The sequence below is a fragment of the Falco cherrug genome, chromosome 14 (assembly GCF_023634085.1).
Source record: "Falco cherrug isolate bFalChe1 chromosome 14, bFalChe1.pri, whole genome shotgun sequence".
NCBI lineage: Eukaryota > Metazoa > Chordata > Aves > Falconiformes > Falconidae > Falco > Falco cherrug.
Genome location: NC_073710.1, coordinates 3,082,884 through 3,620,606, shown reverse-complemented (window position 1 = coordinate 3,620,606; position 537,723 = coordinate 3,082,884). Strand labels below are relative to the sequence as shown.

The 537,723-nt window shown below is 38.7% G+C and overlaps 9 protein-coding genes and 5 long non-coding RNA genes across 32 annotated transcripts; 4 read left to right on the top strand and 10 right to left on the bottom strand.

Annotated features, from left to right (window-relative positions):
• The first annotated feature begins 23,686 nt into the window (after window positions 1-23,686).
• Window positions 23,687-98,422, top strand: NFATC3 (nuclear factor of activated T cells 3). 2 transcript variants are annotated; one of them, XM_055726830.1, is made up of 11 exons: window positions 23,687-24,021; window positions 39,871-41,002; window positions 52,241-52,403; window positions 68,223-68,422; window positions 69,599-69,771; window positions 70,603-70,743; window positions 72,656-72,711; window positions 73,353-73,479; window positions 75,348-76,400; window positions 85,224-85,325; window positions 94,908-98,422. In XM_055726830.1, exons 1-11 carry the CDS (start codon window positions 23,922-23,924, stop codon window positions 95,030-95,032), a joined length of 3,372 nt encoding a protein of 1,123 aa, XP_055582805.1. In that variant the 5' UTR covers window positions 23,687-23,921; the 3' UTR covers window positions 95,033-98,422. The 2 variants fall into 2 exon arrangements, with proteins under 2 accessions (XP_055582805.1, XP_055582807.1); XM_055726832.1 differs by lacking the exon at window positions 85,224-85,325.
• A 20,576-nt stretch (window positions 98,423-118,998) lies between these two features.
• Window positions 118,999-178,783, bottom strand: ESRP2 (epithelial splicing regulatory protein 2). 5 transcript variants are annotated; one of them, XM_055726695.1, is made up of 20 exons: window positions 178,686-178,783; window positions 177,644-177,768; window positions 168,439-168,616; window positions 167,066-167,180; window positions 165,186-165,338; window positions 164,096-164,224; window positions 144,941-145,054; window positions 142,971-143,085; window positions 142,080-142,178; window positions 141,904-141,958; window positions 140,951-141,061; window positions 139,980-140,112; window positions 139,757-139,799; window positions 138,950-139,251; window positions 136,623-136,844; window positions 135,126-135,324; window positions 133,720-133,912; window positions 132,525-132,702; window positions 123,379-123,490; window positions 118,999-120,372 (listed from the first exon to the last, which is right to left on the bottom strand). In XM_055726695.1, exons 5-19 carry the CDS (start codon window positions 165,318-165,320, stop codon window positions 123,401-123,403), a joined length of 2,118 nt encoding a protein of 705 aa, XP_055582670.1. In that variant the 5' UTR covers window positions 165,321-165,338; window positions 167,066-167,180; window positions 168,439-168,616; window positions 177,644-177,768; window positions 178,686-178,783; the 3' UTR covers window positions 118,999-120,372; window positions 123,379-123,400. The 5 variants fall into 5 exon arrangements, with proteins under 5 accessions (XP_055582670.1, XP_027669099.1, XP_027669102.1 ...); XM_027813298.2 differs by lacking the exons at window positions 167,066-167,180; window positions 168,439-168,616; window positions 177,644-177,768; window positions 178,686-178,783 and adding an exon at window positions 165,552-165,685; XM_027813299.2 differs by lacking the exons at window positions 118,999-120,372; window positions 167,066-167,180; window positions 168,439-168,616; window positions 177,644-177,768; window positions 178,686-178,783 and adding exons at window positions 130,299-130,332; window positions 165,552-165,685 and having other exon boundaries at window positions 123,387-123,490.
• Window positions 178,784-183,181: 4,398 nt separating this feature from the next.
• Window positions 183,182-196,749, bottom strand: LOC114017390 (uncharacterized). Of its 4 annotated transcripts, XR_008735176.1 has the most exons (8): window positions 196,662-196,749; window positions 194,717-194,802; window positions 190,453-190,584; window positions 186,731-187,112; window positions 186,201-186,275; window positions 184,880-184,972; window positions 183,624-183,743; window positions 183,182-183,295 (listed from the first exon to the last, which is right to left on the bottom strand). It is a non-coding gene; the product is annotated as an uncharacterized LOC114017390 (long non-coding RNA). The 4 variants fall into 4 exon arrangements; XR_008735174.1 differs by lacking the exons at window positions 194,717-194,802; window positions 196,662-196,749 and adding an exon at window positions 190,713-190,956; XR_008735175.1 differs by lacking the exons at window positions 186,201-186,275; window positions 194,717-194,802; window positions 196,662-196,749 and adding an exon at window positions 190,713-190,956 and having other exon boundaries at window positions 183,624-184,117.
• Window positions 196,750-209,227: 12,478 nt separating this feature from the next.
• On the bottom strand, window positions 209,228-211,743 carry LOC102049837 (leukotriene B4 receptor 1-like). The gene has a single exon (XM_005444644.3). It carries the CDS (start codon window positions 211,570-211,572, stop codon window positions 210,562-210,564), a length of 1,011 nt encoding a protein of 336 aa, XP_005444701.2. The 5' UTR covers window positions 211,573-211,743; the 3' UTR covers window positions 209,228-210,561.
• A 4,802-nt stretch (window positions 211,744-216,545) lies between these two features.
• On the bottom strand, window positions 216,546-316,216 carry LOC129737354 (uncharacterized). The gene is made up of 5 exons (XR_008735121.1): window positions 316,094-316,216; window positions 315,014-315,114; window positions 280,572-280,641; window positions 220,792-220,837; window positions 216,546-217,344 (listed from the first exon to the last, which is right to left on the bottom strand). It is a non-coding gene; the product is annotated as an uncharacterized LOC129737354 (long non-coding RNA).
• PLA2G15 (phospholipase A2 group XV) lies at window positions 227,718-248,090 on the top strand. The gene is made up of 6 exons (XM_055726719.1): window positions 227,718-227,979; window positions 235,939-236,095; window positions 237,586-237,704; window positions 239,274-239,372; window positions 239,788-240,012; window positions 243,866-248,090. Exons 1-6 carry the CDS (start codon window positions 227,844-227,846, stop codon window positions 244,375-244,377), a joined length of 1,248 nt encoding a protein of 415 aa, XP_055582694.1. The 5' UTR covers window positions 227,718-227,843; the 3' UTR covers window positions 244,378-248,090.
• A 188-nt stretch (window positions 316,217-316,404) lies between the features above and the next one.
• On the top strand, window positions 316,405-437,206 carry SMPD3 (sphingomyelin phosphodiesterase 3). The gene is made up of 8 exons (XM_055726322.1): window positions 316,405-316,709; window positions 398,859-400,480; window positions 412,886-412,961; window positions 420,352-420,507; window positions 424,599-424,688; window positions 425,538-425,601; window positions 430,883-431,045; window positions 432,517-437,206. Exons 2-8 carry the CDS (start codon window positions 399,146-399,148, stop codon window positions 432,616-432,618), a joined length of 1,986 nt encoding a protein of 661 aa, XP_055582297.1. The 5' UTR covers window positions 316,405-316,709; window positions 398,859-399,145; the 3' UTR covers window positions 432,619-437,206.
• On the bottom strand, window positions 408,474-424,337 carry LOC114017391 (uncharacterized). Of its 2 annotated transcripts, XR_008735062.1 has the most exons (5): window positions 424,203-424,337; window positions 423,634-423,744; window positions 420,422-420,540; window positions 414,258-419,794; window positions 408,474-411,477 (listed from the first exon to the last, which is right to left on the bottom strand). It is a non-coding gene; the product is annotated as an uncharacterized LOC114017391 (long non-coding RNA). The 2 variants fall into 2 exon arrangements; XR_003562432.2 differs by lacking the exon at window positions 408,474-411,477 and having other exon boundaries at window positions 411,555-419,794.
• On the bottom strand, window positions 424,515-446,926 carry LOC114017392 (uncharacterized). Its single transcript, XR_008735063.1, has 4 exons — window positions 445,120-446,926; window positions 434,467-436,043; window positions 425,831-425,933; window positions 424,515-424,661 (listed from the first exon to the last, which is right to left on the bottom strand). It is a non-coding gene; the product is annotated as an uncharacterized LOC114017392 (long non-coding RNA).
• Window positions 446,927-449,756: 2,830 nt separating this feature from the next.
• On the bottom strand, window positions 449,757-467,970 carry PRMT7 (protein arginine methyltransferase 7). The gene is made up of 17 exons (XM_005444586.4): window positions 467,241-467,970; window positions 466,376-466,412; window positions 464,837-464,986; window positions 463,344-463,452; window positions 462,893-463,005; window positions 461,479-461,720; window positions 461,168-461,345; window positions 459,944-460,071; window positions 458,999-459,140; window positions 458,435-458,518; window positions 457,180-457,227; window positions 455,914-456,003; window positions 455,082-455,243; window positions 452,658-452,732; window positions 451,747-451,907; window positions 450,553-450,649; window positions 449,757-449,969 (listed from the first exon to the last, which is right to left on the bottom strand). The coding sequence occupies exons 1-17, from the start codon at window positions 467,333-467,335 to the stop codon at window positions 449,811-449,813; spliced, it is 2,070 nt and encodes a 689-aa protein (XP_005444643.2). The 5' UTR covers window positions 467,336-467,970; the 3' UTR covers window positions 449,757-449,810.
• A 72-nt stretch (window positions 467,971-468,042) lies between these two features.
• Window positions 468,043-474,035, top strand: SLC7A6OS (solute carrier family 7 member 6 opposite strand). 2 transcript variants are annotated; one of them, XM_055726329.1, is made up of 5 exons: window positions 468,043-468,240; window positions 469,140-469,514; window positions 471,374-471,568; window positions 472,445-472,574; window positions 473,026-474,035. In XM_055726329.1, exons 1-5 carry the CDS (start codon window positions 468,082-468,084, stop codon window positions 473,145-473,147), a joined length of 981 nt encoding a protein of 326 aa, XP_055582304.1. In that variant the 5' UTR covers window positions 468,043-468,081; the 3' UTR covers window positions 473,148-474,035. The 2 variants fall into 2 exon arrangements, with proteins under 2 accessions (XP_055582304.1, XP_005444699.2); XM_005444642.3 differs by having other exon boundaries at window positions 468,044-468,240; window positions 471,371-471,568.
• A 1,428-nt stretch (window positions 474,036-475,463) lies between these two features.
• On the bottom strand, window positions 475,464-505,416 carry SLC7A6 (solute carrier family 7 member 6). Of its 6 annotated transcripts, none has more exons than XM_055726327.1 (11): window positions 505,177-505,195; window positions 504,268-504,340; window positions 498,642-499,214; window positions 494,969-495,094; window positions 492,999-493,143; window positions 490,344-490,467; window positions 480,005-480,108; window positions 478,787-478,883; window positions 478,406-478,555; window positions 477,506-477,689; window positions 475,464-476,090 (listed from the first exon to the last, which is right to left on the bottom strand). In XM_055726327.1, the coding sequence occupies exons 3-11, from the start codon at window positions 499,171-499,173 to the stop codon at window positions 475,996-475,998; spliced, it is 1,557 nt and encodes a 518-aa protein (XP_055582302.1). In that variant the 5' UTR covers window positions 499,174-499,214; window positions 504,268-504,340; window positions 505,177-505,195; the 3' UTR covers window positions 475,464-475,995. The 6 variants fall into 6 exon arrangements, with proteins under 6 accessions (XP_055582302.1, XP_027669005.1, XP_055582303.1 ...); XM_027813204.2 differs by lacking the exon at window positions 505,177-505,195 and adding an exon at window positions 504,958-505,170; XM_055726328.1 differs by lacking the exons at window positions 504,268-504,340; window positions 505,177-505,195 and adding an exon at window positions 505,392-505,416.
• On the bottom strand, window positions 480,116-490,337 carry LOC129737329 (uncharacterized). Its single transcript, XR_008735064.1, has 3 exons — window positions 485,157-490,337; window positions 484,180-484,275; window positions 480,116-483,309 (listed from the first exon to the last, which is right to left on the bottom strand). It is a non-coding gene; the product is annotated as an uncharacterized LOC129737329 (long non-coding RNA).
• Window positions 505,417-519,607: 14,191 nt separating the features above from the next.
• On the bottom strand, window positions 519,608-537,305 carry LOC102054177 (receptor-interacting serine/threonine-protein kinase 2-like). 4 transcript variants are annotated; one of them, XM_005444584.4, is made up of 12 exons: window positions 537,149-537,305; window positions 534,503-534,665; window positions 532,097-532,250; window positions 531,749-531,904; window positions 531,463-531,611; window positions 529,632-529,681; window positions 528,466-528,627; window positions 527,631-527,716; window positions 525,992-526,060; window positions 525,044-525,212; window positions 524,022-524,174; window positions 519,608-522,732 (listed from the first exon to the last, which is right to left on the bottom strand). In XM_005444584.4, exons 2-12 carry the CDS (start codon window positions 534,649-534,651, stop codon window positions 522,410-522,412), a joined length of 1,620 nt encoding a protein of 539 aa, XP_005444641.4. In that variant the 5' UTR covers window positions 534,652-534,665; window positions 537,149-537,305; the 3' UTR covers window positions 519,608-522,409. The 4 variants fall into 4 exon arrangements, with proteins under 4 accessions (XP_005444641.4, XP_055582298.1, XP_027669044.2 ...); XM_055726323.1 differs by having other exon boundaries at window positions 534,503-534,661; window positions 537,149-537,296; XM_055726324.1 differs by lacking the exon at window positions 519,608-522,732 and adding an exon at window positions 522,739-523,667.
• Window positions 537,306-537,723: the final 418 nt, after the last annotated feature.

Sequence of the window (537,723 nt, the reverse complement as noted above, 5' to 3'; positions counted from 1 at the left end):
ATAAAGGGGACAAAAAAAAAAGGAAAACTAGTCAGTGACATCTTTCTGTGCAATAGTACTGGTTCAGCATTTACCCATAGATTCAGCACTTAGCCACTTTCCTCATGTTGCTATTCAGTATTTAAACTGTGAGTCCACAATAGAAGGAATCTCCATTCTGTTAGAGACAAATATCTAACACAAAATTTATTTAAAATGATGCCCTATGCCACTCCGTTACAGACAGAAACGGAGCTCAAAGTACGATGGAAGACTGAGTTTCCATTTCATTTCTTCTTGCAGAGAAACACACTGAAGACAAACAGATTTGTTCCACCCCCACTTTGTTATTTTTTCATACATCTTAATTTTTTTTTTTTTAAAAAAAAGTAATTTAGATGAAAAGGAGATTTTCCAGAAAGGGTTGATGTATTTCCATGAAAGGAAGAGCTAACCTCATCCTGTTAAAAACATCTCGTATCTTCACCTATCGCTGCTAGCCTGCCATTATGCGTACTATTTCCCCCTCAGCCCAGCCTGTGAGTTCAGCAGATCGCCTGGTCGGAGAGAACATGTCGCCCACACAGTTCACTCTTTTCACTTCCCCTGTGCTTTAGAACCCCACGTGCATGTTGTCATTGTACTGACGTCTTATACGGCCTGACAAAACCAGACAATAATGATGTTTCTGTGTGAATGTGTGTATGAAAAGCGAACACTCTCCTTTACAAATTTTACAGGGTTTATGGGAGCCAAACCTGATCCTCGAGCCGTGAAAACCTCCCCTCTGGGAAAATAAGAGAGGTAACATAGCAATCTGGTTTTAGGACATTCTAATCCTCTAATTACATTCTTTCAAACTGGGTACCTGGGGCCAATGCAAAATGTTTATGTTGGAAGGCCAGAATTCTCACCTAATTCTGTAGTTTATTCCTGCTGGTTGCAGAGATAAGAGTGTCTATCAGCAAATAGGAGGGCTATTCCTCTGTTTCTCAGTTTAGTATGGAGTGATACCAGGGCTTTTTTGGTTTGTTTTGGTTTTTGTTTGGATTTTTTTACAGTTCTAGGATCCTAGGCTCATGGAAAGCAGCTAACTCTTCTTGCTTTAGTAAGTATGGTTAGCTTTTCTATAACTGACTCGAACTGATTTTCACTAAATACAGCTCAGCCTTCAGAGTTTTCCTTAACTTTTAATAGATTTTGGGATACTGACAAAAGCTAATCTTAGCTTATTGAGGCTGCTTTTCATGCAGGTCAGTGTGGGTGGGGAAGAGAGGGTTTTCAAATAGTAATTCAGAATAGTTTCTGCTCAGTTGTTTTCTTAGCCTCACTATGCTAAAGTTAGCTTTTGTAAATACCATTCTTTTCTTCCACCTCAATATTTAGAGTAGGCATGTCGAGCTGACTGATCTTTTTATCCGAACATAAATAGCCACCTTGTTAATCCCTGAATTTCCACTGCAAGCTTTTCTTGCATCCCTGGGAGAACTAAAATGAATTTGGGATTCGGCTGTTACACCTGAGTTACTACAACGGTATTGTGCAGGTGTTGACTTCCATTCAAGAGGGCATTTAGCTGGAATGACAAAAAAGGTGTATCTGTTGTCTTCCAATTTTTGCCTGGCAATGATTGCCTCTGTAGGCAGAGATCATTAAACAGCATAAATATTTCTTTGTTGACTTCTATAGTGCACAGCTGGTAGCATTCAGCTGGTGTCTGTGTTGGGTTTTGTTATGTTACTTCCTTATGCTGTAACTGGGGTCCTCAAAAGCATGCATCTGTCCCTTCAGCAGGGGCATCTAGCATAGGGGCAGAGCAGACAGCTGAAAGTGGCCACCACCTTGGCTGGCCCCAACAAAATCTGCCACCAAATGTTAGTCACCACCTTAAACACCTTGCTTGACCTGTAAAGACTGGCTAGAACAGCAATATAGCAGGAATACCTCAGATGGCTTACGAAGGTGAAAACCACAACTGGATTGGGAACCTTTTGCTCTAGCACCTGCACTCACAATAGTACCTATGCAGGTATTTAACTCAACTGGAATGAGCTGCTGGTTGCAGCCCAGTTCTTAGCATGAAACATCCTGTTGACAACCGCAGCACAAACATCAGTGGCAGAAAAAGAAAAGGGCAATTAAAATCAGTAAAATTTTTGTTAGTCCTTTCAAGTACATCATCTTCAGGTCAAGACTTAGGGTCACTGATACGGGCTTCTGTGGAGTTTGGACTGTTGCAGTCTATGATGTAGCTGGTCTCCTCAAAGAATGTAGTAATAGTAATTCATTCTTTGATACTTCTGTGCAAATTAGCACGGTGAGAAGACACAGACCAAGTGAGTGGAAGTGCAGCTGTCTGATGTGCTTCCTATTGATTCAAGATATGGAACTGGGGAATGTCTGGCATATTTCTGCCCAGTATACTTCCCATTTATTGACTATTCAGTATTTTGTGGACAAGTTCATAACCTTTGCATAGTAGATTAAATCTATCAACTTTATTCTACTGATTCATATAGATTAGTCAATTAACAAACAACATACAGTATTGAGCTCTGTCAACAACCTGTGTGTATATATTATAAATACACTTACAGTGCATCATGAACTGCTGTAGTTTTAACATAAAACTAGCACCAAGAGGATCTTCCTTGATAAGCGAGGAAGTGGCATGATCTGTCATTAGTTTCCTCCTAACGAGAAACAAGTATCTTCAACCACATCTCTAGACTCCCACACCATTGTGGATATCAAGATGTTAAGCTCAGTTTATTTTAAAGGTCATCATGTGAGATCTAACACACAATTTCTAAACTATAAACAAAACATGACTCCATAAAAGGAAAATGCAGATTGTGTTCAGTTTCACTCACTTTTGATAATGTCTAAAAATAGACTCCAGCATTTTATGACTTAAAAAACTTCAGCAATTATGCACAGGGTTTGGGGTTGCTTTTGGGGTTTTGGGGGTGGGGTGGGGGGGTTGTTGTTACTGTGAGATCAAATTCAGGTCCGTGTGGAATATAGTTTTATTATCTATATTATAGCAACATCCAAAATAGGCCAGGTGTTAAGAGTATATGGAGCATCTGCTATGAAGAATTTACCGTCTAAGAGAAGAAACATGAAGGGTAGGGCAGACAGGATATAACTGTAGAGAGAGGGTAGAAGGCAGGGAGGAGCACAAAGCTGACTGACCCGTTTTTCACAGAGGAGAAGCTGGAGTACATCTTTTTGTGCTCTGTATGACAGGCAAAGGTGGATGTGGTGTAAAGGAGGAAAAAGATGAGGGACTTGGAGTGGACTCATCATAATCAAGTCATGGGAGAAAGAAAAACTTCATGTAAAGCAGTTTAAACAACATGATGTTGGATGAACCAGAGAGAAGAAAGTTGAAATGGTCAGGGATCTGGAACTGGGGTTACATGAAGCCATATCAGTGTTAGAGTAAAATGATTTACCATCTCCCTGAAGGCTTTTATTGGTGATTTAGATATGGTCCTAAGATGCGGGGTAATGTCCTGAATTCAGAACTACCCACTACAAATATGGGAAATAGCAACATACTTTCTTACGTGATTCTTGACAGGGAATGGTTTAAAATGGAGATCAGTATTGTTACAAGTTTTCGTTAGTTGACTATAAAGCTTTAGACCAAATTACTTATAAAGGATAAAATGCTGCATAAGTTAGATGGATTAAAGTAATGTATTTTGGATCTAAGTTCTCACAAGCTTAAAAGCTATTTAGGCAAGGATTTTTTGCCTTAAGCCCTTTCCTATTTGAAAATTTTAAACTGTGTGCTTAAAAAGAAGGAACTGGTATCCAATACTTCATGAGAACTGCGCGAGATTTTTCTTGAAATGTATTGTATTTTACTGAGATGGGAGGTGAACTGAAGAATGCCAAAAAGGGATATTGAATGACCATCGGTTAAGGAAGTTGCTACCTGTCCTTGAGTCTCATAGGTGTGTTAGAATAGCACTGCATTTGAACTATGTTGCCAGTATATTCTTGGGACTAATTATTCCTAAAACAAATAACACACAATTTTCAGAGGCACTTAAAGCTGCTAAATAAACTACCATAGCATTCAATTCAAACACATTCAACATTTTCTTTCTTGAGAAGTATGGAGATATAACTAAGGCAAGGGACTATGCACGCTGATGACATCTATGCTGAGCTCTTTCATTGAGCTATTCAGACACACCAGTAATTTCATCCCTCTACAGTTCCAGTTGCAGCATAGAGACATCGTATGTTTTCAAGGCTCACATAATAGGCTGTGGTGCAAACCAAGTTATCAAGTCCTTCCCTCCTGCTTCTTGTTGCAGCCTCCATCACCTATTACCTCCTCCACTGTACCAGCACAGATACTTGCTTATGGTTGCTTTTATTTTTCTGGTGAATCAGTTCCCTGTTCTGATTCACTCTGAGACCACATAAGTATTAGTGGTGGCACAACAGCAAGGATGGCACCTAGGCAAGAAAGGGTACCTGGGAATGGAGAGTGCCGAAGGAGGGGGATATAGGGACCACTGAAGTCAATATTCATCACCTAGGAAAGGCTGGTACAGCCACAGCCTCATTAGCTTCAGGCCCAGAGAAGTACCTCCTGGCAGCCTAACCTTTGCATTTGTAGATCTTTTTTACAGGCAATGTTTGTATTAGTCAAATCGGTAATTTTTCTGCATCACATCATCCCTGCAAATGGTGAGAATCATGGCAATAGAGCCCTGCTGAATAAGAACACTGTACATTGGAAAACAGCTGCTCCCAGAAATAACAGAACTTGCTAAGCAAACTAAGCCAAATGTTATCTCCGTGTAACTGAAGTTGTATTGTTAAAATACCAGTTAAAATGACTGGCTACTGGCAGAACAGCCAGACTGAAATGGATCTCAGAGCTGGCTAAACTTCTCAAGTATTTTATTCAGTTTTGTAGAACGTCATGCACCCCTGCAATGAAATCTGTGCTGCAGGGGTTCTGTTAGCAACAGCTAACACAGCAGCTTTACAGCCAGGCTGGCTGTGCCTGCATGAGCTGTGGATCTAAAAATGTGTAGTGTACATACGCTTCCAGTCACAGCAGCAGAAGTTCGTGGGCCACTATGTGCATTATTTTATGGTAAAATAATTGTAATTCTGATGGACTACCCATCGAGTTTGTGGTGGAAATCTCCATTTCTGAGCATAGACTGATTTTAGGGCAGACTATCTTTTAAACCATAGATAGTTTATTGCCTCTTCCAATCTACAGTATGGATCATGGCAGCTGATAAAGAATTCAAGTGTAGAATCTAAAATTAAATGCCTTGTTTTACCTCTTTTGCTCTCACTGTTGTTTCCTGAAAACCAAGAATATTTTGAAATAATTATTGAATTCACAGCACACTTCTGAATGTTTGTTCAGAGAATTAATGCTTTGGAAAAGGTTTGCATTAGTGTCTGTTTAGGCTGAAGTCCTTTGCCTGTGATTCAGATACAGTGGGGTCAAGTCAGTTTTACAAGCGTGTCTTGGGAAGTCAATTCTAGAGAGGTAACCCTGGACATCTTTTCCTGCCCTGGCATCGCCATCTCAGTTCCGCAAGTGTAACTATGCGTACAGTTATTGGGCTAACTAGACTGGGGACCTGATGCAGGGTAAAAACAAGCCAGCAAAATAGTGGGTTTGTTGGGTGGAATTTTTTGATAACCAGGGGCCCCTGCTGCCAGAAGAACCACTTAGGAAACACTTTTATTCTCATCTAGGATGACTCTGAACCAGACGATATAGTTCCTGGGCTATCCAGGGCCCCACAGTTCACATTACCAGATGCTTTGGACAGTGCCTCACTCCTAAATGAAATATGAAAATAGATACTTTTTCAACACAGAAGTGGCAGCTGTAAGTATTTAAAGGGTAGATATTGGCAACTACAAATGAGCTGAAATGGAAGCTAAGTGGATTCTTGCATGGCTAACAGACAAATAGCATTCTTGTACAAAGTGAGTTGTCTTTCCTGGCAGTAAGGCGGTCAGAGTTGTTTCTTGACTGTATAACAGATGCTGTGGGTCTTCTGTATGCACGTAAGTCATCAGCATTTAATATTTGGAGGGGGGGGTTAGTCTGCAGCAAACAAAAGTTGTGGCAGTTCAAAATGTGGACAAGAGATCAAATATATTTCATCTTGCAGCAATTTCTGAGTTAACTGGTTTTAATTGAAAAAGATTATTTTTAAAACGGAACTGCCAGAGGCTAAACTTTACAGATCATTAAAATCTAAAGACTTTTTTCCAAATGATCATCAGTTTCTCTCTTTTAAGAAACTGCTATACAGTTGCCTACTCCAATGATATTCCTAAGGTTTCCTAGTGAGGCTTTACTTGTTTCTTCTAAATCATGGTATTCATTCACTTTGTGTCAGGGTATTAATAGCCATGGTAACCAACTGTCAGGGAGAACCCTGTCCAGTCCCTAGAGTACAGGATCCAACAGAAAGGAACTTTTTTCTTTCATTCCTTTCCTATGGTTCTCTGATCGTTTGCCACAAAAAACAGATTATTTTGACAGAACCAGGTTAGGGAGTGGCGCCATGTGCAGTCAGACTGGCAGGTCTGAGAGCAACTACAGGCGGTGTGGAGGAGGTCACTACTTAGTACAGATCAGCTGCGTAAGTCTGATCTTGTCCTCAAGATGGGTAATGCTCCTTTTCAGATCAAGGTAGGGAAGATAGAAAGTCCATTCTCAAGGTTCCTTGTGATACCAGTTCTTCTTAAAAAAAAAAAAAAAAAAAAGCCAAAGAAACTCTCAGTTTATGGTCCATATGATTTCTGAATGATAAACTTGAAGTTCTGGTTGCTCTTGACAGGCAAATGAGCTTGATCCTTTGCTTTACTTGGCTATGAGTGAAGCCAAGGTTTGCAGAGAGATCCTCCATATTGGACTGGTCCCAAAGAGCATTAGGGATGGAAAAATATAAGAAGGCAAAGGTTCAGGGAAAAGATTTGAAAGAAAACTTGTTCCAGGACCCACACTAACGTTTTTTAAATACTCTTTAATGCTGCTTTTGAGAATCTCTTATTTTTTAAACTAATGAGGTGTTGATATCTTCTACAGTATGTCTTCCTGATGAATCCAGGTGGTACTTAGAGCTGCTGAGATAGGTGACAGACAAACTAGACATTATCTGTGAACAATATAACATGTATCTGGGAAAGTATCTAAACTTCTTGACATTATTCACTCTTAAACTTAAGGCAGATTGGCAAAAATAATACAATTGGCTCCAGTCTCCGTGTTCCTACCACATCTATATAAGCCGAAGATAAGATAGAAGTTCTTTTGAAAGGATGTATGCATTTTAGTGTTCATCTGACTCCTGGCTCCATATTTTTGTTTGTAGATTAAAAAACCCCAAACATGCAGGATTAGCAAGAGTCTTTGCTGAAGGGAAAGATTTGGGAGAGGAGGAGCAAAACAAAAATATCCCTCTGTTCCCTAAAACAAAAGCATATTCTTTGCAATCTCTTTATAGAGATTCTATATAGGGAGCATATATGCTGATCAGTATGTGAAAGATACTTAAGTCTAGTCCCACTGCCCTTCAGAAAATTTACCAGCCTCTGGCAGTATCGCTGAGGAGGCAGATATGACCTGTAAACAGACTAAGCATTAGGGATTACCTCCTACCTTATGCCAAAACAAGTACTGTATTATATGGAGTAATAACTCAGCCCTGTATTCATAAATGTGGGGAATGAGCAGCTGCTAAACAGTCCTTTTCTGAGTGTTATAGAGCCTTTAAAAATCTGTCTATGAATTTTTCCCTACAAATGCCTGTATTGTGTAATCTGGTTTGGGGATAGGCAAACATACTGGATCTTGGAAGTCTGTAAATTTATGTGTGGTTATAAAATAGTCTGCATATTTTAATTTTTAATTTTCCAATAAACTGCAAGAGTCAGTAACAACAAACTTGTTCATACAAAAGCAGCATGCAACTGCAATAGCGTTTAGGGTGGGAGAGAGAAGGAGAGACCCCCTTGAAGACTAAGCAGAGTGAGTTTATTATAATGTGATCTTAACTCTGTGTGACCCTTTTTAAGTGGGCATCTCCTTGGTCCTCCTAACACAAGTCTGAATTATAGATGGATATTCTTTTTTGGAACAAAGGGCAACATCCTGTATTTTGGGCACAGACAAAATGCCAGCTGAACTATGAGTTCTGAATACATAGCATTGAGAGATATGACCTTTTACAATTTTTTAAATGTTAATAAGGACTGTCTCTACCACACAAGCCCTGGGTAAACAAGCCCAGTTTTGCACACATGCACAAATGTGCTATAATATGGATTTGCAAAGCAGCAGCCAAAGGAGTGTATTTGCAAGGAAGTCCCTGAATTCCACTCAGACAATTTAAATGGCACCCCTAAGGTTTCAGCTTAGAAGAGTTTTATTACTTAAAGGGCACCTTTTGTTGCCATCTTTTACTGACACTTTTTTGCTTTCCAAGAATTATCCTTTAACTGGCTGCCTATATAAGTAGCAGAAACATCTTACGCTCAGACAGGATGGCTGCTGTAGTTTGATGAAAATCTTTTCTTCTTTCTCAGTTGTGGCAGTACAATTGTTCATGGGATATTGTGGTAAAACAGACAAGGGAATTGATAGAGGTTAAAAACAACCTCTTCTCCACACCCTCTCCAGCAACCCTTCTTTGTTCCAACGAGGAACAAAGAAAAAGAAGGGAACAAGGAACCTGGAGGCAAGGGTGGTTTAAGTCAGCACTGCTGACAAAAGCAGTATTTACCAGATGATGTCCCATAGATATTGATTACCTGGTTGATGTGGATGTCTGTGACATTAGAGATCTGTTAAAGATTTGCCAGTAGAGCTAGTCTGAAGAAGTATAGACCATACCCATCAGTTTCAGCAAAAAATATACCTGATCTGTCAAAAGGGAGAATTGCTGCTATGGAAGTGATGTGCTGTTTCTCTAGCTGCGCTTGGTAAGGTAAAGCAGTCTGCTGGAGCCACAGCATGAAAATGTATGTGCACATGTGCACCATAGTCTGTCCCTGCAAATACGTGTATTAGTCACATAAAGCTGCTGGTGAAAAAATTTCTTTCTTGTATTACTTAGGTAATTTAAAAGTTCAAGTTCCATTTTCAGGACTAATATTGGAGACTACATGCCACTGACTTATAATGAAAGACTGACAAATTTCTAAGGCATTTAGGAAATTAAATTTAGCTTTTGGAGAGGTAACTTACCTACTGTAGACAGTGTACTCCATCCATAGCTAAGACGCTCGTCCTACTGCTGTGTATAGTCAACCTTCATTTCAAGGCACTGCCATAAGAACCTGGTGGTTGTCAGAATTATTATTCAAGTTAGTTGAGAGGCATTTTTTATTTAGTGCTATGTAACCAAAAATCAGAAGTTGTCTTTCAAGTGGAATACGTGGGGACTTTTTTAACTTGTAAAATGAATGCAATGATTTCTTTTTGAACTGCATGCAACTTTTCAGTTTTCACCAAAATTTTACTGTACCGTTCTGTTGTTTCCTTTAGTAACAAGAGGCAAAGTCAGTTTATGTGGGATATCTTACCATAATATCCTATTCTTAGAACTGAATTTTCCCCACAACGCTTGAAGACAAAACACCGTGTGAGTTGACTACTCTTATCCTATTCCAGCTGAGAACAGAAACAAAAGTGCAAGCGACATCACAAATAAGACTTTTTCTCATGAGACTTACAGCACATTTTTTTCTGACAGAAAGCATTCAGATGAAATTCCAAATTCTTAGATGTTTATCTGAACTATACCCACATTTTTTTAACCTTTTGTAGCTCTTACTTATATCTGAGACTAAAAAATATGTTCATCAGGGCCATGGCTTAGAACAACAATCATCCCTAGCGAGTAGATTGTTTTCAGAATTACTGGTATGAATTGTGGGAAGGGGGATAAATTAATGAACTGTTGTCTGAGTGCTTTAAAGATTCTGTCTTATGAACTAAGTTTCAGTCTGTGTTTCCTCATGATTTGCTATTGCATAATACTTCTTTCTGACAATGATCCTTTGAAGTGATTATCCTTTTTACTGAATGCAAACTGTATCTCTAAAACTTATATTAACACGAGAAAATCCTATAGCAAATAATTCTATTTTTATCATTTGCAGAAAACCTCGTTACTTACTTTTCGGACTTACTTTCTCTAAGTTCACTATTGATCAGCCTTATCACAGGTTTTCTTCTGAAGTCACTCTACAGCATCATAGTCACTGGGTTTATCCTTGGCATACCACCTGTTCACTTACATACTTGTTCACAGTACTTTTTTACCGGCGTTTGTAAAGAACATGGACACAACAGCAGTGTATTGGAGTGTTTTTCTCTAGCTCTTGCCCATTCTGGGCATGCACAGTGACTGGTACTGCTCTTGTACATTTGTCTTGTGACACAAAGCATTTGGCAGCAGTGCTAACTTCAGATATCCTTGGTCTGCGTTGCTTACTGCAGCCACTGCACCATCCCTGAACAGTTGTGCTGACACAGCTTTTTGTGGGGCCACACTGTGGATCAGATCAGGGAACTTCCCTGACCTGAGCAATCCTCCGCCGCTCCCCCCAAATAAAGAATGAAGCTGGGTCACTTCGCTTGGTCTGGCTCACAGGGTGGTCTCACAAATGATTGTGCCAAAAGAACTAACCAGATGGCATGCTTCTATGGTGCAGAGGGAAGGGAGAAACCATTAAGCTGGTATTGCCTAGCACCATAGTCTTATTAGTCTCCAAGTACAAACAGATGTAAATATTAATTTCCTACTACCTGTTGTTATAACTGCAATTTACCGTAGTGGCTAAGTTGCTGATTTTAAGTATAAATGAATAAGGGAGGGGGCTTTGAGACTTAGCTGTTACAATTTATCATGTAGTGTAAATTAGTTTGTTTATTCAAATTGATTAAAATGCTGTTAGAGAAAGACCTATACTTAATATACCCGGCTGGCATTAATGGCAGACTAACTGGTGCAGATCAAAGCATTGCTTCTTTTGCTAATTATTCTTTAATTGCTAAGTTATTGTCGTCATTGGTTTGTTATCGGGCACAGCAAAGATACATGTTTAAAACAGCAACAGAGGTCCTGCAAATGGGGTCAGGTCTGGCTTTGTTCCCTAGATTAGAGTGTGCTCTGGCATTCAGTCAAATGGAACCAATTCCCGTGATTTTTGTGCTGTACCTGACTTGGACTGGCTTTTCCTGCAAGTCTTGTAGGTCACAAAATCTGTGATTGTGCATTTGCTGCCCTGTGTTTCTTCTCTGTAGGTTGTTCTTTGATCCAGCTTGCAGATACCCAATGTTTTAAAAGCTTCCATGTACACACGCACTTTAGCACAAGGCAAGCAATCAACAATTTATGTTGAAGCAGCAGGTTCATCCTTATCAGTACCTTATTTTTTTAAACCTGGGTATGTTCAGTTGGTACAAATTACTTTTTTTTTTTTTTTATCTTCTTCTTTTTTGAGTGGAGGTGGTGTGTAGAAGGCACAACAACAGAGGAACAGGAAAGGGCTCTATGCAAAGCCGTGTCTTTCACGCGACTGTTGTGGCCTCATTGCAAAATAGGTGCATAATGAGAGAGCTCTGGTACACGCCCCTAAGATAGCTCAGAGAACTGGCTCTGGGGCATAGGCAGGTGGGTTGCTGGTGAAGAAAACTAAGGTGATAAAGTAATGATTATGATACAGGTTCCATCCTGATTTTCAAAGGGAGTTAAGAAAGATCTGCTGTTTAAGCTGTGTGGGCTAACAAGGCTTATTTTAACTAGCTGAAAAGGGAGTGTTCCCCGCTTGGCTGTGTAGGTGGCTGGGAGAGGTAACCTTTTCACCAAACACAGCAGTGATCAGACCGGCGCAAGCATCCGTAGCCTCAGAGGCAAAGGCGACAGGCTGAGCTGAGCTGAAAAAAACTGCTGCTCCCAAAAGTGCTTCCCTTCCCACCTTACACTGCCCCAGGCGAAAAATTAACCTGGCAAAGGTGAGCGAGGCACTTCCGTCTGGTTTAGTGAGTTAAGTCGGTTCTCTGAGGGTCATAGGAGAGACAGCAAGCGTGAGGCTGGCGTCTCTGTCAGGCAGCTGTCTCGTGTACCTTCACTCTGTTGGTTCCAGCCAACAATTAGTAACAAGTCACGGTGGGTGATTTTTGAGTTGCTGCTGAAAGATGGTACAGTTCCCTTGTCAGAAGTGTTAAGATTTCGTGAGGTTTCATCTGTTCAATTTACTAGCTGCCCTATTAGAGGAACCTAAAGCTAATTATAGTTTAAGTCACTATTTAGACTGTGAACTATGGGGCTCGTATAAAGATGGTTAGCCACTGACTGTTGGACAGCCGATGGGCCCAGGGGCTCTTTAGGACCTTATATCAAACATGTGTGGAACGGAGTTAGCTGAGGTCCCTCCCTTGTGCCACTCATGCTACCATATAATGAGCCAGTTCAGGGAACTGAGACAAAAAGTTGCTTTCTTTGGAGAGCTGTTTTTTAACTGGCTCAAATCCCTGAGCTGACTGACTGCACAGTGCTCACATCAGCACAAAGCACCAAGCAGCTCAGGGTAGGGTGGAGGGCCAGGCTACGGCAACTATAAATGAGGTTGGCTTAAGGTGTTACAGAAATACACCCTAAACTGAAGCAGAAAAAATGCAAAACCTTCCCTTTAAGAATACTGGTTTTCTTGAGTGATCGAGCCACTACTGAGATATGCGGATATATTAAGTACAAAGGAATTTAAATCCTACACAATTTGAATTTCATTTTTAATTTTGAGTCGTATTTGGGCCAGTTGTGTTACAAATACTGAAGTACATTTCCCAAAAAGGAATTATTCCCACCCTTTTCTTTAAATACCTGTCATTCTAGTGTTTTTATGGATTAATTAGTTCATTTTCTGAAATGTATTTCTGGGATATTTTCCCTTTAACTACTTTGACCCGTAACCTTGTGTTCTGAGAGTTACTTAACCTTTGGTCTTGTACAGTTTACTGGCAACAATTCTTTTCCTTTTAGGATCCTTCTTATTTGTGATTTTCTCTAGCAATATAAACCACATATAGCTACTATTTCCTAACATGAAGCCTCACGCAGTGAACGGATGTTACATTTGATTAACAGAAGAGTTTTAAATATTTCACAAAGTTGTTAACACCAGAAACACTGAAATTAATACTAAATGTTTGACATAATTTTCTGTAATAAGGGATTGTAATCCCAGATTAAAATCATGTTTCAAAGATGGATCAAATTTATTTTCCAACTTAAAGGACTGCCATAGGAAAGAGTTAACATTGCTTGGATATAGTACATGAAATTGTGTGCCTTAAGAAGTTTGGATTTCTTTCAAGCTTTACTCTAACATTTTGTGGCTTCCAATTATTTTCTACTCTAATCTAAAAGCTTAATTTTAAACTTTTACAATCAATTTTATAACAGCCTCGGTATAATTTGTTAAGAGCATTCCCAATGAGAAAAAAGTTCAAGAAATCAGGAACAGTAAGACTGTTTTTAATACTCTGAAGGTATATAAATACTGATGTTGAAACTATTTTTAGTTTGATCTTTTGTCTGATTCACTGGTGCATACCAATAGTTTTGTACCAAGCACAGTCAGAGCCTGGTAGCCAGTTGAACTGGGTTTACAACTTTGGAAGCTGCTAGACAAATAACTTTCATGTACTGTCTTGACTGGAAAAGATTAATTTCCAGTGTATGGTCATACTGTAGCAGACGCACCCCTCCCTTTGTGATAATAAACATGAAACAGTATTCTGTGATACGGATCTTTAATATATTGACTGGTTTTGGAAGATGCTACTGTAAAAATTTTAAAAGCATCACATACACTTTTTCTTGATATAGATAAAACTCTGAGCAAGCAGTTTCCCGTTTGGTGCCTCTGGTGCTTTAGAAGGCTTTTCCTTTTAATATTTCTTGAACAACTGTATAAACCCAGAGGATTAGAGTCTGCCTGCAGGAGAGCACCAAGAAGGGCAGCTGTTCTCTTCAGCATTTTTTTGCTGAGCAAAAGCATGTCAAGCCATCAGGGCAGCTTAATGCTACTACATGCTAAAAAAGTCATGCGTTGCAGTGGTCGTGGGTATACACAGTCCTGCTGACTACTTCCTGCTGAATCCCTGCCCAGCAGAAACCACTTCATGGCTGATGGATTGTTTCTTCTGTTTTAATTGAGCAAAACTGGAAAAGATGTATATGTTTTAATTCAAATGGAAAACAAAGTAGCAGATTCCAGAGACCTCGCCTTTTCTTGTCTGTGAGTATATTTAGTTCAGAAAAAAGGCTTATTAAGTTAATGAAGGCATTTTCGTGAAAGTATGAGCACCTCCATGGAATTTATTATTTTGTGTTACGTTATAAATATTAAAATATTTTTTCAGAAAATGTAGCTTCCATCCTTCTGTTTAGAAACCTGTCATTTTGGTGGTTTTATGGGTTAATTAATTCCTTTTTTTCAACAGTATCTATGAGGTATTTTCACTTTAACTGCTTCAACCCATAACTTCCTACTCTAAAAGCAACTTAACCAAATGTGTATTACTACTGTGCACACTGTTGCTAAAACACACATTATTCCTCAGGATCCTCCCCTTATTAAAATCTTTTTCTTTACCCATTTCAGAAAATATTCTGGACTGTTCAGTTGCAGACTGAACAAAACTTGGAAAAGAGGCATGTTTGGTTTTATTTAAATAGGAAATAAGCTGTTATCATCCTGATAGGTATTATCACCAGCTAGTGTGCCATGAACATCTATTTACAGTGACAGTGTTTTAGTCATACTACTGTAGTTTTTTGAAAATGTGTCCTTTGTTGTCCTACCTTGGATTTCTGTCCAGTACCCTCTATTCCTGCTGGCTCAGTGGCTGACCAGGTAAGAGTCTGTATATGTGGCACCTCTTTCCATTAGTTTATTTGATGTGCTTCTGTGGAGGGCACTGTCAGATGTACCTACAGTCTGCCTATTTTCTTTGTTTATAATAGTATAAAAGTTACATGCCATATCAGCAGTAGATATTTTACTTGGAAAAAACATTCATCTTTTTGATAATGTTTTGCTTGGCTTTTAGTCTATAAAAATAGAAATAGTAAAGGGAGACAGAATAGGACAAAACAATAGTCTTCAATATTTTTTTCCTTGTAATTAGATAAATTCCCAGTCTGAATAATTTTATTGCTGTTTTCTTGATATTTTTTTTTTCTTCCACAAATGGTCATAAAACACTGTCTTTCTGTGATTTACCCCCCATTTTATTATCTTTATTATTAAAAACATATCTTTAAAATCTCATTATGTCCCTATGAAAGAACACTTTACTCCGTGCCATGCATTAGTTCTGATTTTCTTTAGATCTTCAGGGGTTTTGCATTCTTTTTCATCCAGATATTTGTTTCATAGCAATTGCTGCTAAAGCTCTGGTTTGTTTTAGTCTTCCGTCTGTGGAAAAGTGCTTGAAGATGGTTTGCAGAAGTGTACGGCATCTTTTAATATTCATGATATTGGTTGAAGCCATACCACGTCAGTTCTGCCCCCAGAATCTCTTTCCAGCCAATAGTTTCGCAGTGTTAGTCTGCAGGTGTCAATACATCAAAGACACCTCCATCTCTGGTATCATTATTGAAAATGTCAGTCTTCCTACTATGGACTGAAGATCACTGAAGTGTATTCGCTGGACTTCACAGCGTAGGGCACTGGTTTGTTGATAATTTGCAGCCTAAACTGGGTTTTGTGCTAATTACTTTTCTTTGGCATTGTCAACCCAGCATCTTTTACAAACCTCGTCTCTCTCTTGCTTTTGTGTAAGGAACTTAGTTTTTCAAGGACAAAACATCATTTTGCTGCGTTTCTGCTACCTTTTGGATGTTACGTATATAATATATAGAGATTTTTGTCTTCCATTCTACTTTCTCCCTAAATAGCTTTTAAGTTTGATATAGTGCCTTTCATTTAGGGATATTAAGCTACTTGTTACCAATCACCTACCTTTATCATGGAGGTGACCAGTTTCCATTCCTTATATGCTTGCCTCCCAATTGTTACTGCTATTCTGGATATAACCACTATGACATTTTTGCCTAACAATGATGGAAACTAAATGTAGTTAACAAGATTAGAGAGTTGACTGCATGCTGAGCAGTTTTCTAATGATGCATTTTGCAATTGTTGGCTGCTTTCTATAATCGATTGACAGATTGTGAACCTTAGCACCAGCGAATGCTTTCTCAAAAAATCAAACTGAGAAAAAATGAATAGTTAAGATTTTTTACCAGTAAACCAGTGCAGTCTTGAACACTTCAAATGTAAACTAGATAACATTTTATGTGGTAAAGGCACATAACATATTGTATACATATTCATATCTTCAATCTGTCAAACCCAAGCAATTTTAATGCCTCAAAAGGACATTATGCAATGAAGTACATTGGAAAAAAGATTTTTGACTGCTTTGAAGTCCATATCATGCTTTAGAATGGATGTATCTTTATTTTAACATGAATCACTGTTAATGTCATGGTTTATACAATTATTTCAGGCAGTTTTCATTTTTTCGTGAGAAGATAATCTATTTAAATTTGGTAAGGACCTCACAAAACTATTTACTGATCAGATAATGTCATAATGTAGAATTTAACAAGTTTAGCTTTTTCTCTTACCAGATTTCTTAATCTAAAAATATTTGTTCTGCAGCTTACCATTAGTTACCTCCTTGTGGCTTATTGGTATTACTACTGCTTCTTAGCATATGGGAGCACAAGGCCCTTGTCCCCAAAGGAGTAAGCAGCAGGTCAAACATTTTATTTTGCATTTGTAGACAGATGATTTGTGCATGTTCAGACATCTGTGGCCTTTTTGATAATAAAAGCAAAAAGACTGATAATATGATCTGTTTCTGCTTGCCAACTAGATGACATAGATCCTTGGGATAAGATTTCTAGCTTGAATACATGTGAAAAATCCATTTTATGTGAGCATTCATCGAAACTCTGTTGTTTTGTTCAATGTAAATTAACAGCTAGATGATTCTTTATACTTAGTTGATGAATAAATATATAGGATCTACAAACACAGCAAAAATAAATACATTTTAAACTGGGTGACCCTTTACTGATTCATATTCTTCCAAAGCTGACTGGGATCATTTCATTAATTGAATAGCTCATGTTCCAGCTTGGAAGAATACTGAGATACTATTTAGTCAGTTATTCATTTCTGTGGAAGAATACCGAGATAGTATTTAATCAGTTATTCATTTCTGCGCTTTGTCTTTTCTGCTTTCCATAAATTTTAAATATACAGCAGTGTGTTTATCCCAATCCAGTCTGACACATAAGGAGCCAGATGATGCAGCTAAGCCTATTCCTGGGAAGGGGATAGGGTTGTAAGATAAGGACCGGGACCAGCAGTATAGTATCAGATGATGCTTGTAGTGAGGATTGATTTTGTGACCAAATTGAATAGTTAAACCTCCCAGCCCTCGTTCTGTCAAAGAATCAACCCTTTTACATACAGTCTGGACAGCAAGCCAGGCAGAAACTCAAATCAACTAAAAACCTGAGAGGTAATAGCTGCTAATGAAAACTATTGCCTCTATTCCAATGCAAAGGAAAAAATAAATGTAGAGCACCTGGCTGGCCGGTTTGACTTCATTGTGGAATGGATCACAGCAAAAAAGACACACAAGCACCTGCCACAGCTGGGATATTGCAGTCGTGTTCAACACCTGTCGCCTCTCAGCTAAAACCTGTTGTATCCAAATTAAGATGTTGGGTCAGAAGGCTCATTAGGCACAGACTAAGCAAGTGGTGTGAGCATATGTGATCTAACGGCTGTAAAATGGATCCAGTTTCACAGAGAAAAGGTAGAAGTCCAAGATCCGAACTACCGGGGAGCCTTTGAAGTTTTCGGCAGTATTAGAACCTATTGTTTTATGTTGGCTCAGTCTGATCCTAGTCAAGGACAAAAGAGTGATTTGCACAAGGCCGACAGTCCCCACTGGAAAGCGAGCCCATGAGGCTTCACGCACAAACCTGGCAACAGGCATGTCAGGAAAAGATTAGTAATGCATTTCTTCTGGTTGCTTATTCTGAATTACGGTGAAAAGCTGCAATGAGGGGAAATACTCTTTTGCTACCCCTGAAGACAATTAACATAGCAATAAAGCAACTTTAATTTACTGATAAGCAAAGGTGATATATAATTTATTAAATTACACTATACAAGGAGGAAAGATGTAAGCACGTGAGATTGTGGTTGTGTCTGAGCTAATCAAAGGACATCAAATGTATGTATGGAATGCAGAAAAAACGGTGCACCTTAAACTGTACGTGCACTACACTCTGACAAAGCAGAACCGTATCATAGGAGTATCATAATAGATATAGATCCTGGAACAGAACAGCTAAAGGCTCGGAGACTGGGGTTCCATTTTGCTGTAACAGTTGTGTGATGCTTTTCTTTTTCCAATAACCTCAAATCATCTAGCCAGGCTGCTTGGCTGTTCAAACAGTGCATAAGAAGTATTCCAGACCTGAGAGGCCTTACTCTGAGGCATTTACAATCTAAGTAGAAAGAGGAACAATAGAAGTTGTATTACCCTCACCTTAGAAAGGCAGCTAAGGCAGTGTTTTAAGTGTCTACATAAATAGCAAGTTACTTGTGCTGCTTTAAGAAAGTCTAAAAATTGGACTACAGAGAATTGGAAGCTTGGAATGGAACCTGTATTTTCTGTGTCCCACTGCTGTACGAGAGGACTGTCTGCTGGCTAATGAATAGTTAAAAATGAAAGTTAAAATATGGGAAAGTAAGTAAAACGCCACCTTGGTCTTTGTATCAAGCCTAAGAACTTATATGAAACCCCGTTTGAGTTTCTGCAAATATTTATATTATGCAAATATCACTGTGCTTTAGAGGAGTTTGTTCTTGTTCTGGTAGCAATCTCAGTTGTCATCTGATTTCACTCACAAACCACTTTAGGCTTTGTGATAAGACTCTAAGGTATCTGTAAAAGCAATCATTTCAGAAGTAAATACTCGTGCCTGGAGTGTCCTTGTATATGGATATCAGTAATAATGCAGCTGATAATTTTACTTTGCTTTCACTTGATGATCCGAGAACACAGTGCTATGAATATAAAGCCTGTGAAGAGAGCCATGCAGTTAAGTGCCAGATTTCTAGACCCTGTGATCTTTTTTTACATGTGCAATGGTAACCTCCAGATGGGAGGATTCCAACCTGCTCTGTAAACCGATAGAAATATAAAGCAGCAGCAAACTTTATGAAGTAATGTCTGCTTTACATGGCACAATGTTAAACAAACAATAAAGCAAAGCAATGATTGTTTAATGTAAAAATATATTGAAGAAAAATATATTAAAGTGTACTTATATGACTGCAGTAAGTTTAGGAGAGTGATGAAACTTCTTGGGGAAAACTATAAAATGGTTAAATGAGACTGTGACCTCATTAAGTTTTTATGTAGTTATGTTTTTGTCAACACACACCTTGTAGGCATTTAAAAAAACCAAACACCCAACTTTGTAATCTTGCTATTACAAATGCCCCATTGATCAAATGCTGAGCACAAGATCTAGATAGGAGTGTTGTAATTAGTAGCCATGGCATAGGGAGTCTTAAAAGGATGACTAGATTTTCATGAAAAACTTAAAATTTATCCAAGTTCAGTCAAATTACTCCCTTTTACTCTATCTACTGTTACCGTGTATTCTAATGCCTGAATTAGGACAACTTCTAATTTTCCTACAAAACTTTCCAATGCTATGCAATCTAGTTTTGTTTTTGTTTTCCTTTTAATTCCCCAATGGCAGAAGATTCATATTTCACGCAGGCACTGGTAATTAGCCAAGGAAATTATTTAAAATGCCAGATGTCACATATTAAATATAAATGCCCTATGACCTTGTGTGCAGAATGGAAGCCTCTTTCCTATATGACTGCTGGATTTCACTTTCCTGAACATAGCATCCGTGGTGAAATAGTATCTTTCTCCCACAAACACCATTCTGCATGCTTAAACAATGGATGTGTCTCGTTAACTGTACGACATAAAGGCTGTGATTATTTTGTTTGTATGCCATTTGCAAATGAGTTTAAATGTTTAAGTATACATTCACACCAGTCAAAAAATTTCCCTTGTTGCACTGGTGCTTTTTTCAATAGCAGCTGTAAAAGGCAGAGCCATAGATGCAGCCAAGGAACACTATCTGCTGATTCCAGGAGTCTTTCTTTGTGCTTTCTCATCTGCCCTTTCTATGCCACGCTGGTGTGTGTGGCTTCTAAACGGGTCCAGATTCAACCACAAACGGGAACGATATCAAGCACATGAAATACAACCTTATGCGTTATATTCTTAATTTGAGGCTGTTTGGTTTATTGAATCATGCAGAACGAATGCCTGACCATGCTTCTTCCAAAGCCTATTCTGGCTACAATTGCACAGCTGGGTTTGATTTGCTGCCCGTAGGAAGGGGGGAGGAATCCCTATTACTCCAAGACAAATACAGATCTGGGATGTGGCTGCAGATCCAGAATTCCTAGCTATCCAGCATAGGATGATGTGTGGAAAATAAAACACAGCACAATGTAGCCCTCAGGTTTTTGGAGCTGAAAGTCACAACACGCCTAGAAAATAGCCCCAGTTTGGAAAAGATTCAAATACCACAGGAAGCATGTTCCTTCCTTCTCAAAGCACATGCAATAACTCCAGCTTCTGACCAGATCAAGGTGTATCCCCATCTGGATGCAATAACATAGCCTAAAAGCAACAAGGACAGAAACCACCTATGCATACTAAATAAATAAATAAAAGCACCCCTCCTCGCAAAACCACAAAAAAATAAAGTTTCCCTTGTTACTGCCACTGTTTCTTCTCGATAGCACGAATCAGCATCCATGCTGTGGACCTCGAGGTTGACATAAGTCCCTGGAAATTGATGTAAGCTCACGTCAGTTGTTCTAGGGATTCTGCCAACTCACTCTCAGTCATGCCCCAATTACTCTTCAGCTGTATAGAAAGGGTCTGAAGGTGTTTTTCTTCTAAAAATTCAAATGCAGGAAGGATGCGCATTTTGGTGCAGTAGGAAAGGGACAGCAAAATGAAAAATATGGTGAAGACAAAAATAAAGGATGTTGCTGGCAAGAAATGGAAGTTCTGAACTCGGACAGATGTATCTTATTTTGATGTAAAAAGCTTTATAAAGATTACTGTAAGTAACTATTAATTGCTTACAATGCCACCTTTCCTTCTACATATTCTGTAAATTCTTACCTTGTTAGCTAGGTGGTCATGACATAACCAGTAACTCTTTTATTTTAGGATGTATGGTCCTTTTTCTTTTTAATTGACATCTGTAGGTAGGACTAAAAGCACTGCCTGATGACCTGCATGTGTCTTAGTTTTCAGAATGAATAATGTCTCAAACAGGGGAGAAAAGATTTGTTTTACAGTTAAGGCAAAGGAACAAGACAATAATACCCATATTTTTAATTTAACATACTCTTTAGAAATACACACTGAGCATCTTATCAAAGAACATAGATTAAATACTTGCTTGTGTTCACATTTCCCCCTGTGGAGAGAACAAGTTTGGTTGTATTTTTCTCCAGGGACATGCATAATGAATAACCTACTGGTATAGCAGAACAGGGAACTACTATGGTTACTCCATGTGCTGTAATCTGACACAACAATTATTTAACAATAAGACAAATTCTAACATAGCTGCTTTGAAAATGTGAAAGATTACCCAAAAGTTTTTAGACAGAAGCTAGCTGCTAAGAACCATTTTATATGTATGATGTTTTACTGAATTGTTCATTGTAGACCTGTTTTCATTCAGGAATGCACAAGGGTTTTTCTTAACCACGGTTAATCCAATTACACATTCTTTACCAGCTTGTCTTGCTACATGACCTTGGATTTAGAGGTAAAAAGAGGCTACAGGCTAACTGGGTGCGAGCATCTTATAAAGGTTTGGGCTTCCTTCAGGAGAGGCAGTTGGCTGCCCTAACAAGAGCATCAGCCTTCAGTTTAAGTATTGTAGAAACAGTAGCTGTAGCTGCTCATGTATTTTAGGTAAAGAAATAGCTAGCGGTGCTGGGAAGTGACAATAGAAAGGATGGTACATTAGTAGGTTAAGAAAAAGATAAACATATGGCTGTTTTGTATTCTGGGCAATAAAAGCAGCTCCCGTTTTCACTTGGGCAAACCCCTCCTGTCCCGGGAGGGGTTTTACAATACACCTGCTTGGATCCACCTGAACAGCAGCAAACACAAAAAGACCCTGTGCATAGAAACAATTCCAATTAGTTATTTATGGGTCACCCAGTTTTAACAGATAAAGCTATAATTTCCGCATGGCCATAAAGTCATGACACAGTAACTTTCATTCAGTTAATTTTTCAACTAAGTAACAAAAACCGGTCCTTTAATGTTTAAAGGACATTGCAATGGTATTTCTGTTTAATGCAAGTTTCAGTCCATAATGTAAATAAAACTGTACTATCACATCACTATCTATAAGCAAACGTGACGGGCTGTGAGTAGCAGTTTAATTCCCATCAATGCCCAAGTTTTTGCACAAACCTAAAATCCTCCTAGGTCACATGTGTTGAGAGTTAATCTTTTATTAATGCCACAGCACCCAGTTTCGTTAACTTGCTCTAGGATTTCTTAGACTGCAAATTCCAGGCAGATTGGGCCAATTACAGTTTCTACCCTGCCATCCACTGCTGGCAATGATGCTTCTGCTATATGAACAACTTAAACTACGTTTTCTTTCATTCTTGTATTTGTCTTTTAAGCTTAATGTGAGGCAAAATAGATGATGGTATGTTACTGTGCAGGCAGAACGTTCTGGAACTTCTGTGCTCTTCCCAACGGCTGCTGGGCTGCCTTCATTGATGGCACACGCTGCTAGAAGTATTGCGATTAGTCTCCTTACAGTTGCCGCACCGCCACTGTTTCCCAGCAGCCTGGAAGGTGGTGGACAGCTTAGCGCCCTTCACGGCATGTGTTACCCAAGCCACATTCCTCAGCTTGCGCCAACTTAATCTAATTACCCAAGCCGTGAATTGGTGCCTAGAATACCACCTATTTACATACGATTTTTTTTTTATTTATTTTATTATTTTTTTTTTAGAAAAGCAGCGCGCAGCCCGAGACCCCTTCGCTCTGCCCGGGGGCTGCGTGCGCCTTGCAGGGGGCTGACGGCCGGGCCCCCGGAGCTGCCGCGTCCCGGACTGGCGCTCCCGGCCCCGGCGGGGCGACACGTGGCACCCGCGCCCCGCGGCGCTGCCCCGCCCCTTTGTGCTCAGCTGGCTCCACCGGATTGGGCGCCCGCTGCGGGCCAACCAACCAACTACAAGCCCCGGCAGCCCGCGCGGCGCGGGGCGGGGCGAGCGCTGGGCGCCATGTGCGCTGGGTGCCCCCCACCCCTCCCTCCCTCCCTCCCTCCCTCCCTCCCTCCGCCGCACCGGGGCCGCCGACGTCACCGCGTGAGAGCGCCCAACTGTGGGAACCGCCGCCGAGGGGCGGGGGGCTGCCCGGGGGCACGGCGCGGGGCGGGGCCGGGCGGGGCGGGGCCAGCCGCGGCCCGTAGTAGGCGCCCTCCCACCCCCGCTGAGTGACAGAAGGCGCCCAGGCACGGGAGCTCGCGCTGGGGCCCGAGCCGCCGCTCGCGCTGCCGCCTCCCCGCGCCCTCCCCTCCCCCGCCCACCCCCTCCCCTCCCGACCGCGGCGCCATCCGGTGTTATGAGGCGGCCCTGAGGGGCAGCGGCGGGGAGCGCAGCCCGGCAGGAGTCCGGCGCGGCCCGGCAGGGCGAGGGGGTCTCGTTTCGCTTCGCCGGCCAAACCCATGACTACGGCAAACTGCGGCGCCACCGACGAGTTCGATTTCAGGCTGATCTTCGGGGAGGACGGGCAGCCCGGCCCCGGGCCGCCGCTGGGGCCTGCAGGTGCGCTCCGCCGCGGCCGCTCCGCTCCCGCCGCCCCGGCCGTCGGGGTCGGCTTCCTGTTTTCCTCCGAGCGAGGCGAGGGCGGGGAGGGGGGGCTGCCGCCTGCCCCGCCGCGGGAGAGCGGGGCGGGGGGTGGCGGGGCGGGGAAGCGGCGCCGGCCCTCCTCTCCCTCCTCCCTGCTCCCTCAGGCTGCGGCCGCCTCACGGGACCTGGGGGGCTGAGGGGGGCGATCCGCCATCGGGGCTCCCCGGGCCGCCCTTACAACTTTCCTCGAGTAAAGAAACCCGAGGACTCCGCCGTGCGGGAGGAGCACCCCTCGGGGCGGGCGTGGGGGGGGACCCCCCCTGCAGTCGTGGGGGCAGAGGCCGGTTGGGTCTGGCGGGCCTGCTCCCCCATCCCGGGCCGGGGGCTGAGGAGGGACCCGCCTGCGAGCCACCGTGCTGCCGGCGCCCGGCTGGGGCGGCGTTGCAGCGCCCGGGGGGGCGGCCGGGGGGGTCCCGGTGAGCACAGCGTGCCGTTACACTTGGCACCGGGAGGGCAGCGGTGGGGCCGGGCTGCGGGCTGGTCTGGCGCTCTGGCGGTTAAAAGTTTCAACCGAACCCTTCCCCGTGTATAACGCATCGTCGTTACTCCAGTGTGTTCTTACAAACTTTGTGTACGTGCGTGTGGATGGGCCAAACGCTGCGCGATGAGGTGGGGGGGCTGCTGGGTCCGTGTGTGCCGATACACACGTCTCGGAGCCCTTCCATTTTATTCTGTTTGGTAGTATCGGAGCCTGAAAACCCCGTTTAAAAAGCCTCATGTTTCTTTAAACTGCAGAAAATAAAGTATTCCCTGCAAACTATGTTGCGGGGAATCCAGAAGAGCCAGCTGTGCGGTGTGCGGCTGGACCACGGGTCGACGGCTGCGTGCTTTTTTTTTTCTGACCTACTTGAAATAAGTATTAATTGGTAGTGCACTAAGTCTAACTAGTTAGATGATAAGATAGCTCTGAAACACGGCTGGATCCAGGCTAAATGATGCAGCCATGTTGTTTTGTTCTCTGACTCGGTTGCCTGCATAAGTTGATTAGAAAACAAATTGTTCGATACGGTCCATATATAATCCAGTGCGAACACTCAGAATTAATTTGTTGCAAAATCTCTAACTTTCTTGGTGCTAAGACTTAGTTTACAGATTCTTTCAGATACAGGGAGATTTTTCTTTGCCTAGAATAGGCAGGAGTAGCAGATGGTGCTTCTGGGAAGGGGGCCTGAGATCTGCTAGCCAAATAAAAGTATTACAGTGCCATACGAAACAATGGGGACTGTTAATAGAGTACAATACTTGACACCCCCCTATTCCTGTTGTGGTTTTTTTTTTCTACACAAAGCTAGTGGTCTTAGCTATGTTCCTCAGTTGATGATAGATGAGAATGTGAAAACAAGTTGCTCAGAAAACTGGAAATACTAGTGGTACTCAATTCCCTTTTATAATATTTGTATTTTGGTAGCATTCCTTAAGAAGCAGTTCAGCTATTACTCCGAATATGGTGAATTTTTATGTGCTTGATAAGTTAAAACTATTTCTAAGGCAGATTTTGAAAATGTGATACTCAGACCATAAACTGATCTTTCAGTAAGAAATCCTGCATCTGTAACTCAGTAATTTCACTGTTTTGTGGAATACTGGCGATGATCTCGCCTGCTGTGCACAGATGTGGCCTTCAGGGGAAAGGGTTAGAATAGGGCTCTGGCTTCAAGTATTTTATTAAAAGGATTGCCAGAGTTTAGCTGTTAATTCTGTCCGTTAATTTTACATCTGAAGAAATAGATTTCACATAAGAGAGGACTTATATTGGAAGTCTTACATTTCCCCCTTATTCCTCTTCCGAGTATATTAGCTAGATAAACTAAAGTTCTTGGGTCTCATAAGCCCGTATCACTCACTTCAATGATGTTGTCCGTTGTGCAGCAAAGTGAGGATTTTTTTTTTTCTAATGTATGAGAATAAAAAAACATGTAGGTCACAGGGAACATTGCTTAATCTGAAATAAATAATGTTAAAAATACCAAGTCATCCATGATCGCGGCGAATACTTGAAAACATGTTCTCATGCTTTGTGCTGTATCTGAAGAAGTGTCTGGGATTGGCACCCTTGTGAAAGAAGCGTCTAGTACTAAGTTCTTGTGTAAATAACATGGAAATCTATGTTAATGCTTTCTTTTATGTTGAGACTTCTGTCGTGTTTTGAGGATTTTATTCTGTTATGTATGTATGTACATAAGCATGTATATATATGTAGATTTTATCTTTAACTGTATTTTTAACCAAAAGCAAGAAAAAGTGAGCTATTCTGTTTAGTTTTGTGCGAACTGGCAGGAATTGAGACTAATGTTCTGCAGTAGTGCTTGTGTGTTTGATCTGAAAGTTGTAGTTCCTGCTGCAGAGGGGAATGCACGAAAGATGGTTTAAATATGCTTGGCAGTCTGTAGTCAAATACTGCAGTCTTTGTAGCATACTTTGCCTGAAATCTAAGGCATAACCCATTCCATATAGCTTGTAAGCTGAAGTGCAAATTTGCTCAAATGGTTGCCAAATTAGAGATTGTCAAAAGCTCTTCAGCTGCTTTTAAGTAGAAGTTAGGTACTAAGCACCTTCCGCAAAATCTTGCACTCTTCTTCTTAGACAGTTTAGTGCCCTTGTCTCAAAGAGGAAAGAAATTGGCACTTTTTTTTTTATTTTTTTTTTTTTGGTAGTGTTCAGCACTCAAAACAGGTGGTACAGTTCTAGGTACTAAAAAGCTTCATCTTTTCCTGACAAAATAACTCGGGCCTCCAGTGTGCAAGGGTAATGCTATAGAGCACTCACTCTGAAGCGAACCAAATCTCTTTGGTATACTCTTTTCTTCCAAACCCTTTGGGTTAGTTGCAGTCGCATCTGATTGCATCTTGCCACCTTGTATCAGTTGCATTTGTAATGCCTGAGTAAGTATTTGAATGACAGTATCATTCAGGTCTGTACCCTCTACTAAAGTAGATGGTCATGTAACTAACTTTTTCAATTAATGTATTTGAGAAGCCACCATGTTTGGTCTCTTTAATGAAGAGATTTTTTTAAGATGTCATGTGTGACACTTGAATAATCAAATTTAATTTGGAATGCTTTTCTAATGATGTCTCCATCCCTTTCACCCCCCCAGTTTTGCATTACTATTCAATCTAATTTTTGGAAGTTTGCCTAGAATTTATTAAACATTAAACAAATAAACTGCATTAAGGTCTTCACACTACTGCTAAAAACTCCGCTGAGGGTGCGGCATACTGTTTAAATGCCAAACTGTGCAAAAGGGGAGCAAATGCAAGTTGCTATGATTGTTTCTTTAGCCGAATTTTTATTTTAAGGGTTCAGCTCCCGTTTTAAATAATGAGTTTTTACAAAGTAAGGGTCTTCAAAGAACTTGGGGTATGTAGTACTAAGCTGGGAATTCAGGATCTTGTACGGTTCTGTAACATCCAAAATTGTTTCTTCTTGGTATGTGAAGTGGGGACTGACTTAAAATTAGAGGCTGCAAACTGTTTCATATCCAGAAAATGAATTATTTCATTACGCAGGAAATTCTGACAGAGGGGGTATTGGTATTGCTGTTTAGAATCCTATCTAAAACATTCCTCTTACTTGTGATGAGGTCCTCTAAGAGTGAAAGACAGGCTAAGGTTTTGCTACCCAGTAAAATAGAGCAATATGTGGAATTTCACCCTAACACCCACCTTTTGTTCTTGGGTTGTGAAGCAGAGGAGGAGAAGTTCTTATTGTCTTTCAATTTAAATAGTCATCCTTCGTTGATTCTGTATATTTGTTTTCTCAAAATATGAGGGCTGATAAAAATACCCTCCTTGGACTTCTGATTCATAATATCTGTTTTATTTTCTTGGAAACCATGAAACAAGCTGAAAAGAGGTTCTCCTTGTTTCCTGTGACTTAATATTTGGTTGAGTAATACTATTTGGTAATCTTGTTACAGATGAAATCTCACAATCTCTTACTTTTCTCCTGAAAAGCATGGTATGAGAAGTATGAAAAATATCCCAGTTCTGTGATGAATTTAGTGACAATTCAAAACATCTTTGCAAGCTGGAGCCTCGCTCTGGATATGGACAGTGTATCTGGATTTGGATCTTTAGTTTGTTTGAAAACTTCTATACTGTTGCTCTCCTTTGAGGTTTTTTTTTTTTTGTCTTTTAGCTTAGACCTATTAGTTGGCCTGAGGCTGTTACTAAGGATCAAAATGGAAATACACATGTTGCTATTGTGACTGTCAAAGTAATACCTGATCTTTTCTTTTGAAGGTTTCTGTGTCTGACCTTCTTTCTCTATGAGCGTGTGCAGGCTGCTTGGGCTGCTCGGCAGTTACCTCCCTCCCATGGTGTTGAGTGCTCTGAAGCAAGCTCTGTGGCAAAAACTGGCACAATATAAGTGTCGTTTAATTTAGATACATAGTAGAAGTCTTAAAACCAATGCCTTGTACTGAAACACCACCACAATACTAGTCTTTATACCTTTGCCTTGATCATTAATATGTAAAATATTCTTCACTTCTTAAATGTGTATTCATGACAGGTATTGCTGTCAGGGTTTGTTGGTAGACAGTAGAAAACAGCCTAAGCTGTTTCCAGAAGTTTGCAGTGTGCTTGAACTTTTTGTTCTTTTCCCTGAGATGGTGATTAAGGTAAGCGATACTAAGCAAGTTGTGGTGGGAAAGAGAGCAGTCTCACAGTTAGACTGAGTGGATAATTAAAGGCTCAATGCTGGCAGTAATTGTGAACCTGAGGTGTGAGCTGACTGAGGGTTGCTCTTGGTGAAATTCATTTTTGTGATCAAATATTTCTGATCCAGAACTGCTAAAAAGTTTGCTTTCCTTAGCTGAGAGAAACTTGTGAGACATGATCTTCTGAAGTACTTTTTTAACAGACGATCTTGCACACCTGTGTGGTTCACCTGAAGTTTTATTCCTTTTTAAAGTCTTTTTATTCTGTTTAGATTTGGTTGCCTATATATAAATGGGTAGGAGAGAAAGCCTTTGCACAAGATAGTAACTCGGTGGTTAATATGTATAATTTGAGCCACACATATAAATAGAGCTGTGTGTGCTGGTCTTTAAACATTTGCTTTACAAAAGAGTGCTCATGTGGATTAAGATGGGATCAACTGGTGCAACTTTAAGAAAGGAATGAATGGACAAGTCGCTTGAGTCAGTTTCTTTTTTTTCCTCCCTTAGACATAAACCATACTTTTTAACATAAATGTTTGTTTATTTATTAGATGTTGAGCATTAAATGTATTGTAATGGAAACCACCACTTGAGGGTAATTTAGTTATTACGATTTTATTGTACAAGCTAGCGGATGCTGGTATCTGTGCACGTAAAAGATTGACGCGCAGGGACATAAAGCAAATCCAGTCTTAGGCTGCGGTTATATAATCTGCTGATGGAGGGGAGGAGGGTAAACCAAACAGCTGCATCTCGCCAAAAATAGAGGGTCTGTGTCAAGAACCTTGTGACTTCAAGATAACTTAAGAAAAGATTTCACTGACGAAGAACCAGAGGAAAAAGTGTATTAAAGTCAAATCTGGTGTCAATGGAGTCAGTTGCCTCACCACAAAGAGTAACATTAAAATGGTAATCCTGGGAAGCTGATGTGTTTGAATACATTGTGTTTTTTCATGGCATGCTGGCTAAATCACATCTTGCCTATTTGGATAAAGCTTGACCAGGATAAGACCACTTGGGAAAATACCAAACTCTCTTGTGTGCTGTTGCAAAGCAGTTGTAGTTGCACCTGATCTGATTTCATAACTTTTATGGTTTGGCATATGGTTCTTGAACCACTACACAGTGCATTGAGAGCACTATGTAGTGAGTCACTGCATAGTGCGGGGATTTGAAAAAGATCCCTGGTTTGACAAATTTGCTTATTTTGTGTGTGAAATCATAATTGCACCTCACCCTCTGTCCCCTTCCCTCCCATCTGAGTTGTGGGCACAGTGCAAATGGAAACAAATCCTGACTGTTGGGATGTGGGAGATGGGCAGGGTACAAAAGCATTTGTGCTGCTGGTTTTATCTTGCATGATTTCTGAAAATTAGAAATAAGCCCTTTCTTTCTTCAAAGTAATAAGTAGCCCTCTGCTTAAAACATGATGGTCATCTTTTCCTTTTGTTTGTGTTGTACAACTGCAAGCAGTTTGTCATATCCCATTCGGAGAGCAGCCAAATAAGTAATGTTGCTGTGAACGAGTGAGAAATGAGGGTAGATGGGGCCTGGTTCGATAGTAAGCAGCAGTTTAGCCCTTCACAGGAACAACATAAATACGGGAGTCATTGCCTAAAGCTGCCCTAGTGGGCCAGGGAAGTGCGTGGAGCAGACCTGGCAGTGAGCCCAGCCTGTAAAACAACATCCAAGTCCTTGCATTTGTCCAGGCATGCCATGTGGGGTTCGGATGACAGTGGAATTTAAGATGAGTGAAATGATCAGTAAGGCTAAGTAAAACTGCACGGCAGGAGCAAGCTTATTAACAAGCCAGTGTTCTTTTCTACCTTTAGTACACAGATCTGTGAGTATTGTGAAATTCTGGCAAAAGAGAACATTAAAAAAAAATTGTGGAATTGTTCAAAGTCATTCAGGGAAGATCAGTTTAAATCTGAAGTGTAGGACTGGTCGATACGCAGGGCTTTGGGCTGTGTTGTGTCTCGCACATCTCGCGAGTTAACTGAACAGCTGAACTTAATCATTTACGTGGCTCTTCTGATTAAATGTCTTGGTGGCACTGAATGCTTATGGTTACTTTCCAGACAAAGGACGATAGGTGTGGTAGAAGAGAAGATACTTTTGTCAGTTTAGTTTGGGAGGCCCAGTCCTCATTTTTATGTGTGGGGGGGGAAGGAGAGAAGAATCAACTTCCTGGAGATCTGACTTTATATAAACCCATGATCTTTCAGCAACAAATTTGTGAAAATAGAACTCTGGATTTGGTTTGGGTGGTGTTGGGGTTTTGGTTTTGGTTGTTGGAAGCAGAAACAAAAACTTCACATGAACTTCATAAAATACATTCGTAGGTAGAAACATATGCAGATACTTACAGCTAATTTATTAGTCCCAGAAATGTAGAAACATGTTATTCATATTAATATTTAGATTAATAGCAATTACTTTTGTTTAAAAAAATAGCCTCTCAGACTGCATTTTGTGTGATAGTCATCACTTCTAAAAATGAGAAATACTTTTAATGTAGCAAAATTGCTGGATGGAATTGGATTTTTCTGTTTGTTTTTTAATAGATTGGTGGAGAGGGTTATTTCCAAAATCTTGTAAATATTCCTCTTTAGACTTACTCTTAGGTCCTTTCAAACAGAGTTCTTTCCGTTTTTCATATGTATGAGGTTATTCGAGATTGCAGGAAGCAAATAATTTTAAGTTCCCGGCTTAATGATTCTTCATGTTTTAGTGGCTGCTAACTTTCCTTTTTAGGAACAAATGCTGGGATAAGTGTTTTTTAATCCTAGATTTTATTTTTTGTAATGGTTTTGGTAAATAGAAGAAAATGGGAAGACCACTAAAACATAAGTTCAGTGACAGGCAACATTTGTACTATACTGGAGAGGGAACAGAATTGTGACTCTTTGTAGCTGGGACAGAGAACAAACTTTTACTTGCTAACTGAAGTTGTTTTACAGAGTAACCCTTTGTATCTACCCAAAATGAAAGCATAATCTAAGAACAGAATGATGAGCTGATAAGGCAGTCAGGGTGCACTTATTGACCATTAGCAACAGTGTTTCACTGCTTTTGATGGCTGCATAATGGGATGTAACAATCTCTACAGTGATTTATAGCTACTCATGTGTATCTTAGATGCTTTCTAGGAGTTGTTCCCTAAATCAGAAACTCAGAAGAGATGAGGAGATGGAGTAACTGTGTATGATTGCAAAAGGCTTGTAACGGTGTCATTTGGGATAACTGTACTCGAGTGACAAGGCCACAAGAGAATGTGTGGCTTAATCCAAAGAACCACTAAGCAAATCTTGTCACCATTTTGTATTTTGCATAGCTTCTTTAAATTAGGTCAGAGTCTTTGTATTTCATCAGTGCAATTTGTCAAATTTAGACTTCTGAGAGCAAATGCTACTGTCTTCCAGGTTGCCTAGCTTTTTTGGTTGGGGGCAGGAGGTGAGGCTGATTAGGTACGGTATGAAGTGAAACCTCCAGTCCTGCTGGAATAAACACAAGCTATTTAGGACTCTGTGAAGAGATGCAGTTTCAGGGCTTGCATTGTTGTGAGGCACACTAATATGGTCTCCCTTGTATTTTGGGGGAAACTTTCTGAAAGTTGCTGGAAAAATAGTGTTCGTGCTCAGCTTCAGCCTCCCCTTTTCTCGTTTGGTTCCTGTTTCTGCCTGTGTCAGTTCTAGCAAAGTGAATTCAAGGTGTTTCTGATTCTACATTCATGTGAGCAGCTGGGAAAACAGGAAAGTTTCAGATAAGTTTCTGGCTTCTTTCAGTCCTTTGATGTATGGAGCCTTTCAGTTTTGTGCACCTGAAGCCGACATTAAAGCTGTATTATAAACTATACTGGTGAAAAGCTGTAATATTAATGATTTGAAATCCTGAGCTAACTATACGGTAGGATTGCCTGCTGTGGAATAGTTTGCCCTCTGTCATGTTGTAGGACAGCTGCAGAAGTACAGTGTAATTTTGCTGAGGTGTGAAGAGTTCCCAAACTAGTTTGTTCGAATACTGTCCATACTGGTTCTCAGCCTCTGTGCCATGCTCTGTATGATAAACAGAAAGAGGCATGCGCCTGTTTCAGTCTCCCCTCCCTTTACTGTGTAACCCTCTCCACTCAAACTTCTTGCCTTGGCTTATTGCATTCCTTTTCTACTGCCTTTCACACAGACCCTAGCCTATGTCACCATACTCTCCTATAAACTGAAATATCCATTTTCTTGTACATTCCTGTCTTGTTTTGCTTGCTATGGCCCTACTTACACATTCTGATCTTGGAAACTCGGATTCTGCTCAGTGCTTGGTTCAGGACTGGAGCAGACTGCAAACCTGGAGTTGTCTCTGTGCAGGGCAGCAGGTTGCTGTCAGCAAGCTCGTTGCTGTCAGAAGCTGATCAGCGGTGAACACATCCATTTCAGTAGTTAGGTGAGAATTTCAGTTTATAGGTGCAATATAAACCAGAACTTGGAATAACTGGAGAGCCTTTTATGGAATCTGCTCATTTTGCCCCCACAAAGGAAGAGTTAGGCTGTGGGTGATAAATTGGCCTGCAATATCAAGAGTCTAGACAAACCTTTGGCTGGCAACTACAGCACATAATTCCCTTGTTCTCTTCAGTCAGTATTTGCCTGATGTTCTCGCTTATCTTTACGATGAGTCTTCTTCCTGTGGGTCAGGCACAACACACCAGTTTTGGAGTGCTCAGTCTTTTCCCAGTTCCCATGTCTACACATGCCAGATGCTCTGGGATTGCAGGGCTGCAGTCCTTTCACAAAGTCTAACAACTGGTTGTATAGAATAATGTAGTTCATCTTCAGAATAGCAGTGGCAAATAGGATGTTAATACTATGTGTTAGTAACTACTGCACAGATGTATTGTGTCATTTTAAGAATCTTCCAAAAGGCTGTAGTGTATTTCTTAATATCTTTGAACTCCTGGGTCATGTTAGGCTGACTTTCTATCTAACACTGAATGACAAATGAGGCTTCATCAAACTGGAGGGCAACAGCTCCTGTTTTATGTGTTATGCAGTAAAATACTGTGCCCTGTTCACTGACACACCCACAGAGAAAAATGGAAGCAAAGAAGACCCTGGAGAATTACAGATTTTTAAAGCAAAAAGTAAATATTTTTTAACCTGTTATGAGTATTAAGGAATAGTTCTTAAATACTGAATGACAAGCTCTATAAATGTTCATATAAATACATGCTTCATAATCAACCAGAAATACCAGGAGAGCGGGAGAAGGCACGGGTGTAAACACTGCCTAGCACTTCTGTTGCTATTTTCTGTTCTTGTAACTGAACTTTAAATGACTAATTCTTGTTGAATCTTATGGTTACAAGCTGGATTCTTTACCTGCTTTGTACGTCACTTTTTACCGATGTATCTCAAAGCACTCTGCTATGAAAGATTATGAGAACGTAGGTGTTGTAAGAAAAGGAAAAAACCTCAAATGAGATTAACTCCATTTGCTGTGACAGAAGTACCTAATTTTCTGAAACGTGCTTATGACTTGAGCAGATCCATTTGATTTTCATGTTTATTTAGTTTGTTCTTACAAGCCAAATAAAATTTCATTACTGTTATTTCCCTATTCAGAGCTTAATTCTGTTGCTTCAGGCTGAAGCTGGATGTACACTAGGACAGCCATTCTAGTTTAAATGCATACCAGGCTATGGCCTGAGGATTTAGTTGCATGTTACATTTTTATTTTATGGTGAAAACACCTGCAGTTCCTGTCCTGGTTGCTCACTTCTCCCCATGTCCTAAAGCTTGCCATCCTGTCAGTTGTGTATATACAGGTGTTTATGTCGGTGCACTGCAAATCTGATTGCCAAAATCATCTGGGTTAAAAATACCACTCTTCTCGTTTCCCCTCCTGCTTTGTGTGTGAGCCTGTGTGGGAGGGTAGTTGCTGCTGAAAAAAACACAACATGTAGTTACACCCTGAGACCCAGCATGTTCCTGTTTTATTCAGTGTCAGTTGTAAACATCTGATATGCTGTATTATTTTGTTGTTTAAATTGCTTAAACTAGTGCAGCTTCATTATTATTCTGCATTGATGAGCTCCCGCTATTGAGAACATTGTTTTTCTTGTACCTTTCCAGTGTTCTTAACACAAGTAAACAAATGAACTTCTGATGGACATGACAGAGCTGCCTCTAGTGTACATGATTGACAGAAGTAAAATTTATTTTTATCCTTTTTGCGTAATCTGATATGGCCATAAAACAGAACACAAAATCATTGAAGAGGGAGAACTGCTTCATAAAGTGACAGTTGTTGTAAATCATCCTTTTCTGAAAGCTTAAACTTTCACACTGTTTTGTGTGTTGCTGAACTTGGTCTATAAGGATGTGCCTTCCCCTGCTCTACCATGCTACTTGAATTGTTTTCACAATTTATACCTTACTAGTCCCATATTTGGTGACTTACTAGTCAGTTGTACTGCTTATAAACTAATGCATTGCTGTATCTTTCAGGGTTTTTTTTTCTTGGTTGTGTTTTTTAAGTTTATGTTTAAATTTGTAGGAGGCATATCTGGAGAATTTACAGCTTGCAGCAGAGAACTGGAGTTAAATATCCAATTATAGAGCTTTAGCATGGTATACACTCTGATTTTTCTTTTTAAATGCACAAAAGTAAAACTGACTATTGGGTGTTTTGTGTTCTTTGTGAAGATTAAGACTAGCCTTTCATCCCCAAAAATACATTAACTGCTGCAAATCAGTAGGATAATGAAATTAAAAAATGGAGCTGCCTATGCTTTTTGTTCTTATTGGCAGATATTTCTGTGGCATTCTTTAATACCATCACGTTCAGAAAGAGATAGTGGTAACGGTCGTGACAGAACTGAGAAAGAAGAGGTGGTTGTTCTTTTTAGGGTTTGGGAGTGGAGACAGATTATGTGACTTGCCTGAGAACACACATGATGTCTGTGGCAATGCTCAAGTCTTTCCTCATGCTATTTAAAGGCCTTGGATTACTGATGCTTTTTTCACAGTAGCATTTTTATAAGACCTAGGCTGTGTTGCGCTTTCTTAGTACTATATACCGACTCCTATTGTCTGAACCTGTTTGTTTATGCGCTTACAAACCCTGGGCCTGTGTTCAGACATTTGATAGTAATTGACCTTCCTTCTGTGGAGAAATCCGGCTCGCTGCACAGCTGCACATACGCATGTGCCAGCACATCGCTGAGGAGCGAACAACTGGTGGGCAAGCATTACTAGTCCTGAATATGCAGTCTGATATGGCAAATAGTGAGCAAAATGTACTTTAGGAGCAGTTGTTCTGGATATTATTTAATTATATTCTCCAGTTAGACCGCTTACGTTGAAGTGTAGTTAGCAGCTTAGTAAGGGATGAGCCAGTGTTGTTTTAATACTGAACAGGAGCTTCTGCAGACTGGTCTGTTTCCAGACAGTAGCAAATGTACAGTCAAAGTGACAGACCTTCTGGTTCTCATTGATAAAGGATGACACAGATGCCTGATGTAAGATTGCATTGCAAGTCTGCAGCTTTATATAGCTTATATGCACTATGTGAACACAGAACATCTGCTAACTTTTGTGATCACTCGGTAGTAAACCTGATCTCAGCAGGTGGAGAAGGCAGCTTTGCTAAATTTCTGAAGACAGAGTGGCTTTTCCATGCATGGCAGTGTTAAAAATCTTAAGTTAAAACAAAGCTGAGTTACTTTCTGTGCTAGCTATCCAGAAGACCTCCTTTGATCGTAAAACAAAATTTGTTTGACGCGATTTTGTTCTTTGCAAACATCGACTTCTTGTTTTGTTTCCCTGTCTCCTTTTAAATGCTTACTGGAACAAATAAGCTATTAATACCACTTCTAAAACTGAATCTAAACTTATTGGCCCGTACTTCTTTGGTACTTTTTAACCTTTTATTTAGTCCAGTTTTCTTTACTCTGCATTGCTGTTAACTTTCTTATCAATTTACTTGGTTGACTTAAGTAGAGAAAAAGCATTTAACACACCTGCCTTTTCAGGGTCATGGTAGGCTTTTGATGTGAATGGCACTGCTTCTCTTGGGCTTTGTGTTTTGCTGTCTGTCCTATCGTAGCATCTTACCCCCATGCTCTTGTGGTAGTTTTTATGGTCTACCTTAGTAATCTGACCTAGTTTCTGTTTCTTGAATGCTTCTTTCTTATATTTTACGGTCAGTGAAGGCCTCATGACTTGGCCAGCTTCGCTGCTTTACGGTCTTTCCTCCCCCAGTAGGATTGTTTGGATGTAATAGCTCTCCTATTAAGTAACCAGATTTCCATAACTCCATTTTTTTCCCTTGGGCTTCTCCATAGCTTTTTTTTTTGCTTTGCACTTGCCTGTTGTGAGACTCCCCTGAATTTGTTTACCTGCTGCTTTCTGGAAGCCCTGCGTTACTTTTTTATTGAGCTGTTCTCCTTTCCATCTTAAGGGTTGTGAGCTGTTTGGGTTTGGTGGTGGGTTTTTTTGTGCGAGTCCTGTCATGTTGTCCTGCTCCCCCCCATTTCTTTCATCCAAGTTCCATTCATCTTTGTATGTTTGCTAGTTCCTTCAAGGTTAGAGGGCTCTTCCAGACTGAATTCTCTCTACAGTCTTTAATAGTACAAAAATAGTTATTGGTAAATAGCCTAGTAGAATTAACGACAGAATTTTTAAAGCTTAGTGTTGTCCTTTGTATGAGCAACTAACAGGTTATTTTAATACATGACTGTAACGGGGAGGGTTTGTGTGTGAAAACTAAAATATATCTACTTGTTTATTGGTTGTATCTGAAAATGGTTTGCATGATTTGGACTTCAAAATATATTGTTTCCACAGTCTTTTGGGATTTGGTGTTCATTAGATGCATAATTCTTACTCTAGGTTTCTAGCTTCCTGTTTTTTTGAGTGTGTGTGTGTATGCTGCTGAGGAGGGGTAATGGCAGAGCACGGTGCCAAACTCATTAGAAGTTGTTTTTCGTGGAGAGGGACCAAAGAAGCCCGAGTCAGAAGAGTGCTCTCCTGCCTTCTGCATCTCTTCCCCCAAGTTCTTCCTAGCTGGTGTTGATAAATCTGTGCTAGGCTGATCTCTCCATCTCAGCTTCTTGAAACTTAAATTTTGAATGTACATCTGCTTTTTGTAAATCCCAGTGACATCAAAAGTGGACAAATTGTCTTAAATATTTTAAGATTTCATGATTATTGCTGCAAGAGAAATAAGACTCTTTGCAGCGGTGAGAGTTCTAGCACAATGTGCTGCTACTGTTCCTAAGGCCGTTAATGACAGTAAATGGTTACACACAGGACTTGAAGTATTCCAAGTGTTCTTTTCCTACAACGTTATTATTTCAAAATTTCTGTACCTGTAACTGTTTTATTTCTAAATTTTGAGAAGCTGGATAATTGCTTTTATTAGGATTGCATTTTTCTTCTGTTGACCTATGCTTCTAATACTAATGATTTAAGAAGCAAGAGCATTTGATCTTGCACATGAATGTACCAATAGATGGGGAAAACCTGTAGCTCACTACTGTCAGCATTTCATGTTTTGTTATGGGAAATGGCAAAAAGGAAGACCCTCAATAAAAGTGTTTTTAAAATGTTTGCTATCCTAGTGAAAGGATAGGAAAATGCAGTTTTGATAGTGATTAATGTCATGCAGTCTGGATTTATGGAAAATGATAGTATGAACTTGATGCCTCACTGTCACATTTGACATAGGAGCATTTTAGTTTGCAGAAATGTTTATGTGTCTGTGTAATATTCCCTTACTACTGAAAAAAAATACTTTAAAAAAATAAAACCCCATATACAAAGCACTAGAAACTGTATAATTTTAAGGATTATGTTAAATGTTAGTGATGGGTCAAAAGCTCTCAGTGATTCAGCATTAAAACAAATTACTTGGGTTGCAGAGACAATATTGTTAACAGGTGTTGAGAGTAGTTTCAGTGTCTAATGGGAGTGGTCTGAGTACATTTAATTTCATCTGCTAGATGATAGACTAGTGAAGTACCTGAGGTCTCTTGCATACTTACTTTCTATACTTAAATATTGAGAAGGGTCTACTTTACAAGGAGAGAGAAAACAAGAGTGAAAGCATAGTGGTTACAAAGTAAGAAAGAAACCTGTGTTTTCTACTCTCCTTTTGGACAAATGTCTCATAGTGGCAGTTAATTCAGTATTAAGAAGTGGGGCAAGAAAATCTGCTTCGGTTCTGTGAGACAAAGCTGCTGATTTTGTTAACAGGGCTTGCACTCCCTCTCAATTGCTTGTTTTTCTTTGGAATATTTCCTGTGTTTTGGATAAGTTAGTGAGATCTGAGAATATTTTGTTTTGCGTTTTTTGCTGAACAACTTGTGCTCAAACTTTGCGAGATTGCACTTGAGAAATGCTGTTCTATGGGGTGAGCACTTTAGAGTTTTCTAAGCAACCAAAAAAATATCTTTGGAATAAGGTTCTTCGTATCTTTAATAATAATCTTTCCTAGGCCTCTTTTGATTGAATGTTTTTAGTTCTTTATAATCTTCATTGAAATCTGAGTCACTGTAAGATGCTTTCTAGTGTTAAAGGAGATAAATATTATGTATGTGATATTTCAGTGCTTGTAAGTATTGAGTAGGGGGCTTGCAGAAAGTATCATAGTCCTTCCTATTCATGTCACAAATTAATTGTTAATGGATTATGATCAAAAATGCTCAATTATGAATGGAGTGTAGTTATGAAAATTAAAGTTTGAATTGAGTATTCCAGCTTAGATCCTTTCAAGATTTATAAACCCATTTGCTGTGTGTATTATGTTTTCAACCACTGAAGATGTGTATAAAACGTGGAATCTGGTTGAAAACAAGATTTCTGACAGAATACTATACTGTAGCCCTATTTAGCTGTAAATATGGCTGGGGAAAATCTTAAATTAAGAATTGGTTTTCTTTTGTGTGGCTACTGTAATGGGAAATGTCCAAGATGTTGAAAACAGGCTATACCTGGGAAACAAAGGTTTTTGTTTATGGCATTTTTTCCCCAAGTATTACATTCTGACTCTGTTCCTCTTTGTTTTTTTCTTCCCTCCCCCCCCCCCCCCCCTTTTGTTTTCAGATCTTGAGTCAGATGACTGTGCGTCCATATACATCTTTAATGTAGACCAACCATCATCCTCTGTAAATCAGCCAATTTGTATTCCTCGCCATGGGTTGCAGTCTCACTCCTCTCCTCTGTCACCACCTACAAGACTTCAGAGTCATAAGAACTATGAAGGAACTTGTGAGGTACCAGAATCCAAGTACAGCCCACTAGGTGGACCCAAGCCCTTTGAGTGCCCTAGTATTCAAATTACATCTATTTCACCTAACTGTCATCAGGGGATTGAAGCCAATGAAGATGAATTGCACACAAATGGCACTGAAAATGAGTATATGGAAAGGCCTTCACGGGACCATCTCTATCTTCCTCTTGAGCCATCATATAGGGAATCATCCCTCAGTCCAAGCCCCGCCAGCAGCATTTCGTCCAGAAGTTGGTTTTCAGATGCTTCCTCTTGCGAATCCATTTCCCACGTTTATGATGATGTAGACTCAGAGCTAAATGAAGCAGCTGCTCGATTTACCCTTGGCTCTCCTTTGGCATCTCCCGGTGGTTCTCCACGAGGTCCCAATGATGAATCTTGGCAGCAGCCTTATGGATTTGGGCATGCCTTGTCACCTAGACAGTCACCCTGTCATTCGCCTAGAACTAGCATTACAGATGAAAATTGGCTAAGCCCTAGACCAACATCAAGGCCCTCATCAAGACCTACATCTCCCTGTGGGAAACGACGACACTCCAGTGCTGAGATTTGCTATGCTGGTTCTCTCTCTCCTCACCACTCTCCAACTCCATCACCTGGCCATTCTCCCAGAGGAAGCATAACTGAAGACACGTGGCTAAACACTTCCATCCATAACGTACAAGGCCTTAATTCTGGCCTTTCACCATTTCAGTGTTGTACAGAGACTGATATTCCTCTAAAAACAAGAAAGACCTCAGAGGATCAGACTGCCACTTTATCGGGAAAAATAGATAACTGTCCTGAAGAACAGGGTAACTTATCATCATCCCTTGAAACTGCAGTAGATGATTGCTCTGGTACTCAGCACGCCTTGAAAAAAGATTTGCCCGGAGACCAATTTCTTTCTGTTCCTTCGCACTTTACTTGGAACAAACCAAAGCCTGGTCACACACCTATATTTCGGTAAGTGATTAGAAGGTCCTCCCCTCCCATTTTTCTTCTCCAATGCATTTTAAATAGGCATATGAATGCGTTTATATTTCAGCGGTGCATTAAGACTTCCTTAAGAAAACTTCTTGTAGGCAGGTAGATGATATAATTGGGAAAAAATAACTTGAGAGACCAAATATCCATCTTTTTCTTCTTTTAAAAATACAGTAGATGTATTTTAATATAGGATTAGTTTTATTTAAATAAAGTTTGTTTGCGCACATGCACAAAGCCCAGCTGAATCGAAAGCCTGCAGATTTTGTGCATGCTTTGCACTTCCATCTAATCTGAGCAGTTAACATTTTAGTATAGCTAGGGAAACCTGACTTACGTGATTTTATAAAACTGTGAGACAGAAGAGATGGGGAGTTTATTTGCTTTTGTTTTTACTTGCTGCTTTGGGCTGGTAGAATTCTAGAATTAGAATAGCAAAAAATATTTGCATGCCATACTGAAAATGGTCCAGAAAGAATTAACTTCTAGGCTGCAGTTCCAAGAGTATCGCCACCACTGTGGTGCTGAGTTAACTAGCTCTTTTCCTTTTGTAGTCCTGTCATGTGCTAGCAGAATGAGTTGTGGAGGCTCAGAAAAGGGAATTAGTTCATCGGGGGAAAAACTTGCTATATTCCAACCATATAGCTTCTGGAATCACTTTGCCAGTACAATGCAGTGGGTGGAGTAGAAATGTAAACTCCTTAAGCAACGTTGCTGCTGGATGGACAGATGCTGTGATTACTCAGCTCAAGTTATTCATTTGATTGCTGAACTCTTTTTTCTTGCTCTGCTAGCTTTTAAAAATAAGGGGTAGGGAGGTACTGGGAAGAAGAAGCTGCAGATGTTTTTTGTGTGGACACTTTGCAAGAAAGGTACATTAGACTAATATCTGTAAAGCACAATTATCCGTATAAAAAACATATTATAGGTTTAAATGTCAGTGCTTCCATGCTAGTCTATATTGATTTTAAAATAACTTTGATTAAAATAGTATCATTCTGTCCACAGGCACTGCTTAAGATTTGCTCTTCAAGGATGTAGTGGATGAAGAGATTACTCTTGCTTGGAGTGTGTGTGTGGGGAATATAGGGTAGGATTCTCCACGTATATGCTTTATTTTGAAAAACGCAAAGTTTAAGTCCTAAAAGTTGATGACAAAGTAGTGTTCTTCTATTGCAAAATCATCGTTGCAAAGCATTTGTTTTCACAATCTGTATTTCTAATTTTAGAAAGAATGGCTTAGAAATTATTCATGGTTTTAGCATTTTCCTCCCGCAAAGTGAAGAAATGTTTATGACCAAGTTTCAGAGATGCTCTATAGGAGGCGCTTTTCCTGCCACTCAGTTTTAAATTCTTAGCAGAAAACTAGAATTAACTGTTGTCCAGTAAGATGAGCTTACTGAAGAGGTATTCTTTTTTGGGGACTTCCCTCAAAAGCACAACTTGATAAAAAGTCAATGCTAGCTTTCACGGCGACATGCTAGTTTGTGTGTATTTCCCCTTTCCTAGTGCCTTGTTCCAAATTCAGATATCATTCGTGCATCATTTTAATGTCTTGATGTATTATTTCCTGATGACTTGTCAGATGAACAAGCCTGTTGGAAAAAAATGTTTTAGAATACTTGTTCTCGTTCTCTGTTGGGTACGTGAATATTTTTGGGGTGTACATCTTGTGAAATACAGAAGCACTTAGTCATCTCTTAAAGATTGCTACAGCTGACCCTTCCCACGTGTTACAGGCAGAGAACTAATGGAGAAAATTCAGCTGTAACTTTTGCTATTAAGTACTGATGAAGGAAGTTACAAACACACAAGGGTGAAATACAAACCCATACTTTCAGGGTACAGCGAAACATCCTTGAAACAAATGGAAGATAAATGAATCATAGCTTTAAGAGCTTGATAGTAGAAGGGTAACTTTTAATGGGTACTATTAAATAGACTCCAGTGTTCATCTGAGTTCTAACAATGACCTTTGCAGTTTTACTGCTGAACGTATTCCTGTGTGTTCATACATCAGTGTCACATACAAGGCTCATTTTTATTAATACTAGACTTCTGTTAATTTTAAAACTTGTTTTATATAAATCCTTTAGTTCAACCAGTTTAGATTGTTAATATCTAAATATATTTAAACAATGCTTATTCAGCCATGTTGTCATTTTTGCATAATTGCATACCACAGATACTAATTTCTCCTCTCATCAGAAATGTATTGATTTTAGTGAGTGGGAGTATTATTATTTTATTCCCCCTCTAACGTTCTTCTGCATAACTGTTTATGAATGTGAAGTTGAGCAGTAAAGATGCAAAGCTGCTAGCTGGAAAATTCTGTTTTACCAGATCTGAAACTACTGTGTTGACAGATACGTTAACTGTCTTGAAGTGGTTTGTTGGTTTTTTTAAATCTGCTCACCTGTTAATAAAAGGTGTTCAGACTGTTACTAGAATCCTTTTATTCTAACTAAAATAATAAGTACTTTTCCTTAATTGTATATTTTGGAATTGTATAGTATTTATGTAGGGTACTCAGGAGTCCTAACATGGCATTTTTGTTAGCTCACAGGCTAAATAAAATAGTTCATAAAAAGTGAGCACTGCTGAAGGGTAAAAAGCACGTAACTGTATAGGCATGTGGCAAGATGGGGTGTGGATCTATGGTTCTTTTGTGGGATGACCAAAATAGTTACAAAAATGGATATTCAGTTAAACTGGTTTCCTGTTGTAGTGGGGAGAACTGAGCAGAAGCAAGTAAAAATCAATTTTACCGTTTTCATTAAGAAGTAAAAAATTTTTTACAAATGTCAATTCATTTAGAAGCTGGCACTGAAGAACTTGTCTAAATACAAAATAGGCAAACGGGCAGAAGACAATAAAGACTACACTTATTCACAAGTAAAATAAATAAAACTATTACGCTGTATACATTTGCTGCCAAAAGCGTAGTCTGGCTGTTGAATTAGTGGAAGTGGCTGCAATGGCAGCTGTATCCTCAGTGAAATGTTGAATTACTTAGCAGTTGTAGCCTGTTCCACGGGTGCTATGAGAGTAAGCATCTTCAGTATGTTAAAACATTTAATTCTGTCATATAATATTTTATGATTTTGATGCTTATAAAGTAGGGGAGCTAAGTTGACTCTTACAAATAAAATTGAAATGTAAGAAGATCCACTGTTTAAGTAGTTTGACAGTGACCAAAAGTGATCACCACAGTTGTCATAGGGAGTTAGATATTATTTGCAATTTATATCTTTATTACATATTCTATATAGTAATATGTTAGTTGTAATAATATTACAATATATATAACAATTTATGTGCTTTTTAAAATGTCTTGATTGTATTGTCAAGTACGAAGTAGTGCATGTAGTAAACCGGAGTATTGATTCCATGCATATGAAGTGACTGTGACCAGTGTGCACACCCAGCTGCAATAAACCGACCCCTGGTAGAAGTGGGGATAACTTGCCTCACACTCTTCTCTGAATGCCATCTAAAGTTTTGTACATCTGTAATTTAGTTTATCTGTGAAGTCCTGACCATGTTTGCCTTCTTTCTTTGATGTTCAGTAAGTGTGCAATACTTTAAAAAAATTTAAAATGTGTACCATGCTTTTTGAGCATTTTAGTCATATTTCAGATGCCAGCCAAACAATCTTGTTACATGACAGCTTGTTATTTGGTCACAGAAACTCATAATCTGCCAGCATGTAAAATATGTGTGTGTATTCTGTGCCCTGAGTCACGTTTCTGTTTCCTTGCCAAAGGTAAGTCTAGGCAAGTGGCAACGGGCAGAACCAGTGCAACGACTCCTTTCAGTTAGGTAGAAAGGAACTGGGTAGTGTCTTCTGTACCTGGGAATGGTGAAGGTATCTGTTGGTGATGTCATTAACCAAGTACCTGGGCAGATGAGCACTCTTTCAATGGCAGAATAAATTGGTCATCTTACAGAATATTCAGCAATGAAGTTATTTGATAATTTGATTAATTACATTGTTATTCTTATGACTGTTATTTCAGTTACCACTTTCTTCCTTCTCCCAGGATAAGGGATAAGAATTGACCTTATCTGTGTGTCTCATGTTTCCCTCCCCTCCACCCTCCACTTGGAAAATCCCTTTCTTTTGGGGATCTTAATGTAGTGATAGTAGATCTGACCTCCTCATGTGCTTGTACCCCAGCATTTCATGAAGGTGCTGATTTTATGACTATTTCTTGCACATCTACTGTTAGAGCTTGAGTTCTAAGCTGGTGGGTTTTTTCCCACTAAATCTCCTTATGTAAAAGCCTAGAAATAGGTCTTTTAAAGTTCTTTCAGATTCTTTTATTTATTGGATTCTCTTTCTTTCACTCCTTTCCCAAATTCTGTATTGGCTGTTGGAAGGCAAACATAGATGCTTCAAGTTCATTTTCTTAGATAGCCTGTGTCGGTATAGGTTATAAATAGTCTAGAAGAATACCAGAGAAAGTGTTTCTTCATAAAGTCTATTCATATTCAAATATCTAAATTTGATCTGCTTGCTCATACTATCTGGCACCATCAGAAAAGGATCTGTATGTGCATGTGAATTATCTTAAGTGTATTCTTAAGTCTTTGAAACTTTGTGAAATTTCTATTCAATATTTAGTAAATATTTATGAAACCATGTAATATTGGGAAGCTCTTTAAGACTGATCCCTTTTATTAAAATTTTCTTGTTAGATTCCAGTCAGCCTCCTCAAGTAGAAGGCTGCTGTATGAGGAAGATCAGTAGCAAAATAGTATTTTGAAGTGATACATGTGCTTGTTTTACAGATGTTAATGTTCTCAGTTACAATGTATATAGATTTTCTGTGTGATCCATCTTTCTGAAACAAGTTCACAGTCATAAGATTTCCAGAAAGTAAAAAAAATAAAAAAATAAATAAATAGAAAGTCTGTTTTACAATACTTTCTTTAAACTTCATCAAGGGGAATAAAAAGAGTATAGGGATGACTCAGAAACCGGTACTGAGCAATTAATCCGGTACCGTACCATAACTTTGGGAGGACTTGTCACTAAAAGTACAACTCATAACAGAACAGCAACATTTATGGTGTTAACAACCGTGGTTACAGTGTTCCAGAGTTAACAACCATCACAGACATGGCCAGCACTGATGTAGGTAACATGGGGCATTTAGTTAGAATGGTCAATGATGATGCAACTTCTGCTTTTAGGTTTGTTGTTTTGTTTTCTTTTGCTTTAAGCTTATGGCTTTTAACATGAATGGTTGGTGGAACACTTAAGTTTTAGGTTTTCTAAAGCAGATCTGGAGAATCTAATCTGTCTTAAGCTAACAGGCACTTTGCAGAATAGTAAAATTAATGGGTCATTGATTCTTTTTTTTCTTTCTTTCTTTAACCCCTGAAACATTTTATGGGAACAAATGGTGATTTTCTGTCTGGTAGATAACCAGGCAATATTCATTAATGGTCAGAAATCTAGTTTCTTCTACTGTGTCTTCCCTCATGAAATTCTTAGAGAATTATACATTGATTTAAAAACTGCTATATAAACTGATGTTTGTCTTCAGACTGCTGTGTCACAAATCTAATCTAGAGCACTGAGAAGTGCGTGATATCAGGTAGTTTCTTTGTTCCAGTGGTGATGAACAAACGTGCTTTGATAGATGTATTTACAGCTCAGGAATCTCCTAAATGATGGATACTTAATGGCAACTTGAAACTATTTTACCTGGCAGTTACTGCTGGAATCTAGGATTGCTGACAATGTTGCTTACTCTGTCAGGAGGAAAAAAAAAATCGTTTACATATAGTGGTAGATTGCTGAATACTTGGAAACGTTTCTTCACTTGTCTGGATTCTTCTCTCAGAAGTCTGGGAAGTAGAGAGGAATAGAATTAGATTCTATTTTTAACATAAATATTAGAACTTTGGTTTTAACTTTAAAAATAATATTTTTTTTCAATGTGAGTGGACTATAGGCAGACTTAGTCTGCTAAGTACTTACCATTTTATTTTGATAAATAGAAATAACACCAGCTATGCTACATTAGCAAAGCTGGAAAGTGAAAATGTTTGCAAATTGCTGACTTTGAAGATAAGGACCCACTTAAGTGAGACAAGCAAAAGAACTTTGAACCTCTTATATTTTTAATACGCTAGGCTGTTGTTTACACACCATCAATGAATTCGGAGAAATTCAGGTAGTGTTTATTATGGGACCTTTGTGCTGTACATGTGATCCAGCTCTCGACTTTGTTCTGCAGTGATAGAATATGGATTTTACTTGGCAGTACACTGAATCAGTACTCTGAAAGCCTAGTTAACTGTGGGTCTGCTAGTAGTAGAACAGTGATATTTTTGGTGTCAACAGTATTTAAAAAGTCTATTGATAAGCCACTGTGGCAACTGGAATGGCCTCAGAATTCTTAACTCCAGAATTACGGGGAAAATGTTGTTTTGTTCTGGGTAGTGAAGAGCAACTGCAGCAGTATTTTGGCTCTGCAAGCACTCTTGAAAAGGACCACGGTATTGAATCATAGTTACTATTTGAGATTCTCAGGGGTTTGCTGCATTGCAACACTGACTTGTCACAGGATATGCTGTTGGTTAATCTCTGCAAGAATTTGGGATGAGGAAAAGATGTGGAATATCCATTGTATGGTCAGTGAGCTTTTTCCTTTTGATGTGTTGGGAGGAGCTGCAAGTGGAAAATGTTATTTTTGCTGCAACTAAGAAATAATAAAAGAATCACTCTAGGAGATCTGTGAATCTCAACCAGCTAAGGAAATAACTTTCAGAAGCATCTTGAGATCCTAGTGGGTATATATGAAAGGTTATTACTAGAATTAGTGACTACAAAGGGGCAGGAACATGTTCATACAGAGTGGCTAAAATGGGTTCTTCTATCAGTTCCACCTGTGTTCAAAAACTTTCTAAGCAAGGAGTCCAGGAGAGCATTAGACTAAAACGGAGCTCATGGCACACGTGCTTCAGCTGAGGTACCAGCGCTTAGCAGTTTGTCTGCACAGAGCCCCAGCTACTTATCCCATGAATTACCCAGGATGAGCGCTACGAATGGAAAGTAACTGTTTTAAGTTTTTAACTGGATTACTTGTAATGGTTCTCATAGGCTTTGTTCTTCCTTCTGTCCCACGTGTACTGCTGTGGGGACACAGCCAAATGCAAACCAGCAGCCTTATTTCTGGGGTTTGTCGCTTCCTGTGAGAGAGGCAGAGTCAGAAGGGATCTGTTCAATTAATATTGGTTAAATTATCACTGAAGTGATGATTTTAAATGCAGTGGCTTCTGCTGAGGGTACTACCCTCCTTCTGAGTTTCTTTTAATAGCTGCTGTTCCCTGAAGCCTTTATTCTTGATGTGATAGGAGTATGAGCTTTTGGAGGCTTGCATTAATCAAACTATACAACTCCCTTGGTGTTACTGGAAGAATCACAGAATGGTTTGGGTTGGAAGGGACCTTTAAAGATCATCTAGTCCAACCCTGACGTTTGTAGGTTTACAGATTGGTGCTGTTTCAACAGCGTGTTAAGATCTGATTTAATGAAAGTTCTAGAATGACTGTCACTCATTATTTCTGTTTCCTGACACGTAATTTGGTGCTTTACTAGTAGTTCACTGCAACGTTTATAAGGTTTTTACTCATTTAAAGAAAACAAAAAAGTAGAGAAACTTATGTAGAAGACTAAGTCACAAGCTATTGTAATGGTAATTTGGCAATGAACCTGGTAAAATTTTGTAATGAAACATGTGGAAGTGTCTACAAATGTGTTCCTCCCCATCAAGGCTGAAAAGTGAGGAGATTTAAATAACAAAAATTGTTATTTCTTTCAGTCTTCTGATTTAAAATGACATCAAGGAACCCAACATTCAGCAGTTAATCTGGGTTCTGAATGCGAACTTAGATGGCTTTATCGATAATGCAAATGCCATTGTGCTGTGTGTAAGCTGGGGGAGACAGAAATCCTTTTGTAACACCAAATTTTTGCTCATTTCTGAAGCAGCTGAGCTTATTCTTAAACACGTTCCAGGTATTTTAAAAGTAATGCAGCACTAAATCTTGAACTTAGCCAAGTTCCAAACTATCAGAGATCACTGGAGTTCAATGCACAGTTCAGCACTGATAAAAAAAACTGCGGTGAGTTAAAGGTCTAGCAGTTTTTCTGCTGATCCTCACCTAGCAGTGGAGACTGAACAGTATTTTCTTGAGAACAGATCCTTAAATGCAGTACAGCTAGCGGCATCAGACTTACTTTCCCATATTCAGCATCTGGTACCGAAATAGTGTTACTTCATATTGAAAAGTGTTCAAAATATATGCAAACTTGTTACATCTTTGCCCCCCAAATACTGACATGATAGCCTTTTCTACACAGTATTAAAAAAAAAACCAACTTGAGAGTTTGTATTCTAATATTTTTTAAATCTATTTAGTGTCCAAGCTTGTGGATGCATGTGACCTGCAGAAGGTGACAGTGCTGGCTAGGAAGTTCCCACTGCCTCCCTCCCACTAGTTCTATTTGAAGAAGCTGTATAGACAACTGGGGCCCTGGTAAATTAATAGGATTAAAAAATTCACCTTTCCAAATGAAATAATGTTAGATCACTGATCTAGTTCATCAGCATTTATCTAAAAAAAAAAAAAAAAAAAAAAAAAAAAAGTGAAAGGGAGATGTGGAAGCAGAAATACATTAAACTGATAGCCTCACAGGGCAGAGAAGTGCATGACCATGTACCCTAAAACTTTCTAAGATTCCACTGCTGCTGAGAAGTTGAGGGTGATGGAAACAGCAAGAAAAACATTAAGAAAGAAATAACAGTTTGGGTATCCAACATCAAACTCCAAAGGGAAGCAGCTGTAACTCTAGCCTGCTGCATCTAGGAGACATTAGTTTGATGCAGCACAGCCTCAAAGGCTATGTAATTTATTTGGAGAACTGTGTTTTGAAAGCTTTCCAATTTTTTGATGTCTTAGGCATCTGCACATATGTTGTGTGCTTGCTTGCTCTCTCATGCTGATATTTTGTATTTGTTTTCAAAGAATGACAAAATCTTGAGACTTGGTTATTTTCCTGTCTCTGTGTTTGTTCTAGTATTCCAAATATTTTTTCAGGAGATAATAGGAGTCTGATACAGCTTGTGCCACATTTCTATTAGTTAATTGCAGAAGGACTAAACCTCTCTGAGAAGCTGTATGGAGAGTGATCAAAAGCAACAAATACTTTTTTCTTAACTGAGTTTACTATTAAGTTTTCAGTAACGCCTCCCAATAATTGGTATACAGTCTGTGGTGTGTGCGTTATACCAAGTTCTCTTAGGGGATCGTATCTGTTCAGTGTGTTGACGTAACTGTTTTGACAGAATATTTGGTTATATGGCGGGGGGGGGAGACAGGTTTCCAGAAATACTAAAGAAAATTTTCTTGCATGCTACATTTCTTTTTAAACTCCTTTTAGTATCTTCTAATCCTGACATTTTCTTTCCTTTTTCAGACTGAAGACTTGAGTCCTCCTTCAGTAGCTATAAAAGTGAATGGCAAAGTCTAGTTGATAGCCAGTAGTAGCATTTAGGCAGTGCGTCTTGGCCTGTGGTAAGTATCTGGAAGGATTGGGCTTATACTGCATTCCTGTCAGTTTCCTCTTCTATTGCTGACATCAGCAGTCCTCTCCTACCCAGTAAATACTACTGCTGTGGAAGGACCAGACATCAGACCTCCTTACTGGGGGAAGAAGAGTCTTTGCTGTACGCTGAATGCTTGTGGGATGATTTATTGCTTACATTCCTTCCTTTCGGGAAGAAGAAAGGGAAATACTTACTCCTCCCATTGCTCTCAGAAGGGTGCTTCAGGAGATAAGGCTTATATTGTCATGTTTGCTCTCTCCTGAACCGCACAGTAGAGGTGCTCCATGAAGCAGCAGGTCAACAGGCTTGTAGGTTGTTCTGTAGGAGGAGGCCAGCAAGTGGTGCTGTTTCTTCTTCCTCTTTTCCATGCTTAGTGACATGGATTTTTATAGTAAAAGGTAGATACATGGTGCTGCAGGCTGAGCCCAAGTCCATCCAGATACTTGCTAAAGACAGAGATTTCTTTTCTTTTTTTGTTCTGTCCAAACATTATCTTCTCTCTCAATTGTGGATGTCTTTTATAGGTCTTAGCTAAAATTCTCCAGAAGATATAGTTTATCTTGGACCTGTGGCTATTTGTATTTGTGGAAAGTTGCATGGATTGGTGGTGGGTTTTTCCTGACTTCCTGTGAAATGGAATTGAGCTTTCTCAGATGACAACACAAACCAGTATTTGTCCATCTCTTTAAAACATAATTTGCTTTCCCTGTTGGTCAGAGTAAGGTAGTACAAAACTATTTTACTAAAAGCTTATTTTTATTGTAAATATCCTTGTTTGATATGTGATGCTATGAATGTTCACTTTTAAATGTTCATAAATTAATTTGTTCTGCCATGTAATGACTGACTTGAATGTGACTTGTTCACCTTACTGGAATCATAAGTCTATAAATCTGTGCAGGTAAAAGGGTAGGTATGAAAACGTTGGTGACGTAATGTGATTTATTTTCCTTTGAGGTTCTTCCATATTACTTCTATTAACTGTGTTTTGTCCTTCTTCCCTGAAGTGACTTTGCTGCTGTGTGTAAGGGTGAATATAATCTATGGATAAGCTAAGCATGTACTTTAGGTGTCTTTGGTGTCTGTTGCAGTAAGTCCTTACACCCAGATAGGGCCGCTAGCTTTAAAAATTTGGATCATCATATAGTGTTCATTGAACGATTGGTAAGCACTGCGCTTCGTTAACTATCTTTGAAAAACAAAAACAACAGGCTGGAAGATAATAATGCAGAGAGTTAAAACTTAATGACTTGCAGATTGAATTTACACTGTTCCATCTAAACAACATTTGCTTGCTGATATACTTGAGGATAAAAAAGTCATATAAAGGCATTATAGAATAGCACTGGTGACCTTTCTTTTGAAATCCCACTCAAACAACCCCAAAAGAAATACTTAATGGAAGATTTTAATGAACCAGCAAAAATTTGGAACTGTCAAGTAACAATTTTAGGCTACTAGCTATTCTTATTTGGTTATCATTTGTTAGGAAAGTGACATCGTTGTCTGTGTCTTACAGTGAAGTTACTTTGCTTGTGCTGTGGCCATGTGGCATAGTTCATTAACCATAGCGCGCTTGTCTTGATTGCAGCACATCTTCATTGCCACCCCTTGACTGGCCTTTACCAAGTCATTATGGGCAGTGTGAACTGAAAATAGAAGTCCAGCCTAAAACTCATCACAGAGCTCACTATGAAACAGAAGGAAGCAGAGGAGCAGTAAAAGCATCTACTGGAGGACACCCTGTCGTGAAGGTAGGAAGTCTCCCTTTTTTTGAATGGAAGGTAATTTTTTAACCACAATTGGTGCTGTTTACAATGCTGTGAATTGTTGCCTTGTGTGAAGCTTACAGTCCTCCCTGGGTAAGATTTTTCTCCTTTAAATGTAAATTGTTCAATACAAAAGTTGGGTTTAGATGTTTAAAGATTTACAGCTTACTACAGTTACAGTGCATATCACAATTTTATGCTCTGTGCAGTTCTATGTTTGTGAATGGATTCACAGCGCAATAGTGCATTACTCAAACATATTCAACATGAACTTTGAGGAAGGAGTGTGCATGGGGGCAGGTAAGAAAGGTCATAACAGATTAGTTTGAGCTATACTGAAATACAATATAGCTTCATTTGAATCAGAGATCATCTTTTGGTGTTGAGACGGCTTCTGAATACTATAAATGCCTCTTGTTTGTTTTTTTCGTTAGGTTATTTCTGTGAAATGGAAACCCATAAATTCTGTTAACATTTCACTTAAATGTTTGGAGTCAATTAAACTGAACTGTTCTCTTCCTTTAGCATGAACCAAAGGTTATTACTCGCTGTTTAATGGTATCTACCTCCTTAGAAAGTAAGGCGTCACCTAGCTTCATTAGATTTTGATTGGTTATCTGTAACAGCAAGTAAGACTTACTTCTTTCTTTCTTTTTTTTTTTTTTTTTGGACATGATTTCCATTGTCTTAACAGAATCATGCAAGTTCTGTTGTCTCTTAGAACAGTTTCAGTCAGTTTCAAGAAAATGCAGTAGGGCAGGCAGCGGTCCTCATCCGGCTGACCAGAGGGTGGGGGTCTGACTCTTGGTAACTGGTACCTGCCATTAACTGTTGCTGTGGCTGGGTTCTTTATTGCCAAATGTTCCAAATGCTAATGGCATCTAAATTGTGTTATTTAAATACTTTGCAAACACCATCCAATTATTGTTGAGTTCAGGATTAAATATAAGGTCGTAAATTAGGCTTGGCTTTCATAAGAAAGCTTTAGCTTTGCCATCATACTCTTTGGAGGGAAAGATGCGTGGGTTTGGCATTGTAGGTGTAACTGTGTGTGCAAGCTGTGCTGTGCTCCTTGCTGACTTTCAGAGTTCAGGTCTGTGCAGAAATATCTTGCTGTGTGCTGGGAAGGGCTCTGGATTAGTTAGGGGTAGTCACTGCTGTCTCCTTTCATATCTACAGTGCCAACTGGCTCGTGCAGCTTGGAAGGGAACCCACCCTCATCCACTGGGCATGGGGAAGGTTGTGCTGAGGGGCTGTGGGGCTTCTTAAGGTGCCTTGATTTATCAGTTTGCCGCACTTGGGTGAAAGCAATGTCTCTTTTTTGAATTGTCACTTTAATCTTGCTTAATGGTCTTTGTCTTCATCCTAAACCAGGTTAAGATAAAATTTAATGCTTCATTTGTAAGTCAAATCAGACAAGAGTTATAAGATCTTTATAAGACAAGTAGTAGAAAAAAATACTAGTCTGATTACATTAAGGTTACAGCAGGGTTTGTCTTTTTCCCCAAATTCAGGGTATTTCCTGTTCTTTTCAAAAAATGGCAGTCAGGGTTTCAGTGCTTAATCTTTAACTATAGCAGTCTATACATTAAAATGTATTTGATGTGTTTATCCTATTCCAGTAGTTGGAAGTAACTCATTACTATTTGAGACCAGATGCAAAGTGCTAATAGGATTGACATAATCAGTCCCCATTCTCTTTCTCCTACTCATACTGTAGTACAAATATGTTATTGCTTTTTCTCCTTATAGTTTATGCCTTCTCTCTGGCCAGTGAATTCTGTCGTGCTTTGTAATTACATCAGTTTTGGAACAGCTCGAATGTTATACCTATATAAATAAAGATGTACAGGCAGAGTTTAAATGTCTTGGACTACCTACTTTTTCCTTGCCTAAGCAATCTCCTCCCTCCAAGCTCTTCATCTGATGAATTTCTTCTCTCAGTCTGACTCCTAATCATATTCTGTGGGCTATTTATCAAACTGTTTGTTCTCTGATAATCTACCTTGAACTCTTTTCATTCTTCCTTTTTTTTCTCTTAAGACCTTGTATATTTCCTTTCTCTCCCTCAAAAAAAAGGCTGATTATCTGCTTTCCGTCTTCTTTTTTGAATGTCTTTACTTGTCCTTCCATTTCCATTCTTAATCTGAGCTGTTCACCCAAATTTCATGTTGTCTACAAAGCTGCTCAATGTTTTCCTTCTCATTACAATAGCATGGTCTAACCAGCTCCAACTTTCTCCTATTGTCAGACCTACTAGATTTCTCAGCACAGCAGAGGCAAGGGTCAGGTGCTTATGAGGAAAGTCTGTGCTGCAAACTAGAGAAAATTGAGGCTGCCAGGACTGGGCTGGAATCTGAAGGTCGGCCGGACACATTTCTTCCTGTGTTGCTTTAGTCTGTGGAGAACAAGTAGACAGAACTTTCACAAGCCAAGGTGCTGGCACTGAAGTTTAACACATAATGAGGACAGAAACTTGAGAGATTTTAGCGGATATACAAGTCTCTGCTGAGCTTTTGTGAACTGCACTCTAATTTTTTACTTCCCCCCCACGCCCCCACCCCGAGTGCTTATATCTTGCACTAATGTTTGTATTAAGGGAAATTGTTTTCCTGATGTTTATAAGATTTGACAAATGTATGTAAGCTTTCTTTTGCTTGCAGAACTACATGCTTCTAAGCTGCAGTACCAGATTCAAGTTAGAAAAAACAGATCTGTGATCTATGTGAATTACACCAACGATTTAAAAGCTATTTATTTGCATTACCATTGTGAAATACCTTGCTATAATAAGACTGGTTTTAAAAATGGGGGTAGTGTTTATGTGTCTGACAGTCTCATGCTTTAAACACATGGATTGTACTATGCCTCTCTAAATTAAAATGAATGCAAATACAAATCAATACTCTATTTTGCAATTTGGTCTCTTCCAGCTGGTTTAGAAATTAATGCTTGATGGGAGAGAGGAAGTTGTTACGAAACAAAACATCGATTTGTATTAACTTTTTACTCACTGCTGGGAAAAACAATATGCTAAGGGCCAAGTTTGGTGTGAAAGGTAAATACTAAATAGCTGCGACCAGATGAAAATTACTTTATTTAAATACAAAAGTGAAATTCTTTTCCAGCACTTCTGGAAGCTTATTATGCAAATCCAATTCAAGATATTCATTACTATTTGTTCCTGCCTTTTCTTTTTGCTGCTCTTTGGTTTATACCAGTCACTGCCATGTGTGTGAGCGTTGCAACAGAGTACGCACAATTTTCTTGTGTGAAATAACTGTATGTTAACTAGTGTCAGAGACAAGAAAGCATGTGGGCGAATAAAATAGAATAGAATATTTCAGTTGGAAGGGACCTATAATGATCATCAAGTCTAACTGCTGCATCTTTGGCTGTCTGAAGGCCTGTGTACTTTTTCTTCCTACACAATTTCTTTTACTCTTGTACGTTACTTTATAGAAAGCTAGCGTATTTAATTTCTGAATTGTGAAACCTCTGTAGTTCTGCATGTGCAGTTGATGTATTATTTAAACTAAAGATTTTAAGACAGTGCATAGCTTCAAGCCATTAATCTATTAGTGCATGTCATTAATCTATTACTAATACTGTACCATACCTGTTGCTAGGAGACTAAGCTTCTGATAAATTTGGCATCATCTGTTGTGAGGATGTTTAATCAGCTTATTTCCAAATGTGAGGAGAAATGAGTGGAGTATCGTGCTTTGTTTTGTAAGTCCATTGACTTTAAGGAAGCAAATTCTGTAATGCTCTTGTTTTCAGCTTTTTTAATGCAAAATGTTCTAAATAGCAGATTCCTGTCACTTTAATCTCTGCTTTCTTGGGAGTATGTTCCAGCTAATCCATGTCATCTGGAACAATTTCTTTTACCTTGGTAGAGAATCTGCAAGATAGTGCTGGCAGTTTTCACAGGGAAGGAATAAAAAACTTGGCAGAATAGTTAGCAAGGAGAAGGGTGGCATGCTGAAAGTTTGTCATCCAGATTATGTGGAAATTTTGTATTGCATTGTCAGGAGACACAGAAAGGCTCTGAGCACTGTCTGCCTTTTCCGTCGTAATTGAGTAGGTTAGAGTACTTTACCCATCTACAAAGCAAATAGCTGCGACTTTTCATATGACTTTAAAGGAAAGATCATCATTGCTTGAAATTCCCACCCTTCCCATTGGTCAAATCGTACATAAAAACTTACCACTTGCTAGAATGAGTTTTTACTGTTGGCTAAATTGGTTAGGGTTCTTCATGAGACTTCACTTGGATAATGCTTATGATCAAAACCACAGGAGAATTGTAGAGAAGGTGGGCACACAATAAGGGTCTCTCAGGGATAGTTGGGTTTTGGGTGTTGTTTGTTTTTTTTTTTTACTTGTGTATTTTGGGTTTGTGACTTTTTTAAAATGAACAAACTTGTTTTGTATACTCCTGTTCCTGGTACTTATATCAACTTCTGCAATTTTCTGAGTTTTCTTAAGTATTTTAAATTTAATGATATCTTTTGATAGTAAATTCCATAAACTGTGTTGTGCAGAGCAAGAAGTATTTCCTTTTTATCTTTTGTCCTGCTACTAGTGAGGTGGTGATCTACGTGATACTCTTCCTGGTAACTGTACAATGTGATATACCGAGGGACTGCTGGGGTAACCGCTGACTTGTTAGCACCATTCCGTATGCAAGAAGGAATATCGGTCCTGTGGCCATGCCGTGTACCACAGTGGGAACCTGTTCTAGATGTGAACCGATGATAAGGGTAATTTATTTTAAAATTGATGATGTGTCTGCAACAGGTGCTGTACAGAATCCACTGGTGCCCTGTGCATGCATGACAACTTTGGGGCAGTGATAGCTATTAAGAATTTGCCTGTACTGTAAGTGTCTTTTTGCCACGTTGCGAAGGGTTTAAGGATAGAATCGTCCATCAATTCCTCTGCCATAAGGAAAATTCTTACTGTAGTTGATTCTCAGTAACAGAGGAGGGGAAGCATCATGTAATATGGACAACTCACAGTATTACAGCTGAAGAAAGCTGTAAGATCAAAAATTAAAGAAGTGATAAATAAAACCTAGTTTATTTAAGTGGTTATATGCTTCTACTCCCTGACAAGCGAACAGTAACCTTCTGTGTGAGGTTTAATGGAGACCTGTGAAAGAGGGAGTGAATGTCAGCGCTGTTTAAAGTGATCGCAGAGCTTGAAGTCATGACTGAAAAGCTGCTGTGGAAGAAAAAGTAAACTAACTGAGCTAAAGGAAACTAATTTTGACCTACTATGAAAATTCTGAAACAGGAATGCATTCTCAATAAGCCTGTCAAAGTCTGCCTGAGCTCTGGTGAAAGAAACTCTAACCTACAAGAGAGGATCTAATTGAGTAATGTCAGAGATGATCCGACACAAATAAATTGACGAAGGATTGTCTAAATGAGTGTCTGTTTCCTGGCCTGTAATTCTGTGGCTGTCATCTTTTCTCAGGTGTTCTGTGTGGCCAATTCACGTAACTACTTCACTAACAGCTATATCGGAGTTCTCCCTGTTCTCTAAGCCAGATACACAGTGCGCTGCTTCTGTGCTTCGTGGCCCTTCCCATTCTTCCTGCTCTTCACTTTTCTGTTTGTATTTTTGTTTTGAATTCTTCCCTATTTTGTACATCACCAGAAGGCAGGCTATATTCCAGCTCTAATTACCTACTGTTTGGTGACAACAACCTGCAAATAAGTCCAGAAGGCAGAAGGTAAGTCTCAGCCTGTGTGAACCATGTAGTGGTCAGTGTTGGGAAAAACACTGACCTTTGGATGAGATTCTAAAAACACGTATCTTTCAAGAACAGTTTGATGACTCTTTAGGCATCTTCTGCTCCAGAATCCCCAAAATAGATAGTAAAAGACATATTGATGCATCTGCTATATGTTTGAATACTCAGTTGAGAAAATGCATTAATTAATATGAAAAACATTGAGTGGCACACTGGACAACACAGTCGTCTGCTTTTTGTATCATATGTTTACAAAAATGTGGAAAAGCAGTAATCTTTTCCCAAAGTAAAAACAATTTGGGGGGGGGGGGGGGGTTATCTATAGGTTATATGGGAATAACCTGTTTCTATCCTGGAAGTGCTTGTCCAAAAACTTTCCATAGCATGATTTAGCTTTGGGAGTTGGTGTTTCAGGAATAGCACGGGTTTTTTATCAAGAGTGTCGAGCAAACTGCAGATGGAAAGTGCATTGTGATGCCTAGTTAGATTTGACTGGCAATGCTGCACTGCAGGAATTGTAGTATTAGTCTTACACTATTTCAGCTACGAATTGATCTCCTTTTTTGGGTAATGTAGAATGGGACAGAACTCTGAGCTAAAACACTTCAAAATACAGTATTTAAAACTTTCAGTCCTGGCTGCAAGCAGTGAGTGAGTGCGCAAAGGTGTGAGACTTCAGAAATAGAATTCCAAGTTTTTAAACCCTGAAGGATGTTCAGTACGTTGTGTAAACATACGGTATCATGACCAGTAATGCACTGATATTTGCAATGACTTGTTTGCTTTAGTCCTTTGCAGGACCCGATTGTCTTTGTGCTGACCTTTAAAATGTTTCTAAAGTTGGACCTGTGCCACTACCTAATAGTTTATTAAAGTTTGTTCTTTTTCTGTCTTGCTATTTTTTTCAGAATTCCAAAAGTCTGTACTATTTTAAAGTCTTTAAGTCAGTCTACTTGATAAGTTTATTTAGCAAAAGGGGAAGGAGGGTGCTTTTTTCATGGGCATGCTTTTCCTTCTCAGTTGGTGGAAAGGTACGTGAAATAAGTGATAGAAAATAGTACTGCACGTCAGGAAGGGAAAGAAAATATTTTGGTTTAACATATGTAATTTTAAATCAGAGATTTAACTTTTTGTAACACTAACCTTTTCAGAGTCAGAATGAAATAATAAAAAAATTCCCACGTGCTGTTAAGACTTTCTGAGCCAGTGGCTGGAGTATTGCCTAATAGGTCTGAATGAAGTTTTCTTCCACAAATTTCTCTAGTTTCTCTTAAACAGTCCACTGAAGATTATAGGTCAGCACTCACTGATCTCTGTGGTCAGTCTGACTTTCAATAACTTCACTGAACTCTTCATTTCTTGGTTTTATATGTATGATTTGTTTCAAGCTTTTCAAACTGCAACTGTTGATAAATCCATGATAAATTGTACCACTGGTGTTAGTCATTGTGTGTCTTTTGTTTCAAATTATGTTGATCTTCATGCCTTTGGATCTTTGTCATCCCTTGCTTTTATTCCCAAGTTATTGTTAATAGGTGGCTGTTAAGCTTGGCAGAGTAACCCTTCAGCTTTTAAACCAGCAGTCTTCACAGTTCTTTAAGAAAGTCACTGCACACCACTCAAATGTGAAATTCTTGTGGAGAAAAGTCAGAAAAAAAGTTTGGTTCTTCAAAGCTGTGCACCAGTGCCTCTTTGGTATTGCTGTCAGCAAGATTCCAGCTTGTGGGTCACATCTCTGTTGTCTCAGAGGGCAAAACACTTCAAAGGCCTGGTGTGCCATTTTATTTAAAAGAAATCTAAAAAAACCCCAAAAAAACAACAAACAAAAACCTAGAAGTGGACTAAAATCTAAGCAGTAAAAGTTGTTTTCCTTCAGGATTGTTTAGGTTTCATGGTGAATTATACCATATCTTTACTCATACAGTCGTCTAAAGTAATAGTAAAAATACCTAGTTTAAGAGACCAGCTTTATCTTTCCTTTCGCCTCCGTTCTCCTCGTTAGCCTCCTTCCCTCATTTACACCACTTTGGGTGCTGTTCTAAGGAATACAAAAGTCACTGAAATGCATCCAGCTGCCATGAGACTGTCAAGGAGGAAATAACGAGTTACAACATGCTTTTCATGTCAAGGTGTTGAAAAGCCTAGGAAGTCTCCATCTGAAGTAAATGCTTAGTAAGTGCTGATAGTTCTTTATATAGCCGTCTTTCCTTCCCCGTTCTTCATGGAGGTTTTTATATGGATACTGGTGCATTTGGGGAAGATAGAGTTGTGAACTTGAGTGAACAAAGACTGTTATCCCAAAGTGACATGTCTTTTATTTCAAGACTATGCCCTATTTTTAGGGAGGCCTATTTGTGTGTAAAAGCTTTCTTTCTAATCAGCCTACTTTACCAATCCAGTAATGCCGTAAGCAGTGCATTAATTGTGCAGAGGTGAAGGAGCACTGAAGTGTTGATAGAATCTTCTTCTTCCATTAGCAAGCAAAGAAAAGGCACATGAAAGATAAAACATGAGTATTAAACCCCAGACAAAGTTTGGTTAAACATGGCCATTTCCTAATAAATGCTGGAAAGTTTTGCCTGAAAATTACTTTAAAAATACGATCAAATAGGTTTTGGCACCGTCTGAATGTCATTAGTATCGTAGTATTGCTTGATTGCTGAGCATGAAACTTGGCTAATGACATGATTTTTCTAACCTCCCCCCTAAGTTTTAGTTCCTTTTTTTTTTTCTCTTTAGTTCTTAGTCTGAAAGAGTAGGCATGTGAAAGGATTCAGTGACACTATTAGGTATTGAGGTTTTTTTTAAAAATAAACAAAGGGGGGGTTGGTTCAGAAAAACAGACTATTTCAACATACAGTAGCAGTGTGTGATGAGCCCCTGTTTACTGTGAAGTGTGTATTTTCTGTTGGGTATTTTTCTCAAGTCTTGTTATAGGTCTTAAGAAATCTTGTGGATAGGTAACACATTTGCACAGAGATTGGTAATACTTGGCCTGCAACAATAAATGGAAAACATAGAACCTGCTTTATTTAAAAAAAGGTGGGGAGCAGAGGTAGAACTTTCAAATACTGGAGACTAAAAAAAAGTCTTCTCAGAAGCTTGTCAAGTGTTGCAAGGGTTGCTGTAGATCAGAGCATGGAATTGATGACACGTGAGCCAGATATGGCCCTAATGTAATCTGCCTGTAATCTGGAAAAATGCTAACTTCTTTGCTCTGGATTGATGCCTCTTTTTAATGTGACCTGTTTGCTTTCCTCAGCAAGGAAAAGGTTCTCACCACTGCCACAAAATTCCAAGTTTAAATGCTTCAGTGTTGAATTAATTACTTTTAATTAATTAATTTAATTAATTAAAGACTGTGAAGACCACAGTCTTCAGTGGTTGAATTAATCTATATTCTCTAGTGTTGTACTTTTTTTTTTTTTTTAAGGGATTTTTCCATATGTGCATTAAGAACATATGAAAGTTTTTGTAACACAAAATACAACTTGATGATCAAAAAATTCTCTTATTAACTTTGCAGTTTGTACCCCTTGGCTTACTGGCCCCCAGAGATTCTTCTCTTTGATTAGACACTATAAATTTTTGATTTTTACTCTTGCAGAATCCATGTCATGCCTAGAGTTGTCAGCTCACTTATTAGACAAGACTGAAGGGGAAAATGTTAATTCTAATGCACGAGTTTGTGATAAAGGTTGGGGGTTTTTTACATGCATGCATGCGTTTACTGTATGCAGTATAGTAATATGCCTGGAACTGCTTTGGCGTGGAGCCCTTCTGGCTTATCCTGTAGTGACCTTCAGTCTTTAGCCTTCCAGCTTTAGTTTAACTTACGCATGCACTGACCTTTGCTATGGAAACGATATAGAAACACAAAAACAACTTGGCCGAGTTTCCTCCGCAAAGCAGTGGGTGGTGGATCAGTGTTCTATTACAGAGGAGGGTTTCTAGAGGTCAGTAGTGACAGCGTGCAGTAACTTACTACTTGTCTACAGCACACTGTTTGCTGCTCCTGGGGGAGTGGTATATGGGGGTTTTTTAAAGTACAATTTAAATTAACTTTTTTTGTAGTATGCAGCTCTAGGATTGCGTGTTTAGAGTAAGTGCTGGAAGGTATACATGAAAATACACCGAGTGTTCACCAGTAGCTTTAAGGTACTGTCTTTCTGTAAGCGACCGATGACTGAATCTCGGGCAGGCTGATATTGCAGCAGGTAATTGTGATGCATCTTCATCGCGGTGATTCTGCAGCACTTACCAGTAGATTGTAAAGTGCTGTTAGTTTAAATACCTGTGGTGCGTGTAGAGACAATCTGTTCTTACTTGTATATAGTATGTATTCTTTACGAAGGTGAACTAAAGGTACAGATTACCATGGCTTCATTAGGTGTTTGAACAAAATGTAGCATCTGTTTTCAAGTTAATTATGTAGGTATTTTCACTGAAGAACGACTTTTTTTTTTTTTTTTTTTTTAAACTGACTAAAATGTTTGGGCTATTCAACGTGCAGAATTGTGCATAAAGCAAATGAGATAATAAGAAGGTGTCACCCCACTGTCAATGAAACAAAGAACAATCAACTCTTTCTCTATGAAAACAGAACTGTATTTAAAAGGAATGAATTTTAAATCCCAAAATACGTAATTTTTCCTGATTTGAAGTTGATTTGGGCTAGTAAGTCTCCATTATTCACAAGAGAGGTATGGCATCAAAAATGGCAATTCAGGCTCCAAATACCATTTTTCTTTCAGGGGAGAGATGACACCATCCTGGACGTGGAAGGTAGCTCAGATTCTGTGATAATTCAGTCCCCAGTGGGGACCAAGTGTGGTGGGCAGACAGTTCTGCTCTGCTTACTGTGTGCAGGTTGTGTAGGGACAGACACCCGAGGCTTACTCTCCCCAGGATTATTCATGTAAGGGACTTCAGAATATTTTCAGCTCTTCGGCAAACTACTGGACGTACCTGCAGTTAAATAGTCGGGGTACTTCCAGACAATTAACCACGTAATCCAGCCCTGTCCTTTGTTCTCAGGAATGGTATGACAAGGGCTGCCTTTAATTTGTGGTGCTAGGAATGAGCGCTGAAGGCTTTGAATGATGGCGTGATAGAAATGACATGGGATGTGCAGGCGTCCTCTCCACAAGCTATTGGATCATTTTCTACCTGCTCACTGGCCCCCGCACACACGTCTTTGATGACAGACGCCGTAAATTTTTGATCTGACCCTTGCAGAATCCATGTCATGCCTAGAGTTGTCAGCTCACTTCTTAGACAAGATTTAAGTGGGAAATGTTAATTCTAAAGCACAGATTGGTATACTAAAGTTTAGATTTGGGATTTTTTTTACATTTTTTTTTTCAGTCTCTCCAGCTGCCTCAAACTTCTTGCTAGCACATCCGGCTGTCTCATTAGCATCCATAGCCTATTAAACTTACTGTCTTTTTTACTGTCAGTACAGCTGTTGGAATCACAAGGAAACTGTGCAACCTGCTCATTGCTTGTCTCAGACTGTGGTATGTCTCCTTCTTATGTGGCCCCCACTACTGTCATCAGGTACTGTGATCAGGCCCTGAATTACACCGTATAATGTGGGAGATGGGGTTCTTCTTCCCTTCCCCACCCCCCAGTTTAATTTGCCACATCTGCTTGCACATATTGGTTCTGTTTATAGCTTTACGTTGTACGAGCATACATTTAATGCTTGCTTTTTATTTTAAACCTTAAATAAATGTGATAAATCATCTGTAATGCAAAGTATAAATTTATGAAATCTCTGCTACCTTGCCAATATGTTACTACTCTGCCTTATTTATTTATTTATTTATTTATGTATATATATATTCTGCTACCTTTAACAGGACTTATTTGCAGATCCATTACAGCAATTCATTTGAGACAAAGCTGTTGTGTGAGCATCTGATTGACATAGGGGGCAGGGGGGGGGAGCTCGTTGGCTTGTTTTGAGACTGGTTTACACTAACATGGCTTTTAAGGATGTGTGAAATTTTCAGGGGGTTGTCCTGATGTTATTACAGATCATTTGTGATTATGAGATGCCTTATTTATGTGGGTTTGCATTATAACATGCATAGGGTTCTTCTAAATTACTATACAAGTGTTTTCTGTTACATTATAATATTCTTCCTTGTAGTTTGCGTGGGACGTTAGGTTTCTTGTTTTCATTCGATTTAATATATAAACCAGAAGGAAAGTGACTGAAGGTGGTACTACTGTGGGGGGTCTTGTTGTGGGGAGTTTATTATTTCTTCTGAAGCTGTAGTAACATAGTTTCAAATTTCTAATGCACAAGCTTGCATCACAAGAGCATGGTACAGAAAATGCAGTTGATAACCTATTGATACGTACCTAACCTGCTGGTGGGGTGGGCATTTTTGTCAGACTTTCCTGCCACTTTCCCCTGCCGTAACATGCTTTGCATAAGCCAGGCCCTGTATGTTGTCCATAATAGCATCAGAGAGGGTGAAATTTGCTCAAGAACAATAAAAGCAAAACTAGCGTTAGACATGGCTTTGGCTTCGAGCGATTCCAGTACTACTGCGGCTGCTGGCGTGGCGTATATTTTACTTCACTGAATCCAGGTTCCTGCTCTGCGTAGGCTTCTGTAGAGGACAGCTTCTCTGCTGACTGTAGATGGACCAGCTTAGTTTTATGAGTATCCCTGCCCCCCACCTCCCTCTTTCTCTCTCTCTCCTATCACTAGTATCTCTAGAACATTGTGGATATGTCCATTGTTAAGGAAGGGGAAGATAGCTTTAACTGGAAATTAGTTTTGTCACAGTGACCCCATTTGGAAGCTGTTCAAATTTTTGAATAGGTCTGGCTTGTAAATTATATAATTTCCAGTATTAGAGTGAACATACTTAACAAGCGTCACGTTTAGGCTGTGTTCCATTGTGTTAAGATTTAATTTTAACTCTGAGGAAAATGGATGGTGGAGTCAGTGTTAAGAACTGGCGACAAGATGGCTGCTGTAAATGCTGAACTAACACGTGTCCTTAAATTTTCTTTAAACTTCCATAATAATTAAGACTCATGGAAAACATGAAAATACTTACTTGTTGGGGTTTTTTTAAATCTTTTTGAAAGATTTTGGAGACGTGCATCAAGTACAGGAAGGAACTTAGGTGTTTATGTATTTGATACAAGAGTCTCTATGCTTCGCTATCAACATGACGAGAGCTAAGAGTGAAGTCCATTGTGGTTCCATAGATCACAGGTGACATCTGACAGATGAAGAATAGAAACCTGCCTGTACGCTGATGGTCACAGGAAACCTCCCGTGTCTCCACTGTAACATTTGGAAATGCTGGAATACCCCATTTATTTACATGGGAGGCAACTGATAATCTAGACTGTCACCACTCAGTGGCTGAGGGGGTTTTTTTGTTTGTTGGTTTTGGGTTTTTTTTTTTTCTGGATTAAGCTCTCTTTGTACTGAGAACTTTAGGGAGAACAAAAAGATTTTACATATTTGACAGAATAAAAGCCTGCAAATGATAGACATACATATATAAATGCAAATAAATGAGATCATTTAAGAACTTGGTTGGAAATAGGCCGATTACAGGACAGGACATTGTATTTGATAAAAGCTGCTGTGACTTTTACAGATTGCTTGGCTGTTTGTGGCAGATAATGTTATTAAACTTTGGTTTATACAAATTTATAACAAAAAAAAGTTTGCTCTGCTTGCCTGGGGATGCATGAATTCTTGCTGGTAGCTGAAATCAGCTGGGGAGACAGATGAGAATTCATTGAGTTTAAGGGCAGGAACCAGTCTGCTTTAGCACAACCTCCTCTATAGTCTACCTACGATGCAGTACAAATGTAGGCTGCGCTTTACGGTAAGCGTTGACCGGGACTGGACTCTTAAAGGCACGGCAGCTGGGAGATGTTGTACGCCTCCCAAGAAAGGTATGGGGAGATTTGAGGACAACAGAATTGAGAATTCTTTGTCTACAACCATGAAAAGCAGCACAGTCTCCTTACCACAGTAATCATCTAGAGATCTCCCAGCCCAGAAAAGCAACAGAAGCAGTAATCCTGAACTGTGTCTGTTCTTTCCTCTCTACTCACTTAGAGAAAATGCCCGTTCTAGGTTGGTGGGGTTTTTTTTTTAGAGCAATCTCATAATGCTGTGACTATAGCAAATCATGTATTTGATCTATTGAGCTTTTGTGTCAGCCGCTCAAGATATGTAGGTTGTTGCTCACCAACAGTTCCATGCTGCAGCTTGGCTGTAGATTTTTATCTGTAGTAGCATTCCTGCAGTCGCGGGAATCAGTCTTAGGAATTATTTTAGATTGTGTGTGTGTGTGCTGAATATGAAGAGGTAAAGAACAAGCCTCACGTGGTGTTTTGGGTTTATTTGAGCAAACTCAAATTTATTTGCCTTAGGTGGTCTAGATTTAGCTCTTCTGCTTCTCAATCACATTTAACTCCATTGGGTAAATGGAAAGAACAAAACCTAAAATTAATAGAGAGGAAGTACGAGCATGCTGTTGTGTCTAGATGGGTTAATTAACGAGCAAGTATTGTATCTTGGACAAAAGCATTCATGTCACTTGGAAAGCTTTGAGAATGACTCTTTAAAGTTCCAGACTTCTGGCAGAAACCAAATTTCTGTTCTTGATTGAGAAAGCTCTAATAAAAGGGATAAGACTGGTAGGTGCTGTCGTAGCTGTAACTTGAATATAGGATACAGGCATTCGTATGGTCTACGTAAAACTTACTGCCAATAGTAGTGCATCAAGATAAAGGACCCTACGCTGGTGCTTCTGCTTTCTGGGTGTGGATGTGCGTTGGGTTTTGTGCTGCTGACTCTACTGGCACTAAATGACTCTTCTAAGTAGGTTAAATTGACATGGTTTTGTTTGTTTTTTAAGTGTTAGTTCTGTAAAGAGCTTGGATAATATTGTTGTGTGACCAAATAACTCTCCCTAGAGACAAAAATATTGACATGACAAAAACACATTTAAAGAATGACTGCCTGGCCCTCCCTCCAGTTTGATCATAAGTTGATGTCAAAGTCAATGAAATGTAAATCTGCTGCATTGCTTTTTTAGAAATTATATAACTTGCAGTGTGCATTAATCTGCCAGTTGCAGGAAGGTGAAGTAAACTTCATGGATTTATAAGACCTATTTTATAGGCTTCAGATTTAAAAATGCGGTGGCTAAAGGAAACTTGCATGTTGCTGTTGGTTAAATTTGTTTTCTTCTGGACAATACGTTACCAATGAGCTATCATAAAACTAACCTTTTCTTTTAGAGTTTGGGATTTTTCTTTTTCTGTGTTTTCTGTTTCAATGTGTTTTGTGCCTAGACTTACTACTGTTAGCACAAGCAGCAGGTGGTTTTGTGACAGTCAGGTGCGTGGGTGGTTAGGTTTTTTAGGTAAGAAAAGGAAAGATGCGTGGATTAACTTGATATTTATCAAATTCTGGTTTTTAAAACATTTTCTTTAGCAAAAATAAACAATACTCAGCTTCCTGATTTAGAATTAGACTTTAAATTAGGTTTTCTTTGTCTTACCCTAATACTTTTGCATTCACAAAACTTCTTAAATTTAATAAAACTCACTATCGCATTCCATAGTAGAAAAACTAAACTTGAAAATACTTTTAGTATTACTAGAAATACTAGAACATACTAGGTGTATCTTAGTAGAACTGATAATTTGGCTTTGATTACAAACAATATCAGAAATGCACCTATAACATAGCATAGCTTTGATGTAGAAATTCTGTAGATAAAACAATTCTTTTCTCTTTGAAAGATTCAAAAGTAATAAAGATATTTTGATACATTTGTTCTGGTAAGTGTTGTTGCTGATACTGGTGTTGGGGAACTGACGTGTACTCAGTTTTCTGATATCTGAAGAGGTTGGAGTTTGTAATTAAATACTACTCTTTGACTCTTAAGTCTTTGTACTAGTTCTGTATTTATATTATGCACACATAAATGCAGAAAAAGTCAACTAATATTTTAATACTGCATCTGCTTTTTCATCAGCTCCTGGGCTACAGCGAAAAGCCAGTAAACCTACAAATGTTCATCGGAACAGCAGATGATCGCTACTTAAGACCTCATGCGTTCTACCAGGTGCACCGAATCACTGGAAAAACAGTTGCAACAGCTAGTCAAGAGATAATAATTGCCAGCACAAAAGTTCTGGAAATACCGCTTCTTCCTGAAAACAATATGTCAGCCAGGTACATCACAGCATAAATTAGCTGGTTAATTGCTATGTGGTTGGTTGGTTGTTTTTTCATTTGTGCAAAGGTGAAAGAAAAATCTTGCGAAATAGCATATTTTCCACAAATATGGCTCATTATGAAGATGGCATGTTCAAAGAGATGTGCCTAATGTTTAGGCAGTCAGAAGGAAAGAAGTAGAGAGCCAGGGAAGCTCGTAAGATTGATGGGGGATAGATGAGTGCTTCTGGGATTGTACTTCCCCGTTCAATCCATACGTATATAGGACTCTACATATGTAGAACTGCATGTGGGTTACTGGCCAGCAGAGTTTTGTTTTGGGTTTTTTATGAATATGTAAGACCTCTTCCTATGAAAACACAGTCATATAGTTTAGCTGTTTTTTTTCTTGATTGAATGTGGTCATTTAACTTCTGGTATCTTGGTAGGCCTTTTCCTTGTTTTGGTTATTTTTTTTTATTTTTAGCAGTTCCATTATTCTGACTTTTCAGGTCTTGCCAGATAGAATGTGCTAAATAATAGTTCAGTGGTTTGTTACAGCAACAATGTAAGTGCCCTGCTCTAGCTGGAGGCTCAGTGAGCAGGCTAAAGCACAATTATTTATGTAGCGCATTTATTTCTGCTGTGACTTCTGAAGTCAGCTTAAATTTTCCTAGTTGCAGACTTCATGCTAGTTCCATTGAGTGCTGTGAACCCACGATGATGCGCAAGATAACACTCCTCGCATGTTTATGTATATGTGTTACTTGATTGAAGTATGTGTGTCGTGAGTAACTACGTGGAGTGGTAGCTGGGATCTGATGGCTACGCTCTTGTCATTCTCTAGCCCTTCCTAAGGCAGAACTAAATCTTAAGTCTGTTGCTCCTTGTAAATGATGTTTTAAGTAACTTACTTCGAAGGCTAAACAATGTGCAGTAACACATGATCTTTTAAAGGCTCAAAAAAGCAGCAGCTAGATATTTACAAGACTAAATGTTTCACCAGAGTACTTGCTGCCGTTTTTGACACTAACAGATCTTTTAATCTCAGACATTTAAAATAGCATAACATGGGAAAAAGTAGAATGCTCTTCATTCTTTAACAAAAGAAAGGCTTCAGAGTATACTTTGGCAATAGTTTGATTCATTTTCTTCCATTTCTCTTCTGATCCATCCGTCCTCACCTATCTCCAGTATCGATTGTGCTGGTATTTTGAAACTTCGCAATTCAGATATAGAGCTCCGTAAAGGAGAGACAGATATTGGAAGAAAGAATACCAGAGTGCGACTTGTGTTTCGTGTTCACATCCCACAGCCTAGTGGAAAAGTCTTATCTCTGCAGACTGCTTCCATACCTGTTGAATGCTGTAAGATTGCTTTAAATATAATTTATACTCATGTTTTGTGCATGTATCAGTAGTATTGTCATTCTGACAGTATTTATTGTCAGAATTATATATAACATGTATGTAAAAAGCATTGTGTGTAAAGAGCTAAATTGCCGAAAAATAATATATCTTTATTTAAAGATGGTACTTGTCAAGTGGCAGCCTCAGGGTTTGGAGACAAAAGCAGTGTTTTCAGCTTTAAACCCGATACTGCAGTCACAGCTAGCAGCTTCAGAAGTTCCTGTATGTGAGCAGAGGCAGCTGATAGATGTCAGTGACAATAAATATTCATTTCAGGAAGAACTAATACCATTTCATTTCCAAGAGCCTATACCATTACTTGTCTTTATGTAATATTATCTAACAAACAGCTGAACTTCTAGAGAGCTTATTTGTTAAATGCTGGCCCTAAAGAATCAAAACATGACCTTAAACAATTTGAATTTTGTCTATAAATTACTGAAGTAACTTTAAATTTTATAAAACAAAAAAAACCAACAACCCCCCCCAAAAAAAACCCCCAAAAAACCCACAACAATATTCCTAAACTAAAAATTTCATTTCCTTCAACAGTAGAGACTGTTGGAATTCATGGCTTCTTGGTGTTTCTTTTCTATGTATCAGTGTATCTAGTATCAGTGTAATTAAAAAAAAATTTAAAAAAATAAACCATACACAAATATGATTTATGTATGTAAATAAATGTTTGGTTTAGTTTCACTCCTGATTCTTCAAGTTAGGATTATCAAAGAACTGTCACTATGATTGAAATCACAAATAATAATTTTCCCTTGGTTTTCTTTTTTAAAGCTCAGCGATCTGCTCAAGAACTTCCTCAGATCGAGAAGTACAGCATCAATAGCTGCTCAGTAAATGGAGGCCATGAAATGGTGGTGACAGGATCCAATTTTCTTCCAGAATCCAAAATTATATTTTTTGAAAAAGGACAAGGTAAGTACTGTCTCACATTTTTCTTGAAAACAAACCCAAAACCACTACCTGAGCTTGATTTTAGGAAGTAAGGAGGTTTAAAAAAGGAAGTAAAGTTAAGTCACCAGTAGTAATCTGAAACCAGTTTGGGCACTGGTCTATAAGCTGGGTGACAGTTGTTAATGGAGTAGTACTTCTGATTCAGGAAGGCAGTGAGAGGCTATCTGACTTGGAATTGTGTGTATTTGAAAGACGCTGTTCATCTGAACATCTGTCATTTGAAAGATGATAGCATGTATTTTGTCCTTATTAAAAAAATGAAAAAGGGAAATAATGGAAATACGCTGTTTGATATTGATGTCGTGTTACATCTGATTTAATCATTGTGTAGGAACTGACTTACTCCGGAGCTAATGAAATAAATATTAGTTAGAAAACACTACAGATATTTTTTTCCCCTACGTTTGCGTAAGATTTTCTATAGAAGTTACTCTTAAGGGATGCATCTTTTACTAAAAGTCTCAAGATCTGGCTCAGATCTGGTGTGAAGCATCTGCTTCAGCCGTGTCTCTGCCTCATCTGCATCTGCAAGCAGGCAAGTGTGCATCTCCTTCAAATCCTGTGGAAAAGCAGTGGTACGAACAACAGCGACCTCTTGAACGCCTATTAAACATGTATGTACTTGACAAGCTGGTCACGTATTTAATTGCCAGGAAATCAGCGATATTATAGCCAGTTCGCTAGGACCCAGGTTCAATCTTCCACACTTAGCCATGGGAGGGAACTGCAGCACCTCACCCTTGTATATTAGCAGAATTAAAAATTATATTGCAGGCATGCGTTTCAGTTAGGGTATGCTAAAGACAGCGTTTTCTTCGTGCAGCGAAACCTGTAGAAGAATTTAACTGCATGAAAAACAGTTGAAAATTTAGGACTAGCTTTATGTAATACATGAGAGTTCCTTTTCTTCCCTGATTGTCCCTTTAATACAGAGAGCGTAACGTTTGATTAACTTAATTATCATTGATCTGGCTTGAATACCTGACTTGAACTTCAGGGAAAACAGTGCAAAGTAAATCCTTAAAAATAAAAGCTTGCAGCCAAGTCCAATTCTTCTACGTCTTCTTATTTCCTTAAATATTTAAGTAAAAGACTTGGGGTGGATTTTTTTATTAGCAAATCCCACAGAAGTGGGGGTTTAATGTAATAATGTATTTTGACGCCGACTTGAATGCCTTTTTAAGAAGTACTGCTGCTTGACAGTAGGTCCCCTGAAAACCTGTACAAAACCCAGTAACAGAGACCAGTGTTAGACTAACGGTAACGGGTTACGCTAGAGCTGGGCAGAGAGGTTCACCAAGGCCACCTACTTCCCTCGCAACACAGACGACGTCCCTGGTGTTTGAGCTACTGCGGGGTCTTTCAGCTCAGTGGAGGGTGTTAGTTTTAAGCGTATAACCTGTGGGTATGCACACGAAAGCATGGCATGCGTTCTCTCTCTCTCGCATGGTGACTTAAACTGTAAGTCATCAGCACATTTGTTTGACTAATCACAAGTGTTAGTAGTACTTTAACTACCTTTCAAAAATGTTTTTAGAAAAATGGGGGGAGGGGGGAAACTCCCTCTGTACGCTTGTAGTACACATTGCCTCCTTTGGAATTAAATCTAATTCTATGTCATCAGCAGGTTCTGTGAAAATGCAGAATCCTGCACAACTGTCACCTTATATGGACAACAGCTGTAGTGTTGAAACTCCTAAAGCATCTCTATACTTCATGCTTCGGTTACGATACAGCTCTGTCAGTTGAATGGCCTCTATGACTGAAAATAAATGCAGTTTTATATTAAGTATTTAAGTTTTTTTAAGATAAAGTATTTAAGTGTTTCAGAGAATGCTTTTTGCTTGAATTATTTGCAAATTTCTCTCAACAGATGGACGACCTCAGTGGGAGGTAGAAGGGAAAATAATTAGGGAAAAGTGTCAAGGGGTGAGAAACAATTTTTCTTACTTTAGAAAGCTTTCTGTTTTAAAATGAGAAACCAAACATCTTCACTGTTGTTCTGAAATTTAGAATTAATTTAGTAAAGTAGGTCGGTCATTGGCTGATTCAGACAGACAGTTGGAGACTTCTAAATTGGCTTAATACTATAAAATAGCCATTAAGATGATGCTTTGAAGGAACTGGAAGCAGTATGTTTGTTGTGAAAGCAATAAAAAAAGAAATTGAAAATTGGAAAAAGAAAACTGAAGATAATTTTGCCAAGATGACAAATAATTTCCAGTGCATTAAACTTTTTCTTAAAAGCTTAATGATTGAAAAAGCAATTCGTTGACTGCTGGAGTTTTTTTTAGGCTGTGGCAGACGAGCAAAGCATCCTTTAGATGATGTGTCTAATTAAAAGCATTACTTTCAGAACACTTGTGTCTAAAAGAAGCAAAAAGTCTCCAAATAGAAGTTTGCTTATAGTACTGTGTTACTATATAATATGCATAAACTTGAAGTTTACCCATTTCAAAATATCAGTGTGCTTTAGTTTTTTGCAATAAGTGTTTTAGTGTTTTCTGTAATTAATAGCTGTTTCACTTATATTCTATATGTAAAACTTTTTCATTTCAACTTTCATATAGGCAAACATCATACTTGAAGTTCCTCCATACCATAACAAAACCATTACAGCTGCAGTTCAGGTGCAGTTTTATCTCTGCAACGGCAAGAGGAAAAAAAGCCAGTCTCAACGTTTTACTTATACACCAGGTATTAAATAAAAAATAAAAGGTTGAGTTTTACTTTGGTTTTTAAAGGAGATATTTGAAAGTAATTCAGACAGTCCTTGTACCTTTGACAAGTAGAGAAGACCAGCCTTGAATTTTTTGTAAAACAACTTCAGTTTGTCTAATTAAAAAGCTGATATCTAGAGTAATAAGCTGCAATACTATGATTACAGCCACGTATCTCTTTGTTGCACTTTTTACAGAATAATTTGCATCTTACTTTTTTTTTTTTTTTTTTTGAGAGTGATGATGAATCTCAGAAGCTGCTCTGTAAATAACCCTAGTGATGATGTGGAGAATAGTGAGATCATAGAAGAACAGGTTTTACACATTTATTTTTTTTCCCCCCACCTCAAATATCAAAAAACCGTGAGGAGGTTTAAATACAAGGAAGACGATAAAAATATTTTCCCTGCTTCTGGACACACTGCAGCATTTTGAGAGAAAATAGTTTAACTTGTACAGTTTTTGCTTCTAGCTCTGTTAACTGTACGTGTAGTTAAAACATCTTAATCCCTTTTGTTTGGTATGAGGAAGTGGTTACTACTAGATACACAATGCCGGCTCCTTTGCCTGCCACTTACTGTCTTTTCTTTTAAGAAATTTTTACCCGTTTAGAGTAGTCAGAATCCACAAGGTGCAAGTGATGGTGCTGGACCCTTTAGTACGGTTTGGAAGACTTTAAGTCAGATAGGTAGATGAGTCTTAAAAGTCAGATATGGATATTTATGTATTCTTCTTAAAGCTAATAGGTATGCTGACAAAGCCAACTTCCATTACCTGACGTGGTTTTTTTTGAATCATGTCAGCTAAGTTTTGCTCACTTGTTGTGCTCTAAAATTACCTACTTCGTACCTTCACGTGTAATTTACGCAATGCTACCTAGGTTTCTGGTACACTAAGTATACTTTTATATAATTGTGGTGTCAGATTTGTGGTATTTTTCAACCATTCTTAAGAATGTCAGCTTCCAAGGTAGTTATTAAACACATTTAAACTATATTTTTGTTCGAGAACTCCATACTTAAATGGTGGAATGAAGTAATGACACTGCTTAAGTAAGAAGTAAGTTTTAATTATAACTGCAGCTGTTATTGCACAAACATTTTAAAATACATTTTTTCTATAAATATATATAGCAGATTAAGTAACTGTATTTTATAAAGCAGTAATTGGGCAGTTGTGTTAACATTTTTCCACTGTTTGTACTTAAAAATCAGTGTCTTTTTCAAGAGCGTGCCGGTAGCTTGAAAAAATAATAATAATCCTGTAACTGAAAGTGTGTCAATTTGTCTGTGTTATAAGAACAGTTGTTGCCATCATTGAAATTGGAGGATATGCTGAAAGGGCTGCTGTAATTAAAACAACACGCACTACCCAGACTAGTTTAAGTGTGTTGCCAAAGTTCATCTGTCATTTTCATCAGAGGCTGAGCAAAGTTTGAAGCCTGCTAAGAAATGTCATTCACCGTTTCCTAGCGCCTGAGACCGAGCTCGTGCCTGCCTGGTGTTGCTGGAGCCCCGCAGCAGCAGCCACCCTCCATGTGTGTGTCCTTTTGACGTACTGGACTTTCTGTGGCTGGGTTGCACGTGTCCGTGAAAACATGAATTGCATGGGAGGATATTTTAGAAAGGAAGATAACTGCCTTTGAGTAAGTGCTAGGAGAGTTCCTGACTTTTAAGGGTTGATAGAGCCGGCGTAAAGTCAAAGAAAATGAAAGCAGAGCAAAAGAAGGGAAACTGGAGCAAGGACGTGAGCAGTACTGTTTGCGGCTGTAAAGCAGCAATTAGTGTGCGTTTATCACAGGATACCAATGGGTTGGAATTGTAACAATTGTTTTACTTTTTCTAGTTATAATGAAACAAGAGCACAGAGATGATGTGGATTTGTCTGCTGTTCCATCTTTGGCCCTGCCTCACGCGAGCAACGTCCAGGGCCTGCATTCTATCCGAACTCAATTGCCCTCACCAGAGCAAGGGCATCCACATGACAACTTACTGTCCACGTCACCCAGGAGCCTTGTGTGTCCGGTCCAACCTCCATACACAGCAATGGTGACCTCCGCAGTATCCCACCTGCCACATATGCAAGGTAGAAACCTTAGTCCAAGTGAAGAGTGTCATGTTTTGCCTCCTGCTGTGGTTCAGTCTTTTCAGGTAACATCAGCACCTCCTGTGAGGCCTTCTTACCAGCCTATGCAGTCTAACGATGTATACAACGGACAGTCTGGTCTTCCTATGAACTCTGCCTCCAGCCAAGGATTCGATGCTATTTCATTTCAGCAAGACACAGCTGTACCTCATTTGATAAATCTTAGCTGCCAAGCTCTACCACCAATGCAGTTTCATTCTTCAAATCCAGGTTCTGTGGCGACACCAAGTACAGCAGGGCATCCGCTAGCACACCCAGCTCATTCGGGACAGTCATCTTCTCACCTACCGTCGATGGGATACCACTGCCCAAGCGCGGGGCAGGGCTCCATCCCTTCTGCAATGAGCCGGTCCCTTGGGCAGTCTTCTCCCCAGCTGCAGCAAGTCCCGTACCATTCGACAAATCCAGCATCCGCTTCATCCCCATCCCCCACAGCTTCCCACCCTTTGGTCCATTCGCCGCTGTCTGGACCTTCTTCGCCCCAGCTACAGCCTATGCCTTACCAGTCTCCTAGCTCAGGACCTGCCTCATCTCCCCCGCCAACCGCTGTGAGTCACTCGGGACAGCACTCCCCTCAAGCACATAGTCCAGCGCTGGGAGGTCTTAACGCAGCATCATCCCTAATACACCATACCGTATGCGATTCATCTCCATTTTCACCAGACGGGGCAGCTATTAACATTAAACCAGAACCTGAAGATCGAGAATTGAATTTTCAAACAATAGGACTACAAGACATCACACTAGATGATGGTAAGTGGATATAATGTTGTAATACTGGGATATAATCTACCTTAAGCTACAAAGTGGGTGTGGGAGGGTTGCTCTGTTTTGTTTAGAAAACACTCCTCTTCACAGAAGTAAATTTGTATCATCAAAATGGAGTCATACATTTGTGAAAGCAACAACTTATTTAAACCTAACGATACCAGCTGCAATCCATAGTTACACAGTTCAAATACTTTAGTCTAATTTGCCCATAGACTTAAAACAGGGCTTGAGGATTAACTCCTACGCATTGATACCTTAAAGATAAGGAATTAATTTGAAGCCTTTCCTGACGGTCTTGTTGGTACGTTTCAGTGAAAGTCACAGTAATATATCTAAGTTGCACAGATGTAGTTTGGAGTCTTGTTTCTTGGAGTTGTCCCAGTTTTGAAGGGCAGGCTCATTTTCTGAAAATACATCACATGCATTTTGGCACTGTCATAGTCTCTTCACAGATGTACCGTAGATACGCTGTCAGCATTCAGCACCTCTGCTCACAGTAGCTGCTTGCTTTCTCCATACCACTCTAGCTGCCTTTTTGAGAAATTCACTTGTTTAACATAAACAGAACAAGGATATTCTAGTGCTAAAGTCCAGGCAATAAAGTTCTCTAAACACTTGGACAGTGTTAATTTACAGAACTTGTCCAACCAAGTGGGAAAAAAAATGAATTATGTCAGGTCCTAAACATCAGCGTATTTGAGGCATAGATACAAGGCTATTAAAGAACACGTCATGTTAATAAGGCTGGAAGAACAGAAGGCCTGGCCTTAAAAGGTGTGTGTTAAAGGTGTTCAGTGTTGATGGTGGGAAACTTATTAATATCTCTTTTCTACAATAGCATTAAATGTTGTGGGGTTTGGGTTTTTTTAATCATCCCTAGTAATTACTTAATTGCATCAGCAGTAGTGTAAAGAATTCAGTGTGGGTAACCTGTTAAATATCCTTATCGGTCCCAGTTCCTTCATAAATGGAAATTTGCTGTTGCTACCTTCAGTCAGTAATGAGAAAACTTAGTAAGAAAACAGACACAGCGTACTGGGAAGAAAATGAGAGAAACTGGTAATACAGTTGGGCTTTCAATTAAATGGCCACCCTAATTAAACAAAGCTTTCTTTTTAGAAACACTGTTTATCAATCAACGTAACTTTATTTAGAAAGGAAGGGACTGATTCTGTCAAGGACTTCCTGAGGGGAGAAGAACAAGGCTCTATGAAACAGAATGCAACAGAAAAATAGCATTTTCTGCTTCCGTACTAGAGGAGTGAGAAAGAGATTAATTTTTCCCTAAGTGTCACATTAGGACCTACCTTTTTCTCATCCTCCTACCCTCCACACCCGCAAAAAAGATGTAGAAATAAAACTGAACTAAATACTGTAGTTAAACTTTTCACAATAGAAGCAGAAGCGTTCAGCATTTATGAGCATCTTGGCAGTTTGTTTATACTTGTTCAGAAATTAATGCACAGAAAAAACCAGAAAAGAAAACCAATTTTTTCCCCCTGCATCAAAGATATCAGTTGATTTTAGAGAAGTATAATCAATATACATATGAGTCAAATGGCCATAGCTTTATTAATTTATTTTTTAAAAAATAATGCTTGCTATAGAAGTTTAAAGAAGATCTGGTAACTGATGATTAAACTGTACACTTCCTATAGGGAAAATTGAACATGATTTTAAATGCTGAACTAGCACTTGGCAGCAACAGTACATTTGCAAGCACAGAGATTACCTTCATTTCAGTTTCATATTACGGCCATTCGATGAGTGCTTGGGGGGCTGCGTTTGGGGGGTGGTTTGTTGGGTTTTCTTCTTCATTTCCAATCTGCAAATACAAATCAGATGTCTCGCCTTAAACCTGCTCGTCCAAAAATCTTGAAGGGCACAGTGACAGGACACAAGCTGCTCAATTCTCTCAAACTTGAGTAAATGTTTCCTCTGCTTAATCAGCTTTAAATAAAGAAAACATGTTTAGACAAGAATGCTTTTTTTATAACTTATCTAACATGTTACTGCGGTTTTAAAAATAATTTCAGTATTTTTCTTTTGTGCATAATCAAATTTTAGTTTCTGTACAAATAGAGCTAGACACAAATAGCGAAATCAGTTATTCTACATTAATGTTACAACAACAAAGGAAAAAAATCCAAACATAATTGCATACATAAATGAATGTTGATACAGTATGTTCTCCCAGCTAATATCTCAAAGCTATATTTAGTTGGAAAATAGGTTTTTAAGGGTTACCAGTTAAGGTGAATAAACCTCTCAAAACAGTAAGGCAAAGCCAATTGAATATAGTATAAATCATGTCTGGATTACTGACCTTAAATACTTCAGGCAGCAGTCTGGAAAAAAAAGTAAACAAACTCAAAAAAAACATTGACAGCATAAATAATCTTCTTTCTTTTAGTTAATGTGCGCTTTTGAAAAATTAGCATAGTAGATATTTTCTTGGCAAAGAAAATATTTTAAGAAAACGTTGAACAAAATTTGAGCATAGTATAGAAGTGCTACCTCATGACAAAATTAGTCCCAGAATTACTAAGCTGTTTAGCTTGACAGAGTGTAGTTTAAAATTGTTTTAAAATAACAAATAAGCAAAAAAACCCAAACCAAACAAACAAAAAACAAACCCCAAACAATCCCACCTACAGAAGTGGCAGTCCGGATAGTAGTTGCATAAATTCCTGTAAGCAAGACTCCTAAAACTGAATCTTAGTGCCTCTTCAGCCAACATTAAGGCTTTTTCTTCAGAACACACCAAAAAACCACTACTATTTACTACAGAACTACAAACTGCTTAATCCATAGGTGTCCAAGCCAAGAGCATCTGCATTAGTTTTGATCCAGCGTCTCCTGGATCCTTTATAACTTCTCTGCCAAGACAAATACACTTGCTGATGGCCGGAATGGAGTCTCTTTTCAAACTTTGTTGCCTTCCTTTGCCCTTTACCAGTTAGAGCAAGCTGGGCTCTGTTTGGGATATGAGCGGAAAAGAATGAGGCAGATCCTCTACCTGGGCGTCTACATAAAGTATACTACTTGCCCACCCCCCACCCCCCCCAAACCCACCCATCCCTCCACACACCCCCTTTTTTTCTTACTGCTGAAGTTTGTGCCTGTCTTTGTTCTCTTGTTTTTCAACAGGATCTGGTTAATGTCTTTAGGCTTTTCTAATCTCCACCTTTGAATGTGCTCTTTTGTTTGGCTTCCCCTCTTCCCATCCTTCATTCCTACAGGAAACGCTAATTCACTTGAAGAAACAAGGGATCAGAATGCATGAGGGCACCTGGATAGGAAATTCAGATGACATTACCAATAACAATTTCAAAGTAACTTACGCTGTATGCTGCTACTTAAAAGGTGTTCTGAAAACCAGTACTTTTTTCCGCTTAGATCTTTGCAATAGTCAATCTGTACAAGCTGGTGGATGTTTGGACGGGAACTACATAAAAGCAGCTTCTTGCTCTTTAGTTGTCCCCTCTGCTTTTCCTCCCCTGCCCCTGGGCTGTTTGGCTGCCTTTTTTTTTTTTTTTTTAACATCTTTCAGCGAGCCTGCCCTCTGCCCCGCTCCCCAGGCTAATGTTTCCCTGTGTGGACAGTGGAATATTTAGGGCTGCAAATAGGTGTAAACAAGGCAGCTTAAGTGACAAGAAGCAGGCAGCTGGTCATTTCTGTCCTTTCCCATATCCATCATCCATACGGTGCTCTGTTGTATGCTTATCTAATAAAGGTCCCATTTCTTCCCACTTGGAGGAAAAAAAAAAAGCAAGCTAGTCGGTTAGAATCAGTCTAGTTCTATGGTGAGGCCTTGTTAATTTTTTTTTCCCCACTGTTTTTAAACAGTGCTTCTAGTGTGGTGGTTTACCTACCCATCCCACTGTCAAGTTTTAGATTTAAATCTATCGAATACTGTTGATCTAAAATTTAATCTCTTGTGGCTTGCAGTTTAGGAGTGAGTTTACCTTGGATTTTATAGCTTTCTACAGCGATGAGATTTCTAACGTGTACAACTGCATGTAACTGTTTTTAAGGTATTATGTTAGGCTGTATTCAGCAAATCAGGATGACCTTCTACTAATCCTCTTACATTTTGTTACTCATTGCATCTCCATTACATAAAGCTGGAGATTAGAAAATAGAGTATGTGGACTTGATATAAATCATAACTAGAAATCCTCTAACAGTTTTGTGTACATAAAGCAGTAAGTTGTTTTGTCAGACACATTCCATGTAGAATTCTAAGCCATTTGCATTCATTCATTTTAATAGTTCTGTGATAATTCTCTAGTTGATAAATTCTCTTGCTGGGAAGCTCAGGGATTATTCTGATTTTTTGCTAGAAAATATGTACATCTTTACAGGTAGCTTTTTACTGTAGCTTCAGCTTAACTTCTGGACAATCCCAGTAGAAACTAATAGGAAAGTACTGGAGAATGATTGTACTTTGTATTTATCTAAGTATTTAAAAATTGTGCATTAACAGGTCATTCTTAATTAAGGCAGCGTCCTGCCAAACAGCATTGAAGGCCTACAGAAACAAAAAATACCGAATGCTGGAGTCTAGCTTAGGATGGAGGAGAGTGGCTCAAAAATGTCTTGTTTGAGTGTAACTCAAATTTGAGATGTTCTTAAGATGTACATCTCAAACTCAAGGCGTTTTTTTTACTCTCCTAAGTATGGAACAAAACGTTGCATCTTGCAGCATGCCCGACATGCATTTGTGTGACAAGAACTTGAGCCTACATTGTACATGGAACTCCTGGATTATTCCTGTTGATAAAAGGCATTCCAAAAATTATACTAGTATAAATTGTTTAGTAAGGTTTTGTCCAAACTCCTCCTTTCTTAGTAATCTGTATATTATATATATATTATCAAGCAGTATGGAGATAGAATTGTAAACTGCTTTTTACTGCTAATTCTTCTCGTAAGCTTATGGGCTTCTGCAGTGAGATGTTGAATTTGAGTAAGGTGATGAGGCAGAACCTGAAATGTATTGGAAGAGAATTGGGAATCTGCTTTTAGTAAATAGGTGCTAGGAATTAAACATCTCCAGACTAAGCAGTAGATTAAAAGGAAAAGGTTGGAACAGTGAGGAAGGGTGAATGAAAAGAATGTTACTGTCTGGGGTTCTCAGCAGTTAAAGAATGCTGTAACCGTGTCTTCCAGTGGATTAATTCACTGTGTTCATAAAATCTGTGCCAGCAAGGCATCTATTGAGAAGACAGGTTGCAGACTGCTGATGTGTAAAGAACTTCAGACAAGTCTCTTCAGTCCTCAAGTACCCATGACCAGCAAACGTATCAAACTTCCTATTGCCCTCCGCGAGCCACAGAACACCTCAAATAATTCAAAGTAAGCTCAAATAGTTGCACCACCGCAAAAAGATTCCTATTTAAGAACTAGAAGAGGTTAGAAACTTACTCTGTGAATGCAAGTGACGTGACTACATCATGGTGCAGGCACTTGCAATAATAGCAGAACTGGAAGGAGTTAGGCATGCCCTTGTGACGCTGGGAAAAGTACGCTTGGACACCTCCGCACTGCTTTCCGCTGCGCAGCACGTATGCTCTAGCTCCATGGCACACACTTAATACTTACCATGTTAGACTCGTCTATCTTCTTGCGTGAGAGAAAGGGATAAACATATGACTTAAATGAGTTGGTTTCACTATGGTACGTAAATACAGAGTCATAATCATAATGTGAACAAGGATATTTGTTATATATCCTATATATATTTGTGCTCCACAGGCACATTCAGCCTCTCTCTATAGCTATAATTGTAATGTGCACAGGAAGTCCATACTCCTCCTAACATTTCGTACAGCCTCATTTTATCAATTAAAAAAAAAAAATAGGACTTAGCAAAGTTGGCATTGAACTTGAAATTACTAAAAGTAAGCCTGGTGTGGCATGGTGACTTGCAAGGCAACCTACCATGTCCTGAACGTTTGCCATTGCAGCCATGGCCTGCCATGTGACTGGTTTTGATCACAAACCAACAGAATCAGCTGCCTGCTCCACAGCAGAGAAGACTGAGCATTAATTACAGCCTGGCAGCTTTTATTTTTTTTTTTTTTTAAAGGGAAAGTTGACCCTGTACTACTTGCTGGTCATGCGGAGTCAAAGCCAGGCTAAATATACTGCCCTAACAAATGGGATCTAGCTGCAGGGATCGTCACAGAGATGCAGCTGATAGAGTTTTATCTGGAGCTGACAAAGAAGGCCTATGTTCACAGAAGCATGCGCTGCAGTCTATCCATAATGTTCTTTGAGGTTTACTGATCCTCACTGCCTCTGTAAATACAGCAGTTGACTCATCTGTCCCCTAAAATGCATGAATTCCTTGGTGGATGCAGCAATACTACCAAACCTAGACAGTTGATATGATCTGCCAAACCATTATATCAAACTTCTTTTTGCAAAGGATACCAAGTACTTACTTGAGCAACACTGCAAATCCATCACGCCTTCTAGAATATATTTGGGGATCTACTTTTCTAAAACCAGTGACATCTTCTACATTAAGTCCCATTTCCCACGCATCATACTGCAGCAGTAGTAGTAAAGGATGCGCAGGCTAAACTTTTAATCACGTGATACAAAAAATGAAGTTGTTTGACTCTTGTAGGAAGAGATCCTGAAAACCAAATGGTGTAACTCCAGTAGCTTTTTGGTCTGTATCTGTAATAGAACCGTCATTTTAAGTTGACTTACTGCTTTGACCCAAATCTGGTGCAGGTAATAGAGGGTTTACATTTTCCCTAACCTTTCTGTACTTAAGGGAAGAGCCAAGACAAAGACGTGGTTCATAAAAGTATGACATTTTGGTTGGTTAAATAGATATATGTACAGGATGTCATTTTTCTTGAGTTCTATTTCAGTTTAATAGCTTTAATTTTAATGTTATATTCTTTCAGTACAATACACATTTAATATTGCTTAAGGAAGTATAAACCTTTCCCAAATGTTCATAAAATTACGAGGTAGAAAGGTCTTTTTAATGTCTATTTATCTGGTACCTCAAGTTCTATCTAACTTTAGCATGCATTGAACAAAATCTTTATGCTATATTACACACTTTAAAAGGCTGTTGCTTTATTTACCACGTTTCACGAACAACAAATACTGCGTGCCCAAGGCAAGCGCATGCTCCATTCCAGAAGGTGCTGGCTGGAGACAGGTTACATGTGTTACACGTGACTTTGTCAGGGATTTAGAAAAGCAAAAACTGACTGCTGTCAGCAGCTTTGTTAAGACATGCAAGAACCTCAGAATCCCTCTATGAAATTAATTAGAAAAAAATGCTCAGAATCATATTTCTTTGCTAAAGTGACAGGTAATCCTTGCTATATAAGCAATGCAGACTTACGGTACAGAGACTGTTGCCTAAAAGAGCTAATTAACTTCACTGTTCTCTCTGGAGGCTTTTTGTCAGCATGTTTGTTGTCTGCTCCTTTGAAAGCCTGAGCTTTAAAGAGGATTGCTGGTAAAAGTTAATTTGTTTCATCCCAAGGTATTTTTCTGCAGATCTCCCTGGATTCATTAAATCTTTATTTAAATGTCACTGTCTTGCAGTTCTACTACAGTTGGTGGGGGAAAATGTTCTTAACGTCCTATTATTTGACGAGCTTTTGTCCTCCGTCTACTCCTTTCCTTCAAGCTGGCAGTGGACATTTCCATTGAAACCCAGATGGTGCTTTCCACTTCCTGTTTCAATACACATAACTTTATGCTTTAAACAGTTAAGCATGAGGAGTCATCCAAAGGGGTAATTGGTACCGCTTGAGTTTCAGGAGGAAGTAAAAATAGACTCTCGTTTTCCCAGGAGTCATCCCTAAGCAGGGCTTAGAAACCATGCTGGCAAAGCAATCGTGTGGCTCTATCCAGAAGGCACAAATTAGCCAGTTTCTAGAGCAATTTTGTTAATTGTATTAAATCCTAGTTTACTAAACATGCAGCTCTGTCTTGGGCAGGAAAAAAACCCCAAACCCAACCCAGCATACTATAGTAACCTCTGCATAATCGCTAATTGTAACCGAATAAACATGCACTTGTTGGCTAAAGTAATAAATATACTGTACATTTTTCCTCCCAAGAGAAACAACTCAGTGGAATGCAGTTCTCTGCTTCCTACTTGGCTTCTCACATTGCCTTGGTCTGATAGAGCCACCTATACCAAGATAATACTCAGTTTTCCAACACCTCAACCTGTGTGTGGCCTGACTGCGGATCAGTACCTTGGGCAAATGGTACAGACAGTCTGACAGGGAAAGGGGAAACTAACGGCTGTTTACAGCAACAGTTTCCTGTGTTTAAATTGTAGGAAAAATAAAGGTTTTATTTACTAGTACTCTTTCACCTACCTGGTTCAGTAGAGGTGCTGTCAAGGGGCATAAGCACTTTTAATTTGACCACAGTAAGTAAAGCAGATTGAGAAAATTGCAGAAAGAAGGTTCTAAACTAACACAAATGGTAAAATGAACTTTATCTAGTACAAAATCCATGATGATACAACTAGGAAGACATCCAAAAATATTAACAGTTACCTTTATGGCTCTGGCTGCTAACTGAAAACTAACTAAATATACAAGATAAGTGATACCGTTTTTAATAGGCACTCTGATAATTTATAAATAGTTACTTATGTCAACATATGTAGTAGTTGTGAATGAAACTGAGTATTTAAAGTTAGTGCTATTAAAAGAAAACTGAAAGTCACTTCCTGGTTGAGTGAACTGTAACTTCTTGATTTAGTCCAGTCAGTAGTTATGTCTGTCTTCTTCTCTGACACAGACAGTTTTATCTCTGACCTGGAATACCAGCCATCAGGTTCAACAGAGAAATGGACTCAACATTCAGCACTCATGTCCAACTCCTATGTGGAAAATCTAGAGGGTGAGTCTGCTTACTGAAACGCTTCAATGTTTGAAATTGGAGCACGAAGGAAAGGGGAAAGTGTTGTAACAGTCTTAACATCTACAAGTGAAAAGCGCTATGTAATACTTAAGTATTGCTATAATTGGACACCTGTGTATTCTGAAATAGTTGAAAATTCAGGAGTTGTGAACCAGGTGTACACTCACGCAGTAAAAACCTCCACTTACAGTATGTGTAGCTGCCACAGAACTTCCTGAGTGATGTATGATCTAGTAAAACAGAAGAGGATATGAAAATCTTAAGCCAAATATGGGCAAGGGCATAGAGTGGCCAGATCAGTTAACCATGAGAAATTTAGAATGGTTATCCTTTTTTAAAAGGATGAAGCCATGTCAATTTAAACAAACGGAATACCTAAGTATTTGGAATACAGATTCATAAGTAGATTTCTAGTTGAATGTGCACTACAATTGTGAAAGATCACCTGGATTTATTTTAAGATGCTTTCAACTTCTTTATTTCACATATAAACAAGATTACGCACTATGACTCTCTTAAATGGTAATAATATTAAAAATTGGCACACAGTATATTGGTCGTGTTTGTGTTTATACTCATTCCTCTTAAGTGTTTTTCACTTTATTACAAACATGCCTAAAATGCCAAAGAACTATACTGTTCTTTCTTTTTTTCCAATATAAATATACACACATATATATATATAAACACATATAACACATTTCACTTTACTTTCCCCATAGGTTTTTAAAGGGGATATTTGTAAGTGTACAGTAGATCTGGGATTGTTAACAGTAAAGTAACCAAGCTTTGTGTATAGCCTTAATAAAACTCTCACACAATTAGTGTGTAGAGTGATCTTAAGTTTGCCCATGAAACTGAAGTAAATTGCGATGTTGGTCTTTCAAAAAAACTGACTTAGTTCTCTTTCCTTACACATCAAAATGTTATTAGTAAGGTAAGTAGCTGCTGTTCAGAATGGCAAAACTAGGGAAAGGACTCTGTACACTAAGTCGACATTTCTGTATCTAGAAACAGCAGATCAATTAGTAAAATACCAGTTATGGCTTAGATTATTTCTGTGTTCTAGCCTATATCCTGTGGAAGAACATGTGCTCAGAACCTCTCTGGTAGGTACAGAATAATTGTTGAAGAACAGGAGTTCTTGAAAAATTTAAACTCAATTCAATAATAAAATAACCCCCAAATACCAGTATCATCAACTAAAGAGTAACACACAGGTTGGCAACCCCCAAACTTAGAATTAGGAAATATACACCGACAGGTCCCTTTTAAAAAGGGCGCACAAAGCGAAAACCAGCCCCGTAGGAGAATATGCACACACACAAATGCTAGCATCTGAAAAATACAATGGAGAGACTGGCATTTTAAAAAAATTAAATAACAGGTATTTTAGGTATTTGGTGTAAGAAAGATAGTCAGTGTGGTGCTACTGCAAGAGATAGCATTCTTCAGGGTACAGAACCATTCTACTACCTTTCCTGTGTAAACCTTAGTGTCACATCAGACAAGCCAACTGTATCAACTAGTGGTAGAGAATGCTTACAGATTTAATGTTCAGCTTAAACTAGGAAGAGTATCGCTTCTAAATTATACTGCTGAACAGGAGAGGAACCATAACCATAGCGTGCGTGCTGCAGGAGATCAGACAATCTGCAACGGCAGGAAATACGCTAATGGAATACTTGAGTCATCCTTTATAGAATGGCTAAGTGTGACTGCTTCATGGAGCACTAAGTCATGAGAGGAACCCACAAGGGGAAACATCTCTTTATTTGGTCCACAGAAGCATGCAGTAACTGCTTAAAAGATTTTTTAATTTTTTTTCTTTGTTTTGTAGCAGTTTCAGCATTACAGGCTCTGACAAACTAAAAAAAGGGGAGTTACAGGAAAACAAAGTTAAGAAAAATAGTTGCAAACAGTCCGCAAACTGTTTATGAAGGTTCAGATTAAGCGTACAACTATTCTGCAGTGAGACTGCAAGCTGCTTTCAAATTCAGAAAAGAACATGAAAATTATTAGGTTAAATGTGAAACCTGGCCAGCAGATAGAAGACAATTCAGGAATTAAGTTAAAATTCAATAATTTAATTTAGAAAACTTTTGTATTGATGTTTGCAGTTGAGGAACTAGAGATTCTCATGCCAAAGTCCTTTGGAAAAGGGACATGTTGCAGGACCTGTCTCAAGTTGAAGTATCAGTCAAAAGGTTTCAGAACAGACAGATAAACAGGCAGTGACACAGTTCACCTCAGCTAGATGATATGCCAGACAACAACTCTGAAAGAGTAAGCAACCGTTGAACTATTAACTGTAATGTATAGCCTCTTGCTTAAATCTGGTTTAAAGCCAGGGGACTGGAAGTTGGTCAGTGTGATGACACTGCTGCTTAGCTATTCAGACTAGTGAAAACCAAAAAGTGTCTAGAAACCTCTCCAGGAAGGCCTTGTGATTAAAGAAAATCAGTTAAAGGAGTGGAAATTAGGGTAAGGGAAGGCAAAAAGACCAACCTGCCCTAATTCCATACATACCACGACAAGCTCTCTGAACTATTCTTATTTAAAGCCATCTTGAATTTAAATGGACAAGTCTATGAAAACTTGCTCAGGAGTGTTAAAAGTAGTCTTAAAAAGGTGAATAAATGCTGGGAATGCTTAGGGAACCAGCCAAGAACAAACAAATACTGCTAATACAGATCTGTGATGTGCCCGCATCATGCCCTGACGTCACAAAAGAATTGGATGCATACGTGGTGTTTTGGTCAAGGACAATTAGCACGACCAAAGATTTAGAACAGAAGTTACATTGAATCAGCTAGGACGCTCCAGCCAGAAAAATGAACGAGGAGAACACGCTAAGTATAATAAAATGAATGGGTGGCACAGGAAAGGTGATGCAAAATACTTCTTGGGAGACAAAATAATAAAAGTGTCCACCAAGCAATCCTGCGGCAAGTTCAACGCATATACAAAGCATTACTACAGCTCTACATAGTTAAACTTTGGAACTCACTGTCTCAGAGTAGAGTGGATGACAGAATTTTGCACAGACCTTGAAGACCCTGGGGAGAAAAATCCAAACAGGACCACTCGGCACAGAAGATGTCTCTGGCCTGGGAATTCCCTAGGACAAACACATGCTGGAGGCTGGTGGTTTTCCTCAGGTCTCTACTATTACCCATTACAACCCATTAGTTGTTGAACTGGCTGGCTTATAGTTCTCCACGGAGGTTTTCAGGCAGTATTTTTGACCTAACAAAACCCTAAAATGCTTGGTGGTAACTGCCTATTAGAGAGATTCTGTTGTCTTGTAGAAAGTATAGATGCTGATTATAGATTACTGGCTTCCTGCAAGGGAATGAGAGGTCACTTGCGCTATTCCCAGAAAGGCCTTTAGCTTCAGGAATTGCTCATCTTTTCCTTTGTGCTCCAATACAAAGTATTTGTTCCCTTAGCATTCACAGCTCTAGGGGGGGAATTAAGTAGAGCAATCTAGAAGCATGCTCATATTTGGTTGGCATTTGATTTAAAAAGATAATGCCTTTACTTCTGATGTTAGAACTTCAAACACCCATGCTGGAGATCATGCTATGTCTAAATATCTTTTTATTCTAATATAAAATATTCAGTAAGGTGGCACAGGTATATGTTGACTTGATAAATTATGGGTTGGTCTCAGACTGAGAGAATAAATTAAGGTGACATTTGTAGAACTGATTAACAGTGGGGAAAAAAGGCATAGATACTACAAACATTTCAAAGCTCCAGTTCTTAAAAGAGGAACTTGTTTGTCTAAATTTTTAATTTATCCAAAATACTCAGCAACTTATTAGTAAAAGCACCAGCTTTCATGATGTTGTCATGCTTCTTAACGCAAGAGCTTTGTTCTGTTCAAATCGGCTGATGTGAGTAACTTTTTGTAGGTGAGAATTTCTCCGGAGAGGTTGGTCACTACTGCTCACAGGAGGCATCTCTTGAAACAGCTGATAAGATTACTGCCCCTAGCTATATGTGTCACTGACAGCACAAAAGGCTGGGCTGTTCAACCTAATTTTAGTTATCTTAAAACTTTGGACTGCAAATTGCGACAGTTTTAAGAGAACTTCATGAACAGTCTGGCAGTTCATGCAGCAAACAGCTGGAGCAGTAACTATCAGCTGCCCTGGTGCAAGGCTTCAGTGACCAAGAGGCAAAGCCCTCTGCCCAGAAGGTACAGGCAGGAGCAGGGGGCACGAGGCCTCCCAGGAGCTGTGGCCCAGTTTTCTGTGAGTCTCAGTGGCTTGGCTTTCACGTGTGCACTTAGCAGGGACTTAAAAAAGCAAACAGAACACTATGTGAAATCAAAACAATGGGAACAATGCAGTAAGAATACGTGGTTGCTTTCATTTTACAAGCTTGACAGCAGATCCAAAAGTCAGAGCTAGTTCTCCTCTACTCTGGTCCGCTGGTATTGATGTTAGTATGCGGCTTAATTTTTTTGCAAGATTATAGGGGTTTGAGCCTCCAGATGACTTTCAGTGCCTTTTTCAATGCAGCATGTTCATGCTTTTTTGATGCAACACAAAGGGGAAAGAACAAAATCAAAAAAACCCACAAAAACCTTTGCAACACAATACTACAGTATCACTAGCGCTGACGAGTCCAATCTAATCTTTGTAGCAGAAGGTTTTCCCCCACCATGTTAAAAATAGATTGTGCAGAACAAAATTTAAGAATTTAACTATTAGTATAAATTTACCAGCCAGCTTACACTCTGCATAAGAAAAAGGTGAAACTATAGCAAATAAAGTAACAGCTGAAATTCTCAAATGTGGGATAACTACCAAAGAGGTCAATTAAATAGACTTAGGAAAGTTGTTAAAAATCATTTCCATTTCACAGCCCAATTTGAAAACAAAACAAAACAAAAATACCAAACAAAAAAAAAACTGTATAAGTTTTCAAAATGCGTTTATCACAGCAGTGGAGGAATCTGCCACATTTCTATACAGTGCAGCATGTGCCACCCCCTCTCCCTTTTGATCTGATCCAGTTATTATTAAAGGTTGCCGCCTAAAACATTTGATGACGCTTTTGATGCTGTCCACTCAGTTGACACTGATCATCCAAAACAGTTTTAGGTGATCAGTATATAGTAAATGAGTACTAAATAGTAGTTAGGCCTCTATAATTAGTATGCAAAATATGAAGTTCAGGGTATGGGATTAACAGTCAGAACACCTGGCACCAACCAGGCAGTGACTGAACTGGGGGAAAAGCAGGGAAGAAGGTAGACTGAAAGAGTCAGGGTCTACTCACAGAACAGTTCACCTGCATCTTAAGTCTCATGAGCCTGGCTCTCTTCAGAGAGCCAACAGAAGTATAAATGCCACAAATGAACCTGGCAGACAGACCACAGAGAACCTTAACAGCATAACTGAGCTCTGTATTACTGAATCCCAAACAAGCTCTGCAGCCTTCCCCTTGAAACTTGTGCTGAAGAAAGGAAGGAAATTTTATAAAAAAAAATAATTGCATGTATTAAAAAAGCCACGCAACTTGGTTTCCCAGTATGTAATTGCTAACTGGATGGCTTTTAAGGTTAAGCAAAAGGTATATGAAATCTTTCTAATTACACTTCTAGGACAACATAGCCCACGCAACCCATAGTTGAAAATCAGAAAGGTGGGATAAAGTATTCTGGGAAGTGTAGAAAAGAAGTCATCTTTTGTTTGTAAGGCATCCTTAGCATAGCCTGAGCTCTGTCCTGTCTCAGGACTGTAGATACTGACTTCCTCTCCCAATTCATCACCTAAGAACTTGGATTTTGCTAGACAACATTATAGAAGACCTGTGTTTACGTTCATGAATTAAGTTTTCAGTTTCAAACACAGACTACTAAATGTTCCGAGACTGACCCTGTGTGGAAGAGGGTAATATGTCATGCATTCAGATACTAACCTTTGCGTTTCTGTTTTAGTCTTTAAAAATAATGTAATATGATTTTCTCCGTCACAAATTAATACAAAAAGTAAAACACCTTATGACTTTACCTTCAGTCATGTACATTTCTATGCAGAATTTTAACTCTTCCTACCGACTACTTGATTTATATTTTAAACTTCTTTAAGTCAGACAAGTTAACGACAGTAATGCTGGTAGACACAGAATGTCCTTCATATAAAGCCAAATGCTTCCCAGCTTAGATACATGCAGGCATCTCATTATCTGCTGCCATAAAGCAGAGTTGTACATCTCTTCAGTGAGCTGTTCCAAAGGACTTCCAGGCTGCCTAATTTTGGTAAATACTCAATATGGCTTCTTTGGGTTTTTTCAGTCTTTAAAAGACCAGCTTTGGTTTAAATGCCCATTCCGGCACCTGCTAGCCCACATGCTGGTTCATTGCCCCGCACTGTCCCTGTTGATCCCTCCCAGCGCTCCCAAGAGTGTTGGGCACTGCCAGCCAGGCAGCTGGCTCGGCCACCCTGTGCCTGTTAGGGCATCACTGCCCGCACCCCCTGCCCAGGGCTCTGACGGCCGGCAGCCAGGCTGCTGCACCGCACAAGGTCAGAGCACTTGGATCTCAGCCGCTGGGTTCTGCAGGCTGTGCTTCCTTCAAAGCGTTTGTACCATCATCTGTACATAATCTAAATCGACACGCAGTCCTCCAGAGTCTGCAAGCTTCCCCCATCCCTTTGTTGCTTACAGATTTCCAGACAGGGCACTCTTGGAAAGTATAAAATTGGAAGATGTGTTAGTCAGGAGGCTACGGTCTGTGAAAAAGTGAAAAAACACCTTTGCCAGGCACAGCAGAAAAGTTATTCTGGCCTTTTACTTAGGCCTGCACGGCACTCTGACAAAACACTGATTAAGATTCTTCTTTTTTAAAAAAAAAAGCACACTTGAATACTGGTTGGGTTTAAAAATCAGCAATCCTAACAAAATTACTATGGCAAGTAAAACTACTCCACCAGAATTTTCTGTTGAGAAGAAGAGAAGGTACAGCATTTCCCTTAGAGACGGTACATGTTTCGAATGGAAATACATATAATCAGATAAACCTATATTGGCTACATGCTAGAAACGTTGCTAAAAATAGTTCTCCAACAGCAAAATGAAAGGCATGACAGAGCTATTGAACTCCGCTATATAACAGCTTATTGTAAACAAATCCATGGTTATTAAAAAAAAATAATCTCAAAACCAAACAAACAAAAAAGCCAAATTAACCTATAACTTGAATTTAGTACTCCACATAATGAATTATGCAGAACTTTGGCAAATAAAGCACCATATGACCCAGCTATTGTATTCACAGTGTAATGTGATTTGAGGAAAACTTAATGCCACGTGGCTACGTGCTGTTCAGTGAAACACCTTTGCCTGTGGGACCTACAAACCGTTGCAACAGTATAGACCAGCGTGCTCTAGTGTCATCAGTACAGACACGTATCACCTATCAAAACTTAAAGGAAGTAACCATCTTCATAATTTCAAAATATAAAAGACATTTAGCTATATTGCTTTTTATTGTATGGCTCATGAAAGTTTTAGTAGTGCTGAACAGCTGCAGTATCTGATTTGCACAAAGCGACTATTCAGCAGCGTACAGCTGGTAATAGCTGTTAGAGGTCCTGTAGTCAGAGCAACTTAACGAGCGCCCTGACAGAAGCTGGTGGAGCATCCTTCTTATAAGTGAACAACTAAATTTTGTTTAAAAAACAAAAAAAAAGTCTTGTTTTTTAATGGCTGCTCACTTATGCATTGTGTTGACGTAATAAAAATAGTTGGAAAAAGTACCCTACCTGCGCTCATGCGGTTAAGTTCACTGACGGAAAGATTTTTTTGAAGGCCAATAAATTGCAAGCCTTGCAATGCTCGAGGGACTCTGTTATTACATAGCTGGTCTGAACTATTTTCACCTTTGGCCTGCAATAATGTGTATTTTTAACAAGCTGTCCTTGCATTCATGCAAGGGAATACCACTGCCACCGATTCACTTTTAGATAACAAATACCTGCTCTGTGGTTACATACGGGTATATGACCTAAGGTGATTTTAAAGCTTTTCTAAGTAAACTAAAAAAATATAAACCAAACTTGTTTTCAGAGTTAGATTTTGTATATCTCACAAGTATTTCAGAGCATTCGCAATACTACTGCATTTTCTTTCAGACCCACTTAATGCTACCGCTGCAGCAAAAGACAACGCTCAGACTGTTGAACACTATAAACATAAAGAGCAATTTACACTACCAGTAGATTAATTTTGTTATGCTTCTGCCAGAGAGGAATGGTTAGTAGGAAGCTAAATCCTGCTATGGAAAATTAAGGAAGCATTAAGAAAGGTGGTGAAGTATATCAATATTGTTCTGTAAATAGAGAACAAAAGAGCAAAAAGCCTAGGTTCCACACGTCTTAAGATTTCCAGTAGGAGCAGATTACTAGCAAAGCAAAATTTATTTTGTTTCTACTGGGAATGGTCCTTACTCAACAAAAGGATCCCATGAAAGGGATCCAGACAGACTCATGGCAGAGGCTTTTCTTTTATTGCTATAATCCAGCACATTCAAAGTCTTGCTGAATAAGAGATGCTGTTTACCTACTGCGACTCAATCATGGAAAACAACATGCCTCTTCTAACTATTAAATAATAACCCTATTTTTCTTATAATCCAATAGTTATCTAAACTTTGTCATTAATGTGGTATTTTTCATCTCCACTTAGAATACTACTGTTTCTTAAACTTACCATTGCCAACTTTCTAAAACAGATATTCATATCACTCCATTTACACTTATCCATTAGAATAATTGGGTTTGTCATCTTCCAGACTCAATTATACTGCAATCAATTATCTAAGCTTTAGGGTAACATTCCAAAATCGTTGTTTGCTGATAACTTAAGTGCTACTTCATCATATTCACAGCGGTGTCCCTCACTTGTAAATAGTAATAGTTTGCTAATCTTTGTGAATTTCACACACACACAAACTGATGCGACCTGCATTAGTCAATCATTAGTCAATCATTTCACTATAGAAAAGTTGACTGATAACTAAAAAAGTTTATTACTGCAGTTTCAGAAATGCAATTATTAAGAAAACTGGCCAATTAAATAGGTATATAGTATTAAAAAGAATATTCTGTTAACCCAAATCCAAGTTCTGAGGAAGTTCTGTAAGTAGCTTGAAAGAGCCAAGAGTTAGTTACTTGTGCCTGTAACACTCTTGAACAGAAGGAATTCTGTGGGGAAATTGTACTGAACCGACCTGTGCTGTGCCTTTGGATTACCTGGTTGTCACGCATATGCATGTGCTTATTTTCTTCAAGTGTTTTAGGGATCCATCGACATGGATTTGGTAAGTACAAAGTGCAAAACTAGGAGAAAATAGGACTGGGGGGGGTTTCCCCCTTGCTCAACTATTACTGAGGTTAGGTTCCTCATTCATCCTCTGTTTCTTAACTGCATCAAGGCTTAGCACTGAAATATTTCTTTTTAGAAGTGATACACTGATGAGTCCTGCCTTTTCAAAAGCATAAAAAGTCATTTTTTTGCTTTTTTTTTTTTTTTCTTTTTTTTTAGTGAATGAGATTATAGGAAGAGATATGTCACAGATCTCAGTGTCACATGGAACAACAATGGCTGGCCAGTCTGCACGTGCATGTCCTGGATCTCTGGAGACAAGAATATCTGATGGAATCCAGTAACGGATAAGCTTACAACGGAACATCCATGAAAACTTAACAGTTTCTCTGAATATTTCTTCATCCTCTTCCTCCTCTTTAGACTTACTGTGCTTCCAACTCTGTGGCCTTTATGAACTGGAACAGTGGATCCTTGCAAAGCCCTTTTAGTGGGTTACATTTTTGATGTAGAGACAGAGCATTTTAATTATAGTTCCTGAGATGCTGTAAAGAGACTTCTTAAAATGGACACACAGAATCTACACCAGATATTTTAACTGTTTTAAAGTTACAAACAAGCTTTGCTTTTTGCATTTAAATAGAATACTTTTATATTGTAAGTGCTTCAGATGTGGGGAGATGTTAGTTTGCTCATATAATATTCACAGTACTGAATGTGGAAAAAGATTTAATACACATCTTCAGTGTGCTGCTTTCCCTTAGAGATAGTGTAGTTTGTAACTGATGATTTGTAACACCTTTTGGTCATTTTGGAAAACCTTTAAAGCTTCTATTGTTTAATTTTTTTTTAATATGATCTTCCAATGGCAAATCAGTCATACCTGTCATCTGAAGCCAATGCCACGGAAGCCATTGTGTATACAAATACTGTAGCGTTTTCTTTCTTAGATTCATAGGAAGCAAAGCCAAATGTAGATCTGCACTTGTTTATAAACTGAAAATGTTACTTGATAGGCTGCAAAAAGACCATTCCATCATGAAAGTGTTGGGATAGAAATGACATTCCAAAATATAACTTTTATAACTTTGTGGATAATCTTCCTGTTCTTTATTAGCACAGGCTCCTTCTTGAAATAGCTTTTTCTTAGAAAGTTACATTTGTAATCAAATTTGAGCAGTAGGATTTTAGATTAAAGAACAGCAACATCAAAGCCATGTTAGATACAGGAGAAATTTTAATATTTGCTGAGGATCTAAGTGTTCCTGCTTTCCCTGCAGAATATGGTTTTGAAATCACCAATTCAGTGGCATTTGAGTTTTCCATGCAATAAATCACTTGATCACATCTGTTTCTTTTACACGCTGTATGCCTGATGACCATGCCACTCAGAAGTCCTATGGAGATGAAAATTACCGTTCCTTAAATTTAAGCTGTTTATAAACATCAGTTTGCTAACAAGTAATTTGCTGTCAATTTGTGATTAGGTAGTATGGTTTGCTCATGTTTCATTGTAAACGTGTGAAGCAGAAGCTACCAAAGAAATAGACAAGATCCATAGCAGTTCAAAGGATGCGTTTCCCTTACCCACATCATCCCAGACATTTGAGACTATCTGTTTACATAGTTAGTAAAAATCTCAGGCCTCTATGATTAGAAACCTAGGAGAGGATCTGAAACTGCCTGCTTAGGCCACAAATATTTCCCTCCCCCAGAAGACGCTGTCGTTTACAAAGCTTTCTGATACGGAACATACAGGGTACAACAATAATGGCAAAATAAGACCAGAAATACATGGAACCTCAAAGCATTTAAGATGTTAGTTGTAGTTCCTCATTTGGGTGAGCCATGATGCTCTAACGAAAATTAAAAGTGAATGCACTCCAAAATTTTGGAATGTAGACAGTGTGTTTGCATTGAAACTAGTTCAGACAATTGTGGACATTTCAGTGGTTTAACATACATGGAGTACACGCCTCTTTCTGTAGAAAATTACTGTAAACTTAAAATTACAGCAAAATGGTCTTAAAGCAGATACTGTTACTGAATTGTAATACCTGTAAGAGCAAACAAATTCCACCAATGTTTCATTTTGGCAGACAGTCATGGGGAAGACTATCCGTTGAGCCTTTTGCAGGCAAAATTTTACACCTAAATTTAAGTCACACCCAAGCAATACCATGAAAGTAGCTATAATTGCCTCTTTGTAATAACCGAATCATGAACTTTTAAAAAGACCACACATTAAACAGGTGAAATTACAACTTTTATCATGTACTTCCACTTAAGAGTGTAGCCTAAGGCTACTATCTTGACATTTCATAGTTATTTCAAACAACTTAATGCAAGGCCACTATGTGTGTGTTGGGAATCTTAAGCATCCTTTTTGTGAATGTATTGTCCAATAATGCAAATTTAAAATTTGCAGGAAAAAGTTGGCAGGGCTGTAATCTGAAAAGCGTGATATTGTAATTGTCCCTCAGCAATGGTGCTTTCCTCTGTCCTCTACTAAAGATCCTAGAAAAGGATTCACACAGAAATACATCTACTTATGGTTTTGACACCTTAGAAATAAAAAAAGTACAAAAACCACCACACAACACTGTAAGCTACGTAATTGTCTTCTGGCTACGTGCTGGTGGCAAGGCATGTTCCAGTTTTCATTCATGTATTGGGTCTTTTGCATTAACCGTTGTTTGTAGGAGAATTCTAACTGAACAGCTTTTCATACTGTATGGGATTTATGCTCCTTTATCCTACTGGTACAGACTCTCCTTGCAAGTTCTCCAAGTAGCTGGAATTCACTGTACCTAAATTATAGGAGCCCAAACAATCCGGAGTTGCTATGCACTAAATTTTCTGATGCCTTTAAATACCTTGATGCCTGTAGACATAGAGACGCTTTCCTATTTAAAAATTAAATAAAAAAAAATATATAGCTTTGGATACTAAAGCAGTTTTGTATTTGCCTTGTAAAAGCTTCAGTACAAGGGTCTTATTTTAGCTTGTGTGATAATGTAGGTAAAGACTGTTACTCTTGTATAATTTTAGTGATATAAAAAGCACACAATCTCTATTGGACTATGCAAATTTAATTAAACAACAGAACCCGGCAACTGTTGATACTTTGTTGGCATCCACTCCCTTGCCCTTAAGTCCTTTCTTCTCCCCGAGTACTTTTCCAAAACTTTGTAATAATTTAGATTATCCTGAAGGAAAGCCTTAATGATGAGGTAGCTTTTCTATAAGGAGGGTCAAAGATCAATGTTAAAAACGAATAAAGGGTAGTATATTAATCCGGGGGGGGTGGGGAGGGTGGGAGGGTGCGGTGTGATTTCATGAAATTACCATAAACTAGCAATCTGAATTTCTGTAGTAAAATTTTCATGTTATCAGGGGAACTGCCATCCTTTTTAAACCAAAGAATGAAAATAACATGACAGTTTTGTTCTGATACAAACAAAGCTTTGAAACTCTATTTTTGATACTCATAATGGATGTCATTCCTTGAGGTTCAGAAATCATTCAAATTGAAATTTTATATTTAAAAATGTGGGACAATAAAGATTAAGTTCTAGATGTTTACAGAGCCTTGTATTGTAATTTCATGTACATTTTGTATTTTAAACATTTTTGTAAGTTATGATTGCAGTGCTACTTGCAGAAATAAAGGGAAAAACTTGCATTTAGGCTCTTAAATCATAGTGTTCAAATAAAAAAAAAAATAATGCAAATGTATTGTCATTTATTTAAAATGCAGACCCGAATGCAGAGTGGGAAGAAACTCCCTATCTGTGATGCAGTGGTGAACAGCTATGCTCAGGTGTGACATACCAAATGAGGGACATTTACCATGGCCCCTTGAAGGGCAGCAATTCTGAAGCAATTTCAGTTTGGGACTCAAAGCCAGCAACAGCAAGCCTGTACCTGCGCAAGGAACGATCAGCAGCGCTGACACAGCATCGGTCTGCACAACAGTGATTTCCTATTTGCAGGTATCATTGTTTCAATTAGACGATCACAAGATTATTTAGAGAAATTAATATACCAGAAATGACTATTCAGGGAGCACATCATAAAGGGTAATTTCCACTCCTGAAAGGATATTATCATAGGCAAGTGCAGTTAAACTGTTTCAAAAATAGATGTAAAATTCCTACAAAGTCTAAATTGTTTGCCAAATCTTGGCTGATGGTATAGTAGATTGAGGTCTTAAAAATCTCTCTCTAGTCTCAGTGATATTAGTGTTACTGAAAAGATATTATTTTTATCTCCCTCGCAGCTTTGTTACAGGGTTTTTTACTTGTCTGTGGGATCCCCAGGCATATTAAGGTACACGCCTGTTCCAAACTGCACACTGAAGCAGTTCTGGCCTTTGGTTAGCAATGCACACCTGACGAGAGAGCAGAGAGCCACCATCCCACCGGGATGTGCTCACCTTGTGCAGGGAGAACACAGGCCACTTCAGGATTAGGTTCTTATTTAGAGCGCATGTCCTGACTGATTACCTTCGCCAATGTTTTTTATCTATAAATATAGCAGAAAGAGGTAGCTACAGTGCCAGTAACTGAATGCAAAGTAATTATATCTGAGTTTTACTAAAAATAGCACAAGCTGTCTAAAAGCTCTTCCACATGTTTTCTAGTATGATTACCCAGTATATAATTAGCATATGCCAACACTAGTAATAATCCATGGATTGACTGCGTATACTTTGCTGTCAATTCAAGTCGTCTTTTAGGTGCAAACAGGCTGAAGGCTGATTCACTGAGATTGATAGGACAGGATTGATGATAAGACAGGATTGATGATAGGATGTGCAGTCACGCCAGGGCTTTTAAAGCTGAGCATGACTAGCCCTGGGCACTCACCCTGACACCCCTGGCTGCTGCGCTGCAGAGAGGGGACTTTATTCCAGGCATTATGAAAACTTCAATTCTACTTCGAGAAAGACTGTTCTGTCATTTCAGAGAGAAGGAATGTCAGTTTCTTTACAAGAGTATTAGAAGTTTCTGCTCATTTAGGACCCCAATGCAGAGGAGGTGCTGGCAGAAATCATGGCCTTTTAATTCTCTTACTGTAGCTGGTATTGCCTTACAGTATTCCCCAGCACTGCTTGTGCTGTCTGCTTCCCTGTTTCCAGGCTCCTATCCTTCCTGCCATCTCACCCAGCCTAACTCAAAATACCAGCGTGTGCTTTGAATCCAGCACTTGCTCCTCTGTAGCAAATTAGGTGAGAACTGAGATCTTTCCCGAGTGGTCCCCCACCTTCCCCCTCGCCCCGCCGCCTTGGCTTTAATTAATTTAGAAGAATATCATTCAGGAACTAGCCACTGCTGTAGTGATTGAAGTATTAAGGTATGTGAAAGGCTGTTAAAAGCGTACTCAGTCCAACATGGAAAAGAATTTCTAATATATTTAAATTCATGCATAGTTTTGCATACAGGCTTCTCTGGTAATGGAAGTTAACACTGAACTTTATTGTGCCTACTAAAAAGGATAACGTTCATCAGCTACTCTTAACACACAAAAAGCATTGCCATTTGCCAAGATTCTCTAAGAAACAAATTATTTTACAACAACCTACTGTTACCTCTGTTACCGGTAATATCTGCTACATGTAAAAGAACAGAAAAAACCCCCCAAAAACCAAAAAACTAACCAGACTTTAAGAAGCGATAAAAATAAGACACTTGCTTTGCAAAGGCTTGTTTTGTTTTAGAAAAGGCTGATCTGCTAGAGAAGTCAGCTATACAAGTTTCTGAAAAATTAGTGTCAAGTTTTTGTTGGTTTATTATTAATTATTATTTAAATTTATTATCGTTAAATATTGTCTGGACACTGAAAAGAAAAAAAAAAAAAACACAAACCAAACCCCACCTTTTCCTTACTGTCACTGCTGTGACATCTGCTGGTAAGAGCTGGTAGAGTGTGTGTAGGCTCCGCTTGCTCCCATTACAAGGGCTCTACCTCCAGAAAAAGTAACTTATGACATTTCTCATTTGACAACTTTATGAATAAAATTACCTAGTTAAGCGTTGGTGCAACTGATGTGTACCACAGAGAAATGCATATATTTGTGGGTACAAGAAAACTTTGGTAGTTCTTAGCTGAAGAAGGCTAAGCCAGACAGAAGGCATGTCAAGCTGCCCGTGCACAGCTTAGCCTGTTAGCAAGCTGCATTACCTGCTGTGCACATCCAGTAACTTAGTCCTGGCCTCTTAATACACTGCAGAAACCTTCCATAAAGAAGGTTTAACACTGTTACACCTTCCATAAAGAAACAAGTTGGAACAGCTCACAGAATCACATATACATGGTGATAATGAAACACAGGCATTTAAAAGGAGAATAATAAAACTGGGTAAGCAAACAGGCAAAGAACAAAAAAAAATATCTTGAGAGTCATGGTTTGTTTTTTTCAGCCATTCAGCTTTTGTTGCCATTCACCTTTTCTTACAGAAAGATTCACTGTGACAAAGCAAATAATTAAAAAAAAACACCAAAAATATTGACAATAAAGACTTCTGTATGCAGGAGCTGCATTATCCATAAAGATAAAAGGGAACCAATGAAAGTATAAAAAGTTGGGTCTGGAAGAAATCAAAAAGATGTACAGCATGGAAAATTCCTGCAGGTTGGACAGACTGATTTTCTAGGGAAGAGAGTGAGGAGCATGGGCTAAAGGGCCTGAAAATGATACAGGCAAGACTAATAAAGAGCAGTTCTGATCAGAGAGGTCCTGCCCCTTGCATCAAGAAGTTCAATGCCAACAGGTAACTCTCTGATAGGTCATACTGCAAATAATTGACAGCGAGTATTTGAACCCCAGGTGCTGTTTGCTGGTTGTTTGCTTTTGGGGGTTGTTTTTCCACCAGTCTTAGTAATCGGTCTCCATTTCTGTCTCTAGTGTCAGTGTGGTTTCATCATTCGGTGCACTCATGCTCTTTCCTATCCACCTGAGCTCTAGTACATGAGAAAAGCTACTGTGAGTCAGCCTTCTTTTCTGTAATTCTTGATTGTGTCATAATTTTCAAAGAAATGTGATGTACCTAAAGTAAGCTCCGACATTCATGAAAATATTGCTCGGGAATGTGGTGCTGGATAATCAGTTGTATCACATGAAGTAAGATGGAGGGAGAAAAGGGAGAAAAGCTAAAAAAGGAGAAACTACTTTCAGAAGTTCTTGTGTCACTGGAATGAGAAATATCTAATGACTTGAAAAAGTCCTTCTTTTAATTAAAAGCAGAGAAGACAAGGAAGCAGACTACTGAAGATCCTGACAGTCAGGAAAGCAAATGTTTCTAGAAAACAGGTACTTTAAAAAAAAACAATAAGCACCTCCACACCTTAACAACTGTAGCATCTGGTACCAAACACACAAGTTCCTAAGCCAAACTTAATGTACTAGGTCTTCTGCAAGCAGCAAGAGTAGAGCTAGCAGAGCACTGGCTCTAACACTAACATCAGCTTTCAGGATTTAATGTGTCATCGAGCATTATTTAGGAAAAGGCATGAAAAGTCAGGGTTGCCTTCCTAAACTTAACGTAGCTTGCTACAAAAGGCATGAGGGATTCTCTCTGCCAAGGTGGCAACAACACTGGAAGAAACACAACAGCACAGAGTAGCTGAGTGTCCTCCCAGTTCTCTTACATGCATCATAGATTTTTCCTTATTGCAATAAAAGGATCTGTTTGTAAATATTCCATGAACTCCCTGGTGTATCCACCAGCCAAGTCTTTCTTACAATGTGCTGGAAAAGGACAACGCAAACTTTTAGAAGTCAGTATGCCATTGCTTTTAAGTAGGAAATTTGTGAGTATGATGTAAGAACAGATTTTTCCAGTCTTCCATCATTTGAACTAGTGCCTTCAAAGCTGCTGCACAGCCTGCTCCAAAGCACTGGTTTTCTACGATTTAACAAATTATGTTTTAGTTTTAAGGTCCAGCATTGTAAGAAATGCATCATAATAAAGGTGCAACCATTTAGAAATCAGAAACAGTTTCAGTTCACAAGAGATGTGCATTTCCATTTTAACTGCCATTAATTCAACATGTTCACTGTGTGCTTTTTATGCTGTGTCTCTGTGTGTACTGGTTGCTCACAAGACATTAACCCTTACAACTGCCTGTTACTTACAACAGTTTGTGTTCAGGTCTGTACTGTGTGATAGCCTAAAGTTCTCATAGTAACTGTAACTGTTTCTGTCTCTAGCTGCACTAATTGGCACGCTTACTGTTTGGCTGATCCACGCATTTGCGCAGTTCCATGTTCCCACCACTTCTTCCCTTACCAGGAATAAAAATTTGCTTATAAAATCTTCAACAGAAAGCAAATATGAGAGGTCAAGGACAACTTTATTCAAGCAACAGCAAATACCGCCCCTGTGACATTTGCCTGGCTGTAGTCACAGTAGCTGGATGAGGAGCACAAGTCATCACGCCAATAGGACAAATAAGGCAATACTGAAACTGAATTAAGTGCTACTATGGGATTATTTTTTCTAAGGATATGAAAAAAAGAAGCTATGCCAAGCACGTCATCATTGCCATCTGACCTCACCACTGACAAAAGTTATAATGGAAAAGTTGCACAGACAATGAAGGAAACAAGCAATCCAACACTGGCCAAATACTGGGCTGAATGACATCGTGGTTTGGAGTGGCAGAGACAGGCATATATTTTGTGGCTGTCAGCAGAGTTTCACTTAGAGTCTAAAATACTGATTGTCTGAACCTAAACCCTCTGGAACTAATCCAGCTGCTAAAATGACACTGGAGACCAATATGGTTTCCTTAGCCAGAAAGAATACAGAACATGCCAAGGGGACAACACCTCACAACCCAACTTTTTGGTTACTGCGCAAGGCTTCCTCAAATTGCAGGCTTCCATCACTACAAAAGGTTAACCTCAACCCCTACTTCATAGCAGAATGCAGAAAAAAAAATCTCTCACAGAATTTTTAGCAATAGTTTTTAGATAACAGTTAAGCTGTATAAAATACCCTTTAGATAAGCTGTATAAAATACCCTTTAGATAAGCAACAGTTAAACAGATCACTGGCTAAGCAGGGCATGTTCCAGTGTTTATTGTTCAATTTTTCTGTGCCATTTTTGCCCTCCCTTGTGGATTCTCTCTACAGAGACTGTGCCCTCATTGCTTTGTATCACTTGCACATAGATTACACTAAGCCCAAGATTTTTCCCAAGTACATAAACTCTTAGCAGTTCAAACAATATTTGGAGTAGTGGAGTAACATGGAATTGTATCAGTTGTAACAAAAAAAAAATCCCATTGGGTTGGGAGGACACAGCCTAAATGCAGTACAATACTAAGTGATACTAAATATTTAAACAGTGACTAAATCTTTCATAAACAAAGTAGCAAAAATGAAAAAAGGCAATTAAATTCTCTCTTTCCATTCAGCTGGTAGGGTAGATTTGAAGCTACATTGTGTTTCTTTCATCAGAAATACAACACTAGGGTAGCTTGTGCATCACCCAAGGCCACTTTGCAGACAGTGGAGATCTGCTGTGGATGGGCCCAAGCAGGCACAACCAGAACTGGATATCATGCAACACAAAAAATACTCAGTGGTGATGTTAAAAAAAAAAAAAAAAAAAGAAATCACATTATTGAGATATGTGGAGCTCACTTGGTGCACCGTTCTGGAAGTGGTCCTCAAGCTTGTAAAGTTGTTTAAAACAAGCAAGCACCTTCAAATCTTCATTTGGTATTGCTGGCACTCTACTGAGTAAGGCATATACAATCGAGTTTTCTACTCTCAACAGCATACTGATTGTTTTAGGATTACTACTTTTTTTTTTTTTTTTTTTTAAAGAAGGCAAACTGCAGCTTGGGGGGTGGGCGTGTGGCTGCTACAACATTTAATCAACACAGAGATCCCATCTTTATGCCTGCTGTTCCAATTCCCCCCAAGAAAAGTCAGGGGTAAAAAGAAAGTTCACAAACAATTAGATACAACTCATTTTTTCACCAAGTTTTCAGGACACTTCTCTGGAGTCTCTTTTGTCTAGCAAATGAGGTGCAAGTGCTCACAAAACACATGCCCGAATCCAGCTTATACTTTGTGAGCCTCTCAAAGGCACAGGCATCCGGCACAGAGGGAGAAGCTAATGGCACACCAGCTTTGGCTCTCTATTTGCAACTGAGAAGGAGGTTTAGGATGGCATGCAGTTTGAATTATTTCTCCCCCATTTGTGTATTTTGTCATTTTATTCTCAGTATGACTCCCACAAAATAAACATAAGCAAGCAGGAATAGGAGATGAAATCTCACGTGCAGAAAGGTCACTGAGGAAAACAGCTTTGGCTCGCTTGTACTGAACCCAACAGAGCTTATCAGGAGGTTCACAGCTTCTACAATGTCCCCCTGCACCAAGCTCCAGCAAAGCCACTGCTGCTCCTACTCCTAATTCACTAAGGACTGGACTATTTTACCCCTTTTTCAGACCATAAACAGTGATGGCAAATGGCCTTTCCCAGAGGACACTAACGGAATGACAGCTAATCGTAGGACGCTAACAGAATGACAGCTAACTGAGCTACGACGTCTCCAGCTGAAAGCAAAGCCCAAATTTCTGGTACCACTGCTAACATGGCAGCCACATACACTTAATCACAAGGCTGAGGAGAGCAAAGCAGAAGAGTTCACTGGAGACTTGCTTTTAGGATAAGAAAACACTAGGAAGCCTACAAAGAGGAAAAGGTTGACAAGCTGCTACCCTGAGTGGTGGGAACACCTGGGCTCTACCAAGAGCCCATAACAAGCTGTGTATGACTGCAGCAGGATGCCTTCAGCACAGGCTGATACAGAATGCAGGGCAGTATCCATCAAGGGGAAAGAGGAGCGTTTAACACCTCATCGAGGCAAAAACTAAGCAGTTTAGTAAAAGAACTGTTGCTTAATAGGTGGAAACATTTACAAACATACCGAAGGGAAACAGCCTTTATTCTCAGAGGGTAATCCGACTGTTCCCTAGTCCAGAAAATAATAGGCTCTGGAAAAAAAGAGGTAGCAGGAGTGATTAAACTGGTATAAATCCTCTAGAAGACTTGAAAGAGAATAATGGCTGTAAAAGCTAAGGATGCCCCACCAAAATAGCAAAGACACAAAGGCCAAACCCTTAAGTAGCTCTTATCCAAAGGGGAAAGAGCAAAGCCATTTACCGCACAAAAAGAGAGTTTTCTCACATAGCATAAATGCAACTAGGCTAAACATGGGGTTGTTCGTTCATTTCTACTCCTATATCTTTTACTAAAAACAAAAAACCAAAGCCAGACAATGACAGACTTGGGTGCTCTGAGCATTATGGTAAAACACAGTATTCACAATCTAAATCACGCTGGTTAAGGTAACCTGGGTCACAGCAAGGCATTCCTTCCCCTGACAGGGGGTGAATCTATAAACTGAGACTTCAGGGCGCTTCAGCAAGTGACCCAGCTTCCCAGGGCTCCTTCCACTCCATTGAAATAGTGACACAGCGGGATCCCAATTCAAAAGGCACAGCTCAGGGGAAAGCTGTCAGCACACGTGCCAAAGAGGCAAAAATAACTCCTAGAAACTGCTGGCCATACTGGAGGCTCCCTGCTGGGCAATCAGTTATTGGGCACATACTTGAACCCCAAGGCTCACAGGGGGCAGAACGTCACAGCATTTAATAAGCTTTGTAGGATCTACTAAATTTCTAGTATTACTGTACCATAGATGATTTGTGCTATAATTTGGTTTTAACCCAGTTTCCATTATGAGATATTTCAAATGAAAAAATTCATGTTAGTCACCAAAGAGACAACTATCCCTCACAGACATCATAGGAAGTCCAGAAATGAAGAAATACCGCAGCTAGCTGAAATACAGATGTGTTTCAAGTAGGTATTACATAATTATCTGAGTTTGTGTAGGCCACTCACGTGGAACGTTTTCTGAATTCCATCAAGTTATTTCCAACTACGTCCCACAGAGATAACATAAAATCTCTGGTAAATACTGTGATCCCCAGAACTCAGTATGTGTCTTCACTGATATTTCAGGTCACATATATAAAGCATTTTAGAGTCTTACCGGTTATGACGCGCACCTTTTAGTCTCAGTATTTGTCAACACACCACATATTGATCATGAATTGTTCCATCACCAGTCTTTCCCGTAATGCAGACTTCCAACCATCCACAGCTTCACCAATGATTTCCCTCCCTCCCCCTAGATAGATTCACCATTTAAAGTCAGTCCCAAAGCAGAGAAAAATTAAGGTACTAATGGAAGGATAATTCCTTCTTTCCCCCTCCATGCCACTTAGTGAATCCTGTCAGACTCCACTTGGGAGGAGAAGGACCAGTGATACAGAACCTCCCAGTTAGGAACCCCAGTTCAAAACCCAGGACTAGATAGGTTCAGACAAAGCACTCTCCCCAGGTCCCCAGCTCTCACTGTGCTCACAGAGGAAGCAACCTGCTAAGCAGCAGATGTGTGGGTAAGGGGACAGGATAGTGCTATTCAAGGGCTTGTACTCTCTGTGACACGCATCTACAATGGCAGTAATGCCTCCTGTCAGCTCTTTGGTTAGAGAACATTATCTCACTCCGTTCTGTTGCTATTATTTTGTATATACAGTCCCCCTTTTCAGCTCCAAAATTCTGCTGTTACTGAAAGATACTCAGGTTCACCTAATGCCTTATTTATGCCCCAACATAACATTCACTTAAGTAACAGATGGTGGTTGACGAACCCCAGAAATTTTTAACACGTGCTTCTCTCAGTTTCATTAATTTAAAAGCAATCAATAATTTATATAGAAACAATTAATGCAATGTCCCTTTCTTGTTCCTGCAACAGTACAGAACCATCCAAACCACATGGAACGATTGCCTCCAACACCAGGCATGCTAAACAATTGCTCAGGAAGCCTTCACCCCCCCCGGCACACAGGCTGCTGCCTGACCGACAGCGCTACACAACTGGCGGCTTCCACAGAACAAACGTGCAACTAAAGAGAAGGATGCATGAAGGTCTGTTTATGAAAGGCAGCATTACATCTTACAGAACAGATTCATGTATCCCAAAATTTACCACAGTGCATGTCTCAAAAAATTGAGGAAAACAAACCAACCAACCCTCTACAGTCTTATTTGTCTAAAAATTAGTACAGAATGTCGCATGGAGAAATCTCCCTTTGTAAGAAAGAAGATACCTGGCAAGAGGGGCTGGATTCAGAGGCATGGCCAGGTAGGACTGGTGATTCAGTGAGGGCTTTCAGGAAGAGAAGCCATTCCAAAAGGAAAAAACTTGTCCTTTATGAAAAGGGCTTCCTGCTATAGTAGGGTTAAGAGGAAATCTTTGTTTGCTCAATGTTGGGAACATCTAAATTATTTTCTCTTAAAAGTCTGCATAATTAAGGCTGGCCTTAGTTGGCCTTCCAGCAACTAGCATAGCCACTCCACTGGCTTTACGCAGCTGCAGCGATGTTTACAGCAGTGGAAGAGCTGAGCTCTTCTCAGAACATGGTGGGTGGGCTGGGAACAGTAGGCACAGAGTGTGCTCACACTGCACAGCAGCGAACTGTCTACCCACTAACACCCTCCCCTCGGCTCTGAGCTCTGACTGAAAACCAAACCCTGCACCTCATTTTGTCAGGCACCCCTTGATACTTCCTATAAATATCTTCCCATCAGCATGTCCTCCCAGAAACGTCCATTAAATTACTCTTACAGCAGTGCAGAAAGGATTATTTATAAAGCTCCACATTAGCAATCTTTTAGGAAACGCTGCGGTGAGATAAATGCAAAGGCACTTTTTGCAAGGGAGGAATGTTTTCCCATCATGAAGCATTATCAAGAGAACATTATCTTCAATACTTTAATATGTTTGAATCAAAAGGCTATATGTGCGGTTTGACTATTGCTCCAAAATGGACTGCATTTACTGTATTCATCTAGAAAATAACATTTTTTAAAAAAGTTCTTTCTTCATGCTCCTAGATGAAGGTCTGAACAAGTTATCTGGGGGGAGTGATCTAAAAAAAATAGTCATGAGTTACACATCTTACTCACTGTTGAGATACTATGTGGAAAACAAAAGATAATTTTAAACTAAATGTCAACATCATGCTTCAAATGTACTCAAATGTAGCCAAAACCAGATGAACTCCTTTCACAAACCAAGTCTAGATTTAGGGAATGTCGGAGGAAACCTGGGCAGAGATGACTGTTACTTTGGGCAGATTGCTGGCCTAGACTACTTGTGAAATCCATTCAGAGAAAGATTCAAGAAAATCACACACCAGATAACTTGATCTAAAAGGCTTGCTATGCAGAGGTTATGAAGTGTCCACCATACAGGAGTAGGACAAAAGCTTTCCTTTTGCACTGATTTTATTATATCGCCCTTGGTATAAGTTGCCACTTCCATTTTCATATTCAAAACAAACCAACCACCCTACCGTGCTTTACACCTTTTAGCACTGCAAAGCCACCACAGTGACAGGGAGAAGTTTGGATTATTTTCCATATTATTCATGGCTATCTATTTTCAAACCTTGCCATCAGAGAAGAAGCAGCAAGGTTGAGCTTCAGATCTCAGATTTGTCATTCAAGAAAAACACCTTGTGGTTAACCTATGAAATCTGAAGTGACTGAAGGGTAGCAAGCATGCAACTTTATCGTGTAACTCCTAAAGCACATCAGCAGAACCCATTTAAGAGAGAAGAGAGGATAACTGGTATTTTCTCCAACATTCTTATCTTCCAGTGAAGCAGATTGTCATACTACTCACCATTCTGCACAGCACAGCTACTCGGTCACAATGCTATCTGAACAACAGGGATCTGCGAAGCACCCTGCGTTACTTACATCAACAACTGTACTCAAAAACTAATCTCTTGGGTATCAGTGTTCCGCTGTTGATTTGGGGGGACCAAGGATGGAGTGTTTTTAATAAGAAAATTCAAAAACACCCTATGGTTTATGTGGGTAAAAAATAAAAATTAATTATAAACCACAGAATCTTATTTTTCCTGGGTACGCTGAACAATAGAGAAAAACATTCAAGTGGGGGCAGGGAGGGCAGTGGTTTTGCGCATTGAGAAAAAATGCAAGTCCTATTACACAAAGAGTTTGTAGTCTTCAATTTTCAGTGGCATAGTCTGTTAAACAGCAAGCAACCATATTTTTCCTGTATACTTCACAATTTTTGTATCTATAGCTAATACAAAACTGACTATTTCTGAAATTGGTAACAATACACAGGAATGAGAAGAATTTCTGAAGAGACATGCTGTGCTTGCTAAATACAATTAAGTTCAAAAGTTCTTCTGATTCAGTAACAGCTTTCCTGAATAATTTCTGACTCAATTGCCAGAGTCACCAATTCAAGGGTTCTAAGATCCAAGGGCATCTGCTGCATTACCAGCTCCGTAATTATACCTCAAAGTTATGCACTTTTTACATTGACATCAATACAAATATTACACATCCCCTCTTGCTAAATAAGCCTTGTTTTACAGGGATGAAAACTGAGGTGCTGGCATAAGAAAAGCTGTTCCTTGGCTCTTCCTTCTGATTTCAAATCCAATTTCCTTTTCTGTTATCTGGAGGCCAAATCTTCATTTATGCTCAATGACAGATGTCCAAAGAACAAACTGCAGTTGCACCCATCAACCTTTTCCCCACTTTGGTTTATCTTAGTCGTCTCCAAAAATCTACAGACCATAATTTTATGATCAGTTGTGACTGCAGCTCATGAGACCAGCAACAGGAGCAGAATGACCTCTGTGCTGTTAACTGCACCCCTACTTGTCCGGCTTTTTGATATAACTACACTCAGTGCTGCTGAGGCTGTTGTTGCTGGCAGTTGCAGAGCTACTCAGCTCCAAGTTGGTTTAGTTAAATCTACAAAGTGCTTCGACTGATGTTTCTCCTCACTTTCACTGCCCCATTTCTGGCTTATCCAGAATTACTCCAAGAACAGTCTGCCAGTGGTAACGTCCTCTGCCTCCAGCTCATCCCATCCTACCCACAGTATTGGCTAATATCTCTAATATTGCCTCCCCAGCATATTTCCAACCTGCTTTTCCTGTTCAAAACAGGTCAGAAAATCATACCACCTTCCAAATCCTTAGGAGACTGATGTTAATCTCTGTGCCACTGCCCAAAATAGCAGAGTCATTACAAACGGCCTGAAAGCCACAATATGAAAACAGAACTTGCCCTGTAGTTGGAAGGTCTTCAGGCCCCCTTCAGTTGTGTTGTGAGTTACTACACTACAATACCACTGTGCTAGTCCCTCAGAGTGGCTTTTTATAAAAGGACAACTGGATGATCTCCTGGCACCAGTGAACAGAACAAGGTGGGAAACAAACCAAACCCACCACCACCACAAAACCCAACTCAGCACTGCCTTCACTGCATTCACAAGGTCCCCTGTTCTTAACACACTGACTCTGTGGTGCTGTCAGGAGCGTCTAGGCCCATGGCATTATAATTTACTTTCTTTTCCAAACCAGCTCCAAAACTATCCCCACAACCTCACAATTCAGAATCCTTTATTTTCTGGGGGTTTACTTCTTACAAAGCAAGATCAGGTTACTCTAATAAAACCACTGACATGCTCAGTCAACATGACATCTCTCAGTCAACAATATCTTTAATCTTTTCACTCAGCTACAATTTAGAGACAAGCAGAAATCATTTTTCACTGAAAACATGGACGCCGCCACCCTTATAAGCCCTTTCCTCCTCACAAGCAAGACAAATGGTCTGTTATTCACATGAGTGCTACCAGATACAATACCAACTTTTTACTACTTGTTTAGGATCTATCTACTTACAGCCTGCAGATCATCATCTAACCTGCACTCCAGATCCCACCAGGAATACAACGTACTTAACTTCTGGTAAGTCATTTGAGAAGGACCTAAGAGGTAAATACCACACTCAAAACAAACAGCACTGTAAGTAATCTTACAGCTTCTAATCACCAGGCACAGATTACTTCAGTATCAGTAAAAATTAGGCAAAAGTGATTGTATTTTTAAGTTTCTGCATTACTTTTCAAAAAAGGTAGCCCTGACCTTTTCAAGGCCATTTTAAATGAATGCTGTTACTACAATTAATATTCAATGTAGTTTGTGTGGATTTTCACAGTAAAATTCACGATTGCACAAGGACTGCATTGCATCAAACAAAAGAAAGACACACCTAATCCAATGGGAACGAGACCCACATTTTCAGAGCATGTTTAAATAAGAATTCAGTGGATTAAGTTGTAGCAACAGATGTTACATTCAAGATGAGACTCAAACTGTCCTTTCCTCACTTAACCCCTCATGCCCTGACTAGAGATGAGGAAGCACCTACCCCTTGCTTACCTTTCTGCTACTCAGTTACACCACACCTTTACTCTTCTCCCACAGCAGGTCTTTGGGTATCTGCCATCCATAACGAAGGCAGCCCACACCGGCACCTAGGAAGGCAGATCCCCAACAGTGAATCAGCACAGAAAACATCAGGAAGAAATCTCGCTCTTCCTGACAAGCCCACAAGGGCTAGCCTTCAAGTAGCAAAGAAAGCAAAATTTTACTGCTACTCCATTGCACACATCAGAGGGACTTTTCCGACAAACCAAGCTACAGATTTTCAGACCTTCTGGAAGAAAATGCCTGTAAGTTTCCCCTTCCCCGAAATACCATTGTACACTTCACTCTTCCTCCCCTCAATTATTCCAGTCTTGTTTCCTTCCACCTCTAGTGGTGTTCTTGTGGATGGTGGTAATAAGAAAGATAACAATGTTTCCTTCATTTTGTTCTTGCATGCTTTAAAATATTCTTTTAAAAGCAGCCAAAGATTTTGAAGCTTTTTGCACATAAATATATATTTTTAAAGCCACATTTGCATGAATTTCAAGCAGCCTAAGTTATTTTAAAAGGGAATATACACACACAAGTGACCCATGACAATAGCACATTAGCATTTCCCCCACCCCCAGCAAAGAGAAAATTCAATGTTTATAACAAGTGATTATTAAAAACAAACAAACAGCAACAACAAAAAATTTTTCAGAAGTTACAATGTTGTAAGAGTCAAGCCAAAAGGTAGGGACCAGTGCAAGAAACTGATATAAACCTGAACAACTGCATATTCATCTGGTCTATTGTAAAAGCTGCTCTCCCAAAATAAAAGCAACACAACATGTTGTTCACATTTTTACTCATTGCTCAACAAGGGAAGAATGTCCTTGAAGGTCTACAAGCAGTAGAAGGCCCTGTTGAATGTTCCCAGACTTTTGACACAAGGTGGGTTGCATTCTTATAAGTCTGGATTTTTATTGTATTGGTATTGGCTCAGCCTCACTTGTTTCTAACCATCCCTTTGTATTTTCTGCTACCTCAACGTTCTTAGTCCAGGGTCAGAAGCCTGAGTAAAATGGACACTCTTAACACTTACAGGAAGGAGGAGGAGGAAAAAAAAAGAAAGAGAAAAACGTCTGCATTTTAAAACTAGAACTTCCAAAGTAAAAAATTACTGTTTCATACACTTTCACTTAAAAATATACCTTGCAAATGAGCTTTTTTTTAAAAAAAAAAACCTGAAACACAAGTTTCTTTTATAAACTCTTCACTTCAGGAGCTAATGTTTTTTCCTTATAGTTATTATTGCTACGTTCACATTTTAAAGGAGTTAAAGGTACTCTACTTATTCTTGAACTGTATGGGAAACATGATGACACTCCATACAGGGAACGCTTCAAAGCAACAAAAATCTACAAAGACAACTCATGTGTTTGAAGGTTAAGGGTTGTGTGAGAGTGTGGTTTTGATTTTTTTACATAGCAGAACTATTGATATACAACTCCCTGGGCCCCCCAGTCATTCCTAATTGCACAGGATTCTCCCTTGAACAAATGAGGCAGTCCCAAAGTGTGGCAACGGGCAAAGCAACACAAGAAGATCTAATACTGAACACTAAGAACCCCTCCCTTTTTTTTATGATATTTTATACTATATGCTCACTACAGTCTGTGTGACTAACTTGCACGAGATCCTCTACAAGGAGAATTTCTGAAGATTGCCAGTTGACAGTGCTCAACACGACTAAAGGAAATGACCCAAGAAATGGGGCAAAGGCTGAAAATGAGAACAAGCCTACACCAACAAATTGGCTTTTTCTTTACAAGGGGAAATTAACACATACAGGGTGATTCAGAACATCAGACATGGGCCTTAGACAGAAGCACAAAGTAAATGTCAAGCCTGGTTCTTCTCATTCTTAGCTGGCGCTCTGAGCCATATGCACAGCCTGCTCTGAAAAGGCAGCATCAGGAGGAGGACAAGTACCAGCACCCCTGTATATCTGGCCACCATGCCAGGAATATCCTGCAGCTGTGGATCTGGAGTAGGCTGGAAACAGGATTCAAAACAACAAGAACAGCAAATTTGCTCTCTGCTAACAGTAGTTTACAACCCCCAGCAACGAGAAGCTGAACAAGCAGCTTGAGAAAGTCACCACCTCTTTGAGAGAAACCCTGCCAATACTGAGGCCATTATACCGCACAAGGAAATCAAGAAGCAACCGCAAGGCCAAGAGCAAGTAAATCAATCAGCAAAGCACGAACACCACACTCAGATCTAAGAGTTGGGAGCAGAGAGCCACTGCAATCAAACACATGTCCAATTTAGGCTGCAATCATAGGGGTTTTTCTATCTAATCAGTCATAAACCCTCAACTTCATGCTATTGGTGTACATTTTTTCTTCCTTAAAGCCAGATGACTAAAGGGTCATTTTGCTTTCATATCCTGGTCCCTTAGTTTCTTACATTCTGTGACAGTATGATCAAATTTGGGTCACACTTAAAGCGCTCCTTTTTTCCAACCATTTCCACCAGATTTCTGTTAGATATTTCAATGATTTCTTTTTGTAGAGCAGTTTTTAAAAGTTTATTTTTCCAAGTAAGTAGAGTCAGATACTGCTGTCATCTTCACAATTTGAAATGAATTTGCACATTTCAAAGCAACCCTATCAAATATCAATAAAAACACCACTCTCCATGGAAAACATTTAATATAGGAAAACAAGAACAAAATAAAAAATTCAACTGTTTTATGGGAAACACAACGACCTCCGATTTTTAGACTAAGAGACACCAGATTATTTACTGACATTTGTATAAAGGAGCTTCTACTGCAGTTGCTAACAAGGAAACTCACAGGCCTCCAAGCATTTGTATTGCAAATACACTGCTTGCAAACCCTGGTCAACAAGGGACATCTACTGGTAGCAAAGATCAGCGTGAGTAGGTGAGCACCAAACCAACCGTTTCACAGAATTCCAATACCAAACTAAAATTCCACTGATCCTCCTGACAAACATAAGAACTCCTACTCCTGCCACTAAATAAAGATTGCTAAAAAACAGGGAAAAAAAGCAAAACCAAAAAAAACCCACAAAAAACACAACAAAAGATATTCTTCCAAAGACACAGCTAAACATTAAATAGACAAAATTAGAACAGTACTTTAGTAATATTTACAGAAGGAAAGGCATTTTATTTAAACTCTCCTTTTTATTATCAGCAAACACACATAAAGCAACATCAAATAACCAGATATTTTGGAAAAAAACATTAAGTATATAAAGTAAAATGAAAAAGGCATATAATAACACACCAATATAAGAAATGGCAACTGGCAAGTCTAGATTAACACGCCATCATCTTCATTTGAATATTTATGTTTCCAACTGCATATCTACCTAAATAATACAGTGGCCCTCACCTGACTGATTATATAAAAACAAAAAAGGAAAAAAAAATAAAATCAGGCCTCTGGTTTATTTGGGGTTTGTTTCTAAAAATCCATATAACAAGTAAATTTAAAAAGGAATAATTTTAAATTTACTACAGACAAATCTTGCCACGTATCAGAAGAGTTTTTTGCTTTAAAAAGTTTCAGGCTATCTTTAGATGCAAACAGCTTTTAGAAGATACTGTAAGCAGTAGATTCAAAATTCATGACCACAGATTTTGTCAAATACAGATCTATGCAAAACAGGATGCAACTGGTCAAACAGTAAGCCTTGTGACTCATTTTAACTGACTGAAATGAAACAAATACTATTTAAAAAATAAAGGTGTTTAAAGGTTGTTTTTTTTCTTTTAAAAAAATCAGGCACTGTGTTTCACTAATAGAAGTTTGTTGAAAATATCTTTGTTCACATAAACAAGCAAAACTTATATGCCTGTGAGTCTGCTCTGCAAAAGAAATTCCAACGCAAAACACCTGATCTGGAAGCACAGCTGCAACTATTAAAATACAGATTGGCCATGTCAGACTCTTCAGTCTCACCCCACCTCAACCAAAAGTACTAAGAATCAACTATCTTCTCTCTAACCTGGGGAGGTACACCACATGGGACCAACCAACGTATAAATAATTTCTAGGTAAAACTGTCAGTATCAAGAGAATGGGAGCAGAACCACATGAGTGCAGGTATCATCTCCAAACTAGCACCGTGAGAAGCGTAAGACTAAGAGACAAAATATAAACAAGGCTAATTCTGTTCTCCAATTATATAATACGGCAATACAAGCACAGGTAAGGCATCTTGCTGGTTGTGAGCACAGAGTAAGCTCCTTTTTGAGAAACAAGTTTTGTGGCTGATGACAGAGCCTGAGGACCCTTTCTGTAACAACAGCAACAGTCAAACCACAGTTCTTTCCCAAACTTCACCTCTACTTTGGTGAAACAGTTAAAACTTCACACTTTCTGCCCTTGTTTTTCTTGCTCCATTAATCCACATGCATGTAAAGACAGCAATGCCTTTCATAAGGCTTCCACAACACAGCATGGTCTAAAAGTTCAAATGCAAGGAATAAATGCAAACATCAAAGAGAAAAAAAATACACTTAGGTCCTACCCCAAGTTCCCAGCCTTCTCCAGTGCAGTGAGCCATCATTCAAAGGTGCGTGAAGCAAGTGTTTAGGTTCCATTTGTGAAGAACTCCTGGATCTGAAGGCTCCAGTGAGGCCTCTGCTGCCAAACTGCAGGTAAGCAGCTCCCAGCGGACGGTACGACCGGTGCACACTGCTGCTAGAAGCGTGGGTAAGGTATAAATTAAACACTTTAACTTCCACAAGTTACTTGCTATACCTGAAGCCTCCAGCGTCTGAAACAGGCTTGCTACCACAGCCCTGTCCCTCACAGCTGGGCCGCACGGCTTGATTATGGGGGATTTGATTAACCTCTCGCTTCAGCTGCAAATGCCACCTGCAAACGCAGTCTGCCTGTACAAGCGGCTGTGGGGAAATAACCTGCTTGCCGTCAGGTGTATCGGGTGGCTGGCACCTCCGACATGGCGGGGAGACGCGGCCTCCCCGGGCCCCTGCCCCGCCAGCCCTGCAGCCGGGCCCGCCTCGTTGTTATGGTGGCCAAGGGCCACAGGCCAGCGGCGGCCCGCTCGCCAGCCACCTGCCCTGCGGGGAGCCACCCGCCTGAGGGCAGCAACCCGCCTGAGGGGAGCTCTCCCGCCACCCGCCTGAGGGGAGCCACCCGCCTGAGGGGAGCTCTCCCGCCACCCGCCCGAGGGGAGCTCTCCCGCCACCGGCCCCGAGGGGAGCTCTCCCGCCACCCGCCTGAGGGGAGCAACGGCCGGGCCCGCCCTGGCCCTCCCGCGGCCGCGCCCCGGCCTCCCTTGGCGCCCTATTTTCTCTTAATACCGGAGCAATATGCATTGAACTGAGCTATTCCACTGTTCAGGCTTTTACTGTAATTTTCTTTCATGCTTTTAGACAAGACCACAGAGCGGTTCAGAGGAAGAGCAGCCGCTGGCCTGGCCGGCAGTCAGGGCTCCGTGGGGGGCTCCAGCTGAACCAGGGTGCTGTCACCACCCCTGCACCCCTTTGCACAGGCAACTTCTAAAAAAAGAAAAATGCTCTCTACTCACAAGAAAGCCCCTGTTAAGTTCTATACAAACCAAACACCCAGCCTGGAACAGCTGAATTTGATTTCTGGGACTTGTTGCCACCATCTCACAGGAGAGAGGGATTAAAGCTGCAGCTGGCGAGAGCTAAGCCTCTACTTTAACACATAGTTAGGCCCAGACCTTGCAGGTACCACAGTCTGTTCATCGTTTCAGTTCATGCTAGCATGGGAATGCACCTAAACGGCAATCATTGTTGACATGAAAGTGTAGAAGCGTAAAGGGAATGCATACACCTCAAACACAGCTGATGCCTTTGCTGAGGAGCTCCATTCCAGCCCTGGCTGAGCTTGTCCCACCTGCCAAGGAGGGCCAAGAGCACATGTAAGCGGTAACAGGAGCTGTAAAAAGACTAGGACCTTTCACTAGGTTAAACATCACTTTTGTTAACAGAAAGCCACAAGTTCCATACAGATTATGATGAGAAAAACAAGACGGTTATAGCTTTGCCATCATTTGAGACAAGATGTGACCATCTGGACCATGACAGAATGTAAGGGTAATAAATGGACAGGTAGTAGCTACATGGCATAGGTACTGCATTGCTCAGGCTGGAGCTTCCCAAAATATTTAAAGGGAGGAAAGCATTCTCCTCAAAGGCACAATGAGAATGTTAATTGTAATGATGCAGTCCTCTCTAGTATTCAAATTACTTTAAAACTCAGATTTCCATAGATTTCACCAAGACAAATCTTGGAAACATACTAATGTAAAGAGTCCCACTTTAAAATAATGGAAAAGCTTCCCTCCAGTCCCACCTGATTGTGATAAAACTTTGGTTAGGAGGTTTTAACGATGAAATGGCATCTGGCACTGTGATGCTTTTGACTGGAAAGAAACAAACCTTATTATCTTTATATGATGCCCACCCTCCCTTCCTCCATTTTTACTACAGAAAGGTTGTCTGGCTAGATAGTGACATAGACATAGCATTTTGAGTTGCGCAGAAAAGCTAGTGACCCATTAGGGCAATTAAATCCAAACATGAACACAATTTCAAGTTCAATACTTTGTTTCCTCTAGCACCAGAACAAGTGAACTAAGCGTGTCAACAGTTGCATCACATTGTCTAACATGTGTTCCGCTACAAGTGAAGTGTGTATCATGCTTATTTCTGGCTTAGCAGCACGTACAAAAAAGAAAGGGGGAGAGGGGGTAGGGAAGAGGGAAAAAAAAAAAAAAAAAAAAATCACATTGATCTCGCAAGGCACATAGGCTTACCTAAACCTAAGAGAAAGATAAATGAACAAAAGGTTATCAGAGAATGATGCCCCATAGAAAACATTAAAACATAGCATAAGTAACTTTCAAAAGCCAATATGCATCATTAAGCATCTCTTTTATTTGTTGTAATATAAAGAAGCATACATCATTCAGTTCTTTTAAGTACAACTCAAATTGTACACTAACAAAAAAAGATCAATTCAGACATCCGTGAACATGTCACAACAGGATTCATAACATTTTGCTCTGCTGGTATTGCACTTGGAATGGTTTTGAAGTAAGGCACAGTAAAAACAAAGTCATTTAGTGCTTCTACAGCAGATGTCTTTTTTTAAACACATGCTACATGACATAAAAGTACTTCTTCTAGCTTATATATATACACACACGGGGAAAGAAAAAAGCATGCACTAGAGGATTTAATTTCAACATATCTTGTTTCATAATATACAAATAAAGTAGTTAAAGATGTAAACAAATTGCATGCACATAAACTAGAGCAAAATCTTTAATACAGTATCTGAAAGCTATTATGCTTAAATAAAAAAATATAACTTATTAGTACTCAGGTTTATGTGCCATTTTTGTCATGTAGAGATTAAAAGTTGGGGCTGGGGCAGGGAGTTATGGGTGGGCAGGGAAGATTTTTCTGGTTTTGCTGGTTTTATTTTTTTGCTTTACATTGTTGGCAGCAGTACATTGGTAAGAAAGACAAATATGGCTTTTGCAAAACAACGTATAATGAAAACATGAGAAAGTACAATTGCATTTGGGGGCCAGCATCCTGATATTTTCTAGTCAAGAACAAAACAAAACAAATCAATATGATCTACACTTCAAAGAGGGAAAGCTATGCATTCCAGAAGACCTTTCTAAAGACATTTAAACTCTACAACAACCAGACACTTAGTCAAGTGTAAACTCTTAAAAACTAAACAAAGAATCTGAATGACTCAAGCTTGGCTTTCCACTTCAATTGCTACTGAACAGGTTTCTCCCATGACTGAGATAGCTGAAGTGCTATTAGATTGTCTTCAGAATTAACCAGATGCCAGGAGCGAGTTTGCTTATTTTTAAACAAGTACATTAGAAATTAAGGAAATTAACTACATGATTTTTGGTTTCACTTTATCTTTGGCATAGGATATGCCATTTTTCAAATTAAATACAGGACATGTACCGCTCTACATTCCAACATATCATGCTGAAAAGGCACATTTGCTGCTGCCTGGGTGGCAAGGGAAGACACATTTTGCAAAGGCACGGTGTTTAGTGCACCATTCCTTCCCCATCCCCCAGAGAGTGTTTAAGTCAGACCAGGTACAGTTCTACATAGCGGCCTCCCAGGAGCTGTCCGTTTTTCTCAGCCACTGCTTTCTTAGCTAGTTCCAGGCTTGGAAAAGTCACCAATGCCTCTCCACTGGGCTGGCCACTAAAGTTGTAAAGCACGAGGATGGAATCTGCTTGGAGCTGCAATGGTGCAAGAAGACAAAAGAAGAAAAACTATTAAGACCACAGAACACGCTCAGAAATGCAGTTTTTAATGCTGTGCATCTATCTGGTTCACTCCACTCCTGTGTCTGTGGCAAAAAGATTCTGGATGTGATAATAGTAAGGAGAAGGGACCGAAGATTAAAAGAATTCAGCTTTTACCTTGCTGAACAGCAGCAGCTCTTATTCTGCTGGTGTGCTGAACAGAATGATGTAGACATGATTCCATGCAAAGATTTTGCTAAAGAAATAATTCAGGTTAAAGGTTGATAAGAAAACAAAGACTTAGATGTTAATAAAGGATAAAGGGAGCCAGAAAGTCCACGCATTCAGTGAATAATTCTTGTAGTATGTGGACTACTGGCCAAGTGACAAAGGCTACAAGGCATATGAATACTCCCATGCAAAGCTTAAAAGAAAAAAAATTAAAAAATGATAGAGTTGTACGAGAGTTCTGTGTTGGGAGGACGAGCTGAAATTAATACAGGCATGCAGTGCAAGAGAGATTGTTCAGCAAAACGAGTTTGTTGCAGTCCAACTGAATTAAATGTTTATTGTAATTTTAACAAGGCTAAGAAAAAAGCAGGCTAGCAAATGAGATTATTTAGTAGTTGGAGCCGATTTACTTTGGAGTGTGTTTGCCCTTATGAATTCTTAAAGGACAGTTCCAAAATGCCGAGTTTAAAGCAGACATCTGTCCGCCCTATGGTACCCCAGCCATTTCCCATAACATGCTCGAATTATTTCCAAACTAAGTTTGGAGGACCCGTTTTTTGCATAGAAATGGATCTCAGTGAAGTTTCAAAACCAAAGGTTGAGGGATCAAAAGCTCAGCATACAAAGCTTGTTTGTTGGAGAAATCGGTGCCAGACAAAACATATGGCCTATGGTGGAAAACCAACTAGTTTTATAGGTGTTAACCCAACTCCGGCTAAGATCACGTGATTTAAGTCATCCTCATGAGTTTATGAAAGGTTAAATTATTTGAGGGTTTCACTTTTTGTAGAATTTATGCGTGCCTGGTATATGACAAGAAATGTCAGACTTCTCAGTTATTACCAGTAGCAGTTTCTGATCAGCTTTACATGCAAACATATGGAAATAAAGCAAGTACATTCCAGAGCTTCACTCACCCAAGCACTTAATAGGCAGTAGTATTTTTAAGAAATAAGCAACAGTACACTTCAGAAACTAAAAGCACTTATAAGACAGTTAGTACAGACTTCATATAATTTCTTCTTGCAGAACCGATTTTAATCAAGAAATAGCATGCAGAAACAAATTCAAAGACAAATAAAAACCATCATGTCTGAAGCCCAGTTCAGGTTTGGAAGTGATCGTGGTTTATTTCAGAACACCACTGTGCACAGTTTGGGTTGAGCCGCAAATCTGAGCTAAAAGCCGGTCTGCTCTAGACCAGCTCTTTGCTATTAATCCATATGGGACCAAGTCATTTCCCACCAGTCCCAAATGTAAGTTTAATATTGCTGTTCAGAGTCAGCTGAAAACACACATGGAGCGAAGCGGAAAGCTTTAAGACGTAGTTTAAATAGCAGCATCGGTGTAATATCAATGTAAGGCTCTGGAAATCCATGTTATAAGAGTTGCATAGAAGGTTAGCAGAGAAGTCTACACATTCTGCGAGCAATTTAATTAAAAGAATTAAATAAAACCCTTCCATTTTATGTTAAGGCACGCTAGTTTTACGTTCATATTTATATAGATTTATAGGTAGAAACATATTTTATTTATGTACATATATTATTTGAAATATAGATTCAAATCCATACAATTTTTTTTTCTGGAATTTTTATTCTAAAAAAAAAAAGTGGTCTGTAAGATACCACTCTGGACTGCTTAAAATTCAGGATGTGCTACTCTGTGGATTATTTTCTAGTCAGAGACTCTTTCCATCTCACACATAGTAGAATCATATTGCTGATCTGGTTTTCCAGTTAATCTGGGTAAAAGGAGAGTGCCAAACGGATTGTCCAAGGTCACATAAATATGGAAATATTCAGAGTAATAACGGGTGTTCTGCACACTGCCAGGCCACACAGCCTCTAGTCTATCTTGTCCCTAGCAGATCTAACAGTATCATGAGAAATCAAACATCAGCTCAGTTGTTTTCAGATCCGTTATGTGAGCTGATCTTCATTATCTATGAAGATGATTCCATCAAGGCACAGTATTTGATTGCCATCTTTTGTACTGAGGGTTTTTTTGTGTGTGTATATATATATATATATTTATTTTCAGAAGGAAAAAAACATAGTAGCTAATCAGTAGCATTTTGCATGGAATCCAATAGTATTGGGACGTCACGAGCTTCATGCAGCATGCAGGTCACAACAAAATTTCTTTAGGAATTATGTGTTAGTGCCAAAAATGCAGGGAAGTTTACTATTAACAAATTTAGTTAGTTGCATTTAAAAGCCACTATACAAAAAAAAACCCTCTCCTAAAAAAAAGGAAAGTGCAGTAGTTCACATTGCATTAGGGACATCAAGATGCATAGAAATTAATTTCCAGGCAGCTATATGATGCAGGAAAGAGAAAGCCAGAAGTTTGAGGGTTTTTGCACACACATTTGTGTGCGCTTTGTAGCCACATCAGGGGGGAAATAAATAAATAAATAAATAAATCACCTTCTACTGCTATGCTAAATAAGATATTCAACAGAAAGCTTCACATGAGAAACAAGCACAAATAAACTACTGGAAGTTTAACACACCATCTGAGCAGAACCAGGCAATCACACTACCTCCACCACTACCATCCCATCAACTACAGATCATAATCAGCCTGTTTCCGCAGGTTACTTGATTTATTATTTTTTTTAGCGGGACATAAGCAGAAAGCTTAAAGCAAGGATCCCAAGGCAAACGAAAGGGAAAAAGCCATAAGCGAAAAGTTGTATCGCCAAGCCCTTCTTTCCCCTCCCACTCACCACTGGAGACCCAGTTTCTGCCATTCGCATCTTACCTTCTTCAGAAGTTACAAAGAGTTACAAACAGACCCACTCTTTCGGTGCTTGTAACACACTCCTTGTTTGATCACTCAGCTGAATAAGGCCATTGTAGTCATCAGGTGCATACTACAGTACAAGTGTGATATATGATAATCAGCAAGAGAAGGAACAGTTCTGGTACAGCAAGCCACACAGATGATCATTTGCAACCATAATTAAGAGCATCAGCTATAACAACTGGCAGGAGACAGTGAATTTGACAGATACTATTTTTATGCAAGATAAAAATACATTAACTGCATTACTGGTTCTAGAAATAGATTTAAAGTAAACACATGTGGGGAATATTCCAAACTATGTATTTGAACTGTTCCTTATCAAGGAAGGGGAATAGTTCAGACCATGAAGTGTTCCTTTTTTCCCTCTCCTCATGAGACAGAGCATTAGGTAACAAAACTCTTAAGTTTGCATAATCGTGTTTCCAGTAATGACTCGCACTGGGACAAATGAGCATCTTCCAGCATGCATATTGAAGTGGGGGATTCGAAGAATTATATGGATCTCATTCAGATTTTTCTATGTAGTCATGGAAACAAACTGCAGCTTCTCTAGGGTAGAGTGATAAACACTTTAGCTGCATATAACACTTACACAGACTACACCAAGGTAGTTAAAGAAAAATCCATGTCCTGGCATGAATACACTTAAAAGATAAAATAGCATTTATACCAGTATAGTATATTTCCACATAGGAAACAGAAATAAACTACACAGTGTAACTGCGTCATGATAGATTTGTAGTAGAAGAACACTAAAACAAGAATAGTGACTCTACAGTACAGTCACACCAATAAATTAAAAGAAAAAAAACCCACACGTGGATTAGATTAGATCTAAGAAATATTTGAGATCCTGAATCTGAACACTAATCATGCACACTATTGGAGGGCCTGGTACAAATATGAAATCTGTAGTCAGAAAACAGATTTTGGGGAATATGAACATGGTTTTGTGTTTGTCTCATAATCTATCCAAATTACATATCCTGGAAAGGGACCGAGCATTCTTGCACATGCTACAAAGACTACCGGAGTGGCTCCTGTAATCCAGAAGACAAAATGTTTAGCATAACCCACATTATAGAATATCCTTTCAGTGGCAAGAAGAGCTTCCTATGTCCCCAGAAATTGTCTGGTTTGCACTAACATTTTAGAGGATTGCCAAACGCACACAACGTAGACATACTATGCTGCCTTCCTTTGGAAATTTCTATAATACAAAAAGTCTCCTGCCAGCTTAGGGAGAAAAAGGTATTATATTTGGGCATACAGGACACATGGTATCCATCCAAAGTGAAGTTGAAAAGAAAAAAACCAACCATCACAGTATACACCTTCCACAAAGAACAACAACCAAGAGCCCAGAGAACATAAAAGAAGAGAACCTCCCAGAATTTTTACTACTGAATTCTAGCCACCTTCACATCTAGACCCATGCCATTAAGTAAAAGACAAATATAAGAAGTGTGTTCTAGATAGTCTCTGCCAGGGCAACCAGACCGTGCAAATATTAGATTTATCAGTTCCCAGACCTGCCCTTGAAACAAATCTACAAAATGTACATTTACTCTTTGGAAGGAATGTCTCAAGATAGTACATACTTTAGATTATCAGTAGATGTACAGCAGGTAAAGATCTATCGTCTCTTGTGAGGGACAGTGTTTAAAAGGTTACACCTGAAACATGAACAATGTGGAAAACATGAAAGTGGGAAAACTATCCTGGACAGAAACATCAAAGTTGTCAGAGCTTAGACCTAGGCCTAAAGAAAGAAAGAGGGAAAGAAAGATAGATCAAAATACCTAGCAACAGAAGCAACTTTAAATCGCAAGAAAGATAGGTTGAGAGACTGCAGTTAATTAAAACGGAAGTTGTGGAACAGTAAATTCTTCAGACTTACAGATTTCAAAAAGTAGTACTGCAAACCAAGCTAGGAAATAAAATGGAGTCAGTCTTATTCCCTGTGAATGAAATGGAAACTACCGTAACCTGTCTGAGGAAGTTCCCAAATACTTCTGATTCTGTCTGTATTTCAGAAACCCAGAAGAACAAAACAAAATGATCCAACCACATCAGACAATGTAAAGCCAAGGGTAAACCTGTAAACTCATTGCTCAGAACGGAAATACAGTTTTGCTAGCTTCACCTGCAATGCAGTAGGCCCACTTCTGCTTCCATTTAGATCTCAAAACCACCACCTAGTGATGTAACCTCCCAATATAACCAGTTGCAAGTTCACTGAGCTAGGTTCTAGCAGTTTGTTTCCAGTGTAAGTATTACTGAGACCTGAGACAGTACGGCCATACCAAGATAATATGAAACTTGAAGTAGCGTTTTCAAATACCTACCCTTAATGCCCAAGTAACTGGTAAAAAGTTACCAAATACCGCAATACCTTTAAATTTAAGTGAAATGAAATTAAAAACAGACCTCACTGTGTCTCTGCTACCCTCCCCTTATCCTACTATCATCTCATTCCCACCTTCCTTGCTTCTCTGAACTGAAATACAGACTTTCCTCAGAGCTGCTGCCTTCTCCTCTCCTACCTTTGAGCTCCCAGCTCTTAGGGGGTTGGGCTTCCCTTCCAACCCAAAAGATTCTGTGAATCTTCCTCACCCAGGGGTTTCCGCTTACTCTGAGTATATCAACAGCAGCAGCAGAATATAGCGGCCTACTGGAAGGACACAGTGGCAAATCCTGCTTTTTAAGCAATGACAATCTATGAAATACAATCTCTATCAAAGTCTTCTTTCATCTCATCCTTTTAAATTGGCTACTCACACGCTCACAGATGATTAACAGGCAAGATCCGTTTCCTAGAATAACTGAAGGAGAATGCAGAAGTAAATACAGACAATAGAGCGACTTCTCCTTCCCCCTTGAAGCAGCAATCGAGAAGCCTAGCTTAGCCTAGTAAGGAAGGCCGCACAGAACACCAGTGTTAAATTAAGAGCTCCATTAGAAAAGTCAGCCTCAGACTGAAGAGCATCAAGGTATGCTTCTCAGCACGTGCTCCAGTCCTACACTGACTTCTTCCAGTGATCAGAGATGGGAGCTAGGATAAAGAAAGATGGAAACTAGGTATGGGATAATGTTTGCATTTAGAATCTAACCCAGGAGAAGGAAGCAAAACAGAACCTTGCAAGTGTTTACTAAACAAGATCCTGGGGTCAACAATTAGCTCCATGGCAGGCTGCAAGATGGCAACAAGAATATGCATACACACCAGGGGAAAAACCACAGCGGACTGGAACAGAGATTGCTCTGCATAGTGAAGAATGGTGTTTCCTGTTCCCTACATTCTTCTTGTTGTTAAGGTATATCTTAAGCTATAAAAGCGGGGACTTTTATAGCTTAAGACATGTCTGTTAACAACGGCAAAATGATGTTTCCTGAAGGACATGTTGCTTCTTTACAGAATCAGCAGCTCACCTTACATGCATAAGGTAAATACCTTTCTAGGTATTAACATTTGAAATGGCAGAGATATTTCAACTTCTATATAAAATAACGCTTATAATATTAGATAACATATTATGTAAACTACATTATAACATAAATGACAGATGTATATTGAATAACAGTAACTCCTCTCTCCTAAGAGAGATGGCCATTTCTAACCAAAAATTACCTCCGGTATGGTAGCATCTCCCAGACGGGCTATCTGCTACGCTTACTGCAGTGCAAAACTTTTCAGAATTATATGAATCAGACACAAACTGGTTAATAAAGGAGATATACTACACTCTCTCCTTGTACATTTTACTTCTTTCAGGAATACCTGCTGCATTGAGAGAAATATGGGACTCTCAAACTGTGCAGAGATTTTAACCAGGTCACTAACCAGCGAGACATTGACTTCCGTTTCATTTTTGTAGTTCCTACAGTGGACATTCAAAGTCTAAAACAGCATATGCAAAGCAATCTAGGGAAAAAACCCAAACACTGCTAAAACCACAATTAGAATTAGAAAGGATATTTGGACATGCCCCAACTGGGAAAAAAAAAAAGGGAGGGAAATGAAAGCTGAAATTAGTTCCCACCTGGAAAGCAATAAATCATAGGCAAAACTGCCTGTTTCTTCAGGACTGCAGCTGTAATTCTAGCCTAAACTACTGATAAACTCTGTCACAGAACAGTTCCCAAAAGGAAGAAATGTATCTCTCAGGCTTTGGAAAAAGGTCTAGATATAGTAAGTCTGGAAGGCAGAACCCAATTTAATGACTAGGTAACTGTAACCTTTGGCACAAGAGTCAGGAAAAATTACCCTGAACCCACTTTGCCACTGCAGCACAGCAATTGTACCTTAAAAGAGCACCGATACAAGCACCGGCAACCACCTGAGTGCTCTGTGGCACAGATCGTGAAACACGTAACGTCTGTTCCCAAGAATACAGCTTGAAGATGGTGCCGCTTAGTCTCTTGCTTCAAGCAGGGGAGGCAACAGACAGAAACAGTAACCACTAATTTACTACACCCAGTCTCACAGATGCTTTCACCACACAGGCAACATTTCCAGCTGGAAGATAAACTGAGAAATAAAGCAAAACAAACAGCATAGTCTATTCCAAGTCCGTGGGGGTGAACATATAGTAACATCTATGTTGCCAGATGACTTCAAATACCAGTAATAGGGAATTCTTCCTCTATCACATCTTCTTTCCCTTCCCTTCAGAAGGTGCTATGCCTAGGATTGGCACAGAGAGGATGGGGCATCCCTCTCAGACTATGAAGCATCAGATTTCAAAAGGAACCCATAGGAAATAGAGAATACTTCTTTGTTCAAGCGTGCATTTCAGAGAAAAAAAAAACTAATCCCTAAAAAGTCAGTAACAATGAAGGCCGCTGTCCTGATACAAGGCAGAAATGTTGTTAATGCCCTTGGAATTTAGCCATCCATCCACTCCCCTTCGCTTCCTTATTACTGTTTTAAGCACAGGCCACCCTCCTCCCCCCGCAATGACAAGCCTTGAATTCTGGGTCTCTGAAGACATGGAGGATTAATATACTGCAAAAGCTCTTTTTAGCTGCAGATAAAAGGCACCTAAGCCCAGTGCAGATTTAAAGAATAGCAGTTATTTTAAGCTTCTCCTACATAAAAACGTGTACGCAAAGAAGTCCCTACATTTCCACCCTAGCCTTTTTCAGCAAATTCAGGAGGCTTTCAATAAAGCTCATATGGTGACTGTAGTGCCTAAATTGTAGTCTTCACCTAGTTTACTTTTTTAACTAGTCCTGAATTAAATATGCATCTAAATAGCAAGCTTTAGAAAGCAATAGCTGCTTTCTAAGAACTAATCCACATGGTCTTTTTCAGGCAGCTGTGAGCTCACTTTACATTCATGCCAGCCTCCAAGAAACTGGGCAACTACTACTAAATGCATGGTGAATCCCAGCAAGATAACAGTTGTGAGCCAGCTTTTGGTCAGCTAAGACCACGAGCAGAGTTAAATTGCATCCACTTGTACATAAACCTAACAGTTCTTGTTAAGAGAACTTAACGTAACATAAACCTAACACAGAATATCAACTCTGTCCATGTTAGCAATAAAACTAAATTCTCATGTGACTAAAAAAAAAAAGTCATTATTTGAAAAGTAGAAATATTTCTTATCGATTTATTTAGTGGCTAAAGAGTAAAATCCACAGAGGATTTATCCAATAAAGGAAAACACCTTTTATTGAAAAAAATTGTTCTGATACGCACAAACAACATCACAAATTCATCACCCAAATACTACACCTGTTCCTTATTTACTTGATTACTCTCACTGCTTCTACAACTGTACAGTGATGGCCTAAAGTAACACTGAGAAGCCTTTGCCATTACTATTTTTGCACCACTTCTTCCTCAAAATTTTTCCTCATAGGATCTGAAACATAAATGATCCCTCCTAATTCACACTCACTTATTTTTCAAATTATAAGGCAAGCTGCCTGTAAACATCAATAGATCACTTACTTCAACATAATGCCCAAAGATCAGTGTCTGCTGAGCAGCTGGTGTTTCATCATCTGGCAAAGCAACTACTGTCATCATTGTCCTATCCGAATCGTACAGTGGGGTTTGTTGTGATGGTGGTTTTGGGTTTTGTTGGGTGGTTATTTTGTTGCTGGTGGTTGTTTTTTTTTTTTCCTAAGCATCCCTTAGCTATGTAGCCAGTATATGACTGCAGTCAAATCAATAGTCCTGTTGCATTACAATACAACTAAAAAGCAGTTTGATGTGGATTACTTACTAAATCGAAGGGTACTAATATTAGCTCTTTTGAAGATTACAGTACACTACAGTATTATACAGAAAGGTGATGTGGAAAGTTACCCATCTCCAAGACTTACTATTAAAATTCTTCACAGGTTTTTCAAGATTGTTTAATGTAACATACACTAAATATGCAAGCTGGAGGGAATTTTCAGCAATAAAAGCAAGAAAGCAGGACTACAAGAAGAAATCAAGCTGCTGAACCACTAAACAAGAGGCTAGTGTTGATAATACTAAATCCAAATGCTGACCTGCAAATTTTTACATTATTTTTTATTAGAAGCATGTACTGATGTTGAGACCAGCTTGTTGAAGCCCATGATAAGCAGTCTATCTCTTAAGAGGCAGGTCTGGTATGAAAGGTGCTTTCACTTAAGTAGCAACATGTGCATACATGCAATATCCAGAGCCCATGAAGACTGAAGGAAGAAAACAGAAGAGAATAAAGCAAGAACTAAAACTTAAAACCTGTTCCTTTCACACAATGACATACAAAGACAAAAATCACCCTTCAATCTCAGCATCTCCGATCTGGTTCCCAGAATACCAACATCAATTAGTTACACAGAGATTAAAACCATGCCCAAACCACTGACAATTTTTGGGGGCTCACTTTATAAACGAGCAGAAGCATCGTGCAATAAATCCTTGGGCAGCAGCAGAAAACAAACAAACAAAAAATAACATGAGGAGAAAGGAAAGGGGAGGAAAAAAAAAAAAGAAAAAAAGATTAGTTATTGCTCCAGAGACATAATATTGTCCCAATACATTAAGTCACCACCTCTTTTTTTCCCCTAAAGGAATGATTGAGTATAAACTAGCATTACCACATGCGGGATTCCAAGAACAATTCAAAATAATTCCTTGGCTCCTTTATAAGATACTGAACCCGATCTCATTTGGACAACATCTTCTAAAGAAATCAAAGAGGTGACCAATTTAATAACAGTAACTGATGATGACAGGAGGTTGCAACAGAAGAACATGGTTTTCACCTTGTGGCAAAATTTCTATTAATTTGAAACATTTAATTGTGCAATACAAACACTATTAACTGCTCTCTAAAGCAGAAACAAGGAAAAAGGCAAATTCGGCACCAGACCTGAAGTCCAGATTCACTACACTGAAGATTTAGTGGAAGACAAGAGCTAGCAGACATTGTTACTGACCTGTTCCATGCACAGACAGGTTCAGGTCACATTTTTCAATGGTGCACTTACACTTCTAGCTGAATTTCAATTTGGAAAATAGGCTTCCCCACTTAAGGTTTTATACACCCGCAATCCATCCACCAAAACCCCCAGTCAGTTGAAAAAAAGTAAAATACATCAATGGCTAAGCAACAGATGCATAGTTACTTCTCTTTGTCTGGAAATCATGAAAGCCACGAGTAACTGAATTTGGTTTGAACTCTGGAAATATCTGTTGAAGAAAAAGCCCTAACGTACAACAACATTTAGTTTCTTTATGTTTGTCAGAATTCACACTTTCAAATTTTTCCACTGAAAACCCAAGTATGCGAAACTACTTTCAAACATAAATGTAACATTTGAAACGAAGCCACAATAGGTAGAGCACCGTATATTCCAAATACTCAAAACCTGGAATGTACACATTTAAGCATCTGTTCTCAGTCTACATTCATTTACATAGCGGACATCTTGCTCTATAAATTAAAGCCCATTGTCCTTTAAGAACCCTAAAGAAAAAGAAAAAATAAAACATACCACGCCTCACAGTTTTGCATTAACTGCTGCTATGCATTAAAAAGAATCCATCTGCCTCTTACCCTTCAGCAGTATCACCATTATCCAACTTAACAGAATTTTGAAGGACATACACTCAAAAATTGTCATCTTTTCACACATCACTAGAACAGTGGCTTGAGACCCACCAAGAGGATTTTTAAGTCAGGGCTTCTGAGTAGTACCAAAAGGGCAGATCCGGTATTTGTGTAAGTGCTGTTATCCACAGAACCAGCATATACCATATTCAGTTATCTTTCCCTTTAGCAAACATGTAACGACAAAACAAGATATAAATAAAGTATCTTCTGAGACGAAAGGCAGAAGACATGGCAAGACCCATTCCATGAATCCAAACTAGTGCTGCTGGAAAAAATCCATGTTTGTACATGATGCTTTTTTTTTTTTTTTTTTTTTTTTTTCATAATGTCCCTCTGGTAGACACCCACCTAGAGCACTGAATCAGTATATACTGACTGAAGTTACCTATAGCACATAGAATATTTGCTATCAGCCCAAAATGGTTTGTGGAACAGTTTTCCTTCAGGCTGCAACATAATGCTGTTTTAGTGAAAAATGTTCGTGCCTGTAACCAAAATAATTAGACACTGAAAAAGCATCTGACAAAGGCACCTGTCTCTCTCCTTTTGCAAGCAAGTCACCACACCTAGGTCAGCCTTTTGTACTAGAAATTTGCTCTCCGCAGACTTAAAACACTTAAGCCTTGAAGGTCAAAACACTGGCCCTACCTAAGGATCCCACCAAAAAGTGGCCAGGACCGAGAGCCCTCACCACCTTCGTCTGGCAGCCCCTTCACAGCCCCACTCACACCAGCGCTCTGTGCCTTCTCCCTTTCCAAACTCAAACCCTAACGCCTAGACACTTAAATCACTGCTTTCAAATCAGGACATGCTTATGATATAAGAAGGAAGGCAAATCGTATATTACACTTCGGTCTGCCCGTTAAATGTACAAAATTGAGCTTGCACACTTGTTCAGCAACCTCCAAAAGCACTCACTTGCTCAGTTTGATCCCCACTGATCATTACTCAGAGGTCCAAACACAGTATCAAGGAGAGGGACTGCATACTAACCTGGTACCCCTGGAAGAAACTGAGTATCTCCTTCATTCCTGTGTTATATGGCAAGCCCTGCATACGGACTAATGCTCCAGGCTGGGGCAGAATCGGAGTGTGGGTGGCAGTGGCAGCAGCAGCTACAGCTCCTGGAGGAGCTGCAATGTACCCCACCGTGGTGGGGGATACTGGAGGACTGAAAGAGAAGGAAGGGCAAAATGATTATGAAAACCAATAACTGGTTTTAGTACTCTGAATATGCAAAAGATGAAACGCAAAATTTAGATGAGAGAATAAGCCCGTAGAAAAACAAGCAGCCCTGATGTAGACTGCTTTACAGACTTTATTTCTCTTCAGCATCTGACAATTTATTTTCAGAGGAGGAAGGGAAAGGAAAACGACAACATTTGTAGTTGAAGACAAAGAATGGCACTTGTTATTTCACAGGGGAGGAGAAAAATAAGTAGCTACAGATGACTTGTTCTAAGATCATCAACGAAACCACGAAGCAGGGGGTGGGGGGTGGAATCACAGTATGGAAAAACAGGCAAGGGCCCAAATCTAGTACTTCTGAGGCACAAAACAGTGAGTAAAAAAAAGTAGCATCTCTGGTCAGGGCCTGTCACAATTCACCAGGTACTCAGGCCAGTGTGTCACAAGCCTAGGAACTGTCAATGAACAAGCTATTTCCTCACAGAGCCAAGTACCAGAGTTCAATGAGCCATGTTGATACCACGTGTGAGAAGGGAAAAGGCAGAGATCATGTGCTTTGCTTACACACGTAAAGTGCTCTTTGGTCTCGCTGATATATCAAACCTAGTACACACCTATGACGAGGTTTTCAGTATGGGAACAGTATCGCACACACAAGACCAAACTAAGGGATGAGGATAGAGGCATGTATTGACACAGCTTCTCGTTTGGCCAAGAAATAGAACCACCCTGATGACATCACCCCAATGCCAAACACACTTGTTAAATATTAGACTAACATTATCGCCAGATTCAAACAGAACCTATAGAAAAGCTGAACTTCATTACACGGCCACAGAGAATGGGTTAAAATGGCTACTGCCTCTGCTGGTGACCACCAGCTTCCCAGGATCATTTTTACACCAGAAGTAGAAATTTAAAAGCTGTTCACAGATGACCCCACAGTTGCCTGCTCCACCGAGATGAAACGTCAAGAGAAGCAGCTAAGTCTGGTGGTTACCTGGGGTAGTAAGCTGTGTAATTCATATAGAGCTGAGCAGCCTGAGCTGGGTAGTAGGTAACAGTTGGTGGAGCAGCTGCAGAGGCCTGGGGAGTTCTGGTGGCTGGCAAGAGGGCTTGAGGCTGGTAAAGCGCTGCTTCTGCTGGAATCACAGCTGCTGTTTGGAAAGCAGCGTAAGCTGGTGGAGAAAGACCTAAAACCAAACCAGAACACAGCAAAAAAACACCCAATCAGAATGCAGTTCTCTGCTATAGGAAAGGAATTATTCACCCCAGCATGATTAATACCATCTGGACACGGTTAAGGAACACTTGTACAAAGACTGCTCTCTAGCCTTTCCCCTGGAGACCCCTGCTTTATCACCATGAATGACAACCAGGGCATTCAAAACAAGCAATTCTTAAGAGTTCACGACTTCTAGAACTGAGCAGCCTTGCCCATATGCAAATAGAAAGTAGGGAACTTCAGAGTTATTCAAAGAAAGCATAAAGCCATGTGCATAGAGAAAGCAGCACACCAACACATCCTGTGTTCTTTCTAACAGAAGTTGTACTCTGTGGGACAAAAGCATGGAAATGTCGGCTACATGTGGGCATCCGCAACTGCTGACCATCCGTCTTAATGTATAAGCCCTCATGCAGCTTTAAAAAGTATTTTTAGGATGTAGCAAATGGTAAAAAGAAAACCTCACTAGATCACTAGCATTTTGATGAACAAATATCTGGTTTGTATAGGAACATAAAGCTTGGCTTGGTGTGCAGTCGAACTGTTTTTAAATAATATTTGGCAGCTTTTTACTATTTAGAAAATATGCATCGGTATCTGCTTAGTGTTTTCATAGTAATACTGGTTAGAATGGTACGGTAAAGTTCCATTATAAGTCCACAATAAGGTTCACTGCAATCTTAAATAAAATAAAAATATAAAAATCCATCCAACTTCGCTTCTCTGTGGTCTATTAACATATCATTCCTATGGGTGTTTTCCTTCAAAAATAAGCCCAAAGAGTACCTTCTCAATGCTCTAAGGCAAGATAGCAAGAGCACTCATCGACAGCTAGGAATATAGAATTTGTCCCCCTTTTAAATCCCTCTAATTCCAAGTAGGTTTCGCTACAGGCAAGTCTACCGCAGAGCTCAGAAGAACAGTACACCCGTAAAAAGCAGTGTGCAACAATTTCACTGGCAAGGCCTTGCTGCCCTGTACTCACCACCGAAAATACAATAAAAATGCCTCTGATCAGTCCCATCATTGCCCAAAGGGAACAATTCCAATCTCAGCATGTATACAGATGGATGATTATTGATCATGGCAAAACCCAAGTCAAAAGGTGAAAGGCCACAAAGCTTCAGCACCTACCACATATCAGCCTTTAGCAGCAGAGAGCAGAAGAATTGGAGACTTACATGGTAACTTACATGGCGGTGGGGATAAGCCACTACGATTTAAAGTGCCACCCATTAAAACAAAGTTCATCTCCTCTCCCGAACACTGGAATACTTCCACATAACGGTCCTTCATCATTTTTTTGTGACATTTTTGAGCCACCATAAAGGCTTTGTCAGCAGATTTCATTTGGATAAAAGCATCACCTGATGGTCGTCCCTGGGGGGAGGGGAAATCATCATAATTCAGTCTGTTACTAACATACCCAGAGCACAAGAAATGCAGGAAATACTAAGATCAAACGCCTACCGAAAGCCTGTATTGTTCTTCCTCATCTGGCACCTATGACTAATAACTCACCATTATTTTTAAGAGCAGAAAGGCAAGACTCACGTAACCGGTACCCAATTGACACACTGCTTCCATCTTTTGCAGAAAGAAACAGAGAATAATTTAATGGAAACAAAGGTTGGAGGCCTCTAATCCAAACGCTGTTCAAAGCAGGGCTAACTTTTAAGTTTTATCAGGTCACTCATAGCCTTCTCCACTTGAAATCTGAGCATCTCCAGGGGTTCCTGATTCCACAGCATCTCTGGACACCCAACTCAGGTGCTTAACTAATTTCTCATTGTGGTTTTGGGTTTTTTTGCCTTTTCACCCAATTGGAATTTTCCTTGATGCAGTTTATTAACACTGTATCTTATTCTTTTGCTGTGAAGCCCTAGGAAGAGTCTGGCTTTCCCTTCCCTGTAACTACTTTCAGATAATAGTACAACAGCATAAAGCTCTAGACGTGCTTTAGTAAAGTCCATAGCTACATTATAAATTGATTTCCAGGTCTGATTTTCTGCAACTGGAGAGATGTTTTTGTGTGTATTATACTGTGAAAGTATGTGCATATTTAATATGGAATATTAAAAAATTTCTTAACAAAAAGGCAAAGCAAATATAGTAGATATGTCTTTTTTTTCTTTAATACCTCAATATTTCTGTGGCTATTAGAGTTTATTTTTAACACAAGACAACAGGGAAAAGATATCTCTATGATTATGTCATTAACATATATCCAAAACACAACTTTAAACTATCAGCTTCCTTTAAAGTCTGAGAAGTCTTTAATCAAGTTAGGAAAAACTGTATTTCCCACAAATACCACTCAAACAACACAGCTACCATCACGCAGAAACCCTGAAGCTGACAGAGCAGCTAGGCCATCTAACATGAGACATTTCCATCTTTTGTATTTCCAGCACTCGGCTGAAATACACGGGACTATTTAAGACAGGCTAAAGCTATCATTAGAAGAACAAGTTTCATCCTCCCATCTTATTTATACAACTATAGAAAGAAAAGCAAGTGTGTATGTAAAAGGAGAAGAGAAATGAAGACAGACAAAACAGAGCACAGTATCTTCTCAAGGTGATGGAAGACCTAAAGCACAGCCAAGAACAGCCAAGCTACCCTGACTTCTACCCCTGTTCAGTACCTGGGAAGTTAGCCCTGCAAAACGCTGTTACCTGCTGATTAAGGACCATGTGAACTCCATGGGGCTTGATATCACCTGTGGCGTCCCCCATAAATTCCAGGATGTCATCGATGCCCGCAGTGTAAGGAAGGCCTCTGAGCCGTACACAGTCACGTATGCTGCCCGTGGCAATGGTGTATGGCGGGGGTATGACAGGAATGATGGGAGTTGGGAGAGTGGGAATAAGAGGTGTTGACATATATCGATTAAGTACCTGTTGGCAAAAAAACCCACATTGATAGAGATCTACATGTCATCTGGCTGGGCACAAATCAGTTCTCACAGTACTATTTCACACATTTAAACAAATTCACTTCCAGAATCGGGGGAGGGGGGAAAACCCAAACACCCACCCACAACCTTCTTAAACCAAATTATTGTGGATAGTTTCCTGTTGGGCAATTGAAAGTTTCAAACTCCAAAGGGAAGAGGGGAAATGTAACAAATTTAATTTGCTAAAGCCTAGTAACAGATCCTTCTAATCTCATTAAAAAGACGTTAAGAGCAGATTACGGTTCATTTTAGAATATCCCAAAAGGGAACACTGGAAAACCCACCATTTGTGCTAATAAACCTGCATTGTCACATATGGTTCTTACTAAAATTCAGGTAAATTAAACCCAGTCATTTCAAAAGACCTGAAATAACTAAATAAGTAAAAACACTAGCTCTAATTCCTTCATAAAACCTCGTTGTTTTAAGTGAGGGTGCTTGTTTTTTTTAACCTGATGGCTCATCTCTAAGTATAGGGGTTTGGGCAGGGGGCGGAGGGGCAAGGAAAAAAACATGTTTAAAAAAAAAAAAAAAAAGACCTATAGGAGATCTTGATCTCAACATTCTATTTTCTCTTGACTCGTTCCCAAATGCCAAAGGGAACATAAGTTGCTGTTTGGGCCTACTGCTGAAAAACATATCTAGCAATGATTATCAGAAATAAACAGACACATTCCACTGAAAGAGGTACCAAAAAAAAGGTTATGAACTTTAGTTTTGTCAATAATGATGCAGCCTAGAGAGCCTGTCTCAACAGAAGCCTTTTTTTAAGAATCTGCTTGTGGCACATTTCAGGCCAGAAATCTTCTCCCTCCCTTGTGTATAGAATATTGCAATTACTTTGTACTAACACAAAGTAGAGGAGAGATGGCTTTACCTCTTCTTTACTCAAACAAGCAACCTGTAATAGCCTAAAAAATCATCTCTTGCTCAAGCAGCAAAAAAAACCCAGGGTGGTCACCCTGGACTGCCATCACAGAGGAAGAAGTAATGACATATTGGTAGAATATAAGTTTTATCCAGGTCTCCCTAACAAAAGTGAGGGCAAAGAGTGGTTTTGATCCTTAGAGGATTTAGTCTCATTCTCTCGAGAGAGGGGTGGGTGGGTGTGAAACAAAGGAAAAACAATACCTCACCACACCATTTCACTTAGTTTTCATGATACACACCTCAGATCCTTGGCTGTTCTGATCTCTGTATACAGTACTAAGGGTAAACGGCAGGTCTACAGGTGTGGATATTCCTTCCCTTGCCCCATCCCTTCTGTGGAATAGGCTTCTCATGTGACATAGGTTGGTTGAAACAGTAACTGTATTAAGTTTTTGTAGCCAGAATCTCCTAACTGTTCCCTTTGGCATTATCAGTGTAGAAATAGTCTGTGTCATGCAGAAAAATGCAGCATGCGATGTTTCTCACAGGCTTGAGTTGCTGGTGCCAAAATAAAATGGTTTTACCAGATTAAGGTGGTGATGATAGAAACTGGTAAAGGACAGGGGGGAAGTGAATTATATTGTCTTATGAAAACAAGTATTTCACTTCCTTTCACCAAAAGGTCAGATACGTCCTGGTAATTCTCAGTTTCCAACGGAACAGCTGCAGGAAAAGTTGATTTAATGCGTCCAGATTTGGATTTCATATTAGAAATGCTGTACATGGAGATCAGAATTTAAAGACAATACTGCAGATTTTCAAGAATCATTACTACAATACTATCAATCTAGTATATTTTTGGGATTCTTTTTGTGATTTCAGTCAGCCTTTAAGAAGTAGAAGGAAATTATCCAAGGCTTTTTACTTTACAATCTGAGGGATGTTTAAAAAGCCACCAAAAAACTGTGGCAGGAAAAAAAAACACCAAAAAAAAAACCCACAAAAGCAATGCTGCGCAATTTTCCATGCCAATCAGGAAGCACATACTGCCCTTTCTAGAACGTAGTATCTTCACTACAATAGATTTTCATGGTTGTCTACAACATATTTGCATGCAATTGTCAGAAGAAACGTTTTAACTGTTAAGTCTGGAGTCTCACATCCAATAGTTACAACCTGTTGGACTTCTGCTGCCGTGCTCCTGAAGAGTTCAATGTAACGTTTTCCAAGTATTTCTTTGTGCTTTTTAAGTGCATTCTGTGCATATTCTTCACAGGAAAATAACACAAATGCGTCTCCTGTGGGTCTGCCATCTGGGTACTTGACAAAAAGAAGTCCCTCTTTCCCTCCTGTGACTGGGCATTCTGGCCCCAGAAACCCTAAGACATCCTCCTGAGTAGCAGTGAATGGAAGGCCTCGCATCCGGATGATAACTTGATTCTCCTTAGATAAGAACTGGGCCACTTCATTGGAGGTGCCTAGTAGAAAGATAACAACACATGGTCATGCTGGTCAGTTGATTCCACAGGACACAGAAGCAGCAAAGCATTAAGCAGCAATACAGGAGGGAATTAGCCAACAACAAACCCACGGAAGACCCCGAGACATTACTAACTCCCAGCAATCTATTTTGAAGTGAAAATCCCTTACCCTGAAAGTGTTTCATATTTTAACGAATCTGGAACAAAGACGAGATCAATGTGAACTTATACAAAGCACACAGATGCTCCCACTGCAAAGACTCATCTTCCTCCCAAACAGCAAGACCTGTCTGTGAACATCAGTCCAAATGCTCACAGCTCAAATTCAACCATGTGAAACCAGAACTTGACAGGGTTAAGTATTCTTGGAAAGCAAAACAGGAAAAGCTACTTCATTAACCATTTGTGTCCTCAGTCAAGGAGGAAAAAAAAATACCACCCATACCAGAACTAGAACACCCCTATGAATTTAAGTAACCACACTGAACCCAGCATCACTTACCTCCTGCAATTTTTAAGAATTCTTCCCCAGTTGCTTTGTAAACCTTAAAGAGAAAAAGAAAAAACACACGTGAAAATTACAACATTCAACTCACGCACTCTTCCATATGTAAGACGTTTGTATTTTGAGCAAAACAGAACTGCAGTTTATTCTCATTTAAAACTGCAGTCTAAAATATTCAAGTTGCTCTGCAAATAATTTATTTTAAGTCACTACATTTTACCTCAATGTATCTGCTGCCCATGTGATGCTTATGTCTTTCCAGTGCAAGATCTCTCTGTTCAGAACTGACAAACCGAACTAATGCTTCCCCATTTCTTCTTCCTTGAGCGTTCAGACAAAGAGCCACACCACCTCTGGAAGGTGAAGCCAACAAAAATAAACTTAGTTTGAATCTTTAATACATTTAATAAACAATTCCATAAGAGTAGTAGATAAAGCAGACTTCAATACGGAGTTTACAGATTGTAAAAGAAAACTGCTACTATCCACAACTTAATTTCATTTTTAATGTAACACAACTATACTTCAGAATCCAGTTTAGTGACATCTTGGCTCTCATGCCGTTCACCACTTTCTCAACTTCCTTGCAGATGTAAATTTGCAAGCCCTTCCTAACACCTCAGAGATACAAACTTGAATTTCCGCATACCTCTAAAAAATAATTAAAAAAAAGTATTTCTTAGTGTTGAGAATCTGAAAATATATATTAAGTGACAGGTATGCTGAATTAAACTCACTTTCTCTCTATATACACACATTTCTATACAGGTGCTCACACATCAGTCATATGAAAATTTCTTCCAAACAGCACTTGGAGACCTGATTAGGAGGTAAAACAATACTGAAGAGTTGGCACAAAATGTAATCTTCTGTTATATTTTGGACTCTGCCTTGATTAATGCAGTAGGAGTTTCTCCCTTTAGGTACTAGCAATAAATGAATGTACATCTGGTTTCAATTGCCAAGTCTCTTTTCTTCTTCACACACTCCAAAACTCTTCCTTGCACACCCGAGGCTGGCAAACCTGTTCAGTTATGACCCCAGAGTGGGAAGGGGCCTGGGTGGGGGAAACCAGTAGAAGCAAGGACTCTAGTTCAGGGTGTGGCAGATGAGCATTAATAAATAAATTAATTAAATGAATTCACTATTAAAGATGAAGTGATAAAACAAGGCAAATTCTTATTGTCTTACTTGGCAATATTGAGTCCTTTGAAAAATCGAGCAATATCTTGGTCTGAAGACTGCCATGGCAAGCCTCTGGCACGTATTACTGTCTCGCTGTCCACTGTTTCAGATTTACTACTGCATAGAAAAAAAGGAAAAAAAAAAAGAAAAAAAAGTCAAAGTAACTTTAATCTAGGTTTTCCATTATCTTACCAAATATCAGTTTGCAACTAATTTAACTTTTAAACCAGGACTATATTTGCTGTTGAGATTCTTCTAATCCCGTTACTCATTTCAATAAAGAAAGGAAAGATAATGGGGATAATCCTTTTAAATATACAACACCTAAGATGCACTATGTTGTCACCACATTGCAATTCCTTAAAAAAAAAAAAAAAAAAAAAAAGGAAGACTGTCTCAAAGTGAAGTAATAAGGAACCAACTTAATTTTATTTGAAAATTCTAACAAGCCAACATAGAGGATTACAAAGGACTCCTAGATACGAATACGTATTACTTGGATGTTTCATTCTCCAGTTACTGCAACGTAGTTGAAAACAAAGAACCATGCTGTTCCTTCTCCCCCTAAGCCCGCTAGGCAATACAGTGCTACAGTGCGTTAGCCCACTTTTCAGAAGCACCACCAGTTCAGCTGCATGTCGGGTGCACCAGCCATTACCCCTGTTGACTTAGGGAAAGTTCACAAATATTTCTTCACCACTGGGCAAGATAAGTCAGCCTCGCTGCCATGCAAAACAGAAGCTAGAGAACAAAGAGCGTTTAACTTCCACTGACTTTAAAGAGCCAGACTAAAGTACATTATTCAACATCCCAGCCGCAGCCTGTCCACACTAGACCACTGCTGCTGTTCTCAGGAACCGACCTACTGTCACAGGGACTGCGGGGAGGCAGTCACAACCTTTCCTTGCTGCAGACAAGACTCATCTTTTGTTGTAAACAGCAGCAACAAGGGCACTTACCAAGGACCTGTTTCGTACTTGTATTTCACAGTTTCAGGCTCAGTAAATACATGATCTACAAGAAAACAGGAAGTTTAAATATAACCAGGGTCAGAGATTAGTTAAGAATGACAGTACCACTGCCAATTCTTACAGAAAAGAAAGATTTCTGCGTTCTGTATGAATAGTTCACTTACCACAGCTTTCAGACAGCATGCTGAAAATGATAGCCACCATGGTTTTCACTTGCCACACACCAAAGTCCTCCTCTGTTTCATCTGTCCCCAAGCCTAGATCTAAACAGGCAGTCACAGAAAATAACAGACTTGCACAATCATTTGTAAACAAGTCATAAGGCTTTCCTGATATTAACACGGAACTGGTAATCAAATTTATTGGTCTTAGCAGGGACACATGACCATTAGACATTTGTTACTCTGCTCATAAACTGGTTAATATTCACTTTAACAGTCAACAGCCTAAAAACTATTGATAGCTTACATCATTTCAGAGTTAACAGTTTGGAGAAGAAAAAGAAGAAAAAAAAAAAAAAAAAAAGAAAGCTGAGTAAATCCCTATCACTTCAAACATAACTGAACTTTAACCACATTCAGCTGAGCCACAACAAGTCTCCTAAAATTTAGATGTAGGGTGCTGGGGTTTTGTGGTGGTTTGCTTTTTTTTTTTTGTTTGGTTTTGTTTTAAACTCAGTTCAGTCAGGATTATACAAGAGAACTATGACTACCTACGAACAGCAGAAACTTGCAGGCCAAGTGGTGCTGAAAGGGCCCACTGATAGCTAAGGCTTTCCTTTAAGATCAAGTATCAGGGCAAGTGATGTCTTTCTTTAGTGGATTTACTAAACATGGTTTAGAACTCAGCGTTAGACTCAAATTGAGGAGGGGGAAAGAATTATTACAAGCAGAGCCGCTCCCCCCAACACACACTTCAGCAAACATTCCTTCCATTTTACCTGTGAGTTTTGATAACACATGTCTTCCTTTAGAAGACTAAAACCTGTAACATCCAGAGATAAAACCTAAGGAAGCTTAATTGATTTTGGTGTAAAAACTGCAGCAAAAGGATACATTCTGCCATGGTCTTGATAGTCTGATCTTTCACGGTGGCTGAACTAGGGTAGCAAGTGTGAAATTCTTTGCGCAGATCGTAAAAGGAATAGAAGCAGTCTGACAGCAAGAAGTTCTACAACGAAGGCAAAAAGTTTGTTTTGTACACACACCATTCCTTTAAATTCCCATTAATATTTTTGGACTGAATGAGGCAGTCTCAAAAATCACATAGTTGCATGTCATCAGCTTGTCTATGATAGACCAGTTTAGTTCCTCTGTAACACAGTTCAAATTCCATAGCCTTACAGAATTAGTTCTCTAGATGAGCAAAACCAAATAGCTTCTGAGGGGCAGACCTGTGCAAAACAGCTAGAGAAGGCAGCTGGGGGGGGGGGGGGGGGGGGGGAATGGAGAGAGAAAGAAAAAAAAGAGGGGGGCATGGAATTACCTAGGTTTTGCTGCTTTAGAAATGTCCCCACTTAGGATACTGTATTTTCTCTTTTGTGGCTACATTGGAAAGCATAATTGTACCAAAACATGATAACAAAGTTTAAATAAATATTGTTACAGTGTACAAACTGTTGTGCATTGGATAAGAACTTCAATTATATAACATCATTAAACAAACATTTAAACATTCACTAGCACCTTGGCTTATTTTTTTCAATGAATAAACCAAATAATTCTAGTTTAATTCACTACTATTTCTCTCAAGCTCTCCAACTGCTTTACTATATAAAAGTTTGTCTTCTGTCTAGCCAAACAGCACCCACCTTTGTAAATAAAGAATTGAGAAAAGTCACAAGATAATGCTTCTCAGAATGGTAGAAATAGCAAGAGCTAAGGTCTGAGGCTTAGTAACATTTAATGTGCAGGGAGAAATAAACTTTGCAAGTGAAAAAGTATTGAAGGAGAAAAAAAGAAAAAAGACAAAGAAATGCATTAAGAGATTCAACACTATCAGATCCATTCCTTCATCTGGCATAGGCAGTTATTTCTACCACAACATGACAGTGTTTGTTTTGGTTTAATCCATATGTTTCAAGAATTTAAAGAATTACCCACCAAGGGGGAAAAAAAAAAAAAAGTGTATCATCATGTTTGAATGTTAAATTTATTCGTGTTTCCTTACTTGCTTCATCCCTTCATAAACATGCGCTTTTCATAAAAAGGCAGTGTTATGTTTTAACAGAACACAAATGCCAAGCAAATATTTGTAGAAATTCAGCATGAACCGATAGCCTTATATAGGTAAAAAAAAAAAAAAAAAAAAAATACAACTGATCAGTCAACTCCTTCCATATCAGCAGCTCCCATTCCTGCGCGGCTCCTGCAGACCCCGCTAAGAGGCTAACTCAACCCTGCCAAGGCGAGACCTTCTCCCTGCGCAAGGGACCCTGCCCTTGCAGGAACTTAAGGAGTGGAAACTGCTGCTTTGTGTGGGAGTAGCAAATAAGCTGCAGCACCGCTTCCTGCTGAAGAAATGCAGATGGGGAACCACTGCCATTCCCCAGGACAAGTCACTGCCTGTGTTTTTACTCTGTACAGGACATTGACACACGGCTCCTACCAATTTCAGATCTTGGTAAAAACCCACGGCTCTGCACAGAACCTGTGTGTGATTTAACTCAAGCCTAAACAAAGCAATAGCTCTCCATCACCTCTGCTGAGGTTAGATCTCTACCTTTGCTTTCATTTCTTGAGACAAAGAATTCAGAAGACTTGTATTGTTCCCATCTCTATCCTGTCTTTCCTAATTTTCCTCTTCATTATGCTCATCAGGGAGTCCTCAAGTGCTCTAGCTGACTTCCCAGAGCAAGTGCCAAGAACTACTCCTCTATTACTCAGGGTTGAGACAGGGAGATCATCTTAAATATTGTCGGAGCACTGTAGTTCCCAAGGTTGACTCAAACTCACAGAAGCTACTTTCTTTGACATCCTTAAAACACAGTAAGTACTGTCCTTCTGCATCAGTTCTGATCTCATACCTTCTTAGATGTTTCTGGGTGGAGGACTTGTCTAATGAGTAACTGGCCATCACTGCAGAGTGTGTAAGAGCTCCTTCCAAGTACTTTCAAATCACTGGATACCAGCTGACTAAACTGAAAAATAAAAGTGATACATTTCATTGTACCGAATGATACAGATAATTTCATAAAGCAAGCACTTACCATTATTGCAATGCGTTGTTTGTTGGTTTGGTTTTTGGTTTTTTGGGGGGTTTGGGGGTTTTTTTTTGGCGGGGTGGGGAGCAGCAGGAGGAGGGTGTAGATAAAATAATTCAGCGCTTTGTAACAGCTTTTGAAAAAACATGGTGGAGAACAGATTTGGGCTCCTGATAAAGGTAGGCAAATAAACTATATGCATTTGCAGAATAGAAAATGAGAACACCAGCAGTATGGTGAACGCTATGGCAGAATTATCAGTTCATATGAATGGTCATGGTATTAAAATGGTAATGCTCAAAATCTGAACTCACTAGAATAAAAGCTATGAAATATTTTGAAAGAAAAAACCTTTCAAGATCAATCACAACACTGATTTTGCAATAACCAAAGTCAAAGGTGCCATAGGTGAAAAAAGGCTATGTCCTTTATTTTTTAAATTTGAACTTCAAAAATAAAAAAGCTACCCATGAGGATTTACTAATGTTTCAGAGGTTATATGCCAAGAAAAGCCAAACAAATTCTGGTTTATACCTTCAAAAGTGAAATTATAATCAAGTCAGATCCAAGCCAATGAAAGTTTTTGGTAGAGATGCAGTATTACAAACACTAGGTAAAACAAAATTATTCCCTAGCTGTAGAATGGATAACCCTCAACAGGTAAATAATTCTCAAGAGGAAAGGGCTCCATCTGTCTTGTTCAACATTAGTTATGTATGTTCCTTATACAAGTTTCTAGCCTTTTATTACTCCATACCGGTGTTAAATTCCTCGCTCATAATAGTCAGCTAACGTATTGTAGTACCTACATGTATCAAATCAGTAAACAGTAGCTTGTTAGCTAAATTTCAGGGGGACAAATAATTATTTTAAGGTTCATCCTTGGTGCTAATCCCTCCCAGGAAAGCATCACACCTCACAAACAAAACAATAATTAACATCAGGATGCAGCAGCCATCCACTGCTCTCAGCAAGAGCTTACAACTCCAAAACAACCACCCTCAAGAGCAAATTACAAGTTGACTTGAAGCTCAGACAACATCTTGATGCCGTCTTTTAACCTGTGTATGGGGGAAAAAGAAGAGAGGGTCGGTTTGTTTAATCAACATGTGTGACACATTACATAGTTACATCTCTGCTCAGGAAAGATGATGTTCTAATGATCTGATCCTGCAGTTACGTGGTGTTTGCTGCGTGAACAAATGTTGCAGCATCTGTGCTCCAAAGGTAAGGCTCCACGAGGGAGAAATCGCTTATTGAACATGATTTAGTAGGAACAGAGACACGACTACCCAGGCTTTATTTCAACCTACCTGCTCAAATTCAGTTCAGGCCCTTTTCTAGGCTTGGACAGCTAACCAGCATCCCACTACCATTTTGGGCTCAGAAATGCTGTAATGATGGCTACTACGTATCAAGACAGAGAACTGAGGGGCAGAGCTGGGTAAGGAGAGGCACGTACATCAGCATCTATGTGCAAGTTGATTAATTTGCAGATATTTATATACACAGATATATCTATAAATAACTTCTTTTTAATAGCAAACAGAAGATGTTTGAACCTTCAAGAAGGGTGAAATATCCCCCCCAAAAAACCCTTTACAAAGTAGATCTTTGCACACCACCAAAATACACAAAAACAGCCCCCCCCCCCAAAAAAAAAAAAAACCCCAACCAACAAAACACAAAAAAAAATGCAAAACAACCCAAACTCTTGCAGATTCAGAAAGCCAGTTTCCTCCTGACTGCTAGTTCAGGCTGTGTTCCTACTACAAGTTGAAATCTTGAAGAACCTGAGGCTATAAAACAAGTCATTATTTAAGGATGATTTAAAGTCAGAAAAATGAGATGTGAGAGTGCTCAAAATACCTCAGCTGATGTGTAAACACCAGAAAAAGAAGAAAATTCCCGAGGACTCAGAAGGAACCACTTCAGAAATGAAGTTCTGGGGACTGCCAGAGTCACAAACCAACAACAAATACTCTCACCACAATAACAGACACGAGGAGAACTGACTTCTTACTAAATGCAGCACCTTGTTACTTTCTGTTTTAACTTTTGGGCACAGTAAAGAGCAAATATTTGTAAAAAGGAATTGGAAATGATGATAGGAATTAGCCTCCAGAAGATATACAGGGATCCTTGCCAAAAGGAAGCAGAGTCTTACTGATGAATAGTAATAAAACACTCCCCAAGCCTTCAACTTTGTACCCTGTGCTTCTGAAGATGCACAAGAGCTCATGTAAAGAGTGCAGCTGGCGAGCTGTTTTGATCCGATACACGAAGAAATCCAACACATACAATTTGAGGTAAGCACCACCAAATGTACACAGTATCCTTCTTTCCAAGTAAAGTGAAAGACCTGCAGCTCAAAAGGTTTCACCAAGTTAGAAGACAAAAAGAGAAGAACATTTGGACAAGGGAAGAAATGCTCAAGCCAAACAGTGTAAGTCAAGTTGGTAAAAAAAAAAACAAACGTCAAGGCTGTTGCACTGAAAATATTCACATTTTCCAGACTGTGTTCCCACACAACATACAGCTAAGATGACAGATACACAACACAACTATTTTCAGAAGCCCCTGGTGAGAAGACACCAAGAAGAGTGAAATATGGCATAAGGACACCAATAAGCCCAATACTTCAAGTGTACTAAGGTTTAAAGAAGGCATGAGAAGCAGCATCTGTTTTTATTTTTAACTGAGCCTAAGTATTTGCACTGCATATTTATTAAACATCAGTGATAACATTCAACATTGCTAACTCCTTTCCAATGGGACAATTGACATATCAAAACAATCCTCTACTTTCCTTAGGAGAAGCTAGCAGCTTGAAGTGCCTTAAGATAAAATGCCACAAGGCTGCCAGGCCTTGCTGAGTGCTTATTTAGAAACTTCTATTTTAAGACCAGCCTTTTTCAAACTTTGGGGTGTACTGCTCCAGAAGAGGGCAAAAGGAGTGTGGGAAGAACAGTCGGGAGATCTAGGCAATCCTTCCTATCCGAAACAGCTCAGCTATCGCATGGGCTAACTGAGGAATGAGGTAGCAGAGTGTGAATGGGAAGATTCACCTAGGAGAAGAGCACGGGGCAAAACAGCAAGCGTAACACTGCCACAGAGGGACGACAGATATTTGAGATGAGCCTGAACAGGCTTCTTTCACCTACATGAGATGCCTCCAAATTCTGGAAAGGTTAAGTGTGAAAAACATAGCTTTGGACTAGCTCTCGTTGCTATAGATTACACTGGACCCTTAAGTCTTTCAGGCAATAGACACAGCCTATCACATGTATCAAAAGGAGTTAAAGCAACTAGTGCAGATGTGTTTATAAAGCCACACTGAAATACAATTAAACAATTCAGTGTTCCGTGGAAAAGCCATCTTCAGCCTCCTTTCTCACACTAGGAATTTCAGCCAGCATCTCAAAAAACAGCTTCGAACCAGCATACACCCAGATGTAGCAAGCGAAGGACAAGTTAAGACTGGTGCCAGATTTACATTTAATTTTTCTGTTTCACATGTTGAACAACCTGTCCACAACTGTCATTTTGCAAATTCTATCCACATCTCCTTCACTCCGCTAATAAAAACCACCTCAGCTATTTAGCTCCCATCAGTCATCTTCATGCTGTCCTCCATAGCATTCCCCCACCGCAGCAAGCAAAGCTGCCCCACCTTAAGACTGCCTCCACCAAGCTTATAAACCCCGTGTCTCCCCTGTTAATCTACTCATTTCATAGCAACAGAGTTATACAGGAGTGTTAATTACCACTGTTTGCATCTTACAACCAGCCCTCATTTGGACTGCAAGAGCCACAGTGGAGGCATCACCCTCCACCCTTTATTGCTTATTCCACCAGATCAGTCTCTCTAGCAGAGCTCTAATGAATCATTCCATATTTAAAGGAATACGTTCAATAATTCAATACAGAGATTAAAAACTGAACAGAGATAAGAGGAAGAATCAAACAAGCTGCTCTGTACATTTACCTCCACAAAACCTAAAACAATTGTCAGAGAAAAGGTGGTGAGAGGAAAGGACAGAGTTTAAGCACCAGTTTGAAAAACTGGCTAAACAGGATTTTGGTCATGTAGCTGAGAGTACAAAGAGAGCAGAGACATGTTTCGCCAGACCACAGCTGGATGGGAGCCAGCAGGAGCTGCTGTTTGCTGCAAATGAATCCCAAGTGGCTGAAAAGGTACAGCCCCCTTCGTGTTGCCTTAACTATAACAGAACCTGTGGATCTCAGAGAAATAAGAAGGTTCTTCATTAAGTTCTTTCTAGAGTTACGATGCACAAAGCACTAAAATAAACCTCTGGCTGCTTGGATATTCCCATTTCCCTAACTAAAAATAGCTCTCATCCTTGAGAAAGGCCACTGCATCTGCACTGTATCTGTGCCTGATATTGTACTGAAATACTGAGATGCACCCATACTGTCACCAAGATACTCTGGGGAATTCTCCCTTTAATTTATCTCTAGGAAATAACAGACAATTGGCTGCTTCTTACTCACCAGACCTACAGCAGCTCCTAGTGTATCTTATAAATGAGATCCTTTCCCTTAGCACTGAACAAAGTTTCTCTGTTTTGCTTCATCCAGCCTTACTGACCCATCACAGCTAACAGCACCAGACAAGACACAAAATTATTCACAAAGCTTCAGAATGAAAGGCATCCTTGCAATTAAACCAGGTTTGGAACGCTACGCTAAGGCATAACATGAAAACGCAGAAAGAAGCTTAGCTTGCAGCCCACACTTAAGCTAGACATGCATCTATTCCCAAGTAGAAGATGAGTTATAAGATTTATCAATATTCTTTGCACAAAGGATGGCTGCCAGGATGTGGGGATGTGGTTTCAAATCAGTAGTAGGGACAGGCATGTTACTAAGTTGCCCAGAGATAACATTTTGGTGATTACTTGTTAATAGGTTATCAAGTTTCTGCCAAATTAGCATATCAAAAGTGCTCATTTTGACTTCTATGCCATCTTTAGACTTAAGCGGGAAGACAAATCACACCTGGTCCTGCCAAAAATTAAGACACTTAAGACACCAGACAGACAGATGATACTTGATTTGGGATAAAGCCTGTCAAAAGAATTTGGAAAGGCTTAGCATTCTAGATCAGTCTTTTGGAAAAAACATCAAAAAAACCCCAAACAAAAAAAAACACAACCAAAAAAAACCCCTACCAAAACAAAACAAAATTATTCTGGAGTGACATCTCTTGGTCATTATTAAAAAAGAAAACTTTCAGCGGTAACTTAAAAGAAAAGTTATTTTGGCTCATCTAGGCTCATGTATTTTAATGTATTCCCTCGAGCTTAAAGAACTCTTATTACGAGTACACAACTGTCCTAGAGAAAGTGAAAATATACTCCACAGATCAGTAAAATACACTGTTTGAAATGAAAGAGGTTTTATCTGAGGCACATAAAAGCACGTGCTTACATCCATTTTCCTCAAACCTGTAAAAATTTAGCTACATGTGCGGGTTTTTTCCACATTCATTTTAAGAAATCAAGAATAAATTTCCACTCTGGCCAGCATACATCTCCATGTGAAGCAGAAACTAGAGATCTATTTCAGCTTTCTTCTGCAAATTATTTTACCTACCCAAGAGACTTCCTCCAGTAATTAATTATTAGAAAGAAAGGTGGAAGGTAGCATAAAAACCATTGCAGGCAGGCAGCTCTAATATACAGATATATGTATCTCTGTGCATATGTTTATGTATAGAATTATATATAGTGACACAAATTATAATACTAAAAATCTCATCAGACCAGCTGAGCTTTCATGTTTGCATGTTTAACAATCCAAAGTATTTCTAAATTTTAAATCACTGTATTTCTCAACATTTCCTTTAAGCAATTTGTTACATTATTAGCATTATGAAGTTTGAGAACTACAGCTTGCGGTCTATCAGATTATCACATAGAATTTAACAAAACAAATCAATAATACAACAAGATATGTACAGAATTGCACATATATAGCAGTGGTTTATGTTGTAGAAACAACTTAAGTAGCGACCACATAAAGCACTTCTTTTTCAGTCCAGAAACAGGGTTCACTCTTAAGCATACTCTCACACTTTGCCACTCGTGAATTGCCACTTGAAAAAGATGTTAAACTTTTCTAATTGCAGCTCTCCTAGCAATAAGACCACATACTTCACCCATGAACATCATATACACTGCCACTTTGCAACGCACATCACGGGCGCTTTGACTAAAGTCATACTGTCTATAGCCATATACAATATCCAGTCTTGCTTGTGTTTAAAAAAATCATCATGACTTACTAGACATCACTGTAATTCACTATATTAGAGTTTTAGACTGCCTTTTAGGTCTTTGGTGTGGGTCATTCTTTGCTTGTAGCATAAAGCATGTAACAATGATCTGTCTTCTTTCAGCTAAGAGAAGCATGGAAACCAAATTACAAACTCCAAAAACTCCGTACTACACGTTCTGTTTCAACGGGCAGAGATATTGCAGTTCTTGCCGCAAAGCCTGATTTTATGCAAAGTCCTCTACAATTTATTGCCAGAAAACACAGAAAACCAATTGCATAGTTGCAGGTATGGTTCCTGAAAGGAGATCTCCAGGGGCTGAACACTGAAATAGGCTGCCCAGAGAAGCTGCAGAGTCTCTGTCCTTGGAGATATTCAAGACCCAGCTGGACACGGTCCTTGGCAGCCTGCTCTAGCTGACCCTGCTTCCAGAGGCTGGACTGGAACGACATCTATACGTCACTTCCAACCTCAGCAATTGTGTGATTCTGTAATCTCTTTTGGACTCTTGCCATTTTGCATACTCTGCAGCTACACTAAAGATCATTACATCAACGTCACCAGGGGTGGGGGGGAATCAAGAGGTGAGATGCAGCCAAAATTGATTAACAGAACTTTACTGCCACCAAAACATGAAAAGATTGAAGCACCACTGAAAACCAAATATCCAAACAACTCTGAAGTCTCCCTTAAGACTTAAAGGCACTAATACAGCATGAGAAATCTCAAGAGTAACAAGCCACAGGTTTGCTATACAAAGCTTGAACACACACAACATACCATGACATGTCAGCTTTGGGAAATATTTTCACCTGGACTTTGTGCCTCAGATCCTACACCCATGAGGGTTTCACATTTATTTACAATACTCTCCAAGGGCAGTTTTCTGCTCCTTCAGTCTTCAAACCCTAGTGATAATGTCAGCCTTATCCATGCTATGGAGGAATTTAAAGCATGTCAATACTACTGGGAGGTGCACAGACTGCATTTCAGCAGTATTTACAAGTATGATAACCCTTTATTGTGCTAGGTAACTTTTTAAACAGAGAATCCTATAGTAAGCCCTTGCCTTTGTTCATCTGTTAACTGCTATTCCACATATCTGATAATGGATACGTGGTGACCTTGTACTGAAATTGCTGGATGGAAAAAAAAACAGTGCAAGCCACAGTGCAGCCACAAGCTGCAGCTATCTTTTTTTTTTCCCCCTTCTAGCAAAATAGGGAAAAAATACTGTATTTAGATACTGTACAGACACAAACATGAAAAAGAAATTGCCCCTTGATTTTATTTCTTTGGAAGGAAAACTTGCAGAAGATGACAGAAGCAGCGCAGGTCCGCTCACTAGAAATGTTCAAAACCAGTATGGCCAGTCTGATTTCTCCTATTAAGAGGAAAGCAATTTTTTGCTCCACTGAACACTAATGCCTGAGATTCGGTGACTAAAGACTAGCCTGGACAAAAGCATGGTTTTCATTTCCAACATGCCACAGACAATATAACTGCTCAATATGACCAGTGAAGTTCTGTATCACCTTATGCCTCTTGAGGTACTATGAGCTGTATTAAACAACTAAAGGAGTAATCAGTCACAATGGCCACCCTAAACATACATCTCTCTCGAGTACGTATTTCCCCAAACCAGCCAGCATTTCCACACAACTTTGGAATTTGCTCTCCTCAGTCTCAGGGAGATGAAGGACGTGGCACTGAGCTTCAAGCACCGTGACTGTCCTCTCCTCAAGTATGTTATGCTGCTTCTTATTACCTACTAATCTTCTTGTCATTTTGTCTTCTGTCCTGAACAAAGGTCCAACAACAGCAAACCAGGTGGTACCACACACCCTGCTGCTTCTGCTGCTGTTCCAAAGCAGCTTCATCTACACTGGGTGCCTGTATAGACACAAACTCATACTGTTGCCTCTCTCACAGGAGAGAAACCAATTATTTTCCACCCATGGCATAAGCTAACAAAAGTAACAGGGTTAAGGTCTCAACTATCCTATGCTTGGGGTTCTGTCACAGAATTCCAAATATCACAAAACTTCAGAAGTAGTCATTTAAAAATACAGAATTTTGTTTGCATCCCCTTTTATCTTTTACTTTCTTGGGAAGCTGAAGTTCCAGGAGGTAATAGCACCCTGTCCCCTGTTGTCCTCCTCACTGTCATCACAGAGGTCACCACAGAGTTCTCCACACAGCCCATGTATACCTTGATTGCAAGAGTTCAAGGGAGAAAAATGGAAGGTACTCTTCAAGTGTATCACATCCTTCCATTCAACAAAACATAGAACAGCACTTTAGAATGAATCATGCTCCTTCAGAATTACACAGAAGGACTGGAAACTAAGCTTAGGTGAGGGCAGCCTACAGCTCATTTTCTGCATAAAAGTAAGTTTGTTTAGCATGGTTCAGCAACAGGCAGGATACGTAATACAGAAATGGAGCAACAGTTGTCAAGCTTTATCTGCCCAGTGACAGTTTGTAGAGCTTTGAAAACAGACCACTGTGACTCAGGACTGTCTTAAGGGTGAAACTTCCCTATTATTTCTTTTTCTTTGGCTCATTTAAATTGGGCTTAGGTCTTTGTGGGACAAAGTAAATAGCTAACTAAAAGTTTTAATTCTTCCTAGGAAAGAATGCAAAAATCTAACCTTCTGCCAAGACAAAGATCTGTCCAAGCCATGCTACTTGAGCATTTTATGACCATTTTTGATTAATTATTTCTTAGATGGAAGTTTGCAACACCAGATTATTTGCATGCTTTCCAGCTATGGTATCTACAGCATCTAATTCAAGTAATGCATTAAGCATAAAAGGCAAGACCATGGTTCAGACCATCTAAATGTCACAGCAATCAGGTCACAGCTTTTATCTTCAAAAGCACAATCAGTTTTAATAAGAGAGTGTTGAAATATGCAGAGTACTCCATCAAATAAGCTACTTGAAGTTACCCTTGTGTAAGATAAGGCACCCCAGTCCAGCAACATAAGAATTTCAGTTTCTAGACTTGCTTTACTACTATATTATGTGTCAGGAAACTGCTAAATAAGGAAATACTGAGATAAAATAAATTTTCACCTTTAAATTAAACTGTATGAAAGAGCCCACTAGCTATCAAAAACAACAAAAAAAAAACACACAAAAAAATGTGTATCTTGCAGAATACCTTCATATTTGTTAGCATAGATTATTCATGAGTCTGCCTTTAAGCAAAAGGAAACTCTGAATATTAGTAATGCAAAACAATCCATACTCTGCCAACCTTTTACCTACATTTCAAGCAGGATTACATTGGTGCCTCACACTCCTCACAGGCTGCTTGCTATCAGCTCAACTCACACAGCAAGTCATTACAGCCTGAAAGACAAGGTTGAACATACCTTCCAAACTCTAGGTTTTAATTAACACTGACTGCTATATTTCCTAAAGTCTTGATTTAAGCACAAGCTCTCTCACACAGTGTTCTATACCTCCCCCACTCCCACTTACCTCTGTTTCAAGGACAAACTTTCATTAGCAACGTGATCTTTAGCACTGGCTCTATTGACTGTAATGCATGGTACTGCTCTATTTGCTCAACACTACCTCATTGTTTGTAATGCAAGCTTAACCAGTTGTAGGGGAATAGCCAATACCTGCAAAATTAAAGCTTTTTTTTTTTTCCTGTTGGGTTGTTTTTCAGGTTTTTTTTTTGTAGTAATATCCAAGGAAAGTAAGAAGAGAAGACATAAAAAGAAGGAAGACATACCTATTATCCACCACTCAGGTTCCTTTAAGATTCTTTCATATTCCTGCCTTTCCATTAAACTTAATACTGTAAAATCTCATAGGCATGGCCTTTCCTGAATAACAGCCTTAAGATTCATGAAGTATCTTTGCTTATATAAGAATCCAAGTGATTCTTGCTCAAACCCTTACAAACATCAGCAACAAAGTCAAACTTTTATAAACTGTCTCTTCTCTGATTCAGAAATGGGGAGTTTTCCCTTTCTCATTCAACAAGCTTTCACGAAAACATGGAAAAGTAGTAGCAGATCCCTAAATCAGTTTGCCTTTAATCTGCAAAATTTTAAAACTCACAGATCAGGCCAACAATCCCATACATGAGGAACTGATCGTTTGGGGGGGGGGGGGGGGGAAGAAGGAAAAATGAGTGTAAGAAATTATCATCTCTAATATTTTAACAGTTCATAACTGAGTAACATCAAGATTTACACTTCCAAGGGATTAAGACCTGTCCAATACAGAACAAGGACATTAACAGTGACATCATTTAGACATTGCTTCCTCTTACAGAACTACATCCTCTCTTTCAGGTAGTTCCTTGTTTCCAAAGTGTGTTCATTATGACTGAAAAGACTTAGGCATTCTCTGGAATATAAGGCAAGTCACACAGCTTCTTGTAATCAACTCTCAGCATCTGAGGTTTATAGGAAGAGGGGGTTCAATTTATATTCTCTTTTATTTCTTTAAGCATACCACAAGAGCAGCAACTTTTTTCTCCTCCACTTATATTTACATGGTGCCATTTCACATGCTTTAAGCATACGCAAAAGTTTATCCTGTAAGCAGTTTAATTCTGCTCTAAGAAATAACATCGGCTAATACACTCGAGTAATCAATCAAACAAACCCCCAAACTCTGTCATAGTCATATTCTTGTGACTGCTATGTCTTTTCCAGTTCTCAATCCCATGCATCCCGCTCCAACAGTTATTTGATTCAAGATGTTAGATGTGTTATACACTGTTTTGTGTCTCTCTTCAGCTGCCAAGAGGTCCTAAATTAACTTTCAGGCTTTCAGGTACACAGCTACAGTAAGATCTGCTCACAAAGCAAAACCCCCACAGTGGTTTTTGCACTTTTATTTCCCAAGTTGCATACTGTAGCTCTACTTTACTCTTAGTGCAATTCACCGCAACAGAATTACTTAGCAGGAAAGCCTCTGTAAAGACATTTAATTTCACACACTGCCAATGTCTACACAATTCATTACAATGTTAAAGCACATGCTTCAATGTCTCTAGAATTAGAACCAGAGGTTGGAAACACCACTAATTAAGTTTTTATTTCACTTCTGTAAGAATGATAACTTAATTCAGAGACTGCCCTAGAGCTCAAGTAATAGAACCTTTTCTTTTAAGCTAACAGGTGTCTAAGATCATCACAGAAGCCAAGGTTTTGCAAGAGAGAATAGAGCTGTTCCTTAACCTTAAAATTAAGTTTCTTTCCAACATTTTAATGCTAACACAATATCCACTTCTCAACACTTTTTGCCCCTCTCTGCTCGCTGCAGCTTAACAAAGAAGGCAGCAGGGGGGAAAAGAAACTAAAATATTTTAAAACAAAATTTTAGGAGAACCAGCAGGGTTGTTTTTTCTGTGTTTTGTCATTCATCACAACTGGTGAGCATTTAAATTTCAATTCCCAATACCTTTTGTGTAATATTTATCTTATAACTCACACCTTCACAGCAGGGGGAACTAATGAATGAAGGGCAGATTAGTAAAGCCACTGTTTACAAACAAAGCAAGAACAGAGTCTATTGTATATAAGTATATTGGGGGTAAGTTGTGAACAGTTTAAAGAACATCAACACAGATTTATCAGAGCAAAGCACTGATAAAATGGCTTGTAGAGCAAACATGACTTCTGATTCAGTCATGTTTCTTAGGACACACACATGAAGAAGCCTTTCAGAGTACCAATATTTTCCTCCTTTCTTGAAATAAGGCTGCAGCTAACAGAAATTGATCATGATGGAAAACAACATTGTATCTCTGCAGTTTTTATGCAAAGCAGCAACTATTACAAAGAAAAAAATAAAGCTCTTCCAGAGCAGACAGGAGATGGCAAAGATATGAATGCAAAGTAGGAGAATTACTGTTTATGTTTCCAATTAAGAGACACAAAAGTTCCAATTTTAACCACAGAAATTATACAATAAAACAAGGTTGACATAATGTTGCTAAAAAAAAAAAAATATTAATCTCCAAGCAGCATTTTCAGTTTTGGCCACAGCACTGCTTTGCTAGCAATATCAATTCCAGGATCTATGCATCAGTCTTAAACCTAACTGTTCAGCAAAGAAGTGCTGCAACACGTTGACAGAGATGTTGCCCTCATTTGACAGCACTTCACTACCCAGGTCCTTTGGTGTTTGGTTTTTTTTAATTAAAGGGGGTGGGGGTGGTGGGGGTGGAAATCCAACTAAACCAACACACAGATGCAAGGACTGTACAACCCTTTCAAAAGCTGCGACAAGAACCATAAAAAATGCTACCAAAGGAAAAGAGCAGCAGTAGAGGTTTGCAGACAATCCACGGTATCCACACAAAGTTTTCTAAGATGCTTCAATGTTAACATCTAAGAACCTGTAGAAGCACTGCATGTATACTTCTTGCCAAAATGGCAGGATACAAATCCCTTAGTTTCTCATTTATTTTTCCTCAGTCACCTCTCAAAACCCTGACAATAGTTCATTAACAGATTTTCAGTGACTTTTTCAGTACCTATGTACAGCAAGTTTAGAGGAAAGAAGTTCAAAGTCTTTGAGGATCATGTAGTCCAGCAATCTCTGTATTAAAAGGCTTCTATAGTGTGTTAAACTGTCTTCCAATGAAGCTTTCTTTAAATAAAAAGCTCAAATACAATTTCAAGAAAAATTCAGGTATACAGCTATAATATTACAGCTGCAAGAACACTCAAATGTCCTAATGACACAGTTTTCAAATGCTGCACAGCATCACACTGTGTGAAGACAGGCATTTCAGGCTACTCTGCACAGGTCATAGTAAAGTTTATTTTTCTATATATGCTAATGCACCCAGACTCGGTAAGGGATTTAACGTTACTGTTTAACTTCGCCAGAACAAGCAGCAGCATCCACTATCACAAAAAGTCTACTCAGGCTCATCCTCAAATCACAAGGCCAAATTATTCACTTCTAATGAGTGCTGGCACTTTTAATTTTAAGAGAAGACAGCCCAGCTAGCCAAGGCTACCACATTTTTATGCATGCAAAGAAAAGAATATGCAGCTTTAGACAAATTTCTTTATCTAACTGCTCATTTTGAGGTGAAAAGCACCTTAATATATGAACAAACCAAGGTTTAAGGGAATACTTGAGGAATTCAAGTGAAAGGTTTTGTGGAAAAGTGATAACTTTAGCTTCTCTGAAGGATGCAATACTAACAGAACATAAAAGCTGCCACTAACAAATGCATTCACGTGATCTACACATGTATATTCATATATACATATATATAATATACATAACAGAGGAACTGTTTCTGCTATTAACTCTTCTCTTTTTAAGAGAACAGATTTGAATGTTTCAGCAATCACGTAGTGGGAGCTAGGGAGCACAGAGGATTTGTAAAGGGAAAAAATACTTTACCTATACCATCAACAACAGAATGACAACCAGGGTTCTGAAAGAAAAGTTAGCTATCCATTTTCATTGCCAAAGAAAAAAAAAATCCACACTGTAACAGCCAGCAGCTACAGGATGCATTAGCACATCCATACTTCCCCACAAACAAAGACTGACGATTATTAGGTATCAGACCTAATTTAAGCAATGCTCATGTAAGTTTATCAAAGGAAGTAGGGAGCTATGAGATGCTAATGTATAGTAAGAGCCCTGCATAAGGCTACATGCCCAGAGTCCACTCTGCCCTCCTATAAGAGCAGGAGTTTATGCCCTGACAACCTGAAGGCTGCCTTGTGTCTATCAGGAAATCCTCATCGCTCACTGCTGATACCCAACCAAGGGCACAGTTTCACAATACAAACTGCCTGGGAGCCCAACCTGTCTTAAAACACTTCTTTCACCCACACTGCTTGCCCACACCTTGGCGTTACCACTGCCCTCAGAAAGACTACCTGATCTGCCACGCTGTACATCAGGCAGAACTGCTCCGCACCAGAGCTGGTTTTAACTCAGAGCAGTGCCCTGCCTCAGTTTCACATGCAGTCCTGAAAAATTTTGCATTGGCAGAAGCCAGGTGAAGGAGGTCCGTGCAGCAGCACCTACCCAAGTGAAAAATGCCACTAAAAAGTTTTCATACAACTGCAGCTGAGAACATGATGCGGGGGCAGGAATACCTTAGGCTGGTATCACCATCAAACATGTTGGATCATGAAAGTACAACCAAAGGGTGTAGCTTCATGGGACGTGAGCTTGGACAGCAAAGCAGCTTAGAAGTTCCCACCCTACCTGCTCATTTCAGGGCTCCTGTTTACAGCACAGCTTCACAAAGAGTTTTACTGACACAACAAAAAGATGGGAAAGTATGGTGTAGGGGCAAGAAAGAAGCTGGCTTCACTGCTGAAGCCAAATCTTGTGAAACTACACCCTAAGTATTTGTTGTGGAGAGAACAGCCGGCTCAGTAACACTTGCCAAAGGTTTGTCAAACACCTGCTCCAAAACTTCAGCACTCACACCCAGCACACATTCAAAAATACAGACTATGTTAGGAGTTTTCTTGACATGATGCCGTCACCAATCTGAAGTTGGAAGAGCAACCACAAGACTCACAAAAAAGCAAACAAAGAAAAAACCCACACACCCCTCCAAAAAAAACCCCTCCAAAGCCAAAAGCCCACCTCCTGCATATTGAGGCTTCTTTCTGCAGTCTGAAGGTTCAGAGGCGTATAAAAAAAAAAAACTATATTCAAAAAATCATTTATCCAAAATGAAGGTGTGACAGCTGGTAAGCTGGCCAAGAAAACTTTTTGCTAGTGCTTTGTGAAGAAGAGGCTGCAGAACAAGTTCCTCTTAAAAAAAAAAAAAAAAAAAGCTGTAACAGGTTTATCAGGTTAGAGGAATTCACTGGTTCTTCCACCTCTCCCCCAACCCCATTTGTTTCCAAATGCTCATCTAACCAGCTTGTTTCTTGCTGTATTTGTTGATATGTGAGAAAATAAATTGCACCTGCAGCTCAGCTGGATGATCAATAGGCAGCCAAAGGCTGTTTAGAGAACTGGTAATTTGCTATCACCTGATGAAGTGGCAACCCCAACAGTATTTTCAGTTTATGCATAGTTAGGAGTAGGGGAAAAAAGGCCCAGCTTTGTCTTTCTATGTTTACGTGTATGAATCAAATCTGTCATTGGTGTATTGCATTCAACGTACAATGGGATGAAAGATAGCAAGAGTAGGTCAGTCTTTCAAACAATTTTTTTAATACTTAAATGTCAATCCACAGATTAAGTTTGGATGCTTTCAATAGGTTCAAAACCAGAGCCAGCTCTCATGAGAGCCTCTCCTTTTATATATATCGTTCAAAGAAAGATGGTAATTACAGCTAAATACTACAGACAGCTCTCCAAAATTATTAGCTCTTCTGAGACTTATCCTTTGTCAGGGAGACATGCAAATACTGCCTTGCAAAAGGAAACTAACATGTCTTAAGGCAAGTCATGCTGATTCAGCCAGGTTTTCTGTATGGGAAGGCTTAAGAAATCCACACTTCCAACTTGGTATTCTATCTTTAACTTCCAACCGCCATGGCTAGAATCAGAGAAGCCCATGAAGATGTCAGCTTTTTGATGACAGAGTAATGGGGCTGAGAAAAAGGCAAAGTTCATTTTGGTTTTGTTCTTTAAAAGCAAGCTTCCGTTCCTGCAAGGTTTCAGAGAGCAATCTGAAAATAATTTCCTTCCTTAAAAGCTTGGAAACCATAAAGCTCCAGCAGTTATTTAGAAAAATATAAATAACATGCTGAAAAAGCCAGTCCTGCAACATGAGGATCTGAACAACTTAGTAAGAATGTCCCAGTAACGCAAGAAATGTGGGACACTATTCCCTTTAGTAAGTAGGGTGGGTAATTACATCACAGGTTCAAGACAGTTCCAAATACATATTTGATCAAGAGATCTCCTACTTACTTTGTTAAAAAAAAAAAAAAATCCTCACATTTTTCTACTCGGTAGCATTCTGCAACTACAACACATCCCAGTCAGCAGCTGTAAGTTCACCATTATTGGTCCAACAACAGAGATAAAATATTAATGCCATTTTGAACTGAATTCATCAAGCAGACTGCTTCCAAAGGGCACACATTTTATGACTTCAGGTAACTGTCTCTAATACTTGCACATTATCTGGATATCCCCTCCCAACCCAAAACGTAGCTATCAAAACACTGCACATCACCTATTAGAAAATACAGCTGGATCCCATAGATACACTAGCATCTGCAAAATCAAAAGCTTATTACCCTATACAGTATTTAAAAACTTGCAGCAAAATGTATAGAATATACACTGCAGAAAACAGCTCAGTTATTCGGGAGCACTGTGCTTCAGCATCTTACTTTGTAAAATTACACAGCAAAAATATATCAGTGGGGAACCATATTTTAGAATATTTCTTAAGACTAACTCAAGTAGAAAGTCATGTGAGACGCAACACTGTAAGAATACGAAGTAAAATTGAAATGATGCATCATTCCTGTGTTGTTACAAGCAGAGTAGACTTAACCACAGTTTACAGGCTTTTGGTAGACCCTATCATTGCTGGAAAGTGAACTAAATGGCAATAAATGGAGGCTTTCTGTTATCAGTGGAAAAACTCCAGACCCACAGTAGCTGATCTGCTGCTTACCAGTTACAAATCACAGCATCAGAATCACAGAATGGTTGAGGTTGGGAGAGACCAGAGAAAAATTACAACAGATTTGTGCTTAGCGATTCTCACTTCCCTCTACATGCAGAGACTGGGAACACAAGGCAAAAGCCAGAAGCAGGCACTGAAACTTTCATTACCATGACTGAGATGTGTGCTTAAGTGAGTGATTTTCAGCTACATCATCAAATTTTCTAGCACAATCCAAAGAGGGCGTGGAAAGCTAATTTCACATACTCTATAACATTATCTCAAATCAAGGTAAGAGTCTACTTCCTTTTCCTCTGCCTTTTCAAATAACCACTTCACCCACCTGGGCTTTTGCTAATCAAAACACTTGGGGGGTGGGGGGGGTGGGGAGAGAAAAAAAAAAGTATGTTTTGACAAATACCTGAGTTATCCTTAAAATACACAATGCAATTGATATGGATTGACTTATCTTCAAAAATGCAGAAAAAGATCTAGTACTAAAGAACACGGAATTGTGCTTTTTGCCACCATTGCAAGTGGGAGGATGAATCAATTCTCACCTAAATCTCACCGAGTCAGGAAACATGGAGAATGGAGATGAGCTTAGGTAAAGTGTGTTCAGAAGACCTACAATGGAACTGGCCACATCACAACTGGCATCCAGCAATTAATAGCAAAATCATTATTTAGCTCCACAGATATGCCAAACAAAAAGGAAAAAAATGGTTGTTTTTCAAGAGTCTCTACCCACCTACACACAAAGGTAGTATTTCCGTTTATTTGCTAAAGCAGACCCACCTACAGTGCAATTTACGGCAATAAGATACAATCTCTCATAAAGTATTGAGTATAATTAAAGTGTGTCTGTTATAAAGGTAAACAGAGTGTACTAGGCTAAGCTGTTCCAGATGTCTTTAGTGCAAGATCTGGGACAAGATCAAACCTGCAGCTGCACATTTTCTCAGGGGTTATTCTGAAGCTTAAAAAAAAAAAAAAATCTCACCTCTTGGTTTTGGACTCTAGCATGACTAGTGCAAGTAGAAAGAGAATAAACGCCATCTGCAGCTAATGTTGACAGATTTCAAGACACACAGAAGTTACACGTTTCTATTTTCAAAGATACTCCTGAGTGCAAGTGTTAACTACTCAATATCAGACAGGGTTAGGACCTAGTCTGCCAAGTTATCTGTGTCACCAGAAGTTACAGCAACATGAACCTGTTCTACCGCCTAAGCAAGTTTCTTGCTGAAACACACCTACGAATGATTCAGACAAGGTGTGGAAAGCCAGCTTTGTGTGTTACACAAAAATGCACTATTGTATTTTTCCATTCAAGCACATTTCGGATATGGAAAATACAGTGAAAGCAAGCAAGCTCAGGAACTGCCTACCTATATGCCACTTGCATTGAATTTTCTTAGGCAACTTGGGGCCTCTTGAACCACGAGGATGATACAAATTTACAGTTTCCTGTTTCAGTGTGATATTAAGTGAGCCAAAGAGCAAATCATAGAAACAGAAAACCCAATCACTTCATAATCCACTAAACCAAGCCCATCTAGAAAAGTGATACACAACAAGCACAGCTGATGTTTTATGAAAGTACAGTTTTGAAGATTTCAACTAAGTTTAAGAACAACAAAGGAGAAAAGGTCAAGTTTTTGAATACACATTATAGCAGTGAACCTATAGATTAAAACACGCCACCTGGATTTTGAAAGTGTGATTAGCACTGCTAAATTAAATAGTGCTCTTATTGGCCTACTGTTTTAAGGCTTGATTAAGAAAAATTGGGAATAAAGGGAGACCCATCAAAACAATCAGGAGCTAGATCTTCCAAGGACCAGTGCATCAGCTCAAATACTCTGGTACTGCACATAACTCAGAATTATGGAGTTCCCATTTCAAATGGTTCAGGTCTCCTTTGGGTTTACTTTAAAATAAGCACAACAACTTGCTAGCAATTTCAAAGCGAAAGGCAAAATTAAAGTCTATTTCTTTTATCAGATCAACTGAGTCTTGTCCCCAGGCTTCACCCTGAATAACCCCTGCTCCCACAGCAGCACCTCACCTGCTGAAGAACCCGGTCCAGTGGTTCAGCTTTGCTCAGCCCCTCTGGTGTTAAGCCACTCACTTCGCGACACTGCTCCGTTAAGTCCAAGTTGTCTGCTTTCACCAGGGATTTATGTAGCGTCCCCACCTAAAAACATTTCAGAAATTACGGACAGAAGTGAAGAACCATCAAGGTAGCTCTTTTTAACAAGGCGGTCAGGCCGCAGAAAAATCAGAAAGGTGCAGTATCACGTCCCCGATAACGATCGCAACGAGGCAAAAGCATTTGGCGATTTCACAAAGGGAAACCTTTTGCTCCGGTTCCCCCCCCCGCCCCCCCCCCCCCCCCAGGAGAGCCGCGCTCCCTGCCCCGCTGAGCCGCAGCCCGCTCCCATGCCATGCCTCCTGCACCGAGCGCCCATTTCTGCGGGAGGAAACTGCAAAAGGGAGAAATCTCATAGTATGAACGCAGTTTCCCGAATCTAGTCGTGAAATTGATAGTCGTGTTTGTATTATCAAAGCCCTGGGGAGGGGGGGGGGGGGGGGGCTTGTTTGTGATAGGGCTTTTGGAAGGAGAAAAAAAAATAGCGCGTATTTTCAGATTAACCTACAAATTCATGGAAGTCTTAAAGGTTATCTGAACGTTGGGTTTGAGAAAATTAAAAAAAAAAAAAAAAAAAAAAAAAGTCTCCCGCAACAAGGCCGCAAAGGGTCCAACGGTTACCCAGCGGAGCTGCCGGGGAGCCCCACGCCTGCAGCCCGGGGCGGGGGGAAGGGGGGGGGGGGCCGGGGAGGGGAAAGGGGGGTCAGCTTTTTGTTTTAAAGGTTCAAAAGTCCATAGATCTTTTGGAAGCTACAGACGTGCAAAGGGGGACGGGGGGCAGGGGGGTTTGGAAGCGACCAAACTTTCTTTCCAAGTTACTTCTTCCTTTCAAAAGGACTAAACCCGGGAGCTTTCTAGGGGGAATAACCCGGGAGCGAGGGACCCCCGGGGCCGGGCCCCGAGCCCCCCCCCCCCCCCTCGGTGCGTTTGCGAAAGGAACGAGCGGCTGCGGGGTGGTGGCGAGCGGCCGGGCAACGCGCCCTCGGACCGGGTGTCGAAGCCATACCTTCTTGCTGTGTAGATCCACAACTTGCCACACCAAGAGAATTAGTTCCCTCTCATCCGAACCCAGTTTAGCCCCATATGCACCAGCTGTTGCCCCAAACAACACCACCAAAGAGTCACTGTGCGAAGCCGTCATGACCACAGGGGGAAACAACTACAATCAAAAGCAGAGGTCAAAAAAAGAGAGAAAAAAATAAAAGAAAGACACAAACAACAAAAAAAAACCCCCACAAGGCTCACCCCCTACCTCCAAGTGATCAAAGGGGAAAGGAGCGAACGAGGAGTCACAATATCAAGAGAGGAGAAAGAGCTCTTTAGGAGGGAGGGTGTTGGAGGCAAAAAAAATGGAGAAAGCTCGCATCTCTACCTGCTCCCGGTGATCTCCTTCTTCCCGGGGCTGATTGGGAGGTGAAATTAGCAAGCTGTGGGTTTCTTTCCCTCTGACATCATGGCAGAAGCCCAGCCTGGGCTTGGGCTTTTTTTTTTTTTTTTTTTTTTTTTTTTTCCCTTCCCCCTTCCCCTTTCCCTCTCCTGAGTTACCTGCCCTCGGTGCAGCTCATGTGACTCTAGTCAATCTCCCAGAGGGCCAAGGCCATTGGGCCTCTGCGAAAGGTGTAGGAGGGACGCAGGGAGCATCAGCGCCTGGCGGATCCGGCCTGATTGGTTTTTGAGGCAGATCAGAGGAAAACTCCCTTTTCCCTCGGTCATTCCGCCTGTAGGAAGCGCCTCTTACCTGCTTTCGGTTCTGCGGGACCGCGGCCCCTGGGGGGCTTGCGGGGCTCCCTGCGCTCCAGCCGCGCCCGGCTTGTCGGAAAGCTGAGGAGTACACACGTGCAGTGGCTCAAACACCACCGACGGCTTTGCTCTGGGACACGCGCGAGTCTTCACCTGCTCGTTAATCGCCTTTTGCGCGCGTTGCTGCGCCTGCACTGAGCTACCGAGGCCAGCGTTAATGTATAATACAAGTGTAGTATTATACAGGAATCTTTAAGGGCTGTTGCAGGCAGAAGGTACTTTGCATTTTAGGGCCTGCTCTGCATACGGTTTGCAAATGCAGGTCCTAGTAAAATATTTTTGGGTTTTGAGAATGAGTGCATCTAGGACTTTTTGCAAAATAGAAATCTAAAGCCCTGTGTTCCCTACCCTGCAACAGCTCGGTGAAGAACTGCCTCCTGGGCATTAACTGCAGCTCACGGCCAGCAGTTGTTCTCTACATCTCTTCTGGTTCACGGGGGAGACTCCCCAATGGGAAACCACCACCTAGTTTAGCTACTATAAGCATTTCTGCTCAATGGGAGCAGCAGTAATCTTTGTAACACCGGGGAATGAAACAATTTTTGGAGATACTGTCAAACTCAAATTTATTTTAAAGCAGACATAACAATCAAAAAGCCTCTAAACTGTTTTGACCATGGTTTTGGTTGGTGGTTTGTTGGTTTTTTTACTGCCACCACTGATGAGTTACTAACCATTTTTAAAGTCCAAATGCTGCAAGTTAGATCAGTCATAATTTTTCTTTTCATCAATTAAATCTTCAGTTTGTACTTTAATATTAGTGTTGTGTTGAAATACAGTTTTCACTGAATGAAAAATGGTGCGGCTATTTAGCTACTGATGTCTACCATAGGAAAATGCAGAGCTGGACATTTAACTGTGAATGTCTGATGGGTTTAAATATTAACATCAAATTTTCTCTTCTTAACATGCCAATTTTATAGTTGGTTAGTTATAGCAGTTATTATGGACCTCCTTTGGCAAACACTGATTCACATGCTAACACCATCACCAAGACTATTTCCATTTATTTCAATGAAAGTGAAGTACAGCAAAGATGCTGTCTCATGTGAATTATCTTAGAATTCATGTATTGCAAGTATGTACCTGGCAGAGGCCATGCAGGGAGCTTCACAGTGCACAGGTGTATCTCACTGAACATTACAGGGTAATTGTTTAATGCCTCTCAGCTGTTGTCTCTGCTGCTCACATGCACAGCTGCCTGAAAAAAAGTCCTGGAGATAGATCATTGTTACAGAAAGGGCAAATTCCCACTCAGACATGAAAACTTGGATTTGTAACATATATATTTATATACTCAAAATGTTTTCAGCAATTTATTTTCTGGCATCGCTGAATTTACACAACAGCTGTATTTTCCTCTGTCAATACATGTCTAGAAGTCCTTCATAAAATGAAAACCTGAATAAAAGCATAACAGCCTGTTCATTGTGTATGGGATGATTCTTATTCCTTAAGTCTGTAATAAAAACCATAAAAAACCATTGCCTTCAAGTGTGAGAACTGTTCCTCTTATCCAACCTATTTCACTCTTCCTGAAAACACATATACCATGGGGGTGTTTGGGGGAGGCAGTGTCTGTACACGCAAATGTACACACAGATTTTACCTGTAGCTATGTTCGCAGAAGTACCAGTCTGCTACAATTTAGCTGCCTTCGTGAGGGTGTCATTTCATAGCCCTAATATGTAATTACTTCGTAGAAAAGGGATTATAATTAGCAGATTTCTGTAGAAGATCATACACGTCATTATTCTTGGCCAGCTTGACATATATGCTCACAGGCCTCAGTGAACTGGCACAGAGAATGCCAATACGTTTGCAATTGTCTTTTAGGATCTAATGTGAAAGACAAAGGTAGCATAATTCACTTACAGCAACCTGTCAAATTAAAGGAGTACTATTCATATCAATGCCAAAGACCCTTGAAAACTTACTTCAGATCTATGCATGGTATCAGAGGCTAGTGAGCCCAAAAGCTTGTATGCTTTTCACAATTATATTAGCTCATCTAATAAAATGTAGTAGCTCTTCCTACAAAACCCATCTGGTTTCTACTCCTAGACTATCTTGACTCATATAATTCTACTGTAACTGACTTCTCAAAACTATTCTAGCTAAATGGACTTCAAACATACTCTAAAATGTTTAAAAGAAAAATTTAAATAAATGCTGGCCTTCCTGGGATTTCAGACATTTTCAAGTATCAGATTATGCAACCAGTTTCCCATTCACCTCCTATCTACAACCCTCCATCTCTCTGCATGCAACCCTTAATTATACCAGTCTCTGCAATGTTATTGATCTAAAAAATTTAAAGGAATGACATCGTATGTGTTCACCCAACAGCAACAGGATCCATTTCCTGCAACAACATGTGGGACAAGCCTCTGTACACTAAGCATTAGCAAAGTTAATTTGTAACCAAGATCTTGCTGAAATAAAGAGTTATTGCTCACCTTTAGCTTTCATCTTGGCAGGCATATTTATAGAGGTTCTTGTTTGTAGGCTTCATACAAGGATAATGTCTCATAAATGTAACTGGGTGGAGAATAGAAGTTTTCAAGATGGACATTCATTGTTATGCAAGTTCAGTATTGTGATTATTTTGTTTCTTTTTTAAGCAAACAAACAAAACTGGAAAATAGAATGGATTTACAGTTAGATCACATGAGAATGATGAAGAAGCTCATTAAACGCATTGTGCTTGCAACGGACAAATCTGTAGTGACAAATTCATTCTCACTATACACACTATACTGCTTCATGAATCAAGCCAAACAAAGACAAAAAAAATAGAAAACAACACCACCCCTTTTACCTTTACTACAGTATTGTTAAAAACCCCTGTGGACAGAATGTCCTGATCACTGAAGCCCTTTTATTATAGCCTAATAAAAGGAGTAAGAAACTTGGAGACATGAGATCTGGAGTAATATCCTGGCCACATTCAGCAATACTTTAATTACCTTTCAGGAAAACTAGAAGTCAATCTTCTATTCTGAACTTGTATAATATTGAGAAGTTATTTGTCTTCCTTACAAATATTTCACTCATCAGTTAAAAAGAAGACAATGATTATGATGATGTTTAACCTTGTAAAATGGTTTGAAATGCCCTGAGAAAAATGAACTATCTTTGAATTTGGGTCTAACTTCAGAATTGGCCATGCTGGTGGGGCAGGGAGGTTGGACCAAATGACCTCTAGAGGTCTCTCCTAGCTGAAATTATTCTGCAGTTCTGAGAAACAGAGATGCTAAATTAAGGAAGTATGGACTTTGGTGTCTATTTGCACAGTAGGGATAGTAATAAATTATCTGTGTGCCTCAGCTCCTCCAAACTGAACTGGCACAGGAAGTAAAAGTTCTGTAAGTGAGCTGCAGGTAAATGCGAAAAGACATATAGATTTCACACCCTTTCAGTCCTTGGCTCCTGGATGGGATTATAAGCAACTGTAGCAATCTTTTCTGAAGGAGGAGCTTAGTGTAATTCCTGAAACATAAACCCATATGTAAAGAATTTTCTGGCATCCTTTCTTTAACAGCAAATGAGTGGGAAAGGGCATGGGAACAACTGCTTAACAGTGTTCTTTGATTGCCGTCCAGATGTTTAGAGAGATCTGATTTTTCGGTCTGCCTGGTAGGTCTGTCATGATTACAATGCAGTGTAGAAACATGAAATAATTTCCACTGGGATATTCACAAAAGCTCGGCAATGTGCAGAAGTGCTTCAGAAAGGTGGTTTCCAATGGAGTATTAGCTTGCATGTATTAGCCCCATCAAGCCATTCTGAAAGCACTCACTTAGAATCCTGTACCAGTTGGAATTTAATTTCTATTGACTCAAAAGTAAATTAAAACATAGAATTGGTGACTAGGCAAAATAAAAAAAAAATAAATTACTTCCCCTATTATTTTACATAGCTTCTCTCCTTCATGGGATGACAATCAATCCAGAGTCTTAATCCTACAAAGGTTTTATACATGCTCAGATCCCATTTGCGTGCAAGTGTATGCTGTTTGGCCGCATTTCTCTAGATTACAGGTATCAGGCTTTGAAAGATCTAAGCATTTACTTTTCTATCAGATTTATGGACAGATAAAACATGCTGCATAGTAGTGTCTTTCATCAATATTATTCTAGATTTACATTAAAGTTAACAGTTTACAACAAATACACAGTGAATTTAATTTTTTTTCTCATCAGAAATGCAGCTTTCCTTCAAATAACTTACTAAACAGCTTTCTGGAACCAGAATTATTGAAACGTTAGCTGGTGGGGACCTCTGGAAGTCCTCTTACCCAACACTGTGCCCACAGCTGGACTAGTGCCAACACTATACTGAACCAGCTAACGCTTTGTCTAACTGCGTCTTGAAAACCTCCCTGCATGACCTGTTCCAATGCCATACTGCTTTGCTGGTGAGAAACCTCCTAGCGGCTAGTCTGATCTCACTGCTAAATTTTTAAATAATTCACTGCAACTAGTTGAGACAGGATCTTCAAGTTGTGGTTAGACAAGCCATGTGATACAATTTCTGTTACCTAATGAGATGAATATGCAAGTGAAAGTTTCAGGTAGTAATCTACCTTACCTGTGACCGAAAATTCACTTTGTGCGAAGCCTTACTGCCCCTAGAACCTGCCTAAATAAATCTTCACTGCAATTGGTCACTGTTTTACTAGTCTCAGGTATAATATGAAAATGGAAATGCAATGGAAAATATTATTTCTGTAGCAGGTTTTTAAGCAAATTGATGTTCAGCCTTAGATTAAACCACTTACTACTTTTATTATTATTACTAAACCATCCTCCCTTTGTCCATTGAAAGGATATAGCAGTTTACAAATCTGTCAGTGTGACTGAATATCCAACAGTAAAAAATTAATGATGAGGTTGAATACAATGAGTTGTTACACCAGCTATAAAGAAAAAAACCCACTACCACCATCCCTGCTACCACCACTATCACACTTCAGCAAAACCAGTAAATACATATATTAATTACATAATTCACTGCAATAGCTAAAAGCCAAAATGCTGGCTTTGATTTATTACTATTTAAATGCAATTAAATAAAATAATCTTATTAATTTATAAACAAGAAAATTTAAAATTACTTTGCATGCTTAAGGTTCAACAGGATAAACCTTATATCCTCTTGTGAAAAATCAAGTGGTTAACTCATAACAGAAAATGAGAATGACCTGATGTCTACATGAAGGGTTTAGTCTGCGTCATTTTATGCCTCATATTTAACAGAGAAACTCAGAGACTTCCAGTCATAGGAATAGCAAGACAGGAAACCCAGCAGTCCTTTAACTTTTTACAAAAGAAATTTTGTATTCATTCCTTCACTGAATTAATGATATTCAGCCGCCCATTTTCCCCCACATAAATGCATTCACACTGTAGACCTAGAAAGTTCTCGCAAGTTCATTGAAACACAGAATCACTGATGTTTCAAAGTCAGAGAGCCAAAGCAACCTGGAACTTTGGATATCCAACTCCAGTCGCCTTGCATGCAAACACAAAAACTAATTAGACAACATAAGAAATAGGAATGTCACTACCTACATGAAAAGATCTGCATGCTATATCTTACTTACTGAGAGCTAATAATCAATTCTGCAATATAGCAGTGATGAAAGAACTGATCCCCAAGTGAATACAAAGGACTGTATACTGGAAGTCCAAACTGCTCAAGGCAAAAAACCCAACTGTATGTATTACACAATTAATGAATTTATGCAAGTTACATTTTCTCAAGCTTTACTGACAACTGGCCAATACTAGCCCCATGAGAGTATCTTGGCAGAAATTACTAAGCTCTGGTTTTTTATTCAGATTGTACCACAAGCTCTCAGCTTACTTTAAAACCCTGATAAAAAAGGAGGGTGTGTTCCTACAATACTTCGTTCCCATTTGATTTAGCTGCTCTGATATTTAACCTGTTTCTTCATTATAATTTAATTAAACTTATTCCACATACAGATATGCTAATGCACATCTTTTTCTCACCGCAGTATAAATACAAGTAAAATACAAATGCAAAACTTAAGCAAAACCTAACCACCTGTTGAAGTACTTAGGCTTTAAAAACATTTAATCGAAGTATTTTGTATAATAACCTGATGAATACAATTATGTGCGTCCAAAACAGACATGATAGAAGACCTGTCATTCAATGCTTTCTTGGTCTTTCATCTTGATTGTGTTTATTTTGCTCCACTTCATTTCTACTACCATTATTACATACTTGGGATCTGACAGGGGGATTTCGAACATGTTTGAGGTCCTGTTGTCTCCAGTTACAAGGATGGAACAATTTCCCCAAGGAATCAGGCCTCTGATACACTTTTGTATTTTTGTTTTTACCACCTTTATCTTGTAAGTACATGGTCTTTAAAAAGTTGCCTGACTTGTTGCTACCAGACTCTAGCAGAATTAATATGCCAATTTCTAGGAAGATTAGATGAGTTTATTTCCTGCTCTACCATTTGTAACTTGATAAGACAACTACAGGTTTTGCAAAGATACCTCTTTTTTTTCTACAGCACCTCTAGATCCAATTGCTTGCATGGAAGACTAGTTTACACTGAAATGTATTATATAGTTACAGTTATGTCAGTAGAGTCCTCAGTTTCTTACTCAAACACATTCTCTTGTTTCTATTCAACAAATCCTCTCTTCAGTTTAACCTCTGAGCATGGTTGAGCAAATATGCTTCTTCCTTTGGCCTGATGATAGATTTTAAATACTGTGGAATAGACAGTGGAAGTAAGATGGAAGTAGTGTCTTTACCGATACATCTGGCTGATACTAGAGAGTGATATGAACTCCTGAGAAAAAACATTCTCAAAGTAACATATTTCACAGTCAGTAAATGTGTTCAAGTAAAAAACAAAAATATGAAAAAAAAAAAAGGGGGAAAAAAAAAAAAAAAGAGTACAGCTCTACCTAGATTCTTTCCTTTGGTATACTGCAGAAATTTTAAATTTAAGATGCCATATGATTCAATTCAGTGCATTTTAATACTTAATAGCCACAAAACTGCTTTATAAACACAGATAATAACGAAGCACATGGCAGGCAGGTGCAAGAAGTTCTGCCCTTTCCCTTCACAGTAAGCTGGAGTTGTGATAACGTACCATGACAGGGCTGTTTTATAAGTGCCAGTACCACCACACCTTCTTATCCACAACCCTCTGCCAATGTGGCACACCCTTGTTTGATGGGAAATGTCACCTTCTGTTCAGTCATTCCTTGCTTTTCTCAAGTAATTATTTCAGCCTTGGGGTGACATAGTTAACATGCATCAAGGTTTTGCCTTTTCTACGCTGAAATATATGGTGGTGAGGAAAAGAGAAAGAATCCTGGGGCACAGGCAAGACAAAGTTGCCCAGCACGTCCTGGTTGCGGCTACGCAGTGACTAGGGTGAACTTACTGCTAACACTCTGGGGGAAGTAGATGTCTAGGACATAAGTTTATCTTTCACCCGCTCCTTTCCATTCTCTAGCATTTTGCTTTGTGTAAGCGCATGGAGGCAGAGGAGTCCGATCTATTCCTCCGTTAATTTTCAGATAGATTAAACCCTAGTATACACTATAAACAAACATACCTCTACTGATGACATGGGGGTGGTCAGGAGTTGGTTGGGCCTGTCACATATGACAAACCATACACTTCAGCCACATGTATCATAATAAAATGTTTGACATAAATATAAATTACAGGCATACCTTGTTCATCCAGACTCAGCTATTCATTCTTATCCTTTATATAAATATCTTATAAGATATTATTCTTATCCTATGGCTCATTGTCCCCTCTGATTCTTCTGCACTACTACTTGTGGCGCTACACCGTGAATCAATCAGCTTTGAAATATTGATCCAGTTTCAGAAAGCTGGGTCTGATCCAGCTAAAACCACAGGGAGTGCCACACCACCTCAACTTGGTGGAGCATTCCTTAAGATGGATCCATTCCCTCATTTGGTTCGGAGGCTGGTCCCACAAACAGTCTGGCAAAAACAAGACAGTGACTCATGGGAATGCGAAACCAAAAGGGGTACTGCTGCCTTGTAGCGTCACGAATGCATGGCCTCAGGGGACATGGAGATTTCCTCCGGCCAGTTACTGCTGCACACCTGCAGCTGTCACTGAGGGCAATCAGGCTGGCTATCACTGTTACGGATGAGTCACAGCGGGTAGCATTTGACACCTACTCTGTATAGACTGTTGTCTGTAGAAGCTGTAAGACTGTGAAGATCAGGTCTTGCCTCTTCAGATCTCTCGACTGCTTTCTATCTATGCAGGAATCCCTGTCTATATCATCTATATCTATATCTATATCTATCTATCTATATCTAGGGTGTATCTATAGCAGGAAAAACGTGCTTATGCCATCCAGATTCCTGGAGAAGGGAAAACTGTCTATAAATTCAATTTTTGCTAGCTAGATCAAAGTCCCAGCAATCTGCTTCGCCTTATGTAAGAGCTGAACTTGTACTGTTAAAAGAACAATTTCTGGGGAAAACAAGGCAAAAGGGCTCAATAACAAAAGGTGGAGATTTTTTTCAGTATTATGGGCTCTGCTCTTTTCCTGTCAGTGTAAGATGGGCTGTTCTGTACAGGGTGATGAGATTTTTAATAAATGATACTGGGTTTTTCTTCTTATTTAACATTATGTTTGTGATGAAATAATGTGTAAATTCAATTTCTTGTTCTTGCAAAAATGACTTTAAAAAACATTCCTTTGCATTGGTATTGAAAGCACAAGATTTATCTGTTCAACCCTTGTGAACCTGTTGGGTGTAGGGGAACAAGCCTTTCCCTGCAGAGCCCACCACCTTCAATCAGAGATTAGCTGCTTTAATCACAGAGATGTGAACAGCTTGCATTCTCAACTTCTGATTTCCACAAAGCCTGTTTGTTTTACTTAAGGCTAGTTTACTACGCCCTGTTGCCATGGAATTGCTAGGGAGCTAAGCCACACCTTTATGAACATACTTAGCACTTCCTGCACTGTGCAACCCTAAGAGCAGTCGCCTATACTCCAGAGAGATAACTGGAGATAAAAAAGCATAAACGGATCCATCTTAAGATCTTGGCTGGCTGGCAAAGCCAGTGCGTATCACCTGTCTTTGAGCTTTTGTTAAATAGTTCACGCAAAGTTCTGGGGAAATGTTTACCATGAGATGTATTTTTCAAAAATATTTGATGCTTGGGATACTGATAATACATTTCCTTCCCTTTCATCAGTTTGAATCCAGCTCGTCCATCAGTGGCTGCTTTGTGACTAGATGAAAATGAATGAATGGGTTCCTCTCAAATCCCCCTGGGCTGATACATACGCTGTATGAGAGTAATGGCAGGCTGGCTGGCAGTTCCAGCAGACAGGCTAAGGGTTCATTATATGTAACCAACCCTCTCCGTGCTCTGAGGCAGCACCACCGTATAATTGCTAGATCACTTGCATCCTTCTTTTTCTGGTTCATCTTTAATTTAAATTATTATATAAAACTATTCGTCAGTCCTGTCGATGTCCAGTATTTAAACAAATCTCAGAAAGTTGTTGTGACTGTTGGTTTAGGGGTTGGGGGGTTTGGTGTTTGGGGTTTTTTTTGTTTTCTTTTTTTAACCATAGTATACCTAAAGAAAAAAATTTTAAACACACTCATTCAGTACGACTTAAAAAAATAATCAAAGCGTGGCACTCGCCGCTGAAACTTAAGCTGCCTAAAAATGCCTAAAGCACATTGAACATTCATATTAGAAACGTTCTTACTGATGAATCATTCCTGTACTTTCAAAGATTTCCCCCTTTACTCTTCCCTCTGATTCAGGATATGAAACTATCTTTTTTTTGTTGCCACTGCATACTGCAAATGGGACTTCAGGCTACCACCAAGTATTTCTTACCGTTTTTGTGACATGTTACAAATTATAGTAGCTGCTAAGGCTTGGGTGGATTGTAAGGATGATTAATAAGATGCAGTTACTAGCACAGCAGTAAGGTGGAGTAGGTGTGAGTAATTGTATTCTGTGGGAATTTAATCAGAATCTTCCAGCTCATGGGCATGAAAGTATTTTGTAATCACAGCAATTAAAAGAAAGGACAGAAAATCAACAGCATTTTAATGCAAGTTTCCTCCAAGATTTCTTTAAAGAGGAAAATATATTGGGCAGACAATTATAGAAAATTAAATATTGGGAATCAGTTACTTTACTGTTACTTTTGCTTTTCTGAGAATGAAACCTGCAGTACACATTAGGATGATGTAGGCTCAAATGCAATGGGAAAGTACTCATACTTTAAGAATTACAACTTGGTTGCACAGACCTAAAAGCAGTAGAGGAGACAGACAATGCATTTGAAGATGCATCTTCATTGCTTCAAAGGAACAGCAGTTTCCAGAATAGTCACAATATACTACTGGGAGGCAGGGCGAAAGAAGGAGGTTGTGAGCATATACATGCTTGGAACAAAACTAGTGGGTGTAAAATAACAACCAGTTTCATTTATTTGTGCAGTTTATCTGCAGTGGCAACCAAAGCCCCAGTATGCAAACAGCCTGGGCAATGGGGGTGGAGGAATGTATTCCACAGCTCGGTAAAAATTTCATATGAAGCAATACCCTTTTACTGGGATTAGTGGCCTTTCTCAAGACTAGGCTCAAAGGGATTTACAAAACCACTGCATACACTCACCCAGAGTCACAGAGTAACTTCTTCATTGCTGTAAGGACAATATGCTGCATAAGATAGACTTGTTTTCTCTCTCATGTAGAAGAGAAAGCATCCCTTTCTTACAAGAATCCTAAAGAACTGGCAATATCTGGGTTGTGGATTAGGCATGCAGGATTACACGGTCTCAGTCGAAAAAAAATATTGTATGACCACTGACAAAAAGCATTAAGTTTGTTTTAGGAAAAGGGATAATTGAGCCAACAATTCTGCAAGTCAGGCCCACAGTTCCTGGTTTTTGGGCAACAAACATTTATTGCCAAGTAGTGCTAATTAATATAAAATTTGTTCTTCAGTCTCCATTTTTCTTTCCACAATACAATCAAGGCTAGATGACAAAAAACATTTGTCACATTTCAACAGGGAACTTGGCATGGTATTGGGCATGATGGTTTGTGCAATGGGTCAGGAATACTGAGGCAAGGGATGTGTACTGGAATGCTCTCAAACTTATAAACCTTCAGTTGCTGCCTTAATTTTTAACATGAAATAAAAACTTCAGCATGTATCAAGAAAGATTTGTACGGGGGTGAAACATTGAGGAGTTTACTTGATCCAGTGTCCTTGAGTGAGACAAAATCCAGTCATTTCAAGAGCATTGTTTATACACGAAGGAAAAATCAGAGCTCGGGGATCTATTTGTTTCATTTCTTTAGCCCTTTAGAGAATAAAGACATATACTGTTTGAACAACTTCAATGACTCCAAATCAAATTTCTAAGAATCAAAATATACCAGTTCAGTTTCCTAATCTATTTCCTAAATCAAAATATATCTTATTTCAACCAAGGCAATGTTAACGTTTAGACAGCAAACTCACCACAATACATGTTTCCATATTACAGACAAATATGGATGTATACCTACATGCACATATACATAGATCCTTTGTTACATATTCATTTTCATACCTCACCTTTCTGCTTCCTCGGAGTTTTCAACTTTGGGCCAAAGGCAGACGCTTGGTCTGTTCCCTTTTACCATTTCTGGCTTCCTCAGCTTTCCTTTGGTTTATATTTTTTTATACTTTCTCTCAAGTATCTGAAAATGCAGAATATTAGCTGAGTATATAGCAATACAGAATGATCAAAAGTCTGTAGAGATCACAAGTTTCCCACAATAGTGTTACAAGTATGAATTAAGTAATACTTAACACATTCATAACACAGTCATCACTGTCTCCCTCTTCCCCGCAGTGAAAGGAAATGACACTTCAAAGAAAAACTGCCTTAACAGGGTGAAATTCACACCTGCTACAATGCCATTATACACTTATTACTTTTACATTTGATTTGAATATGACTCTCTCACTTTTCTACCAGCAGTACACAGGACCCTTTTTTAGGATGACTGCCTAGGAGATGTGCTCCTTTCACATAAATGCTTCTTTATGATACCTTTCCTCCACCCCTCCCAGCAATGCCTTCCTGTTTAAGCCGCTTCATTCTGCAGTCAGTATACCTATGCAACTGTTGCTCCTTGTGTAGCCATTAATAATTGCTTTCCATCTGGATTATGCTTTTGTCACCTACTCTACATATGGCTGCACCTTAAAAACATAATAAAATGAAGTTATGTCAGCATAGTAAGGATTACTTCTGAACTGCTTGACTCAAAGCAATTTATTTTTTTCATATGTCAGTTATGAACTACAAGTACTACATAGAATAGGTGTTTAATGTCTTATCTTTCTGTCTCATTATCCTTCCTCTGTGTACACACATGCCAACACACGGCCACAGTGGCAGTCCATGTGCTTCAATTTGATATCCTTGGTATAACAGAAGGCATGACTGGCAGAATTCTCTGTGACGATTCAGAAAATCAGGGTACCTGCTCCTACTCGAAAATAGTGTGAAATTATATTTTAGCCACAATTCAAAAGGTGTGCCAAATGGGGCCTTTGGAAGGGGATGAGGATACGCTTCTATTGATTACGAATGTAGAAAAGAACTCACTGTGTATCAAGTCAACTCCAATGGCAGGCTTACGTCCAAAGCTGGATGATGACTGAATTTTTCCTAGGCCATGCAAAGATCCCAAATGTGATGGAAACCACATTCCTGCAAAAAAAATCTCGTATTTCTTACCGTTTGCACAGTTTCTCAAGAAGTTTCATTGTGAGATGACATAGGTCAGTTGCGAAGGCAGCATTCAGCACATAGCTAGCTTGTTGCATTCAAGTTCAACTATTGCTTCCTGCTAAGCAGACTGAATAGAAATCAGCAGATAAAAGATTCCAGTGGGCCTTGTAAAAATTCATTTACTAGTCCTGAATAGTACATGGGTGAATTTCTGTTGAAAGCTAAAGCAAGAAAGGAAAACTTTTATTGCCATTACTTTAAATAAATTAGTTATATTATAATTCCTGGACTCCGTATCCATTCTGAATAAAGAATGCATTGCTACTGTCACGCTTAATGTACCCTACTGCTTTGCACTATTTAGATGCATTTTATTCCACCATGGTAAGATATGCAGTGAATGCAGGTTTTAAGGATATTTGTAATACTTGCCTTCATTGTCATTTTGAAAATTCCAAAACTATGTGCTTTGCCCATGGCTAAAGGGTAGGATTATATTAATGAGACATAACTGCCATTTAATCACTGCAAGACCACACACTGGCTTCGGAATTCAGTGAAGTATGCTCTAAAAAGCTGAAATTAGTGTGTAAGGCCTTTAAATAGAAATCATATCATAATGCATTTGTGTTTAGCCATAAAATTGTGAACCTCTTATAAGACATACTCTGGAAGAAGGTAGCAGCACAGTATCCCATACCAGTGCTCTGCAGTTACTGTCTTAACTTCGAAGCAAATAATAAGTGCCATCAACAGGACAAACATCTCATCGTGGATCTTCTCCTAGGGACTCATTCAAATAATAATACATACTAATTTTTATGGTGTTCAGGAAATAGTAGAAGGATGTAACATTAAGCTGTACCTACACTACTTTTAAGGTAGTCTATATATGGTAGCACAGTATGGACCACTATGGATCAAACACCATTCAGATTTGCATGGTCAGTCTTAAATGACTAACCTCACATAAAGAGATTCTTGGTTTTGTTTGCTTTACAAAGCATTATAGAAGAAAACTCTGCTCAACAGTTGCACAATATCTTTTGGCTTCTCTTTCTCTTTGCTTCCTTCAACTTAATTGTAATAATTCTCCTTAATGTCTTGGGAAGATGACAGTCAAATTCTACCCAATGATTAGACTTTTCCCCCAGGTTTGTGTGTTCTCTGGACAAATTTGAATTTTTTACCCTGAAGAAGAGTATCAAAACAAGTAGATGTATCTAAAAAATACAGGAGGCATGTTCAAACAGTAAAAAGTCTCACACTTCATATGCACTACAAAGAAAACCACAGAATAATAGACATATCCAATTTTAAATATAAAATATGTATGTTTATATACACATAATAATGACATGTGGGAATCAGATACAAGGCTTTCATAATATAGAGGTGATAGACAGAAGCCTTGAAGAGTCCATGGATATTCTTTCCCTTTCCCTTTTTAAACAGGCATTTTTCTTTACAGCCCACCCAGAATTGGGTCACCTTTGAAAATGTTCTTAGGCAGTGACTGCGCAATTCACCCAAGGCAAGAGGACAAACATACTGCTGTGGCACTGCTGTACAGTTTGTCTCAATGAGGCAGGACAAGAAAAGGAGTATTTCAGCTTGTTAGGGAAAAAGAAAATCTGAATCTTTTGTCTTAAATTGTGGCTCCAAAAAACTGAGAGAAAAAATTTCAGTCCATAGGAACATTCAGCATTGTCAGCATTTGTTAGTGGAAATACTACATCACATATGTTAAATAGTAAATGTCCATTTATTTGCTGAGTTTACCTTTCATCATTACTACATTAACCCTTACAGCTGAATAATATGGTATTCTCTGCTTGAACATTTTTTACTATGTAGATCAGGGTAGTCAAGCTGTGATCCAGAAGGCAAACACAATTCACAACTTAATTCAGCTCTCATGTGGCTAACAGCCTACGATTTTTCATATTTTGTGTGAATTGTAACTAGTTAACACAAATACATACTAATAGCTGGCCTGGCAAAAGCATTTCAAAGATCTATTCAGCCTCAGAATAAGGAAAATGTTTCCAGACTTGGTAATAGATAAAGTTTACTTTACGAACAGTTTTGTCAGCTGAAAACAATAACACATCCCATCTACTTGTCAGAGCTCCTACAGCAGAAAGCGCAGCCTTCTTTGGTGTACTGTCAGAAAAGGCAGGTACACACTATCCAATTTCCTTCAAAGTTAGCTGCTTCAGTTTAAAAGGCCAACAAAGACATTGTATGACATTTGGGATGATTTTACCCATAGAGTACTAGGGAACATTCATAAGATCCTTTCTGCTGCCAGAAGTGCTCAGTAGTTCTGCTGCTTAGAACTGCTCCAGATGACAGGAATGAAAACACAAGTTACGGGTGATAGCATATTCAATAGGCTCAGCAGCGTTGCTAACAGAATGCTGGATCAGAGTTTAAGAAACTGTTAAAATCATAGTAAACTGATACGTTGCTCTGCCACTTTTCATCTTATTGGGCATGGTAAGTTTACTCAAAACTGGCTGAGGGTATTGAAGTCTCTGTATGTCTTTTTTAATTGCATTGTATTACAAGGGAAAATTTTAAAACTTTAATATAGATATGATACCTAAGTATAAAACTTCAGTGGTTTGATTTGTTACCAGACAACAGGCTCACATGACTACCTGCGGAACTGAATTGAATTCTGAACTTAAACTCTGTTCAGAAAAATCTTTAATTTGACACTTGCCTGTTCAAGCAAAACTTCAGAGCACAATTCTTGAGGTTAAATACTACAGCTAAGCTGGTCTGACAGCTTGCCACTGCCAGAAGTGGAAGGTCCTTCTTGTCTCCCCACTCCTCTTTCCCAGTTTCACGTATTCCACCTCTTTGTACCTGCTGTGGTTGTGGTCAGACTCTAGCTAAGCCAATGCAACTCGTAAATTCACCAGTAAAACACCTTTTTGCCACCAAGCTGACTTTGTTCTACACAGAGTCTGTTACTGCCGCAGCCTACATAAATAGAGGGGCATACAGTCAGGAGTGGAAGAACTTTCAGCAAACCATAAGACTGGCCAAAGCCATCATGCAACATCTCTCTTATTACTTACACAATACAAAAAACCTGATTTTTGTTTGTAACCAGGAGCTTAAAACTTGTTTTGGCTAGTAAATTTTTTGGGGAACTTTCAGAAGCCTTGACTCCCTAACTATCCTTTAGTTAAATTAAGTTGCAGTCTCACAACCTTTTTCTTTTGGGGGTTGGTTGGGGCTGGAAATGATGTTTTCACTTTAAGCTGCTTTAGCAAGTACTGCTGTGAAGAAGAATGATCATGATATTGTGCCCTTATATGATCCTTCCCACAAATATAACATTAGTGACATAAGAACAGACTTCCTTAAGGAAGTTCCTTAACTGAAGTGTTATGGCATACATCCTAATCAGTTCAGTACAGACCATATTTATCTAAAGACATAACTTATTTACTTCAGATGCATGTACAGAAGGAAACAAAGCAATAAAGTGAGATTAAACAGTAAGCAGACAAACTCTTCATTAGTTAATGGGTCATGCACTCATAGCTAGCTAGCAGTATTTTGAAATACCCACAGGAGCTATTTCAGCTTCTGGGTCTTTCAAATTACTTTCAGAATTTTACATTTTAAAATCTTTTGAGTGATAGCTAAAGCACACATTTAACAGCTGAAGAAAAAGAATAGTACAGCACTATCCTTAAACTTTTTATACTATTGATGTATGAGACAGAAACTGATCTTGGACAAGAATGTCAGTTTGTTTCCCAGAATATCACAAAAACCTGATGGTATGAAGGACAGATCTTTTCAACATATCAGATGCACAAGCATACGTATTTTGAGTGTTCCCCTTAGGTAGTTCTGAACACGCATCTATAGCAGTATGTCAGACATACCCTTTTGAACAGTTGCTTTCTTTAAGTGTAATTTTAGTCTGCTATGAAGTGATTCAGGTTTTCAAGAAGGGACTCCAATCTGATGGCTGGAACAGTCATTTTAGAAACATCCTGTACTTATTTGTTAACCAGCTTTGCTCATGACTAAATACCATGCAGCCAGCTTTTTTCCTCTCCATCCCACCTTTTAAAAACAAAAGCAGCCTCAGGCCATCAGGTCTTCCCCATCACCTGTTAATCTCCAGGAAACAGCTTCTTTCTCAATTGTTGCTTAACTAATGCAACATTTAACACTCCAGATGAATCACCACGGAGCTACTAGTAAGCTTTTGACTCTACTGTCCCTTCACCTCCACAATATTAAATTTACTGATGAAAGTGTCAGAACTCAGATGAGCTCCACTTTGAAAGGTCATTCTAGAGCCCACATTTGCCTCTGATACTTTCTTACCTCTTTTTGAATCTGTTCCTAGATTCTGGTAAATGAATTCATTTCTACGATGTAGTTCATTCTGCTTTTCAGAACTCATGACAGCTGTATAGTTTTTGTTCTTCTTAGCTGGAAAGCTCCTAGAAAATTATTTTGAAGTTTAGGGATTCAGGGTTTAGTATAATACCTACAGTGATTCCCCGCAGGACATTATTAAACATCAATGTAAAGTAATCTCTTGGTAGAGGCACTGAAGAGACAGAAGTTCCAATGAACAGAAAAGAATTTCTCTTTCTCATCCAAGCTTAACAAGAAACTACAAGAAACTCCCATGGATGATGGAAACAAGAGGACAGAAGGATCAATGGATTTGTTAGGAACCCTTTCCTCAACAACATGCGTATGTATTTATATATATACACACACATATATATATAAAATGTGTATTATATAAGTACATATACACACCTTTTCCCAAGCAGCTATTCAAAAGGATGGCCAAGGATGAAATCCGTTGATGTTTTTGCTGGAGTTCTAGCTTGTTCCTGTGCATTATTTCCCCCCCACAATTTCGTCAAGCAGAATGGCCTATGTGTAATAGAAATAGCGTCAGTCAGCAAGATCTTGTCTTCAACTGTTAACGCTTATAACCAGCAAATAAAATGACCCAGAAATCAGAAAAGGAAATCTCAACTTTTTTTTTCTTTACTTCTATCCTTGTAATTCCTCACTATCCCAACCAGGAAGAACATGTTGTCTTTCAGGCAGCTGCTGTAGCAGTGGTTTTCTTCAGTTGTGCACATATCTCGCCTGCCCTCCTCGAGGAGCGAGGCTGTGGGCTGCGTTTATTGAGCAGCCTCTAGTGGCTCACCATAGGAGCTACCCTAGACTGTCACCACGTGCTGCAGCGGGTACCTGCTCATACCTTGCACAGCGCTGCCCAGGATGCTCTTGACCACGTGCTGGCCCACGAACAAGGAGGGAGAAAGACAGTAGAAAGATTATAAACCAGTAACATTGACCTCTGTGCCATAAAAGTTGATTCGATCCTGAAGCATTTACATTCTGGTAATGGCTTACAGGAAATGCATAAAACCAAAGCAAAGAAAGAAGAAAGAGCCACAGGGGGTGTGATTTGTTCCAAGTGCAGTGAGGGGAAGAAAAAAAATAATTTTCTGACAATAATATTTATCTTGGACTTTATGTAATCATTCTTCAAAGATGCTACAAATTTCCCATACTAAACAGATGCAAAATTTCCAAGATATCTCATACTCTAATGTGAAACTCTTCTAGGAATTCCTATTCCATTCACAACTTCAAAAATCTACAATTTGTGAACCTACAACAACAATCTAGTAAACATAGCAATTGTTCACCAGAAAACTAGTGCACTATGAAAGTCTTTTTAGCTGTCCTTTCATTTAGTCAGAATAGGTAGGTATTGGAGATGTTAGAGTCACAGACTAGCTAGACTCCTTTTGAAATCTTTAGGAGGCATTAGGTGAAAAGATGGAGGCTTAAGATATGCCTTGAAGATCAAAATTAAGCTTATTGGGGACTGATAAGCCCCAGTTGCTTGCCTTCTAATTATACACTATTAGGAGTCAATTTGTGATACTGTGTGAACTCATTAGTGAAACAGTATCTGACCCATGTAAGGCAGGCTACACACTGTGGAGCAGTATCTTGTAGAGAATGAAATTGCAAGGGTAGTAACTGACCTCTCTGCTATCCGCATCCAGAGACTGGGTAGTAAAATAGTCCTGTTGCTTTTCTTCTACATATTCACCTTCACTGGAGTGGCTGATGCTTCCCTGAAGGAAAAGTATTACATGTGTGAGCAGGATGAGGCAGCACACAGGAAAGCAGCCAGTGAAAGAAATCTTACGTTTCAAATCAGCATCTCTATTACTGCCTCTTACTGCAAAAACTACAGCGCTGAGCTATTCACACAGTACACGCGTATCCTTCCTCATTTAATAGGTGGCTCGTAGAGAACATTGTGCCAGAAAGAAGATCAAAACCAAGCACATAGATTTCACAGATAACAATCCCAATCCGGTTCTTACCATATAGACTCATCAGAACAGTTTGATTTAGCCATCATTTTGCCCATTCAGGAAACCAACTGTGGCAAGGTACTTCAGAAAGGCTTTTTTAATTTCTGTTTATACTATATTCACTGTCAGCACCCCAAGTACACCAGTAGGCCTTAGGTGACCAGACTCAGCTCAGCTGGAGCTTCCACCCATGTAACAGGACAAGAGCCCATTCCAGCTCAGCCCTGAGCCCTTTCCTTAGCCATGCTGTACATGTATCTGTGCCTTAGGTAGCTTGTCTCTTTGCAGTGTGATTCCTGGCCCCATCTCCTCCTGCTGCTGACTGGATCTCCCAGAACGGACCCTGGTTTGTTAACTTGCTTCATCTGGTGCTGCTGAAGGATCACTGCACACCCAAGTCAGGTATTGCAGGACTAGCCCTCGCCCAGCAAAGGGGCAACCTGCACAACAGTCACCTGTACCTCCAGGGCTGCTGGCTGCTCCCAGACCCACAGAGCAGCCCCACTCATGCTGCTTCTTGACAGGGAGCTCAGGCCAGGAACAGCTTCTCAGGCCTGGGCTGAAATAGGGCTCCTGGACCAACTGGCAAGGGCTGTGGTGGAGCCCCCGCGTGATGCTGGCTGGAGCAAGAATGGCCTGTCAGTGCAGCAGGTACCCTAGGTACCTAGCTCTGGGCATAGGTTCCATGTATAACTTATCTTCATTCTGCACACTTGATATCTTCCCCAGTAGCTCTGAATACTGTATTTTAAAATAAAATAGAAAAATACTAAATGATTTGTGGTTACAGCCTGGAGGCAATGCTCTTCTTGAAAAATAAATATTACAATAATCAAGCTCTTCAGTTTTGGAAAGCAAGAAATTATCATCTTATCTGAGACATTACCACTGGCTTCTTACTGTTGAAAACAGAGAATATTTACAATACACATTAATTTTAATGGTTACAGGTAGAATCAGATTATCAGAAATGTACACTCACCATGTGAATGAAACTCATCTGAGATATCCCTTATGTCAGCCTCTGAGGATGTTTAATTTTTGTAAATAAATTAAACTGTAAAGGTTAGAAAGAATAGAGAAGACAGAATCAGACACTTCTTGGAGGGTGAGTGAAAGGACAGAGGCACAGGTTGCAGAAAAGGACATTCTGATGACATACTAGGAGATGTATTTTTCACCATGAGGTGGTCAAATGTCCAAACGTGGACCCAGAGAGGTTGTGAAATCTCTGTGTTGGAGATATTAATCAGTCAAGACTTTATCAGACAAGACCTGTGTAACTTGATTGTATGCCAGAAGTGCCTCCCAAACTATATATTCTATAATTTTTCTATTAGTAAAATCCATAAGAATGATTATATGCAATAACATACACTAATATTTATTTCAAAGAGAAATTAACGTGCGTATCTATTTTCCTGAAATATTTCTTTCTTCCAAAATATAACAGAACTGTAATTTATAAGTATAATCTTCTGGATTAGGAAGTAAACTGAAACTTGTACTTACAAAGTGCAGAAAAAAGTATCTTCAGATGTGTAATTAGTGCTGTTCTTTTGTGAGGTAGGAGATTACCAGAATTCATCACCTGGCTCCTGTTGTACTAGCGTAACTGGTTTACCCAGTATTTCTGGTTTTAGTTCATAGGTAGCACTGCTCAGGATAATTTTTAGGAACTCTCAGAGGTCAAGGGTAACAATCAATCTGATTATTTCCAGCAGGCTCAAATGACTTGATCATGTTGTCATATGAGAATAAAATTTGTTGAGGAAATTTAAAGATTATTTTTGTATTTTGTTGTGAAAACATCACATTATTTTTCTCTTCTGTGAAAGAGCCAGGTAGATTTCAGGATAAGTCTCAGAGAACTTCTGTCACAGGCACTCAGACACTGAAATAAATAATAAACCATAAAAAAAGTTAAAATGAAGGCTTCATAGGGATGAGCTTTCAATGAGAGTAATGTATCTGTTAGTTTACTGAATTTTAGGCTGCTGCTTCTACAGATGTCATACATGGAATCAAAAGCAGCCACTGACCTTGCTTGTAGTTGAGGCCAACCTTGGAAGCACAAAGTCAGTAACTTTTGAACTTTATAAATCTTGGCTTTTGTTTACATGTTTGGAATGTACAAACAAAAGAAAAAAATCCATCTTTTTTGCACTGGGAGGAGAGAGCGGGGCATCATTACATGCATCAATTGCTTCAGACCCGAAGTTAGCTCTCACAATGAGGCCAGCAAAATTCTTATTTTATGTCTGCATGTCAAACATGTCATGAATGACCAATACTCTTTATATCCTAGAAAGGAATCCTCAGACTCTTTAAACCTCTTGCTAGTATAAAAAACTTGCTACTATAAATGTGTTACTATATCGTATTTACACGGTTCAATTCTGAGCAAGCCGTATGGGGGAATGTGTTTTATGTGAGAGTCTTCACCTAAAGTTTCTCGAACCTCAGTGAAATTACAGAAAAGATTAATACAAATTGCCCTTATCTGACTAGGACAGGAAACAACCAAACAATTTGCATATACCCCCAGTACGGCTACAGGGGTCACTCCCATCTGCCTTTGAGCTTCCCAAACCAAAACTGCATCGTAACTACTTTTACCTTTCTTCCTGTCTTACTCTTTTCTTTTCTTACAAAGGATAGTAAGACCCCTTTACCTTTTCCTTCATCGGCTTAAGGCCAGAGCTATTTCCTGTTCTGGTGGTAAGGGAATAAGCCCTCTGGGCATCCCGACAGGTGATGGTGCGGTAACCCGAGACAAGGCCATTCAATAGGAAGGCACTGCAGCTCACTGCATTGATAACAGCACCCTCCAAGCTTGACAGTCATCCATTTTAGCTAATCTCTAGGTTTTAAATGAGCTGTACAGGAAAAAAAGCTTCCAGGTGATTTCAGATTGTCCAGACAATGCTGGTAAGTACAAAAGAACACAGGCATTCACAATCTGAAGTACTCCTCTATATATCTTTTTGAGTATAGTAAGATAGTGCAATCAAGTGTGATATTTGGTCCTTTGTTATGGGTAAGAACTGAATTACTTTGTAATTAGCCTTGTGGCCTTCCTGTTGATAGTTTAGAACCTGAAAAGTGACAGAGCAGCTGTGTGTACACATAGATAGGCCTTCTGTTATGTTAATTTGAGTTACATTTATTTATTTGGTCCTGATCTTCTTCTGAGATTCTTCCATATGAAGTCTGTGATGTAAAAGAAATAAACTCTTTCTTCTCAGAATATTATCCAGTACAGCTGAGTGTAATATAGATTGCTTTTCAAAATTCCCCATAACCCAGTCTGTATGTTCATTCACACTTCATGAAAGTTGGAAACCATACTCTACTATCTCAGTGTATCTTACATTTTGCCTTTTTGTCTGGTTAATCTCTCAAATAATGGTTCATCACATTCCAAAAATGTTATTCTCCAAATTTTCCTTCTGACAGGAATACCAGTTTCCATTTTTTCTTTTTAAACTTATGTCAGAAAATTCAAAGCTGAACATTCATGACTCATAGAAAACAATAAAAATGAAAATGGGACTCTTCTTTACCCACCATTGGAACTCCAAGTTATTATATGATTGCTTTTCTCCCCAAGATCTTATGTTGCACATACCAGTTTTACATTTAAACATCTGGTAAGGCTGGAAACCTGGAACACAGAGTATGTTCTCTCAATTCTGAGGTCTTCCCTCAGCTGCCTCCCTTTAGTAAGTTTTTCAAAAGTCATCTGCCACAATACGTTCTGGAAAGCTGATAAACCAGTTGAGATTCAACCTCTGCTATTGGTCATGGTCCCTTAAGAATCAACCATAAACTAACAGAAGGATACAATAGGAAAAGATCCTTGAACCATTAAAATTTAAGAGCTGTCAAGAAACCTCAGTTTCATTTCTTCTGCCACTTAATTTTTACATGGAACTTTGGGTAGAGCAGTAAACATCTGTGCCTCAGTCTTCTCCATCTGAAAAACAGGTTTTGTTTTCTTTCACTAGGGCCAGTTTTGTAAGCATGAATAAGTAGTTCAGAGAAATGCTCTGAAATTGGCATCTTGCCTAGGATATTGAAAAAACTGGAGAGCCTTTATTCAGCCATCTTCAGTTCAACAGAGAAATTCTAGCAATGAAGAATCTTCATTAGAAACCAACAACTGAAATAAACCTTCCTATTACTGAAAGATTCCTGCTTAGGATGATAAAATCTTTTTTATTCATAAAAGCAATACTACTCGGGGAGCAGCAGCACTGTGAGTTAGCCTACAACTCTCCACAGATTTGGTTCAGCCAGTAAAGGCAAGCATCAGGTTCTGTTTCCGTGCACAAATAACAGATATCTGCTGCAAATCTGCTGTGCAAGATGACCAGCTAATGGTATGCTGACAATGGCACAGGAGTTACAGACACAGTATCAAACATGACAAGCTTGCCAGGAATGTACTAACCAGAAAGTGCTCAGATCCAACATACCTAGACATTAAAAGTTTTTTCCTAGTGACTGCAAGTACATGAAGGAAGTGAAAACAGGAAGGAAAGGATGTAAAACACCTTCAAAATGCTGTGCTATTCTTGACATGCAATGCTAGAATTCTGGGACACAAAAAAATTATTTTCTATTCCTTCACCTAGGGCTGCAGCTTTCCTCATGAACATCATATTACAGGGAAGTAGCTACGTAGTTTGCTGGATCAAGTTGAGAGCAGCTCGACAAAAACCCAGAGGCAAAGCCCAAATTCAGGTTACAGCCTCATATGACAGCAAACACTGATCATCAGAGTGGATCAAAGGGATTTGTGGCACAACGCCTTGAATTTTACCAAGTATATTCCATGATCTCTGTTCTGTTCAAGGATTCTGGATTGCAATAGCTTTGTAACACAACTGACGTTTCCCATCAGCAAGCAAGCCCTCGGGTAGGGACAGAGAAGATTACGCTGTCTAGATTTTATTATCTCTTCCCAATCTAGCCAGATATTTCAGCAGTCAAAACTTGCTGGAACTGACTTTTATGTTTTGATGGTCAATCTCCTGAAAGTTAAGGTGTTTGCATATTAGCTGCTCTTTATTACATTTCTGTTGCCTTTCAGTGTATCTCTGTTACCTTGTCATGTTTGGAATACTGAATACTATCATACTACTGAATATTGAATATTATCGTGTGAAACGATGCCTTACCAGCCCCTACTCCCATGCTACTGTCTGTTCAGAATAGCATGATCTCACCTTTCCATTGCTTTTCGTTTCCACAGGCCAGACACAGAGGAAGTTTTATAAAGCAGTGATGTGCACACACTGTTTATAGGATCTGCCTCTGCCACACTGAAATGTGGTCCTCTTGAAGTGTAAGTCAGGTGCCTGAAGGGAGGGAACCAGAAACACAGACATCTGAACACAGAGAGTGGAGAAAACCTTGTCTAATTGAAATCAGAGGGAAGAATTCAGGTAGGAAATGCAATTAGCGTACTGAAATTTGGCAACAATACCTGGACTGAAATTCTACTTTCATAGGGAATCAGGGATTTTTGATGGCCGCAGGCAGGAAAAAACTTGGCTTTGCCTTTTTCTAAAAAGCTGCCACTTTCATCAAAAAAACAAATCCAATATTGTCAGAAAGCCTTTTTTCTCCAAACTAAAATTTACATGAAATAGAAAAACAAAACAATTGAGGTTTTATCATTAAATTAAAAATTAAAAAAAACAAGTCTATGTAATTGTATCAAAGCCATTGTTCACAAATCTACAAGCTTTCTATCATGTATTTTTTATTTTGTTTTTACATATAGTTTAGAACATGTCTTTCTACAAAAATGTTCTAGTAAAAAAATAATTTTCACTAAGATTCTTCTAAAAAGCTTGTAAGAATTGATTGGCTTTAACAGAGGTCAACACTTAAAGCTGGAGAAATTTACATATTTCTTGTATATTACCAAAAAAGAACCACCAACTGGTTCCCCAGCCTCCCTGTAGAAAGCTCCAACACCTGGACAGCTCCTGAAAGTTCCCTTTCCACTTAAGACTGGCTCATGGCTGAAAACTGCTTTAATACCTATCACTGAAACTTTTCTTTCTCCAGAAAACTACCGTTATATAAAAAGATGACTTGGATATTTATAGTAAGAATGGCCAAGGTAATGATAAAAATGTGGGAAAATCTGACTCAGTTGAATTTGACAGGGTCAGATAAAAGCAAATATAAGCAAATATAGACTTCTGAAAATAAGCTAGTGAAAGGTTGTTGTTGATGGGGAGAGGATGTGTATGGCATGGGATGGGAGGGATGGAGCTGTCACTGTGCTGACACAGAAATCGTCCTTGTCATCTTAAATCGCTGTGGACCTGGACCCTGACTAAGGATAGCGCAGGCTACCTGAGAGACCTGTACCCTGACCCAGGGTAAATAATCACCTCAGGAAAATAGGGATCTCAATTAATGTCTTATAAAAAATGATGTCATACACTTTATACAGCCCAGTTACTAACTTACAAAAGATACTCAGCATATGAAAGACTGAATATATATTAACCATCTAAAAATATAATTAGAATGTTAATTATAAGGGCCTTTTAACTGAGGTTTCTGTTTTTAAAATTAATTATAAGAGCCTTTAAATTGTTGCCACTGTTTATGTTTACATACATAAACTTGATGCTCTTTTTGTTATATTAATTTAGAAAATATAAATGACTTCAGGTTTATACAGAAATTTTGGTTTCTGAAACTTACAAAACCATGATGTCTGCTTATTTTGTGATGATAGACTCATACCAATGAATATGACTCAACTTTTAGCATCAGGTTTTTCCAGTACTATATTAGTGTGAAAATGAGAGAATGAAACTCAGCAACCTCACAGAATCAGGATTGCCTGTCTAGTTTTCTCTTCTAAACTGAGATAAAAATAATATCACTTATAACCTCTGACCATTCAGATGTTTTTATGTTACTATCTTTATACCTGCTATTAACTTTATTGGGACCCACATACTTTTTAATATGAGTATGCAGAACTGGTGTTATTTTTTCATCAAAATACTTCAGGTGTTTTCTTTCCTATGCCCATAACACATATCACCAAATTACCAGAAGGTAACTAGTCACAGGGATGCATGAGCTTAGGGTGCTGATGAAAATACTGTTTCTAGGTATACACCTCATTTCTTCTGCATAAAGGTTCAGCTGGCTTTAAAAGATCAGCCCCTGACCTACCCTAGTTTCAGAACACCTTGCTACAAACTGCAATCTAGGAGGTGATCTGAGAGTGGCTTTGCAGTTCTAAGGAACAAAGAGGCTAAGCTAGATGTGTAACTTGCCTCTATATTCTTTCCAGAGGTTCAGCACAGCTGCTTGTGAAGCAGCTGTGAAGCCTGTGAAGCAGTAGCTGTACTGCTGCAATTTACAGTCTAACACACTGAAGAAAAATATCACAGATTTTGGTGTTCTTTAACATGGCAGGCTGTAAAATACAGAAAAATATGTCCAAAAATAAGCAATAATCAAGTGTTAATAGCTGTAGCATCCCTGAAGACCAGTAAGGTGGAGAGAATGGGTGTGAACAACTGCAATCACCCAAAGAGAAGTGTCCCTGCTTGTGAATTCGAGCTGTCAGTCATCCTCTGAGTAGAGACAGTAGCAGATACACAGGTCTAGAGACCTTGGGAGCCAGCTGAAGCTAGGTTGGACCAGACCATTAAACCAAGGCCTGAGGCAAAGCTAAGAACAGAAACAAGTTATTTTCTTCTTATTTTATGCCCGTATGCACTAGTTTATGTGTAAAAACTAGTGATCACCACAGTGAAAAAAGAAAGTGTTATTTAGAGTATCTACTTAATAATTCCTCTGGCGACCTGAAACTTTTAAATCCTCAAAAGCTCCAACCATTTTGTCCAGCCTAATTAGGATTCTGACAAAAGATATTTCAGCTGATTCTTTTAATTTGCATCCAAAATTAACACAGAGGGAAGAGCCACCTTCATTGCTAGCCTGGCTAAAACTGCTGTTGAAGCAAGCTCTTCCCAACAGCAATTACTCACTGCAACAGACATGTTTTTACTTACAACCTCAAATCCACCAACCCTGCCCCAAGGGAAGAATAGCTACCCCACCTGTCAGCATGCAAATATGGTTGGTATGTTCAGTCACATTCACTGGAAAGCTTGTGATCCCACTAACAAAAAGATGAAGGTTTCTTATTACTTTGAGACACGTTTTCAAGAGATCAAAACAGTGGAACAAAGAGATACTTTAAAACTGAGAAACCAAATCTGCAAGATTTCCCAATTCTATGAAGGATATGGAGAAGCCCTAGTAAAAAAAAAGTATCTTTTTAGAGCTTCTGAAACCTAGTGCAGCCTCCAGCTTCTGAAACCTAGTGGAGCCTCAGGCTGTTAACTCAGTCTCATCCAAAATGCAAAATTGTTTTCAGGTGACACAAGCTTCATGTTTTTAGGGCATTTCATAATGTTCTGAAATAATTGCTTATAAAACCAGAACCATTAAATAATTTCAAAAGTATTGTTTGAGCTAAATTAAATAATATTTCTGTCATCATTGCTTTGTTCTTCTTATTTCTTGATATCCCAGGCTATTAGGCTGGGATATTCTCACAGGTAGGAAGTGCTAGGGAAGCCTGTCATCCAAGATCTGGGAAATGAAATGATTAAATACATGGACTAATCAAAATGTCATGGACTAATCATAAAACTAATCAGAATACATGCAAAACAAATTTTGACACTAGTCATATCCATATTATATTTTAGATCTTTCAAAAAAATGCTGTTAAAATCAGTCAGAGGTTCTGCTAACATCTTTCTTTTTTGCCCTCACCTCACCCTTACATTTACAGGCCTCTCAGGTTGGTCCTCCATGGTTGTTTTCACCTGCTATCCCAACATTTCCAGCTCGACGCCAGTTTTTGCTGCTTGTTTATTTATTTATGCCAAAAGCTGCCTTTCACACTATCCCTTAAACCTAGAAAACCCTGCTCAAATTAATTAGTACTCAACTTAAAATCCAACCTCAAGACATGTTTTTACTTTGATGCTTACAGTAAACTGCCAGTTAACAGTTGAGAGGAAGATTGCATGCAGGGAATTTTGATACCATAAACACTGTTTACTTCCAGCTTCAGGAAGTCTACTAGGTATGCAAATCACTAGACTTGTTGCTTTGTGTTGTTTCTTGTTTCTTCCATTAAATTAGTTTACTACAGCTACTGCAACATACTAAAGGAAATAAATCTCTGTGCATGGTATTAAGAACATGAGACAGAAAGTTGGCTATCGCTGTCTCTTCTGTTTGATACTGTGGTTGTATTAAGTAATATCCATGTGCCAGAATCAAAGTTGCCTAATTAACATTTATACTCGTGGTAGCGCTGTGCACAATTAACTTTTTTTTTTTTTGAGACCCATACCAATTTCAGCTAAATTTAGAAGCAAAGTTGTTCTTTTCTTACAGCGGTTAGTGAGATATTGTAAATTTTACCTGCCTTACTTTGAGAAAGGAGTTGAAGGACCAAAGCCTGCTTACTTCAGTCCTCACCCCATATCCCAAGGGAAAAATTCAGTCATCTGTAAAACACAAAAGGAAATGAAATAGACCAAACTCTATCAGATCAACTAAGCTTCACCATAATAAAATAATCTGATACTATATTATCCTGTACAAAAAGGAAAATCACCAATCCCTGAATTTTATAAGCCAAAACTCAGTTTATTCCTGATTTCTAATGTATTTTCTGTGCATAGCATACACATACACACTGGGAAAGGGCTGCTCCTCATCCTGTGAATGTACACCATTTTTGAATATTTTCAGGGGAATGTATAGACCTGCAGAATCTAGCATGTTAGCAAATTCAGACTCTTCCAAATGTTAATAGATCAAAACAATTCTTTTAGCATTACCATGTTAATGATTAACAATGGAAGCATTACCTAAGAACATTGTCCCAGGAAACACTGGCCCAGAAGAGAAGAGAACTCTTTATGGTTTGCTATGTGAAAAATACCTTGATAAATAGCTTGTTAGGAGACTCTGTGGAATTCCCATCTTAGTACGCCAGGGATGTACAGGGTTAATAGACATGAAAGCTTCCATAACTTTTCCAAAAGCATATGTTATGGTCTACACAGCAATAGGTTGAGACACAGTTTACAGATAACAACCTTTATTATTGCAGTAGTAGCTACAGAGTGTTAAAAGGGTGATTCACATATTTGTTTTGTAGTTAGAAAGGCTATTCAATTTATGCATGATGTCATGCATTTATGAGGACAAAAGGCAAGAAAATAGACATACAAAATGCTGAGCAGAATTAATCAGTTCTGTGTCATAGTATAGCCTCTGTTGTCAAATGCTATGTGAGCCTGTTCTCATTTGCAAATTCAAGCTATGACAGAAGGAAAATTTATTATATAGTTTTACAAAACACAGGCTTAGCAGGACTTGCACTAATGCCTTATTGATACAGTAGCTCTAACCCATCTTTTTGATCCCTCTTCTGATATTTTAGATTGTGAGCTTCCTTCTTTTAGCACCAATATGAAAAAGGTGCTGTAAAACCTCTCATCGGGGGACCTGAATGACTGAAAGATGTGGATAAGGAAATAAGGGAGAAACAAGAAGATGGATGTAGGAGAAAATAAAAGTTTAAAAAATTACATATAACTGTCAGGAGAGATACACAAAGAGAACATGTTGATACAAGGAACAAGTACACCAAAAATATCAGTGGAGTATGATGATGTACATGAGAAAGACATTCTAATGGGAAAAGAGCTGCTGTAGAATCAGAAAGTCTTGATTCTATTTCAAATTACCTACAATGGTTCTAAAAAATCCTAAAGAGGTTACTTAATCTACTACATTTTCTGTCTGTAAAATCAGAAAGAATACTTATCTGATAGGCAAACACAGGAATATAAAAACCTTATACATGTGTAATAAATAAATATATATTAAAAAAAGTAATCTTAAAACCTATTAAGCTTCATGTACTGAAAATGAGATTTACACAGTTGCCTCCAAACACCTGTTCCCATACAGCCAGCCCTCTGCACAGCTGCTGACCAGTGCTGCAGCTTCCCTGCTCTCCCCTCATCTCACTGGCAGACAGACACCTGTCAGTCACAGCCCCAACCCAAACCCCCCAGCCTACAGCCCCAGCACTTTCCCACATCATCTGAACTAAGGCACCTGTGCTATGTGATCTATGGCACGAAGACAGGCTGCTGTTCGCTTGAGGAGATCTGTTTATGGAGCTACAGATGTAACATGCTACAGAACTGGAGAAATTCAAATCTCTAGGCTGATGGAAGCATCTTTTGAACCAAATATTTGGGTAGATCCATGACACCAGGACAAAGTCAAATCTCTGACTCAGCCTATTTGACAGGGGTTAAATGAGATAAAAAGTGTTGTCACTTACTTTTCCTGAGGCTTTTTTCCTATTTGCTAGTGGTGTCTTGCTTAGTTACAACTTCCTATGGTTTTTTTGCTGGGAAAAAAAAGGACTGAAATAGAAAAAAATATATAATTGGAAAAATACTGTAAATTAAAGGTTATGCAGAAAGTAAGCAATTGTAGAGAGCACTATGTTGCCCAACAGCAAACAGTATTCACAGCAGAAAATTCAAACAGGTGTAGGCAAAGCAACTAGAGAAGAATGCAAATACAATTATATACCTAGAAGAGTCATAATGAGAACAAAAGATGTATTGTTAATAAAAATGGAAGTCAGACACTGAAGTAAAAAATAAATATTGAGTGAATGAGTTCAATAAAAAATAAAATAAATAAATAAAGCACAGCACTTGGAAATGTAAACAAAAGGAATACTGAGAGGAGAAAATGTCACCAGAAAGATGTCGAACAGAAAAGATTAACAATGGAAAAAAGTAATTGAGGGCCATAGACTGTTTTCCAGATTGCTCTGGAGACTGGATTGGAATATGGAAGATGAAGGTGGGGTATTTATACCACATAAAGTTAAACCTTTAGTTTAAGAAAATTAATTGGGAAAGTAATCTCCTTATTTTTTAACATAGTTGACAGATGAATAAGGTACTCCTCTAAATTGCTCCAGGAGACTTCTTCCTACAGGTTAAACAAGAAGTCCAGAGGGTGACAAGTGGCTGAGCCAAATTAACAGTTCTTGGAAGGAGGGCATCCAGTCCTTTCTGGCTTCTTTTTCTTTTCTCCCCCATCTTTCTTGTATTGCCTCTGGAGTTGTATCTGATTGATTTCAAGGTCAGGCAACAAAACTCACTAACCTGGCAAAAATGTGCACCTTTGGAAGGTGTGCAAGGGCAGTTTTTTCCTGTTTTATCAGATTGAACAATCTGCAGTCAGATGAGTTCCAGAAGTGGCTCAAGGTAAGCATTGGGATCACGTAGCCAAGAGCAGAGAGGGTTACAGAAGGGTGGAGGGAAGAAAGAATTCCTTCTTGGCAGCATCAAGCCTTTAATTTAATTTAAGACATCCCCTGAGCTTATAGGGACCCAGTTTTTTAACATAACCACCTTAGTGCAATACCTTAAGTTAGATGGTGAGAACTGTGACACTGCCATCATTTCTGCCCATAGAAGAGGGTTTATTAGTGTTCTTAAATACTTTTCAAACTTATACCTTCAGATTCTGATGTCTTTTCTATTCATGTTAACCAAATCATGCCCCCCAAACTTTGAGTAAAGTAGAATTAGTAGCATCCTAAACTGCCAACCTCTCATTTGCCATTTTGTTCCACAGCACTGCTTTTTTATTATATTACTTGAAGTATTACATGCTTTCAAGAGGAAACTAGCATTAGATTTGCACACTTGTGTTTTTTATTGCAAATCTCATTACGCCTGTTGGGTTTTATTTTTAGCCTCAAACTCTTACATTATGCAAATAGATTAGAATCTGCATTTTCAAGTTTTCCTTTCTCAGTAGTGTTCACCATTTTCTTTTTTATAGAGACTTTGGTTATATATTAAAAATTTCCCTGCTTCTTTGATATACCTTATATATACTTTGATATACCTTAGTCAGGAAGGCTTTGTATGGTATTCACACTAAATTTGGCCAACATAATACTAATTTTTTTCTATTTCTACTACCCTGGCTGCTTGTAACTATTACATGAAATTTGAGCAAAAGGTGAAACAAGGATTCTACTGCCTATAGGTACAGATGTACAAACAAGCTACTACAGGGTGTGCTAGGGTGTGAACACGTAGCACATCACATGCTCTGCAGAACTTGTCTGCAACCTGTTCTTTCTCTAGTTTATTTTGTGCTATTACTACACAAAAGCGGACTTTATGATACTTTGCTAGCCAACAGGAACTTGTGTACAATAGATACATTTTCAGGCTAGGTGACCACACTGGGGCCTTCTTTCTTAAGATACAAAATCATTTCTTTCTGGGAGTTACAGCTTTTAAATATTTTTAGACAGTAGATACATCTCATATTTCAAAGACATGCACATGGCAATAGACTACACATGCAAAGACACGGTTGTAGATATCAGAAACACCATCAGGCAGAGTAAATACATCTTACAAAATTCTTCCAAAAGAAAAAAATCCTTGGAACTAGCTTTCTGGTTAGGAAGATTTTTATACTGTGGTTCCTCTGAAAATCAGAACATTCAGCACATATTTAATTTTAAGCTTAGGAGTGGTCACATTAAAGTCAGTGAGAACAATAACGCACACAACAGTTATGCAGGAACAAATTCCTTGCACAATTAGGGATTTTCCTTCCTTTTATAACATATGCATTTGATTGACTTATAACTTTAGTAAAAAAAAGCTGTTTATCCTGTGAAAAAACATGACACTATATATGCAGTCTCTCCCTGTATACAACAATGTACATGCATGAATACAGATGTGTGCACACAAACACAAACTGTTATTGTCCACTGACTGGTTCCTTGTGTTGATTGAGACCATTCATTAGCTCATTAAATCTTTTCTAAATATGTATCATCTTCTCCATATTCTAGTGAATATGCAAATATTGGAGGTTATAAAGTAAATAAATGCCAGAGGCAATGAGATAGGTACGTTACATAGAACTGAAAGCTAAGTGAGAGTTGTGTGTCATTTGCAGCATCCGCCCAGTTCAACATACTGAGCAAAAGGGTGAAAAATGGAGAGCTGAGAAGGCATGAACAAAACATCAGCAAAACTAGATTCCATTGGATTGTTTTTTCTAAATGCAATGATTCATAATGGGCAGTCAGACTTGGAGATGATGTTTACACTCCTGAAGAAAACTGTCCGTGATAAATACCTGAAACTAAGGTAATACCTGAGATTAATACACATGAGATTAATACAATTAATAATTGTAGACTGAGAAGGAAATCCACTTTGTATGGTCTTATAAGAGATGTAGCCTTCATCTTCTTTGGCTTCTCTGAAGTAGAAATTGCTCAAAATTAAACCCATCTATGAAAAATCTGTCCTGTACTATTGCGCTCATTACATCTAAATGGAAAATACACAACCAGTCTGAAACATAATTTTAGAGGTCTGATGTTAAAACAACAATTCATGACACAGCATACCAGAAAATATACTTTCAGAAAGTAAAAATCAGGGATGATACAAGAGAGGTCTTTAATATATTAGTAATTTTAAAAATTAAAGCTTTTATTATCAGTGAAAAATGCTAGGCTTTGGAGCATATTTCTAATGTGTTACAAGTCTGGGTCTGCAACGGTTTTTTTGTTCCAGCCTTAAACCAGAATAAAAATCACTCCTTTTGCTCTGTGGGCCTCTAAGGCATCTTAAGGCAGCCTCTGGGCTCATTTCTAAAAGGAGGAGTTATATGTGATGGATTTAAACAACTACTTATGTATGAACCCTGTAAATGTAAGGAGTAATAACCTGGGATTCCAGTCTGACCTCTGAGACATGTTGAAATCAAATACCTGAAGAGTAGGTGTTCACTCTGAAGACTTGTTGTTTTTTAGTTTCTGCAAAATTATTTTTCCAGATAAAAGTTGCTAAAATTGCTTTGTGACTATATATTCCTTGCTTGTGTTTAAAAATTACTTAGAGACTTTGGCAATCAAAGGCTAAAACTTCTTCTTTAATTAAGATGTGGCAAGCTTTGCCTGTAAAGACAATTATTTATATACTTAATATATATGTATATACTTAATATATACTTTATATATACAACTCTTTGTTCATTCTAACTATACTGTGAGAAAATGTTAATTTTAACATTTTAATGTAACTTTCTCTGTTATTATTTCTCCATTATTCTCAATCCAGGAAGCCACTTGCAAAAGCCTACTAAGTTTAATTCCGTACTAGTTTAAGATGTCCTTCCTGAAATACCAATTCTAGAAAAAGTCAGCAAATTCTTTTAATAATATAATTACCTGTGCTGTATGTTGACACTTTCGTTAGACCTATACTTCTCCATGGTAATATATCATTACAGTTTTCTAACTCTTACCCTGACACTTGTGTAGCCTTGGGTACTTCCTTTCACCTTCCATTTTCCTCTGTGTAAACTGGGAGTAATAATAGCACAGACTGGTGTCACAAACAGCCTCTGTCAGCTGTGCAGAGGGTTTTTGCTTGCATGCAGGTCATTGTGGCAGCAGCTGTAATCTGTTCTTACCTCTGGCTTACATTTTGAGAAATGATGGAATTTCTACGGAAATGTTTTATATTATACACAAAACTGAACTCTTTGTCCAGCACCATCAAGCATTTGAAGATTTTAGGAATGTGAATTCTACTCAGAAAAAACACAAACAGAATTCTTCTTCATGATACAGGTGATGTTGGGGCATTAAAAGGAGTGCCCTCCTGACCCCCAGTTTATATCCTCAGGCAGCAGATAGGGTTACTTCATATCACTGCCTTAGCTTGTATAACTGGTCATAAAATTATAGTTTTAAAATTCCTGCAACACTACGTGTTACCATGAACACCTGCAGCCCTGGTTTCCATAGGCCAGTTATAAATTTAGTAGAGAAACAGTTCTTTACTTTCACTGCCTTTCTTACTATGGCTTCCCTCTATTTTCTTGTTGATTGAATGGAATCTCTTCAGTTCTGTTAACCACTGCAAAGAGGCAATTTACCATTTCCTGAGCCTGTTTTTATGCAAGTTAAAATCCTTCTTCCTTAAAAAAAAAAAAAAAAAAGTATTTTAATGCTGTATTGGTTTATTTGTTATCATGTAATCATTAATTACACATCCAGAGTTAGCGTTTAAACAACAGATTTCAGAGATAGATAATTAACTGTTCAAAACAGTTCATGATGTTATAGAAAACAAGGTAAATCCTTAGGTTTTCCTGCCATTGGATACTTCAGTAATTTCTATTCCTATAATACAGCTCTTTGAAAAACTAAATAAACTGTAATATTAATCAAAATATGGGAAGTTGCTAGTTTAAGAAGCTAATATTTATCTTTTGATTCAGACAAATCAAATTGGGTTTCTTTTTTTTTTTGTGGTCCACCTTACAGAAAAATACTGATCTGGGGCATGTTTCCATGGCACAGTTACAACCTATACCAGCCAACAGAGACACCATCACACTTCTTAAACAGGAATGATGGTGAGCCACTTTACATGTGGGAAGGGGAAGAAGTAGAAAGAAAAGGAAGTGGTTTTGGCTAAAGCAGCTAAGGTGAAAAGTAATTGCCTGAAAGCATGAAAGTATTCCTAAGCTTATCACTGCCACTCTCTGTGTATTTCATTTTGCCTGTAAATTTAGAAAATGAGAAGGGATTTCCTCAGCATACAAAAAGTAATGGCAAAGTAATTTGGAGGTGTATCTGTTTGCCGTTGTCTCACTATGCTACTCCAACGTGCTGAAAAAGAGCTAGAAACGAGTACCCCTGAAATCAAATGCACTGCTGCAGCGCTTGGAGGTCTGGCAGAGGGTGACCCCTGGCCTGGGGTAGCAGGGTCCCACCTCCTTCAGAAATGGTGTTTCCAAGCTGCCATAAAGATTTAGGAACTAAGCTACTACAAGAGCAGCTGAAGCACAGAAAGGGGTGTTATCTCCCCTAATGTAAGGAGGAATGTCTGTGTGTGTGAGGAAAGTGTAAACCAGACCATGCTGTCAGGTCAGCTCGGGCTAGAGGTCTGCTCATCTCTTGCAGCTCCCTCACCTACTGGTAAAAAAGGCAGGAGAATGCTCTGTGGGATCTTAAACTGTTTCATTCCCTTTGATGTAGCTTAATGCATGTGGATAACACCAGTAATTTAAAACATTAAAATAACATCACTACTTCTCTGTGAAACTATCAGTGTGCCTAAAACTATTTATGTGCGAAAGTTTATATAAAAACAAGGAAACAAGAATTTTATAGCTAATGCAATATGAATTTGATGCTTGGGAAATGCATCATTATGTTTTCAAACACATACCAAGCATTTTTGCTTTTTTGCTGTTGTGCTCTGGATGCTAAATATTTAACTTCATTCAACCAATGGCATTCACCTGAATGAAATGAAAGATCGTATCACATGGCCAATCTGACAGTTACACTGGGTTATTTAATCATCTGGTTAACTCCAGTTAAAGTTCAGTGATCCAAAGCAGGTGAAATTCTCAGTGCAGTTTGTGATAACATCTTTATGATCAGAACAGTGTACGCTTTCCTAGCTCTTTCGCCCATAGAATTTCCATGTGTTTCCAATGGTGAAAAGTTAGGAGTTAAATTTTCTGTAACTCAGAGGAAGCGAAGTATCTTGCTGTTTTTCAAACACTCTTGGTAAGTCTTGAAAAGTTAAGGAAAGAAAAAGGGTTAGATGTAGGAAAAAAACTCCGAAGTTCTTACATTAAACTTCTTCAGATGCAATATTAAATTTACAAGGAATGTAAATACCAGTGAAAAAGTGAAATGTTAAAAGGCAAAATCAACGTAATTTTTGATTTGAGGCTCCCCCTCTTTATACAAAGTTGCTCAACTTAAGCCATTACATAAAATGGCATGTGATAATAAAATAGCGTGGGCATTATTCCACAAATAATTTGCATTATCCTGTTCTTATTCTTTAGTGTTTGCATTGGTGATGAGAAGCTATCAGGTCCCTAAGTGCACTAATAACCCTTATTGACCCTGATTAGCTACCCCTGGGGTCTCCATGGCACAGACCCTGCCTATAGGTCCCAGAGTTCAGCCCCTGCTTGAGCCAAACTGCTGGAGTGCCTGTTTTGAATTCTGCCACAGCCATGCTGGTGCTTGGCCATGTACCTTGTTGATACAAGCCCTGACCTATGGACTGACTTCCCAGCTTGCCCTCAGTCCTGACTAACCCCTGTGGTCCCGCTTGGTGGTCACTGGGCTGTATTTGATGCTGGTTATTCTCAACGGACCTGATCCTGACCCTGATGTACACACTGACACCTTGGCTTGAGAACTGGACCAGCCCTGACTGCATAACAACAAACAACAGGAGCCCTACGTGAATGCACAGAGAAAGCAAATCTTCAGTTTTCATGTTACTTTAGTCACCACAGAGCAATAAGGTGTGTAATGTGAAATGGCTGGGTTTTAGTGTAATATACAATGCAAGGCTTGGGGTAGAATGGATATTTACGGAAAGATGGGTAGAACCCTTCAGTTCTTGAGCTCTTCTTCCTAGAAGTGCCTACGAGTAGTCCTTCAGCAAAAGCAGTTTCTTCTGATTCTGTTCAGAAGTAGGCTTTTTAAAAGTAGGATTAATCAATTAGTATAATGCTAGTCAACGTGACAAATGTAAGAGGATTAAGCCAAGCCGCGTTCATAGACAGAGTCTAAAAGCATTACATACAGAAACTAAACATTGCCATAGAGAAAAGGGAATTTGGAATGAAATCACTGTTTTCTGCTTTACTCTTAACATTTCTCCTTTCATCTTACAGACAAAGCTTTCGTGATTTTCTTATCATGGACACCTTCAAGACTGCAAAAAACTATTCCTAATTTTACCACAATGAAGTCAAGACCTCTTGAAACTTTTTGAGAGCACATCAAAACTACCAAGAGCGTAGAAATCAATACTACCACCTGGGACGAGACATGAGCTATGTAAGTTCAAGAATCGGGGGTCTAGCTCAACACGCTTATTGATGCTTGTCAGGAGGAAGAAAAAAGTTGTTTTCAGCATAGGCTTTTCTCAAATTGGCATGAGATAATTATCCTCTGTCACAAATTCTCAGCCTGCCTAATTTACACAATGTTTTAAATAATGTGGGCTTGGGTTCCTGGAAAGTAGGGAAAGAATCAACTAGATCACTCTGAAATGAACAGAACTTGGATACTTAACATACTGTTGTGGTTTTTTGTGTACCTTTCTGTCCCAGTGACCTGAACCTTAAAATATGGTTCACAACTGAAACAATAAACAAAGTACTTGCATGGTTGTTCCAGTGACTTAGGCCTAACTTTTTAAAATAGAAGAGCCACATGGTGGCAGGAGAGAACAAGCATGTACAAAAATTGCTCCGCTAAACACTTCATTTCAACTACATAACACTCCTTCCTACAGCATGACTAATGGTTGGTTTGTGGCTATATTTTTAAGTCTAACGGCACAAACATAAATCATTAGTTATAACGTGTAAAAAAAAATGCCTACGACTTTTAAGTTTCTGACACTACTCATCAAGTTCAATAGGGAATTACACAGTGAATGTTAATATTACATTAATTGTTGAAGTTACGTAGTACAGTTAAGACATGGAATCTGGAGCATGTTTTGAGATTGCCTACACTGCCACATCTTACCATAGCATGAGGTGTCAATGACTAGAAGTGAACTTCACATAGCTATTTTCCTATTGTCACTTTAATGGTGACACTACCAGGTTAGTAACAGGCCATAAATGATACTTCAAATCTGAAAATGAAATATTTAGCCCTTCTTTTTTTATGTAATATGCCACACTATGAATAGGTCTGCTATACAAAAATGAAAAGTCAGATTTTTCACTAAATCTACTAAGTCCAAACTACTTATCCTCTGATTTAAGACCATCTGGACATATGGACATCCATAATTACAACACACTAATGTTTCTAGACATCTCAGTACAGTTAGCACTGTTTTCTAGTTAATAGTCAATGGAAATAGTAATGTACTTAGTTGTAGACACTGTTAGTACTTACACAATTGCAGCCAAAACTGGAGTGCAAGCTTTACAATCAGGATGTTCAGGTAGCTGCTTTCTATTAAATTAAGAATAAGTGGATTTTGCAGCTGTAGCAGCTGTATAATCTTGCTAAGTTAAGAGTTGTGACTGTTTAACCTGTACTAAAAGACTTTATAGCATCCTTTCCATTAATTCCATCACTTAAATCACTGACTTCACACATTCCATAAAAACAATTCTCTTCTATTCTGAACCGTTTTTCAACTGAAATGAATCTAGTTTAAAACTTAAATGAATCCTTACTAAGAACTATTAGCAAAACTTTTAAAATAATTGATTTAAGAGGAAAGAAGACACCAAGGCATCAAATAGCATATGATTCTATTATCTCCCTACCTATCAGTGCAAGAATTTTCTTAGTATTGTAAACAGTGTTGTAAAGTTTATGAAATCTTAGTGGCCACCATCATAGTCCTGGTCACACCCAACTCCTAGTGCTAACAGAAGCAGCATAAGACACCCTCTCAGAGTACAGGGTTATATCTCTCTAAACTGTGTTTTATTGGATTTTTTTCTCTAACCTGTTAACAACCAGTGGAGATCTAGCTGGGGAGTCTTCTTATAAAGAACTGTTCTGACAAGAAATAATTTCCAAAAACCTGAAACTGCCTTCCAACAGAATAGTTCTCACTTCCCTCTCTGTTCACTTTGTATATTCCATTTTCACAGCTGAACTTCTCAATTTCATACTAAAGTCATTTTCTTTTTAATAACCTTAAATGACTTATTTCTCACTTCCTTTTCCACTCCAATCCAATCTAAATTTTTCCTTACTCTCTCCTTTTCCTGATACTTGCAGAAAAGGAAGTAATACAAGAGTTGTAGCATATACAACCAAAGAAAAACTTCACCATTGTTAGTATTTGCTAATTCCACTTATAAATCTTCTGAAATATTTATTATGGATCAGATTCTTAAGAATTTGTGTGCCTGTGTTGTCTCCATGCCATCTGTTAGCTTCCAGGTTCTTTTATTCCTTTCACCCAAGTCCTGCATGCAAATCTTTTTTCTAATCCTGTTAATAGTGATCCTAAGAGTTCCAGAGCTGTAGTCTTAACTGTCTTTAAAATGTCTATTAACTTTTGCTCTACTTGTTCCTAGACAATGATCTGTTGGTTTTGTTACAGAAAAAAAAAATATATATTTTTTAGTATAATGCAGTTGCCCTGTTTCTGCCTGCAAATAAGGAACTCTGTGACTTCCCTTATGTTACTTTTTAAATTACAAGTTGCCTCTAAATATGCACAAAGTTCCACTGCTTTATTCCAGACCTCTGTAATAACTATTTTACCATGATGCTTACAGGAAACTTTTGATGTCAGCAGGCAACAATAAGACTGATACTTTTTCTTTGTGTTCTTTTTTTATCCTTCTTGTATATTGGCTATGTATGAACTAAAAATACTTCAGAGTCTCCTTCAATCCCATTAATACAGCATGAATTCACTTTATGCAGCATGATTCTACAGCAGTACACGTAATAAATTCCTGATGTATACCCATGGAATTTTCACAGCAAGTTTCAGGCTGGGTAAGACTTTAATGTTAGAAGATTATTAATTTTTGCAAACGTGAGAAATTCAAACCATCTGATCACCTCCTAGTACTCGGTGTTCTAAGAAATGTTGCACTGATTTGACATAATGTTCCCTGTACTTCAGTGTAATCTGAGGTGATTTCACTCAGGTGACTGAAGCGGCCCTCTCTTAGCTCAGCCTTCCTCCATGCTGTGTCATGAGAAATAGCCAGACACTGAAACTACAGACAGACTTCATAAACAAGTACAGAAAAGTTAGGAACTAAAAAAAAATAACAGGAACTCACATGAGACGAAACCTCATTTTCCTCAGAAGGGTACGAGTGTCTCAGGAGTTACTAGTAAGACTGCTCGCACCTCCAAGTCACTGCTTTGAACTAGCCTGAACAATCGAGGAAAGTCTTTGCTTTCTATCGATCTTCCAATATAATCTATAAGATGGTTATGTAATGTAGTCAACAAGAAGCATGTAGTATCACTGTCTTAAGATGCAGCATTTTGGACCAAATCTACGCTAGGTCTTAGGTTTGGCTGGGATTCAGTGCTTCAGGAGATGAGAATATCCACAGTCCATTGGCTGAACGGGCCCTTTGGAAGCCCTGTAGTTTTATGATAGAGCATGTTAGCACAGATGATGTGGTAAATCTCACTACATTGATAGGCTGGATATATACCTGTCAAAGGACACAGCAGTCAACCATGTCACCAGCTTATATTTCTACACTGACTCATATGAGCCCAGTTACGTTACGGCTGTGCTGCCAAAAATAGTGGGGTTTTATCTGTGCATACCAACGTTTGCAAGAATTAACTGTATTTGCTCTGTAGAAAAGTGAAATTAGGTAAGGTTGCTGTTTTAGCATCTTGTACCACTCCTCAAACAGTCTTCAAAGGAAACATAGTTCTTAAAGATGACTGACTACTGCAGGCAGCCACCCAAGGCCATTAATATGGACAGAAGTTCCTAGCTCCTTGATGGGATTAATGTTTTACAAGTATTCAGTACTGCAGCTGCAGGTAAAAAGCAGTGGAGAAAATGTAAGAACTGAATATTGAGGCAGAAAATTCATGCTATCTACTGTCAAAGCACAAAAGTTGAATATAGCTAATGTGCTGCTTTTTATTCTGTTGACCATAAGAAACAGTCTCATTGTTTAGTTAACTTAGTTTAGGTCTCTATACTAAGTATTGTAATTCCAGTGGAAGAGCAGCACCTGGTAGTAAATGATTTGGAATCCTCAGAGTAACAGCTTTCAATTCAAAACTGCCTTAACTAATATTTCATTATTCCCTAGAATGTATTTACTGATATACTGATGTTACTAGTTCTGTTTTTAACGGTGCTGAATGCTGGGCAGGATGCGGCCTCAGCAGCAAAGTTCCCTTGTCTGTGAGTGACAGGATCAAAAGAAAAAAGCTCTGACTCACTATTCCTTATCCATCGATCTAAAAACCAAATGAAACCCAAACACCACTGCAGTAGGCAGTATTGCACAGAGTATATATCTGGTCACTGATCCCTTTACAGTCTGTCCAGGGTTTGGCATAGCTGAGCATAAGGCACTTACTCTGCAGCCAGTGCTCCCCAAAGGCTTGTTGTATAGCAAATGGCACAAAAAAAGACGGCTTCGTTCATGACATAGGTGATACACCCCCCGAGATGGTTAAGGATTTAACCTAATTCCTAATAAGAAGGTTGATTACACCTAGGTATAGGGCACAGACTGATAGAAAGGAAAATTCTGGTCAGGTAGCTTGTACTAAAGTTTGTCTGGGTCTTTTCCCAACCTGTAAGTTGTGAAATGTTTGGCTCTTTGCGGCCTAGAACTCTGGTTCAGTTGCAGAAGTGTTCATATGCTTACTATCTCCTCATTTGTTCTGTGTGGTTGAACAGTGAGTGGCTCCTATCTCAAGAACATATTGGGAAACACAGCTTCACTTTTTTATGCTGTAGATAACTAAAGTTGCTGCCTTTATTGTGAGGTGATGCCACATTGCTATAGCAAATATACTAATAGCAATTACAGGGCCATTTGAGGGGTGAAAAAAGAGTGGTAGGTGGATGGGGTAAAGTCTAAGGGATTTCATCTGCTGCTTCTCTTTGTTGCAAATAAGGCCTGGCTAAAGTTTTATTTACGTCAGTTTTAGTGAAGGAGTCCTATTGATGGAAAGCCTTCTGCCGTGTGGACTTTTTTCCTATTAAGAAAAAAAAATTAATTTTTAATAATAAGCAGGAATAACAAATACATATGCAAATTTTAGAGAAATATTCTTCCATCAGCAGGTAAGGATTTTACTGCCCCGTGTTTATTTCCATTTACAAGCTAAATTAATACAACTCAAATATCCTTAGCTGTTACATAACTGGATTTTTAAAATTAAGTTCTAGCTAGTATTTGTAATTGCTTTGTAAAGATAAGTAACATGCCCATTTAGCAGCTCTCTAGAACAACGTACAGGAAATTACAGTATGTTTCTTAGTAATCAGTAGTTATTTTGATCTTATTACAAATTATTGACTTAAAAATAAGCAAGAAGCATAAAAAATGTTAGGCATAACTGAAAAAAAAACTTCAAAAGCAAACACTTGATGCCATGCAGTTTTTCCACAGTGAGTTTGCACACATGCACAAAACTAAAATAAAGTCCTTGCAAGCACTAAATTTATCGGTTTCTTATGGCGAAGTCTATTCTATTCTACAAGAAAAGAAAAAGAAAAGAATGCTTTTATTTGGAAGGTGAAGTTCTTATGATATTAGACACTTTGTATCACTACCATAATTTTCTTACACATAAAAATAGTATCAAGGATCTCTCCTTCCCTCCCAGCAGAGCCTAATCCAATTCCTCCATAATGTAATAGACATCTTGGAAACTTTGAGGATACCCATAGTATGTATATTTAATATATCAATAGTTTGCCACTGAAGTATGCAATGTATGTGACATCAAATATAGCATGAAGGCTGTAACTGTGTTTGTCATACAGCACAATTCTTGTACCTCCTGATTTTTTCTGAAGAGGCATGTCACAGTTCACATTTTACTTGTTAAAACCTATTAGCAAAAGAGAATTCAGCAAATGAGCCTAACTGTGTAAACAACCCTTATTACTTTCAAACCTAAATAAAGCAATGAATAAAAATAGCTTTATATTTTCCATCTACTCAAAGTTTTATGTGTTATTAATGTACTTGAAAACCATTCTTACCCATATCAAAAATTTCAGTATGCTCTCTTAAAACTTTAGATTACATAAGGATTTTTGAACAGCTAACATCTTTTTCTGAAGAAAAACTTAGTTTTAAACTTTCAAAGCTTCTGTGGTCCACATATGGTCCTTTTCTGATTTCTGCACACAGACATTCTAGAAATCACAAATAATTTTAATGGAAAGTACAAGTGCTAGTTTCATGATCTGCATATTAACTTAGGAACTGAACTTGGCTGTCAATGCCAATTGTTTTATAACACACAAAACAAACTTTAAAATCTTTTACCTGGCTCTAGCTTTACCCAGACTGCTTAGTAAACAAAACTGAGAGTACGAGGAGAAAGGACTAATGAAGGCATGATGCAGAATCACATTATTCACTAAGTCTATTCACAAAGTTCCCTGTTAAAGATTTTCTGTGCTTGCTAAAGTTTCTTCTTGTTTGGCTGCACCCAAACTTTTTTTCTTGTCTTCCTCTGTTACAGTCTGACTCATCTGTTCAAACAGCTTTGATATCTTGGCAAATCTCAGGTGGTTCTGAAATTTTTGGGCAGCAAAAGCATAAAGTAGAGGGTTAATACAGCTACTGATGAATACAAGTGCACCAGAGATGTACACTCCTCTGCCTACAATTTCATCCAGTGCCAAAGATAGTTCCTTGTTAGAGAGTTCTATCTGAATTGAAATAATATCTAGGATGTTAAAGAGATGATGAGGGAACCAGCATAAAATGAATGCCACCACAATGCTGGCAATGAGCCGTTCTGATCGCTGCTTAGATTGGTAAGTCATTCTGCTTATTCTTCTTGCAACACACACGTAACAAGTGCAAATAATTAAAAAAGGGATTACAAAACCTGCAAGAGTCTCCAGCAAAAGATATGACACTTTCTGTCTGTTAGAAGAGTAGTTACGACATGTGCATAGTAGTCGACCGTTCGTTTCTTCCGTCTCTTGAAATGGAATGACAGAAACGCCAAAAGTAATAGACAGGAACCAAATGAGGAACATGATTAAAGAAATTTTTTCTTTTGTTTTGTATCTTTGAATTGTGAAAGGGTAAAACACAGCCATTAACCGCTCCAAGCTCAGTGCTGTAATTAGAAATATACTCGCATACATGCTGCAGTAAATAATGAAAACCAGTATTTTGCAGAAGATGACTCCAAAAACCCATGAGTCAGCAAAGGAGTAAATCCAAACTGGTAAAGTAATCAGCACAAGGACATCCGCAATGGCCAGATTTAAGATCAGCAGGACTGAAGGAGATACTTTCTTCATTTTTGTACAAACAGTCCAGATGACGATGCAATTTCCAGGGGTCCCAATAATGAACGACAAGCTCAGTATTATGCAGACTACTGACCGCACAATATTCCATGTTGAGTGGATACTGCTTTCCTCAGCTTGACTCATTCTGGAAATTATTCAGTTCTTCTCGGTTGCCAATATCCTCGGTGAGTTACACTCTGCTTTTATTCTGAAGGTGTTAGTGAACTACTCGAGAGAAAGTTCTCTAACTGACATTCTGCAGACTAATATGGCATTGAGCTCACATCCTAATGCTCACTCTTACAAACACTTGACCACATACGGCAGTTCCTGTTGTTTAGGAAGACTGTGCATTTTTGCATACAAAGCAAAAATAAAAAATACAGCGCAGCACCTGACTTTACTTTTAGTTATACATCTGTCATACTTCAGCAGATTTTAAAGCACGTCGGTGGTCTTTCAAGAGTGTCCCTATTTAAAGAAGCTTGTTACGTTGTTAAAGTTACTGATCTAATCAACAGCTACGAGAAGAAAGAAACCTTCTTTATGCTGTTCTACTTGTTTTATGGTTAACTCCATATTTTATTTTATTCGAAGCCAAAAATAAGAGAGGTGGCAGATAAACCACAAATGTGCATTATATGTTTGATGTGAAATTCCATTCTAAAGCATAAAACTGCTGTGCTTACTGCCTTCATGTCATCTTTTTTAATTCAGCAGAAAACAGTCAATCATGCTTTAGAAATATGCTGGCATAAAGGAGCTCAACATTTGTCCTATAGCAAGACTGTACTGCTACAATAAAGTGGGTGGGAGTTGTATTTCTAATGCTCTGGGAAATTGCAGGCTTTTAGCCTAACAATAACCATCAAATATAGAGTTATAGGAGGAAATGCTCCATGTCTGAGAGAAAATTTATTATTATGCTGTCCTCCTGCTGCGCCAGCAATGAGCTATGACTTTACCTCCCAGAAAGTTTGGTAGTCAGTGCAGTATTCAATTCCTGTGTGAATCCTATATTCTTCAGTGTCTGGCCATGGAATATGAAAATATTTTGTTATCCTAATGTCAAAACATCCTTTAAAGTCAATTTCTAAAAAGTTAAAGGAGGAACTAAAACAGCAGCACCAACAGAAATGTTTAAGTCACAGAAGTGAAACTGGAAGGGTATTTGCCATAAAAAGATGCACAGAAAAAAGGAGTTATGCATAGCTTTCTTTCTTCCCTAAGTATTGAGGCAGAATTTTACAAACGTGGCAAATGTAGTGCAGAATATTAAGTTGAAAAGTATCTTTCACCATGGAAAAAGGATTGCAACACCATCACCCTCAAATTAGTTTGCTTAGCTGGTTTTGATCTCATAAGAGTATAATGAGATTGAAAGCAAATCCAGAATAACTCCACTGAAGTCAAGTATTGTAACTTCAAAATACTATTTGTGTAATAAAGATTTAATTTGGATTTAATCTGATAATTCCAGTTGCTTTTATTTTTAACTACATTTAATACAGATCGGGTAAAGGTAAAACCCAAACCAGTTGTTTGTATTCTAAGGGGAATTTCTGAAAACCACTTGACAAAAGCAAGTAATGAGAGGAAGTGCTGGGCAATGTCTCTTCTTCTAATGAAATCACCATTATCGTCTATACAGAAATCATTATTTCTCCTGAAGTAACTTTGGAAGGGCTCTTGATTAATTTATTGCCAGTGGTATAGCTAGATTGAACTAAATTGCAGATTTTTATAGGAAAAAAAAAATTATTCAAGGAGAGATGCCTGGTACCTCCTGTTGCCCAATGCTACAGGGACAGGCAGGTTCTTTTAGGTAAAGTCTGAAACTAGATTGTGATTATTATATCACACACCAATTATTAGGCATTTGACCTGATCTGCAGAGGGCCCAGGTGACTAAAAGCCTAGGTAACTAAAGACTCTAGATAATAAGAAAGCTATACTGATTACTAGAAATTCTGCTTAACTGCAAGTTATGATAATTGCTAAAAATATTGTGTAACAATAAGCTATGCTAACTGCTAGAAATTGTTGACAATCATAAGCTATGCTGATAATTATTTTTTTTATGTCATAATAAAGCTCTAATTGTAACTACAACCCTGTGGCCAGTCCTCATTCTATCAAGGATCCCTAAAAGTACCTGTATGCTCCTGTAGCACTGGGTGAAACCTCTGTAAGATTCTCCTCTATCAAACTTTAATTTCGGTGGCAAAGAGCAGTTGCCTGCACAACTATTGCCACCAGTATTAACACAGTTCTAATCTGGTGGTGTACGGATCTGGTTGAACTTCTGAGGCATCTGTCCTTACATTTTTCGGAAACATGTTTCTCTAGTTGAAGTTTGCTTGCCAGATGGCCTCTGCCTCTGGCTGTCTCTTTCATTATAACAAGAAAACAAATGAATCTCAGAACTGCAGCAACAGCCTGAGATTTCTCTTTCACAAAAGATCCCAGACAGGTGTTGAAATGCTAAGACTTCCTTGAGTACGACTCTGAAGACAGGCTATTAGACTTAATATCACAGATATTAGAATTAACATTAGCTAGGGAGCGTGTTTCTGAAGAGATCTATGTGACTGTTGGATCACCATGAAAACTTCACAGTGTTTGTAAGCTGTCTTTGATAATCTCTAAAAGTGTCTGACTTGTCAAATGTACACTAGTAGGACACGAGCTGTATGGGAAATTTGACAAATACTTCCATTAACATGGGGAGCAGCGTAGCATGTCCAACAACATGCTAAACACCACAGTGGCTGAACAACCGGTATTTTACTCATTCTAGTGACCAGATGTGGGTGGGGTTTTCAATGTATGAACATGCAGTTGGACTTCTGACCACATAAGCTCTGGTCTAATTCTATTAACAGCAGTGAAAAACAATTCAGTCATTAACATGAGAAACTTTCTGTTAAGTCTGTTACCTTTAGATTGGCAAATAACTTCTAAAAAATTTCCAAGCTCTAGAAGAAGTCTCGCTACTGCACAAGAAACATTTTGAGCAGAATTTGCTTTGGCTTAAATATTAGGGGGGATTTCATTCATCCTTGAAATTACTTATTTTTCTTTGTATACATGCATGAGCCTCCCTCTGCTGGATGGTTTGTAATTTACACTGCTACTAAGATTTTCAGATAGTTGTGTTTGGACCATTAACTGTGAATTACAATTGATATTTCCAGCTTTTGCATATTTATTCTGAGAATCAGAATTTCACTTCAAGATGCTGAGAGCCTTTGGGCTAACAGCCTCTGCTCAAAATGCATTCACCCCTCCACGCAGTAAGAACATGCCTGTAATAGTTTATAGAGTAGCTGATGCATGGGAAATCTGTATCGTGTAACTTGTATGAATAGCTGTACCAAAAAGACTTTTAAAATCCTCTCTAATATTTGTCTTCAGAAGGAACCCCTGGATATTTACATAGTAAGTGATGGTACAATACTGATCACCAAGTATCACGTTTCTGCTGAGATGCTGGAAGCTGATGTTAGTAACCCTGTTTGCCTGCTAAAGCCGAAGGGAGGAAGTTACTAGTCTAAACCCCTTAGTCCTTCAGCCATTGCAGCAGGCTTGGTATAGCTATCTTACAACAAACTCAGTTGAATGGTGCTATTAATGACAGTGTGAAAATGGCACATTTTGCCTTGATCAGAGAATTATGAGCTAGTTCATAGCTGATGTAAATGTTGCCTTCTTGATTACAGGAGGGTCTCTGATATAAATGGGATCTCATGGTGGTGCACAACAGCTAAAAATGTCTCTGCTTTGCAACTACTGCAAAGGAAAGTGCAGTGCAGGAAAAGACACATACCAGACATTTCTAAGCTCTTGCAAACACTGTTTGTGACAGCAGCCCATGAGGTAGCAAGTACAAATGGGAACACTCTCAGTGCTTCTTTATCACCAGAGAAAACAACTTGGTGAAGAGTTACCCTGGGATCAGTTCCAGAACGTAATAAAAGATGTGTACCTTGCACTACAAATAGAAAGTTTGAAACATTTTGTGCCATGTGCATTGTTGTTAATCACTCTTCTAATAATATTACAAAATGATACCCCTTACTCAGGTCAGTAGCAAATAATGCCAGTTTCACACAACTGGCCACAGAAAAGACTTCCTGTTTGTTATGTTCCAGGAAAACTGTTTTAGAGCTTGTGATAGAAGGAGTGCTTACAAGGCATCTCTTGTATGTGCATCAACACATGCTTACATATTGGTACCTTTCTTACCCTAACAGAATGATCACAGACAATCAAAACATGTTTCCAGCAGTTGTGAAACTATTCCAAGTATATGGTGAAATATTTTCCTTGTACAGACATACTAGGTTCATGAGAGTAGAGTTGCTAATTAAGATAGTGGCGAACTGTATTTATAATTCTGACTATAAGCAGGAATATGAATAAGAATATACAGAGATTATGGAAAAACTTAAAAATATCTTTTCTCAACATTATGATGAAAACATATAGTTTTAACTTTCTGTTATTCATAGTACAAGCTTTCAAGCAGTAAACATACGATTTGTTACAATTTAGTGTGAGACTTTGGCCTGTTCTAAATCAGTTATCACTAAGTTGCTATTTGTATGTACACAAACTGTCACTAGCCAAAACCCTCACATATACAAGCATATCTGGCACCGCAATTGCTCCTGGGTTTATCAAAACCACTGTGTATGTCCTCTTCCTTTTGAGTAATAAATTACTGATGACAAATACTGCTTGGATGATTTTCTGCCAAATGTTACTTGATTTTTCTTTACTGTTTAGCTAGACCTACTGCCATTCCCACCTCGTTTGATAGGATTGCATTATATTACTATAGGATCAATGACTCTTTTTGTTATTCAGCAATGTAATGGAAGAAAGTCTTTAGCATTGTATCTCTTAATGAAGGAGCTGTGATTTAAAAATGCCTTGCCATGCATGTGCTGCAGCAACAGGTGGTAGCTGTTGTTTTGCATGTAAACCAGGCATACACTATTTACTATGGCATACTGGTAGGTAAAAGGATCTGCCAATGTAGTTATGTGTTTTCAGCACAGGGAGGCACTGGGGAACCATCTGTCGGTTTTTTGGCTCAGACTGCAGGCCACGGCAGTGTAGCCGTGGTGCACCATGTTCAGGGCTGAGACCCACAGAACTCATTCTGCCACATAAGGAGGTTAGATGGTTCCGACTTATATGTCAATATTGTTTCTCATTTATTGACAACTTTTAGATAAAAATCACAATGTCTTTCCCATCTTGCATATCATGCTATTTTCTAAATACTCATATTTATAGCTCTCTTAGTTCTGCTTTGATATATGTGCATTTCCAATGTTATATTCTGCTGTAACTAATACAATAAGGGCAGCACCTTGCACAACAAAAATAACTTGGAATCTGATTTAATTTTCTATGCCTCTGAAGTAGCAAAGTTTGGCAATTATATTAACAATTGGTCCTTCCGTGTAGTTTGCATTAGCATAGTTCTTGTAGTCTCTTTGAAAAGCAGATCAAATTGCAATCTCCCATGCTGTGAAGCAACATGATCAAATCAGCAGATATGAGCAGCTTCTGGGTTTTATTGAATTCCTTCAATACACAAGCATTGAGCCACTACCTTGGGCCCTAGTGTGATATGAAGTCTTGGTTTTGTGGACTTACATCAGAAAGCTTGTTAACTGTGCTGAAAGTAGAAAGATTACTAATTTTATGAGGAATATAAGGATTTTCTCGTGCTCTGTGGCAGCCACCATAGGTGTGTTAGCCAAAGAAACTGAGAGAGGAATGCTTACACCCTCAGCCACTTAGTAATTAACATACCTGTATGTTGTTCTGCATAGCTAGAGAGGCTAGCACACTGTACCATGCTGCTTTTCACAATGGTCTTGTCCAAGCATCCTTAATCTGAAATAAAAAGTAGTCAGGATTGATTCTGAGATGCTTCACACAGCTACAGTAACAGCTACTTACTAAAATCACACATAATACATTGTACAGAAAAAGTGTAATATACACAATCTTCAGTCACAGGTAATTTTTTAATCATTCCGTAATGTGATTTATTGCTTCTACAGAATCTACAGAATTTTTATTTAATATTAGAAATGGCTGTGAATAATGATAACTTCTCCATTAAATGAAGCAAATGTTTTTACTGGCAGAAGTTTCTAGCACCATTTTCTTATTATATATGCATTATAATCTAATTATGTATGGATTTTAAGAGACTTTAAGGCTAATAGACTCTGAAGTCATCCAATCTCATATTATTCTTACATTTGACTCTTCAGTCTAATAACATGATCTGGGTTTAGGCATTCTTATTTCTTATGTTCTAGTATTGAGTCAGACCAAAAAGTCCTTTCAGCAGCCAAAACCAGCTGCCATGGGAAGAACATAAGGACAAGCCACATACTTGCCCCACATACTCTCTGCCATTTAGCCAATTACAGCTGAGGAGTTTCCTAAGCCAGGTATGGTTTCTGCATGTTTTGTAAAGCTTTGTGGACATTTACTCTGTAGGCTTTCTAAGTCTGTCCTTGATTTGGTGTAAACTTTTAGCAGTGCAGTTTTGGTACATGCTATGTGAAGAAGCACCTCCGTTTTTTTTTGTTTGCTGGTCTCCTGTTAGCTTTGTCTGGCCCTCACAGTTCATATGTTGGAAGAAACAGTGAATAGTTGATCCCTGTTCATCCTTTTCACAGTCCTTATTTGATTAAACCCTACATCTGTCAGTGATTCCTTATTTCCAGACTGAAGAGTTCTTGCATACATCATCAATGCCTATATAGAAACCATTCCACACTTTTAATCATTCCTGTTGCCTTCTCTCCTCATTCAGTTCTTTTATATTCTCTTTGAAACAGAGCAACACACTCGCTCTGAAGTTCAAGAGTTCAGGTAAACTGCAGTGTTCTGCAGGGGGAGAATGAAAGAAACTAAGTTTCGTGGAGGTGTAATATCCCTCATTTCAAGTCTGTTTCACCCTGCTACAGTGTAAAAAGGAGGATAGCTTGGATGTCAGTACTTCAACTACTGTCAAAAATATTCTTATTGTTTTGAAAATTGGGGATTAGTTTAGTTTAGTTTACGTTCAAACCACAAAAATAATAATTTGTGCTTTTTTGCCTCAATCCCAGTCTGTGCTGTAGCATTTAGAAGACATTGTTCCAAAGGTCACTGTGTCATTCTTCCTTCACTTAGTCCAGATGCTCCACAATCATAGAATTCCTCATGTGATGCAATTACCATGTAATCCTTAAACCACAGGTTGTCCTCTGTCTGGTAGAGCTTTGTATCTGTTTGCTGTGTCCAATTTCATGCTTAAACCATTAAAAGTCAAGTACCATTTAAATATGCCGTTATTTCGTATTGTGTGAAAACCAGTTTTAACTGTGTTGTTTTTTCTTGGTAGCTTTGTGCCTTCTTATACCCGTCTGAGAAGCATTTCTCCTCAATGGTATTGAATGGTTTATCTTTAATATCTGTTCTTTCCCTACACAGAAACTGTGTGACTACTTTTTTCACGATTGCTGGTTTCCTGTCTTTTGAGTTGCTATATATTAACCAATTTGTGTGGTATCCGACCACAAAACTACTGCAACTATTGCTACAGCTCTGCTGCCTTGGTTCCCCTTCGTATTAGCTGGATGAACTTCATGTTGGTATAGCAAAATGTTTGCTATGTGTAATAAATCTATACACAGAGTGCTGGTTTGGGGCATATTTTGAGGTCTGTTACTGTGTGAAAAACAGACTATATAGTAGAGAAAACTGGGCTAGACACCAATGCTGAGTGTCAGTTGCTCAAATCATTAGCTTCCTCCCTCTGATAAATCACAGATGCAGTCACAAACTTTATCCAAATTCTAGTTCTCTGATTCAGGTTTTGAACAATGTTAGGTTGAATCTATAGTTTAGGAGGATTGCTAGGTTACTGCTTATCATCCTGTAGTACTATCTTCTATACAAGGTTATACAGACATCAAGAAGAAAACTCCAAAGCATATAAACCCAGAATTTAAACAGACTTTCAAACAGAACTTAAATTTTGAAAACTGCTCGCCCTTTCTATGTTATCTGAGAGCAATCACCTTCCGTAAGCTTGCCAAAATGAGGAAATATCCAATAAAATGGAGTCAGATATACTCTTTGAGAGAATTTTTTCTCCAGCTCAGCAAGGCATCTTTGCAGCCCACGAACACAGCAAAACTTTTCACAAGTTATGTTAGGATGAGGTCTAAGCAGAAGAGTGAAATTGCCTCACAATGGTATATCCTTTGACAGGAAATCATGAGACCAATTTATCTGCCACAAGAAAGCTCATACAGATTTCTTGCTTTCAGCAGAAAATTTGCTTTTATGTCACACGATAGCAGTATGTATTTTCTGCTGCTTCTTCGGCTTGTAATCTGAGCAGCTTCACTTCCAGCTGCCAAACACTGACAGCCAAATCACTTTCACCATACCATGAAGCTCTTAGGAGTATTAGTCTAGTAATGTATTGGCAACGCAGCGTGGTAGCAATATTTAAAGCATCCTAAGCTGTTTATAGCATATTAATAAAAAAAAAAAAAAGTAAAAAAAAGTTTACCCACTAAATCCACTTTCCTAAAGCACTATGTCCAGACTGTCTCTGGGAAGCTTCCCCTTTCCAACGTGTCCACAGATGTCTCTAAAATACCATTTTGCAGTTTAAAACATGATAGGTTAGTTCACTGCCCTCTGTTCAAAATGCTCTTCACTCAGTGTTAATCCTAGAAGTGAAGTGTTAAATGAAATGGTGGAATTATATTAGAATTGTCATTTTTTACTGTCCTTGTATTATTTTCCCACTAGAGCTATCAGAATAATTGTCCTGATTTAAGTTTGATCCTAGCTATGATTTGAATAAAAGGATTAGAATGATGACCTTCAAAATTCCCTTCCAACCCTGATTTTCCTACAATTATGTTTTTGCACTGACACGTTTGACACAGCCTGACACAATGCTACTCACGATGCTGCTGATTAAACCGTTTTCCCATGATTAACCATTCCCAGCTGCCTGTGTCCCCCAAACTAGAAGGGAAGTATGTCCTTACAGGAATCATCAAGCAACAATTTTTAACTTAACACGCCCAAAGGATGGGACAGTAAGTGTCTACACAATTTAGATGCATGTATAGGCTACCTATCTCTTTCATTGGGAAGTGATATCAGCCAAACAGCAGATCAGGCACTTACTTTTACATGCACTGACAGCTGAAGCTCAGATCTTAACAATTAATTTTGCTAATCTTGTTAATTTTGTTTGGTTTTTTAATGAAAGAAACTTTGGTAAAATCTGGGTCTTTCTTATTTGTTTCTTACCTGTAGTCAGTTTCCGTACTCCTGTCCAGTTTTTTGATGTGATCATCTGGATTTAAAGGATAGAAAATAAATGGGTGGTCTATGTACATTACATCTCCACACCTAAGAAGACCATTTGCTTTATAGATGCATCTGTTAGTGGGATTACATACATGTTTCAGATCCAAAGAGCCATAATTATAAAATGAAGAAAAAAACCCCAACTTTACACATCCCTTAAACTCAGTTACACTTTCATCAGTTCATTTTTTAATGCACTCACTAAAGAGGAACTCTCAGGTTGTTTCTTATAGGCTGCAGTGAAGTCTCTCAATAACTATGATCAGGGTCAGATCTTTTTTCCTTCCTTTAGTGTTTGAACAATTTAGCCCTGAAAATGAGTGAGTGAAACCTTAATGAGACTAGATAAAGACCAACATTCCCCTCAGTAAGTTACTAAATGACTAACATCGGTTTCAGTTCTTCTGGATGCACTTGTGTTTCCAGAAATGGATTCACTTTTGTCAGTAAACACTTGGATCTAGCAGCAGCAGTGTTGTGTCTTTTCAGTTTGAACTAGCAAATTTCCTAAGCCCCGTATTTCTCAGCAACTCCTCTGACACCCTGCCCAACTGGGATACCAAAGAAGGTGTGACACTGAATGAAATTGCTTATTAAACAGAAGAATAGTGGTCTCCTTGCCTTTTCATTATATGTGAGCTAGAATCCTGAAATGCTGCTGTTTGACTCATGCCACATGACAAACAAGATTTCTTTTGCTTTCCTGGACAAGTATGTCACTGTGCCCTGGCCACTCCTACAGTCTTCTAAGACTTGTTAGCCTTACAACAGCATGCTGAATTCTTTTTCTCCAAATCTTCTCTTCACCTGAAAAGTATCTTGCCTGCAGATCAAAACCACCTTGTTAGCTGTCTGCCTCAGAGGGTGCAAACAGTTTCTCTGCACAGCAGAAAATGCCAAGTTCTATCACTCACGCAACATGCTGGGAAGTTGTTGTAATTCATGCGAACTTGTGCAAAACATAAGCTGTCCCTGAGGGTTCAACCTATTCAGTTTTCAACACAACATCATTTCAAATCCTTTTCCCCATATATTCTTCCTACACAAAATCCTATCTCCCTTTTCCATCTTCCTGTGCCACCTTTTATTATTATTTTTTTAATTCCATATTTTGCCTAGCTTCAATTTCAAAATTCTTCAGAGGTCCAACCCAGAACACTAACTCTGAGTAAATCTTGAGTAAAACTCCCAGTACCTGAAATCCCAGCAATCTTGCTATGAATTTCTCACTCGCAGATTCTAAAAAAATTCTCTTTGACTGAGGAGGAATTCTGCAATTCAGCTTGTTAGCCATTAGATCCTCACAATTTACTGTGAAGCCCTATTACATGGATGATTTACAAGGACGAATTGATTTGCTTTGGCAAAATGTGAGCCAAAAGAGTAATAAGATATCTTTAATACAGATTAAAGGTTTGAAGATAGGAGAGATGACAGTGATGGGATCTATTAATTGTGGCTATTCTACCTTGGCAAACGGCTAGGCTCTGATGTTCTAGGTTGATGCTCATGCAAGCCTGCATTTCTGTACTCCCACTGACCAGTTGCTCTCTTCCCTTCTTTCTGACCCTGTTCCCCACTGTAACCAAATTTAGCCTGAAAGACACTGAGGAACCTATTTCAAGCCTTGTTTACTGTCCTAATGCTAGGCAGCAGCAGCATGGGGAACAGTATGTAAAGTGCTGAGGAAGCAGGGAGAAGGGAAAGGAAGGGGAAGTATCCTTGCAGCCCTGGCTCAAACACGTCAGATTGTGTTCTGGGACTGCACTACTGCAACTACAGCCTGAGTTAACAAGACCAGTGACTTTCTAAAAAGTCTGCTAACCCATCCAACATTTGAAAAAACATATCTGTGCTAAAGGTAAGAAGTCAATATCCTCTTCAGGCAGTCCAGAAGTGGAACCATCCTCTGGCTAATTTCACAAAACCAGGCTATAAATTGAACTGAATGTCTGGCATATTTATGGGATCTTCTATATTTAAAGTTTTACTCTGAAGAAATACTATTACATAACCCAGTGTTGCTATTAGAAAAATGCACACTCAGCTCTTAAGAAAAATACTTGTTTATGACTGTCCCCCTTTCAGGTCAGCTGCAACATGTAAGTATTATTACAGGTCTGTCACAATTGTACTAAACCCAAAATACGTTGTAAAAGTATGACTGACTTCAACTGGGCCTCAAACCATTCTTGAGAAAGAAGGGATTAAACTTGCTTTTTGCCTCCTGAGTTGAGTTGCAAGGGCTGATCTTTGTTTAAAAAAACCTAAACAATTATCTTGATCTGTGGACAGTGAAGAAAGATCATACTGGTGTGCGCTTTTATTTTACCACTTCTTTTTCAAAATAAAGTCATGAGTAAACAATGGCCAGGATGCCTAATGATGTAGGAAAACTTAGAAGGGTAAATCTGTTGTGTCAAGGAGCACTGGAAATCCTTGTGGTACAGAGAAAATAATTATTAGGGGGCTGGGGCAATTCCCAGGTTCTTTAGAAAAAATCTGTATTCTCTTAATGAAGCTTAAAACCAAACAAGTCCGCTGTTCTGAATGTGAACTTTAAGAATTGTCTACTTGTGGCAAATGAAAACAAAATGTATAGCTCTTGTCTTCCTAAGTGCCTTACACCCCTGTATACGTTAGTTTTTATCAATGCATAGGCTTATGGAGGTTTTTGGGTAGGCCTGACTTCTCACCAGTTGATTCCTTCCTGGCCTTGGGCACAAGATCAAAATTGTGCATATGAACATCACTTATTTAAAGCTGAATACTTGGGCTAGTCTGTGATGTTGGAAGGAAAGAAATATCACAGCTCTGTATTATAATATTTTCCAAAGACAAAGAGAATTTAGGGGAACTCAAGAAGAGATGTCATAGTGGTATCTTCAGGAAAAAATGAGATGGGCAGCAGACACTGTCTATACACTCAGTAACAACGAAGATGATTCAAGGAAATCACTGAAAATTGACCCAAATATCTTTTGTATACATGATAATAAGCATCTTGTTAAGTCTTTTGCCTTCTTTCTTGTCTAAGCGGCTTCTGCAAGTATCTATTTCACTATGCACATTTTCATTAAGGCTGGATTCTGGGTCTCAGGGATAACTTGTACTGGTGTAAAGTCAAATGCAAAAATTAGGATGGCTGGTAAAATCCTGTGAGGTGGTAAAGTTAAGACAGCACATTTCTGAGAGATATAAATGATAATGGTTGTGTTAACATATTCTGAACTTGGTGAAATCCTGAATGAAACATGTTAAAATGGGGACAGTGATGACACGGGCTTCTGCCTACAGTGTAGATCTGCGCCAACACTTTGCTTGCCTTCACATCTTCCTTTGAAACTTGCTGGTTTTCTACTAGTGTGACTAGCTCAGTGCAATCATGCCTGGGGGTATTTGAGCCAATACAAACACTACTTAAATGGCAAAGATCAGAAGCAAACAGAGAATTCTGTTCAATCAAATAAAAGATGTTTAAGCAAATATTAGTTTTCTAGAAAGGATTGTTTCTTCTAAATAACCAGCGTGCACACTCATATCCAATTCACAGTTTTTGTCAAGTTGCCAGTGCAAGCCCTCAAGGAGACTTAAACAAAGATAACGCTAATGATATTGTAGTTTCTGGTGTTTAACCTAGCTTGTTTCTGTTGGGATTTTTTGAAAGAAGTAAGAATATATTTTCCTAGAAGACTGATTATGTACATTAAAAAAATTCTCTAAAGTGGTAATAAACTGGCCTCTAGAGTACGAATAATGACTTTTTCCACCTCATATATAAGTGAAGAAGGTACAGTACTGCTTTTGTCAGTAGTTTCAACTGTAACAACTTCTTTTTTTTTTTCATTTCTTGTAACTTTGGATACAAAACATGTGAAGGAAGCAGTATACAGCATGTGCTTTGTATAATAACAAGCTTGCTGGCATTTTACTGGCAGTTCAGACTTGTAGTTGGTTCTGTTATTTCTTGAATTTGCCTTGGATGATGATGATGATGACTAGTAGAATTCTGTCCTGTAGCTGCACATGGTCATGTTCCTGAACTGCTGTTAATCTACAAATGCCCTGCTGGTAAGGACTGCCCTTCTAATGGCTCTTAGAAATAGTTACACTATCTCGATTAATAGCAAGGTATCATCAACTGTAAAGCAATGCTAAGGGACCCTTCAGTGTGTCAAGGTTCTTTGCGTTCTTCGTGTGACAATAGAACCAGGCACTCAATGTGAAAACAGAAATTTGCTGTGCATATTTGAACAACCTTACGAAGGGAAAGAGCTTAATTTACTTTGGTTTTTTAATGTGAATGATCCTGATCTCCCACAAGGAGACAACAAAAGAAATAACTAACATACACTGCTTGATTCATCAGCTGAAAGACCGTTACCTAGAGTCTGGGCTTGCAGAGCAGGAGAAATAGCAATTGTGTGCTTAGCAGGCTTTCCCTAGAGAAAAGGAAGGTGGAAAGGTTTTTAGAGAAGTGCGAAGATATTCCCAGCTACCAGAACAGCATAAAGGTTTGTAAAAGAAACATTAAGATTGGTTTGAAGTGAGTATAGATATGTCTGTGTGATATCTTGAGTAGAATCAATAAGGCAAGGTTGCAAAAATTAAACATACATGATATTCAAAGACACAAGTAAGAGCAATCAAACCAGTAAATGCTGACAAATGCAGTGTTTACATCAAGACCGAAAGGCCTGCGCTCTGAGCCGCCTACAACAGAAATGCCTTATCAGCAGACCTGCCTTCTGGGTACGAGTGGCAACAAGTTTATAGTAAGTCATATCTCTTTCTGTTAGCTCAGCAGGAAGACAGTCAGATACTTCAAAAGGAGGGAACAAAGACAACAGGTAACAATTTACAGAGGGTGAAATAAAAGTGAGACCAAAACAAAAAAAAAATCACACCATAATAACTCCCTCCTAAAAGGCACAGAAGATCTGTCCAGAAACTGCTCACAAGATGTAGTGAGGACCTGACAGCTGGCATTCCTTGAACCTCATGTCATAGCACAAGTGATCCTGCCCTGACTATTTGGACATGTGCAGGGGTATAAAAGAATGACTTGAGTGACTGAAATCAGTTTTCATTAAGTAGTTTTACCCTTCCACAAAGTCTTTTGCTATGTTTTGTAACATTTCATTCCTACACGGGGCTCGATGTTGCAATCAGTTTTAGTCAGTCATACTTGTACAACCTGTAGTTTGTTTTAGTAGGGGGTAATTTCAAGTCAGCACTTGCATGGTGACTAAGCACCTGTCTTTGGGACATGCCTTTGGGTTTGTTGGATGTTGACGCCTTTCCACACACTGTAAATATACAAGGTGTGGCAGCTGCCTTGAAAAAAGTAAGTCTAGATTTAGACTTAGCCTTAGTTTCCTTGAGTGATTTATTGCATTTTCTTCCTCTGTCTTGTAACAGGAGGATGTGTCCTCCTCCTCCTCCCATGTCAGCGCCAAGCCACCTCCCATCATTTTTCCAAACTCCTGTCAATCAGTTGTGTATCTGTTCTACCAGATCCTGCCTTCACACAGAGATCTTTTTGACATGTCTTTCTGCAGGAATTACAGATGTTGTTGAATAATGAATTCAGTGAGGCAAGAATTTGATACTTTACAGTGCATGCAGGAGTTACCAAGTCAATGAGTACTTTTCTACTCCTGTGTTTTCATTTGTGATATTGTTCATGCGAGTGTATTAACTATTCAAGTGAGGAATATTTCTGAAAATTAGTAGACACATTGAGGGATGTAGGAAGCTGTGAAGCAGACACTGCAGTGCCCGTGTTGCAATGTAACACTGTTGGAAATAGCTGTACTCTGAGCATTTGTTGGTAAGCCCGGGCTCAGAAAGTGTTACTACATCCACAATGGGAGCAGATTTATGACTGAACCAAGGAAACCTTGTACTGCCCATCAGCGCAACCACAACTGATCATGAGATGTGACTACACCGATTCCAAGCACCATTTTTCCCCCTGTTTTGTTTCTGCTTCTGTGGATACCTTTCTTCCTTCCCCTCCACAACCAGACACCCACCAACGAGACATGGAGCACCTAACTCCTACTAACTGGTATTGCCAAAGCACAAAGGCTTATACCCTTTCTGGTTTAAAATTACTGTAATTACAAGTCTACTTGTTCTTGTTATGTGTATAAAGGTCTAACGATTTTTTTTCCAGTATTGCCAAATGCCTGATCTTGATGACAGTCTGTACCAATTAGCTGTCACGTTAGTCTGGCATTGCCTGAAATACAGCTATACCCATAAGCTTTTATATCAGATGCTCAATCTCTTGGCTATGTAATATTAAAATTCCCAGCTTTGCTGATTATTTTTGGTTTTCCTTAAACCATTCTGACCACGACTCCTACATGCTACTTATTTTTAGACGTAAGTTTTGCAGCAACAGCCCCTTCCTTCACGCGCAGCAACCACAGCTGCAGGTGTAGCAACTTGAGACAAGGGTCCCCCTCTCGAAGTGCGTGTGCCAGCAGGGACCAGAGGCCCCGGCCGAGACCTGCGGGGTGCCCTACCTGCCCGGGGTGCCCCGCGTGCCCTGAGTACTCTACCTGCCCGGGGTGCTCCGCCTGTCCGCTCCGCCTCGCACGGGCTGGGCCGGGCCGGGGCCGCGGCAGCCGGGCCCTGCGACAGGCGACGGGGCGGCCACATTTACAGCGGTTGCTGCGGGGCTGGGCACCGCGCAGGGCCGTGGGGGCGGGGGCGCGGCGGGGCTGCCGGCGGCAGCGCGGGGAGCCGGTCCCGCCCGGGCCGCTGCGGGAGGCGAGGCCGCACCGGTCGGGCCCTCCGCGCTCGGCTGGTGACGCCTGCGGGGGCGGCGCCGCTGCCGCCGGGGCGGGGCGGCCCTTTTTCGGCCGGGCCGGGCGGCGGGGCCGCACTCCGGGCGGCCGCGGCAGCCCCGGCGGAGCGACTGCGACGCGCCCGGCGCGGGGTGGCGGTGGCTCCCGGCCCCGGGGTTATGCGCTGGGGTGATGGTCCCGCCGGCCGGCGCCAGGCTCCTCCCGCTCCCGGGCGGGAGCCCCCTCCTCAGCCTCCTGCTGCTGCTGCTCTGCCCCGGCGGCGGGTGCCTGCCGCGCCGCCGGCCCGCGGGGCCGCCCGTGGTGCTGGGTAAGAGCCGGGGGTCGGCGGTGGGTGCGCCGCGGGCCCGGCCGAGCCCGCTGTCGCCGGAGGCGGCGGGCGGCCTGGGGGGGTGCGCGCCCCGCCCGGCCCAGCCCGCTGCCAGCGGCGTGTTCCGCCGGGCGGGATCGCCCCGGCTGGTGCGGTACCGGGGGGCGCCGCCGCTGCGCACGGAGCCGCAGCTCCATAACGCTGCCCGACCCGGCAGCCAACGCCAGAAATGCAGGCCCGGGGCCGGGGGTTGGCAACACGGGGGGTGGGGGGGCACGACCACGCTGGCAGTGTGGGGTGGCCTCTGTTTTTCGGTGGGTACGGGAAGAACCGGGCTGGCTTAAATATATTTTTAGCTCGTTAACTAAAGCCAGCCTGTCGCTTCGTACGTTTTTGCTCTGCGTCAACCTTTGGTGGCAGAAGCTGCAGTCGGAGGGGGAAAGGGGAGGGAGCGGGTGTTAGAGCAGTCAAACTACAAGTATTTGAAAAATAATATGCATATTCCATCGCTTGACATAAAATGACTGTTGATTACTGGCCCATTGTTTCACCTGTTAATACAAACAAAATACTTTCTAACAAATACATAGAAAGTATTCCTCTAATTACCAAGTGATATTTGTTAGATGCTTTTTGTATCCGTTGATAGGAATCAGAAATAAATTTTAAATGTTTTAGTAACTTTACTACGTAACCTGTAATTCCTCTAATACATTAAGTGCGTTTGGTGGTACTGGTGTCAGTAGTCTGTCCTGTGAATGTACTCATGTGCTGTATGTTCTTATTATGCAACTGATCTCGATGAGGGAGAAGACAAAAATAAAATGGGAAAAGGATAATCATAGCATGATGTTCAGTTTAAGCTCCTCTTATTTACAATAATTTAGGCTCTGCTGTTGACTTTATTCCTACTGTTACAAACTTTTGACAAAAAAGGGTAAATGTTAAACAAGAACTCTTTTAAAGATGCTGCGTATCAGGGGACTCCCATGTACAAATTCACAAGTCTTAAGAGATGGCTGAACTAACTGAGAGGCTGTAGATTCTGAAGTAGAAAATGCAAAAGGATGTCTTAAAGACGCTGCAGTTAAAATGCAAACAAAAGTTCTTGGGTCCTGCCTGTGAAAGCTGGAAGCAATCTGTTATCCCATCTTTCAGCTCTGTAATGCTGGGGTTTAGCAATAAGATTTGGCAATTATTCCACTGCAAGCTTCTTGATGAACAGGTGATAGTGTTTTATCACTCATCCAATGTTCAATTTTAGCTATGAAGGAATCAAAGGCTACTTAAAAGCAATTGGGATAAAAGGATACTGATTATAGAAGCATGGAGTTACTACTGATGGATCTATTGCAAGTATCTATGTTCCCTAAGGATGCTTTTAGAAACTGTGGCTGACCTACATTTTGCTTTCCTAAGAGACATTCTGATAAATACTGCGTGGCTGAGCATACGTTTATCAGTGAGGGGTTTAAAACACAGATTTTCTGTAGCATTTGATGACAATTCACTGTAACAGCAAGAACTTGCATCTCTTCCTATTCTAGTCAGCATCTGTGGTTTAAAATTTGCTGTTCGCTGCTGCCCAGTCCTGGCCTGTCCAGAAAGTGAAGATTCAATAGTTTTTAACATAAATAACTTTTCTGGGTTGTTGGTACGTTTGAGAAAGTAGGCACTCTTTGCCGTAACTTCCTACTGTAAAATACTATGGGTTTTTTTATGTATAGAAATGACTGACATTGTAAAGGCACCTGCACTAAGAGCTTAGCTTCAATTAGACATGACATGGGCAGTGAAGGTCAAACAAATAAAGGAGGAGTGACTGGTGGTTACTCGCTGGTTCTGTATGAAATGTTCTCATCCTGGTGCTAGTTAACTTCTTGTGACCTTTTCTTCACCCTTCTTGCGTATGTGACATGTTAAGATAAGCTTTTTAGGAATTACTGAGATGAGGATGGTAGGAGGGTTTAGGAGAATCGTTTGGGGAGGCATTCTAAGTGCTAGCCTAACAGGTGTTTGGGAAAGGGGAGAAAAACACATACTACATTGGAATCACAAATGCAAAAGGAGATTCAGAGGTATATGTAAGGGTACATTATACAAGCCTGAGATGGTTTTGGAGACCATGCAAAAGGGAGATGCAGAGCTGGTCCTCCTGACTTAACAGGCTGCCATAGAGACCCTTAATTCCTCACACGATGTGTTCTGTTTTTAAGTAGGGTTTTATCTTGTTGTAAACATGGCCTGGTGATCTAAACAGTCACTCTTAGTCTGTTTGGAAGTTAAAACTTAAGTAGAAAGGGGAGTTAACAAGTTTGATCTTATTCTATGCATGGCAAGTAGGCCATCTGCTCTTACGGAATAAAGAAAGAAGGAATGCTGGTGAAAGGAATGTTGTCAACATAATGACGACTTCATAAATGTTTTAGACCAGTGATGGTCACAAGACCCAGTGTAACTTGTTCTCATATTTTTCATGTAATCACCCCACTTGCATTTGCAACCTGTGCTTACCCAAGTAACGGAGGAGGAAGTAGAGTAGTAGCTCGCAAATATGGGAACTCATCTATATATGGGTAACTTCGTCCTGCTCCCAAAGTACTAACAAAACCACTGCTTCTAGGAATGTCAAATCTGAAAACAGATGAGCTGCTTAAATACAACCTTGTAACTATTGGCTGTAGTTGTGGTGGCAACAAATTGTAGATTTGTGGAGTCCCTGCACTGGCTCAGGTGAAGGGTGTTCTGTGAAACAGCCAAGCCAATCTAATAGCTCATTAGTGCTCCCCCAGCTTTCCTTTGTGCCTGCTTGTTGGCCACTTTGTGGAGTTACTTGTTTTGCTAAAGCAGGAAAAAATGAACCTGTTGAGGAAGCAGTGATTAATTTTGTAGTTGAATTACCTTAATGGAGCAGCTGGTACAAGGAATGTGGAGAGCAGCACCGATCCATTTGGATTAGGTTATTTTTTAAGCTGGTCTGTGCGTCATCAAATGGTGCTTTAGTAGCAGGAGCTACTATGCCTGAAGATCATGTTTGTACATAGCAAGGGAGCAAGAGCAGGGACCAAACTGACATGGGCAGTAACTGACAGCAAAATACTGCAATGCTGTGGCTCAGTTTCCCCAGAGATTTAAACAACAAAGCATCAAAGGGTAGTCATATAATAGCGGTACTGGAGAAGAAGCATGAGAGTCAAAGTCAAAACCTTACTTCCAGAGTCCTGCCTGAAGGCTTGATATCAAAGCCACAAGGCTCATTAAAATGTAAGCTGATTGTCTTGGAGTTCCTCCCAAGTATGTTTGGGGAAAAGGAGGACTACTTAAGATACTGAATTACTTTCATGCTGCGCTTTTTTTTGTTGTTGTTTCCTATTCAGCCAGCACAATATATTCACACAGTAAGATCTCACTTAAGAACCAGGGCAACCTACCGAAAACCTCTGCTCTACTGACAATACCTACTAAAAATTGGTGTATATATATGTATATATTCTGTGCAAGTACTTCTGGGTATCTGCTTCATGTTTACATGCAATTATAATACTTTTGCGCTTCTCTTATCGGTTTAGTTATGTATTCAACACGCTTGCCTTCTAATGTTCACGGTAAGTTTCTTTATTTTGTGGCTGTTCTTCCTCCTTCATTTTCTCATATAGTCCATCGATAGTCACTGCATACTATCTCATGTCTTATCAATTTTGGGAGCTGATAACCTTATAAGATCAGCAGCGGATTCACTGAACTCTTTACCTTTTAGAGCTGACTCAACACAATTACTATATCAATGTTCTGATACCTTCTGCAAACAATTTGTCAGGTACTTGGCTAAAGTTTTCTAGAAAGACACCTAAATTAAGTTTGTTAATAATTGATTTACATGCAAAGGAGGCTTGCCTGTGAATTCCTGCTGACTACTAATTGAGGTGTGTGTGTTTGAATGGTCAGCTGGCTAGATGTCAGGAGTGATTTAAATGTTTATGCCTCATGTGATCTGAGGTATCTAGAAGTATCATGTGAGATGTTGTTTGCTTTCTTGTTCCTAATTTTAAACACAAGCATTTTCTGTGGCAGTCTATCACTGAGTCTATGAGCTACTTTGAGAGGTTCTCCTTAAAGAACTTGGTCAGAGTTTGAAATTTTCCAGAAAACTTGGTTCATTTTAAAGGAAGGGTAAATTATAGAACCAGAAAGATGACAGTTGAGGAAATCATACCAGTTTAAAAGTTATGATAGTTGATATACATCCAAAGGCATTTGCATTGCAGAGAATACTAAAAAACCCAGTATCAATTGATGGCCTTTTTGCCACAAAAAGAATAGCTCACCACCCCCATGTTATTATATAGGTACTATTTTTTCTTTTTCCAAATTAAATTTAAGATTCTGCTATTCATGGCTTTTTTTGAATGTCCTTTTTTTTTCTTTTCTTTTTTTTTTTTCTTAGTTTCCTGAGTGGTATTAAGGCAAGTCACTTTCCAAGCTGCAATTTGCTTACTGTCTTCTGCTGAGAACTGTGAATAAGTCATTGAGACTTAAGGATAGCAATAGGCAGGAGTATCAGTATATCATAAAGCTAGTTATTGTAGTTCCCAGACTTGGAAAAGTCTGTAGCATCTTTAAAATTCTCAAGTGAAACTTGTAAATGTGCTTTCTGTAAGGTTTAACTAAACAGGCACAGATCCCAGAAGCAGATCTACTAGTTTTGTCAGGGCAATAGAGAAAAAATAAAATGCCAGCAAAGGATACTATAATACTGGAAGTGAATTGGGCTTATTGATGTATTAGAACAAGTTCTGTTGGGATTGCAGTCTTTGTGGAAAAATGAGGATATGCTAGAACTGATAAATCGTCAGATCTGATGGAAACAGGTTTTTTTTCTGCTAAATGTGAAATCTCATTATATTTCTACATGTTGCAGTTCAGAAGCCAATACCCATATTACACAACTGCAAATGAGGGAAGCAAGGGTTCTGCTTGAGATCTTTTCTTGGATGTCCAGTTCTCTAGCGCTGATGTATTTTGCAGAACTCCACTCACCAGTTATTTTGTATGTTTACCGGGCCAGTCTGCAAGTTTTTAAAAGTAAGAACTTGCTATAATGTTTCAAATGTAAAAGGTTTGGAAACTACCAATATTGGTAGATGAGAGGATGAGGAGAAAAGGTCTTACGAATTACTCTGCCCACAGATGCTTTCTGTATATGGTCTGAAAGTAAAGAGAAATGTTTTTTTTCTACTGCTCTCAAATAAATTCCATCACAGACAATTCAGAGGTATGTCCTTACCCTACAGAATTAATCTTCAATGTGATATTTTTTTAACTTGTTACTTATCAAAAAGCTACGAAGTAGTTCTCCAGCCAAAATGTAAATCATTAACAATGTTTAATTGTGTGGAGTGAGGACTGAAGATCTTGCATGTTTCTTTCCATACTCCCAAAAATGAAAATTTGCATTTTATTCCCTATAGCTTCATCATGAACTCTTTAGCTTGCAGAAAATAATTTAGAAAATTAACCTAAAGTTGTGAATTACAGTGATTAGCAGTTACACTGTTAATAAGGAAATGTTAAACCTGAACCCCACCCCCTCCCTTTTTTTTTTAATCCCTGCTTTATAAGCAAACAGGCATCACAGCTGTACATGTATATGAAACACTACTTTCTTAAACTCGAGTATTGTATCTCAGTAAAGGTGGAACTAGCCTCTTATCTTTTGTTTAGAATTACATAAAATTACCACTCTTCCACTTGTTCCTTATCTCTAGAGTAAAAATTAGTATGTAATGTTTCTCATCTTCTGCTCTGAATTGGACACAGGAGCACAGCCTCTATTGTCAAGAAGCTTGGGGATAAAATATCTTAACTAAATTGAATTTGCAGCTAATCTAAGATGACTCCATGAAGTCAGAGTATGTGGTTTCCTGTTTTCAGTACTCTTGTTGATAAATGTATCTTCATCATAATTTTAAACTTCTTCAGTTGTGAGTCTTCCTACTCTGAGCAGGCATGCTTATGATTATTTGAGTGCTGTTTGGAAACCTCAGCAAGTCTTAAAACTGTGATACTCCACATGTTTGTCTAAGTCTTTGAAAGGTATCTTTGCTGAAAGAACTTGATTTTTACCCAAGGAAATGAGATTCCAGGGTAGAACAGAGTGTCACTCTTCTACTTTGTTTTGCATTGAAACTGAAGACAGAATCAACCTGTTCTGTCCTTGGCAGATCTGCTGCTGAGACTGGCCAGCCATGAATGATTGATATAAATAGAATTGCATTCTGCTCATTTTCTAATTAAAAGCACTGATACAGCACAGGCACAAGACTGTGGAAAAGCTGTTGCCTTACAGTTCTATAAGCAATAACTAAACAGCATTTTGTGAGGTTACAAGACTGAACTTCAGTAAACTTTCTAGGGTGTGATGCAATACTATAATCTCCCTTACTATGCTTTCCAGTGTATCAGAGTCCTTGAAATATGACCTAAAATAAACTGCGGTCAGCTACTGGGTCTTTTAACGTTTCACTTAAGACTACAGAAATAAAAACACTAAAAACCTAATGAGAAAGTAGGGGTAGTTAATAAAGAAATCCTGAGGTATACCTCTTGGGGGGGGGGGGGGGGGGGGCGTAACCTGCAGTGGCTGAAGGTTGTAACAGCGTGGTTGTCCAGGTCTATAGTCTGAAGTTCTGCCCTTTTTTCAGTTCTGCAGTAAGTGTTTCTCTGAGAGCATATCTGTTTTTCCAGTTAAATTGGGTTTTCCACTAAAAGGTATTATCTCTTTCTTTAAACCATTACTAAGTATGAGTGTTCTAGAGAACTCTAACTGTTTTGATTAAATAATTTACTGAAGTGGGAAGCAACTGTATGGGTAGGTCTGCATTAAAACACTAAAAATTAAACATTGCCAAGTAAAATAGGATACAGTTATACACTCATCCAAAAAGATGGGGATATGTGGAGCTGAAGGGGGGGGGGGGGAACCCTTAAGTACCTAATGCCTATTATTTTTTTTTTTTTCTAACACAGAGTAACTTTCAGTTGCTGGAGTATCTTTTGCCTTTCTGTTCTTGAGGAAAAAATGGTTAAACATAACAGAATGTTAAGAAGTTTCTCTTGAAACTTGCTGCTGAAAATTAAGAGCATTTTTTAAATTTCGTTCTAATTTAGAAATAAAATTCCTGTCTCCATCTAGTGTTTAAAAGAAAGGAAAATAAAACTTCATCAAGGGAGTACTTGTATTTAGTATATGCCTTAAGAACAGTGCACTTCAGAGAGCATGCAAATACAAGACCCTTCCCTCCAAGTGTTTCTCACGTAATGTATCAGGAGAAAAAAAAGTGAAGATCAAAACTGTTGTTGCATCCAAACCTGAATGTAAAAGAGATGAAACTATGTATCTGGATTATTATGTTAGCCAACTAAATCTTATGTAGCAAAAGTGTGCTTGGAGGTGAAGAAGTGGGGAAAAAAAATACAGAGCTGCTTTCACATTTTCATGTCAAATTGCTACTTTGTGGGCAGCTGTTTAAAAAGAACAGGAAGATTTGCATGTGCAGGTGTAGTATTCTGAAGAAAAAAAGTCTTTCAGAAAGATTCAGTTTGTAGTTTAAAACACAGATAATATTGATAACGTCAGAGACCATCTGTTTTTCATACCCGTGGCCTAATGTGACCTGTTCCTATTTAGTCTGCTCTTTGAACTTACAAACTGTTGATCCAGAATTATTCTACATGGTGGTTCCCCAGCTACTAACTTTTGAAAATCCAGATATTTTCAGTGGAAGATGTGCATGCAGTACTTTGTTCTTCTCTAATATTTTTTATCCAGTTATAAAAATTAATGGTGTCCCTGGATGCAGTGATAGTGCATATTAAGGCTACAGTATTAAGATGTGTCTATTATAATGTAGAATGTTATACACTCTAAAATTAAAAGTGACTCCTTTTTATATCTTTCAGTTCCAGGAGACTTGGGTAATCAGTTGGAAGCCAAGTTAGATAAGCCATCGGTAGTGCATTATCTCTGCTCTAAGAAGACAGACAGTTATTTTACACTCTGGCTGAATTTAGAATTGCTTCTGCCAGTCATCATTGACTGCTGGATTGATAATATCAGGTAAGACCAGAAATGTTGCTCTTTGCGGTTATCTCCTTTTCCTTAGACTGACATACTTTGTATGGGATGGCTGCCTTGAAGTTGCTTTTCTGATTCAAGGCCCTTGAAAGAAATGACTTGGAATTCTGCTAGGTAGAGTAATTGGATGAATCGGAAGATGTGCTTTGTACGAGGTAACTTCATCACTGATGAAAAGCAGAGGTTCTCTTCGTTTCTTCCGCTTTATCTCCTACCAGTTACCCAGTGTTTGTTTGGGCAGTTATCAGACAAGTACTTCTCTAGGCTTATCTAAAGCAGAACATTTTCTGCTTTTTTGATGAGGCATGGGGGAAGGGGGTACATTGGGCAGCTCAGAGGGGACAGGCAGGAGGAACGTGAGCTTGCACTTTTGCTGGCAATGTGTCATTAGAGAGCAGTCTTATGGGCACTGGAGGCACACAGGGTCAGTCAGTCCTTCAAGGGTAGTCTGGAGGTATCTTTCCAGAATTCTTTTGGTTTAAAACATTGTCTGATTTAAAGCTTCCAGACTATTTCATTGTTCGAACTGCTTCATTAATGTTCCAATAAAAATCATATAAATATCTCTATGAAAACAAGAAATGCTTAGCTTTTGCAATTTGAAAATATTGTATTGCCTTGTTGCTCTCTTATATGACTATACCAAGCTGTTGTGTAGTTGTACCTCTGCTTTACGTCTTGCTATATGCCTTACAGGTTAGAGAGATTTTTGGGTGTATGAAGATTTGAGTATCAATTCAGATTTTAAGACTCCATCTAGGGGTAAAACCTTCCATTCAGGAATGGCAATTGTATTGATATAGTATTAAAACCAACCAAACCACCAATAACAAAACAAAACAAATTAACAAAAACAAACCAGCAATAACAAAAAAACAACAAAACAACCCTGACACAATGCTCCAGATTTTTCATATCTCAAATTGATTTGAAAAGTATCTACAAAACACTTAATACCTCTATGTGTTTCCTGAGGTTATTAATCAAGAAATGTCAAGTACTCCCTTAGGCTGATATGGGTGTTCTAGTTAAGCAGAAATGAATTACTCCTTATCTAGAAGAATTTTTCTCATATCTGATTTTACAGGTATTTTATCTTCCACTGCCACAGTCTTATTTCTTGACATTATTTTCTCCATTACGTGGCTTCATGCAAAATGAAATGGTATAGAACTATATAAAGTAGCTTATATAATGTTGAAGTTCAGCCACAATTCTCCATACTGAGTTTTATAGAGAAGTCTCAGATTCTGCATGTCAAACATTAAACTAATTGAAATAACTGTTTACATTGTATAACCTCTTAGCCATTATTGGCTTATAATGTCTGCCTGGGTCTTTTTCCCCTTCTGGATGATAGCACTTAAAGTTCTTGTTACCGCACTCAGAATGTAAGACTCAATACACTTGAGAGTTGTCATGTGGTAGTATGACATGTTTCATGTTTTTCCTCTTTCTTTTTTTACCCCCAGGCTGGTATATAATCGAACAAGTAAGATTACAGAACCACCAGATGGAGTGGATATCAGAGTGCCAGGGTTTGGGCAGACATTTTCCCTGGAATTCCTCGACCCAAGTAAAAGGAGCGTTGGTATGTACAAGCTGTGTCTGAAGTGCTTTGTTAGCTGTAGGATTTATCTAGTGTGTCTTATACAACAAGCTACTGAAATGTGACTTCAAATTACTGTTCTGTTTAGAAGTAGAAAAACTGAATTATTTTTTTTGTGTGTAGTAGGGTAGCGCATGGTTCACTTGGCTTTTAAATGTTTTCATTGCATTGTATTTTGCCTGTTGTTTCACCCGATAGAGACAAGAAAATTCCATGTTACTAGTCTTGTGCCAAATTTCAGTTCTCGGGATGAAACTTGAATAGGCATTTTGAAGACAGATGCTTTTGGAAAATGAGATGGATTTAGTAGAAAATTCTGTGACTGAAGCTTGACAAACAAAACCAAAATAAACACACTTCAGCTTGGTTCTGAGTAAGATACTCTTTGGCCTTAAGAATGAGTTAATGGGCTTGGGAGATACAGTACCATACCCTATAGTTCCTTCTCTTTTGTTGGTGTCAGAGTAATTATTAAGAGTTATATTTGTGCTGCAGAAGATTTCTGCATTAATGTATTTGCAGAGGGTTTTTTTTTTTGTTTAGTGTTTTTTGGAGTAGTAGTCTTTCAGAAAACACTGACTCTAAGCTTTTGTGAGGTGTTATTAGCTGTGGCTGAAGACTTTAAGTAATTTAATAGTAATGCGCCGAGCTTCACATGCTTCATAGCATGGATTTCTTTAGGGAGCAACCGCCAAAAGGGCAGTAATGTGCTTAATGATTTTCACTAGATGGCACTTAACTAGAACAGGGCCATATTTAAAATTGCCTCTGTTCACTTCAGGGACTATATGATAAGCATTTAAGACTAAGGAGTGAGGTTCTGCTCAAAATTTAAATATGGCAGTGATGTTCAATAGGATGCTTTGACAATTTTTTCAGACTGTTAATAAAGCATTTATTTGTGGTAATACTAAAATCCTATGTGTCAAAGCTTGTAATATGTAACATCTTTCAATATATAACATCAGGCAGTCTGCAACTGTTTCCTTTCTTTGCTATTAAAGCAGTATGTTCAGTCATTTAAGTCTTAGTCTGCTACCTGAGAGAGAGAAAAATAATTTTGGGGTAGTTTTCAGAATTTTGCCCTGGGGTATGCTGTAAGCATTTGTCTCTGAGAATAAATACTGGTGAAGTCCAGGCCATCCTTCATGAATGTATTATATACCCTGCCTGATGTTAACCTGCAATCAACAAAGGCAACAAAAATCAACAACTAACACAGTAATTTGAGGTGTATTCTTTACAGTTCAAGGCTAAGACATAATTCTGCTGGGGAAGATTTATCCGTTCTGTGCTATGCTTCACTGCCATGTTTGATTGATAGATCAGGCAATTAGTAAGAAGTTTGAGTAATGGTGTTCTCTCACTTTTGGGGAACAGCGAGCATAATTCATTTTGTTTAATAAGCAGCCTTCTAGATTGTCAAAGTCTAAGATTACAGTTTTAATGTCTGTATATATGGTATCAGAGATAATGCCTCCAGAACTTTGTTTTGAGATGGTCTGATGGCTGCTAATCTTTTCACTGTTCTGTTTCTTTCCTCTGATACAGGCAGTTACTTTTATATGCTGGTGCAGAGTTTAGTAGATTGGGGCTACAAACGCGATGAAGACGTAAGAGGAGCACCTTATGACTGGCGAAAGGCACCAAGTAAATAAGATACTGTTACTTGAATGAAATTTTTACCCTCCCAGTCAGCAAATAATGTTTTGGGTCTCTTCTCCCATCCCACTTGTACAATTATCCTTAAACTTAATTTTGACTGGTTCTGGGGGTCTGGGTACCCCTGGGCCCAGATCAAAACTCTGTAGTATGTTTTCTTTTTTTTTTTGCTTTAAGCAAGCTGTTACTTAAAGTCTGACTTAAAAACAAAACAAAAAAACCCACATCACCAAAACACGTCCGCACAAAAACACCCACTCCTTTCACTTAATGCTAGCATTTCTAAGGTCTGTGTTGTTAACTTCACAGACAGTTCAACACAATTCTCTAGAAAGCTATTTTTGAAAAAGTTCAGCATTCACGATTAATTATTAACTGTGTAACCTGTGTATGTTTACTTTAGATGAGAATGGAGACTATTTTGTGGCCCTTCGCAAGATGATAGAGTTAATGTATGAGCAGTATGGAAGTCCTGTTGTTTTAATTGCCCACAGTATGGGTAATATGTACACCCTCTACTTCCTCAACCATCAGACTCAGGATTGGAAAGACAAGTACATAAGGGATTATGTGTCATTAGGCGCTCCATGGGGAGGAGTGGCTAAAACTCTCCGTGTGCTGGCTTCAGGTAGGTGGCTTGAATGTTTACAATGTATTTTATTAGTCGTGCAAGATACAAACTAGGCTGTTAATTGTAAGCCTGGAGGATAAGAATTCAAGGTACTATGAAGTTAAAATTTTTTTCATAAGTGATGGCAACTTGATGTTTTAAGCCCTGTGACCGTACTGTCATTTTTTTATTTTCATGGGAGCAGACTGAATTTTTTTACATCCCTTAACCAGGAGCTGCATTGCCTCTTGACCTCTCCTACCCTTTTTTCAGCAGATTGTCATCTGCAGTTTGGCCTGGTGTCTTCTATTTCTGCCACTTCTGCCTAATTGCTCTCTGTTCAGAATTGCAAAGCTAACAAGGACTCTGGAGCATTTAGTAGTTTCCTTTGATTAAAGATCACACAGCTGCTTGAGGTTTATGTGAAGGGAAACTTGTAGACATGGTGCCCACAGCACAAATGCCTGTCAAAAGTTGTAACTCTACAGATAATGAAAATGAATCTTTGAGGTCTTGGGTATGGCTTACTGGATATGCCCAAGACTAAATAAATAAATAAAAAATTGAATAAAGCAGCATAATGTATTTATTTATTACAGTAGGTAACTGCAAATGACTGGAAAAAGTTCACTTACCCTATCATGTGATAACATAATATAATTATTTCATGTGCTTTTGCACTTAGTTCATGATGCTTCTGCCTTGGTTTTTTTAGCTTGTTTCTGACTTGCTAGCTTTGGGTATCACTAGCTTCTTCCTAAACAAAGCTGACATCAGAAACTGGACTTCATCAAAACACAGAACACGCAGCAGCCACTAGCCATGCATGGACAGATCAAAGAATACTTTGCTTAGCAAAGGCATTTGATTCTGAATAGTAGCGCACAGCTCAGTTGCTAACTATAAAACTTAAATTGGATGTTTGTATTGAGTTGTACCTTGTTAAATCTATTGCAATGGCACTGTAAAAATTGATTTCCATTTTCCCACAGGCTTTGTCTGACAAGTTTGCATGCTACAGAAATGGCAGGAAGTGAGCAATATTAATATCACCTTCATAAAATCCCACATGATTATATAAAAGTCTAGTCTGATTTCTGTTGGATTAAACTTTTGTGCTTCATATCTTATTTATCCTTTATAATGCATCTCATCCAAAGTGGCTAGCTATACAAATACATAATGAATAGTTAAATTTCTACTAAAATGTAGTAATTCTTTTAATCTGTATGTCTGTTGTACTGAACTGTGTTTTAGAGCAGAAACTTCATCATGTAGCAAAGTTTAAATCAAAATGCATATATTCAGACTAGTTCTGTCTCAACCAGGCATTAACACTTGGATTACATTAGTCTGTTAAAGAATTTCTAAAATTGACCTTATTAGGGTGTTAGTATGCAGAAGAATTGTTGCTTTAAAGAAAAATACTGCATTGCTGCAGGAAAGATAAGGCAAGCTATGAATGCATTCTTGTTGCTTGCATTCCTGTGTATAATACGTTAATGGCTAGCAAGTTCATGCCAAATCCACAGTTCTGTTATCAAAACTGCTAAACGCTACATAAGTGGAATTTATCTTCTGTGACACTTTCTGCTAACTTGTTCATGTGCTTTGCAGGATCAATACTTATATCGTTACAATTCCAGTGCTAATAAAGTTAGGATGTGCTTCCCACTACAGTGAGCAGGCACAAAGTTCGTTGTGGTGGTTGGTTGGTTTGGTGTTTGGCTTGGTTTTTGCTTTTATTTTTTTTCCAGCTTGAGATCCTAGCAGTGTCTTCCTTAGAACTAATATTTTGTTCACTAAATGTCAGTTGTTGACTAAATGTTGTGCCTGCTACCTTGAGCATGGTATTGGTCATACGGTGATTCTGCACTTCAGAGAAAAGTAGAGGATCGGATAAGCATTTTCTAACAGTTCTGTAAGAGAAGGCAGGGATAATCAGGTTCTGTATTTGGTTATTCTACTGGAAATAAGTTTTGCACACGTTCCTTCCACTATTCAATTCAGAACTTGGTCTTTGCTGAAAACTTGTAAGTAGTATTCTGTATCTTAGTAGTGAGTGTGCACAGTTAAGTGTGTATACCACACAGCAATATGAAACACATTCTACAGGACCTTTGTAATTCTTGGTGTGCTCTTTGAGTTTCCTTTTTATCTGTTTCCCAGTTACACTAGCAATGTCTTCACATAGTCCTCATAAGCACTTCGATGACTGTGCTTTAGGTCTGTCTCCTTGTGAAGTAATAGTGCCACCTTACGGAACTGAAAAATACACCTTGGTGTTATTTCAGGAATAGCAGTTTCAGTTTCCGTATTTCAGTTTTTATGGTGTAGTTGACCTGGATCACCGTGCTGTAACCACCTGGATCTAATAACGGAAAATCTGATTCAAGTTTCCACTGACAAAAGAATTGAGGTCTGCCAGCCATAGTGATAATGGAAGATAGATCTGACCAGACAGTCACCATGAAAATTAACTTAGATCTGTCTTCAGAGTTTTTTCTTAAAAAAAATGTTTCTAGTAGTCACTGTATCTGCCACTTATTAAGTAGCTTTTAATTTTGTGAAGATATAAGACCAATAGTTAAAATATGAAGAGATGCATATAATTTATAACTTAGTCACGTGTTAGTTTGAGCCTTCTTTGGTACAAACTACAAAGAAAAGAATGGACTTGATGTCTACAGAAATTCTTGAAATGTTTTGGTCAAATGCTAGTTCTGTAAAAATAGTAAGTCTAAATTTGGTAAAATTTACAATTTTGTGTTTTATTTGGTATTGGATAACTTAAGACCTTTATTGATAATAAGTTCTCTAGATATTTATATTAAGAAAGTATAATGCCTTGGAAAAAAAGCTTGGCCAGCAGAAAACATTTTCCAAGTATAGTAACTATCAACTGGTCTTTTAAGAACTGTTGGTTTTGTCTGTCCCTGCTTGGCAAAGATGTAGACTAGGTTGCCAGAGTTGCTAGAAAATATTAGTGCTAAATTAGAGGAAAAACTGTGTTCTGAGCAAGTTAGCAGTATTGAAATTCTGACTGGAAGGGAAGGTGCTGATACTGGCAGTTTTCCATGGTTTCCACCAGAAGCTAACAAGCTCTAACTCTTCTTCTGCCAATGTATTACGCATAGAGACTGGATTGGTCACAGAGTGCAGCATTCTTACTTGATAGCATAAGCAGAGACCGTAATACTTGCTTCGCTTCTGTTTCCTTTTATGATAGTTACCTTTTTAGGTACGCTATTAAGAATCTGCTATTTTCTTCCAATTGTAGGCATGTTCTGGTAGGTTTTGTTATGAAGGGAGTATATAAACTGGGTAAAACACTATGCCAAGTGGTAAATAAACCATATAGTAATTTTTATAGCTACCCTGAATGAAATACTGCTACTCTGCTTGTTTTGAATATGCATTTAAACATTTTGTTAAGCCTGTAAAGTCTTTTCACAAGTTTTTATGTTTTCTTTCAGCAAAAACATGATCTATGTATCAGAATTGCTGTAAAATACATTTCCAGAAGAGCATTCAAGACAAAACTTGCAAATGGTTTAAATAATGCCTAATAAAAGCTGACTTCTTACATGGCTTATATAGGAAATACGTTCTCCTTTAAAAAGGAGCATATTGAAAGGGCAGCAGTGTTCTTGGTTTGTCAGTCATTCATCACCTTGTATTTAAATTTGCAAGTTATCAGAAGTTAGTTTGCAGAGATTGAAGACAATCATAAATGAGGAAAACCTGGAATTATCACTGTAAGCAAAGGGAATAATCTTTTTATTCATGCTATCACTGTGAGTGGTAGTAATTGCTGCTGGTTAAGATTCATGCTTTACTTTGTGGATAATGAAATTCGTCTTTTTTTAAGGTGACAACAATAGAATACCTGTTATCAGTTCGCTCAAGATTAGAGACCAGCAGAGATCAGCGGTTTCCACAAATTGGATGCTCCCCTACAACTACACATGGCCTCCAGATAAGGTCTTTGTAAGCACACCTACAGCTAACTATACTCTTCGGGATTACCGAAAATTCTACAGGGACATCAATTTTGAAGATGGCTGGCTCATGAGACAAGACACTGAACCCTTGGTCTACCAGATGACACCACCTGGTGTGCGTATACACTGTCTTTATGGTACTGGCGTGGAAACACCTGATTCTTTCCATTATGAAAGCTTTCCTGACAAAGAACCCAAGATTCTTTACAGCGATGGGGACGGTACCGTAAACTTACAGAGTGCCTTGCAATGTCAAAAGTGGGTGGACATGCAAAAACAGGAAGTCATGATACTTGAGCTTTCAGGAAATGAGCATATTCAGATGCTATCTAATGATACTACTATCTCCTATGTGAAAAAGCTGCTTTTTAATTTGTGATACCTTGTGTTGACAATTATTTTCCTCACCTGTGATGCCTTCCCTTAAATATGGGAAAATGCCTTTTAATCCCTTGATATTTAGATATTTGAATTATTTATTTTGTGGTTTTTTTAAGGCTGTGTTTAAGAAGTTGTTTGGTGTCCTAAATGATTGTTTGTCTCTGATTTGTGTTTATGATGCTTATATGGTACTTCCATATTCTGCAAATTTGGTCAAATATGCATTTTGGTGCCTCTAGTGTTGTGTCCAATATTCATACAGACTTTCATTTGGAGATTGTGCAGCCCCTTGCACATACTACACAGAATCATAGATACCAGAGTTCCTTTGTGTGGTCTTTGCAGGGTGTGGGAGGGCTAGGATGGATCGCAATTTCAGATGCCCATTAAACAAGGGAATGATATTAACAATTTGGGAAGCACAGTAAACTTCTTAAAGGGTATTGCATATTCTGATTCGCAGCTCCCAGTACCTTAGTTTGTAAATGTGCATGTCTACTAGGTAAGATAGGGAAGAGCTCTGCCTGGTACTGTGCTTTTTGTCATAATCCAGCCTTTCTTTTATTACAGCTTTTGGGGAAAAAGATAGATGTGTGAATTACTTGAAGCTTCTTACTAGGCACCTTTTTTTGTTTTCTTTTTTAAAAGAAGGAGAAATTGTTTGCTCGTTAACTTCTAGAACCTGATTACATATGATTTGGAATCCGAGGAATACCTTGTGCTTTATCGATCAATGAGGGAAAGAAGCTAAACAGTGGTTGGTGCTTGCAGTAACTGTAGCTGTGTGGAGTAGCACATAAAGTTAATTGAATATTGGCAATCAATCCATACAGTGCAGAATTGCATTTTTGGGTGAAAAACAATCTCCTGTAGTGGAAATTATAAGGGATGGTGGGCGTTAATTCAAAAAGAAGAGTCAACTTCCTGAAATGGGGTGAGGAATAGAAGGCAGCATAATACGGTATGAAGTGTAAACCTTGTTCTCAGTCAGACGCTTAGGCTCTGATCCAGCTACTGACCAACTGCTGATTGGATCAACAGTACATTCAGCTGAAAAGGAACTCTGTTTTAACACTAATTTCCCATAGATTACAATTTCCATTATTGCTTTTTGAACAAGTTGGGATACACTGTTCCTTAAATGTTTCTATAAATTGCTGAACATGCAGCTGTGTTAATTTGCTACAGTATTGTTTTACTCAATGTTTAAAAAATAGTAATTCAGTTCTCAGCTCCACAGAATTGATAGCCTAAAGGCCACCGTATTTACAACCTTGATTACAGAAGTCCTGTTGGAGAGTTTCACTCAAAGATTCTCTCTTGCTTGCTTTAAAACCAGTCACCCAGTTAGACTGCACTTAAGTCTTCTGAAAACACAGTTTTAAATGCTTTCAAAATGCTAGGTCCTCCAAGAAAAATGTTTAAAGAGTTTTAGAAACTCATCAGAACTATTAAGGATTCATTTCTTAAGAAACTGAAGTTGTCTAAAGGGTAAAGTTTTTAACTGTTCTGGTAGCATGCATAAAATGTTTGCTGCCATTAGATGTTTAAGTAAGATGTGTTGAAATGACAGGCTTGAACCCTTGTTACTACAGAATGCAAACATTTTGGCATAGGAGGTAGGTTTCAGGCTTTAAGGTTTAATTCAGAAATGACTTAAATCCATAACAACTTGAACTAGGGTCACAGATAAGCTATGTAAGGAAGATACTTGGCTTAACTTTTCCTCCTGCATTTTCCCTATTACTTTTGCTGAGGGAGAGTACAGTTTTCCTGATTTTTAAAACAGAATGTTTATCTTCTCAGTTGCCAAGGAACCTATAGTTCAGCAGCAATATTGCCTAAACTTTTCCAGAGTAATTACTGAGCTGCCCCAAGCCATTTGTAATTGATAATGTTGAAATAAAAAAACTAACAACCAACCACCACCACAACACCAAACAACAATAGTAACCCCCCCCCCACACCCCCCCACACCCCAAGTCCTTTAGCCAAGTGTTCTATTTTACGCAGGGCTGTCAGCTGGATAAGCTTCAGGTTTGTGTTCCAAGACTGCTCAAAGACAATAAAGCTTTTCCTGTGGTCTGACTCAATTTTTGAATATATTGCTATGTTACTGGTTTACAACAGAAAGAAATTACAGAGAACAGCTTATCACAATCTGTATTTCATGCTGCAGTAGAATGCCTGTTAATAAGCACTGGAATGAGTGGAGCCGTATTGCAGGATACCAACATGGGCATGAAAGGCTGAAAAAAATTGAAAAACCTCATAGATAAACAGTTCTTAACCTGATCTAGGGAATGTTTCTGAACTTCATTTAGATCCTTGCCTATTAACCTGTGGCATTTTTTCTTTATACTAAGAGTTTAGCTTCAGGGGGTTTTGTGATTCGAAATTCTAAAATACAGGATTCCAAAAGATGGTCTTATTTTGTTGTTGTCCTTTTTTCCTTTACTACTCCTTTTTAATACTAGGTTTTGTGCCCCAGAAGAAAAAAACCTGAAACCTCTTGCTCTTTAATTTTTGGCAACCTAGTATTACTGTGTTTCTGAGATCAGTTGATTGTATCTTTTAAGATTGTAAATCAGCTTTCCATTAGTTGAGATGCCCTAGAGTGTGTTTCTTTAAATAAACTTGTGTTAGTTAACCTGGTAAAATGAAGTGGAAAGTTTTTCAGGGCTTGTTTTGTTTGTTTGTCACGATAAAGCCTTGTTGTGCAAGAATGTGTGTACCAGAGTTCTGAGTACTGTGTTAGAGCAAGCACGGTGCTTCTGGCGAGACTTTGATTGGATGTCACGGTTCTGCAGGGTATAGTTCTGTTTGATGTCCAGAAGTTGTGATTTTTCTACCAAATCATCTCCAACCCTTTCATTTTAAGTGTCTTGCATATTAGGATGGAGTTCTCATTGAAAAGTGAATGCAGGAAGTAAAACTGCGTTATTCTAGTAGCTGAAACTGAACCACTTCACTCGGCATGTTGAGAAGAGCTTACTGACTATGGCATGTTCCTCTACAAGGCAAGAGTATTTAGCATTACTGTTACAGGCCTGCTAGAGCCAGGTGCATTGGAGCAGCCTAGATTCTTGTGGGGAGAGAGGTCTTTAAGAAATAAATCTTTGAGGACAATGTGGCACTTCCTTAAGAGGAGTAACTGAGGTGCTTTGCCACACTACACAGTTGAAATGTTTGAATTTACCGATACGTCTTTGTGTTATACCTAACACGTACTGATCATCTATCTCTTTCCATAATTTTTCCTTGGTTTTATTCTTCCAGGATACTTTAAGAAACCAAAAATACTCTTGTGGACCAAATGTATTTCTTATTTTTGACAAAATGTATAGAAAATGCTGAAGAAGCTTTTAGCTGTCATTGTAATACTTCTGAAGAGGTTCAGAGTCACTGTGTGATTCTGCTTAAAAAAAATAGAAAGCTTCAATAACTAGCAATAATTGCAAAGGACTTGCAGGCCAAAGGAAGGAATGTTTGGTATTAAGGTAGTTCTTGGAGCACGGTGTGTTCAAGGCCCTCTTAAATTCAGGGAATGTTTGGCAATGACTTTGCTGCTCTACACTTAACAGTATTTTGTATGGAACATATTCTGAGACCTAGCATTTTCTATGCTCTTTTTGTGTATTGAATGCATTCAATAGATTTTGAATATTTTATTGTCAAACTTTGATAACATAATAAAGTTGATCTAATACAGCTTGTCTCCTGTTGTGAATAACGTGTTGTCTCACTGCCCAGACGGAATGTCAACTTGTTGCTGCTTTTCTTCCTTGGGGATTTTTGGTGTCTCATTTTCTCACAGTATCTGCTGCCTACTACCTTGTAGTACATCTGGAGTTCTCTGTTAATTGTTCTTGATTTTATGGAGATGTGGGACTGAGATTAATCAATATCTTTTGTTTGCTTTTTTTCTTGCTCCTCTTATATGGAGAAAAAAAAAGTTCTTGGGATGCCTCACACTTCTGTTCAGGTAATCATTTCGAAATTAGTCCCTCAATCCTAAAGTGTCCTAAACGCAGTCATCTTTATACTGTTAGTTTCCAAACTCATCCACAAACCCATGCATGTTGGCCATAGTTTTGTGGCTGTATGAAACAATCTTTTTGCAATTAAAATAGTTTCCAGAGTTTTGCCCTACAGAATCATTGTCTACCATTAAAGTCTCTTCAGAGCCACAATGCACCATCTCCTTTATCAAAGCAATCTAAAAGCCTGTTGGGCAAACAGCCTCTGGTGGCTGGCCTGGATGCTTCACTTGACCTATAGTACAAATAGTTCCTTATAACTCCTGAGAAAGAGAAAAAAAAAAAAAAAAATAAAAAAAAATGATGAGGCTGAAACTTGCCTTGTGGGGGCTTTTTTGGTACGATAAAGACTGTGATACAAGATGTGTTAGTGATTGTTACTCCTCTCTGTGCCTTAGATCCCTGTTAATCACACATCTCGTCCCAGTACAGTACTTGTTCATGCCCTCCTCAAGGTTCATTGACCCCATGTGACTGCAGGAGAAAGGGGAATTTGGCCTTCCTCCAGCTCCCTATTAAACCTGGGGAAGTCCTGCACTGAAGCACTGGGCCAGTTCTCAGATGAATCTAGGAAGGCTGAGAGCACAGGGAAGGGGGGACAGAATGATAATGAGGCCTGGCTAGAGCGATGCTAAGCCATGTGAAAGGCTGATGACCTGTGTAATGCTAGAATGTTGACGTAACGCTGGCACTAGTGCGGGTTACAACATACATACGACATATAACAAAGTTATAGTTGCATATTGCCTGATGCTGTTTTGCTGTGCTATCTTAAGTGCTTGCTTTCATGATGGAATTATAGTTTTTAGAAATTATGTTGACTTTCTCTTTTGCTTGAAATAGTTTTCCTCCAAAGTTCTAGCTTAATAGACTGTTTGAAGACTAATTTATTTTGTGGTTATTCAGATCAACAAATGAGAGTTAAGTGGAATGTTCAGTTCCCAAATTGGCATTCTTCAGGCAAAAGCAGAACGTATCATGAGCCCAGGAAATTCAAGAAAAGAATATGCAGTGTTTTACTCTGAACATTGATCTTATGTTTGTCTATATTGATGCTGCTTGCCAGCTTTTTGTTCTAAAAAGTGCAGCATCCGAGCAGAATGTCCCAAACCTGAACTCTTTTTCCTTCTTGTGTAACAGGTGATCACTAATTTTGTGTGAAATTGCTTAGGAAGGTACTTTCAGGTTTTAGGGATTAGTTCTCAAATAGCTTGAGTTACTCTCCCCACCTCAGCAGATTTGGAAGCAATAGTAGTATCTCATTCATACTTCCAGCACTTTTGCAGGTTCTATTCAGTTATATATACCAGTACTGCTTGCATGTTCTGGTGTATATATATGTATGTATGTATATACAGCACTTAAAGGTGCTTGATGTGTCTCACTGTCACTCTCAGCTAACAATCATAGACAATAATCTGTTATTTCTATAATGACCTCTGTATAGCGGAGCAAATTCTTTAATTTAGGTTTTGACTGTATAGCATGTTAGCAGGGCTGTTAAAGAGGTACTGCTGAAAATCTGGAAAGCGGCAGATAATTTTAAATATTAGGATACTGAAAAGCCAAATTATAAATAAAATACTTCTGTAGCTTTGTAAGTTGTTACAGAGTAGCTGGTGAACTAATGAACCTTTGTACTTGTGTTACATAAATTGGAAAAGTACAGTAAGCTAAAATTAGATGAACAGCAGTAACATGAAGTCCCTAATGACATTTGAAAACTTGAGTCAGTTCAGTAGATTAAAAATGCAAATAGGAAATACATCTTTATGCCTTTGACAAAGCAATCCAAACTAGAAACTGTTTTACTGATGATTCTTCAACAGCCCAACTTATGCAATGACTATTAGTTTTGATGGAATTAATGCATGTGAGGAAGTCGGATGTTACACACTATATATCAGCCGGAGTTTGACTACTGTAACTCGAACAACTTGGAAATCTAGGCTTTTACAAAACAAGGCCATCTGACAGAGCTAGTTTGCATTTGTGTGTACAGCATTGAGCCTTACTAGTAGTGAAAAACACTGGATGATTTTGCTAGTGTTTGACAACTGAATTTAAAAAAGCAAGCCAAACAAGAAAACCCAAAACCATAAAACATGCCCCACCCTGCCCCCATCATCCCTTAACAATATCTGACCACATCTCGAATGTCTTTTGGTATGTGTTGATAAAAGAACCAAAAATTAGTTAGTTTTCCTACCCATTACACTTCAACATCATTCCTCTCACATGTACCAAAGACTGGCTGCCTCAGTGGAGAAAGTGTTAAAGCCAGTCACTTTCTCACCCAGGCTTCACAACCACTATTGAACTGCCCACTCCTGCGATGCAACTAATACGGTTGAGCCAATGTGATTGTGCCTAAGAGATATTTATTTTATTATTATTATTTTTTAATGCTTGGCTACTTCCATTTCTTATTCTGCCTTGATTAATACCTTGACAGCAAGCTACTCTTCGTCAAACATGAATATGGAGGTAACTAATGCACTGGAGGTCCAAAGATACAAACTTTCCAGGCAAACAGGTTTTATCCACTCAGAAGTGGTAAACATCAAAGGTCAGCTGTACCCTCTGAAGGCATGAATCCGATAGCTATCCAAGACAAAAATTAACTGTTTTGAACAGTAAAGCCAAATCAAAGTAATCCTTGATTTCTATCTGTAATCAAAGCCTGGGGGGAGAAAGTGTAAGATGTTACGTCTAGTAATTTTCAAAGCAGTTGTAATCCTGTCTGCCTGGTAATTTACTGCATTGCCTTGAGCAGAACTTGACCATCAGTTTTACTTTTTCTGTTAATTCCAGGGCTACTTAAATTTGGTCAATGTTTGTACAATGCTTTAGAATGTGCTAGTATACTCGGTCTTAACCACTGAAAAATCACGCTGATCTACCATTCTTCCCCCAGCTTCATGCAATTGTAAAGCTTGCTTACCAATTATGAATTTGTAACAAAAGAAAATGGGATATTCTCAGTGGTCGATAGCTTTTGAGCTTTTTGTGTGTGTTCACTTAAATCTTCTGTTTTAAACATGAGGGCTTAGAAAGATAATGGTTTTTTGATAAGGAAGAATTATCATACCCAGTGATGTCATGACCTCGAGGCTGTAACTGCTTCATCAATTTCACATGGAAATTTTTAGAAAGCTTACATTTGCTTTGTCTGGAAATACTTGGGAAGTCTGGAATTTAAACATTGGCAACAGTATCTAAAATCATAGCTTCCCTCCTGGGATACAGTGCTGCTTGGGTTAAAATTCTGTGCGGCAGGACTCTTTTTGTTATCAAAATCGGTATTTACTTCACTTCTGGGAAACAGCCATAGGATTGTAAACGACTTTATAAAAAGATGAATGGAACTGTTTCATGCAGACTTTGGCTCTGGCTTTGCAGCACAACTAATCAAGTCCCCACCAGAGGGAGGAGCGTCCCAACAAATACTCCAGTGCAAAGTCGTGGCAAGGAATGGCAAGGTTTAGTCGTGACAGTGAAAGCGAAGGTAGAAGAAAAACATTCCCTAGCAGGATAGCATCAAGGAAAGTTATTTACCTGACTTTAATCCTATATATTTTAATGACAAATATGAGGCACTGTCTTTCTACTTCAACCTGCCCATTCTCCATTAGAAAGGAGTGATGTAGGAGTGTGCAGAATGCTTTATAAATATTGGAGGAACTAAGCTAAGTCTAAAGTGCCTCATGCCCTGCAGAAATCTCATTCATATACTGAAACAAAACATCAGTTCCTGGGGAACTGAATTAAAAGACTTAACAGCTGGTTTGTTCTACTGTCATTTATTCCAAGACAAATCCTGGATATGAGCCACATTCAATAACACAAAAACCTCAGTTCCTGGGAGAGAAATACGTTAGTGTAGACTTACATCTTTTGTACTGGTAGACATTGTGTCATGAATCGGTAGCATTAGAGAGTTATGAACCTCAGATAATCTGAAGGCATTAATCTTGGCTGTGTTTCACATCTATAGGGTTTGGGGTTTTTTCCAACTTGTATTTGAGCAGCTAGAACTGATTGGAAGGTGCTTTTAATTATGGGAGACTTAATGAATACAACTACACAAATACTTGGGTATTTTGGTTTTCCTGGTTCAGACACATTGTGATTTTTCTTCTCCAAAACTTTGAATACTTTTTATTTTATAGTTTTGCTGTACAGGTGGGCTGGTTGAATGACGACATGAAGGATCCTCATAAACCTGACAAGAACCGTGACTTTTATGGTGTGAGTTGATGCATACTTTTCTGATTTATATTAAAAAATGCAGTAGATGGCAGTAGTATCTAAGTTAGAGGTTTGTTTGGTAATGTTGAATGGCATCTGTGTTAACTGCACCTGAGAAATCCAGGATTACTGGGAAACGAAGACCTAAGTTTGATATCCACAAAATGTTTCCTGTCCTGAAGCAATGGTCCATATAGAGATTCTGTTTTTGGAGGAACTTTAAACAGTAAAGCAAAAATTGTTCGTTCTGACACAAAAAGCAAGAAACTTCAGCTTGATTCAAACTGAGTATAAGAATTTGAGGCATGAATTATATATCCACTCCCCTCTACCTGCTCAGAGTAAAGCATAAATTGGACATTGCTGTCAGAATTTTGAGTATTAAGTGTTATGGCTATGCACCAACAATGAAGCATGGATCTACACTGCTGAATTTTACAGGTCTGTAACCTGTCACTTGGACACACTCTTCTCTAACAGCTACATCAAATGGATGTATAAATATACTCAGTGTATGGTGCTATGATGTACAAAACTGATCATGCCTTTAAAAAAATGCTGTAAATGCTTCTCGGTCTGTTTTCTTAGTGCACTGCTGAACAATGGATGAATCTTGTACTTCAAAGTTTTCCATTTGCTTGTAACCACTGACTCACACCTAGTAACCTTCCTGGGAAGGCAGAATTATTGACCAATCTGCAATTGCACGTGTAACTAAAAATGTTACCTTACTTAGTAAAGTGTAAGTATCTACAGTCACCAAGCCAGATGGTACATTCAGCTGTATGAAACTACTGTGCCTACAGGCTAAGTATTTTCAGCACTATTATTATTTTTGAAACTGCTTTGTCTGAGGTAGTCAAAGGATTCTAGTATTGGTCTAAGCAGTTTAAGATGAGCCAGGAACACTACTGTTATTTTAACTGTGTTAGCAGATTCTTTGTATCTGAATAAAAAAAGGCAAGATAGAATATAGGAAATGTCAATAAATACTTAAACTACCATGACCAGAGCAGATTAAAGATGACGGTGGAATCTCAAAACAGATCTGGGAGACAAGGCTGGCAAGGGGCAGTAATAAGGGATCCCTGCCTATCAACATGGCTGGGGAATATTTTCCCAGACCAAACTGAAACATGTACCTGTAGGTTGCAAAACATGGATTAGTCACCCTGCTTTACAGAGTTCAGGTGTTTGGAAGGATCTTTAGAAGGTAAAATTGTGTAGTGGAGTGTTAAAAGAAGTTTTAGTGAGGGTAAAATGATAAAGAATGTAATAAACTGGTACATATGTGAAATCCTTGCTTCTGTTGTACCTGCTTCAGTCTTGAGCTCTTGCCATATTTGTAGATGAAGGCAGTACTGTTGTCCCTGTTTGAGACAAACACAGGTAACTTGTTCACATTCCCTTAGGCAGTATCTAATTGTGTACCTCTAACTTCAAAGCTAGTGCTTTTGTCATTAAAACCACCTTCAGTCTACAGAACAATCATTCACTAATGAGCAAGGGCAATGCAGGCATGTTACACTGATAGAAGAAAGAGTACTTGAGAAAAATGTAGCGTGTAAATGAACATATTTTTTGCATAACACATTCCTTGTTAGTGAATTTATCTTGCTGAACTAACTCTAAATTTCAAAGCAGTTAATCCCATGTGAAGATAATGCATCCTTGATTTTTCGTCCACTGGTAAATATTGCAGTATATGTCACTTCACATTTTCTGCATTTCTATTATGTCTATTTGCACTTCTATGCCAGACTATGATACCACAAAGAAAAAAACTAAAATATGATAAAATATAGGACATAAACAGAAAACATTCCATTAAAAATCTCTCAGTCTAGTTTTGGCTCCTAATCTAGTGACCCAAACACTCATCTTCCTGCCTTTGATTCAAGCCTTTCTGACCCAGCTGTTGTCACTGAGCCCAAGCTTTTTTCCCCTGCTCAAATAGTTAGCAAAATTTCAGCACCTTAAGCTCAAATAAACCTTTCAAAGCCAAATGCTACATGAAAATCTTCCACACAGACAGAAGCAAATCGATAACAATGAAATGTTATGCACAGTTTCTTTTTGGAGAGAGACCAAATGCTTCAATAATGGCAAATGAAATTTTAAGAAACCCATGTTTTCCTAGCAGGCATGCCAATACAAAGACAGAATTTAGCTCAGAGCTTAAGGGTGTCAAGAAATCAGAAAAGAAATAACTGAAATGTCAGAAAGGCAGCAGGAGGAAGTGGGAGGCTAGGTTGGTAGAATGATGTCTGTCAGGCTATGATGTATTTGTGTTTGTTGTTAAAATCTATTTCATCAAAGCAGAAGGAAAAATCTGACTCTGGAGGAGATGAGTTAAAAACAAGTAGCTAGCTGGACTGCATTACTGGTATTTGACTATCCTCCATCAAAATCTGCTTAGCAAGTGCTAATTTAAAGCTCCCTGGGTTCTTGCCTAGAAAGCCTTGGCCAGCAGTGGCTGATCTTGGACTGCTGAACAGTAAAGACTGCAGCTGTCTGGGAATCCTGAAGTTATCAAATATCTGCACAAGATACTTGTATAGACTGTGTATCTTAAGAGCATCTTTCCTGTGAGAAGCACCAAAGAATCTGGATTTACATGTGGAGAAAGAGAAACTTAATGAGGTATAATGTTTGCTATCTCCACCTAGCTAAAACTAATTTTAATACAAGGCGCTGAACTGTGTGTGACTTCCACATTCCAGAGACCTTTAGTATTCATGGTGGCTAATTTGCCTAGCTCTAGTCTCTAGGTTTCAGCTCTGAAGATGTCTCACATTCCTAGCTGAGGAGTTGAGACTCACCTAAGGGCCACATGCCTCAGTGTATTTTGCCAATTTTTTAATATCTTCCATTTTAAGAGCACAGACCACAGTTTATTTCATCTCCCAGTTCAGACCAGCCTGTGCGACAAATCCAAGGTCATCATGTTATATTCCTTGTTCAGCTGTCTTTATTATTAACTTTCTGAGGATGATCGCTGATGTATGACCACATCTGAGACAAGGGCATAAACATACATGACAGTAGTATACATCTCTAAAAAAGGATTACCTCCTAATTTAGAGGAGTTTTCTCTGTTGCAGCTTAACAATAGAATAAAAGACAAGTTTTATCACCTGTACTTCATATGTTTATTAGTAATCTACAAGGATTCAACTTGCAAAATGTGTATGTTTTGAGATTAAATCCCATAGAGGTTAGGTGAGGAAATTTGACCCATAGTAAAAGTTGGAGATAGTTTTACCTAATCTATTTCTAAAAAAAAAAATTCCCAAGTTTTGTTAATCCATAAAATTATTCTGTTTTTTCAAGGTGGTAACGACACCTGTCAGACACATGTCCAAGTATGACAAAGTAGTAGCAACATGTTTGGTTTTTTTCAAAAGCACAGAACAGTGAGGTGCACAAGAATACCGTTGCCAAGACACTCCACCCCCAGTCCTTCTGAGGTAGATCACAAATGTATTTAGTTTTTCAGCAAGATACAGTTTTTGTAATACTTCTTAAGGTTTAACATAACAATATTCCTGTGCAATGAAGCAGCCAGAATTTGGGATCAAAGCCTTGATCTATTGGAAAAAGTCTGAAAAAGACTTAATGTGGGGCTGCTCTTGGGAATAAGTATTTAGCATCAGGCCCTTAAGCAAGTTACATTAATGGAATTGAGTAAGATACTATAGGTTTATTCCTTTCAGAAATGTTTTTGTAAATGCTAAATGTATGTTCAGTCTATTTTTCCTGAATGTTTCAGACCAATAGAAGAAAATTTAATTTGCTACCATTTGTTGTTTGTTTCTATTTCTTGTACTCTAATTAGTAAATTAAGAAATTAAAGTGATTTGTCTGGCTTCACTAATCAGTAGAAGGTATGGGCTGGCTCAGATTGACTTCTCAGAAATATACAAACACATGACCCATAAAATACTCTTTTACAGTGAAGTGGCAGGTTGAAAACAGGAAATGCCATATTTTATCTGATGAAATTAGTCAAGCTGTGATAAATAATAAAAGCGTAGGGTTTAGACCTGACCTTACATTCCATCTGCTTTAATGTAACAGTCTTGAGCTCCAGTTGTGAACCAGGAACCTATTAAAGCAAAACAGACTGGAAAGCTCTGGCTGGTTCAGCAAAGAGCAGAGTATGTTAGCTTCCTGTAAGGCAGAAAACTGACTGAAACAGTCAAAAGCATGCATGTCCTTGAAAGCTGATGAGACTTGTCACTAAGTTTTACTGATAAGCTGTTAATTACATCTTTGGTGTTGACTTATGTCATCTTTACTGTATCACTGTTATGAAGTAGTTACAAAGAAATCACTGTTTTCCCTTAAGCTCTGTGTGTCATCAATGCAAGCAGTGAATCAGCATCAGAGCGTGTTTAACTTCACTGGGCAGCATCCTTTGCAAGGTACCTGTTTCAAGATGCAGCATGTGGCTTTCCAGTCCTCAGCACAATACCACCCTTCTCCATGTTACTGACTGCTTGTGGTAGGTGCACAAACTTCTCTCAGTAACAAAGTTAAAAATTATGCAACACCAAGTAATTCAAAATGGAGGTAACAGGTAATTTTCAACCCACCGCATTTGTAGTTTGGGATATAGCTATAAAACTTGTTAATTTTTCTAAATAACGGACCCTACTTCAAAAGGTGTGTGGGAAGCTATGCACAAATGCAGTCAGTAGGACTTTGTATGCTAACCTCCCACATTGCATTAAAATGTCCTGCACCACAGGAGGTGGTATGTAGGAGTGGGTGGGCAAACTTCAGAACAGAGGAAGGTACTGAATCACTTGAAAAATTTTCCTTGCTCTTTATTTCTGTATTCAATTACTTGTTCCACTTTTTACTTCCTAAGCACTCTTACTTCACAGGGTTATTTCAAGGCTGAATAGAAGTGCCACATTCTTGATGCAAACCTGTCTTTACTCCCACTTCCTCTTCTCTTTAAATTTAATAAGCAAAATTTTACTGAAAGACGATGAACCAGCTCCCAAAGCAAGTTCCAAACCTAGCTTGTAGTTGTCAGTTACTATACAGGAATCACAAAGATGTACAATTCTGCTACAGTTGAATTTAAAGACATTCATATTTTATGGCAGACCAACAAGTACTGTTGTGCTACAGATTACATAAAATGGGAGAGAATATGAAGGGCTTATAGTTGAAAGACAAGCAAAAATGAGAAGGGTCAATGCAGAAAATAAAACTAAAGGTGGAAAAATGGACATGGCTTTTCCTGTGTTAAAAAGAGCTGTAACAACGCAAGGTGGAAAACCTCTAGCTCTGATGAAGAGGGTTGAAATAAGCACTATAGCAAGGGCGAGTCTTGAGGTGGCAACAATGACTTAGATCATATCAGGGAGTTCTTCCTATGAATGTGGGGCGGAGCTTTGAAAATCACACTTCTCTCTTAGAACAGCAGTAACAAATTGTCATCTTCCCTAATGTAAGATTGCTTTGTACAAGCAGCATTATTGCAGCCACTTTTGCGTAATTGTTCCAACTAATTACTACTCATATTAATTTGTAATGTAATTTACGAGTCACATATTGTAATATAAGCTTTCAGTGGACAAGGCAAGAAATGCAACTTTGCTTCTTAGTTCATACAGGCGTTAGAACTACCCAAGAGCTGGCAAGTGAATTTTTTACTGCTAAAAAGTTATCCTAAGAAAATAGCAGTGTTTGAATCCGAACACTGCACAGCTATAGAAGGGAAGATAGCTGTGTGTCTGCATGATTCTAGAGCAACAAAAGCACCAAGGCTTGCTGTTTGGACAGACTGTGTTTATACCTGTGACCAATGACTGCGTTTTTAAGCAGTCACAATCGATTCTGAATTTCTGTGTTTATGCTTTTCTCCTTCTACACAAAATTCAAATCTGAGCTGACTACGTTTAGAAGTCTCATTAGCTTTACTGTCAGTTCTGGTCACTGAAATTACAGGCCAAGTATAGTAGAAAGCACGTATTACAATTTGTTACTGAATTCTCCATTTCTGGCAAAACTTCTGCCTGAAAGGACTAATTAATTCCAGAGACTTATTAGGTGATGCTTTAAAATTACCTTGTGGATTTAGATTGCACTTCTAGAATGGCAAGGTTTCATTATAGATGTTTCCAAAACTAGTAATTACGGTCTTAATAAGCCCTTGATGATATTGTTTATATTTATAATTAGATTTATGGGGGGAGGCTCAATTAGCTCAAATAGTTAGGTGCATGTATGTTGGCCGAAGTGGTCAATTGATTTGGATGTCCAGTCAGACACAGTTGCCTTTTGACAAAGAACATTGACCACCAAGAACTGGCATCTTGAAATCTGCAAAGCTAACGGGAATACTGCTAATTTTCATACTCCACTATAAAAATGGTGATTCTCTATTACAGAAAAGTTTGTTTCTTTCTTTACTTTTTTTTAAAAATCAAATTGTCCATCAATTGTGTTGTTACTGAGCTTGACAGTATTTTTTGTCAGTTGGGATTTTGGGGGAAAGGTGGTGTCTTTAATAGAAAAATCACTCACTAAGATACTTAGCCCAAGAGGAGCCTAGATTAAGGTATTCTATTCCTGTTCTTTCATTCAGAATTGTTAGAATCAGGTATATGAGCCCATGAGCTGATGGAAACTTTCTTACCCTGCACCTGATGGCAGCTCAGAAATAATGGGGCACAATATAGCACCAACTGACCACAAAACTACAAAATAGAACATGACAGCTGAGGAGTTCCTGATGTTTTATTTCTATGTTGCTAATAATATACAATGTCTTTGACTCTTCACAAATAAAATCCAGAGAGGTTAAGAAGAAAGAAATATTTATCTACCTGACAAAAGTGATCTGACAGTAACTTGATTCTTGTAGAAGTATTTACCTGTGATGTGCCTAATACTAAATATCAGGTATTGTTCAATCGTTTTACACAACACTTCTGCTCCCCACTTATTTCAGAGCTGCTTTTTCTACCTACAGTGCGATTCTAACCTACCAACATGTCCATAAAGACTAGAGCAGCTCCATGGAAACCAAGGTATTCCTTTTCAGACTGCCTAATTTTTCCTCATGCAACTGCCAGCTAGAAGATGATTTGGCATAGCTAATGCAATGATTAAGACAGGTTGAACGTACAGATAAGAATGTATTTACAAAGATTGATGCTTGCTACTTTGCTTTACAAATTGTTTTCCATATTTAAGTATTTTCCATTATCTTCTTCAGTTGACACTAAGACAGGAAAACTATATATCATATTTTTTTCACTGTTACGGTGAACATGCTCACTTTTAAGAATGTTCTAATTTACTCTAAAAGTTAACATAGAACTCCTAAGGCTGACTAATGATCAAAATCTTCTCTTCATGTTAAGATAAAAAATAATTTGTTCTGAAAAAAATTCAACCTGCTCCTCCTGCCACCCTCAGCAAAGTCCCAAAAGATAAAAAATGACTAGTAAAGCATCTGAGAGTGACTTGAGCGAAAAACACCTGGATCTCTCTCTGAACTCAAATTCAAAACACTACATAAAATTTATCAGATACAGGCTAGGCTCACCTTCAGAAAAATTGTACTCCTAAGGAATAGCATTATATACCAATACTAGGTAAAAGAAAAAAATAATGTTTAATTAATTAAAAGAGGTTCCTACAAGAATTTTTGCATCTGGAAGATGTCAGTTCTCCACACCATGCAGTTAACTTGTCTATTAAGCAAATACTCTGGAATGCCTGATTAAAACACTGCCAAATTCTGAGACAAAAAATATTTATGAACATTTTAAATCAGAAAGGAAACTTTCTTTTATTTACAAAGCCACAGAAATATCCAAATTAGTAGTTTATACATTGAAAGCAGAAAATGTAATTTTAAAATAATTTCTTCAATTAAATTATAATTTTGTAGTATGAAAGCAAATTTCTGTCACTAAGAGATACCACAGTATTTTTAGTCATTATTAGTGCACTGTGGTAAAGCCCTCTGAGATATAAGAATATATTATTTTTGCATAAAAATTGTTAAAAGAATGCTCTAAAGGAAATCTAGAAAATCATTAATTTCTATAGTAATTGCACAGTATAGTTAATCTGGGGGGGGGGGGGGGAGTAATGCTGTCTTTAGTCATTGTGTATCTTAAGTGTAAGCCCACATCAAAAATTATCTTCTCAGACAATGAAATTACTGTATACCATCTGCTTTACACTACAGCAATATAAAACCTGTGGCAATTGCTCCAAAGTTCCACATTTAATCACCGTATTTTTTCATTAATGTTCAACAAAAACCCCCTTGTTTACAAACTTCAGTTGTCCTGGATTAGCTTTGATAGCAAGCTCATGGCAACTAATTTAATTACGGCCTTTGTACTGGATGGTTTACAAAGCAATCCCTGAAAACACATGTGGAAAATTGATCTTTAACTCACGTGTCAAAGATTTATGATGGGAAGTGAGGTTAATACAAATACAGCTCTGGTGAGAACTCTTGGGCCTTTCACGGGGGCACGCACAGGCAGATGTTTTATTTGTGGGTGCTCTTTGTACTACGATCACATGTGGGGAAGTAAGCGTGTGGTGAGATTCATACGTATACAATGAAAGAATTCTATACCATTTGCGAAATGAGTAGTCATGAAATCAGAAAAGAACAGAGCAAGGAAAGACAAAAATAACAAGCGTTTAATCTTATTATCAGAGCGAACAATGGAGTATATATTTCTGAGACTGCAAAGAGCCAAGCATTGCACAGAATCAAGAAAATCTGTCTTGCAGAAATGCCTACGAAGCAATACTGTCCACCAAAATCCAATTTGCAGCAGACTGTTGGATGTAAAAGGGATTGTGATAATCAGACACCAAAAGCTATCCATAAAGCCATCCATTTTTTCCCTTTAGCATAAACCTTCAAGGACAATGTTTAAGAAAGAATGCATTCTAATGCTCAAAGAGCATTTACATCAATTTTTAGGGAACAGATATTGTTTAGAGTCCAAATCTCTCTGCCTTTCCAGATATGTCCAGCAACACTGGCAGGGTGAAAAAATAAAAAGTGTGTGTCTCATTTACATTATGGTAATTTTCATGTCTTACAAACACTCAAGTCCTATTTTGTCATTTAGCAGAGAATTATTTATGACCTGCAAATGGTGAAGGACAAATAATCTAACTTGAAATAGGCCACTGCACATAGACAGTTAACACAGCTTACACGCATGATATTTGTTTTCCTTTGACACCAAGCATCATTAACATAAAAGCCAATTTTGCTGCCTTTTAACGTCAGTTATACAAAGTATTGTATTAAAAGTGTACATTAAATAGTATATAAGCTTCCAGTGTTTAATAGAAGCATCGATAAACCTGCAACCTGTAAAACACTGTGCTGCTTTTATTCAGTAGTTTTGTTCATAAATATGCTCTGTAGGCAAGTTTGAAGCTTGCCATAGTGAACTTGCAACCAATGAAAATATTAGAAAGAAAAAAAACGATTCCTTGCTATCAAATTTTTAAGGGAAAAGTATAGAAGACACATGCTTTAAAAAATGAAAATGTGTATCACAGATCTTAGAACTTGTATTTCTCACATAGCTGGAGCAGCACGCTAACAGTCAATAGTCTCCATTGCTATAGCAACACATGCTTGTCAGCTCAGGGCTGATTTGATGCAGGCACCTCCCTGCAGAAACAGCCTGCTAAGCCTTAAATATGCTTCTCTAGGATTCAGTAGGATGTAATTTCTTTTAGAAAGGTAATATTGTTATACAATACAAGGTATACATCTCAAGATAACCTATCTGATCTGAATCTGTGCAACTTGCTCTTTACTAAACCCAAGTTCAGAGGTATTTAATGCAGCTAGACACAGAAGTAGATGATGCAGGCTACAAGTTTCACATGTAGGAAATTGTAAATGAAAATAATCAGATTTGGATGCCTATTTAGCATTTATATAATAGTACACAAACTCCTGTTCCCTTTAGAGTCAACAGAGACCCCCTCCCCACTTGTTTTCATCAGTTTGTTCATTTTTGACTTGCAGTCAGTCATAAGACACTCAAGTAGCATTATCATCATACACAGCTGGACGAAGTGAAGGAGGGGTAGAGAGTTAAGTGATTTGTGCAAGTTTACATAAAAAGTTGGCATGAGAAATACTGTTCTGCACCTTTGGATCAGTTATTACTACATTATTATTACATACGCTACCTTTTATATTTTCATCACTACTTGAATAAAAGAAAAAAAAGCAATAAAAAATATCTCTCAGTTAATGCTGCAGACTTTACCTGGTTCCAGGAATTCATCATGCAGACTACTTACTAAGCCTGATTTCCACTGCAATATGCTGTGGTTAAGAACCTTGGTACGTTTTTAATCAGTCAAGTGTTGCTACATTCAAAAATGTGTACAGATTAAAATGTTAACGTCCCTAGAAACTGAGGACTGGAAAACACTGAGGTGTAGCCACAAGGTATACTCAATACTGCATTATCCATGCTTTTTGGTTTTACTTTTTTCTATCAAAGCTGGATAGACTCCCTTAGTGCAGGGCAAATAAAGAGAATTCTATGGAAATGTTGCCTCAGACATACAACTATATCTTTAAGAACTGCTAGAATCAACTTACATATACTTGTTGATTCTATATTGGTTGAGGAAATTATTCAAAAGACTGGGTAATTTATTTCTAATAATTTATGTAATAAAATAATATACCTTTGCTTCATGCAGGTACAAAGGGACATTTGGTCAGTCATCTCTGGTAAGTTAAGAAAACACCTCCTGAGCCTTTTTTTCTGAGCCACTAGTACACATTTGTTAAGAGACACTTGCACTCTAAGATATGTCGCATAGATGGCAAACAGCAGGTAACTTAGTACCTCACAGTGTCTGGTAGGTTCTTTTAACTATATATTAAGTAGCACTATTTGCTTTATATGTATTTTAATCATCATTATAAGGCTCCTGATGTGCTTGGACTTAGAATGACTTAAAAAAATGGCCAGTTTATTCATATCAGGTGGTTTACAGTCTCCTAAGTATTGGCTGCCCAGGGCAATCAGAAAAGATTCTAGTAAGATGAGAGTAATTCCCCACATTGACTGTTTCCTGTATCACACCAATAAAATCTGCCAGCCATATCTTTTTTCATTTAAACAAGGCACTAGACAGAAGCAGAATTCAAACTAGACATGCTTTTTACTCTATATTACTTTTTTAAAATCTATGCTAACATTTAGCATAGTAGTTCCTCAAATATTTCGATTTGTGACCCAAGTGCAATAACTAAAGTTCTGTTGGATTTATGAATCTAAAAGTAAGTTCATTGTATTCCTCCTACTTGGAAATAACCTGTTAAGGAAGAAGTCCCATACCATACTTGACAATTACATATTTTTTACAAATGTTGATAAATTACCTTGAGAAGGTTTTGCAACACATCAGTCAGTTCCCTCTTCCTCTATGTTCCATCTCATTTTTTCTCTTTCTTTGTCAACAGCTAAAGAAAATGAATTTATATATACACCCACCCCCACATAATTCTCTTGGATCAAGTAATAACTCTTTCTACAAAAAGGAAATTAATGAAAAAGTTATTATCTCCCTATCTTCAAAGAAAAGCACTTAATTACAGAGTAATAATATATCAGCAGCTATTATGGCTAGCACTGAAACATAGTGTTTGGATACAGCCTAAAACTGCATTTCAGGAAACACATCAGAGTAATAGAAAACCAGAAAAGTGACGTGTTGTACACATTTACATTCCCCTAGCTAAATGAAGCTACATCACATACACCTAAACTATCTGCAGCAGCTATTCATGTAATTTGGTTTTTACAAGTGTCTATCAATAGAGGCACCAGTTCTTTTAAGAGTCCGTTACAATGTTTACTTTCAATGAAAGAAAAATTCTTATACCCAACTTATACTGTAACTGCTACAAAAGTACAGAGAAGTTGTCTTCTCTTCAGCAGATACATAAAACCAATCTATTACTATTGCCTGTACGTACCAAAAGAATGTTAGCACATCATCTAAAGCTCGAAGCAAAGGACAGTTGTTTCTTATTCTTGCTAGTTTTCTTTATGACAGTGCAGGTCCTTAAACGATACTGATGATGGGGAAAAAGAGTTAGAGGAGTACTAGTCAGGGAGCCACTTAATCTGCTAAATATGTATTAGCATCATGGCTATCGATCGTAACACTCAGCACTGATCAGATGCAGAAAGCTTTAAGGCTGAAGAAATTCACACATTCTGTGATTCTGTAATTTTACCCTATCCTTCTACAAATGTAATACACAACATATTTCAAAGTACCGTATGAAGTATGGGACTTAACACATCCAAAGCTGTTACATAAGATCACCTAGAAGGCACAATAATTATTAGTTAATTACTCCACTAAATTCACCTGTGAGAAAATAATGCACTGTTTTTGCTGCAGCTGCTGAAAAACAGCTTCTGTTCTGCATGGTAAAACTGAGACTTAGCTCCTGGCAGCTGCGATACTTACATGAAAACACTCAGCTTTTTGAAAGAGCTGGAAGAAGATGTGGAACTACAGCTGCACTGTATTCAAGTGAATTCAAGTATGAGATGGCTGCAGCATCCTACAGTTCCTACTACTGCATACTACCATGATATTTCCCACCAATACCTGAAGGAAGAGAGCTGGTATGAAATTCATTTTTGCACTCTAAGCTTACTGTGTATTTTATTTTATTATTTTCTCACTTGCTGTTTTTGCACCCTAGTATTTGGACAAGGAATTGTTAAACACATTTTGCATTCTCAGTAACACTAAAACCTCTCATTAGAATTCTAGCTCCATAACCCAGTCACTGTAATTACCTTTCAAAATACCTAATGTAACTCTCTCAGCCAGGTGAAATGATAATGGTTTCTATACCTACCATAGAGGGAACCCTGATTAGATTATTTGGAAAAAAGTGTAATTATAATGTTTACAAGGTGTGATCACAGAACAGTGTAGCTTTCCACTAAAGCAGTCCAATATGTAGAACTGTACAAAGCTGAAACTGGGTTATCACAACATTTGTAACTCAAGATGTAACTTACATATACACGAGTTAAATGAAAATCTTTAAAATGGGCAGAATTTCAGGTTTGTGATACATAACCTACTTCCACAGAATATTTATTTGCTTCAAAAATATGTTTTGAAAATTTCAGAATATACAGCTAATTATGAAATTAATCTACAGTTCTAGGTCTTCTGGCTTCAGGGGGTGTGGTATTATTTAAATGTATTTCTTCATGAAGATATAGTACACCTCTATTTCTGGATGAGAAGAGATCTCAACCAAGTGTCCTGGGCTCCAAAAGGTACATACAGTATGCCACCCAAATACCCACACACTATGTGTGCCTGTTTATTCAGACAAAAAGAAGTATGTGCACACATACAAATGTAAATTTAATTTGCTATACTTGTGTACCTAGGCTATAATGCGATAGCAATGTTGCTATGGGAACAGGTTCTCAACAAAAGCAGGAGATCACACATGACAGGCAGCACATTTTTGGATGGGTTTTGTACATGTTATGTCAAGGTGGATAGCAAACATGGCAAAGCATAAGGCTAAAAGGCTTTTATGCCCTGACCTATAATGAATTTTTGTTGATAATTTTGCATTACACTTTTTTTTTTTTCTTTTTGGTAAGGATTCTACAACCACTGCTTGCTTCCAGGTGCAGCCTTCCAGGTGCGTAAGAACTCTTTCCCCTCATGTTTATATTCTTTACCATTCATTTGTAATTTCCTATCTTGTTATCAAGTCGTCCCCTTTTGTTCGTTTTCCCCTAAGTGTATTCATAATGCTCATTTGTCTATGCCTTCTTCCTGTCCATTGTACACCTCTTTCTTTCTGCCTCTCTTTCTTGCTGTGTAAATGTTTTTTCAGGACTTTTCAACCCTCTTTTGTGTATTTTGCAGTCTACCTCCTCCCACAGTGTTACACCCTGACAAAACACACAGCACTATATACACTTCCCCCAACAGGGAGGCCTACGTACATCCAGAGCCACAGTAATAACACTTGGAGTGTTATTTTTTCATGTGACAAAACTGAATGCGTATTTCTTCCTCCTGTTTCCTCAAAAGGCAACATGAGAGATGGGATTACGTCTCTCACGGAAAGAGGCCTCAGGGAATCCTCAAGCAAAATGCACCCATAAGAATTAATGCTCTCCCTGGTTCAGTTTCTGCATGGCTGGCAGAGAGGAGGCCAAATTACTTGAGTCAGTGCTTTATCAATACTAGCAGCTGGCATCTGAAAAATTATATGGAAATGACTTGAGGTCATCTACAGAGAAAGTAAAACTAAACAGTTGAAGATGATAGCCTAACCCAAGTTTGGTTTGGGATACATTTATAAGATTTGTAAGCTAGTTCTGTCAGTTTAATCTGCATGTCAGGTGAAAACTAATGTAAAGATTTGCCGTGGATATTATCCCAAACCCTTAAACAAGCATTTTGTTTGTGGTGACTTGGTTTTAGCACTCTTAGAATCATGTTACAAAGCTATATTCCACATTCTGTATTATTTTTCTAAATAGATACCATCATTGGTTTTTGTTTTATGTAGTAAATGAACTGTAGCAAAACCACTTTCATTTATTCTTTCAAAATCCCTCAATACATCCACTTTGCAGGGTTCTTTTCTACTGCATATAGTAGCGGAGATGATGTTTTCTGTAAACTGATATAACGTTTACATCCTAGCACAGTGTTTCAAAAGCTTACATCCCCCAAAGCTTTGAAACTAAAAGGCAGGCAGGTTAAGAATAGCTAAAGGGCCAATGTAGCAGTATTCCAGAAATCTGTTTCATCAATTCCTTCTTTTCATATGTCCACAGAAATTATACTAACGATTTTTGAGGGATTTGACATTAGAATTGGTATTTTGTGTCTTAGTAAGACTTCCTATGCATTGAAGAGCTCTATAAACTAGTAACTTGCACAAATAGCATCCTGTCCTTAGCTATAGAAGTCATATTGTACTCTCTTTGACATTTCAAACTGTTAGTCAGACATCAGCAGTGTCAAGAAAACATTATCTGAAGTGGAAGGTAATATATTCAGATCAGCTCTATTTTTCCAGTTTTCTGATTTCTTTTTGTTCCATGATTATTTCTCTGCATCAACATTTGCAGGAATTTGTAAGTCAAATACAGAATTTTTAAACTGCCAGCAGCTCAAGTTCCATCTGGGATCTGAACAGTCAGGCTAAGCTCCTTCTGTGACACACAATACTTACACCACCACTACCAATAAATATTGCGAAATTAGAATTCTGCAGACAGATTTTCTAATGAACAGAACAATTTGGTCTTTCACACTCTTAGTATTACTCTATTATAATTCCCATAAAAACTAATTTTGTAAGGTAACGTTTTTAAATCTCAGCGAACTGGAATTTTAGTCAGATAATTCTAAATTCACGTACATACTTAATAAACATTTAAAAACTGTGAGTATGAGTGACGTCTATATGAATATCCACTGAACAGGTATATAACACCAATTTGGTTGAGTGATAGTGAATTGTATGATTCACTTTTTGCCTTTGCTCTAAGAAGCAAATAATAGATCTTTATACGATAGTAAAACTCACTTTTCAGTGAGTTATAGATACTCGGTTCTCAGTGCCTATCTGGGCTGGCATGCTGTACAGGTGAAACTCTACCTTCCTTCTAAAGGAAAAGTCATATTCATTTTATCGTAAGGAGGTAAAGTATATGACTTCCAAAGAGGTTTGTCAGAGCTACCTTTAGTCTATAATTATGAAAGACCTAACCTGGATCAATAAAAACTGATGCCCACAGAGTCACATCCAGCTGTGACAAAAGCCTCCTAATGGGCATAGCAGAGTTTATAGAAACACAGAAGAGTCAACTTAAGTTTTTACAAAACTTAACATGCAACAAGAGTAGTGTTATAATTGGCTTATACATATACAAATAGGTTTCTGAGTTACCCTGTTTACACTTAATGCATCCAATTAATTAAAAAAGCAATATCTGCAGTTTTCTAGGGCATTAACTTTCAAATGGAATTGTGTATTGCATTTTTGTAAGAGATACTATTTCATCTTTTCCATTTACGCTCTATAACTTCAACTGCTGCTAACACATACAGTGATTCTAAAGTTTGCCTTCATAGTAGCCTTCATTCCCTCACTGTAAAAGCCATTTCCTTTCCTCAACTAGAATCAAGAGAAAGTTATATTTGTCTGACAAGTACTTTGAATAGTTCCCATTTCAGATTAGATGACTGCCAGATTACAAAACAAGCTGCTTCTACACCACTTCGCCTGAAACTGTTAAAAAGTGAGGCTAATTTAGAAAACTGACACAATACAGAAAAATATCAGAAACACAAAGAGCTTGGATACAGTGAGTTTCTTCATTTCTCCCTCTTCCTTTGATCAAAAAGAATGACGCATCCTTATGTGATTTATGGCATGAGGAAGGAAAATAAAAGTACCAGGTGTTAATAAAATCAACTTTGTAAAAAGACACCAAAGTTGTCAACAACAGCTTCACATACCCAACTACTTATCAAAACAGGTAACATCCATTCCTGTAATGAATCCAGATTCTTAAAGAAGTGCTAAAATTTATCTTTTTGTTGTAGTTTTGAACATCAGGCTTACTAAGCAATAAAACATTCCTTTTAAAATGTCAAGATCCGGTTTCATTTTCTTAAAATAAAGATTTTTGAAAACTTTTTAATTTATGCTTTTTAACAGTATTATTTCAGAAGCTCATATGAATTAAGAAGTTTTTAACCTAAAAGCTCTAGGTTAACATTACTTACACACTGGCGCTGCCCTTGAGACAAAAATGCTGGCTTTTAGACGGAAGGTTGAGTTCTTTTCAAAGCAAGAATGATTTTAAGGTGGATGTTAAGTGGGGAGGTATCGCAAATCCTTTCCCCTTTAAACAGAAACCTAAGACTACTGCAGAACATCACTACGGTTGAATATATCAACATGTAATTTCTTCAAACCGTTATCCTTGTTTGTTAGAATTCAGTTTCATACATGACCTGTAATGGATGCTCACGAAATGACAATTTTTAAGTTAAATCCATGACATGGATTGGTGACTAAATTTGTAAGTTATGGCTATTTCCTGAACACATTGAGGATATATAGCATAGTACCCAATGAAAAAGACACATTATGGCTCTGATTCAGCACAGAAAAGAAACATGTTTAAAACCCTTACGGAAACATAATTTAGAAAATATTTATTTAATTTTACTTTTGCTTGAATCTCAACTTGGGGACAAAACCATGCGCCCCAGTTTTTGTTGCCTTAGAGAAAGTTAACTCATCTGCACAATTTGCTCCTGCATTTTGAATTATTCAACTAAGGAAAGGAAAGGAAATTGCTCACTGTGGCACTGTTAGCCTTAGTTTTTCAAATTTTTGACAGTACTTCCTTGCCCCCAAATACAGAAGCCTTTTTTTCTTCAGAAGAACACACTTTTAAAGCAACATTCTACTTGTATGCATGGTATCGCACCTCTGTCTGTATGACAGAAGCAGAGTAAGTCAATGCTATCATATTCAGCTTATTACAAGGATATTCTATTTCATTACAAAACGCATTCTGTAAGTCTTCCTTACAAAATCGCTAACATTATTACATTTTTCCCTACCCAGCCAGATGCATTTAGAAGCCCTCAGAAAACTCTTTGTAATTTAACTTCTTTGTGAATATAACATAAGTGTGCACTCTTACAAAGGCCACTGCAGGTATCAACATTACCTGAGACATAAACATCATACTACTGGGAAAACAGTTTTTGAACCGCTATATATCCACAGACAATAAGGGTAATTGGATAGAGTGCTAGATGGCAAATATTAAAATAAAGTCAGTAAAACCAGAAGTAAAACTTGTCTCTTCATTCTACTGTATATACACAGTACATTCCTGAGCACCTAATGTTTCAGAAAATTCAGTAACTCTCAAAGTGGACTGTTGAAACTAGTATCAGGATTTTGCAGTTTTGCTCCTTTTGGGGAATATACACTAGATGGCAGATCACACCGCGAAATGTGTAATGAACAGCAAGCAAATATTGCATGTACTAGACCAGACTAGTAATTTGAAAAGCTCCTTAAATCAATACAGTAACACTTCCATATCAGCTCCTTGTCTTATTTTTATAAGGTATGCTTCAACTATGGCTGAAGGATACAGAGGTGATGTAACAGACACTAGGTCAACTTCTGAAAAAGGCCCTTCAAGAATAAATTTCATAGAGTATTCATAGGTAGATGTTTCTCTTGAATTTACTACTAAATAAATCCTACCAGGTTTTATTATATATTAAACATCTATTACATTAGCTGATACTAAAATAGTCCAATATCCACAGAAGAGTTGTAAGTACTAAATTATGCTTTTCTTACACAACTTTTTGCAAAATAATACTGTGTTTTAATTTCACTACTTACGCATCCCTATATAAAAATATTTTATTTCATAATTTATAGCATCAAATATAATTACCAAATTTGGAACTCGGAACTGGTAGCAACACAGTGGTTTTTTCACATTAAAAATTAGTAAGACTATGAAGTTGAGCTGTAGTTCTCCAGAGCTCATCTTTTCCTAGGTAATGTCAGATCACTCATAGACAAAATAAACCACAAAGCTCAGAAGCTAAGCAAGCATTATTTTCAACTGATGCCTCAACCAACACAATATAAATGTTCATACACACACTGTAGGTAAAGGCATGCGAACAAAAATAATTATCAACTAACTAAAATATTATATATAACATAAACACATAATTTTTTCACATAAACTCAGTATTTTCACTGCATTGATTGGAGAACATAACAGAAATTATTTGTATTTAAGAAACCTGTAAGAAACACATTTTTCCTTGCTTCTTACAGAAACACAAGTATTTCTAAAGGTGGTGTTTCTTATTTAAGAGGGATTTTATTACACTGGAGCTATTTAAACCATGTTTTACATGTCTGGGTCTTAGTTTTCTGATTCTGCAAGAATTTCTTTCTTTAAAATACAACTGCTAGAAGAATTCCTATATACTTTTGTGTGAGATATTCAGTTATCAAAGGAAGAATTTACACAAAAATAAAAATAAGCCTTCATTTACTAGGTTCCCCACAGTCCTTGGCAGCACAGTTAGATTTCATTAATATGGCAAAAAATGACTATAAAGATAATAAACTGTCATTTAAGGATACATTAAACATTGTTCTTACTCTTGCATGAGTAGTCCTTAATCATTTTCAAGCTTGTCTTGCTCTCCAGACAAGACTACTGTGCTGAACAATGCTGATAAGGAACAGACACAAGGGTACCACTGAACTAACGTTATATAGAACTGAAACATCGGTCCAACAAACATGAGATCAATATCCTTTGAAAGCTCAGAATTCATGGACTATAAATTCACTAACATCTACCTCAGAAACTGAGATACATCCTTCACACAGTTCATACTTCTGTACACTGTACTTCTAAATCTGCAGCACAGGCCACAATTTAGATATTTAAACATTTATCTGCATAAACAAATGTTATGATCACACATACCAATTAAATGCACCAGACATGGAGCATAATCAATACACAGCGATTCCTCCTACCCACTTATCAAGCGATGAAAATGCCTTAACTTATTGGTCTTTTCTCTTTTTTACCTTCCTCCTCCATTAAAGACCCAAGACTCCAGTCCCAAAAATGCAAATTTATTTGTGTAGTTGTACTCCCCACATCATGGCTGTGCATTGCAAGCATAATTTTTAACAGTAACCTTTTCTAACCACAGTAGATCCTATGGTGAAAGCTTTACTGCTCAAGGTTTGAAGCTTTCTAGGCAACCAGTATACTTCATTCACAAGGCAACTACTAAATGTATTTTTAAATCTGTAAATAAATACCCATGATTCACCTAGGTATTATATTTGTGATACATGGTTGCGCAAAAACGTTTAAATTAGACCTGTATTTCATATGCCTTGTAACAGCTTGGAAAGATTTAAGTAAGAATGTAGCAGTCAGAGTATTTTTAAGCTACACTGATGTCTGATGCATGAATCCTGTAACAAAACGCAAAATAATCGAGTAAGAACTGGCATGCACTTATTTTAAACTCTATTCCTAAGAATAAAAGAAGAGAGCCTCTCCTTTCAAAATGGGAGATAAAGCAAGATCTTGTCAGGAAATCAGTCAGTGGAAAACGCTGCTTATGGTTGCCTTCATATAAACGCAAGGAAATGAGAGTTAAGACATAGGAGAAAACGTGATTTTTTTCTGGAAAAGAGAAATAATGTTTAGAACTCAATTTCATGTGAACTGAGACCTAAACCTAAAATGTTTTAAATGACAATGTAATTGCAAGACAGAGAAGTTATATGGTTGCCATGGCTGCCTTCAAATGCCTTGATATGCTTTCCTTTTTTTATATTTAATCTTAACTCTGAACTAACTCTGAATTTATCTCTGTTAGTGCTGTATCAGCGGGTTTTCTTCAGAAGTCTATTCCACTGTTTAATCTCTTAAACTGGTAAGGCCAGACACCCTTGGGATAATACATCGCACTGTTAAACATTTCACATGTTAAAAACAAGACTGGAAAAGAGTACTTTAACATCCAGTTCACTTTGCTATGCAAAAATAGCTGTGGTTAAAAAGTTACAGCCTTATTGATTTTCTTAGCATGGTTTTTCTTCTCTTCGTGTAGATACCCAGCCTAGAATAAGACTCCCTAGCTGTATAACGTGGTTTTCTCCACTAACATAGGAAAAAAAGCCCACAGTGCTCTAAGTACAGTTAGGCAGCCAACATACTAACCATAGCTATTTTGGTAGCAACAGCACCTTACAAAGATGTGGGATCCACAAAGATAATGTGGTTAAAACTGTATCATTCAAGGAGGTCATATTGTTGAAAATAGCTTTCCCTCAAACACAGTAATCAGGCTTGCATTTGTATGCTGAAATTACAGGCAGTTTTGCATTGCAAACAACTCTGTGGCAAACCAAAAATACAGGCTTTTTTTTCCTTCCCAATACATGTGCTGATTTACGTCGTCCTTTTTGTAGAAGGAAGTTTCCTCTCTGTTTAAAATAAAATATTCCTTTAGTAAAATGTGTTGGGACTCTGAAATGACAAAATAGTAGCTAGGATAATGTCATCTAAAGATAACCTCTCTCCTGTCATACTGTTGTGGCTATAACCAGCATAATCCCTTGAATTCCATTATTTTTGAAGAAACATGCTGGCTTGTACTGCTCATCAATGGGGTCCTGTTTCCAACAAAATTACACTCTTATTCAGACAGTTTAGTGTATGCCATTTTGTCCCTGTAACCTAAGAGGCAAAATGGAAGTTGGAAGATAGTCAGCTTCCTCATGAGCAACTGATGCTAACAGATTATTAATGAAAGAGCCATGTTCACTGTTAAGCTGTCAAAATGTTAGGGTGCTTTTTAAAGAATTTATATAGAAATTATGTTTTAATTGTAGCATTATGTCCTAGTATTGGACAAATCAAATACAAATAATAAGTATTAGGGAGATCTATCTCTAATCTTAGTCACCAACCAGATACATATGGGTACATAAGCTGACAATCATCAATTGGTTTGGAAAGACTCCATGTTACTTGTGTTACTCTCGTTAGTGAGTGCATTAAATTTATAAGCAGAAAATCTAAGGATGCAAAAAGATTCAGAGATAATAACATAGCCCTGGACTAATAACATACTCCTGTACTATAGGGCAGCAGTCTAGGTTTTGAGGATAACTACCACTAACTATTCTAAGGTCACTGTAGTATCATACAGTAGCACAACCATATGTGCAAACTTTAAATAGCAAAGAACAAAGAACACGAAACCCAATAAACAGATTTAAAAGCCACTCTTTCAAAAATCACTAAAACTGTGTGCTTTGTACTTTACCATTTCAAGCCCAGATTTTCAGCCTTCTGTTAGCAACCAAAGTATACAATTATAGAGACATTTTTCAAAGAAGTCAGCAGTTTCCATTTAGGATAGAAAGAGAAGTAGCTAAGTTTCCTAAAATGCTGATCAACCAGCAAGTTCTAATCAGTTCATGTTTTTTACAATATCACTGTTTAATTTTGGGTTCTAGATATGAATTAAGCTCTTGTGAAATATGATCCTTGATGCAGTGTGGAGAATAGCTATTTGAAAAACATTTTCCTTTGAAACATAGTTCTAAAAAACTAGAACTACTCCAAGCAAGCTGTTGTCTAGTCTTTTACTGGAACCACAGTGCTGCAATGACTGTACTGCAGTACTACCTTATTTGCAGCAACAAAAGCCCTATACATTTGCTAACATAAAAGCAAGATTTGTGGCATGCCAATTAGGAGCCCTCATTAGCTTTGCATCCTTAATAAACACTAGGTAGCTAAAGATCTGGCGGATTTATCCTGACAATACTGATTTCTGTCTTTCATTGTAAAGGGTATATTTCTTTTTAACATTCCAAGTGTATAAATCAGCAAAAAGCAAAAGCTGGAATGTTGATCACAGTTCAAAGCTGATTAAGGAGGAAATAAAAGAAGACAATGTACACGCTTGGATTAGGAATCTGTTCACAGTAGTAGACAGAATACTTTTCAATGAATAAATCCCAAATATCCAAATGGGATGCTTATGTGTCACCCATTCTTTGCACAAGAAACTTAAATAAACCTTCATTTCAAAATGCTATGGAACCAAAAAGTAAATCTTGGGTGAACATATTTTCAGCAGGTATATGCCTCAGATATGTTCATCAAATGAACAATTGGTATTTGGATAAGCAGCATAAATTCTTTAACTTTTCACAGAAAACAAACTTTTCCCTACCCAGTTATAAAGTACTGCGTATACTGCAAACAACCCAAAAATAATCTGACTTAGGAGAGAATAAAAATGAGTCAGATATGGGCCTGTACCCCCAATTTGAAGTACAATCTGAAGTTTGAGGCCCCAAAGATTTTTGTCTAGATCAAAACATCTCAAACTCATGGTATTAGTTCAAGCTTCTTACTAAGCCTATGCTGAACAATGCAGTTTTAATTTGAACAGATCTCCTCTATCCTATCTGAATTTATCTTACTCTTCTGAGGAAATAAATCTAAGAGCAGAAGACTATTATCACTCAAGTGTAGTTCATGCAGCTATGAAATTACTGAGTACTTTCTTCTAGTGTGTTTTAACTTTACAAATGGCATTCTACATTTTTTGCATTCATTGCAGACTACATATTTAAAACACATTATACTCTCCCACTAAAGAATTATTTGTTCTCATTAGTTTTACTAAAACAAATTAAAATTAAAGTACCTTGTTATTATGGATGTCTAGGAAAGTAGAACACATAGATCTAGAACTTTTAAGTGCTCTTTCCCTAATTAAGTTATTCACATTAAGTTAAAAACTTTCACTTAGGAATTTGCAGAATGGTATTGCAATGGCAATGTTAGAGAAGTGAGTACAATTTCTGAAAAGCTGCATTATCCAGACGTTTTTGGAGTATGACAAGCTAACAGTTCAGTTCTGGGACCCAGTGCTGCTTATCACAATCAAGAATTAAGGATTAAAAGAACTATGCAAGGTGCTCTGCTGGACACTGCAGATGTTCACACATTTAATACTGGCCTAGAAACAAACAAGAAATCAAAGGTAAAACATTTAAGACTACAATGACCAGACTACCAATATCTTTTTCAAAAAAATGTCAGCGAACCCCCTCATCATAGAACAGCATGCAATGACAGCAGAAGAGGGAGACATTGTAAAGTCTGCTATTCTTTGAAATAGCATAGATTTATGGACCAGTACCTACAAACTTAACAGTCCAGTGAAACTCACCAGAGTATGTCAGATTGGACTAGTTCATTGCAAATTGAATTTATTACCAACAGTGGAGTTTTGGGACTTCCATTCTGCATAGCAAAAATTTTCCAGTAACCCTCTTGAAAGGTTTAAATAAACAGGAAACGTTTGTTCAAGAAAACTGTTATCTCTAGAAGTGCCATAAATGCCCAGTGTCATCTTATCCACAGCAAAATCCAAATGAATAAATTTAAATATCTAATACCAGAAAGAGACTTTACTTAGACATATGTCAACCATACCAGGCTTAACTGAATACCATATGCCATGAAGACGCGACTTGCATTCATATGCATATGCAAGTAGTGTGACATTTTGGTTTTATATCAAATTAATATTTTAAAGGATGTTGAAGAAATGGTGGAGCATGGGTAAAAATCAGATTATTAATTAGATTAGCCTTTGGCATTCTCATTACTTAAATTTAAAAATACTTCCCTCTTTTATAGGTCTGTATAATTTGAGAATAATTCTTAGAAAGAATAGAAGGCAAGATTACGGTTAAAGAAAGATATCAGGAAGACTTAGAAATAAATTCCATATAATAAAATCCCACCAGATCAAAGTCACCCTAGATGAATTTTAAATTCTTATGTTTAAACCCACAAAATGGAAACTTCCAGTTATACTGAAAGCCATGCTGTCCAATGGCTCTTGGGACTCAAAGGAGGCTGTAAATCTCTGCTCTTCCATGTGCCTTTTAGAAGCTGGCACAGCTGTCTTGCCTAGAGCCTTGCTCTTCTATACTTTTGGAAACTGGAACCATAATCTTGCACTTTACTGAACTTTCTCTGTACTTGCTCTTCACTGAAGGCTGTCATTATAGACTCTCTCTCTGCATAGTTCCATGCCAAAAGGCCGAACTGTTTATGAGCCTTTCTAGCTGCAGAGGTTAAACAGGGATACTAATGGCAATCCAAAGTGTGTGTTAACATGCAGGATCTCAAGCAGAATTTTTAGGCAAACAAGAATGAACTGCAAATATTATGCATGTTAATCTGAGATGATCATATCCAGCAGAATAAAATGACCTGTGATTCATTCACTTCTATTTTTTTCAGTTTCATTTCCAAAGGGTGATCTGGTTTGAAAAGGATCCTGTTCCCTGATCCTCTCTATGATTTTCCAAAACTAGATTTCCTTGAGATGTTTTCATAAAGAAAGGTGTAGTTTGATTTTTTCCTCTGGTGTTTGTTTTTGAAGGATCAGTGAGTAAACAATGACATATATTTGCATATCTATCAATGTGGGGGAAAAACCTGGAATATTTATTAATGATGGGTTGTGTTGTAGGGATTAAGAAAGAATTATTTTATTTTCTAAAAACTGAATGAACAAAAAGATGCTCAGCAAATAGAAAACTGTCACTAAAATATAAAGTCGATCTGCTACATACTAACTAAAGTGCTAACTAAAATTAGACATATTAAGCAATAAATTTTGCCTTGACAAAACACAGTAATTACCTACCCTTACCATAGCCCTTCTTCAGTTTACTGCTTATTACAACACACGGTTCGTTAATGTAAAATAATAAATCTCTCTACAATAATATTTTATTGATGCATAGCTGTGTATGCGAACAGAATCTACTGGTTAACGTTGTTATGATCATTCATCTTTTCATGGTAGGAAAATATCTGGCTTAAAAAGCAATGTGTTCACAGCTTAACTATTTAATCTTGTGTATAGTTCTAAAGATATTATTAGCTGGACTTTGATTTGCTAAATTCTAAATTTAATTGGAATTTGGAAGATTTATATAGTACTTGCATGCCAATTGTAACCTTAAGTATTCATTCACAAAACTCTCATTTTGACCCACATGTCTTTTTTGGGCAGTCAACTCCAGACATGTAAACACCAAACTGGGACATACTACACAGTTTGAGTAAGGTATACCAGCTTTTGTAATTACAGAAACACAGGGAAGTACAAATAAACATTTCTACACATTTTCTACAAACAAGCAAGCTAAAATAAGTGAAATAAATATGTAACTATGAAAATATAATCCTGTCACTGGAATTCCAAGAACAGCATAAGCAAGCAATCTACATTTCTTTTTTCTCATTCCACACAAATTCTCCTGCTAATCTTCCATATTTCCATCTAGAGATGAACTGTCACAGGAGTGCAGAACATACATACGTAAGACTCATCAAAATCAGAATGAAGAATGTACAGTTAGAGTAACCAGACTTCTCCATTTTCTAGACCACACTTGATCTCACCAAGTTAGAAACTGAAGTGCCATTATGTGCCTTAAATAGAATTCTTAATTCCATCTGTGCTTCAAAAGAGGAACTGTGTTACGTGGATTTAAAGTATTGCTCTTTTATACATGAACAAAAGCACTTTTCTTCATTCTTCCTGCTCTATTTAGGCAGTTTCTTTTCTTGTTCTGGTGACAGTCACATAATCTCCTAATTCACATGTGATGTATGATCTGATTTGTAAACTACAAGATTTATTTTGGTATAACTGACTAGATACTTAATGTGTAAATCTAGATGCTAGAAATATTCATAATTGTTACTCTTACTAAACTTTTCTGATAAGCTTACTTGAATCCTCTTAGAAACGGAGATAATATTCCTTGAATATTTCAGATTTGGAACAAACCACTTGTTTATTACCTAAAATGAAATTATTTGCAGTTTTTAAAGAATGTCTGTGTTTATTACTATAACTGCAGACACAGAAAAGACCTATTTCTATGTTTGGGATGCATAATATAAAAAAAAATAAAACATCCATACACTTAAAAACATGCAGTTAAATCAGCAATCTAAGCCTGAACTTAGAAAGGCATGTTAAGATACAGTATGATGTTGTATTTCATGCTCTACTGCAGTGAAATGAATTTTAAAAATTAGCTGTTCTCTAAAACACGTGCTTATAGACACCCCTGGAATTACAATCAATGATAATAATTAACCTTACTAAAAAAAAAAAATCCTATAAATTCAATATAATTAATTACTTCATCTAAAGAAAGAACATCAAGTGACTGTACAGGATATTTTAGCACAGAGTTAGAAATGAGTTAGTTCTTTATCTGATCATCTCTAATGCATGCAAGGAAATACCAACAGGCATGGATTACTGTCACGCTCCTGCAGCTTTAGGTAACTTGAAGAGATATTCCATAATCCTTTACGCATAGCAGAGATGATCCTAGCTCCAGAGTTTCTCGTAAAAGCACTCTATGTATTTAGCACATAATGAGGAAAGAGGTTTTGGGCAAGACAAATATGTAGTGTGAGGGAAGGTTGTAAATTATTAAATGCTTCAAAAATTATGCCTGTTACCAACTGATTGCACAGTTAAACATGCTATATCTTTCGTAAAGGGAGGTGATTTGGAAACAAAGCAATATTCAAACTGAATGCTGAAATCAGTCTAAAGAACTCAGGAACTCTGCTCTCTTGATAGGTCTATAATATTATATTCTACTTCATAAGTATCAGTAAAGATACATCCCCCAAATCCTAGCTAAGATTGATAAATATTTTGCCACAGCTTTCCTGCTACTAATAAAAAAAAGTAACTAGATTGATGATAGCTTGGATAGACTTGAAAATGCTGCAATATAATAATCATATCCACAAAGAAATCTCTTACAGTGTTTTGATACCTCAATGTGCTTCTGAAGTCAAAAGCTCAAAATGTACAACTGTTTTTTCATATGATACGTTAAATCAGACCAGATGGCAAAACAATCTAAAATTTTTGACTTGCTAAAGCCCTCACTTTTCTCTCTCATTCGATTTTTTGTAAAGCTTCCACTTAAAGATCATTTGTAATAAACAAAAAGAGAATCTACTTCAAACAGCACTAAATTGGGTATGTCTCAGCGTAACAGAATACTTAAAAGAAAAACATCAACATTCCAACTTGAATGTATGTTGTGCATCGTTTTGTTACCAGTAAAGCACCTTACCTTTATCTTTTTCAATTATGTGTATCATCTTAAACATTATTTTCTCTGTGAATTGCTGCACCTTGTAAAACTGCAAAAAATAAAAAAAAGAGATGGTCACATTCTACTTTCTTAAGCTCATAATATAAATTTTCACTCCTGTTACTATAGAAACAGAGTGGATTTCATCATTCTAATGCATGCAGTGATAATTGTTTTTATTTCAGTCTATGGCTAGGTAGTTAATGGTGCCAGCTGCAGTTAGCACAGACACAGACTATTGTCATCTAAGTACAAAGCTGCTGTCTCCTGTTCTGTCACTGTGAGCTTTCCTAACCATCAGCAATTCATAGGGGAACATTCAGGCAGAAAGAAGCTGTTCACAGGCCTTCATTCTGTGGCTGAAACAGAATTCCCTGCAGGAATTATGTTTAATATGAAAAACAAATAAATAAAGCAGAGCATGGAGTACCGCTTCAGATTGTCCACTCAGGTCATTGCAGAAAAACTGGTTTCTATGTGGCAGCTCATAAAATTTGGATTGTATTGAGAAAAGGTTCAGTTGACATCCTACCCATAGGGCAAGCTTTCTCTAGAAAGTACAGCTAGATATCATAAACTTACAATTAACACAAGTCTCTATGCAACTGCATATTTTAACCTTGATATTATAAACAGATCAACAGGTATTAAGTAAACATAAATACTGCAGTTCTGCAAGATCACAGCTATTACATATATATCAAATTTAGGCTCATTTAGAATATGCAAGTAGATAGTAACATAAAACAAAATCATAACTGAAACCAATATGGGATAAGAAGACCACTATCCAAACTCCAGGGTCATCCAATCCCTACTCAAAATTAGGTTGCATCAGTTTTAAAACTGATGTACTCTAAAATAAGGGGTTAGTGGCCCCAAAGAAGATTATGGCAGGTAGGAATCACTGGAGTTTTTGGATGCCATCTTTCCTAATCCACAAACGCACATACTGGCTAGCACTGACAGTTTTCTTTCATGCATTATATCAAACCTGAGCTTCATCTCTATTTAGGAAGCATACCACGCTTGCAGTTCCTCTGGATATTTATTTCACGGAATCATAAAGTGGTTGACGTTGGAAGGGACCTCTAGAGGTCAGCTTGTCCAACCCTCCTGCTCATGCAGGGTCATGTAGAGCAGACCATGTCCAGACATCTTTTGAGTTATCTGACCAACCTATTTCAGTGCTCAGTCACCCGCACAGTAAGAAAAAAATTGTTTCCTTATGTTCAGACAGAACCCCTTGTGTTTCAGTTTGCACTCATTGCCTCTTTCCATGTCACTGGGCACCATGGAAAAAAGCCTAGTTCCACCTTCTTTACACCCTCTCTTCAGAGATTTATGCACATTGAAGAGGTGCCCCCCCCGAGGCTCCTCTCTTCTAGGCTAAACAGACGCAGCTCTCTCTGCCTTTCCTCACAGGAAAGATGCTCCAGTCCATTATGCTGGACTCTCTCCAGCAGCTTACCTTCTCTGTTGTAGTGGGCGGCCTAGAACTGGACATACTATGCTGGGTATGGCCTCACCAGTGCTGAACAGAGGGGAAGGATCACCTCCCTCAGCCTGATGGCAAACACCCTGACCACAGTCCAGGACACCGTTAGCACTCTTTGCCACAAGGGCACATTGTCAGCTCATTGTCAACTTGCCATCCATCAGTACTCCCAGACGTTTTCATAAAGCTGCTTTCCAGTCAGTCAGCCCCCAGTATGGACCTGTGCCTGGGGTCATTCCTCCCCAGGTGCAGGTCTTTGCATTGCCCTTTGCTGAACTGTGTGAGGTTCCTGTCAACCCGTTTCTCCAGCCTGTTGAGGTCATGCTGCATGGCAGCACAAAGTCCAGTGTATCAGCCACTCCTCCCAGTTTGGTAACACCAGCAAACCTGCAGAGGGCCTTTGGCATAGTCTCCCATTGTATCCTTAGAGCCAAAATGGTGAGGATACGGACTGGTAAAGTAGACTAAGAGCAGAGCAGAAAACTGGCCTGACCATACAGCTTAAAAGGTGGTGATCAGTACAAAGACCAGCTGGCAGCCAGTTACTAGGGGTGTCCTTCAGAGACAAATACCAGGGACAGTACTTTTCAAAGTCTTTATTAGCGACCTAGACAGAATGCAATTTGGACAATATAAAATCAGGGGGATTGTCTGATTTGCTGGAGATTACAGCCACTGTCAGAGATACCTCAACAGGCAAAAAAAATGGGCTTTCAAGGACCTCATGAAGTTGAACAAATGCAAATACAACAGTACAGACTGGAATGATTGGACTGAAAACAGCTTTGCAGTAAATATCTCAGATGACAGTAAGCTGAACATGAGTCAGCAGTGTGTTCTTGGCAGTGAAGAACAACAGTTGCATGCTATGCAAAAGCATAGCCAGCAGGTTAAGGGAAGCACAACTTGTTTGCCGCTTCCAAGACCATCGTTGGAGCACTGTGTCTTATTTTTGGCAACTCAGTACTGAAAGACACAACAGACTGAATGAAGCTCATGTGGACCACCAGGATGATCAGGGAGCTGAAGCATATGACATACAAGGAGAAGCTCAGAGTACAGGATTTGTCCAGCTTTAAGAAGAGAAGGCCCAGGGGAGACTTCAACTACCCAGTGACAAGGTACAGAGAAAGTGGAGCCAGACTCTTCTTGGAGGACAAGGGGCAACAGACTCAGCTTGGAATATGGAAAGTTTCAACCAGACCAAAATAGGTTTTTTTCCGCACAAAGGTGGCAAAACAGTAGAACAGAAACATTATTTTACTGAGAAGGGGACTGAGTGTTGTGGAATCTCCATTCGTGGAGATAATCAGAAGTCTTCTGGATATGATCTAGGTGACCCTGCCTGAACAGGGGGTTGGAGAAGATGACCTCCAGCAGTCCCTTCCAATCAAAACCATCCTATGACTCTTCAATAGTTTGTACACCTTTGACATCTCTACCAGAACTTCAGATTGATCCACTGTTTGCCAGAACAAATCCAATCTGAGAAAGCTTTGTATGTTTAACTTTGCTAACAGAGGACACCTGAATACTCTCACCCAAGACACTGAATTTTTGCCCAAGCAAGGTCTAAGCATCATGTGAAACAACAGCAAAACCAAATCTACTCTAAACTGTGCTCTCTGACAGGATGAGGGAATGTTGTTTTTCATAATTTAAAAATATAATGTTTCTTCCAGCATTCTCCTGGAGAAACTGGCTGCTCATGGCCTTGGATGGGTGTACTCTACTCTGGGTAAAAAGCTGGCTGGACAGCCAAGCCTAAAAAGCAGTAGCAAGTGGAGTTACATCCAGCTGGCAGCCAGTCATGCAGGGCATACGCCAGGGCTGAGTACTAGGGCCAGTCCTGTTTAATATCTTTATTGACGATCTGGATGAGGGGATTGAGTGCACCCTCAGTAAGTTTGCAGACAACACCAACCTGGGGGGGGAATGTTGATCTGCTGGAGGGCTGGCAGGCTCTGCAGAGGGATCTGGGCAGGCTGGACTGATCAGCCAAGGCCAACTGTGTGAGGTTCAACGAGGTTTAGGGCCAGGTCCTGCCCTTGGGTCACAACAACCCCACACAACACTACAGGCTCGGGGAAGGGTGGCTGGAACGATGCCTGGAGGAAAAGGATCTGGGGGTACTGGCTGATGGCCAGCTGAATACGAGCCAGAAGTATGCCCAGGTGGCCAAGAAGGCCAATAGTGTCCTGGCTTGTATCTGAGACAGTGTGGCCAGCAGGACAAGGGCAGTAATTGTCCCCCTGCACTTGGCATCAGTGAGGCCACACCTTGAGCCCTGGGCTCAGTTCTGGGCCCCTCAGGGCAGGGGGGACGCAGAGGGGCTGGGGGTGCCCAGGGACGGGCAGCAGGGCTGGGAAGGGGGCTGGAGCACCAGGCTTCTGAGGGAACTGGGGTTGTTTAGCCAGGAGAGGAGAAGACTCAGGGGGGGATCTTACTGCTCTCCACAACTACCTGAAAGGATGTTGTAAGGCAGGTGGGGGTTGGTCTCTTCTTGGGTACTAGGAAAAATTTCTTTACCGAAAGGTTGGTCAAGCATTGGCTGCCCAGGGAGGTGGTGGAATCACCATCCCTGGAGGTGTTTAAAAAAAACACACAGATGCAGTACTTAGGGACATGGCAGTCCTGGATTAACAATCGGACTTGATGATCTTAAAGGTCTTTTCCAATCTAAATGATTTTATGTTCTATGACAACAACTTTCTGTAAATTCTCTAAACTGGCCCTTTTCAGGATTGTTTGAAGAACAGGAAAACACATGTGGATGGATATTATACAAGTGTTGGCATTGTACTATTTTACTTTTACTTCAGGTGTGTTCTACAATTTCCTGAGCTGAGCAACATGAGTGGAGTGCTCTTTCTTAATGTACAGTTAATAAAGAATAACTACCATAACTGTTACTTGTAACGTAAGTATCCTTACTACTTCTACTAAGATTTGGCTTGAACCATGAAAGATTTACTCCCAATCAGTTATTCTCAGTTCATGTTAATTTGGTTATAATTAATGGAAGTTATGGGGAATATTATCTCCTTGTAAGAGATGCAGCTAATGTGTAGTTTAAATATTAATGAGCTTATTCATTATAAGGATAACTGCAATATTTTATGTAAATTAGCCAGACAGTTGTTTTTCTTAAAATTAAGGTGCTTCAAATCAATAGGTTTTCAGATTAACTATAAAGCACTATTTTCTGTACTTAGCCTTCCTTGCTCAACACCAAGAAGTACATAAATTGTACACAGGATTATATTTCCCTCTGACATATGTCTGTGCAATTTGGTTCTCAAAATCTCTCAGAAACCAATAATACTATATGAAAAGCAATTAGCTTTTCTTGTCAGTTTGCCCAATCTAGAACTGACAAAAATGCTATAATGAATTAGAGCAGTGTATCATCAAAAATAGACATTTATGCAAAGTACTATGAAAACTGAATTATGACTGGAATTATACTTGGAAACGTCTGTTTAGAGGTCCCATCTGTGAACACAGCAAATTATAACAGACAAAATGTTGATGGTGATATAATTCCTGAATACCAATAATGACATTAGCTGTTGTTGGACAGATAATACATAGACACTGAGCCACATAACTCCTCTACAGTTCTTTCATTAATCATTTCTCCTCAGATCCTAAGAATTGTAACATACAGATTCTCAGCCATGAGGTTTTATGTAGCATATCCCTGCAAGTCTCTGCTGAGGTTTTCCCAGTTCCTCTGGGATTCCCCACTCTGTTATTCGTACATACATACCCTGCTTACTTTGTATTTAGGTCACATCAGCTACGCATACACAGCAGCACCAAACAGGTCACCATATGTCCAAAAATTCCACATACATTTGTTACCGTGTGTACATTCCGAAATGTATTTGATCTACTACCTTGAACATATACATTTGTTCAGAAATACAGTAATCACAATTTTAACAATATATCAGTAGCACAGTAAGCACAGTCTTTTGGGGAAACATTAGGCTTACTGCATGTGTGTTCCATAGAGCCTATACACGTACAACTTCCTAGTAAATCTGAGGCAAATATGATAGCCCTACATTTTCTGAACCTTTTTTATTTTTTGGCAGACAGCCAGACTGGAAAGATTCTGCTGCAGCCCTATAAGCTATATTGGGCAATAACTCACTTCCCAGCAAGTATATATAAAACTATGTGAGAGGAAAAACAAGGTTCTAATTCTCACCCATTTGAAAAGAACCCAGTGGAAATAAAACCAACAGTGTTTGCTGCAAATGTAGCTTGTTGCATAAAGTTGGAAATGACTGTGACTATGATTCCTGTTCTTTGGGCCCTGGCACATTTGCCCACAACCTGGCTCATTTGCTCAGACCAAGCTTTGAGCTGTGACTTGGAACAGAAACAAGGTATGATCAGTGAAGTTGTGTTGGCTGTGTTGTGGTTTGTTTTTTTTTTTTTTTAACAAGTCTGCTTTGAGTAAGTATAGCTAAAATAAGCAGACCGTAATAGAAAGAGTAATTTAGGCGTATTTCAGCAGTCAACCTGACTCCCATAATACTTTGTTATGGACAGATGTTAAATACTTCACCTTCTTTAATAATTCTACAGGATATCACAATATACTGTTTTCTAAGCTGAACTTAATCAGAATGCACTGTGTGGCAAAAAGAAATATGAAAACTAGGTAAGAACAGATAACATACAGTGATATAAAGCACAGCAGCACAATTAGAATTTGGACAGCAACAGTCCGTCAAAAGTGGCATTCTTTTCACATTCCTTATATCAGGTAGTGAGATCAGTACCTTATGTTTTCCTATGACTCTAGCTACACCAACAACCACACATGCACATGTAATTTACAGCTATCAATAAGAACAGCAGGAAAAGTGCCCTTCCTCCAAAAAGGAGCAAAACTGAAGCATGTAAAGACACCTGTAACATTTCAAGACAAGTAATCTATGCAATTACAGGGTATTTTTTTATGAACTATAAAATCATACTCCAAGACAAACCACTTTGAAAAAAAAATCACTGCAAAATACTTCTATAGCTCATTTTTAAACTACTTATACGGGCTGCATCTCTATCAATTTCAGGAAAGTAGATTAGAGAATCTTTGTCTTTGATAGGGTTAATTATTTAAGTAACAGAGACATGGACCTTCAGAGAGATTATCCTGACATATGTTGTTGGTTCCCTCCTGCTACATGGAACATGCCTGAAAGGTGGGGAGAACTTTCTATACTCTACATAGCACAGAGCAGTGATTTAAGGTCCTGACTGGGAAAGACAAAAAATAATTAAAAAACCATTATCATTCATGCAAACAACTATTCACCAAGTTTATGGTATTTACACATAAGTTACTTCACAAATAGTGACTACTTCAATTCTTTCTTGAACCTTCTTGGAACTCCAGAGTAAGCTTTCACAGAACAATGCAGACAATACTGGGAAAGATCCAGTTCTTTGTGAAATCCAGACAGATTTTGCACACATAAGAAAATCAGCTTGCTTTCTTACAGGTGTCTTTTGTAGACAGCTGATAATTTTCCCCGATAGCTTTTGTGCTTTCATTGTATTTCACTATATGTGGCATGGTGGGGAACACAACAACAAACAGAAACAGCCTCACATGTATCAAGTTCATCTGGCCATCCAGAAAACCTGCTAGCGTTTTATTTAGGATCTACTACAACAGCACTGCTTCTGCCCTTATCTCTATGACACCTTCTTTCAAGCTGTAATCTTTCTTCACTCATCCTCCTATCAATGTTAGTAATAGATGAGCTTTGGTTACCACCATATTTATGCTTTATCACTAAGCATGCAAGAGCAAGCAGCAGCAATTGCCTGTGACTTCAGTAGAGTTACTGCGTTAATCTGCCAATAACTGGAAACTGATCCAGAAAATTGCACTTACATGAACAGTGTCATCGATTTTCATGAGCCCATGGCATAAATAAAAATGAAACATTCTGCAAATACATCTAAGGATAGGGGGGTGGAGGTGGTGTTTATGATGAACAAAGAGTTAAGCATTTATTTCACTAAACATGATAATGCACAGAATTACCAGGTTGTTCCAAGTTTATATTGTTTAAATCAAATTCTTCCAACCAGCACCCTTTCTATTTTACCTACAATAAATTTCTAAAAACCAGCAATCTATACAGACACATATTTTCAGCAAGATCCATCAAAAATATCTATTCCTCATTTCAAGTCTTTCTTCAGTTTTAGTCGTTAATATGTTTAGTGAATAACCACTCAAAACTATTGTACATAGTAAAATATAACAAATAATCTTATGAATATTCAAGTAAATAAAAGCAGAGTATTTGGATTTTTTCCCATTAAGATGGCAAAAACTGATGGAGATGGCAAGTATGCTTGTCTATACAGTCTACACTTCAAAATGGAAATGGACATTTTTCTATACCATAAACGTAATTGCTTCAAAATGACATTTTATATCTCTAAATTCATGTTCACAAAGTGAAATATAATTTTGTATTTGTTCACAGCAGCTTCAGTTATAGTCATTATTTTCAGAATTCTAATGACAAATCTATGTGGTACAAAGAGTAAAACTTGGGAATCACTAAAGGCAGAAAAGACAAAATCTGTTAAACACTGAGTACACATTTGTTGCTGTGTAAAATTGATGTAAAATTTCAAGTAATTTTTGTAATTTTTTTTTCTTACAATAAAACTTACGATAAGTATTTACAAATAATTTAATCAGGATTATAGCATTTCTGCATCACACTTTTGCACAGTTCCTATCCCAAATTTCTGTCCCCTGTGCATCATAAAGCTCAGTGAGACATGTTGCCACTAGGACAGACAACATGCAGAATAACGATAATGAAACGAGCGTGCCTGATGTACTGAAGCTGACGGTCTATCAGTTTAACTGAGCATACAATATTACCTGCAACAGTCCTACTGGAGAGTGCAGAGATAAAACTGCTCACAGAATTAGTGAATGATTGAGTTTGGAAGGGACCTTTGGAAGTCAGCTTGTCCAACCCTCCTGCTTGTGCAGGGTCACCTATAGCTGGTTGCCCAGGACCATGTCCAGACAGCTTTTGAGCATCTCCATGGGTGGAGACTCCACCTATGAACAACTTGTTCCAGTGCTCAGTTACCTGCACAGTAAGAAAAAATCCCAACACAAAACAAACTGTTTCCTTATGTGCAGACAGAACCCCTTGTGTTTTGGTTTGCACTCATTGCCTCTTTCCATGTCACTGGGCACCATGGAAAAAAAGCCTAGTTCCACCTTCTTTACACCTTCCCTTCAGAGGTTTATGCACAGTGAAGAGGTGCCCCCCGAGCCTTCTTTCTTCTAGCCTAAACAGCCCCAGTTTTCTCTGTTTCCTCACAGGAAAGACGCTCCAGTCCCTTAACCATCTTTGTGGCTGTTTGTTGGACTCTCTCTAGCAGCTTTCTTTTTCTCGTGTAGTGGGCAGCCCAGAATTAGACACGGTATGCCAGGTGCTACTTCACCAGTGCTGAGTATAGGCACTTAGTAATCATTAATTTCTCAACACACACTTCAATGAGAGATAAATAGTCCACACATCCTTCACCCATTTCTATTCTATAAGTAAATTTCTAGAGCTCACAGTACACTTAATAGAACTTTTTAGACACTAACATGGAATACTTCCAAGCCACTCTCCCTTAGGATACATGTACAGCTATTATAGAGGGGTTTGAGAGACAGGATATTACTTATTAACAACATTTTAATGTAGGCTGCCTTGTTCAGCAAAGCAAATTTGGTCTGGTAAGAAACCTTTCTCCGTGAGCTCTTAAAATTATTCAGGTAATATTCTGTCTGATCAAAAGACTAGCCAATTTCCTCCTGAACACATCCTTCTCTGCTCTGACAGCGAATGCAATGAATTACAAGCCTGCAGGCACATGCTGGAGTAAAAATATTTTTAGATTTTTAATCCCCTGGCTGGATACAGCCATATTAAATATAGATTGCTTTTTATGACTAGAGATAAAACTGAATGAAAGAAGGAAAAATGTCACTGAATAAAAAAGAAGTGTGGCAATGAAGGTATATCACGTATTGCAGATATTACAGTATAGAGAAAGCTAATGTATATGTTCATCCTATGAAGCAGAACAAAGCATTTCTAGGGCACATAGTATTAATAACTTATAAATATATTCTTACTCTAATTCCATGACTGAACCATCCTTGAATTTACAAGGCCTTGTTTCTAAAAGGCCTCTACACAAAATGAGATTCAAGCCCTGCAACCTCCATGTATATAGCCATGTCTTGGGATATAGAGAATATGTAACAATTTTCCATTTTAAAATTTGAAAAACGCAATGATATTTGTACTAGACTGGCAAAACTTCAGTTCCCTTGGCTAGTCTTTCAAAATGAAACCATACTATTTTGATGAAGGATTCAAAATACAGCTTATTATTATTTATAATATGACAAGCTGATCTTTCAGTTAGGTTTTCCTGTACTGGTACGGTCAACAAAATGTCTTGTTATAATTTTAAATATGTTTATTTAGCTTTTCATTGAGGCTGCAGGATACCTTCCTTTGTAATGGATATAATCTATATCTTCTAGAAGTGCATTTGCCTTTAATATGGAACTACAGATCAAGCAAACAATTCGATCGTTACCATGAAGAAGTTGGTTAATCATATGTCATGGGTTAAGTAAGATGAACCTGTTCAGCTATAGCAAGCGATTGCTGGGAAGGACTATTGTGAAAATTGTTGGACTATACACTAAACAGTTTAGCAATAGACAGGGAGAAAAAGTATTAAATCCTATGTTTTAAAAGATTACCCTCAACTTATATCATTTATTCTGAGATTCATATAGCCAAACATTTCTGCCTGAAGCAGATTGCATATAGGATGAACTGAGGAAAATTCAGGTGTTGCAAACAATGGTTCACAACATTTATGTTACTTTCAATGAAGTTGCAAGCCTTTCCTGTGAAAATGCTTCTCTGACTAGTCCAGAATCCAATTTACTGAGCTTATCTGGAAGCTTCTTTTCATTTATAGAACTAAACCCTTTTTTTGGTATATCTTAATGACATGTATTAAAAACCAAGGGCAGAGACAAAGAAAAAAAAATCAACTCTCCACCCTTTGTGCACATTTTTCTGATCTGCTATACATAAATCAGTCATCTGTTACAGAAAAAAAGGAACTATTGCTTTTAATTCCACCACAGCAGTAATAAAAAGGTGCCTCAGTAAGACAGCCAGTAGAATGGTAAAAGTACTGCATTTTTTTTTTTAAAGTATTCTTTGATTCCCCCTCGCCCCCTCCGAGAACCTTATTTTGTGCTTCTTTTGCAGAAATAGCTCTTTTCCCAAACTGGCATGGCAGACATCTGAAACACAGATCAACTGGGAGATGTGAAAACTTATTGGACACAGCCCTGGCTAGAGTTTTCTACAGAATAAACACTACCGCTTAGCAATGACTGAATTTAAGGTCTCTGCTCCAAAAATAATGCAGAATTCCAGCTTTGCCTATTGCACAGAAGTGAAAAATATTTGAGTTCAACATCTTTCTGCTGATGAAAAAGGGCTACTTGGGATGAAATTCCATATTAAAGAGCAATGTTCATTTTTGTAAAGTAAGAACCATTAAATAGTACTGAAGCATCTATTACTGAAGTCACTAGCACCACGGTGTTTGAAACACTTTTAACTCATATTTCTATTTCTGGATACTTTTTTTCCCCTGTTTGAAATTCTGAAATTGTTCACAGCTGAAAGCGAAAACTGAAGCCAGCCTTTAAATAATTGTCCATGTAGATGGGATGGCTAAATTCTGAAGACCTAAGGAGTCAAGAGCAGCACAGTAAGCATATGAAGTCCCTTTGATCACAGGGGATCAGACTAGCCTGTGCTTGATCAACTGTTATACATCCCTCTAAAAAAACCCCAGACTTCAAATTTGTGAAAACTTTCAATACATTACAATATATAGAATATAGAGCATAATCCTTCATCTCTTATATTCAGCTGCCTCTGCAGAATTCCTCTGTCAAAATGTCTTTGGCTAAAACTTCACATTAGCTAAAACAGCATGATGGAAGAATCCTCCTCGTTTCATCACTCTTCCTAAGAAACAGATCTCAGCACTATAAAATTATTTCTGTCCCTAATGGTTCCTGCCCAATTGTGAACTTTGATTCATTTTCCAGTTACTGTTATTTTATCCCTTCTCCTGTTAGATCATCTTCTACCAATGTCTGTCTGAAGGGTGGTTCATTTGGAAGCCTCACCAGTTATGAGAGACATAATCGTGTTCATATTCAACAGCAGTATAAACCAGCTGGAGTCAGTAGACAGGCACTGGCATTGCAAAGCTGAACTCGATACTTTGTGTTTACATTAATTGTTTCACCATTTGAAACAAATGTTTATTTAAAGCTGATTGAGGTAAGAGCTGACACAGTGTGCCATTTATATCATCAGTGCCTTTGGCACTCCATCTCAGCAGGTTTTACTTTGAAGAAGCAAAAATAGCTTCATCAGACACAGAAAGAAAATCTTAAAGCTCTGGTTAATCAGCAGCAGTCTGTGAAGAAAACAGCAAAGTAATGAAATCTCCACTTCTGAATAATTGTACTTGTGAAGCAGTGAGATTCCAGCATAAATTAATTCTGAGCATCCAGCTCAGTTTTCAGCTAGACTGAGTCCATGAAGTACTGAAGCTACATTCACAGCTCTTCATGGCATACTCTTCAGGGTAGGATGCAGAAAGTTTTTTTTTTTTAAAAAAATCTTACTTTTTTTTTAAGGCACTAAATTAATTTTTTCCTACACAGGAGATCCATTACTTGAACAATAGAAAGTTACTGACACAGGGACTTTTAATAACCTTATGTTCTCAATATTCCAAATACAAGTAACTGACACATTGGAAGACATACAGAAATAACATTTAGACACTCTTTGCCCGTTTTTTCCCTCTTCTAGCAAACACTGCTGTCAAAACCTGCAGCACCAAAGTATTTCTGAGATTACACAGTACTCTACCCATTAAAAAAAAATACTCTCTACTTAATGCAGATACTTTATCCATAACCAGACAGCAAATATGAAAAAAAAAATAAATAAAATTGTTGAAAAAGCATCTTAACTAGATTACTGTGGCCATTTATGCTAACAATAAATTTAGTACCATTTAACAAGATGGACAATTCATACAGTGAAGCAATCCTATGTACTCATCAGTGTACTGTTGGCAAGTTTACCATTACCAATGTTTACATGGTTTCTAGAGTAACTGCAGTGCTGTTTTTTTTTTTTTTTTTTAGGATTCTTCCCCCTCCTCCCTTAAACCTCACAAGAACAAATCAGCTTCTAAAACCCGTGTGCTGCAGTAAAGCAAGGTTTTCCAAGGTCTCCATTAATCAAATCCCAAAGAGTTATTCATAAGCACCTTGCATCAGGAATGTTACTTGCCTGGCTAAATTTCCAAGATTGACAGCTACATTTAGCAATCCTATGAAAATACAGCTGATAGGTATTCACTACCATAATCCTCAATTATTTTTTTTTTCCATAGAGAAGACTGAAGTATTTCCTCAAATGTATATGTTATTAAATGAATATTTGTTCTGAGTAGTTCTACTCAAGACAATGAGACTAGTCCCAGAGTAAGGAGGTATTTCTTATAATGAAAGAAAATAAACCCCTAAATATAGCATTCAAAAGTCATTGTGTTGAATCTGTATCAGTTTTGGAATCAAACTGAAGGTTTGGTAAAAACCTCAATTACAAAGGTTGCAATGAAATACAAAGACAGACACGCTTTTGCTGCTACATTCCAAAACTTCATCAGAACATTCAAATCTTAATAGGCTAGTCATCTGTTTTTGAAAATATGATGTTCTATAACAAAGCTCCAGAATACTGGACTGATTATTTTATCACCTGATTCCCAGAATTCTAACTAAACATAATCCAGGATTTCAGCCATTTTAACAAATCTATCTAAAAACACTCCACCACCACCACCCCCCCCCAAATCTTCTGTTGTTTTATGTCACATCCAATCTTTGTGCAAAGTTCATAAAAGCTCAACTATAAATTTTGAAAAGGAGTCTGCATCAGCCATGCTTCTCATACTGAATTTATCATTCCAACCATTCCCACTTTACGGAAGTATAACGAAAAGAAAGCAGTTAACGTGCTGTTTAAGAAATACCATAAAACTTCAGGCTTCACAAGCTGAGGGTGGCAGGGAAGGGAAGGAGGCAGAGAAAATTTTTATCCCAAGTAATATCTTGTACTATCTCAAGTACCCAGTCACAGAAAATGAGGATCAGGTAAATAAAGAGGAAGAAATAAAAATTACATCCTAGGTTAGAAGTAGGCTGTTATGACTGAGCCAAATGTAGCTCTAAGATCATTCCATCTTAGCTAATCAGAATTTAAAACTTGCTTCTATTTAGGTGACTGAAGTGTCTGAAAACATCTTTTTGCAATTATTCCATCATTGCACACATTTATCTTAAAGAAAACGTGCCCTTAAATCCATGAATGTAACATAAGCTACTCAATTCCATTCCTTTGGGTGTTTGACCAGTCTTCCGGAGCCCAAAGAAATTTAAAAGGCATTAAAAGGACAGCAGAAATTCCAGACTAATTAAAGAGCTGATAATGCATAAAATTGCTGTGGAAAAAAGCCTTCTTGTGACCAGTGTTAGCTAGAAAATTTCTGCATTATCCTGCTGTATTTCAAGGCAAATGCCTAAACATTTAAAATACCTCACAGGTTTTTAGCAGTTGACCATCCAGAATTCTGAGAAAATTTTCTCAAGAGGAAAAAAGTATTTCTGATTTTAGTAAGAAAAGCATCACTTATTTAAGCTGGAATTTGCATAGACCCTAGAACCTGGAGCATTTTTGCAACGTGGGATTTTCATCTGAAGAGAGACTCACCGTACTTTATCTTCAGGCTACAACGGAATGGTTTCTGTTAAAAGACCTATGGTAGGGGAGTTGGTCAGTTTCTGTGGTATGGCATAGTTCACTCTAGAGAACAGTAATAATACCAAAAATAATTTTATTATACATATATAATGCCAACCACTAAAAAAATCACCCTGCCAAAGGAACATAGGCTGTTCCTTGCTCATCAGGCCCATGTTTTCAGCTAGGTGAGAACGGAATTGAAGCTAGAAAGATTTAAGTTTTCTAAAAATGTTGTCCTTAGAACAAGTAGTATTAGAAAATGCTTTCCTTAACATAGGCTGTCATTTCATACTGGAAACCATATATTTTCACATTCTGATCAATTAAGGGACTTCCCACTGCTTAGCAATCTCTGCATCTCAAATGCTTCATCTCCTCAACACTTACCAAACTACTGAACTAATCCTCATATGCTTTACAACAGGTTAAAACAAAGAACTTCATAAAATTTTGTGTGTAATAGCTCTAGAATTGGCAACCTTTACTCCAGTCTCTTGTGTACTCGGAGTGATTTTTGCCAACTTGTGGCAGTGGGTAAATAATGTGTATTTCCATCCTTTACTGTAACCAAAGAATAATGTGCACAATCCTTTGCTGTGACCTATGCTCTCAGATGTTTTATTTAGTTTGACATGGTTTTAATTCTTTAAGATATTTTAGAATCTATTTCAGCAAATTACTGAGTTATAAGAACTCCTTCATTTGCATTTTCTTCAGTACCTGCACAAACAACATCATCATTTCCCTGCTGTTGGCCTCTGTGTGCTGTAGGGAACAGAAGAACTACAGCACGTAAACCGGCTGTGTATCACCTAGATACAGGCAAAATGTGCAAATACCCAATACTAGGTGAGCTATATCCTTTACTGTAGGAAAAAGGAGTTTCTAGGAGTGCTTCCTGAACCTTCCAGCTACTGACACAAACCTGGACACTGATCACAGAAAACGAAGACAACCATACTTTTTTTCAGGGAATGTTAGAACATCACATCCCAGCCAACCTTTCTGCATTGCTTCTGGAAGACAGACAGAAAGCAGGTGTTTTGATGTTACAAAACTTACTACCTAACTATCTTTCCACAAAGAGACTTGTCCTGTGTTCTACTAAGACTATCTTTATTACCTTATACTGGTGAAGCAGCCTCAGTGGGGAAGACTTCAGTTTTGGTAATGGATCTTTTGGTTGTTACAAAGGCAAAGTGTAGGACCATAAACACAATCATGTCTGTGGGTTCACACAACTTTCTAACAGTTTCAACTAAAAAGGAAATAATTAACTCACTTGGGACCAAATCGGAAATTATCACATCAAAGGAACTGATCTTAGAGTTAACAGTACATTTAACAGTTGTATTTTCTGGAAAGGTAACTGGAATGACTATCATTAAAAAAGCACCTTCTTGAGATTTAATTCTGAGAAAGGCACCAATTGGCAATTCACCAAGGAATTAATATTGTTGGAAAGACAGAACACATGGTACATAAATCCGAGGAGTATGATCGTTTTGCAACATTAGAACAAGAGACATATTTGTAAGCTCTCTTCTGCTTGTCTCAGTATTGATAGCCCTCTTCTGTAACTGTTTTTAAAACGCATAAACCTAGAAGCTGACCGAGTATTAACTGAAAGCTTAATGGTGTGAAACAGAGTGCAGTTTCCTCATTTCTCATCGCTCACTGAAGGATGATGATTCTTCTTTCCTCTTGCTTCAGAAGCCAAAAGCTTTCTGTTCATTTGTTATGATTTCCCAGGAGATCAAGGGAGACAGAAATTACAGTCATGACGGCAGCTCTCACTGTTTGCTTTGTAACCACAGCATCTCAGTTTTCAGATTTGTTTTTTAATGCTTGCTAGTGACCCACATCAATGCAGTTCAAAGAGAACATAATTATATAAAAGTCACTGCAGAGTCCAAATTAAAGATCTCATAATTGATCTGAATGGCAGGTCTATCTATAGCAGAAGGCTAGAATTGCAAGGCTTGCTTCTCCTTAAACTAATGGTAGACTCCAATGTGTCCTCAGTTTCACTCTTTATTGCTTAAATTAGAAAATCAAAATACACTAGTTAGCAAAGATGTTTTGGACCACATCCATCTTTGAAATTACTCCCCTAACTTGATAAATAAAGAGTAAACATTTTTGCTTCAAAAAGTAATTCTAGCATTTTACTATAAGAAGTGCTAGCTGTTATTACACAGACAGGCATTACATTCAGAATTAGAAAAATAAAGCTTAGGCAAGAGCAGGAAATTAAGGATTTAAAACACTGTCTTGCTAGCTGCTGGCTGCACAGATGCCACAAACCAAAAAGTATGACTGGCTTAAACTAGTGTCAGGGGCCTTTAATTTCTATAGTTTGGGAAAACTTTTAAACTTGTTTCTGTGTGGCGACACCCAACATAACTGCAAGAATGGTGACAATTCTCAGGAGTACAGGAAAGCAGAGCAATTAAAACTACTTTTGCATACCAAAGTAAAATTTTTCAAAGTAGCATAGAAACACTTTCCTCAGCAGTAGCTAATCACAGGCCAGTTTGTTTCAAGCTAGATTTTGGTGCCTTGAGTGCAACACAGCCACTGTAGTTGCCACTCAAACTCCATTTAATTTCATTGCAAAAATTCTTTCAAAAGCTAGAACTACTCAATGTCACAACCTAAGCAGAACTTTGGCCCTTCTGCTTCAATCATTGGACCACATATCACAAGAAGAAAGATGTTGTCATATCACAGCTGTTACCAGAACAGGTAGCAAAATCCTGTGAATGAGCAAGGTTGGCCAACTGTAGCAGGTGGTCCTGAGACACTGCCACAGCAAACAGGAACATAATAAGCTTCTTGCTGAAACAAACACCCTGCATTTTCAAGAAATCTATTCCAGCTGAACAGACCAGCTCATTTAGAAAGTATAGCTCTACCAAAGATATCTGTGCCCCTTGACTGATTTCTGATATCCTCTAGGATGTGAAGAACATTATATGTACATAAACCAATGCAGTATCCTACCAAAACATCTCCTCTACTTCAGTTACTTCAAGTTAGGGATGTGTTAGCTGAAGCAGAATGCCACGCTAATGCAGCCTAACAGCTGTCAGTATCCAAACCAGTCAGAACAAACCTAGCGCTTGGACCAAGGAAAACACCCACTTATGCCAAGTTGAACAGAACAATAATGTCCCTGAAGTGACAGGGAAATGCACCATCAAAGGGGCTTCTGCATTCCTGCTATCTCTCTTTTATAAGGGATATTTCTTTCAGCCCCCTTCCTTCCAGCAGCACAGGCACATACAGTTAACTAATTTGGGAGTGGAAAACTAAATCTTCACCAAAGACCAGTTTTCTGAAAAGCACAACCACAGTACCACATATGCATCAGTGTCAGACCAGCAGCAGGTTGGAAACTTGTCATCACAGATGGCTGGGTTTTGCCTTCAGCTTCCTAGGAAGTACAGCCTGAGTTCTTACCGATTTCTGTATTTTATACTCCACTTGTACTTCAGTCAAACTAAAACCCATTTCTGTGTAGTGCTACCCATGTTTTTAGAAGGCATTAGTGAATTCCACAGACTATCTCACAGGATCACTAAATCTTTTTAATAGGTCATATTTAGTACACGTGAAAGTATATGGTCCTGATCTGCTAAGTAGACAGCTTAGGCAAGCTGTTACTGTGAAACCTAACTAAGCTCTCTCTGGCTAGTGAATGCTTAGAACAATCTACAAAAATCCTTTAACATTAACCTCAAGAAAACTGTTCCTGTAGTTCAGTCAGAATTCTTGCTAGTATATCTGCTTGTCTACACATACTTACAGGCCAAGAAATCACAGGCTACTGAGCCATTACAGAACCTCTTCTGGAAATTACTCTGGCTGACAAAAAGCAAACAAAAGTCAAAACTCAATTTGGACAGGTTAGGGTCCTCCCAAAAACCCCAGCGTCTAAAGATTAAAAAGGTTCACATGAATGACGAAACAAAGAATTTAATTTCTGCTTTATTTTCAGCCTGCTGTCAAGCAAAGCTTTCTTGCTGTTTATCAAGGAACATTTCATCATTAGGTCTGTAACTTTGCTACTGTATTTTATTCTGGTGTCAGATACTGTATGGAATATACGGTTGCCTTCCACCCATAAATCAATCAAGCTTAAGAACTGCAACAGTTTTGCATTCTCATATGTAGCCATTTGTGAGCTTTAGTTAGTAAAACTGAAGAAATTAAATTACTCATGTTATCTTTTGTGTTGTTTTCTCATTTCCATAATATAGTCACAGAGATCAGAATTAGGCCAAATGATGCAAAGAAAGTGATTTCAGTCTCATACAAAAACAGACCACGTATGTCTAATACATTTGCATATAGATTTCAGAACTGAAAAGAGAAAGTGGATGATGCATCGTGGCTTTTCAAAGACGACTGGAGTTGCTCTTTCCTTGTGCCGTCTTGATCTATTCAGGGTGACTAGTGGTTTTACAACTTTTATTTTACATTTCTTAGGCCTTAAATACTGTTTAATTGTTATTTTATACACAGAAGATTAAGTTATCTGCTTGAGCAAAGACTTCAAAACCAGGCCTTTCTGATGATATTTTTATTATACTGATCAAGAAGCTAGAAAGACAAGAAATGTTATATTCGCTTGAGTATACCTGTAATTAGCTCAGCCTTGCCTCTGACACTGGTCAGTATCAGACACCGATTGCAAAATGACTAGGAATTTTGAATCCACTTTGTAGATAAAACAGGGCATTATTGTGTTAGGTTCCAATTCTCCATTTGCTTTATAGGTGAAAGTTACACAACACATTCTTAAAAAAACCCAACATTAATGTAGTATAAAGCACATTAAAATATATAAAAAGGCAAAATTCAGCTCTGCAGTTCAAACCAGAAAAAAATAAAAACCAGCTTAGGAGTGGCTGTCTTCTAAAGGGCTCTAAAGTCTACTTCTTAACTATTTACCAATTCAACTTCTAGATAGTGGGAGCAACGTTTTACAGATTAGAAGATGGACTGACAGTCTACTGAAGAGAGAAGGTAAAATGGTATATAGTATTTGTGGTAGAAGAGAAAACTATGGCAGACTTAATAGGCACTGCAGAACCCAGTCTGTCCACAGGAACGAACACAGAAAAGTCACAGCTGAAAAGAACTGAGGAAGGCTTCAGAGAAGACTTCATAAGAAGTACATGTATAGGAAAGGCAGTCCTTTCTAAACTGAAAAGTGGAGCTGTACAACGGAGCCTGAATTTCCCTGCATGTTTTTGAGCCTCCTTTAAGCTATAACCACAGTAACACATAACTAAACAGTTCTCAGGCCCAACCTATGGGAAAGAGATCTTCATTATTGTCTTGGTGACTAGGATCAAATAATGAATTTCTTTCAAAAATGCTTTAAGTAGTACTTTCTGTGACAGCCAGTGTGCTGTGAATACTTTAGTCCTCCTTTTCCATGATGCTTGTAGGTTGTTCCCATTTCCTTATCTTTTTGTAGGCCATGAATTGCCTACAAAAAGATACGATCCCATTTTAAGACACCAGAGCAACTGAATCTGTTTCACTTTTCTACTTTTAGTTACAGTAAGAGCTACATTAGATTTCATGTTACACTGTAACATACTATATTTGCATATATTTACTGTGTTCCATAACTCAGTCTTTCAGCTTGATAAAACAGGGAGAAGATCACAGAATTGGAAAAATGTATCGTTTTGATATACCAAGTGATTTCAGACCACATACGAGCAAAAGGAGGGGAAAGGAAAACATGACAAAGGTAAATATCTTACTTATTTGTAAAACATGCTAGTTTACATAACTATGTAACCAGTTATACATTTGAAATAAGGTGTTTCTCAAGAATTTTTGTGGCAGCCAGGAAGATCCCTGCTGAAGGTCCCACAAAACAGTGCAAGAAAAAAGTAAACAAAATCAGGCATAGCTTGTCCTAGTGAAAGATGGGAACATTTTGCACAGAGATTACATTTTTATTTGATTAAAACTTTAACAGTGCTCATGGCATTTAACAATTTAATTAATTTACTGGAAGATTAGTGTCAATGCTATGCCTTTTAGTAGAAACTTAACCTGCAAGTCAGAATTTCTGAAATGAGCAGGACAACTAGCATATTTCAAATACCAAATTAAGTCTCATTTAATGAAGCACATACGTAAGTCTAAAACAATCTCAAAAATCTATTGTAAGTAGGAACACTCTGTATTAGCAGAAAAAGAGGAGTTACTGTTAAAAGTAAAGCTAACAGATTAATGTTTTTCCTATTGCTTTGTGTTCTGACATGAAAAACAAATCCACTGCAGATGACAATGAAATCAAGACTGTCAGAGTGTTCATGAAAGTATAAGGAGAGGGAACACTACTCCCAGAAACACCTGGTTTGCAGCCAAGGTACTCACCAACAAATTCAGATGCAAATCCTTGGTTTAGTTAAATTCAAACCTAGCTCCTAACATCCAAGCTCCTGGCCATCCAGACAGCATGTTTGCCTCAGTATTTCCTTGTGGGATTTCACACATTTACAGATAAATACTCGTGAAGAAACAAATACTAGGAGCTGCACCCTGAAAGCAAATCATTTAGAGATCAGAGCTCAAATGCAAAATGTCGAAGTTCAGGGACGAGATTATATTTCTCAGTGTGCTGTTGATAGTGTCTTTTTATTCTTTGGCTCACAGACAGTAATCTTCAAGAAATAACAAGAATTGTGTTGTGTTCCACCACGGCTTTTGCACACACAAGCTATGCAAAACACACTGTTGTCAAGATACACACAGTAACCAGGAATGAAAAAAAGGCTATTTGGCAGAAAGTCTCTCTCATTTGCAGAAGAAGTTATAGGTCTACTTCACAGTCTCTTTGATAATAAACACAGATAAAAGGACTTGACAGCTGTGCAGGGCTCCTTTCCAGTAAGTGGAGGGCATATGAAAACGTACATGATTTCTACATTTTCTGACTGAGAAACTGTACAGAATATCAAGTCTTTGTACCTGCTAGTTCATTCTTAAATACATTCCATACCATTATCTTAAAATAGTCAAAGGGGAAGAAAAACCCCAACCCATCATTAAACTAAAGATGCTATTTAATTTCTATGTCCAAGAAGTGTTTCCAGAGGACTACAAGTATTTTTCAACACTTTTTATTTTGGTCTCCTGACTGAAAATGTAATTTCTCTTGGTCCTGTGGTATAAGCCTTGGCAAGTGACGCCTAATGACAACACCCTGATGTTCAGAAAACAGAAAACCTCTGTGATTTAGTAACAACACAAAGAACAGCTGTCTTATTTCAGTTCATGACCTATGATTAACTCTGCACCTCTTCTGTATTAGAGTTAGATTAAATGGTAAGTAAACATATTTCCTGCTAAGTTTTAATGTCAAGTGGCAACTGGATGATGCATAATTCTAACAAGTCTTAACTAAGTGAACAGGGTACCAGCACCACAGCATACAACTGTTGGTAAGGGTAATTATTATCAAGTACAGTAAAAAATAAATCCATTTCACTGGATTCAGAAAATAGGGAAATGGTTTAGATGCTACGTTCATTTTCCCAGCCAACTTAGGAGAGCCACTGCCACTCTGTTGTATGGTACCTTACCTCAGAAGAGCACCTTTCATATCAGAAAGACAACAAAAACAAATACAAAGAATTTTTTTTGTTAGATAAGGAAATAAACATACAAATCAGAACTGATATAATGCTAAGCTAGTTTAGGTTTGAAATGAAAGTTGCATAATTCTAAGTTATGATTCCTGTAATTAGAAACTGCATTCCATCACCTCTGTCATGAGACTTGACAGCACCTGCTTGCAGGAGTTTCATAGTGAACAGATGAGCAACTTCTGCTCTAAAAGCCACCCGTGAGCTGTTAAAACATAAGACAATATTATGTCTTTTATTTGCTGAACTTTGCTGGAATGCAGAGGAGATTGAAACGTTACTGTTTCAGTAAGAGCTGATAGAACTTAATCCAGTTTGAATCTTTACTCCGCTGTAACCTTTTATTTAGATGAGCTCTTGAGGGCCCAAATTCTTCTCTTCTTGGGTAAGTACTGTGCTTAATTGTGACGTGATTTTCTAGAGTAAAGTCTGTGTGTCATGTGTTTGTGCAAAGGTATGTTTGCAGAATGGAAAGGTTTTGTGTTGCCTTCCTTTACTCTGAACCTATGCTTTGTTCAGCTCTGAGGAAGCAAATTGGAAAAAAATGAACTTGCAAGATACAGGAAATAAGGGTTTTTTATGATGCAAAGCACACAGTGTTAATATGAGCAGAACTGCCAGGTGTTAAATAAGCTTAATGAGGAGATCATGCACATCTTGACAAAAATCTTCTGGACACAATGCACAAAAATAGATAATGAAAACCCCAACAGTCAGTCTACCTCTTTTGACTAATATTGAGCATGCTTTCATTAAGAACAAACCTTTAAAGCAAACCCTACTAAAAGTTTTAAAAATTTTAAAATTCTGTTAGAGGAGCTAATGCTTTTTTCAGTTCTCATTCCCTATCCTTTACAAAAATCTGCATAAATTAACTTCATACCATGTTCAACAAATACACATAAAGATGATCAAAAGAGTATATTTTATTTCTGCATAAGTTGCAGAATTCCCTTGATTACTTGGGCATTCTAAGCATTTGAAAATGAAAGTATTTCACCCATCTGCCCAAATACATTACAGAACCTTTGACACCAATGATCTGGGGAGGTTCATAGCATAAATTAGGCAGGCCTGTTCCAATAAACTGACAAATACCTTTTACAAAACTGCTCAACCCTAAATGGTATATAGTAATTAGCATAGAAGGTACTTAATATCTCTTCAACACAACTAAATCCAACACTTTGGGTTCCATGTGTGAAGAAATAGTTAAATACTTACAATCATTCATTATTTGGCTTTTTAATGCTATCACTTTCAAGAAAGGTGCTGATCTGTATTAAATCTTTGGGACGCTTGTGATGCACTTGTTCAGCAACCATATCATTTTACTTATATACTAATATTGTCGCACAGCCAGTCTACTGCTCATGGCCATAAGGAGCTACACAGCTTTTCTAACTTTTACTTCCTTGTCTCCTAGAATCTGCTCTGATTTTGAATTTCAGAACTGTTTTTGCAATGGACAACACTATGCCTTATGGCCACTTGAAAATCATCTCCAGCAATACATTACCTAATCTTAGGGCAGGACTGTATATATTCTATTCTCTCCATAAATTTGAAACTCAGCACTAAGTTCATACTGTGTAAATTAGTTCAGATTCTCAGCTGCATTATAGCTTACCTTGGTAAAGAATATTTTTGACTTAAATATGCTTCTTGCTATTTCTGAGTGACTGCCTCTTCTTTGTACTTGATGAGACAATTGCTGTTCACCCTCTCCAATTTTTAGACCTTCATCCTACTTCCTCTACTTGCCTCTTTTCCAGACTAAAGGGTGCTAACCTACCAAGTTTTCACAATTTAAGTTGGAAAAAAGTAGGATGCACAAAGCTGGTTATAAATAAGCTACTTAATGCTGTAGTTCTTTGGGGATTAAGAACAGGGGTCTTCATGCCAGAAAACTCTACAACTACAAGACTACTGTTATACCTAGGAAACAGCCAGCCAAATAAACAGCAACCTACTTAAAATGCAGTTGAAAGAATAATGCAGAGCATTAACTTTAATGTCTTACTAAAGTAATTATTACAGGGTTGACAAGCTTATCTCCCAGTTAAAGCAGAGGGTAAATAAACACTTTTTCCAAAATAGCAAAATTGTATCATCAGGACTTCTAGATTTTAAATATACAATTTGAGTATTGGAAAGCTTGTTTTTAGCAGGGAATATTCCAATGGCAGTGGTGATTAAACAGCTTGCAATTTCTGGCACTTCTACTATCACATTCCCTTGAAATGCTGACTTACTACTTTTCTAGAGTGTATGCCTTTATGAAAGCTATTAGTGATAGACTAGGGAAAATTTTCCTTGGAGTAATAACTTGCCCCCCCTCCAGTCCAATTTTTTTATTCAGAAATCAGTGAAGATACAATTGTAAAAATAAAACAGAGTTGAGAAGGAGAAATGAGGAGTTATCTAAATGGCTTTAAATGAAAACACATTTCTGTTTGTTCTCAATTTCACAACTAAATGTCTTGTGGCAAATGCTCAGCATAGATAAAAGTTCATAATCGTTCTAATAACAATTTGCCTGCTGTTCAAATCCATTTTATTTTTTGGTTAACTGCAGATATTTTGGAAGGTATCATAAAATCACAAGAAACTGATTACATTGTTTTGCTGATTCAATTCATTTTTTTGTCACCGAGTGTGAAACTGCTAAAACACTAAACCTGGAAATTCAAGCAGGATGTCACACAGAAAAAGCACTCTGGAAAATAAATCAGGGTGTTCAATATCATCTTCACATTCTTTTAGTTACCACTGGAGAAAGGAAGTATTTAGCACAGAAATCCAATCTGGAACGAGTTTTTAGTCTTCACTGAGCATTTAACCTCAACAATATCCTGCAGCTGAGATGATCTTGCACCTATTGTATGGTTTGACGTAGTTTTACACCTACCAAAGCTAACAGTTTCAAAAAATGCACTCAAGTGTCTGCAGGAGATAAAAGCAAGGAACTTGGCAGTTGATCACTTGAAAAACAAATCTCTCTCTGATAGTACAAACTAAAGATATTTCACTGAAAGAGAATATTATGTCATACCAGAAAAAAATTAACCCCTCAAAATCTGAATCAGCAAGTCACTGAGATTTCTACCAAATTCATATGTTCACATTCATTATGCCTCCTGATTATCTTGTTGAATTACATCTTTAGAGGAATTCAGAATTTAAATAATCAGTAAGTTTTTAAAACTAAACGCCTAATGGGAACATCTTAAATAAAAAACTTGTAGAACATACGGCTTTAAATGCCAAAATCTTCCAAACCCAGAAAATACAGGAGAAAATATCATAGACAGTATTTGGGTGATAGAGGAGAGCTCGTAGTTACTTAAGAACTTAACTTTTTTTCATCTTCAAGAAGCAAACAGATCTAGCAGGAAAGCCAACTAGCAAGATCACCCAAACCAAGGACAAGTAGCCACAAATATATTCAAATCTATTTTTTTTTCATCAAGAAAATTCGAAGGAAATAGAGAAGCTGCTGAGTTCTAGACTTTGGTCTGATCTTTTAATTTGCATCATTATGCAATATGTTAATTAAGTCTCATCCCTCTAACATTATTTTCTCAGACGTTTCTGTTTTAGCAGGTAATGAAATCTATTCCATGAACCTTGTTAAACTTTGTCCTAACTTTTTGTAACAGCAAATTTTTCACCAGATAGCATATGGTTTCACTATGGACTAATACCTAATGAATCCTGTTTTAATTAGCTTAATCCTTCCCCCCTCCCTGTACCAGTTAACAATCTATACTCAGATCAAATTTTCCTGAAATAATCTGTTATTCAAAATTAATCTGAGAATCAAAGTTATTTTTTTACTAGAACCTAAGAAGGAAAAATGTTTATAGCAATTATTCAATATTAAACTAAATGCGAATTATAAAGGATTCTGTAATTTCCCACCTTGGATGTCCAAACATAGGCAGCTTGATCTATGCTTACATATCTAAATTAATGGTATAGCTTTTCAAATACACTAATTATTTTATTGCCTAATAAGGCTAAACTAATTAAAACTTGCACAAACTCAAAATTTTCGAAGGGTTATGAAAGTGGCAAATACTTGGTTTTCATTTCCCAAACAGCTCACAGAAAGAACTGTATTTTGATATTATATTTTAATATTCACAAAAGAATTATATTTTAATGTTCTTGTATTAAAAAGTAACATAAGTAGCTTTATACTCCAACATAAATAAAACATTACACAAAACAGTAAAACCACCCATAACATCAATGTTGCCTCCTAAAAACAAAAACATCCAATTCAAATGAATAATGAAAGGCTTCAGCACAGTTTTTATGCTTACAATACTTACTTATAGATCATCTAATTTCCTCCTAGGGCTAATGTGGAAACTGGAAGCTCTTACCATATACAATCAATAATCCTCCTAGAAGCTTAGTGTGAGATATAGGAGCCATTGCCAAAAGCAGTAAGCCAGGAATTAAATTCATTTGGGCTTTTTGTTGTTTTGTTTTGTTGTTGTTTTTTTTTTTAAAGGAAAAAGCAACACAAATATTTTCCAGCACCCCCCATTTAGCTTACTGACTTCTCCTTGTGAAGGATGTTCAAATTTTCTGAAGCTTTGTTTGACTGGCTGGACTTTATTAACATGATTTGAACTTGGAGAAAAAGGAACAAAACATTTTGGAGTTTAAGATTTCTGTGAAGTGTTTGTCACAACACAGAGGGAAAGTTCAGCTTATCAGTCTTTACTGCTATTAAACATTTTGGGCCCAGAAGAAGGTAGAGCCATTTTATCTGTGGGGTAAGAAATTATCTGGTTGTGTTATAAAGGGGAATTCTAATAAAAGATCACATCTGATAAAATGAACACACATTCTTCCTAGGAACAGCAAGAACCAGAAACAAGAACATTCAAATATTCAAGCCACTGCACATTTTAACTAGTGCTGTTCTTTGACAACATGACAAACATCCAACTATGTACAAAAATTTAAACTGACCTCTGAAATATTAACTATAGAGTCCAGCCAATATTTTCCAGTTTGTGTTCTTGAAGTCAAGCATAGAGAGCTACTCTTCCAGAAGTGATCTAGCTCTGACTGGGACTGGATAACATTTTTAGAGAATGATCAGAATCGTCCACCATAAAAGTGTTACATCAGGTACTCCCAAGAATGACCGCATCCAAATTACAACTGGAAATATAGCTCTAGTTCCATTTCTAGGCACAGTAGTAAAACTGGTTTAGGTATGCAAATAAAAGCAGTTTTTAGAGCTGAAAAGATGCAAAATCTGAAAATAAGTATTCAGACTGAATTTTTGGCCTTTGTTAGCATTAAAGCACTGTTGATATCTGATGGAAAAATTACATTGCAGTGATAATTACTTCTCTGTTATTCTATGGATTCATTCAGCTCAATAGTGTTAAGATACTTGCCCTTCTAAAGGCTAGCAACAGATTGAAATTGCTCCTTGGTACTTAAAAAAGTTGCCTATAAAAATCTTAGGATATTCTTTTTAAAATAGGATCTAATATTTACACAGTATTTGCATAGCATGCCCACATTGTGTTTGTTATCTGACAGACAAATCTCTTGTGATACAATCATTGTTAAGGTTTTATTCAGGATCCATTTTTTTCCCCTTGAAGTACTTCCATATTCATGGCTGCCATTTTGCCTAATTTATGCCAAGCTGTTTAAATAATGTTTTTCCCTCTTCTGTGTTCCAAATCATAAATGTCTATCCAGCATGGATAGCACTGTGTATCAAATGCAAAGCCGTTTGTCCGTCTTCTCCTATCTGCCTGTCTGCCCTCCTTTTCCTCTCTTTCTCTCAAAAGCAGTACTGCTGCAGAAAAGTATCTCCTATACGGTTCCAAAAAAACCCCAAAATGTAAAGTGCTATAGGGACTGGGAAGATGTGAAGTGAGGTAGAAGTTACAACCTCAAAGGAAGGGCCTCTTATTTGGAATTATTTCAATAAGTCACAACCCAAATCTTAATATTTTTGATTTTGCTGAGCAAAAGCCAAACATCTTTTTGAGTCCAAATGTCTTTCACACAGTTCTCTGATATTCGCACTATCAAAAACCCTTTCTAAAATTGGTCATTTATCTAGTATAACTGAAAAGCTTCCCATCTAGTTATTCATGCTATAGGACAACGGTTGTACTGAACTTTGGGACATTTTAAACATTTTATCTCTACAATGTCATCTTAAGTAAAACATTTGGCAGACTTTAGAAAACCATACAAGAAACTCTCAATTAAATCATGCCTTGTCACTAACTTCTTGAAAGCAAGTAACCTTTCATGAAGGTTTTTAATGGGGATTTTGCTGAACCACTTAAGAAAATCATCTCGGAATGAACACTCACTATTTCTGTGGCAACCCATCATTTACGTGATTACCCAGAAGGGTATTTTAAATATCTCACAGACAGAAAGTGGTAATGTGTTCCAAAACAAGGAGCTTTTTACTGATGGCTGGCAGTGAAGTGTGTTCCTTGATACCTATTTTAATATATATAAAAATAAACTTTTCCGGTATTTTGAAAGTAACAATCTAACTCACAAATCCATCATGTTCAACGAATTCAGAACAATTTCTCAGCAGGTTTAAAAAGCCATAGAGCTCCTACTTTACATTAAAATATCTGACCTCTTAATACACTTCATTCATTCATTAAAAAAAAAAATCTTTGTTTTATACCTGAATTTCCCACTTTCTCTACAGTCACTTAAATTTCCAAGTTATTAAAGTATACATCTTTTGATTGTGTTGAGTGATAGATCTGTAGGCACCTGTAAGTTCCCCCACCACTGGGCTATCCATAAAAATAAATATTAAGCATAATTTGGAGAGCTTTAAAGCCAAATGCAAGGACAAATTTTTAGATTTGCTGACAAATCATTGTTTTAATGTTATTTGTCTCAAGCTTTAAACAGAAGCTGTTCATGCTCCTTCTCTCTGTAAGGGCAATTCAAACACTAAAAATGAAGGGAAATAATCAACAAAATCTGAGTCCTACGAAGAAGGTAGCCCATTATCTTGAAATAGCTGTAATCCTCAAAACCTGGCAATACTTGCAAGGGGAGAGAACTGCCAAAAATCAACTTCGGCGATTACACTCACTAATTGATACTAATTTCAGTTCTGATTAAATGGCAAGCCCCAAAATCAAGAAGGGACAAGCATTTAAAAAAATCAACATAATAAAGTAGTAATCACTCAAAAGTACAAACGACTAATCAGAAAAATGCTTAAATTTAGTAACTGAGCTGTAAGTGTGTTTCATGCACTGGGCGTATGCTGATTCTGTTTTGTTTTGTTTTTTAAATAAAGGGGAATGACCCCTTTACTGGGGACCTTTATATAATATATAAATCCAGTAATGAAGGAATCTGTCCGCATTCCCAAGGATGGACAGTGAAGAAGAAGGAATACAGATGAGTGTACAGCTCTCAACAGGAGGATCAAAAATCAGTCATTTTTATTTATCCAGTGAAACCAGGTTTGTCGTATCTACTACACCTCATTAAAATTGTTCACAGGACAAGAGCGTGACATGCCCTGCTGTCTCTGATTATTAGGGCAAGGCTAATAACTATCCTTGTGTTCTGTTGCTCACTTGGATGCTACAGTTATCCTGGACTTGAAAAAAGATAACCATTCTTACAGAAATCTGAAGCAGAGTCTACTACTCTGGATAAATACACTGCTTAAAAATTGACAGATCCAACCATAATTGTTCAATTTGCTGAGTGACAACAAGCTCTGAAGCTGAAAATAAATGTTTGACTCCTGCTTCACTGTCTTTTGTACACTCTACCAAGGAACACAATAATGGATTGTGTGCCCTCAACCTAAGCTTATGTGTTTTCCTGTAGTTACTCTCTAATTATAATCATTCACTTTTACCTGGTTTTCCACTAAGATCTGCAAAGACCTCAAGACATTTGTCAGCTGGGCTTTGAAATGAGATCACTTAGATTTCTAATGAACAAATAAGAGAAAGGTTGAGAGAGAAAGAAAAAGACCAAAAAAATAAATAGATTTCAGACTGCTTTCCAACACTGATGAGGTAGAAAAAACCCCTTACCTACAAACCTGAAAACATCTTGCTCCCTGAAGATATCATCCACATACTGGATAAATCACTCACCTTGGTCACCTCAAAAGAGGTAACAAAACCTCTTATGATTTTGACCTTAGTAAAATTTTTAGCACTATTGTTGTCTTGAATATAAACTCAGAGCTGAGAGAAAGATTGAGAGAAAAAAAGTACAAAAAAGGCGCTTTATTGTAGTTATTTTTAACTCAACATTTTCTAAATACAGTCTGCTCTATATAGTTGATTTGATTGCAATTTGTATTTGTGAAACCTTTCAACAACATATCACTTTTGATAAAAAAGCTTGTAGTTAAAAGCATAAAAGTGATTAAAATGAAGTTTCTGGTGGTAGCCTGAAGAAAGTTTTATTGGGCTGTACCCAGTAACAACACTGAAACGGTGTGTCTGTCCGTCCCGTCCCCTCCCCCCCGCCCTTTAGACTGCAATAGAAATAACCTGTCATGCTCAAAAATGTTCTTAGATTGTAAGTATTGCTTTTTTTTCCCCTGCTAAAGAAAGATAATTCTCATCCATACCAATAAAAATTTCCCTCCATAAATTATAGGCAGCCTCAAGCTAACTTCATGTACCATAAATACCAAATGAGAATACTAACTGTCAAGTACTAGATGTCTTCATGTCTTAATCTATGGTAACTTGCCTTCCGGTTGTATGGTCCAGTAAGTGATTTAAAATCAATTTTATAAGGCTGTAATAATGGTTTTATACACTACAGGCCTTCAGTTCTTGATGGTAAGCTGAATTTAGAAGCAATTGCTATTCTCTCGTCATGCAAATCCAAGTAATATTGAAAGTCAGGGTTTATAGGCATTATTTTGACTGTGTGGCTAGGAAGCTGAATTAAATAGTATTTTTATTTTTACAGATTTGATGTTCAATTAGCACATACCTTTTCCTAAACTTAATTATGGAGTCATGTCATGTTTGCCTGCCTTTCAGAAACAGAGACTTGAAATGCCACTCCATTAAAGAAGTTAAACTAAAGGTGCAGCAGAAGATTAAGGGAACTTGGTTTTTGGCAGCTTTGCCAGTAAAATATTTTTCATGATCAATACAACACTATTAATGGAAGACCAACCTAACTTTATTCTCCTGATTAACTTTTACTTCCTAATAGTTCCAGATATGGTATAGTCATAATGAGACCCCTTATCCTTCCTTCTTTGCTGACAGCAGAACAGTCAGTATAATCAGTTCTCTTTTCTTTACAAAAAGGACAGCTGCCTTATGATGAACAAGGCATAGATAGGTCTTTCTCTCTTACAAAAAAATATTCCTGACTCAAGTTTTTTTGCTCTTCATGTAGGCTCCACAATGAGGGTGTTATGAGCCACAGCATAAAGGTAGACTGAAAAATTAATTCCCCACTGTGGATACTAATAAATGAAAGTATACAATTAAATCATATTATAATTAAAAAAATGTTTTCATAGCAGTGACAGAACAGAAATTGCAGGCAATAATTCCAATACTTACCCCATTACCTTAGTCTTCACTATAGCTTGCTTTCTCTGCTGGTTTTGTTCTCTGCTTTAATTCGCTTACCTGACTGCTTTCCAACAATACCACATAATTAGAGACACTGCACTGTGCCCCATTTCATTTCTGCTAACACGACAGCTGTAGTCACCTTCTGTGAAGTCAACTCAATCATCTTCTTGCATTCCCCAATTCTTTGAGAATTACCAGAAAATGCTGGACTGTCTAATTAGTGCCTTTTAGCATTATTTTCTGACATTTTGCCTTTCATGACTCTGAAATCTTGCACATCTACAACTATTTCACACTTTTTTGCTCCTGGTTTATTAACTGATACTCTAGAAGCAATTGCTTTCTCAGTTCAGCCAGTTTTTTTCTGTGTATTTGATATCTATGCTTCAATAATGATAAACAAACCATTACAACTACATGCATAGAATACTGTGCCATGGTATCTCATACTGATAAAAGATTTAACTTCAAATGGCAGAATCATGAAAGAGTTATGCAGGACATCTCAAATCAGTTTTCAGTATTCTCTATGTGAACTAGGTCTAAAAAAAATTTCAAAACCTTGTTTAGATAGTGACTGCTTAAGGGCAGATCAAGGTTGTCTCTAAGAAGGATTTTTTTAAAGCGCTTGTTGCATTTTTGAGTAATTACCTTGAATTTATTCCTTTATATATCCTTCTTACTGTATATGACTGTGTCATTTATTTTAGCTATACCATTTGGCACAATCTCTGCTTTTCTATTCTGTTATCAATTAGACAGAGATTCTTCTTCCTTTATTTCAATTTCTCAGTTTATTTCTTTGCAAGGAAAAGAAAGGGTTGACCCTGTATGGTTATAGTTTATCTAGGATGAGAAAATGGAGGTAGCGAGGATGAATCATGACATCTGCTGTTCTTTCACTTAATGAAAGAAAACCTGTGGAAGCACAATTGGGCAATCCTTAGACAGAATGATCAGTGATCCTTCAGTATGTCTAATTAAACGTTTACTAAGCCCATCAATAAGAATTTGGATGTATAACAAACTGAAAAGAAGCAACACATTGAGATATCTGTAGAAAATAACATTAATAATCTTTTCTTGCTTTCCTTCATAAGATAGATGAACTGCTCAGATAAACACAGAAATTTGATTGAAATTGGGAAGAAATTTAATCTTCTCTCTGGGTTTCCCTGAATCTGTTTTACATGTGCAGGAAAATGGGAGTCTGTCTGCAGGGTAAGCAGACCGGTTGCTGCTGACAACAGCACACTACAGCTGCTGTTAGCAGAAACTAGGATCCATGAATCCAGTTATTCAGCTGTACTTGAATAGCTGACAACTGCCTGTGTTAAGATCTTAAAGAACTTTTCATATTTGATTTGATAAATGTATTCCACTTTTACTTCTGTATAGAATCATGTATAACTGTAACAAACTTAACGAAGGCAGTCCAAACTCCAGTTTCAAAGGTAATTCCCAGGAATTTCTATGTGAGTTTGGAAGCAAAGTGATGTTTGTTCTTCTATTTTGGTGCTCAAAAAGTTACAGTTCAGAACTGGGGGTATGAAAGAGAAGAGGAGAGTAGGAAAGATGTGAGATCTGAGGTTTGGATTAACTAGATTACCTGCAACTTGTATAAAATTGCTTTGGTCCTTTAATTGAAAGATAATCTGAGCTGTGTTACTGTTTGAATAATACATTTAATTATTCACAACTAGTTTGAAAGTATTATGCATGTGTTTCTATTTCAATTTTTCTGCTTTGCAAAGCAGAAAATGGTTATTGCTTTAGTAGGACCCTTTCAGCTGACAGAAGGGCAAACCTGGCTTCATTAAGATTAATGGTGGAGGGAAACAAAAAGCAATGAGCAGGGAGTTGTAGTGGCTCTCCTCCACATTAGCACCAAAAGGCTTGCTTATTTGTTGTCTTGTAATTTGGGAGTGCCCACAGCTGCACATACTACTGAAGGTTTTCCTCAACTATACAGTTTACCTCAATGAGGCTCTTTATCAGTGCAAGTTTCCTACTGCCTCAGACACAGCATACACTCGCTGGAGAGGGCACTCAAATAGCACACCAAAGCCCTACTTTTGAGGAAGTACATTCTATTCTTACTTGAATGTGAAGGAAATGACAAAAGGAAGAAATTGTTTTGCATTATTTGTTCTTCACTATACCAATGACTAATTTTTAAGAGTCAGTACTGAAAGTGAAGCATTTGCCTTATAGTTCCATACTTTCCACACCTACAGTTCGCTTCCATCAAATAGAAGTTGTAATAAATTAAATACTGTTTTAAACTTACCTACCAAACTTAGCTAAAACTGTATTACGCTGAAAAATTCCAGTTAGGGAACTGAGGATACGTAATTCTGTTCTAAGTGAGTCTTGTGGAAACACTGGGGAAGGTACTTCAGGAAGCAATTTAGTAGTCATCATTTAGCAAAGATTAGAACAATTATCAAACAGCTGTATATATTTCACAGACTTTACTTACACCGTGATCAAGTTAGTACGCTGGTGGCATATAATGTAGTACCAGAGCAGGCATCCCTTACAACACAAATCAGACAGTGCTTTAAATCCAAGAATCACTAAGCAACATGTAATATCAGGGTCAGTGTCAACTTCTCACCTTTTCAGGATACCTGCAGAAGTGAACTTGCTCAGTAGGGCTGGGTGATCAAGTTGCTATCAACAAAACCCATTACATTTAAGAACTATCCAAGAAAGCACCTGAAAGGGGGTGAGAAATCATTATAATCTCTACCCAATGAAAAAAAGCAGTAAACCTAACTTCTTCTGCATCACTAGCTTAGAATAAACCACACAGGAATGAAGACAACCTAAAGGAAGGTTTTGCTAATGTAGCATAAATAAAACACACTGCTTAGTTTAATTTGATTGTCCTAGCTTTCTGTCATATTGCTTGCAATACAGTTGCTAAAAAACCAACCTAGCTGAAGGTTGGACGTCAGGGTTTCAAAGCAGCAATAGCAGGGGCACACATGTAACCCAAACATATAGGAATCTGTATGTAAGCCTTCAGCACCTTTCAACGCCACGTAATTCAGGGCGAGAGATGGGCTAGTCCTCAAACTTCTAAATTAACTTGTTAATTAACTTTTCTTAAACAACTCTTGAAAGAGTCTTCTGTTGTGATTATTACCAAAAGTGTACATTAACTTCTAACTAAAACTGCACTGAATAATGGCTTTTTCTTTTGATGAGCAAGTAAATAGGAAATCTGCTTGGGAATAATTTATAAATGAACCAATACATTAACTAACACACCCTGCTTCATAAAATGCTTCATAACTATCTGAAGAGCTCTGTATAAGCATTAGTATTAGAGATGCCTTTCTGAAAGGCAGCTGCAATTGGGTTACAGTCGGGTTTGCTATGTTTTTTACAGGGCTTTGCATTTGATTAGCAAGGCAGAGTCCTGACTGTTTAGCTGCTTACGTGTATCTTCTAGCTTGTGAATCTCGGTGAGAGGGAGGGCGGGAGGGAGCACAGCTTTCAGGACTTTCTCAAAGACCGTAAGAACTATAATATCACTTTTTTGCCCTCTCCCCTAAGCAAGCCCCTAACACCGCAGGGCTGTAATATCCCAAGCTTTTGATTTTAAAAAGGGGGAATAAAAGAAGCCAAACAACAAAGAAACGTTTTGAAAAGCCTCCACAAAGAGCGTAGCGACCCACGGAGGACGTACCGGCGCGGAGCAGCCCCGGCAGGGCGGGAGGCGCGCTGTCGCTCCGAGGGAACCCACCGCCGGAGAGGCGCAACGCCGCGGCGGCCAGGCGGGCCGGGGGGCAGTGGCCCCCTCACGGCGGGAGGCGCCGCCCAACCGAGCCCCGGCGCTCCGCCAGCCACGGGACTACAGCTCCCGGCCGCCCGCGGGAGCACGGCCACCTCCCCCCGCCGCGGGGGCGGCTGGGAAGCGTGGCCATTCCCGCCCTTTCTGCTCGGCCGCGCCCGCGCTGCCGGGTCTCCGCCTGCGGCGGCAGCGGGGCGGGGCGGAGCAGCCGCAGCGCCGCGCAGCGAGGCGGGAGGCGGGCGGCGGCGCTGCCCTCCCGCGCCCAGGGGCGGGGAGCGCGGCGCCGGCCCCGCCTGTGGCGCTCCGTGGAGCTGTTCAGCGCCCAGGTGCTGAGTCTCCCCCCGGCTTACGGAGGCTCCGGCGGCGCTCCCTGCCCACCGCTTCCCGGCGCGGCCATGGCCCCGGCGCTCAGCCGCCTCCGCCAGGCACTCTGAGCGCCCGCCCGCCCGCCGCTCCCCGGCGTGGATGCAGCAGCTCCAGGCGCCCCTGGCTCCGCGCGGGAACGCGGCAGGTAAAGGCTCTCCCTCCCCGCCCATCCGCATTGCATCCCCGCCGCCCCGCTGCCCCGAGCTGCCCGCGGGGCCCGGCTCCAGGGGCTTTTGCCTGCCCGAGAGCCGGAGGCCGATGGAGACGCGAGTTGCCTGGCAGGGAGCGAGCGCGGGCAGGGGGACCGCGGGGAACAAAGCGGTGCAGTGCATATGCTTTTTAAGTAGTTTCGTTATTTTGATTTCCGGGGGGGGGGGGGGGGAAGGGAAGAGAAGAGAGGGACGGCTGGTTAACTGCAAATATCCCTGCTTGGCTATATTCAGGAAACAAACCACCTAAATATATTGATTTGCTCTTGGAATCATGTTAGGCAGCAGAAAAGATAAAGGCAGTGTTTGTCACACAGGTAAGGTAGTGCTATAGTCAAGACTGCAAAATGGTTTCCTTGAGTACCCTCTCCTTAGCTGTAGTGCTCATACAGATTTTGCATGGCAAGAATTTCTTACTTACTAGCCCCACCAAAGAGCTAGGATAAGCAGCAGAAGGTTAGAGCCAGAGTAGCAGGCACAGTGTTTCTGTGAATAGGCATCAGGAAAGAGAGGAAAAAATTCCACTGTATTTAAGGCAAGTTACATCCTACATGAAGTCATTTACAGCCAAGCGTTGTGCTGCTATGCCTGATACTTAAGGCTTCCTCTTAGGGCTGGGTGATGAACGGGGAACTGAGCAAGCATATTAAACACCCATAATCAAGCAGCAAGTGTTCTTAACCACTTGTGTGTGTAGTAGCTTGTGTTGTCAAAGGATTGGTGAGTATTCCTTAGCTACCCTAGATAAAGTAGGCTGCAGCTGTACATATATATATATATATATATTTAAATCAGTAATACAGGATGACTTACAATTTTTCAGAGTGGCATGGGAAGGGGGAGGTTGGCAAAACAGAAACAGCAGTTTTCTTGGGTGTAGATAGTGAGAAAAGTTTAACCTAGGAGACTTCATGCAGCCAAACAAGGAACTTGCACCATTTCTGTGCTGATTTTGACAAGAAACTGAAGGACCAAATGAAGATTTTAAAAGTGCTTCCTTTAGAAAATCAAAGGCAGTCTAATTAGCGTACTCTTAATGCTTCTGCCCTGTATCAAGAAAGAATTTCTTTGTGTATAAGGCATCCCCTGCTTCCCATGGTAGTATATCATGTATTAAACCAGCAAAAAGAGCCAGAAAGGCAATTGCTGGGATCAGAAAGGCAGGTGTTTAAAACTAAGTTGTCGTGACTCACAGCAGTTCCCATGTTATTAAAGATTCTCCAGCCTGGATAGAAACATAGTTGTTCTCATATTTCATTGACTTGTTTTTTTTTTTTTTTTTTACTACTGATTATAAGGTTCAAGTACATAATTCATTTCCAGGATAGCATGCACTTAATTTGTTTCATATAGGCTGCACTTCAACAGTTTTTGTGCTTTACTGTAATAAAGGAAGGTGAACAGATTGAGTACCATCTCACAGTCACTGCACATCCAAAAACTCCCCATCCAGTGGGCACCTTGGACATGCAGAGGCATAACATCAGGCCCTTAAAAGCAGCCTTTTAGGAATTGAGTTAACAATTATAATAGCACATAACTGTAAAATTAAAAATAAATGTGTGCATATGACTGCATGCAAGGTAAGCTCCACGCCCTCCCCCCCACCCCCCCACCCCACCCCAGGCCAATAGAATTAAAAGATTTCCTGACATAGCTCCTCCCTACCTCTGCCTTTTAGTCTCAGCACCATAGAAGCCTCAGAGCACATGATCGGCTATGTGTGATTTAAGCTATACTATTGAATTTTTTCCATGGGGAACAGTTACTATAGAATGACAAGTCAACCATTTTGATCTTAACAGATCTAGCTCTGTTTAGTGATGGTAACCACAGCATACACTGCTTAACCCAGTCTCAATATCTCACTGTGGCAGTTTGCTTCTAATTTAAAAGGACACTGTTAAATCTTAAAATAGGTTCTCATTTTTGCGTAGGAATGAAAGAGGCTTAATACCAGAAGGGCACTGTAGACATTTCAGTTGTGTATTTTCAGTTGCTGCTGCCTGCAACAGCTCTTGAGAAGCCCCTAAAATATCAGAAGGGCTAAGCAGCATGCTCTGACCACACCCCTACATTGCCATAATTCATAAACTGAGACTCTTGTGCTTGCTGCCACATTTGTATTTTTACCTGGTCAGTGAGGACAAAGACAAAGCTGCTTTGTGCTAATAAAGCTAGTGCAGAATGCTTTTAATAATCTGATCTGGTCTTCCCAAAATATCTTAAAAAGGACACTTCTGTTACCCTGACATTGTTTATGCTAAAGGCTATTGCAAATGGAACATTTATGCTAATTACTTATATGTCAGCTCGGGCAATAAACAATCAATATTTTTCTGATTTAGGATCCATTGCAACTTTCCCTGTCCAGTTATGCATTCAGCACAGTACAGTAAATCTCAAGTTGCAATCTCTTTGTGGAAATGTTTATTTTAACTTCTATAGTAGACTGCTGAAGTCATGGAAATGTTTCCATTACACTTAAGTAAAAGCCCGTTTTTCAAAAAGACTTGCACAAAAAACTGACCTGGAAATATTTTCAACATTAGAGCCACAGTTATGGTCACAATATGCAGCAACATAGTAAGCGTTTTTTTTAAAGATTAAAAAAATCCTTATAAGCACAATCTGTACAAAAATGCTACAGTTAAAAATCAACAAGTGCTGTTGAAGAGCAGAGACTAGTGCTTTTTTACTGTTGTCTGTATGAGGGAGATTGGCAAGACACATACCTTTATGAAAGAGAACCGGGGTACCCTGCATTACTAAAAAGATCTTTTAATATGGTGTTCTGCTACCCGGATTATGGCCGAGATGGCCTAAATATTTTCTACAACTCTAAACAGAGAAACAAATAATTTTATGTATTGTATAGTTCCAATTTCCTGCTTGAATTCTAGCAATGTTTGGCATTAAATATAGCTAGACTTGACTTATCCCCATAAATATCTTTAAATTGTTAGTATGATACTCCCAATTCCACCCTTCACAGAAGATATTTAAATGCACAATGCAATAAGCAGTTACTGAACTCTTACAAGAGAGGGCCTGCTAACTCAAAAGGAGTAATCCCAGTGACTTGCTTCAAGTAGGAAGTAATAGTCTCAGTAATTTTTGAAGGTACAGCTCCTAACTTGCAAATATTTAACTATAAGTTTTAAGCATTTGTAGCAAGTTCTCTGCAATACTGAAAAGTAAACAGAAGAAAATTGTAGCTGCTCTCCAAGCATGATTGCTATAATCCTGTAGTTTTATGTATCACAGGTCAGACTCACTGTAAAATCTGGGAAAACGTTAGACTATGGTTGAACTATGCCATTGTTGTAAAAAGGAAGAGTCCGTAATTTGATCTGACAATATAATGCTGACAAAGCTTTGTGCAGAAATATTCAATTCTGTTTTATTTTGTCTTGAACAACAAGTTTCTGAGAAACATGTAGCTTGGGGACAGTATCTATGCAGAATTACAATGAATACAAGATCTTCCTTCCTGCTTAAGTTCTACTCAACTTTGTTTCTAGTGTTTGGGATGGGGGGTAAGAAAAAGATGGTGGGATAACGGACAAACTCTGCACATAAAGTTGTATTTATTCACTGGGAAGTAATCAGATTTTAATGATTCCCCACTTAATCATGCAAATACTACCCTTTGATGGCTATGCTGTCAGGGTCACTCAGATTTTACTCTAAAAGCAGGCAGAATGCTGCCATACCTTAATGAAGTGATCGGCAAACATCCTCTTAAGTCAAAGCAGAAGCAAGCAACTTCATGATTATAGGAAATCTCAGTGAAGGTGAGAGAAGCTGTGAAATCTCTCAGTCTTGAATCCTGTACTACAAATCTGAGGTTTAACAAGTATATTTAAAGAACAGAGAGAAAGCACTCAGTGTGTGAGCTGACCCCAGTCTCCTCAATGGGAGTGGATGCCTGGGCAGCATGCCTGCTGTTCTGCCTCTGTGATGATTATTCCCTCTGGCTGCTGGCCTACTAGGCTTCAGGTTAAATGCTACTTTGTCTTCTTCACTCACCTGCTATTCTACAGATTGCATAGATGATGTGCCTGGACTAGCACCTGTTTGCAAGAACTGCACAAAATAACTTACTCTGTCATTCTTCAGGTTTCTTTTTTGCTTTTTTTTTTGAGACTTGTCTGAGGCTGCTATTAAAAAGTTAGTGGGTTCCTTTTTTTACTTAAACCTCCTGCTACTTGTCCTCAAAAAAATGCAACTTCATAACACTTGCAAATACAGCCATCTTAGCTATTCCATATGAAACACACAGGACCAAATTCTTTAAAATTTCTGAAACAGCCAGAATTTCCATTAGCTTCAGTTTAAGATGGTTATACAGTCTTCTTTAGATTTGGACCCAAGATGCCTCAGGCATTATAAAAGAAGAGTCATCTATGTACAAGCATAGATGTACAAACTTATACATCTATGTACAAGATAGCCTGTCTGTCCATTTAGCTTTACACCTGCAGATAGGGATTATTCTTGCTTACATTTGCAGGTGGGGAGCAGCTCTGGTGACATAATTTGGTATCTTTACTTTGAATGTGCATTAAAATTTCAGCATTGCAAATACAGAGTGAATAAACATTAAATTGGCATCCTAAAAATATGGGGAAAAAAAAAATCTTAAAGGTGCCCTTTGTTAACATTCCCACAGCATATGTTTAAACTTGCACTTTGGAAATTAGCATGTGACCTATGACACAGCTCAATTACAGAACCAGAACAAGATTTAACAACTATTCAGTTCTGAGATCATTCAGAGTGCATGTTCTTCATATAATCAAGAGGATGTTTACTCCAGAAATATGTTACCAGAAAATGGGTTACAATTAGACAACATAAGCCGAGAAGTTCTGATTTAAATATGAAGTACACCAAGGCTCAGACTTATATCACTGTTTCATGGGAAAAATACCAAAAGATGCACTGTGAGTTCAGTGCAAACTGCAGAGAGCATGTGCTAGGCACTGTTCTGAGTAGCTGAATGCTGCCTTAAAGAATACACTTAAGGAAAAAGTTTAATGTGTTTACTGTATAATCACACCCTCCCCACTCCCTTGCCTGCTAAAAGGCACCAACTTGAACAGGATTCTGTTACTGTTACATAATTTCAAAGTTTAACTACATACAGCTCCTTAAATCTGAAAGCTGAGATAATAAATGGAAGACAAGTATTTTCTCTGTGCTACTTAAGATTTCTGTCAACTATTGCAACTCAAGCATAATCTATTTCAGTATTAACAATAGCAAAAATAACCTCCAAAGTGACAAGCCATATCTGCCACTCAAAAGTACACAAGTTTTTAATGTATTTTAGAAACTGACTCAAGGAGAAGAGAGAGAATCACAGGATTCCATCTGTCCCTCTTGACTATTTCTTAACAAGTTAACATTTGATTAACAGTTTTGCTTCAAATGTTTGGGGTTTTTTTGGTTCTTTTCCACCTATGCTGTGCTTCAAGTACAGTAGAAGCTATTCACTTTTAAGCAGAATGTCTTGCTTTAATCTCTCTGCCAAAAGAGGAGTTAAATAGTAACTTTACTCCCTTTGCTTACCCAAACATTGTCAAAGCCATGTTGGAAAAAGGGGTAAAAACCCGTAGACTCCTTTAGGGTAACTGCAAAGAGGCTAGCAGAAAGATCACTCACCACAGGAAGTTGTACGGCTTGTTTTCTTTCTTTACAAAGTAGTTACTGGATGGAGAAAAGGCAGTTTAATCCTGCCTGGGAAGAGGTAATACTACCTCAAAAAAATTAGCAGCTATCAGTTGAGGGGCTGTAGTTTTCTATACAGGCTACTCCACCCTTCCCCTATTGCTAGTCAGAACTGTCTGTCACTGATACCAAAATCAATGAGAAATTCTAATGATAAGTGAAGACACATCAAAATAGTAAGTGTGCCCTGAAACACTTCAAATATCACAGACTGGAAAAAAAAATTAATCAGTTCCTGGCTCCTCAGCACAGTTAACTTCCGTGAAATTGGTCCCGTCATAAAGATAAGAGATCAGAGTGTCATAGCTTTCTCTATAGAAGTGCTTCATCCAGCTCAAAGCTGAACTCCACTGATGACCCTACCAGCAGAAGGAAAAGCAGGGAGAGTCTAGAAAACACAACAAAGTCATAAGTATCTTATCCAAGCTAAAGAACTGGCAGAGACCAATAAAGATAGATAAGAATCTTCTTGATTTTATTATTTCCATGTGGGCTGGGACATGTTTGTAAATCTATTCAGAAAGTAGAAAAAAGGTTGTGTTCTCTTGTCCCCAGGAGTGAGAGCAAAGAAGGATAAAATCCATGTTGGAATCCCTTTGAATCTGAGAGAGAAAGAAAGAGAGGAAAAAACCCTGACAATTAGTGCCCATAATTAAGCCCTGAGCATAAATATACATATTTTGCTGACACACACTGGAGACGAGGATTCTTTTCTCTAGTCATACAGGATGCATATACCATCACATTTTCATGATGAAACATAATGTTCTTTAGAGCTTTAACTTTAAGCTGCATGTACCCTTCAAACATGGCAAGGCAATGCAAAAGTAAAGATGACTGTATTATCTAAAAACAGCACTTCATTGTTTCCAGTCCTGGGGAAACTTTTCTTACTCCCACACCAAAGGTGGAAAAATTACTGAAAAAAGCCTGTCCTGATAAGGTGCAATTATGTAGATTACTCTAGTTGCTGCCAGGGTATCAGCTATACGATAAACATTCCTTTGAAAGAACAATGTACAATGAAAATGAAGCACAAGTAGTTGGCTACCTACCACAGACCGGCAGACCTAATTCCAATTGTATACTGCTGTAAATGGATGGGCATATCTTGGGTATAAAACGATTTTTATTCACTGAGAGAAAGCCCTTAATTTTTCATTTCAGCTTCCTTGTTAAACTATTAATTTTCAAATAACATGAGTGACAGAAATAGATAATTGCAACTTTTTAAAAACCAGCCTTCTGATCACTTCTCAGAACCTCCAGCTTTTCCAAAGCAAAACAGTAATGCAGCCAAGGTACATAAGGTGAAATGGTACAGGCACAGCTGAATCTTTATTGAACACAGAAACCTGTACTGAAGTTTCCCTGACACACAGCCCACAGGCTGCCACACATCTAATTACATTAGTCTTCATTTCAGTCCTGCAAGAAAAGGCTATGGAACACAAGAGTCAATCTACAGGTGCAGAACACTACTTACCAGATCACTAGGTCAGCACAAAATAAATATTCCTTCATGTGCTCACTGTTTTGACTTTGCAAGACAGTTTGCACCACCAAGTTACCACAAACATGAAGAGTTCATCTCTGCCAGCTGATATGATGCTTGATTTCATTATTTCACAATGGTAAGGTCCTTCATTAATCTTGCAGGCTTTTCACACTAAACTTTCTCAGAAAGAAAAAGCTAAGCTCAGTCCTAAAAGAAACAAACTAAAAAAACACCCCATAGGTTTCCATTCAAGTTAATAATTCTCCTTAGGTCCTAATGCTTTTGGTTATTATTTTCCCCTCTATTTTCTCTCACACAAGTAAGTTTCAAGTGTCACACCACAGAGGGGGAAAAAGGATTTTTTGTTTGTTTAGTTATTGTTAATAACTACTTCCATTAGATCCATTCGCTCCTTCACCTGGTGGTCTGCCAGTAGCTACCTACAGTTCTTAGAAAGTGTTCCGTAACATGTCCACAAAGAAAGCTTTCCTCATTTTCAAATGTATGCATTTCTTTCCCATAGAAGCTAGGAAAATCCTGACAGATGGAAGAACCAGTAAACAGCTTTGGCCCTGGAAAGGCTGCATATTAACTCTATGTCAAGCAGAGATTACAGATCTAATTTCATAATCTGCCTTCTGAAGAGCTACTTCCAACAATGCTGCAGGGCCCAGCTCCAGATTTTTTCATTCAAAACTTACCTATGCAGAGTCTTTATGTCTGCACCACAAGTTATATCATATAATTCATTTTTACAGAATATGGAAAATTATTTAATCTAACTTCTTATTGAACCCATTATAAGTGAGTGGAATAGCCTGCCTTGTTTTAGAAAGTATAAAAAAGATTAATAAGCTCTACACAGTGATGCTTCTGTTACTTCAGGATGTTGCAGACAAGCATGTCTTGGTAACTGGAAGTGTGGCTTATTCAGGTAGTTTTAATAAAATGTACATCTGTTTCATTAGAATACAATGTAAAAACTATGATGAAGCTAAAGCCTCTGTATTTTCCACGACAGAAAGATTTTATTAACCTAATGCAAAAGTTAAGTTTTTATTCACTTCACACTTCCTTAACTATATTGGTTCAGATTTTGACTGATTTATTAACAGGAATACTCTTTGGTAACTGAGATTATTTAAAGCACAAAACTTTGAAATCTTGTGAGGCCTAATGATTTTTCTTTTTGCAGAGGGAATTAATTGAGAGATTCCTTTTAGTTAATAGGACTAAATAGTAGCTAGCTCCTTCTAGCCTAGCACATAAGTGAATTTTGTCTGCTCTTAAAATACCCTTCCAATCACATTCTGGTGAATAGTTTTATTCTTCTGTAGCAAGTTTACTTGGTATTTCCAGCACAGAAAATTAACATAGGCAGTGTGTTCACCTAACGATGTCATTCCTTGATATTAATGAGATAATGCTTAATTTGACCTAGGCTACAGAGTACATCCTAGTAACAAGGAGGGAAGACAAGCTGTAGCTCACCAACTTCTGCCTGCAGCTTTCCTGGGTTTCACTACTTGCATTTTTTTAGCATATCTGCAGCTTCACATAACGAGAGGAAAAGTTTATTAGTTACCAGTTCATAGTTGCAGACTTCTGGACATTTCCAGATTCATCTACCTCTCACAGTCCTATCTTAAGGCTTGTCATGACCACACTTGAGAACCTCAGTTAACAGGGTTTTGAAGACAACTTCTGCAGCCTCAAATACTAGCACTATGCCACCTTCTTATTGGAAGTCACATCCTGGGGGCAGGAAGTTTTTTTATCTGAGAGAAAGACATGAAATAAACTAATTTGCACTCTCACCCTCCTCCACGCTGCTGTCTTACTTGACTGTTTTCATTTCCTGTGCACAAAGACTGCACAAAAAAGACCTGGGCAGTGCCAGAAAGACACTGTGTAACTTCTGGTGAGACTACAAGCTTTTCTGTACCACTGGAAGAATTATACTAGCAGAAATCCTATTATCATTATAGTAATACACCTTTTAACTTCCTAGCCCAGAACAGACCAATCTATGATGAACACATCTTCACCAGCATAACACCATCACAATGGGAAAAGACCTGTTTCAGCTGCAGTGGTTTAGTTTGGAAACAAACCTTCGTTGCATAGAAAGTGCCTCACTAGAGGTATTAACTAACAGGCCTAAATTCACCCTGGAGGTCATAAGCACAGTGGGGAAATAAAATCCAGCTTACTATTAGTTACCACTGTAAGCACATGCAGTTTTCTTTATCATTAAGAAACAATACGTGTGAAAGACACTTAGAAGATGACAAACAGTAACGTCTAGCATGCAAATCAGTATCCCAGGAGTTTTAATCTCCTGGGACCTTCTTCATGAGGACAGCTGCTTGCCTGACTAATTGGTGCTAGCAATAAAAAATATTTGAATTTGTCACGGTAAGGAGCAGAGGGTTTGAGAAAGGATTATCAACACACATAAAAAAAATATCTGGTATGCTTCTATCTTTATTTGTATTACTATCTATGTAATACATTTCTACCCCTGAAAATTGCACTAACACCAAGTGTTAGTTTGTAATGCTCTAAACACTATCTAAACGAACAGCAGATATTGGCAGTTATAAAGCAGGTATAGTGTACAAAAATAAACCACTACTATAATAAGGGTCTTCATAAAGCAATTCTGCATCCAGGCCCAAGAAGCTTACAAGCAAATAGAACTTTTCATCAAAAACATTGCTAGATTGTTTAGCAATATGCCAGCCCCTGAGCTACAAGACAATATATCCTATCTGCAACCCTGATACTACTACAAAGAAGTTGTTCTCTAACTTCTTGATAAAAGATATCCATTTTACATTTCTCAGGCGCTGTTACCTGACTTACATCTAGTATTTAGATGCCTCTTTCAGAGATTTTGAATAATGGATTAGAACAGAACTGGATTAGACTTCCCTTGCATTCAGACATGCACTATCCAGCGGGAATTCAGGGGCAAGCTAGGTTGTCAAATTGAAGAAAATCTCTCAAAATTTCAGGAAAAGAAATGAAGTGATAGACAGACAAGTCACAAAAGAACCTGGAAAAAGCAGAAGGCTGAAGAAAGCAACCATAAGTGCCAAGGACCAAATAGGGAGGATTGAAATATCCTATATTTGTGTGCAGCAACAATTGTTTTAAAAGCTTCTGAATAAAAAATTAACAGCTGATGGTGTATGCACTAGGACTTGCATCTAGTCTGAGAAGGAGGGCTGTTAAGATAGCGAGTGAGCCAGCAAGACAGATGGCTGGTGAAGGAACTGACACTGCAAGAGCTAGAACATTCAGTAAAAAGGAAAAACAACAGCTATACCCATGAAGGAACTGCTGCCAAGCACGTAAGTGAAGTGAGAGGAATCATGCAATTTCAACAGTTTCTATAAAAATGTGGATGATGTGCTGAACTGCCGGAAATGTGTAAGCGACCCCAAGCCTGACAGTTCAGCATCAGTGGAGAAGCAAAGAGACAATGGAATGATAAAAAGGTCACATATTACCCGAAAAAACCAGCAGGGAACAGTTCAGAGATGTAGAAGTGATTTCACAAGTGAGTACAGAAAATGCTCAATAGACATAAACACCAAAAAGATAAATCTATCACCTAGAATTAATTTGCAAAAAGCTAGCTTTTGGTATTCAATACGAAAAATGGTGTCAGAAGCTAAGAATTGTGACTCCCGCCCTGCCAATTTAAAGTCTGCCCCTCAATCTAAAGTCTTCTAAAAAGAAAATAGTTTCCACAAAGCTTGTACTTCTCACAACTACAGATTTACTTCCAGATGTTCATAGCAGTCAACCGCAATACCTGGATCTTGAGACTTACTTAATATTTGTAATCGAATTTTCAATCAATAATATGTGTAATCAAAAATCATGCTTTCAAATCCTACAAATAGTGCAGTCCGTGTCTCTTCATATTTACAAATAAAATACCCTGGAAAATCTGGCCATATTCTTGGAAACAGAGTGACTTAAATGTACAGGGGGTGGCAGTTGCAGGAAGAACAAGAATTGAGAATGCACAGGGAGGTGTCCTGAGATCTCATGAAAACTGATCTTAAATTTTATTAGCACTTGATACCATCATAAGAAGCAATAGTTCTGTCAAAAATGGAGATACGTAATAACACCCTAAATGGGCACCTAAAAAAAAGTTTCTACATTGACTACTGATTGGCCAATTTACTTTTTCTTACTACTTTTCCAGCCCATTACTGCTGCCATTCATTGACAACAATAAGAAAACTGCATCCTTCTTTTGAGTCTGCGATGTTGTTTATGTATTTACAGTTGCATTACTATAGGGTTATATACTTCAGTACATGCTGTTTTCATGAAACGTGTACTTGTACTGTATAATATTAAAGAGTGTTTAAGCTGGACAGTTCAAGATAAAAAGTTCATTGTTGAAGACAGCTCTTCCGAAATTCTTTTTAAGCTGTGCTGAGATGTTTACCACTACTGCAGAGGAAAAATGGCTATGGCATGGACAAGTAGAATATTAAAAATCCTGTCAAATTTCTTACAGAATAAGATTATCTTTCTGGTATTTGGAAAATTAGATTACTTTCCAAGACGCAGAAAGATTTTTAATACACAGGCCAGGCAACCTAATGAAATAAACAGTATGGGATGGCTCCAAAACATTATAGATCACATGTTAATGCAAAAAGCCAACATAATTATGAAGTACCTATCCCAGGCTTTTGAGTACATAAAATAGATTTAGACAAACCACTAATGTTATAATGAGTATAAAAATCATCATCAGAATGACAAAAATAAGTCAGTGTAACTGACAAAAACTAATTAACATGCTTACAGCTCAGAGGCAAAAAAAGCAGTTTAAGAGTCATCATCAGCAAGACTACCTAAGTCTACTACTAATCAAGCTACTTTAAAGAGGCAGGTAGTACAAGTCTTAGCTGAAACCATTCTCTCCGAAAACTATAGAGAACTTGTATATCAATTGGAAGTTTCTTGCATTAAGTGGAAACAGGCTCACAGAGAGCTGATAGAGCTCAACCTCACCACAAACCCCACACCCCACTATCTATCTATAGATGTATCAGAAATTAAAACATACTTTCATGGTATTTCCCTTCTTCTTCTTCAGGCCATCACAAGTTTCCTTTTCCTAGCTTTTTGTTGCATTCTAGTTCTGCTAGGTCACAGCAACACGAAGCAAGTGAGAGGGAAGGAAAGCCATTGCTGCTACATGGAAATCACAGAATCATTTAGGCTGGAAAAGACCTTTGGTATCATCAGGTCCAACTGTTAACCCAGCACTGCCAAGTCCACCATGAAGCCATGTCCCTAAGCGCTACATCTACACATCTTTTAAATACCTTGAGGGATGGTGACTCAGCCACCTCCCTGGGCAGCATGTTCCAGTGCTTGACAACCCTTTTGGTGAGGGAATTTTTCCTAATATCCAATTTAAATCTCCCCTTGCATAACTTGAGGCCATTTCCTCTTGTCCTATTGCTTATTACTTGGGAGAGGAGATCAACAGCCACCTTGCTACAGCCTCCTTTCAGGTAGCCATAGAAAGGATGCCAGGAGGGACTCAGTGACAAAAAATGTTAAAACGCCAAACAGGTAACATCAGCAGCTCTTCTACATCCCAGAGAGGATTACTATCTCTCCCATGCAGCCCTCACTTAATGCAGTCAACTTCTGCCAGGCTTACACTCAGTAATCTGATTCCATACCTTAGTCACCTCCCAGTTTAGGAACTGGTAGAAGTGGGCTAATAGTCAGCAAGGCAGCCAGGCTGTTTGGTATCAATGAAGATGGCAGAGTCCTTTAATCATAATCGGTTAAGGCATCTCCTTCCTGGTTTAAAAACAGCCTGCGATGTTAGAAGTTTGATAGTATTGTAAAGATATAGCTAAGGTAAAGCAAGGCTATTCCTCAAGAGGGCACTGACACTTTACTTCTGAAGCTACCATTAGATACCTCCAAACAAATACAACATTGAGAAGAATAACATACAGATTATGCTTCATCTGGAGAACACCAGCTGATGTTTCACTCTTCACCAAAGTTAGGCATTTGGCTCCCAAGAAGAACGAAGTCTTTCTTTCACCACGCCGCCTCACAGCGTTAACCACCATCACTTCACACCCTCCTCAGCCTTACAGCTGTCACACAGCGCTGCCCTCGCCTCTGGTTGGTGCTTTCTCGGCGTGTCTCCGCCTCTGCTGCCGAGCGGCCAATCAGAGCGGGGCTGGCGGGAAGGCGGGCTCTCCGCTGTCGCGCCTGTTGGGGAGCGAGGCCACCATTGCAGCGTCCTCAGGGCAGGCGAGGACCGGTTCAGTTTGAACGTGCAGCCGCCTCAGGGGAGGTAAGCCCGTAGGCGGTAACCAAAACTGGCTTCCTTCGTTCATCTCTCCCTTGGCCTTATCACCCTAGCCTTGCAGAAGAAGGGGAAGAAAAAAAAAAAAAAAAAGAGAGGAGAGGGGAGAAAAAAGTGTGGAGGAGCACAGAAAATAGCGGCAGCTGAGAGAGAGGCTGAGGAGACCCGGGATGTGAAGAGAGTCAGGGAGTGGGAAGGCCTGCTATTGTCAGGCTTCCTCCATTACCCTGCTCCTCGGAGTGTCAATTTCTGTGTGTAAAGCTCTCTTAATTATGTTTCTCCATTATTGTCCTTGGGAAATTAACCCTGCTAGGCAGCATGGAGGAAAGATGTTTAAATGGAAATAGCTTTATTAAATCATTAAATGCTTTATTAAATAATTTGTTACTAAATAAGCACTGCTTTAATAGGAAGATTGTGTAAGACACTGAGGCTTTGGGTTTTTCTCATGTGAGGATCCTTACCCAGACTGTACCAGGCTGAGATCAAAGCAACCTGGTTGCTGTTTTTGTTGAAAGGGGAGGTCTGAGGTGAGAATCGATGTGCCTGCTTGTAGTGCATCTCATGAGTGACCAGCCCATCCCACAAAACACAGAGTTAATCAAAAGGAACAACTGATGATAAATAAATCTTAGAGGGGAATTTCTTTCTGCTGAATTTACTGAAAAATGAAAGAAGTAGAGTCTGTCTGTGGTCCTCTTCCTCTTCAGTGGGTGAACCTGTAAGTTGGATAAACGCTCTTGATCTTGAGGGTAGGCTGTGGTGGAGCTTTTCTCTGAGTCTGTATTAGATTTTATTGAGACAGTGGATATTAGGAACTGAGGATCAAATTGATTAACTATTCTGTGTTATGTTTGCTCAAGGGGCAGGAAGGAAACATTAAATTACACCCACTTGAAGTTACTTGCTAATGAATAATGTAATTATACGCTAGGGTATTAGAAGGTTTTTACATTAAGTCCCTGATGTTTTTGTTGTCTCATAAGAATCATCTATGTTTAGATAAGCTAGAATTAACATTGGCTCTTTAAAAAGTCTATATTTTTAACTGGGGTAAAGAGAGTTTGTGTTAGGAAAATAACGTTTAAATTATTAGAGCAGGTGGTAGTAGTAAAAAGCCAAACACTTCTACATTAGATGTCATGCACATCTTTTAAAGGCAAGAGTTCCTTAAAAGATGCTTGGAGACTTCTCCTTACAGTTCTGATCACAGCATGCAAAAAAGTCCGATGATTCTACTTTTTCTGTGTGGCTGTTCAGGGAATTAATGGAATCTGACTTTATAGTGTAGTAACTTTATGAACTGGCCAAAGCTGTCATTTCAGTTTTACATTTGAACATCAAAGTTTAAGCAACTACTGTACTGCTAAATTCAGATATCCTTAAAGAAACTCCAATAACAAAACAACTTTTATTCATGTTTTCGGGACAAAGAATTGTGCTGAAGGCAGAATTTTGGCCTTGATATTCCATATTTTATATTAAAATTCAAAGTTGTTGTGAAAGCTTCAAAATGTATAATTCAATCTCATTTTGCACAGCAGTTTCTTTTAGGAAGTGATTCCTGGAGCATGTGGTAAAGCTAAGTGATACATACCATCATAGTCCACTTAAATAACAAATGGCTATGTTCTGTTTTGCAATTGTATAAATTTTCAGTTGGATGAATATTCTATTCTTGTCTTTTTTGGCCACGTTGTGTAAACTCAATTCATTTACATAGATTCAACCTGATTTGTTTACAGGAAAATAAAGTTTTGAGGGATTGCTGCATTTTCTTTCAGGCCAGTGCATTGTTCTGGCTCTAATCTACTCTTACTGGCAACACCATAAGCTGACACTAGTGAGGAACTGGCAAAAGGAAGAGGTGCTCAGTTCTAGGTCAGAAAGACTAATATATAAATAAAACAGGGGCTAAGCCAAAATTGGCCTGTGGACAGTGCCAGTACCTGTAGTAGTAGTAAGCTTTCTTACTTATTATTCAGTTTGTTGTAGGTTGCCTCTTGCTTTGCTCCTCCCCTCATGGAAATACATAGTGTCAGGAGTTCCAAGCAGTGTTGGGTTTGAGCACATGAAAACAGATTTTTAAGAGCTTGGAGCCAGGTTTTCAAGTACTTGGCATCTATAATTGGGGACAGATTTTCAAAAACGATTAGCACTGACTGTTCTGAGCTCTTGTGAAGATTTGTCCATTTTGGTTTTGTGCCTAACTGAACTGATGTGTTGAAAATCTGGTCTCTATAGCTAAGCATGACATTCTTAGAATGCCGTGAGGGCAGTAATAACACATGGGGAAAAAAAAAAAAAAAAGTAGCTATACAACAGCCCCCACTCAGTTCAGTACCCCAAAGCTGCCAACCAGTACAGAGTAAGACAGGGTATGTGTCTGGTATGTGCAGGCAAGTGATTTTCTGGGTTGAGACCAAAGTTGACAGTGAAGGTAACTTGTTTTGCTGTCTCTGTTCTGGTGGTGTGTTCATTTAAAGTACAAGCTTTTGTGACAGGGAGGCTGCTAGTTATAAGAGTGCAAAACGTCATATGTGTTTGGGAAAGTACAGGAGTAAAATGCTTTCATTAAAGTTTACTTAAGTAACCATTAATAATATTGTGATAATATTGAGATACCACCACACCTTCTAGAGTTGTGCAGCCTTCCGGCTTAGAGGTTGGGATAAACACTTTGATTCCCTTTCATGTAATCAGTGATGCTATTCCTACTAAGTTTGATTTAACAGTGTTGAGTCCTGTATTAAAATAGTTGCAGTACAAATAAAATGAATGTTTTGTGTTGGAATAAACTTCCTTCAATCAGCCATCTTTTTTAATGGCAGAGCTATTACAAGATAGTAATATTGATTCTTGTGGTCTTTCTGGCTAGTTATGCAACTTATTATTCCAGATTCAGGTACTGTAGAAGATTTTTAGTTCTTTTTGAATAATTTGTGTAACTTGAAATTAGTCTATTTGTCCATTTGTGCAGTGTTTTGGCCTTGTCTTTGGTCCCTTAAACATCACTATGTCTGATTAGATATTGAATAGTTAAATACATTTTGCATGGTTGGAGATTAGTTTGCATTTATGAGAAGTGCTTACTGTAGTTATATGAATTCTGTGTAAGGATTTAGTATTTAACTTTTATTATCAGGGCACAAATTATAATTATGAATTTGCAAAGTTCACACTTCCAGAAGTAATGTCTGTGCCAAGTCAAGCCACAGAAAGACAGTTTCCTTAAGCTTACGTACATTTTTTTTCTTACTTAGTTTACAGTCCCACAAACTTTGCAATGCCTTATTAGTGAATAGAAGCTGTGCATGATGTGCCCATTTTGCCAAGTGGGAATGTAGTGTGAGATTCCTTGTAAAATTTTCTAGTCCTGCTTTCATAGAAGCAGGAAAAAAATATTTATCAACTTTATTTGATAGAAAATTATTTGTCATGGGAAAAGTAAATCCTCTGTTGTAAATGCAGGAGAAAATTATTATAAAACAGCCATGTTATTTAGCATGCTCTTGGACAAAATTTATACATTATCTCTGTCACTTAATGCCAGCATAAACTCTGGAAAATGAATTATTAATTGTTGCAACTGAAGAAAACAAGCCAGTAATTTTCTGTGGACTTTTGAGGGAAAAAGAAAAGACAAGATAAAACAAATCAAAACAGAGCTCTATTTTTGCATGTATTGTACTACTTTTGTGCTGTGTTTGCACAGTTTAAATATGGACTTTAAATAATCCAGATTAAGCAGACTATAATACTGTAATTCTTAGGTAGGAACATGGGATACCTGTCTATATGCTGCTGTTGCTCTTGCAGAATAGCTGAGTGACACTCAGATAAACAAATAAAAATAAAACGGCTAATTATAAATCAGTAACTCAGAGCTGTAAGATTCAGAAACATTCAAATAAATGTGATAAGGGAAAAGAGATGAATTGTTAACTGCTTTACAGCCGCTTTCATAAAATTAGACTGGAGATTTAAGACATGCTATTTCAAGCCTGCCAGTGTTAGCTGTAGCAAATTCTAGGCTTTCAAAAAATGTAGTTAGAATAGTGTGTTGTTTGTACAGCTTGAGAAAACTGACACAGAGAGGACTGCCCATAAGCACTGTTACAACTCAACGAGGTCCAGGTCCTTCCATTTTGCTTCAGAGCCTGTCTCTGTGGCTGAATGGAGACAGTACCTTACTTGCAACTTACCTGTGATGATATGATGTTGTTCTGTTTTGTTGGTGTCACGTGCAAGCAAGCTTAATATTTAAGATTTTGATTGGACTTTGAGAAATATTGTTGTGTTCATTGTTAGCGTGGACACAAGGTTCAGAGTTTCAGTTATTCTTCTAGTGTTGCTTATGTGCACGCTGATAAACACATGTAATATGTGCTCTGAAGTCAGTGACATGTAGATTCTAAAATTATTGTGATCAATTTCATGTAGCAGTTGCTAATGTTTCATCTTGTGATGTGGTTTGTTTGGGTTTGGTTTTTTTTTTTAGCGTAGAACTTGAACACTAAAATTGCAACACATAGCCTGTACATGCTCTGTAGATCAGTGAAAACTATTTTCCCAGACACGTCATTGGGTCACTGCATTTTCTCTCTTGTCTTTTGTGGTATGTACACGGTTGTCACAGTGGTGAATACATAAGCCTTGAGAAAGGGAATGTTTTATACATCTTTCCTCTTTCATCACAAAGACTGAACATATTACAAATTTGTAAAAAAATTATCACAGAAGTTCAGAGAAATCTCACAGCAGTCACAAGCCTCATTTTGGACAAAGTATTTGATGTACTTACGAGATTGAGCTTTCTTTGTCACACTTTTGGGGGTGTAACTTAGCTCTGTTTTACATCTGTATCCCTTGAATGTCCTTCTGCAAATGAAGATTTAATTTGGTGAGGCTAATATAGTGAATCTGTTTCAGCTGCCACCTCACTGACATTGTGAGCCCATTATGGCATCATTACTCTCCAATTACAGGCATGCAGGTAAGAAGTGTCCTAGTAATAAAGGGTACATACCCAGAGCAGTGTGGCAAGAATTTAAAATGAGGCAAAAAGAAAAAAATAATCTACTACACTAATAACAAGGCCATTTTTCCTAAGTGGCTGCTTTGAAAGAGTGCGGAAGAAGTGTTAGTGTTAAACATTACTACTGTGCCATTATCTGTTCATCAAGGCTACAGACTGGAATTTTTCTCAGATGCAGATCTACAGTTTCTATAGTTCTATGTACTGCATAGCACTTCTACTGTAACAAGGTCAAGCAGTTTGTTATCATGATGTTTCTTTAGTTTGTGAGAATAATGTCTAAGATACACTTCAAAAAAATAACATGGAAGCATATTTTCTGCTTTAGTGTTTAATGTGCTTTCAGTTTTTAAAATGTTTAGTGTCAGATGATTTATTTGTGCTCTAGAAAACACAAATATTTACTAGCACTGGTATAAAATCAATGTAGCTGTCTTCTGTGGTTTAAGGTATTAGAAACTAACTTTGTATGCCTTTCCAAAAAGTCCTTTCTCTTGTGTGAGTAGAATTTTTTGAGACTGTTACAGCATCCTACAGGATAGATTTTTAGAGAAGTTCCTGCCTGCTGTAGGATCGTTTTGTTGAGGCTGTTCTGAATGTGCCACAGTGAACTAAATGAATTGGAGGAAGCAGAGGGATAGTAACTATCAATAGGGGGCAGAGTCCATATAAATTACATGTGTAATATCAAATGATTCAATACCACTTCCAAAATATAAGTATTTCTGAAGAAAAAACAGACCCACAGAGGCCAGAGAAAATGAAATAAACCTGAGCAGCAAGGAAATAACTTTATTTTGGTACAGTAAAGAGTGAAGTCTAAGAAAAGTGGCAGAAGCAGAGGCAAAAGCTGCACATTCTTTTCAGAGGAGGTGTATGTCACACTTGAGGTATTTCTGACGGAGGAAGGGACCCAGTGGCATATGAATAGAAAGACTGCCAACTGGCAGAATAGCAAGTAATAGCAAATCTCATTTAGATACTCTTCTTGCCCTTTTTTATCTACAAATAGTCACATAAAGATTTCAGATTTCTCAGCTGCAGTGTGACATGCTCTGATACAATATAGTACTTTGGGGTTGCAGATCATGCTCGATTTTAGGATGATGCAAATTAGTGCTGCTACGCAGTTTTTAGTGGCATCAGTTCCTTGGTTTAGTTGACTGTGCAGGGCTGCTTGAGGTGCTAGTGTCAGTGCAAAGGATATGGTGAAAATGCGTATAGCAGGAAGGAAGATGTGAAGAACAGTCCTTTCTGGTGGCTACACAGGTTCACAGTGGCTGAGTCAGAAATTCTGTGAACATACAAAAAGTGAACTTGCACATAGTTCAGTTACTCCTTGCCATTTGGAGTAGTTTATTACATTATTAGATGTCATCTTGCATTTAAATCTCTCCAGTTTTCAGCTCTGGTTTGCTTGAAAACCGGAAAAATTCACTTAAGTATTCTAGGTGCTATGGAGACAGTGCTGATGTCAGAAATGTTTTCAGTGGGGGCCTGGAAAAGGGAAACAGATGGCTGCAGTTACTGTTGAACATCGTTGGTTGTTGGTGCGTAACATAGAGCAATGGAGTGCAGTACAGAATCGCTGAGCTTGCAGTGAACGTGGTAGACTGTTGGGAAGGTAGTAGGGCTTGCAGAGAGGTAGTTTGTTAGCTTACCCTCAGTGCTGTGTTAATGAAACTTAGTTTCTTTGTGTCCCGTTGTGTCCACACAGGACTGAGCTACACCATATGGCTGCATTAGCTGAACTGGTATCAGCTCAGGCCTCTGTATTATTTTCAGGCTTGGGCTAGATTACACTGCCTGCTCAACTCTGGCTTTTCTTCTGTCCCAGTATATGATGAAGTATCTTTCTGGTACTTGGGTTGTCTTGACCTTTATAGACCTTTATTCTCTAGGTGGCTTTTCAACTCATGGGGCTTATTATAACAACTGAGAAGCCAGCGGTGAAACGATAGTGTAGGTGTAGCTTGAGGTGCCCCTGTTAATGAAGTAGGTCCTTGTTTTTTCTTAAGCATTGAACTCCAGGGTGATGTTAAATGCTGCTGTCATTAATAACTTGCCACAGTACCTTGCAATGAACGGGAGCAAAACCAGAAACAGACCCCCAAAACCAGCTTACCAAATCACAGACTTCTCCCTCACTCTGAATACCCTCCCTGCCCCCCCCCCCGCCCCCCCCCCGCCCCCCCCCCCCCCCCCCCCCTTCATGAACCTTGAATTCAGTTTTGTGTGGTTAACATCAATGTAGAACTCTTCTGCTAAGGTAATTTGCATGGTTCTTGAGTTAGCCACCCTGCGTGGATTCCCTACCATGCCTCTTTAGCATACTTGTGACAAGAACTTCCCATTTACTTCCAATCTGCTTACTTACTGTCTGCTCTGCCTTATCTGTTCCCTCACTTGCTGTTTGTTTTTATTCTGAACTACAAATGAGCAGTCAAAGTGTCCTGGTTGTTTATGTATCAAGCTTTCTAACAAGCCTCTTTTGTTTCACCTTCCCTTGTGTTTAGAAGAAGCTGCCTCTGAATATCCCTTGAGGTCACCTCCTTTCCTTTCAAGTCCATCCTTTTGAAACTCTCATTTGCTGTGATACCTATAAAGCCTTTACAGTGATTAAACAGTGCTTATCATGATGTTCAAAATCATCTTGTTACTTGTACTTTCCAGTCACTCTGTGGTGTTGTCTAAAAATAAAATGAAAGAATCTGTAAGCTCTTCAGTACAGAGATTGTCTTTTTGTATAAGTGTTTAACACAGCAGGGCCCAGGAATCCAGGCAGGGGCCTATAATACCAGCTCAAGAGAGAAGAAAAAACATTTCCAGGTATGAATTATTTTTTTTGATAGGAAGGTGAGCATAAGGTGCCTTCAGGGATCATTTCTTCATAATGAAATGTGCATTAATGCTAACAATATGCAATCATTTTTAATCAGGCTGACATGTCTACAATGCAAAGAACAAGTTGGGATTTTTTTTATTGATGGGATTTAGGACACCAGTAGCATTTTTGTGAGCTAGAATGGGCTATGTGACAAAATTATTCCATGCTCGAAAGCTACAATTATTCTGTAAACTTCAAAATCCAGAATTCAAGATTAGAAGAGGCCAAGAATGTCTGCATTTGATTGGCTCAGGCTGAAAGCTGGAGAAAAAGCGGTCTGCCTTTTATGCATTCTGGCAGTGACAACAATACTAACCAAGGAAAGTGTCATCTCCCTAGAGTCTCTTTTCAGACAAATGTACTATAGGGCAATAATGAATCTCAAAAGAAATTCATGATTGGAAAAAACAGTGTTTTGCATATAAATGTTTCTAATGGAGCTGTGAGCATCAGTCTTGTGCTCTATTACTTTGAAAAATACCATGTGAATCCCTGTAGCTTTTAGTGATTCAAGACATGAAAGGTGTTACTTATTTTAATTTGTATTATGTTCCTTATAAAATATTAAATAGTTCTTTGGCATCAAAAAGTACTATTAGGTCTTTTAAGACTGTACAGAAATGTTGTTCATAACTTCAAAAGCTTAGGTTGCTAATGGATGACATACATAAACCATGCTCAACAGAGAACAATTCCTGCTGGTCTCCTAGACAGAAGTATCTACAGCTATGTGGATTAAAATTTCTAGGAAATACATATGTCTACCAGTATTCTTGACCTGATTAAATTTTTAAAAACAAAGTCATATTTTAGAGCCCCAAATAAGTGGCTTAATTTTTAAAATTTTCTCTTCATTTTTCTTTCTCTATCATCTGTCACTATCATTTGGGTACTGTAGCAATGTCTGCATTTTTTCTAAGGATTATACTCAGCTATTCTCTTTGCCTGAGATAGTTGGGCTCCAGTGGTGACTACACATGTTTTTGTAGAGTCGATTCTTACCTGGATTATGTTAATGAGCACTTACTTTGCAGATGTTTGGCAGCAAATTTAGTAATTGCTACCAAAAAAAATAGTGTAGAATCCATGGTATAATACAGATTTAAACCCAAGAAGATTCTGATCTCAAGGTTTAATGCAAATCTGAAACTGGAAAAAGTGCCTCTGATGGGTAAGATGAGCAGCTAGTTCTGAACTACTTCAGTATGGAGGTATCATCTGCTTCGCCATATGCAACTTAAATGTTTATCAGAGATCTAGATTCCAAAATAGAGTTTCCTTTGATGGAGTTTCTCTCCTGAACTGTTTCGATGACTACTTTTTATGAAGTTTTAAATAAAGGAAATAATAAATTAGCATCTGACCCAAATCTGCCTTTTGCTTTTGAAGTCAAATAGCCAACAAAAACGTGCATATAAGCTGGTGTTGCACTACAGCTTTCAGAACCAGAGGAATTCACTAAAGATTGAAGGTCATAAACACTTGTAATAGTGAATGTCGTGAGACTGTATTTCTGGCCTCTTAAGATTTAAGTGTTCTTTGAAATGTCTGTGGCTCTCCAGTATAATTGTAAACCACCCTTTGTATGAGGAATATCTTTCATGTTTTTATCATAAAAATTGAGGGGGAGTAGTAAACACTCTAGGGAGGGGGAAGGGAATGCATGGAGAAGTAAGACAAATGGTTTAGTTTGTAGCAGAGGTTATTTTTTTCCCCCTGGGTATTAGGTGTTTTGGTATGGCTTTGTCTCAAACATTACCAGTATTCCATGTTCCTCAGTTTTTGTCCACTGATAATCACTGTTGTATCCTTCATTCTTTACTGCTTGACATTGGAAAAGAAAAAAATGAGATACCATTAAAACTGTTCCTACTGGTTCTAGTATCTTTGGTGTATTGTTTTAGGATCAGAAATTCAAGTATTTTCAAGTGGCAAATCACCAGAGGAGTACTTTTCCTTAAGATATATTATACCTTTTCTCACTTTAATGGCAGCATCTCATGGAACTTGCAGATTTCTGGTTATTGTTTGATCTGCCTCTTTAGAAAAATAAATTTACATGAGAGCTTCCTATTTCTAATCCCTATTTGAGATAGCATTCTGTGTAGCATGCTTTCTTTTTCATAGTAAATCCTGTTTGAAAGATTTTCCTGGTTTCAGAAATTAGTTCTGCTCTACTGTTCACAATTACTCATTTTCCTTTGCTGTAAATCTGACCTGTGAAAAAATGTTTTCAGACAGAGGCAAAATAATCCTTTCAGCTTTTTTTTGTCTCATTTCTGTATGGAACCTTTATTCTTGCTCTTAGTCTTTGGTGTAAAAAAGGCTGAAATTTAATTAAGTTTTTGGGGCTGAAATTCACATAATTTAGACTGTCTTTGTGTTAAACTATGGTTCCTGAAAAGAAACCTGAAGAGGCTTAATGGTCTGAACATTAAGATTTAGGAATTGGGAGATCTGGATTCTTTTTCCCTGATGTTTTCTGTGTGTGACATTTTGAACTCTTGTTCCCTCCTGCCTTTAGAAATGCTGAAGAATTATTTGTGGAAAATGTACCAATTTACAGATGATTGTTAGAAAGCATATACATTAATTAGCTTTATTTTTAAGTGTTCGAGTTGTATGAGGCCTTGTGCTGTCCCCTTTATATGAAAACTGTAACTACCAGTACTTTATCTAAATATAAAGCCATTCTTTAAATACTCAGGTGTTTGTCTCTTCATGATAGTGTTTTTCTATAGTTTAATTACAGTTAAAATTTTAAAACTGGCATGGATTTATTAGTACAAGTGACCTTTTCTGCTGTATCTTCAAGAGAACAAGAACAAAGAAACAGGTGCTCTGGCAGAAAGTTCAAGATAGAATAGTTCAAAGTAGTTTAAAAAGCCAGGGAAAACACACAGGTTACACTTTTGTGAGGGGTATTCCACTTGTCTAGCTTTGTGCAACTACGGTATAAACACATGGTCTACACAGCTTCTGAGCTAATCATCTGTACAACCTTTATTGTCAGCAGAAAGACATAAGCACTTCAGGCTGCAGTTCATTTCAACTTTGTAAATCTGAGTGAAAATAGCCACCTTACAGAGATCAGAGCAGTCTGCCCTGTTATGCCCATAAAAGTTCTTGGATATTGGATATTTTTGTAGGGGGAAAAGAGCACAACATATTTGGCTGTGTCTTATATCATTTCGTATGTTGATTAAATTACATATGTCTGTCCTGAGTATGGTTAAACACAGAACAGATTTACTTTGAATATGTTCTGTCCAAAACCTAATCACTTGTAACAGATTGCAGTTACTAACATACTGCACAACTAAGTGACTGTCACCCCTTCACAAAGAGTTGTGGCACCAGCAAGGCATGCTTGTTCTATGAAGTGAGTAACATAGGTCTTTCATTTTAAAGGTGGAACATTTGGTTATTGGCTGTGTTTACCCCTTCTTCTTGATGTCAGGAGTATGTTGATGTGTTGTATTGTTAATTCTAATGCTTGTGCTAAAAGCAACAATTAATTGAAGTACGTCAGGAATAAATTATGAAGAAACAACATGTCTATGAAAAGAGAGCGTTTTAGTGTTACTTAAAACTAAAGCAGACATAAAATTTCTAATATAAATAACGAGAAGTTGCAGTTTCCAAACAGTTTGTTACTTTTGACTTGTTTGCTTAGATGAACTGTGATAGAAAGTATAAAATAGTAAAGAAATCAGTGTTTTTTGAATCCTTAAAGGCTGATGCCTGTTAGGTTATGAATACTGAAGTTTTGTGGAATGATGATAAGAAATACACAGTTTGCCATTCCTGTGTCCTGCTTACATGTCTGCAGTAAAAGTCTTACCATGGATTTCTTTAGCCTTAATCTAAAAGTACTGCATAGGTCTCTCAGATGGCTGTTGTTTCCCAGCATAGCACATTTGCTTTTGCAAAAGGTAAATGACCATGGGCACCCTTTATTTGTTATAGTCACTCCTCCATAAGTAGTTCTTAAGTGCATTATGTGAATGATGTCCACTGATAGTGAAACCTGAAGATGTGAATTTTATACCTTTATTTTTTATTTTATATTATGTTAAGATCTTTCTCTAAAAATAAATACTTACTGCACTGTATTTTCTGCTTAATAATTATTGAGAAAATAAGAATTTACAATATAACTCAGTTTGGATAAGCAGTGAAAATGTTAAATGCTTAGTTAGAACTTCAGACTCTTTTTTTTAAAATTTATTTACCATTAATATAGCCCTACAAAAGAGGACACACTGAAGGGTAAATGAAACTCAACGTCTTGTGTTGGATAGGACGAAAGGAAAATATTCTGTAAAGGTTATATATGTATACACATATAATTTCAGTTGCAGAGAAGAAAAGATTTTCAACGCAACATCATCCCATTGTTACTAATGTGATGCTGATTTTGACTGGTTTGATCCAAAGACTGGGATTTCCCACTGTAAACCTTCCTTTTTGTAAAAATCAACAAGATGGTGTGGTTTTGTTATTTGTTTTCTCTTTTCAGAGGTGTGGGAGATTTGCATATTCTGTATAGGTAGTGTGTGTGAGTCTGATTTATGCATACTTAACAGATTATACATATGCAGTTAGATATATAACATAGATTAAATTCTGGAGGTTTTTTTTAGTTTGGCCCTGCCCCCTGCCTCTTTCAGAAGACCTGTTTATGTAAGTTGCGTAGAACTTGCTGAGAATATATGTACCTGTGTGTATATATGTATATGCCTGTACATTGGTTATATTGTATGTTTCTTATTTTGATATTTATGTGTATTCATCTAAAAAATTGTCATCACTAGCACTACAGTTAGGTCCCAGTTTTCCTTCAGACAAAAGGACCAAGGAGCCATGTTTCTTTTGTCTTTTCCCCAAAATTAAAATTTGTTCTTACTTTAAGACTTCTGAAGTTGGCTCACCGGCACACTGTAATTTCAATGACCCAGGCAGTGAGCCTTGAGAGGTATGATATTTGAAAGAACTGTACTTAACTTTGTGTGAAGATTGTTCTTAATTAAAGATTTAGGAATCTTAGGCTGAGAGAATTTTGAACTTAGACTTTTCTATAGCTCTCAGTCCAGGCTTCGGAGAACTTGGGAATCAAGTATTTGCTTATTTTTACTATTTTTTAGTGAAAGCTGCTGACTGACACACTTCTTCAGTTTAGTATGGGGTTTTTTTTGGTTTGTTTGGGTTCTTTTATATTATTAATATAGAAGCAGCTGTAGGTAGCTATTGTAGATGGGTAAATGTATCTTCCAGACATATTTATAGATTGTGGCTGTCCAGGACCACACAGCATATGAAAAAAGATTAAAAAGCCACAATGAGAAATTGTATTTGAACACCAGCTGAATGAAGATGCATGGCAATTTTTTTTTTTTCTGCAGATGATATGAACTGCATGGATATATCTTCAAATAAGTTAACAAGTGTCCTAATTTCTGTCATTACTGCATTACAAAGCAAGCACCGTCATATCAACTGCAATGAAATAGTATCTCTCCAGTCTTTTTTGTTTAAGTCTGCATAACATTCATGCCCATGTCCTGTACTACTGTTATGGGTATAATGAATTCTGCCTTTAATGCTGCAAGGAAGGCCCGTTTCAGAAGATAGTTACAGTTCTGTGTATTTGTACATGTGCAGAATTATTCAGTGAGGTATGACTACGCCTAAATAACATGTCAGGTATCTATATGTTACCATTCAGAAGCTACTTTAGCAAGTCATTCTAAAACAAGCAAAGTGTAGTTTAGCTAAGATTCTGGACTCAGGCTTTGCCATTCTAAATGATGACTCAGTGATACTACAGTGTACTGTGGAAGTATGCTCTGACACATGGTCATCCATCACTGTAAGTCTGTGATCCCATAATAAGTAGTACAGAGATTAATGTTTTATTACAGCAAGGTAGCTTTTACAATTACATATGTAATGAGAGAGGGAGCGGGGGGAATGTAAAGCCTCCATCTTTCTATAATTAATATGGAACTCAAATGACCTAAAAATGAAGAACATTATAATCCTGGAAAAATTAGCTGTCTTAAGTTTCATTCTTCCCCCAATCATGGTTCATTAATGAGGAAAATCCTTTCCATTGCTATTTTGTACAAAATGATATTCAGCAAGAACAGAGTGTGCTCATTATCTCCTAGACAATACTTAACCCTACCAACAACCATACGGAACAATTTTATCTCTGCAGTGAGATGTATGTAGCTTACAGTATGGTTCTTTCACTACAGTTCATAATAGTGAGATAGCTCCTTTAAGCAGCTGTTTGGTTGGTTCTCTGTGTTCTGCTCCTGAGAAATGACTTGCAAGATAGGATGAATAGCACTATGTCTACTTGATTCTGCTTTCTGTCCTAGTCTTGCCCTTTCCAAGATTCATTTTGAGAAAGGTACAGATTCACAAAGATGGTCTGGCATAGAAGATGGTTACACCATGGGTCAGTACTGTTTTCCTTAGTAATCTGCAGTTAGGAATGGTGGGAAAGTTATATTGTCATCTATTTATTCCCTCAAATTTATTACAGTAGAAGCGGGTTTGGCCTGAAAATTGGGGAAGAAGGGTAAGAAAGTGACCAGAGTCATTCCGTTGTCTTGTCTGCTTCTGATCCAACACTAGTTCTTGTGATTCAGAAATGGAGACACTGATTTAACTGTGTAGCCTTTACAGTGTGGTGATGGTTACTTAAGGCTACAAGGTGAAAGTATGTATCTGATTGTTTGATTTAGACAGTAACAGAATCATCAATTTCTTAAGATGCAATAAGACAACTAATAGTCTGCAACACATTCTACAGCTGTCTCCCAAAATGTTAAAAGATCAATAGGTCTGTAAGGTCAGGGAGTGGGGCAGCTGAAAAAAGGCAGCAACTTGTATTGAAGAAGGGTGTTGGAAAGGAGGGAGAAGATGATTAGCTGCATAGCATCATGGTTTATCAGGGACACAACGCTAACACAGCTAAGCCATATAAACCTACTATAGCTAGCAACTAACAATGAAGGAAAAGCCTTGCTTCTAAAACCTGGGAGTGAGGAGAAATCAACCTAGTTGTGAATTCATTATGAATGGTACTTGAGAATGTGGGCACATTGCAGTCAGATTGAAGGCAAATCTTGAGTTTTTGGTGACTTCAGGAAGCTGTTTAAAGCCCTTTGAAGGATTGGGATGGAAGAGGAAACAGAAAATAAAGTAAATGCTTCACAAATGCTTTACCAGACAAAAATACTCCATACATTGGTCACTGTAAGTAAAGAAAAGGAAATTTGGTATATTTTTCTCATCAGATTGAACCATGAATAAAATGTGAAATATTGTTGTGAAAGACTTAATAGCCAGTGTTTACCAATCCAAAGAGAAAACAATAATTAACTTCTAACAGAAAAAAAACACTTTTGTTTTTCTGAGAGCTTTCCTGGAAGAGTACTTTCTGTAGACTTTTTCATGCTAGAAAAAGGAGACTGCATCTATTGGATAACTTAGTGGGTACCATGCTGGTGGAACGTGGCTAACCTTTAGGAGGTGAGCACAGTGGCAGTAATACTCCTAATGTCTGTTGTGTGTCATTTGTTCAGTAACGATGCTGACCTCTTCCCATGAAATATTGTCATTGTGCAGTGTAATATGAATATTATTTAGGGTACAGTCCTAAACTTACTGAAGTTGATAGGTATTCTGTTCATGTGCTACTTTGCACTCAGGGTGAGTCCTGTAGCATCCTATTTTGCAAAGCAATTAAACAATTCCTGAGCTATCTTCAAGCTTGTTGCCTTCCCCCATTGAACTGTTGTCAGGAGAAAAACAAGCATAGCGTCTGTTTCTCATTGACAGAATTAATAAAATAGAATGCTGACAGGATACAGAACAAGCATAATTTCAGAACTGCTGTTATGCATCATTCTTCCCCAGTAATGGAAGAGACAAGTACAACCTGATATCCTGCAACAGCCCTCAAGGTGAATTACTTTAAGTAAAGCTGTCAATTTATTAATTATGTCTCAAGTCTATATCAGAAGTTCTAATAGAAATACATGTAGCTTTTGTTAACTATTCTCTCACTTTAAGGAAAAAAAAGTTTGATGTCAGAGTTGATTGATGTCAGAGTTACCTGTTTCAGTTCAGTGACTTGCTTACTTGGTTGCCCACCTGCTGTTAGACTTAACTGAGAACTGCAAAGGTATGTTAAATTCTGTGGATGTACTTAGAGGATTTATAGCATCATTATCTTCCATTCAGTGCTTTGCTTTATGATGGTGGGTAAAACACTTAGGAGCCTAGTTGAAACTGTCTGCCAAATGGGCTTAATGTTAAGCTGTAGAACTGACTGTATGCTCAAGCCAGCAGATAGTCTTTTGAATACATATAGCAGCATGTTCAGGCCAAGAAGTACAGTGTAAAGGGGTTTGAGACTTTTGAGAGTCTCTCTTTTAATTAAACAAAATCCAAAAAGCACAAAATGCAGAAGTTGACAGCTCAGGTTGGTTAGTGTCTTACCATTAAATCAGTTTTCTGGAGTCAGAACCAAACACCATGGGAGCTGGATATGAAGCAATTTCCAATTGGAATTTTATTTGGGTTGTGACTGAGGTAATTATAAAATGACTGGAGATGTTTCAGGGAAAAGGCCCATAAAAAGTCTAACTTTGGATTTACTGCTTTCTCATTAATAAAATGTAATTACTGTCTTGCTATAATAAAATATATTAAACTATTACTTAAAATCTATGTCGTTAACCTCTTGGCAATCCTAGATATTTTTTAGCGGATAAATTAACATTTTTTGAGAGCAAATATAATTTTCAAGTTAGAGCTTATGGAGAGTTAAAGCTGTGCAGGATCATTTTTCATCCCTTTTTCTTTTTTACCACAGTAGTTAGGCGCAATGCCAGGCAGCACAATGGAAAATAAATTTTCTTTATAATACTTTTTTTACAGGCACTGTTGAACACATGTGGACATCATCAGTATTTTTCTTCCTTGTGAAGCTCTCTTCATGGTCATATCTTCTATGGGAAAGACTTTTGGTCACTAATTTTTTTCTAAGGTATCTACGTGCTGTTTGAGGTTTGAACCATTTCAGTTAGAAAGGCGATTGCTCACACTGGCGTAATGATTTTGGTTTTTTTTTGTCCTCAAGATACCTTGAGGATTTTTGATAAGAAGCAATGTTGACTAATATGATGCACAAAGAACATTTTGGAAGTAACATCAGTCTGTCCTACATGTTTTTAGTAGAGTTAACTGGGAAGTAGAAAAAAGGAAAAAAAAAAGTTTTCAATCCTTTACATCACCAAAAGAATGCTTCTCCTGCTCAGATACTTACCTCTGTAGTTTGTTCTGATTTCCAGCATAATTCTATGTAAAGAAATAAGTGCTTTACTGCAGAAGTTCCTGAAGTTTTTATTTGTGTTTTACGGGGCTTTTTGTATTTTTGTAGGACTGACTGTGTTTAAAATAACATTTTCTTTGGCTGAAGTGTTAAAAGCTATTTGCAGATAGCCAAACTGTAGAAAAGGGTTGGGGTTTTTTGTGTGTTCTGTTTGGTTTAAAAGGCTGTAACAGCATTTCATTCCTGTTACTGGCCTGTGGTACATGAGGCTTCTAAAGCCTTCAGTTTGATATTATGGTATTTCTGATTTAATTTAATCTTGTCTCACATGTTCTGTGGATCTGGTAGTGTGCTTTTTTCATTCTACTGCTGTAGTTCAGCTATCAGAGTATGAATAATCAAGTCTGGAGTTGATTTTAAAATATCACTGGCTCTTAGCATTAGCAATTCACTCAGGAATTGGAGGTGTATTTATTTTCCTTTAAATACTTTTTAAGGCCTGAGTTAAAGCTTTCACATATAAAATTTGAATTTTTTGGAACTAAGATGGTAGTAAACAGGTAATTGAGTTTAACCAGATTGCTTTTCATGGGTTGGAAATGCATGACCTTGAAAAGATTTTATACTTGTTGTAGGCTTTCATCAAGAATAATAAGCTATATTGCAAGAGGTGACCTTTTCTCTTCCCAAGTCAAATGTGAAGTCAGAAGTCCTCTTTTCAGTGCTGCAATTTTTTTTCACCATGGTTCAGTGAGTTACTTAGCAAAAAAAATACCTCTTTTATTGCCAAGGCAGCTGTCTTTTAAAGTTTGTGTCTGATAATTTAGACTCCAGTCCCAGTTTGTGTTAATATAGCCTCTTCAGGAGGATAAAATACCAAATGTAAAAATCAGTGTGTTAGGTTTTAAGACTTTACAGGCTTGTTTTGAATTGAGCAAATTTTGTAGCTGCTTTAGATTCTATGGATACAAATAACATCTTGTGAGAGTGCTAGTTACCTAGAGAGCTCCTTCTTCCCATTTCTACAAGTAAGATGCAAAAATTTTGCATGATTACTGCCATCTTCCAGAAAATCCATGCACCTTTTTGTTTGTGGGATGAGTTGAGTGGTTTTGATCATTTTATGTACGTTCTAAAGCAGTTTGGATCTTTCAAGCATAGCACACTAATAACTGCGTGTGATATACTTAATTTCCATACAGTCTTTCTGAATCAACTTGTATAAGAATCTGAGCAATGTATGAATGTATATATATAATGTTATGCAATTATATAATAAGTAATAATAATATGCAACCTGGTGCATGACTTGGTCTCACTAAAGGGAGTTAACTTGAGGAATATGGGAGGACCACTTCCCCATGCCTCTTAATTGTATATTCAGTTGATACCTTAACTAATATGCTTTCATTGTTTTACTGTGGGAGGGGCATGGCCTTACAAAACATCCACAGAATTATAATAACAAAAAGTAATGGTAGGGACAGGAGTTACAGAGATGGTGCTGCTTCTGCCCAGTGCTTGCAAGTCAGTCTCAACCCTTTTGTGAGTTGCATCAGTAAATGCTTCTGGGAGAGGATGGAATCTGTAGTTCCAGGCTGCTTCAAACTCTTCCTTGCTAGTTCTATGTCTGCTTCAGCTGGTAGACTTAGACCTGGGAAAGTGCAGCTACATACTGGGGCTTTTCCCCCCAATTATCTAGGTCCATAATTGTTATTCTAGACATTGTTTTCTCTGCATGAATTTTTGATACATGTTAGGATTCAGAGAGACTTAGCAGGGAAATTTAGGACATTTTTGTATGCTAAGGGAAGTGACTTTAGGATTATTGTTTGTAAGAGGAGGAAAAAAGATGTATATACCAAAATAATTTGCATATAGAAAACTACATTTGAAGTTGCAGATATTTAATATTACCATTTAATACAATTTAAATTACTTAAATATCAGAAGATATTTAAGGTTTTGTTCACAGAAAATATAGTACAACTTCCACTACTTAGCTTCATGTATATAATATACAGTCTTACTTGAAGGTCTCTGTTGGGGCGGAACAATTTCTCCTAGAGTATACAAAGCTTAGTATTGTTGTCTGGCACACACCCTGCTGAAGTACCTGGGAAGTATCAAAAGTTTGGTTTCTCAGGCTGAAATACCTTCTGTTTGTTGCTTGCTTTGTATGATATGTATCATACATGTCTGTATGATATGTATCATGTAGCACACGCTATACAGGCATTTTTGTGTATGCTGTATACTACAGACATCAATCTTTACTGCAATGTTGCTGTACCTTCTTTAATATAAAGTGATCTTACTACAGAAAAAAGAAAAAGCTGTGAGTCATGTTACTTTGATGAAAGAAAAATCCATATGTGCTATTTTGCAATCTAATCACAAAGGCTTTTCTTTACTGAAAAATAGGAGTAATGTTTGAATATTTGTTACATCTTCATTCCTCCCTCCCATTTTATCATGTCGATGAATGTGTGTATTGCAGGGAAAATGATGGTTTTAAATCAAGTTTTGTGATCCTTTCATGGACTACATTCTGTTCTCAGACTGCAGCTAGCAATTGGGTCACAACAGGGGAAAGCTGTTCACAGGCTTCGAATATCTAACTTGTATTTGGTTGGTTGGTGATGGCTTAGAAGCCAGTGTGGTAGTAGACTTGAGTGGAAGCTGCATAGTTTTCTTCAATGGTTTCTTCTAAGGAGTGGGACAGGAACTGTGCACTGAACAGGTGTAACGATGATAGCAGCAGCTGTTGTTCTTGCATCTATTAACACTGATGGAAGTTGTTTGCTGCTGCCTTCAGTGAGAAGATGATTGTAGCTAATAACTTCTTAGCTTGCGGTGGCAGGACGCATGTAGCTGTTTAGTTTAAAAAATTGATCAGAAATTGAAACTAAAAAGAGTGGAGAGTGCTCAGTCCCTGTCAGGCAGCTGATGCACTCTCTCTGCTGTTTTTCTCCTCTGCTTCTGGTTTTAAAGTGCTGCAGGGAAGGTTCAGAAGCTTGGTAGTTTTCCAGCCAGTAGACTGCAGTAGTAGCTGCACTGAAGCAATTCCTCAGCTGTAGTTTCTGAGCCCATCCTTCAGGGTTGGTGGATTCACTAATTTCAGTATGTTAGGTGGAAGTTTGTTGTTCAGACTTAGTACAAGCAGAATGAAGGTGTTTTCATTCTGTAACTTTTTAGAACTCTTTTCTATGTGAAATGTAATAATTTCTCAAAATTGGCATCACCTGAAAAAAATTATATACAAAAGCACTTTAACTATGTAATATGCAGTTGGATTATTTCAGATACATATGAACCAATTTAAAATAGAAGACTAATAACTGCTTTCCCTTAAATCTATTGACAGTTATTGACTGATAGCTATGTGTGAATTCTTACATTTTTAAGGAGAAAAAATTATTTCATGCTTTCAGTTATTAAAATAAGTTTAATAATCTTCATTTGTTTGACTCGAAGTTGGCTTCTTTTATCAGAGATTTGCTGTCTTATTTTTGAAAAGCCCATTGTTTGCATCTGAAAGGTTCTTGATAGAGCCTTAACAAGAGACTAAATTTGAACAGCCAGAAATATTTGAATATAAAGCTTGCTCATTCTGTGGATTGCTTAAATTTTAATCTTGTGAACTGCAGCAAGAAACTTGAAGATCTATCCCCTTGCTCTCCTACAACTTCAGCCCTTGCATTTATTCACTACTAGCAAAAACCTGTATGTGCTACTGATTCTCTATCACCATAATTATACTTTGTGTATTATAAACATCAAATTTTACTTCTGCATCTATTTTAGGAAATCTAATTTCTTTCGACCTGTAGGGAGAAAAAAGTTATATAATTGGATGTTTTACACACACTGTTCTAAAAATGTTTCAAATATTAGATTGTTATGATTCTTGTATTAATTTTTATTTGATGAAAATGATGTTAACTTATTCCTCAGTGATTTTGAGTTACATAAATCTAATTTCTGGTTAAGAAACAATAGTCTTATGCAGAAACAAGTGAGGACTGGGAAAAGGTTCAATCATCAAGAACTAACCTTACACCTTATTTAGGCATGGGGGTTTTTTTCTTTATTTCATGGTCTTCTCATGTACCAGTGCATGAAGAACAGGCCTAGGAAACAGGCTGAGTTACCTACGTATTTCTTCCTGAAGAAACTGTAATTCTCTTTTGATTTGGAAAAAATGGATAAGCACTTTTCTTGATGACACTAGCTGATAGTTTAAAGTAGGAGGAGCAAACGCCCAAGTTCTGTGCATCCTTCCTAGCATGGGAACCAGAAATATTGTAGTAATTTCACTGTGAACTGTGCTGAAACTTATCAGCTCGGCCCACAAGTGTTTTGTGAATCAACCTGGATCATGTGGATCCAGCTCAGATTTCTCTGCACTATGCTCCTGGTATTGAGGTTTGCTTCTATTGCGTTAGCTCAAAGAATGTTTGTATGCATGGGCTAAATACACTTGTATTTGTCCTTGCTCTTATTAATGAAAGGACTTGAGACTCAATAAAACCCGAATAACCTGGTCTGACCTCATAGCTGAGCCTACATTGAGCCAGAGTTTGGACTACAGGCCTGCTGAGGTTCCTTCCAAGTTGGATTTCCCATGATCTTATATGACTATGGAGAGGCTACTAAGGACTTAGACATTTGGATGTGTGGTGAAACCTGTTTGGGGGACAGTTTCTTCATTAATCTGAAAATGAGCTAAGCTTTTTAAACTGAATAATTCTTAGGTGAGATGCAAAGTAAAAAGGTTGCTTAGTTTGGGATGGTACAATGTCTTCTTGAACAGGGTTGGTGCTGAACAATCCTGATGCTCAACCTAAATGATGGTAAGTGATCATGAATAATCAAGTTCAAGAACAGCCAGTAGTAATATGGCTCATTGGTATGCTAGAATTGTTTTATGGTAGTAGTTTGACACAGTAAAACCTGAGTTCCCATCTGTTAAAATGGTGATGTGATAACTGTTTACTACTAGCACAAGTGCTTGGCACTTTAATGACACTTACTAATAAGAAGACTGCATAGTGCATACATCATTGAATACGTGAAGTTTATTATTGCTCAGTAAGGTAAATTTAGTACGTGGGGAACTTGTATGCATTAAAGCAAACTGTATGATTACAAGTGTAACAATGTCATTAATATCCATGTAGTATAAAAATGGAGTGGTATGGCTAATTGTATATGTAAAGTATAAATCTAAACTAGGTCTATTAGTCCAAGTATTTGACTATTCACCTGCTGATGTTGACTAGGTAATTTATAGCTGTGGCTTCCCAGTCTTCACACAGTTGAGAAAAGTAGCAGTTACAATTTCTCCTTAAATCCAGGTCCTCATCTTGCCAACCGGGTGCCGAAGTCAAATTAATAGAGAGGGAGTGGGGAAAGTGCAGATTGAATGACTTTGAGAGTGAGCTGGATATTAATATACCATGCTTAGCTGGGAGCACTGGTTATTCCTCAGATATGCTTCCTGCTCAGGACACAGCTTTGAAAGAGGACAGGATGTTCCCGCCTTAATACCTAGCAAAAACCAGAAATGCAAACCTCCACAGTCTGCCATGCTGTACTTCCATATTTAGTGATGTTGCAAATGATCATACAGTTCTGTTGGTTTGAGGGAAGGTGGGACCTCAGCTGGTGCCCCAATTGTACCGAAAAGCCAGGCTTTAGGCCTGGTGCCTTGGCAGGGTGCTAGATCATAGCAGAGAATGCTTTTAGTCCATTGACCTCTGGGTTATTGGCCCTGGGTGTTTCTTCTGCACCCAAATCTATTGTGTACTTAAAAATCCAGCAGGATTTTTTTCCTGTGGCCTTCTCCTTGTGCCAGATTGAGGCAACTGCCATAAGCAATGTTAGGGTCTTTGAATCACTTCTGTATTCCAGGCAAATAGTCCGTCTTTTTTTTTTTTTTTTTCTTCTTTCCCCCCAAGAGGCTGAAACCTCTGTGTAAATTAAAAATCTGATTATGCAAACTCTGAATCATCATCAGTTCCTACTGAAGAATATTGTAGACAAAGGAAATAGACCTTCCTGATTATTTTTTTTCTACATAACTCTTATATCTCTTGTATGTCAAAATATGGATTAATTGCAAATCATTTGCCAAATAGGATTGTTTTCCATTTATCTCCCACATTTAGAAAAAAATTTTTGAACCAAAATTAATGTACCTTTACATTTATTTTCAAAATGAAATATTTAGTGTTCTCAATAAAAAATCAGGTTTTGCAGTTATTTTCTGGAGAAGAAAAGTCCTAAAACCAAAATACAATTATTTAAAATTAAACCAATTATTTTGAACCAAAATTAAGATGGAGAGGGTAGACAGTTGAAAAATTTCCACTTTTGATGAAATATTTCATTATTTTAGATTTTTACTGATTGGAGAAGATAATTTCATACAGAGCTTTTCATAGGCGTTCACAGAAGACAGAATCTTGCATGTTCTAGACTACTTTTAAAACCTAAACCCAAATGTATTTTCAGATGTCTGTGTAACTAGTCATGATAACAGTTGAGATCAGCATCTAGTGCAGTACTGCGTCGCGGCAAATTCTTGATTCTGGACGCTTCATTAGTTAGATCTTTTAGAGACTAGTAATTTTGACCAGCATTGTACAAAAATGTAAGAAGGCAGTGTCTGCTCCAAAAAAGTCTGTCTTGTCCATTTAGGTTGGTGAGAACACATGGCAACGCAGGGGATGGAGAGAGGAAAGCCAACCTGTTGCAATCTCAGAGAGGGCTGTAAGAGCCATGGACAGAACCAGAATGTAAACATTAGCCTAGGGATGTAATCAAGCGATTCTGTCTGAACAATTGCAAGACTTGAAGTGGAAGAGGGGAACAGATCTGCTCTTTCCCACAGGCTTTACACTGCATGTTTTAGCTCTCTTGTCACTTAAATAGAGAATTCTCTCATGTTTCTTGCATTGGTTTTTTTGTGCTTTTTTTCAAGTGCAGGCTGTCTTTTGAATCCTATAGTGTGCTGGTTTTTTTTGGGGGGAAGGGTATCTGTGTTTGCTTTCTTTGAGCAATGCTGTCTTTTTACAAGGACAGATCAAATTACTTTTTTGCATTTTTCATTTAATTTCTCGTACAGTTTGCTTCATTCTGTAGGGTTTTTTTTTCTTTTTTTCTCCTTATTTTCTTCCCCCACCCCGTGCACCCCATTTTTTTCCCCATAATTTCTAGCTGCTTCTGGGCCAGAATAATTCCTGATAACTTTTATGAGGCTGATATGAAGGGCAGGGTGTGTCCCAAAGGCTTCACAGTTTGAATAGGGACTTTCCAAGGGAAAGAGACCAGAACGGTCCAAATAGAAAACAGTGAAGCAGAAAACTGATCTTACATCGGTATGGAGGCCCAGCAGCTCTACGTAACGAGGCATAAGGGAAAGAAAACACTGGACTGGAGGCACACCTTGTACTGAATAGGGTGCTTAGAGGTTGCCTAGTGGCTGTTTGTCCAGAGAGTAGAGATTGCATAATGGGGATCACCCTCTGGAGAAGTCTGGTCCCTTCTGAAAAAAAACCTGGAAAGGAAATTTATCCTTCATAATATGAAGGGCTTTGATAATGTGTTTATGACAATGACAATGTGTTGCTACTACTACTTGCTCTACTGAAATGAAAGGAACGGAAATTTGAAGTCTGTTTCCTGAACATACAGAGAAAGATGAAAACCATTTCTAGATAATTTTGTAAACAACATGACCCACTTAGCTTGTTTATTACTTTTATATTGTTTGGGGAGATTACTAGTAGGTTGCTTTCTTTTTTCTGTTAAAGTTTTCCAGAGATCTTCACAACTGGCTCACAATTTTTAAGGATTTTTACGTGTTTAGAAACCATTTTTGTGTATATAGGCTTTTTTTCATCTCACAAGAATTCACAGACATTGTGGGCTTAAGGTAAAATAATCAGCTCAGCCATATTCACAGACAAACTGCAGAATTGTACTTCCAGGTGTTGCTTGTATAAAGCCAAATGTAGTTGCTAGGGAAGTCAGCAGGAATTCAGATTCACTTGTACGTGAACCAAGTTCACAAACAGCCACAGCGATTAGCAGCATGACTTTTGTATGTCCAACTGTTCCCCTGCAGAAAGTCGTAGAATGATTCTAGAACCTGTCATCAAAAAATTTGTTCTATTATTGCAAAGGTTGAACTTGTCCCATGTAGGATAGTACTTAAATCACAGTTGGTAGTCTCAAGCCTATTTTCTTTAAAGTCAGATTTGACCAAAATATTAGCAACCAGCATGGCTTTTCCCTTTGCTTAACCACAGGGTACAAATCTCAGACTTTTAACTGCTGCTAATCTGTTGCTGAATCCCACTGAGGAGAAAAGGTTGCTGCATAATGATTTCCAAATATGTCTTCAAAATTAGAAAGCAAAATGTTTATTGGGAAATATACAATGCTCCTGTTGTCTGGTATTAAATGTAATAAATTCTGCATTAGAAATATATTGTGGAGCATTAGGTTGTCTATGCTGCAGTGCTTTTTACAGAAATTAGTATTTTGGGGGACTGACAGCATAGTCTGGTTTTGTGGAGAAACACCAAACTGCTAGGGTTGGGAATGTCATTTGGTTTTGTTTTGTTTTTCAAATTTTCTCAAGAATTTGGTAATGGTATGTGTTCAGGAACGTTTAAATGTACAAGTAGCTGAGGAATCTTTGTAATAGGCTGATGGGAGGGATCTTTTTTGTTTTCAGGAAAGCTGTTGGTAGCTCTTGAGTTTGCAAAGATTTGTGCATATAAATTGATTGGTGTTTGTACGATAAAAATCTTAGTATCGTTACAGAAACTTTTTCTTCCTTAAAGCCTTATTTGAATAACCAAATAATTTTTATGTATTCATAATAATTCAGATATAATTTTTCTCCCACTAGTCCCTGACTAGAGAACTATTCTTACCTTTGGTAGGCTGGCATTAATTGTTAAAATCAGAAATACAGGACTTGATGTGAATATTCACCTGTGTGATTCCTACTGATAAAAGAACTTAGCAAACTTCTTTAGCTCTTCAGTCCAGGGAAGCTGGGGTATGTGATCCCTGATAGGTCTTGGAAGGTTCTGTCTTCTGATGTGGTCAGCATTCATAGAGAGTTGCATGTACTCTCTCTCTGCAAGTACAGCAGGAACTGGTTGCAGTCAAGATCTCTCGGCAAAACTATGGTAATTTTCTGCAGTGTCAGAAACATAATGCAATGTGCTGAATACTGCTGCGGAGAGAAGAGGATGCTGAGCCCACTGCTGGAAATATCCATGGCTGGGTGCTGAACGTGCAAAAGAAAAATGGATATTCTTTAAAAAAAGGCCTGAAACTTCTGACGTGTTGTGGAATGTTAAACATTGTTTAGGGATATTCATATTGAATAAACATTGGAAATGTAGCTGAGGTATTAGTATTATAAATAAATGAATTTTTTTAAACCTTTGAGAAGTTAATGTGTTCTACTGATACCTGCAAATTTAAGAAGCATCTGCACAGTTAAATTTTCCTGGGTTCTTATACAAAATGTTGAATCAGTGCCTCTGAAAACTAATAAGGAGAAGAGTATGCTTGTCTGTCTGGCTTCAGAACCAAGTAGTTCAGAGGCACAATGAAAAACAGTTGTTATTTTGTCTTACCGCTTTTGTGCTGTATGTTCATGTATACAGTTCAAGTGGTGACTGTATAAGGCTATCCAGCCTTCTGTAGAGGATAGTGTGGAACTGTGTAAAGGGTTTCTGACAACTGCTTGTGGTAACTGTTCAGCTTGGAAGTTGGTTGTATGTTTCATTTTGCTAATGCTACTTTTTTTATAAGAAGTTTCTTATGTAGTTAGAGCATATTTTATTTCAGAAATACTAATTGTAAAGCCCTAATCACTGTGGACTGTGCATGAAGTGCTCAGTAACTCCATCTAAGATCTGTGCAACTTGATGGTAGAACAAAACCATACAGCTATATGTCAAGAATGATGCATTAGTATAAAGTAAAACCTTTGATTACCTGATTACTGAAAACTGCTTTAATGACCATGCTTTGCCACATATCTTTCCTACAGCTCTGAAAATGCTGTTGTTTGCTGCATAGTCCTTTTCCAGCAGAAATCTACTGTGTTTTCTCTTGCAGCTTTCCTCTTGAACAGGCATTTCTGACATTTATGAAAGAATAGTAAAAATGTCTTATATGAATGATAGCAAGGCAAGCATATTGGCAGTAATGTATTTTTTTGGTTGAGTTTGGGGTTTTTATGCGGGTTGGTTTGTTTTAAGAATATCGTAACTGCAAAATGTTGATGTGTGAATGTCTCAGTCATGGCAGAAACGAATGGCAGGGTTGAGTGAGTGATACAGTTGGAAGTACAAAACAAATGTCATGCAATTTATTTGGCTTTTGTGACTTAACGTTCATCAGGAAAATCTAAGATGTCTATTATACATGACAAATGTACTGGTGAATGCAGGCTTGGAAACATAACTTTTGATTACTGTTGGGAATACTGTACTTGATGGAAAAGATTTGCCAAGAACATAATTAGAATTGCTGTCATTTAACAGATGTGTAGAAGATGCAGTGGGATAGGATGAGATATAGGGGAACTCTGTTAGGGAAGTGGTTAATCTAAGCCCCAGTGATGCTAGACTGCTAATACCGTCTGTCCTTTTATCTTCTGATTGTCTTACTTCCAAGATTTCTGTTTACATAGTTTTAGAAGCTGCAGTGCTGGAATGTGCAGGATCCTGTAGCTCTAATAGTTTTTTACAATGTGGATGAGAAAATTATCCATGTCAGCTGACTTCAAAGCATCATAAAAAGTGATCATTACTTTTTTTTTTTCCTAGCGCAGATGGTAGTAGAACTCTCTTATGGTACATTTGATGTATATTTACCAACTGGTATGCCTAAATCAATGACAGCATTTTCTAATTGTATGCATCTCTTCTGAGGGTTGTATTGATTACAAGGCATACATGTTTGAACAATGCGTGACACATATATTCAGAGGATATTTATTAACTTTTGTATGTAACATTCTAAAGCTTGGTACTGGATTTCTTTTAAATATCATTGCTTATTTACAGTACACCCTGTGTGTATGGCAGTTATCTGTGTTTTTTTCTAGTAGCGTCTCATAAACCATCAGGAAGAGACAGCTTCTGGTCCTGAGTGCAAAACCTGACTTCAGGGCTGCAAAAACATTTTGAAACTCCTAACACATTACCTCTGTTTCTTTACCTGAATCTCTGTAATAATTATTGGCTTAGTAGAAGAGAATTGTGTCTCTCATTGCAATTACAAAATAAAGTAAGTTTTGAATATTGGTTTCAGTGTAAAAGGGAAGAGTAACATTAGAAAGGAGGGCATTTTTTGAAGTGGAAGTAACTGTAAAGAAGATTGGCAAATTACTGAAAGAATGGCATGTGGAGAGGTCAAAAATAATAAATAAAAGACTTAAAAAAAAAGATACAGTGAAGCAAGATTAAAGGGATAGGATATCTATCACGAAGGACTGATGGTTTCTTTTTAGCCATGTTGGCAACAATGACAACAAATTTCTCATGGGAAGTCTCAGTCAAATTTGGACATTGCTGAATAGTGCTGTTCTTGAAGTAGAATTTGCTACATATAGAGAAAAAAGTTAGGTTATTATTGTAAGCCTAGAGGTCTACTAATATGTAGATCAAGTGATTTACATATTCTGAGTGATTTTACATCTAAGATGCTTCCAGTGAGAAGAATGAACAAATGAACTCAACATTTGTTCATGAGTGAAAAGCTTTCTCTCTATTCTCAAAGTGGTTAATGGGCTGACTAAAACTGTTATGGCCTATCAGCTTTCACAGCAGGTATTCTTCTTTGGAGCAGAAAGGTGAGGGCACCACATGCAGGAGGAAGTAGGTCTTCTATTCTTGCAGCGACTGTTAACTAATGAATGATGACAGACATACAAAACTCAGATACAAAAGTGACATCTGCACCTGTTGCTCTGCTGCTATGGTATTTTGGTGTTAGAAACGCCATCTCCTTATGGTATTTGAGAATAATTTTGGAACAGTCTGTTTACCTTGCTATCTCAATATCCCTCTTTTTACTGTGGCACTTTGTTACCCACTTGGGAGGATGAACTTCCAGGTAATTTTGTTTGAGTCAAGGTAGTAAGTTCTGGAAAAGAGCAGCTCTTTCCATTTTGTTGTATCTGACCTTCAGAAGTTGAGGTTCCAATTTCCTGATCCAGATGGTTAAGGAAATCTTTCTAATAGAGTAAATCTCTACAGATGCAAACAGTTTATTAATAATTCAAATTGCCTGAATTAAGACAGTCATTCCATTCTTTATTCAGTGTTTGAATTAGTGTAATCTTATTTCCTTTATTTCCTGTACTGCCTTTACCAAATCTTATTTTGCTATAGCATATGATTAGGCCATGCTATGAAATACCATGTTGTAAGGGGTTCTAGTGAATGATTTTGGTCATAATAATTTAGACAGTGAAGACTAGCATGTATATGAAATTAATTATTTACATATAAAACCCAGAAATACTGACAAATAGCTTGCAGTATTCTATCATTATGTCCAGTCATTTGCAGTCAGATCTCAGTGTGATAATCAATCTGGTGTAACGGTAATGTGGATAAGAAAGCTCCAGGTAACTAGGTCTTCTAGTCAGTATTTTCTAGATATCTAGTTTTACACGATTTGAGTGCTTCTTAAATACCAACTGTCCTAGCATTCATTTTTAAAACTGTACTGGTGTTTCATCTTAAGAATGAGGTAAAGTTATTGTTGCAGGGGTTTTTTTTCTTAGTTATAGAAAGAAATGATTTTGTATTGGAAAGGTGAGAACACTCTGCTCAGTTCACTGGTAAGATACAGATGTGTAACTCATGTGACAAATATGTATAGATTTCCTAATAATTTAGGAAAAAAACCAACCCAAACTCCACAAAACAAAAAGCAATGCAGATAACAGAACCTGGTGATGGGCAGAACAAGAATCGTTCTGAGTTTTAAAAGAATGTGGTTATATAATGCAAGATTTGTCACTTGACTGGTCCCAGCCTTCCTAGATAACAAGACAACATGGTCTTAGCCTTTAGTCAGAGTCTTAGCATGGAAAATAAGCTGATGAATGTGTCTAATCAGGGTCTGAGCTTTTTTATGATAGTTTCTAGAGGCTCATAGATCACGTTGCATTGAAATGTGGATACTCTACTTACTTGGCCTTCTGTCATTCAAATGTTTCATAGACCATTCCAAAATGAATTTGAAGAAATTATGTCTTATTTATGATTCATGTTCACTTGCCACTGTATCCTTTTTATTAACTCTGAAATACACTCTTTTTTAAATGTGGCACACTATTCTATGTGTGGAACTACAGTAGCTATGGAAAGAAGTGAACACTATGACCTACAATTCAAACCTTCATTACAATGAAGTTGGTAATAGAAAAAGGCATAGAATGGCACCCAGTATTGCTTTAAGTTATAAATTTGCTATTTGCAAATGAACAACTTTTTCCCCACTAGGTTTTTTGAAGTTAATCTTGCACTTCCATTGGTGTCCTCTCTAACACACAAATTGAAATGGCCCCATCTGGTAAAGAATTATTAAAAATGCTAAATTATGAAAAGAAGTAGATGACCATATTGAATTCTGTAATAATATTTAAATAAGGTGTTTCTGGCTGAGGGGAAGAATATGGAATTGAGTGGAACCACTTAAACTTTATGGGAAAGTGATGTGTGGTTTTTTTTTTTTCTTTTTCCACTCTCAATGTCTGTGTAAGAAATTAGATGTTTAGAAGGCAAATTCATCCCAAAGCTGCTGTACAGCTACTGTACAGAATTCAGTGAGTCAGAAATACTGGGTAACCCACACTGAACAAGCCTGGACTCTTTAACTACAAGAAACAGTGGAGCTCTGCAGAGGGACTGTTTATGAAGCTGAACTGAGCTCAAGTGGAGGTGGAGGACCTTACTGTTTAATCAAGAAGCAAAGCTCTTAAATACTTACTTGGGTTCCTGGTTGGCTTTTGGCCATACCTGCTTAATCAGTATGCTGCCAAGAACCTGTACTGGTGAGAAACAGGCTCTCTAGAAAAGTGGGGATTGTCAGTACTAATCAGAACAAGTTTGCGTTTGTTTTGGGTTTGGTTTTTTTTTTTTCCTTGGTAGTAAAAATGTAAATGTGCCAGGTCACTTCAGTTCTTTGTCTCATAAATGTTTGTTTGAAACACAGATAATAACCCCTCCTTTTTCAGCTGCTTGTTTTTGCTAAAAGGATTTTCTTTGGGAGTATTCATCTTTCTAATAGACAGGAAGTGTAATGCTCTGAACCGCTCTAATGTTGGCTTACCAATGGTTGCGCTTTGAGTTCTACAAAATGGAACAGTCAAGTAACAGCATGGCATGAAACCCACCAACGAGCCCCTTCTTGCACACTGCTGTTTCTGCAAACATTAGGCACACAGCACTACGAATGGCCAGGCATTATAGCTTCTCTTTGTCAGATAGCAATTGTTGGATTGTGTGAACATGAACACAGAAGTATTTCCATGTCCATTTGTCCCCACTGATGGTGGCCAAAGTAGTTTGAATGTTTTTGAGGAAGGTTAGCTTTATTAGCGGGTAGCAAGAAAGGACATTGGTTTTTGAGATCTAATGTTTTAGAGAGTAGGGGAGGTAAAGTGGAAGAAATAAGACATGGGAGAGATCTTACAAGCTGCCAAGGCACTTCTGTTAATTATATTGCTTTTCTTTTTTTTAAAGCTGTAACTGGGAAAGAATGAAGTTGAGATTTGATTAATGGCCACCTAGACCATTAATGAAAGAAATTGATAAAATGATTTTGAAATGGATTTGAGTTTTAAAAAAGAAAGAGAATCTGTTATTGCTCTCTCTTTCTTATGTCATCGTCTGGCAAATGAGATATGCTTTGGAAGAACAAAACGTAGTTGGGATACCAGTGTGACAGCTTGTCTAATTCACAGTCACGGAAATTTCCAGAAGATACCAGAATCATGTTCTCTATTTGTTTCTGCAAGGAGAGATGGTGATGTTACTATGTGGCAGTGCAAAGAGGCATCACATGTTATAGGTACCTGAAATGCATAGAGTATAACTTTATTCAGTGCGTTTTCGAACTGCTGAGTAAACCCCTGCATGTATAAAAGAGAAAGTTATGTAAACCTTTAGATTGACAAGATTCCTTAATTTGTTTGGTACTTGTCACGGGGATATATTAGTAGCCCCTTGCCATCTCCACAGCATATCCACTGAAAGCATTGTCTTGTGAATTCTTGTATAATTTGTTATGTACTATGTGACTTTGGGTCAAGTTTGTGTATATTGTGCAAATGGAATGTAGAAAGGGGCAATGCTAACAGGAAATCATTCACTGGGACATTGAGGGCATCCTTGAGACAGTGTTACTGATAAATTTAAACTGTATGCGTGGTGATTTCTAGACATTTTTTCTCATATGTACTGTTTCATTAGTCTGCCAGTTACTTTTCTGTAGTAAAAATAATGGAAGCGTGGTATGAGGCACTCTTTTTTTTTCTTTTTTTTTCTTTTTTTTTTTTTCCCCCTTTCTTTCTTTGTTTTAAAAAATGTTAGACCTGACATCTGCAAATACGATGGCTGTGAAGGTAGCTTAGGGTCAAACTTGTTTGAAAAACATCCTCATTTACACAAGTCACTTTTAAATAAAATGAACTATCTTTTAAAGTCTTTTTTCTATTTCTGACCACTCTTCTGCTTTTCCACTGAAAGTGATAATGAAGGCACCAGAGCAGAAATGAAATTTATCCCATTCTGTCCTTAATGTGGCTCTGGTCAGATTGAAAAAGTTTTCATGCATATTCTTTCTTGACACTGTTTTGAGGAGTACAGCCATGTATAACTTTTCCTTATGGTTTGGGTTTTTTTTAATCTACGCTGCGCTTCTGCTTCTCCCTCCTGCAGGTTTGGTTGTGTTTTCAGGCAAACCCCCCCTTTTCCTTTTTGCTCCAAATCAACAGTTCTATCAGTCCAAATTTACTTGATCCTGAAGCTAACAAAAAATGTGTATGACTTCTAATAGGAAAAAAAACCCAAGCAAGCAAGCCATAGAGCTTGCAGTTACCATGCCAACACTGTTCCCTGGGGTGTAGCCACACAGAGATGGATGCTGTGAAATTAAGCTCTGTGTGATAGGTAGGAGGTACCTTTCCATGTGACTGTGCAGTATTTGAGGCTTTCATGTACATTATATTTTACCATTTGTATGTTCAATATTATGTGCAAACTTGGTCTTTCTGTTGTTCCCTTCTCCCTCTGTGTGCACACTACAGTTGGCTATTTTCATGGGGTGTAAGAGAACTTGGCATTTCAGAATATACAGTGTATAGTAAGATCCATGAAAAATGGATTATAAAATAGATGGGATATGATGAAAGAGTGGCTTCTGACTCAAATTCTGCCTGCCATCAAGTTGTCTCTGTAAAGTTGTTGGAGTTGTACTCTGCTCTCGTTTACTTTGGACATGCAGTCTGTTTGTGGGGGCAATATGGGGATAAGCAAAGTCTTTCAAAAGAGAACCACTAGCAAAACTAATACATAAGAAAGTGATGCAGGACAAAATTTAGTTTAAGTGTTTTTCTGTTCTTATTTGTGACTCTTCTACATTTGCCTGCAGCTGATCTTTAGGTATTTGTCAAATATTAAAGACAAACCTCCTTTTTCTTAATATTCTAGATGTGTGTACCTAATGCTGCATCCCCCTTTGGAGTCATAGCTTACTCCTTCCTCACTGCACATGTACTCCTTCCTTAGATTTGAGAAAAGGGCACTGTTCTACATTTTCCTCTCTCTCACCCTGTGTTTGTGCTTTCTGGGTTGGGGGAAGATGACAAGAGGTTAGGGAGTATAGTTCTCAGTAAGTTTTTAAGCAGGCCATAAATCTCTAAGGTCTTCACAGACCTTGATTAGAATTGTATGTTACAATTCAATAATGTCGTATTTGAATGTTTTGATTTAGTCACTGCTTTGGAAAGTACCTTTTAATACCTTCACAAACTTGGTCACTTCTTGAAGCAAATCCTTTCTAGGAGTTCAACAGCTCATTTTTTTTTCCCCTGCTGCTTTGTTTCTCAATCCTCCACTCAAAAATGCATGCAAAGTACAGACAGAGCTGTTTATAACATGGTGAGCTTGCCAAGTTTACTTACTTGAACTTTCTTGAAAGACAGTGGATTGTTTATGTAACTGGAAATTCTGTGGGATATTTTACTAACACTTTTTCAAAGTCTCTAAGAGGTTACTTTATGCACTAGAAATGCCAGTCTTGAAGATTTAGACTGAAAGCATCATAAAGCTCCTGTGGCTCCAAAATTTGAGTCTGTTTAGATTTTTCACAGGTCATATTAAGGAAAACAGTCTTTAATGCAATAGCAGCTAATTAAAAATACGTAAATTGCTGTGTTTTTGCATACTGATTTTTGCAAAAGGCATAAGGCAAAAGAGTGAAATTAATGGTAATGGCACTTACATAATGTCCCAATGAGGTTTCTTTCCTTCCAGACACAGTTACACTAAGAAATGTTCAGCACAGCAGCAAGTGCACTTTCTCAGTGTTTATTATTAAATATTGAAAATGCAGCTAAAACGTAAGATCTCAGCCAAAAAGGTAACTAAATCTATTACTGTTAGTTATGTGGAATTATGAAAGGGATTAATATATATCACAATGAAGTTTAAAAATCTGGTCTGCTAGTAGATAGAAGCTTATCAAACCAGAACATGTGGATTGTGGTTTAGATCTACTGGGTGCAGCTGTGTATACTTTAGACTTACAAATTAAAGTTTAAAGATGACTAAGATACTAACGCATCTGACTGTTTCCTGTCAACCACTGGTTTGTTCTGGGAGTGTTTTTCTGCGATGGCACCCAGACCTTCATGTATTTAGGTGTTTATATTGTGCCAGGCTCAATGAAATTATTCTTGGTATCTGCAAGTGTTGTGTTAATGAGCCTAAACTATAGAAAGGGGGACAAGTGCAGAAAATCTGCTTAGGAGCTGCTGCGTAACAACTGTTATATTGACACACAGTACAGACATAAAAACAATACACAGATCATAAACTAATTAATGATATATTTTATGTGTGATGCATATAATTCTTGTCTTGGATAGATAGTCTGTCTTGAACTGTCTCATTTGCATGGTAAGCTATTTTCCTGTGACTCTATATGATGAGTGAATTCCTTGAGCAGTTGCACCCGGCTCCTTATTTGTCCACAAAATTTGACTGTGAAAGTGCGGCAGCTGTAATTTTGACTTAACAAAGATTTTTGTAACCCCAGTCCTTTCCTGTAAAACATATGAATGAAGCAAGCTGTGTGTTTTTCAAAACGCTTTCATTTGGTTGTACAGCTAATGAACTGAGCAGGCCTCAAGTGTAATAACGTAAACCAAGATGTATAAATTTACTTTCTGTAGAGAGTAATGCAACTTTTGCAGCTACTTTAATGGGAAGAAGCCAGCAACAGCAGGACACGACAGCTAGATGAATCATGTGTACCTGAAATGAATCTGAAATTTTTAGCCCTTACTGGTCAGTGCAAAGTTTTTAATTGTGAATCACAGGAAATCAGCTCACAGAGGATACTTTAGTCTTTACATCATGTGTCATCAGGTGGAACACCTGGAAACATGATTGAAGTGGTAACTCTATGCACTACATCTATCTACCTTCCACTACACAGGAAATGAGCTTGGTATTCTGATGCATAAGTGAAATATGCCTCTGAATTAAAAGGCATCAGATTGTCTGAATGCGGAAATTAACCACCTGATTGAAAGTGTACCTCATACATACGAACTCTAACTGCATTGTAAAAAGTAGAAAGTATATTACAACATCTAGTTAGTAAACAGATGCCTTCTCTTTAACATGTGTTACCCTTTCTCTCCTCCCATTTTCTTCAGGAATGTTTTCAAAAAATCATCACTTGAGTTTTCCTGTAGTGGATTTATTTGTCAAATAAAGACCAGAACCTTAGAGTTTGCAGCTTGATCCTAGCATGTGCTCATGTACTAATCTTTATGTGCTGAGCTGCTCTCAGACGTAAATCCTGAAAGATGTACTTAAAATAGAGATTGTATGTTACTAAATAAGCCTTGATTTGCAAATGAAGAGTGAAGGAGAAAATAGCAGTCAAAGAATGGGCTAAAAAGGAGCTGGACTCAGTTGATCGTAATCCAGTGCTGGCAGTAGAGATTATAGTAGAAAAGTTATGAGTCACATTAAACTGGCAATGGGTTGCTCTCATAGGAATCTCTTTGAATATTTAAAGCCAGTGCAGCAGAGTTGTGTGATTAGGACTTCCCAAGATGATAGTAAAGTCTGTTGAGAATCCCCATGCAGTTCTACAGTCTAAGAATAAAATTTACCTCACTTAATTACTGCCCAAGCAAGAAAGCTGGACTTGAACTATATGTCTGAGAAAATAATTAAGACTTCTATAACATGCTTGTAATTTCTGATATCAGGGGAAAGTGGTTCTGAGTCTCTGTATGATGCTGCCTGACAGGTCTCAGTGCTGCTTGATGTTTTTGATGTTAGGAAAGCTGATTGGTCCAGCCCTGCTAGCAGATCTTGCTAGCTATTAACAAAAAAAAACCCAGCCCTAAACTGTCTGAATGTCTTATGTTGATGTTGGTACTGGTAATGAGGTAGCTGTGCTAAATGAAACACCAGCTTCTACAAATTAATTATTTATTCTTTAGTTTTGAAAGGTGTTGTCTTAATGCCAGTACTTAAAATTTCATTTTGGTAACATTAGTCATCAGAATACTTGGAAATTTTATGTAATTGTCACTCTTTAATGTTGTTTTACAATAATGGTGTTGAACATCTTCAGCTATGAAGGCAGTAGTCACAGTATTCAAGAATTAAATAAGCGTTAATGCAGCTCATCTTGAAAAAAATAATATAAACCAGTATCAACATAGTCCATTGACACATTGGGTAGAGTTGGTCCTAACATACATACAAGTAATTTCAGTGTGTTCATTATTCACAGTGTTTATATAACAAACTTATTAAACTGGAGCTTTATGTAACCGTCCATCAAAATACACAGCAATAGCTAAATTAAACATGAGTGATTGTAATGGAGAAAGAGAGAAGGAAATCTATAAGTGAGGAAAAAATACTGTAATAATAAAGCAATATTACAGTAGTAACATTATTATAAAGTAATATTAATAAGCAATATTAAATTTGGATGGCAGAGCTGATGAAGGATGCAGAATACAAGATGGTCAGTGTAAGGAGATGAGCAGTTAAAATGCAATTACATATGGTGTCTTCATCGTAAAAAGACTAACAGATACGTAAGAGATATTTGACATTCTCTGATTTGTTTAGGGAGTCTCTACTCTAAAACACTTCAACATGACTGTGTAGAAAGTGGAAGTCTATGCTGGTGACCTTTGAGAGAAAATACATTTGAGCTGAAAACTCTATCCCAGTGTTTTATTGCACTGTGTATTATATTTGTAAACTACCAAGAAGAGCTTATACTGTGGGATTTTTCTTCTTTATTTGTTCATGCATTTATGTTACAGTTTTTTGCTTATGCTTGTACTCTTGTAGTTTTATTTTCCTTGAAGCTTATGCTATGCATGTGTTTGCAAATAGACGTCCAGGCGTGCAGGGTTTAGTATTAACAACTAATAACAGCAATTCTCCTCTTTTGTCTGTACTGTGATGGCAACCTGTGTTCCATTAGTACTCTGATTGCAGTGCTTTTGTCAAGATTTCTGGGTTTTGCTGCTGGATTCTGAAAGCACTTGATCAATTGATCTTGGAAAAGTACCGAGCTTTTTCCCAAAGCCTTTCATACTTGCTATGAGCAGGTGAAATTTTTAAGTTTGATCCTATCTGTAAATCAATAAAATAGAGGTGGAGGAATCAGTAAGTGTTTAATGATTTTTATTGAAGCAGAAAATCAGGAATGTAATGTATATATGTATGCAAACATATATATATGTAAACAGAAATTTCCTCTTTCTGCAGTATTTGTGAAACTAGGTGAATACTATAAGGATCAATACTACAAGCACTCAATAGGACACTGGGTGCTTTCCTTGCAGTCAGCAAATAAAAGTATCTTTTCTACTTTCTGGAAAACTCCCTGTTACGTATGCCCTGCACCTACTTAAACTCTTCATTTTATGTGATATATTTTACTAGCATTGTTTCTCCATTCTGTGATGACTATAGTCATATAAATTGATTCTGGTGGGCATTATGATCATCAGAGATAATACGATATATTTTGTCCTATATATATATAAAAGAATAATCAGAGACTTCTAGACAGTCTGTGGGTTGTCTTGAATGACGTGTGTAAGCAGGGCACTGTGTCACACAAAGATATTTTTTGTCAACCAGCAAGTTCAAGAGCTCAAATCCATATTTTAGTTTCTAGACCTGCAGAATCTCCCCTGGAAATCTGTTGGACTTTGTTGTCTTCCTTTGCTTTTTTTTTTTTTTTTCCTTTTCCAGATTTCTCCTTGGTTCCTTGGAAGTCTCAGCCATGATGCTGAGAAAATCTTCCAATACCAGTATTTAGAGTAACTTCGTATGTTCTCTAGTGCTTTCCACATTTCACTGGAACCCTAATCCCACCCTCCTACAGCCTCCCACCCCCGATTTCCTTGTTTTGTACTTTTCTTAAATGTAACTGAATAAACTTAAGATTTGTATGATGTATGAGAACTAATTTTGTTTAGACCTTCACAGACTGTTGATCTGTGTACTGAAGTTGATGTAACAATTGAGTAGTGAGTGGAGAAAAACTTTGAATTCACTGGTTCACTAAAATGAAATAACCTGTCAATGTGTTTCAATAAATACATGATCTGAAGTTCAGTCTTCGCTGCATGTTTGATAAGTCATGAACTATGAAAAAGAGAGAATAAATAACAAGTTACATGGTGGGAGAAACTTCTTAACCACAAGTTAGATTTTGAAAATTTAGCTGTTATACTTATCAGTGTATCTTGAAACCACTTGAAAATGTCAAATGAATTAATTTTGGGACAGGTTAAGAAATGTCAACAAAAAAGGCTACTTAATTCCATTTGTTAAATTTTATAGTTTTGTTGTTCAGACCATGTATGAAATAAGTTGTAGAAAACAGTTATATAATGAGTTTTCTGCTCATTATTTTGATTTCTTGCTGCCAAAGGATCTTCTTATAATTTGTGGACAACTTGAAATTTTAACTTGAAACTCATTCTTATGAGGTTCTGTATCTTTTTGAAATATGTGAAATACAGCACAGCTTAGCTACAAATTTTTCAGTCTGTTACCTTCATAATTGATAATGTAATCTGATTGCTTTATAACCATTGCTTATGCAGATGCATGTGTGTTATTGCTGTGGCTGTTCAGTTAAGACAAACTGGCAAGGCTTGGTAAACATGCTAGCTAATAGAATTTTTTATTTCACATTGTGATGAGGAAGGAGCTAATATTGGAGTGAATGTGCTGGAAAGAATATGAAATTTTTCTTTCAAAATGTCAAAATTACTAAACTTAATGGGAAAATTCTTGCTGCAGATAAGTGTTTCTTGAATATCAAATGTAGATTTTAATTGTTTAGGGTATAAAACTGCAGTCCATTCCATTGTACAGGAAGTTTGGGTTACAAAGTGGTCAAAACTTTCAGCCCTCCGTTAGTTGTATCCCCAGCCTTGCTAGGCCTCCTGGAGCTAAACTTCTTTTTGTTCTAGAGCCCTTGTGCAGCACTGGGAGAAACCTATCAACATATGTAAAACTGTTACGATATCTGCTTTCCCCCACTTCCTCCATGAGGGAGGAAGGAAGTCAGAGGCTTTGCCCTGATTACAGCCTTTGGTGTAGTTGTGGCAACCCACTCTTTTGGTGTTCAAAGAGGATAAACTCCTGCAAGCCATGATTTGCATTGATGCAATTTATTGCAGATTCAGCCGGCTGTGAATAGTGCACTTCTGGGGGGAGTTCTTTTGTTAAGGACAGTAGCAAAGTGCTTGTAAACTCAAGATATGCTCGAGACTGATGTCTGAGGACATAGGTGGGGTGAGAAACCAAAGACTAACAGAAGGTTATAAGGGAGTAAGAAGTTCTGGGACTGTTAGCCTGTGGTAAGTCAACTTCTTGCAAGACAGGGAAAGATTAATGATCACTGGAAAAAACAGAATAATCTTTTACCCTCTTCCTTCTCTCTCTTTCCTCTCATCAAGAAAACAAATGCTGCTTCAAAGAGAAAAGATGTAAAAGATAAATCTTGAAAACTTCTAAATGCAGATTTTAAAATGAACACGATATATTGGGTTAAGATGAGAGTAACTCAGAAGGATAACAGCACCTTTATTGTTTGAATTAGGTGTATGTGTGTCTGGAAATACATATAGCAGTATAAGAAAACTGGTTACAGTATTGCATTGTTACAGGATCAGGGTTTGGGGATATTTTTGTGATACGAGAAGACATGAATCTCAGAGTAATCATTTGGTGTTATATTTGGCATGACTATATGTCAAGGCAGTCTAGATCTAATTGCACAAAATAGACAAATTCTGATCAGTAAATAAAAGGATTTGGAGACTGGTGGATAGAACCCACATCAGAAGGGAGAGAGGCGCTTACAGCACATTTTTGTAGATTCATAGGTTATGCAGTGTGACTGGGGGAGATTTACAGATGTTTTCTGTAGAATGCTTGTGTATAAGACTTGAGAAGACTTGCATATAAAGATCTGTGATCATAACATTCCCAGTTGGAGCATATTTTCGTGTGGGACTGTTGATTCCTTGGGAACGGTAAAGAAAAAAGCCCAAAGAGTTACTTAGTGTATGAAAAGAAAGGATGTTGCAGTAAGTAGGTAACCATATGCAGAGCATCTGTTAGGAGAAAAATTCTTTAAGTTGAGTTAAGAATTCTTTAAGTTTTTTTCTAACGCTTCTTCATCATCCCTTCATAAATATATCCAGATTTTTTCTAAGTATGTGTACAGATAGCAGGCTTGTATTACATGAATCACCTTTTTTTTTTTTAAAAAAAAAATCTTTTAAGTTTATGTTTTAAAGACATTTGTAAAGGCACAGTTTTCTTCCTATGTAACCACTTGCCTAAATCTATTTATAGCTCCAACTTAATATAAAATACTAAAAAGCAAAACAAACATGGGAGAAAAAGACTGAATTTTTGAAAGTTGCAACTAAGAACGTGAAAGGCTAGGAGTGAAGCATGTTAGACCCAAGTTCAAATCTGGAATTGCAATGTGACAGTTCCAACCTGACAGAGCAAAGCTTTGACTGAAGTAACCCACACCCTAAAAATTCAGATGTTATGTAGTGTATATACGCATTAGGAAAAGCTCTTTGCAGTTGAAGTCATTATTTTGTAATCCTTTTCAGGTGAACTGTGTGCTTGCTGGTCCTCTGACCTTTATCCTAGCCTGTTAGGTGAAGTGTGGTTGAGTAAATGACAGGAAAAACTTGCTAGTGACCTTAAATAAGAATACCCCCCAAATATAAATTATGAGAGTAGTCCTGTGGGTGTATTTTGGAGAACCCTGCAGTTAACACCTTTGTTCATGTTGTCCTGTTGTTTAGTGATAGGAAGCAGGGACCTTCCACTTCCCAGTATTTGAGAGCAGCTGCTTTAATTGTTACTCTCTACAAAATTGGGGATTTTGCTTTCTCCTAGCGTATTTCTCTGAGTGATCTTGCTGTCTTCTGCTGTGCTTTGGAGTTGTTTATATTAATATTTCCTACGGACAGTGCTGTATACTGGAGAGGTTTGGCCTTGTATTTCCTTGATCCTGTCAAGGACAAAAAGCTATCTGACCATGTTAGTGTAAGTCAGTGGGGAAAGTGAACAAATCATTAATTAAATGACTGTTGTGGGCTGATACTAGTGAATTTAAACAAGAGATGCTCAGAAAAGAATGTTGGAAAAGATAATGGTGGAAACTAGCCGAGGTTGCTCGAAGAAAGTAAATACTGTACATCAGCAGCTGACCATCGTTATGAGACCTTTTTGGGTAGTGTTTCCACTCTGTCATGTTCTCCCTGTGATTCTTCAGAGAATGCTAAAGGCTTAAAGAATGAACAACACTGTGTCTTGAGGACAGCTTGTGTTCTACTGTCTGCTTCCAGGACTGTTTCATGTAGTTACTTCTATCCAGCAGCTGTATGATTGCAAATACCTCCACTAGGTGAGTGCTCTTGATAAGCCTTTAACTGAGCTCAGCTCAGTTCATTTGAAAGTGTACCGATGCCTATTGGCAATGGATGAACAAGCCTGTGGAGGCCAACAGGGTGAGTTTTCTGCAACCTTATAAGGTGCTTGTCAGAATTTTAACCAAGTAACAGAATATCTTTAAACAGCTAATTCCAGCTAGTTTCTTGCTCATGTTATCAGTTACTTTGAATTCTAAACTCTAAAGATAGCTGTCAGTATGAGCTGTCTGGCAAACCTAAGTGTCTAGTTCACAGGGTTCCTCTCTGAAGCCCAGGCGCCTGAAGGCTAAGGAATGAAATGGCTTTCAGGTGTCTGTAAGAACAGAAGTTTTCTGTTAGATCACAGCCAGTTTCTCTACCTGTCCAGGACATCCTTAGAAAATAACCTTTCGTCTGTCTTTCTTCCCCCATACTCCCTTCCCCGTGTAATGCTTTAGGTGATAAAATAACTCAGCTTTAAAGCACCTGAGATTAGCTACCCTTCTCAGAGCACGTGTAAGAGGCTAAGGTATGAAAATGTATTGTAACTCATTGCATTCCTATAATTAGGAAAAGAGAGCACAGTATGTCTCAGCACAGAAAGAGGGTGAAATACGATTTTTTAAAAAAGAATTTAAGGGCAAAAGTGGCAGCAGTATGATAATGGTCTTGTACTCAGATTCTTCATCCATCACTCAGATATGCTGCAAGAACTGCCATTGTAAAGCAGATTAATGTCATAAAAAGGTAGTGTCAAACAAATGACCTCCTTCTTTTCATACAGTTTAAAGAACACTATTTCACCCAAGCTTGTGTGCTTCTAGTGTAATTACTATTATTCTCTGCAAACTTCATGTTAATGAAGCATAAATTTGAGGAATAAGTCACACTTTTTCATTTAAATTCCAGGCAGCTGGAATATCCATTTTAAAAACAGTGCTTCTGTTTGGAATATGTACTTTGATTATTATGAAATAAACACTCCTTTGAAAGTTCTTTACAGAGGCCTCATTAGGTTTTACCCTAACAGCTAAGCAAGATTTTGTAAAAATTTTTTTTAGGTCCTACTTGAAAAATCATCTGCTTCATCTGGCTGTAGATTCAGTTTATAGAGTAAACTCAAGGTATAGAAAAAGGTTGCATTAACAGGTTGAGATCAAAAGGAAAAGCATCTTCCTGAATCAGACTTTTAAATCTTTTTAGAGGGTCTGGAAATGAAAAGATGAAGTATGTGTATATGGATAAATATATATGTGTGTGTACATATATGTATTACACAAATATATGTATTTTTGTATGTATATTCCATGTAAAAAGTAAAAGTGTACATGTACAACTTTTATTTATACATGGGAAGTGATGGACTGACCTAGTGTTTTTTCTAAGGGTTTTTTTTGTTTGTCTTTTTTTTTTTTTTTTTAAATAAAAATGTTGCAAGTGCTTCTTCTGACTCTTTCTTAAAGTCTCCTGGCCTCCTGAGATGCAGAATAAGCTGTTGGCTGTGCTTCCATTTATATCACGTGGTAGTTAAGCATGTTAGCAGCAACTATATTCCTAGCACCCTGTAAGGATCCACTTTAGCCTCCAGAAACTGATTTCAGCAAATAATTTTGAAAATGGTCTCACTTTATATAGCTCTGCTGGCAAGTGATGACTGTAGGAATGGAACAGATTTTTTTTTTCTTTTTTAAATAAAAGTGATTACTGTAAAATGTTTCCAGTTCAGTAGTGACCTTGAAGAGTGAAGTGGATCAGTTTTCAAAGGCTGACATTGAGAGTGGATTTGGGGATAAAGTCCTTATCTATTGCAAATGATATTTTGTTTCAGTCTAAAGATGATACTAAACCTTGAAAATAAATCCCTCTGTAGTAACCCAGTTTATATAAAACTTGTGCTTCCCTTTTATATAAAGTTTGCTTGTCCAAAACCAGAGCTAACAGCCAGTAACATAAACTTTGATGTCTACTTCAGTAGTACAAATATCTGTCGTTGAGTTAAGATCCTTAAGGCTTTTCAGAGATACTTGTTTTTCCGTGACAGCTTTGATTTCAAAACTGTGAGCTAACTGGGCAATACTACGAATTTGCAGAAATCAAAGCAGTATGTTTGTACAACTGTGCTAGTTCAATTCTTCATTATCATGCTCTTTACTCATACAGGCATAGCCAGCAGATTCGAGACCTTCAAACAGGACTTATGTTTCTAAGTAGTTTTCAGGCATGTGTCTTTTTGTCACGTCTTTGGATTATTAGGCTTTTAATTATAATTGTTCAGCACTTAAGCTTTTGTTCTGGTGATGATAGGAAAACAGTCTTGCTGCATTCTGTAAAATTGTTCAGTGGATTGTTTTACACGTTTGTGGTATGCATGTGATGCCAGCTTCATCCAGATCTTCCTTTAGTTAGCACAAGCACAAAAAGCTTTTTTGTGTGTTAGTGTTTTCAGGGTTTGCAGAGCAGCAGCATTTAAAATTTTAAAGTGTTACTGATTGTTTTACCATAACTTACTGAGTGATAGGAAGGCAACCTAATTATTCTCTTGTAAAGTCCCGTCATGAACTAGTCACTGAACTTAACATCAGTTGGTCTTTCAGTGGGCAGACTTCGGGGGGAAAAAAGTGATCCAGACAGTGTGTAATTGTTCCTAAGCAGCTGCTCACAGTGGGTATGACAGCCTGGTACTTTTTCCCATGTAGGCATGTGAAGAATTCTTCTGCTGATGCAAAGTTTTTCTTGCTTTATTGCTGTAGTTTCTTTCTGCTACTGTTAATTGCAGATACTTTTCAAGAATTTGTCTTATTCTCTTTGATTATATTTTTAAACATTATTATTTATTTATTTTTAATTTCTATTGGTCTTGCTGAAGTAGGTCAGCCTGCATCTGGAAGGAAGGGATAGGGTTGTTACCACTGTTGCAAACTGGCATAAGAGTTAAGTTGTCTGAGCCCTGAAAGGTAAAGATGGAGTCTTATTTGAACTGTTGACTTCTGAGGAGTTGAGAAAATCCCACCTTCGTGCTTTGTGTGTGAGGATGGGTAGGTTTCTTTCTTAATTTGAAGAAACTGCATAAATCCGTGTGGCTCTTTTTGTAGAGGAGGAGCAAAGCACTGATTTGTAGTGTTGGAAAAAGTCAGAGCTGTAACACTGAATGACTTCCCTGGTGGCTTTCTGTCAAAGACACTTTTAAAGGCGTTTGAGCACCAAGCTGTTCTTTGTGCCTTTTTAAAAATCCCTCGAGTGAAAACAAAGGTGATTTAAAAAGGCTTTTCAGTTGGAAAGCCTTTGACAAGGCTTCTTACTGGTTTCACAATTTCAGGACAAACCTTCTAAATCTAATGGCTACTAAACAACAAACGCTTTCTCACATGCATTCTTAGTAATGAGGCAGCCATACCAAATGTTTGGTTACCTGACCTGCATCCCAGAAGAGGGTGAGTTGTGAGCAGTGTACCCTGAAGGAGATACCTAACAGAGAGCAGTGCTTTAGTTCCTTGTTGACTGTTACATAGATGTGTTTTAAATTTTCCAGTGCACATCTTCATATTTATTGTTAATTGGATTCAGTGCTTTTCTTCATGTTTCCTTACTAGTTTATTCCTAGCTTCTAAACCATGTTGGCTTGACTCTTACTGAAATTTTTTGTATTTTGTTGTCATCACGTGTTAATGGTGTTTTGGTCTAGTCAGGGTTATCCATCTGAAAGTTCTTACCAGTCTTGAGCTACCCATTACCAGCATAGCTTCCATGAACAACTAGAATATGCACAGGAATGATGCTACTCTTGGATTACAAACTCAGTTTCCTAACACAAAATCAGTTGTGTTGTTCACTTACATTGCATTCCATGTAAGGGGTTCCTGTGAGTTCAGGACCTAACTGTGCTTGCTGGCATATTGACAGATCATTAAAAGATAGTTACTGCAAAGAATAACCTCTGAGGACAAGATGTAGATCATAATAATAGTGATGGAGGATTGCTCTTCCTGTATTTGTCAAATACTTGTCTCCACACAAAAATACATCTTGGTGTCTATTTTCAGGATCATCATGTCCAAAAAAATGTTGCTTTTGCATATTGTCAGGATTGAATGTATTTTCAATAATCACGGTACTTCTGCTGCAGATCTGGGGGAGACGTGCTGCATTTATGCCTTTGTTGTTTAATATAGTAGAGGCAGCTTAATTTTCTGATTTCAGAGCTTGTTAAGACAAACTGCATTTGAAAATGATATTTTTCATTTAGGGAAGTTACATGAATGGGGCTAAAACTTGCTCAATAACTGCATGACATTTTAAAGAATTTTGTGATTTTTGTATGCCATGTGGCATCAGTTTACAGTACTTGGTGTCCTTTTTAAGGAATGTAAAACTAGAAGAGACCATCTGGGTTATCAAATAAAAAGCCCTCACAATTGCAGGCAGCACAGAGAGGAAAAGAGCTGGTGCAGAAAGGCCCACAGAGTATTTTTAGTTTATGTACCCTCCCTGTCAAAGACAATAAAGATAAAGCACTTCCCAAAACCTTAAAACAAAGCAAAAAATAATTAAGAAGAAAGTGAACTACTGTGTCAGGTTTTATTATGGCCAAGAAGAAAAACCAGTGTGTAATGAATTGCATAGAAATTGCGAGAAAAAAAAAAGCACTTAAAATTAACTGAGGGCAGGATTCAGAAGACTTGCAAATTTTTGCAGTTTACTTATTTCCAACTGCATTTCTGAAAGTAAAAATGAGCCACTAGTTGACACGCATATATAAATATGTATATTGACACTGTATATAAACCTCTTACCCGTTTGGAAGGGACAGCAAGGCTATTGAAGGATGGCTATCCAAAGCACAACTCTATAATTCTGAGCTGCATGGAACACTTCATTTCATAGTTTAAATTATCTTTATCGTTGAGATGAATATAAACTAACAGTTATGAAAAGATAGTCTAGTAATGTAGCTTTTCATTGTAAGCAATTTTTAGTGGGTTGATTTCAAGTTAGTTTGGAAAAACAACATCTTTTGTTTAGAGAAAGAAACTGCATGTGTTACCATAACATTATGTAGATCAGCACCCATTACAGTAGCATTTAAGTTGATATTAATAGGAGGAGGTTTTCAGAGCCATAAAGGGGACAGTCAGTTGTTTAGTTCCTTAATGAGTTAAAGAGAGGGAGATTCTTGTTTCTGTCTTAGTGTCTCTTGAAGGACGTATCTCTTCTCCATATTTGGGAGAAAATGAACAGGTGAATGTACACTTTATGTATGTGGAGTTTCTTAACCCACAGGGGAGCATGTATTTAATTAATCTCCAGAAGGGATTTGAACATGAGGGAATTTCCTCTTCCCCAGCCCCTTCTCCCTTGGGATCCCTGTACACAGTAAAGAGATACATTGCTGCTGAGTTTTAGGTATTTTTTTGTTCTTTACGTATTATCTGTAATTACTTTTAGTATCTTTCTGTTGTTTTTAGCAAGATTATATATCATAAAGTAAAAATACTTTGCCCTTGTCTGAATGAAAGGAATAATTTAATACTAGGGAGAAGGATGGGCTGGCAGTATTAACATGCACATATGTACCACAGTAAATCCACCAGTTCTTTCCTACAGCTTTTCTATGAGCGATTATAAAACAGCTTAACAGTTCTGCTAGTCAATGTTAATGTATGCAAATACATACATGAAAGTTCATGCACACCTACACACTTGTCAGTTCATATAGATCAAGTCTTAGGTAAGGAAAGTCATAAGCATGTTTTAGCATGATGCACAGTAAGTTCCCTTTTGAAGAGAAGTTTTCCAGTGCTTCTAATTGTTTTTGACATGTCTCCCAGCTCTTTCCTTTTGTCTTCATTACTGTCAAAGTTGTGTCAGTGTCGTGATCTGCTCCAGTGGGACAGGCAACCCAGTTAGGACTGGTGGACAACTGTCTTTGGCTCTGTACAGCTCCCACTTGCTCAGACCTGAGCTGCTCACAGAAATGCAAGGATAAAAGCTGGCCTAAGAGAGTAAAATATGCAAGACTAAAAATGTTGCTGTTGGTCTGCTATTGGCTGCAACTGTGTATTCCCACTGAGGGTGCCTAATCCGCTGAGGTGTGAGGAGCAGATTGCGCTTGAGTAATAGAAAATCTAAAAGTCAGGTTAGGTTGTTTATCATAACTATATTCTTGAACTGCACATGCTTATGGATTTTAGCTAATTACATTTCTTCTTGTCTGTACAGATTATTCAGCTTACTTTCGGGTATCTTGGATGCTAGGTGTTACTGTCAGATGATTTCAGTGATACCTAAAGAAGTTAATTGAGCTTGGAAAAAATAAGTATATGCATTAGAATGATTTTTTAAATTATTATTTATTTTTAAGAGTTGGTAGCTGGTAACTGTGACCATCTCCTCTAGCTCTTACTTAGGTATAGCTCAGGTAAAGCTTTGTTAATTCAATTGGGAATTTTGGCTAGCGGAGATTGTAAGATTTGATTCCAAGTGTCATGTTTAATTTATATAGTACCCATACTTACTTGATTTATAGTAATAACAGAAATCACCTGAAGACTTTTAAAATGCCTTTTTAAATAATAGTAATATACAGTAAGAGCAGTAGGATAGAAAATTATTTAACAATTTTGTAGATGCAAACAGACATTTTAATTAAAATAATTTAGGTTACCTCATGCTTCCATAAAGTCAGCACACAATACAGGAAGTACAGAACACTAGATAATAAATTCCAGAATGTTAAAACAGGTGGCAGTTAAAAAATAAAGCAGAATACATAACAAAAATGCAGGGGGGGGAGAGAAAAAAAAAAAATATCCCTGTATTTCTGCAGTGATTGTGGAGCTCCGTCTTTTCCTTCTTCATGCACAACATTTCTGTCAAGGCCAGTTCTTTACTAACGCTTGCAAAGAAATAGACCACCACAGAAATAGTAGCAGATAGTGTTTCGTGTCTCATACTTACATGTAACCTCATTACTGGTAGGGGTTTTTTGGCTGTTACTATCTACATCTGTTTTTAAAACTGTACTGTTGGTGAAAAATTTCTGCTTAGCATTTCCAGTGCAAGCACATAAAACAACAAATCTGACAAACAATGCGTGCTACTGAACACTTCAAGAGATGCTAAATAGCATTTTGTACAGAATTTCCTAGAGATATTGTAACAGCCTTGTTCTTGTGAAACATAGGCAGCAATCATGCTGGTTAAGCAAGAAGTATTATTTCTTTGTTGGAAACTTCCTGCATTATTTTTATGAATATAATATTGCTTGCCTCTTTATTGTTGTTTCTTAGTGTTCCATGTTGCTTTGCTATTTGCATTCTAAGGGTTATCTCTTGCTAAATTCGCGCCTTATGTTGGCAGGAGACAGGGAGTAGCTTTAAATAATCCCTTTGACAATGTTTAGTAGACTGTGCGAAGTGCTTTGAAGTTTTATCTCCCATATCTCAGGGTGTGATACCAGATAAAAATTGGAGGGTCTCAGGAGACTTAGATTGACAAACCTTTGGTTAAAAAGCAAATCCCCAGAATTTACTGAGGTAGGTACCCTTCAGCAGATAGAACACTTCTCCTTAGAAGATAATGAGGCTAGGATAAGCTGGCCATAACATTTATGTTTCCCCTCAGTAAGACATAGGAAGAATTCCTTTCTTTTAATTCTTTCTTCTGTTTGCTGTATTCCCATGTGCAATTAGAAAGTATTAATTTCAAGAGTCGTTCAGGGTCTCTGCATTTACGATATAGTCTCAGCTCTTCTTGTAGCTGAAATGCTAGCCGGTTGACTTAACTGAGCCTTTGTTCATCAGTTTCTCAGTAATCTGGGGCGTTGTAACTCAAGGAATAATGCAGTTCTACATCAAGGGTCTGATCTTTATGAGGATGTGTTTCGAAGAAGCCCTCAAAGATTTCAGGCTGCAAAGGTGAAGCTTACTCTACAAGAGACATACTGTCTAGATGAAGAAATACGAAAGATAATTGTAACTTTAGTGTAGCAGCAGGTAGGATGCTTGAAGGAACCTTAGTCTTCAGGTCTTTGGAACTGATGCGCTTTTATCTGTTTGTAATGACAGCTCATTGGAGGACTCTAATGTGGGTCTTTACAGTGAACAATATATTAATATGCTGAATGCTTTCAAACGGATGTTTGCAGTGTGTGTATGTATGTATTTGTTTTGTCAGAAAACTATTTTGGTGGGTGGCCAAATCAATGTGAAATTAAGTAGATAACAGCTTACAAATTTAATCTTAAATAGTTAGGGCTACTAGGAGCTACTCTTGATGTGAGCTTTCTCTGTGAACCAAGTATAGCATCTGTCTTTCACGTATTCTGCATTGGTACTGACGTAATGATTCTGAACTTAGAATCAATAAGCTGAGAGAATTAGTCATTATATGTAAGTATTGCATCCTTTTCCAGGGAATTTAATCAGTGATGCCATACGCAATTAACTTGAACAAATCTAGCAGGTTACAAAAGGATCAGGAGCAAGCATATATTCATAACAACCAGTCAACACCTATATTAACTGTTCATATTAAAATTATAATTTGAATTAAAATTTAAGTGAGGCCCATTTGCTTTTAACCAGTTTCTTGGAAATAATTACTGCTGAAGTACATATTGAGCCATTTCATTAACCTTTAAAAGAATGCCTCTAAGTGTTGCTCCTTGGCTGAGACGTTAATATGCTAGTCATGCTGACGACCTGTTCACAAAAGCTGAATTACCAGCTGCATTTGCATTGATCTACAGATGGAGTGCTATTTCAGAGCTGAGTGTTGTTCTCGAACCACAACTGTATATAATTATTTGAGTGATAATACAACAAACATTAATTATGTTGATGAAAATGCGTCAGTTTTTAATGTGATGAGTATGAAATACATCTTTTTATATATATGATGGGAAATCTTCTACAATGAATAATAATTTGTCCATCCAAGACACCAAGATACAGACAGTTACGCACTTCTAAAAGCTTGTGGTGTGAAGGGGTGAGACACAGGGCAAGAAATCAAGTGATCTCAGTGGGGAAAGTTGCTTGACTGACATTGCACAGCTGATTGTTGCCTCAAAGAATAAAATTGTCTATTCAGAGAGCAGCTTGTCTTCTGATACGCCTACTGGCTGCAGGTTCACTGGTTCATTGGGCTCCTGATCAGTGTGGTGCCTTCCTAACAATCTGTGCCTAAATTCAAGGTCTAACACAGCACAGAACTCAAGCAGGGAAGGCAGCTTGGCCTGGGAAATTGGGCAGTGAATGAGGAGGTGCACGCTGAGGTCCAAGAGCTCGCCTAGGGGCCAGTGGCAGGTGCGGGAGCAGGAATGTGCTTTGCTTTATGTTTCTGCCCCAGCTCCTGCTCTGCAGTTTCTGGATCACCCTGTCTCAGCTGCTTATGTTGTGCAGTGGCAAAGAGGCAAAGGCAGGGCAGTATTTGAGTTGGGACCATGGATGATACAGAGGTGTCAGAAACAGTAAAACGTGTCTAGAATTTTGTGAATCGGTGCTTTGTTCTATATTGGCTGCCATAACCTGGTCATTACTTTGATCATCAGGTTTATCCTCCTGATGCAATTAAAAAAAGTAATGCAAGTTATTTAGAATTACAGTGTTACTCTGTTGTGGAGCTCAACCTTTAGTCCTGGCCTAAGAGTTCAGTTAGTTTTTAATTCCATCATTACCACTTCGATATCAAAGCTAGTGACAAGAGATGCATCTCTGGTTCATTCCTGTAATATTTCTCTTTAATTTAGCATGTCTTGAAGGTAGGGTTTTAAATCTAAAAGTAGGTAAAAGTGCTACCTTAAAAGCAGTTGTATGCTGTGTAACTATGAGTGAGTAGAAACAAGATGTATTAATGGTACTTAACATGTCTGTGTGCATTAAAACTGCGACATAGAAAGTGTTAGGCACAGGAAAAAACAAGGCATGTTGTAAGATTCAGGTTTCCTGCTGTGTGATAGCTAAGTCTTTGGTTGGTGATGATCTTTTTTGTGTAGGTATACTTAACCTGTTCTTGGTTTAGGAATTTCCATAAAGAAATAATAATAATACAGATATAATTCCTCACGAAATAGAAGTGATTCAAAGGATTTTTCTGAGGGAAAGAAAGATGTGGTCACAGACCATAGGGAAAAAGAAATGGTGGGTAATATGTCCAATAACTAGTAAATCACTAAAAACTAGGGCTAACAGGTCTGTATGATCAAACAAAATAAAGTCACGCATCCTGCATTGTGATTACTTTGAGGATTTGATGGAAACATTGCCTAGATTATCCATTTATAAATAAGAGATTTTTTTTATTTTTATTGAATTAAAGCGTAAAGTCTGTCCTAGCCTCACTGCATGAAACTGAAAGCATCAGGTTGCAGTTGCCTTGTATGAGGCACAATATCAAATAATCCTCCTCAACTCTTCTTCCCTGTGGTTGCTAGAGTTACAGCTGATGACTGCTACTGTATGTTGTGCTTCCTGGGAAGTCTCAAGTGTGTTGCTTCAGACAGAGGCCAGGTATTTTATAGGTAATTGGAGAGTTCAGACTGAGGGTATTCGGAATACAAATGTATTTCGTTTTTAAGAATCAGTGTATACTGAAGACAGTCATAGTTTAATGTTTGAGAGTTTGACTACTCAGTGCCTGTCTGGGAAATGTGCTGCAGTCTGTAGTTTGTAAGTTAGCTTTTAAGGGAATACAGTTTTTACGTATCATAAAAATTACTTAATGGTGACAGAGTTCTGTTTTGATTTTTCTGCTAATGCATGAAGCATTGTGTATTTTGTAAAAGGAGGCAAGGATGTAATTAGAGAACTAACTAGAGCTCTCTTCTCTTTACATTGTGATGGGGAGAGATGACTGAATTAAAAAAAAAAGTCTACTGATGTACCAAGCAACCAAGACATCAGTACAGTTGGTAACTAAAGTTTGATTATTCTGATTATCTCAGAAATTATGTAATGCAGTTTTTCTGGTAATTATTGAAAGCATTTGGACACTAAAATCTTAGGCTTACACAGCAAGCTGACACATGATCAGTGTCATTCTAAGCTTTCACAATTTAAAATGTGCCAGCACTCTGCCCTTCACATAAAGCCAGAGGTTTGTATGTAATCACAGTGTTCTGTGTAAGGTAGTAATCACAGTGGATCTTTGAGCCAAATATATGCATGCAAAAGTAATTTATTTTCAAATGTCCTGTTTCCAGTCAGGAACACATCCAGGATAGTGAACATGATGTCCAGTCTTTGGATCAGTGTAGTTTAAAATCTAATGCTGCTATCTCTTAGTGTCAGCAGGGGCCCATGTGGATGACTGCTGCAGTGATGAGATTTAGGAAAGGGTCATTCTACTTAGTGGAACATTATCACCTCAATTCATTTATAAAGCCTTCTGTGCACTTTGATGGCAATTTTTTATTTCTATTTGTAGTATGGCTTACTAAAGCCTAGGTCTTTATAGGTGAATTCTTAATTCACATTCATGAGTCATTGCTATGCGTTTAGAGTTCCAAAACCTAGTGAAGTAAGGATCGAGTTGAGTAGTTCATCTCAGTGCTTCCTTGTGTTTGGGTTTGCAGGTGATAGGTACAAGCTATCTTAAATCAAATCTATTTGACTTCTCAGCATGTTACTCTGTTAGCCTTTCTAATGATGTTTTTAACATGCCTTTTTTTGAAATGCAATTGAATTAAGGAAGAAAAGGTCAGTAATAGGAGATCTCCCTTGGCATCTGACGCCTGTATCCAGGTCCCTTGTGTCCTGGTGACAGAAGCTGGCATTCAGCTGCTGTGGTATTAACTAAATTTTCAGGTGTCATCGCCTTTTGTGTGTAGTAATAAAAGGGAAAGTGAGCATTTTGCATTCAGTGTTATTCAAGCACTTTACTCTGAGATCTATTTTAAAATGTACCACTGGTACTTATGAGTATTAATCTGTGTCTTCAAACTTATTTTTTCAAGCATATCCCAAGATTACAAAAGAAGGTCTTGTTCTGAGCCCCAGTGGGAGGTTGCTTAGGAGGTACATGTATGGGTAGGAGGTCAGGAAAAAAAAAATTAAAAAATTTTAAGATTTTTTTTTTATAGATGCTTCCTCCCAGAAAGCCCATAAACCTTTGTTATTTCAACTTTTCAAATATTCTACTGAGCGCAACACAGCATGAGAAGTGTTTTGAGTTGAAGTCTATCATGTAGGCTGATCAGCATCTGTGCTGTTAGAGTAATGCAAAGTTGGAGGTTCTTGTTCTTTTTTCCTCAACCAAGACAAGTTTTGCTTCAAAGTACTTTTTTCATGTGGGTGTTGCCACAGGTAGGTGATGTTGTGTTTCTTCAGAGACTGATACTGACTGTAGCTGACTGGCGAGTTAGTGCTCAGAATGGCATGCTTGAAATGCCACAGCTGCAGTCTGAAAAATGTTTAGACCTGGCTGAATTACTTGTTGCACATCAGTTGTGTAGATCAGTGTGTATGAGCTGTTGTAGGTAGACTCAATGAAAAACTTGAAAAGTGGATCCTGACTTAAATACTTCAGTTTCCAGTACATACGTGTTAAATAAAAGTATGTGTTATATAACGGTATCAAGTAGCTGTAATGTAGCTGGTGAACATGAAATAACAGCTTACTAGAGGCCTAAGACAGGGAACAGCCAATACACTTTTGCTTGTGAAGATCAATGTTGATTACAAAAGCAGTTGTTTCCTCAAAACTTGTTCATCAGAGTTCTTGCAATTGAAAGGAGGGATGTATGTGGTAAAACAAGGCAGCTATTTGGCTGCTGAGAAGTATTCGTGTGTAATTAGTGCTTTTAGTCTTTGTTCTGCTTTGTTTGTTTACAGATAATGTAGCAGCACAGAAGATCTTGGGATGTAGGAAAAGAATAATCAGTAAGACAGCATTTAAATAAAAGTTGACATTAAAGAATGACTTTCATACTGAAGATGTGTGTTTGGAACTTAAATGAATTTGCTTTGAATTTACCTAGCTTGTATTTATACCTTCCTTTCTTCTGTCAATTCCTTGTAATTTCATTGTTATGTATCAACTGTGTATTTAAAAACATGACATAATTAATATGCTAAGCAGCATATGAAGGAACCTTGACAGCTTTGTGGTTTACCAGAATAGCTTTGCGAGATTAGGTTGGAGCTTTCAAACTGACCAGCGTGAGTTGTTTGTTTAATTGCTCATAATGCTGAAAGTAGAGTTGTGTTATCAGCTGAGTGAGCAGTAAAGGCTTATTGTCTTCACCGCTTACCAGTTGGACTTCTTTGCCATAGTGGTGCCATTCGTAATTCTCAATTAGTTTCAGGATAATAACTTCAGAGAGTAATTTTAATCTCAGCTACAAAATTACTTCTTTAAATGCATGAGACTGTCTGAAATACAAAGGAAAAATTACTCATTAGGAAAAATGGAACACTGAACAAAAAACAAGAGCACAAACATTTTTATTTTAGTACAAGTTTTTTATCTTTGGAAGGTTGAGATGGCTTGATTTTACACATACTGGCCTTATGGCTTTTGCCCAGTAGTATTTCCCATCAAAACAGTTCAATAATCCTGTTAACCAGAATGAGCAGTGTAACCAGCTGGTGGTACCTGCTTTCAGTGTCTTGCGTGAGTTCAGAGATCTCAGCCCAGGCCCTGACCAGCTTGACAACACTTACTACAAAATGCATCAGCAGCATTTAGGAACTGTGCAGTTGTTTTGGCTGTAGGGCTCGAGAGTGAGTGAATATGGCTTGTAAATAAATGTCTTGTCTTCCCTAGGAAAAGGTCGTTCATTCTAGGGTAACTGTATAGCTCGTGTATTATGGTGGTCCCTGGCTATCTCTTGTGATCGCGGTCTGCTGCTAGTAGGTAAGGCAGTTGTTTCTCTTGATCGTGTTACAAGGAGTTGTCTTTTTGGTGTGGAAACTGATGTTTAATTGCATACGCACAAGTGGTTTCTTGTAACCTGTAGCCATGACACACTGGAATTCGAATTTCTACTTTGTGTGCTGTACTATATAGCTGTATGTCAGTACATGAGGCTTCCAGTCTCTGATTTATTAGCTTAACACCTGACAGATTCATATAACAAATGAAGAATAAAAATTAATGCTCTCTTTTGTGAATTCCCTTCACTAGAGGTAATTCAAAGGCTGTATTTCTTTGGTTTTGCTGCTGTGTTTACTGCACATAGCGATAACTATCTGAAATAAAAATCTACTGTACTCGACTCCCGTTGATAGTGAAGCTCATTACACCCCCATTATAATTATTACCCTCTTTATGTATACCTCGTTAAACATTTCAAAAGGAGGCATCCAGGGGATGGTGTTTTAAGAAACTATTTGAGTGATCAGGATAAATTTTATGTAGGATACTAACAGTATGTTCCCTCTACATCATTTCAAATCTTACAAAATTTGGGGTGAATAATAATCAGAATTATATAAATAATGTTATTCTGTCGAACAGTTCTGTGATACTTTTCCAGTATGTGTTACTAATGCAAATTTATCTCAGGGAGTAGTCCTGTTTAAATGCAATATAGGAGTACAAGCCATGACCAGCAAACAAATGGCACCTCTGCCTGCAAAACTCAAGTAAATGTACGTCCTGTGAAGTGTAGCATAGGCAAGGAGCAGTTAGCAGAGGTAGAAATGCAACTTATAGCTAATAAAAGGTAACTGGAAAAAAGATATTGCTGTTTCATCACTGAAGCTGTACCATTCATAACACAGACACAGATATTAGTATGTGACAAGTTCAGGTATGTAGTGGGGATCAGATAATCCTAAAATAAGGAGATTAAAAGTATCAGAAATGTAGCATTCCATGACTTGCCCCTTTTTCTTTGACCACTGTCCTGTCACATGCAGGAGATAATGCAAACTTACCCTGGAATATAAATTTCATTTCAGTGCTGAAGAGCTTCAGTTCCAAGATCACAGCATTCAATGTATGAAGGCCTGCTTTTCTAGTAAAGAGAATTTAATTTTGTAGGAATGTATTTCTGCTCTACAAAATGACTCTTAAAAATTGAATTCTGAAGTGAATCACAGTGTAAAGTGACTTTATTTAACAACAGGATGAGACTGTTGGTTTGGAAGATGTAGCAAAAGGCTTTCCAGCGTTAGGCATCGCTATTAAAAATTCTGCTGGGTGAGTGCTGTACTTCTTAGCACTTTTATAACCCTAATAATTTATACAGGTATTATACTTGTCTGAGGATGCACCTTGAAAATAGTGGACTGCACAGTTAGTCCATGGAACAAACTTGACAAACACAGGTTAAACCAAAACCCATTTAATTTACCATGGTAGAACTGGCTGCATAGAGGTTACTAAACCCAACCTTTTTGAAGCTAAAATTAGTTGCTTGCACTGTGAATCAGAGATCTGGTAAAAAAAACTAAGTCCCACTTTTTTGTTTTCCTGACCATGTTTTGACCAGATTTTAATGCAGTCAGGTTTTTTTCTTCCCTGGAATAGCAGTATTTATTTGTAGTATCTTGTCTTCTTGCTAAACAGTGCCAACAGTAAGGCTTACCTGACTGAGTAAAGGCAGCAGTGAGGTTCGTGGATGCTTGCTTTGCATCCTAAATGTATTCCTGAGATCAAGTTGTTTATACAGGAGATAGACCCAGGTCTATTTTGGAGTCAGTGCCTCTGGTTCTCTATAAAGTTTTGTTATTTGGATTGAGATCTTACTTAGACTTGTCTTATATTCTAGCATATGGAAAATAACATGCATGAAGTATGCGTGAAGATCTGATTTGGAAATACTATGCATTTGTGTGCACAGCTTCTGGTTATTTATTAAGTAACAGCTATTTCAATTATACATTTTACTTCCAGTCACAATGAAAAAAACTGGTAATGGTTTGAGTCAGGAGAAATTTTTAAAAGCGTGTTAAATATTTAAACAATTTTTTTCTGCGAATGGCTTAGAGGGGCATCTAGTATGCATCATCTGTTGGTGATCATACAAGAACACTACAGGGATTCCTTTTAAATATGTAAATAAACTACTCTGTCCCTCCTGCTCATTCTGGGTGTAGAAAACTTCCTGGTTTCATTGTAGTTGCAAGAGTAATTAAAAAATGGGCATCAGGGGTATAAAACGAAACACCTGTAGGTTGTCCTGATCTTTACAAATGTATTTAATAACAGAAAAAATCTAAACAGTTCCTGTATTTTTACAGAAAATAAAAGTCCACAGAACAGTAAGATGAACTTTGTGTGCAGATATACATGCGCAATTGAAGTAGCTGCTCATTTTCACTTGTTAATTGTTTTTTTCCTTTTAAGTTCTTGTCAAGTTCTTTTACTGGCTTATGCTACTCTCTAAGCTAGTGGTAGAAGTGTTAGAATGTTCCGTGTAGCTTCTCTTGTTTCTTTTCTAAACATGGACTGCTTTGAGTAACAACAACAGTTTTGATATTTCAGGGTGTGTTACGGATTAAACATCATGCTGTCCATAGTACAAAAATGAGATTTCCCTTTTATACTTGCTTTTCCACAGATAGATAAAATCTTTTGACTCAGAAATAAGTTTCTCCCTCTCCCTACCCCCACCCCACCTACATTTTTCATTCACTTTGCTCTACTGAATCCCCCTTGCAACTCATGCACAAAACCAGTGATGTATGTGGAGTAAGAGTCTCTGAAACAAAGGTTGGAAGCATCCAGACGTGATCCAGGATCTGTTCTGCCAGCAGAAAATATGGGAGACTCTGGCAATTTCATGGAGAGTGCCAGAAACCTGGTTCTTACGAGGCAGTGTCAGCAGACTTCAAAGGATGCTTTGTGACTGAACATTGCTTCCTGTGCTGTAACAGTAAGGCGTCCAGAACACACTGAGCGCATTTTCCAGTTTGTCAGGATGTCTCGGAAGGGCAAGAGGAAGGATCAGCATTTTCTATATAACCCAAAGCTTAATAAAAAGTGAAATAAGTTTTAGGATGAGTGGGAAACATATTGCAGTCCTTCTGTTTGCATTCTTGTGAGACTCTATATGATTTTTTTTCAAGAATGCTATTTTCCTAGTGAACACATTTAAAAAAAACCAACACTGCAGGGTCTCTACAAATGTGTAGAAGCGGTCATATAGTTAGATGGTAAGTAGATACCTGGCATGGGTCTTAAAAAATATAACTTACTGCTTTTCCAGAGGTACCCAGTGTAACAAAGAGTAGCATGTTACTCCATTGTAGACAGTGAAGATTATGTAGTTACAACATGGCATGAGGACATTCCTAGAATAAATCTGCACAAAATCTTCTCTCTGCTTTCTTAAAAGTGATTTTAAGACAAATCACCAAAAAAATTCTGTGGTTTTAAATATTTCATTCACGAGTATTTGAGAGATGAATAGCTTTGTAATAGCTTGGCAAAATTCAGCCATGCTTTATGTAAAGATGGCAACAAATGTTCTCTTAGACAAAGTACAAACTGATTGGATGGGTTATTTAAAAAAAAGTACTGCTAACTGCCTTTTTTTATGTCTTACTTTATAAGAAGGAATTAAAATTTGAGAGGATGGGGGTGTACTTCAGTCTACCAGGGTATTACAGTGAAATGGATTTACAAATAAGCAAACAAAGTAATTTTGCTTGAATTTGTTACCACATTAGAAAGTCAAAAGTATAGAGTACTCTGGGTTGTTTTTTTTCTTTAAACAGAATCTTAATAGACTTATATTTAGCTGCTCAAAAATACGCAACAAAAATACTCAGCCTATCTCAGAAAAATTTAATCTTAAAAGAATTTTTAGTTTGAATTCTTGCATTTTTGTCAGAGAGGCTGATATGGTAACAAGTTTTGGGGGAAAGGTTTAGTATTTACGTCTTGAGTTTTGAGTAATGCTGATTCTTTTATGATTCTCTGCCATACAAGTAGATCCCTACGAACCCTGAGGAACTATACCTTTGTTGGTAGGGCAGAAGGTTGTGAGTTAAGGAGTCTAATTTCAGGGTTTCTATGAAAACTTACTTAAGCTACAAATGCTCTGTTTTTCCAGTTTTCTGTATGTAGTACATGAGTAAGCGTACTTCAGTTTTCTTTGTAGGGGTAGCTGTGTTTTAATTAATTTGTGTTGTATCTTAGTTTTCTTTATAAAGTATTTTTAGAATTGTAGGTGAGCTTTTTTATAGAAGAACAGATATTTATTGGCAGGGAATGTGTTGGATTTACTGTAGGCTAAAAGAACTGTTCTTTGCCAGCTGTTAAGAACTTCAACAGTATAAAAATACCCACTCTGGGAAAAATTGATTACTTTATAATCTATCTGATGAGCCATATTGGACTAACCAGATGTCTGAAGGCTTGAGTGCTGCTTGAGAAAGTACAGCTTTTCATTTTACAGGGAGCCTATGACCCCTGACAATTTATGGACTAGGCATGGCTGCAGTCAGGCCTTGGTAGGTTTTAGATGTTGAAAGATGAGTAGCAAAAATTTTATCTCCAATTCTGTCTTGGGCACCCAAAGGTAATACTGTTCCATCTCACTAAGATTTGTTAAACAAACCATCTACAAAGATCAGATTACAAAGATCAGATTTATTTAGCCATTATTGAATTACTCCAGCTCCTGTAAAATAGAGGGCTAAAGCACACTAAAAGCTGATTTTGTAAATAGACCCCATTCCACTTCTATTGTATAAACAGAGCTTAGTGTCTCAGATTCATGCATTTGTAAGCTGCAGTTGTCTCACTACTGAAGTACACCAAATAAGGTCTCAAAGTAGAGAATGTTTAGCTTTCCAGGTACTGAGTGAGATCACGAAGTGGTCAGATAATTATTTTTTTTTTTTATCATTCTAAATCTTGCCTAATAGCAAAGCTTTTCTGAAAACTTAAAGCTGTATGAAGTATTTGCAGGGTTTTTTCAGCCATTAGATATGCTGTTGATGCTACTTCTTACTAACTCTTAAGGCCATGAATATGAATGGTAATTTGCAAATATGTGATTTTGTCTCCAGTACCAGAAGAGACAGTTTTGCTGATTAGGATTATTTTTCTGAATTCCTGAAGAAGTTACTCAAATGGTGCACTTAAATCTGTATTTTAAAGTGTGTCCTTGCTGATAGTAACTGTCATTGGTTGTTGTGTTACTTAGTTTGCATGACAATAATATTTTTAGAAGCATCTGTGCCATTGGCCCTTCTAAAATACAAAAGAAGCTGTCAGTCTGCTTCTGTTTCCACAAAGATAAAAATAATTGATGAAAGTTTCTGGAGTTCAGATTTGTAGATCTTTGTGCCCTATTAAGTAGAACTAAATGCCCTATTAAAAAAGTTCCCACATGGCATGTATCTGCCTAGTCAGTATATGTTTACAGGGTGGTATTGGCACACTCACAGTCATGGTTTTCTGAATGCACAAAGTTTTCAAGGTATATTTTAGAATTTGGAGTTGGACTAGTGAAGCTTTTTGTGTTTGGGTTGGGCTTGCTGAGGGCCATTAGCACAGCTGGTGTGTAGCTCAGTGTAGGCACACCAACTATCTTATCTGTTCATTGTTGGAACTGCAGCTTGTACATGTGAAGAGTAAAACTCTTCAAGGGTTGAAAGATACGATATATCCCCTCTGCATTTATGACTCCAGATGTAAGTTTTAAGCAAGCGATGCCTGGTGTGTCAGGGTGGAATCAAGGTTGCTTGCTGGAATATAAAAGCTGGTTGTTTTCTGCAGTAATGAATTCAGCTTCAATTTTCCATCCATTTTGAAAGAAAAAAATGTCATGTTTGTCATGTTTTTCAATTAGTTAGAATTGTTTAGGTATATTTTTAATGTGTGTTTCCATACATTAACATAATTACATTTATATTTTAATATTAACTTTAACACTTAATCCAATTTAATTTAGGTAGCAGAAGGTGTGTGGGTATGGGTTTTGGCCTAGGAATATGATCTGGGACTACCAAATTGAGACAACTTGCTTTTGGAAATGAGAATCTGTTGCCATGCCACACTTAACTGTAAAGCACAGAGCAAGTTTTACAGGCTGATCATAAGCAAAGTTTCAGCTTTGTGATAGAAAAACTCCCATTTGGGGTGAGGAGGTATGTAGGATACCATGCCAGCATGGAGCTTAGCTTTTCTCTGAAGATGACTGATCAGGAGACCAGCTACAGCTAATCTTTTGTCAAATGAACATGATTACTACCTCCTACCACTACCCATCCAACCGCAGTGTGGTGGGCTCCGCTACAGAAGGGCTGATACGCTCCGAGTAGTAGATGGACCTCATAGGTCCCTTAAGCTGCCAGGGCTGTGGTTAATAACAGCATCGTATCTGCCTAAATGTGCAGCTTTTACAGCAACTCAGCAAGAGGCATCACTGAGGTTCCAAAGGCTCCTTTTGAACATTTAGCCCAAGTGTTTGATGCCTCTGTATTTTGAACAGAGATTGCATTGTCATAACTCCACTCCTTACTAAGTACGCCGGAGGCTTGAGCAGGCTGTGTGAACTTGTGGGGGTGTTTTTTCCCCTGCAGACATGTACTTAACTGCTGACATCACTCGTATTCACTGAGACTTGTAAATTCACACTTCTTAATATTTTATTTTCTTACAGGTTAGTTCATTTAAGCTAGACATCTTGTTTATAATGGCTTCTTGCCTGATGGTGGCCTATAGACATAAAAGAGACAAGCTGCAGAGCAGCTAGGCGATGTTTGATTACCTTCTTTAGAAAGAAGGAAGAAAGTTTAGGGAGAAACTGGGAAATTAACATCACGATGCATGTCTGCAAAAACACTTTCCTCCTTCCCTTCTCCTTCTGACAAATCCTTAGTTTGAATGAGTAGTGCTGTATTCATCAGTATCAGTAATACACCTAATTCAACTTCTCTCATCATAGTGGATCCACATTTTTACTAAGATTTTCATAAGCTGTAAAATGTTACTGACTTAAGTGAAAGTTAAGATGAGCCAGTAAGTACTGCTTAAACTCCCTTACCATACATCTTAAACTGCTTCATGGAATGAGTCAGGATGGCGGGATTTCAGTTAAAACACCAGGCTGTGAAGCGATGTTCAAGGGAGCAAGAAAGGATCTCCATTAGAGCCACTGACACCTTGAGGTGGCTGGATCTCTGTAATTACAGTCAGGTAATCAAGCCTAATGGAAAACAGGTCACATGTATATTGCCTTTTGGAGCAGGTTTGGGTTTTGTTTTTTTTCCAGAAGGGTAGTTAGTTGTTGAACTAGACTAATTAAAAGCATCTATAAGAATAATCAGGGGAAATAGACTGAATGAAGAGAGAAAGACTTTATTAAGTGTGTGTGGGAGCAAAATCAGATGAGACCATGGAGGAAAGCAGAAATTAAGTTGTGCTTTGTCTAATAAGCAGTGATGGGAGCCTGAGTAAGAATTCTCTCTCCATTCAGATCTTAATTTCACCTGTTAGTTTCACACACTGATTTTTTGCTGGTTTGCATGGCATAGTAGTAGCATTGTTGTAAACTGCACTTGTCTGCTTTGAATTACAGTGACAACGATATAAAGCTAACAAAAGTCAACACAGTCTAAATAAATTACTTTCCTAGAATCCAGTTTTATACTGCTACGACTTTCAGTGAAGACCAAGTAATTTTCAGAATTCAAGAAAACCTAGTTTTAATGAATATATGTAAATTATTATGTGAGGTTACCCATAGAGTAACTTTCCCAATCAGTTAGTCACTGTAACAGTTCTATTCTGTTTTTTAAAAACAGCTGTTCTTGTAGTGATTTACAAGTATTTTAAAAATACAGTTGAGATGTTAGTAAGTTTGAAGAAATTTGAGTTACCTGAATTTGAAAGTGTGTTTTAGTTCTCTAAGAAAAGAGAGTTAAAACTTTTCTATTTCTAGACTGTCTGCATAACCTTATTATTGCAACATTTGTTGTTTTTCTTCTATATCATTTGTTGACTTGTATTGTCCTTTAGTTTGTAAGTGATGTTGGAGCTAGGAACATCTCTTTTGATCTATGATGTCTCTAGCATACTTCTGGGCATAATTATAATCATAAAAATCTTTGAAACCTTTCCACCTTATGTCTTGTTATCGCTAAAGTTGAGATGTTCCATAAAGTTAGAGATGTTCCACCATAAAAAAAGAATTAAATAAACTCTCTTTTTAGCCTTCAAGCATTTAGAAAATAATAAAAGCAACTAAACAAGACTGCAGTTTACATCTTTGTAGCATACAAAAATATCTGTTTCATTGCAATATCTTAAATTCTCCCTTAATCTCTCAAACCCCTATGAATAAAGCATTGGATTACCAAGTAATACCCTTCATCACAAGGAATTAGGCACTTTAGCTTTAGGCTCCATCTAAACCGTTGCATTAGGAGAGATGTTACTGACGTCATGTTTTCCAAGTCGCAGTTGACTCACATGGTGCCTTCCCTCACCCTTCAAGATCTTGTTGAGATAAAATATGTCTCTCATGACTCTCTTAATTCTCTGGGTTTGGATGGCTTTGTGGCAGTACCACGCATCTGGTTTTGTAGCCAAGAGAGAAGAGTAGGAAACTTCTTGTTTGTGTGCACGCCAGTGAGTCTGTAGCAGAGCTTTGGCAAGTTGTGCTATTTCCTTCATCTATAAGATTAATAAATTAAGATAATATTTTACTTGCAAGAGGAGCGCTTTTCATTTGGGCCTTGATGTGGTGATGTCTTCTGTCTGCACCATGCAAAAATTTAAAGGACATCTGTGATTCCCTCCTCCCTTTTCTCCAGCTATCATAGTCCAAAACTTGCTGTGGTATCGGAGTTTTTGTACTTCTGTATCATTAGTTGTGAGAATTCTATACAAATTCATTGAAAAACGGATGGAATGTGTCTCCATACTCAAATCCCCATTGCCTCCCCACTTGAGCAGGCTAGCAGGGAGGAGTGCAGCTGGCACCTAGTCAAAAACTGTCCAGCAAATTCCTGCTTTTCAAAGCTACTATCCCTGTTTAAGGCAGAGGAAATGTACAAGTCACCAATGTGGCCTTGAACCATCATTCAGTCCTTAGTGTTTATAAAGGATTACATTCTTGCTAAATGTTGTTAAAACAGACCTCAGTCTGAACTGCTTTGCTTTATGGCACTTGGTCTGTAATCTTATCCTGTGAAAGGATTTCTGATTGCCTTCATTTTTCTTCCTTTTTTACTAATACACATGACAGTATACTGGACCCACAGTAAGCATGAATCCCTTTGATTTAGTATGCCCCCATAATCTGGATAATTGCTTTCGTGAAGCCATTTTAGTGGAGTGTCTTATGGTTTGCTGGACAGCTGTTTATCTCATAGATTATTGATGCTGCAGTCCATAACAGAAACAGCATGAGTTATGTTGGATTGATTTTTTTACTTCATCACATCATCGAGCAGGCGTTGACTACTTTATTTACAGAACTGTCACTTGATGTCACGTTTCCCTAGGAGTTGTAACACCCTGTCATCATATAATTAAGAAAATACTTATCTATAGAAGACCTAATTAGACAAATTGTTATGGGTCCACTGTGGTTCTGCATTTTTTCTGATGTGTAATTTTAAAATAGTCAAAGTCAAATCGACCTTATCTTCTGCAGCACAACCGCAGGTTTCACCAGAAAGGTTTTTAGCCTGAAAGTTGGAGTATAAGGTTTGCAGTCTGTCCTCATTTCACATACCCCAAACAACAGTGTTCTGTTTACCCTTGGCACCGTTGTAAACAAGAACCTTTCTGGTGTGCTGAGTGATTATGTAAATAGACAGTGCTTTTATAAAGCATTTTAAGCGTCCGATAGAACCAAATAGCTTCTTTACAGTTTTTTCTTTTCTAATGGTAATTACATAATTGGGACAGGTTTTAAGTTATTTTTTTCTATCTGATATGTAGATGCCAGAGTTTCTTTTGAACATTCTTATTAAAGAGTCCTAAAAATCATTCAGGAAAACAAATCTGCTAGGCTTCCCCCTATTATCAACATTCCAAAATGCCTTTGGCAATGAATAAATGCCAAGCATTTGTTATTTGGCACTTGACTAGTCACTCATTTATTTAAACTCAAACATGTTGCATAAGATTGTGGAAGTTATGCTAAGCTAATAATTAAAACAAAAAAACCCCACCTCCCTTAATCCCACCTTTCCAGTGTCCAGTACCGTCAAGGTGCAAATACACAGGACTGTATATTCCATTAAATGTAATTGACTGCCTGGTGTTGGCAAAATGTGCAGCTGGCTGTGAGCAGTTACAGGGGTGTTACTCTTACACTTGGAAGGCCAGGTGTGTGTTGCTGCAGTAAAACAGCTCCTTTTTCTTCTATCCCCCATGTTTCATGCCCAGAACACAGTAGTTAAATGCCGTTTTCTGTTGTGGTACTGCCATCCTTTTTAACGCATGCACTTCCTGACTTTTCCTTCTCTATAGTATTTGGGTACCAACCATCTACTTGGTTTCACTTCTGAAGGTCTTGTCCCCACCCAACCTGGTTTTTCTCATTCTATTTTAGAGCTTGATTCCTATCTCCAGTCAATTTTTCTTAGGAGCCCCTGTCGCCATCTTGCTAGATTTTTTCAGACTAATGTTTGCTTGCTTGCCCCAGGGTTGTGTTTCACTTCTGGGAAGAAGTATCTGCAAAACTATCTCATCTTCATCTGTTCCTTTTAAAAAAATTCTGTGCCATGGTGCCTACCAGAACTGTATGGCTGCAAATCTGATGTGCTACGAGGAGTCAGTCCTGCTGATTGGGACTCTGGTCTGAGGAAGAACTTTCTTATCATTAATAAACGAAAAAAATATGTGTGGTAAAAAGAGAGCTAGTGAAGCCATGTATGTTAATGCCTGCCTCACCACTTTTGACCTGTACAGTATACTCTGTGTTGTCAGTCTCGCATGTGTACCACAGGTAAAAAATGCGCTGAGAGCAGGAACATAAACCAGTTGCAAGGGCTTGGTTTCAAGAAGCAGAAATCTAAAAAGTGAGAGAAAATGGAAGAATTGCATTTTTATTCTAAGGTGACATTGCTTTGTAAAAGGGTATTTCTTCTGTGTCCTGTATAATTGTTTTATTTGCTATTAAATAGAAATAGAAATGGCCTTCTGTCTCTGGGTGCCCTGCAGAATGTTTAAAATGCACATCAAACTGCCACTTCCTTAATTTTGACCACCTGAGTGCCCCAAATTTTAATTGAATTCATGCCAATAAATATTTGTATGTAATTTTCATCTCTCCAAGATGTCAAAAATAAAGATGGGTTTTAAAGCATGGGCCAATGTACATCCTCTCTCTTGCGTATTTGGTGAATGTTTTTTATCCAGTGCTGCTTAATGTTATTTACATTCTAGGTTTGAAACTTGAAACATTGTCAATGGGAATTCTGCCTTTGTCAGCCATCTAGCTTTGCTCCTCTTAAAGGGTAACAGCACAGCTTAAGCTTATGGAGGGTGACATTGCGCTCACTGGTGATGCCATCACCAATGGTTGATCAGTTTGATGAATATGAGTACTTGTTTTTTTAAAATGTTCTGCATTTCATATTATCAAAACCAGTGTTAAAACCTCAAATTATGATGTTGTTGAGATGACTTAAATTACTTAACGAACAGAAAAAAAAGAAAGAAAAAAAGCTGTATGTATACTGCCAAGCATTTTTTTGTAAGATCAGGCCCCTGACAGTTTGAATGTTTTTGGTTAATCATGACATTTGCTAAATACCTCGGGTCAGAATTTCCCAACTGGTAAGACAACTTTTCAACTGGTAAGACAACTTTTGAAAGACCTCGTCTGTCTTCAGAGCAAAAATGTGAAACTGTTTTTCTTATTTGCTATATTCAATTAGCATTGTTTTCTTCAAAGCTGAAATCTGCAGTTTAAAACCAATAATCTTAAATAATCTTAATCATGATTAATTTATATTTTGCTTTTGCTTTTACAGATTTCCTTTTTGCCTCCGGAGTGTTTCGTTATGGCAGCCTCCAGTGAACAATGACATCCTTCGACAAATATAGATGCCAAAAAGCCAGACGAAAACAGTGGCCTTGTTTCATTTTTACTCCAACACAGTGAAATGGTGCTCTTAAAGTTTTGTTATTGACTCTCACTGGAAAAAAACAAACTCCTGACCGGACCTTTCTTCCCCAGCCCCTGCCCAGTGTTCTTATGGATGCTTGATACAGTGACATCATGTAGTAGGCCCTGAAGTGTTGTCATAATTAAGTTGCAATGGTTTTATACACTTCCCCATTTCCCAACAGCTTTCTGTCGGTTCTGCATTCTTTTTCCTGGGGCCTGATTTTCCCATGTTACTGGTTAGCAGATAGGCTTGTGGCCTCTTTTGTTCCAACCACCTATGAAAAACGTCAAAGAGCAGACGATCCGTGCTATTTTCATGCACTCTGCATCATTATTACCACTCCCATCTACTTGGCACTGTTGGTAGCCTCTCTTCCTTTTGCTCTGATTGGCTTCTTGCTATGGTCCCCGCTCCAGTCAGCCAGAAGGCCATATATCTACTCCAGGCTAGAAGACAAGAACCATGCCAATGGAGCCACACTGCTCACTGAATGGAAGGCTGCAGGGAATGGGAAAAGCTTCTGCTTCGGCAGTGCCAACGTTTGCCTGCTGCCAGATTCTCTGGCAAGATTTAATAATGTTTTCAATACACAGGCTAGAGCTAAAGAGATTGGCCGGAGGATCAGAAATGGGGCAAGCAGACCACAGATCAAAATATATATAGATTCTCCTACCAACACATCCATCAGTGCAGCAAGTTTTAGCAGCTTGGTCTCCCCCCAGGGTGGAGATAGCGCTAATCGTACTGTTAATGCTGGCATCAAAAGGACAACATCAATGGAGTATAAAGGAGACAATTCAGGCTCAAACAACAGTGAGGACAGAGAAGATAAAGGTGGAGCTGGAGAGCCAAACGAGGGAGAAGAGAACACTTGCATTGTCCGCATAAATGGAGAGGATAATGGCCACATGTCAGACACAGAAACAGATACCGTCAATGGCCAGGCGCATGCCAGTGGCCCAGCAGAGCCCTCACCGGAAGGTGATGCAGAGATCTCAAAAACACCTAACCACAAACAGAAGGAAGGAGATTCTGGGAGTTTAGACAGCTATTCTGCCTCACGAGAGTCCTTAGTTAAAGTGCGTGTTGGAGATGGTACAGTGGACCAAAGCACTGTCAACAACAAGCTCCTCTACAAGGCTTCAATCATGAAGAAGACTTCAGTGCGGAAAAAGAAACATACGGATGAGACCTTTGATCATGAGATCTCTGCTTTCTTCCCTGCCAACCTGGACTTTCTGTGTTTGCAGGAAGTGTTTGACAAAAGAGCTGCGGAGAAATTGAAAGAGCAGCTTCATCACTATTTTGAATACATTGTCTATGATGTTGGGGTCTACAGTTGCCATGGCTGCTGTAGCTTTAAGTTTGTGAACAGTGGTCTCCTTTTTGCCAGCCGCTATCCTGTTATGGATGCTGCCTATCACTGTTACCCCAATGGAAGAGGAACAGACTCCTTGGCTTCCAAGGGAGCCTTGTTTCTCAAGGTAAGAGCTTTTCTGAAGCCATAAATATTGATTCTGTATACGTGACAAGTTATAAATTATGTTATTTTCTCTCAGTCATTTCTGTTAAGAGTTCAAAGAGTCAATATTGAGGTCCAGACTACCTGATACAACGTATATATATGGTTTTGTGGCCTAGACACTGTGTTAGTGATGGATGTGCGTGAAATAATGAGGGACTTTTGGAGGTAAACTTAGTATAATTTCAAGTGTCAAAATTTGAAGTGGTTTTAATGTCATTTTAATTTCTTTCTTTACAGAACTATCTCTAATAAAATGCACAAATTCTAAGCTTTGTAACATGAGTATAGTACAATGGGCATTACTGTTGGAAACCAGCTTATGCATGTTGTGCATTTATGTGGAAATCAAAAGACAATCAAAAGTCTAAATGTCAGTAGAATAGAAGTGAAAGAATTGCAATGAAATGCATGGCTATCCCTTTGTCTTGGTTGCAGAAGACAACAATTGTTAAAGAGAGATGCAAAGAAGAGTAAACAAAAAAAAACAACCAACCACCTGCCTGGGACACTGGGGAGCACAGAGCTTTTTTTGCTTTTTAAACACAGTTGACTTAAATGAAGTAATGGTAGAACAGGAAGCCTGGGGTTATATGTCTGTTTATCATGAAAAGCAGAAATAGAAATCTTCATGCAATGCTTTGCTTTTCCAAGACTGGTGGCTGTTCAGGCTTAATTCTTGGGAGAATCTGGCCGTGCTTTTCATAAACTGGAAAGCTGGCTCTGCTAATTTGTGATTAATGAAGAACGAAAACTTTGCGCAGAGACGCAAATTTAGACACGTCTGAAAATCTCCTAGAATACTGGATTTCAGATTTTGTGATTTTGTTACTTTGGAATGGGTTTCACTAACTAAAACCTGAACTTTTTTCTTAATGCTAGCCAAATACATCAGGTGCTCAGATCACACGTACTTTCTAGTGCATACACTCACAGGTCCTCAACAAAAGCCATTAATAGCCTTTAAGAATATGGATTGTTAATAAGGATCAGTGAGGATTTTTGTACCTGCTGTTTCTAATTTGTCAACAAAGCAAAAACTTCTGGTATTGTGGCTTGCATAAAAAGCACAAATATTAGAATTTGCAGTCTGATAATAGTTCAGTATTTTGTATACATTTGACATAAACAAAAGCCTATCCGTATCTGTATACAGGTCTCCAAAAATTGGGCCTAAGCTTTCTGTACTGTACTCTTCTGTTTATAAACAGCTAAATTTTGGGTTTTCTGTCCTAAAGTGCTGCATGCAACAATGAACATACATGTTGTGTAGTAAAACTAAGACACTGCAACGAGTCACTCCAAAGAATTAAATACTTACGAAGTATGGGAATTCTGTGGTCAAATGTAGGTACTTTAGACTTTGGAGCTGGTCATCCCCAGCTTCCTCGACAGCCAGCCACCTGTGGGGCAGGATTCCTCTCTTCCTACTGTAGGTATCTAAAATAGGTCAGAGGAAGTGTACCCTAAACATGCCCATATTACCAGGGTCACAAAACTACCCTTCAACATATGCATATATAGGGGATTAAAAGATTAAAAACAATCTGCTTTCAACTGCCCAATGCTGAGTCATTGATTTACTAACCTGCTAGGCAGGCCGCGATGTCTCTATTTCTCTTGGAGAAAATTAAGCCTCTTTTCAAAATTCCACTGGGATGATGAACTTAATTATGGATCCAAGTTGTTAAATAACGTTACAGTTGAGCAGGGACTAATTATTATGAAGATTTGAAGACTACCACATTCTTCTAAATACGACAGAATTCTGACCCAGCTAAAAGGCTGTTTTTCATTATGTCTGTGTCATTCTGACATACTGTACTTTATACCTAAATTATTTTTTTTTCATTCTGAGTAAGTCTGTCCTGACACGCAGTGCCTGCCTTTCTTAATTGTACATTAAGTGATCATTGGTCATTTCTTCAACAACAACAACAACAACAAAAAGTAGGAATGATCTGTTTAATTTTAGCTTTGAAACAAAGTAGGTTTAAAGGTTGTTTTTCTTGAAGTGCTTTATCAGCAACTGAGTGTGTGTGGACTCCAGAGACAAAAGCTACAGTAAGTAAAAGCCTGGTTAGTTTTTGAAGTCAGTGAGAACTAATTAATTACCTTCAGAAGTCTTGAGGTCTTACGGTGGGACAGCAGCAAGCTAGCAAAGCTATCGGAACTGTGGTTGGAAGGTGTCATTGCAAGGTACTCTGTCATTCAAAATGCACAGCTTCTATCACTGCTTTTAGGTAACTTACTGCCTCTTAAAAGACCTTGTATGCATATAACACGATCTAGTCACGCATTAATCTCAGTGTGGTTTTGAAGATGGGAAGAGAGAGCCTTGCAGAACAAGGGTCTCCTAATTGCTTTCCATTCAGTAGTGGCATGGAGTTAAGTCTCTCTGTCCTATGCAAACTCCGTGTTTTTAAGTGCCTGACTCCTGTGGAAAGCACAGCATTCCCATTTCTGAAGTCGAAAAGACATCAGTTCAGTTTTGGTTTGGAAGTATACCTAGGAAGACTGTTCCCCTTGCGTAGCTTGCATCTCTGCGTAAGGGAGCAATTGCTCTCTATTATTTCAAAAAAACTCCACAATTGTAAAAAGCAATCAGAGGAGAAGACTTGTATATTTAGTAAATATAAATAAAACTTAATGTTTCCACTCATGAGGAAGATGAAGCCTTTATTCAAATCTTTCTGAACCTCAGGAAGGATCCAACATCCAAATTCAAAAAAATGTTCAGAGAAATGGCTCTCATTTAATGAGTACAGTTGGTATCCTTACCATAAATGTAACTGTTAAGGAGATAAATTAAAGATCTCAGAACTAAAAAATCAATGAAAATTTAATTATTTTGAACAAAAAGGCAAAACTGTTTTGGGGGAGTTTGCTTACAAACCAGATCCCTACTGCCAGGGTACAGGTATTTCACACTTTTTTTTTCCTGTTGGAATAGGTTCTGTTTCCAGAAGTGGAAATTATTTTCCATTTCCATATTCCCCCCCTCCCCTTTCCTGGCCTGCCTTCGCCATCTAGATTGTGAAGTTCAAGTGGAGATTTGGAAGGATTTGAGAGATTTGCTTAGTCATACGGAACTATTTTACCTGAGAGACTTAGAGAGCTCAGCGGTTATTATTAGTAGCTATAATAACAATCAACTCTTACATACTACTTTTCATTCATATGTCGCAGAGTGCATAGTAAAGAGAGGTCAATATCTGCTTAATAGAAGGAGAAACTAAAGCACAGGAAGGTCAAGTGATTTGATTGTGGCTTAACACCTGGGGTGTCACAGCCAAGGGAAAGTTGGAAGTAAATTACAAAGGCTTTTAAGACTGTTTCATGCTACTGATTTCATGCTAGCCAAGTGCTAACCGGAGAGCTGTTCAAAGGAATTTTGCTAGCCTTCATCTGTTCTCTTCCTAAAAATGTCTGCCACGAAAGTTGCCACTGCTGCCATTTTCCTGACAGAGATCAGAGACCGTTTTTTCCATCTGTATGGGCTGATGCTTTCCAGATCAGGCGGGAGGCATGAGGATGACATAGTTGTGAGTAGCCCTTGTATAAAGCCTGTTTTCTGTGTTACAGGAGAACTGATTTTCATTCAGCACTTTGATCTCTTCAGACTCTAGCAATGTATCTGTCTCCAATCTGAGGGTCTCATTGGGACATAAGAGGGACACAGGCACAGAAAAAATAGCATTTAAGAAGGGGGGGAAATGAAACCGTCACTTAGATGCAAGTGACAGGTCTGAAGTGTTAAACCACTCTTCCTAGTTGCCGCTAAAGACTCAGAGGAGAAGTTAGCAAATATATAAATCAGCCAATCCATTTTCATACTTTGACAGTCTGGGCCCTTGGGACACTCTGCCGTGACTCTCTGTTCTAGCATTGCATTTCACATTAATTTAAAACGCCTAAGAAAACCCTTGAGTCTGCTTTGCAGGTTTTATCACTTCAATTGTCTCTTGCTGGTGCTGTGCTGCAGATAGAGGAGGGAAGCGAGACTGACACAGATGCTAGCCTGTGCTGGGGATTCAAACTAAAAAAGCTAGCTTGTATGTATCTGTATATAACGTGATGCAGATCGCAGTGGCCTCGGTTACTCTGCAGCTGTTGGTTTGACACATACATAATTTTAATGCACAGTGGTTCTGATGGATTTAAAGGGGAGTTGTAAAATATATGTCCCTTTCAGAAACTGGATGATGATTTTGCAGTCAAATCAATTTTAAAAGGTATCCATGAGTGCTGAGCAGAAATTGTGTAATGCATCACCTGTTTGTAATTTACTAGGAGGTTTCAAAACGTCAACGTTCATTTTTAGATAGAGGGATTAGTGTGTAGCCTTAGTTACACTGTCTTTCGGGGATGTTTGTGTAAGTTTTGGACAGTAGTGCAATGAAAGCGGGAAACATCCTTACCTTGCCCTGATGAGTTACTGAGTTAGAGAGCTTGTCCGTATTTTCCCAGACGTATCAATCTAATAAAAACTGTCAATTCTGTTGACAGAAGTTTGCCTCTCTCTTACCCTTACATTGTAATAGCTGTAACTGCAATGTAGATCTAAACCATAGAAGACAAGTAAATGCATACTTGGGGGTAGGGAAGGGAACAAAAGAGGTATCATTCTCAAAATGGTTCTTAACTGAGGAGAGGTTTTGGAGTGGTTTTCCTCCTGCTGAGACCGGGAGATATGGAAGTATGTTGTATAGAAGGCAGTTCTTCCTACCGTTCTTAGGAGGAAATTATTCTCGGGTTTGGCATCTGCCCAGAGAGATAAGTTCAGCAAAAATAAGAATTCTTGCTTAAAACACAGTATGTGAACATAGAGCAAAAGCTAAACTGCAGTCTGATGTGGGAAGTCTGAACAGCTAATAGTATTCTAACAAAATCAAAAGGAATCAGAAGGAGAAAATATGTCTTGTGGGTTTTGCTAAATTTCTGAAAGGACTTGTGTTTAATTAATAGTAATTCCTAAGGTTATTAACAGATTTACTTTTCAAATTCTCTGAAAATTAATGCTGTTCCCAGGGAGTACAGTAATTGTGTAGAGAACATATTATTCATCGCTTAAAGGAAACCTAGCAACCTTTGCTTTATGTGCAAAGCTACACTTGCTTCCAAAAGAGCTGATACGGTGGTAACAGATGGCAGAAGGAGCCGTAGCTCTAATTGCAGAACTGCTATGAAGCACAGTTTTTACTATTTGCTACTCTCGAGGTGCCTGCTTTGTACGACAAAATGAGGGTTCCCCGAATTAACCGCTGTGGTTCTCCTTATTGCTGTTACTGATGCAGATACATTTGGCTTGGGTCGCGTAAGCTGTCCTCGCTGTCCCGTGCCAACTCAGTGTGTTGTGGCTGAGAGTGAAGGGGCAACTTCTGCTGTACAGTGGCACAGTATACCGAGGGGAGGCTTTTTTTGTCCGAGGATTCCACAGAAAAGGGGAATGGCTGTTTTCTGACCCCATGAAAAGATCATCTAGAGATTTCAGTCGTTAGATTTTCTTGTCCTTGATGAGTTTTCCAGTATCTACAGTCATCCCAAGATGTATTAAAAAATGTCTAGTGCTGTTCATGGATTTGTTTAGGTAACTCTAAAGCTGTGCCATTTAAGTCAGGAGGGTAACCTAAACATTTTCCACAAGTTCAGTTTCTGCTATAAAATGTTAATGCAGGAATTGGATAGAGTCCAAGAACCTGCCCGAGATGTTTTTTTAAAAAAGAAAAAAAAAAGACCCTACCATGGCACTGTACCATGTTCCTTCACCTTGATATAATTAATGTTATTAATCACGGTCTTTTTTCGTCATTAATCGTGGTCTTTTTCTCCTTCATAATGGGGACAAATTAAAACTGTTGTGCAGAATCAAATACAGATTTGAGAGAATGTGAGTTGTGGGCTTGCTCCTCTTCAGAAGAGGATGAGCCCCTCGTTCACAGCACCAATTTACAGCTGCTTCCCCTCACGTGTAAGTTTAATGGAGCTTTGCCAAATAACTAATTCTCTGAGTTCATGGAACAGTAACTGTTGTCATGTGGTAGGAAGGGAAAAACAGAATTCTAAAATCATCAAGTGCAGATGTGGCTGGAAAGAATTGCAGAGCACCAAACAGAATTTTGAGCTGACCTCTATAACATTTCAAACTACTTTACTTAATATGCTTAAATAACGTATTTATAATTTAACTAATGTGTCTTCTTTAGAAGCTGCTACATATGCCTGAAGGCAAAAGGCAGAGCTGTCAAAGTACTGAAAGTAAGATCAATCTTTTTCCACTACGTCTAAGCTAACCAAAAAACCACTACAAAGAACATAAAGTACAGGAATAAAACACATCTTTCTTGGAAGTTACTGCTAATCTAAGTCATCCTCATGCGACAGGAACGTTTGAATTGTGAATGTAAGTAGTTGCAGGTTTTCCTTGGCATCTTCTCTTAAGAGTAACAGGAAGGAGGACTTGGGCACACGGTTTGACTGGCTATTCCAGCTAGTTTCTTGGTGCTGACTCCTGTTTGTCTTGGGAAATGGCTGAAATGGGAAAAAAATGTCAAGGAAGGGTGGATACAGTTTGGGAGATGATGGAAAAGCTGTACTGGAAAGACAAACTGTATTTTCCGTTGCTTTCTTTTATCTTCCTTACTCTATCATTTGCTCGTCATAATTACATAGGATGTGTATAATGATATTCCCACAGTGGTCAAAATAGAGAGGTGTAAACAGCGTGCTGTTACAGGCATGTCTCAGCATCAAAGCCAGCAGGTCTGAGCGACAAGTGTGTGCAGCTACCACTGCTTCTGCACGTACAGTTGCTTCATTTGCAGTAATGCGGTTGAATCTTAGGCTGCTATATTTTTAATGGAGCTTCCCTTGAACTTAAACAATATTGGCTACATATGGTAGGATAAACATTTCTGTGGGAGTAAGTCACTGTCACATCTACTGTAAAGTCTGTTTCTGTGCCCTGCTCTTAATGTCTGTCTGTGGCAGTTTATTTCTAAGACAAACAGGAACTCAAGGCCCCTGCTTAGATGATGTTCTTCGCAAATGCAGTGCTCATGCTTTTGTTTTTAAGGAGAGGTTTTTTTCCCCACAGAGCGTGCAGGTGTGCTTTTCAGCCTGGCTCGTTTCTTTTTCAAAACATGGACATCATCAGCTTTGTTGTTGTCATCACCATAAATTTGCTTGCCATAGAGCTGGCTTTGGAGACATACTGTCTTCAAAAGAATAATGCAGGAGTTGGTCCTACAGTGCACATTTATTCCAATGGCGAAATTGACACCTTCATGGACAACTAAGCTGATGAAATGAATGGTTTTGCTCATTTACAGTCTGAGAGGTGATTAAACTATAATGGCCAAAGCTAGAGCGATTCTGCATAGCATCCCATCTCCCTGAAGGATTCTTAACATGGCTTTCAGATTATTTAGCTTTCCCAACTTTGGGTTTATTGACCGCATGTAGATTGTGGGGTGATAAACTCTGGAGATCTTTTTCCAGGAGTATGCCAAAATTTTAGCTCTCTTCTGGTTTGCACACCTGGATTTGCTTCCCATGAAGAAAGTGGCAGTGGCATGTGCTTGGACATGTATATATACTAGACTGTAGTACCTAGATCGGAGGGTGCATGTTTAAGAAACTGTCTATTCAGGATTGTTTGGAATGGCTACCTCCTGGCAATGTGAAGCTTCTAGAAAATGTCACTAAAAGGTTAAGTTAACCTTTGTAGCAAACCTTCTGGTTTTGTCTACACATTATTGGTCAGCTTTGAGAATCTATTTTCTTTAACTGAGTGAGGTTTCTCATGTTATGGCATGGCCCAAATTTTTCAGCACTGAGGAACATTTTCTTCCAAGTAGCTGATGATTTATTAACACAGCAGCGACATTCTTGAAGCTGGTTTTTAAGCTGGTATTGAAATACCCCTGCTATTTAGGTAGCATTTCTTTTGTGTGTGTGTGTGTGTGTATGTGTGTGTTTTTAAGTATCTGTTGATGCTTTTCTTGACATCCAGATGTAATAGAAACGGTGTAAATATAAACTGTTAAAGACATTTGTCATGTTTGCAGCTTTGTATGCTTACTATACCAGAGTATGGTAAACATGAGATGTGCAAGATTTTCCAGTTAGCTCAGACAATTCCCATGATAGCAAGTAATGCGATTGAATTCAAACCTATTGCCTTCACTCTAGCTCTAAAATTTCAACTGTTGCTTCTCATTATTTTTTTTTTTTTCTTGCCAACAAGAATCTTTCTGCCGTAGCCTTGTTAATCTGATTTCTTTCACGAGCACCGTTTATTCCCTGATACCAGTCTAACTGGAGGACATACCACTCTTTAGTCCAGACAGGACAAGTTTTTGATACACAATTCCAGGAACACAGACAATTTTGCACAGTATCAGCATGGTCTTTTCAACAGACTGTACTAATATGCTATGGCATAGAAGTGAAATCTTTATTAGAAGTACTTGATGTCAAGCGCTTTTGTGTACTTCACACAGTCAGTGCTCTTAACTGAAAATAAAAATTCAGAACTGTCAGTTTTGCACTTATTTAATTTACAGGTAGGGGACAGACAAATGTAAATACGTTGCAGTAGAAACTGGCATTCTGAATTTCAAACGGAACCCTAACAGGCTTTCCTCTTTGCAAAAGAAAGCCTCTTGCTCATCTGTAATGAGCTTTTTATACCCTCGCACCCCAAGAGCTAACAAAATGTTAGAGGTGTAACAAACTGTGATCAGGATCCACTCCTAGCCTCCGAAGGTTTGACTGGTTTGATGACTTAACCTCTGCAGATGTACTGAGAATTGGAATATATTTTGCATATGTCAGCATAATATTGAAAAACGTTGATTTGTTTGTCAAAAATTATATAATTAAGACACTTTAAGTTATAAAAGTTATTAAGTTATATATAAAATTATATAATTTTAAGAACCACAGGTATGTTCTCTCAGTTTTAACTTTACCTCTAGGTAACATCAGAGTTTAACAGGGTATCACATACAACTTTTTCCTCCTATAATAATTACCCTGTTTTAAAACATTGGGAACTTATAAATATATTTAGATACTGCCTTCATATAAATTTTCAGACATAGAAGAGTGGTCCGTGACACAACTAACACTATACAATGATTTTTAGAAAGCAGTATCGGAAGTAGTTCCCTACAGAAGGGTAATTCAGTGAATTACCCTGTGAATTGACACAAAGCTACAAAGTAGAACAGGTGAGGTGAACTTAAGTCAGGCTCCTGGGGAAGGAGCCACTCTGGCTTATTTGCTGACTTTTATTTTCTTCGTAAATGTGAATTTAGAAATTTCTTCTGTATTTAGTGTGAAGTGCTGACTTGGTTTGGCGGAAGTGGAACTTTTCTGCCAAGATCCACGTTGCAGGCTGAAAAGAACGCTCAAGTGTTGCTTTCCTGCAGGGCTGCCACGTAGCTGCTCAGGCCGAGTCACCACAATATAATATACCCTTGAAAATGGAACAGTCTAAAAGTAGCTACAGTATTTGGCCACACAAAGGAATGTTTTTATGCAGAATTACAGGGCTTGTAATATTCCAGAGGTCAAGTAGTTTTCCTGTCTGCACATCCCATAGACCTTGTTCATCTGTGAAATACCAAATTAGACTGAATAATCAGACCTTTCTATTTTATTTCAGACCATATTTAATACACTAGTGCTTCTACTGTAGCTGAGAACTCACTAGGAGGCTGCAAGGATATTTATCTTCTCTCTTAGTAGTTGTCACAAATATTTGCCTCCATTATGATGATTATTATACTCAAAATGACTCTGCTTGGCGGTTTACATCAATACTGCCACTCCAAAAAACCCCAACACCTCAATCCCACAAGACAAAAAAGTTGGACAAATTGTGAAATCTGGGAGACAAGCTGCTTTGGATGTACTTCCATGCTGGCACTTTCCAAGGAAATTCTAATTATGTTAATGTCTTCAGCTCTTGCTTTGGAGCTTTTTTTTTTTTATATTTATTTCTCTTTTTAATTAGCAAAGTGCTTATGAAGGCCCCTTCCCTTTTCCTCTGGGGGGAGGTGTGTAAAGCAGCCGTTGTTCCTAGCAAGTGCTCAGCAGCCCAGGGGCACTGTTCCCCTATGGTGGCAATCCCGAGGGGCGTATGTTGCACTCACCCACGTGTGTATAGTGGCCGTCAGTCATTCTTCCAGGCCATTTCTTGTCATTCTTTTGAGGGGGAAGATGCTGAGTCCGTTTCAGTATAGATCTGTGCACACAGGGACACTGTAAGATACGTATTTATTTATGACTAATGGAAATGAGTGCGATCCCATGCATAAATTGGCTGATGGGTACGAGGCCTTGTCAGGCACTCCATTAAGGCTGCATAGGAAATTCTAAAGCCAATTTGAGTTGACTTCTTTTTCTCAACTGACAATAATTTATGTTTGGATGTTCAGCTTTTAGACTTAAATCTTTTATGCTTTTTGGATAGAGACACTGAAAATGATTCCATCTGCTTTAGTCAATAAGAGGATTATAAGCAGTACATTCTTGTTATAAAGACAGAAAAAATTACGTGCAGTGTTTTCAGCGTGGTTACAGTAGATGGCATTGAAAGATGTACAGCAGGGAAGGACTGCTGGGTGATGTGGTGGTCGGAGGACATCTTGGACATAGCGATCATGAGGTGATGAAGTTTTCAATTCTTGCAGAAGTAAGGAAGGGGGCTCAGCAGAACCACTACCTTGGACTCCCAAAGGGCCGACTTTGGCCTGGTTAAAAGCCTGGTGGGCAGAGTCCCTTGGGAGGCAGTCCTGAAGGGCCAGGGGGCCAGGAAATCTGCCGCGCAGCAGATGGGCACGTCCTTTGAGACTCTGCTACAGTCCTCTGGCTTAGGGGTAGATCCACCAGTGACTGCGTGTATTTTCCTTGTCTTCCTCTGCCTTCACCCTCCCTGAAGCAGGTTAACTGTATGGGAACAGCAATAAAGAACACCATCAATAGCCATTTGGAAAACTGTCTAAAAGAGGACTGAACAGACTGAGGACAGAATAATGTAAGTTGTTTATTACATACTCTTCTAGCTGGAACAAAAATGGAAAGTTAACAAGGCATTGTTGAGTACAAACGACTTCTAAATTCACTTACTGCAAAGCTGACTTTCCAGTTATAAAGTGAATCAGATGGTTCTTGGATAGCTGAAGAATGAGAAAACCAACCAAGCTGACAAAACTCTGTCTGTATGAAATGGAGCTCTGCGAGTTATGTAGAGGTGTCAGATGAAATCTGAGCCTAGCCTTGTGCCAGGGAGTCATCTGTGGTTTTCCTTTCAGAGCCCTGGGTACAGCTTTCCTCTGTGGGCATTTTCTTAAGTAGTCGATGCAATGTTGCCACATCAATTGTCAACAGGGAAAACATATGCTCAGATTGGTTTCTTGCCTCATTCCAAATCTTGATCCTCAAATCATTAGGAATTTTGGTCTGCAGCTGCACAAGTCCTGAACTGCCAAAACCTTCAACAGAGTTGAAAACCTAAATCAGAACTTGATTCCAATTTGCCTGTGTGTCCACCAGCAAATATATTTGTAAAAGATCATAATATATGCAGTAGATGAGGAATTATGCTCCATTCCAACTTCCCTGGAAGCACTGCTTCTTCCATGTGTAAGGGCAGGGGTGCATGTTGTGTTTTCATCTGGCTGACAGACATGGGGGCTGCTGCTGTGGGCTGAAGAATATAAACACTTTGCTGAGACATAGGAAAAATCCCCAGTGACTTTGTAAGAAGAATGTAAAAAATCCATCAAAATCCAAAACTTGCTGTGGAGTAGAGAAAACATGGCCAAACACAGTATTTATTTCCTGTTTCATCCTTTTCCCCAGACTCCCTTGGCATTTTTTGCTTCTGCATTCTAGTCTTACACAGACACCAAGAATTAGACCGCTGATAATATTTATCAGTATTATATATATATAATCATATAAAGTAAGTGTTACACGGCACTCGGCGGGCCTGAATCTTGCATATGAACAAGAGCTGTGACGCGCAAGGGTGGCAACGCAACTGGGCCAGAGAACCACTGGGACTGCCAAGAGCAGGAGAAAGTCACGTTTGTGCACGTGCTGCAGATCAGAATCAGAACGTGCAGTGGTGGTGGCCAGGAAGGAATCGCTGTGCTAGCAGCAGGTGGGGCCCCAGTGAGCCCCAGCGCGTGTCTCTGGTGGTTCTGTGTGTCCGTGGGTTCGAAATGGAGCTAGAAGGCAAGAGCGGTGAACAAGGCCAGTACTGCGCACAGAGGCTGCGCAGCCGGGGTTGGAAGTGGAGTTGTACAAGGTCTTCCATTAACCGCCTTTTCATTTCTTCCTTCCGTTCCAGGTGCAAGTGGGAAGTACACCTCAGGACCAAAGAATCGTGGGATACATTTCCTGCACTCACTTGCAAGCTATTGCAGGTACTGTCCTAATTTCCCTACCTTAGCGTTTCACTGTTCCTAGGCCTGTGGTGATACTCTTCTGCAAAAGTAGCAAGCACTGCTCCTCCAGTGTTTCTGACAAAGTGCAGTGTGTGTTGCAAATACCAGTGAAAGGCAGACAAGTACATCCCTAACCCTTCATGGTTTTGGTACACAAAAAGTACCCCTTGAGAGCTTTTCTTCTCTTTGCTTCCTCTTAACCAAATACTGTTATTTTAGCGAATACATTACTATCATCATCACTCAACGCATTCAGCAACCCATACTGTATTGGCAGTTAAACTATGATTTCTTTGTACATAACTGGGGATTATCAGAAGATGCAAGTTGGGACAGTTTTTCCACCAGAAATCAGCAGCCCGAATTCCCTGGGTTTTTGACCTGTAAACTTCATACATAAATGGCTTGCAAGTTAATGAACTCATTGAAAAATTCTCTTGGTCGTGTTTAAAAGCAGTTCCACTATTATGTTTACTACAGCAGGACGCAGTACGCTGTGTATCCTGTGTTTCATGAAACTGTTTTCTAAGGCCATTGAAGATATATAAAGTGCAAAATGTCTTAGCAGGCTGTGGAAGGCTTTTTTTTTAATTATTTTTTTTATTTCCGCTTCAACTTTAATCTTAGAAAACAATGAGATGTTCTTCAATAGCAGATTTCTGGTTCTGTGAGATACGTGGACTCCACTGCTTCCCATAACCAGACTGGAGTTTCACATAGCTCTGTCAGGTTGTGGTAGAGCCACATCCATCCACCTCAGCCTCCTCAACCATCTTATGACCTTTTTTAATGATAGTGGCTCAGCACCCAGCTCTTCTTTTAATGTTAATACTCAGAGCAAGATTGCAGTAGATGGGTGGCCTTACCTCCATTTTACAACCCAAGTCCAGAAAGCAACGGGGGAAAAAAGTTAGTAACTTTTATAGATACTAAGGTCAGTTTGTTTATTCCATTTTGAAATCAAGATGCTTCTCCATTTTAGCTGTTTACCTGAACATTCATTAATTAAAGTTGACCGATTCTTGGAATTCTTGGGATGTTTATGGAAAAAAATCAGAATCATAGGAGGGTTTGTGCTGGAAGGGATGTGAAGGGTCATCTAGTTCCAACCCCCCTGCCGTGGGCAGGGACCCCTGCCACTAGACCAGGTTGCTCCAAGCCCCATCCAGCCTGGCCCTGAACTCTTCCAGGGATGGGGCTTTCCTACCTTTTCCATCAACACTATCAGTTCTGTACTTAAGAGCAGTTGTAGTAGTAAAAGCTACATCTACAAACCTTTCCTTTGTGCGAGATCAGACTTTCTTAGCCAGAGGGATGGATAGCCATAGTTTTACTTGATGCAACCACGAGTGCTGTGCTCCTGCATGCTGGGGAGCATGACACAGCCCTCCTAGAGCGCACGAAGACAGCATGTGTGCTGCAGACTGAGGAAAGACAGTAATGTATTATAAATGATAGAACTCCGAGCCGACGCGCTGCAGCATGTCCGGGTTAACCCAGTCAGGCAGCTCGCATTCATTCCACTTTGTCAGTGCTTCAGTTGTAGACAGACAGACTTGGGAACAAAACTGCCAGTCCCTGAAGTACATTAGAGAGACTGGCTAGTTCTAAAGAAGGTTCATGAATTTTTCAGCTACATTTTAACAATGTAACGTCCTTCTCTGGTTTTCTATTTTTAACTCTGAAATTATGGTTACGTACTGTGAGATTGCTGCTGCGGAGCAGAGATTTTGTTGCTGTTCTAGTTTAGGTTATAAACCTCCAGTTTTAGTTCTGTTCCTTTTTACTACCTAGTCATGTATTCTTAGTTAGTCTTTGATAACCACCTTGTGAAATCCCTAAAATATTAAAGAGGAAGAGGGGGGAGAGAAGAAGAACGGGGAAGTAATATTCTATTTTCAAAGTCAGTCAAGGGTAAAATGCAACCTTTCATTTTCCTACTTATGTTCTTGCTCTATATTTTTAGGCTTATCTGGTTCAAACTACATTCAAATAGAGCAGACAATGATTTAAGAGTCTAACCGTCCTTTGATATATCATATTAGTTTATGTAATGAAATGGAAAACTAAAGTTCATAACTTTGGCAGAGCTGTGCTTTCTGATTTGTATCATCTGATTCATAACATTTCACACATTTAAAAAATTACTCAAGAACCAGTTCAGCGATGTAAAGATGTGGTATCTATAAAAACAAGTACTGTTTAAAAGGTTAGCCGTTTAAATCATCTTGTCATATGTGGCTGAGTGGAATTTGGCTTCCCTTCTAGGATACATAAACTTACACTTGACAGGTCTGATACTTGCATGAGTATGAAGTGAAGGGATCCAACTGCTTACGGTCGGGGACCAACTACTAATGCTTCTTCTCAAGAGATGCGCTGGCCCAACTCTGTTCTGAGCAATTACTGTTTTTTCAGACCTGACACTCTCCTTTTCCAATAAAACTTCAGAATTGGATGCAGCTCATCCTCTCAATCTCTGCCTATTACTGAATGGTGCTATGAAGCAGCTCTTCATTTCCACTGTGGAAATAGCTGCGTTTCAGTGACAAATGAAGGGATCTTTAATGAGACTTGAATGTAATTATTTTCAAGGGGCTGTTAAGTTTACATGGTTCTTTTATGTCTTTCAATTAAGTCAGTGATTAATGTTCTGGACAGGTTTTGCTGCCTAGGCTCCATCCAGCTCCCAAGTCCCTTTGAGTCATGGCTTCCAGGCAGCCCACCAAGCCATCAGAACAGAGTAAGCCTCAAGCTATTCCAGCCCAGGTCCGGATGACGTAGCATGCTGGATGCTATCTGATAACCTCGTTCACCTCCCTGCTCTGCGTTCAGTGGCAGTCTAGTCATTAGCAGTACAGGCACTGGCCGTGCAGGCTTCTCTAGCACCAGCTTCAGGTTCCACAAGCCTGCATGCAGCTTAAGCAGAACTCAGCTCAGGAATGAGAGAGATCCCTCAGTGTCTGAAATTCTGATGGTGCCATCAGGAGGAACGTGAGCGCTCAGCGTCCTTAGGCAGCGATTCCGCGAACATTTCTGAGGTGGGCAAAGCTGCCGTACCCGTGGCGCGGCAGCCTGGCCTTGCCCCCTGCCCTCGGTTGTGCTAACACAGCGGCTGTGGGCTGTGTTGCACTGGACGGGGGGACTTGACCAGGCTGAAAGGTAACCCGGCAGAACAGAAGGGGGTTTGTTGCTTCAGCTTTTTGGGTGGTTTGTTTTTACGTTGTTTTGCTTTCCCAGCCTAGCCCGGGTTAAGTATGTTGGAGGTGTAGGGATCTGCTTCATCTGTCACAGTCAGGTGTGGCACAGCCCGTCTCACGGCTAAACCAAAGCCTTTGGCTGTGTCTTGCGAACAATTTTTCCTTGTGACTAGGCTTTACACCCTGCATTTTACAAGCTTTTTTTTGCTCATCTTCCCCTGGTTCCCTGCCAGTATATCCCGTAGTGCTTATCAGTGCTGAGAATTCTGGTTTTAAAAACCTCCACTGGATCTTTTAATTTCCTCTGATGAGGCCTGTCAGCTGCTTTGCTCAGCCACCACAGTGCTGCTTCTAATGTCTTTCAGAGCAGGACAGAACAGTTCCTCGGTGTGTAGCACCTACCTGCAGTTCTAACTAAAGCCAGGATTCCACTTATTTCTGAAGTGAATGGAAAGGGCAAGCAAGATTATCCTATAATGAACAAAGGTAAAGTAGGTATTTATGTTGGCTGGGGTTTCCGACACTACCCTTTCATCCTTCCACAAAATCTGAAGCTGAAGGGAAGTTGCAAAGAATTCAGAAATACTGACTGCAGGAACCAGTCACAACACAATTATTTGCATTTTTCCAGGCCAGTTACTGACGAAAAGAGTGTAGAGCAATTAGCACAAATCTCTATTCTCTGGTTAATCACTGGTGGCAATCAGTCAGATCGGTGATTCTATCTGAATGTTTAATTAGAGCTGAAGGCTGGAAAGAGAAGTTGAATGTTAGTGTTGGGAGCTAGTACCTAGATTTCTTCTGTTAATATATACTGATGCTATTTCATTTCAGCAGCAGTTTCTGAAATGTCCGCTCCCCTGACTGTTCTGCATTCAGGTTTGGCTTCTCTTCTACTTAGGTGCCTGATTAGTTCAGTTATCTTCATCTCCAAAGCTACTGATCATTGGGAGTTGGTAAGATGCTGAGTCTCACGAGTAACTTTTGCATACAGATAGATGCAGTACCTGCTGTGTAGCTGCAGTGATCTGGGTAGCGGTAGTTTAATATTAATCTCAGAGAACAGTTATATTCGAGTCGCAGTAGAGGATCCCACCGTTTGTCATGGAAATGCAGCTCACTGCGTTGCACACGCTCCCCGCAGCGTACTGAAGTGCAATTACTTCTATGACCTCTAGTGGGGATAATCAGATATGCCAGACCATCAAAAGGTCTGCACTTTTTCTCCAAAGACATGAAAGTAAGTGTCATGGGCTTCTGGAGTTCCAAGGCTGCGATTTTTCTGTAGAGCCCTGAGGTTATCTGGTGTACGCTGCTGCTGCAAGGGCTCAGCATTCTTACCGAGGGGCATGTATGTCGCTAAAGTTCATGCTTTTTCAGTAACAGCAATGCATGTTACCAGACACCTTTCACAATATCCTCCTAAAATGTTTTTGCCTGTCCGTCTTTTGTTTTTCTCAAGTTTTCTGTTTTAGAGAATTTTACCTTTGTGTTTCAGTTCAGTGGGTTTGCTACATTCTTCACACTGATCTGTGACAGGTTGCTGCCTGAGTTTTATGCCCATATGGTAACAGCTGCATTATTTTATCATTCATCCTAGTGAAGCCATGCTAGATGGATAATTCACCGAAAATGAAAAAAACCTTGACAGTTCAGGGATGTAAAAGTCAGTCTCGGAGAGTTAAGCAATTCATATATTCAGGACTTTGTGGGGGGAGGAAGATGCTACTGCATTGTATGCAGTAGATGCGCCATGCTTAAAAGTTCTGTTATGAGGAAAAAAAAGGCAGGCCGGATGAAAGTACTGGCCTAGGGACATGAGGTAGGATAGAAAGATTCAGGTGCTGCCAAAGGAGGGTAGTCCACGACTGTAAATAGGCCTCACCAGAAAGCTGGGACTGCTCAGTTTCAGGAGGCGGCTCAGGAAGGAGCTTGTCAAAGTGTGTAAATACCTGATGGGAGGGTGTACAGAAGATGGAGGTAGCCTCTCCAGTGGGGCCCAGTGACAGGACAAGAGGCAATGGGCACAAACTGAAATGCAAGAAATGTCATTTAAACAAAGGAAAATGTTTGTTACTGCAAGGGTGACTAAGCACTGGCACAGGTTACCCAGAGGTTATGGTGCCTCTGGCCATAGGAGATACTCGAAGCCTGACTGGGCACGGTCCTGAGCAGCCTGCTGCAGGTGCCCCCACTTGAGCAGAGGGGTCAGCCTAGCCGATCTCCAGCGCTCCCTTTCAAGCTCATGCTTTCTGTGAACCTGTAGTTTTATCTGTAGCTTGAGTTAAGCAGAACGTATATGTTAGTCACGCACACCTTTTGTGGTTGGTGTCACCTGCTCCGGGCTGTATTATTCCACATGACCTATTTTTTGTGCTTTTGTCTAGCTACATCTTCACGGTAGGGCTTTCTTGTGCTGTTGTAGCAAGGGGTTTTCCCCAGAATACACCGGTCTGGATTTGTGCGATTGGGGTACTGCATGAACTGGAGGTACAAGGAGCTAGAAACTGTAGGTTGGGGAATAGATCCAGGAAGCACTTGTAGCTGCTTTTATATTACAGCCCAACTGATAAAGATTTGTTGGGAATAACACGAGTGAAAGAAAAAAAAAAACCACCAAGATTCTTTGCTGTCGGGAGTTACCAGCCTGAAGAGGTAAGTTGGTGTCAGAACCTGCTTAGAGCTCGCTCTGTCCCTAGTCGTGTTCTTTTTGATATTTCTTTCATTTAGAATTGTATCAAATCATGCTTGGTTGAACATTTCTGATTCAGTTTGTATTTAACTGTTGTTTTACCCCTCTACTCCCTAGAAAATCCCACCCTTCACCGTTTAATAGTGGTAGGAAGGTGAAGTCCTAAACTCTGAAGTTTGTCTGTCCACTAACACAGTTACAGCGTGCTGCAGAGCTCACATTTAAGCGGTTGAGACTAGTGATTAACAAGCTGTGGAGCATATAGACTTAAATGTTCGCCATCTCCATAGTGGCCACTGAAAGCAGCTTTGGACATACAGAACTAATGTTTTTAATTGCGTTTTACACCTTTGTAATAGCTAGCACAAAGCAGTAAATCAGGTTAAAATAAAACTGTAGTCAGAATAAGTCATCTGGGTCTGCTGCTCTCCCGATTGTGGCATTTGAAAACAAACCTTTGATTTTGAAGAAAAGTAATGTTGTTCTGACTTGAGATATCAAATCTGAAACAAGCAAAACTGTCAACTGTAAGTACAGTGAGAACAAAAGGAAAGGGAAGACAAGACGGTAAACAATTATTTCTAGAATATGTTCTTCATGCTCCTTTCCCCACATCAAGCTTTTGCTGTAATCATTTTAAGAGAGCCAGTAATTAATTTTTTTTTTAGACTTCATGTCACCTAATGTGCTTGAAATTGTGTGGTTAGCTGCTGTAATTAAAGAGCTGTTTTGTGTGCCACATGGCTTCACAAACGAAAAATACTTGGCAACCAGTCAATCTCAACCCTCTCCCGTCACTTCCATGAACGGGGGCACATCCACAGCACACGTAGCCTGGTGTAACTTCCTTGCAACTGGTGAACAGGATCTGGTTCGTTCTTGCTGAAGTCCTGCCCACCAAAACCTGTACTTACACATACCTGTAAAAATATGAAAAAATACTTCCAGTTTAGGCACTCTTAGTTGAACATAAATAGAACCCTTCCTCGGAGGGACTACTGCAGTGTTGAGCAATAGTAGTAAATATACTATTGATGTGTATTTACTAGAAACACTTGAAACTTAAATTTTTTCATTTTTAAAAATGAGAAAGCAAAGGAAAGAAAGATCAGGTGGTTTACCCCAGAACAGGCTGTCCGGTTTTGTCTGAAGTAGGATCCTAACTCTGAACACCAGATTACGTGTAGCGCATCATCGAAACGTCATCACCTTGGCTGGCCGGCTGCAGCACGTGCCCTGTCTGCTCATTTCTTCCGATGTGCCCAGTGCGATCGATTCCAGGAGATACGCAGGTCATCAGAAAGTGTGGTTCCTAATGAACCGCATAATGGGCTAAGCACTAGGTACCGAGGATACTATTCGCCACACATTTTTTATCTTGCACCCTTTTTCTCAAGGTGTCTAGCAGTAGCTTAGCAACTAATCCACATGTGGCTTAGAAGGAGGTCTTATTTCTTGTTTTCGTTATTTGCTACAGGAGATACTACTGTTCGATGCGAGCAGCTGGATATGCTTCAAGATTGGCTGTCTGAATTCAGAAAATCTACCTCCTCCTCCAGTACAGCCAATCCAGAGGAGCTGGTGGCTTTTGATGTAATCTGCGGAGATCTCAACTTCGATAACTGCTCCTCTGGTAAGACAAGGTTTTCCTCTTCCTGGTGTCTACCTATTCCAAAAAGAAACAGGAAGGCTCTAGATTCCTGTGGACTACAGAAATATACTAGAGAGTGACTGGCTTTTGCAAGGGAAGACCTAATTGCTACAGCTGCTTCTGAAATAGGTACCAGCCTTGAGCTGAGCCGAGGAGAGAAGCTCACACTTAGGCACTCTGCTGAGTTATGAAGCATGACAGTTTTTAAGGCACAAAGGGTGATAATTTGTGACTGATGGTAGCAATAATGAGGACAAATCCAGTGGTTTAGCTGTACTTCAATTAGGTAGACACCTGCTGTCCTAGAATTTTAGTTACTAATGAAATACCCGTAATGTTAAGGGGTTTTTGTGGAGAAAAAGTAGTAAATTCATGCTGTTTAAAAATAATTTGATGGTGCATATACACAGACATAGGAGATCACCGCTGCAGGGAGAACTAAAGATTGCTGAATCAGTCTGGGAAAAAAATAACTGATGTTGGGTACTTCTGGGTTTTTTTTATTTTAATAAATTTTTAATATTTACTTTTCTAGATTTGTATGCTGAGGGTACTAGAAAAACAACTCCACCAAACCCTAATTAACGGGTGGTGAGTTCACAGAGATGGGAGCCTTTTCCAAACGTAAGCACTAAGCTCTGTTAACAGTTCAGTTGCCAGCGCAGAGCGCAGAGCATTGTGTTTGTGCATCCTCTCAGCCCTCCTGCTCGGTGCGGCTCATCCAGCAGAGTCCTTGCTGGCTTTGTACCCTGGCAGTTGACTCTGCCGGTTTGGAGCTGGCCCATGGATCAGTGGTGGCCAGCGGCCAGCCTCCCGCAAGGCTGGTGGCTGAAAGGCCTTTGGCATGACTGGGCCACACTGGAAGGACTGAGGCACAAAGAGCACAAGGCTGGCGCAGCGAGGGGGGGTCGTCAGAGGGATTCTGGCTGTGCTGCGTCACCGGGGAGAGGGGCAGTGCACAGGTGTGCTCAGGCTGCCGCGGTTGAAGTGGCATCAAGCAATTCAGACCGGAGTTTGTGGATAAACGAGTGGATTTGTGAACAGCATCCAGCGTGAATTCTGTAGACTTCGTAAGAAGCCCAGGTAACTGAGACTGAGAGCAACAACGGTACCAAAAATAATTTTAAGAAACAAAAAGCAAGCATCATCTGATCTCATTAGTATTCTCTAATCTCATGACTTGTATCAGATACTTACAATGGAAGATTTTCTCAAAGTTGAAAAACATATAATTGGGTAGAAAAGCCCATCAACCCAAAACACAGCCCTTCTGTTGTTCACTTCTAGCTCATATGTACAAACAAATGAATCTGTCACAACTCTATGATCCAAAGTAACTGCAAAATGGTCTGAGCAGGTGCTGGCAACTGCCGCCAACTGGTAGAAGAATCAATTAGGCACTATGGAGGTGAACAGTAAGTGGTAACGGCTACAGAATAGTGTAGTTAAACATGCATTAGGAAAAAATACAACAGCAGCAGTGAGAGGAAGAAATGTGGTGAATAACAGGTCTTCAGCTAGCCAAGCTGCTGCCCAGACAGGCCGAGGAGGGAAGGGAGGCGACACATCTGCTGCGATTTGACTGTCTCACTTGCACTACTGTTGTATGGTCGGAGTGGCCTGGAGGCAAAGGTGGCCACCAAGGAAATAAACAATCTGCTGCAGACCGAAGGGGAGAGTGCCTGGCCAGATCGCAAATTGAAAAGTGAATGGGGCTATGCAGCACGCAGAGGGAGAGGGGGGAGTGGAGTGGTGAGGCAGAACATACGGTCAGTATCCTCCACCTAAGGAGTTCTGGCACCCTAACCAAGATCTTGCATGAGAAGCACAGAGTATATAATTAGTGCTGTTGTGATTTGCCTTCTTAAAGAAAAATTAAAACCAACTACTTGCTTTGGTAAATAACAGTTGTAAATCTACGACTACTAGAGAGAACTGGAAAATAGGTTATAGAAATCCATTTTAATTTTTCTATCTCTGCTGCTTCTTTATGTCCCCCTCTCCTTTAAACTTCACTCAGCCTGGAAGCTGAAATTAAGCTGGCTATTTCATTTTTTGTTTTTTTTACATTACTTACTTTCTTTCCTTATGCACTGAGCAAGATTAATGCAGTGTTTTAAAGCTTTCTCCTCCGTTTTTACATTACTCATTGTTTTAGGGACATTTGTTAGCATTATAGGGAACTGAACATCTTAAGTTTTTCTTCAGCAGTAATCAGCTTCCTGTAATCTATATATGATTTTCTGTATTCTTTCCCACTCCACAGACTGATACAGCAAGTAATTAATGTTTCGGTGAATATCAAGCTTCTATTCTTAGATGCACTGCCAGTACAGTTTTCAAAGATCTCCAGGTCCACGAGTGACCTTATGCTTATGAGAAATTTTCTGCAACTCTGTTTTCCCCTCCAGCTTTACAGAACATTGTGACAACATTCGTACAGTGAATTCACAATGAGTGGGAACATCATTAGAAAGTTACTGTCAGGTTGCTTTGGACTGACTTTTAGTGCAGGATGAAAAGCCTTCCAGTCAGATGGGTTAAGTTTGTCTCATCAGCTCTGACTTGTCACTGTCAGTGCCAGAGTCACAAATTAACCTTGTGACAAAACTTTAATCTGTCTTGGTTTTGAGGGAAATTTTGTAGATGTATGACATAACAAGGGAAAACTTGGAGAAACGAGCAATTGCACAGCTTTTCAGACAGACAGAGCAGTTCTCTGCATTGCACACGTGGCACATCCTAGGGAGGGTCAGGCTGCCGAGCCTCTGCCCCCACTCCAGGATACCCTGGCAAATGGAGTTTTCAGTCTCCCTGCAATGACAAGGCTGGTGGGGAGGTGGGGGAAACTAGAAAGATGTCATGAGCCAGATCAGCTGGTGTGGATGCAGCAGCTGAAGGACAGCCAGCTGTATTACTGACAATAACAGTGCCTCCAGCTCTGAACAGAGCACTGCTGTGCTCCATGTCTGTGTTCCGCTTCTTAGTAGGGAGAGGTCAACAGCTGCTTCACTTGGCCAGAGCAGTGTTTTACACAAGGAGATGCAATGTCTCAGATACAACAGTGACAGTTCTGCCTTCAGAGGACCTGTTTGCATGCGTACTTACCTAGTCTGTTGTCTTGGCAATAGGCAGTGACAAACAGGTGAATATTCTGCTCATCCCTGGAGAGTCTTCAAGCGTTGCTAACAAGTTTCAACCTTGTAAAAGGTGTAAGTGCTGCAGGAAAGAAAGGTAGCAGGAGCTGTTGCCAGTTTCTTACCATGTAACAAAAATGGAATTGTAGCAGGTGGTATTTGCAGGTTCTGGTGGCACTTGCTTCCCAGGCATACTGATTGCTGCATCAAACAGCGCATGCAGAACTAGAGCCTGACTAACTTCTTTGTGCAGCATCTGAAATTCTGATGTATACATTTTTGTAGGTTAGCTTACTAAATAATCCTAGGAGCTTGATGCACTGTATCTAATGCAAGGCTCACAGCAGCATCTAGGAAGAAATTAATTTAAAGTTGATAGGTCATGCTGATGATGTTTAGAATGGCTTTAATGCTGTAGACAATATCCCAAGCAAATTAGCAGTTGCATGGCCTTTCTCTTATCTATTACAGCTTGGAAAACGTTGAGTCAGGGAATTCTTCTGAAGTAAGTAAAGCACAAGCTTTTATCTTCAAACTTACCGAGCCACAAACAGCCATTTCCATTGCCGTAGTGTCAGCTAGCTGGACCAAAGCGTTGTCTGGGCGTAAGCAATGCGACGTCAGTGGCAGGGTGAGGAAACGTTGCAGAACCGTCACTTCAGTTCACAGCTAGAAACTATTAAAAAATGCCTGTCATAGAAAGGCTTTGCAGGAAGCACTGTCATTAGCAGTCATTTCTTGAAATTTCTGATCAAGACGAGATACTGCTGTGCAGTAAAGGTACTACTGAACCAGTTCAAATGCAACCTATACTATATACGTACAGTGAGTAGGAAGGAGGACTTGCCTTTTCTGCTGGGGCAGAACACGCAGTTATCCACAGGTTCACAACATGTAGCTGATGCGCCTTTTCTTGGGCTCCTTCTTTCCCTGCAGAGGACAAGCTGGAGCAACAGCATTCTCTGTTTACACACTACAAAGACCCATGTCGAATTGGTCCTGGGGAGGATAAACCATGGGCAATCGGTAAGACCTTCTCGAGCTATCGGTGTGTGAACATTTACTTGTCGTGTCGCTCAGGCGACCTCTGGAAGCAGCAGGTAGCTCAGCTAACTGGCAGTAAGAATTTGGTGGACACCAAATATTTACAAGGGCTATTTCTGCAACATACATTTTATAAAGCTTAACCGTGTCTCGCTGAGTTTTAATTAAGAGCCAAACAGAGATCTCAAACTTCAGTCCACATTCTAGAACTTGCATATCAAGCTGCCTGAATGCCTTCCTACACCTGTTCTGCTTTTTTAACAATAATCTCTAGATTACTTTGGCGGCGGGGGGGAGGCCAAATCATTGTTTCTGTACTTTCTGCAGCTTTTGATCAGAATGTTCCATGTGGTGTTCTATAAATACTGTAACTGAGGATGTAACAAAGCAATTCAACGCTACGAACCTGTAGGGTTCATCTTGTAAAAGATTTCATGCAACTCCAAGATATTCATAGTTGGTGAAACTCAGCTGAACTTGGTGAAATCTTAACTTGGGAATTAGACTTCCTCTAGTGGAGTAATTATAACTGAGATAGTAAAGGCAAGAATGCAGAACTGTTTAATAACGTGGCTTTACTCTGCTGTAGCAGAGAAACAAAAAAAAAAATAATCAGGTATTGGGGCTGAGAAACCGGAAGGGCAGAGGCCACGGCTTGAAAGGTGGCAGGCAGCAGGGAGGTCAGGATAGAGGGGAAGGGAACACAAAGAGCTCTCCGAGCAGTCCCCTCTGCCCGCACAGATGCTGCCGTCACAGCTCCCCACCCCCAGAAGCTTCTGGAGAGGCAGGTCACATACGCTGGGACAGTTACATCTCCCTTTCTGTTTACAGGTACCTTGTTGGATCCCGAAGGATTATATGATGAAGAAGTGTGCACTCCAGATAACCTACAGAAGTACGCGATTCCTAAAACTCTTACATGCTTTAGAAAATTCCTTAAAAAAAGACTGTTAAAAATAACCTACAAACCACCAAACATTTTTTTTTACTCAGGGGTACTTGGGGAAGAGGAAAAAAAGGGAAGGAGAAGTGTTTGCTTTTCTCAGTCTAACAGAACTGGCTTCAATGGGTAAAAAGATGAGAGCAACTGCAGGCAGTGGTTTTGTCTTTAGAGTTGGTCCTACCTGGACAGGCCCATAGGACAGGAAACTCCAAGCGCTACTGAAAAGGGTACGTGGACAGCTTGTCTCAGTCTTTCTGCAGGCAGCCAGCTCGCTGGTCACTGCCCTGTAACGAACAGCAACAAAAGGAAAGGTAGTATTCCTCAAATAAAAAAAAAAACCCGAAAGTGTAAAACACCACCCCCAACTCAAAAAACTAACTACCCATTTCTAGAATGCTTGCAGAATGTGATAGACCTAAAAACGCAAGCTCACAAATACAGAGAGGAATTAAATAGCACTTCAGATGTAACTAGGACTATAGCTTAATTTCTGTTAGTGATACTTGACCAGCATTACTTCTGAGGAGTGTTTGACATTGAGAGACAGGTATCTTTGGTTTCAGCTAGTGGACTTCAGAGAAATAAGAAAACAACTTAATTTGCAGAAGTCTTAAGATAAATTTCTTGAATACCTGTACTGTTTGTTAAATAATATGCCAGTGGAGAGAAATCAATAAGCTTTGTATATTCGAGAGCAGCATTTAATTATTTAATTAACGTAGTAATCCTTTTGCACCTTCTCGACCTTGAAGGCTAGTTTAATGGACTAAGTATGTTGTTAGCGTGACTAACTATAAAAGATGCTCTAGCTGTTCGTTACCAAAATATACTAAAGAGGTAAAGTTATTTGAGTTAATAAAGTTAATGAGGCTGTGCAGATGCTTCAGTTAACACACATAATGGAAATGGTACATTATAGAGGCACAGTTTATGTTGGCATATTTACTCACTCGGTACACTGCACAGACACTTAGTTGAATATATTAGCTGAGGCTACCCCTTGAAGTCATCTTTGTATCCGTTTTGAACAAAGAAACTGAACTGTAGACATAAGGTTTGGCTTAGTTTATATTCAAAATAAGGATCTGTTACAGCAAGTCACGCTTTGCACGTTCGAGAGCCTGCAAAACTTTCAGGCATTTCTATTCACATGTTGAAAACGTGAATTTGGTACATGTGAAAGGGATTTCTGGAAAGCAAAAGTAAGGTAATTTGGCCCTACAATCAAGTTTGCAAATGCAAATCTGTATGTGGGTGTAACATTCTATTTTATAGTTCCAAGAGCAGGCTTGGAGCTCTTTAAAAAAATAACTTGAAAAAAACGCCAAAACAAACCCAAGCCCCTGCGTTTTCAAACCACCTTTTAAGACAATCTGTCACCAAATTACTTTTGGGATATTTTGTTTTATTCCCTGCAGAGCTACTTGTGTTCAGTAATTAAGTTCCACTGCAAATACATGACTGATGGATAAAAAGCCATCAAATGATCAATAGAGTATCACTCCTACTACCTATGTGTACGTACAGCACCTCAGTATGAGACAACTGGGAAACACTCTTGAGTGTTGGTAACCCAATACACGTAAGACTTCTGGCCTACCAAATGTGGCTTTCGGTTTTCTGCAATACGTTGTAATTCTCTCAAACGGATGAAAAAACACTCTATTGGACCAGAAATCCCACTAGCTTTGTACGCAGCTCTGCAGGGCAACAGGGACCTGCATCTGTACGTTACGTAGAGGTGCTTATATATTAAAGAAACCATTGCGGCCAAGAGAGCCTGGCCTCCCATCTCTCCAAGGAACTGGTAAACATCAAAATTACCAGTAAGTTCAGTAAAGTTTAAAGCCATTCATGGATTGTGGGCTTTAAAGACATTAAAATCTTCAATAGCACAGAAGCTGTGGAGCACTGTCTAGCTAACTGGTATCATACATATACACGGCAGAACAGGGTTCAGCCTAAAACTGATCTGTTCTCAAATTTTTCAATAAATCTTGAAAAAATGTTACAGACGTTTGAAACAGATATTTAAATCAGCAACGTAAGCTATCCAGAGAATTATTTCTTCATCAGCACTCTTCTCTAGTTTATAAATAAAATTAAGTAGTTCACATTACTAAACTAATTAGGCCATAAAAGCAGCAGAACAACTAGTACTTAAATATCTCTTTCATGTTAAGTACAGTGTACGTAAAACATCAGACTAGAACAACATACTCGGTACAAATAATGAGCAAGTCATAATTATAGAACAATTAATAAGCTAGATGTAACAATCTGGGCCCTGCCACAGTGCTGGAAGCCACACAAGCTTCTGTTCAGAAAGGCTTCATGAAACGCACACAAATAATCTCATCTCACAAAGACCATCATCACCGTCACGCAAAGCACTGGAATAAGCCTGTTTTCATCCCTGAACCCTGGACAGCGCCTGGCACGGGAGAGCTCGTTACAGCACAGCTAAGAAACAAGCTGGAAATGCAACATTTTTCCAGTCTCCACTGCTGGGCAGTGGCTCACAGTTCTGGGCACCAGGCTGCAACGGCAGGAAGAGAAGTCTTCCTTAGCTCAGGTGCTTCTCACCTAAGTGAGAGCTGGTCCCTTGAGCTTCATGGCTCCCTTACACATGCTGCCCTTCGTGCTCCTTTGCTCGTGGCAGCTGTGGTCAGCACTACAAACCAGCTGCTGGCCACAGAGCCGTGTGACAGAATTGTCATACGTCTAAACTTCAGAGTTACTTGGGACTGAAAACCTTTCAAGGAAAAAAGAAAGTTCCAACTACTCTTTATCCTCCCTTTTTTTGTGTCCTATGAATCAACAGAATTACACTGCCAAAACTCACGTTTACTTGTGCAACTCAGTCACAGTTATGTTCACTTAAATTGTTAGCATTTAACTGTTAGCATAGCATAGCCATATGTCCAGTACTTGTGCCTAGTTCTGTAGACAAACAACAAACCACTGCATGTAAGGTGCTCCAAGTTTGAGTCAGGAGTAGATGCGCACACATTTAGAAGTTGTTTTCCTCGTGTATTTGAAATCAACGTTTCTGTTCCATGAGCAGTTGTGCAAGTTAAGTGAATGCCCAGCGTTCACAGACTTTTAAAAGGACATAATTGAAGCTAAAACAAATCCATCTTTTAAATTAATGCAGATCAGATTTTTTTGCAGTAGTACTGCAGTGCTAATCAGCAGTTTCTTCTACTTTGTTACTTAATTAGCTTTGCCAAATATAAATACAGTTTTTGAAGGAGGTCAGTCCCATCAAAGAGCTTGCTTTCTTGAATCTAGAAAAAAAAAGCGAATCATCTGCAGTAGCTCTCTGTAGCTTGCAAACGGGGTGCAGATCGTAACCTAATTTAGCGTGAGTTATTAGATGACAGTCTAAAACTGAGTAATACATAAAAGGAAACTTACTGTCATCAACTGGTTACAGTAAACTCTGAGAACCTTCAAGACCTCACCAAGTCCAAAGCGGGTTAACAAAAGTTCTGATAAATACCCACGTGACCAGAATTTTGTCACTGTCACCTTCTGAAGACCCATGAAGTATATATCAACTGACCCAAACTTACAGATCGTAACACGACTGTAGCATGTGCTGTGTCCTCTCTGCCACCATTCAGATCATTCCCAAGAGACAAAATTTGATGAAGGATCCATTTGAATCTCAAACATTAAAACACATCACAAGAGTCTGGTGTTTTGTCTCTTGTTTTTCCTTCGTTCTGTGTGCTCACATGCATGCATTAAAAAATTCCTAAACCCAACCCCATAAAACTCATCCAGAGTCGAGTCTTAAGAACTGGGTGATCAAAAATATCTTACTTTTTTTCCAAGGTGAAATTAAAGGCTTTGTATCTGCTAGGACCCAAGTTCATGGCTCAGTGTTTCTCCTGCGACAGTTGATGTAGCAGCTTAATGGCGTAATCAACTCTTACAAGGGAAACCACAGAACCTTGAGCTCAGGTTTTGGCCGGTAAGTGAAAGTGAAGGAGAATAATTTTCAGGGAGGTGGTTTTGAAAGCACTTTGTTCATGCTTCAAGCCAGACAGCAAAACCACAGCCTAAGCTGTCCCTCTCTGCGCACAGCAAACCAGCTGTGGTTGTACTAGATAGTTACCTGTCTGCGTAACGCCCTACAGGGGCAGTTCCCGCTTTTGCATGCGCAGTGGTGCCTGCTGCCTGTAGCGTTCTTTTGGTACGTCGTTTAAATAGAATACGAGGAGGTAAACAGAATTTCCTTTTAAAGCAGCACAACAGCAAAACAATACAGAACAGCACAGCAACATCGAATTATCGTAAAAATAGAGTGACAGGGACCTTTGTGGGTTATCTGGTCCAAAGTCATGTTCAAAGCAGGGCTAACGAGTTCCTCAGGGCCTTAATAGTCTCCAGCATAAAACCTACTGTTAAGGTGTAAGCACCCAAACTAAACATCTTGGTGGGAGAGCTGCAGCTTACTGTTTGCCTGAACACAAGACTGGTACCTAGAAAACTGGTTCTTCATTCTGACTGCTTCTGTATATGGTCTGGGGCTGCATATTCTCTTTGCAAAATGGAGGCAGCGCTACCACACCCACCCAGTAAGTGCAGCTCTGTAGAGGTGTTTAGTGGGTGTCACACACGGGAATCAAACAAATTGCGCTGTCATTATTAGTGAAGCAAGAGCTCAGGGTCCAAACCACAGTAATCTGATGCTGAGGCTTGCACAAAACCAACTACCACACGCCCAAATGTCTGCTCCTGAAAACCATTCCTCATCCGTACCCTGTCTGTGAACCTGGTTGTCTGCATTTCCGAAGGAGCTGCTCTGATCAGAACGGAGAGGTTTGTATCAGAGCACTCAGGGTTGTTCTGCAGTAACCCATGGAACAGTCTGCTAGATGCAGCAACAGCGGAAACCAGCGCAGGGGCTGTGGGCTGCAATATACTGCAGCTAGCGGGCAGGCAAGGGCCTCGCCTCAGGTGTCCTCCAGGCTACAAGGGTAGGTCCACCAGTACAGCACCAGCAATGCCAGACCCGCCATGAGGCTTTAAGAGCACTGTCAGCAGTTAGTACAGCCTCGTACTGCAAAACACGTTTGGAAGAAGATGTGCTTTATGAGCTTCACAGTCCTTCTGGACAGGCATTACCTTTACCAGGGATTTCGAGACAAGCTAGCGTAACGCACAAAGGGATGGAAGGAGCAAACATTTAAAGCACTTGTTTTGTTTTTTGATGAAACAGAGTACTGGAAAGTGAAGAAGGAAGGAAAGGATACTTAGTCTATCCCACCAGCAAGAACCACAGCTCCAGTCAAAAGGGGAGGAAGGCATCACTGAAAGGAAATGGGAGGAGGATCGACTATATGCTCTATACAGAGGAAGGTCTCTACCTGGAGTGGAAAGTGGTGAGTTTCAGAGTTGGCAAAAACAGAGCCGTAACTCACACAACAAACTTGTCTGGATGGCACTGCAGCCTGCCCTGCCTGGGATCAAATTCATACTCCAAGGAGAGCTTGCTGCTTTGCTATTTTCTGCTTCTGCATGTAAGTATTGAGTTTGTAAACCTAGTGCATAAACAAAATTAAGATGAGTACAGGGATTCTGGTAGCAACACTGGTAGATGCAGCGCTCTTCAAAACCAAAGAAAAATCCCTGTTTTCATTCCTTAAACTTTTGCCAGACCAAGTGTTTTGGCTAATGTTTTCCATGCCAGCAGTCTGAATATTTTTTTATCTTTTCAAGTGTCTGGATGCTCTTACTGTGCCTATGAAAACCAAGCTCAGTTACAAGCCTGCGATACACAGGCAGATTTTTACATGGGCCAACCAGAATGAGAACTTGTAGCGCACTGTCTGCTCCCTGGTGTAGGGCCATGCCTTATACAGAATTCCATGAGGAAAATGAGAAACTAGTTCACACTTACCGTACCCTGTCGCAGCTGCGGCAACAGAGCAGTTCAGCATAGCTCAGGGCATGATACCGCAGTCTGTACTGTCTGCATGCACTCTGGGGACGCAGCAGCTTAGCAGATAAATTCTTCTGAGGCTTCCCGTCTCAGATGCACAATTGCTCAGGGTGCATCTACATGGTAAACCCATCTTAGGTTTGCACAAACAGCAGCAAAACCAATACTTGAATGGTTCTGACCCAGATTAGGTCGTTGATAAGGCTCATGCTGGCAGCATAAAGAGAACTAAAATATCTGTGCTTCATGGAAGCACTTCCCAGAGGACCGGCAAAGTAAGCACCTGCTGTAGGAGGGAACAACTACATTGCAGAGGTGAGCGTCAGGGTTCCTCCATCCAGCTTTCCGAGGCTGGGAAGCACGCGGTATTTCCTATAGAACTTTAACTTGGCCTACAAAGTGTTGCCAGAATTAAAGCTGGCACTCAGAGACACCAGGAGCAGGGTCCCAATCACCTGGAGTTCCCACCAATTTGAACACCTCAATCTAGTGAGGACAGGCTTCCCTTTCAGCTGCGTGCTGAATGGCACGGTGTGGCCAGCGCCTCCTCCCAGGGGAGTGCCTCCTCCCTCACACACAGGTACCTACTGCAGCACTACAGATCGGTCTGCCTGGAACGACACAGCTGTTAGCGTACGTGGGAAGCAAAGGTGCCACAGATTTCATCCAGGGTAGCTCAGCCGTGTGTCACAGGGACGGTTCAGCCCATCCGCCGCAACACACTGACATGCTCCGTGGGGCAGACAGCTCACCGTCAGCCCAGCCAAGCTGGACCAGGCCCGTACATCTACTAATACAGTTGAAACAGTTCAAAGTAAACCAAAAAAAGGTATAAAAGCTGAGTCCTGGTGTGTGGTATCACAGACCAGTCTTCCAGTTCCCTCCTCCTTACTTTTGTTTTCCTTCTGCAGGAAGTGGAAGAGTTCAGCTTTATTACCCAGTTAGCAGGCTTGACAGACCACCTACCAGTAGCAATGCGCCTCATGGTGTCTACAGGAGAAGACGACCCTTAAAACGGACCAGCTTTGAGAGCTTAGAAGAGGGAAACGTTTAACGATATTAAGAAAATATCAGAGGATAAGAACGAACTATTCTGGTGCCACATTAGGAAAGATGACCAGACCTGACCCGGGCTACTCCCAGAACGTACCAACAGTGGCGGATATAAGAAGGGGAGAAACGAAGGGGTTGTGGCCAAAAGCCACTGTCACAAGTTGCTCAGGCAACAGGGCAGGCCTGTACTCCAATGCTTTCACTGTGGACCGAACGGAACCAAGATGGAAATCCTAATTCCTTCTGAACCAGTGCCATTCTTACTAAAACATGTTTTTATACTAATATATAGCACAATTTAGTTTGTAATTAGTCTGTGAGTTAGTGCTGCTCAATGGTTTTTTGCATAATTTCTTTGTATAACTAAGAAGCTAAAGCTTTTTTTCTTTTTTTAGCCTGTTAAAAGTTGTAGTAGCGTGCTTGCATCAGTAGCATGCGCCCGCACTGCATGCCACTCTGAGATAAAATAGTAAGATACCATGGGGAATATCAGAATGGAAGTGAGTTCAAAAAATCAGATACCAGCCAAAGCGAGGCATTCTGGGACTGGCAAACCCTTCTGTCATTACAGATAGATCTTAAAACAAACACACACACACTCTATTCAATTTGCAGACCAGTATCTTCCTGTCCAATTTAAGGATACTTAAAAGATTTGGAATTAAGACTTTACGAATGCAGTTCTACCCTTATTCCAGCTGTGTTCCCACTGAAACTATGAAGTGTTTTGTCTGAATAATGACTCCAGAATCAGGCCTTTAGCTTTCTAAGCGCAACTTGTTCCCTTAAGAAGAAATAGAGTTCCCCTGTAATGTCTTTTCTTTCTTTCCCATATGTGGGGCAGTTCTGAATTATGGTATGGGATGATATGTATGTTACAGTAGAGTGAATAGATTCCTGTAGTACCATTGGTAACACCAGAGCCAACATTCTGCCTTAGCTAGAAAGAGTAAGTGGGAAATAGCTTGTAAAATGCATGCTAGATATTAGAGTTAAAATAAACATAAGTGACATTTGGGGGCAAAAAAAGTGTAGAACAGTGTATGATGGATAAGGCAGGATAACCTAACAATTTCCTAAAGGAATCGGTACACTTAAAGGGGAAGTGTAGCATGGCTAGTTAAGAGTAGAGACTAGAACTGTGACTCTCGGCCTTCAGTGGCTACTTCCTTGGAGCAGAGGGTTTGTTTAATGTCTGTGAGACACAATTCTCCGTTTGTTAGGCACTCACAGACTTTAACAGGGGTCCTGCCATCTAATTCATAATGTTCTTTCCACTGCAGCTCTTCAAACGTGGGGCTCCCTTCTGCCATCTTACTCCTGTGACCTGACCTACCAGCCTCTGTAACCTTAACAAAACTGAGGAAAAGCTGAGACTCGGGTCCATAGCAAGACCTGGCCTTTTTTTAGGGATTTAAAATCAGACCAGTTTGTGTTGCAGATGTAACAATGTAACCCCTTGCATTTTAACCGATACTTCGTTTCTTCTGCCTACTTCCTGTTCCATTTTAGGGTTATTACCTCTTACATGACAAATTCCCTGTATTAAAAAAGAGAAGAGTTAATCTAATACTAAATACTTACTCCATTAAGTCAACTGTTTTAGTTACGCTGGCCACAAACTCCTTGAGATGCTCTTGTTGTGGTTTAGTTTACACCTACTAGGAATCAGCCTGCGCTAAATCAGAATAGATTTAAATTAGGAATCCCAGTCTGCACAGCCTCTGGTACAGGCTTAAGTAGCTATGGTAAACAATGGAACTTTTACTTACATCAGCCTGATTTTTCCAAGTAGTGAAAACTCTTACCAGTATTGAAAGTACCAGGCCAACAGCGCTGGCTAATTCCCAGTAGGTAGTAGACCACTGCTCACGCTCTCCCACTGCACCCGGTCTTGACATGTTTTACGCCTCCTCTTCCAGTCCTAGCGTCCCTTCAGCAGAGACTGCCTCTTCCAAGTGTACTGTGCCAAACCACGGGGTAGTCTGCAAGTGTAACCCACGGGGACTCAAAAATGGAACCAGACTCAATTCCCCTTTTTGATAAAATTCGGAATTCAAGTTTACAGCATCAGAGACTTCAGTGTACTATCCCAGTGCACCACCAGTTTCCCACTTTGTACGTTTCTCTTTATACAGAGGGTGCACATATGTGCAGTGTGTCTTTCTGGTTTCTTATCTCTCACCCAGTTCAGAAAAACTTGTACCTGAAACAGTGCTTTTAATCCTATTTTCTACCTTGCTTGTATTTTATTAACCTTTTTAAAAAAACCAAACAGTATCAGTAGCAATTTGTGTGCTGCCCAGCAGCTATTTCTCACTAGTAAGATTAAATATAAGGTACAGTATTTTTAATAGCTTTCCTAACAATGTAATTTACAATTTGATATCAACTTCACCAAGTATCAGTTGCAGGAGCTGAATTTGACACTGTGTGGGATCTAATCGTAAACCTACTGCCAAACAATGTTACATTATTTACAGTAAAACTAATAAGGTCTGAATTACTTTCAAATCAGTTCTGTGGCTTTGTGCTGACTAAAAACCAGGCACTTTTGTCAACTTTTTGAGAAACATTTTTTCAAATCTGAAGTAGACCGTTTTAGATTGTGATGTTCTTAAGATTCTCAGTGATCAAGAAACAGTCATAAAGTGTTCTCTCTAAACCATACACATACATTTAATCAGTTGAGGTAGTTCTTACTAATTTACTGTCTTAAGGATCTAACTTTGCAAGAGAGTGATGCTGGGAGGTACAGCATTGCAGCACCATTGTACAGATGTTCCTTGCTTTTTTGCATTGATCCTGTGCCTTCCGATGCCTTGGTATGCTTGCAGGAGTCAGAGAGCGGCTGTACCGGTGAACTGTAACCAACAGGCTTCCCTTCCCAGGGGAGTAACCTCCTGGAGAAAAACAAGGTTTGTCTACACTACCACCACAGCTCCACAGACTGTCTCACAGCGAATCATTCAAGCAACGCCTGTACCGCAGGATATCAATCATTGCAAGCCTTAGACAGATACTACGTAATAGAGTCTTTGCATTTAAATAAAAGGGGGGTGGGGTGGGGGAGTGACAACATGCCCAGGCAACCGAAGCCTGGATAGCCTTTTCAGATGTCAATCCCACTTCACTTAAGGACAGCATGACCCCGTTTATCAGTAGGATGTTATTTATAAGAAACATGAGTTAAGCTTACTCTACTATGCTTACCCCACTCTGTACAGCAATTTCAGGTATCTTCAAGAAGTGGGTGGTAACGCTATTCTTGGTTTAATAGCTGCTGCTCAACAGGGATACTGTAGATGAAGCGTCATCTGTTTTTATAAAAGCTCGGTAACATCTTCTGTTTCTCATGTTCAATTTGCATTTTACAACAGCACTTCTAGAACAAATGAACAAAAGACACAAATGAAGACAGCCAAAAACTAAGAACTTCCAGAAGTTTCAAGGACATCAGGTCCTTACCAAGCTGGTACCTTTAGATCACTTCAAAAACAGGACCTACAGAACACAGCCCCTCGGGCACGTTCACATCCAGTTAGTCCGTGCACTGTTTGAAGGACACATGATCCACCTGCTTTGCACCACAGCTCAGTCCCTGAATACCAGGGCAGTAATGCCTAGTGTGCAGCTCAGTGCTATTTGAAAAAGCGTTTACTAGAACTAGTTCACGTGGTGGCCAACTAGTTTCATTCCATCACAAACTGGATGCTTAACTGACGCTGTCTAAAGCATGCAAACGTAACCTGATGGGCTCCAAGGAGAAGCCTGCGGCCTGCTGTCCAGGGAACGAGTTCACCTCTCTCCTGCTAGTGCTACAAGGTTTTGCCCCTGAAGCACTCTCAGCTGGCCTGGCTACACCCTCAGTCCTACTGACTGGGTAAGACAGTAAGATGTAAGGAACTTGCAATTCCAATAAAGAATTATTTTCTTTTTAAACGGCCTTTGTTTGGTGGTCCAGATTAAGCCGATCTGACTGTCCCTGGTTTGGTCTCTGAGCTGCCCTGGGATCACACGGCAGCACAGCAGTGTCAGCACATATCATCAGCTCAGAAACGAAGCGTTTTTACCTCCTCCTGGCACTACAGGATGAGAACAGAAATACAATTCAAGCACTTTGAAAAACTCCCAATTTTATCATCCATTCCAGTAAGGGTCAAATTGTTACTGAAGGTCTCATTTTTCCATGCCATCTTGTTTTAAATATAATCTTGATGCTTTTAAAGACTTGTATTATTGCTGAGGTTTAGAAATCCTATAAGAATAACCTTTTTTATTTCAATGATTTTTTCGGTATTGTATCCTTATGGAACCTAATGTTTTTATATGGTAAGCACACACCTTCTGACATTTTGTTATAAATGTATTAAAAAAAAAGAAAAATTTAAATATTTTCATTGGTTTCTTTACCTGCAAGAAAACCACAATCTCAGACCTGATAGAAACAAGGTATTTTGAACAACAGGGAGGGGTTTTTGTCTTTTATTGGTGCTGAAAGGAATAACTGGTTGATGCAAACAAGATAATAAAATTTTAAGGCTCAAATGATTCTGTCCAGTCCGCTTTTTCTGGTTTTGTGATGTGGAGTCTGACGTCACTAACAAGAAATCTGACTCTTAAGATGCAGTCTAGTGGGTGGGTCAAGTACGGTCTCACTGCGCTATGCCTATTCTGGTCAATCTGCAGGAAATAAAGGGTGAAAGAAACCAGTGCTTTTCGTCCGCCCACCCTCCACTGTGGCCTCTGCAGTGGACATCCCCCTGCACTGATGCACCCCGCTCGGTTTGCAAGGCCTGCAGCCCTCACCCAAGCCCTGGCGGTGCCCACCGCATGCCTGAACCCCGCATCTCACGCCAGTCCGCACTCTGGGTATGAGGAGATCCGCCCTGCACTGCATCCTGCTAGCATTTGACCCAAGGCCACAAGAACAGTTTCTTACTATGCAGCTGTGCTCTTACCATCTCAACGGTTATCCAGTCTCTGAACGAACAGCAGGTTTTTATCTTTATACTGCCCAATCAAAGATAATTAAAAAAGAAAAAACCCCTCACTCCCTTCCCATACATCTGTCCTTAAGAAATCCAGTGATTTAACAAAACCATGTCAAGGGAAAAGAATCCATTGTACTAATTCAGTCTTTCTGAACAGTCCTCAGAGCCCTTTACAGCAGCCTCCACCTGGAAGAATTTATGTTTCCCACAAGCAGAGAGGAGGAAATCGGTGGAATGCAAGTGATTAGGGAAGAGCACAGCACACAAGCTTCTTGTCATTAGCTCAGGAAGGAACCGCTCCATCTTGTGAGACAGGATGTTAGAGGTGGAGCTCTGTGGCTTCCTCCATTGCTGTACAGGTGGGGTTTGTCTGCGTGCTGACACTACCGTTGCGTTGCACGTTGGCAGACCTCATTGTCCAGCGGTGGGAGGCCAGCATGTGCCTCTCCTGCAGTACCTCATCTGTTCTTCTGTTGTTGCCTTTTACATTATTATTTGAGTGGCTCACCAGCGGGTTCCGCTCCATGAAGCGCCACAGGACCACAAGACGTAAAACAATCATTTCTCAGACAGTTTGTATCTTCCAGGCATTTAACCAAGAGGAGAAAGTACAGAACATTGTAACTCCTTCCTGCTCCCTCTGCCCCGGGAGCTGTAGTGTTGTTTATTATGAACTGATGCCCACAGCTGCCTGCCGGTCAGCACTGTAACTGCGATGCCATCTGCCTCGTTGGCTGTTTTACAGATTCGCTTGGCAAAGCACCTATTAAAACACAGACTTCCCTATCCAACTGAAGTTCCTGTTCAGAATGCTCATCTTCTAGCCCTCTTCTTTTAATAGGCCTATTTAATACTTTGATGTACCAGTTCTCCTTGCTGCTGCATTTTCAAGTTGCTTGTCTGCGTATTCCTGGCCTTTCAAAAGACGTGCTCTTACTCTCTACTGTTGTTTTTGACTACTCCAGATTTCCCATCTACTGCTCCTGAAGCTGTACGCCCATTTGCTTCCATACCTTCCCTGACATTTAGGGTAGGCTCCAAGCAGCCATTTGTGAATTGGTGAGCAGGACTTGCTAGGAAGACTGGCAGGAAAACAAGAATCCCCTTTCTCATCTTTTACATAATGGCAGATTTAACAACTGCTCCTTTAAAACCATTAAATGTGGACAGGAAGAAACAGGCATTAATGACAGGTAAGATTAGAAGAAAAAGGGAGAAGAAAAAGGTATCTGAGGATAGTTACACATTGTACACAGACCTAAAGAAGATTAATCTCTGTCAACATTTGATCTGGGCCGTATAATTCATTCCCTTTTCCTCCTCCCAGATGTGCCCAAATCCCTTTAAAGGTCTGACGAACATTTTGTACTGCAAATCATATGTGCTGCTGAGGCTGTGCTCAGCCCTACGCCTGCCACGGTGCCCATGCTGGAACCACCTGCCTCTCAACCCATGAGCCCGACCTGTCTGCCTGCACCATGTTCTGTCCCCTCACCCTCCTCCCGCCTGACACACAGGCTCTTTGGGGCACATGACCGTGTCACTGCCCTGTCTTTTATACAGCACCCAGCACTACACAGCCAAGGAAAATGGTCCCTAGGCACCAAGAAACATCTAAACACTAAACTAAACAAAAGAGGAGACTAACTGTAGTATAAAAATGCTACAGCCTTCCTGTGTGCTTTAAAGGATAAGATAACTGAATATAAACACATAAAATAAAAGGACATGTTCCTATTAACATACTAGCTTTCAGATGGCTTTCCTGTCTGTAAACTGCATCATTCCTAGAAAAGAGCACCTGCTTACTCTGTTCCTCTGGAAAGTCCATAAGCTGATGCTTCACCTTCCCTCACTCCCCACATGGGCATCTCATACTCGCCAACACACACGTGAAATTTCCACCACTGCCAAGCCCCCCTCTCTTTACCTTTTTTAAGTAAACCTTTGACTTCTCCAAAGTCAAACCCAGCAGAACAACTCCAAACTGCTTCAAGTGCTACAGCACAGCTGGTAAGCTAGCTGCATCACAAGATCCTTTACCTGTATGAACACTGCAACAAAAGCCTCAAGCTTCACAGCAGTTTCCCTGTTACACTACATCTGTTACAACAGTGTTTTTGCAAAGCTCTGCTAAAGCTCTTCAAGTCATGGCAGCATGTCTAAAGCAACCAGAAGCCTTGAAGTCCCATTCCTATTCGCAAATGTTTTGACTTTTCCAAATCCCAGCAAGATGCATCAGTCTGATGAGCTCAATAGCGACCTTAATGTAATCCTGAATGCCGCACTGTCATTAGTATACTGAATATTGATATCTCTGACCGCTTTCCACCCACTAAAATGGAATCTGCCTCACAGATACACACATTAAACACTGTATTAGCTGGTAACTGGTATAAATCCTTCTGCTCTAACAACATAAAATGGAAGATGATGGCTAAGACATTGCAGTGCTGCACCAGAGAAACAGAGCTGCCTGCAGGAAGGATAACAACATGTTTGTGAAGGGGGGGGACACGGACACCTCCCCGCCCCAATCACATTCAACCTGTGAGCTGTGATTCCACAAATGCCTAACAGAATGACTCTTACAGAGTTCAGGATGCAACTACAGTAAAAACTGCTCTGTTCCACAACAATACTTCTGTAATGTTAAGATTTTAGATGATGTAGTAAAAACAACTGCTGGGTTTCCAACACTACCACAGCATTGCATGCTACAGCGCCTGCATGGGCACCCGCCGAGCACTGTGGCATTTGAAAAGCAGCGATGTGGGAGTTCAGAACCTGAAATCACCCAAGGGCAGTATATTTTGAACAGATCCCACTGCAATGAACAGAAAGAGACACGCACAATGAGGGGAAGACGACATGTAATTTGGTACCGTTGTTCTCATTAAAGATGTTCATGAACTTCTAAATCAGCAGACGACTTTGAACACCTCAGCCCTACTACAATTTGGGTAAAAACCTCACTAACTTTTCAGATCTAACTAGGTATAATTGTTACCTCCTTTGTGTTTTGCTGCAACAGATTCTTGAATACCTCTCAAATGCCACTCCAGAATTTTGAATATCCAGCAAAATCCAGCTGGACCTTTCTCTACAATTAAAAACTTCTGCTGAAGTCACCGGCCACACCGTCACCAGCTTCAGCAAAGCCAACAGAGGGTGCTTTACATTGCTTAGAGTAAGGACCTTCAGGATATCAAGGAACAAAAGGCAGCTGCAAGGTCTGCAAGGCACCAACTGAAAAAAAATCCTAAACCTAGCATGGTGCCAAGCACTACGCTAAATATATTTCTAATGAAAGGTATATCACATAAGATAAACTAATTCTCAGTATGCAGCCCTGTCCATTATCTCAGCCAAAAAATAAGACGGTTATGAAACAGGTATTTAAACTCTATTTTCTGTTACTCCTTGGTTACATATAATTTCTCTTTTCCACATTTGCCGAGAAAGTTATTTATAACCACAGCAAACTCAGACTTTTAACAAAACGTGTCTTGTACCCCACAATAAGCACAAAAGAAGGAGTTCATGCTGCAGCTACTTCATTAATTATCAGACTGGTGTTCTTGGAACTTTGCAGCTTTATTGAACTAACAGTGCTTACCGCAGTGAGACCCCTCTTGCCCACAGCTGACCTTGAGTGTCCTTCCACCTCACTGCAAAAACCTCGGCCTCACCGTTCTGCAGCTGTGTGTTCCAATGTTAGAGCAAATTAGAAGCTGTAAATGTAGCACTTATTATACAGTGACAGAAAGAAACGCTGAGTCTGGTTAAGTGCTGGGCAGTGGGCTCCACACCCAGTGTAAGGTCCTTGTCCAGGCCTGGGTTCCCAGGGACTGACAATTAGAAGGTGGTTTCTGACCACGAGACCAGTTAAGTTCAAAACCAGCTTCCAAATGACCACAATGGAATGCAAAACAAACAAAAATTCCTCTCTGAAACCCCAGTGCTTTTAAAATAAGAGTTTGATGTATTTTTAAAGAGAGATTTTATGCACAAGCCCTACTACATAAAGGGACTATACAGGGCAATCCAGAAGGTCCCACTCAGTCCTGTGTTTGATTTGAGGACAGGGGAAAAGTACAGAATTTTTTCTGCTTCTGGGTTATGATTATTTACAAGCCCAAGCATAATTATCTGTCTGGACCTTCAGTTTATTCTTTTTAAAAAAAACCCTGATACTTTTATACACATCTTAAATATGGTCAGAACTGGTTCTACTAGCAGAAACTCTTCAAGTATGAATAGCTTCCTGTCAAGGCTCTAGGTCAGAAGACTGTACTTAAAGTGGGGGGGAAGGGGGGGGGGGGCAGGGGGGAATGGAAAAAGAAAACGGAATGGAAAGAGGAGACACTCAAACTGCAGACACACTACAAAGATATGAGAGCATCTAAAAAGGAAAGAAAACAACAGCGCAGCAACAAAAAAGTGAAGAACATTAAGAAAGATTAAATGGCCCTTAAGTTATTTGGGAAACATTCCACAGTATTTACATTGCTGACTAGTTTTGTTGGTGAAAAGCATGACTACACCTGGCTTTTGGTTTTAGAGATGCTTTTTTATTAAATCTTGTTTTAAACATAATTATTTGATTAGCTGTTGCCCAGCCAACCCAGGGAATGCAAATATAGACTGTCTCAAAAAGAGAGTCAAAGCTCTCAGCTTTTAAGGGGAGGTAAACAATGGAGCAGTGTATCTAGTTCCCAGCTAGGAAGCAGAGACACAAGTGGAATATTCTCCCCATAAGCAAAGGGATACAGGCAGCAGCATCCAAGAAAGCAGCAGGAAGCTGGCAGTGGATATAAGGCAGCGCATCGATTTGAACAGATGATCTCCTGTGAGAAAATACCTTTATTTATTCAGGCAGACTACACAGCCTAGCTGACTGGCACACTGACAAATACAAAAATGGCAGCATCCTGAACAGGAACACGTTCTGTCATCATGGGAGGCTTCAAAGAAAGAGAATGGGCTAAAGAGCACCCAAAAAGACTTCACCACATCCTTACCGCACTATGGAACACGGCACATGCTGCCAACCACATCTGCATGTCAACATATCTGCAACAAATAATAAGAGAAGTTCAACTCTCCATAATGCAGCCCTGACACTAACCTGGTTTAGGAAGAACTGCTTAGAAGATCCAAGGTGCTGGTGCCCCTTTTGGAGGGGAAATGGTACTTACACCTCTGCCAGGCTGTTTCATTCATATAGTCTATAAACATCAAATAAAACCCATAGCCTGGCAGTGCAGGCATTGCATACAAATCCAGTAAGAGACTGGCCTTGAAGAGCTTCCTGTCCATGGCAAGCACAAAACAAAACACTCAAAAATCAGATGTTTTGTGAGTTTATACCCATGAAACCTGCGGAGCAAGCCTATTTTGTATTGGAACACAACCACATGATCTTTCCTAGATCGCTGTCTGCCTTCTTCCCTTTTTGGAGCTTTTTTAATGTATATTGCACAGTACACACCAAGATAATGCAAGAAAAGGTGAAAAAGTAACATTTAATGTAGAAGTTGACCTTATGGTTCATTTATTCTGCTGTGCAACACAGAAGGAAGTGCTAGTTTTTGTTGAGCACTAGCCAGTATTATGCGAAAAGTGAAGGGCAGGGGGAGAAATCTAAAAAAAATATATTATTTATTTATTTAATGCATAAAGGAGAAGAGATACAACTTCCCTAATGGTTTCATACAAGACAGAAACACATACTAAGCCATCATAATGCAATATACCAGTAGTTTTCAACATGAGACCACAATGTATTAACATATACTTCCACCAAGATCTTCATCCTCTGGCACGCTACGCCTAGAGACAGAGGATTAGTGCTCTCTAACCATACACACGCTGCACAAGGTAACTGCGATACAATCTTACCGCACTTTCCCCCATGCCTCATCAGTGCCTTCAGACAAGTACAAATCCCTGCCCAACTGTGAGACTTCCTGGCTTGCTTTCCTGTTAGTCTCTGCAAACTCTGCTTTGCTCTCAGGACTGACTGCCTGGTCAACAGGGCGTAAGGGAGGCTGGAAGAATGAAAGAGACGGCCGCTGATTTTTAAACAAGGCTGAGGCTTAGTGAGGAGCAATGCCAACAGGGTCACTTAAGGGACTATCACTTAAACTCTCTTAACAGAATGAAACTCTTAGATCTGGAGTCCAAAGATCATTTTAATTACTCTAAGAAGATGCTACCAGAGACACATAGTAACGGAGGCAGCTGTAGATGTAGGCAGCTGCAGCTGATCCGTGTCACTTAACAGAGGTTTGACAAAGCTGCTATGATCATTTGTTTTTAAAACGGGGGAAAAAAATGCTTTAAAACAAGCTAGGGACAATTAGACTTTAACATAAAGAACCCTTCCCCTGAGTTTTCAGCCTTGCGTCTATAGTTTACAACAAACTTAACACTAAATTTAACCCAAAACTGGGCTCTGCAACTATTTTTTTTTATCCCCCACTTCCCCTTCTTCCCACTAGGGCAAAGAAAGCTATGATATAAACGGTAGCCGTAACAGAAAAGTATCTTAAAAGGGGGCAGAACCCACAAAAAATTCTTACACACTGTCGGCCTTTTTGTTGGTCAGCGTTGTTTGGAAAACAGCTGTTTAGACCTATTTTATTATTTGTAAAGACATTTCCAGAAGAAAAAAATAAACTTTGCAGCAAATTAGACCTAAAAGCAACTAAGCTCAGAAACAAACAAACAAATTAAGTCTTATGTTTTATACCTCTAAAGAAAAAGGCTAAGTGTGTTCAAAACGTTTTTTCCTCTTCACAAGCTTAAGTTTTCCACTAAAAGGCCATAGGACAGAGGCTCCACTCACAGGAAACAGGCTGTGAGAAGTATTATGGAGAGCTCTTAAACATCAGATGAGGAGATAAGAGACCCTAAACATTACCAGCAGGGTCATGAACATTCAGTACTAAAGCCACTGCCTTGGTCCTCACTGCTCGCTCGGTACAACGTCCCAGCATGCCAGGATGTACACGTGGCAAAATACCAAGCAAAATTATATGGTATGAATATTCTTTTCATACCAGCTCCCTACCCATACACACACTTGGTTTCCTCAGTCGAAAGTCACACAGACACACTCAACACACGAACTTCTGTTACTCAAGTCCCACTGCTAGTTATGTAACAAAGCAGGCCTCTCAGCTTGAAGTTATTTGGGGTTGGGTTTTTTTCTTTTTGGCTCCCTCGTGCAAACCCGTGGACTTTGGAAGCAGGTGCTGACACAACTTATTTAATGTAGGAAACGACCGGGCTCGCTGGGAGGCGCAGACCCGCCAGGGCTGACGCCCGGCCAGCCCCAGCCCGGGTGCGGGCCCCCCCGGCCCTGCCCGCAAACCGCTCGACGCCCGGGGCCGCCCGCCGCGGCTCGGCCAGCCCAGCCCCGCCGTCCCCGCAGCGCAACGCCTCCCCGGCCCGGCTTACAGCGGCCTTCCCGCGGCGCAGACGCCCGCCGCTACCCACACCGGCTGCTCCCTCGGCGCGGCGGCGGGCGGCGGTGTGGGGGGGTACGGGGAAGAACATGTCTGCCCCCCCCCGAGGCGGCGGGAGGCCAAAATGGCTGCCAGCGCCTGAGGAGGGGGCTCGGCCAATCAGGAGCGGGGCGCGCGCCCCGGGCGGGCATGGGCAGGCGCGCTCCCGGGAGAGAAGGGGGCGCCGGGGGCGCGCCCGGTCCGGTCCCCGAGAGTCCTTCGGCATCCCCGGCCAAACGGCCGCCCGGGGAGGCGACGGGCGAGTCGGTTTATTACTAATTAACCTGGCTGCGCTCAGCGCCCTTCCCGCCGTCAGCGCTCCGCTACCAGCGGCTCTGCGGCTGCCCGTCGGAGCGCGCCCGCAGGCCGCCGGGCCACCGCCTCAGCGCGCCCAGAACCACCGCACCTGAGAAGAAACACGGCACTTCCGAGCGCTGCGGTGAAGGCTGCTGGCCCGTCCCTCCCACCCTGTTCGCCGCTGCAGCTTGATTTATTTGCCGAGTCTCCGCGTTGTGAATAATGGGTTTCTCCAATACTCTCTCAGTCACTTTGTGGGAGTAGAGATCCAGCAGGATCCGCTCCGCAAACGGCAGCACCCACTCCTTCCAAAGCGCGAGTGCGATGCTTCATCTAGAGGGATGCGCAAGGCAAGAAAGACCAGAGGCCGCAGAAAAAGATCAGGAGCGAAAGACAAAAACCCGAGCAAACACTTAACACAGCTGCGCTCCAGCAAACCCCCGCAGAACAGGAGGTTACGCGGCCGCTCTCGTGCCTGACTTCAGAGCTAAGATACCCTGGGACTGTGCCCACGCCACTGCGAAGAGCACCATCAGAGCTGCAATTGCAGGGCCTTCCCTTTGCATGCAGGAAGATAATCAGCTCTTATTCTTTCATTAGTGCCCTTGTCCACAAAAGAAGCATCTTCAGGGCTCTCAAATCCTAGACTGAATCCTGCTGGGGGGAAAAAAAGAAAGTGGAAAAAAAAGTGGGTCATCTTCATGACAGCCTTTCAAGACAAAACCAAAGCCCTATACAGCCTTGTAAATACATCTATATTATCGATTAAAAATATAATTTGTATGTAATATATATTTATATATTTTTTTTCAAAAATGTTAAAAAGCCCATTGTTTTAATTACTGAGATATCCAAGGATCTGCTGCCTCTCAGCCTTTATCTGCTCTATCTCGGTCAAACCTCGTAAGGCTCCATTTGAAATCACGCTGTGCTAAGAAAACAAATGATTAAAGCAGAGCAAGGGAGTCAGGGGATTAGTTTATTCTGCGTGGCCTTGAGCAAGTCATTTTTAGCTCTGAGGCCCTAATCTTATAGCGAGCCTGGGGCAGATGAAATACTTGAACACCCACACAAAGCACACAGTTTTTTCTCATCTAAAAACCCAGGGATGACACAACATACCTCTCCCTGAGAAGCATCTTAATCGTTAATTTGCATTAAATGCTTGGAAATGTGAAGATTTAAAATGATTAAGTACCAAACCAAATTAGTATTTTGCAATGACAGTGGAGTCAATAAGGTAGAATGACAATGCAAGCACCCACTGTATTCAGCTCACAGTCGACACCAGAAAGATCTAATACTAGGAAGCTGTCTCTTCCTCGCCTAACAACCCGCTGTAACTACAAATAGAATACAAAAGATGAGTGACTAAATTAATTAGTCCTGAACTGCATCCTCTATCTTGTTAAATGCAGGAAGCCTACGCAGAGCAGTTTCAAAGGGACTAATGAAGGAGAAAAGCAAGCTCGAGGATCTTAGCCCTTGAACTGCCTAGCCTTCAGACAAAAGGTACCAGTTCTGCAAATAAAGGAACAAATCTTGCAGCTGCCATGACTTAGAAAACACCCTTTAAAATGCAAGACTTGTCCTTCATTAGGACCATGACAATTTCACTGTCCTAAGATTATTATTAATTCTTGGTATTCAGCATGAGACACTGTTGCCTGCCTGGTTTTTATGGTACGGGCAAGTCCAAATTAGTTTTACTAGCAGTTGTCACTTTTTGTACTGGTTTTCCACTTTCGTGCATGTATGCACAGTGTATCTCCTAACAAAATGAGCGTTTTATTTGCACAAGACAGCTGCATTGTAAACCTGCACACTTTTCCTTATTTGAAGTAAACACAATTTGAAAACGCACTAGAAATTAAAAGTGGATTCTCAGCACCCTCTCGTGGATTTGTGGTATGATAACCACCAAGGACTAGTAAAACGTTCATTACAGTTCAGAGCTACAGAAAAGTTATTACTTCTGCAGCAAAACTACAATAGGAAAGTTAAATGTGAACGGCAAAACTTGGTTATTTATGATTATTTTTAATACCCGAATAAAACCTGCATCTTTAGCACAAGCATCTCTTGTGCCACATTAAAAAAAATCTGCCAGTTATACACTGGCTGTCATGCAATATATGAACTGTAACACTATTAGGTCAGTAGTGGCAGGGGATCCTGTTTTTATTAAAACATGCATCTACGCCTGCAGGCCTAGTCAGGATCAAACCTGTTGCCATTTAGAAAAAAACCTGCCTGTGGTGGTTACACAGAGTAAGTTCCTTGCAAGAAAAAATAGGAGTCTTGCTCTGCTTACTAAGATACCGGTAGCCAGCAGCCCTGCCAACTCAGCAAATCATCGCAATGCTTCTGTCAGGCCTGAGAACAAATAGGAGTCTGAATGCTGCTACTGAGTAGATGGGGGTTTTTTCCTGATAAAGTGGCTTTCCTCCCCCACGTGTGTGCTTGCAGTCAAACGCCCCGTGGAAGAGGACAGAGGCAGAAGTACTTTTTTTGGTTTTGCACACATGTATAAGGAACAGCCACTATAACCCTTACAAGCAGCTCTTTCCCACGCGATTTACAGATCACACAAAGTTTTTTAAGTCCAACATGAAGAATTCACAGAAGCCAGGGTAGACACACACACAATTGTCTCTGTGCCCTCTGTGTGCCTGCCCCCCCCCAACTTTTTTTAAAAAAAAAAAAAAAAAAAAGGGCCTTTACCATTTAAAAGGCCTGGCCATATTATTGTTCCCTTTAAAATCATACAGCTTATGTTCCCAACATGTAACAAACAGATTTGTGCCACCATACTTCCTGTGGGCTAGGCACAGTGTAGCAAAATTAGGAACAACTGTTTAATGAACAGTAACCTCCATATTCCAGCCATGTTAATAAGAAACAAGAGTCTGAAGTTAGGCATCTTGAAAGTAAAGTTTTGCAAAGTGCAGTCCACAGATGTCAGCAGGAGCTGCAGGATTTCTGTTCTAGTGAAAACCATCAGTCATGTATTTCATTGCTTCCTTACACCTATTAAGACCTTCATCAGGAAAACAGCTCTGAAAAATTTAGGAATATTTCAGATGGCTTCCAGGTCTGTAAGTATCACACTCTTAGGAAGAGAAAGAGGAGAAATTCCTACTCACCAGAGTTACGCATCATGGTGACCAGGAAAGCAAAGCAGAGTAGTCTCCTTCTCCCTCATGGCTTCTTCATGGCATTCCTTTCACTACGCTGAAGTTGCTGCTCAGAGGAAATCGGAGTAGCTTTGGTAAGCAGTTACCGCTGTGGCTGGCTGACAGAATTTAGGACAGGCAGTACATTGATTTTCTATTTCCCTTAATAGGGTCACACATACAAAACGGATGCACCAATTGATTGTTCATCTAAAGCAGAATTCATTGCACACGTATGGTCACACACTACAATTTCTGCCAACATGATTTGGAATGCAACTAAGAAATCTTCAGTTGTGGACATAAGCTATTACAGAACAACATACAACTTAGCTAAACTGGCAGATATTACTTAGACCTCTGATGCAATAAGGCCACATTTTTGATCATATAATGCATATTACATATCTTTTAAAGATTTGCAATTTTTTTTAGACTACAGCTCTTGCTTTCATTTCTAGTCAGACTACCATCAGTTTGTCACTTCCAATTACCCTGATTATGTACATTTTCGAATCTCCAGTTACGCTTTCCCTGACTTTGGTCCCTGTTTGGCCAATGTCTCTTCAGAAAAATGCAGCGTCTCAGACTCCATCTGAACATCAGTGCATCATTTCAGTTTAATACTAGCAACAACTTACACAAGTCTGTGAGCAGCTAAACGGCTTCCTTCTCACTATTAAGTGCACTAATACACATATGTAGCCTGACATGGGATTTCTTTTTGTGCACTCTGAAGATTACTTTCCATTCATCTTACAGTGACAAAAGCAAAGCCTAGAAATATATGCGTTTAATTCACTTTTATCTAATGTTAGCATAAGGTTTAGTGTCTTCAATGATATGCCAAGCAATAACCAGTAAAGTCAACTGTTTTCCAGCTCCATAACATTATTCAAACCCCCAAAATACCAGACTTTCACACTGAAACAGATGGTAACAAGTATGTGTGTATATGTATATAAACCCTGTTAGGAATACCTGTCCTTAAGAAAAGGTTCCTCTCTACACCCCCAACTATATATTTTGAAAACAAAACCAAAAAAAGTTTAAAGTATCTTTCAAAACAGTCAGTGTGCTCTTTGAGCACAACAACAACAAAAAAATCCCTCTGCCATACAAAAAATACTATATAAGTTTATTATAATTTAGGAACACAAGGGAAAGTATTTTACAGTAGCTTAAAATCCATGGCAATCTCTCCTGTCTTTGTGTTGAAATTTATAGTGTATGTGATGGCACTAGGAAGGTCTGATAGAGTTTCTGGTTCAGTAACAGAACTGAAGAAATAGACAGCTTGCTTGCAGTGGGGATTCCATTCACAGTTTCCCTACAGGAGAGAGTTAAAAGTGAAAGCAGTCAAAACTACAATCCTATTACTGGACAGTAATAATGCAGTAAGAGTTCTTGTTCTCAGTTCAGTATAAAATGACCAGATAGTTATTGCTTCCATTGCCACCCATTCCATTAAAGGAATACAGAACTTGAGATATCATATGCTACACTGCACAGGTGCAGTCATAGAGGAAAAAACCAAGATTTGGTCAAAGAGTATTTACAATACCAAAAATACTTACTCCTTCCCTCAAAACTTTTGTTTCTGTTAAGCTGAGAAAACGATTTGTAAGAATAAATTCTACTTTGAGCTAGCATCATATTTAAGTTCTGATATGTAGTTCTATGGGAACTATGGGAACTATGGGAGCATCTGGATCCAATTCAGACTCCCATTTTAAGGCACATGTCCTGTTCTCCCCAAAAATATGAACAGATAGTTCTGCTAGTTCTGTCTACACGTTATTCACACAGTGTAACAAAAAGCACTATGCAAACCAAGCACAGCCAACAGAAACCATTTTTTCAGCACTACAATCCTATAGACTTTGACATAACAAATTACATTGAAGAAATACCTTTTCATTTGAAATCTGCATCAGTCCTGTACTAACAGAGATATCAGCAGCAAGATGATATTCCATCCACAGAACTGCTCCATGGCTCTTTCCTTTCCTGGGGAGGTGGAGGATCAAAACCTGTTACTTTACACAATACTGACAGCTTAAATGCTGCCCTCATTCCTCATGTAAGTTGGGTGAGAGCTGTAAAAGCATGAATAACTTGTTTCTTTGAAAAAAAAACTGAACAGCTGAATTATTTGGTAAATAGGTAGCAACTTTTAAAGTATCTGCAGATACAAAATCTGAAAGAGACAAGGAAAAGGAGACTATGTCATAACTAAATCTGCTCAAAACCACAGTCAATTAACAGGCACTTGATAACATGGCACAGATTATATGTCATATTTGGAGAGTACTTCCTTCAGGAGACCCTGGCTTCTGTAGTTTCTGAATTCTGAGGAAATATTTACCACATATACCATCTCACTGTGTCTGCTCCACAAGGAGCAGAGGTCATGCTAGCATTGCCTATGAATACAACAACCTGTAAGGCACAGAGGCCTCATGCAGATGTTTCTGGATTTTGTGAAACCTTGAATTTTGTTTCACAAAGAGAAAACATAAAATTACAGCAGTTTCTGAGTTACATAAGCTCTAGATAGTTAAAAATAACTTTCCCCTGTTTTTTCTTAACAGCATTTCCAGTTTGAACAGAATTAAGTACAATCTTTAATCATGGTGGAAAATACCTCAGAAGACATGTGACAAATAGCAAGATGACTGTCAAGAGTCCCGGTTAAAAGGAGGAATAGCATACACTTTAAAGCTATTAAACAGAATCGCTTGGAAAGCTAAATAGGAGACTTTCCTGCAAGAATTCAGCAACAGAGAACAAACAGAAGGATTGAAAACATCCAGACAATGGCTTATTTTCTCCAAACTATAAACTATTTAAGTTCTAAATAATACCGACTTCTAGAAAAATGTTATTTTTGAAATACAGGCATATTATGTGAGAAATTACCCTTATTGTTACAGCCTATTGTGAATAGCCACAGGAAATCTGTGTCAGAGCAACTTCCATTACTTTAGGTCACATTATTAAGAACTGTCAAGTATGTTCCCACTAGTGAACTGTAATACACAAAGAGCTTGAATATGAAGTAAAAAAATGGATAATGATGAGAATATTGCAACACGAAAACTCACCGTAAAAGATTTACAGAACCCTCTGTGCTGAGACAGTCTTGTGGTACAGGCTTTCTGAAGTCAAATATCAAAACTTCCTGGGGGTCAGAAAGTGACTTGCAAGGATACTCCCACAGAGGGTGAGGTTCTGCTTCCTTGGATTCCCTAAAATTCAGAGAATTCTGAAGAAAGAAAGTAATAAAACTATCTGAAAACAATCCAAAGGCAAACAGTCCTTGTTTTCAAGTTAATTATGTGTCCTGAACCCAAAGTATTTAAGCAACAACGACGCAAGAGGACAGGATTGCACAACATGTACTACATGCATGGACTAATGGGTACTGCTATATGGTCCTCAGCAGTGAAACAGAAACAGGCACTTTTGAAATACAATGCATTCAACTTTTCTTCCTCCCTTGAGACTAATTCTACTCTAGAACTGCCTGTACTCCTCCACAGTGACTATAAAGGCAATTTAAATGGCTAACTCAAATACAGATATCGACAATACAGCTCTAGAAATTGATACAAATAAATCTCACCCTTCATATCAATCTCTTGGATGTCAAAAAGCCTTTTTCTCTTTCAAAAGTACCCGCAAGGGCAAGTAAGGGCAGCAGGATTCACCTGTGAACAACTCCCAGATGATCTGATTTCAAGCTCAGAAAAAAATTTTAAGAGTATTTGTCTTTTTGCATGAAGTATTTTCAAAACAGTGCAAAGTACTGAAGAGCTTGACAAATGAAAAGAACCACCAACCCCCAAGCCGATGCCACAGCAGTTACTGTTTTGCAAGAACTGAAGAGCCATCACACTGATGAAAAACTAAACCAATGGTGTTTTTCAACAGTCACTGAATACTTTTTTAAGCTAAGGGGAGTTCTATTCTGTTTTGCTGAGACTTGTGCTGAAACTGCTTTCAGTATTCTTACATTAATCATATCATCCATAGTCTGGACGTCAAAACCTTCACAGGTGCCACATGGACTCCGGATTCTCCATAAGTCCTAAAAAGGGAAACAGGATTTTGCTTAGCTTTATTAAAGGGAATATTAAAATAATTTAGCTGTAGATTGGACATTTGATAACAATAAGGACTCTTTACACTCTACACATTTCCAAACCATTATAACTAGCGCAACAATCAGAACATGGTATAATTCTGGGAAAATATTTTGCAAGGCAGTTAATTGTTCAGCCACTGTTTTCAACTCCTCTAAAGAATCTGCCACATTTCCTACTATTTCTATGCAAAGTTTACTTTAAAGTAGGCATGGAATTGCCAAGATTAAACCCTTACAGCCCCGCTATTTCCACTACCCAACACAGGTGAAGTGCTCCCAGCTGCATCAAGTATCTTACAGCCTACTGGACTACCATACTCCCCTACAGCATTCCAGAGATTAGTAAAATGGTTTTAGATACTTCATATTATGCCTCTCATTGACCTTAGCAATCCACTGACAACAATTTAGTTCAACTTTTGCCTTTTCTTAGACTGCATTAATAGTCTCTTAACAGAACAGGAACGATCACTAGCTGTGGACAGACCATTTTATTATCTGTTCATTGCTGCACTTGGCAACCTCAAATTTACAAGACAGCAGCAGGACTACTACAAATTTAACTAAATGCTGTTGTAATTTATGCCTGAATACGGCATGAACTAGTGTGACTATAAAGAATCTCTGAATAGATAGAACTATCAAATCAGTTAAGTAGCATTCTGCTCCCTAAATGCACTTACTGGCTAAAAAGTCTGTAACTGAAGAATTTAATCAAATTCTTTCTCTTGGATCCAACTTCTGCTAACTGCTTAACTGTAACGACATAGCACAGCCTGCAGAACCGGTTCTACAGAATACCTTACAACACTACATCTGCTCCTGTCTAATCAAGAATGGATAAATGCAGAGGTTATTTAAAAAACCCTACAGATTCTAGTATTTGAGTCTATGTTCACCACTGAACAAAGAAGAAAATGTAAAATCAAAGCAACAGCTTTTGGAATAGTGTAATAGAACACAAGTTAAATGTTCTACCAAAATAGCTACGTGGAATCATGCCCAAACAGAACCCTGTACATAAAAGTGTAAAACTGAGGTTTGGGTGACATGAATGTTACTCTACATTCTGCTACTAGATGTTGAATAATCTTAAGTCATCAGTCTGCATGCTTCAGTTTTCTCATCCAGAACATGAAGAGAATGTCTACTTCCTTACAAAAATGCTTTGAGTTCTAGGGAAGTAAATCCTTTAGGTAAGAGAACATGGAATTAAAACTAACTGCTTATTCCAATCTGATTACTGTTGATTAAGTCTTAACATCTGCTTCCTATTACAAGATTCAGATTTACATTATTTACTCAGTATATATTGAAATTCTCTACAATTTTGCAGAAAACAGAAAGGTATGTAAAAACATGCAGCGTAGCTGATTAGTCCCAGACAGAGAGAGAACACATGTATTTTCACAAGCACAAATCAAAGGCGGAAGACCACAAGGTTAAAGAGTGTTCAAATAAGGAAACTGTTAAGGGAGAGAAGGCCCAGATAAAAAAACTAAACTGTCAGGTGGACCAGACAGAGGGAAGAAAAGACAGAGAAAAAACCTCCCATTTTTAATAGATAAACCGAAGATTATGTTTATGTGAAAATTCATTAGATTATAGGCATTTTTTAAAATTTAAAGATATATTTATTTTAGTTACACAATTTCAGACTAAAGGGTTCTATCACTTACACTACCGGACAAGAATTTTGCATATTAATTACAAAAGTATTTATTTAATTTCCATTGTCATTGTAGGTAAACTCTTCACAATCTTCACTGACCAAGTCCTTAATAACAGTATAAACTTTTATACCTTTGTACAACTTCTAAAAGATAAGCTTTCGAAGTATTTTTAAGATGTGCTCAAATTTAGAACCGTGCACAGCCTCAAGAGGTTAAAAAAAAAAAAGAGCATGCAATTATGAATCCTGCCTACAGTCTTATACTCATAAAGCAGCATTTTAAAAAATGGTATTGTGCAGAATATCTCATTTTATAAATAACCACAACTCTCACATGCTACAGCAGTATCTCTCTAATCTAAAGAAGTATTTTGAAACATTCTGTCCTTTCATTTGACATGGTAAAATCACTCAATTTTCTGACAAGAGATGGCTGAAATAGCAAAACTGATTTTCAAGACTTCAAATACTCTTCTCTCTGGTGGTAAATGCAAAACATATTGAAGTGGACAGTATTAATATGAGGTAAACATGTCGTTATCCTGGAAGTATCCTGGAACTGTACTTAAAATTAAGTGGATTTGTGTAAATATCAAATGGATAATTCTAAACAATCTCACCTGAAACTCCACAATTACCATGTGCAAAGAAGCAGACTGAGGTAGGACAGTGACATTACTTGTAAGGTGACTGGTCACAGCAGTCCTAGCATACCAGAAATACAGATTATGCCACGGCAACAAACTTGTAGTAAAAAACGGCTCTCCCACAAGAACAGAAATCTTGACAAAGAAAGGAAAAGATAAAAAGCATTGTAATAAAGAACAACAACTTGGTAACACAGGCTGGTTTGTATCTTCGGTAGCTGACAATGTAATATAGCAACTGAAGTAATCTAGACAAAAACTTCTACTGCTCCATAAGGATTTAATTACTGCATACACTACACACTAGACATATTTTTGTGGTTTTAGTCAGCAAATTTTAAAATTTTAAAATAAATTTTCCTGCAACGAATTTTGAGAGAAAATACTGCAGGTTTTGGTTGGAAGGTTTTGTAATGAGAGCCACAGAATTTGGAAGGTTTTAATTTAAGGAGGTTAGTACTTCCAATAGAGTACAATCTTCTGAGTGGCTTGAGAAAGAGTTACAGCCTTGTAGCACATATGCAGTTAAAACAGTTTAAGTGCCTTAACAACTGGTGTAGATTATGCAGCAAGGGAAAGTCATACCTTTTCAAAAACAAAATGAACCGCCTCTCCCCCCAAGTCTTTAGTCTCATTCAGTTTTAGTGGGACAAGGTCTGAACCATCTACTCGTTACATTTTATATTAACTGGGATATAATGGAATTCATTGTGGTTACAGGAGCACAGTAGGAAAGCAAGATTCACTTTCACTTTCTGCTCCCCACCACCCCGCTGAAATTCAGTATTGGACAACGGTAACATACCTTTTTATCTTCCAAATGAGCAGACGTCAGCAACTCAGGACGTGCCTCTATTATTTTAATTTTATCTTCAAGATGATTTGCTTTAAAAAACTAAAAAAGAAAAAGTAGTGTACTGTCTTAAAGCTACAGTTGAGACTCAAACCCATACCAAAATAATAATTTTATTAAAAATGAACAAAAAAGAAACCAATAGCCAAAAGAAATTTTAACAAAATCTGCCTGCCATAACTCATCAGGATGATACAAGTCTATTCTTGAAGGGTGCATGCACTTACAGCCAACATATCACACCCAGTGAACTAAAGCACATGCCCTACATATTCCATCAGTTAGGTATCTGGAAAGGCAAGCAACACAAAAGTTGCCTCACCTTCATTCATTTGTGCTCTGAAACATATGGGAAGGACAGTCAAGAAATATAAAAGTTACTTCAACAATGATTATACACTGCGTATTTGGCTTCTGTTTGAGGCCAGGTTTGTGTCCTAATTTACCTACCATTCACGGTTTTGCATTTCTAAGCCGCAGGGTGAGACAGACCTCTCTCAAAATACACAGTGCAACTGAAACAGCTACAGCTGAACAATGACTTGAGGAAGCCGCTTCCAGTCACTCAGACATTAGCTGCCTTTCCTGAGCAGCCTGCACTCCACCCCACGGATGCAGCTGAAACACCGCCTGCAGTTAACTAACACCCACTGCCTACTGTCTCCTAAGAGCCAAACAGCAGAGCAGGCATTCCCAGTTTGTCTCAGCTGGAAGACAAGAACTTCTGGGTGCTACTTTCCCAGTAAGACTGGTGTAAGCTATGGGATGCCCTCACATTCCACTGATCATCACAAACAAGCAGCTTGGCTTTTATCACCAACGTAATGAGGGCAGCAGAGCAGCAGCTCAAACAGACAAGCCACCAGGCATCTGCAAGGAGAGATCACGCAACCAGAATTCCCTCTGCTCAGCTCAACTACCCCAGTGGCCTATCTAGCTTGTGGCTAAAGTGATGAGACTGGATGTGTCTCCAACGGGATGTACTCCTCCAAGAATATGCACAAAGCTTCGTACCCATACCAAGAAAAAATAAGAACACCTCCCCTGCCAACATATCCCACCTCCCACAGTCTTGTCAAACTGTATGATCAAATACATTCACTAAACTGATTTAACCTCCAAGCAATTGATGCAAGGACAGTCAAAGGTATCATCAAGCTCTGGCCTCAGAAATGCCATGAATTCATTTACTGCTTTAACAGAAAACTGAATACCCACTTTTTCCATGACAGAACAGGACACAGCAGAGTTTTCCAACGTAAACACCTAAAGAAAACACACAACAGTTAGTCAAACTAGCTTTATAGATTTTAATTAAATGAATATGTAAATGAACATCAAAGGAATTATTTTGATGCCCTAATGAAGATAACTCATAAGAAACATGCATCTACTCCACAGCCCACTGTCATGCACCTTTTTTACCACAACAAAACCACCTCCCGTAACTGCAGGCTAAATAAATACTGCTGTTTTCACAGCCATACAAGAAAAAAAACATCAGAATGCAAATACTTATTTTCTGTTTTTAAGATGCACATAGCGTAATAACATTTGCTCTAGGCATATATTTACTCCTGAACAAACGCAAGCATATTGGCAGTGTGCTGAATCAACCTCCAGTAGTGCTTACTCCTTGTGAGCACTGTTTAACACAATCTGAATGTATCAGCTGGAAAGAGCTCAGATGTGCAATGCAGCACACCAGGCTCTTCAAGTAAGAAGAAAATTAAGTTTTATTTAAACTTGGTGAACAGTTAGGCAATATGCTGCTACAGGGCTAGGAAAATATTATGGAAATCTTGTCTGCCCTGTTCATTTTTTCTCTCCTCTGTAACTATCTGTGACTAGCCACTACTAAAGACTGGTTCAACTCTGCATGTTTATTTATGTCTATGAATTGCCTAGCACCTTCCCCAGGATGATATTGCATTATACATTCCCAGATATTCAGTCTGACTATGACAGATTTTCGTTTGAAGAGCTCCATGAGAGAACACAAGTAAGGTATATACACAATGAGACAGCCAGGCAGCTCATTTACACAGACTCAGTATTCTTACTGCTCCCTATCTTGCTGTTACAGACCTTCCACTTCTGACTAGATAATAAATGTAATTATGGAATTGCAAACATAAAAGAAGAAAAAAAATCTGCCAGATATTTAGGTCGATAGAGTATTTCCAAAAGCACAAGATACGAGATGGCAAAGAATAATCAGTAGGGAATGAGGAACGCCACTTTCATTCAAAGCTACACACTAGTAAACATCAAAACTGGTAATTATTATCTCCCTAAACTTCAAAGTGATCAGAGGTGAACTTAACCATCATTCCAACACAATGGAAACCTCTCACTTGTCACTTTAAAGACACTGGAAATAATTAAATAATGGTTGAAAATGCTGAACTATACAAGAGAACTAAAAATACCAAGCTAAAACACAAAGATCAGAAAAACAGAAGTACTGTACCTGCTTTGCTCCAAGATAGTGAGCCAGCATAGGCAGCAGACTGCCATCACTGACACAAAGGCAAACACTATCACTTTTCAGCACCTACAGAAAATAAATAGTCATTGTTATTCCTATTCCTGATGGAAAAGGTTTCAAACTCTAGACATTTTGTTGGCCTTTTTTCTCCACTTTATACGCTTCTGTATCAAATAAGGGCTGGGAGATACCACTTCAAGCACAACAGAACAGTGTAAGAAATATTCACATAATCCCCTTGGTTTAGGTCAGAAAAAGTTTGCACAAAAATATATTGCATGTCTTTATTCAACTACCGATACTCCTTCTAACAAATACACCAAACTGCTACAAATTCCTATGCAAAAATGGCTGCTTACAATTTAAAAAACTAATACCAAAGTTCTCATGACAAAATATAACTCACATCTGCAGATATAAACAAAACGTACTTGGTGAGCAAAGTCTTTAGCAAGGGAGAAACAAATTCCATAAATAATTGCTGCAAATAAAACGATACATGCATCTATCATAGAAGTCAAAAACCTACAGGCAACATGCACTCACTTTCATCAAAGACTTGATGTATTGGCGCGTTCGGTTCTGATCATTTAATTCCCCAAAGCGTGGTCTATTCCAAAGAAGATGAGCCTGACATCTACAAACAGGACTTTCAACACGATCATCTGCTTTATTATCTTCTTCTCCTCTGGAAAAAAAATAAAGTACATCAATAAAGTATTACCTACAGCATCAGTAATATGTTTTCGCAAACAGCTACGTTTATGCATTTTACCTAGTAAACACATTAAAGCATATGGACTTCATTGTAACTTGCTCAAATTTACCATTTTTGTAGCTTTGCATTTCCAAATGAAAAGAACAGAAAGGACCAATTTTCACCTTTTTCAAAAGGGGAAACCAAGTACCCCCCAAACTTTCCCGCTAACTGTAATGGTTACGTATTTTAGGCTTTAAACTTTTAGAAAAAAGTTATTAGTTTGCATTCCTAAGTAAGAAAGGCACATAAAATCCAGACATTAACTTTTAAAGCTGGCACTGATTTTTACAAATGTCAGCTGCTACTGTCATCACAACAAACATGACTAGGCTCTTTTTAACTTTGAGCAAAAGGCATTAATCTCAAAAAGATAGTGCTGACTAGGAAAATAGAAAATGGAGACAGAATGGCAATTATTTCAGTCCTTTACTTATACACCAGCTCAGCTGAGCTATATTTTAGGATTTCCAGGAACCACCCATGAGTGTTTTTTGCTTCTCTGTCACAGAATGTCACCAGCTGTAAGGCAGGAGCCTGTAGTCCCAACCTCAACTGTGGCTTTATGCATTAAATGGTTTCTTCACTCTGTGCATTGCCCATGAAGCAGCTTTTAATGATTTTCTAGTCTTTACCATCTTATCTTGCTCTTCTACAAAATGGCTGCTCTAAGAGCAGCAAATACTCGAGCTTGGAGTAAAATAGCACCCTTTTTCACACACATGTATTGTTACCTGGCTTTCTGCAGCATATACCACACAGAGTACTCATCACGAGAGGCAGTCAGATACACCTTCTCACCCTGGAGAACTGGCTCCTCATTAGGAAGAAAATATACACACTGCATCCAGTGATCTCTCCACTGAAAAGGGTTGATAAAGAAAACCATAGGAAGTAACTCATAAATAGTAAATGGAAAGCAAACAAATAGCAGGAAATCAGTTAGTAAGAATGGGTGTAACTTTGAAGCACTGATGTACGAATCTTGTTCACGTTAGCAAGGCTGAATAAACACTAGTATTGTATACTGAGTAAACATACTTTAGATAGATTTCTTGCAACAGAATATGCCTGAGACCATTGGCTTGCTGACTAGCTAAGCCTGTATTTTAATCAAATGAAAAATCCAAAATACACTTTGTATTTATTAATACTCTTTCATCTCTATAGTTGACTTATGTTAGAAACCTGTATTAAATCGCTGACAGTGACCAATGGTTGAAGCCTCCTGCATTAAATAACATCACATAGTGTCACTCTGATATGACAGCATAATTATTTTGAGTTTCAGAAAGCTAGTTTCTGCATTGCAAATATTCCTGTAGTTTTTCTGCTTGATAGTTTCAAATCTTATTCTCAAACACGGTAAGTACAACCAATCATTTTGTAGCTTCCTTTTGACTAAGTTCATCTTACTAGTAAATACATTCACACAAAGACACAGGAATCTGATTTAATAGTGACCACCCATTCCTCTAATTATCCAGTACCAACCCAACATTTTGCCACACCAGCCTTTTTTATAGGAGTATAAATATACTCCCGTAAACTTAACACTTATTTGGAATTTTCACAGAAGTACTACATGGAAGCAAACCACAGACCAGTATTTTGAACAGGGATAGAGACTAGTTAAGGAAAAAGATGTGGAAAACTTTATTTCTTGAAAGTAGAAGAAATAAAAGAAATAAAATACAAATATCTAGATGACAGCTTCAGTTTTTAAGCTTTACGTTAAAGCTTACATTTAAGTTTTACATTAAAGAAAACCTAAAATGGGTATATACTATAGTTAAGATTTCTAGGATTTGCCTGTTTAGCATCTTCCAATACATAAAACGTTAGCAAAATTCCTATACGGTTTAAGGGACAGCTGCTTAAGACACCCAGTACAGCCTTGACTGAAAATAATTACCGAGTGCCATTTGATGATAGTACCTAAAGGCTCAGTATGTTACCTGGAAAGCAGAAGTGGATTTTACCCAGTATGGAGCCATTGTGCAATTTATCGTCCCAGAGGGGTCCATGTCGATATCCCACCAGGAAAGTACAATTTGTGCCTTGCCAGATTTTACAGGCTCCAGCTGCACTCTGTAGTAGGTAGAAGCACTCCTTACTGGCTTACTGAAATCCACACTGCAGAGAAGCGTGAAAATTGTAAAAAGAAATAGTTCAGCATTCTTTATAAATTCTCACTAGCCTCCTAAACTGAATACAGAAAAGGCACAACAGGAACATTTTGTTATGAACAAAACAATGCCCACCTTACCTGAACATCGTCACCACATCACTAAGGATAGTGAAGTCACTTAAAGGCATCTGGTTCAGCTGGATATCACAAACAGAAGGAACACCTGGACAGTTCTCCATTTCTGAAGGGGAGACTATAATTTTTTCACCATCCTCTGCTTCGACATGAACAGGAAACAGTTTGTTCCAGGACCACATTCTTGTGGATTCCACTAATTGGGCATACACCGTTGCCCTGTGAGGTACTGCCTCACATCCTTCCTGAGTGTTCAAAACAACGGGGAAATTAATTCAACAATCTGACTTACTAACATATTTGTGAGAATTAAATCGATTGAAATGTGAACCAATTTAAAGAAAAGTTGGAATGGGAGCCGTGAAATCTTAAACACAAATTATTTCAGAGACCTCTTTAACATCAGAGCACTTTGCCTACCCGTGAAACACAAGTATCTATACGGTTCAGTGTGGTTCAGAAAGGCCAAAGTACTTGATTAACCATGCAACATCAGCAGTTTACTAACCTCAGTTAAACCTGCATTTCCATTCTCATTCTGAAATAAGACGCCTATCTTGAGCTTCTCAATGCAGAAAATGACTAAACTATCAACATTAAAACAGTTTGTGATTGCAATGAGTAAGAAAAATAGTGGCTTAAATATTTATGCAATGACGACTTCGTATCAATGTTTAAAGAGTAGAAGACACACAGTTGTTCTAATAAAAACACTGTGAACTAAGAGCTAACCAAGAACAATGCTTTCACCAAAGACTAATTACAATTCAGAGTTATATATTGAGAGCAGAAAAATGTTAAGACTGATATAGCCTTTGTATGTAAACTGATGAAACGAAACCTAAAAAAAGTTTTGCCATCCACATTTTAATTAAAGGAAAAAAAATAGACAGGGTAAAAGAGAAAGTCCTAAAATTATACCTGTAGATTATATGTCAAAAAATTTGGTTATTCATTTGATTACAGAGTTTAAAGTATTTCCACAGGCAAAAAGCATGTGGAGTAGAAAGAGCTTACAGGGAAAAAAACAGAAACCAAACAAAAATGCCTGGGAGGTGAAGCCCATCAAATTTAGGAGAATTTCATTTTTTAAAATATCTTGGAACAAACTACTAAGGAAAGCTCCAAATCACAACTGGGTGCCTTTCTGAAAGTTCTTTGTTAACCAGCAAGTTACTGGTTTTAACATAAAGCAAGTAAGTGTAATTTCAGAGTCTGTGAATTACAAAATGAACTCCAATAGCTTTGTTCTAGGAATGAATCTAATAAATTATTCACTGAATAAGAACTTAGCACAGATGGTGTATTTACAGGATAAAGAAGCCTAAATCAAGTACACTCTCCATCCTGCTCCAAAAAAAACAGAAGAGTTTCTCTAAGGATAAACGTGACACAGTATCAATATCTATTCTTTTACCTGTACAAGGTATTTGTGTGCATGTTCATAGGTTGGTAAAGCTCCTTCTCCTATCAGCTCTGTATCAAATAATTCAGTTACCAGGATGTTTGCACGACATTGCATATCTCCATCTAAAAGACACAATTTAATACTGTAATATTAAGACTTTATATAAAGTCTTTCAAGAACATACTATCCTGAAAACACAAGTAATTAAAAAAAAATTATTCCTGTTAGAGAACCTACTGAAGACTGCAAATTATTTTCCTTTAGAACTTTACTATGAAATACATATGGCTACTGAAATACTATTACACTTCCTTTTGAAGTAAATTTCCATTGTTACTTTCTAGAGAGTAAAGGATTTACTTGTTTTAATTAAAAATATAAGGAAAATAAGAATAAGACATATTCCTTCATAGTTTTGAGGTACTTGCCATTTTTTTTAACCGTAGCCTATTTTTCTCACCTGGGCCAACTGTGACTTCAGTGGAGTGCTTGTTGATTACCTTGATCTTGTCACGAAAACCATTTTTCTCCACTATCTTCACAGCAGCATTAGCCATGGGCTTGAAAACCTGTAAATAGCAAGAATATTACAAACTGGTAAGCTAACATTAGCTTTCCAAAATGAAAGTACACCAATGCAAAATGCAGTATATTCAGCCCTGCAAAAATTTAACATCATCTGTACCTTTTTGTATGTTTGAAGTTCATTACCATGAAACAAGACAGCAAGCCTCACTTCAAAAGTTCAGATCACCAATGTCACTGTTACAAATCATAACATCAGCTGTCTCCAAAAGCTACTCCAATTTAACTTATGAAAGACAAGAATACATGCTAAGAATATTTTAGCATTTATATTAAAAAAACTTATTTTTAAAATTAAAGATATACATGGCTCGAGAGGCCCCAAGAGACTTTTATGTACTCGACATAAAAGAACCCCAAACAACCAGCACTGAAATATGCCAAATATCTGCTTTTATTAACAGGTAACTGTGAAGAGAATTTTCGCTTCCTTCAGAAGGAAAAGCACAGAGAGAGTACATAGCTTGAAAATAGTAGAATGATGAAGAATGTGTTAAAAGGGCTTAATGTCCATACCCAGTTTTTAAACTCAAAAACTTTAAATATTGTACTCAGCCACACAATCTGACTACTTAAGATATTTGTGGCCACTTTGGAAACCACCGCCACCCTCTCTGATTGCTTCCTGTGTCTACATGTTAAGAGGACTGTCCCGGAAAAACGATCATAGGACAAAATCCTAGATTTAAAAAAATGTAGGTTTTTACTTGGATAAAAACCACAAAGCACTTCTTCAACTATGACCTACGAACAAGTGAACCTTTGTTTCTTCACATGCATTGAAAAAAAACTAATCAGGCCAAGATGTTCCTGTTGTTCTCCTTAGTATCAGTAATGGCTGCTAATGACCATCACGATGTTTCTTAAATGCCAATAAAAAAGGAGATGCTCCATCTGATCAGGAAGAGATGGAAAAAAACAGTTTATGGACAGTCTCTTTATGATGATGTGGTCCATGCTATGATTAAGTGGTCTGAGAACCCATCTCCAAGAACTGAAACGTATAAAGATCAGTTGTATGGCTAGAGAATAGTCACGTTTTTCAAAAACTTGGTTAAAGTTTTCAATATTACACTTGAGTTTTGATAAGAATTGAAGACGGAAAACTATAAAACTTAATTTAGTAATTTTAACCCGTACATTTGAAGAAACCATTCTCAAAAAGGTACTACACCTTTTCAACTACGTTCTTGTAAGACCTAACTGGTTTTGACACATGCAAGTATCAAGCTTGCACTTCAGAAGCCACAATACAAAACAGCAAATGCATCCACTCCGTTGACCATACAGACAGAATTGCACTGAAGCTCTAAGAAGAGACTATGAACATCCATGCAGAAGTATGTGTAACCCGTAACAAATGCTCACCTCAATTGCATAGCAGAAATCGGCACCTGCTGAAGCTGCCATCATAGACAGAAGTCCTGTGCCAGTCCCTATGTCTAGAACAATCGCTTTTTCACCTTTTTCTTTTACTCTGCTCACTGCAGCATGAATACCTTGGAAATATTTCGCATTCTGTGGAGAAGAGACGAAAGAGAAGAAAAAGAAGCAAAAAGATAAAAGGATCAGCAACCCTTTATCCGTTCATACTTTGAATTTTTGTATAGAAATCTTGCATCCTCCAACTATAAGTTTATAATTAGAAAAAGTCCTACAGACGCTCTTTATGCTATACAGTCACATCAAAGTCATTTTTAGAAAAAGCAAATGTTACTGGAGGGATCAATCCATTTAAAGTACAACAATTTTTATCACAATATTCACATCATCATTGACCAGTCAGCTATTTATTGCACATGTATAACTTACAAATGCAATATATTTTCTAGAGTAAATAATATCTATGTGAGATACTACTGTTTTTCTGATTACTTTTCCCCTGCAGCACCACTCAGTCATATAGTGCCTATGACAGCACAACAGCCAAAGCCAAAATATCTTGGATTCAGATTCCTCTCTACATCTACTGAAAAAAACATTCATACATGAGAAGAAACATGTATAAACACTGGCTTTTGGTTATGTGCCATGAGTGGGGCTACAAGCATACCTGCATTAACAACAGGAAACCACCCAAATGCTGTCATCTGTCAGCTACAGCATACATATTGAAATATATGCTTCTATTTACTCCATAACAGCCTATTATAAGACATTCCTTTGCAAATTATTCAATAAAGCCTCTCCAAAGAGTACACTAACTTTGGACATTATAAATTTGGAAGGTCTGCTGGATCCCTTTCTGAATAATTCCAGTTAACACTTCTCATATATTACTCCAGTAGAGCTGTTTTATACTTAAGACACAACTTGCTGTCTCTAAATGGCTTATTAAATGCCTGATCCCGCTAGCATGTTTCAATTCAGTATGAATTCAAGACTCGTAGCATAGGCACCATAAAATTCTTTAAAAAGGTTATTGATGAAATGGTCGACTAAAAGGCTAGAGCAGAAAGAACATTTAAACCATTCACTCCAGACTTCATCATTCCTGTAGCTACAGCATCTCAACTTTCTTCTCAATTGCAAGCAGTAAATAAGAGCTAAAAATATCATAAAAGAATAAAGATAAACTTTACTTACATCCCTATAAAAACTATAAAAAGTCTAGATTCCCATTTACAGCTTTTGAAATTTAATCTAATGAACTCTGTCAAAAATGTCAAACAGAACAGCAAAATCAGCTACTGCATGTAAATATCATTGTGCAGTGAACAACTGAACACTAGAGTCAGGTGTAAGAAGGCATCTGTTGATCTAAGAGTAGTTCTGCTATCATAAAAGGTACAAATTCTATTATTTCAGTTTTCAGAGAAACCTGTATAATCATGCAGTGATAGCTGTTCAAGCGAAAGGAAATAGGTATTTTCTTACCATTCAAAAGTTTTTTGCTTCTATACTTACTCTATCTTTATCATGAAGCATATCTGCATACCGTGACCTACAATTAAAAAAAACAACCAATCAAATACTACATGCCGCAAAGCATGACAAAACCACTAGATCTTACATAGCTCTGGTTTCTCTTACCAAGGCAACTGGTCCCCATAGCCCATAAATGCAGAGATAATCAATATTCTCTTTGAGTATCTGAACTTTCCCCCAGATCTAAGGAATAATGTCATTTCAGCGATCTAGTGATCAGCATATAAATGACCTAATTAACTGCTGGCATATATCCTCTTTTCAGCAATGGACCCAAGACGCAGACCTGTGGGCAAACAGCTGTGAAATAATAGCTTGGACAGATGGAGTTTCATACAGCAAAGAAAGCCAGCCTGCTATAGTTTAGATCTCTCATTGTTACCAAGGTTTAAATTTCTTTGGTCCCCATTTCTTCATGGGTCACTACTTAAAAATAAACCAAAATCTAATCTTCCTAGCTTCTATGCCTGTTGCATTAAGTTCTTCAAAAGTTATTACAGGAACAGACAATGGGCAATTATTTGTTGTATTGGGGATTTAAAACAAATTTAGGCAATGCATTTTGCTACAACGTTGTTACTGTCAGTATTAAGGGAAGCATCTCGGAAAATGTTTAAAAAAAAGCAGAAGGAAACCACTTGGACAATACTTTACAAAATTCAACATTTTCAGTTCAGCCCTGTACAACACAGGGCGATGTAACATTCAGACTATCCTACAGGCTGTTCATCTCATGCCCTTGGAACATCTACAGAGATAAACACAAAAATAGCCATAAAAGCAAGTTGAGTTTGCTGGTTTTTTGTAGCTTTAGTGGAACAACACCCTACTTTTTCCAGCATACCTTGCAATTTCCTGATGGTAGTCGTAGTCCTCATCCTCTTCTACCCACTCCATAGCACCAGTGGTTGGATTAGCTCTTCCACAAAAGGTCTTCATGATCAATATGATCAATCTCAGTTTGTGTTATTTACGTGTTACATGCAGTTTTGCTACTTTGGCTGTGGTGTAATACGCAAAATACTGGCTATGGGGAAAAAACCAAGGGAAAAACCCCACAAAATTTCCAGTGAAAACTACAGACATCACTTCAGCTCTGGGACAGGCACACCCCCACACACATACTCTCTCACTTTCCCTGTTACACCTGCCTTGGCCAGAAGCACTGGTGACTGCCTTAGACTTTTCCTCTAAGGATGTTTTAAGCTCAAATCTATCACCCAGCCCTGTTCAGGAACTCAGCATCCCCCCAACACCAATCACCAGCAAATTCTCAAAGAAAAACACCTCAGCCCGAGACGATGCAGGTCGGGCCGGGGGAGTTCGGTCACCCTCTCTAGGCAGTCCCCACACCCTGTCAGAGAAGGGACCTGCAGACTCTAGGCAGCAGCACAACCGGGGGGACCGTCACCTCGGGCCAGCCCAGACCTTCCCCCGCCTCAGGAAGGAGCTGCGACGGGAGCCGGTGAAGCTGCTCCCCGCTATCTCTAGCCCGAAACCAGCGCTGCGGCCCTATCCCCCCTCAGGGCCACATGCCGGCGCGGCTGCACCTCCGCTCCCCCCAACATGGCCGCCGGCACCTACCCCTCCGGCCGCCTCGCAGCACGCGCCCCGCCGCCTGCCCGGCATGCACCGCGCGGGGGGCGGGGCCGCGCCCGCCCCTTCCCTCCGCTCCGCGCGGCGCCATGGAGCGGTCGGCGGTGCTGCGCGTCAAGCGGAAGCGCGGCGGGACGGAGCCGGCCGAGGCGCTGCTGCTCGCCTGCAAACGGCTGCGCACGGAGCGCGGCGGTGCCCAGCCGGTGGAGAGGAGCCTCTTCAAGCTGGTGGCGACCGTGTCCTCCAAGGTGCTGGGCCGCTGCGGGCAGGGGCCGGTGTAGGCCGGTGCGGGCCGGGGCGGAACCGGTCAGGCGGGCAGCTGCGGGCCGGGACTGGTGTCGGTCAGGCGGGCCGCGGCGGTTGGATCCTGCCGGGTCAGTTCTTTATACAGCTGAAGGGGCGTTTGAAAGCAGCACGCGCTCTCTGGGTTGACAGTGTAGCTCTACGCCGTTTTTTTCGGCATCCCTCGTGGCTGCGCTGCTCTGGCTGGTAGCCCGGACAGCAGCATCTGGCAGCCGGCCTGTTCTGGTGGCCAGGGGCAAGCAGCACTCCCTCCCCTGCTGCAGGAGCACACCGGCACTTGGAGCAAGGTAGCACAGAGCGACCACCGTGACGAGCTGTGTCCAGCACTGACTTGTCTGTACAGATTGTTCTCCACCTACTGCCTGCAGAACAGTCGATAAATGAAGCCTGAATTTCTGCTGTTTGAGGTGCTAAATCTCAGCCCTAAAAGGCTTCCACTGTACAGCCTTTTATATCAAATAAAACAGGTGTCTTGGGAACTGGTCTTTACAGAGACTGTAAGGGGTATTATGCCTTAAATTTAGGACTATTGCAGTCTTCCAAAGGTATGTGTTTGGAGGGTTATTCTGTACCACAAAGCATATTCTTTGAAAATCAAACTGGAAGTCTTACAATTTACAAACACCTTACACTTTCCCTCCCCCCCCCCCTTATCGAGAGAATGTTGATAGTTGTGTTGCTTAAAGCAGTAGTAAAAATTACTTTAATGTTAGGAACATTGGTACTGCAGTCCTCAAATAGGAGACACCTATAGTAGTAGTTATTAGTCACTTCAAGGAAGTAGTATGACTTACTGTGTTGATGACATAATTATATTCTTCTTCAATTTCGTTCCTCTACCCAGAATGAACCAGTTCAGAAATACATTCAAGAAGCAATCACTCGAAACAAAGCTCAAAGTCTGCGACCCTCTTTAGGAAGCACTCAGCGAATCATTCAGGACCTCCGTTCTTCCAAGCAAGCAAAAAGGAAGGAAAACCGTTATCGTGTAATAGCCAGCAATCGACCTAACTGTACTGAAACAGTTGCACCTGTCATAAATGGCGAGACATCAATTGATGGTGACAGATCAGACTCTGAAGCGACAGAAGATGCTTCGCAGGAGGAGAACAGTGCTGTTCATAAGAGTTCGGACTGCTGTGGAAAATTCCAGTTGTTTGATATTGTACAAGAGGAGGAGGTGGTAGGAGAGTCCAGTGTAACTGCTGCAAACCCACAGGTCAGCAAACGAACTTAGGTATGCTTGAAGTGCTTTGGTATCACTGTTGACTGGTACATGTGGGCAGACTGACTGCTGTGGAAGGTTTTTTTGCATTGTAAGTATTCCACTGTTTAACAGGAGCTTTAACTGAATATTTGCAAGTCAGAATATTGTACAGGGAGTAACTTTCATGGGGATCTTGAAGTGCTAACATTGAGACAGACAGCTGTGTGGAGCTGACTGCTACAGGAAGGGCTTGTACCACCTTTCCCTGCCCCCCCGCCCGTACCCTGTTCTGATGTATAAATTCTCATGTTCATCTGTCAGGTGGACCTCTTGAGTTTTTTTTTTATTAACTTCTTGCTACCTAGAAAACAAAAAATTTAATTCAGTGTCTTCTCATCTACCCAGATGTCTCGGAATGTCACTTGTAGGCAAGATTCACTCAAGCGAAAGACTTCTGAGCCTCCTTATAATTCCAATATAAGGTTTCATTGTATATTTTGTTTTTAGCAGAACTCTAGGTGTTTGACAGGTTGCTTAAGCCCCTATATCCTGTTTTCATTGGTATTATGAGTTAGGTATGTTTTCAGTTGGAGGAGTATTTGTCTGATAGCTAGCGTGGTTTTAAGTATGCAGAAGTTCTGCCTTCTGTGTAGGGTTGCCCTGTATACAGTGTTAAGAAGATTTTGTATTAGAAACTCATAACCATATGGAAAAGAAGGTAAGAGGGCTGTGGACACTTTCTTTAGTAGTTCCTTCTGTGCATGCAAGTGCATGTGAATGCTTTACTTACGCAGCCCATAACAGCTCTGAGGAAAACTTGCTTAGCGTTAAAAAATATGCCTGGATGAGCAAGAGCCCAGCCTGCTGTCATCCTTCAGCGTTTCTTACAGGTTATTTCAGGGCTTTGCCATCAGACTTTAGTACGAGCTCTTGCTTTCTATTAAGCAAGTAGTTCAAACAGGCATTTGAGATCCGTTAGTTAATTGTTGTCTATCACACTGCTGATTAGAAAACCAAAAATGAAAATTCTGATGCTACCTCAGTTTCAACTTTTTTAGAGCTAACAGTAAGGGTTGAAAGAAGTAAGCTTTCTTTTTCATTCTATACGTATTTAGACATGAATGAAAGGCTGGTCTGTAGCTGTTCCTCAGAATTACTTAAGTAGTTCAGGAGACACCACTGTGGATTGGACAAGGTAAGTCTGAAAAGCACTAGCAGAGAAAAACTGGCAACAAAAATCTGCCTGTGTAGACCTTTCAAGTAAAGGTCACATTGCAAGTAATTTATTAGGAAGGAGAAACTATGAAAAAATTTCTTCCGTGTTAATGTTTAAGCGAGGATATGAAAAGCCTATTTGTAAGGCCTGTCAGCCTTTTCCTGTTAATCTGCGCCATTTTCATTGCACACTTCGTGTACTGCAGTCTGCTTGCATAGTATCTGTGCTGCTGTATGCACATCTTTCCTGCAGTGCTGCAAGTGTACTGCTCTGCAAAGCACTAGCTGTCTAAAAACTTGTTTTTTCAACCAACATGTCATCTGAAACAGATGAACAGTTCTATGGGATTAGTCATATCCCCTCCAGTACCTTCTAATGAACTTGTCCCAGAAGTTTTCTCCTATTATCTGAAACAAGGTATGGATGAATAGTACTACAGTAACTGGAAAATTCTTTGGTGTCTCTGTTCTAGATTGCTAATGTTCTAAATATCAGCATTCTAGTAGAAAAGTGTTTTGGTTTAAGATTTCAGAATGTCATCCGTAACTAGCTGTTGGCTACTGTTTACAAAGAAAACTGTTGGCTGTAACATAAGACTTTGTGTACACGGCTTCAGTGGAAATATGCATATTTTTTTTTTATTTTTTCTCAGAAGACTGATCCAGATGTGATTCTTTGCAATGCAGTAGAGATGATCCGTGAGCGTTTAAATCTTTCTGAAGATCGTAAAAAAGAACATCACGAGAAAGAAGATGAGTATGTTTATGACATCTACTGCATGGAAACATCAGCCCCTGGTTGGATCCAAAATATTCTTTCTGTACAGCCCTATAGAGAAGACTATGAACTGGTAAGGATGTGGGAAAACAGGCCTTCCTTAAATAGCAAGGTCACAAATGAACATGCTTAAAGTCCTATCATTAAAAGTTGCCATGCCAAGAAAGATGCTTTGAGACACTACACATACGGTCAGTGACTTTTGTGTTGGGCTTTTTGTAACTGCCAGAACCTGTTCCTGCAGGTTACTGTTGATTCAAGCAAATGATGGTGTAACAATGAAAAGTGAAGGGATAGTGCTCAGGTACTCAAAAGAATTTGTCTGGCTTCAAATTGCAAAATCAATTCTGAATGCAAATGTTCATTACTTAAGTAATTCATGTCTCATTTGTGATTAGGAGGCAGCGATTAAAATGTAGTTTTAAATATGGTTGAGTGAAAAAACAAACAAGGGGAGGGGACAACTTTTTCAGTGTTTGAGGACTTTATTACAAAAAAGTATCTCTTATTAAGATTAGAGTTGTCTTTCAGTGACTGTGGAGTTAAGATGTTAAATGTAAGCTTTAGTCTTCTATCATATAGATACTGTGATCAATAGATTCGCCTATCGGGAACCTGAAGCTACTCTTTTCTTTTCGTTGATCTATTACATTACTGCTGAAGTGAGTAGGATTAATTTAGACATTAACTTTAGCATTTAAATGGTGAAGTGGAACATGTAAATGCATGACTTAACTGATTTTTCATTAAGCAGATTGCTATGTTATGGCGAATATACTGACAAATTTTTCTGCAGCATGCTTCATTGCAACTGCAGAATTACTTATGTGTGCAGTAGATAAGTATCTCTGGGCTCTTTATGATCTGTATAGTATTGCATAGGTGGATGAAAAACTGGTTAATGCCGCGTGTATTTATAGTGAATGGTATGTTGTGTGTTGACATGCAGGTAGACGATGAGCATGTTCCAGGGGAAGTGTATGAAGATGAAGATGATGAAAATGATGAAAATAACTGGCGTAATGATTATCCTGATGAAGATGAATTCTTACCTGAGGAAGATGGTGATGGAGAAAAAGGTATGCCTGTCGTAAACACTGTTTGCTTTCATGCTGTGCATATAAATCCCATCCTTTTTACATACTATCTCTAAAAAAGCAACTAACGGAGCACTGCTGGGGTAGTATTCTGCTCGTATAACTGGTTAAATTTGTTTTGAGAAGGATCATCTTTCTTGGCACTACAAAGGACCTATCTTAGTGTTTCTGCAAAGTCAGAATTAAGAACTCCACGCTGCTGCAGTTGCAAAGGATTGCTTGCTTTTAGAACGATAGATGACTTGGTTCCACATTCTTGTGGAACCCTGCCTCAGCTTTTTTAACTCCCCAACCAGGTATTTAATTCCAAACCTCACCTAATACAGACATTGTTCAGACTTTGTGCTTGTTAGTTACTCAAGAATCTTAAAATAGTCTGATTAATAGTTTAAAAAGAAGAGATAATCTACAAGTGTTGATGCTCTTTCTTCAGAGTCTGAAGAGAGCTTCAGTGACGAGGACCAATGTTACAGGAGAAGAACATGGAACAAATATCGACAGGAGGTTCTACAGGAATTTGGATATGATGACATCCAGGATCTGGATTCTGACTAACAGCCCTTTTCTTGAAGATGAAATGCATAACAAAGAAGAAATTCTACTGTTGCAGTAGAACTGAAAATCCAGACAGCTGCTGATGGCTGTTCTTAAGCATGTTGAACAAAAAAACCCAACCCTAAACACCAAAAACCACCAAACCACAAAACAATCCTGGAAAACCACTTTCCAGTAAAAGCTATGCGCATTGGGACAGTAGGAAACTAATCTTTACATGGATGAGCTTTAAGCTAAATTTTTTGCCTGTCTGGCTTTCTAAGTTGGTGACTAGCATGGTTCACCATAATGCTTACTGACTGGGCTTGAGCATTAGATACGAGACTGGGATTCCAGTAAATGCTAAAAGCTTTTACTATCTGAGCTGCCAACTTCAGCTGGTAGGTATTAAACAGATGGGTGTTAATATGGCCACTTGACAACACAATTTTTTTTGTTCTAAGCAAAAGATAATACATGCTTTAAAAGATTTTTCTGCCTGTTCTGTGATGCTGAAGTTCTGAAGGATTTCCCCCCGCCCCCCCCCCCCGCCCCCCCCAGTGCTGCATGCCCAAGCACTTGTACCTGGACTATTCTGTATGGAGGTACTGTTGGCAGCAGCCCTTTGGTCCTGACTTACGTGTCAGGTTCCACAAGAAGATCAGCATGTCTGCTGTGACGGCAGGTGGAAGTCATGGAAAAAGGGACTCTGTCCTAGTGCTTTCTACTGTATTTGTTCCTAAGTTACTTTCAAGTAATTTGTTTCAAGTTACTTTCTTTAGAATTGTTTGAGCATATGAAATGCCTTGTTCCTGTCCATTTTATTGTGGGATCTCTCCCCAATAATTTTACTATTGGAGTAGAACAATGTATGTGCATTTAACTTGTAAATAAAGAATTTTTGACTAAGTTTTCTCTACTCATTTAAAGATCATAGGAGTTGGTTCAGGTGAAGCCATGGCAGCATTTTAACTTGCATTCATGCATCTTTAAAACAGCTTAATCTTACCTGTTTGGACACACAAAGTATTTCAACACTCCTACTTGAGTCTGTAAAAAAAAAAAAAACAAAAAAAAAAACCAACCAAAAAAATAGAGTATTAGATGAGCATATTTCATGAGCTGTAGGTTGCAGTAGTGACTTTATGTCAGTCAGTTCTGGCTGGTGGTGCCAAGGCACTGGAGGCAAAATATTTTTTTCCTTTGTTTCACAGAAGGGTTAATAGGGCCGTTGACCTATGCCACAACCCTACCCCGTTAAAAGCTATGCTTGCCCACTGGACAGAGGTCTCAACTTGGACACTGAATTCCTTCTGATCATATGCTAGATTAAAAAGCTGTATTATAATAACTAAATGCTAGTTTTCATTAAATACAGAAAAGACCCTACATGTTTACCTGCCAACTATGTGCAATATTCCCTAGCTAGAATTTAACTATCTTAAATCCACATGCTGCTTCATAAAGGTAGCCCGAGACTCCATTTTGTTAGTCTTCACAATTGACTACCATTTGCCATTTTCTGTAGCTTTTTTTTTTTTTTTTTTTTTTTTTAAGATAACCGTGGTCAGGGAGTCGGTGCAAGAATCCAAATATTCTCCATATTATTCAGGTGGCTGACACAAGTGTGGTGCAGCGCGCATTGCTTCAGCCGACACCTTGTGACTGCAAGATCTGCTGCACACAAGGAGAAACTCAGGTCAACTGAGATAAACACCCTGAATGAAGATAAAAATTCGAGGTATGTTTTTGAAATGTATCTCACTTCATTAGCCAAACGGTCTGGCTTCATGTTACCTTTTGCCGCACCAAGATTCAGTATCAGTGTCCTGATGTTAGGCTTACAGCTTTGAAATTACAGCTACTGCTAATTAGCATCAGTCTTGATTGCAATACTTTCTATTGCTGTTTTCCTATTTTCTCTCCCTGCTACTTAGCTTTCAAGATATAGTTGCTGCCACAGAACTTCTGCTATAGAAGAAAAAAGGTGGTTTGTTCTGTGAGGTTTTGGATGGTCATTTTCTAGTGGACAGCACTGAAATCTAGAAAGGAAATTTTCTGACTGCTGAGGTAACACTGCTAATGTGTGTTCCCTGAAACAGTTCAGAAACAAACGCCTACAAGCTTCAAACTGAACATTTTAATTCTGGAAGTTTCATAAAGCCTATCAGGAGTTGACCAAGTACTAACAAGCTAACAGGAAAGAATCATCATCATATATTTTTTTATGGCATCTTTAGTGCCAGGGTGCTGCTTTGATTAAATCCTTGCCACAGTCAGATACCCCATTTCCACACAGTGTATAGAATAAAATACTTTCAAGGGAGAAAGGTTGGCTCAGTCTTTAAATAATGTAGCACAACTTTATTAATTTTTCTGCTAATAATGACAAATTAGGTAGTTTGTTGTGACCAGTTGTCCTCTGATAGCACAGCAAATCATTTCATGCAAACATCCATCAGAATTAAGCTGGAAATGACTTTTGGTCTTTTGAGTCAGTGTGGTTTTCAGTCTAACTTAAAAATGCATTACTTCACCACCTGGTTCTGCAGAAATCTAGTTTGATCCATTAGCTCTTACCATTTTAATACCAATTCTGAAGAAGGAACAGTATTGACGCATAGCACGTGGGGCCTGAAATGAATAGGTAATCATTATCCAAGGAAAATGCCCTGAAAATATGCCACAGTTTAGGAGGGTGACACAAGGACACTATCTATGTGGGAATCCAACAGCAAGTAAGTACATTTTCAGTGTTTCTGAAAGACCACTGGAAACAGTTTTCCCATTTTTTCCAGTTCCATCTCTTCCCTTATGTTGTCGTAATCGCTTTATCCTCCCTCCTGTTTCTTGTAATGGCTTTGAAATTTTAGTTGGATTTGGTTTCTAACTTCTTTTCTTCATCTGTGTCCATCTCCGTTAAAACACAGTAACAGAGCAGCTGCATGTTTCGTGTGACTGCACCTGCATAGGAAATTGGAAGATAAATCAGAAGAACAGTCATTTATCTCAACTCTTAATCACACAACATGTATCTCACTAATGAAAGTTAGTTATCAAGAATGTTGCCTAACTTCTCTTAAGGGGAAGCAAACAATAAAAGCTAATACAAAAAGTGTCTTCCACTCATTTTTTTTTAAACAGATGTTTAGAACTGTTCTTTTGATAGCCTAAGGTGGTTTTCTTCTTAGGCACCCTGCCAAGTAACTGAAGTAAAATATTTTTTCTCTATAATTAAGAGTGTAAAATTGGCAGAATAAAAAAAATTAAGACAAACAGCGCACAGGAAAGTGAACAGGTTACTGAGTATTTACATATTCACTAGCTACTGCAGTACCACATCCTGTAGCATTCTAAGATTACACCATAAACCTTAAACTTTATGCTATAAACAAACTATGTGGTTTTCTTACATAGTAACAATGACAACTGCTGGAGAAAAATTTATAATTTAACTGCAGCAATTCAACAGAAGGAAAAATTCCATCTGTGACTGACATAAAAGCTACGTATCTTCAAATGACTGAATCCACAGACAGTTAGCTTGCATTACCAAGAATGTCCAGTCCTTTTACAGTCATCAACCTTGCTTATGAAAAAGACTTTTCATATGCCTCATTGAGAAAAAACACATAAAAATGTATAAAATGTATAAGAACTACAAGACAAAGCCTGTAGGAAGTGGATGGTCTTTTAAACACACAGTAAAAAAAATCTGGGTGTAAACACATATATAAAACCAGTACACCTCTTTAATGGGTCTGGCTGGGATGCAGTTATCTCCACAGCAGTCCATCTGGTGCTGCGTTCTGGGTTTGCAGCTCAAACAGTGTTGGTAACACACCGATGTTTTGGCTACAGTGTTTGCACAGTATCAGGGTTGCGGTTTTGTTTGGTTTTTTTTTTACCTCCCACTCTGCTGTCCCTGGTCCCTGCAATCAGCAGGATGGGGATGGGCAGAAAGTTCGGACAGGACATGGCCAGAACACCTGACCCAAACTAGGCAAAGGGGTATTTCATGCCATATAATAAAAACAGGTAGAGGAAGAAATGCATGTGGGAGCGTGTCTTCAAAGGTGGCTGTTGCTTGGAGACACTGGCTGCACAGTGGTGTGCTTGTGGGAAGTGGTCACTGATGGCCTTTGCAGCAGCAGGGTTTTCCGCCCCTCTCTCCTTTACTTATTAAACTGTCTTTATCTTGACCAACAACTCTTCTCACCTTTGTTCTTCCTATTCTCTCCCTCATCCTGCTAGGGGGTGCAAGTGGCTCTGTGGGTACTGTACTGCTGCCTGGGGACGGCTGACCACAGCCCTTTTCATCAACTGAGATTCACTTACTCAATTTTCCTAACAGCATCTCCATCTACAAAGAAACTTACCTAAAATTTTGTTGATAAACCGAGGTCTCCTTGATGCAGGCAAATAGACTCCCAAGAAAAAGACTGGAATTCCAGATAAAGCAATGGCAATTCCAATCAAGGAATTTATAGTGTCACTATAGAGTGGCACTACCACCAGAAATACTGTGCATATGCAGAATATTATTGGGAAAGCCACACTCAGCTGGAGACAGAAAATCAGAACAGAATGTTATTGAAATATTTGTTGTCTACAGTTACAAACATTCTGGTGAGTTACAGACTTGGCCCACTCAAGCCCACTTTGTGAAATTACCTGCTCTTCCTCTTATACATCTGAGTATTTAGAACCATAAACAAATTGCAGAATAATTCTTGAATAGAACGGCTGCTAAAAACTACAAAAGTAATCAAGTATGGTAACTCTGCTGCGTTGAAAGAACTGTACAGTAGCATGAATCCAGTATAACTCAGGAAACAATGTGGTTTTTTGTGTAGAGTTATCTATTTAAAGTATGAGAACATGATAAAACGATCAGATACTGCACTGAAACACCATCAGAGCTAAATGTGATCCATACTGACAGAATTAATTAACTTAAGCATTCCTAACTAGAGATTTCTAATCCAAGAGAAAAGGCTAACTACTATGTAGCTTATTGAGACATTCTCCAGCTGATGGAGAGGAGAGACACTGATTGAGCTAACGTACAATAAAAGAGTGTATTATTACAGCAATCACTTACTCTTATCTAGCAGACAAGCTAGATTTAATGGTACAACATAAAATGGAAGCCATGTTTTATGTCCTTATCAACTAGTAATCTTCAGACATAGCTTTATGGTCCAGATTTTAGGCAGCACTTTTACATTATGTGGAAGACAAGGATTTTAAACACTTCTGTAATAAGTAAATATTACCTTAAGGGGCCTGGGTCGATCTGGTTCCTTCCAACGTAGATATAATTGCCCAGCAATAGACAGACCAACAAAAAACCAGTAACTGAAACTGAAATAATTAATAAGCTTGAAGACATCTTCCACAGCCAGGTAAATAAGGGTCATAGCACACTGTCAGAAAAGAAGAAGAGTGAGATGAACAACAGAAGTTTGAAACTTACTGGGTTTGCTGCTTTTTGCCTTAAAGTTACACCTTATATCCTTGGTGTCTGGCATAATTTTATGCCTCAAAGAGTAACTCTCTCAGAAACCACCTTGATGACGGTAAATCGGAAGTTCTCTCATGTGATTTTTTAATACATATAGTCACATCTGAACAGCTGAAAAGCAGTAATAACTTACATTGAAAAGCAGTGCTGGCACAGGTGTGAACCTCCTTATATGGATCATAGACAACAGGTCAGGAAGGTGACCTTCTCGAGATCCTACAAAAAATAGCCTGGGGGGGGGGGGGGAAAGGTCAGAAAACAGATATTGAGGCCATAGGTGAGACAGAATGTATTACAGAAAATCAAAGAAAAATGCCAGTCAAAATAAGTATTTACACCACTTTTTGGTTTTTGGGTTTTTTTAAACACACTTTATTTTACACCACAATTTCCATCCTTTGAACAGGAACATGGATTCAACCCTTCTTGTAAAGATGTACTGTACAACAACCATTAAAAGCTATATAAGCTTTTAGGAACATGCTGTTAATGGCAATTTTTGAAAAAAAAAAACAATCCTACAGGTATAATAGAAAACATCTACAGTAATGGAAATAAATTTCTATTGTTTCAAAATATTCTAAAAGCTAGCACTGAAAACATTCTAGCTCGTAGCAGAATAGTTTTCGATGCCAACCGGAAGAGCTGCCAACCAGGTGTCTAAAAAGGTCACTGGACCACATACTCAAAGAACACACAGACACATCATTTTATTATCAGCTGCAACTTGTTCTATATAGACTACTTCACCAGACCATGTCCATATCTGTTCTCAGAGGCACTGCACATACATTCAATGGATAGGAAAGATCTTCAAATGCCTGAGTAAATCCATTTAAAACTTTCACTGTTCACATCCCTAATCAGTGCTCAGAGGAAAGCTTCTGTACTGTATATACTTCTATACTATCCTAAGCTTTTGGACTGCAGCTTAATAGCAGTAGCAACTTGTAAAACTTTTTACTTGGAAAAAACCTTAATTATACTGATTTTAAAAAGTCAGTAAGTTTCAAGTACATGCATTTGAAAACAAGAACTTGCTAGAACTATTTTATCAAGTAAAATGGAAGATAGCTCAATCCAAATAATCAGAAGGCCTGAGGACTCACCATACACACAACATTCATTTGATCTGTAATTGTACTCTGCATACAGCTAGGAGCACTTTGGGGAAGTAAGGCAGTGTTCAGGGTGCATGTACACACACACAGAGTTTATTTAGGTTTTTATTGTGATTATTCATTCTAGGTTCAGTTACGGAAGTATTTTTGCCATTCTCATAATAAATGAGTGTAACAGTAGTATGTAAAATTACTTATGGATATTTATCAAACAGAAAGCAATGCGCTACCTTGATGATGCTAGAATTGAAGCATTAAGTCCACCAAAACAAGAAAAGGCTACAGCAATGGGAATTGTCCAGCTGAAGATACCAAATACCTGGTCAGCAAATGTCTGATGAAAGGGAGAAGAAAAAGGAAACATGAAAATATCTAAAACAAAGCATACATAAAACAATGACATCACAGCTTTTGTACTAAGTTTGTATGGAAAAATGGTCATATAGTAAGGACAATCCATAATGCAGCACAAAAACACACAGCTTTTTTCTTTATTTATGGCTTCTAAATAAGCACAAGCTTCTTTAACCAAGCACCTGAACTCACATTTTCTGCTCACAAAGGAAAACAAAATGTTTTTAGAATTATCTTGCCAATCCTAATATATTTTATTATCTAACTGAACTACAGAACTCAAGTGGAACACAGTGACTAGAAAATAAAGGAAAAAAATATTAATTATCCAAAAAGAGAACTGCCATATTGCAGATGATAAACATAGCCACCATCACACTCACTGTTTATGTACACTATTCTAGAAATCTATTTTATTTTCTTTGTTCAGCTTCCTAAGCAGTATCTTCTTTTCCTGTGGCTCCACCAGCAGGGCCTCTGGGCTTTACTCTCACAACATGGCAAATGACAGAGCAAATAACTTAGTAGCAGTCATTTGTTAATGTTGCTAGACCATACTGCAGGCCAACTGTGGTGACTTCCCCTGAAAACCAAAAAGCCAGAAGCGTCAAAGTTTCACAGCAAGTGGTAAGTCATCAGTTGCCAATGATCTCTGACCTATAATGAAAATGGGTAGTAATTTGCAAAATACTGCCCTGGTCAATTCTGTTCAGGCTCCTGGATGAAGAAAAAAAGGGAGAAATGTAGAGTATCAGACAAAAAGTTTGAAAAATCAAGAAATTTAATACATGAAGACTACCAGCTATTCTATATCCCACTGTGGTCTGCACATTGTATGTGTCTGAACATTAGCATGTTTGCAGTTAAGCAGAAATCTGCTCAAGCAGTGTTCAGAGGACACGGGTGGAAGCCTTCCTATCTGATGAAGCCTTCCATGATTTCTTTTACAGAAGCAAACTAACAGTCATAGTCACCAAAAGATCATGTCTACATTATACAGTATGAACAAACAGAAAGGTACATACTTATAAGTGGTACTTAAACAAACCCCAAATATGCTGTATTAGAACATTTTACACCTCAGCAGGTAGCAGTAATCTAAGCCTTTTTATGAACCCTTCTCTAAACCACTTTCTTAGCTCTCTCATGCTTTATCAATTTCAAGATCCTCAGACACAAAAAGCATACCCATGCTCAGCTTTCTGCAAGTTTGTCTCTTCTATTACAAAAAATTTCTTCAGTTTTTAATAATTTAGTATTTTGAAACACTTCCTCATTGACCTTCCCTTTAAACTACTGGTCTTCATAGTAACATTTAAAAGCCAAGGAGTTCAGTCAAAGTGGATTAACATTCAGAACTGGCTTTTGTTTGTGGAGTAAAAAGTTACCTGGATTTAACAGTAGTCAAATTTTGATTTAGTTATTCCAGGAACAAGATCACCAAGAGCAGCAAATTATGATCTGTTTTCTGAATGTTTTTCTAGGTCAAAAAAGCCTAAATGACTTAATACAGATTTTTCTTTTATTTTGTTACAGAAGTGATTGATTTCCATGAGGCAGAGCCCTGCATATAATGTCAATTTTTAGACCATAAAATGCAGAAAAATTTAATGACATAAGACAAAGCTTGGCCAGCTAAAATTTCCTGTTCTTTGTCTCGGTTGACAAAGTGCTTTGTCTAGCACATTATCCAGGTTAAGGTTCAGAATCCAACTCTACTTAGCTGTATACAATCATCTACACTAAAAAGCAAAATTTATTCCATCCTTTTCTGTAATTTAGTTGAGTCTCAGCAGAGGCAGATAGGATTTCCTGCTGCTAAGTGACAATACAAAAGCATATAATCACTTCAATAGGAACCTTGCCAAAAAGTTCAGTCAGTGCTTCAACTGCATTGGTCACCCTGATTCTTAGTAAAGTACGTCTCTTCCTGAGCTCTTTTAGGTTATATGTATCAGCATAAGTTCCCTCAAAATGGAGCTTCAACACAGGGGTGGAAAAATGCACACAGCAAATATAAAAATTAATACAAGAAAAGCATAAAAGAACTAATCCACGTATGAATTTATTTCATGCTGAAATCAGAACATCAATTTAGCAAAAGTCCGTGTCATAAGAATACGTTCTGTATACCGTGGATTACCCATTTTCAGTTGATTGAACAAATGACTAGTAACTTACATGGTTGCATATAAAAGATTTCTGCTGCTCAAGAATAAATAATTACTAGAACCCATAGTGCTTCTCTCAGATCCTTACTGGATCTAAATGCAACTCTGCGAAACCTGATCTCCCAAAGCAGAATGTAATTCATAATGATTCAGTGAATGAATTAAGACAACTTCTCCAGAACAAGTAAGAATGAGGACAAGATGAAAATTCTAATAGGCAATTGTTGTAATATTTTAAAGGATGTTTTAAATCTGGACTGCTGATCTCTGAAACCAAACAGCAGGTGAAATTACTTAAGACACCAAACTTAAAACTGCTAGAGGATTTTTTTTTTTATATATGTAATAATCTAAGATACAGAACTCACTCAACAAGATGTTAGAGAATTAAGATGTTTAGTAAGGCTGCCTAGAGGATAAGCATTTAGATAAGTAATATTAACAGCTAAAGTTAAAGAAGATAGAGAAAATATATGAATGTAATCTTATGCCGCGGGATGCAATTCAGCCAATATGTCATTTGGAGAAACTTTTTCTCCTAAAAGGCAGGCTGGCATTTGTTCTTTGCAAGCATTTCCCATTTCCTTTTGAAACATCTAGCAATAGGCCAGTGTGGAATGCCAGATGTGAGACTAACTCAAAGGTCATTTCCCTCCTACAATGCATAGCCAATCTTTCTAAGACACGCTAATGCTGTTTGACATATCCTGGAAAACAGCTATCACCTCGTATGAGCAGTAAAAACCACAAAGAGTTAAGGCAAAGCTATGGTATCACTGCCACAAATCATACACAGATTAAAATATTATAGATTCAGTGTATTCTGGATGAAAGCTATGTCTTGATCATGTCTATGATGTCTAACAGCTGTTGATCCATCTCAAAGGCTAAAGAATTAATTTCCCTAGATCTGTACGAATCAGACTCTTCAAAAAAGAGAAAAAACTAGTAACAGCCTTTACCAAACACTGTCATTTCCAACATACCTTCTAATGTTGTAACTGGGATTCCTGAGAAAGCAAGGAGTAGAGCATTAACTTCAAGAGCTTAACTTTTTCCTATGTGAGATAATGCAAAAGAGTATTTTAAATGAGAATGATCTAAAAAGTTCAGCTTGGTTTGCCAAGTAGATCTGCCTGCAAAACGATCTTTCAGCAAAACAAAGTTGAAAGGTACCTGAAGTTTCACTAAACTTTCTAGTGATACTAACTAGCTTAACATGACAAGTACAGACTCACCTGCCTTTATACAGGTGTTTTCTGACAGGGTTTCACCCTCATTTCTAACATAAAAATCAGCCAAGTTGGTGAATTACTACTCAGACAAATAAACACACTTTTATACTTCAGAGTACACATTTATAAATCCCTCAACACTCCCATTTTAACAGATGCCAAGAAACATCTTCTCCAAAGCTGAGCTATCCTCTCTTGTGAACAAGGACAAAAGCGAAAGACCTCTACAGTGTTTCCTACAGAAAGTGTTACTGAAGTGTAAGTGAAAGTGGCCACAATAAGCATTCAACTGTGTGCATATGTCAGAGGGTTAATTTTGCATAAGAAAGAAGGGCAGAGAAAAGTACAAAAAGCAATCAAGTCTTCAAGCACATACACCTCGTGCACTGTACCAAGAGAAAAAAAAAAGGGAGGGGAGGGAGAACAGTTAGTGGCTGCTTTCTGCTAAAACCACAATTGTACAATCATGGATCCTCCACAAATGAGCCAGAGACCTGGACTCTGAACTGAACACCTGACCAAATCCACTTTAACTACCACTACTTCTGGGAGTAGTGAAGTGCATTTATAAAAACAAATGAGCTGGTAACAGGGGAAAGAATGGAGCATTCGCAAGGGTATGCGGAGGATGACAGAGGAGCCTACCTGGAGGCAGCTATAGCAGAAGCATTTAGTCCACCATAACAGGAGAAAGCCACCACTATGGGGATGGATTTCTTCTCAGGTTTCTTCTGAGAAAGTCTAAAGAGCAAGAAGGATTAAGAGATTAAATTGTCATCTCTGCTATAGTCTGACAAGTCCTGTAGTCCAGACTTGACCTGTAACTGCTTCTAACAGCTAGGAAACAGTAAGAGAATTCAGTGGCTGATACAGCACTTGCAATTACAGATAAAGACCTTTTATGCCCTCCCATCCATTGGACATGTAGGATACACAAATATATACACACACACTGCAGAAAAACATGCACCTGGAATTGTTCCCCTTAGTTATGGGTTTGGGTTTTTTTCCCCAAACCATCAATAGGGAATAATAATGAAGGAAGAAGCTTCCAGCCATGTATCAGCTGAACTGCCCTTATTTTGTCATGACTAAAATGTTGCATTACTCCCAGAAGAATGGTCAAAAACTGAATTACAGCTTGGTTTTCAAGACATGAATGACTGGTTTAACTACATTTTATTTTTATCTTGAGTTAGTTTGATCTCATGATCATCAGTTGTTAACTTGTGAATGGTTTGCAAGAATGCTATTTTATCCTGTCCTGTCCAAACAACAGTTCTATACAAACAGGTTGAACTAAAAGCAGCAGGAATTGCCCTGCATAAAGAGCTGCCACAACAATATACACGGGATACTATCTCACACCCAGAAATTCAGACACACAGACTAGAAAGACCCACGTTTATGTTATGAATCACAAACTAAGAACTGCTTCATCACACTTAGCTGCACACAAAATGTGCATTTAAGAGGCACACAAAAAACATCAGGCTACACTGAGAGCTTATGTAGCTGCAAGCAATTGATGGGCTGGCAAACCACTAAACAGTATTGATCAGATGGATAAACACAAAGAGAATATGGTCTAACATGAGTAAGAAGCTTATACAAAACTATACCCAAAGATTATGAGGTGTTTCTATTAGGAAGGCTTAAAAGGCATCTACAGAGCTTCTTTACGTAGCTCATTTCAAGATCCTGTCATACATGCAAGCTCTTCCAGGCTCAGTTCTGTAACATTCTTCCTGAAAATCATATAAAAGCAGTAAAGAGATTAATACATATAAGCAATCTGACTAGTATCTTGGAAGTACAATTAATTCTGCTTTGACTTTTCTCTTGAGACACAGTATAAACACATTCCACATAACAGGAAGATTTGGCAGTCAGAACTACAGCCTGTTTTATCCATTTTTAGCTTCTCAGGCCTTTAAGAAGCTACCCTCTAAAGGAAACAAAGAAACTCTTCATTTATGGCAATCAGGAAACAGCATGTGCAAAAAAGCCACTGAGTAGATGGACATTTTCTTCCACTGCCATACATTACATTTGTCAAGATACTGTATGACATCCATTCAGTTTGATCAAATTAGATTTAATGTCATATATATTAAAGAAAGGAAAGAGAGTGCACATCAACTGAAAACAGAGTCAGAAAATTGTAAAGGTGCAAAAGAAAACAATTTAAATGTTCAGGTTTCCTGTAATTCTTGTTTCAACCACTGTTCTGTTGACTGATTCTATTCAGAAATAATTCTCTCCTTGTATTACTGGCAATTACTTTTCTCGGAGAAAAAGGTACCAGTGCAGTGCAAGGTCCAGCATTAAATTCTCTCTTCATCTTTGGGTCACTCAATACAATCTTATGGTAAAAGAAACCATCACTACTCTACTGCATTAATATATTGCATGTCTACTGCATGCAACATGCCTCAGCTACATGGCCCACATAAAGATTACAGATGCCAGCTCCAACAGGAAAGCAGTTTCATTTGTGTCTTCATGGAGGTGCTGAAGATACTCAATTTAAATCTTCTCAGGTGTTCATTCTTTTCTTAGCATTTTTAATAGCTAGCTGTAGAACAAAGAATGTTTTCCAAAGTCTCTTACCTTTCTTGTACTGAAAATATTAAGCAGCACTCTTTCAAGTTCTGGCTCAGCTTTTCAGCTTGGCCTCTAAAGTCAGAGGAATTCTATGTAACTGGCAACAGGAGTGCTGCATTGGTAGTGAATTACAGCTAGCTCCAAGAAAGAAGGCAAATGACTTACAGAACAGCCCTCTTCTAAAAGCAAGTGCCTCTCCCTAATGAAGAGTTCTTCCATTATAAGGTACAGAATGTGCATTTCATCCAAAGGACCCTTGCTGAGAGGTGCCAGTGCAGGCAAAGAAGGGGGACGTGAAACTGGCAGCCAAAGACAAGCAGACTTCCCTCTTCAGAAAAGCAGCAAGTGACTGACTAAATGAAGGAAAAGAAGTAATACCTGAAAGGTCTAAGAGTAACTTAAGAATTTCTGGATGGATTCAGTTAGAGGGAAAGAGACTCATTTGTAAAATTATACACCAAAGAGGAGTAAAACAGCTAAAACACACACCCTCCCACGTTCCTGGTTCACTGCTGGAAAGGGCATATCAAAGCAAAGCAAGTCTGCTCCGTAATATGAATACTCCAGGGTACATTGGATTGATCAGTGCAGGACTCACAAGATGGTGTTCAAAGATGCAACTGAAGTCGTCATCTTCACCCCCAATTCACTGGCAAAACTGTACAGCTCCAAGAAAGATAACAGCCAGCTATGGAGGACAACCATTTGCTTCAACCAGGAATCTTTTTTAGCTTTTCCAAGTAAAAGAAGTAAGCTGCCAAGTATCACTTATTGTATGAACTCAAATAAAAAAAAACCCAGACATGACCAAACACTGGCAGCCAGTATGTTCTTTCCCGTTAGAAAATGAAGCAGGCCAAAGAGTGCTTGTGGAGCCAGCTGCCCTCTTCACAAACAAGAAATACAATGGTGCTCTCAGATGCAAAAAAAATATAGTTGTTCAGTGACAGGGAAAGGTGAGATAAAATTTCTGCTTTTATTTATTTTAAGTGTGTGTGTGCACTACTGAGTAACAGCTTCATATGCACAAAACTTAACAGTAAGGGTTGTGATGGTTTGCATAAGGAGGTAAAACAGAAAGCAACTGTGAAACTGACAGGAGTCTTTGAAAAAGGAAGTGATTTTTACATGATCAGCAACTGCCTGAAGAGTATTTGCAGAACTTCTAAGCTAGCTATTGCTGCATTACTTAAATTACTTGAACAAAAAGGAGCTTAAAAACATGAGTTTCTTAGCCCCGACACTGGGACTACACCACAATGAAACTAACACTGAAGTAAAAGAAGGACATTTTTATCATTTTGTTCTGTATCATCCCTTGGTAAGACTTTTCTCGCCTCCCAGCCACCAAGAAAAACAGTATGCGATGTGATATGCAAAAATACACTATTCATGATATTTCTTTTACTTGTAACTCTCACTCTCATTGTTTAGAAACTGGAAATACTTTCCCTCCCTTTCCAGCTCAAAGCCTCTTCACCAAAATGCACAGGAGAAAGCTAATCCATTCCTTCCTAAAATTTTATCCTTCCAGAAACATCACTACCATGTTTCTTTTAAAAAATCACTACTGTAATTTTCACCCTACAACTACACAGCGGCAATACAACAATCTTTATCATTTATCACATGTAGAATATGTGAGCAGATCAAAGTGGCCCATTTTCATCAGATTAGTTTTTTGAGTATCTTAATTCTCATCTCCTTTCTTCATTTATCCACTGACCACAATGCCTCAAGTCTTCTTAAAGATTCTACTGAGGATAAAATTCTTCTACTACCCAGAGAAATTTCACCACAAAAATTTTTACATTTCTGTATTATACAAGGCTTTTCAAACACAGACCATTATAGTCATTAGCTCTTTTTTCCCCCCTTATTCACTAGAAAACTATGGATGCATTATGCATGTTTTGATTTGGACAGCATGTGCACTTCTGAAGCAACTCTCCCGGTTACTGCCACTTACTGCTTTTTGGTTCACACGGTTTAGCATTGGCACTAAAGGAAGGTTCCCTTTTAGAACAGACTAAATTGAAAGACTAAATTCAACAGCATACCTCTACTGCAATCCAACCACACATAATCATTCGGTCCACAGGACCTCATTAGAGATAGTCCCAAGTAAAATACTCCTGAACTATGTATAGTGTGCACTTCAGGTCCTCAGTGTCAACTGTTCCACTCTACCGACATCCTTCCAGAGCTCCACACTCCTTGCTAATATATTAGCAGATGCTTAAAGTTGGTTTCATAAAACTGGGTGATTAAATTAATATCAGCAATGAAAAGGAATCATTAATGAGCCATGTTAAGCATTAAACTTCGGCTGTACTTTCACCTTATCATTCTAAAAGTGATGTAAGTAGTGGCAATCAGAAGACCATTGTTTGCTAGCTGATGAGATGTCTCAGCAAAAATGCCTCTAGACAGAACATTAGTTAAGCTTTAAAGTGCAAGTATTTGCCAATCCTGACATCCAGTGAAAATCCAGGCATCTGCCATTCCTCCTTTATCTGGTCACCAATTGCTGCTGCAGTGCTACCACTTACTGTGTACAGCAACATAGATTGGACAGGCCCACTCCTGATCCACTCCCCCAGTCTCCCAGGGTGGATCAATTTTTCTGATCCCATTCACCAAATGGCTGTATAAATCTCTGCGATGACAAAAGGGCAGGAGCAGTAGAGCAGGCACTCTAGGGGATAGGCTGAATTTGACAATTTCACTGCTGTCAAAGGAGTATATTTTCCAAGTCTTTGTTAGAAAAAAACAATAGCATGTTGCTTTATAGAAGGGCTGTGCATAGGATTTTAGTTTTGTCTGAATTCATTATAGACAAGACTTAAAAATTCCATTATCAGTCACTGGAAGGTATTTTATATGGGATAGTATAGCCTACAACAGAAATAAATATTCCTGGAGATTTTATTTACCCCTTAGCATATGATTCTTTGAAATTAAAATAGTTTCTGTCCTTGTCTTGTTTCATTCTAATGTGTTTTACCAATATATTTCACAATATATTTTATGATAAATTTGTATTTCTGTATTTCAGCTAAAAAGAGGCAAAGAATCAAAGTTTATTCACTTTCAATACATTTTGAAATAAACATTTGCATAATTTACATTTGAAATAACAAGTTACAGCACACATTTACCATAAACTACTTTGAAAGCTTACATAAAATATAAATATTTTTCAAACATGAAAGGAAGTCAAGTAAGTGCTTTTGTGGAACCATCTGCCTAAACATCTGCAACAAAAGTTTGCTGATTTGCTAAGCCAGTTTTTAACCATAGTAATCCTCTGTGGGAACAGAGTGAATACTTACTTCATTTTGATGTATTTAAAACCCTGTCCACTGTCTAACTACTGAAATTTTAGTAGCCAACTGGGAATCTAAAATGGAGGAAAGCTCTCTCTTTTCCTCCAATTTAAATAACCAGAAAGAAGATTAAATTTTCCAAGACTCAATTCTAAAGGATATAGTAACCAGAAGTATCCAATTAAGTCACTAGCTACAGGGCAAAAAACCCCATTCACTTTCATTTAATGACTATTTCAAGTATAAAACATGTTTTGACCAGTTTTTATTTTCAGAAGCTTACATATTTTAATTGGATTCAAACTTCCATCCATACACAAAAAAAATTAATTTTAAAATACTGAAAGGTGTTGGAATTAATACAATGTTGGGAAGACAGTGATTTAAGTCATTAAAAAGGAGATGCAAAGCTAGACTTTGTCATAGCTGAGCTGCAACACGTCCATTTACAGATATGCATTGCATCAATTATTAGCTCAACAGAACGTAGCTCAGTGCAACACTGTTCTGCACAACGCTCCAGCTTTTTACATACTGTAGCATGAAAGAACAGAGAAGACAATTACATACTAATGAGTCTAATTTACAATCAGCTCAAAGCACACAAGTCTAATTAGCGTCTTTGCAAAATACATTAACAAGATGTCTCTGTGCTTGTTTTCATAAATCTGGTAATATATTATTTTTATATGTGATTTTATTAACTGTTTTTCTATTAAAGATTAAATTATTCATGATGAGTTGTTCTGTCTTCCTGTATCCAGTGAAATACTATAATAAAGAAGGGATTTTTCCTGTTCTGGTCCTTAAAATGAAATGCAGCCCTAAAAGGTGGAAAGTCAAATATAGCAAAATACCACACTGTCAACTTACCACTGCCACAGCATCACTAGAAAGAACAGCTTTGACATCCAGCACCGTATAGTAAGCTATATTGGTCATAATATAGATAACAGTCACAATTGGCATAGACACTGCAATTGCCAGTGGCAAGTTCCTGTAAGACAAAAAAAAAAAAAAACAAAACCCACAACCCAGGAAAAAAATATCCATTAATAACAGAATAAACTTATTTATTTGCATCCTTTACCTTAGAGATAAAAGGTATGAAGACAGAATAAAGATTTCAAAATAGGTTTCTCTAAAAAAAGTTTAATTTCTTTTAAAACCAGCAATACTAGTATAGAACACTTGAAAAAAATCTAATTTTTTGCAGTAACTTGAAACCTGAAATTAGGTGTAAAAAGGGATTCAATGCAACCGCTCTTCAAGTACCCTAACTTCAGGGGATTGAGATCCATAATAATAGCCTTCAAATCAAAGTCTTCAAGCTTTAAATTATTTTCTACTGGCCATGTTAATTACCACAACTGGAACCCAAAGGGGCAGAGCTCTGAGTTACTGCACTCATTCTTCCTGGGGAATGCTGCTATTCTAGCACCTACTTCTAGAACTGATGATGCAGGGTGACCCACTAAACCAAACCCAACCTCTGATCTTCTCACCTCCACTCATTACTGCAGAAAACTAACTAGGCTGCGTAACTGCAGAAACAGAGATGCAGAGGGCTGATCCAAGATTGCTACACAGCTGTTCATCTCAGGATGCAGTGCATCTTACCAGCAAACGCATGTCTAAAAGTTGTGTTAAAGAAGTCTAGAGTAACATGAAAACACTGCAAACCTCTAGATGTAAAGAGATACGATTCATTTTAAAGCCGAGATGAACTCAAGCCCTGAGTCTGCAGTTCCACAGGGAGAAACCACAAAGCAGAAGGAGAAGCAAACTTTCAATTTTAGGCTTTGGTTTTTCTCAGCCTTATTCTTTCCCCAAAGCTTGCAGGGATATTCAAATGTCTCAAAAGAGCAGATCTAAGAGCGTTACTCTCAAATTTGCCCAGTTTGAAATCAAACACGGCATGGTGACATGGATGAGCATTTGCCATGAACATAATTTTCAGTAACAACAAAAAAACAACAAAACCCCCACAAAGCAGAAAAATGAAATGCACTTTGGAAGTTTCCTCAAAAATATCTTGAGGTCCAGAACTCCAGCTGGCTCTGTCTGGTGCTGTGGAAGCAGAAAAACACAGACACACCACAACTCCACTATAAATCAGTAAATTAGTAACTGGGAGTTCTGACTCTGCTTCCAGGTTCCACACTCACAGTAAGAGACTGGTGAACCTCAGCACAGAGAAGAAACTGAATTAGAAAAACAATGATAAATATATTCAGAAATGTTATGTAATGCAACAAAAAGCTGAAATGGCATTTTAAGGATTTTGTATCACCCAAGTTTAAAGCCAATGTACTATCCCAAATTTAACTTGCAACTTTTGATTGGGTAATCATGAGGGCACCATGAATTAAGTGAACATGAAAAATACGGAATTCTTGGAGCAATTTTATAGAAGTCTGGAACATCTCATTATTCCCAAGAATTGTCACTGTAGAAAGCTGAAATTTGAAGTTCACTTTATCAGCTACAGTTGTTACCAAGACAGGAAATTGTATTAGGCATTGACGCCTATAAATGCATCTAGCAAATTAATCTAATGACATTTTCATCAGCTAAATAGCCTGTGAGAAAAATTGTTTTTCAAAGCAATACACCTAATAGAGTTATCCAAGTGATAACACAGCACAATACACTAACTTTAAAAAGATGAAAAGGCATTGAAACAGCACTGAGAAGTAGAGCTCTTTCAACAGAAAAAGAAAATAAATTTGAAGGACCAAATAACTGATGCAAACACAAAATGTGCAACTCTTCTGAATATGTGTAACAAATCTTTGCAAGACAATTTAAGGGAACATGGCCAACCTGAAATGCAGTCTGACTAAAAATAGCTATTTTTAGAGTTAAAATACTTACCTACTATTTTATCTTTTTAATAGATAACTTTTCTGGTTAAATAAATGCACAGCATAGAACTCAGGGGTAACAGAACAAACTGAAAAAGTCAAAATCAATTGAGAGAATTGGAAAAAAAAATATCTCTTCCATTCTTTATCTTTCAGCTGTAGCAATCTGAGCTGTTGCTTATAATAGGACACAAAAATGATCAAATGGTATTCTATTTTTAACATAAAAGCACCTGCTTACAGACTTGCAACTGAACAAGATTAGTCATTCACACTTTTATAGCATAAATTCACGGAGAAGATAACTGTTAAATACGAAATCCAAATCACTGCACAGATAAACACAGCACCGACTACACTGTTTCGCTGCAATATTAACACCTGTTGTAAAACCAGTAGCAACATCTTGAACTGAAAGCTTATCAACCACAGAATACAGCAATCACCAAGACTTATTTATTCCTAACACTGGGGTTTTTTCTTCATTTTTAGTAGAGTTTAAAACTAGTAAATCTTTGCGAGTGGCTGCTTACAGCCTTACCATCTAGACTACAGAGCAGTTCTACTCATTCCTATGTAAACTCAGAATGAGTTATTGAAAGACAGCCACAAAACGAGCAACTTGGGAACTATGCAGGTTTAGAAAGCTCAAACCATTTACCTTTCTGGGTTTTTGATCTCTTCTGTTACAAAATTGAGCGTATCCCAACCCGAGTAAGAGAACAAGGCAGAATAGAGCGCGAGGGAAATGTCTCCAATATCAAAAGAGGATCCCTCAAAAGAGTTCTCAAAGTGTGATGAATGTCCTGTGTGTGGAAGAAATACAATGAAGTACAGGATAATAAAATACAGCAAATGATTTTTTTCGATTTGGTACACAAATACAAAAAACCTCAGAAACCCTAATTCCCTCAAAGCTGCTTATGAAGCCCCTTTTCCAATTCTGCTCTGTGCTTCAGCCACGAGAACAAGCATGATGTTTAAACCACTAAAAATTATGCTCAGTGGATGACACTGTTCTATACTTAAAACACCTAGTCTGTCTGCAATGGCACAAAAAATCAGCAACATTAAGTTACAGTCTAAGCTACAAACAACTGGCAATGACAGTACTCAGGCTAAGGGTATTTTTTATAACATATTTATAAAATAATTACTCTATCCTTCTATATCCTTTTAAATTTTCAATCGTTCAGCCTATACGAAAACAAAGATTAAAGTTGATTTAGGTAACTATGACCAAAAAACCTAAAACAACCCAAACCCCCTAAATGGATGTTTCAGTTTTAGCTATTAAAAATAGAAAACTGAGAACAATTAACAGAACATAAAATACTATTGTTACTTGAGATAAAATTTTCCCAAGCTAAGAGAAAAAGTGTGTGTTTTTTTGAACCAGTATTTGTGAGAACTTGTGCCATCTGTTGACTACAAGCAAGTCAAGACAAGCTCATCAATGGAAGTTTTACATATTCAGACTATTTTACATATACAGACACACAAACAAACCCAACAAATACAGAAAGGCAAGTTACATGGTAACTCCAGAATGTGCCCTGTACTATGCATCCTGAAACATTTATAGACTTCAGCAGAACTGGCCAGGCAAATATATGAGGCCTCAAAAATGTCTTCCCCTATGTCTACACAAACTGTGACTTTTTATCCTAATCAGACATCATTATTCTCTTGACACAAACATAGGCAGAGTAACTGCTGAGTTAAGAAACAGAGAAGGGAGACTGTCAAGGATATTTGTAGTGAACAAGCTCAGTATCTACAAAACAAGGGATGGGCAGATGTGCTAAGGATTAAATGCCCCAGCATGGTGCTCTCATATGCATATTTTTGTTCCACTCACAATAATTAACTTGCTCACGGACTTTCATCAATAACTGGTTAGAGCAAAGGACACAAATTGCCAGACTGCCAGGGAAAGAGCTTTATGGCAGCTTTGAAAGCAGGGTAATTTTTTTAAGCTAACACACCAATAAATTCTCCCTAAAGGAAAGGCTAAGAACACAACTAAGTTCAGAATTCCTCTAACTTTAAAGCATAATTCCCAACATACACAAAAATTAAAAACAACAAAACCCCAGCAACTTTCCAGTTCTCAACAGCTATAATAGAACTCAGGATCTGCTCAAAAAGACTGCAGTTTCATAAATCTACTTATGTCTTTACAAAGCTATTTTTGCTTCAAGTTCAGTTACTTAGACTTACACAAAACTCATTTTGTAAAAAAAATACTCAGTTGATCTCATTGTAAAGCAGTATGCTCCTTACAGAAATTTACAGATTTCTCTGCTCCCATCACATTTTGCTAGCTCTGTAGTTTGCCGTTTTCATTTCCTTTATTATTCCATACTGCAGGCTGTAAATTGCACAACATGTCGAGCAATCAGTTACCTTCTTTTACCCAGTTCAAAGTCAACTGAGATAGCATAACTTCTCATGATACAATATCATAATAATTCCTAAGACTGTGGTATTATTGGTGTTCTCAAAGTGGCTGTATTATGCTCACACTGAGGCATCTGATAACACACACAAAGGTATTTTACAGTCTTTAGACCACTCACTCAGTATAACTGATAAATACAAACCTTTGCTTTAATTTTATAAGCTTACCCTGGCATATTTTGACAAGTCCGGTTATGATGATGACAATAAGAGCAGTAACTTTAGCATAAGTAAATATATCCTGCACCCGTGTTCCCCATTTAACGTAGGCACAATTTATAAACGTTAGAAGACCTGGAGGGGGGGGACAGGGGGAGGGGGAAGTAAAAAGGAAAAAAAGACTATTTGAACAACATTGTTTAATTCATTTTTCAAATATTTTGAATTATAATCAAAATATGTACTTACTTGTTATACTATTACTTAGGTTAAACTAAGCAAAATACACTGGTTTAAACAAAACCATAGAAAGAGATGTTCTAAACACACTGCTTCAAAAGACGGAAAGACCCTCCCCTTCTCTGATTACATGCCCTTTTTCCTAAACTTTATCCCTCATCAGCTGCACTCTGCATCTATCCTGAAGCTAAAGAAACTGTTACATGAAATAATTCATTTCAAGGTATCAATATCGTTCTGATATATGAAAGATTATATAGAAATTCATTTAAGCAAATTTATTAAAATAGTGTTTGAAAAGTTTTTTATCCTTCCTTGTTAGGCTGAGGATGGGTTCAACACCCATGGATTATTTGCAATACTAAATATGGTCACAGGCAATTCAATACTCTTTTCTAGTTGTATTAAACTGTATTACGAAGTGAGGTTAGAGCAGATCTGACCAAATAACACCTGCTTTACAGCTAATGTAACATTAATCTGGATTTTTAAGAACTGGTAGTACTAAGTGTTTGGAGTATACTTCTTCCTCTATGCTAAAATAAACTAGTATCAGACCTATTTCACAAGATTGTAATGGAACTTGAAATGAGACTTTCAGATTTCACAAATCTTTTGCTAACAGCAGCTGACTAAACTTACTCATATGATCAACTTTCCCAGCAAACACTTCTCAAGCTATTGTTTAAATACACTGTTCTCGTGGTTCTCAACATTCTGTTTTTGCATTTATTACTTCTTCCTCAAGTGGAAAGCCAGACAACCGCCTGAACTCAAATGCTGAATATGGAACAGGAGTCACTATCTTCAGTATTCTTTACTCAACAAAACACTAATTCAGTATACATTTTTCTCACCCAGATTATCATTACATTATTGATTCCAACCCAGAAATTTAAATATTTCCCCCAGATCTCAGTGCTTTCTTGAGCTAGTAAAAAAGTGGTTATATTCCAGTGTACATTTTATCACCAGTTTTCTGGTACTTTAGCACGTTATCAAATAGTAAAGTAATAATTTTTAAAAGATAACAAAAGAAAGGTAATGATCTCAAAAACAAGGCACTAGCATACTAGACAGCCTGGCCAAGTGGAATAGCTGAAAGAGATTCCACTGAGCTTGACAAGAGGGGAAAAAACAGCTGTATCAAATTTCAAAAGTCATGACTGCTGCAGCTTCCAAACAGCCCTCAGGAAAAAAACAACTCTGCTTGCTCTGCTCTTCAGTATTAGTGATCTGTATTATCTATTTCCTCACAGTGTTTATTTCAGCCATTTTTTTTCTTTGTTTTGTTCTAAACAACTTTCATTGGTAGTAAATATTATTAACTCCTTCTTTTAATGAGTCAGGGCTCGGTCTCCAGAGGAAATGATACTCTGTCTCCAATATCTTGAAAGAAAGATAATCAAGAATCTGAATAGGCCACATCCCCTCCCTCTTTCTTTTACTAAAATTATTCTCTCACATTTTCTTCAACTTAATTATCATTTAGCTACTTAAAGTGCCTGAGAACTGTCAAGTTTCGTTCTGTAGCACCAGATGCTACCCCCATGGCCAAAATGATTGATAAAGTAATGCTGTGTAACACTAAGACTGATCTCACACTAGATATAATACTGTTATTACTACAGTTAAAAACACAAAACAAAAAGAACCCCCACAACAAACCATCCATCCTCACATACAATCTGTACCTAACCAACGTTCAGGCTTTCACTCCCTGCAACTTCATTAATAAAGTTTTAATCATATCCAGAGCTAAGAACGTGACACACATCAGCCCAGCCAGGCCAGGAAGAAGTGTAGGCTTTAACAGGAGCAGTAGAGCAAGGCAGAGCGCCTCAGGACTGACACCTAGAGCAGGGCAGAACAAGCATTTAAATCAAAAAATGGACTATAGAAGTAAGCTGTTCCACCTACATGACAGTGACATTGCTGTCACATGTCTCCACTACAGAAAAAGGTGCTAAATGCCCTCTCTTAGCAGCAGGTGTAGAGGACATCACATTGTTTTTCTACATCTACTATATAATCATTTCAGTTGAATCACTTCCTCTTCATTTCTTGCTTTGTGATAAACTGCTTTTTATAAGGGCTAACTCCCCTCAAATGAGATCCCTTAAACAGAAGGGCAGATTCCCCCACACTCCTGAACCTGTGCCAGGATACCATGGGACAGTATCTGTTCTTAGGAATGTGAACATGACATTACAGGCCCTTCAATTCTTTCCCGAGATTGGCACAACAAAATATGGACACACATTTGGAAAGGAGGAGGGAGATGGAGGGAACAGAACTGAGTAAGCTCACATGTTTTGGAAGAAGTTTGTGATTATTCTTCCCACTACCTGGACCAGCTCATTACTGCTTTCCCAACAGCAAGAAGTTAACTTAAAAAATGGAAGGGGAAACTATGATGTTCACAGCTAGTTACAGAGGTCAAGTATTTGCAGCACACACTACTGCTCTGTCTTTCCCCTCTTGCAGTCCTACATAGACAACTGCAATAAGAAACATTAGAGCTGTTTCAACAGACTCCCTGTGGCCTCAAAAAAAGAAGCAGCACATCTCCTCGCTGTAGCATATTGTTGGCAGTAAAAAAGCCCATGTTCTGTATCAGTTTTTATGATAAAAGCATCACATCAATAGGGACAGCAGGCTCCATAGCACACAGTGACTGATCAGTATGTGAGGAAGGATTGTGATACGGATTTTCTGAAATACATTTTTCATTGTTTGCTGGAATCATAAAATATGTCTATCAACAATTCTAATAGGAAATACCTAAAATTAAATAAGACACACACAGTACATTCATACAGTTTCATTCTCCTGATACAGCATAACAGTCCTGATTTGAAGCATGTGGACTGTTCTTCCCCTGTGTTGACTAACAGTTGGCTATCCAATTACAAATGTTTCAGTGTTTTATGGGCACACAAAATGTCTGCTTTTCAAAACCTTTTCAACAGGTACAGTTGTACTGGTGATACAAGCATAAAGAATAATCTCTATGAACAATCTTTTGAAACCCTACCAGAGTAATTACTTAAGCATGTCTACATTGAGAAGCTATTGTAAAATGAATTACACCAGAATTTAGAGCATAAGAGCTACTCTGCAACAACTCTTAGACCACACCTATCTTGAGGTTTGATTTAGCATACTTCTCTGAGGGAAAACAAACATTTTCCTCCATTTTTGCAACATAAGTAAACTTTGAAGAGTTAAATACCTTGTTCTGCTTCTGAATGAGAAAATGGTAATTCACTGACTGAATTCCTGCAAGTTACTCATGTGCTGAAAACTGTTCTTTTCCGCACTGTAACTCAAAACACCACAGATTCAACATGCAACAACTCTGGGACTTGGTAGGATTTGTTTTATTAAAAACTAAACCCTGGATAAAAAATTACCATAGTAAATTTCAAGAAATACTTACATTCACAAGCAGCTGCTATGAGACGGCAAGCCAAATATGGAGGATCGCAAGAAGGGAAGAAAGGTTGAACTATGTAGTTAGCAAAGGTGATGGCAATAATTGCCTGACTAGTTGGCTCAACAATTAGGAGTGAGGTCCACAAACGAATAAAAGCGATGAAGCTCCCAAAAGACTCCAAAATGTATGCATAGCTGGCTCCTGACTTTGTAATAGTGGTTCCAAGTTCAGCATAGCAGAGGGCTCCAAAGACTGAAAAAATCCCTCCAATTGCCCAAATTATTAGAGACAATCCATAAGATTTACTGTAGATGAGAACTCCTTTGGGAGAGACAAAGATACCTGAACCGATCATGTTGCCTACTATAAGGCTTATCCCATTTATCAAAGATATTTCTTTCTTCAGTTGCATTGTATTTTGGTTTGCATCCTGCATTTCACAGCTGTCATTTGGATCTGTCCTGCCTGATTTACTGATGGGGTCGTATTCAGCCAGTGAACTATGTGACTTCGTACAATCTGTCCTTTCTCCCATTGTGGAAAGCCTGCGAATTCTTCACGACTCCAAATTACAATCTGAAAGAAAATACAGACAGCTGAAATCATTATAAAATCTTTTATTCAGGGACTTTCTTCCCAAATCTTCTTTCCACTTTTTTACCTTATGATTTACAAATGTAAACTAAGAAATTCCCTTTTGTTGTTTCACATGTTTTCTTACACAAAGGTAAATTCATGCATTGTTAAAATAAACAGAAAAAACAGTGAACACAGAGCAAGAGAAAAATTCCAGTACAATTTAAGCTAAGAAAGAAACTTCTACTTTTAGGTAAAAAAAAAAACCAAACCCCAAAAAACCAATCATGACCATAGAAAGGACAGAATTAAAGGATTCCAATGTTGAAAAGGAAGAAAGAAGAGATAGAAGCAAAGTGAGGCCATAGAGAAAATCAAGCACTGTAAGACCAAGCTGGAAGTTCAAATCCTGAACATAGATTTACTGCAGTACTAAAAAAATTAATCCGATTATTGTAATTGTACATGTAAATTACAAGTGATCTAGTAACAGGGTTGCACATGTTATTAATGCCATGTGAGCTCTTGCTAAGGGCAATATGAAGAGATACTCCAGAATCCCCCAATCCAACTTAACTGATCCTACAGTTTGCTCTCTCCCTGAAACCTTTCCTGGTTCTCACTGCCTCATTTCTGGGAGTTATCTAATCCAAATTCCTCCATTAGTAATTGTGTTTTACAGTACTTAAGAACACAGAAATGAAATAAACTTCTGCTGCTGCTTCAGAATTGACTATTTGGAAAAGAGCCACCTTCTTCTCAAGTCTCCATAAAATTCTCCCATGCCTTCCAAAAGCTAGTTACTACTAATAACATTTATTAGCACAAGAATATACCGATAATCAGCAGCAATTCTGAATAAGGCCCATTTTATAGAAGTTCAAGTAAGAAATAATCTATTTCTATTTCTATTATATACAAGACAAAGAACAGTCTTGTACATTAACCAGCTTCAATTGCAAATGTATCTTTGATTACAAGGTTATCAGCTGCATAAAGAATACGCCCTACATAATTACCAGAATGCACTACCATTCATTTGTCCTGAGCCTCATTAAACCATCAGTGTATACTTTAGCCATCTACTATAGAACAGAAAAATTAAAAAGTCTGGGTCAATTAAAATACAGCAGCTGACCTATCAGGAAAAAATAAAGGGTCAGCACCTTGTTGGGGTAACACTAACTTTACAAAAGATTTTGTTATTCCAACAGTAAACTTGTCACCTAAGAAAACAGGTAACTGAGTATGAATTTGAAATATGCAGTCACCCAAACTACATTATGTGTCTATGCATCTAGTGACATATGAACATGCAAGATTTTGCTTATACAGTTAGAGGCATACCTTTATGGAGGGAAAGCTTAATAACCATACTCTTACTTTGTTACCTGTACACTACAGTACAGAAAAATCTGACTTGACATCCCTGAACCATAATAGTTTTAAAGATATGAAAATGATAAAAGATTATTTTCAATCAATAAAAACGTAACTCCTACTGAAATGGAGTTCAAATCATTTACTAAAACACATCACATCATTGCATCTCCAACTCATTAATCTTCTAGCTTTTTCCACATTAAAACAGACTATGTTATTTTAAATAATGCAAAATTAGATTCTCAATCTGTTTAGTCAGATGCCTTCTCATTTATTTTCCCCTCAACATTCAAAGAAACACTTTAAAGATGTTAACTAAATACATGTTTTATCATTTATACATGAGTCGATATCTTACCTAGTGTCATACATACATCACAAACCATCAAATTCCACACTTCCAATTAGCCTAAAAATTTTCAACTTCCCAGAAACTAAACTCAGTTATTTCAGAACTTAAAAGCTTGAGTGCTATAATGATGCATCTCCAACAAAATTAAACTCATTAGGAGAGAGGGATCCATGCAGTTTCGACAGATGAGATGCCCAAAACTGCAAAGGAAAACAAAAGTAAATTCACCTCACTGGTTGTTACCAGTTCTCCTTGTTATTTACTCTTCCATCTATCTTGCATCTATCTCTTCATCCGTAAGAAGTGGATTTAAAAAAACTATTTGTGACCCGTAAAAATAATGTTCCAACTCCAAATTGAGTCTTTCCATTTCTGTTTTGACTCTGACAGGACACTAGTTGCAAATATATTTCAGAAGGCAAATCACTCTGAACAAATGTCAGTGGAAAAAACCAAGAATACTACAGCTATTCTTATGACGTTCAGTTTGAAATTATGCCATGGTCATTCTCAGCCCTTCCAGCTAAAGGATTAAGCTGAGTAACATGTTAAGAACTGCCTCAAGGATGTACAACATCATTTTGGTGATAACCACACACTTTACAATTTCTTACTCCACATATCCTAACCATCATTGCTGTTTCCTCCTGGAACACTTCTCAAAGTACAACTTGTTCAGCAGCATAAACATTACCTCGAATACTCAGGCATTTCGATGATTTGATTTGATTCAAATCAATGGAATCATTTAAATCAAATATGATGTGTTCACACACAGGCAGTTTTGCAGTAAGAGTCACCCTGATTTACCTCATTGGTCTTAAGTTCAGAGGTACATTTAATTACCTGTAACTACGAACCCCGTCATTGCTCAGATACCTTCACCTCAAACAGCAGCACGTGACTGTATACAATTTTGTTACCGATGACCTTGACAGTTTCTTGCCCTACTCTACCCAGGAAAGAACAACCACAGCCTCTCTCAGCCTAGCTTTTGTCCCCCAATACTCTGTCTTCCTCTCCAAGTCTGCCTTTGTTATTCCTAGCTTCAGATACCTGCTGACAACTAGGATTTGCGTGAAGGTATGTGCAACAGCTCACTCAAGATTTGGCATTTCATTCTCTTCTCCAGCCTTGTTTGGTTTGTATCCTTAAAGCCTTTATAAGGGCAGGAATTGTTTATCTGCCCAAGTCCTGTGTCTTATTACACCACCTCTATGACTGAAACATAGGCAGTTTTTTTCCTACAAGTACTCCACTTAATCGTAACTGAAACTCAACTCAGCAGCTTTGACCAATCAAAAAAACCCACCTCAAAATCAAACTACAAAGGAGAGCAGAAGCTAGACAGAACTGAAGCTATGTCAAGATTAGCAATACAGAGAAAAAAACCACAGATATTACAATCCATGATTCTATCACAAGACCATTACTTCAGTGAAAACAGAAGACGGGCTTGGTAGAGAACAACAAGAGATGAATAGTATATATTTTTTAACATACAACAATACTGTAATACTGCAGCTAAAAACAGTGTTAGAATGATCTCTAATGCTGCCAAAGCCATGCCGCAGGACTGTTACGGCTAATTCAGGCTTATGCCTTTGCACAAGTTAACGTGGATTTCCTCATCGTTCACCCTTGTGCAATACAGTGTCTTAAACTCTATTTTTGCTGATCATTGCATCTGTGAGGAATCTTTTTGCTGATACGCATAAGATTTTTGTACTGAAATGACACTGCTGTTGGTACAGAAAGCTTTGATATGAAACCAGGACACAGTGACCTGAAACTAGGATCACTTCATTGTCTCACCAAAAATATATAATTCTGATAAGGCCTATCACACTTTGGCCATGCACCAAAGGAACTAATGAAGGTTAATATGCAGCTGGCAAAGTATTAACACTGCATTACAGGGTGGCTTTCCTTTAAGGAAGGGAAAGAGGAATCATGTGCTAAGATCCCTCTCTCACACTGAGCAGGACAGCAGCTGACCTGTCATTTGTTCAACTTGGGGTGAACCTGCAAGTGTGTTAATGACCAATGTGAAATACCAAACTGCTAAAAGCTTACTATGCTTTGCTACACTTTTATACGACATCTGCTCATTAGCAAAGATTTCTTGTTCTTGCTTCTGTCTTCCACAGTTGTCTTGATTGCATAAAACATCTCTAGTTGTGACATAGTTTTACATATATATTTTGACTGTTCACATATACCAGCTGTAAAACTCCTATTTCTGAACACAATGATGGGCCCTTCTGCTAAGAATCAAGATTGCTGTACACAGGCAAACAGCAAAACAGTCTTCAGGGAGTTAAGCACTAACAGAGCAAAGGTTGTAAGGCCCTGAAATGCCTATTCCTTGCAATGTATATATTTAGGCACCTCACAGTTTGAACATTTATGGGAAAGTTTACAGTTTGTCTAGCATGCAGTTTTCTCATTTCTGGTGAGAAGAATCACTTCCCTGCCATACATACAGTTAGACAGGAAGCCCTCGCAACAAAAGGAATTCCCAATGTAAAGATTTCATCTGTTCAACCGTCTTTTTGTGCTTGCATAGGCAAATGCACCAACTTTAGCACTATAAAACACAACACAAACCTTCAATCAAATAGAATTGGTTGTAACATCCATTTTTTTAAAAAAAGGACAAGGTATGTTTATCATATAAAAAGGCATGCAAAAGAAGTTGTCAATTATTCATTTGATAGTACCTCAGTGACTGCAGTAAGTTCTGACTATACACACCTGTGACACAGCTGTACAAGAGATGTTCTACAAATACTATTCACATGTTCAGACACATCCTGAATAAGACTATGAACATTAAATGAGGCAAAGAGCTATAATCAGCTCACAAACAGATATTAAGTTACAACGCTTCAGAAACTTTTCAAAATTTCCTAAAGTAGCAATCCTAGACAAACACACCTCAGAAATATTAAGCTAGATTCTAAATCAAGTCACGTCAAAGTTAGGGAACTGTGCTAGCTACAAGTGGAAAATAACATGGCACTATATCTTTCACACATAATTTATTTTTATATTTCCAAGGGAAAAAAAAAAGAAGCAAGCTCACAACAAGGGACTTTGCAGTAGACAGTCTTGATTTAGACAGGACTGAGGTTGGGAGTGCACCAAGCAGCTGCAATGAGGGGAATATGAGGTGAAATTTATATAATAAGCCCCAGGTAAAGGCAGAAGGGACAATTACAGAGTTTGTTAAAATAATCTTATTTTTAATGCTGGGGGACAAAAGAGGAAATATCTCAAAAAGGGGAGAAGTAATGTCAAAAGGCACATGCTTACCTACAGATCTATACCCATGTGTAGTCCGCAGCCGTAACTTTTAACACCTACTCAGACTGCATTTAATCTAGCACTTAAAAAACACATAAACAATCAAAATCGCCACCACACACCGGTAAGCAAAGACACGCTTGCCTGAGAGTATTGCTAAACCCACTTCAGTTCCCTGCGGTAGCTACTTAACAAAGGAGTTATAATTACATGCACCCACCATCAAATCACATCCTGGTATAACCCGACCTGTGTACCAACCCTCATACCCGCTTGCTGCCAAATTAAATAAAACACGTGGCTCCACAAAACCACCCTCCAGTCGCGCTGTGCAGGACACGACGGGCTGTCGCCGGCGGGAACGGCGTGAGGAGACCGGCCCTGACTCCTGTGAGGAGACCGCGCCGCGCCGCAGGAGGGAGACTGGGGGTCACTTCGCCCCTCGGTGGCCGCTCCTCTCTCCCCAAACGGCGGTTAACTCTGTTCTCCGTATAAAATAACCCAGGTTCAGGCATATTTCACGCCTCCTGGACAGCCCCGAGAGGGAAGCGGCTGCCCCACGCCTCAGGGCTGAGCTCCCCACCCCAGGGCTGAGCGCCTTCCCTGTCAGGGCTGAGGCACCCGCAGGTGCTGCTGCTGAGGCACCCTTTAAAAGAAAAAAGTAAGAACCAGCATTTGTCGCGCTGTCACCCCGCACACCTGCAGTCGAGCCGGATCGCCGAGGCCGTCAGCCCCGGATGCTGCGAGGGAGGCGACGGCCCGGAAACCTCCGCGTAGGGCGCACGCTGCGCCCAGCCGGGCTGCCCGCCGCCCCGGCAGCCTCCCCCCGCAAGGTGAGAAGGAGACCGCGCCTCGCCGCGCTGCCGGGGCTCCGCGACACCTCCCCGCCGGCTGTGGCGGCGCGGCCGCCCGCGTTACCTCCGCTCCTGCCGGCCGCGCCGCGGCGTGTCCCGGGGATGCTCGGTCGTTGCCAAACGACACGTGATGGCGGCCGCCTCCGCCCCGCCCCACGGCCCCGGGCCCGCCGCCGCCGTCTCCCCTCCCCGGCAGGAAATCGCCACTGTCTCCCGCCTTCGTCTGCCTGAGGGAGACGCCGCAGGGCCCGGCCTCCCGCCCAGCCCCGCCGGGTTTACCTCAGCCCCGCCGCGCCCTGTGGGTGAGGGGGGCGGCGAGCCCTTTCCCCCGCGCGGAATGGGCGATCGCGGCTTGCCGGCCCGGGAACCATCCTCCCCCTTCTCCTCAGGCACAAGATGGAGAAGAGGCTTAGCGCTGACGGTACGAAAACGGCGGCTTCTCCCAGCCCGGGCTCAGCGGAGGGGCCATGGGCCCTGAGGGGGAGGCCACACGGAGCCCCTGCGAAACCCCGCGGGGTGACACGGCACCGCCTCACAGCCACATGGGTTTGCTCGAAAATGAGGAGCCCAAGAGGGTCGAAGCCCTTAAGTCTGGTGGTATTTTGGGTTATGGCTACTAGGTGTTAAGTGCCAGCCGTAATGGGTATGGAAATACAATGGGAACCGCTAAAGTACTACTGTTAGTATGTGCCAGCCCTCAAGAGGGGCACAGCCACACCCAAAACTTGGCTCCAATAAAACACATCTAGTGGATCACTCAAAATCGTGATTAAAAGTGCCCCGCGGTGTCTGAAAATAATTCGCTGTTCATCAGACTTTTATCTGCGGTAGCATGAGGAAGGCTTTCTTGTTTGCCTTCCTCTACCAGGTTAATAGGTTTAGCATGTCTTAAGCCAATGAACTCCAGGCTGCGGTCCCTTATAATGTTCTTTTACTGCCCTTTTTGCTGTTCCCTGCTAGGCAAAGAGAAGGTCAGTGTCTGGAGGGGCAAACAGGGCTCAGGAGACGTGGTAGTCTTTGTCTAGCTCAAAACAATCTAATTATCCCTCCCCCCGGTGCATGATTATTATCTACAGTCTCAAACAGATGAGTCAGAGGTGGAGTTTTTCAATAGGATATCCTGGGGTAAAAGCCTTAGGGGCAAAAAAGAATTATAAGGTTGTAAAAGAACAGGGAAAGGCAAACTATGCACTGTAATAAATGCAATGGTGGAGTCCAGCTCTATTGCCCCGAGGCTTACATTTCTATTTTCCATACCACTTCCTCTTTCAAAGCTTGCACGTTTTATCCAGGAGGTTGGGTTTTTTTCTTCATTGTCACAGAGACAATCAGTATACAAAGCAACTGCTGCCTTCCTCTGTATCTCCAGATACTCATTACATTGTGTTTGGACAACAATGAATGAAGAAAGTATTTTTTGTTAGCAGTTGGCTTTTAAAGTGCACATTATGGGAGAGAACTGCATTAGACTTAATTTCCAAATTACGTAGCACCATAGCAAAATGAACTGGCATTTGCAGGTCATAATCTGAAGGAGCCTGATCATCTCAGCTCTTCTATTATCTTTGTTTCAACCTTTTGTTTGGCTTTTGTCGGGTTTAGGTCTTACGCAAGTACATGTAGAGGTAGTACACTAAATCTGTTACCTCCTGAAACTCCTGACAAGTTGCAAAGCAGCAAACAAAACCAGTCTGCCTTTGGGAGTGTAACAGCCCGGACACACAACTTCTTCATTTTTAAGCCACTTAGAACAGATAGAAGATACAAAAATATAGAAGACATCCCCGGGATACGACTCAAATTTCTACAATATTAAACTAATTGATTGCCATTATAAGAATGATATGAACCAGAAAGCAGTTATTAGATGGTAATAAGGTTTATTCATTGTTACAGATATTGGTAGTGTTCTTTTTTCTCTAACACGGCATCTTTCAGGCAGATGGATACTTTGCAACAGTTGTGTTGCACATTAATAAAAAATGGATTGACTGTGAATGTAAAAGATGCAGCTGAATTCAGTTGTTGCTAGACTGCCTTTTAAGCTCTCTCATAAATTGAAACTACTGGAGACAACAGTCATTCCTCCAAAAAATGGACTCATAAAATGTGAGCTAATTATAAAATTGCCTTTAGGAACAAGAAATAGGTGGGAGCTGAAAAGATACAGGAAACAAATTATTAGGCATGTGCTGAAGGTATAAAGGATGACGTTTTATTTTAGAACCTTGAAAAAGATTTATTGGAGAACACATCCATTTGGGGTTTTCAGAACCAAAGTTCACCCTTTGAATTCTGAACATTTACAGTACTGTAGAGGTTGGTAAGAGACCCAAGTTAGGACATCATCATAAGACTAGACAATGTTTCTAAAGTGTTTGCAAGTGACCAGAAGCAAACTTCAGAATAATAATCCAAATAAATATTTTTGTCCATTTTGGCAGGGTTCATAATTTTATAAATTACTTATTCTATTTTACTACAGAAGCCAAAGGTAAGTCTGAGCTCCTTATTTTATTTCTTCTCTTCTTGCTACAGATGACGTCTACAAACTGTATGCCTCATCCCTTATCCTCCATAAATGGCCACTGGTAAGTTGTGTTTATACAGGAGTGTACATTCTCTAAGCCTAGCAGAGAAAAGCTAAAAAAAATACTTTGTTTCCACTATGATTTTATCTGATACTAATTTAATCAAGTTAAGATCACATCTCTTTTAGCTAGTGATAACAAAGTCAAACCGAGTTTTGGTAAGTCTGTGAGTTTTGCTCCATCTGCCTTTTTTTTTTTTTTTATCTGCCTAATATTTCCACTTAAGTACGTCTTGGAGAATGTAATTTGACTCAAAAAACTAGACGACTAAACAGATTAAATACCCTTAAACAAACCAAAATTGAACTTGCATCAGACTAAAGGAAACAGAATCCACAGGATATTCATTAAATGGTTTTGGAACATGACAGAGCCAAGGTAAAAATTGCAGTTAAATCCAAGTGAATCTGAAGCCCAGTCATCGTGCTTGTTAGCAAGTTCATTCTAGTGTGCAGGGTGAGTTTGAGTATATACTTAACTGCATAAGTCCCCGAAGAATGTGTTCCTTATGCACTTAATCCAGGGAAGAATGAGCATGTACTGAGCGTCTGAAAGGTCAACATTGAAAGTGTATGTGGGAAAATTACTTTGGGGGGGGAATTAGAAAAACTGAGACCTAATAGAAGCATAGTATTACAGAAAGTTTTAAGGGTAAAATACAGTTACCACTTTCAGGATGGTTGACATACACAAAATCTACCTTACCACGGCTCCTTGAGCAATGCACCCTGCCGTTTTAGCACATGCTGATAGGAGTAATGGAGGGTTGAGTGGAGTGGAGACACTGCGGCCAGGCTCCATCGTACTCCTTGCAGGGATGTGAACTTGATGGTGTAGTGCAGCTGAGGAGATGTTCGTGCAGCTGAGGAGCTGTTTGCTGCTGAGCCCACAGTTGTGGTGAAATTGCTTTCCTGGGATGAGGTGATCTCATTGTAATACTAATGCACACCTCCATCCCAAAGTTTCCTGCCTCCAAGGTACTGCCACACCTCATTGGGCATGTGATACCAATCAGTAACAAAAATATATATGACTAAAGTCAATGAAGCTCCACCTAAATGTAAAGAAAATGGATGGTCTTGGACTGAAATAAGTCCAAAAGGGGGAAATTGTTGTCTACACTCTTGAATTGCCAAACTCTGCTTTAGAGTTTAACTATACGTTAAACATTTCTGTGCACAAAGTTTAGGTTGAGCTGACCCACCCTCTAAACTCATCAAAATTTATGATTGGAAGGACTTCTAATCAAGGGAGTCAACCTTGGGAAACAAAGAGCAGGTGGGGAAAAGAACACCATTATCTAAATTAGGCAGAAAGAAGCCTCCAAGTGAGAAAGTTCTGGCCAAGCTGATAAGGTGAAAGTAGGACAAAGGTAATTGTGGTAGTGGGAGATTGGGACCTCCAACTCAAATAGCCCACCCAAAAGAGGCCAAAACCCCGCTTGGAGAGTATGTGTAGTTAGTAAATACTTCAGTACTGCTATCTGAGTACTTATTTACATTAGAAGCAAGAAATTTCTAACCGGTCCTGTGTATGGTGATGAATGTGCAGTTTACTATGAAGTATAAAAAGTAAGCAAAGGAGGGGAAAAGTCAGGGAAGACTCTGTTGTAACTTCTGGGAGCAGCTGACAGGCTGCACTGTCTTCTCCCCCATATGGATGCCTACTGGATAAGAACTTTTCTATGACTAATTCATGCTAGCTGTTATTAGGTGTATTGTTTTAAACTTGGTTTGCAGTCACCGGCAATCTTTAACCTTATTCTGTCACAGTCTTGCATTTTGTATAATAAAGTTCTTCAGCTGAAGTTCATTTTGTATAAATCTCCAGAGATCTGAGTAGTTGTTGTAAGGGATTTGAGTCAGTGATGCTGTCAGCAGGGGTCCCTGTATAGGTCAGTGGAATCACCCTCCCATACGGTGGGCTGTCAAAACACAGGTAGCAAACAGGCTGGTCAGACACAAGGGTCTCATCTTTCTTGGGAAACTGGCAGGCTGATCAAATATAAAGGGTAGCAAACTGGCTGGTCAGACACAAGGGTCTCATCTTTCTTGGGAATCTGGCAGGCTGATCAAATATAAAGGGTTTGAGGAAACCCCTCTTCTTAATGTGACTCTGTTTTGTATACTGAGTAGTACTCATTGCTGCATGGAATTTATGCTATTAACATAGAGATGTTGCTTCTAGCCATGTGTTTGAGAGTTGACGTTGGTTCCTCTTCTGAGATTTTACCATAAAAAGTAAGTATTAGGACTACTTTCATGCTTCTTTTGAAATGTATGTTCTGAGGACACGGGAGTTATTTGTAGGGATCATAAAATAATTTGGGACAGTAAATCTGTGGCTTTAGGAAGATCCCAGCAAATGACAATTTTTAGAAGTTCTTAAAAGCAGAGATTCTTTTTAGTAGTTTTCAGCCTTCATCATCTCAAACAGTGTCAACCATGTACTTGGTAGGCTTTTACAAGAGCAACAGAAACAGTTAACAAATAAGTGTAAGTGCCTGTTTCTTTTCTTTGATTAAAGCTGAGTGAATTTGTTTACAAAAACAAATTAGCTGATCGTTTGCCCCTTCTTTTTACATCCTCTCCCCGTCATACAAACTTCTGCTGTAGGTGGTTTAAGCAGAGTAAGTATTACTTACAAATGAGAGTGACTACAAGCACCACAATGCTAGGCAATTAAAAAAAAAAAGTCTAAATTTAGTCTTCTAAATTTATCTTCCCCTGCTCCAAGCTGGATGTCTCCTCCTACTCCACTGGCTTTCAGCATTTGCCTGGCTCTGGCACTTGCCTGACCCCCTCTGTGAAGCTATTCTGCTCACTAAGCTGGCAGAAAACAAGACTTTTGCAGAGATTAGGTTTTTACTATAATAATCACAAAAGTAAAATTGTGGAGTAAGCCAGGTGCAGAGAGAAAAGGAAGAGAAGGTAGTGGAAAATGTTGCTTTAACAACCAGAAACTGTGGGATGGCTCTGTCTCATCCAACTGCACTCTTTCTAAAATACGCTGAAGATTAATATTAGGCCTTTTATGGAAAACTTGTTTTTTCTATACTGCAGGTTTTTAAAACAAACTGTAAAATAAGCTTTAACATCCTATCTTTTATTTTTCCTATCTGGTTCTGTTCCTTTTCGGGTACCTTTTTCTTTTCACTGCCTTATCTACTTGCATCACAGTTTATTATGTACTTATACCTATCTTTGTTGCACATGATTACAAGCTCTTTTTGTGCAGTGCTGCAAAGCAGAAGTGGGAATAGATTATCTTCTAAAGTCTGGGCAAGTTTTCAAATGTCATCAATAAAAGTTTGCTAGGAGAGCAAAGAAACAACAGCAAAAATATCCAAAGCTTCAGATGAATTTCAAAGGACTCCAGTATTTTTTCAGCATGATTTTAATTAATGCCCCAAACTTTCTATTTTCATTTTGCCTTTTTTTTTTTTGCTACTGTAATCTTCTCTATTACAAGTGGAATGTCTTTTTTTCCCAGTCAGTTTTGGGGGGTTATTTGGAAAAAATAATCCTTTATAGTCATGTTTATTTTTAAAAAAATAGTTTGACTTAATTTTTTAGACAACTAAATCATTCAACTCAGATTCAACTAAATCTGAGACCCTATCCTTTGATAATACAAATTGTCTTATCTATGTTGAATTAACTTCATAACGATCTGGCTATTTATTAATGAGAGTGGTGAATCATTGGCTTAATTTTCTTGGAAAACAACATAGGAGTTAGAACCATTGTTTCACCAAGACTTAAAAAACTGCAGGGATTTTTAAAGATAATGCTCTTTGTCTGTGTCTGTTTTGAAGGCTAATAAAAGTGATTATGCATTAAAAAAAAAGTTATAAAAAATAGCTTCTTAAGGATAATTTGTTTTTCCTGTTTCAGGTCCCAGCTTAGTATGTGGGTATGCATAGTTTATTAAGTCCTTGGTGGTTGCATTTATAACCCAGTTTCACAGTATTTAGATAAATATTCTTTGGATGAGACAATTTGAAAACATCTGGGGTTTTTTTATGTTACGCAACTTTCAGCCGTCTAATACAACTGCTCAGACTTTCTTGAAAACAGCAAAGTTCCTTTCTGTTTACATATTCTGCTGTATCAGTCAGTCCTTTTTTGATACACTTTCTTCGCTTGTGATACCTGTGTGTGTCTCTGATTAAAAGCAGTATGGGAGATGAGAAGATTCTGATAATACTTGCCAGAGGTTACACTGATACCCTATTTACAAGCAGCTAGTTACTAGAGGCTGAAGCCAATGTCATCATTTTGTTTTTATTATCATGCTGAGTCCAAACTTTGCGATTTAAATTCAACCAGATGTTCCTTAGCAGTTACTCTGAATTTAGCATACTACAGTACAACCCCATCAGTGCTGACCCCACTGATGCAGCGTTGCATTTAGTGCCCTCCTGTTATTTTTCTCCTAATTACTGAATTACCCTGAAATGTTTGTACAGTACAAATAGATTTGTATCTTTTTTTAAAGAGTTCTGTTTTATTTAGAGAACTTCTAAAAGCACAATACTTTACAGTAGTGGGAACAGGCTTTGAGTGAATGGATGATAAGGACAGCCTTTATTCCCAAAACTTTCAGACCTCTGCAGGATTCTGTAGTTGTATTTGCTCCAAATATAGGCTGTCTTAATTTAAAAGTAAATTTTTCTAAAACATAAACCCAAAGATCTTTCTGTTCAGATTCCTGTGCAATGTATGCAAATCAAATATGTCTATGCATGTTGACCTGAATGAATACATTTTGCCTATAAAGTGAACAGATTAATGTGTACTCCTTTAAACACATGGAAATAGTGACAATTAAACAAGTTTTATTTATTAAATTGATACAGCATAGGCAGTCTGTAAAACAAACAAAACCATATTGTTTCACAAATAGATCAGAACCTCTTTGGAGTTTTTGCTGAGTACTTGCCCAAGGCTTGGTCAGTCTTCCATGATTAAGATTTTCAGAATGTCTAAATATTTAAAAGTAGACCTTAAAAATTGAGATGTGAAATATTTTAACGTTAAGAGATTCTTGAAGATTAGGGAAATTACATTTTATTGAAACATGGGAAGATTTATTGCCCGTCCATTTGCCTTTGCAGTAAATAGGATAGCCCTATTAATGGATTTAGTTTTTTGTCTGCCAGCACAGTTGTTCCAATTTCTAATCCATTCTTTGCTAATATTAGAAAGTATTCAGCCCTAAAATTAAAATTATGGTTGGCTTTGCTAACATTTTAGAAATGATTTCTCAGCAGTCTATTTGTGTGTGTTTTGCACTTTGCTCCTTTGTTCCACGCTTGGCTCTTGATTACTTGGTGCATAGTGTCCCACAGAGCAAAGCGTAGTGGACTAATTAAAAACTACCAAGAGTTTCCCGAGTTATGCAAGATCCCCACAACTATGAAAAGCCTTTTCAGCTTCCCAGTCACATACTGTGAAGTGTCATAAATCAAACTTTTGACAAAACACTCAAAGCTATGCTGCAGATACTTGCAGGTATATTTTAGTTCCGAAAGGAAGTAGTTGCTTTAAAGTTTACAGCTGTTTTTTTTCAGTACCATTTTTCTTAGTTTAAATCCCACAAGCTATAGGAGCATTTTGAATACCACTAACATTGATTTAATGAGGCACGATCACTTACGCAACATTGGTGATGTTGTCTTTATTTTCACAAGAATCTGGACAAGTAAGTGAAGTGAGAGCAAGCACTTGGGCTTCTGTGTCAGAGCTCAGGCAGTATGATGAAGGAAACTAAACCTCATGAGTGTCATATTACTGCCTGTGGAGATCAGGGAGATATTTTTACCTCTGTGTCACTAGTATGGGAACACTTGGAAGACAGACCTCAGCTTATTTTGAAACTGTAGGAGTTGGCTAGGTTATATTGTTAAGGTGGGTCATCAGTGTCATCTCATGCAACAGACTTTATGGTTGGAGTCTTGTAACCATCCTCACCTCACACTTAGGTTGATCATCTAGGTTGCTCAGTGTCACACTACACAAACAACTCTTTATTTGTCCTTATTGCAAAGGACAAATTCTATTACTAAAGTGTTCTATTACTGGAGAAATTGTTCTTTTGGATTACTCTGTGCTGGAATAACATATGTTATGGTTGCCCATAATGTTTTGTCATTAAAACAATAAAAACCCATAGATTTACATTAGGTGATTGTGCTGAAACAATCAGAAGCTGTATTGCACACTCTTAGTGTTAAGTCCAGTATATACTGTACAGTACAATTACAGCTATGGAATCCTGATAATTATATTTTGTTCCTTAAAAAAGCTTCCTTTGTCCAAGAAAAAAAAACATCTGTGATTAAATAGGCAGCTGTAAAAACGGAGAAGAATAATCCTCTCTATGTACCCAAGCATGCCTTCAAGTAACAAATCTGTAGTGAACATTTACCTCTACAGTTACCACTACGCATATTAATTGGTACAGTTAATTGGCACTGTTATAAGTAGGAGAGGCCTGGCTGCAGTGCATGCACCTTCTCTTACTGAAGAGGAACATAAGGAACACTGAACAAGAAATGACAGCTTTCACTGCTGGGGGCTAGTTTGGGTGAAGAAACTGACGTTGCCACTGGATTTAAAAAAAAAAAAAAAAAAAATCTCAGACCAGCTAAGAACATGCTGGACTTGGCAGTGCTAGGTCTACAATTGGACTTGATGACCTTAAAGGCCTTTTCCAATCTAAACAATACTATAATTCTAAAAAATGAATGAAACTGCTGTATAGATATACTAGTAATGGTATAGTAGAAAACATTCCTACTAAACACATTAAAATGAAATGAAATTCAACAGCCCTGTTATATTTCTCATACAGAACATGAAGTCACAGACTGTCCAATTATGTTTTGAAAGACATAATATAGATCAGCATCCAAATAGCTCTTATCTTGAATATTTCATTAATTCTATACCTACGTGAGAGCTTTCTGTAAAACGAATAAATTAGCAGCTTTGAATACCAGCATACAATTGATTTCATTGGAGAGAACAGGTTTTAACCAGAGATGCCTGTCTGCATTTGAACCAGCTCTGCAGGAATCGAAGCAGAAGGGAGGAGACAGGAGTATTGGCTTGTTTTGCGGAAAGCTTCCCTGAGTTGAAATATTTCTTTGGCTGTAAATCTTTGTGTCTCATACACGGTTTTGTAAAACTTGTCTGACACATGCAGTCTATCAGAAAAACAATCAAATTTCTGTGTGAGGTCATCCCAGTTCAGCACAAGTAACTTTCTATTTTTTCTATGATTTTGTTTGTATTTTAACATTGTATGTTCTAAGTTTTTCTTTACGTTCCTGTGGTTTCATGCAAAAAGAGGGAGGAAAATGTATTAACAAAAAGAAAATCCCATTGTAAAAATAGACAAAGGGGACAAGAGAAGATTCAGAGTAATAAAGAATATTAAATAGTTTAATTAATTTTTCTAAGTGAAAAAGATGATGTGTTTTAGTGGCACTCTCAGCAAACATTTAAGGGCTCAACAGAACTCTTGCTTGATAAAGATTGCCTTTTAATAAAGATGGAAAAGATCTTTGTTGTATTTGAGAGAAGATCAACCATGATCTGTAGAGAACTAAAGATGTAGGAGCACCTTCTTTTCTTTTTAAAATTCACAGAAACACTGTAGAGGGTGGAAATTATCTCCAGGGCTCTTTAATTCAGATTTTCTATATGCCATCTTCCTGGTAGCTCACTTGCTAAAAGGCATATGACTTCACAGGTAGATTTTAGTGAAACAGCCCTGAGCTACAGGGCAGTTATATTCGTGTCACGTAACTCCCAGCAAAAAGACATTAATTTCTCCTTTAAATCACTTCAGATGTTTGCATTTTGCATAAACAAACTGAACAGGCTAGGGGAAAATGCTTAGCAAATAATTGTTGTTTACATTAATTTTTTTCAACTAAAGAGCTGTTGTTCAGGTAAAAATCTTGCTAATTGCTCTGGGTGTGGGAAAGGAGTCTGTCTTTAAAATGTTTTTTAAATCTTTTTGAGCACCTGCTTGAAAGCCACTCCAGAATCATAAAGCTATAAGAACAGCCAGGTAGTCTGTACCAGGTCCTCTGTTTCATCACTGCATGTTCTCCAGGTCTGCTCCAAACTGTTACATGTTCCCTTGGTCTCCTCTTTGCTAGCCCAAACAAACACAATTTTATCAACTTGTCCTTACACGTCAGGTTTCCTCATCGCTTATCAGCCTTCCTCTGTCTTCTGAGCTCTCCTCAGTCCATGTTTAGAGCTGAGTACTATTTTCCAGCTAAAATGTTGCCAGCGTGGAATGGAAAACAATGGTTACTTTGGCACCTTGCACACACACAAGTGAACATGGCAGACACTCACCTCACAGTGTTTTCCTTCTAGTTTCCTGTTCTTTTGTGACAGGATGCTATCACAGCACATGTGAGCAGCATAAAGACAATTCTGTTCGGAACATATTTTGCAGCTATTCCAAGGTCAAAAGTTTCATACGTTTGGTTTTGTGGGATTTTTTTATTATTATTATTTTCCAGGTGTGTCCCTTAGTCATGTCTCTCAGGTTTTTTTTTTTCCCCCAGGTAACATTTTAATGAGCTGAAAAAAGCTTTGAGTCCTTTATAGTCAAACAAATATAATGTTGGTAGTCATTCTGTTAGCTAATATGAATGCTTTTCCTTGAAAACTAAATTAAGGACTAAATGTATAGAACTTTTGGAGTACAGGTTAGTTCTGAAAGGGTGAAATTCAGCTGCACTTCCTGCTTGTAATCCTATATGGAAAGTTCAAGATCAGCAGCTCGAAATAGGTGTTGAAATACTTCGGAATGCTGTCACATTTCAAGTGGTGAAGAAGTTTCTATTATAAGTTGCTGCCAATTTAATTCAGCCTGGTTGAAGGGGTCCACAGTTTCTTCAGCTGATGCATCTCTTATTTCTGTGGGAGAGAAGTCAACCTCAAAGCCCAGAGAAGATGGCAGTTTGAGGCTATAGATGTTGGTAACTCTTACTTGGAATGTATTCTTGGCAAAGAGAAATGAAGGCAGGACATAACAAAATCCTGATCACAAATTTCTGTCGTATCAGTACAAGAGCTAGAAATAGTAGATCTGAGCTTCTTGTCTACCATTTTTGTCATGTTGGGATTAATCAAAATGCAATGCTGCAACTGCCAGCAGCCTTTCTTCAACACATACTGAATTTAACTGTACAAGTAATGTATTCTTGCAGGTACACTAACTTTAATATAACTCATTCAGTATGTTCTTTTGAGACCTTGTCAAGTAGTTTAATTTATGGTGGACTTACCTTCAAAATGCAGTAGTTTTGTTTAACTCGGCTGACATACTAGCTGTCAAGTCAACCATGCCCTCAGCTCAGTAAAGGGAATGCAGTACTGGGCAAGGCAGGCAAGGGAGTACTTCCTTTGATAAGAAAAAAATCAAAACTATGCTAAGACACTTTGAGCTCCAGTATCATATTTTGCAAAGGGGGCAAGAAAAGAATGAAAGGGAATAAAGCACAAGGCAAGATTTCTTCACGCTTAAAAAATGCCAGCAGTCTTGGGGACAACATATAGTACTGGAGGAGAGCATAATTAATAGCCGTATAGCACTATAATCAATAAATAGCAGTAAAGAAACCTACATTCTCTGTGCCTGCCTTGATGATGTTTGGGTCCTTCCCTAACATACCAGTGCCACAATTATTTATATATGCACTTAACCTTCCTTACAAATCTTCACATGAATAGCTCAAGTAACTAAACCTGTGCAAGCATGAAAATGTTTTCAAGGTTAGGTAGAATTCAGACTTAAAACAATAAAATAAGAGTCCTTGAGGTTTAGTAGGTTTTGAGTAGTGCTTTAGGTTTTGTACATTTTAGACTACCTACCTGGTGTAAAATTCTTTTGTGCATGTTAGCAGTCCATAAATGCATTTTGTAAAATTTTGTAGATTTAGTTTTTTATGGATATGCGCTTTTTGTCTTCCTCTGTTGTTCTCTGGAACTCTTTTAACAGGCACTGGTGACAACCATTGAGTGGTATTTATATGCTCTCTACTGGAAGAACTAATCTCTTAGACATTTCATTCCAGTACCTCGGATTAATTTTCCACAAACTAACCTCCAATAAAATTCTAATGCAGACATCCCTACATTGCAGGAAGTATCCCAGCTAAGATAAAAGTGTTGTATAGATAGGAAAAAGGGTGAGGAGCAGTAATCTTTTTAATAGGAAAAAGGGCGAAGGACAGTAATCATTTTACAAGTCAGCAAAAGATAGCTGCAACAAGCATCAAGAAGGAAAACATTACAATGAAGTCAGAAAAATAACCATCTGCCTACTCCACTTACTGTTCCTGTAATAAATCTAAATAGCTTAATAAAACTTGAATACAGTTTATAATTTTTAACATCTGTTAGTGCTAGGTTCTTCTTTCCTGACTAACTGCAAGAGAGAGTTTTACTAATCACATTGTATGGTCAGTCCTGAAGTGACTTCTTTTTATTATTCCCTTTTTCTGTTTTCTAGAGTTACCCATGTTTTACATTTCCCTCCTGGGACTCTAGACATTGCTCACATTCAAACTTTTCATAGATTCAAAGTTTCATAGATTCAAAGTTTCTTTCCATAGATACTAAAGAACAGTTTGATTCTTCTATCTTTACTCTTGCTTAGTGTTATTTATTCTTTATTGTTTTGTGATATCAAGAGAAGTGCAGAACACAGAAGCTATGACAACAGAAATCTTAGCTGATGAACTAGCTTGGGTACAAGCAGAATACCATAAGCTTTAAGCAGCTTGATGTTTCATATCAGTGATCAACACATTACATTAATATCTTTGTTACATAGCCAAAACATTATAGGCCTTACAAGGGTGTGTATTTTTGGTGAGACAAAATGAAATGATGCTAGTTTCAGGTCACTGTATTCTAGTTTTGTATCAACACTTTTTATATCAATAGCAGTTTCATTTCAATAAACTAGTAGTATCCCTACAAAAACCACCACACTTAAAGATTCCCAACAGCTGCAATTGTCAACAAACCCAAAAATGTAAATGTTTGTTTTACACAAGGGAGGGTTACCAGTTGGCTAGGTCAACTTAAGTATGTTTTATAGCAAAGGCTTTGGCAGTATCACAGCTAGTTATGACAATGCTTTTGTCCAAAGTATCAATACAAAACGCCTCAAACTCATGCATTGCTTTCAGCTCAGCAAGGTGGCAAAAATCTGGTTGTGGATGGACTTAATTATTTAATAACATATTTAAACGATTTTATTCAGGCTCTTTTGAACATGAAGTAACAAATTTGCCTTATATTTAAAAAAATAAAATTGGTAAGCACGATAGTAATAGATCAAACTCTATGGTAACATCCTATTACAAATACTTAAATTGGAAAGCTAAATATGAGAACAAAAATCTGACTGGAAAACCAGATAACTTGTGCTCCCATTGGTTTGATGCCAGTTCTGCAATTAACAGTTAAGACTGGGCTTAGGTCTTGCGTCCCAAGCAGGCAGCTGTTTCAAGAAACAAGCCAAAACTGTTTCTATGTCAAAAACATGACAAAAAATCAGCGTAGCCTGCCAGCTGGCACATCTTTCACAGAACTATAAAGTGTCCAGCAGAACAACTGAATGGAATAATTTTTGAAAGCTGATAATTAAGTTTCAACAATATTGCCGGTTTCTGTCTTAAAAGTCTGTAAGTATTTCCCACAAGCAAATGATTATCTGTTTTACTTTGATTATGCTTTCCAAAAAGGCAAGAGACTACAACAGCAGTCCTTCTCCTCACAAGCAAGACATCCTTTTTTAGCAGAGATTGTTGAAAGTTCCCATTTAAAGTGTAAATTGGAAAAAAATGCAACAGTGAAGTAGACATTTGGCTCCTTTAATAGGCAAAGCTATTGTCAACACATTCCAATAGACATTGTATTTAATTGTAACAATAGTTTATCTCAAGGCAGTCTTAAAGTTTAACGAATTTACATGTTTTTTTAAGAAAAGGGTTATGGTTCCAGCAGCATTATAGTATGTGATGTAACAAATTTCTATCTCTTAAATGTGCCTAGAAACCACATCATCACTGTATTTAAAATTGCAACCTGCCAGACTACTGAGTTTAATAAACAGTTTAAAACTGCAGAGGCAACAAATTCAACACAGGGAAACAGAATAACGTGGTTTTGCATTTGAAATACCTGTAGATTGTACAACAATTTCTCACGTTAATATGAGTGCCATGAAGCTTGAAGGAATCCAACTATGCCTTCAAAAGACCAGCATTTTATATAACTGTATTTTCATTATAATTAAAATAATCTTGCCGCTTTCCTTTACAGTTGTACTGGTTTTGGCTGGAGTAGAGTGAATTTTCTTGATAGTAGCTAGTTGTGGGGCTGTGTTTTGGATTTGTGCTGGAAGCAGTGTTGATAATGCAGAGATGTTTTCGTTACTGCTGAGCAGTGCTTACACAGAGTCAGGGCCTTTCCTGCCCCTCACACTGGGGCAGCTGACAAAGGGATATTCCATACCACATGATGTCATGCTCAGCATAAGAAGCTGGGGGAAGGAGAAGGAAGGGGACACACACACATCGGAGTGATGGTGTTTGTCTGCCCAAGTAACCCTTGCATGTGATGGAGCCTTGCTTTCCTGGAGACGGCTGAATGAGAAGTGGTGAATGAATTCCTTGTTTTGTTTTGCCTGTGTGCATGGCTTTTGCTTTACTTATTAAAAGTAAACTCAGTTTACTTTATAAAAAGTAAAACTCAGCCCGTGAGTTTTCTCATTCTTCTGATTTTCTCTGCCATCTCACCAGGGGGGAGCATGTGTGGCTTCGTGACTGTTAAACTATTAACAGTCCTTTTTGGCACCTGTGGGGCTTGGAGCGGTTTCAAGATAACAACAGAATTAATTGGAATGTGCTAGATTGAATTTATAGCTGCTATTACTGTTCAGCTATTAATTGACAGGGCTCTGTGGTTGCCATGGGGCTTGCTTGCCTTACTGTATGTTAGAGTCTAGTGCTTGCTAGTGTCTGCTTTCTGCTTTCACTGCTTGCTGTACTGCTGCCGTGGTTTAACCCCAGCCAGCAACTAAGTACCACACAGCTGCTTGCTCACCTCCCCCCTGCCAAGGAACAGGGAGGACAATCAGGAAAAAGGCAAAATTCAAAGGTTGAGATAAGAACAACTTAATAATTGAAATAAAATAAAACAAACCCAATAATAATTGCAATGAAAAGGAGGGAGAAGGGGAGAGGAATAAAATCCAAAGGGAAAGAGGGAAAAAAACAAACAAAAAAACCCCAACAAGGGATGCACAATACAATTGTTCACCATCCGATGAGTGACGTCCAGCCAGCCCCCGAGCAGTGACTGGCAGACCCTAGCCAACCCCCCACCCCCCGGTTTATATACTGAGCATGACATTCTATGGTATGGAATAGCCCTTTGGCCAGTTCGGGTTAGCTGTCCCGGTTGTGTCGCTTCCCAATTTCCCAAGCCCCTCCAGCCTTCCCACTGGCAAGGTCTGAGAAGCTGGAAGTCCTTGACTTAGTATAAACATTACCAGGCAACAACTAAAAACATTCAGTGTGTTAACAACATTGTCCTCACACCAAATCCAAAACACAGCACCTCACTGCTACTAAGAAGAAAATTAACTCTATCCCAGCTGAAACCAGGACAATTGTTTATCATCTTTCTCTGCTGTGCCTGGGAACATTTTGATAACAGCAATAGTGATGCGCCTGGGCTGGCAGATGGCTGTTTCTGTGCTGCTGTACTGGAAGGGCTGGAACTCTAATGTGAACTCAAGTGGAAGGGATTGTGACCTGTGGATGAGTCCACGCTGGAGCAAGAAGGCCTACAGCACCCAGTTTTCCCAGGTGGTCTCTCACCCATGTACAACCGCGACAACAGTTCAGCAGAACCACCGTTTCAAAATTATCAGCTTGTCACCCCTTCCTGGTTTAATTCTGCATTTGAACTGCAGATACACTTAGAGAACTACATGGATATAAGGTGTTAACATTTTTCCATTTAGAAATACTTTAAGCCCCACCTCTCTGAAGTACTGCTATTAGTGCCCCATTTTCAGAGCATATGTCCATTTGTGAGTGAAAATAAAATCACTTATATGCATAATACAAAATTTCCAAGTCTTACTTCAGAGCCTGTTGAGGAAATATTTCTTGATTCTCTTAAGCCTTTCACCCTAACAGCTGACTCAGATACAAGCTCAGTGGAAGGCAGTATTTTTTTTTCTCCTCATCCAGTACCCTGCTGTTTGCTATCCTTATTTGGAAGGATTTAGTAACAGACGTTCTTCTGTAGTGTGACCTCCAAAAAGTCATGATCCATTTTCCTCCCATGTCAAAAATCAAGGAAATAAGGTGTCATCTCATTTGAACTATATTTGCTCTGGCACATGTTGCACTCCTCCCATCTCTGAGGTCCAAATTAGAATCTGTATTACAGTCTTGGTAATTTGTGCAGGCAGCAGTTGACTTGACCTTTTAATCCAGCTAGCTCTTTCCACTAGAGGACTAAAATCATGGGCTGTAAGCAGGATTGACTTCAGTCAATGGGTTATGAGGAATTAACATGAAATGTTGCCATTCCAAATTACCAGTGCTCTGATGCATGTCAAAAACTGCAAAAAAAAAGTCAGTCATAACAACAGCCTATTTACCTTAGAAGGACAGTCTGGTCCATGGCTGCCTTGTCCCAGAGGACTACATTTAGTCACTGAAAGTACAGTCACTACAACCTGTGCTGCCCTCTCTCCAAGGCAAAGGCAAGTGTCCAACAATGCGCGAGCACGCCCAGTCACTGTGGGATAAGAGGTAATTGTTTCATAATCCATTCGGGACAACGTTTGCTGTGAGCGAAGGACGTCAAGGATGTGGTTGAGGCGTCCTTCTGTCATGCAGTTCAGTATGGTCTGTCTCTGGCAGGCTAGTATTTGACAGCTGTTTCCTTTGCAGCAAGGATCTTGAGCAAAAAGAAAACAGAATGAGATAAACCAAGTGCTCTTTCTTTCAGAAGCTGTTAGCAAGTGATAGCATCAACATCAGAAATATAAACTCAGCAGAGGAAAGGAGCAGGAGGAGTTAGTTTTATTTGCATTCTGTGTTCAAGACTAGTCCAATGTGTTTTCATCTTTTGTTTGAAATTCACAAAGATCAGATTACAGAAAATACGTGTTTGTAAAGATTATGAAGTGCTCAGCTTGTTTCAGGGGAGGGGAGGAGATTTTCAGGTCTCACACTATTCATCTAGCATCTGTATCAAACTTTATGCAAAGCAGCTTGGCTCAACACAGGTGAGAAAACTGTCTTGCAGAAAGTGGAACAACAGATGAGAGGTAGTTCAGGGCAGTAGGACCATTTGAAACACGTGGCATGAAACTGGGAACTTAAATATACATCAAAGCCAAACCAGTAACAAAAGCAATACCTTGGCAAAAATGGTCAGGAGCTTTGGGTTCTGCCTCTTTTCACAAACTGGTTAGAATGCTTAAGTACTGACATTATACTGTAAATAGCATACACCAAGAGAAAATTAATAACCGAAAGCCATTGCTGCTTTGGAGAACATGCCTGTGTCATTCTGATTTCTGATTGTTGCTGGTAGAGTTCTGTGATGAACTTTTCCTGCATTAATTAGTCTGGAGAAATCAACAGAAATTACGTCATCACTCAGAAGTGAATTGAAGGGGAAGGGTATGGCCAGCTAGATGTGAGAACTCTCACAGACCAGTTTGGAAGGAGTTAGCTCACAAAACTTCTCCTACAGGCAGAAGCAGGCTTCACAGATCAGAAGCTGGCCTCTGCTGCCTCTGTCAGTAGGAAGAACTGAGACCATGTAAGGAAATGAATGGTACCCCCCTCCTCCTAGTCATCTATTTCTGTATTCAGTAGCCACTTCTGTAGAGGTATAGAATACACGGCTTAAAATTACAAAAACATAGTAAAAAAACAAAATTAAAAAAACCCTCCCCAGACTTAACTAATGTATTTCACATTTCTCAGCCTGAGCGTGACGGCGGAAGAGAGCCAAGCCAGTGTTCTCAGTGCCTGAATTTCTCAGAACATATGAGCAGCTGTACACAAATAGACTCATGAGACATTTGTATCAAGTGTGGAGGAGTTACTACACTAAATACCTAAAAACATGTATGAAATTTAGAGAGATCTGTGTCCTCCAAACCGTAAACAATTTAATCACCAAGATCTGGCCAAGGAGAATATTGCCACCTCAAACTGGAAATGGTGTCTTACCTGTCACTGCTTGTTCAAGATGCATCGGCTGGGATCTGTGCTTAAGAGCCAGTGGTGGCTCATTATGCTGACTGCTTCCTTTGCCTGCAGTTGAACCAGATAAAGGAATTGTGCAAAAGGAATTTGATTTTCTACTGTCAGAGCCTGGGTGATCTAGAAAAAGTTTAAAATGATGAGAGCCCTGAATTGAACAAAACCGGAACATTATGCATGTCAGCTACTGCAGAAATCATGAAGACTGACTTCAGAGACTTACTTATTACTAGCTGTTCTTTGGGCCATTATTAATACATCATTATTCCTAAGAAGATTTTAGCATATGTCACTCCACACATACAACTTTTTCAAACTGTCTGTAGGAATTTGTTTCTGATGTTATGGAACGTTCTGTTCTCTCCATAAGTCTCATGGCTATTGATCAGAACTAAAATGCCTTGGAGATGCAGATGTTGCTATAAGTGAATTGATTTCCTATGGCTCAACTGTTGTATCCAAAGGCATGAGGAGTACAGAAGAAGCTTACGGAAATGCATTGCTTCTTGACACAAATTTAAACACTTTAATAGGACAAATCCACATTGGAAAGGCAATGGAAGTTACTTATATAGGAATGGTGATTCTCCAAAATCATTCACATGTTCCTGGAAACAGTCTTTTTAAAACATATCTCTTTCTTATTAGCAAGTTACAAAAAAGGAGTTATTCCTAGTGGCACAAGGCAGTGTAGTTCCCAGGAGGGACTTGTTCTGTCAGAAGCAACAGGCAGTGTTTGATGTGGGAGGGAAAGGCAGCTGTACATGTCCAGGTTCTAAAAATAATTTAGCAAGAAAGGCTTTTTGAGCTATACACTTAATGAAAAGATACTGCGGCATCTCTGGTTTTCTGCAGGGAACTCATGCTTCAGATGGAACCAGTAGAGGGCACAGCTGTACTCTGAGAAGTGACAATTTTACATGGAAAATAACCTTTGTATATGGAAGAACTGATAATATTTATCCTTGAATATGTTTCAAGGTAGATACCTTTCTTTGTTGTTGCGTTCTGTGGGGCAGTATTTGACAGACCCATCTCAAGAATATTTTCTCTTCCTGCATTATTTGCACTGCTATCAAATAGAAGAGTTGACAAGCTTGGCACCACAAAATGATTTTTCTTGTTGATTAAGTGGTTGGGTTTTTGTGGACAGATAACCTGGAAAAGATCAAAATAGAGAAGAATTATCTTCTTGTAAAATTTCAAAACCATTTTCTAAGTAGTTTTCTCTTGTAATGTAAGGCTGTAGTATCACAGTGTAAGTCAGGCTGGGTATGCAGCTGTTGAGCCTACAGACATACTTAATTCAACTGTAGCTAATTAGCTTGGGTCACTGTGGCAGCACAGATGCAAAGGCTGACTGTCCTAGGGTTTACTGCAGCCCTAGACTGCTTTTGCAGCGTGTGCTGCCAGCAGCCTTGGTGTCACTAGAACCTGAGCTGTTGAAAGCTAGCGCTGATCCGGGCACGTAAGCTTCAGTTCTCCCTCTGTATCTTGTAGCATTGGCAGACCTGCCACAAGTGCCAAAATAACTTTGAAAATGGGAGTTAACTATATTTTGGAATCATCACAAAGCAGTTGGCCTTGCTTTAGGAAAACTGGTCGAAAAAGCTGGGAATTCAGCCTAGGACTTTCTCTAGCCATTGTTTTGAACACACTACAAGCAAGGTTAGATTTCTGCAATTTCATTAGGACCCCTTCAAGACAGAGGGGTTCAAAGCAACTTTTAAGCGGAGCAGGTTATTTTTGTAAAAGCAGCAGCAGAGTCAGCTGCTTGGAAGAAGGTAAAACAGTGATGTTTGTTGGTTAACTGGATGGAGTTATCCTGGTTAGGGACATTTTGCTCCACAGTGTTTGCATTCTACATTGTTAGGACTGGCAGGAGAAACAAGCAGCTAATGAAGTACTCTTGTAAGACTGTCATGCCATGTACTCACCTCTGAATTGCATATGCCCATCTGCAATGTGTATATTTCTGAACCTTTGCATGCATTAAGTGCTGTCTCCTGGAAAAAAATAGCACAGGCACTCTAGTAAGTATACGTATGGTTTGTTCAATTCACAGTTGTCAGGAGCAAGAATTTATACTGACACTAACAATTCATACTGACAACATATATTAAACTCCAAGATGCACCAATCTATGTAACAGTGAATTGCACAGAGCAGTTTTGCTTTCTAACATGTTAAGTGTGCATAGAATCTTAACAAAAAACCACCTCTACCTTGTTACTTTTTCTGCTGTTTCAAACTTATTTTAAAACACAGTTTTGAGTCATGCAGGGGAAGGTGAAAATAGCCCTATGCTGAAAGAGAGGGGGAGGGGGAGAGATATTTGGCTCACTATAACATGTTTTCCTTTAAGTATACAGATGGCAGGGCCATCCTGTATTTAATATGCCAAGGTGTCTGCAGTAAGGATGTGTCAATACTTGTAACATTTTTCCATTTTGTACACCTGCAGCAGATTTGCTAAACTGTTTATTAGCTCCTATACTTCAACACTTAGGAATCAGTCCACTTCCAAGAATCTCCAGTAGCATTTTCACAGTTGCTTTGAACATATTGTCAGTTCAGTTGTTTGAACCATAAATAGTGCTCTCTGCTAATTTAGCCAATAGAAGAATAAAACCTTGCTCAAGGGAGATCAAAGCATTAAATTATGGATTATTTGGCAGCACAATCCTAAATAAACTTCAACAGTAGTAAAAATGACTTGGACTATAACCATGCCATCTATTAAAACATCAATCAAGTCTGTTCTGTGATCCCAGAATGTGATTGCAACATGCAGAAATAATCCAGTGTGCATTGACATAAACAACTCATGTAAGTGCAGCAATGAAACCAGCAACGCAGCACAGGTTGCGTAAATCCAGATGGAGTCAGAATATTTGTTCAAGCGCTGAAGCATGTGTCACTGGTTTCACCACTATGACTAAGTTAACTACATAGGATATAGCTGTATTTGTGGCAGTCAGATTTGTGCCAAATTTCCCATGGCAGCGTAGACATATATGGAGTCAGCTGTATCCCTTAGTTGTTGGCTGTTCCCCGTCCATTCCTGTGGTATCAGAGAACCCTCTTAGACCCTAGGACAAGAGTGTCTTGTGCCTGAAGCACATCAATTTAGAAGCAGTGAAGTGTACAGAACAGTGCTGATACTAATATTGCTACAACAGGTACAAATACTGTCCAGATTTGGGACTAAATGTCTTCTAACCAGTACATACAACAAAAATTATCCTTGATTTTACCCCTAATCTTATCAGCTTGAGGTTGATACTTGTTCTCATTCACATGGGCTTACCAGTCTGACTACAGCTGGTGACTGGAAAGAAGCAATTGGATTTTTATATTCACAGGTAGCAACTGACATAGTTTTTAGATAAGCTCCCATTATCTATTTACTGCAATTCCTGAATGAACCTGAGGTGTCAAAGGGTATTCTCCAGCTCTTGGCATGTACAGTAAATCAAAGAAGGCAAAGCTTTTCCTGTTTTGGAGCACAAAGACTGCAATAGAGAGAATCTAGTAATGTCCTTGTAGGAGTACAAAACTTAATTTTGCACTAACCTTTGCATCCATCAGATTGTAGATTGCAGTGGAAATTGCCTCCTTATTTATACTGGTCAAAATTCCATGTAGAAGTTCTACACATTCTGCAGGGGTAATAAAGCATTTTAAATACCACATTGCATCTGAAGTTATGTATATATTTAGGCATCAGCCTATTTCAACTAACTTTACCATTATGTTGAGTAGCTGGATGAACTAGATGAAATTAGTTTAATATAACTTCCACTTCATACCTCCTCCTGGTTTTCTTTTTTAATTGATTTTAAAGAATGGTTACAGTCACATTAAAATGACGTTTTCTTAAATGTTTATATAGATGCAGTGAACTTACTTGCGAAAGATTTACACGTGACTATAAATCTGTCACAATAAAGCTATATGCAAATTGGTTCCTCATCACTTCAACTTTGAAAATTTGAAAATCCTCAAATACCACAATTTTAACATTTCTTGGCTATCCTTTTTAGAAGCAGATGATAAACATAATTCCACTAAAGTAAACAATGTTAGCACACTTCAAAGGGAATTGGTTATGCATTAGAATCAAGAAATGCCCAAGACAGGTTGATCTTTGTTAAACCAGTATATATAGCTGATAATGTCACTTCCTTTATTTGTACGAATTTTTACTTTATACTAAACATCATTTTGTAGATAAGTAAACCATTTCTGGTAGGAAGCTTCAATTAGAAAAACCATCTACAGCACACTGTTGATCTAAACACTACTTCCACTTCAGTTGTTCTGTCAATGATTTAGAGTGCTAGAGCAATGTTCCCAGCAAGACTATCTCCATACAAATCTTGCAAAGAAAGAAAGCCCCCAATGTTACCTGCAATACATGGTCTACAATCTGGTTCTTGATGCCAGCACAGAGTGATAAGGTGCAACAGTCTGTTCCTCTCAGGCAAATTGCTTGGTACAAACTTTTCTGAAACGCCAGGCCGCAAACTGCTGCATATTCCTGTCAAAACTTCCAGCAGTGTTGTTTGACCTGCAATTTATAGGAAAATGTCACTGCAAAAACCATTAAAGACCTCAGAATTCTCTTAAAATTATATACAGAAGAAGTTATTTTGTGTATTTTAAAACAAAGGCTGCTTTTTAAAATGCAAAACTGTATTACCACTCTTGTAAATAGATATGCTAACAATAACTGTAACTGCTTAGTGCAACAGGAAATTTCAGCATAAAGAACTCTGTCTAAATAATGCCACAAATGGGTATGTAAATATGCCTTACACCTGCATTACAAGAGTTTAACTCAATGTAAAAATAAAAATAAAAAAAATTACTTTGGGCAGCCACAAGATGGCAGCCATAAGCTGTGTGAACATTAAGATACTATTCTATGCAGTATTTCCAAAAGATCCTCAGCCTGTAAAATGACAGACAAAGAGTCCTTCAATCAGTTTTGCCATGCAGAATGGAGCTCATAGGAAAGAAGCCTTTCACTGATCTCCACCTCCATGAAAAAGCGATCATTCCTAGACTGTGACAATTATTATATAATGCTTTGCAAACTGAATGCTTTAAAACTGTGCACACTTTCATCTCAGAAAGTAAGATTCCCTGCTCACTTAAGAGCATTCAGCATGAACTGGCATTTTTTGATGGGGATGTGAAACTCAAAGCAACTTTAAAAAGAAAATCCTGCTCATCCAGTTAGCTGCTTGCCACTAAAATGTTCCCTGATTTTAAAATGACAACTGTCAAATATAAAGTGGTACTGTCTCTCCCTAAAGGCAACATAAAACCCAATTCAGTAACAGAGTGCTTCAGCAAGCACAGAGAGATGATACAAGTGGGGTAAGAAGCTATGCTTTCCCCTTCATCTTTACATCCCTTAATGTGGAGCTTTGTGCTGTAACAATAATAGAAGGCAAAGGCACATCTGAAAAGACAGTGTTGTTCGTATCATAATTTCCTTACAATAAGGGAATTAGTGGAAAATATTAGGGCAACACAAAGTCTGACATGAACAACAGAGATAAATACCTTCAAAAGGTTTCTGTCTGCTTAGGCTCTCCCAACACAGTATTCCAAAACTGGAAAAAAAAAAATAGAGCAAGTTTAATGGTTTAAGAGAAAGGAGTTTTTCTAGACAAAGTCTATAGAAGTCTTTCCTGAGAAACTTTTTCCTGCACTATTGTTTCAGTTTTCAACTGAGCTGTTCTTATAAAATAATAAATGTATTAGAAATTTTTTTTCTTTAAACATAGGATTAATTATAATTACATTTCCGGTTACCATCCTGTTTCCATTTGCTCTTGTGAGTTTCAGAACCTTCTATTCTCCTTTCTCTTATCATTTACAAGTATTGTAAATAGCAATTGAAAGAGCTGCACTTTTCAGCAGGTGTGAAAAGCACATCAGTTAACCTACAAAAAACTTGATTCTGACCCACTGTGTGCCTGTTTTCTTCAGCAAATTTTGATGGGGCTCCAAATACCTTTTTCCTCTTCTAACATCCCAGGAAGTATTCCAGTGATACCATAGATCTACATATATAACCCACAACTCAGATGGTATAAAACACAGTTGTTTGTTAAAAAAGAAGATCAGTCTGCAAAATCCGAGGCAGAAGCAAGGAGGCTGCTGGAAGAGAAAAAGCAGGCTATGGGTGAGTCACAAGCAAAGCAGTCAAAAGGGGAAGAGGCGGTTCTAGGATAAACATATCTGCTTACTCATATATCTTGCTGTAGTGCCCAATTACAATGTTTAAAAGAACCCCCTCTTCTGCCTAATTTCCACATAAAATCTGAAAATGCTTTTACTTAAATACCCCCTCAGAAAGTATTAATGCAATATGGACATACATGTAACTTACGTGTATTTAATATATAACACAGTTTTGTTTTCTCTCTTGCACCACTGTCTAGCCATGCACCTATCTCATGCACTGAGTCACATCTGAGCATCTAATTATGTAAGAATGACATGCTGGAAAATTAATTATGCTACCTGAAAGTAAGCCTCCACTCTTCCTGCACAAAAATCTTACGTTTATGAACAACATCAGGTTAGTCACATCACTTAGAGGTGTCCTCAAGTGTGTGCATTATTTGACTCACCTTAGAGCCTGCCTCTGTGACTATAGAGCAGGAGTTTAAATTTGTTGCTTCCGTAAAAGCTCTGAAAGGGAAGAGTGGTCGTGCTTAAAAGTTATTGATAATGTTAGTGCACAGGCTCTGTATGCCGGTTGTGAAGATGTATGTCCATACAGACAATAGTTGCAATTTGAGGTTGTCTCATTTATTCTCATTTATTGCAGCAACCACAAAGCATGTAACAAGTCCAAAAGGGGGGTGTGGCAGTAGGTGATCTTCCTCCTTTGTATAAATCACTTTGTTAAAAAGTATGAATGCTTTAGTGGCTCGGTAAGTTATTCCGGCAGAGATTCCATATGACCTTAAGGGGATGCTGCTGCAAGATCTTTTTTTTTCACCTGGGCCTCATATCTAGGCATAAACAGTTCTTCCTGAAACTAAAGCTAACACAGTTCATGCTTAGAAACTATGTGAAGTAGTTAATAGGTTTCTAAATGTACATGAAAGTTCTGGCAGCTGTGTTACACTTTTTAAACATCTAGGTCCGCTATATAAATGTTTATACGATGAACTCTAAGAAGAGTTCGTAAGCTTGGTATATTATTCACCAGATATGGGTAATTCCAAATTTAATTCACTGCTGTAATTGGCCTCACATGAAATACTACATTATGTAGATCTGGCATTTCTAGTGTAGTGTCTTTGAAAATAAATGTTTTGGCAACATTGTAGAACATAACAAGGACTAGGTATGACCTGCCCTTAGAAATCCCGTTCACCTGTAAATATCACCTTCCTGGGAAGGAAGGCCTCCTTCAAGTATTTCAGGAGGGAGGTACACTAAGTCCTGGCAGTTCCTCTGGTTGCAGTTCTGCAGGTCTGACCTCAGTTGCTGTTTCCTCCAGTTGGTTAGACCGTAATCTGTTAGCTAGAGAGATGGGGAAAAAAAGAGTAAATTTTAGTAAGAATACCTCAAGTCTTGGTATTGACTATTAGGATAAATATATACAACAGTAGGAAAATCATTGGATTTTACATTAGTAGGCTAAAAGTAGAAGCTCCTACCTTGGCTCTGTACTGCGTATCCAAAAGCACATTGGAAGGTTTCAGGCTGCAGTGAGAGAAAGCAGGTTTGAAGCTGTGAAGGTGATGCAGCCCTTCAGCCACATCTGACAGGATCCTTATGAGTAAGGGAAATGGAAGTTCTGGGTACAGCTGACGCTAAGTAACACAAAATACAGGTTTTGGTAGTCTTACTATTGACATTTTCATTTGACAATAGACAGAGGTACAATACAGAAGCTAAAAAACATATTGACTGTAACTACTGTCTATAATTTACATGCCGATTTTTCTCTGTTGGCTGACCTTGTAATTAATTTTGTCACATAAAAGATTACTTCTTTTATCTACCTCGTGGATGAGCGAGCCGAGGGATCCATTGTTCATCCATTCAGTCACTATCCCCACAAGTCCATGATACTGGTAAATCCCAAGAGAAGGCAGGAGACGTTCAGACTCATAGCATCTGACACTTGCTATATCCTGAAGCAGCAACTTCCACTCCCTGTAAAAAAGAAATGGTTTAGAGGCAGGTGAGACTGAAGGGAATTTCAGCTAGACATGAAATAGTGTAGAATATGGAAACAAGAGATAGCTATATGGCTGAACACAAGCTAATATAATCCTACCAATAAAACCCCAGTATTATATCATCTTCCAAACAATTGTAAGAAAATGAAGCAATCCCTTGTGTAGTGTATTTTTCTAATATAATAGATGGTATAAAATAATATAAAGACCTCTGGATGCTTTACTATGAAAATAAGAGCACAGTTTAAGGCAGCATTGAAGTGTGAAGGCAGGAGAAATCCAAGTTACATGAAATACTACATTAGGAAAAATCAGAACTTGTATTGTATCCTCCTGTAATTAGCGAGATCCACATTTACAAGGAAATTATGATCTTCCATGCTTATCTAATGGGACCATGTTATATAGATGATCTATGATACAGTATGTCATAGCATGATATAAAAGCGAAGCCAAATTCAGATTTAATGTAAGCAGCACCACTCTAGTGACTTTGCCAAATTTGATTCATGCTCAACTGCAGTTGGATTGTAGACCTGAATTCAAACAGAGTTTATTTACAGAGAGTAACAAAGCTTTGCTTTTATCATCAGGAGAGTAAAGTTTTCTTGTCTAAGGATTTCAAACAGTTACTTCTTCAGGCACAGGAAACACTGAACTATCAATTCAATTGTGGATTTTCATAGAAATAACTGAACTTCTGCTACAGGTTCATTTTTATTTTTTTTTTAAATTGTATGTTTGCTTTTAAAGATCTGATTATCTCTATGGTACTTGTGAGCTGAACAATCATTGAAATTAATTCAAAATTCAGTTGATTTCAACAGACCTGGGGCTCATTCTTATTGTTCTAACCAGCCTTTACATTGAGACTTCAGTTTCAGTTTCTCATATTTACTGTGTTGATTCACAGGCTTGTAAAACTGATCGCTGGAAGTAATTCACAGCCCCACCTGTTCTAACACTTATTTCCACAAATCCAAGTATCTCTCATCTGCATAGTTTTTGCAGCCCGAGTAAAACACAGTTTATTCTCCTAGCTTTCCTAAACACTGTGTGGTGTTAAAAAAAAAAAAAAAAAAAAAAAAAAGAGATCAGAATGGTAGAAACGGAGAGAAGAGCAAAACAGTGGCTTTTAGTTTTAGGGAGCAAGTTTGAGTGAAAATCCGGATAGCATGTGAAATTCAAAGCAAAGCAAAATGTTGATATCTGTAACTAACTGTTTTGTTTTGGGGTTTGTTTGTTTGACTTAAAGAAGGTGTGGACAGAGGATGGAGGAAACTTTTTTTCTTTAAACAAGATACCAAACAAATAACATTTGTTCAGATTACAAAATTGCTGGACTTCTATTGTCTAAAAACAAGCAATCCTCCGCTCCAACCACAAAAAAACCTTAAAATTTTTAATTGTTCCCTAATTCTGGCAGCATTTGGTTTTTGAAGTATCACTGTCAATTCAACAGTTTAAAAATATTTATATCAAATAATGTTATTCCCTCCCTTGGCTTTATAATGAAACACTATGTATTTGAGCAGGACACTTGGTATTTTACTTTAACAAACACCACCTGAATGGCAGGATTCTCAATTGTTAAGAGTAACTAGTTTGTAAGTTCACATCAGACACTCCTTTTCTGATAAACAGTCAGGTCAGTGCATTTCCTAATATGTTTTGCTGTTGCTTCACCAAAAGTACCTTGTGGTTATTCTTGGAAGCTTTGTGGTTTTGTTGCACAATGGAATTTTGTGGTCAGTAGGCTGACGTCTGTCAGTTACTGCTTATTTGTTTTTATAATTAGGACAAATACACATCTCACAGCCCTGTAACCCTGACCATTATCCCTCCCTCCTCCCATTGCTCTCCTCTCACCTACCTGTACATGCTGGTTTAGATTAAATTCAGCTGAGATCTCTTTAGGGACCTCCAGGAAGATGTAATACCATAGCATGCTGAGTACTACTGATCAGAGTCTGTAGACATTATTATAGTAGAGATACTATTTCTTCAGAATTACACTTTACTTTTATAAAAAATTGTAAAAAAGCCATAGAGCTTGTTTCTTAGTATAAGTGCCTCCAAGTTGCCTCTTGGCTAGTCAGGATTTCTAGGAAGGGAGGTATGTTTAGGGATCAGATAATCCTGGCCATGCCATGATTCATTCTACTGCCATCACTGCAGGTCTGTGCTCCCCACCTTTGTGGTTAATTGGCCGAAGAAGACACGTACCTCTCTGTAGTGTCCTGGTTGGTCAGTAGCTTCACAGATATGTGAGTGTTCCAAGAAATATGAAAGGCTTTGAGTGCAAAGCCTGAGCCTGTCCTGGTCAAGGTAAAGCTATCCAGATCTTCCTGGGCTACTACAGGAAGTGTAGCCATTTCTTGATGGCTGGCTTGGGGGAAAAAATGGCAGAAAAGGAAAAGTTTTAAGAACTACTTTTTGTCACTACAACCAAAGCACAGTGAAGCTGCACCACCCCTTACTTCCCAAATAACTATTACCCTAATCTAACAGGCTTCCTTTTACCACTCTGTGTCAGACTTTCCTTATAAAGATGGGAATAACGCCCTAATTGCAAAGGAGTGTCTGGACTATAACCTGCCATCTGAGCCTGCAAAGGTGCTAATTAATTGCTCATTGTTATTTCTGATGACTTTGAAACGTTGGGCCATTATTTATAATACAAAATGTGATATTAAAGTGGTGCTGAATTATGTAGACAACAAACTAGTATCTTACATGCTAGACAAATAGAGTTTCCCTGTTTCTTATAAAAAAGGCTATTATTCAATAACTCATGTCTGTGTGTTCTGCATAATTCTTGCATAGCTTCTTTAGTACAGTGTCTCCTGTGAACAGAAAAGCAAGGCAGAAGGCCAGTTTCGTGCTGCTGTAAGATGGCAGAACTCTGTTAAATGGAGCTGTGTCTTTGTAGCAGCCACTAATTTGGCCAATACTGTCTCTACACAGTACCTGTCTATGACCATCCGAGTGTCTCAGACACGTTGCATGGCACTGCATGTGGATTAGAGATAACCTCTGCAAAGCATCGCCGTCTTACTACACGAGCAATATTTTTAATTACATCTGTGAAGCTACTTTAGACTAGAGATAAGCAAAAGTCAGTGGTGAAAGAGGAAAACAAGAAAGATAAGAAAACAGATGGGATAAACCCATTGGTCAGGGTTACTGCAAGATCAGCAGTCAGTGAGTCAGAAGAATTCCAACTAGAATACTCCCTTCAGGGTCCAGTAGACCAGGGCTAGGAGGTGAAAGATGTGAGGGAGCAAAAGTAACAGGGCCGAAAGTCTGAAGTAACCGTGATGACTGTTGAGTGTGAATTGTGTCCTTCTAGAAGACAGACTGTACAAAAATTGCTGCTGGTATGTAGAAGGCCTGTAAATCTTCTGACTTTGGGCAGATGACTTGTTCTCCGTGAGTAAAAGAGAAACAAAATCTGGAAGCTAAATCAGCCTATGCTCATGGCTGAACTGCTTCTAGTTCATGACCAACTTGTTTTCATAGATTCATTTCCAGTTGATCTCAGTATCTCAGCTGTGCCGTGCAGGTGTATTCACAATCAGAGGGGGTACTAAGCACAGTCTAATCTCAATCAAGAGCATCTAATCACAAACAAAATGGAAATAAAAGGTTCAGCTTTAACAGTATTTGATTCTGATAGGAAAGCACAGTTGAACTTTATGCTTTTTGTTAGATTCTTGTAGCTTGACAGGAACAGCTGCCTTAGGTCCTTCACTTAGGGTTTTCTTACATATAAATATACATCCAATATGGTATGAGGCTGATGAACAGCTTAAGAGTTTCATAAACTTTGGAAAGATTCCTCTGAATGAAGATAAATTTCCAAATAAGCCGTTTATCCTTTAATGTTGCAAAGAGAGACCACGCATCTACAAAACCTGATTATGAAGGAGGTAATCAGAATGCTGGCAGGAGCAAAATTATGCCTAATTTTTGTTATATACGACAATAAGTAATCATTGAAATAGCCAAAAGAATTTACTCCAAACATAGTACAAGGAAGATCAAACAATGAATACAGGTTCTAAACCATTCCTGAAAGTATCTGTTTTTATTTAAAATTGGATCAAGTAAAGCTATAACTTGTTTTTTAAACTCTTGCTAACTAGCTACTTAGACAAAAGTAAAAGCTAGCCATCAGCTCCTATCTTGGATTTGAAAAATCTAATTTAACTAGAGATTTTTTAAAAACAAAACGAAATTCGCTTCAATCTTTCTCTGTTACAGGCCATGACATGCCAAGCACCACTCTCCCTGTGTCTGAGTTGTACATTTGTTTCCACACCTTGACCTAAACTTATTTGCTGATAATCACCAAGAATTTAACCCTAAAATAAGAAATCTTTTATTTATTCAGGGTGCTACCCAGATTCCTAAAATAGTTGGAAGGACTAATCATGGAATTATAGATAACAGTCTCCCTCTACCCCCCACAGATTACAAGTTTGGTACCAAAGCCATTTTTTCAGTAGTTCCACTCTTCTGAATGCTTTTTCCTCCTAGACCCTTTAAAAAACTCACTATCCACCCACAAAACCGGTATTTCTTAGGTGACTTCTACAACGAAGGGTTTCACATTATTTTTAAGTAAGATACTGAAAATCTCAGACAACTTTTACATCCTCCCCTAGTTGGGCAGGCAGGGGCAGGAAGGAGACTGCTATAAACCCACTTATGTCAAGTTTCTAATTTTAAAGGTCATTTTAAAAAAGTAATTCATAGCAAAGATATTTGCCTTAGTATGAGAGAAACTCTGCATAACGTTAATACACAAAGGACTCAGTAATATGTAAGCTTAATGCACAGATGACACAGAGACAGAAATCAACTTACCTCTGGAAATACGGGCATAAAAACTACAGAATGGAGTGAAACTGCAGCAGATACCAAGTGCAAGTCCTCTCTGAACTGCATTCAAACACAGCTGGAGCTGTCCTGCCCCTGAGTCAGCTGCCTTGTTGATCTCTGCTTTTATTGGCTATCTGCAAACATCCAGATTTCCTGGTCGGATATACAAACTGTAACTCTTTAGTGACTGCAGATGGGTTTTCACAAGCTGATTCATTACCTGCCTGTAATTTATAAGAGCGAGTACAGAAAAAGAGCTTGGATAGCTGTTTTTTCCACAATAAGGAATGCCAAGAGGGGAAGCTATACAGCAGTGACAAACACCGTATTGGATACAGCCCAGACATGGAAGCATGTAGAGCTGTGTGTAGATTGTGCAGCTGATGCTTATCTCTGCAGGAGATCAAGCCAACAGCACAAGTACAAAATTCTCCTAAACTTTTTGAGTCAAGTTGATCTTAAAACAGGAAAAAAAAAAAAAAGCTCGTTTTCTGGCTAGAGGGTATGTAAGCATAGGGGTGACATTAGGTTGCAAAATGAGGATCAACTGGCTGTTGAGC

What these genes read in the sequence shown, in the direction of transcription:
- NFATC3 (XM_055726830.1), top strand. Translation starts at nt 23,922, where the DNA reads ATGACTACGGCAAACTGCGGCGCCACCGACGAGTTCGATTTCAGGCTG. An exon ending in GCCGCCGCTGGGGCCTGCAG is followed by an intron (nt 24,022 to 39,870) that starts GTGCGCTCCGCC and finishes TTTTGTTTTCAG; the next exon opens with ATCTTGAGTCAGATGACTGT. An exon ending in GAAAACAATATGTCAGCCAG is followed by an intron (nt 68,423 to 69,598) that starts GTACATCACAGC and finishes ACCTATCTCCAG; the next exon opens with TATCGATTGTGCTGGTATTT.
- ESRP2 (XM_027813301.2), bottom strand. Translation starts at nt 165,320, where the DNA reads ATGACGGCTTCGCACAGTGACTCTTTGGTGGTGTTGTTTGGGGCAACA. An exon ending in AAGTACGAAACAGGTCCTTG is followed by an intron (nt 141,062 to 141,903) that starts GTAAGTGCCCTT and finishes TTTTCTATGCAG; the next exon opens with TAGTAAATCTGAAACAGTGG. An exon ending in ACCGCCATGTAAGTTACCAT is followed by an intron (nt 133,913 to 135,125) that starts GTAAGTCTCCAA and finishes GTTTGGTTTTAG; the next exon opens with GTCTTTCTCCACCAGCTTAC.
- LOC102049837 (XM_005444644.3), bottom strand. Translation starts at nt 211,572, where the DNA reads ATGAGTCAAGCTGAGGAAAGCAGTATCCACTCAACATGGAATATTGTG.
- PLA2G15 (XM_055726719.1), top strand. Translation starts at nt 227,844, where the DNA reads ATGGTCCCGCCGGCCGGCGCCAGGCTCCTCCCGCTCCCGGGCGGGAGC. An exon ending in GGGGCCGCCCGTGGTGCTGG is followed by an intron (nt 227,980 to 235,938) that starts GTAAGAGCCGGG and finishes TATATCTTTCAG; the next exon opens with TTCCAGGAGACTTGGGTAAT. An exon ending in CCCAAGTAAAAGGAGCGTTG is followed by an intron (nt 237,705 to 239,273) that starts GTATGTACAAGC and finishes CCTCTGATACAG; the next exon opens with GCAGTTACTTTTATATGCTG.
- SMPD3 (XM_055726322.1), top strand. Translation starts at nt 399,146, where the DNA reads ATGGTTTTATACACTTCCCCATTTCCCAACAGCTTTCTGTCGGTTCTG. An exon ending in CTTCGATAACTGCTCCTCTG is followed by an intron (nt 420,508 to 424,598) that starts GTAAGACAAGGT and finishes CTTTCCCTGCAG; the next exon opens with AGGACAAGCTGGAGCAACAG. An exon ending in GGATAAACCATGGGCAATCG is followed by an intron (nt 424,689 to 425,537) that starts GTAAGACCTTCT and finishes TTCTGTTTACAG; the next exon opens with GTACCTTGTTGGATCCCGAA.
- PRMT7 (XM_005444586.4), bottom strand. Translation starts at nt 467,335, where the DNA reads ATGAAGACCTTTTGTGGAAGAGCTAATCCAACCACTGGTGCTATGGAG. An exon ending in TATATGCTGCAGAAAGCCAG is followed by an intron (nt 459,141 to 459,943) that starts GTAACAATACAT and finishes TTTTTTTTCCAG; the next exon opens with AGGAGAAGAAGATAATAAAG. An exon ending in CCTGTTCTGTCATGGAAAAA is followed by an intron (nt 456,004 to 457,179) that starts GTGGGTATTCAG and finishes TTTCTTTTTTAG; the next exon opens with TTTTTTAAAGCAAATCATCT.
- SLC7A6OS (XM_005444642.3), top strand. Translation starts at nt 468,082, where the DNA reads ATGGAGCGGTCGGCGGTGCTGCGCGTCAAGCGGAAGCGCGGCGGGACG. An exon ending in TAACTGCTGCAAACCCACAG is followed by an intron (nt 469,515 to 471,370) that starts GTCAGCAAACGA and finishes ATTTTTTCTCAG; the next exon opens with AAGACTGATCCAGATGTGAT. An exon ending in ATAGAGAAGACTATGAACTG is followed by an intron (nt 471,569 to 472,444) that starts GTAAGGATGTGG and finishes GTTGACATGCAG; the next exon opens with GTAGACGATGAGCATGTTCC.
- SLC7A6 (XM_055726328.1), bottom strand. Translation starts at nt 499,173, where the DNA reads ATGGGAGAAAGGACAGATTGTACGAAGTCACATAGTTCACTGGCTGAA. An exon ending in CATAGCAGCTGCTTGTGAAT is followed by an intron (nt 495,095 to 498,641) that starts GTAAGTATTTCT and finishes CCCCCCCTCCAG; the next exon opens with GTCTTCTAACGTTTATAAAT. An exon ending in CTAGTGATGCTGTGGCAGTG is followed by an intron (nt 480,109 to 490,343) that starts GTAAGTTGACAG and finishes CCCTTTCATCAG; the next exon opens with ACATTTGCTGACCAGGTATT.
- LOC102054177 (XM_005444584.4), bottom strand. Translation starts at nt 534,651, where the DNA reads ATGGCTACACTTCCTGTAGTAGCCCAGGAAGATCTGGATAGCTTTACC. An exon ending in ATACGCAGTACAGAGCCAAG is followed by an intron (nt 531,612 to 531,748) that starts GTAGGAGCTTCT and finishes CCATCTCTCTAG; the next exon opens with CTAACAGATTACGGTCTAAC. An exon ending in TTGTAGACCATGTATTGCAG is followed by an intron (nt 527,717 to 528,465) that starts GTAACATTGGGG and finishes TTACCCCTGCAG; the next exon opens with AATGTGTAGAACTTCTACAT.